This window comes from Dendrobates tinctorius, unplaced genomic scaffold (assembly GCF_039654945.1).
Source record: "Dendrobates tinctorius isolate UK_male_01 unplaced genomic scaffold, ASM3965494v1 ptg000028l, whole genome shotgun sequence".
NCBI lineage: Eukaryota > Metazoa > Chordata > Amphibia > Anura > Dendrobatidae > Dendrobates > Dendrobates tinctorius.
Genome location: NW_027361696.1, coordinates 50181426 through 50758141, shown reverse-complemented (window position 1 = coordinate 50758141; position 576716 = coordinate 50181426). Strand labels below are relative to the sequence as shown.

At 44.1% G+C, this 576716-nt stretch overlaps 3 protein-coding genes across 4 annotated transcripts; 1 reads left to right on the top strand and 2 right to left on the bottom strand.

Annotated features, from left to right (window-relative positions):
- The first annotated feature begins 145211 nt into the window (after window positions 1-145211).
- CADM4 (cell adhesion molecule 4) lies at window positions 145212-484170 on the top strand. 2 transcript variants are annotated; one of them, XM_073570668.1, is made up of 9 exons: window positions 145212-145386; window positions 425957-426103; window positions 429267-429419; window positions 431035-431169; window positions 443869-444030; window positions 449989-450079; window positions 475600-475772; window positions 476089-476217; window positions 479232-484170. In XM_073570668.1, exons 1-9 carry the CDS (start codon window positions 145314-145316, stop codon window positions 479339-479341), a joined length of 1173 nt encoding a protein of 390 aa, XP_073426769.1. In that variant the 5' UTR covers window positions 145212-145313; the 3' UTR covers window positions 479342-484170. The 2 variants fall into 2 exon arrangements, with proteins under 2 accessions (XP_073426769.1, XP_073426770.1); XM_073570669.1 differs by lacking the exon at window positions 145212-145386 and adding an exon at window positions 371389-371413.
- LOC141085670 (uncharacterized) lies at window positions 217361-218967 on the bottom strand (the record flags this gene model as incomplete). The annotated part of the gene is made up of 2 exons (XM_073571248.1): window positions 217361-217824; window positions 218223-218967. Coding segments are annotated over 2 exons (1209 nt in total), but the record flags the coding sequence as incomplete, so codon positions are not given.
- Window positions 484171-486003: 1833 nt separating the features above from the next.
- Window positions 486004-522855, bottom strand: LOC141085373 (basal cell adhesion molecule-like). Its single transcript, XM_073570670.1, has 8 exons — window positions 522720-522855; window positions 519114-519238; window positions 496346-496547; window positions 491212-491354; window positions 490756-490921; window positions 490039-490183; window positions 487799-487901; window positions 486004-487484 (listed from the first exon to the last, which is right to left on the bottom strand). The coding sequence occupies exons 1-7, from the start codon at window positions 522778-522780 to the stop codon at window positions 487811-487813; spliced, it is 933 nt and encodes a 310-aa protein (XP_073426771.1). The 5' UTR covers window positions 522781-522855; the 3' UTR covers window positions 486004-487484; window positions 487799-487810.
- Window positions 522856-576716: the final 53861 nt, after the last annotated feature.

Sequence of the window (576716 nt, the reverse complement as noted above, 5' to 3'; positions counted from 1 at the left end):
TATCAATCTGTCCCCATACAGTATCATGTTATCAGCAGCACATCTACAGTTTACACCGGCGATGTGCTGCTGAGAACAAAGATTTTTGTTCCGGCATAAACAATCCAATCACTCGATGAACATGCAGCATTTTGCTTGTTTAGTATAATACACCCCATAGTCCTCCATATATTATAATGTGCACCACAGTCCTCCATATTGTAAAATGCACACCTCATAGTCCTCCATATAATATAATATGCCCCATAGTCCTCCATATAGTATAATACACTCCCTATAGTCCTCCATATATTAAAATACACTGCTCAGTCCTCATAGTATAATGCTCTCCTCATAGTGCTCCATATAGTATAATGCACCGCCATAGTCATCCATGTAGTACAATTCACTTCCCATAGTATAATGTACCCCATAGTCCTTCATATAGTATAATATATTCCCCATAGTCCTCGATACAGTATAATGCAGCCCACATATAGTATAATGCAGCCATCCCACAGAGTATAATGCAACCACCTCACAGAGTATAATGTAACCCGCCATAGAATATAATGCAGCCCCCCTCATATAGTATAATGTAGCCCCCTCATAGAGTATGATGCAATCACCCCTCATAGACTATAATAAATATAATAAAGCCCCCCATAGAATATAATATACCTCCAATAGTATATAACACAACCACATAGTATATAACACAGCCTCATAGTATATAACACAGCCCACATAATATATAACACAGTCTCATAGTGTATAACACAGCCCACATAGTATATAGCACAGCCCACATAGTATATAGCACAGCCCACATAGTATATAGCACAGCCTCATAGTATGTAGCACAGCCCACATGGTATATAACATAGTCCATATCTCCCCCCCCCTGAGAACGAGAATGGCCTCACAGTCCAGTACTCACTGTTATATTAAAAACAAAACAATCCTCACCTCGTGCCTGCGCTGCTCCCGGCTGACTCCTGTCTCAGTGGCTGCACTGCCTGGTACACAGTGAGTGCGTAATGATATCTTTGCGCACCTGCAGTGTCAGACGTACAGGGGAATGATGGGAGAGGGAGTTTTTTCTAAAAAGGGTTGTGTCTTTTATGCCCTATCTTGCTTTATTTTTGTATAAACCTCTTCCTGATGTATTGTGAAAAAATAAAACTATTTTTGAGTGCTGAAGTTTTTTGATTATTTTGAACTGATTTTCTTCAGAGCACCAATTTTTCTAGTCATTCCAAGAGTGAGCACCCCTTTATCTTTCTATTTAATCCCAACAGTGAAACATGGTGGTGGCAGCATCATGCTATGTGAGTGTGTTTCAGCTGCAGGGACAGGACGACTGGTTGCAATTGAAGGAAACATGAATGCGGCCAAGTACAGACATATCCTGGATATTCGGCATTGTTGCTATCAGTGTGTTAAGAGTGGGAGAAGATGGTTGCATTGACAATCCAACACAATGGGCACCACTTTGAACACATTTTATAAGTGAATAGATTACAATATACACGGGCGCTACCTAGCTATAAAAAGTGGCTCAGATGCAGCAGGTAGGGAGACAGGACTGTGTCGGTTCCTGTTTGAAACTAAAAACTGTGGAATTGTATACCTTACCGCGCTTCCACACAAATAGAAGTAAGTGGAGAGGCACTTTTACTACTGTGTCATATTATCACAGTCACTTGTATTAATTATATCTAATTTCATCTGTTTAGCACCGTGAAAATGAGCTATTAGTAAGCACTACGGTACCCATCTGAAGGAAATAGCAACATTCAGTAAACTGTAGTGAGTATAGTCAACCCACTAACTTACAGTTTCGATATTAATATTATTGATAATCTAATTCTATCAATATATTCCCTTATCAGTGTCACTGACTACTACAAGAAATTACGAATATAACACCACGGGCGAGGCATCTGCTAGATATACGCCTTAAAATTACTAAGAATATGTTATTAACACTTCATTTAAAAGTAAGTATTGGTCTATAATCTCCATTCTTTCTCCCTTCCCCCCCCCTTCCCCCCCCCCTCTGGTATTTTGTCTACTATAGACCTTGTTGGTCCCATACACCTGCTCAGTATAGCGCGGTAAGGTATACAATTCCACATTTTATAAGTGGTCATAAACTTGTAAATAACTCATGAAAAAATAAAGTTACGTTTTTCTGGCAGTTGTGGACTAAATTTTTGTTGGTCTAACTGACCTTGGTTTTGTTTTTACAGAGCCCCTGAATTTCCATTTGTTAATCACAGTTTCAACAATGCTGACTGGCATTATCAATTCCTTGGATATCTTTTTGTATCCCTTTCCTGTTTTGTACAGTTCAACTACATTTTCCCATAGATCTGTTGACAATTCTTTTGCTTTCCCCATGACTCCCAATCCAGAAACAAACGTCAGTGGCTGGATCCCAGATTGATTACTGGCAAACAGGTCGCAGGTGAGGATTTTACCTTTAGTAACTATTCAAACCCATTTGTGTCAATTTCTGTGCATGCTATCAGGCCAAAACCACCAGGGTATGTGAACTTTTGATCAGGGTCATTTGGATGTTTTGGGTTGTCATTATGACTTAAAAAGAGAAAACACAGTACTTTGAGAATAAATGGCTTCACCCAACCACTAACCATGAGTGGAGAAAAGTTTTGGTGTTATCATTCATATTCTCTGGAAAAAGGCCAAGAAAGCAAAAATTTTGCCAGGGTATGTAAACTTTTGAGCACAACTGTATTATCTATCTATATATTATATATGTATCTATTCCTTCTATCTATCTATTATATATCTATTTTCTATCTATATATCATCTATTATCTATCCCTCCCTCCCTCCCTCCCTCCCTCTATCATCCATCAATGTATACATATGAGAAATATAACAGACACAGAGCTGAGATATCAGATAGAATCCGGCAATAAGTAGATAAATGTCACTGTTGGCAGCCGATGATATAATAGTATAAATGCTGGAGCGGTGTCAGGATGCAGACGGAATATTCTCACTAATGAGGGGGCAGCGTTGTGAGGCCGACGAGAAACACAATTCCCACTGAAACAGAAGGAACAGACATAGGAAAATATCACGGTAATTAATAGAACAGAGACCAATAATAGCGTGTAAGCAAAATATGAGACCGGGGATCTCTGGCCTCTCGTCCCAGCAATACTGACTCAACCTCCACCACAATTTGTTATGTAATTTCCCACTGAGTTAATCACAGATGTAGCAGAGCGGACTTGTCCTCAACTATTTCCATACATTCCCATCAGTAAGACATGAAGTGACCCTCATGTAATATACAACTTTAGGATAATAAGAAGTCCATGAACCATAGATGGAGATAAGCGGCGTCGAGACATCCTGGGACTCCACGTATTGTTAAAGTGAACAAATCCAACATGCCATCACTGGCTGTCCGCATACATATTAGGCTCTGTTCACACACACATCTCCCAACTTTGAAAATTAGGAAAGAGGGAATTTTTATTTTACTGTAAACCATTTCCTTTAACAGACCTTTATCTGCACCAACAACAAAATATTGCTCCATGTGAAGCCCATAAGTACGTTAGTATTCCTGCACAGTATAATACCTTTTTCATGGTCCCCCCAATGTACCCTCCACACAGTATGATATCCCTACATTTCCCCCAAACACACAGTATGATGCCCAACTTTTCTTTCAATACACAGTGATGCCCTAAGATTACCCTCAACACACAGTTTGATGCCTCCACAATGCCAACCAACACATTGTGATGCCTCCACATTGCCAACCAACACACAGTATGATGCCTCCACAATGCCAACCAACACACAGCGTGATGCCTCCACAGTGCCAACCAACACACAGTGTGATGCCTCCACATTGCCAACCAACACACAATGTGATGCCTCCTCAATGCCAACCAACGCACAGTGTGATGCCTCCACTTTGCCAGCCAACACACAGTATGTTGCCTCCACAATGCCAACCAACACACAGTATGATGCCTCCACAATGCCAACCAACACACAGTATGTTGCCTCCACAATGCCAACCAACACACAGTATGTTGCCTCCACAATGCCAACCAACACACAGTGTGATGCCTCCACAATGCCAACCAACACACAGTGTGATGCCTCCACAATGCCAACCAACGCACAGTGTGATGCCTCCACATTGCCAACCAACACACAGTATGTTGCCTCCACAATGCCAACCAACACACAGTGTGATGCCTCTACATTGCCAGCCAAAACACAGTATGATGCCTCCACAATGCCAACCAACACACAGTATGATGCCTCCACAATGCCAACCAACACACAGTGTGATGCCTCCACATTGCCAACCAACACACAGTATGATGCCTCCACAATGCCAACCAACACACAGTGTGATGCCTCCACATTGCCAACCAACACACAGTGTGATGCCTCCTCAATGCCAACCAACGCACAGTGTGATGCCTCTACATTGCCAGCCAAAACACAGTATGATGCCTCCACATTGCCAATCAACACACAGTGTGTTGTATCCACAATGCCAACCAACTCACAGTGTGATGCCTCTACATTGCCAACCAAAACACAGTATGATGCCTCCACATTGCCAACCAACACAGTGTGATGCCTCCACAATGCCAACCAACACACAGTGTGATGCCTCCACATTGCCAACCAACACACAGTATGATGCCTCCACAATGCCAACCAACACACAGTGTGATGCCTCCAGATTGCCAACCAACACACAGTATGTTGCCTCTACATTGTCAACCATGAAAAAAGAGAAGGTTAGGGAGCACTACTAAGGGGCAGGAGAATAATTAATATTGAAAATAAATGAGGGGTGCTGCACAATGCAAAGGCAAAAGCAATGATCAACAAAAGAAGAAATAAGGGCCCAGCATATAAAGCGCGCACCCAAGGCAATAAAGTGTGTGACCAATACATATAAATTTTATTGAGGGACAAACAGGTATACAGAATAAAAACATTTAAAAAGGAAGGCACATCCCCAAATGTCCCAAACAGATCTAATAATAAATGCTGATAGGCAAAGACCACTTATGGAAAATTACACAAAATTCACCAAAGTGTACATAATAATACATAGGGCATGACCCAACAACCCCGAATCTGGGCGTCCCCAGAGAAATGTAGCTATTTACTCAAAATATTTATATTTATAGATAGACCAAAAGGTACTAAAAGCAAGGTGACCATCCATTATAAGAATAGAGGGGATATCATACCAACACTCACTCCAGAAGACCCCATAAGATCTGAGGAGCCCTGTAAATAGCCCTGATATAGGAGGGAGCAGGGAACCATCCAATATGAGGATGGTTAGGAGATCTAGACCCAAATAGAATATTGAGGGCAAGAAAAAAAAAATTGGAGATAAATGGTACAGTATATTGTAGAAAGTAAAGAAATAGTCACCATAAAGAGTCACTCAATTTCATTTTCTACAGAAATTACTTAACATACCTTTTAGGAACCAGTTTTATATCCATTTAGGCAGCCTCAATGTCTTCTAAATGTAAATAAAAAGGTAAACTAATAAATTATAACTGCAATAATTTGAATGATTAGTTGTTTCAAAGAAACAGGTGCGCTCACATGCTGCGTATTTAATAGGAGCCCTATAGGGGCAGGCTGTATATGGTATGGGAGCATTATGGGGGCTGTATATGATATGGGGGTCCATCTCATATACAGCCCACCATAGGGCTCCCTTATACAGCCAATGGGTGCATAAACGCTGCAGATTCGCAAAAAGAATTGACATGCTGTGGAAAATAAAACGCTGCAAATCCGCACTTTTTTTCCGCAGCATATGCACACCAATTCTCAATTTCCCATAGACTAACATTGGTGGTGCACTATACTGCGGATTTGATGCAAATCCGTGCTGCCAAAAACGCTGCACATCTGCATCTAAATCCACAACGTGTGCACATACCCTTATATTGCTGTTGTCTGGACTTTGCAGGCTCCTGCCCCGACGCGCCAAACACCCCCCGAAGAAGCTGGGCAAAATGCGCACGTTGGGGCAGGAGATTGCAAAGTCCAGACAACGGCACTATAACACACTACAGCAGCACTCAGGTATTTAATTACCCTCCATGCAGATGGGTCACCCTCCCAGGGCTGTGGGGCACTCGGTACCGGGCCGGTGTCAGGGGTAAAGGTGTCACAGCGGCGGTCCTGGGTGCCCAAATCAATGGTGGTTTGTGATATAGTTTATATGATCGTTCGTGACGCCACCTGTGGTGTTTGGCAAGCAAGATGTTAAGCCAGCGCTGCATGCAGATCCTCTGGGGCTGATGGTGTGTTGCAGCATAGATGGTGTAGCTCCCCACAGGTGAAGCTGTAACCCCAGGGCAGTGTAATGGCAATAGATGAGGATAGGCGCAGGCGGTGTGAGGAATGCTGGTACTCAGATGTAGCGGTGCTGATGGTGTTAGCGCACAAATGAATGGAAGACACCAGGGCTTGCAGTTCCAAAGCTTTACTCACAGTCCGTGGTACACACTGGTGTCTGCCTCCGTGCCGTGTCCTCCGGGGCAGAGACTCAATCAAGCTCCCGGGCAAGTCAGGATTCTCCTCTCCAACACTCCGCCAACATGTACCTTTCCTGAACGACTCCTCTATTGCGCCTTAAGGTGTGAAGAGCTCCAGTACCGTGGTACTCTGAAGTTCCTCCTGTCAGATGTTCCTAACAACTCTACTCGTATGGCAGACAGCTGTAGCCTCTCTCGGGGACTCCCTTCTCCGGAGTCCTGGCTCTCTATTCAGTTGCTGTTGTGCCCCAAGTCTTAGATGGGAGTAGTGCACTTACAGCCAACTACTCAACCAGGTCCCGGCCTTGCGCTGAGAACCTATAGGCAGGGCTCATCTTCCAACCCACGTCTCCTCTCTGTTCTCCTACTCCTTCGTTCCGCACTGTTCTTTCTCTCTCTTATGGAAGCTTAGGTTGCAGTTCTACGTCTTTCTCCTTCTGTTCCTTTCCCGTGCCAGCTGGCTCAGATCACTGAGGCAGCTGCAGCACTCCCTCTTCTAGGGATCTCCTTCCTCTCTGACCCGTCCTCAGACTCTCCTGACTGACTGTCCAGACTGATCTGTAATTCTAAACCTTCCCAACCTTTTATATGGATCTCAACTCCACCCACCTCCCAGCACATCCAGTGTTCCATGCAGGGAACCACCAGAGGTGCTCTGCTACTCTAAGCACTGAGCCGCAATGTGGTTGTGCAGAACTACCCTGTTGTGTGGGGTGCAAGTGTTGGAGTGTGGAAAGGAGTTCCCAACTTACCTAGGTGGTGGGGCACTACACTATAGGAGAAGGTGCAGTACCTCTGTGGCGACTGAGCCTCAGGGGTGCCACACAGACATCACATATTGGATCTTTCTTTGCATGAGAGAATAGATGAATTCATTATCACATGAGCACTGCACTGCTGCAGACTAAGATGGCCACTAACAGCACTCTGCAGCAGTATATATGTATAAAAAACCCCAAAAATGGAGTTCTATACAATTAGGTAAAAAAAAAACCAATACTTTATTAATCAATAATTACAAATACAATTAATATAGACAAAAGTACAATTGACCCTGGTAAAAAAAAGCATGGGGTCTCCAGGCATAAATGTCATTACAATTAAGACATAACATCACTATGGTAACAATCCATTATATCCCTATTTGGTAAAGCTAAACGCAAAATGCGCGTAGGGATTGGGCCTGGCTCCATAGCACAGCACTACTTCATGGGTGAGCATTGAGCATATTTGAAAGATTCATTATTTTCTACCTGTAATATACCGTACATACTGATGTTTGGGGAACTTCCTTAACTTGATGGTAGATGTTTGATGTTTGATCCCTGATGCTGTGTGCACTTTGGCAATTGGCAGCTTGGCTATATTAGACTTGCACACACTTTAAACTTTGAATTTTGCTGCCATAATGCACACATAATGGATTGTTACCATAGTGATGTTCTGACTCAATTGTAATGACATTTATGCCCGGAGACCCATGCTTTTTTACCAGGGTCAATTGTCCTTTTTTGTCTATATTAATTGTAGTTATAATTATTGATTAATAATTGATTAATAAAGTATTGTTTTTTACCTAATTGTATAGAACTCCATTTTTTTTTTTTGTTCATGGACGTGGACACCCCTTACCGCAAGGCGCAGGCACTGGAGAGTGGGAGTCTCAGTCTGGGACTCAGACTGGCCTGCGGCACACTGTAATGGCGGCCGCTGCCTGTCTTCTCAGGCTCTGCCTCAGATCCGGAGGGTTCAGACAGGGTTCAGAGGCGTGCTTATGTAGCATGCTGTACATGACACGCCTCTGAACCCTGGCCGGATCCAATCCCAGCGCGCTGCTGGGTGCCATAGCAACGCCACACAGTCTCAGCCTGCTCTGCAGTGAGTCCTGCCCACCCCGCTGTCAGCTGTGTGTGGCCGCCTGGCCGGCCGCTCTGCGCTACCGCGGCCGCGGCCAGGAGGTGTTCTCTCATTATGCACCCCTGCTTCTAGGGGGGGGCAGCTGCCCCCCTGCCCCTTGGTGGGTTACGCCCATGTCCCCATGGTATAATACCTCCGCAGTCCCCGCAACATAGCATAATGTCCCCACACAGACTAATGCCCCTCACAGTATGAATTCTCCGCAGCAGCCCCCACACCGACATCCCACTTGCTTGTGTGTCCTTTCCTTTCATATCCTTGCTCCTGTGTGTCTGAGCTGGTCTCTGCTGCCCAACCACATGACCTGACCTGATTGTCTCTGTAGGTCCTTCAGTCCCTACCCTGATGCTAAGGTTGAGTTGAGATCTGGCGGTTCTCTGCTTGAACATTGTATTCAACTGTAACTGTGTCTTTAGGGACTGACTCTTTTTCAGGAGACCAGCAGTGTCTAGTCCATGAAAAAAAAAAGTAGCTTAGTTATTTTCTGCAGTGGATTTGCACTTTGGCATGCCAGGAATCTTCCCCTGGACGAGTCTCATGCCACGGGGCTGATCTACGTATGGTTACCCACTGCAGTTTTGGCACTGTTTCTGCAGCAATAGGTGGTTTGTGGGTGGTTTTTAATGTATATTTTGGTACTTTGGTAGATTTTTGGCTCTGTCATGTCCGGAAACAGAACCTACACCTCTCTGATTGAATGGATCCTATATAAAAACTTTTTAAAACTGATCTCTGGGAAGTTTTAAATAGGTTTGGTGATACCCAGGATATTTGATGTCTCCTTTTTGGTATCTCCAGGACATTCTGAAGGAATTGGCAAGTATGTTTTGCCAAATTCTTTGATATTATGGTCACATTGTTAAATGGGTACTTTGCTACTTAAAGTTAACCTGTCACTTGACATAATATCTAATTTTTTTTTACCTGATGTAAATGCCGCTGCTTTTCAGAATCCAGTGTTTTTCTTTTGTGCCTGCAACTTTCTATTCCAGAGATATGACCTGATCTTCCCTGTATATAAATATACTCTTGTCATCTCTATGGGCGTGATCATTAGCTTTTCTCTGTAGGCATATACTTGAGAGCCATGCCCCCCTTAATTAACAAGACTAGATTTATATACAAAGAAGATGGGGCCATATCTCAGGAACGGAGAGGAGTAGAAACAAAAGTAAAATAACGCCGGATTCAGGAGAATATTATCAATTACACTATGTAAAAAAATTATATTTTTATGGTAAGTGACAGGTTACCTTTAAGCAGCAAATTAGCCATATAAGTAGCACAATTTAACAATTTGACCATTGGATTGAACAATTTGGCAAACCATATTTGTTAGCTCTGGAACGTCCAAGAGGCTCCAGGCAGGAGCCTTAAACTGCCTTAGATACCTGAAGATCAGAATACGGACAAGTTCTGCTTCCAAGCTGAGATTTTTTGATTGTGCTCTTCCCCCATTGGTTCCTAAAGTTTAGGAGTTGTGACGTCCGCCTGCGGGTCTGGGCTGCAGCCAGGCAACACCCCGAGAAACACTGATACCCTTTACCCCTATACAGGGATCTGGATTTATAGCAGAGCCCAGGAGGCGCTGTCTGAATAGGAGCAGTGACCAGAGCAGGACGGTCGCCAGAAAGGTGTTCCAATACAGGACACAAACGTGGAGATATGCGAGTCTAAACCAGTCGGGCAGCAATGGTACAAAAACGGTAGACAGAAGCAGAGTCAGATTCAGGCCAAGAGTCATAAACCAGGAGAGTAGCAGAGGTACAGAATCGTTAGGCAGAAGCAGAGTCAGATTCAGGCCGAAAGTCATAAACCAGGAGAGTCGCAGAGGTACAGAATCGTTAGGCAGAAGGAGAGTCAGAAGTCCAGGCCAAAGTCAGTCAGTCAGAAAGCAATTCACACAGTAACACACAGGGGAACCAAGAATATATCCGGCGGCTTGCAAGACCAGTCCCAAGGTATTTCAGGGATCAGGTCACCCCTCATAGGTTCCTGGACTGATGATGTCATCAGTACCGCCCCCAGGACCAGGCCAGATGGAGATGCAGTAACCTCTTGATGACTGACAGAGGGGTGGAGCCTGCGTCCACCAGATGCCTGCGCAGGTGCCCTTACTCTGTCAGCACCATAACTCCCGGGCGAGCCATGGCGCCTCCTAGTGACCGCGACAGGAGCAGCAGAACCAGAATTTAACGGCGACGTGACAGACCGGCGCCTCCTAGAGGCTAAAGCCGGGACAGTAGGCTCTGAGCCTGACGTGACAGAACCACGGCCCTGTCCAGTGGCCGAGGCAGTAACAGCCGTCCCTGAGTCTGACGATAAAGTGGCGGTCCGGCGCCTCCTAGAGGCCGCGACCGGAACAGCAGGCCCTAAGTCCGGCGGAAACGTGACAGTACCCCCCCCTCCAAGAGGGGCCTCCGGACCCTCAAAACCCGGTTTATCAGGGTGAAGGAGGTGAAACCTTCTAATCAACCCCTTGGCATGAATGTCACTAGCGGGGACCCAGGACCTCTCCTCTGGGCCATAACCTTTCCAATGAACTAAATATTGCACAGACTTTCTCACTAAACGGGAATCAAGGATGCCCTGGACTTCGTACTCCAAGGCACCCTTGACCAAAACTGGAGGAGGAGGGGACTGGACGGGATGAATTGGGGAGCGGTACACCTTGAGAAGGGATTTGTGGAAAACATTAGGAATTTTAAAAGACTGAGGGAGCCTTAAACGAAAGGCTACCGGGTTAATTACTTCTAATATCTCGTAGGGACCAATAAACCTGGGCCCCAGTTTGGCAGATGGCACCTTAAGCTTAATGTTTCTGGTAGACAGCCAAACTTTGTCCCCAACTCCTAGGTGCGGCCCCGTGGACCTCCGTTTATTTGCGGCCGAAGCCTGCCTGACCTGGGACCCTTTCAAGTTTGTGTTCACCTCCGACCAGATTGTCCTTAAGTGACGTATGGAATTCTCTACTCCCGGAAGCTCCGACATCTTGGCCGAAAATGAACCAAAACGTGGGTGCAAACCATGATTGCAGAAGAACGGGGTGGTTTTGATAGATTCCTGGTACTGGTTATTTAGAGCGAACTCAGCTAATGGAAGATGTTCCGCCCAATCAGACTGATGTTCCGAGACATAGCAGCGAAGATATTGCTCTAGAGCCTGGTTGGTACGCTCCGTTTGACCATTGGTCTCAGGGTGGTAAGCGGAGGAGAAGGATAATTCAATACCAATACGTTTGCAGAATGCTCTCCAGAATTTGGAAACAAACTGGGTACCTCGGTCGGACACGATATTCTCTGGAGCGCCATGCAGCCTTATTACATGAACAATAAACAACTTACTCAGAGTTTCTGAATTAGGTAATCCAGAGAGGGGAACAAAATGACATTGCTTACTGAACCTGTCCACCACCACCCAGATACATGTCTTCCCCTCTGAGGGTGGTAGGTCAGTAATGAAGTCCATGGAGATGTGGGTCCATGGACTCTCTGGAGCGGGCAAGGACTGGAGCCAGCCAGCAGGCCGATTGTGAGGGGACTTGGCGCGAGCACAGATTTCACAAGCTAGTACATAATCCTTGCAGTCCTTAACTACCGTTGGCCACCAAAAACTCCTAGTCACAAGTCTGGCGGTATTATTGACCCCAGGATGGCCTGCCAGGACGGAGTCGTGCGACTCCTTCAGAACTTGTAGGCGAAACGGCGCTGGAACAAACAATTTCTGGGGGGGCGTCGAGTCAGGGGCTGGTTCTGGGGACCTACGGATCTCCTCCAGAAGGTCCAGAGACACAGCCGACACAACAATACCATTGGCCAGTATTGGAACTGGCTCCGAGTCCTCAGCCTGTGAGGGGCAGAAACTTCGAGAGAGAGCATCAGCCCTCACATTTTTGGTACCAGGACGAAAGGTTATTAAGAAATCAAACCTAGAGAAGAACAAGGCCCACCTCGCTTGTCTAGGATTTAATCTTTTTGCTGACTCCAGGTAAGTCAGATTCTTGTGATCTGTAATCACAGTGATCTTATGTTTGGCGCCTTCGAGGAAGTGGCGCCATTCCTCGAAGGCCCATTTGATCGCCAATAACTCCCGATTACCTATATCGTAATTCTTCTCAGTGGCAGAGAATTTGCGGGAGAAAAAGGCACATGGGCGAAGCTGAGTGAGTGATGCAGTGCCTTGCGACAGCACTGCTCCCACTCCGACCTCAGAGGCGTCCACCTCTACAATAAACGGGCGGTCCAGATCAGGCTGAACCAAAACTGGGTTGGCTACAAAGCACTCTTTTAACGTAGCAAAAGCCTGAATTGCCTCAGGGTTCCAATTGGTCACGTCTGCCCCTTTTCGGGTCAAATCCGTGAGTGGTTTAGCAATTTCGGAGAAACCTCTGATGAATTTTCGGTAATAATTTGCAAACCCTAAAAATCGCTGCAGCGCTTTTAGCGACTTGGGTTGCACCCAAGTTTTAATAGGTTGGATCTTGGCAGGATCCATACGGAAGCCTGTGCTTGAAACCACATATCCTAAAAATTGTACCTCCTCCGCAAAAAAAACACATTTCTCCAGTTTAGCAAACAGGGAGTGTTCTCGCAGTCTCTGCAGTACAGAGCGAACGTGCTGAGCATGTGTCACAGGGTCAGCAGAATAAATCAAAATGTCATCTAAATACACGACGACATACACCCCACAAATGTCCCTGAAAATGTCATTTACAAAGTGCTGGAACACGGCAGGTGCGTTACTGAGTCCGAAGGGCATTACCAGGTACTCAAAGTGGCCAAGAGGGGTATTAAAGGCTGTTTTCCACTCATCCCCGTCTCTTATGCGGACTAGATTGTATGCCCCCCGGAGGTCCAGTTTAGTAAACCAACGGGCTCCCATTAGCTGATTAAAAAGATCAGGGATGAGTGGAAGCGGATACTGGTTCTTTATAGTGATTGCATTCAATTCCCGGTAGTCAATGCAGGGTCTGAGACCACCATCTTTCTTTTCTACAAAGAAGAAGCCAGCTCCAACTGGTGAAATGGACGGTCTAATAAACCCCTTTTTTAAGCTATCAGCTATGTACTCGTTCATAGCCTGACGCTCTGGACCTGAGAGATTAAATATTCTCCCTTTAGGGAGACGGGCATCTGGAATCAGATCTATAGGGCAATCATATTTCTGTGAGGGGGTAGCTTTTCAGATTTTGCAATAGAAAAGACATCCTCAAAATCTCTGAAGGCAAACGGTATGTGGAGGGGTTTAACTTTAACTTGGTTTACTGTTAGCGACATGCAGTTTTCCTGACAGTGTGAACTCCAGCGTATAACATCGCCTAGGTGCCAGTCGATGACTGGATTATGCTGGCGTAGCCATGGCATTCCCAAAATGACTGCAGCAGACAAATTATCCATCACAAAAAATGACATAACCTCGGTATGCAATGCTCCCACCGACATAGTGATTTTGTCAGTAACAAATTTAACCCCCTCCTGGACAATAGATGTGCCATTAATAGCCGTAGTTTTTATAGGGGCATTAAGTCTTAATAGGGGTACACCGAGACTTTTAGCAACCAAAGAATCCATAAAATTCCCTTCAGATCCACAATCCACATATGCGTTCACACACTGAGATTTCTGACCAAAAGAAAGGGCAATAGGCAATAAAACTTTAGCCGCATCTGCGGGCAATACCTGTGCCCCTGGGCAACCATAGCCAGAGTTGCCCAGAGGCCGATGTCTCAGTAGTATGGATCTCTGACGCTCAGCTCTCTCTCTGAAGGCTCCAGACTGCAGCATACTGGTGCAGGAAGATGAAAGTGCTCCTTCAGGCTGTGCACTGAACCAGGTGTTTAGGCCAGAAATCAGCTCAGTCAGAAGAAGGGAGAGAAAAAAAAAGTTCAGGGAGACTGCTTTTGTGTATGCTGGATATATACACAAGAAGCAGTTTTTTTTTATTTGGCCGGATATAATGTGACGTCCGCCTGCGGGTCTGGGCTGCAGCCAGGCAACACCCCGAGAAACACTGATACCCTTTACCCCTATACAGGGATCTGGATTTATAGCAGAGCCCAGGAGGCGCTGTCTGAATAGGAGCAGTGACCAGAGCAGGACGGTCGCCAGAAAGGTGTTCCAATACAGGACACAAACGTGGAGATATGCGAGTCTAAACCAGTCGGACAGCAATGGTACAAAAACGGTAGACAGAAGCAGAGTCAGATTCAGGCCAAGAGTCATAAACCAGGAGAGTAGCAGAGGTACAGAATCGTTAGGCAGAAGCAGAGTCAGATTCAGGCCGAAAGTCGTAAACCAGGAGAGTCGCAGAGGTACAGAATCGTTAGGCAGAAGGAGAGTCAGAAGTCCAGGCCAAAGTCAGTCAGTCAGAAAGCAATTCACACAGTAACACACAGGGGAACCAAGAATATATCCGGCGGCTTGCAAGACCAGTCCCAAGGTATTTCAGGGATCAGGTCACCCCTCATAGGTTCCTGGACTGATGATGTCATCAGTACCGCCCCCAGGACCAGGCCAGATGGAGATGCAGTAACCTCTTGATGACTGACAGAGGGGTGGAGCCTGCGTCCACCAGATGCCTGCGCAGGTGCCCTTACTCTGTCAGCACCATAACTCCCGGGCGAGCCATGGCGCCTCCTAGTGACTGCGACAGGAGCAGCAGAACCAGAATTTAACGGCGACGTGACAGACCGGCGCCTCCTAGAGGCTAAAGCCGGGACAGTAGGCTCTGAGCCTGACGTGACAGAACCACGGCCCTGTCCAGTGGCCGAGGCAGTAACAGCCGTCCCTGAGTCTGACGATAAAGTGGCGGTCCGGCGCCTCCTAGAGGCCGCGACCGGAACAGCAGGCCCTAAGTCCGGCGGAAACGTGACAGGAGTTAGTTGCCCCATTTACAGTGGGGGAAAAAAGTATTTAGTCAGCTACAAATTGTGCAAGTTCTCACACTTAAAAAGATGAGCGAGGCCTGTAATTGACATCATAGGTAGACCACATCTATGAGAGTAAGAATGAGAAAACAAATCCAGAAAATCACCTTGTCTGATTTGGCAAGATTTATTTTTTTTTTAAATTATGGTGGAAAATAAGTATTTGGTCATTAACAAAAGTTCATCTCAATATTTTGTTATATATCCTTTGTTGGCAATGACAGAGGACAAACGTTTTCTGTAAGTCTTCACAAGGTTGGAACACACTGTTGGTGGTTTGTTCGCCCATTCCTCCATGCAGATCTCCTCTAGAGCCGTGATGTTTTGGGCCTGACGCTGGGCAACACAGACTTTCAAATCCCTCCAAAGGTTTTCTATGGGGTTGAGATCTGGAGACTGGCTAGGCCACTCCAGGACCCTCCTATGGTTCTTACGAATCCACTCCTTCGTTGCCCTGGTGGTGTGCTTGGGATCATTATCATGCTGAAAGACCCATCCACATTTCATCTTCAGTGCCTTTGCTGATGGAAGGAGGTTTGCACTCAAACTCTCACAATACATGGCCCCATTCATTCTTTCATGTACATGGATCAATTGTCCTGGTCCCTTTGCAGAGAAACAGCCCCAAAGCATGATGTTGCCACCCCCATGCTTCACAGTAGGTATGGTACTCTTTGCAACTCAGCATTCTGTCTCCTCCAAACATAGCGAGTTTTGTTTCTATCAAACAGTTCTACTTTGGTTTCATCAGACCATATGACATTCTCCCAGTACTCTTCTGGATAATCCAAATGCTCTCTAGCAAACTTCAGATGGGCCCGGACATGTACTGGCTTAAGCAGGGGGACACATCTGGTACTGCAGGATCCTAGTCCCTTGTGGCGCAGTGTGTTACTGATGGTAGCCTTTGTTACAGTGGTCCCAGCTCTATGCAGGTCATTCACTAGGTCCCACCGTGTGATACTGGGATTTTTGTTCACCGTTCTTGTGATCATTTTGACCCCACGGGGTAAGATCTTGTGTGGAGCCCCAGATCGAGGGAGATTATAAGTGGTCTTATACGTATTCCATTTTCTTATTATTGCTCCCACAGTTGATTTCATCACACCAAGCTGCTTGCCTATTGCAGATTCAGTCTTCCCAGCCTGGTGCAGGGATACAATTTTGTTTCTGGTGTCCTTTGATAGCTCTTTGGCCTTCACCATAGTGGAGTTTGGAGTGTGACTGTTTGAGGTTGTGGACAGGTGTCTTTTATACTAATGACAAGTTTGAACAGGTGCCAGTACTACAAGTAAAATATTCAGAATTGAGAGTCCTCAGTGGTTGATACCTTTTAATGGCTAACTGAAAAGATGGTAACGCATTGCAAGCTTTCGAGACTACTCAGGTCTCTTCTTCAGGCTAGACTAATACAAAATCTGAAGAGTCACATATTTATGCACAGTACAACACAGAAAAAATGCAATGGATAAGACAAGTGACGTGAAGCAGAACTATCAGTATGGGAGAGGGAGAAAGATAAATATTGGACCAGTACATAGATAAGGAGTCCGGATGTTTTATAGTCCTCTGATTGGGGTCTCCTAATGTGTTGTGATGCCCCCACCCAGTCTTGAAAGCTGTGATCAGGGATACAAAAATGTTTTGCCACAGGTAGATCCATTCTTTTTTCTCTTATTGTGTGACGATGAGCATTCATCCTTGTTCTAAGCTTTTGCCCTGTCTCCCCCACATACAGACCCCCAGTTGGACATTTAGTATAAATAATTAAGTACACCACATTAGATGTAATGCAGCTGAAAGTACATCTAATGTTGTGTACATTTTTGTATCCCTGATCACAGCAACATGGATATGAAATTACTGGTATTGAAAGGTAACTTCACATCTCAGAGAGAGAGAGACGTGTTTGGGAGTATAAATTTATGACGACCTTTGACACTCTCAGTGCTGGAATGAATGTGTCGCATGGATTTATGTCTTTTTACATCAATTAAGGAATTTGCTTTCAAGACCGGGTGGGGGCATCACAACACATTAGGAGACCCCAATCAGAGGACTATAAAACATCCGGACTCCTTATCTATGTACTGGTCCAATACTTATGTTTCTCCCTCTCCCATACTGATAGTTCTGCTTCACGTCACTTGTCTTATCCATTGCATTTTTTCTGTGTTGTACTGTGCATAAATATGTGACTCTTCAGATCTTGTATTAGTCTAGCCTGAAGATGAGACCTGAGTAGTCTCGAAAGCTTGCAATGTGTTACCATATTTTCAGTTAGCCATTAAAAGGTATCAACCACTGAGGACTCTCAATTCTGAATATTTTTCTATCTACTGGCTAACACGGTACAAAGATATACATCTTTCCAGTACTACAAGTAATGAGCGTCATGATCTCAGTGCGGGTTTGACTCGCACATGTGGGGTTAATGTCTGGAACCAGTGCTGATGACTGGCATTTATGGGGTTAAAGGTTGTGATCCCAGTGCAGGCTGCACACCTGGGGCTTATGATTGTGGCCTCTCCCTGGTCCTGGGAAAGCTTCTTATAGCCTCAGGACGCTCCCATCCCCGTCAGTTATACTTTCGCCCTTGGCATTGTGTGGTGACCCCTGAATGTGTTTGTGCTGTGTTCTTGTTTATCTGATACTCTGTGTACGACTCGGTCTGTTCTCTGGATACTGCTTGTTGGATTCTGCTTGGCACCTTCTATGTCTGTTTGGCTTTGACCACTGCCTGTCCCCGACTGTCTGTTCTGTCTTATCCTTGGCACTTTACTGTTATCTCTGTGTATGACCCGGTTTGTCTCACTTTGAGTATTCCTGTATAGTATTTTGCCTATCTCTGACAGCAGGACGCTAAGCCCCGCCCCCTTGCGGTCACATGACCATAGGTCCTTCACTGCTCACTGACTTTAGCTTCTCCAGGTCCTGTTTGCTTGAACTATCCGGCCGTGTCTGACCCCGGGCCCCTCTGTAGTGTGAGTGAGTCCTTGCTCCACGGTGGCTGCACGCCAGCGTTGACAGGACCGTGACAATGAGTGGAGGACAGAGGAGCCTCTTAAAGAAGAAGTTACAGGTCTGTGAGAGCCAGAAATCTTGCATGTTTTTAGGTGACCAAATACTTATTTTCCACCATAATTTGAAAAATAAATGTTGCCAAATCAGACAAGGTGATTTTCTGGATTTGTTTTCTCATTTTGACTTTCATAGTTGTGGTCTACCTATGATGTCCATTACAGGCCTCTCATCTTTTTAAGTGGGAGAGCTTGTACAATTGGTGGCTGACTAAATACTTTTTTTCACCACTATACCTCCATTCGCTGCTGTTTTTGTACCCATTGCCACCCTAGGCAGCTGCGTACTTTTGCCTACCCCTTGTCATAATCTAGACGCTGATCCAAAACGGTATCAGCACTGGGATTATTACACATTTATAAGACGACTGAAAGAGAATAACCTTAAAAAAAATAGAATCCTGTAGCACGGGCCGCTGCCATTATATAATCCCCGTGTGATTTTAGTATATACAAAATGATTAATTCCCAGAACAAAACATGGCAGATAAATCTTCTCTCCGCCGACACGAGCTGCAATATCTATTTGAGCTCACATCGCTCACCGGCTAAACTATTGGTCAATTAGGAATTATAGCAAGGAGAATATGCTGCACTTATGGCATCATTAAAGAGACACACGTCTGGATCCTGCAGCCACCATTGGATATAATTGCTTGCAAAAATCAGGCCGGATCGTTGATTGCAGGACACGGTTGTGTCTACAGGATAGAACTGCGGCCATTGATGTATCTGCTCATTGCAGACGCTGCTAGGCCATATACTGTCTGTGTACAGTAACTAATGTCTACAATGAGATAACGAGCTCATCAGCTATAGCCGGGGTGGACAGGTGCATCATTAAAGGGAACCTCAGGGAAAAAAAATAGAGTTTCCCTTTTAATTATGCAATAGGTTCTTCAGACTCCCTAATGAACACTATGTGTAATTTGCATTGTATATATTTGTTTTTGCTAATATGTTCAGGTTGTTGCTTAGAAACAGAGGTTTACAAAGCCAAAACGACACAAACTTAACGTGTCAGTAGAAAATTATCTATTATTTTAATCAGATTTTGTTTTTTGTTTTTTTTTTGTTTTTTCATTCCGATATTTATTTTAAAAAACTTAAAATGTAGTAATCCTATAATTTTCACACTGGGGCTCTCTTAGACTCATACGTCCTGTCCTTTCAGAAAAGGTTTTCAGCAGACTCATTATCATCAGAGGCAGGATTACAATGCTAGGTGAAACTTCCAATTGGCCGACGTGTAACGAATGCTGTTACAAAGGGTGTGACTAGACCAGGGTGGGAAGGGGATCCGCCAATGCCAGTGACTGATTCACTTGGATGTGTGTGCAGGAGGCCTTTAGCTGGGATTTTCTAATTCTTCTCTGAGTCCTTTTTATTGGAATGGTTGGCAAATATATAAGGAGCATCTGAAAAGTAGGAATTTTGGAAAGCAGAATATCATATCATGGCATTCCCCATCTTGTCCTCCTCCGTACTGCTGACCTGAGCTTTCTTAGTTTTTTCTGCAGTTTTCTTGACCCAGATTGCAGCATATTCCGTCTGCCTCAGCTCTAATAATCAGCATCTTCCACATCAGACATATTGTCCTAACTACTTATTTACACCCATATTATTTGTGAATTGCAGGCATGACCCTTATGTTCATAAGACCCTGCACTTATCCTCTACAAAACACTTCTTTCTTTGGTCATTTCCACAGACGGACTCAAATTACTGTATATTTTAGGAAAATCACAGCTCGCTGTAGTAGTTATCTTCTAATCGCTGGTAAAACAGCTGTTCTCCCTCATACAGCAATATTATCCAGACAAGTAACAGTCACTGAAAGCTCGGAATTAAAGGGAAATTCCTCTGAAAACCAGGGAATCCAATATAATGATTCAGTAGAGAGTAGCTATGAAATGGGTCTGTCACTCTGGAGGACTCATGCAATACTTTATTTCACCTGTGGAGGCACTGCAGGGAAATAAGATTCTTAGTTGCTTTCAGATTAGAGAATCCAGTTTTCAGCTTTTCATTGTTGTCCAAACCTGTAAAGGTGCCAGAAGGACATAAAATGCATAAAAGTAATATTTGTCTGTTAAATGTACAACAAGACAATAATATAACATAAAAGCAGGATAGAGGAAGAGGATGTGGACTCTGGTGCCAGCTTTTGGAAGTAATAATATGTCTCGCCTTGTGAAGAGACACATGTGTAATGAAACTTATAGGCAGTGCAATGCTTTTCTGGGAAACTAAATATACAGATTTCTATTTCAGAGAACAATCCTGATAGTCAATATCAAGCCTTTAACGAGTCATGTCTCTTGACTTAGGATAAGAATCCAAACCAGCAAACCAGACACTCTGTAAACACATGTTTTGGGGTGTTTTCCCTTCAGTACAAAACAAGAGGTCTGAATTGGTCAGATGTTAGGGCTCTGATGGGGTTCTAAGAAGTAATGTCTCTCTTTGTGGAGAGTGCCAAGTCTGTGTGAGGAGACATATAGGCCATGCAATGGTACTCTGGAAACTTAAATATGCAAGTTGTCTCTTCAGAGAGGAAAAGGAAGGAAAATCTAGTCCCACTTATTGAAAGTAGTAATCCTAAATGTCAATATCGACCGTTGAATGAGCCTTGCCATGTGACTTAGGATAAAAGCCAAACCAAAAAATCTATTTGTAGACACATATTTTGAGGTGTTTGCACTTCATCAGTGCAAAACAAGAGATCTGGTTTGGCTGGATGAGTGGCCTCTAACGGGAGTCTAAGAATTAACATCTGTCCTTGTGATGAATGGAAAGCCTGCGTAAGGAAACTTATAGACCATGCAATACTCCTCTGGGAAATTAAATATGAAAGCTGCTTCTTCAGCGAGTAAGAGGGAAGTAATTCTAGTACCACCTGTTGTAAGTAGCAATATTGAGCCTTTTATCAGAAACTCTATTTGTAGACACATGTTTTAGGGTGTTTGCCCCTCATCAGTGCAAAGCAAGAGGTGTGATTTGTCTGGATGAGAGGTCTGTATGGGGGTCTATGGGTTAACAACTCTCCTTGTGGAATTGACTTTTAAGCTTGCTAATAGCTGCACTAGAGTTCAAATCCTCTCTGATGAGACACAAGGCATATTTAAATTCCCAGAGGCCTTTAAGTCTCTTTAAACTGGCTTGGCAATCTCTACAAGGAGAAACGTTACCCCTTAGTAAAATAGCTAAGAAAACAGTTAAGAACTCATGGTGCGCCTTCTGATTAGTGTAGGTGCCAGAGGTTGCACCCCCACCAACGACACACCTAAGACTAGTCCATCAGTGTAAGTTACAATCCCTATAACATTATCGCAATAGATACAAAAAATCCCTACAAAAATGACCTTTCTATTGTATGTAGTGTCTTGCAGACAAAAAGATTTAAATAAAGCAGGTTCTTTTTTTAATATCGGTCCACTTTTTTTACAGTAATGCTAAAAATTTCCGTAAAATACATTTTTCTGCATTTTGCTACCACTAGGGAGCAGTCTGTGAGGATCTGTATATCACTTACAGTGGGTACGGAAAGTATTCAGAACCCTTTATAATTTTCACTCTTTGTTTCATTGCAGCCATTTGGTAAATTTAAAAAAGATGGCTGCCCACCAACGTTCACCATCCAACCTGACGAAACTGGAGAGGATCTGCAAGGAAGAATGGCAGAGGATCCCCAAATCCAGGTGTGAAATGCTTGTTGCATCATTCCCAAGAAGACTCATGGCTGTACTAGCTCTAAAGGGTGCTTCTACTCAGTACTGAGCAAAGGGTCTGAATACTTATGACCATGTGATATTTCAGTTTGTCTTTTTTAATAAATTAGCAAAAATTTCTACATTTCTATTTTTTTTTCAGTCAAGATGGGGTGCAGGGTGTACATTAATGATAAAAAAATGAACTTTTTTGAATTTACCAAATGGCTGCAATAAAGCAAAGAGTGACAAATTTAAATGGGTCTGAATACTTTCTGTACCCACTGTATGTGAATCTAAGTAGGAACTTTCTACAGAGCTGCCATGGGTGACTTGTGGGTGAAAGGGTTAATGATGGCGTGTTAGTGTTCGGTATTACAGGAAGTTATTAGTAGAATGAGATACATCTCCGCAAAACAAACACCAAGCTGCTGCATGCAAATCGCATGGCCGCATCCTCTGTATATCAAGGGGAATTTCCATAACCTTGTACCAATAAATTGTGCTGCATCAGTGGAGCCTCCCGGAGCTGCAGGAAACACAAGGAAGCAGCCAGTGGATACAGATATTTAGATATCGCCATCTCACAGTGAGGTGTATATACAGTATAAATGCCTACGCCATAGATTACATCTTGGGTCCCCAAAATTTGTAAATGGACCCTTTGGTGGATTTTGGTCACCACATCCCTTCTTATTTTTCCCCTATGACACTGAGGACTTTGGACGTGCACGTCATTTTTTACGCCAGTGAGGCGATCGCGGGTTCGCCGATGGGTGGTTATGACAACTGGTGAACCCCGTTGCCTGTCATTACGGAGCTCCTTTGAAACCCTGCCTGTGGCGGGGCTTCAAAGGAGACCATGATTTCTGCTCTATACAGAACGTCGCTGCATATACTGTTCGGATGATTGCATCTTCAAGTCCCCTAAGAGAACTAACAATAACAGGAAAAAAAATGTTTTACAAAATATGAAAAAAATAAATAAAAACCTAAAAGTTCAAATCACTCTCCTTTTCCCCCATTGGAGATAAAGATATTAAAAAAAATAAAAGAAATACACATACTGCATTTTGCGAATTATAAGACCATAAGATGCACCATAAATTTTCGGGAGGAAAATAGTAAGCATAGTTTTTTAATAAAATGGTGGTGCATCTTATAGTTCGCTTTTACAGTAGCTTACCGGGAGAGGGCAGGGTCGCTGCTGCAGGAAGCTGGTGGCAGGAGTGTGACGTTGCTGAGGGCCTCAGGCTGGGAGAAGTGGGTGTTCGGCCATGCAAGGCTGTGTTGGACTCCGGGATGTCAGAAAATGTCAAGAGTCTCTGGACTTTCCATCTTTTCAATGGGATGAACTTAGGGAAAATGGCCGCCCGAGACATCACTTGCAAATTGAGATCTCGGGAGCCAGAATCTCAATCTGCGCATGCTTCACCTCCAGCGGCCATTTTTCGAATGTCCATTACATTGAAAAGGATAGAAAGTGCAGGGGCTAACAACATTTTCTGAATGCTCGGAGCCCGCAGCAATCTCGCACTGCTGAATACCTGCTCCTCCCAGCCCGGGGCCTGCAGCATCGCCCCACTCCTGCAAACGCCACCAGCTTCCTGAAGCAGTGAGCCCGCTCCGCCGCATTCGCCCCTTGATACGCTACAGTTGGATTATAAGACGCACCTCCATTTTTTGCCCAAATTTGAGGGAAAAAGTTTGTCTTGTAATCCAAAAAAATACAGTGTGTGGTAGCGCTACGTTCAGAAAAGTCTGAACCCAACCAGTAAACACCGTAAACAGAAAAAATATCAAGAATGCTAAAGTTAAGGTTTTTTTGATCCACAAAAATTGCTGTAACAAGCGATCAAGAAGTCATGTCTATCCCAAAATGGTACTAATAAAAACGTCTCGCCCCGCGAAAAATAAGCTATCACACAGCTCCATAGGTTAAAAAATAAAAATGTTACGGGTCTCGGAAAATGGTGACACAAACCCAAAAATGTTTTTTTGCAAACTTCTGATTTATTTTCACTACTAAAATAATTTAAAAAGCTGGACAGGTTTGGTATCGACGTATTCACATTGATGAGGAGAATCATATTGCAAGGTCATGTTGACCACAAAATGTACACTGTATAAACAATTCCCAAAATACAATGTCAGAATTGCTTTTTTCACAATTTCATCGCACTTGGAATTTTTTTCTTGTTTTCCAGTACACGATGTGATAAAATACAATGTCATTCAAAAGTGCAACTCATCCCTCACAAAACAAGCCCTCACATGGTTATGTGGACAGAAAAAAAGAGGGCTAAGTATTCTGACTCATGGATATGTAGAACGTATGGTGCCTGGATAGACCTCTCTTTCTGGGCCCCTTCCGTATCGACCTGTACTCACGTTCATACCGATTAATCAGACAGCTTAACTCAGCCACGATCTCATGTAAGAAGACTCCAGGAAAAGAGGGATGCTTTAACTGAAATTCTTGTATTATGATGAAAGCAGCAGGTAAAAAGGAATATTCTTCAGAGGACATGTAACAGGATGCATACAGATGGAGGGACGATCACAAAATGGAGAATGAAGGAGGGAACAAACATACATCACAGGACTACAGGGAGAGAGTTGGAACAAAATACAGGGAAAGGCAAACTTCTGCCTAGTAACAGAGATGCAACACAAACAATGCAAATATTAAATGATTTCCCAAGTCGTGGGACATGACACTCCCCGTCTGAAATCCTTGGATTTCACGATGTCCGTAATTCTTCGAAGTCGTTCGAACCTGAAAAACAAGAGAAAAGAGAAAAACATGTATGCAATAATAAACATCAAACATTTTTAAAGTTCAACTCGTTGTTGTTGACCCGTAGATCACACCGGAAGATAAGTCCAAGACTATAAACCCATCTTCGGATTGGGGAAGCCGGAAACATGCCAAGTCTTCCACCAACCCAGCAATCCAATGGAAAATGTCAATGTTCAATAAAAAACTGGGGAATGAGGAGGAATGCTCCCCGCCGTGAGCAACGTCCAGGAGCAATGTTCAGTTCATGTGACGTCCTCCTTTGGCAGTAGCAGCACGAGATCGGTGACCGGACGGAGGAAGGTTCGGGTAGAGCCCCCATTTGTCACCTTAACTTCTGTCTTACGAGTCTTTCCGTCCTCGCTGGGCATGACCTTGGTGATAAGACCCATTGGCCAGTCGTTACGATGAGCCTCTTTGTCTTTTAAGAGAACAAGGTCTCCTTCTTGGAGATTGGGACTGGGTGTCTGTCATTTGTGACGGTTTTGAAGCAGGTGCAAGTATTCGGTCTTCCAACGGTGCCAAAACACGTTGGCTATGTGTTGTACTTGCTTCCACTGACGTTTGTAAATGTCCTTGTTATCGAAATTCCCGAGAGGAACTGTAGCAGCTCCAATCTTCTGTGTAAGAAGTGTAGCTGGGGTAAGAATCATTGGAGAATAACAACGTGGGACTTGGAGTTGCTCTAAGAACTTCAAGGACTTCTTCCATGTCTCCCACCTTTGCTGTTTCTGAGTCGGAAGCGGGGTGTCCCAATCAGTGTTCTCGGCAGTGAGCTGTCTTAACAGTATCTTGCCTTGAATAGTGATGGATGCTACAAACCCGAGAGGATCGTAGATGCTGTTTATGACAGATAGGACTCCTCGTTTGGTAAAGGGTTTGTCACAGGGCGACACTTGGAAGGTGAAGGTGTCGTTTGATATCCCACAGTAGACCAAGGCTGCGCTGTGTGGGAGGAACATCAGAACCTAGGTTGAGGTCCTTTAGGTTCGTGGCATGGTCCTCAGATGGAAACGTGCTCATTACTTCTTGACTGTTAGAGATGATCTTGTGGAGTCTGAGGTTTGATGTGGATAGCATTTCCTGTGTCCTGGAGAGTAGGTCAATTGCCTCTTCACTTGTGGGCAAGGACTTGAGCCCATCGTCTACGTAGAAGTTCTTCTCTACGAATTGACGAGCATCGTATCCGTACTCTCTCTCACCTTCCTGGGCTGTCCGTCTCAGTCCGTAGATCGCCACAGCAGGTGAAGGACTGTTGCCGAAGACATGGACCTTCATCCGGTAGTCTGACTTGATTGTTGACATTGTTGTCTTTGTGCCATAGGAACCTAAGATAGCTTCTGCTGTCTTCCTTCATGATGAAGCAATGAAACATCTGCTGGATGTCGGCCATTATAGCAACAGGTTCTTGTCTGAAGCGGATCAATACTCCAAGGAGGCTGTTGTTCAGGTTGGGTCCAGTTAGTAGCAGGTTGTTGAGAGAGAGGCCTTCATACTGAGCACTGGAGTCAAACACCACTCTGATCTGGTTAGGCTTGCGAGGGTGATAGACACCAAAGGATGGAAGGTACCAACATTCTTCTCCTTCCTTCAGTGGTGGCGCAGGTTCAGCATGATCTTTGTCAAAGATGTTCTGCATAAAGTCAATGAAATGCTTCTCCATCTCTGGTTTCCTCTTTAGGGTACGTTTTAAGGATGAGAACCTTGCAGTTGCTTGCTGCAGGTTGTTTGGCAACCTCGCTCTTGGGAAACGAAAGGGTAAAGGAGCTACCCAACTGCTGGAGTCATCTTGAACAAATTCTTTGTCCATAACCTTTATGAATTCTTTATCTTCCCTTGTGGGTGCTAGCTTGTTGTCTTCACTTGTGGAATCGAACACTGTTGACCCGAGGTTTTTGTCCCAGGGCTGGAGCATGTTCATGTTGTTGAAGGATTCCTGTTGCCTCTTGGTGTTGCTCACTTTCTCTTTCACCCAGTAATGATGTGGGCATGGCTGAAAATGAGTGCTGCGACCATTTGGCAAGATGTGTGTTTTGTAAGAGGAGATGTTATTATGTCTCTTCATCTTGTGTATGCAAACATCGCCTATAATTACCCAGCCTAGATCAAAGCGTTGGGCAAATGGTGCGTCGTGTGGTCCGTTAATTTGCTGACGTACCTTGTGCAGCCGGGGAATGTCTCTGCCAAGCAGAATCAGGATATCTGCACTGTTGTTGAGGGCTGGTATCTTGTTTGCTATCCCCTTGAGATGTGGGTGATGAAGAGCAGCCTCTGGCGTTGGGATCTCTTCTCGATTGCATGGAATCTGGTTGCACTCGACAAGTGTGGGTAAGGGTATCTCCACGTGTTGTCGAGGGATGTCGCTATAAGACCACTGGCCCTTCTCCCAGAGACCTCTGTAACACCACTGCAGGTACCTAAGGTGTAAGGGTAAGCATTTCCCTTTAAGTTAAACATATCAAAGAGTTCTGACCTTGCAAGTGATCGATTGCTCTGATCATCCAAGAGGACGTACACCTTCGCGGCTTTCTCTGGGTGACCGTTGGGATATACATTCACCAGGCAAATCTTCGCACAGGACTTGTCCTAGAGACCTTCTCCGCAGACTTCTGTGCATGAAGAAGATATTGTGGTATGACTTGCAGTTTGAGCTGCGTCCTCCCCGCCATGGCTCGTGGTGGGGGAAGGAGTACGTGTAGAGTCAGGACGGTATGGGTGGAGTGCTTGTACGTGATCCTCACTGTCACACTCCATACACTTAATTGTAGTTTTACAGTCTTTAGCAAGGTGTTCAGTAGAAGCACAACATCTGTAGCATACCCCAAACTTCTTTAGAAGTTCCTTGCGTTCTTGGAGCGGTTTCTTCCTGAAGCCGATGCACTTTTTTAAGGGATGTGGCTTCTTGTGGATGGGACACTCACGATTTGGGTTCTCTATCTTTTCACCCTTGTTGCTCTTGCCTGGGGCTGATGTTGGTAAGGGAAGAATATCCGTCTTCTTCACTGACACTGGACCCCCTGCGGTTTCTGTCATTCGAGCGTGTGCTCACGTATTTAGAGGGAGGTGAAGCTGGGCCACTGGATTCTCCGTAGGAAAAGCTTGGGTCGTTCTTACGCTCTGCAATGTCTTTTATAAACTCACAGAAGTAGGAGAACGGAGGAAATGACACTTGATGGTCTTTCTTGTATTTTGACCCTATTGTAGTCCACTTCTCTTGTACATTGTATGGTAGCTTGGAGATAATGGGGTTTACTCCACGAGCAGTGTCCAGGTAGCTAAGGCCAGGTAGGTGGGTGTCTACCTTGGCCAGCTGGAGCTCTAACAGCAGGTCACTGAGCTCTAGGAACTTTGAACTGTCCTTGCTGGATATCTTTGGAAAACTCTGTAGTCGCTTGAACAGTGCATCCTCTATGGCTTCTGGACTGCCAAAGTTTCTCTCTAGCCTTTCCCATGCAGCCATGAGACCAGCCGTTGGATTACTGATATGTACAGACCTGAGTCTCTTGACACGCTCTGTGGATTGTGGTCCTAACCATCTGATCAGCAGGTCCAGCTCTTCCGCAGCAGTGATGCCGAGGTCACTAGTTACGGTTCTAAAGGCACTTTGCCAACCTCTGTAATTTTCAGGTTGGTCGTCGAACCTTGTGAGACCGGTTTTAGTAAGTTCACGGCGAATCATGTACCTTGCGAAGTCGGACATGTCTGTTCTTTCTGACTTAGGATGCACAATTGTAGGCTGAGCGGTGTTGTACATAGAGGTGGAGACGTCTTGGCCTTGAAACATGGGGAAGTATGGAGAGGCATATGCATTTAGTCCAGCAACTGGTTTGGTGGGTATAGTTTCTGCTACATGTGGAGGTGGCACTGTGTGGTTGTCGAGGGTATAATGACCTTGAATGCAGGATTCTGTAAGTGGATCGGCATCCTGGTGCTCTAGAGAAGCGTCAACACCATCAAGAGTGTTAGTGATGATCTGCGGTTCGCCATCTTGGCTTAGCACGTAGTCTCTTGTGCGTTCAATAGGGTCTTCTGCCTCCATTTCACACAAACTGATGCTGTCTCTTTGACTCCCACTGACAGCCTGCTCGAGTACCTTTAATTCTGCCATGGCTATTGCATGCTCACATTCCTTCTCTAGAGCTTCCTTTTCCGCTTTCACGCGTGCCGCTTCTGCATCCATTTCTGCTCTATTTTGTGCAGCAGCTGCGTCCATTTCTGCTCTCTTTTGTGCAAAGGCAGCTTGTACCTTAGTAGTTTCAGCCTTAGCACGTGCTCTTATAAGCTGCTCAGTAAGAGTAGAATATTTTGATGAACTTGACCTAGATGAACGTTTTGAGTGCTTACACGATTTGGATGAGCGAGTTGATGCATCTGGTGTTCGTGCAATTCTAGCCTCTATCTTGGCTTTAATGTCACGTACAGTGCAGTCTCTTTCAGAATTAAGCTGCTGGAAACCTTGCAATTCGTTTAAAGTCTCTGGGAGATTCAGTTTCTTCAGGAGAATGATATATTGGTCACTCTTCTCCATATACATTTGGTATGCTGTGCATAATTGTTCTAGGACTCCCTCTGGTGGTAACTCATGAGAAGCAGGCCTTGATGCAGTGTCTATATGACTCAGCACTTTCTTCCATACTGAAGACACATCACTATATAATTCACATTTTGCAGTCTCTAAATTCTCCATGACTTTCCATGTGGGTTTGACTGTACGTTTTCCCCTTTCGCTAGATGGTGGATGGGGGTCTGGGTCTCTTTACTGTGCTTGTAAGTCTGGTAGGGACATTGTATTCCTTGCTTCAGACATGATTAGATTGGAGGCAGGAAGAGTTGATGATGGGGGTTATACTTTCCACTGTTCAGCAACAGGAAATACACAGAGACTCTGCACAGAGTTGATACTTTGTATCTAATGCTGGAGCAGCTGCAGGGTCCTGTGTAATGATGGGAGTTATATTCCTCTCTGTTCAGCTGCAGTGTGTGGCTTCTATGCACGCTGGGGTCTGGCTGGAACTGTCCTTTTCCACTGAGATTTAGCACAGACCTTGAGTTACTGTCTCTGAAGGCAGGTTATTCCTTTTTACTATTCTGACTCATGGATATGTAGAACGTATGGTGCCTGGATAGACCTCTCTTTCTGGGCCTCTTCCGTATCGACCTGTACTCACGTTCATACCGATTAATCAGACAGCTTAACTCAGCCACGATCTCATGTAAGAAGACTCCAGGAAAAGAGGGATGCTTTAACTGAAATTCTTGTATTATGATGAAAGCAGCAGGTAAAAAGGAATATTCTTCAGAGGACATGTAACAGGATGCATACAGATGGAGGGATGATCACAAAATGGAGAATGAAGGAGGGAACAAACATACATCACAGGACTACAGGGAGAGAATTGGAACAAAATACAGGGAAAGGCAAACTTCTGCCTAGCAACAGAGATGCAACACAAACAATGCAAATATTAAATGATTTCCCAAGTCGTGGGACATGACACTAAGGCTGTATTCACACACTGAAAATTTGGCACATGCCAGCACAGCCATGCTCACACTGTACGCAGGCTCCAGAGCTATAAAACATATTACAGGTCAGATGGGGGAGTTGAGAAATGTTATTTTGTCCATGTGGGCAATTTTCCGTTTGGCCAATATTCCATGCGTGCAGTTTTCTGTGTGGGCAACTTTCCTTGTGGGCAGTGTTCCTGTGGGCATTCATGGGTGTGTGCTTTTTTTCTGTGGGCATTTTTTTCGGGGGGATGGGGCAATTTACTTATAATCGTTCAGGAGCATCACAGAATTCGGGAGGTTGTTCTTAGGTGGGGGGAGGATGCAACTCCCCTGGTGAAGGGATTCTTAGAAATGGTCTCTTCACAAGATGGGGGAGGAGAGACTCCACAAGCAGGAGAAATGGGGGAATAGGTACAGTGATAACAGAGTGGACTGGTGGAAACTTTGCTCCGGTTCCCCCCCTTGAATAATGTCCGCATGTTAATATGCTGCGGGGGATCCCATGGACTCACTAATTGGCCCACTTTTCATTTTACTATAGGATCCCATGGATGTCCCTAATTTTCTCATTTTCTTTGCTGTGAGACTATTGTCCCTATTTTATTAAGCTAAAATGACCCATATATACACCCCTCATGTCTGCATTTTTACTTTAATGTAAGATCCTATAGATGTCCCTTATATCCATTTTCATTTTGCCGTGGGACTCCATAGTTACCTCTAATTTTCCATTTTCGTATTGGTGTGGGACCGTATAAATGTCACTACACATGTTTATTTCCTTTGTGTGTATTGGAACAACACAAAACAAGAGGAAAAAATGGCAAATTGGACACCATTTCAGACAAAACCCCAAAAATCGCCCAGTCAAAATTGATGACACCTTTTCAAAATCTTGGTTAAACAACTTTGTTTCAAGCATGTAATGATCGTTCACACTTACCTATATCAATTAACAGGTGTGGGCAATATGAGAATCACACCTGAAACTAGATAAAAAGGGGATAAGTTGACTCACTCTTTGCATTGTGTATCTATTCCACACTAAGCATGGAGAACAGAAAGAGGAGAAAAGAACTGTCTGAGGACTTGGGAACCAAAATTGTTGAACAATATCAACAATCTCAAGGTTACAACTCCATCTCCAGATATCATGATGTTCTTTTGTCCACGGTGCTCAACATAATCAAGATGTTTACAACCCGTGGCACTGTAGCTAATCTCCCTGGTCGTGGATGGCAGAGAAAAACTGATGAAAGGTTGCAACACAGGATAGTCAAGATGGTGTATAAGTAGACCCAATCAAGGTCCAAAGAAATTCAAGCTGCCCTGCAGGTTCAGGGTGCATTAGTGACAGCATGAACTCTCCATCCACATGTGAATAAAATGAAATGCTATGGCAGGAGACCCAGGAGGTCCCCACTGCTGACTCTGTCATAAAAAAGCGACTGCAGTATGCCAAAATGTACGCAAGTCAAAATCCTACTGGGAAAGCGTCTTGCGGACAGATGAGACCAAGATATAGCTTTTTGATAAATCACAAAAACAGAATGAGGTCTACAAAGAAAAGAACATACTACCTACAGTCAGATATGGTGGAGGTTTAATGATGTTTTGGGGTTGTTTTGCTGCATCTGGCACTAGGTGCCTTGACTGTGTGTAAGGCATCATGAAATCTGAAGATCACCAAGGTATTTTGGGTTGCAATGGTAGTGCCCAGTGTCAGAAAGCTGGGTTTGCATCCTAGGTCATGGGTCTACTAGAAGGATAATGACCCCAAACATACTTTAAGAAGCATTCAGAAATTAATAAATCGGCATCTAAATCCCATTGATCCCAAATATGAGAGACCTGGAGCAGTTTACAAAAAAAGAGTGATCATAAATTCCAGTTGAGAGATGTAAGAAGCTTGTTGATAGTTATAGGAAGCGATTGATTGCTGTTATTTGTTCCACAGGGTGCAAACAAATATTAAGTTGAGGGTGCCAACAATTTTGTCCAGCCCATTTTGGTGGTTTTGTGTGAAATTATGCCCAATTTGCCTTTTTTGCTCTTTTTTGTATTGTTCCAATACACACAAAGGAAATAAACATGTATAACAAAACATGAGTTCGGTAATTGTAATAATTTTCTAGGAGAAATGCTTCATTTTCTGGAACAATTTCAAGGGTGCCAACACTTTTGGCAATGACTGTATGTTAGAAAAAGCTCCTGGCATAGACATCAAATGTATCTATAGGGCATTGTTTACCCAACGGAGGCCAAAAGAATGTGCAAATTGTCTCAGCTGGGCGATGTATGTCACTATATCATTGCTTTGGGTAATTGGCCACGCTGTTCGATACAGTACTATGCAGTAACATAATGTACACCGCGTGATATGACACGATATGGCTTTTTTTTACAATCGGAGCCCATTAGCTTATGACCTGTTACATCTGTACAATGTGATCCATCGCAGCGGTCCATCGGAGGTATGCATCGGGAGGATATCATCAAAGAAAGCTAATGTAGGCATAATGTTTTCTCTGATCTTTGGTGTCCCGTGAAGATGGCGCTTATTTCTCCAGTGCTGATTTGAGATTCTTCTCTTCGTGGTGTCATCTCCGCAGTAACAGATAACCTTGGACAGTAGACACACATGAAACTCATATAATTTAACGAGCAAGAAAGATGGGGAAAGTATTCAGAGAAAACAAGCATTCATTACTGACTCCAAAGTCACCGATGAAGGGGAAGGATCCATCCCACCAGGATCAGGTGCAGCTGCAACTTGTGCGCCCCCTACAGTTACACCCCTGCATTCTACAGTCCTTGTGCTGTCACAGTTTATCGGACTATTTTTTGATTATAGGTTTAGTGAGTTGCTTAAAAAGTCAGTTACTTAAATGTTTCATTAAGACCGGCATTGTCACCATCAGTATTAATGATAGGAGTGGTGAAGGAGGATATGCCACATACATCAAGAGATGTACGCCACTTTGTTGTGTCTTCTCGGTGGTGTACACCTACCCAGATATGCTGCACCAGTCAGGGACTGGAGCAACATTTCTGGTGTAAGTTATACCACTAAAATGGTGTAACTGTTGATAAGATCGACAGGCGGATGCTGCCATGTTCCATTGCACCCATGCCCTGTACACCTTGGCGTTGCTAGTGGGGACTTGCATGAAAATGTCAAAAGCCAAAACTTGGTTGCACAGCTTTTGCTGCAAAAAATGTTGGGGACTATTCCAACACTATTTTATAACAGAATACTGGATTGTTGTCCACTGCCTGTTGTCATGTGTAATCTGTCTTTAGCAAATAATCTGAGATAGAACACCCTCATTTCCTGTACTTTATGTTGTTCTACAGGAAGTGTGTGTGTTCTGTGTTCTTCAGGTAGTGAGGGTGGTCTGTGTTGTTCTACAAGAAGTGGGGGTGGCCTGTGTTGTTCTACAGAAAGTGGGTCTGGCTCTTTGTTGTTCTACAGGAAGTGGAGGTGTTCTGTGATCTACAGGAAGTGGGTGTGGGCTGTGTTTTTCTACCGGAACTGGTGATGCATCAGTGTTGCTCTATCGGAAGTGGTGATGGGTCAGTTTTGTTCTTCCGGAAGTGCTAAATGGGTCAGTGTTGTTCTACCGGAAGTGGTGATGGGTCAGTGTTGTTTTACAGGAAGTGGTGCTGGGTCAGTGTTGTTTTACCAGACGTGGTGATGGGTCAGTGTTGTTTTAGAGGAAGTGTTGATGTGTCTGTGTTGTTCTACCAGAAGTGGTGATGGGTCAGTGTTGTTCTACCGGAAGTGGTGATGGGTCAGTGTTTTACAGGAAGTGGTGATGGGTCAGTGTTGTTCTACTGGAAGTGGTAAATGGGTCAGTGTTGTCCTATCGGAAGTGGTGATGGATCTGTGTTGTTCCACCGGAAGTGGTGATGGGTCAGTGTTGTTTTACAGGAATTGGTGATGGGTCAGTGTTGTTTTACAGGAAGCAGTGATGGGTCAGTGTTGTTCTACCAAAAGTGGTGATGGGTCAGTGTTCTACCGAAAGTGGTGATGGGTCAGTGTTTTTTACAGGAAGTGATGATTGGTCAGTGTTGTTCTACCAGAAGTGGTGATAGGTCAGTATTGTTTTACAATAAGTGGTGATGGGTCAGTGTTCTACCGGAAGTGGTGATGGGTCAGTGATGTTTTACAGGAAGTGGTGATGGGTCAGTGTTGTCTTACAGGAAATGGTGATGGGTCAGTGTTGTTCTACCGGAAGTGCTGATGGGTCAGTGTTATACTATCAGAAGTGCTGATGGGTCAGTGTTTTAGAGGAAGTGATGATGGGTCTGTGCTGCTCTTCAGGAAGTGGGGTCGGTACTTGTGCCTCTACAGCCTCTACATGAAGTGGGGTGGGTCTTTGTCACTCTACTGGAAGTAGGGGAGGATCTCTGTCAGTCTACTAGAAGTAGTGGAGGATCTCTTTCTCTGTACAGAGAGTTGGAGTGGATCTGTGTCTTTCTGCAAGACAAGGGGGCAGATTTTTTTTCTCTTCAAGTAGTGGGAACAGGTTTTTTTCTGGCTGCTTCTACTCCTATCTGTCAAACTGTGAACAACCAAAACAGAAAGGTGAGCCTTCAGTTCAGGACAGGCAAACTACTGGACATTGTATTCTAGGAAGTGAGGGAAACAAAGTTCCAGCTCCTATAGTGCTGACAGAATACTGATGAAGAGGTGCATCCCAATGAAATAAATTAGATGGCAGATGAGAACAGCTACAGGATATGGTAAATTGTTATGTGTCTAAAAGAAGTTGTGGGGGTAATGAGACCATTCTTGTCTATAAGATATCCCACTGGTGGTGCCCTCAGTAATCAGCTTTGATTTGTCGTAGTACCTGGCAAAAGTGTTTAAACCCTTCCAGCTCCATAATGCGCTATCATAGTCAGGGGCTGGCTGTTTTATACAGGAGCTATTTCTGTTGGTGCTTTTGGTCTAACAGGCAATATTTGCATGTGTTGTTCATGTCGAACAGCCTTGAGACATGATGCCGTGGGGACTGGAACACATTTTTCAAGCACGCCAATGACACTTGGTTAGCACCCGAGCATGGTCGGATTACGCCTTTTCTGAGGACTGTAAGGGGGTACAAAGGACAGTTTATACCCTGCCTGCCTTGCACCTGCATCTATGTCTCTGTTAATGCCATATGTCTTATTGTGTATGTATAATATTGATATGCTGAGCAGTGTATTGTATAGATATAGGGAAAGTATAGGATTTAGATAGTAGTAAGATTTAGATTAGTCCACTAGAGGGGGCACAATAGGATAGAACAGGGGTGGGCAATTAATTTTCCCGAGGGGCCACACGAGAGACCATGACTGTTGTGGAGGGCCGAACCAATAGTTTGAAATTAATTCTACTCAATATTAATTTATTAATATTAATTGTATCACTTAATATTGAGCAGAATTAAGTATGCTGACATCCCCTATATATCTTTAAACCCCCCACAGCCCCTTATATACGGCATGAGCCACACACAGCCTACTACATATGCGGCATGAGCCTCCCAAAGCCTACTACATATGCGACATGAGCCCCACACAGCCTCCCTATATACGGCATGAGCCCCACACAGCCTCCCTATATACAGCATGAGCCCCACACAGCCTCCCTATATACGGCATGAGCCCCACACAGCCTCTCCATGTACAGCATGAGCCCCATACAGCCTTCCTATGTACAGCATGAGCCCCATACAGCCTTCCTATGTACAGCATGAGTCCCACACAGCCTCTCCATGTACAGCATGAGCCCCACACAGCCTCCCACTGAACTGCATGAGCTCCACACAGCCTCCCCATGTACTGTATGATCCCCAGGTTCACCATATACTGCATGAGGCCCCACACAGCCTCCCCATATACTGCATGAGCCCCACATAGCCTTCTTATAGACAGCATGAGCCCTACAGTCTCTCCACATACTGCATGAGGCCCCCACAGCCTCCCCATATACTGTATGACAGTATACAGCCTTCCCATAGCCTACCCATGTGCAGCATGTCACCCCCATAGCCTCCCCATGTGCTGCATGTCACCCCTATAGAATCCTCATATGCTGCATGTCACCCCCATAGAATCTCCATGTGCTGTACGTCACCCCCATAGAATCCTCGTATTCACCCCCATAGAATCCCCATGTTCTTTTTCATAGAATCCCCATGTTCTTTTCCATAGAATCCCCATGTTCTCTTCCATAGAATCCCCACAGAATCCCCATGTTCACCCCCATAGATTCTGTGGCGCCCCTGAGGGTTCAGTCGCCACAGAGGTACTACACCTCCTCCTGAGGTGTGGTGCCCCACCATCCAGGTAAGGTGGAGACCCCTGACCACACTCCAACACCTGCACTCCACACAATAGAGTAGTGTAGCAAAGCACCCTTTGGTGGCTCCCTGTTTGGAACACGAAGCATGCTGGGAGGCGGGTGGAGTTTAGATTGCATCAAAAGAGTGGGAAGAGGATAGGAGTTAGACAGTTAGTCACAGGAGTCTGGCGAGGTCGGACCTGTGTAAGGAGAGCCCCTGAGTGGGATGGAGGAAGGAAAGTGCTGCAGTCGACCTCAGTGATCTGGGTCCACTGGCACAAGAAAGGAACACTGAAAGAAAGCCTGACTCTCCATAAGAAGGAAAGGATTAGTACGGAACGTGAGGAGAGGAAGAGAACAGAGGATTGAGGGTTAGAAGAGAACCCTTTCCAAGTTGTAGGCGCAAGGCCGGGGTCCGGTCCCTGAGGTTGTTTGGATGCTTATGGTCCCGCAACAGACACCGGAGGAATAGAAGTTTGTGAGCACTTTATTCCCACACCAGACTTGGGGGCACAACAGCAACGAGATAGAGAGCCGGGACTTTGTAGCAGAGAGTCCCCGAAGCAGGCTACAGCTGTCTGCTGTACAAGTAGAGTTCATAGGAACATCTGACAGGAGGAACTCCAGTGTAACTCAGTACTGTGAGTACTTCACTCAAGGAGCTAAGAGGGAGACATTCAGAAAAGGCACATAAGTTGGAGGAGTGTTGGAAAGGTGTGCTTCATCTTGCCTGGAGGTTGGCTGAGCTCCTGACCCGGAGGACACGGCACCGATGCGGGCTCTTGAGCCACTACAGACTGTGAGTAAAGCTTTGGAACTACATGCTCTGCTGTCCTCCACTTATTCCTGCGTCAACCTGCCCGGCACTGCTACATCCCCTGCGCCTGACACTACACCAGCTAAGTGTCACTACATCCACCCTGCCCTGGGACTACAGCCCTGCCTGTGGAGGGCTATACCATCACTGCTGCACCACACCATCTGTCCCAGAGGAACTGTCTGCAGCGTCGGCTTAACATCATTGCCGAACACCACAGGTGGCGTCACAACTTATTCATTTACACTGAACATTTACAATGGGCGCCCAGGGCAACGGGCCGGGTCCCCGCTGCCATGACATCTCTCAGTGAGGCTCATTGGGACCGGTACAGCCCTGGGTGTGAGGGCATCCCAAACCCCCATGTTCAACCCCATAGATTCCCCATGTTCACCCCCAGAGAATCCTCATGTTCACCCCCAGAGATTCCCCATGTTCAACCCCCGGAGATTCCCCATGTTCACCCCCAGAGAATCCCCATGTTCACTTCCATAGAATTCCCATGTTCACTTCCATAGAATTCCCATGTTCACTTCCATAGAATTCTCATGTTCACTTCCATAGAATCCCCATGTTCACTTCCATAGAATCCCCATGTTCACTTCCATAGAATCCCCATGTTCACTTCCATAGAATCCCCATGTTCACCCCCATAGAATCCCCATGTTCACTTTCATAGAATCCCCATGTTCTCTTCCATAGTATCCCCATGTTCACTTCCATAGAATCCCCATGTTCACTTCCATAGAATCCCCATGTTCACCCCTATAGAATCCCCAAGTTCACCCCTATAGAATCCCCATGTTCACCCCCATAGATTCCCCATTTTCACCCCCAGACAATCCCCATGTTCACCCCCAGAGATTCCCCATGTTCACCCCCAGAGATTCCCCATGTTCACCCCCAGAGATTCCCCATGTTCACCCCCAGAGATTCCCCATGTTCACTTCCATAGAATCCTCATGTTCCATAGAATTCCCATGTTCACTTCCATAGAATCTCCATGTTCGCTTCCATAGAATCCCCATGTTCACTTCCATAGAATCCCCATGTTCACTTCAATAGAATCCCCATGTTCACTTCCATAGAATCCCCATGTCCACTCTGTGACGGAGTCAGCTATCGCTGAGTCGTTTTCTTTAGAGTGGACCCTCTGGGTTGTGGCACCCACCCACCTAGGGCGAGCTGACCTTGTGAGGAACCACCCCCTATACAGGGAGTGTCAGGGGCAAGACCAAGGGGGTGAGCCACCACGACTGCTGGGACCAGACAGCCGGCTCAGGTAGACACTAAGTACGAGTGTCTGACGACAAAGGATGTGCAGGAACAAGACAAGACGTGAATTCAAGGTATCTTCATTAAGGCAAACTCAGGGTTACATCAGGTGCAAAACGTGATAACAGGGAAAACACAGCAAGGTGTGTGCGAGGGCACGCCAAGGTCCATGGCATGGTACGTGCTAGATGGCATGCCTAGGTACAAGCAAGGCTCGATGGCATCGGACTCCGAACAGCTGGCAACGATCGACAGGATCAGGGTATCAGGCTGCGGACATCAGGCAGCAGTCGTCAGGCTTACGATCTTTGGCAGCGATCGGCAGGTTCCGGGCATCCGGCAGGCAAACCAGGGATCAGGTAAGGAGGCACGACAGATCTCCAGACATGGTGCGTGTTAGGGAACACACCAAGGTCCTAGGCAAGGTTCCAGGCAGGGTGTGTGCTAGGGGCACACCAGGGTCCAAGGCAAGGTGCAAGGCAAGGTGCGTGTGTAGGGGACAAGCCAGGGTTCAAAGTACAATAAATAGTGCATGTGTAGGGACACGCCAGGGTTCAAGATCCAAGGCAAGGTCCTGCGCGTGCCGAGGGACACGCCAGGGTCAGGGTACAAGGCATAGTCCTGCGCGGGGGGCACGCCAGGATCAGGTTCAAGTCAGGGGCCTGCGCGTGCTAGGAGACACACCAGGGTTCAGGCTAAGGCAAGGACCTGCGCGTGCAAGAGGGCACGACAGGGTACAGGCTAGGGCCTGTGTGTGCAAGAGGGCATGACAGGGTATAGGCTAGGGCCTGTGTGTGCAAGAGAGCACGACAGGGTATAGGATAGGGCCTGTGCATGCTAGAGGGCACGACAGGGTACATGGCAAGACCTGCGCATACTTTTACAGAAGCACGGGGAGGTATGCCAAGGAGCAGGCTAGGGCCTGCGTGTGCTATTAGAGAAGCACGCAATGCACAGTGTGGGGAAGCGTGGGTGCAAGGAAGCACAGAGCACGGCTAGGGCACTGGCTAGCTGGTCGGGCTGAGGCTCAGACCGGCGGGCACGACCGAGGCAAGCACAGCAGGTGGACACAGCTTAGTCACTGGCTGAGGCACAGACAGACGGGCACGTATAGCGTGGCACGGCTGAGGCACAAACAGGCGGGCGAGGGAAGGTCAGGCACGTGCAAAGGGCACGTGAAGAAACAAGGCAAGGCAAAGCAAGAAACAAGGCACAGCAAGGCTAGGCAAAGTACGGAATAAGGAGCGGAACGTAGGCAGTAGCACAGAGCCGGGTACAAGAGAAGAGAAGCGGAGTGTATGCTAGAGCCCAGAGCCGGGTACAGAGACATAGAGCTAGCAGCAGAACATAGGCCAAAGCCCAGAGCCGGGTCAAGACAGAGCCTTGAGACTAGACAGGAATGTGCTAGAGAGCACCATAGGACAGAGACATAGAGCAGAGTACAGAGCTAGTAGCGGAAGTACTACAAGTCCAAGCATAGCTAAGACGAGACACAGCAAAACAGGCTAAGGCAGAAAACAGAGGAAGTTCTACAAGTCTAAGAATAACAAACACAAACACAGCACAAGAGACAACACAAGACAAGGCACGGGACAAGAGGCAAAGTACAAGCACAGAGTGTGTGCAGAGAAGCACTACAGAGCAGAGTGCAGGGGCACAGAATACAAAGAGCGACCGAGCAGACCAATCAGCCATACAGGGAAGCAACACGATACTCAGGCCCCAACCATAGGAAGGGGCGGTCTGATATAGGGCATTTGCACCTGCACTTCCGGGTCAGGACCAGGAGAGGACTTCCGGTTCAGATCCTCCAGGATCATAGAGAGGCTAGCTAGATCAGATTCTGCCGGACCATAGAGAGGTCGATGCGATGAAATTACGTCATAGCGTCAGCCGCATCACATGCTGATTGGTGGAGGAAGTGGCCGGAGGCTCCTCCTCCACCAATGCTTTCTGCGCCTAGGGACACAGCGAGCGGGCGGGCACGGTGCGGCCGATGGACCTCAGGTTTCCAGGCCCACGGCTGTCTCAGTCCGCGGGCCGGATGTGGCCCGCGGGACGCACTTTCCCCAGGTCTGGGATAGAACATAATAGATTAAGATAGACCAATAGTAGGGTTTAGTTAACTAGGAGGGGCCAACTGGGTTAAGTGAGAGAGAGCTTCCTGGGTTCAGGGAGTAGGGACTGTGAGCCCGGCCAGGGCAGTTGTGCCCTGCAAGGTTAAAGCAGAAGAGCCCAGCTTGTCCAGGGCCTGGAAGCTAATGGTCACACAAGAGGTGGAGGGATACAGGGCAGCATCAACATGGTGACAGCTAGTTATGTGATATTAACCCCAAATGTCTGGGGCGAAACAGACAGGGAACTCTTAGATTGGATTAGGCTGACCAGACAGAGCGCTGTGGTTCCGAAGGCGACGGTAAGACCCTGTGGTATTCCTGGAGGTGTAAGGGACAGCACAGAGAAAGGAAAGGTTCTGACATGTGAAGAATCCTGTGTTGTACCTGTGATAAATCTGGAAGAGCTGAAAAAAGAACTGAGTCAAGTTGTTTGTTTAAAACTGGATCTGGACTCTGCCTGTCTTTGCATGGTATTCAAAGGAAGAAACCCCCAGGAGACCGTAGAGGACTCTGATGTGCAAGTAAGTGAACCTTTGAATGTACAACAGAAGGGACAATGTACTTATGTGACGGAGGGCCAAGGTGTGCCAATACTGCCACCCTCAGCCACGATTACCCTCCTGGCCTCCGTTTCAGGAAGTTCGATCATCACTATTAATGGTGTCAAAAAACTACTTAAAACATTTCTAAAGCTACAACTATACTCATATGGCTATATCGACAGGAAAATGACAAAAGTTATGGCTCTCAGAAAAAGAAAACAATCCCTTTAATATTGCGTTGTTAGCACAATGGACCCCTATAAGAGAGGAAGCAATTTGATAAGATCCTTCGATTCCATCATGAAGCTCTGAAGTCCATTATTAGACTGCAGGCTCCTACTGATGATGGACTCACATGGCATCGGGGACGAGGATGTGAAAATCCCCGCAACTTGTATTCGTATTATTGGAACAATTCTGCTGCTAAAGGAATCAATTCCCGCAATAAAACTCTATTATAGATTGCAATTTTCAGCTGGCAACATGGTCACAGTAATATTCTGCTGCAGAGAGGAGCCAATAATGAACCAGTAGGATTGTGGTATACAGTGTATTTCTGTATCATACTGCACAGGGTTTCCATACAAAATCTGTACAAGTCAGGACGTATGCGCCTAGTATTGAGCTTAGTGGCTAGTGCGAAAAATGACTAAATTACATTAAAAAAAATTAGTAAAAATGTAAAAAAAAATACATATCTAAAAAAACCTGATGTAATTTTCTGATGAAATATTCCCTTTAAAGTAAATCTTCTCGTATTATTAATATATTTAGTAAATATACTAAGCACTTCAGCGCATACAAGCAGTCCCTTGCCAGCTTTAAGTCCACGCTATCTGCCGCAAAACAAACTTACTTCGCATCTCTCATATCCTCCCTGTCTCACAAAGCTAAACAGCTCTTCAACACTTTCAATTCTCTACTCCGTCCCACAGCACCTCCTCCCCCTCCTCTCATTTCTGCTGAAGACTTTGCCTACTTCTTTAAGCAGAAGATCGACACGATCAGACAAAACTTTGGCCCGCAGCCCCCAAGGTCCCTCTTAGCCGCTCAGCCCTGTTCTGCAAAAACCAGCTTCTCCACCATGACAGAAGATCAGCTCTCCACCCTTCTGTCAAGATCACAGCTCACCACTTGTGCCCTCGACCCACTCCCGTCTCACTTCATCCTTAACTTGGCCACAGTCTTCATCCCATCTCTAACACACCTCTTCAACCTTTCACTTACAAATGGTGTCTTTCCCTCATCCTTCAAACATGCCTCAATCACACCCATCCTCAAAAAGCCCTCCCTTGACCCATCCTCTGTGTCTAACTATCGCCCGATATCTCTTCTCCCTTACGCCTCAAAACTACTGGAACAGCATGTATATCTTGAACTGTCCTCCCACCTCTCCTCCTGTTCCCTCTTTGACCGGTTACAATCTGGCTTCCGACCGCATCACTCAACTGAAACTGCCCTAACTATAGTCACTAGCGACTTACTAACCACCAAGAGCAAGCGACACTACTCTGTCCTCCTTCTCCTGGACCTGTCCTCTGCCTTCGACACCGTAGACCATTCCCTCCTGCTACAGACTCTCTCATCTCTTGGCATCACAGACTTGATTAAGAGTGCCTAGCCACTCGAAACGCGTAGATCGATCGCATGCCTTGTAATTCATGCTGGCTTTTAAACCTCATTTCTATTGAGTGAATAAAGAATATTTTTCACTACATCGTGGAGCTGGACAAAGTTTTTTCTCATTGCCATCACAGACTTGGCCCTATCCTGGATCTCATCATACTTAACAGACCGAACATTTAGTGTCTCCCTCTCACACACCACCTCCTCACCTCGCCCCCTGTCTGTCGGTGTTCCTCAAGGCTCTGTCCTAGGACCCCTACTATTCTCCATCTACACCTTTGGCTTTGGACAACTCATAGAATCCCACGGTTTGCAGTACCACCTCTATGCCGATGACACGCAGATCTACCTATCTGGACCCAACCTCGCCTCCTTACTAACTGAAATCCCACAATGTCTGTCTGCTATCTCAGCCTTCTTCTTTGCTCGCTTTCTCAAACTGAACATAGACAAAACAGAATTCATCATGTTTCCCCCATCTCACTCTACCCCTCCACCAGACCTATCCATCAATGTCAATGGCTGCTCTCTTTCCCAGTCCCAGACGCTCGGTGCCTTGGGATGATCCTTGACTCTGCGCTCTCTTTCAAACCACATATCCAAGCCTTCGCCTCCTCCTGCCGCCTCAAACTCAAAAATATTTCCCGGATCCGCTCATTCCTCAACCACGAAACCACAAAAACACTACTGCAACCTCCTACTCTCTGGCCTCCCCTCTAGCACTCTGGCTCCGCTTCAGTCCATCCTACACTCTGCTGCCCGACTAATCCACCTGTCTCCCCATTATTCCCCAGCCTACCCCTATGCCAGGCCCTTCACTGGCTTCCTATTGCCCAGAGGCTCCAATTCAAAACCCTAACCATGACATACAAAGCCATCCACAACCTGTCTCCTCCATACATCTGTTACATGGACTCTAGGTACCTACCCGCACGCAACCTTCTATCATTTCAAGATCTCCTTCTCTACTCCCCCCTTATCTCTTCTTCCCACAACCACATACAAGACTTCTCCCGTGCTTCCCCCATACTCTGGAACTCTCTGCCGCAACACATCAGACTCTCACCATCAACGGAAACCTTCAAGAAGAACCTGAAGACCCACCTGTTCCGACAAGCCTACAGCCTGCAATGATCCTCGGTCTACTGAACCACCGCACAACCAGCTCTACCCTCTCCTACTGTATCCTCACCCATCCCTGTAGACTGTGAGCCCTCGCGGGCAGGGTCCCCTCTCCTTATGTACTTGTGTGTCCCTTGTCTTACACATGTTTATTGTACCTGTCTATATTTCCTCTTTTCACATGTAAAGCGCCATGGAATAAATGGCGCTATATAAATGCATAATAATAATAATATAAGGTCTAGTATTTTGGTAATTCATGGCCACCTTTGTTTATGCAGTGCATGAAATAATTATGACATTAGGAAACTGATTAATTGTAAATACAACTGGATTAGTAGTTTCCACACAAAACCTTTAGAAAAGCATGATCTTGCTTTCATCATCCTCTCAAAAGCTTTTGGTGCAAATGCCAGTTTAATATGTCCAAGAAATGTCCCGATTTTCATGTTCTGAAGCTTCCTTCAAGAACATTCTGCCAGCACTATAGGTATAAGAACTTCCATATCCTTGACTGCCCAACATGTATTGCACTTGCCAATGATTTGCCTGCGCTGAACAGAAGGCTCGCCTCTCTCTTATGCTTGTGTGCAGTTTGCCAGACACGAAAGCAAGAACAGAGAGACAAGGATCAGCTCTCACTTCCTGTAAAGAATCAAAAAACACTGCCACTTCCTGTAGAGAGACAAAGAACTTCCCCCACTTCATGTAGAAAGACAAAGACCTGTCCCCACTTCCTGCAGATAGGCAAACATCCAGCTTCCACTTCCTATAGAGAGACAAAGATCCAGATTCCACTTCCTGTAGAGACAAAGATCCAGCCTCCACTTCCTGTAGAATGTCAAATATCTGTCCCACTTCCTGTAAAGAATAAAAAAACTACTACTTACTGTAGAGAGACAATGACTCACCCCCACTTGTAGAATGACAAAGACCCAACCCCACCCCCTGAAGAGTAACAAAGATCCATCCTCCACTTCCTGTAGAAGGTCAAATATCTGCCCCACATCCTATAGAGAGAAAACCCTGTTGTCACTTCCTGTAAAGAGACAAAGACCCACCCCACACTCCCTGTAGAGAGGCAAAGTCTACATCCTACTTCCTGTAGAGAGGCAAATACATGGCCACACTTCCTGTAGAGAAACAAATACATGGCCCCGCTTCCTGTAGAGAGACAAATACATGGCCTCACATCCTGTAGAGAGACAAATACATGGCTCCACTTCCTGTAAAGATGCAAATACATAGCACCACTTCTTGTAGAGAGACAAATACATGGCCCCTCTTCCTGCAGACAGACAAATACATGGCTCCAGTTCCTGCAAAAAGACAAATATATGACTCCCCGTTCTGCAGAGACACAAATTCATGGCTCCCTTCCTGTCGAGAGAAAAAAACATGGCTCCACTTCCCTGTCGAAAGACAAATACATGGCTCCACTTCCTGTAAAGATGCAAATACATAGCACCACTTCTTGTAGAGAGACAAATACATGGCCCCACTTCCTGCAGACAGACAAATACATGGCTCCAGTTCCTGCAAAAATATAAATATATGACTCCCCGTTCTGCAGAGACACAAATTCATGGCTCCCTTCCTGTCGAGAGAAAAAAACATGGCCCCACTTCCCTGTCGAAAGACAAATACATGGCTCCACTTTGCAGTGAAGCAAATCAAATGGACCAAATGAGATCAAATTGTTTGAAATTACAGGGACCAATAAAATAGTAATGAAAACATGGAGTAAGAAAATGGGAGCTGTCAACAGCAACATGTTGACAGTTTCTTTTGGAGGTTGAGATTCAGCATATTCTGCGCTACACCTTAAAAAGTCCCATAAATACGTTTATTACAATGTGAACACACCTATCTCATAAATAAGTCTGGGAGTATAGGCTAAAAAAAAACCGCCCATAAAGCAGCTTTAATACTTAGAATGTAAGGCTACCATGTCCTATTACTTCTGCCACAACTATTAAAAAAATATTATTGACCTCAAAAAATCTTCTGATTGGAAAATATTGATCTAGATGGATGGAGTAAATGATGTTCCTGAAAGGGAGGTTTGATAAGAAAATGTGAAATCCAATATATGGCTCAGCTTACTAGACTTTGGGTTTAAGCTGAGTGTTGTAGTTTCACAACATCTAGAATACCTCAAGTTGGTGACCACAGCCTAAGAGGTTGTGTTCATGTGGCAGATTGATTGCAGAAGTTCCTGCAACTATTATAATAGGGTTTGCAGAAATTTGCAAGAGTGTCTACAGTGTAATTTATTGATACCACAAGGCAAAACCCTAAACTGTGGTCCTCAAAATTTGCATGAGTTGCCACAAGATTGGTTTGCACCAAAGTGACTTTAGACCATGCAACTTGCCTTACAGTACCACTCTTGGTCTCAAATTGGCAACCTTCTACTGTAGGCTGTACATCGATGCACCAGTCACCCAGAAAAGAACCACCCTGTGCCTACATGGGTCCTTGTGGCTGCTACATTACTGCCTTTCATGAATCCGCAGGTTACAAATAGGCAAGTAGACCGTCACATGATATGTTTGCAGCAACCATGAAAAGGGCCCAAGGCCCAACACAACAGTTGCAATTCCAGTACAAGTCTGCATAAGAAAGGGAACTATCCCCTTAAGAAATAAAGTCTATTAGCAAGGCATGGCGGCCGGTGGACTGCAGGTTGTGCATGATTCCTCCTGATAAACACTACTCCTTATCTTGGTATTTTTGACGAGTAAGGCTATGTGCCCACATAGCGTTTTTCATGCAGAATATTCCTGAGCGGAAACGCACACCCTCTTCCCAGGAAAATGCATGCGTTTAATGAAGCGCTTTTGTAGGCGTTTTTGACGCTTTTGTAAAGTGTTTTCGCATGCGTTTTCCTATACGTTTTTGCAATATAATTGAATGTATGCGGAAACGCGTGCGTTTCCGAAAAAATTAATGAACATGCTGCGCTTTTTTCCGCTTAGCGTTTCCGCAGCGGAAAAAAATGCACCATTAGCACAATATGTGCGGATACCATTATGATTACATTGGATGCTTTTCTTAAGCGTTTCCGCAGCAGAAACGCTTGTCTAAAAGCGCTGCGGAAACGCTTAAAAAACGCAACTTGGGCCCACAGCCGAAAAAAGTTTTTTTTACATTTTTGCACAAAATTGCTATTTACCAAAATGTGACAACATGGTAATAAAGCACCAAGATAAATTATATACCAAAGTCTATTAGAAATTGTAGAACTTTGTTTAATTGTAGAAACATGGTCAAGTGAGCGTCCAAAAACCGGTGTTGCCCAGTGTAAGATCTTGATTGTAGGCTCTGGTTGAAAAGCTTGAAAGAACACTAAATATTAGTATTTATTTAATTGACATTTTTTTGTTTGGTGGTTTCCTTTAAGCATTTTCTTTGCACTAAATCTTTGCACTAAATTCTTCAATATTGCGCTTTTTCCGAAACCCACACTGCTTGTTTTTTTTTTTTTGCACTAAGAAAAGAAAAAAAAAGTCTCACGTTTGTGTAAAATGTTGCAAAATTTGCACAAAAATTTGAGGCGTGAATAGAATCACTCCAGAGTGGAGAAAATTTGCACAAACAATTTGTGACTTTAAAAAGTTGCAAGTGAGAAGAAACACCGTGAGCACTACTATAGGAGGTGTCAAGGTAGGTCCCCAAACCGTTTAGTAATGAATATGAAAACTCAAGGCATGCCCACAATGGTGAACAATAAATAACTAACAAACTGCTGAACGCATAAAGTAGATGTTAAAAAAAAAGTGCAAATTTGATGAAGAATAAAACGTAAATGAAAAACAAGAGAAAAACAAGAAAAATTAGTCAAAAATAAGTGCAAATGCAATAATGACCTGGACTCTGACTATTGTAGCCTTGGTTAAGCATAAGATCCCTGTACACATTATGGAAAAGTGGTATCAATCCCTCGGTTATGTCCATAGCTGTCAACCATCTGATGTTTATGAGGAGCAAGCAATTTAATTTCTGTGGGCAAGGACCTCCAAGACTGAGCAGATCTGCTGACTGCAGCCAGGTAAGAAGTTATTATACTCTGTGCACAGTTGTGTAAGTGCAATTATAAAGTGCATCATTATTATATATAATTTCACTTGACCTATTTTACTTTTCGTTTCATCTTCTCTTACCTGGTTATCTAATGCATTTCTTCATAAACTATTGCTTCTGTTTGCACAAAATGGAAAGTCACACCTGTCCTCGAATATCTCCGTAATTAGAAGTTCCAAATCCACTTCTTGCGCTGCCTGGCAGTTTTGTAGGTAACGCTCGTGAAGTCATTCGGCAGATGTCGCGAAGCCTTATGTATGATTGTTGCATAGGCAGAGATACTTTTCAGTATTGCTAGAGGTATTAGATTAGGATTATGGAACCTGTGGGGTGCCATCTGTTCCTCGACTATAATGGGACGATCAGGAGACTATCACATACGGAAAAAAATAAAAATACAGCAAATGAGAAAGTAGGAGAGAAACTCATCTCCATAGTTAAAGTACTTGTGTGCAGATCCCGAAAATGTGGCGGCTGTGATATTGGAAAAAATCTCATTAACAGATTCAGTTTCTCCAAGCCACCCTAGATATATGGCGCCATGTATGCCTGTGCTGGCGAACCAAGGCAAGTGTCTAGAACTGCAGCTAGGAGCCCACTCGGAACAGATTTCCGTCCCCAATGGAAATCTGTTCCGAGAGGGCTCCTAGCTGCAGGTCTAGACACTTGCCTTGGTTCGCCAGCCCAGGCATACATGGCATCATATATCTAGGGTGGCTTGGAGAAACCCACCATAACTGAAGCAGCTCCCAATAGTGTTATGCCAGCACATAAGTCTAACCGTTGGGTTTTGAGTTACCTCCTTTGATTGCAGCAGTTTAACACCTTATATGCCACTGTCAATTGTGACCGAAGAATTTAAGAGGTTCAAATTGAAGGGAGTCCATCGCCTTTCAGATGCCCATCGCCTTTCGCCCTTCCAACGTGATTTTTGTGGTGCCGTTGGCTTTGTCTTGACAATTGAGGGTTTATTGAAGACCCCCTCAACCCAACCTGTGAATACCAGTAATTTTACAATGCAGAGCAATATTTCAGTGTATTGTATAAGCGATCAAGCAAATGCAGTTCCCTTTAGGGGGTCGAATTTAAAATATAAAAAGCAATTAAAAATATTTTAAAAAGGAAATTGGAATTTATAAAAGTTCATGTTACATTCACCTTTTTCTGTAACATAAATAAAATGCAAAAAATAAAAAAAGTATATTTGGTATTGCCTTGTGGGTAACTGTTTTTTTGGTCACTTGTCTTAAATCCAAGAAAAAATATTTGATAGCTAAAATTCGAAAATTTTGCTATTCGATTGGCTCAAATTTGCTTAATTCAAAAAGGCTTGGAAGGGGCTGAAAAATAAGGAAAATTAATACTCAACCAGCCGCTAGCTGTCTACTTTAGTCTTGATCAAGACTGCACTGGTGACCAGATGGAAGAAGACAACCATACTAGTTCTCTTCTAACAAAAAGACTTTCCAAAGCAGAAAACCTCTTTAATGGTTTCTTCCATGTATTTTTTATGTGTTTTTGTGTAGGAAACTGCTGGTTGGCATTCATTATGCACTGATGAGATTGATGACATCTATACTAGATTGAGGCACATAGGAGATGATGTATAGTGCAAAGTCCCAATGCCCTTCATCATTTACTATTACTGAGGATGAAGGTGAAGTTAGATATATTATGTACCAATGGAAGCAAACCCTGACAATAAGAATCTGCAGTAATCAACTGTAAATTGGAGAAATCCACCAGTAAGTGTTCAGAGCCACTACAACCATAACACGGTGCCCTTGGAAATGTTAGGTGCTCTGAAGTGAGGGAGACTATTCTCCACTAATACTTGGAAAATTTCCTGCATACATACAAATTTCTCCAAATTCTCTCCTGATCCAGCATCAGGCACTGCTTCCACCTTCTGCAGTCTGTCCTTTGGCAATTCAGGTTGTCATGGCATCCCGCCACACACTTCTGACATCATGCCTTCAGGCCTTTTAGGCCAGCTCAGATGGCTGATCACTGCCTGAGTATTTATGTAGTTGGTGTGCTACCATTATCCTAGGCTTATAACACTTCCATTTATAATGCTTACAAGCATGTCTCCTAACATACGCAGTTCTGCTGTGCTGCTGATTTCTGCTACATATGCTACTCTCAGGAGTTTCCTTTCCTACTCAGCTCTTCAGCGTTGAGTCTCTGGCTTTGTTGTGGTCTACCACTCTACTCATCCAGTTGCCAACAAGCCATTTCAACCTCCATTGGTCCAGCTTGTCTACCTCACTGCACCAACGTCATTTTTCCATGTTGCTCAATAACTGTTCATCCGGATTGAGGGCAAGGAAAATCCACCTTACCAGGTGAGATATAACTACTGCTTCATCCAACATCAGGAACTGGAGCTTGGGACCTCCATTCTACTTTAGTAATTGGTGTAGAGAAGTGATGAATATTTTTCATACAATAGTCTCCGATCCTCCTGAAGGAGAAGTTAACTTGAGATACTTCTTGTAGAACGGATAAGTAGGTGATGGAGAATTGAGATGTATAGGTTACAGCATAACCAAGGGCAAGAACCAGAAATGGGATGCAAAAGAACATTGGAGGACCCACAATGAAAAGACGGATCCTTGACTACATCAGGACCTGAAAAAGAAGTTATTGATGGAGAGAAGAAGAAAAATTCAAGTCAAGAGTCAGAAGTTTGGAGGACTAGAACCGAGTCCACTTGTAGAGACTGATGGTTGACTTGGTACCAGGTTGCACTCAAGAATGGAGCAGAAGACTGGATCATGACAATATGAGCAACACATATGGCATCACTTGGATAGTTCTAGATAAACATATCTGCTTCTACGACTTTCCTATAGTGATATTTTACTGTCACGTAGGTGACTTTCCCACATGAAGATAACATCTTATTTTCAATATGGCAAAATTAGGAGTCTGATGAATGGCGGACAATTTTTTACACGCATTGCTTCTCTCTCAACAACTCAATCATTCCCCTCAGCAGAGGAGTTAATGATTTTCTTTCAGTCATTCATCAAGGATCTGCTTTCTTTTACTATGATCTGACACCTCTGCCACCTTTGAAAACAGCCGATAACCCTTTATTCTAGAAAATTCTTGGTCTCCATAGCGAAGCCTCCTCCCCCTCTGTCATTTTCCCTTCTCTCACTGTCCAGCTTCTGTAAGAGTCTTTCGGCTTCTAATCTTCCCTCATTGACCGTCTCTCTTAGTCCTAAATGGAAACATCATTACTTTCCATAAAGACACTATAAAGCGACGATTAATAATAAAGTTTCTTAATGTTCACAAGAAGGCTCTTCAGGTCTATTTATCTAAGATGGAGTTGGATCGTCGTTAAAAAGAAACTAATTAAATATGGTGGGATGTAAAAAGTGCCGTTACAATCTGCTGTGTTCTTCAGAATGGCAACTTTAATTCTAAAGCAACAGAAAAGAGAAAGAAATAAGATTTGTCTTTTTCATATGAAACCCTTTGATTTTGACATTCATTTTGAGAAAATTACTTACAGATTTTGCACAACTGAAATTCCCATTTGAGGTCACTCTGGGATGAGAATTTAAAGCTCTTTGCATGGAATCAGTATGAGGCCATCAATATGATTTCCAGTCTCTCTCTCCTCGTTTCTCGGTCAATGTTTGGCACTTATCTCACAAGCTCTTTCCGAGTGGTGGTTTAGTAGTTTCACTGACTTCCTACTAAATTTCTGGTGGGCTTGTGCGTCAATCTGAACGGGCAGAGCTCATGTGTAAATCATAATATAAAAGTTTGGGTTACTTGTTTATTATGTTAGAAAATACTGTTCATGTGTCTGCACATGTTTGATAACTATTGTCCAAATGCTCTGTTCAACATGTCTTTAGTTTCACAAGAAATTCAAGAACACTATTGTGATTTGCATTTTTTTTAATCCATCGAATGACTAGTAAAGGGGTTAAAAAAAATGAGCATGTTCCCTTTTGTCATTCTCCTATCCAAACTTGAACAACTTGCCTCCCGTTACTCCACCGGTTCCTTCCAGTTCACGCATCTTCTTGTCTTCATGGCAGGTGACAACCTCTTCCATGTCTTCCTTCACACTAGGATGAAGTAGGTTGTCACGTCCTGACGTCATGATGTCACGAGGTGTGTTGACTAATGCCAACTCAGCTTTTTACAGAGTCAAGGAATACATGGTAGAAAATGTTGTCTGCCATCAAGACTAGACAAGTCTGAAGTTGGAGGAGCCACTAGAGAACTGGGCGGAAAGCTTCAATGGCACGATTGGTGAGCGGCATGGATGACGTCATGATGTCACGAGGTGTGTTGACTAAGGCCAACTGAGCTTTGCACAGAGTCAAGGAAGACATGGAAGAAGATGACATCTACCATCAAGACTAAACAAGATCGGAGCTAGAGGAGTCACCAGAGAACCAGGCAGAAAGCTTCAATGGCAAGACTGGTGAGCGTCATGGGGAATATACCATTTCTCTTTATTTTTTAAGCCCTGCTTTTATTATGAACATTCGATTTGCATTGGATAAATTCAATGCAAATCGAATTTCCTGGCCAAATATGAGAGAACTGGCGAACTAGAATTTCGGCACATTCGTTCATCATGTACGCATGATTTAAGTTCAGCCAAAGATGCTGGCAGACACCTCTGTTGGGGACTTAAACCACCTGACAACAAAACAAACAGGTATTGAAAATCAAATGCGTCCGATACTTAGAGGGGAACCCTTGAAGCCTTTGTTCCCATTTTCCAACTAAAATTAATTCAACTCTTGTAAGTTTTCGCAACTTCAAGCCATTGGGGAAATTTAAGTAAATGGGCAAATAAAGGCCACAAATACACCCAAATAAGAAGACATTAGAAGAAAAAACTAATGCAAATTGTGTTTAGTGAATGTGGCCTAATTCTGCATATTAAAGTCCCTCAAAAAATCTCAAAACTTTACATTCTTCGAGGCCAGGTAGATTCCCTTGTGATCCTGGATACGGCTGTTGCTGTTGCATTCTGGAATTATGGGTTAAATTGCTTCTGAATTCCTAAATGAAAAGCCACCTACCCTGCATGTCTGAAATGTAGGTCTGCCATAAGGGGTCTCCTAACACATTTCCAAATTGCAGAAATGCTCAATTACAACGTTTTTCCATCCTAAAGACATTATAGTGATTTTAAAATCAATATATATAGTCTGCAGCTACTAGTGCAGAATTAAGCAGAGCCGTGCTGGATAGAATATGTAACTATAATGCGATATAATTCAGGACAAGGGCGTAACTACCAGACATAATAGATGCTATGGAGCCCCCGGCAGCTGAAGGGGGCCAATCCTGGTGTTAAAGGAGCCTTAGAGTATTGATTCCTTGTGCTAGTCCTGCTGTAAAATGCGATGGTAATAATGATGACGGAGGAGTGAATGATTGTGTGCAGGAGGTGTAGAGAAGAGGCAGAAGATAATGAAGCTCCGAGATTCCAAGGAAGAGATCAAAAGACTTAGGGAATGGAATGAAGACCATAAAAATTATAATAATCAAGTGTTATGTCAATTATGGTCCATAAATGTTTCCATTTCATGAACTTATTTAATGGTAATGACGGCCATGGCCGAATTGGATCCTATTTTTTGTTATAAGTACCGGTGTGATTTTTTTTCCTCCATATTACTTGTGAGGCATACAACTGTGTATGGCCAAAAGTATGCAAGATATGATTCTGGACCATCCAAAAAATTCTGGATTAATGTTTACGTCAATACTATTTGAGGTGAAGACTCGTGAAATGCCAAGAGCGGCAGCTGCACCTTAGACTTTTGTGTATGCCTTTTCCTATCCATGTAAGAGTAGCTATGCTCAGATTCTAAAGAATCTGAAGAATGACCACCAAGAGTTGGAGACTCTCCAGGAAAAACTAATAAAGGAGACCATTCACTGTTACCTTTCGTGCAGGTCTCATCATCGACATGTCTACTAATTAGTTTTATGACATATTTTTTTATGCGTCATAGAACCTGGCCATCAGATGACGACCTACGGTCTGATCGTAGGTTACATTCACAAATCCATATGACACTTCCTAGTACTGTCCTTTTTTGTCTCAGACAGCACACTGGCCCATAGAGATTCATTGATCCATACAGCCATCAGTTTTAAAAACATATCCGCGAGACTCAAAGCAGGTCATATTCTCTTCCCTTTGGCAGATGACACTTGGCCAATAAAGTCTATCAGGATCCATGCAAAATGGATGGAACACTTCAAAGTTCCATCCTAGTTCCATCCATTTTTAACTAATCCATTTCTAAGAGTCATGGATGAAAAAAAAAGGTCAGACGTTCACCTTGCCAGAGTAAATAAAGCAGATGCAGCTATGATGATACCTGGAAAAAATGATTCCATTTTTCTGCGATGGTAACACTCATGCAGATGTGTGAATTTAACTTTAAGCCACATTTACACATCTATGTGTTCTGGTCTGACCATGGACTGTGATGTTTCGAATGTCCAAGGGAACTTGACATCCTCATAGGCAGAAGACCCCAGTACAGTTATGCTCTGACCAGGACAAATGCATGTGTAGATATTGCCTAAGACATATATTTGTTGTCTTTAGTATCTTTAGTAGCTGTCCATTTTACAATAATCTTCAAAATTAAAATCCCAGTCCAGAGCCTGTATAGTTTACCTAAAACTAGTAAGCACTGCTGAACAACAGAAGCCTCAATCTTCAACTATATGAGCTCTTAGGTTTGTCTTACATGAGAGTTACCCTCCATATTATCTATGGATGCCCTATGAAGAATTTTTAAAAATGTGGTCAAACCAGAATAGTCCTCATCTCACCTAATATAATGATATAACAACAATGTCATTGATAGAGCCTAAAAGTATAGATTCACATAGAGTCTCAAAATGAAGTTATGGTGCTCTCATGATCCCCTCAACAACATCCCAAAAAATATTCAAGGTTAGACATGTTCTGATATTAAAATCCTTGGTGATTCACCTTCTAAAAAAATCATTTAGGAGCTTAAATACCACTTTGACCCTTTTGTAGAATCCAACCAGGTCCAAGACCACAGAAGATTCCACCAATGTAATCATTTTTCCACAATAGAAGATTTTGAGTGGATTTCTTCTTTACGCCTGAGCCATCACTCAGTCAATGAACTGTGAAGCATGCAAGCATGAGGAGCCTATAATTGCTAATAGAGCCAGTGAAATTGCCAAGAAACCGTTATCAAATTAGGGGCTCTTTGCAAGAAACCAGTGATAATCCTGAGTAGCTACGAGTCACTATCGTGAAGAGGTGATAGGATATATTTTCCAGCTCATGGCCCAGGCAATATTCTTCAGCTATGCTTCACACATCTGATTTCTCGTGAATTAACTGGAAAAAATCCCCAGAATGACCCTACAATGGATGACTTTTTTTTTAGTCTTTAATCCTTGGTGACATTTTGAGGAGTTGGAGGACTGGAAATTAATTAACACGGAATAAGTACAGCCTGGTAATAAATACTAGATTTTTGCTTCTCACCTTGACTTGAATGTGCTGTCCTAATGCAAGATTATCTGTTTATTTGTTTTCAGCGTTGGGCTCACAGATTTTATTTTTAAACTGCTGTCTTTCACAAGACTGATCAAAGTTGAAATTCCCAATACTCATCTTTTTCTAAAATTAAGATCAAGGCTGTGATGAATAATTAGCCTGAAAAGGAAAGCAATGGAGCACACAAGCTAGTCTTACATATGGGCTACTATAGGCTGGTCTGATATCAAATAGGGAATTCTCTCATGCATGGACCCCCATACTTATATATGGCTTGAACAGCAGATGATCAGTTAGATCGCCATTACCATCTAAGGGAAGTAGAAAGAAAAGATTCCAAAGGACAAAAGAGCAGTGAAAAAATTAGACCCAAGTAGCATTAATCGTTGAACTCTTCCCATTAGGTGTTAACTGTGCATGTTGGTGGAGGTTGATGGTCTGATACCTTTGGATGGACTTAAGGGCATTTGTCATGGATGTGTTAGAGGCTGCAGACCATTGCACTGCACCTGTCTGCAGAAAGTCTCAGTAGTTTGCTTTGCAGACAAGTGGCCACCTCCCCCGGTGCTAATGGCCACACCTGGACCTGAGTGTTGATATACTTTCTGCTTGCTGCTGGCAAGCGCGGGTGACATTTCCATTTGCATTTCCCTGTTGAGGCTTGGAGCAGTAGCAGTCGGCTATCGTCCTTTTTTGAGCTTGGAGGAAATTAATGTTTCTCTCTGAGTCTTCTCAGCTAAGTGTTCCCTTGTTTCATTTATCTTTCCCAGTTGTCTTTAGCAGTAATGAGGATTGACTAGTTCTCATCCTGTCCTCCCCAGTGCAAGGCTTATCACCAGGGTCAGGCAGGGATTAGGTATCCTGCTCGGCAATAAGTGCGGAACCTGTATAGGTGTGAGCAGGTTGCGGGATGCAGTGACAAACAGGAGGCAGAGTAAGGGTTAACGTATTTTACTTTAACAAGTATGTACGCCACGCAGGGAGATAAAGAGTTAAACAGGGATAATGCAGGTGGTAGGTTAGAAAAGATGTACGGTTGGGGATAATTCAGGGGAAATTAACGGTAGCAGTTCTTAAGGTATAACTTATGCAATCCGACGACTTCCATTCTGTAGAGTGCACAAAACAAGCGTTGGCACAAACAATGGTCAGTGCGGGGTTAATCTGGTGTAGACCTGAAGACGATGAGTTGAGTCCTTCCAGCAGCGGTGAGTCCCTGACGCCTTCTGCGGGATCCTAAGTCTAGCGGGTGCTGTGGAGGGTAAGGCACAGGCCAAAGCAATGTCGGAGGCCATTGTGGCCCTACAAATATGCACCGGGGGGTCAGGATACAGTTCACGGTCACACACCCGGTCCTTCTTAGACGGCACGCTCGCGGTTCTCACGAGCCCGGAGTATTTGGCACTTTGCTTTGTGTGATCCAACATGCACACGGTATGTCTCTGTTCACAGTCTCGGACTTGTTATGCCGCACTCACCAGGAGGCGGGGCTTCGGTCCCGACGTCACTCCCTCCGGTACGGCGGTCCCTCGGGGGTCCCCGTCGGGTGCGCACGCGCAGCTCTCGTCCCCGGGTCTCCTCCCCCATGTCACGTTTGCGTGTGCGCTCTCCTGTCAGTGCTGTATAGGGCTCGGTCCTCTCTATGGTAATGGAGGACCTGACCCGGAACCTGTAGTGGTCATGTGCTTTCTGGCTAGGTCCTGACCCGGAACCAGTGGTAGTCATGTGCTATATCAGATGACCTCCCCCTAGGGGAGGTGCCTGATTATTGTTGTGCTTCCTGGCTGGGTCAGCTGGGTCCCAGCCTGGCTGTGCGCTGTTCTCAGGTCCTCTGCTCTGTCTGCTATTCTGTGGTGCTCCTAGCACTTGCTCTGAACCCTTGTTGCTTCATGCTCAGACGTGCCTTCTGGCACATCCTCTCGTATCCTGTCCCTTGTTTCTCGCTCAGTCGTGCCTCCTGGCCTTCACTCTATTCCTGTGTTCTGTTACACCTCCTGGCACGACTGCTGCCTCATTCTGTACTGTGTCGTGCTCCTTGCACGCGTCCTGCTTTGTCTACCTCCGGATGTGTTACTCGCTACTCGCCTTAAGTGCCCACGTGTACCCACCTTGCACTATCCCGTATTCAGCGCACTCCCGTGTACTCTCCTGTGTTCCCTAGTATCCTGCACCCTCCAGTCACACAGTCTCGTTATCTCCTGTGAGCCGGCCGCCTGGTGCCAGCAGTCATGGTATCGTATCCCCTGGGGCTTGCTCCTGACACTCCCTGTATAGGGGGTGGTCCTCACTATGCTAGCTCGCCCTGGGAGGGTTGGTGCCGCGACCCAGAGGGTCCACTCCAGGAGTCGCTAACACTCTAACAGTATTATCAGGCCATGGACCCCGCTGGTACTGCAGCTTCCGTCCAAAAGGAGCTGACGTTCCTCTGGGAAAACCAGATTAGGATTACGGCATTTCTCAAGTCCATGGAGTCCGGTTTATCTGCCTCTCAGTCCTCTGAGCCTGGGAATGCTGCCCAGTTGGCTAGTCTCCAGCAGGAACTTGCGCAGCAACGCGACTCCCAAGCTCAGATTCTCAACTATATAGCGTCGGTAGATAATCGGCTCCTTTCCATACAATCTGCCCAGGCCATGCTTCCACACTCGCTTCCGCGCCTATGCAAGCCACCCCGGTATAGTGGTGACCCTGTGTTGTGTCGCGGATTCTTGAACCAGTGTCGTTTGCATTTTGAGTTTTTGCCGCAGCATTACCCCACCGATCGTGCTAAAATAGCATTTATTGTTTCTCACTTAGTGGGTAAGGCGCTTGCGTGGGTGAATCCCCTTTGGGAGCATGATGACCCGCTTCTATTTGGACACTTTCCGTAAGGTGTTCGACGAGCCGGGTCGCCTTGCTTCCACCACCGAGTCCCTCTTTAATCTTCGTCAAGGTTCTCTGTCGGTTGGACAATACGCAATATGTTTTCGCACTTTGTCCTCTGAGCTAGGTTTGAATAATTATGCCCTTGTAGGGGCCTTTTGGCGTGGTCTGTCCGGTCGAATCAAAGACGAACTGGCGGGTCGAGATACCCCTACCAATTTGGAGGATCTTATCTCTCTCGCGACACGCATTGATTTGCGCTTCCAGGAGTGCACCCGCGAGTCAGCCAGAGAGAGAGGGTCCTCTCGCCTCTCTTCGTCCACTCGCAGTTTTTCTCAGCCGTTACCCGAGTTATCTGCGGCAGATCTGGAACCTGAGCCTATGCAGGTGGATCGCCTCCAGATAGCTCAACGGCGTCGTGTGAAAAGGCAGGCACAGGGGCTCTGTTTCTATTGTGGGGATGCCTCCCACTTTCTACGCTCATGTCTCAAGAGACCGGGGAAGTCCCTCCGCCTGGGACTGTTAAGTGAGGTCTCCTCAAGTGTATGTGATTCCTCTCTACCCCTGACCGTGCCTGTCTCCCTGAATTTTGGTTTCGAGACTTTTACTGTGAAAGCTATTGTGGACTCTGACGCAGTGGGTAACTTTATTAGTCTCGAGGCAGTTAAGAAGTTTCGTATTCCTGTCAGATCCCTGGAGTCTCCTAGGTCAGTAGTTCCGGTCGACGGTAAGCCCTTGCAGGACACCATTAACCAGGTCACTGAGGAAGTTGAGTTGCAGATTGGCACATGTCATCGGGAGCGGATCTCCTTCCACGTATTGCCGACTTCGCCTCATACCCTTCTTCTTGGCCTTCCTTGGTTATGTACTCATGGGCCGACCCTGGACTGGCAATCCGGTGACATACTCCGTTGAGGACCGTCCTGTCAAAAGAGTTGCCTGCTGTTCGTTCATCCAAAGAACCCTGCTTGCTCGTCTTCGATGGTTACAGGTCCGCCGTCCGCCATCCCGTCTGTGACTTGTGACTTTGTCAAGAAGGAGGCTGAGAGTCAGTCTCCACATCCATCAAGCATCCCGTCTGTGACTTGTGACATTGTCGAGAAGGAGGCTGAGAGTCAGTCTCCACATCCGTCAAGCATCCCGTCTGTGACTTGTGACTTTGTCGAGAAGGAGGCTGAGAGTCAGTCTCCACATCCGTCAAGCAACCCGTCTGTGACTTGTGACTTTGTCGAGAAGGAGGCTGAGAGTCAGTCTCCACATCCATCAAGCAACCGGTCTGTGACTTGTGACATTATCAACAGGGGGGCTGAGAGTCAGTCTCCACCTCCATCAAGTGACCGGCCCAAGGTAATTACCGTGGCTTCCGTCAAGTTGACACCTCAGCGCCCAGGGGAGACCTTTGTGTCTAAAGGTAACCGTAAAGGTGTGTTATCCTGGGGACACTCTTCTCCGGCTGCCGGCCATGTTGGTGCCAAGAGGACACTTTCCCGTTTATCCCACGATTACTGGTGGCTGTCTATTGCTCATGACTAGAGTTGAGCGACTTTTGGTTTTTTAGGGTCGCGTTTCGTTTCGTGAAACCCGACTTTTTCAAAAGTCGGGTCGAGCAAGATCGTCCGATTATAGGGAAAAGTCGGGGTCGTCCCGAAACACGAAACCCAATGTAAGTCAATGGGGAATAAAAGTCGGCAGTGAGAGGAGGACAGGAAACACACCTACAGTGCCCATTTGAATGCCAAAAGCATCAATTCTTCTTACTTAAGCTTGTCAACCTTAATTAACTTCATAATACAAGCTACGCACTGAAAAATGGGGGTTATTTGGCTAAAGTTGTGGGGGGGAGGGCTGGCTGCAGGTTTTCATGTGCCCTGGGCGAAAGAGCGCCCCTTTAACACATACCACAACTCATCATGCTCCGATACGGCAGAGAAATAGCGGTATAGTACAATGAAAAATACCTCACTTTTTACATCTCATGACAAGGCCCATCTATTTCTCCATACAGAATTATTGGTCCCATATAATGTTTGAAACAGTATATGATGAGCTCCACATAATGCTACAGTATATGTTGGTCCCCATGGATGAAGCTCCACTGTCTTATGGGCTAAAATAATGCTCCAAACATAATGGGCCCCATTTCTAATGCTCTAGTGTATAATGGGCCCTGTAAATGCTGCTCCAGTGTCTGATGTCCACCTTTGGAATGTTCCAGTGTATGGTGGGCCCCATCTATCATTCTCCAGAGTATAGTGCTCCCCAAAAATTGCTGTCCCAATATTGAAAACAATCAAATAAGTCTCCTCGCTAGGGAATCCCTGTACTAGTCTAGACTCCTCGTCATCCCCATCTTCCATCTCACTGTACAGTATTTCAACTTTGCAAGTGCTGTGATCCTGGGCAAGCAGGGGGGGCCCACTCGTTGGCGACGGCACTGGCACAGGGCCCCTGATAGTACGGTGGTGTGTCTGATGGCGGGTGGGCCGAACCTGCACTTTCATCTGCAGCTTCCTCTTTGTCACCGTGTAAGATGGAACTGTATATGGGAAGGGTAACCTGAGTTTCATCAGGGTCAGATTCAGGCCGGGTAGCGTGCGAGGGGAATGTAGTGGTCTGGGTCAATGTACCAGCAGATTCATCGAGCAGTGGCTGGGCATCAGTGCACTTGTGTCGCCCCCAGGAGTACGGTCGCCACAGTGGCATTACCTTCTTCCTAGGGAGTGTGATGTCATGCTTGGGAGCAACGAAGGATCTCTCTAGCAGGTTAACTGATTGGGCGGCGTTATTCCCACGAGTCATGACCCTCCAAACAGCGTTCATGAAGGCAAAGTGTTTGTTTTACGTGGGCAGTATGGTTGCAAAGCTGAACCTTAAAGGAATGTCCAGAAGGGCACCACCAGGAGTGGAGCCTACGGTTAAATTCGACTCCACCTGGGAAACCGCAACCATGCCAGCTACAGAACAGATGCACACATTGCAAGCTTAATTCCGTTAACGAACGAGACTCAGTCATGCCCCGCGGTCCGAGTCCGGCTTACTAGAGGGACACGTGAGGCTCTGGCACATGAGATTGGCCAATAACTGGTGTGTCATGCCCTTACATGTCCGTGGCTGCATGTGCACTACACTGAAAAGGCCAGCGTTTGTCGCTTACAGGTGCAGATAACCCGCTGAACAACGTTAGTGATGGGGATCACTGATTACAATTATTACCCGCGAACAATGATTTCCCAGTAAGTGCAGGTCAACCGCAGTTCCGGAATTAGGCCTAACCGTCATTCCTGAAAAAATGAAAAACTTACGTGTGCAAACCACAGGTGCTGTAGCTTGCTTAACAGCTCGCCAGCCGTTCTCACGCCCAGTATGGATTACACGTGATTGCACAAAGGTGAAAAAGGGTACCGTATCCCCAGATAACATGTATGGATAGCGTACACATTCAAAAGATATGTCTATACATCAGGAGGCAGGCTCAGACGGTGTTAGGCCCAGTATGGATTGCACGTGATTGCACAAAGGTTAGAAAGGGTACCGTATCCCTGGATAACATGTATGGATAGCTTACACATTCAAAATATATGTCTCAAGAGGCAGGCTCAGACGGTGTTAGGCCCAGTATGGATTGCACGTGATTGCACAAAGGTTAGAAAGGGTACCGTATCCCCAGATAACATGTATGGATAGCGTACACATTCAAAATATATGTCTATACATCAGGAGGCAGGCTCAGACGGTGTCAGGCCCAGTATGGATTGCACGTGATTGCACAAAGGTTAGAAAGGGTACCGTATCCCCAGATAACATGTATGGATAGCGTACACATTCAAAATATATGTCTCAGGAGGCAGGCTCAGACGGTGTTAGGCCCAGTATGGATTGCACGTGATTGCACAAAGGTTAGAAAGGGTACCGTATCCCCAGATAACATGTATGGATAGCGTACACATTCAAAATATATGTCTCAGGAGGCAGGCTCAGACGGTGTTAGGCCCAGTATGGATTGCACGTGATTGCACAAAGGTTAGAAAGGGTACCGTATCCCTGGATAACATGTATGGATAGCGTACACATTCAAAATATATGTCTCAAGAGGCAGGCTCAGACGGTGTTAGGCCCAGTATGGATTGCACGTGATTGCACAAAGGTTAGAAAGGGTACCGTATCCCCAGATAACATGTATGGATAGCGTACACATTCAAAATATATGTCTCAGGAGGCAGGCTCAGACGGTGTTAGGCCCAGTATGGATTGCACGTGATTGCACAAAGGTTAGAAAGGGTACCGTATCCCCAGATAACATGTATGGATAGCATACACATTCAAAATATATGTCTATACATCAGGAGGCAGGCTCAGACGGTGTCAGGCCCAGTATGGATTGCACGTGATTGCACAAAGGTTAGAAAGGGTACCGTATCCCTGGATAACATGTATGGATAGCGTACACATTCAAAATATATGTCTCAAGAGGCAGGCTCAGACGGTGTCAGGCCCAGTATGGATTGCACGTGATTGCACAAAGGTTAGAAAGGGTACCGTATCCCCGGATAACATGTATGGATAGCGTACACATTCAAAATATATGTCTCAGGAGGCAGGCTCAGACGGTGTTAGGCCCAGTATGGATTGCACGTGATTGCACAAAGGTTAGAAAGGGTACCGTATCCCTGGATAACATGTATGGATAGCGTACACATTCAAAATATATGTCTATACATCTGGAGGCAGGCTCAGACGGTGTCAGGCACAGTATGGATTTGACGGCCCAGATTACACAGCGGAGGAGCAGGGAGAGGTAAAGATTGCAAATGCTGGGGCTCTGCCCAAGCAAGGGGGGCCCACTCGTGGGCGTCGGTACTGGCACTGGGCCCCTCATAGTACAGCGGTGTGATTGCACTATGAGGGACCCTGTGCCAGTGCCCGCGCCCAAGAGTCGGCCTACCCACCTGACCAGGGCAACGGCACTCGCACGGTGTCGTGCGCTAGGTGGTGACCCCGGCCATGGGGGGGAGGCAGCACAGTTAGGGAGTTTTAGAAAGTGGCATATGTTGATGTTGGACATTCAGCTGATGCAAAAGGCGAAATAGGTGAAGTCCCAGGAAGAGGTGGACCAAAGCAAGCCATTTTTCTGTCACCCTATGTGTCATCAGGGGAAGGTGGGACAAAATCCTTGGAAACCCGTGCATGGTTCATTTTAATGAAGGTTAGATCATCCACATTTTGGGTTGACAGACGGGTCCTTTTTTCTGTCAGGATTGATCCAGCTGCACTGAAGACTCTTTCCGATAGCACACTTGCAGCTGGGCAAGCGAGCTCCTGTAAGCGAGCATATTGGGCCAATTCAGGCCAGGTGTCCAGTTTAGCGGCCCAATAGTCAAAGGGGAATGACCTGTGTGGGAGAACATCGATATGGGAGGAAAAGTAGTTTGTAACCATAGTTGACAACTGCTGTCTCCTGTCACTTTCCATCGATGCAGTATTACCAGTTGTGTGAGCGGTATTTGAAAAATCAGTCCACAACATTGTCATGAAACCCCTGTCTCCAACGCCACTTCTGCTGTGTGCACCACGAACACCTCTGCCAAGCTGCCCCCGGCCCGTACGGCTCGTGTGAGAACCATCACCGCTGCTGTGTGCTGGGAATGCCTCAAGCAACCGATTTACCAGAGTTGCTTGTTTATTAGCCAATATTAGGTCAAGGTTCTCCTGTGGCATGATGTTTTGTAATTTGCCTTTATAGCGTGGATCCAGGATGCTGGCCAACCAGTAGTCGTCATCGTTCATCATTTTGGCAATGCGGGGGTCCCTTTTTAGGATCTGCAAGGCATAATCTGACATGTGGGCCAATGTTCCCGGTGTCAATGATGCACTGCGAGTGCTGGGTGGAGGAGCACTTTCTGGCAAATCCACATCCCTCCAGTCACGCACAAACCCTGTACCAGACCTTGCCACGCCAACATTTTCACTTGCCCCACAAGATGCATCCTCCTCCCCTAAGTAATCATCCCCATCATCATCCTCCTCCTCCTCTTCTTCCTCCACCTCGTCCAGGAGAGGTCCCTGAGCAGACAATGGCTGAATGTCATCAAGGATTCCCTCCTCCTCTTCCTTCTCATCAACATTGGCTGCAGACGCCTGCTCCTTAAGGTGCGTCAAAGTTTGCATGAGCAGACGCATAAGTGGGATGCTCATGCTTAGGATGGCGTCGTCTGCGCTTACCAGCCGTGTGCATTCCTCAAAACACTGAAGGACTTTACAGAGGTCTTTCAGCTTCGACCACTGCACACCTGTCAACTCCATGTCTGCTCTCAAAGTGCCTGGCCGTGTATCCTCCCACAAATGCATTATGGCCTGCCTCTGCTCGCACAGCCGCTCCACCATGTGCAGGGTGGAGTTCCACCTTGTTGCAATGTCGATAATGAGGCGGTGGTTGGGAAGGTGGAGCAATCGCTGCAGCTTCTGCATACGAACGGAGTGTACAGGCGACCGGCGGATGTGCGCGCACAGTCTTCGCACCTTCTGGAGCAGGGCTGTTAACTCCGGATAATTTTTGAGGAAGCACTGCACCACCAGGTTCAAGGTGTGAGCCAAGCAAGGTATGTGGCTGAGTTTTGAAAGGGCTATGGCTGCCACAAAATTACGGCCGTTATCACTAACTACCTTGCCTGCCTCAAGATGTACACTGCCCAGCCATGACTCAGTTTGTCGCTTCAAGTACTCGGCCAGCACCTCGGCGGTGTGTATGTTGCCCAAACACATCATCTGCAACACAGCCTGCTGACGCTTTCCACTAGCTGCTCGATAGGGGGACACATCGTGTGCAACAGTGGCAGCTGCAGATGGAGTGCTCGTACGACTGCGCTCTGTGGACGAGCTTTCGCTTCTGGAGGAGGAGGAGGAGGAGGAGGGTCGAACGCCTACAGCCAACTGTTTCCTATACCGTGGGCTAGGCAGCACTGTCCCACCACCGCTGTCCCCTGTGGACCCTGCATCCACCACATTAACCCAGTGCGCAGTGATGGACACGTAACGGCCCTGGCCATGCCGACTGGACCATGCATCAGTTGTGAGGTGCACCTTTCCGCTCACTGACTGCTTGAGTGCATGGACAATGCGGTCTTTCACATGATGGTGGAGGGCTGGGATGGCTTTGCGAGAGAAGTGGCGACTGGGTAGGTCATAGCGTGGTACTGCATAGGCCATGAGTTCGCGGAAAGCTGTGCTTTCCACCAACCGAAAGGGCATCATCTCAAACGAGATTAGTTTGGCAATGTGGGCGTTCAAACCCAGTGTACGCGGATGAGAGACTGAGTACTTTCTTGACCTACTCATAGTGTCTGGGAGGGTGAGCTGGACTTGAGAGCTGCATATGGTGGAAGTAGCGGTGGACAGGGCGGACTGAGAGAGGGTTGATGATGGTGATGGAGTTGGTGTTCTTCCTGATGGCCTAGAATGAGTCTTTCGTTGATATAACAGTGGGATTCCCTGACTGCTGTGGCCTTGCAACGACACCTCAACATTTGCTGCTGTGCTAACCGGTGGGCTTACAGTGGGGGAAGCAATGTAGCGTTGCTGACTACCTTCGTTGTGATCAGTTGCACATGTGGCACATGAGGTTTGGTGTTGTGTCCACGCTTGCAAGTGCATGCTGGTTAAATGTCTAAGCATGCAACTGGTATTCAAATTTTTCAGATTTTTCCCTCGGCTAAAGGTCTTTGCGCACTTCTTACAGATAACCTTGGCCTGCTCATGAGGATTTTGTTCAAAAAAGTGCCACACTGCACTCTTCCTACTTTGGCAGACATTTTGCGGCCTAGCACGCTGTGATCTTTTGACCCTCTGGACAAGCTGTCCAGCAACTCTTTTGATGTTTGGAACCTGTCTTTGGAGTGCTACGGGCCTGCCAGATAACAGCTGTTGCGATGTCGATGTCTGCTGTGGATGCTCCTCATCTGAGCTATTGGAAGCAGCACCCTCTTCCCCCAATGGATGCCAATCTGGGTCAACAACTGGGTCATCCATCACCTCCTCTTCTATGTCATGTGCACCTTCCTCTGTGTCACCGTGTATGGTGGTATAGTGTGCGGGAAGGGGCACCTGAGTCTCATCAGGGTCAGAATCTGGCTCTGTACACTGCGAGGACAATGTAGTGCTCTGAGTGAATGTACCAGCAGAATCATCCATCAGCAGCTGTGCATCAGTGCACTCCATATCAGATTCATCTTGGCCTGGGTAATTCACCATTTGACTTGATAATCCAGGCATGGTATGTGAAAACAGTTCCATGGAGTAATCAGTAGTATGGCCTGCGTCATCCTTCAATCTTGGTTGGGGTGAAGGACACAAGGAAAGGTGTGGTTCATGAACATGAGCCTCCAATGACGACTCAGTGCTTTTACTTTTTACAACTGAAGAAGAGGAGGCGATAGAGCTGGAGGCTGAGTCAGCAATGTAAGACAAAACTTTTTCCTGATGCTCTGGCTTTAAAAGCGGTTTGCCAACTCCTAGAAAACTAAGCGTTCGAGGCCTTATGTAGCCAGACGATGACGCAGGCTCAACACCTCCTGCATTCGGTCCTATTTTGCTCTTGCCACTACCATCAGATCCACCACCAACACCATCATTACCAGCTGCCAACCCCCGCCCAATTCCACGGCCTCTTCCACCAGCCTTCCTCATTTTTGGTAGAAATGTAGACAAAATCCAACAAACTATATAGTAATGTAAAACAAGGTACAAGGTGTCTATAGGACAGGGGAGATTTTGAATTTCTGCAGACACTTGTGGACACTGGACACTTTTGGATTGTGTGAGGCCCACTGATATCTGAGCGCTATGTCACAGGCTCGATGGCATAGCTGTGACAAAAGTGACTAGAGGATAAGGGAGATTTTGAATCTCTGCACACACTTTTGGACACTGGACACTTTTGGATTGTGTGAGGCCCACTGATATCTGAGCGCTATGTCACAGGCTCGATGGCACAGCTGTGACCAAAGTGACTAGAGGATAAGGGAGATTTTGAATCTCTGCACACACTTTTGGACACTGGACACTTTTGGATTGTGTGAGGCCCAATGAATATCTGAGCGCTATGTGACAGGCTCGATGGCACAGCTGTGACCAAAGTGACTAGAGGATAAGGGAGATTTTGAATCTCTGCACACACTTTTGGACACTGGACACTTTTGGATTGTGTGAGGCCCAATGAATATCTGAGCGCTATGTGACAGGCTCGATGGCACAGCTGTGACCAAAGTGACTAGAGGATAAGGGAGATTTTGAATCTTTGCACACACTTTTGGACACTGGACACTTTTGGATTGTGTGAGGCCCACTGATATCTGAGCGCTATGTCACAGGCTCGATGGCACAGCTGTGACCAAAGTGACTAGAGGATAAGGGAGATTTTGAATCTCTGCACACACTTTTGGACACTGGACACTTTTGGATTGTGTGAGGCCCACTGATATCTGAGCGCTATGTCACAGGCTCGATGGCACAGCTGTGACCAAAGTGACTGGAGGATAAGGGAGATTTTGAATCTCTGCACACACTTTTGGACACTGGACACTTTTGGATTGTGTGAGGCCCACTGATATCTGAGCGCTATGTCACAGGCTCGATGCCACAGCTGTGACCAAAGTGACTAGAGGATAAGGGAGATTTTGAATCTCTGCACACACTTTTGGACACTGGACACTTTTGGATTGTGTGAGGCCCACTGATATCTGAGCGCTATGTCACAGGCTCGATGGCACAGCTGTGACAAAAGTGACTAGAGGATAAGGGAGATTTTGAATCTCTGCACACACTTTTGGACACTGGACACTTTTGGATTGTGTGAGGCCCACTGATATCTGAGCGCTATGTCACAGGCTCGATGCCACAGCTGTGACCAAAGTGACTAGAGGATAAGGGAGATTTTGAATCTCTGCACACACTTTTGGACACTGGACACTTTTGGATTGTGTGAGGCCCACTGATATCTGAGCGCTATGTCACAGGCTCGATGGCACAGCTGTGACCAAAGTGACTAGAGGATAAGGGAGATTTTGAATCTCTGCACACACTTTTGGACACTGGACACTTTTGGATTGTGTGAGGCCCAATGAATATCTGAGCGCTATGTGACAGGCTCGATGGCACAGCTGTGACCAAAGTGACTAGAGGATAAGGGAGATTTTGAATCTCTGCACACACTTTTGGACACTGGACACTTTTGGATTGTGTGAGGCCCACTGATATCTGAGCGCTATGTCACAGGCTCGATGGCACAGCTGTGACCAAAGTGACTAGAGGATAAGGGAGATTTTGAATCTCTGCACACACTTTTGGACAAAGGACACTTTTGGATTGTGTGAGGCCCACTGATATCTGAGCGCTATGTCACAGGCTCGATGGCACAGCTGTGACCAAAGTGACTAGAGGATAAGGGAGATTTTGAATCTCTGCACACACTTTTGGACACTGGACACTTTTGGATTGTGTGAGGCCCACTGATATCTGATCGCTATGTCACAGGCTCGATGGCACAGCTGTGACAAAAGTGACTAGAGGATAAGGGAGATTTTGAATCTCTGCACACACTTTTGGACACTGGACACTTTTGGATTGTGTGAGGCCCAATGAATATCTGAGCGCTATGTGACAGGCTCGATGGCACAGCTGTGACCAAAGTGACTAGAGGATAAGGGAGATTTTGAATCTCTGCACACACTTTTGGACACTGGACACTTTTGGATTGTGTGAGGCCCAATGAATATCTGAGCGCTATGTGACAGGCTCGATGGCACAGCTGTGACCAAAGTGACTAGAGGATAAGGGAGATTTTGAATCTCTGCACACACTTTTGGACACTGGACACTTTTGGATTGTGTGAGGCCCAATGAATATCTGAGCGCTATGTGACAGGCTCGATGGCACAGCTGTGACCAAAGTGACTAGAGGATAAGGGAGATTTTGAATCTCTGCACACACTTTTGGACACTGGACACTTTTGGATTGTGTGAGGCCCACTGATATCTGAGCGCTATGTCACAGGCTCGATGGCACAGCTGTGACCAAAGTGACTAGAGGATAAGGGAGATTTTGAATCTCTGCACACACTTTTGGACACTGGACACTTTTGGATTGTGTGAGGCCCACTGATATCTGAGCGCTATGTCACAGGCTCGATGGCACAGCTGTGACCAAAGTGACTAGAGGATAAGGGAGATTTTGAATCTCTGCACACACTTTTGGACACTGGACACTTTTGGATTGTGTGAGGCCCACTGATATCTGAGCGCTATGTCACAGGCTCGATGGCACAGCTGTGACCAAAGTGACTAGAGGATAAGGGAGATTTTGAATCTCTGCACACACTTTTGGACACTGGACACTTTTGGATTGTGTGAGGCCCACTGATATCTGAGCGCTATGTCACAGGCTCGATGGCACAGCTGTGACAAAAGTGACTAGAGGATAAGGGAGATTTTGAATCTCTGCACACACTTTTGGACACTGGACACTTTTGGATTGTGTGAGGCCCAATGAATATCTGAGCGCTATGTGACAGGCTCGATGGCACAGCTGTGACCAAAGTGACTAGAGGATAAGGGAGATTTTGAATCTCTGCACACACTTTTGGACACTGGACACTTTTGGATTGTGTGAGGCCCAATGAATATCTGAGCGCTATGTGACAGGCTCGATGGCACAGCTGTGACCAAAGTGACTAGAGGATAAAGGAGATTTTGAATCTCTGCACACACTTTTGGACACTGGACACTTTTGGATTGTGTGAGGCCCACTGATATCTGAGCGCTATGTCACAGGCTCGATGGCACAGCTGTGACAAAAGTGACTAGAGGATATGGGAGATTGGATTGCTTTTAAAAAAGCAGTTTGCAGAGCAGTGGGTAAACAGCAATGCCAGCCTGTCAGGAAGCCTTAAAAGGCAGCCCAACAACCAACACCACTGATACACCACAATATAGCCTCCCCTTGCACTGCACACACAGTGACTGGTGTGTTGTGCAGGCCAAATTGCTAGCAGCAGAAGCAGTTTTTTTCTTCTCAGCAGGACAAAAAAAAAAATTGGGATTGCTTTTAAAAAAGCAGTTTGCGGAGCAGTGGGTAAACAGCAATGCAGGAATGTCAGGAAGCCTTAGAAGGCAGCCCAACAACCAACACCACTGATACACCACTATATAGCCTCCCCTTGCACTGCACACACAGTGACTGGTGTGTTGTGCAGGCCAAATCGCTAGCAGCAGAAGCAGATTTTTTGTCTTCTTCCCTGCCTAACGCTCTCCCTACAGAATCAGCAACCTCTCCCTATACTGAGATCGGCAGAAGTAAGATGGCGGTCGGCGTGCACGCCCTTTTATACCCCCTGTGACGCCCACCAAAGCAAGCCAATCACTTGCATGCCCTTCTGAAAGATGGTGGTGACCCCTGCCTATGTCATCACGTTGCCCACAGTGTCCGTGGATCCTGATTGGCTGAAAAAGAGCGCAAAACAAACTTTTGAAACACGACTTTGGCGCGTAAGTCACCGACCTCGTGGCCGACCTCATCCTAGGGTCGGGTTTCGTTTCATGAAACCCGACTTTGCCAAAAGTCGGCGACTTTTGAAATTTTTCGACCCGTTTCGCTCAACTCTACTCATGACGTCAAAGACTTCGTGGCTGCTTGTCCATCGTGTGCCAAGAAGAGACTTCCCAAGCAACCATCCTCCAACAGCTCGCCTCTTAAGGATGAATTGACTTCCAATGACTGCACCATTGCTGCGGTCTCCGAGCATGTCAGTGTGCCTCTGCCGGTTCGACCTGTCTCGGGAATACCTGCCTCCGACTCTCTGTCCGTGGGGTTCTCCAGGGTATGGCAGGAGACCAAATTTTCTCGTATTGAGACTCTGGATCTGATTGGTCCTCATGCAGTTAGGAAGTGTTTGGATCCCGCTCCTAGTGTCAAGGTGCTATTTTCCAGTTCTAGAGAGAGGGGGCTTAAAGGAGGGGGTACTGTTATGCCGCGCTCACCAGGAGGCGGGGCTTCGGTCCCGACGTCACTCCCCCCGGTACGGCGGTCCCTCAGGGGTCCCCGTCGGGTGCGCACGCGCAGCTCTCGTCCCCGGGTCTCCTCCCCCATGTCACGTTTGCGCGTGCGCTCTCCTGTCAGTGCTGTATAGGGCTCGGTCCTCTCTATGGTAATGGAGGACCTGACCTGGAACCTGTAGTGGTCATGTGTTTTCTGGCTAGGTCCTGACCCGGAACCAGTTGTAGTCATGTGCTATATCAGACGACCTCCCCCTAGGGGAGGTGCCTGATTATTGTTGTGCTTCCTGGCTGGGTCAGCTGGGTCCCAGTCTGGCTGTGCACTGTTCTCAGGTCCTCTGCTCTGTCTGCTATTCTGTGGTGCTCCTAGCACTTGCTCTGAACCCTTGTTGCTTCATGCTCAGACGTGCCTTCTGGCACATCCTCTCGTATCCTGTCCCTTGTTTCTCGCTCAGTCATGCCTCCTGGCCTTCACTCTATTCCTGTGTTCTGTTACACCTCCTGGCACAACTGCTGCCTCATTCTGTACTGTGTCGTGCTCCTTGCACGCGTCCTGCTTTGTCTACCTCCGGATGTGTTACTCGCTACTCGCCTTAAGTGCCCATGTGTACCCGCCTTGCACTATCCCGTATTCAGTGCACTCCCGTGTACTCTCCTGTGTTCCCTAGTATCCTGCACCCTCCAGTCACACAGTCTCGTTATCTCCTGTGAGCCGGCCGCCTGGTGCCAGCAGTCGTGGTATCGTATCCCCTGGGGCTTGCTCCTGACACTCCCTGTATAGGGGGTGGTCCTCACTAGGCTAGCTCGCCCTGGGAGGGTTGGTGCCGCGACCCAGAGGGTCCACTCCAGGAGTCGCTAACACTCTAACACTCAGACAGGATGAACACACAGTCTCCAACATTAAGAGCTGTCCTTCACTGGGGAGTCACCTCAGGATGTTCTAGTTCCTGAAACTTGGTCTTCACAAGCCGATGTAGTGTCTGCAAACGATGACGATGTTCTCGAACCCAGGTGGACACCCCCATCCACGGGATGTCCTCCTCTGGATCCAACTCCAGCTCATTGATTTCTAGCCCTGGTCGGCCAAACAGCAGGGTGTATGGTGTGTATCCAGTGGTGCGATGTACTCAGTTATTGTACACCCAGACTAGTTCAGCCACAAACTCAGGCCAGCGGACTTTTCTGTTGTCTTCTAACGTCCTCAGCATCTGGATCAAGGTTGGATTGAACGGTTCACAAGCCCCATTTCCCTGGGGATAGTAAGGCGTCATCAGAGATTTTCTCAATCTGGTACATGCGATACAGTTCTTACATCACTCGTCCGTAGAATCAGGCGCCTTGATCAGAGTGAATCCTCTTCGGACAACCGTACACTTGGATAAAATCTCTGCAAATGGCCTGGGCCACTGACTCAGCTGTCTGATCTCGGGTCGGAGTCACTACGGCGAACTTGGTGCCCGGATCTCCATTACCATCTGTAATCAGTGCCCTGGACTGCACCACAAACCGTGAGTAAAAATGTGAAGACTGCACCCTGCTGTGTCCTCAGTTATTTACTGCATCATCCACTCAGCACTACAACCATTACCACTATCTTTCACATCATAAGTGCCCTGGGACTTAGCTCTACCTGTGGAGAGCTGTACCAACTCTGCTGCATCACCATCAGCCCCAGCGGTCTCTTTAAGCAGTGTTGGCTATCCCTTGCCGAATACCACAGATGGCGTCACGAACTATATAATATAAACTTTATTCACCTTTCATCATCATTTCTCAGTCATGGCCCAAACCAGCCCCAACAGCTCCAGCTTGAAAGAACCATAGTTGTCTGGATTTCGCTCAGAGTCATGGAGAGACCATCGCGCATAAGCAATCACTCGCTCTTTTCCACCCTGTATCTCTGATAACACAGGTCCTAGTCCATGTAGAGTCCCGTCGGTGTGAAGGAAGGATGAATGGTTGGGAGAAGTCGGCATAAGCCAGTACTGGAGCTTCAGGTCAAAGCCATTTTCAAGGCGCGGAATGCTTCTTCCTGGATGTCCCCCCACTAGATAGTCCTATTGTTTGGGCCCAACAGTACTCCTTTCAACAGTTCTAGCAATGGATTGACAATGTGGATAAAGTTATTCACAAACCGTTGGTAGCACCCAGTGAGTCCCAGGAAGGCCCAAACATCTTTCACATTCTTTGGGGTAGGCCAGTCTTGCTCTGCTACGAACTTCTCACGTGACGGCCTCACTCCTTCAGCAGAGATGACATTTCCCAGGTATTCAATATTTGTACGAATAAGGTGACACTTCTGCAGCTTCACTTTCACACCGTGACTTTGTAAGCGACTCAACACTTGTTCCAGCCTTTGCAGATGTTCCACAAAAGTGGCTGCGTAGACGATGATGTCGTCCAAGTAGATGAGGGTAGCTGCAAAGTTTAAGTCTCCCAAACACCTCTCCATCAGTCGCTGGAAGGTCCCGGGGGCATTAGCAAGACCGAAGGGCATCCGGTTGAATTCGAACAGCTCCATGCTGTCTTTGCCTGGTCATATTCGGACATGGGCACATGCCAGTACCCACTAGCCAAATCCAACGACGAGAAGTATTTTGCGTTTCCCAGAGCAGACAATGATTCCTCAATCCTTGGTAATGAATACGAGTCTCGCATGGTGCAGGCGTTCAGTTTCCGATAATCTACGCAGAAACGCAGAGTTCCATCCTTCTTTCTTACGAGTACAATAAGGCAACCCACGGGCTCTGACTTTCTCGGATAATGCAATTCTGCAGCATATGTGTCAGCATTCCCTTCACCTCCTGGTATAGTTGTGGTGGGATCTGTCGATATCGTTCTCTAATGGGTGTGGCATTCCCTGTCGGAATCTCGTGGGTGATTACTGTGGCACACCCAAAATGGTGGGCAAAAACGACTTGGTATCGCCCGAGCAGGGCTTCCACCTGTTGCACCTGCTGCGTTGAGAGCTCTGTTAGTTCAGCCCGCATTTGTTCCAGGTTTCGGCATCCCTCCAGCAGGGGATGGAGCTTCAGTTCAGAGGACACGTTTACGGTTACTGTCCAGGGATCTCCCTGTTTCACCGTCAGCTGGACTGCCTTAAGTGGTAACAGCTCTTCCGGCATGCCTAGGATTTGTGCTACTTCACTCTTGGGCTGAAGCGTGAGATCGCCCTCTCGGAGATTGACACATCGCATTGGCACATTACTGTCGTGAACAGTGGCTAATGTCCATGCAAGGAGGAGCCCTGGAGGTAGCTGCTCCATAATGGCCGGTTCATTCTGAACTTCAACACCTTCCAGCGGGGTACAGGCTCAGATGGACAGAGTAAATGTGGCACCCCAGGAGTCCAGTTGCGACAGTGACATTGCCTCCCTCACAAGGGGTGATGCCATGCCTGGAAGCAGAGAGGGTTTCCCTAATCAGGTAACACTAACATCCAACAGGTTTTCTGACTTCAGACCCGAAGGGGGAGCTCAAAACCTAGTTTCAGGGAAGCTTCCCTATAAGTTCTAGCCTGGAGGTCGGGTTAGTCAGTCTGTGAGAGAGTCTGAGGGAGACAGAGAGGAGAGAGGAATTCAAGGAAAAACCTGAGGAGTGGAGATGTAGATAAGCTCACCACAGGGCCAAGTGCTAGAGACTGGACACCGGAGTCTGTGGTTGTGCAGGTACTGAAGTCCCAGCAGCTAAATCTGGAGGGCAGGGGAATGCAGGTCCCCTGGCCCATCACAACACTTGAAGGCACAGCAGCAAATGAGAACCCAGAGCCACCACGAAGGAGTGACACCTGTAATAGGCTCAAGCTGCCTGCCATACAGACAAGGACTAAGGAACAAGAAGGAACAGAGGACTGAGCACAGCTTTAGGCAGCAAGGACCTCAGAATACAGCACAATAGGGAGGCCTACTCTGAACTCACCCGGTTAGGTGGATCCCAAATTGCTTCCAGGCTGCCTGGATTTCCATTACCATCTGTAATCAGTGCCCTGGACTGCACCACAAACCGTGAGTAAAAATGTGAAGACTGCACCCTGCTGTGTCCTCAGTTATTTACTGCATCATTCACTCTGCACTACAACCATTACCACTATCTTTCATATCATAAGTGCCCTGGGACTTTGCTCTACCTGTGGAGAGAGCTGTACCAACTTTGCTGCATCACCATCAGACCCAGCCGTCTCTTTAAGCAGCGTTGGCTATCCCTTGCTGAATACCACAGATGGCATCATGAACTATATCTTATAAACTTTATTCACCTTTCATCATCATTTTCATAGGACGCCAAGAGCCACGGACCGGGTCACTGCTGCCGTGACACAACCCCTTAGGAACCGGCCCGATACCGAGTATCCCCATGGCCCTGGCGGGCGCTCCATTTTGGCATCATGGACAGAATTTCCGAGCCCGACATAGCTGGGTACTGTGTGCCAGAGACTAAAGTGAGCTGTGAAATTGCCACCCATACTGTGTCGCACGGTGCGCGGGAAGAAAGGGGCGTGTCGTCGTGGGTGGAACCAAAAGAAGAGGCACGAAGAAAAGCGCGGGCCGTGCTCTGTGATCAGCAGCAGGACGCCCAGTCTTAGAAAAAAACAGAAGGAGCACCATCTACACCGGCTGCGGAGCAGCCGCTCACTCTGGTAACGTAACGCAGGACCTGACTGAGGTTCACTAGGTGGGGAAAAGAGAATGTCCAATGCGGGTGGAGATTCAGTGGCGGCTGCAGCCCCCATTGTGCCGCCAGGTTCAGTGGCGGCCCCAGCCCCCATGATGCAGCCAGACTCAGCGGTGGCCGCAGCCCCTATGCTGCAGCCAGAACCAGCGGCAGCCGCAGCTACAGCCTCTATAATGCCACTATCAATGCCACACTTACCGGGAGCAGCATGGTTACCGCAGTACTCAAGGGAGTCACACACTTTGAGCGATTTCAAGGAAAGACTATGTAGTTTGTTTGAAGTGTACCCCCTGTCTGAAAGTCAAAAAGTAAGCATCCTCACTGACCAGTTAACTGGTGTGGCCCAGAGGGAAGTAAAGTCCTTGCTGGAGACTGATAAAAGAACTGTCAAGCAAATCTTGGCCAGGCTGAAGGACACCTTTGACACTCGCCTGCAGCAGAAATAAAAATGAGATTCTTTGGATGTAAACAAAGGGTGAAGGACCTTATACAGGACTATGTTCTTAACCTACAGGAGGCACTATGGGCTGTAAAGCAGGTTGACCCAGACAGCGTGCAAGATGAGGATAAGTTGATAACGGAACAGTTTATAGAGGGACTCCTGTCTAACAATCAAAGGACACAGCTGTGCATAATGGGCCTACAAAATCCTGACCTGGACTTTGCACACTTTAAAGGGAATCTGTCACCCCATTTTTCAAGTATCAGTTGCCAGAACCGCCATCAGGGGCTTATCTACAGAATTCTGCAATGCTGTAGATAAGCCCCCCGATGTAACCTGAAAGAGAAGAAAAACAAGTTAGATTATACTCACCGAGGTGCGGTCCAATCTTGGTCCGATGGGTGTTGCGGTCCGGCGCCTGCCATCTTCTAATGGTGACGTCCTCTTCTTTGCTGCCTGTTGTGGCTCCTGCACAGGCGCACTGCTCTGCGCTGTTGAGGGCAGAGCAGAATACTGCAATCCGCAGGCGCCGGACCTCTCCCGGCGCCTGCACACTGCAGGACTCTGCTCTGCCCTCAACAGGGCAGAGCAGTGTGCCTGCACAGGAGCCACGACAGGCAGCAAAGAAGAGGACGTCACCGTTAGAAGATGGGAGGCGCCGGACCAGACCGCGACACCCATCGGACCAAAACCGGACCCGGACCTCCCCTGGGTGAGTATAATCTAACTCATTTTTCTTATCTTTCAGGTTACATTGGGGCTTATCTACAACATTACAGAATGCTGTAGATAAGCCTCTGATGGCTGTGCTGGCAGCTGATACTCAAAAAATGGGGTGACAGATTCCCTTTAAGGGTATCAGGGTGCTGCGTGAACCAAATTCTAGCGGCATGGCACCCCCTAGGCACCCAGCCATCACATATCAGCAGAAGGCAGCATCCTTTTCACAGGCCCCTCTTGAGGCTGACACCCCAACCAAAGATAATGACTCTTCTGCAGACCTATGTTTCGAGGTCCTGGAGCTGACCAAAAGTGTGGCTGCACTAACTAAAACTGCAATCCATGCAAGAGGCCCCAAAGAAGAAGATCCAGCTCGCCTCCAGTCCAGATGACGTCCCATGGCGACGACAGAGGAGAATCCCACCGACCAGAGACAGAGGGAGAGACAACGACCACTACTACCAGGACGGACAAACCATCTGTCGCCACTGTAACAAGGTGAGACACATTGCAACATTCTGCAATTTTAAACGAGCAGCCCCTGGGGCAGAGGGCCAACCCCCAGGAGTAAGATGATCAGGCCCACAAAGTTGGCGAGACAAATACGTGGGAGGACGGCCGGTCTTGCCCATCGTGATCGATGGCTTCCCGATGAACGCCTTACTGGACACCTTCTCCCAGGTGATAACGATGCCATATGTCCTCTTTAAGCGGTACTGGGCTTATTCAGACATTACTCACAGCCCAGATGAACACCTTGCCATCTTGGCCAGTCATGGTCAGCCCTTGCCTCAGATGGGGTATAAAGGTGACCATTAAGATTGGCCGAGTAGAATTGCAGTTGCAAGGTTTGATTATAGTTGATATTGACAAATGAGAATGCAATCCAATGATTACTCTATGTAATAGAAATTGTCTTGGAGAAATTATTGTTTTGTTGCAACAGGTAGCGGAGACCGCCAGTTCCAGTCAGCAGCGGGTCCTGCAAAAGGAGATCAGAGCACTGATGCAGAGACAACAGGTAGAGCTGTCTGTTGGAGAAGTTGGCACTGTCAGAGTGAGTGATCCTTTCCCCATTGCAGTACCCCCAAGGAGTGAAATGTTAATTTGGTGTCGGGCAGCAATAGGCCTCAGGGGTCAAGATTACCAAGCCCTGGTAGAACCAGTGTACTCTGATAGTAGACCCACCATCTTGACAGCCAGAGGGGTAGTTGATGTTCGCAAGAGGAAAATACCAATACGCATCCGGAACTGAGGGGAGAAAGAGATCCATTTACCCTGGTATGCCACCCTTGCTAAGCTGTTCACTGTCAGTAACAATGCAATAGAGGCTGCAGAGCCCTTGCTTCCATCCGACCAGGTGGAAGACAATGGCTCTGAGGGGCAACTGGAGGATTGGTGTCAGCAGCTACACGTAGGCACTGACTCCACCCCTTTGCACCAAAAGTATGGGGCTTACTGGGTGGCTCGAGAGTATGAGCGGGACTTCAGCAAACATCCTCTAGACTTTGAGCAGGCAAAAGGGGTCCAACACCATATCCCCATCGGAGATCATCTGCCCATTACTGGCCTGTACTCCCCTTCCCCCTTTCCTAGTGTTTGGTTCCCCTTATCCCTTTGTGTTGCACTTAGTCTGTCCTACACTGGGCGTGACAGCATTAGAGCTCAATTAAGCATTGTGGGTGACCAAGTTGGCCTCTTGTCAGCTGTTTACCATATGGCAGAAAGACATGTTAATAGACATTCCACAAGGGTGGTCTAGTCTAGGATTGCTTCCAGGTACATGACAGTCAGCTTTTCTTGTTTCCCCAACCCCCACAGTCTTTAGATTCTAATCTTAGGGATGAGGTTCAGAGCTTGTAAAGGGGGTTTTACACATAGCGATATCGCTATAACGTCACCGATTTTGTGACGTTATAGCGATAGCGATATCGCTATGTGTGATACTTACCTCCGACCGGCTCCCCCGCTGTCCATCGCTGATCGCGCGAAAATGTCCGGCTCCATTTCTCGTCGTCAGCTTCCTGCTGTGACGACGAGCGATGCGTGGACGCGGGCGGGAGGACGCCAGGATCGCTGTGTGAAAGGTGAGTATCGTGCGCTGCGTCGCTGCTGCATCGCTGTGAGGTCTGCCTGTGTGACAGCTCACTAGCGATCATTTAGCGATGCACCAGCGATCCTGACCGGGTCGGATCGCTGGTGCATCGCTAAATGTAAAAGGGCCTTAAGTATCTTCCTCCAATGTATGGTAACTGAGAGAACCTACGACTACAAACTACTGCTGGAATCTATGATGCTATGAATTTCATCTGTTATGATAGTCAGAGGAGCTCCAACGTGTCACCATATGGGCCTCTATTAAGGTGGCCAGTCAATTAAACAATGGAGAATTTGTGGTAGGACACTCAATTAAAGAACAAAAGAACAGGGAACCTGATGATCATAGAGCATAGTGTTCTCTAACTCAAAGTTACGATGTATGCGTAATAAATCAGACCATAACTTCAAAAGGTGAAAGGGTACAATTTCAATATGCCTGGTATGCGCAATTGTCTCTCCAGAGAGTAAGAGGACTTGAACTCTAGTGCCCCCTATTGGAATTAGAAAGGCAATTTGAATATTTTTTTTTTTCTCTAAAGCATTTTATAGCCTATAAGTCTCCTTACACTGGCATGTCACTCTCCACTAGAAGAGATATTACTACTTAGATCCCAACATGCCTGATAGAACCACAAAACTCCTCTAACATGAGACATCTGCATTCCTAACAGTTGGCAAAACAGAAGTGCCTTATTTTCTTCTAATGTGGTGAGGGGTCATTGGCGTTCCCTTGCATCTGAAACTTTTGCGCCCCCAACATTAATGCCCTTTGAGGTCCCCATATACACTAGAAAAAAGAGTATTCCCAATACAATAATTTTTGTGGAACTGATTGACCACTCAGTGTGTATGAGGATGTCATAAAACAGATGATGTTGGGGAAAAGAAAGATCAAGCATACAGAATTCCACATACCCTCCAATCCTTATGTTGTACCAATGGCAGCTTACAGTTCTCTATGAGTTGAAATTGAATACCTGCTCAACCAAAGAGGTAACACCCCAAAACGGGTGTCTACAAATGGTGCTTCTGGCTTGGCTTTTATCCTAAGTCATGCGACAAGGCTCATTGAACAGTTGACATTGACTTTTAGGATTGCTACTTCCAATAGGTGGCACTATAGATCAAGTCCTCTTCATTTCTGAATAGGCAATTTGTATATTTAATTTCCCAGAAGAGCATTGCATGGCCTATAAGTCTCCTTACACTGACATGTCAAGAAGGTCTCTCTCCACAAAGAGAGATGTTACCTCTTAGACCTCTGCTCTTCCAATCAAAGGGTACATGACATGGGGGAGGGAGGGTAGAAAGAACTCCCATTCCAAGTAGGCAGTTTCAATCTATAATCTGCACTGTGAAATTAATGTAATGTATAGAAGCAATGATAAAAATTGAAGCCTTTTTCAGCAGCTGCTTGACACTAGTGTAGTAATCGCGGGATGCAGTGACGAGATGGGATGAACTTAAGATGTAACTTTTATATATATGTATACCTATAGGGGCTATCTTGAGTAACCAACAAGCTAACAACAGTTATCCTCGCAGGGATCAAAACAAAAATACACTGGTAACACGAACACGACTACCCAGTCAAGACCGGTCACTATAGGGTCGCGGTATGGCTGACTACGGGTCCTGGGTATCAACTACAACGTGTCATTAATCCTCTCTGACGTCCGGCAGAGTGATGGTCGGTGCTGCTTCGGCCTTTCAGCCGCTGGGCCCAGCCAACGAGGATCTGGTGAAGACTTTGGGCATTCCTATAGACCCCTGAAGAGTTCCTCTGCGTCGCGCCTCTCGGCGGAAGCGGGATGGTGTTGCCCGGAGACCGCGGGCCAGGTTCGGGTTGTGGCAGCCGCAAGAAGCAGCCGACAGGCCGCAGCCGTGGGCTGGAGTGGATTGGCGGTGGCCGCGGGCGGCAGCGGGCAGGCCGCAGCCACAGGCTGGAGTGGAGCGGCGGTGGCTGCGGGCGGCAGCGGGCAGGCTGCAGCCGTGGGCTGTAGTGAAGCAGCGGTGAGGAGCGCGGTCGGGAGGTCGGTGTCTCTCTGCTGGACGGCTCGGTGCTGTCTCTCTCCCGTCCGTGGTGAGAATCTCTCCTGTCCTTCCAGTCGCTGCTCTCTTCTTCATTCTCTGGCTCTCTGGCGCCCTCTATCCTTCCTGCTCCTTCTCTTATGCTCGGTCGAGTGCCCCCCTCTGGCATCCTCAGCCCTTTTTATACTTGCTCCGCCTCCATCCCTTCTAGAACTCTCTCTGGTCCGTCCTCTAACTAGGTCCCCCCGGAAACAGTCCCCCTAGGAACCTTTCTGACAGTCCCCTTGGTTCCAGCCCGGCTACACAGCGGAGACTCCTCCTCCTACACTAGAACGCACATAGGTCGGGAAGTTCTGATAGCCTCAAACCAATTTCTTAGCAAGTTAATTTTCTACTTATGGAGACTTTAAAAAAAAAAAAAGTCGAACATGGAATCAGCTTTCATTCTCCAGGGACCATAAAGCAGCCACAGGAGCTGTAAGTCTTTGCTGTCAGGAATTAATTTTACTTATGGATTCGACCTCAAATTATAGAAAATCTTATATAAACATGGCAGCTGGCGTGATACACTAGATGGGGATCCATTTATGGCTGTCTATATCCCATATGTAATGCAGAATATTGCCTGTAGGTGTCACTGTTTCATATATCTCCTAAAATGGTAAACACCATAGAGTTGGGTAATAGGAAAAAAAAAGTGGAATTTTATCCATTTTACCGCCATCATAATATATTTTCCCGATAAACCAACAAACCCAGACGTTAAATAGCTCCCCTTTAAATTTCATGCCGTAATAATTTTTTTTAAAGTCAGCAAATCCAAACATTATTTCTGTCCTTGACCAGAAGTCTCTTACATTCCCCGAGTGAAAATCCGTAAAAACTAAAAAATCTTCACCCTCTTAAATGAATGCAGTGTCTCCACACCCGTAAGCCGAATCATTCTGGCTCTGCCGCCCATCTCGTGAGTCATCTGTCGTTTTAACTGCTTGCCCAAAATAAAGGAAAGAAGCGCAGCTGCTGGGGATTGGCAGGTGTGCGGTAAAGCATCATCTACTGTACTGCCAGACAGAAAATATCCGGCTGATCTGTAAGAGCAATCTATTAACGCCCTTTACACAATGGGCTGACTCGGCATCCTCTAAAAGAAAGATTCCCGCGATCCGCCGCTAAATATCCCCTCCGCAATAAAAGGTTATAAAACGTCTTGTCGGCCTAAGCATTTTCCATACACGCTTGAAAAGAAATGGAGGCCCTTTATGTTTATTATGTTAAACCAATGATTGCATCTTCCATGGTTATTGCCATCACTTCAGGCGTAATCCAAGAGCAGGGATTAATGCACACAGATGGGTAGATTTGTCTCCATGAAGGATCCAGGACGGCTCGTTCCTTCACATGCACCGACTTGCTTTGCTAAAAAAACTGATGACTAGTCTCAGGTATGCAGCTCCTTACGAAAATCAGCATTAACATGCCTGCCAATTTCCAACAGATCCGTTTTTCCGTAAAACTGCTTCTTAAGATAGAGAAAACTTTCAAAACTGCCGGAAAAATAGTATTGTAGGAGTTTTTACAACTCATTTTTCATGGCTACGATCTGTGACGAAACGTGGGTTGGCACCCCTAATTTGTGGACTACTACCACCACTCCCTGAGTTCCTTACACCACTCCAGTATTGAGTCCCTTACACCACTCCAGTATTGATCCCCTCATCCGTCAAGCACATGTATTTTTTTTTTACTGATGTAATTTGAATTTTCCCTTTCAACACTATTTTCTCATTTTTGACAAAATTTATACTCAAATAAAAAGATATACATTGTTGTATTTTTTCTTACATTTTTGTTTTTTTTGTAACTATTTTACTACCGCAGCTCCAAATATAATTCTATCCTTATCCCTTATCCTAGTCCTAACTTTAATACTAATGCTAACTAGTACTCTCACTTGCCCTATCGCTATACCCTAACCCTTGCCCTAACCCTAGTCACAGATCCTAACTGTAGTCCTATCCCTTGTGCTAACTGAAGTCATTGACCCTAGCCTTGGCTCAAGCCCTAACCCTAGTCATACAACCTAACCCTAGTCCTACAGATTGCTCTAACTGTAGTAATAAACCCTAATCTTAGTCCAACTCTAAACTGTAGTCATAGACCCTAATCCTAGTGTCACGATTAGTTAAGGGTAAGGCGATATATACCTAACTTTTGTTATCACTTTCAGTTCTGGTTAGGAACTTCCAGCTTTATGGCGCCCCCTTTACTCTCAGGTCAGCCAGGGAACTGAATCCAGGATAAGCAGTTGCCAGAAAGGCTGCCCTTTCGTGCATTGGCTATCAGGTACTCTGCAGTGAGGGTAGTGTGTATATAACCAGTCCCTGGCTGGAAATACACATAGAAACCTCTGATCCATCACTACCAGGGTTTCCTGATACCACCAGGATGCTATGCTGCCACCAGTTCCTCGTTTGATATTAAAATCTATATCGGGCCAGGAACCAACAGGCAGGTAGCGTGTTTTGGCGCGGAGTATGTGCCGGTTCGATAGAGCAGGAAGAACGAAGCTAATAAATTTAATAAATGTTTAGTCCAGAAAATATAGGCCGTGTTTACAAAAATACAAAAGATATTATAAAAGGAGACAAAATACAGTATGTACAAACAGTTACAAATAAAAGGGATTAAAGGGAATCTGTCACCTCAATTTGGCGCGGTATGTAAATGAGTTGTGTCCGGTCCGATGGGCGGTGTTGTGGCTCCTTCCCTCCACTCCTCCTTGGCCACTGTACGCATTCTTTCTCGGAATTTTCATAGACGGCGTCCAGATTACGCGCGTGCGCATTGCAATATCCTATCGCACGTGCGCAGTATGCCTTGCCCAACTGCGGGCAAAGCCAAAAAGCATTAGTGCGCATGCGTCGGTGAACTATGTCCCGGAGCACAGAAATAGCAGCGAAATACTTCTGGGACATAGTTCACCGGCGCATGCGCACTAATGATTTTTGGCTTTGCCCGCAGTTGGCCAAGGCATACTATGGAAGAGTGGCAAGATGAAAGCCATTTCTCAAAGATATCCATAAAAAGTGTCGTTTAAAGTTTGCAACAAGCCACCTGGGAGACAAACCAAACATGTGGAAGAAGGTGCTCTGGTCACATGAAAACAAAATCGAACTTTTTGGCACCAATGCCAAACGATATGTTTGGCGTAAAGGCAACACAGCTCATCACCCTGAACAAACCATCCCCACTGTCAAACATGGTGGTGGCAGCATCATGGTTTGGGCCTGCTTTTCTTCAGCAGGGACAGGGAAGATGGTTAAAATTGATGGGAAGATGGATGGAGCCAAATACAGGACAATTCTTGAAGAAAACCTGTTGGAGTCTGCAAAATACCTGAGACTGGGACGGAGATTTGTCTTCCAACAAGACAATGATCCCAAACATAAAGCAAAATCTACAATGGAATGGTTCACAAATAAACGTATCCAGGTGTTAGAATGGCCAAGTCAAAGTCCAGACCTGGATCCAATCGAGAATCTGTGGAAAGAGCTGAAGTGAAAACTTCTGTTCCATCAAACCTCACTGAGCTCGAGCTGTTGCCAAGGAAGAATGGGCAAGAATTTCAGTCTCTCGATGTACAAAACTGATAGAGACATACCCCAAGCGACTTGCAGCTGTAATCGCAGCAAAAGGTGGCGCAACAAAGTATTAAGTTAAAGGAGGAGAATAATATTGCACGCCCCACTTTCCAGTTTTTGAATTTCCACAAAAATAGCCAATAAATTTTGTTCATCTTCACAATTGTGTCCCACTTGTTGTTGATTCTTCACCAAAAATTTACATTTGGTATCTTTATGTTTGAAGCATGATATGTGGGAAAAGGTTGAAAAGTTCCAGGGAGCCGAATACTTTCGCAAGGCACTGTATATGGATACACCTAAATAAAATGGGAATGGTTGGTTATATCAACTTCCTGTTTGTGGTACATTAGTATATGGGAGGGGGAAAACTTTTCAAGATGGGTGGTGGCCATGGCGGCCATTTTGAAGACGGCCATTTTGGATCCAACTTTATTTTTTTCAATGGGAAGGGGGTCGACACATCAAATTTGTTGAAAATTTCACAAGAAAAACAATGGTGTGCTTGGTTTTAACGTAACTTTATTCTTTCATGAGTTATTTATAAGTTTCTCTTTAATATAGCCATTGACATGTCGCAGAGGTTAACACGTGAGGAGCGGATAGAAATTGGGTTGATGTCTGGTGAACGCAGTACCCGGGTCATTGCAGCAGATTTCAATGCAAGACACCCTACACAAGAAAACTGTCACCTTTCCCATTTTATTTAGGTGTATCCATATAAATGGCCCACCCAAAAAAGTTTGCCTCATCACTGAACATAATGTTCTGTGTTTGCAAATTCAGCGAGCCGATTTGGGCCACCAACCATTCCCATTTTATTTAGGTGTATCCATATAAATGGCCCACCGTGTACATCTTAGTCACTTGTATGATGTGTCGATGAGAGGAAGGGAGTTCCCAAAGAATAGATTCAGTCCACAGTATGGATGGTAGCTGTCTGCCCCCAGGTTCTGAACACTTTCAAAATGGTTGTCCCTGTTCTATAGCTTTGGGCCATAAACTTAAGAACTCCCACCTTTGTTGACTTCACATATGGCCTGTTCCCAGGAGGACCTCCTATTTTGAGAAGTTAGTAAAAGCTTCTCCTTGTCCTATCTTTGGTTGGGAAGCTCACAGGGTGACGGCAGGGGCATTTTATTTTCTCCTGCGAATTTACCTTTCGTTTGATACCAAATATGAAACATCTGCGTGTTACGGGGTGGCAGAAATTATTTCCCCAGCTTCTGATGGGCGTACCATCTGCAAGACGTTGCTGTGTGTAGCGTAAATTATAATGATTCTGATAATATATGTTTCCTGTCACTAGGTTTAATATGTGGTATACAATTCGAGTTTGAATAGACAAAAGAAGTTTCAAATCATTGGCGGGAGAATCTGCTCTAAGCTGGCCATAGCAATAAAAGTGCTTCTCTGTTGCAAGGTGCATGGAGGGAGGGGGAGTGGATTGAGCTACACAGTGTAAAAAGAAAGGGAAGGGGGAGTGAGTAGGATTTCACAGAGAGAAGAGAAGGGGGGTCTGCAGCCGCAAGGGGTAATCACTTGTGTTCTTGCCTTTCACAAAATAAGGAGAGGCAACAAGCAGCCCTGGATGGGTACTTAGGATATTTAGGAAATAACTCATATTTAACTTGTCATGATCCAGGTTGGATTATGACAGATTTTGCACAAGTAACCTTTTTTTTTTCCTTTAAGCTGTTTGCTTAAAGTTAGTTTTGCCCCTGGTGGCCATTAGGGTCATTACACTGTGGTTGTTTTAGTTCTAGTTTAGCCCCCTGTGGCCGCTAGTGTTATTGCACATGATAATGAAGCAGGTGTGATTCCCTGGCTGCTACCTATAAAGGAGTAGCAGGTGGTCTCACTCACTGTTGGTGATATTGCTCATTTCCAACCAAGTCTGGTGAAGGAAGGAACGACAGAGAGGAGTTCCTTGCAGCTCAGAGGAGCTCTGGTGTAATAGCTTCAGGCAGAAGCTGAATTCAGGTGTCGAGCTTCAGGGGTGAAGCTGAACTTTGGTGTTGTACTTTCCTTGTGTGTGTATTAATGCAGTGGTGGGATTAGTTTCTGCACCGTCCAGTTCACTAGAAAGGGATAGGTGCAGGGCGAGCTAGGGATTTGAGGTATCCAGCTCGTCGCCAGGTGCGGAACCTACATAGGGATCGTCAGGAGTGTAGGGACACTGACTCAGGGGAGTTCAGGAGGGTCTCCACGTCCCCGTTCCCTATTGCAGGGCCCTCCATTGTAACGGTTTCCCCGGTGTTTCCCTTATTTCTGTTTAAATTCACCCTGCTGGAGGTGGTGTATCCAGTCACACGTGACATTACACAACTTTAATACTAACGCTAACTAGTCCTCTCACTTGCCCTATCGCTATACCCTAAACCTCGCCCTATCTCTTGCTCTAACCCTAGTAACAGATCCTAACTCTAGTCCTATCCCTTGTCCTAACTGAAGTCATTGACCCTAACCTTGGTTCAAGCCCTAACCTTAGTCATACAACCTAGCCCTAGTCCTATAGCTTGCTCTAACTGTAGTAATAGACCCTAATCTTAATCCAACTCTAAGCTGTAGTCATAGACCCTTACCCTAGTCTTATCCCTTGCCCTAACTGTACTCATTGACCCTAACCTTGGTTAAAGCTCTAACTGTAGTCCTACACCCTAACCCTACTCCTATCCCATGCTTTAACTGTAGTAATAGACCCTAATCTTAGTCCAAGCCCTTATTGTAGTATTTGATCTTAATCTTAGTCCAAGCCCTAAATGTAGTCATAGACCCTAACCCTAGTCCATTCCCTTGCCCTGACCACAGTCATAGACTCTAACCTTAGTTCAAGCCCTAACCATAGTCATAGACCTTAATCTTCGTCCAAGCTCTAACTGTAGTCATAGACACCTAACTCTAGTCTTATACCTTGCCATAACCATAGTCATAGACCCTAACCTTGGTTCAAGCCCTAACCGCAGTCCTAGACTCTAACCCTAGTCCTATCCCTTGTCCTAACCATAGTCATAGACCCTAACCCTAGTCTTATCCCTTGCCATAACCATAGTATCAGGACTCAAACCAAACAGCTGTTGTGCACCATGCAGCAGCTCTTCCCTCTTGGTTCTCAGCTCTCTGGACAGTTCCTTGCTAACCAAGATACTAGTACCAGTGTTGTTTCTGTTTGTCTCCACCATGAATTACTGATTGGCTCCTGATTGAACAACCCCTTAAATCTGGCATTGTACTTTCTTCCTTAAGAGATTATTGATCTCCCAGCCTTTAGTCCAGCTTCATTTTACCTGCTCCTTAATTCCAAGATTATACTGCTGCTACCATGTACCGACCCCTGGCAATTCCTGACTACACTACCTGCTGATCCTTTCACTACATTGCTGCACCTGTGTACTGACCCCTGGCTATTCCTGACAGTGCTGCCCCCAGTGGTTGCAATACCACTACTCCAACCCAGAACAGTCCTTAACACATAGTCATAGGCCTTAACCCTAGTCCTATCCCTTGCCATAACCATACTCATAGACTCTAACCTTATTCCAAGTCCTATCCGTAGTCAGGACCTTAACCTTAGTTCAACCCCTAACCCCAGCCATAGACCCTAACCCTAGTACTATCCCTTCCCATAACCATAACATGTGCAACTGGAGATAGTGGATATAAACTTGTGCTGCCATTAGTAAAGGATGCAGTGGAAAAACCATGAAGGTATCAATGAGTTTTTTATTTGTCTATCAATGCGTTTCGAAGCACGCCTGCTTCTTTATTAGGACAAACCACATTATAATATTTTATTATAATGTTTTTTTTGTTGTTTTTTTTACAAAATGGCTCACTTTTTAAAACTTAAGACAGCTCCCCCAGTCTCGGAGTCTGTTCTAACAAATATATAAGTGAGAGAAGAGGTGGGGAGCTGTAGGACAGCACAGTCCAAATTTTGTCATACCTATGCAGAGCGCAGCAATCAGGATGTTTATCATCAACTGCTGCGCTCTGCATAGGCATTGACTGAGAAGACAAACCTCACATCATTGTACTGAGAGCTTCATCATCTTGGTCTCTCCCTATAAGGGTATGTTTCCATGTGGCATATTCTGAGTGCTTTAGAACGCAGTGGACATCCTCTCCGCCTAATGCGCTGCCGGCTTTCGTATGCAGGGTGATTCCGCATGTGTTCGTTGAACACATGCGGAATCACCGCATCCTATACATAGAATGGTGCTATTTATCTTGTGGAGACTGAGGATCTCCGCAAGATAAATAGACATGCTGCGGTCTATAAAGACGCGCCGCATGTGCGTATACGCAGGTATGTCACCTGCGTCTTTATTGGATAAAATCCCCTCCACTATGATGTAACATCTGGCCGCTGCGGATTGGACGCTGCAGCTGAACGCAGCGTCCAATCCGCAGCAAATACTGAACGTGGAAACATACCCTACAGAGCGCAGTAGACAGAGACAAACTCACCTCCACTGCTGTGCTCTGCATAGGAACTTGTAGCACCACTGGCTGCAATTTGCACCAACTTTGCCAACTCCTAAATTCACTCAGAGTTATTGACAAGTGTCCCCACCCCCCACAATATTCAGTTCAGATTATTCATGGATCTCTCAGTGCCAGGAAGATTCAGTTTAAGTCACACAACATGACTTCTAATCTCGCTCTAAATATTCAGTTTCCATTAGTATGTAAAGAAAAAACCCCGAGGAGGAAATGTGTAATGAATATTAGAGAGAAGCTAAATGTGCGGCGTTAAAAAATAAATAGATGATATCACAGGAAAGAGACCAATTCCACATTAATTATATGCGGAAAATGCCCTTTCTTGCTTGACAGCATTTCAATATTGCTGAAAAAAGCAGATGTGGTCAAAATAACTATTTCATGGACAATGAAAGATGGACAGAAAGATAGATAAAGAGAAACTGTAGCTAGATAAATATAAATATGATAGCTGGATAATAGATAGATAATAGATAGATAATAGATATAGAGATATTCACATTTGTTGGAGCGCACTATGTGAAATCTCTGATTGTAGCACAACTTGGTGTTTCCACAGAGTCTTCTCTGGGGTTGTGTTCTTTCATCCCTTGGTCAAAGACTCTGCCACTCACAGCTTGGCAGAGTCTGATACTGCTAGTTCAGCTACCAAGCTGTGATTGGCAGTGTCTAGGAGAGAGGGGTGAAACAACTCGCCCTAAGAGAAGACTGAAGAAATGCCCACATGGACTACACGAAGAGATTTCACATGTTGGGCTCCAGAAGCAATAAATGTGACTGTCTCTGCAACGGGCAACGCAACTCACAACAGAAAAAAGCCTGAGAATCAGGGTAGCTCAGAGATTTTTAAATGATGGACCGAAGTGCTACAAATCGATCCTCTCATCTTTAGTGTGGACTAGACACAGCCCACAGTCAAGAGTGTTTGTTTCTAGAACAGCGGCCACTGCTGCAAAAAAGTGTAACAACACATCCGTTCAGATTATCTAGTGACCCTATTACACATTGTTGGTGCGAGTGGTTCAGAACTGGACATAATCTCGCTAATGTCACTGACTCCTGTCTATGATCCAATGGGGCTTCCTTTTGGGACCTTCCTTCTAAGGTGATGTTGTAGCTTTACCTGAATTCATGTGAAACCACAACTAATATCATCTTATAGTATTTCTAATGACAAGGTGAGGTCAGCTACATCTGTCAAATAAGTTACGAATGTTTCTATTTTGACATAGCATGCAGCACAGAATATATCACGACATAAGCAGTGAAGTAATAATGTGCCAATAGCATTAAATATTAGGTGAAGTCGCTAACTTGTCTGTAGAGTTCATTGGATCTGGTATATTTGAGCTTTGGCTGCTCAGATGTATCAGGGTCGATGGAGTCACAGACCTGTGGAGTCAGCCACATTCGCATGTCACCCCTCACTGGTTGGGACAAACTTAATGGGGCTTCAATGTCTTCTATCTGTGGGCACCTGCTGAGAGTGCGCCATGGCCCATCGACCTTCGTGTCTTAGTGTCATCATGCGGAGAGGAGAAGGAGGCATATCCTCCAGCTGACAGATTATATTCGCCTCAAAGGAAAAAGCAGTCACTTCATATCCGATCACAATCCTCCTTATTTAATGTAATCCTGAAAAGGAAAATAAACGACTGACAATATCCGAGATCAATGACTAATAACATATGGGTGCATTATAGTCACAAGTTATTGATCTAATGCTTAAATGTAATCATTCTAATAGTTCAGAGGGGCAGTATTATAGTAGTTATATTCTTGTACATAGGGGGCAGTATTATAGTAGTTACTGTATATTCTTGTATATAGGGGGCAGTATTATAGTAGTTATTTTCTTGTACATAGGGGGCAGTATTATAGTAGTTATATTCTTGTACATAGGTACAGTATTATAGTAGTTATATTCTTGTACATGGGGCAGTATTATAATAGTTATATTTTTGTACATAGGGGGCAGTATTATAGTAGTTATATTCTTGTACATAGGGGGCAGTATTATAGTAGTTATATTCCTGTACACAGGGGGTAGTATTATGGTAGTTATATTCTTGTTCATAGGGGGCAGTATTATAGTAGTTATATTCTTGTACATAGATGCAGTATTATAGTAGTTATATTCTTGTACATAGGGGGCAGTATTATAGTAGTTATATTCTTGTACATAGGTGCAGTATTATAGTAGTTATATTCTTGTACATAGGGGGCAGTATTATAGTAGTTATATTCTTGTACATAGGTACAGTATTATAGTAGTTATATTCTTGTACATGGGGCAGTATTATAATAGTTATATTTTTGTACATAGGGGTCAGTATTATAGTAGTTATATTCTTGTACATAGGGGGCAGTATTATAGTAGTTATATTCTTGTACACAGGGGGCAGTATTATAGTAGTTATATTCTTGTTCATAGGGGCAGTATTATAGTAGTTATATTCTTGTACATAGATGCAGTATTATAGTAGTTATATTCTTGTACATAGGGGGCAGTATTATAGTAGTTATATTCTTCTACATAGGTGCAGTATTATAGTAGTTATATTCTTGTACATAGGGGCAGTATTATAGTAGTTATATTCTTGCACACAGGAGCAGTATTGTAGTAGTTATATTCTTGTACATGGGGCAGTATTATGGTAGTTATATTCTTGTACATAGGAGCAGTATTATAGTAGTTATATTCTTGTACATAGGGGCAGTATTATAGTAGTTATATTCTTGTACATAGGGGCAGTATTATAGTAGCTATATTCTTGTACATAGGGGCAGTATTATAGTAGTTATATTCTTGTACATGGGGCAGTATTATAGTAGTTACTGTATATTCTTTTACATAGGAGCAGTATTATAGTAGTTATATTCTTGTACATAGGGGGCAGTATTATAGTAGTTATATTCTTGTACATAGGAGCAGTATTATAGTAGTTATATTCTTGTACATAGGGGGCAGTATTATGGTAGTTATATTCTTGTACATAGGGGGCAGTATTATAGTAGTTATATTCTTGTATATAGGGGCAGTATTATAGTAGTTATATTCTTGTACATAGTGGGCAGTATTATAGTAGTTATATTCTTGTACATAGGGGCAGTATTATGGTAGTTATATTCTTGTACATAGGGGGCAGTATTATAGTAGTTATATTCTTGTACATAGGGGCAGTATTATAGTAGTTATATTCCTGTACATAGTGGGCAGTATTATAGTAGTTATATTCTTGTACATAGGGGCAGTATTATAGTAGTTATATTCCTGTACATAGTGGGCAGTATTATAGTAGTTATATTCTTGTACATAGGGGCAGTATTATGGTAGTTATATTCTTGTACATAGGGGGCAGTATTATAGTAGTTATATTCTTGTACATAGGGGCAGTATTATAGTAGTTATATTCTTGTACATAGGAGCAGTATTATAGTAGTTATATTCTTGTACATAGAAGCAGTATTATAGTAGCTATATTCTATTACATAGGGGGCAGTATTATAGTAGTTATACTCTTGTAGATAGAGGCAGTATTATAGTAGTTATATTCTTGTACATAGGTGCAGTATTATAGTAGTTATATTCTTGTACATAGGGGCAATTTTTATTGTATAAAACCAACAAATACAATTAAAATAAACAGAATTCTTCCTTAATACAAAACATAAATTCTCATGAATGCATCAGACAATAACTATACAACTAAATTAATACATTAGGAATAAAGGTAACTTAGAGTTCACTCCTGTGGAAGGAAGAATATGAAATAAACACTTTTAGTAAGTAACATGATCATGTTATTATCCCACAGACATAGGAGCAGTATTATAGTAGTTATATTCTTGTACATAGGGGCAGTATTATAGTAGTTATATTCTTGTACATAGGGGCAGTATTATAGTAGCTATATTCTTGTACATAGGGGCAGTATTATAGTAGTTATATTCTTGTACATTGAAGCAGTATTATAGTAGTTATATTCTTGTACATGGGGCAGTATTATAGTAGTTATATTCTTGTACATAGGGGCAGTATTATGGTAGTTATATTCTTGTACATAGGGGGCAGTATTATAGTAGTTATATTCTTGTACATAGGGGCAGTATTATAGTAGTTATATTCTTGTACATAGTGGGCAGTATTATAGTAGTTATATTCTTGTACATAGGGGCAGTATTATGGTAGTTATATTCTTGTACATAGGGGGCAGTATTATAGTAGTTATATTCTTGTACATAGGGGCAGTATTATAGTAGTTATATTCTTGTACATAGGAGCAGTATTATAGTAGTTATATTCTTGTACATAGAAGCAGTATTATAGTAGCTATATTCTATTACATAGGGGGCAGTATTATAGTAGTTATACTCTTGTAGACAGAGGCAGTATTATAGTAGTTATATTCTTGTACATAGGTGCAGTATTATAGTAGTTATATTCTTGTACATAGGGGCAATTTTTATTGTATAAAACCAACAAATACAATTAAAATAAACAGAATTCTTCCTTAATACAAAACATAAATTCTCATGAATGCATCAGACAATAACTATACAACTAAATTAATACATTAGGAATAAAGGTAACTTAGAGTTCACTCCTGTGGAAGGAAGAATATGAAATAAACACTTTTAGTAAGTAACATGATCATGTTATTATCCCACAGACACATTCCTCCATAGTCTCTCATTACTCTGACTTTTCTTTATCTCTAGCGCTCTTATCCATCTGAGCTCGGACAGTATCTTTGTGGCTGCAGTGACGGGATGGAAGGGCTCGCTGTGGAGGGACACTCGGGTTCTCATGTGCCAGTGGTAATACTTAATGGTGGTAATGATCAGGTACATTGTCCCCCTATCGATGTTACCGTCAGTGGATGGGACTCTATAGATAATGTCAGCTTAATTCAGGGACAGCAGTCTGGGGATTTTCAGCTTGGTCGATACTTCCGTCCATATTTCCCTACCTCCCCAGCAATCACAAATAAAATGCTCCATGGTTTCCTCCTGCTGACAACCAAGGGGACAGTTCCGATCCGAAACACTTAAATATTTTAAGTTCCCCCTCACAAAGAGCTTCCCATGTAGCGACAGCCAAGCAATGTCAAAAAACTTTGCTGGAAGTCGCCTCCCATTGAGGAATCGGAGACTGTCCTGAAGAGTCCTGGTGGCACAATCCCTTAGGGCCAGTGGAGAGTGGAAGAAAGTCCTACATATATGAGCACACAGATCTTTCCTCGTATTACTCTCAATGTAAGACTTCTCCAGTCCCCACTTCCTGACACACTTCAGACCATATTCCAGATACTGGGGAAGGTGGTCACCTGTCCATCTACTCCTCTTGAGACTGCCGCCTCGCACCCAAGATTCCGCAAAAGGCAATATCCAATACCTGATACTATTCGCCCACAGGGAGCTACTGTTTGAATCCATGCTCCCAAAATTTACTTTCAGAAACAAGAAGTCAAAGAAAACCCTTGGATTTAACATATCCAGCCCACCCTCACTCCGCTGTAGGTACGTTATTCCCCTCTTTATCAGGTTCATCCTGTTCCCCCACAAGAGCTGGAAGAACAGGCTGAGGAGCCTCGCCGAGAAGGATTCTGGCAAAGGAAAAAGCGACAGAGACATACAAGAAGACGGGGACCAGGTACGTATTCAACATAGCAACCCTTTCTCTGTAAGTCAGCCTCCAGTTCTTCCATCGCTGAACCTTTGCATTTCCGGTCTCCAATTTTTCCTCCCAATTTAGGCTGGCATTATCTTCCCTCCCAAATTTAACCCCTAAGATCTTAATATGGGTGGAGGCCTTAACAAACTGCGGCAGATCAAAGTCTGGGTCAGATTGCAATGTCCACAGAGCTTGACTTTTCTCAAGGTTGACCAGAGACCCGGAGGCTCCTGAGTAACTTCTGATGGCCGCAGACAATAGCTGCACCTCATGAGGATTAGATATCACCAGCGTCACATCATCCGCGTAGGCAACCACCTTCAGAGGCAAGCAGTGGGGGACCAGCACCCACCAAAAGTTACACTCCTGCAGTGACCTCAAAAACGGGTCTATGGCAAAAACATACAGGAGTGGACTCAGCAGGCAGCCCTGTCTCACCCCCGCCTCAACTCCAAAAGTGCCACCCTGCCAACCATTAATCAGAGGAAAGCTCACCGCCTCTCTGTACAAAGTCTTCAGCCAATCCACAAATTGTCCTGGAATACCATACTTTGACAAAGTGGCCCACAGATAATCATCAACTCTGTCAAAGGCTTTAACCTGGTCCAGACTGACAACATATCTCCCACACCGCAGAGCTTTACATCTCTCAAACATCTCCCGTATCGAGATGACCGCTCCAGAGATGTTCTGCCCTTTTACCGTGCCAAACTGAGAGCCTACCAACAGTGCCGAGGACAAACAGAAAACAGGATCTTTGCCAAAATCTTCCTGTCAACATTCAAGAGGGCAATTGGCCTCCAGTTCTTGATGTCGCTCGGCTCCTTACCTTTAGACAGCAGAATTAATAAGGACACTCTCATGGATGGGGGCATCAGGTGATTTTCTAGACAATTTTTGTAAACATCCACAAGAATTGGAGCCAGAAAGTCTCTGAATTTCTTATAAAATTCTGCTGTTATACCATCCGGACCTGGTGCCTTCTTCAGATGTAAATTATCAATAGCCTCCTTAACCTCCTCCACCGTTAATTCTGCTGTCAAAGGAGAAAAGTCCAGATCATTAGAATCAGGCGTTGGAGTTGCCTCCAAGAATTGAGTCATTTTATGTTTATCCAAAGCCTTCTTCTGAAACAAGTCAGTATAATAAGATTTCACAACCCCCACGATACCCTCCCAAGATTCCTGCAATACACCCTGGGAGTCAATGAGACCTGTGACCAATTTATTGGCCACCCGCTCCCGGCAATTCTCAAAGGGATCAGGTGTCCCTAAGACCCCATAATCCCGTTCACGAACCAAGGAGGTATACCTGCTGTACTGATACTGCCTTATCTCAGATTTCAGCCGGTCGATCTTCTCTTTGTTACCCCCGCCCTCCGAATAGAGTGACTCCAATTCTTTGCGCAGCCTTAAGTACTGGCTATACTTACTCCTGCCTTTCTTAACTGACAGTCTCTTCAAGAGGTATCTGATATCATCCTTGACGTCCTCCCACCAGTCGGCCATTTTGTCTTAGAAGTCCACTCTCTGTAGATGACCCTGCAAAAGGGAGTGGACACAACTCTGGACAGAGACATCATGGAGGAGGCTAGAATTGAGTCTCCATAACCCCTACCAACATCAGCTCGCTTAGTGGCCCCCAGGCAAAAATAGAGGGCAAGATGGTCTGAGTATGGGACGACTCTCTCACTCATGGCACCAATGACTTCCATGGGACTTACAAAAGCCAGATCTATTCTACTGCCTCTATTTGAGCAGGAATAGGTTAATTTTGGTTTTCAATCTCCCCGTTTAAAGACGTCACCTAATCCGGCCTGCAGGACTATGTTATTCAAGATCCTACCATCCCTCATCACGGTTCTACCTGAGGAGCTGTCACCTGATGTCAGTATGGCATTAAAGTCCCCCGCCATTATCACTGGAAGAGAGGTGAACAGATAAGGCTTGACATCATTAAATAACTGTATCCTGTCAGTCACCGTCTGTGGCCCATAGATGTTAATAAGCCAGAGTCGCCTCCCATGGACAGTGACTTCCAGGACCAGACACCTTCCCATAACCACCTCCGTCATCCTATGTACTGTCACATCCCTGGTGTTAAACAGAATGGTGACCCCGGCGTACGGCTCGACAGCCAGTGACCAGAAAGAGGGACCAGACCGCAATTCCCTCTCAGCCTCCCTCATGAGCCCCTGAGTCGCCAGCCGCGTCTCCTGCAGAAAGATGCAAAACAGAAGCCGCGGAGACACCATCACATGTTTCTCAACGCAAGCAATGACCAGCCAGGTCTTTCCCCGGGAAGGAACAACCACGGGAAGGGCAGTCTCCAATTAAGGAAACCACCTATGCCAAAACATGGTATCCATCCACAGACAGCTGTTTCGGGGTATTGCCCCTCATCAGTGTGGAGTAGGAAACTGGCTGGTAGGAGCAATGCCTAGTAAAAGACTGTGAAAAATGAGGATGAATGAACTCATGGAGATCAACATCCAACACTGCGGAGACACCATCACGTGTTTCTTAACGCAGTGATTCTAGAGCACTGCCCCCATCCCTTATGGGAAATATGTAAAACATGCAAAACAGAAGCCGCGGAGACACCATCACATGTTTCTCAACGCAAGCAATGACCAGCCAGGTCTTTCCCCGGGAAGGAACAACCACGGGAAGGGCAGTCTCCAATGAAGGAAACCACCTATGCCAAAACATGGTATCCATCCACAGACAGCTGTTTCGGGGTATTGCCCCTCATCAGTGTGGAGTAGGAAACTGGCTGGTAGGAGCAATGCCTAGTAAAAGACTGTGAAAAATGAGGATGAATGAACTCATGGAGATCAACATCCAACACTGCGGAGACACCATCACGTGTTTCTTAACGCAGTGATTCTAGAGCACTGCCCCCATCCCTTATGGGAAATATGCAAAACATGCAAAACAGAAGCCGCGGAGACACCATCACATGTTTCTCAACGCAAGCAATGACCAGCCAGGTCTTTCCCCGGGAAGGAACAACCACGGGAAGGGCAGTCTCCAATGAAGGAAACCACCTATGCCAAAACATGGTATCCATCCACAGGCAGCTGTTTCGGGGTATTGCCCCTCATCAGTGTGGAGTAGGAAACTGGCTGGTTGGAGCAATGCCTAGTAAAAGACTGTGAAAAATGAGGATGAATGAACTCATGGAGATCAACATCCAACACTGCGGAGACACCATCACGTGTTTCTCAACACAGTGATTCTAGAGCACTGCCCCCATCCCTTATGGGAAATATGCAAAACATGCAAAACAGAAGCCGCGGAGACACCATCACATGTTTCTCAACGCAAGCAATGACCAGCCAGGTCTTTCCCCGGGAAGGAACAACCGTGGTATTTGCGGCTGCTGGTGCATTATCTGACCCTCCTTAAAACAGAAGCTAGCGGGCTGCAGCACAGGCCGTATCTGCTGCCGGGTCCCCCCTGGGACAATGTCTGTGCGGGAACAAGCAGAGTCCTGCGTGCAGGACCTAAACCGCTCCTGGTTCCTATATGTCTCTGCCAGGGGCCCCATCCTCGCCAGCACACAGTCTATGTCCCGCACCACAGTCGCCAGCTCTACCCCCAGTGCATTCAGTCTCTGGTCATATACAGAGTGATCCCCAGGATTAGCAGCCCTCAACTTGTAAATGCAGTCAATTTCCATTTGCAGAAGATTCCTCTGCTGCTGCAACTCACCCATCCTCCTGACCAGTCCTGGTATCTCCTCTGCCAGCTGTAGCTCCGGGGCACGCGGCGGCTCCTTCTGGGGTCTTGCTTTAGGGGTTGACACAATGGTTTTTAATGTTGCTGGTTTTGTGACTCCAGCCTCCGCAACACTTTTACCGCTGCCACCAGCCTGCAACCTCGTGCGTCCAGAGCTCGCCATGCTGGTCACCACATGTCTCAGCTGAAGGTTCTCCTGGAGTGTTTGCTTCTCCAGAGATGTCCGTTTCTGTCTGCCTGGAGTGAGCTGCACACCTGAAGCTGGTGATGGACTCTGCCTCAGCTTCTGTGCAGCCACCTGCTATCCAGCACTCAGGTTCTCAGCAGAGGATGACTTCTGGGATTTCCTTCCAGGCTCTGGACACTGTTTGCCTTGACTGGCCGACTGTTTAACTGCAACATCCTTGCACACAGACAAAACTTTCTCTTGTTTTTTATCTGTGCTGAACTTCAACACAGGATCTTTCTCCATGCTGCTGGGACTTCCATTCTGAGGTTTATTTTCCCCAGAGGCAACTCTGGGATTTCCATCCACATGAGAAGGTTGGGAGTTTCCTCCCAGTGTAGGCCTGGAAGCCAGGGCCTTGCTTGGGGAGCTTCCCCGCCCAGGGTGGCCCCTCCCTGGGCTTGCTCCAGACATGAGGAGAACCACAGACACACAACCTCACAGCTAGGAGGCAGTATTATTGTAGTTACATTCTTGTACATAGGGGCAGTATTATAGTAGCTATATTCTTGTACATAGGAGCAGTATTATAGTAGTTATATTCTTGTACATAGGGGGCAGTATTATAGTAGTTATACTTTTGTAGATTGAGGCAGTATTATAGTAGTTATATTCTTGTACATAGGGGCAGTATTATAGTAGTTATATTCTTGTACATAAGAGCATTATTATAGTAGTTATATTCTTGTACATAGGGGCAGTATTATAGTAGTTATATTCTTGTACATAGGGGCAGTATTATAGTAGTTATATTCTTGTACATAGGGGGGCAGTATTATAGTAGATATATTATTGTACATAGGGGGTAGTATTATAGTAGTTATATTCATGTACATAGGAGCAGTATTATAGTAGTTATATTCTTGCACTCAGGAGCAGTATTGTAGTAGTTATATTCTTGTACATGGGGCAGTATTATAGTAGTTATATTCTTGTACATAGGGGCAGTATTATAGTAGTTATTTTCTTGTACTTAGAGGCTGTATTATAGTAGTTATATTCTTGTACATAGGGACAGTATTATAGTAGTTATATTCTTGTACATAGGGGCAGTATTATAGTAGTTATATTCTTGTACATAGAGGGCAGTATTATAGTGGTTATATTCTTGTACATAGGGGTCAGTATTATAGTAATTATATTCTTGTACATAGGGGGCAGTATTATAGTAGTTATATTCTTGTACATGGGGGGGAATTATAGTAGTTATATTCTTGTACATAGGAGCAGTATTATAGTAGTTATATTCTTGTACATAGGAGTAGTATTATATTAGTTATATTCTTGTACATAGGAGCATTATTATAGTAGTTATATTCTTGTACATAGGGGCAGTATTATAGTAGTTATATTCTTGTACATAGGGGCAGTATTATAGTAGTTATATTCTTGTACATAGGGGGGAAGTATTATAGTAGTTATATTATTGTACATAGGGGGCAGTATTATAGTAGTTATATTCTTGTACATGGGGCAGTATTATAGTAGTTATATTCTTGTACATAGGGGGTAGTATTATAGTAGTTATATTCATGTACATAGGAGCAGTATTATAGTAGTTATATTCTTGCACTCAGGAGCAGTATTGTAGTAGTTATATTCTTGTACATGGGGCAGTATTATAGTAGTTATATTCTTGTACATGGAGGCAGTATTATAGTAGTTATTTTCTTGTACATAGAGGCTGTATTATAGTAGTTATATTCTTGTACATAGGGGTCAGTATTATAGTAATTATATTCTTGTACATAGGGGGCAGTATTATAGTAGTTATATTCTTGTACATAGGGGGCAGTATTATAGTAGTTATATTCTTGTACATAGGGCTGGAATTATAGTAGTTATTTTCTTGTACATAGAGGCTGTATTATAGTAGTTATATTCTTGTACATAGGGGTCAGTATTATAGTAATTATATTCTTGTACATAGGGGGCAGTATTATAGTAGTTATATTCTTGTACATAGGGCTGGAATTATAGTAGTTATATTCTTGTACATAGGAGCAGTATTATTATAGTAGTTATATTCTTGTACATAGGAGCAGTATTATAGTAGTTATATTCTTGTACATAGGGGGCAGTATTATAGTAGTTATATTCTTGTACATGGGGAAGTATTATAGTAGTTATATTCTTGTACATGGGGCAGTATTATAGTAGTTATATTCTTGTACATAGGGGCAGTATTATAGTAGTTATATTCTTGTACATGGGGGCAGTATTATAGTAGTTATATTCTTGTATAAGGGGGCAGTATTATAGTAGTTATATTCTTGTACATAGGGGCAGTATTATAGTAGTTATATTCTTGTACATAGGAGCAGTGTTATAGTAGTTATATTCTTGTACACAGGAGCAGTATTATAGTAGTTATATTCTTGTACATAGGGGCAGTATTATAGTAGTTATATTCTTGTACATAGGGGGCAGTATTACAGTAGCTATATTTTTGTATGCAGAGCCAGGTTTATTTTAGGTACGTCTTACTCAGCTATATAGAATGCAGCTTGATAGGTGATGCCCACTATGTCAGCATTACAAGCAGCAATCGGACAGGTTCCCTTTAATCCCTCAATATATTTATAAATATGTCAAGTAAATATGTCAGTGACTGATAATCAGAGAAAAGAAATGTAATAAATTACATTCTCTAACAACATAAAATATGACAATGTATTTATAATCTCAGATGGAGAAAGAATTTGAAAACTAATATAACAATGTTTTGGCTTTTTTTTCTAAATGGAAGAAAAATGCAAATTGTGTGCAATTACTTTCTCTGGGATTATTAAAAGCTAAATAGAGTATTAGGATTAATAATGGAAGAGACGGTTATTTAAATTGCATAACCCCGGCTCAGGATGATAGTACGTTCCAGGATGACAGAGAGCAGAAAATGAGTTCCATCCCTGTAAAAAATATGAATATTCTGCAAAAAACAAACATCATCTCGAGGGTGAAATGTCGTGTCTCCAAGTTGTCAGACACCAAGGAGGTAAATACCAGGCATTAGGGCCAGATGTAATTGCTGCCGTCTTATCTTCTTGCCCATTTTTCATATTAAGAATCCGAGAGGTGGGTAGCTTTGCGTGCCGCTGGAAAATTTTGCAGGTTGCAAGGTTGCATCGCATCTATGTCTGTACCATGCCCTTTCACTGCGCCTTGCGGTTTTTTGTTTTTCTTCCTTTTCTTCCAAGGGCCATATCTTTTTAATTTTTCCATCCCAATAGAAGAATGAGGGGGTTTTTTTTTTGAGAGACGTGTTGAACTTTTGAATGACACCATTCATATTATCGTGTGATGCACTGGAAAGCCGAATTCCAAATGCATTGAATTTGCAAAAATAATGCAGTTCCACAATTGTTTTGGGGTTTTTTATTTACCATGTCCAATGTATGGTAAAAATAGTCTGGCATTATGATTGTCCAGGTCAGTACGAGTTCACAGATACCAAACATGAGTAGCTTTTTTATTATTTAAAAAAAATTAGGAAAATTGTAAGAAAATTAGTTTCGCTTTCAAAGGCTTGTAACATTTTCATTTTTCCAGTTCTGGGGCAGGGTGAGGGCTTATTTTTTGCGCCCTGAGCAGATGTTTTTATTGATACCATTTTGGCATAGATACAATGTTTTGTTCCTTCTGATTGCATTTTAATTCAATAAAAAAATTTTTTTGTCTCATTACGATGCTTACGAATCGAATTAACTTATTTTATACTCTGATAGCTCTGATAGATCGGACTTTTACAAATGTAGTGATGCCAAATGTGTATTTATTTTAAGGGGGCAAAAAGTTGATGATTTGAACTTGTTTTTTTATTCCATATTTGTACATTTTTCTTTACTTTTTACTGTATTTAATAGTCCCCTTAGGGGACTTGAATCTGCAATAGTCGATTCATCAATTGTGCTATCCATAGTAGTGAATTAGCATTGCTGTTTTTGGCAGAAATCACGATCTTTGTGTACGCTGATCATGGGCTGGCTTTCACAGAAGGATTGTAATGACAGGCATGGGGGTCTTCAGCTGTCATTACGACCGTCGGTGCCCAGCGGACACATTACTGGCTCACAAATGGGAGCGTGGAACGTTGCACCCCTCTTGCTGGTGTGTTAAACGCTGCTGTCAGAGATTTAATACCGCTCCACCCGTGGATGGTAGTGGCACATGATGGCTGATTATATCAGCCATCATCTACGGGGAAAGATGGGGGTTCTGCATGGGAGTCCACATTATCGGCAGGGAGACCACTTTTGACAAACAAATACGTCAAATTTCATGATGGGTTCACAATAATTTCTTAAACATAATAAAAGTCAACAAAGTAGAAAATGTGGAATAAACTGCAGAGAAGAAATTAGAGGTACTGTGGATATCAGGAGAGGGCATGAAATGATCTCAGGTACCGCTAAAGATGAGGTTAGAAATATAATATATTTAGTGGGCGCCAGGGGGTGAAATCCTATAAACGTTTATAGATCTTTTACTCTCAGAAATTGAAGTACTAAAGATGGAACAATTAAAAATCTCATTCTCGTTACATCTCATCCTTAATAAATGTATTTAGGAAAGAAAAATCCACTATATCGTAACCCGGTGCTGCTTAACCGGAGAAGATCCTTAGAAAAAGGGCCATAAATTTTGAATGGATTGTGAAATTTTCAGGCCTCTTTTATTGCAGAGTTTATTCCAATAGATAGATGAATATGAATCACAAGTCTTGTAGAGGTGCCATAGTGTCAGGTCAATACGGCTCTGAAGGAAGACCCAGAGTCGACGTTTATCTATACCAATAAATAAGCGAAAATCCTGGTTTCTCAGAAGGTCCAAAAAGTCATGGTCTCTTGGAGTAAAACATGGAGTCAAAGCATCCTCCATTACATCTGCAAAGCAGTGATGAATATGCAAGATATATTTCATCAAGCATAAGAGATTAGTTTAAAAATTCTACCAGCACTATGCCTGTCCAATTAAGATTGCAAGTGGGTGCAATATTATCTACAAGATCTCAGTAGCTGGGCTTGGGCTTGAAAAATCCCAAGTTAGTCTTAATTTTCCTCAAGGGGCACTTACGAATTGCTGCATATGCATCTAATGCTCAGGAAAATATCAACACTTGAATAATCTTGGTGCTTTTGATCAGGGGTGGACATATCATTGGTGCAACCAAAGGTAAAGGGGCCCATTTCCGCCTTCAAAGTAGGAGCAATTGTGCGTTATGATGAGCTATTGAGCTGCAAAGTACCCATATATTGTTGTTGCACTGGGACCTCTTCTGTGTGTGTCCGCCAGTGCTTCTGATGATGACTCATTTAGGGTAAGACTTAAGCCGACCATACACATTGGACGACTGTCGGCTGAACGATGCTTCGGCCGATCGTTCGGCTCACAGCCATCTCAGCCTTCTATACCATACACAGTAGAGGGCTTCTGAGTTCTCTATGAGAAAGCTGCCAGCTGACATGTCCGATTAGTTGTCCGAAATTAGAAATGCGCAATCGACATCTCCTCCCACCATCAGTTGGAAGGCATTAGACTATTGGCCGAGTTGGTCTATATCAGTCAACATTAGTCTAATGTTTATGGGGGCCTTAAGGGCTCATTCATAAGTCCATTGCTATCCATTTGACATATTATAGTGTTTGGCCTTTTTCTTTCTCATCAATGGTCCTAAAAAGAATGGAGACATGTCTGAATTTGGTCCAGTTTGCAGATCAAATTCACTCATGGGTCCATACGGATGTGATCAGTCTTTTTGAAGCACAGATGTGTGAGATCGACTAAGGGGTGAGCAAGGAATGCGGAAATGGGAATCGCTCAGAAAGATAGGAGATCTTCTGGATGAGTTGCCAGATCTCCTGGTGACTTCTGAAGACGCCAATAAAGCATCTTCCCCACTCAACATTTTTCTTGTAGCAATATTGTGAATCACCCCAAGCTGCTCTCATGGGGCAGGAGTGGAATATGATTATGCCTCACACCATAATCCTCCATCTCCAAGACAAATATTTTAAAGTGTTGACAGATATGAGTACCATAAAAAGAAGACATAATCAAGTCATTGAATGTCCTCAATACAGTGACCTTCTAAGAGGATCAAATAATAACACACTTGATTGTGCCATTTAAATTTCAGAGAAGAAGTTACGAGAGGATGTTTAAGCTAACTGCATTGGGGTAAAAGAAGGGAAAAATCCTTTAAGGAGATTCTTATGAGGATATTTTATGACTTTAATTGGTAGATGTGCTCAAAGTATGATCATGAGGATCAGACCGGATATGTGTGGTCCACATTCTTTGCGAAGAAGTATTCTCCTCATTCACACCCACTTGGAACAAGAATTCTAGGAACATGTAAAGAGCACCAGGTGTTATGTTTTATCTGATGTGGTGAATTCTCTAATGTGTAGTGTAGGGAAGTGGACTGACCTATGGACCTGTCTGCAGTAAGAAGGGGGATGTACTATGTGCCATAAAAGTGCTTGACGTGGACTGCTGTATGTGTATGTGGGGTTTGGCCACTAGAGGGAGAACAAGAAAAGCAGGAAAAGTAGATGGCGTAGTACTGTAGTTTGGCCACAAGATGGAAGCAGGGAGCAGTGAGGAAAGGGCTTAACATCAGTTTAAGGCTACGAAACCGCAGTCATGGGGGCAGAGTTACAGGGGCTCTAGAGGGGAATTCCCGGCGAGGGGAATAAATAGTGGTAGAGAGCTCCAGAAGCAGGCCAGTCCAGGAGGAGGAGCTCAGGAGAAGAAGATACAGAAGGGAGAGACGGACAGAAGAGGAAGCTCCGGAAGGGACTGAGGAGAAAGATGGTCGGGGGGGGTGGCCCTGACAGGAGAGCCACGGACAGAGAAAGCCCGGGGGTACCAGACGGACGGACGGATGGACTTGAGCAGGGGAAGCGCTGTGGTGGTAGGCCTAGGGCAGCCACAATGAAAGAACCGCGAATGACGTCACTGTAAGAGAAAAAAGAGAAGAAAAGTGAAAGGTGCGCGGGCCTGTGCGTGGAAGTTGTCGTGCAGCTGCTGTGTGGTGTTGCGTGCAGCTGAAGTGTGGTGCTGTGGTCGTCGAGAGGACGGCCAATAAAGAGCACCTGTTGAACGCACATCAGTCTCTGTCTCAAGTCTGTTCGCGGTGGCGAAAAAGGGACCACCCCCCGGTCAGCACACGTACCTACAGTAGCACGGACAGAATGCATTGGTGCAGCGAGGAACAGCTGAGCTGGATATTCTGGATCCCTCTTGGAGCAACATGGGAAGGATAGCTGAGCTGGGTATGCGGGATGCTACATGAATCAGCATGTAATAGCATAACTGGATATACTGGATGGCACCTGAAGCTGCGTAAAATCACAGAACTGTATGTGAAACTTTAGTGTCTGCTCCATGAGGTTTTCGCCTTCCTCTTGATCAACATGTTAGGCTATAGGTTGAACTCGATGGAATTAAGTTTACCTTCAACCTTAAAAATGATGACATAAGAAACTAAGAAAGTAAAGCAGCATGGAAAAGCAGAACTGGAATGCTGAATGACACAAAGAGCAGCGTGAAATAGCAGAGCTGGATATGCTAAAATGCACCTTAAGGGTCATGGAACAGCTGGGCAGTATGAGGAGCAACGTGAAATCGCAGAGCTGAATATGTTGGATTGCACCTAGAGCAGCATGGAACAGCGGAGCAGGATATGCTGTATTGCACCTAGTCCAGCATGGAACAGTGGAGCTGGATACTCTGGACAATGCTAGGAGCAGCGTGAAATTGCAGAGCTGGATATGCTGGATGACAGCTAGTGCAGCAAGCAACAGCAGGGCTGGATTTGTAAGGAGACTCATTTGAATCAATGGAGCAGAGCCAAGCAGACCAGCAGAATTTCAGAGGAGGTTGACTTGAGGGAAGTAGTAGAGACCAGCAGCAAAGCAGAGCGGGATATGTCATGTCTGGAGGCACACTTAGGGAAAGTGGCAGAGACCAGTGATAGCCAAACTCCCTGAATATTCAGGTGGCTGCACAAAAAGTCTTAGGAGTGACACCAAGCCAAAGATGGCTGTTGCTCAAACGAGCATAGGATGAACTTAGATGTACGGGCAGTCATTATTCAATAGCTTAGCGTCTCTAAACAGGATGGTAACAGGCAAAATGGAGTGCTGTCCGACAGCACCAAACATGCAGAGATTGTGTAAAAAAAAAAACGGACAACACCACCAAATTAAGGAACTATGACCTTCTTCAGGGGCATCATGCCGCACCCCTCCTCACTGTTCAGTTCCTTGACTGTGACCGATTTGGACGGAACTCCCATCTCTACTCTTTCCGTTCCGTACCGCATGGCGCAGGCTACACTGATTTGCCTTCCTGCAATATACACATCTCCTATAAAATGACTTCTAATCTCCACTTCGTTTCGCTGTCTCTATCTCCCTTATCAGCAGAGAAATAATTCCGTCTCCCTTACAAAGCCGTTCAATCCAGCAGGCTCCAGTCTCACCGTCAAAAAAGAAAACCGCTTAACCTGTCTGAAATGACATCACCGAGTCACAACTCTTCAGCGATTTTGATAGAAGTAGCAGAAAATTAAAATGAGGTGCGAGACTTAACACCGTTTCGCCGGGTGGAATTTCTTCATCTCGTCTGCATTACACGTGTATATGCCAGACATTCGGGAGATAGCGTGCTGACATCCACACTCCCTTCTCCCATCTGCGCGCTCCTCAGACCAACAAATCCCCCTTATCCGTACGTGAGACACAATGACTACACAGTGCGAGTGACTGACAGGGGCTCAGCCCAGATCCTGCCTAGAAAGCCAGATGGAACCAAGCGCTAATTGGTGCCTGCAAATCTCAACTGTATTGATTAGCTGGAAGATCGTGTAAAAAAAGAAATGTCTAACGCCGGGGTTCTGGGCCCAAATCCGACCAGGGGCAACGTTAGCTTGGAGGTTGCATGTTCTAGCTAGGCTTGCCTGGACTTTCAGACTTCGCTTACCTTCTCAAGACAAAAAGATTTCATTTATTAGGTTGGTCCTAAAAAATTTGGGATCGTAAATTTAGATCTTGAGACAAGAAACATTATATATCCTATTTGGCACCAATTTCTACATATTTAAAGAGGTTCTCCAATAAGCAAGATTTATCACTTATCCACATGATAGGTTATACATTTAGAATGGCTGTTGCGACTTGCACTGGTCCCCCCTCCAAATAAAAAAGAGGTCTCACAGTAAGAATGAGCATGTATGGCCACCGCTACATTGGCAGTGATCAGAGCAGTGGTTGCACATGCTTACTACATAGGCAGTGATTGGAGCAGTGGTCGCACGTGCTTATTACATAGGCAGTAATTGGAGCAGCGGTTGCACATGCTCACTACATAGGCAGTGACTGGAGCAGTTCTTGCACATGCTCACTACATAGGCAGTAATTGGAGCAGCGGTTGCACATGCTCACTACATAGGCAGTGACTGGAGCAGTTCTTGCACATGCTCACTACATAGGCAGTGACTGGAGCAGTTCTTGCACATGCTCACTACATAGGCAGTGACTGGAGCAGTACTTACACATGCTCACTACATAGGCAGTGACTGGAGCAGTTCTTGCACATGCTCACTACATAGGCAGTGACTGGAGCAGTACTTACACATGCTCACTACATAGGCAGTGACTGGAGCAGTTCTTGCACATGCTCACTACATAGGCAGTGACTGGAGCAGTTCTTGCACATGCTCACTACATAGGCAGTGACTGGAGCAGTTCTTGCACATGCTCACTACATAGGCAGTGACTGGAGCAGTTCTTGCACATGCTCACTACATAGGCAGTGACTGGAGCAGTACTTGCACATGCTCACTACATAGGCAGTGACTGGAGCAGTTCTTGCACATAGGCAGTGACTGGAGCAGTACTTACACATGCTCACTACATAGGCAGAGACTGTAGCAGTTCTTGCACATGCTCACTACATAGGCAGTGACTGGAGCAGTTCTTGCACATGCTCACTACATAGGCAGTGACTGGAGCAGTACTTACACATGCTCACTACATAGGCAGTGACTGGAGAAGTTCTTACACATGCTCACTACATAGGCAGTGACTGGAGCAGTACTTACACATGCTCACTACATAGGCAGTGACTGGAGCAGTTCTTACACATGCTCACTACATAGGCAGTGACTGGAGCAGTACTTACACATGCTCACTACATAGGCAGTGACTGGAGCAGTTCTTGCACATGCTCACTACATAGGCAGTGACTGGAGCAGTACTTACACATGCTCACTACATAGGCAGAGACTGGAGCAGTTCTTGCACATGCTCACTACATAGGCAGTGACTGGAGCAGTTCTTGCACATGCTCACTACATAGGCAGTGACTGGAGCAGTTCTTGCACATGCTCACTACATAGGCAGTGACTGGAGCAGTTCTTACACATGCTCACTACATAGGCAGTGACTGGAGCAGTACTTACACATGCTCACTACATAGGCAGTGATTCGGGCAGTACTTGCACATGCTCACTACACTGGCAGTGATTCGGGCAGTACTTGCACATGCTCACTACACTGGCAGTGACTGGAGCAGTACTTGCACATGCTCACTACATAGGCAGTGACTGGAGCAGTACTTACACATGCTCACTACATAGGCAGTGACTGGAGCAGTACTTACACATGCTCACTACATAGGCAGTGATTCGGGCAGTACTTGCACATGCTCACTACACTGGCAGTGACTGGAGCAGTACTTGCACATGCTCACTACATAGGCTGTGACTGGAGCAGTACTTGCACATGCTCACTACATAGGCAGTGACTGGAGCAGTACTTGCACATGCTCACTACATAGGCAGTGACTGGAGCAGTTCTTGCACATGCTCACTACATAGGCAGTGACTAGAGCAGTACTTGCACATGCTCACTACATAGGCAGTGACTGGAGCAGTACTTGCACATGCTCACTACATAGGCAGTGACTGGAGCAGTACTTGCATATGCTCACTACATAGGCAGTGACTGGAGCAGTACTTGCACATGCTCACTACATAGGCAGTGACTGGAGCAGTTCTTGCACATGCTCACTACATAGGCAGTGACTGGAGCAGTACTTACACATGCTCACTACATAGGCAGTGATTCGGGCAGTACTTGCACATGCTCACTACACTGGCAGTGACTGGAGCAGTACTTGCACATGCTCACTACATAGGCAGTGACTGGAGCAGTTCTTGCACATGCTCACTACATAGGCAGTGACTGGAGCAGTTCTTGCACATGCTCACTACATAGGCAGTGACTGGAGCAGTACTTACACATGCTCACTACATAGGCAGTGATTCGGGCAGTACTTGCACATGCTCACTACACTGGCAGTGACTGGAGCAGTACTTGCACATGCTCACTACATAGGCAGTGACTGGAGCAGTTCTTGCACATGCTCACTACATAGGCAGTGACTGGAGCAGTACTTGCACATGCTCACTACATAGGCAGTGACTGGAGCAGTTCTTGCACATGCTCACTACATAGGCAGTGACTGGAGCAGTACTTGCACATGCTCACTACATAGGCAGTGACTGGAGCAGTACTTGCACATGCTCACTACATAGGCAGTGACTGGAGCAGTACTTGCACATGCTCACTACATAGGCAGTGACTGGAGCAGTTCTTGCACATGCTCACTACATAGGCAGTGACTGGAGCAGTACTTGCACATGCTCACTACATAGGCAGTGACTGGAGCAGTACTTGCACATGCTCACTACATAGGCAGTGACTGGAGCAGTACTTGCACATGCTCACTACATAGGCAGTGACTGGAGCAGTACTTGCACATGCTCACTACATAGGCAGTGACTGGAGCAGTTCTTGCACATGCTCACTACATAGGCAGTGACTGGAGCAGTACTTACACATGCTCACTACATAGGCAGTGATTCGGGCAGTACTTGCACATGCTCACTACACTGACAGTGACTGGAGCAGTACTTGCACATGCTCACTACATAGGCAGTGACTGGAGCAGTACTTGCACATGCTCACTACATAGGCAGTGACTGGAGCAGTACTTGCACATGCTCACTACATAGGCAGTGACTGGAGCAGTACTTGCACATGCTCACTACATAGGCAGTGACTGGAGCAGTACTTGCACATGCTCACTACATAGGCAGTGACTGGAGCAGTACTTGCACATGCTCACTACATAGGCAGTGACTGGAGCAGTACTTGCACATGCTCACTACATAGGCAGTGACTGGAGCAGTACTTGCACATGCTCACTACATAGGCAGTGACTGGAGCAGTACTTGCACATGCTCACTACATAGGCAGTGACTGGAGCAGTTCTTGCACATGCTCACTACATAGGCAGTGACTGGAGCAGTACTTACACATGCTCACTACATAGGCAGTGATTCGGGCAGTACTTGCACATGCTCACTACACTGGCAGTGACTGGAGCAGTACTTGCACATGCTCACTACATAGGCAGTGACTGGAGCAGTACTTGCACATGCTCACTACATAGGCAGTGACTGGAGCAGTACTTGCACATGCTCACTATACAGGCAGTGATTGGGGCAGTACTTGCACATGCTCACTACACTGGCAGTGATAGGGGCAGTACAAAAATTTAAATTTTTCCAGATTTAATTTGAATGAACCCTAGGAAAATGTCTGCTTGACTTCTTATACTCATCTCTCCTCAGCCCCCAGACTATCTCTCCAGCCGCTATCCTTCAACTCCTCTGTGTTCTATCTCCTCTGGTGGTGCCATCCATCACCAAGACCCAAAGAGCAACATGCCATGAAAAATGGCAGAACCGGAGGTCCAAAAAGAAGCAGGTGGAAGATGAAATACAGAGGGGCTGAACGGAGGATGGGAGTGGCTGAAGAGTTTTTTCTTTAATCCCTTCCCGGATGTATTGGATGCAAATTAAATTTTTCTGCCGGTTTCGATAGGATCTGGTGAGGGCAAGTTTTGGCAGATTTGCAGATGCAGACATGAGAAAAGCTGCTCCAGAATTGCTATTTTATAGGATGTACAACTATTTACTAAAACAGACATGTAAGGAGTGATGACAGGTATTCTTTAAATAAGGGGTGGCTATCTTAGAGAAGATCCGAACCGTGCCGGTTGCGGGCATTAAGGCGACGATCAGAGGAGGATCAGGATTCATGAGCTCGTCGATGCGCTCATGCAATTATGCTGCAGCAATTTTATCTGTTAATTATAATAAACTGCTATACTGTTCATGGAAATATATGAGGTTGTCACGGACCTTGCTCTTCTGTCTGCTAGTAATGTGGTCTTGGAGCTTTGTTTATCTGCTTCAACAATTAAAAGGGAGGGAAAAAATTACATCAGCGGCTCAGATAATAATATTCTCATCCTCCTCAATATTATTTATTCCATGATCTTATCCAAACTGGAAAATAAAAAAAATTACCCCCCCCCCCAAAAAAAAAAAATATATATATATATATATATAAAAATGACAAGTTCCTAGGGGCGTCCATCTGGTTTACCCTTCCGTCTCAAAGACCTCAGATGAGCTCAATCTTTGGCTGGGAGGTAGATTGATGCAGAAGATAGCTCCCTCTGGGAGACTAGGCTGGATAGACCCCGCCCGTTCATCTAAGCTCCACCCCCAGGGAACTTAGAGAGGGCATAAGGAAGAAACGGGGGTCGATATTTTAAAGATTTATTCTGGGACATTGGATCTAAATTAAACTTTTTCCAATTTCTTTAGAGTTATGTACAGATTTAATGTCCCTTTAAGCCATCCTTTATCCCTCCATAGCAGTGGCGAAGTCTGGATTCCCAGCTCCCCCGGGAAAGGAAAGTATAGCTTTCTGTAAAGTGGTAATAATGTCCCCTTAAAAAAAAATTAAAGCACTTTTAAATAGCAATGTTGCATCCTAAGTGCTCCCTTCAAAAGTAATAATGTCACCCCTAGCAAAATGAAATTGGACCCCACATTAAGGTTCTGCACTGGCGGCCACAGACAGAAAAGGGCCCCTGTGCAAGAACAATATTTGGGCCCTTTTCTGTACAATAGATCATGAAAATGTATAATTCCACCTGATTTGGTCCCTGTGGAAGAACAATATAAGGGCCCTTTGTCGTACAATAGCTCACTAAAATGTATAATTTCACCTGACTTGGAGGTGGAAATGGACCCCACACCTGTTGGGCCCCGGCGCAGATTGCATCATTGATATGTCTGTCCCTGGAGGTGCTGGGTTTTGCTACAGGAAAGGAGATTTTTTTTTATTTCTAGGGCACAGTTAAACAGCCATATAAATCGGACCAAGATTGGAACACAGTGCAAGGACTAGCCGGCGGCTCTACCTACCCAACGTGACAGCCTTATAGAAATACATGAAATTGTCACGCTCGGGTTGGGAGAGCCGCCGGCCAGTCCATGCACTGCGTTCTGATCTTGTTCCGATCTACGTATATGGCTTAGACCCCTGTTTATGACCCTTGTGCCAATTCCTCACCCCATTGTTTGCTAACCATGCATTCTCTATAGAGACGGGAGATTTGCACCAGTTTTTGGTATTTTGCCAAAATATCTTTCTCGGCTTTAGCATCTTTATCGTTTCTGTAAATGAGGATTTTCTTTCTGTAGAACCGAGGGGATATATATTTATGAATACCCTGCGTCGTACAATAGCAGTAAAATCTATATATATTCCCCTTCCGTGTTGACTGTAAAACGAGGGCAATCTTCTGTTTATAAGTCAAGGTTTTAAGAATGGCTTCGTCTTTGCCTGCTTTAAATCACCTGCAGAATCAATCAAGGGTCTCTACTAATAACTACTCTGTATGCATAAATGCACCGACCGCGCCGGAATGATTGGTGGATTTGGGGTTGGATAAATTCCAGGAAGCAATGTACCATGTCTTCTAAGATTGTATTACTGGCACCTCGCCTCTGCAGAGCTGACGAGGTGCCAGTGTAAAAGGAACATGAGACTGGCGCAAGCACATCATCGAAATAGTCTAAGGGGAGGGACCAGAATAAATAGGACGGCACTAAGGGAAAAAAAAGCAGTGGGTTGCAGAGTAGCTGCCAGCCTTTTTGGAGCCGCACCCATCTATAGTCGTGGGTATGCACTAAACTTATGGCACATACAGTATTCCTGTTGACCAAATGCCAACTGTAATAAATTAGCTGAATGTGGATGGCTTTGGAAATGTAATGCATCAGGTGCCACCAATGGTGCATGAGTCATCCTCGGTGCCCCTTTTACTTATAAAATAGGCTTTTATGGTGATTGTGTCTCTGTACTGCCAAGGCAACAGCCGACCAGATTCCTTTCCAGTGATTCTTAGTGTTTGAGATGTCACCAACGGTGCATCCAGCCATCCTCAGTGCTGTTATCGCATAGAAATGTGTACCTGTAAGGATAACAAGCAGGAACACGGGATGCAGTGAATGGACGCAGGCAGAGCAAGGGTTATCAGGTTTATTTACTGGGGAATGTGCTCCACGCAGGGAGTGAGGGATTGTAGGGTGATGATAAAGAATGGGGGAAGAACTGGGAGAGTAGCAGGGTAGATCAGGGACATACGAAAGTTCAGTAATAATGAGGTGAAACTTCTCAGTCTGTAATCTTCTTGGGTGCTGCTCCTCGGGGTTCCAACGGTGGCACCGACAACAGCGGCACATGAAGTCTTGGTGAGGTCAGTAACAGGCGAGGATCCAATGGTGGCACTGACAACAGTGGCGCGATGTCCTTTCCAGTGGGGCCAAGTAGATGACAATACCCCGTCTTCTGGTGACAGTGGTCGGTCTCTCGTACCTTCCACTGTCACTAGTCCATATACTCTAGTAGCTAAACAACAGTAAGGGCCACAGTCCTGTACAAGCCCAGAGTGGCTCTGCCAGTAAACGAAGGTCAAGTCAAGTCACAAGTGTCTTGGGCCGAGATTTACTAACACAGTCAGGGTGTAGGTTACAGTCACACTACCGGTCTCCTTCAGGTGGCACACGCACGGTACTCACGATCCTGAAATATCTGGCTCCTGGCTTTATGCCGGTCACCGGGCACACACTGCCCATCTCTCTCTCTGGTCCCAGCGGTTGGCGGGCGGCAACGGCTGCTGGTCTGTGTGGGGCTGATGCTCCCCAGATAAAGCATCTCTTTCGCTGCTGCAACACCCGGCCCAGCTCTGCTCTGTGTGCATGGCTTGTCACGGCTCTGCTCTACTCAGCTCTCTCTGCAGGCGACGGGGGCTCCTTCTATATGGCCCGTCACCACAGCGGTACTCTCTGGTGGGGGAAGCAGAGCGCGCTGCTCATCACTCTGCGCGCTGATCTCTGCGCTGCTCCCCACCGGCGGCAGACTTCTGTGCTTCACAAGCTTTTTCCTTTTATGCCTCTGCTGCTGCGCACCCTTTTCTGGCTCTCCCTGCCCTTCTCCATCCCCTGGAAGGTCCTCCTTGCACAGATTTCCCTCATACAGCAGGGGAAGGACCGCCCCCTCAGGCTTCCCCCTATGAACAAAGGATGCAGCCTTTCTAGTTCCGGACCCGCATACAGGTACCCACGGTTCGGTCTATCTCCTAACATACCCAGTCATCTTTGCTGCCCTGGGAGCCACTGGTATCATTCTCGGTGCCTCTATTGCTTACAACAGGGTATTTATTCATCCCCAATGCTCATATTGTTCATAGCTTGGTATCCCATCATCCCTAGCACCCAGGTGCCACCAATGGTGCATCCAGTCATCCCTGATGCCCTTATTGCTCACCACTGTGTACCCTGTCAACTTTAGTGCTTCTCAGTGCTTACAACTAGGTATCATTAGTAAGTACCACCAACTAGTCATCCTCACTCTGTTTCCCTATTGCCTACAACTGGGCAAATAGTCATCTCTAGTGCCCACTAATGGTGTGTAAGGGGTGTACCGGGACTGTCTGATGCTCCACCCCTTTGATATTTAAATGTATTATATTATGTGATACTTGTATAAATCTATATATACTTGTTCTGCTATATATTATAGTATTGACATAGGGAAAGTGCAGTACCCAAATTTAGCCAGAAGATGGGGTACATTGTAATTTTAGGTATAGCATTATACATAGTATGGTAGGAACTCCAAGTAGTAAATAGTTAATTTAGGAGGGTCACTGTAGTTAAGATAGGGAGGATTTCCTGATAGGAGTCAGACGGGACACAGTGCCCATACCGCCTGCACGGGCTTAATGCCCAGGAAAAGAGCACGAACTTAAGTGTCCAGAATCATAGCAGTGACCACGCAACGTTTAAGAGAGAAGCCCAGCCATCCATAGCTACTGGACAGAGCAGCAGAAAATCAAAACAGGCTTGCAACAGAAGCCTAAGGCAGCAACAGTGGCAACCATGGATGCAGATGACTCCAGTATGTGCAACTTATAGCATAGGCTGATGCCCTCAGAACTGGGGTGAAATGGAGGGAACTTCCAAATGCAGTAAGTTTGGACCGGGAGAACGCTGTGTCACCACAGGAGATGGTACAGAAGGGCAGGTTATTCACCATGTAGCAACTGACTTCGGGAACAGATGTCTGGGGCGAAACAAGCAGAAGAGTGCCTAACCGTGGCAGAGCTAAACAGGGAGGACGCTGAGGAACCGTATGAGATAGTCCAACCTGGGAACGTGTTGTGTGACAGTGAGAGAAGTACAGAGAAAGAGAAAGCGATGTGTAATATGCAACATGTGAAAATTGCTGTGAAATACTTGGGTGTGCTGAGAAATGAATACAGTAAAGTTGTCTTTTTGAAAGTTGAAATAGACTGTGACTCAATTCATGCGAAAACGTTTGCAGACAGCCTTCAGTGGCACAAAAGGAATTCAAATGATGCTGGACCAGAAGTCACAGGTTTGCTGACTAATGGACATTGTTTTCATGTGATGGGAGGCCAGGGCACAGATGCCTCGGTGTCCTCGGCCATGGCTACGGCCCTGGATCTCCCTCACACGTGCATGCCCCCAGTGTCTACAACAGTGCATCCAGTCATCATCAGTGCCAGTAGATCTTCAGTTTCAGTTATCCAAGAACCTGCCAGAGTTCTCCCAGGCAGCCACATTTTCCCGAGAGATGTAATAATAGTGGGTACGGACGGTTGTACCGGGGCCCTGAAGCTTGGGGAGAGCCTAAAAATTCTCCATATGAAAACAGTACTATAATTGTTCCATGACAGTTGTGGTTTCCAGGTCCATGTATTTGGGATTGCATACGGCTCAGCTTACACCCCAGTGTTTCTGCTAGCCAAGGTGCACCGAATAGGATCCAGTGTCCGCAATAATCACCAGTGTCCCCAGTTTCAGTTATAGCGCACCCTCTACCAACCACATTGCATTACAATATCAGACCAATGTCTCAATTTGCAAAACTTTTGGCACCTAGAAACTTTTATATAACTTGGTTTTGGATGTGTGCTGAATCGCACACGTTGCGTAACCCCTTATATTCCTGGGTTTGATGGCGAGTGGCCGTGTGCATGCAGATACCATGAGTATGTGAGTGCATCGCCCCATTTGTTCCTATTTCGTGTTGTGTTATCCGTCCTACTTGGGTGGTTTCGCTTCTTCACCAGAGAGGAATCTGCTCGGCCTTTGTCCTTGGCTGCACAGGGATAGAAGCTTCATAAAAGCAGATTTTCTCTATTGCTTCTCCTCTCAAGCATCTCCTGCCCCTTCCTTCTTTCTGGTCCTCAGCATGGAGCTTGCAGAAAACAGCTTGAAAATGTTTCCAAACTTTCTTTCAAAGCAATGGACCAAAACCCTGACTTTACCGAATAAATTTTAATGAGCAGCGTCTGGGTTGTGCCGTCTTCCATCTTGACTTTTCTTCAAGTGTCTGGTGGTATCAATTATGTGTGACTTGGTGAAATTACCATGAGATGACATTTCCGTTAATCCTAATTGTTCTGATATTACCATGGTGTAGCTACGGGGAGATCTGCATAGTACCTGCTGAGTCCTGGTCTCATTTGTGGAGTCAGACAGTTTATTTTGGTATTGTTTGTCAAAATTATCTGCACCAAACTTAAAGGGGTATTCCCATCTCCATGATATACAGAACTGTTGGCACAACTCTAAAATTAGTGGTGCACAAGTAGGATCTCAATCCTTATATTTGTGTAAACTATCTTGTGTGCCAAGTTAGTTTAACCATCTCCATGATCCTATCCCAATATGTAGTCTATATACATATAAAAATGAGTGTACAGTATGTATGTATTGTGTGTGTATCAAGCCCCGCCCACTCCACATAGCCACACTCACTCCACACGCAAAGCCCTGTATAATAATACACATAAATAATAATAATAATAATAAATTTTATTTCTATAGCGCCGACATATTCCGCAGCACTTTACATTTCAGAGGGGACTTGTACAGACAATAGACATTACAGCATAACAATAGTCACATAGATCATAACAGATACCAAGAGGAATGAGGGCCCTGCTCGCAAGCTTACAATCTATGAGGAAAAAAAAAAAAAGGTAGACACGAAAGGTGGGTGGTAACAATTGATTGTTTGGACCAGCCATAATGTTAAGTGTGTAACAGTACAGACACAGAGGGCTAATGGATGCATAAAGCATGTGGTAACATGATGCGGGGAACCTGGTTATGGTAAAACTTTTGACTGTGCCACACAGGGATAGATTAGGTTAATGTGTTGAGGCGGTAGGCCAGTCTGAATGAATGAGTTTTCAGGGCACGCTTAAAATTGTGGGGATTGGGGACTAATCGTATTGACCTGGGAAGTGCATTCCAAAGAATTGGCGCAGCACATGTATAGTCTTGGAGGCGGGAGTGGAAGGTTCTGATTATTGTGGATGATAACCTCAGGTCATCAGCAGAACGAAGGGCGCGGGTAGGATGGTATACTGAAACAAGGGAGGAGATGTAGGGTGGTGCTGAGCCATGAAGAGCTTTGTCGGTGAGGGTAATAAGTTTGTACTGGATTCTGGAGTGGATGGGTAGCCAGTGTAATGACTGGCACAAGGTAGAGGCATCGGTGTAACGATTGGTGAGGAATATGATCCTGGCAGCAGCATTCAAGACAGATTGGAGGGAGGGAGAGTTTGGTAAGAGGGAGACCGATTAGAAGAGAGTTACAATAGTCGAGACGAGAATGAATAAGAGAAACAGTAAGAGTTTTTGCGGAGTCAAAAGTAAGAAAAGGTCGAATTCTAGAAATGTTTTTGAGGTGCAGATAACAAGAGCGAGCCAGTGATCGTATGTGGAGGACAAAGGAAGGCTCGGAATCAAGTATGACCCCAAGACAGCGGGCATGTTGCTAGGGAATAATATTGGAACCACACACAGAAATGGCAATGTCTGGTATAGGTACATTAGTAGCGGGAGGAAACACAAGGAGTTCAGTCTTTGACAGGTTCAGTTTCAGATATAGTGAGGACATGATGTTAGACACAGCGTTTAGACAATCGCTGGTGTTTTCTAGAAAGGCTGGCGTGATGTCAGGAGAAGAAGCATATAATTGGGTGTCATCAGCATAGAGATGGTACTGGAAACCAGGGCTGTGGAGTCGGAGTCGGAGTCGTGGAGTCGGAGTTTATTTTGGTGGAGTCGGAGTCGGTATAAAATGGACCGACTCCGACTCCTAAAATATATAATAAATTGGGTACAGTAGTTCAATGCAGAATATGCTGAATATTTTTTCATAGAAATTTGGGAAAGTTATGAAATGTTCTATTCCTGATCTAAAGCTGCATTCACACACAGCGTTTTTCCTGCGGTTTTTGAGGATACGTTTTTCAGCTGCAAAAGCTGATCATCTTTTTAAAAAACTGCATCACCTGAAAGGTTTTTGAGCTCATAGATAATGTTTTCAATAGCAAAAGCAGATTAGAAATCTGCTCTATCTATATATCCATTTATCCATATCTGTCTATCCATATCATATCTGTACCAAAAAGAATGAAAGCCGGATAGCACACAGACTAACACTCCTTTTTTTTAGCACCAGTCAGGTACACCTCATAGCTGCCCAAAAGGACGCCCAGGACAGGCATTGCTCGTCTTCAGTAACATCAACATCAACTGATCGTTGGAATAAATAGACTGCATTCATCACCACATCTTCTTAAGGTGCAGGCGTTATTTTCAAGTGTAGGGGTGTGAAGTATGAGGTTCTGCAGCAGCTGAGGTGTGCAGTATGAAATTCTTCGGAACAGTATGAGATTCTGCCCCCCCCCCCAGGTTTGATCCTGGCTACGCCCATAGTGTGAATGTAGCCTGAGGATCTAGGCTTTATCTTAGCCGAGATAAGTCATAGTGTGTGTGTATGTGTATATATTATATATATATATATATATATATATATATACACACACACACACAGTACAGACCAACAGTTTGGACACACCTCAATCAAAGCGTCTTCTTTATTTTCATGACTATGAAAATTGTAGATTCACTCTGAAGGCATCAAAACTATGAATTAACACATGTGGAATTATATAATTAACAAAAAAGTGTGAAACAACTGAAAATACTGTATGTCTTATATTCTAGGTTCTTCAAAGTAGCCACCTTTTGCTTTGATTTCTGCTTTGCACACTCTTGGCATTCTCTTGATGAGCTTCAAGAGGTAGTCACCGGAAATGGTTTTCACTTCACAGGTGTGCCCTGTCAGGTCTAATAAGTGGGATTTCTTGCCTTATAAATGAGGTTGGGACCATCAGTTGTGTTGTGCAGAAGCCTGGTGGATACACAGGTGATAGTCCTACTGAATAGACTGTTAGAATTTGTATTATGGCAAGAAAAAAGCAGCTGAGTAAAGAAAAACGAGTGGCCATCATTACTTTAAGAAATGAAGGTTAGTCAGTCCGAAAAATTTGGAAAACTTTGAAAGTGTCCCCAAGTGCATTGGCAAAAACCATCAAGCGCTATAAAGAAACTGGTTCACATGAGGACCGCCCCAGGAAAGGAAGACCAAGAGTCACCTCTGCTGCGGAGGATAAGTTCATCCTAGTCACCAGCCTCAGAAATCGCAGGTTAACAGCAGCTCAGAATAGAGACCAGGTCAATGCCACACAGAGTTCTAGCAGCAGACACATCTCTACAACAACTGTTAAGAGGAGACTTTGTGCAGCAGGTCTTCATGGTAAAATAGCTGCTAGGAAACCACTGCTAAGGACAGGCAACAATCAGAAGAGACTTGTTTGGGCTAGAGAACACAAGGAATGGACATTAGACCAGTGGAAATCTGTGCTTTGGTCTGATGAGTCCAAATTTGAGATCTTTGGTTCCAACCACCATGTCTTTGTGCGACGCAGAAAAGGTGAACGGATGGACTCTACATGTCTGGTTCCCACCGTGAAGCATGGAGGAGGAGGTGTGATGGTGTGGGGGTGCTTTGCTGGTGACACTGTTGGAGATTTATTCAAAATTGAAGGCATACTGAACCAGCATGGCTACCACAGCATCTTGCAGCAGCATGCTATTCCATCCGGTTTGTGTTTAGTTGGACCATCATTTATTTTTCAACAGGACAATGGCCTCAAACACACATCCAGGCTGTGTAAGGGCTATTTTACCAAGAAGGAGAGTGATGGGGTGCTACGCCAGATGACCTGGCCTCCACAGTCACCAGACCTGAACCCAATTGAGATGGTTTGGGGTGAGCTGGACCGCAGAGTGAAGGCAAAAGGGCCAACAAGTGCTAAGCATCTCTGGGAACTCCTTCAAGACTATTGGAAGACCATTTCTGGTGATGGTGACTACCACTTGAAGCTCATCAAGGGAATGCCAAGAGTGTGCAAAGCAGTAATCAAAGCAAAAGGTGGCTACTTTGAAGAATCTAGAATATAAGACATATTTTCAGTTGTTTCACACTTTAATTATATAATTCCACATGTGTTAATTCATTGTTTTGATGCCTTCAGAATGAATCTACAATTTTCATAGTCATGAAAATAAAGAAAACTCTTTGAATGAGAAGGTGTGTCCAAACTTTGGTCTGTACCGTATACATGTACATGTATACAGTGTATTACATATTTACAATTTATTACAGTTTTTTGTGTTCTAAAGTTGTATTCCAATAGATATTATGTTCTATCTAAATATCTTGATTATTGGATCATAGAAATGATTAAATGTCTGATGTTCACATTGTACTAAATTACATTTTTCACTTAAATATAAGCAATATATGTGGGAGTCGGAGGTGGAGTCGGAGTCGGTGTAAGGGAAATTGAGGAGTCGGAGTCAGAGTCGCAGGTTTGGCTTACCGACTCCACAGCCCTGCTGGAAACCAAATCTATTGATTGTTTGACCAATAGGGGCAGTGTACAAAGAGAAGAGGAGGGGGCCTAGGACTGATCCTTGAGGAACCCCAACAGTAAAGGCCCCATAACACATAGCAATCTCGCTAGCGAGATCGCTGCTGAGTCACAACTTTTGTGACACAACAGCGATCTCACCAGCGAGATCGCTGTGTGTGACAGCGATCAGCGACCGGCCCCCCTGCCGGTATCGCTGATCGCTGCAAGAAACCTCTGGACATTTTTTTCGTCGCTGATCTCCCGCTGGCTAGCACGCATCGCTGCGTGTGACAGGCGGGAGATCAGCGATCAGCTGTAAAATATTAAAAAAAATAAAAAATATTGTTATTCTCATCTTCCGGCGTCCCGGGCAGCATTCCCGCCTCTCTCCACGCTCCCGGTCCCAGCAATCCTTTGCAAGAATGACCACGAGATTTAGCGATCCCGCGAGAACGGACGTCATCGCGGTCAATCTCGCAAAGGATTACTGGGACCGGAGCGTGGAGAGAGGCGGGAAGGCTGCATGGGACGTCGGAAGGTGAGAATAACAATAATTTTTATTTTAATTCTATTTTTTACATGGATCCATGGCATCAGCGCTAACGAACACAGCGATGCCGCGCGCTCGGCATCGCTGTGCTAATCGCTGGTGAATCTGTCTGTTTGACAGCTCACCAGCGATCACATAGCGACTTACCAGCGATCCTGACACGTTGATATCGTTGTCGGGATCGCTGGTAAGTTGCTATATGTGACTCCAGCTTAAGGGGAAGATGAGAGGAGGAGGAGCCAGCAAAAGATACAGTAAAGGAGAGGTCAGAGAGATAGGAGGAGAACCAGGAGAGAACGGTGTCCTTGAGGCCAATGGAATGGAGCATAATGAGCATAATGAGGAGGAGCTGATGATCCACAGTGTCGAATGCTGCAGAGAGATCCAAGAGCATTAGCATGGAGTAGTGACTATTAGATTTAGCTGTTAGTAGATCATTAGAGACTTTAGTGAGGGCAGTTTCAGTAGAGTGTAAAGAGCGGAAACCGGATTGGAGAGGGTCGAGAAGAGAGTTATCAAAGAGATAGCGGATAAGACGGGAGTGGATCAGGCGTTCCAGGAGTTTAGAGATGAAGGGAAGATTAGAGACAGGTCTATAGTTAGTGGCACAGTTTTGGTCAAGGGATGTTTTTTAAGTAGTGGATGTATGATGGTATGCTTAAATGAGGAGGGAAAGATACCAGAAGAGAAAGAGAGGTTAAATATTTTAGTTAGGTGAGGGGTGACAGCAGGGGAAAGGGACTGGAGGAGATGTGACGGAAATGGGTCACTGGTGCAAGTGGTTGGGTGAGAAGATGCAAGGAGCCTGCTTACTTCTTCTTCTGTGACTGGTTCAGAATCAGAGAGTGAGCTAGATGCAGTGGGGGAGGGAGGACAGCGCATGGTATGAGGTGATTGGGAGATAATTTCCTGTCGGATCTGGTCAATTTTTTCTTTGAAGTAATTGGCCAGATCGTCAGCTCGAAGCTCCGTGGTTGAGGCCTGTACTCTTGGGTTGAGCAGAGAATGAAAAGTGTCAAAAAGACGTTTAGGGATATTGGACAATGAGGTGATGAGGGTGTTGAAATAGGTTTGTTTTGAGAGGTGATGGGCAGTGTTGTATGTTCGAAGCATAAACTTATAATGCATGAAATCTTCGAGTAGGTTGGATTTTCTCCACAGACGTTCGGCGCACCTGGAGCACCGCTGCAGGAAACGTGTTTGCAGGGTGTGCCGGGTTGTCGCCGTCTATGTTGTGGTGTTCTATGTATAGGAGGTGCAAATTCATCCAGGGCACTTTGAAGTGTTTCATTGTAATGCTTCAATGCAGAATGAGGACATGAGAGGGAGGAGATAGGGGCCAATGAAGACTGCAAGTTCTTCATAAGTTTCTGGGTGTTAATGGCCTGTATGGTTCTATAAATATGGACAGTGGGGGTGACCTGAGCAGCCTGGCAGTTCTTGACAGAAAATGAAAGAAGTTTGCGGTCAGAGAGCGGGAGAGGGGAGTTTGCAAAATCATCCACTGCATAAAGCCGAGAGAAAACCAAGTCGAGGGAGTCTCCGTCTTCATGCGTTGGAGAATTAGTAAGCTGCAAAAGGCCAAACGAGGAGTTTAGAGATAAAAGGTGAGTAGCAGATGGGGAGAGGGGAAGAGCAATGGGGATGTTGAAATCGCCCATGATGAGGGTAGGGATGTCACAGGAGAGAAAATGTGGAAGCCAAGTGGCAAAATGATCCAGGAACTGATGGGAAGGGCCGGGAGGACGATATACCACCGCCACTCGCATGAAGAAGGGGGTGTAGAGTCTGACGGCATGGACCTCAAAAGAAGGGAAGACAAGTGAGGCTACTTGAGGGATAACCTGAAAGGTACATTTTGGTGATAGGAGCAGACCAGCACCTCCACCTGCTCTATTGTCTGATCTTTGTCTGATCTTGGGGTATGAGAGATGTGTAGTCCATCATAAGAAAGAGCAGCAGCAGCGGTAGTGTCTGACTGCTGGATCCAGGTTTCAGTAAGAGCCAGAAGGTTAAGAGAATTAGAAAGGAAGAAGTCATGAATGAAGGAGAGTTTGTTACACACTGAGCGAGAATTCCAAAGGGCACAATTAAGAGAGACAAATGGCAGGCAGGGAATATTAATACGATTAGAGGGGTTTCTGAGTGTAGCAGTTGGGGGGGTTGACTTTCTATAACATGGGGAACCAAGGTTGGGAGCAATGTCTCCTGCGACTAGGAGAAGGAGGATAGAAAGAATGAGCAGATGGTTAAGTGATTTGTGAGAGCGTCTCTGATAATGCATGGTGGGACTGAATGGATCTGTGCTGTGTAGCAATGTGAAAAGAGTGTGAGTGCTATACATAGGAGAGGAAAGGAGTGAGGGGTCAATATGGACAAAGTGTAGAGAGTTAATGCCAAGCCGGTAGATCTGTGTAAATGCAGCGGTCAGGATATAAATTATACAAATGCATATGATAAATATTAGTGGTAGTCCAAATGTACAGGGAATAGATTTATTTATTTGTCTTACCTGTCTCCTGCCCTGTCTAAAGGCCATGTTATAACTGCCAGCGTACTTTGATACATGTACTTCGATTACATGTACATAAATGCCCCCCTGCATAAATGCCTTCCCCAGGCTAGCTCTGAATTTATAGAAGGCCAGTTCTAAGATCTTCCTTTTTTTTTTTCCTTTCTTTTTTCTCTCCTTACTCGTTAGCAATCAAACTAAGTTAGGACAGCAGGACACAATAAATGTATTTAGCAGATAAACAAGTGTCCAGGCCTACATGGATCATAAACCACTTTGAAAAGTTACTTGATCTCAATAGCATAAGGGGACAAGCAGGGTGAGTTGAAATAACTATATACCATTATATATGCTGCAAAGATGAATGATATAGGTTGGACACATGCAGGACTCAGTGAAATTGCTGGAAATAGTTAAATACCTGTATGAAGAGAATAGAGATGCGTGTTAGATTCAGCCATGTTATAACTGCCAGCGTACTTTGATACATTTACTTTGATTACATGTACATAAATGCCCCCTGCATAAAAAAAAATACTGCATATAATAAATATATACCGTATATATAATATACGGTATAATATAATAAATTGTACCGTATATAATAAATATCTAATCATATATATATTTCATAGGCACATCTTCTTGACCACAACAGATCACACTGCCTGTGTTGCCCATAGCAACCAATCACTAAGCATCTTTCATTTCACCAGAGCTGTTTAAAAGATGAAAGCTTAGCTGTGATTGGTTGCTATGAGCAACAGTTTTCCCACTCCACAACACCTCAGCTGACCGGGTGGGAGAAATCTAGCATCCCCAGGAACATAAGCTTCCAGCCATTGTCTGCCCCTCAGAAAGAAGCAGAGAGCACATGACAGAAATGAATCACCCCCTACTCTATTAATGCCAGGTTCTATTGCTATCGGCGTAGAAAATCGCATCATCAGTGGCCACACACAGAACCACACTGCCAGGTTACATAACAGCACATCTCCAGGAACTTCCTGCTCAGCGCCACCCAGCTCGGGACTATGTGATGGAGGATGTGTGATGGGTATATGGGCATGGGACTATGGGCTGGAGCATATGTATGATGGGTATATGGGCATGGAGGATAAGTATGATGGGCATATTGGCATGGGACTATGGGCTAGAGGATGTGTGATGGGTATATGGGCACTAGACTATGGGATAGAGGATGTGTGAAGGGTATATGGGCATGGGACTTTGGGATGGAGGATATGTAGTTATTTATTTTACTCACTTATATGGCGCCATTAATTCCACAGCGCTTTACATACATTATTGTATGATGGGTATATGGGCACTGGACTGTGCGATAGAGGATGTATGATGGGTATATGGACACGGGACTATGGGATAGAGGATATGTATGATGGATATATAGACACGGGACTATGGGATGGAGGATATGTATGATGGGTATATGGACACGGAACTATGGAATGGAGGATTTGTATGATGGGTATACAGGCACGGGACTATGGAATGGAGGATATGTATGATTGGTAATTGGACATGGGACTATGGGATGGAGGATATGTATGATGGATATATGGGCATGGAACTATGGGATGGAGGATGTTCGATGGGTATATGGGCACATGACCATGGGTTGGAGGATATGTATGATGGGAATATGGGCACGGGACTATGGGATGGAGGATATTTATGATGGTTATACGGGCATGGGATTATGGGATGTGTGATTGGTATATGGGCAATGAACTATGGGATGGAGGATATGTATGATGGGTATATGGGCACTGGACTATGGGATGGAGGATAATCATTATAATTTGTTATAAGTAACCACAGTTAGTTACTATGCCTGGGAAACGCTGGGCTCTTCAGCTAGTAGGTAATAATAATATTAGCAAATATCTCCAGTTATAAATGTAGTATAGTTCTTCTTATTAGCTATATCACTTACCCCATGTACAGGGCATTGCAGTAGCTAAGGTATCCATGGTTATGACCACTAGCAACTAGTTAACTGACTGTCACTATATAGGTGGTCGTAACCATGGTTAGCGGAGCTATAGCAATGCCCTGCACATGGTATGAGTGACATTGCTAATCAGTAGAAATATTATACATTTCTAATTGGAGATATTTCCTAATATTATTAACCCAGTGCCTTATAAAGACTCTAGACCAGATTCGTCTATGTACAAACTCGAGATCACTCAGATTTCCCTGTATACAGACCGATAGACCGCACACACCAGTATATTAACCCCAGACCGTACCCCCTGACACTGACCATAGGCCAGACCCCCTGCATACAGACCACTGGACAGACCGCCTTGAATTCCAACCCTAGACTAAACTCCTCTGTATACAGACCCAAGACCAGATCCTCCCTCTATGCAGAACCCAGACTAGATATTCCTATATTCCTGTATAATGAACCCAATCCTGACCCCCTGTATATAGACCCTAAACCAGTCCCATCCCTCTGCAGATTCTATATGAAACCTCCCTGAATACAGATCATTCTGGATACAGGTCCCAGGGCAGGCCTCTCTGTAAACAGATCCAGACCAGACCCCCAGTATTCAGACCCAGACTAGACCCTCCTGTATACAGACTGTAGAACAGGCCTCCTGGTAAACGACCCCAGACCAGACCCCCTGTATACAGACCCCAGACAAGACCATTCTGTATACAGAGCCCAGACCAGACCTCCTGTATACAGAACAAAGACCAGACTATTCCTGTATACGGACCCAGACCAGACCGACCTCCTGTACACAAACCCCAGACAAGACCCCCTGTATACAGACCCCAGACCAGACCTGCTGTATATAGACCCTGGACCAGACCTCGTTGATACAGACTCCAGACCAGACCCCAGACCTGACCCCCTGTATTCAGATCCCAGACCAGACCTCCTGTATACAGACCCCAGAATAGACCCACTGTATATAAACCAGACCAGACTCTCCTGTATACAGACCCCAGACTAGACCCCCTGTATATAAACAAGACATCCTGTATACAAACCCCAGACCAGACCCCCTGTATACAGACCCGAGACCAGACCCCCTTTTTACAGATACTAGACCCTCCTGTATACAGACCCCAGGTAAGGTATCAGCAGGATGAGGACTTTATGTAGGTTGGGAATAGATGGGGAAGGTGCAAGAAATGTGAAAAGTCAGATGTGTCTGTTATCTCTGCAGCCGAGTCCTGGCTGGTGAAGTTGTCATGTCAGTCTGGGCCAGATGAAAAGACGGAAAAAGTAAACAATTCCATCATAAAGAACGTCAGTAGTAATTCACTATCTGTAATCGTACTGTGATCTCTGTAGACGAATCATGGCTGGAGAAGTCGTCATGCCGGTCTGGGCCAGATACTGAAAATCTTTATATAAAGATTAACACTAACAGCATAGTCATCTGCTGAGGTTTCCCTATACCCACGATTAGGGTGAGCTACCTGTACACACGGTTATCTGGTTAGGGGCCCACTCAGATGTTTCGTCAGAATAAAATTATTCTGAAATTCAGAGAGTCGGAGAAATACAATGTGTCCGTAAAATCATGGTGCACTTTTGACCAGTCACTGGAAAGCAACAAAAGACAATAGAAATGTGAAATCTGCACCAAATAAGAGAAAAACTCTCCCAGTTTCATATCTATTCACTGCAGTTTGACGTGGGCTCCATTTGTTGCCCTACACACATCCAAATGATAGTGAAGTTCTTGCCACACACGGGTAAGGACGTCTGGTGTACCAGAGTGAATTACGTCTGTGATTCTCTGTTTTAAGTGATTAATGTCGTTGATACGTTCAATGTACACACGTTTCTTCACATAGCCCCATAAGTAAAAGTCTAAGGGCGTCAGATCCGGGGATCGTGGTGGCCATGGCTTGACAGAACCCCTGCCTATCCACCGCCGGGGGAATGTTCTATCCAGAAGATCACGAACAATGGTGGCGTAGTGTGGAGGAGCGCCGTTCTGTTGAAAGATGACACCTTCTGGAAATTCTGGCACTGCATACGTACAATTCCAACATGTCAAGATACTTGTTTGCCGTCACAGACTGCAAAAAAAATGGGCCTATCACCTTATCAGGCCACGCCACACGTTCACTTTAGGGGTGTTGCGGTCATACTCAACGTAGGAATGAGGATGTTCAGCAGCCCATATTCGGACGTTATGGAAGGTCACCTCATCGCTAAACACAATCTTCTGCAAAAATCTTGCATCATTGTCGATCTCATGAAGCATATCTGTAGCAAACGCGCATTGTTTGGGTCTGTCCACCGGTTTGATAGCGTGCAACAGCCGCAATTTGTACCCCGTAAAACAGAGATGTTTCTTTAACACCTTATGAACTGTAGTCTTGCTTTAGGTGTAATTGTCGAGCACACGCACACACATATTTTTTTAGGGCTCCTTAGGTAGCTAACCCGTATGGCCTCTACAGACTCGTCACTGACTTATGGCCTACCAGAATGGGGTTTCTCCACCAATCTGCTGGTTTGCTTCAACTGCTTATCCCACCGAGTAATGTTATTCCTATGTGGTGGCGCTTCGTTATAAATGCGCCGATATTCACGTAGCACTTTGGTCACCGATTCTGAAAAACTGAAAACCGGGAGGGTTTTCCTTTTATTTGGTGCAGATTTCACATTTCAATTGTCTTTTGTTGCTTTCCTGTGACTGGTCAAAAGTGCATCATGACTTTACCGACCCACTGTAGTAGACTGTCAATCACTATACAGAGGCGAGGGCCTTGTCTGTAGGGGCTGGGTGGCAGGACGGGTTACCTTGTCTGCTGTGCCTTGGAGGGGATGGCCAAAGGGTCTTGTCCGCAGGAACGGGGCCGGATGCCTGCAGCACTTGAAAAATGTACACAGTGATTTTTTTTATGTGCATTAGCTATATTAAGCAATTTTTCTCTGTCAGTTTCATGACTGAATCAACATTTTGTCTCGTCTCGTCAGAGTGATTGATTCATAAGCTCAAGTTGCAAAAAATGACAAAGTTTATAGTCAGTGCGTTAATTAAGAAAGTAAGACTGGTTCTGGCTTGAAGTGTTAAAACATTTTTTGTTTTTTGTGTTTTTTAAGCAGGGCTGAGGCGGTATTATTTTAATGTTGGTTTCTGGAAAGATATTTTAAATCACAAAGATTGATTCTAAAAATGCCTTAAAAAGGATTATATTGTAGGTAGCGTGCCACTGCCAACATTTTTTACTTTTTCAGAATATCCATTTTATTAAATTTGTACATCTACTTAGGAATAAAACACAGAAGGGAAATTAAAAAAATGTAACAAAATTTAAATAAATAAAACCACAATGCTCACCTTTGTTTGCTTTTAAATTCTGACATCAGGTGTATGGCGGGGATATACGATATATGGGATAATGTGGAAATATTAACAATACAAAAAAAAAGACTAGAAGCGAGTGAATCTCCCAAAGTTGAATTGGCCACAGATTCTATTTATCCTCTGAATATAATTTGGTCTCAATTTAATCTGCCCCGAATAGACATTTATTATTATTATTAGGTCTCTCTAGACCCCATAATATAATAAATGGTAAGGAAGAGAGAAGAGCATAAAATATAATAAAATATTATACTTACTTGTTATAGGTCTGCCCCACTCATGTTCTGTTGCTGCAGGTCTCTGCCTGGTCCTCCTCTAACAACACGCTTGTCCTCGGATCACTCTTTGGACCGCTCTTCCAGTGCAGACTCAGCTTCATTTGGATACATCCCAATAGCATAATGAATAAAGGGAAAGAATGACATAAAATATAATAAAATATATACTCGCTTGTCATAGGTCTGCCCCACACCTGTCCTGTTGCCGCAGCTCTTCGCCTGGTTCTCCTCTAACAAAATGTTGGTCCTCACATCGCTCTTTGGCCAGATCCTCTGGTGCAGACTCGGCTTCATTTGGTTACATTCCCACAACATAAATAGAGAGGAAAGAAGCGCATAAAATATAATAAAATATTATACTCATCTGTCAAAGGTCTACTCCACACCTGTCCTGTTGCTCAGTTCTCTGCCTGGTCGTCTTTTAACAACATGTTGGTCCTCTGACCAGTCTCTGGCCATGTCATCTGGTGCAGACTTGGCTTCACGTGGTTACATCTCCATAGCATAATTAATGGAGGGAAAGCAGGACATAAAATATTATACTCACTTGTCAGAGGTCGGCCTCACAACTGTCCTGTTGACACAGCTCTCTGCCTGGTTCTCCTCTAATAACATGTTGGTTCTCGGATCGGTCTTTGGCCAGATCCTCTGGTGCAGACTCGGCTTCATTTGGTTACATCCCCACAACATAGAGAGGAAAGAAGCGCATAAAATATAATAAAATATTATACTCATCTGTCCTTGATCTGCCCCACACCTGTCCTGTTGCCACAGGTCTCAGCCCCATCCTCCACTAACAACATGTTGGTCCTGGGATCAGTCTTTGGCCAGGTCTTCTGGTGCAGACTCGGCTTTATGTGTTTACATCGTACATGACGCAGTGTCACGATCTGGATCGAGTTTTGCTGACTTTGTGCAAATTCAATTCCAAAAAATGCAGATTTTATCAATTTCGAATTTTTGGGGGGCGATTCGTTAAGAATTGTATTAGTTATGAATTAATTTACTCATCTCTAGAAAAGACCACATTCTCATTTTGCCTCATGTCTTCTGACAAGATGCCATTGTTATTGCCTCCTGGAAGGGAAAAATATTGGCGAGTAATGTCCACCGTATCGAGGAAATACAAAATGAGATTTTTTTTCATGGCTCCAATTTGATAGCGAGGAGTGTAGAGTGCACCAATGTGGTGGTTTCCCATTTAGATGGGAGTCCTCGCAGCTCTTGTAGGCCCAAAAAGAGTTGGATTTCCATGTCTTGAATGTGGCAGGATGGTTACTTGCCCATTATGACACACTACACATTGTTTGGAAAGGTGCAATATACAGAAAGGGTGCAATAGTACGAACATGTGAACAGGGGTAGGGATAGAAAGCTCAAGATTTAGACCCTTAGGAGGCAACTTTACTGCACGTTTGGCCCCAAATCTAAGATGATTTAATTATTACCAAGTGTAGTGCTGGATTATTTTCTGGTGGTATTATATAAGTAATATATGGCACTATTATTTAGTTATGAGTGTTATTTTGATGGTGAATAACTGCATTATTTGAGCATCTTATGGGTGGTTTTACTTCAGCTCTATATGGTTTTGCTATTGGGTATTAATTCTGTTTACTGCATTTAGCAACCATATAGTTCTGTTATTATAGCAACATAGCATTAGACGCACAATATAGAGGTATAATCTATTCACTGTATTACAGTATTTCTTAGTACTATATTGGTATTTTCTTGAAGTGTTATGTAACAATGGCATTGGAGGTTGCATCTGTTCACACTGTATGTGACACTGCAGAGCAGATTAGTATAGTTCTGTGATTTAGCCCATTACAATGGCGTCAGTAAAACCCAACTTCTGTCTCAGTTCCAGTTAAGAACTTGCAGCTCTCTGGCGCCCCCTTACCCTCAGGTCAGTCAGGGAACTGCACCTTGGACAAGTAGACACTGGAAAGGCTGCCTGGTCACGTGCTGGCTATCGGGCACTCTGCAGTGAGGGTGGTATGTGTATCACCAGTCCCAGGCCGGGAATACACACCTAAACCTCCGATCCGTCACTGCCAGGGTTCCCAATAACACCAGGATGCTACGCTGCCTCATTAATTGCCAAAGCCTGTATCGGTCAGGAACCAACCCAAGGTAGCAGGATTTTGCATGGAGCATGTGTTGGTTCGATCATAGAGCAAAAAGAAGGAAGCTAGTAAATTTATTAGTTTACTCCACAAAATATAGGCAGTGTTTACAAAAATACAAAAGATATTAGAAAGGGGAGAAAAAATACAACATGTACAAACAGAAATAAAAGGGATTAAAATATGAAACTTACTCTCTCAGTCTCAGGTATGACGTATCGATAAAGGGCAGGAGAACCGTCCCAAAGAAATGGATCAACAGCACAGCATGTTGTCTACCTGACTCTCCGGTGTCTGACACCTCCCCAAATGTGCATTTCGGTTTTACGCTTTGGCCACAGATCTAGAAACTCCTCCCTTGCTGACCTGACTGGTTAGCTGTGTTCAAGGGGTTACACCTCTTTTGGAAGAATATTAGAACACTTCCACTTTCTATCTCTTTGGCTGGAAAGCTCACAGGGTGATGATAGAGGCATGACATTTTCCCCTGCGAATTTACCATTCTTTTGAGACCAAACATGGTGTGTCTGCATGTTACTGGGGGGGGCAGAAACTCATTTCCCAGGTTTCTGATGGCCCTAAAGGCTGCAAAATGTTGCCATGTGTAGCCCTGGAATCCAATTTTCACTTTTCTAGGTTTAACGGGAGTTATTAAATTTGATTTCGAGTAGGGATGAGAACAAAGAAAGTTCCGGCGGGAAAGTACATTCCTTGCTAGAGCTGGCTGACCATGATCTCACATTACACAAAGATCGTTTACCTGAAGGAAGGGGGCGAGTGGACATTCCAAAGGAGAGAGAGAGGGAGTGGAGTTTTAAAGAGGGAAAAAGAAAAGTGGGGGTTGCATGTGAAGCTTAGTGTTAGACAAAACAAATGGGGGTATGAGCGGGCAGCTCTGTGTGTGTACCTAGGAAAATAGGAAATAATTCATATTTCCCTGACAGATGATATTATGTAAGCACTATATGGTGGTATTATTTATGCACTGTGTAACAATAGTACTCTTTTGGTAACTTTATTTCAGCACTGTGTATGGGGCATTAGACACTAAAGAGCTGTTGTCATGGGTTGACTGCGACAGAACGTAGCCAGAAGACCCCTGCATCTGATTTCTCCTACTCCTGCACTGTTTAGAACTAGAAGCACTTCACCTTCATATTAAACGGTGCAAGTTTCTTTTAGCAGTGCAGAAGTTAATATGCTCAGTTGAGAGCTCTTAAAAGCTTTCCTGCATTAAGGCTCTCAGCTGTTCACTATTAGTCACTCCCATCTACTTTATAATCTGAGCCCGGGCTAGCACTCATTGTCAGAGTTAGCTTCATGTGGCATGGTAAAGTGCAATGGAATAAATGGCGCTATAATAATAAATAATAATAATAATAATGGTTAGGAGATGGCGGTTTGTTGTTGGAGAAGGCGTTTGGTGGATTTATTCGAGACTTACGAGGTTTTGGTTGTGTGCTAATTCTCTTCCTTCTCCTACTTTGGTTTTACTCCATCCTCCACTTCCTGGTGCTTTCCTCTGTTGTTTATGTGTGAGTATATTAGTATGTTTGGTATTTTCCATTACCCCTGTTCGTATTACCTTGTTAGTCTGATTGGTGTAATATGGCACAGTACAACTCCCCTCTTTCCTGGGTGGAGGAAGGGTACAAACTGAGGGCGGATTCAGGAACCAAGGCAAGATATGTGGACCCGGTGTCTTCATCATCAGAAGTAATCAGGTGAACAGGGTGAGCTAGAGTGCTCCTAGTGTTAGGCACAGGGAAGTGGCCCCTGGTCCTGAGTCACTCAACAACAGAATTGTGACAGCGGTGTTATTTTTTGCCAAGTAAATGCAATTATTTACACACAACATGATGATATCATTTATAGGTTCTATATTGGTATGATTTTAGCGTTCTATCATTTTTTTTGTGTGTTACTTGGCACTGTATATGTTCACTACCCAGCATTATTTTTTGGACACCATATAGTTCTACTTGGCCCTATGTGCTGGTATTTTGAAAGCATTGTATGTTAATTTTCACAGGGGTCAGGGGTCGCTACTTACCTGTCAGACGAGGCGATCCTGACATCCTCCCGCCCGCGTCCACGCGTCGCTCGTCTCCACAGCAGGAAGCCCAGCAGGAAGCTGACGACGAGAAATGGTCCAGGACGTTCTCGCGCGATCAGCGATAACCAGCGGGGGAGCGGTCGGAGGTAAGTATCACACACAGCGATATCGCTAGCAATATCGCTATAGTGTCACAAAAACCAGTGACGTTATATAGATATTGCTAGCGATATTGCTTAGTGTGACAGGCCCTTTAGGGCACTGTTCGAGGGAACTACATGGTCAGGATATGTTGGGTATTACTATGCTGTATACATGTATTATTTGCACAATGCTTTTATATTGTAATATTATTTTGGCATTGTACGACATTTTATTGGGTACCATATGGTCATATGTATGAGTCCAATGTGGGGCACTGCTATGCTGTAAGCACCATGGAACAGTATTATTTGCGCACTGTTTTTAGGCACTATGTGGTGCTAATATGTTTTCATTGTATGACGCTATTACTGAGCATCATATAGTCAATTTTATGTCCATTGATGGGAACTGCTATGCTGTTTGCACTATGGAGCAGTATTATTTGTACATTGTTTTAAGGCACTCTATGGTGCTATTATATTGGCATTGTATGGCGCTTTTTCTGAGCACAATGTAGTCAATTTTATGTCCATCATAGGGCACTACTATCCTGTTTGTACTATGGAGCAGTATTATTTGAACACTGTTTTTAGGGACTCAATGGTGCCATTAGGATGGCATTGTATGGCGCTTTTACTGTGCACCATATGGCAAGGTTTATGACCATTGTAGGGCACTACTATGTTGTTTGCACTATGGAGCAGTATTATTTACACACTGTTTTATGCACTATATTGTGCTAAATTTTGGTATTGCATGGCATTATTACTGTGCACCATATGGCCAGGTTTTTGACCACTACAGGGCACTACTATGTTGTTTGCACAAGGAGCAGTATCATTTGCACAATGCCTTTAGTAACTACATTGTGCTATTATTTCGGCTTTGCTCGCCAACACTCTCAATCACTTTGCTGTTCTCAGTTTAATAAATTGTTTGCATTTATTACCCGGATGTTGGAAAATCAGAGAGGGCGATATCAGAAATGGTGATTACACAGTTCTGTCACCCCGCCCTGCACTGTTTGGCACTCTTCCTCCTGACCATAGAGATATATGTATACACAACACATGGCTCCGCCCGGTAGTCACACCGTGACCCATCTACAAGCTGCCAGCAGCCCGTTGCTCCCTACAAAGACTCCGGCTCTGAGATAATCTCAATCTTTTCTACATAATTAACATCTGAATGTGTTCCAAATCCTAAGTAAATAATAACTGTATATAAGAGTACTTAATGTATTATCTGACTTATTTACTTCTCTGCGTGACGCATGCACAGCGCTCGGAATATTAATAATGCCGTAAATATCAGCAGCAAAAGATGCATATTCCTTACCGTTTCAGTATTCAGTATTTATCAGCATTTCCACTATTATCCCGCTCACTCATATATAACAGTAACGGCGAAGGTCCGGGCCGTCATAATTATGGGGGTCAAAAGTAACCCCCTCCTCCAAATAATGGCTACCAGGTGGCTCCACTGCGGTAACTAGAGCCGGTGCCAGCAGAGAAGACGACGCTGGATGTAAGAACTAGAAAGGAGCAAATCCATCCGTAAATAAATATATTTGTTAAAAATTTCCCCCAAATTTTTCATTGTGGCAAAACCTAAATTTTACTGTAGTATTTGATTAGAACAAATCCAGCAAAATGGCTGCAGAGAAGGGGTAAAAATAATAAAAAATAAAAACATCATAATCACCTCACCTGACTCCTTACACTGCCTCAGTTCCCCAATCCTCTGTGCCGATATTTGGTTCCTCCATCTCAGATTCCGATATGGTTACGTAGAGGGAGATGACGTTACTGAGGTCAGTGATTTGTTCTGCCCCCCACGTAGTCTATGGGGCTAAAAGATTCAAAGACATAACTCAGGATCAGTAATGTAATGTATGTACACAGTGACTGCACCAGCAGAATAGTAAGTGCAGCTCTGGGGTATAATACAGGATATAACTCAGGATCAGTAATGTAATGTATGTACACAGTGACTGCACCAGCAGAATAGTGAGTGCAGCTCTGGAGTATAATACAGGATGTAACTCAGGATCAGTAATGTAATGTATGTACACAGTGACTGCACCAGCAGAATAGTGAGTGCAGCTCTGGGGTATAATACAGGATGGATCTCAGGATCAGTACAGGATCAGTAATGTAATGTATGTACACAGTGACTGCACCAGCAGAATAGTGAGTGCAGCTCTGTGGTATAATACAGGATGGAACTCAGGATCAGTAATGTATGTACACAGTGACTGCACCAGCAGAATAGTGAGTGCAGCTCTGGGTATAATACAGGATATAACTCAGGATCAGTAATGTATGTACACAGTGACTGCACCAGCAGAATAGTGAGTGCAGCTCTGGGGTATAATACAGGATGGAACTCAGGATCAGTAAAGTATGTACAAAGTGACTGCACCAGCAGAATAGTGAGTGCAGCTCTGGGTATAATACAGGCTGTAACTCAGGATCAATAATGTAATGTATGTACACAGTGACTGCACCAGCAGACTAGTGAGTGCAGCTCTGGAGCATAATACAGGATGTAACTCAGGATCAGTAATGTAATGTATGTACACAGCGACTGTACCAGCAGAATAGTGAGTGCAGCTCTGGGGTATAATACAGGATGTAACTCAGGATCAGTAATGTAATGTATGTACACAGTGACTGCTCCAGCAGAACAGTGAGTGCAGCTCTGGGGTATAATACAGGATGTAACTCAGGATCAATAATGTAATGTATGTACACAGTGACTGCACCAGCAGAATAGTGAGTGCAGCTCTGGAGCATAATACAGGATGTAACTCAGGATCAGTAATGTAATGTATGTACACAGCGACTGTACCAGCAGAATAGTGAGTGCAGCTCTGGGGTATAATACAGGATGTAACTCAGGATCAGTAATGTAATGTATGTACACAGTGACTGCTCCAGCAGAATAGTGAGTGCAGCTCTGGAGCATAATACAGGATGTAACTCAGGATCAGTAATGTAATGTATGTGCACAGTGACTGCACCACCAGAATAGTGAGTGCAGCTCTGGGGTATAATACAGGCTGTAACTCAGGATCAATAATGTAATGTATGTACACAGTGACTGCACCAGCAGAATAGTGAGTGCTGCTCTAGAGCATAATACAGGCTGTAACTCAGGATCAGTAATGTAATGTATGTACACAGTGACTGCACTAGCAGAATAGTGAGTGCAGCTCTGGGGTATAATACAGGATGTAACTCAGGATCAGTAATGTAATGTATGTACACAGTGACTACACCAGCAGAACAGTGAGTGCAGCTCTGGAGTATAATACAGGATGTAACTCAGGATCAGTAATGTAATGTATGTACACAGTGACTGCACCAGCAGAATAGTGAGTGCAACTCTGGGGTATAATACAGGATGTAACTCAGGATCAGTAATGTAATGTATGTACACACTGACTGCACCAGCAGAATAGTGAGTGCAGCTCTGGGTATAATACAGGCTGTAACTCAGGATCAGTAATGTAATGTATGTACACAGTGACTGCACCAGCAGAATAGTGAGTGCAGCTCTGGAATATAATACAGGATGTAACTCAGGATCAGTAATGTAATGTACTGTATGTACACAGTGACTGCACCAGCAGAATAGTAAGTGCAGCTCTGAAGTATAATACAGGATGTAACTCAGGATCAGTAATGTAATGTATGCACACAGTGACTGCACCAGCAGAATAGTGAGTACAGCTCTGGAATATAATACAGGATGTAACTCAGGATCAGTAATGTAATGTACTGTATGTACAAAGTGACTGCACCAGCAGAATAGTGAATGCAGCGCTGGAGTATAATACAGGCTGTAAATCAGGATCAGTAATGTAATGTATGCACACAGTGACTGCACAAGCAGAATAGTGAGTGCAGCTCTGGGGTATAATACAGGCTGTAACTCAGGATCAGTAATGTAATGTATGTACACAGTGACTGCACCAGCAGAATAATGAGTGCAGCTCTGGGGTATAATACAGGATGTAACTCAGGATCAGTACAGGAGCAGTAATGTAATGTATGTACACAGTGACTGTACAAGCAGAATAGTGAGTGCAGCGCTGGGGTATAATACAGGTTGCAACTCAGGATCAGTAATGTAATGTATGTACACAGTGACTGCACCAGCAGAATAGTGAGTGCAGCTCTGGAGTATAATACAGGCTGTAACTCAGGATTAGTACAGTATCAGTAATGTAATGTATGTACACAGTGACTGCACCAGCAGAATAGTGAGTGCAGCTCTGGGGTATAATGTAGGATGTAACACAGGATCAGTACAGGATCAGTAATGTAATGTATGTACACAGTGACTCCACCAGCAGAATAGTGAGTGCAGCTCTGGGGTATAATACAGGCGGTAACTCAGGATCAGTAATGTATGTACACAGTGACTGCACCAGCAGAATAGTGAGTGCAGCTCTGGAGTATAATACAGGCTGTAAATCAGGATCAGTAATGTAATGTATGCACACAGTGACTGCACAAGCAGAATAGTGAGTGCAGCTCTGGGGTATAATACAGGCTGTAACTCAGGATCAGTAATGTATGTACACAGTGACTGCACCAGCAGAATAATGAGTGCAGCTCTGGGGTATAATACAGGATGTAACTCAGGATCAGTACAGGAGCAGTACTGTATGTACACAGTGACTGTACAAGCAGAATAGTGAGTGCAGCGCTGGGGTATAATACAGGTTGCAACTCAGGATCAGTAATGTAATGTATGTACACAGTGACTGCACCAGCAGAATAGTGAGTGTAGCTCTGGAGTATAATACAGGATGTAACTCAGGATCAGTAATGTATGTACACAGTGACTGCACCAGCAGAATAGTGAGTGCAGCTCTGGAGTATAATACAGGCTGTAACTCAGGATTAGTACAGTATCAGTAATGTATGTACACAGTGACTGCACCAGCAGAATAGTGAGTGCAGCTCTGGGGTATAATACAGGATGTAACTCAGGATCAGTATTGTATACACAGAGTGATGACACTTTTTCTGTAGATCCTTTGTGCATAAACTGTAAGATTCGGTGCAATGGTTGCCATATTTCCCTTACCAGTTTTGTAATATTTTGGGATGATAATAATTCCTTGTGACTCCTCAGAATCCAATTCTGTTTGACAAGTTCAGTGAAACATTTCAGTTCCTTATTTATTAAATGTGTTTTCATCGAGCATCTTGCGCACCGTTAATAAATGTTTCACCGCCGTTCGTCATGTAATGTTGTTTGTAATTTGTCGTTCCATTTCTGAGGTGCTGGCAGCAGTTTTATCATGAAATTTATAAAAAAAACATTTTTTTTTTTATATATTAAAGTCTAAAACGTAGCCACGGGGGCTGACAATAATGAATATAACATGGAGCTGCAGAGGATGAGGTTACGCACAAGCGTGTAGCTCTAGGGGGCACGGGGGGCTGCAGGAAGATCTGAGTGGCTGCATCGGGGGACACCAGTATCACAAACAACCCCCAGTGTCCCCATACTGGGGCAGGCTGGCCCCCCATCCTTATAGGAAGATGAAGACTGACCTCTAGTGGTGTCAATTTGCACCTTTTCTTCTTTTCTCTGTGTCAGTCTTTACTGCCATTTTAGCATTCTATTTAGAAAACATTGACAGGTAATTGTTTGCAGACAGTATTGGGGAACCGATGAATATAATACTGAACCTCAGATGTGTATGGTGGACGTAACAGCAAAATGAATGAGATTTCTAAACTCTCATTCACACACGTTTTTTTGTAAAACTGTTCCTTTAAAAAAAAAAAAAAACACGGAGAACGTCATTTCTTTCTACATTTTTATTACCGTTTTTCCCATGAAAATGAATAAAAAACACATACGGTAATTTCTACTGCAGTTTTCGAAAAAAAGTTACATGTGAAGATACACTTGCCTGCAGATTTTGGAGCAGATTTAATCCTTTCCATTGCAAAATCCATGCTGATTCTGCACAAAGAATTTATAAGTTGCAGATTTAAAAAAAAAAAAAAAAAGCAACCAAAAATTATTTTTCATGCAGATTCCACACCTAAAAAAACGCAACATATGCTGTTCCTGTGAAATATTGTGAATTTTACATAAAACCCGGTTGGAAAATCCGCACCAAATACTCAAAAGTTCAAACTGTACAGATTCGGTTCATTTTTTTGCATTGTGCGCCAATTAGCTATTTTAGATTACTTGCACTTTTTTTGTGTTTTTTTTACATCTTTTTATTGTATATTTTCAGCTGTTTTTATCTCGTTTTTGTTACTCTAAGTGCTAAATAAAACTAGTTTCTTTTGGAAACTTACCTTTCGCTTAGTAACCTCGCAGCCCCAAAACTTTTTTTTTATATAAAGTCATGTGTGGATTTCATATGTTTTTACTGCAAAAATTAAAAAAAAATACACAAATGCATTTTTATTGTATCTGTTGAATATCCGCACCTCATTTAAATCTATGGGGAAAACCTGCAAATATATTCCATCAATAGAAATTGAGACGTTGTGGATTTCCAAAAAAATAAAGAAAAGAAAAAAGTTGCACTGCAGGTCAATTTCTACAGCGCTAGAAAAAAATAAAAAAGGCACTGTGGCCATGAGATTTTTAGAAATCTTATTCTTTTTGCACCTGGAATAAAGCTCCATATGTGCAGAGCGTGGGAGCCACGTGATCCACTTGGCATCTCATGTGTGGCCGTGCAGCAGTGGCATTTACTACTGCGGATATCATTGCAAAGAAAGAGCTGCGCGCTTCATCCTTTGCATTGCAAAGCACTTATCTATGAGGCAGATATATTTCGCACCATGTTTTATCTATGAGGCAGATATATTTCGCACCATGTCTACATTACTTTTTCAAATATTATGCACCAGGCTGGTAAAAGATCAGATTTTCTGCAAGCGAATACGCAGGAGTGATTTTGCACTTAGGGCAGATGTCCGTGAAACTCGGTCCTAGCATGGAACGAATTGCACGGGCTATCCAAATGGACAGTCTCATTGGCAGAAATGAAGCTGTCAAGTTTGAATCGGGAGACGCAGACAAAAATAGGGCCCTGTGCAAGAACAATATATGGGCTCTTTGTATATCGTAATGTACAATTTCACTTGTGTAATGGCTGGAAATCGCCTCCTTACCTCTTGGGCTCCTGGTTGCACCATTGAAATATCCACACCTTTTTATTGCGGTCTTGGACTAATTTTACCTAACGTCATCCACATGCTCTGCGCAGTGTACACTAATGCTGCAGATTTTTTACACGGATTTCGAGCATGGATTTCAATCTTTGCAAAATCCGCGACCTAAAAGAGACTTCCGCGATCTTGCATTAAAGCGTATCCCAATATCAATATTCTAAGTGACATCACATTCGAGAGTCGAATAATCCGTCCCGTTCGAGAGCTTCCAGCAATGAAAGGGTGCTGCCTGATTTGCACACACTTTGTGTGACGGATGATCTACGACGTGTCTCTGTCTTCCTGACACTTTGCAAAATTTCTGCCTCTGGAAGTAAATTGATATCACTGAATGAGATGTTAAAGCGGCGACACAGCGCGACCGGTTCTACAGCGGAGCCAGAGGCGCCATCCCCTTTAAGTAGAAGTGAAACATCCAAGCGAAAGGCAGGAGGGGCTCACCTGCGTCAGTCCACCTACCTGTGGGTGAATGCAGCAAAGTGTGTACTCCCCAACATGCTGCCAGGTTGCAGGAGATGAATTTGTCTTCTAGGTTTAAGATTTATTTTCTTGCATTACAAGCTCAGCTAAATTATCGATTTTCAAATCAAAACAATTTGACAGCAATTTATAGTCGGGAGTGAAGTCCTGAACCGTCGGTCCGGGGTAGCGCGCAAGCAGCGAACACTAATTAACTCGCCAAAGACAGTGCAAGCAATAATTACATGGGGCTTATTCCCACGGTGCGCTTAAATCGCCGGCTGCTGTCAAGATTGCAGCAAAGTTTGGCAACATCATCTCGACAACCTCAGCATTTTGCAGTAATTACTGGAATAATACGTCATTTTGCCGCACAATTTGAGTAGACCATAAGGATGCGTTTATTTGTTGCCATAAAAAAATGCAAAAAATAAAAGAGTTATGGCATTTTGCCACGATTTTGAGACACGCAGGCGCTGGGAATCTAACATATTTTTCGAGCACGCCAAAGTCACTTGGATAAAACCTTAGCCGAGCATGTTCGATCTCCACTACTTACCACCTTTATGCCTTCACCTTGTATCAGACTACAGACTGCGCGTGAACCACTCCTGTCCTCAAGGTCAAACTAAGCACAGCCCAATTTACCTACCTGCATGCATGCGCTCATGGGATGCATTTCTGGCAGGCGCACACTTTCCAAAAAGTGCTGATGTTGTTCCGACACGTATCGCGCACTCGTCCTGTATGATTGGGTTAAGACCCCCACGTACCTGTCGACTGTACACTTGCCATAGCAGGTATTTGCTTCCAATGCGACTCTGGATGGAGTCAGGCAACCCCTTTAATACAAGTGACCTCACACTTCGGCTTCATTCACGAGTCCAATTTTCACATGCGAGTGCTATCCGTGTTCTAGCACTTGTGCCAGTGGTAATCTATGGGGGCCACCGGTATGTCCATTACATGAAAATCATGGCGACATGTCCAATTTTGATCCGAGGGTCGAACCAAACTCAGCGAGGACGGTCGATGTGTCTGTGGGAAAAAATTGGTCATGTCGTGCCTGTTTTGCAAAATCACAGCGTAAAAAAAAATAATCGCTTTTTTTAATACTCCTAGCAGGGCATGCATAGAGGGGCTCTAAATCAGGCACCGATCCCTACGGAGGGAGCGTGTCACGCAGCTCCTGCCATAGAACCCAACTGATACAATTCGTTTACTTATTTTATAAACTTTTGTTTATTTTTCTTCTATCGTAACGATAAACATTTACTTTTTATCCATTTAAACTCCTAAACTTTCCATCCTCTTTGTCTTGGTCGCGCTTGATGGTCGCACGTCTGACAATGTAACCCTTCTGTATCACAGTTGCAATAAAAAAAAGGACAAAATGAGTTTCCTGGTTGCACAAGGGGTTAAGCCCCTGCCCTCCCTCCTGACACCCGCATGGGACTAGTAAACAGTCACCTCCCTTTCTGCATAGAGAAGACTCGGCTCCCACTGCTATAGGCTTCTCTCTCGGGGGCTCCTCCCTCGCCTTTGCATCTCATTAGCATACATTAGTGGCAGGGCAGGTGCAGAGGGAGGCAGAGAGAAGACAGCAGCATAGGAAGGCACTTGTACACCATGGCTCCTGGACACACACTATTACATGGCTGCGTTCTCCTGGGGATCGTCCTGCTCAGCACTGCGGGGACAGGTAGGAGTTCGCTGATATTGGGCGAACATGCAACACGCACCGGCGAAGAAGGATTGCTTGGCGTGCAGGGGCTTAAACCCCCCTCTATGTGTCATGTCCCCTTTTTTTTTTTTTTTTGATGTGCTTCTAATTAACCTGAGTGTGATAGCTTCCCCCAACCCCCTGGCATGCGAGGAGTTAACGAGCGAGGTCGCCACTTCTGCTCTGAGGTCTTTTCGGAAAGGTAACCCGTAGGACGCTTTCTTTGCAGAGAGACGATCGCTGTTTTCGATGCAGACGGCATGAAACAAAGAGATGTGTGTTTAAAGGGCAGAATGGTTTGCGGAACGCTGTTCCCTGTCCTCCTCCTTTTTTTTTCCTGTTCGATCATCCCCACCACCCCCTAATGTGCATGTGTGATGGATGCTGCAGGGAGGAAAGGGTTAACCCTTGTGGTCCAGAGGAGCCAGGCTCCGCGCTCTCTCGTACCCGTGTCATCCCCTTTTATTTTTCGGCTCGGTTCTCCGGTGCCCATGCCAGCAGGAGAGATTCCACCCAATTGTCCGCATTGTCCATTCAGGAGGGCTGGCAGCGGTACCCTCAGCGCTGGGATTACACACGATCCCGTCTCCATTCATGCCGCCTGTGTGATTGTGTCACTCCAGACTGCGGATGACTCTATGTAATGTGTCAGAGGAGCAGAGATTAATGGCCGAGGGGGGAGCCTGACCCCTGACCCAAAGCTGCTGTGGATACCAGGACACTACAACTCCCAGGAGGCAGCTGGAGCATGCTGAGACTTACAGTCCTCCAGCAATTTAGGATGGCCACTTTTTGTTGCACACGTCATCCCCTTACTTTCCGCTTATAGTCTATGGAGCATTTTTGGTGTTTTTTATTCTAAACTATGAGGTCGATCCGCATTCATTGTATGAACTTGTCAATATTACTGTCTGTAAGGAGAAAGATGACGAATGAATCATAATGCAGGGGTTAATGTAATATTATGGTCCTGTAACTAATACATGATCATAGGAAGCTAAAAATAAAATATTTCACTTTATTTTATTTGGTGTGTTTTATATATTTTTATTTGTGTATTTTGACTTATTTTTTCAGTAATATTTTTCTCTGTATTTTTATTCTATTTTTTTGCTTTATTTCCTTTTTTATATTCTGATTTTGTTTTTTCTTTATTAGCATTTATTTTTTATGGGGTGCTATTTTGTTTAGTGTTTCCTGTTATGCCTCTTTACCTTGTATATTTTGATTATTTTGTGTATGTATGTAAATATATATATATATATATATATATATATATATATATTTTTTTATTTTTTTTTTATTTTTTTTTTGGTTCTATATTTTGATATTATTACTGTTATTAAATGTGTATTTTATATATTTTGCTCTATTTTATTATATATTTTGTTTTTTCTATATTTTTATATATACTTTGCATTTTTATTATGTAGTGTGTATGTTTGTTGTTTTTCTAATTCTTATATATTATGATTATATTCTGAGTAATTACACATCCCCATCAGTCCACCATACATTCCCTTGGGTTTTGCCGCTCTACGTTGCAGCGCCTTATCGCACGAGTACCTACATTAATCATTGGAAATCTGGTGGCTCAAGCACCTGACATAGCTGAGCCGTGTGGCCTGTTTGTCAATGATAATGTGCCCCTGTGGTTATTAGGACAGCCTTGCGCTTCCTCCTTGGTCTTGTTGAGTGCTGTCCAGCCTTCAGTAGGGGGCAGTGCGGTTAGTGAGGTCCTGGACTCCTCCATGTACCGCAGGGACCTTGTGGGATTAATAACAAAATCTTGGAATTTTGCAAACACATTTGTGCTATGGATCTATACGAGGAGGTAAGGGGACTCTATCTGCGCCAAAAGATTATCTCTCATGGGTGTCCCTCTAAGCCTTCTGGTAAGGCCGGGGTGACACTTGCGTGCGAGAAACTCTCCCATCAATACCCGGCACTGCTGTGGGCACTTGGACCGGAGTGTGCTGCTGCATGTATTTCTATGCGGTCTCGAGTGCCGGCGGCAGTACCGGGTGTTGATGAGAGTTTCTCGCATTGTACTCACAAGTATGACCCCGGCCGTAATGGCTCCATATGGGGCTGTTGGTATGAATGGGCTCTATACTGTAAGTACGAAGCTCTTCGCCCTTTATGAATGGTTCCCAGAAAGCGAGGCGGCTGCCAAAATGTTATAACTCCCTGCGCAATGAGCAGTTACTGTAGTTGGAGATGATGGGTATGAGTGCCTGGAAAGTCGCCCGTATCTCACTGCTGAGCTTGGATTAGGTTAGTATGTAAAGGGGGATGGGAAATGTGGTGGTCTCTGCATGCGTGGAATGCACGTTTCCCATTGACGTATCTGTAAATACTTGTATAAATATCACATTCTAATATGGAGATGAGCGGCGCCACATGGAGGCCACTTATCACGTCTGCGGAAGCGGTCAGTCATAGGTGACTTTCATTGGTAGTGCCTTCTCTTCCAACTAAGTTAAACAAAAAGTTTCTTCATCAGCTGCAGTTTGCTATACTGGCTTATGTGTAGCTGCTGCGGAACTCTTAAGACGCTTGCAGCATGTTCGCGACTCTTTTGTTGGCCGCCGAGGAATGTTTGCGACTCTTTCCTCAGCTGCCGCAGAATGTTTGCGACCCTGTCCTCGGCCACCCCCAAATATTTGCGACCCTGTCCTCGGCCGCCGCCAAATGTTTGCGACCCTGTCCTCGGCCGCCCCCAAATATTTGCGACCGTGTCCTCGGCCGCCTCCAAATGTTTGCAACCCTCTCCTCAGAAGCCGTGGAATTTTCGCGACTCCCACCCCTGCTGCAGAATCTCTGTAGTATCATATTGGTACTATATCTTGGTATTATTTGGGCCCTACATGAGTGGATTGGGACGCATAGGGCTTGATCTAGTACCAGGGCCTTCCTCATCCTCAGTCTCACCCCCTACACAGGTCAGACCAGTGTCTCCCTCGCTCCAGGAGGCCTTCTCCTCCTCAGCTGCGGGTCTGTAGGTTCCACACCTGCTGACGTCACACCACTTGAGGTGAAAGGTAACGTCTTCAGAATTCAGATAATGCAGTAAGATGAGTCCATTTTAACCCTCGTCACAGCCGGACGTACGTATCAGGAGTGCACTCCCAATAATCCAGAAAATCTGCTAATTCAGAATATACCGTAATCTAGAATATCACATAACAAGAAAACCAGTTAGCACCGATTGCAGCAGATTTTGCCCTGACTTTCCATAAAAGGGGCAACAAACATGTTTTTTCTTTTAGACCGATTCCTAATGCATTAATGAAAAGCCGACACAATTCCCCGATTTCTGCTCCATTGGTAGAATATTGGCGCCATTTATTCCAGCCTGTGTACTGTCCTATGGAGAAGTGGAGCCAGACTGTCCTAAAACCGCAGTGGAGGAACGTGAAACACGTGGGTCCCAATGCAAAATCTCCAAGTCCCCAACTATAATGGGTGGTCTTCTCCTAAGGGGGATCTGGGTGCAACTGCAGCCCCTGTGCTCAGTACATTTATTATGGAATTGCTATTTATGCACTTTGTATTTTTGCATGTCCGCTGGCACGGAGTCACCTGTACACTCCTTGTAAATACCATTACTATTAGTTGTCACTTCCGGTATCCAGTACGTCGAGATTTGTAGCACAACCCCCAGCATTCCTATTAAGCAGAGCCGTACTGCCCCGACTCCTTTTTATTTATTTTTTTGGGGTTCCCCCCTTTCTTTAAAAGCCCTTGTAAGATTGACAGGATTGCAGATTTCAGAGGCCCCAAAGCAAAAAAACTATTGTGGGCCCGGATGCACCAAGGCAAGAACCACATCTTGCAGGACTGTGGCACTGCCGATCGTTGGGGTATGTGCATGAAGGTTTTTTGGCGGGACCCTCTTGGCGCAGATACGCTTAGAAAAAAAACATCAGAAAAATAGCTGAAAAAAATGTATTAAAAGACCCTTCCTTTTCACTTTTGTTTGGAAAAAAAAAAACACTTTTTGCTGGTCAGATGTTCAGGCTTTCGTAGGTTATTCTTGATAACCGCCTGGTGGGAGAAAAGAGTGCACCGTCACTTCTGAGAAGCGTCTCCTTTTGTAAACCTCTCCAAACTAGGCACTGTCTAATCAGAAGGCTGCAAGAAACGCTTTGGTGGGAAAAACTGCAAAAAATAAGTTTGGAAAAACTGCATCTAACCGCTGGAGCGCCTCTGTTTTTTTTGGGTCGTTTTTGCATTGCTCTGAATACGTTCACTATTTTTAACTTTTATTTGTAATTTCTTCAGGAGGGTCCCAGGCAGAATCCACCTGAAAAAGATGCCGTGTGCACATACAACCGCTTCAGTAAACTGAAAACTTTCCAAAAAGAAGCAGTTTCTACTAGAAAACTTGTTTTATTTTTGCCCGCGTCAGAAAAACTCCATGCGCACATATTTTTAGGGTACGTGCACACGGGTTTGATAAGCAGCTGACTGTCTAGAGTGAGGATTTTAAAAAAAATTACTTTTTTTTTTTTTTTTTTTTCTCAATTTTTCTTTATTTTGGAGCAAGTATTTGGAAGAGGGTGTTTTTTTTTTTTTTTTTTTTTTTTTGTTTTTTTTTTTTTGGACGTGCTTTTTGCAGCTGATTCAACAGTGCCAAGTTTGGATTCCATTAGGATCCACTAAAGAGAAGTTTGCACCAAGCGATTTTCAAAGTGGTGTGGGGGGTAAAAGTTCAAAAAAGACTTTGCAAGTGGAGATTTATTTTTTTTTCTTTCAACATTTTATGTCCACAACAGATTATAAAAAAAACCTAGTGAAGCGGAAAGAGCATGCTTTTCACTTCTTTGAAATGCGTTTTGATGGAATTTTTTCAAAACTTGAGGCTGCAAAAAAATGCTTGAGGGTGCATGCACATTGAGGGTTTTCTTTTCTTGCTACTTTTTATGCAGTGGAAATTGTTTGGGGAGCATTTGGAGAGTTTCTACTAAAAAAAAAAAAAAAACTCTGCGCACAAAACTTTTCCAAAACTTTGCACATAAAAAGAAAACTTCCATCAAAGAACATTTGTCAAAGCGGTTTCTGCTTGCAAAACTGGTCGTTTTTCAAAAACCTCCAAATGCTCAGAACTTTACAGTATAGGCATTGTGTATGAGATTTTACAAAGGGGAAAAAAATACGCTGCTGATTTCATCCCCATAATTTCACATTTCGAGGGTCATTGTGTCTCTTCCCACGGAGCATGCTCAGAGCACATAATTTAAAATGTAGTGCAGGCCTTATTAGCAATAAGAATTTCCCAGCATGCTCTGCTAATCGTTCTTGAAGGCCACTGTGCAAAATGTCATTTTTTTTTTTTCTTTTCTAATTTCCATCATCTTCGTTTTCTCCGCTCTGACATAGGGGGATGTTTTCTCTTCTCATCTAATGAGAATATTAATATGCAGTTTTGCCCTTGCATTGCCATCCTTATAAAATTATGAAAAGGTTTATGGTAATATCTAAAATGCGAGCAGAAAATACCGGTTAGAGGATTTATTAACATTAATCCCCGGCGTATGTTATAACCTGGCTCTTGGACCTTGCAGGTCAGGGTTTAGCTCTGTGGGAAGAAAAGGGAAATTAAAGGGAGTCCGTCACTTGCAACGTCTCCTTTTTTTTACTTCCGGACGTTTAGAAGATGGGGCTCCTTTTGTTTGACCTTCAATGTGTTTAAGATGTGAGCGAATCTGAGGAGCCAAGAGGTCCTACTTATAGACACTTCTTTATCCCTTCAACTCTTTCATGAAAATCAGGGTTAATCCATATACATGAATAAGAAGGCTCCGAGTGGGTGCGGCTTATTTATTTTAAGCTCCTCCCATGAAGAGCTGCATGATAAAAAAAAAAACTATGGAAATGGACAATTCATGGCGATTATTGTGTGTCTTAAAAGTGCTGACTAGGATCCTATTGGCAAGGGCACACATACATTTGCGGATGATATTTTCGGGGCAGTTTAGAGGGCGCAAGTGCGGATTGTAAAGGGTCAAATCCAAACTTTTTTTTTTTTTTTTTGATAGTCTGTATTAGTCTCCTTGAGAAAAAATGGCTTACTCCTTGGTGGATATTGTTTGAAGACCCTCTAAACTCTGCTTTGAAATTAAGTAAATCGCATTTTATATACCCGCCAATATGCAAAATAAAATTGTGCGCACTCCGTGCTTTCATTATATCAACAGCACGCACTTACATTGGGCCTAGCAATTACACGTTGTTCAGCTCGTCGACTTCAAAGGCTTTGGTTTAATACGGAATTCGGCTTACAGGACCCTCTGGCAAACAGAGGGAAGATGGCACATTACCACCACTCCGCTCTGAAAGCAAATATACCGCCAATTATATTGATATAATTACTATTCTACACTGGTAGAGTGATAACTGGGGCACAGGAGGGTGAGGGGCATTTTTCCAGTTGCGGATACTAAATTTGCCAACCGAGCAAAAACTATTTAAATTTTTCATTTTTTTTTTTTTTATGATCTTCGCCATCAGAGACGAGGGCTAGATGCAAAAATCTGCACCAGTGCTCCCAACTTCCATCTCTCCATCTTCTCCTCTCTCTCCCCCAGTATTTCTATCTTCTCTGTGATGCCTGACTCGGCTCAAATTAGCGAATGAAAGATGTTAAGGTTAAGCATGAAGAGGACACCACACAGGCGGCTCCTTCCCAATTCAGGATTTTTGTATGTGTGTGCATTTCCCTGTGAATATTCTTCTGTTCTTCCCCCTCTGAAGCTTTGGGCCGTCTTATCGTGGCCGGCAGATGCCTCCGGCGAAATTGCATTTCTACAAATCAATAGTTGAACTAGTTCCAGAGCCCAGGACACTACAACCCCCGCAGTGCCTGGCGGAGCAGCACGGGGTGATACACCTACCGCGGTCCAGCTATGCTTCCTTAGCTTGCCTTTATCTAATTGCATCTGCTGTGCTCTGCAGTACTGTTATTAAAGGGGAACGCCACCTAAAGTCTGAGACGACATTGGTGGCTGGAGGCCTCTGACCTAGGAATGCCCATGATTCTCCATATGAAAGGTCCACGACATTGTGAAGAGTGTACGAATATCTCTTCCATCCACTCTATAGAGTACCATGGCCCCATAAATTTAGAGGTAGATATGTCTGGATTTATGCTTTCAAAATCTGTTGCATGAGCAGCAAAGCTTCCAATACATGATCAAAACGCCAATGAAACTGGGCAGGTACACCCAGCTGCCCTGCGCATGCTTCATCGTGTGAAAGAAAGATTTTGTTAGGGCTAGTGACTATTTATTCTGCTCTCGGCTCTTTTGCTTCTCCTCTCGGCTCTTCTGCTTCTCTTCTGCTTCTCCTCTCGGCTCTTCTGCTTCTCTTCTGCTTCTCCTCTCGGCTCTTCTGCTTCTCCTCTCGGCTCTTCTGCTTCTCCTCTCGGCTCTTCTGCTTCTCCTCTCGGCTCTTCTGCTTCTCCTCTCGGCTCTTCTGCTTCTCCTCTCGGCTCTTCTGCTTCTCCTCTCGGCTCTTCTGCTTCTCCTCTCGGCTCTTCTGCTTCTCCTCTCGGCTCTTCTGCTTCTCCTCTCGGCTCTTCTGCTTTCTCCTCTCGGCTCTTCTGCTTCTCTTCTGCTTTCTCCTCTCGGCTCTTCTGCTTCTCTTCTGCTTTCTCCTCTCGGCTCTTCTGCTTCTCTTCTGCTTTCTCCTCTCGGCTCTTCTGCTTCTCCTCGTTCCCTTATTTTTTCTTTTTATTATTTAAGTGTGCTGGATCCATATTATCTTTTTTTTTTTTTTTTTTTTTCCAGCTTTCACAGTCCTTTTTGCAGTTGTCTCTCACCTACCCATTAAACAGTAGAATATGGACAGCACACGGATGACATCCAGGTGCAATGTTTTTTTTTTTTTTTTTTTGTTTATTTGCATTGGTGAGTTAGATATGAAACATGGATTAAAATAGGGCATGGCACCATTTTTACATTCTTGAGGGGAGTGGGTTAGCAAAAAAGGAGAAAAAAAAAAGGTTGTATTGGGTACATGATCTATTCATAAAATTAACTGATAGAACATGACGTACCAAAAACATCGATGTGTGCAAGCCTACTTTTAGGCTAAGGTCAGAGTGTCAGCATTGTGTGATCTGATTCTCTTGGATGATGGAACCGGAGCACACTGAGGAGAAGTTGGAGAACCAAGTTTCTCCATCGACTCCATTGTCTGAGTCTGGAAATTGGATGTTATTTGAGTGCAGTCCGATGACTTCCGTACATTCATTGATTTGCATGGCCCAGTGCGATCCGAATATCGGACTCGGATTTCTCAGACCGGCTCTTATCTTCAGAAAATATCTGACACGTGCGCAGCGACATAAAGTAGCATTGGTCTGACTGCAATCTGATGTTTTATCCGATCACACTCGGACCGGTAGTACGGTGGTGTGAGCGTTCCCTTAGAGATACTGATAAAGCCATCCGGTGGGGTGTGATTAGGCCTCAGTCATCGTGACTCTTTGGAACAGTCTCCACCTCCTTGACCTGAAATATCCCTGTAGCATACGGCATGCAACGACAGAAGCAAAATAGTTTGGAAGACAAGAAAAACAGGTTATACGTGGAAATTGCTGCCGTAAGATTCCATAATTTTGTATCCTATAAATGGGGGATAACTTTCAATCTCCTTTTAAACTTCCCTTAGATGTCAGTGGAGATCCCCTTTAAGGCTTCTTGGTGACATTTTAGTCTCTATCAGCTTCGTCTTCTCTTCCAATCCTCTTTTTTTCCATTGGCTTTCTCGTGCTTTGTGCAATATGTGCTCAATCTGGTGCTTTGCATGGCTTGTTATATTCCGGGCCTCCCTTGTGTACCGCATCCGCTTGCTGTGCAGCTGCTGAGCGTTGAGTCGTCGCGCGTCTCTTGGGTATTGCTGTTCATGGCTCTGCGGACCTCGTGCTCTGCGGTTCTGCTTCTCGTATGTGGCACCGATGCTTCATCCGGCTGCACTGCACAACTGTGTTTCTGAGCGTTTCACCTTGAGTTTCACTGCACTGCCCTTCTTCGTTGTATGGCGGTGCATCATCCTCGTCTACTGTGGATTATGTTTACCCGCTTGCAGAAACGCCTTCATTCTAGGCTAGATTTACCTTCATTTCAGCTTCTGAAGAAAACTTAATTTGCTTAACTCCCGTTGGATTTTTTTTCTGCTCCATCGCCCTAATCGCCTGCAACATAGACCTGGAAATAGGTTTGTCATATTTCATCCCGCTTCCTGTCTAATCATCTAATCAATCCCGGAATCTGCAAGGTCCTGGAGAAACCGGAGAAGTAGCTGCACTGCTTCCGAATTGGCCAGGTTGGACTTGGAGAAATCTATACATTGGTGTCCCAAGGGCAGCAGTTGCCAATAAAGTCGAAAGAAAACCCTGTTCATCCAAACCGTCCTATATGCATGCACGCTCAGTTTGGCTGAGCATGCATGTGTTTTCAACGTGAAAAGGCAAGTGGCAATAACACCTCTTGTGGTTGCTTCCTATGAGAAGATTGGGCCGCCTTTCGCCCACCATCATGTGGGGTGATATGATACACATATGCCTATGCTTCTCCATAAGATGGGAAAATACCAGAACAATGCAGAAATAATAAACTTAAAAAAGGTGAAGTCTGCATGCTGCAATCTAGTATTTAATTTTGTTATGCGGAACAGTTACAAATTCCTGGTCACTCTACTAATGTGCTGCATGATCCTGCATCCCGCAGCATACTATACTAATGTGCTGCAGGATCCTTCATCCAGCAGCATACTAAACTAATGTGCTGCAGGATCCTTCATCCAGCAGCATACTATACTAATGTGCTGCAGGATCCTGCATCCCGCAGCATACTATACTAATGTGCTGCAGGATACTATACTAATATGCTGCATCCCGCAGCATACTATACTAATGTGCTGCAGGATGCTGCATCCCGCAGCATACTATACGAATGTGCTGCAGGATGCTGCATCCCGCAGCATACTATACGAATGTGCTGCAGGATGCTGCATCCCGCAGCATACTATACGAATGTGCTGCAGGATCCTGCATCCCGCAGCATACTATACGAATGTGCTGCAGGATCCTGCATCCCGCAGCATACTATACTAATGTGCTGCAGGATCCTGCATCCCGCAGCATACTATACGAATGTGCTGCAGGATCCTGCATCCCGCAGCATACTATACGAATGTGCTGCAGGATCCTGCATCCCGCAGCATACTATACGAATGTGCTGCAGGATCCTGCATCCCGCAGCATACTATACGAATGTGCTGCAGGATCCTGCATCCCGCAGCATACTATACGAATGTGCTGCAGGATGCTGCATCCCGCAGCATACTATACGAATGTGCTGCAGGATCCTGCATCCCGCAGCATACTATACGAATGTGCTGCAGGATCCTGCATCCCGCAGCATACTATACGAATGTGCTGCAGGATCCTGCATCCCGCAGCATACTATACGAATGTGCTGCAGGATCCTGCATCCCGCAGCATACTATACGAATGTGCTGCAGGATGCTGCATCCCGCAGCATACTATACGAATGTGCTGCAGGATGCTGCATCCCGCAGCATACTATACGAATGTGCTGCAGGATGCTGCATCCCGCAGCATACTATACGAATGTGCTGCAGGATGCTGCATCCCGCAGCATACTATACGAATGTGCTGCAGGATGCTGCATCCCGCAGCATACTATACGAATGTGCTGCAGGATGCTGCATCCCGCAGCATACTATACGAATGTGCTGCAGGATGCTGCATCCTGCAGCACCTTTTTTAGTTGTAAGCACAACTGCTTTTTTTTGTTTTTTTTTTGTTTTGTTGTTGTCCTCTTTCAATGAATTCATTTTATTTAGTTAAATCTTCTCTGTTGCTTTGTTGCTGGAAAATCCACAGATGCATTAACCCTTAATGGCAACGTTCATGCGTTTAATGATGCTGCTTTTGCCGCAGATCCGCCTGCACTACATGATAAAACCGCAGCATAAATGTAAAAATCACACCATGGCGTCCATGTCCGCAGCGCATCTGACCCGTGTGAAGATATCCTTTTAAAAGATGGTTTTACTTACAGTCAAGTATTTCCCGATGTTTTACACAAAAAGTCGTTTTTTTGCCGAGCATTTGTCCGCTATACCTCCACACGTACGACTTTCTCATCATGAAATGGCTCCTGGATTCAATTAGAAAGTTCTTATTTTGCATTTTAATTAGTCCTGTTCAATAAATATTAACTTAAATATCCCCAGGAGCACAAAGTGATGGAAACAATTAAATCAGAACGTATCAAATTAATAGTAAGTATTTAAACTTTTTGAAAAAAGGAAGAAAAAGGGGCAGGAGGAACTGTTACCCAGGTCAATGAGGTCGACACGGGCACAAGTTTACCCCTAGAATGTATGTGATCATTTCCAGCTCTGTTTGTGTGTCAGTCTTTACCGTAGTTCTAGAATTCTGTTCCTAAATCAGGAAAATCAAGATGAGCAGTTCAGGTTTAGCTTCTTTCTATTTGATTCCACCAAAGGTGAGAACCACCAGTGGCTACAAATATTGTGTTTTTAAAGGGAGCCGTGCCATAGCTATTATCTGGGTGCCAGGTACCCTATTTCTCTTTGTCAACATGTCCACAAAGAGCACCTGGGCCACTGTATTTTTAACAATTCTTTTGATCTGATGGTAAGAAGGAACAAGCGATAAATCCCTTTAAAAACAGTGTGAATACCCCTTTAAAGAGGACCTGGCATTCGCCATAGACAGGTATGTTTTCATGACCTGGTATAAATGCTGCTGTTCTCCTGAATCCGACGATGTTTTTCTTTTGTTCCTGCGCCTCTCGGTTCTTAAGATATGGCCCCTTTTTCCTCGTATAGAAATCTAGTCTTGTTAGGCAAGTGGGTGTGGTCATTATGGAGTAGACCATTTATATGCAAGGAATAGAGGGCCATACCTCGGGATCGGAAAGGCGCAGGAGCAAAAGAAAAATATCGACGAACTCAGGAGAACAGCGGCATTTACATCAGGTAATGAAAACATGCTTTGACAGATCCTCTTTAAGAATGGTCACCCAGCTTTCCACAAACCCTGAATGGCCTATAGTAATATAATGCTGAATATTTTTCTCCTGCCCACACTTTTCCTATTATTCTACCCAAGTATTTCTTGTAGTTCTTTATTTTCGGCAATTCTATTCGTGAACCAGGTGGTTCAGGATGAACAGTTCTAAATGACTTTTTCCTGATAGGATAGTGCTACAGTAGGTAAATATTGTAAGAGACACAGAAGAAAAAGTGCACATATATTTATACCCGGCAGATTCTGTTTTTACCCAAACACAAGCTAATAATGTATCTCTGATTCTGATAGAAACATATTTTTAGTACGCAAATACAAAACAACCTGAAGGTATAGACGGAAATAGCGGAAATTAATCACAGAAGAAAACACACGAGAATCAGGAGACAGATATTATGAGCTTGCCATTTAAAGGAACACTCTGGATGGAAAGTACATTCTTTCCTAGTAAAGAGTCTAAGGGGCGGAGGATGACTCTTTGAATCGTGTGTCATGCTCCGCCCCGTCCAGTACTATACATCAGTTTGGAGTGTTTTCTGAAAGGGCATCTCCATTAATTGCTAAATATTGCTAGAATGTGTTGTATGTTGATTTCAGCAGGTCTGAACACCCATCTAAAGTGGATAGGAAGCACCTGACTCTCTGCCCATAATGGTTGGATCTCAACATGCCCTACGTGTTTGCTTTTTGGAGAGACACCTACCCTTGCCAGAGTTGTTTGTTAGTAGATTTTTCACTTTTCAGAACACATGCATGCTCCATCAAACTGAGCATACATATGTATGGAGGGGAGGTGCAGGAGCTTTATATTCACACAGGAGGCGGGAGACCCGCGGTAAGTTCAGGTATTGCAATCCGAGTATGAACCATGAAATACGGCGGTCTAAAAACTCAATTTTTGAATGGACGAGTTTGATCCATGACTCAGATCAAAATCAGACAAATCTCCGTAGGGGTGGAACGAAGGCGTTGTGTTGGGCGATCTGGGGCACTTTTAACTTTCTGTAGAAGTTTTGACATGTGAAAAAAAAAAAAAGTTTAAAATATATTTTGAGTGGAAACATTTTATTTAAAAAAAGACATAAATTTGTTTTATAGGGTGTTTTGTAAATGGAACATCAGGTACAGGAGATAATTCCTGCTGCGCATATTAATGCCATCTCTGCTACTGATGGTAATTTATCAAACAAATCCCCGTTTCAGAAGTGAAAAATGTAATTTACCTATTTAAGACTGATGAAAGATATTACGAGAACAGCGACTGCACAGCTGTTCAGCCTCGATAATTTGGGGGTTCTGGTATTCTCCTCCAATGCCTGCTACAAGTGGTCATCAGTAGCACTGGTCGTTTAGCTCTGGTCATAAGCAGTTATGGCTTTCTTAATTTTCCTTATTAGATTTTTCCACTTATTTGCCCTGACCCTTGGCAAGACTTGGGCTTCTCAACTAATGAATGACCACTTCTGTTTGCATTGTATGGGTTGACGCTTTGGGTGAACTGATATGAAGTCCTATTGTGACCAAAATACTTCAATTTAGTCTGGTTTCATACATCTCTAACCTTATAATTCTAAGTATAAAGCACTGTCTCCAGACCCAAACTCAATAGTCAGAAGACTGGTGGATGGTCCCAACATCATGTTCTCCGATGAGTCTCCTGACCCAATCTCAACAGATTCTTGTATTACTATGAGGCTGTTGAGTCTCATGTATGGATCTGAATCACCCCGGACATCATGAGTTTGGGTCAGAAGATTCGTTGGAGCACTTGATGTCCAGACCATCCATGAAGGCATCTGGTAGACCTCCAAAAATGTTACATAATCGATATACCCAAAAAGAAATGGTGAAGTTGACCAAATAAAGTGTAATCCAGATGGCACACATCCAACAGTAGCAGTTGGAGCAAATGATTTCAAGACAGTCCAAAAGTCTCCTGACCCAAACTCAACAGCCTCCTATATTCTAATGAGGCTGTCGAGTTTGATTCAGGAGACTCGTGGACGGACCGGACATCATATGCTCCAACCGTGAATGTCGGATATGTCATCTGGATTACACTTTATTTGGTCAATCCATTCTTTTTGGGTATATCAATTATGTAAAATTTTTGGAGGTTTACCAGATGCCTTCAGACATCCAGTTTATGGCATGGAAACTCAAGGGGCCATATTTGAACTGGTTCTAGTATCAGTAGAGCATCTTCAGAGAGGTTTGTAGCCACATAAGCCAAATTTGTGTTGGCAAGATCTCCAAAGTGGTGGGAGAAATTTCAGCTTGAAGCTCATGTTCCACCTCACCCCCCCCAACTCCATCCAACAATCATGGGCTTCTCGTTAATACTAGAGTCTTAAGGAGTCAATAATTGCACTGAAACATCTGAACCCCTTATAAAGACACCAATTATGTTTAGTTGATGGACTTTTGACCAACGCTATGACCTTCTCTAGTCCTAAACTAGGTTCTAATTAGGTAGTTAAGTGGAGAAGTCCTCCATCTGTTTATAAGCTTAGACCACTCACATTTCCCGGCTCCAATGTGAGCATCTTGATTTTGTCAGGGTAGAGTTTTTGTGTTTTTTTTTTTTTTTTTTTTTTTTTTTTTTTTTTTCCCTTTCTTTCTGCTGCTCAGATTTTGTAAAACCGAGAGCTTCGAGTTTGACCAAAATTAGCAGCGACGTGCAGGGCAAAGCAAGGGGGACCTGTCGCTGCGAGAAAATGTGATTATTTTCCTACAAAAATGAATTTGTTCTCTCTGGACAAATGTTAACCTGCTCATTTCCAGCTGCTGGCACCTCATTTACCAGTTATGACGCAGGGCTTGGTGGTATTAACCTCTTCATATCCAGGATAGAATTAAAGTTAATTCCTTCTCATCAAATTACCAGTTGAGGAACCTAATAATTTCCAAAGTGGGTCCAGATCATGGATCTAAATCTTATGGGCCATGTTGAATTATGAAACCAATCAGTGTTTTTATCATGTGACTCTAAGGTAGAATATCTCCAGAATCCTGAAAGCACCATAGGGCGGTACATTAGTCAATAGTGCCTTCATATAGGCACTATGCTCACAGATTATCCAATAGGCTACTTTCTCTCTTTGATTCAGATCAAACCATAGATTTTGGACCGGTCTGCCAACTTTTTACTGAACACAGCAGTTAAACGGAATGCGTCATCAGAAAATACCAATATTATATATATAATGTAACACAAAACTTGACTTGCACAATAGGTCATTTTTATATCATGATCTTTGACACTGGTCACCGGGACTATCAAACTTTGTCCTTTTAGGATCAATTTTCAGAAGGCTCATTACCATCAGAGGCAGGATTACAAGGGCAAGTGAGGCTATGTGCACACGCTGCGGATTGGTCTACGGATTTTTTTATCTGCGGAACCGCAGGTAAAATGACCTGCGGTTTATCATCTCTACAATGGAGGAGATGGCAAACCGTAGCAGAATCCGCAGAAAAGAATTGACATGTCAAATCTTTCTGCAGATTCAAAACCGCAGCTTTTCCGAAGTTAAAAATCCGCAGCATGTGCACAGCAGAATGTAAATCCCATAGGATAACATGCTACTGTACACTGTCTGCAGAACTGCTGCAGTTCTGCTGTGGCCAAAACCGCAGCGTGTGCACATAGTTCTGCACAGAGGTCTGAGGCTGATGACCAAAGGATCTACCATTCACAATAGGTGATGTCACAGCTCTCCTCCTCCTCCTTTACAATGATTGATAACACCTCTATATACAGTATATTACACAGGATCCACCATTCACAATAGGTGATGTCACAGCTCACCTCCTCCTCCTCCTGTACAGTGACTGATAACACCTCTATATACAGCTGATAACACAGGAGCCACCATTCACAATAGGTGATATCACAGTTCACCTTCTCCTCCTGCACAATGATTGATAACATCTCTGTATGCAGCAGATAACACAGGATTCACCATTCACAATAGATGTCACAGCTCACTTCCTCCTGTACAATGACTGATAATACCGCTATATACAGTATATAACACAGGATCCACCATACACAATAGGTGATGTCACAGCTCACCTCCTCCTGTACAATGACTGATAACACCTCTATATACAGTAGATAACACAGGATCCACCATTCACAATAGGTGATATCAATCATACAGGAGGAGGAGGTGAGCTGTGATAACACAGGATTCACCATTCACAATAGGTGGTGTCAAAGCTCACCCCCTCCTCCTGTACAATGACTGATAACACCACTTTATTTATGATCTACCAGTCCTAATATGAGATGTCACAGCTCTGTCACCTTCACAATGCCGTTTGCAAACGCTCATTAGATGCTTCAATACAGAAGATCTGACCATTGCTACTAATGTATGTGTGTTTCCTGCAACAGGAAGTTAGTAAAAAAAAAACATTTTCTGATGACACCTGCCCTGTAAAACACACAATTTGGCTTAAAAATTGGAATGGGAATATTAACCCCTTTTGTGATTGTACAGTAAAACGTCAGCAGTTTGGGGAATGGGAGGGACACTGATGGGATTTTAGCTTTTTTTTACCCTACATCTTAAAGCGCAGGCCCTCAGGCGCAGTAAGGGTTACTCCCGAGGTGCAGCCATTGTGCGGTGCATGGACCTGCGCCTGCGGTGGGGTCTCGACATGATTCTGATTAGCAGGGACAGTGTGAGGCCAGCCCTGTTTGCTTGAGATTTCCCCCAGGACACACTTCAGTGATCTGCAGGAGGATGAGAGGTCGTCCATAGAATTCAGGATTAGTTATGTCTCCAGGAGCAGAATGTGCAGCAGGAAATATTAGGATGGAGCGCGTCGAGGATACTTTGCATCCAGATCTGCGCGGAATCCCAATAGGAAATAAGACGCGCGTCGTCATCCCGGCTCCGGCCGCTCACAGGCTTCGCTTGTTTAATTATAGGGATTTTTTGGGGGGTTGGGGGGGATGTTGCCATTTTATAATTATTGTTCCTGGCTGGAACTTGTAGTACCACAACAGCCTGATTACTTATCGGTGTATAGACGGTAGTCACAAGTCATTGTGGGATTTTAGGGGAATCGTTCCCCTGTTGGGTGCTGATACATCTGCTCATTTCTGTTCCTGATCTTTTACATGCTCTTTTATTTTCCTGAAATAGCGCCACTCTTGTCTGTAGGTGGTGTCTGGTATTGCAGCGCCATTAAACATGCTTGCACTGACATTATTGGTATATCCAAAGGGATTATTTTTTTAAAGGGATTGTGCAATTGTAGGTGGTTCTGCAGCGGTCAGCAATTTGCACTGCTTTGGCTGTTGTCACACTACAACTCCCAGCACGCCCAGAACACATTTATTAGTGGCTCTGCAGCAATCAGGAACCCATTTTCCTCCAGTTGTTGGAACACTACAACTCCCAGCATGCTCAGAACACACATGTACGTGATGCACTGGTCAGCAATCTGTCACTCCAGGTGTTGTGACACTACAACTCCCAGCTTGCTCAGCATATATTTGTGCATGTTCCTGCAAGAGTCAGCGACCTGTGACACTACAACTCTTAGCATGTTCACAACACATTTCTAAATGTTTTTTGGGGGTCAGTAATGTGCGCTACTATAGCTGCTTGGGACACTACAACTCCCAGCATGCTATTAATGTATAAATGGTTTTGCAGGGATCAGGAGCCTCCACTACTTCAGCTGCTGTGACACTACAACTCCCAGCATCCACCACATTAATTTATGCAAGTCTTTATTGTGACACTACAACTCCCAGAATGCTCAGAACTCATAAATGGTTCTGCAGGGCTCATTAACTTGTGCCACTCCAGCTTCTGTGACACTACAACTCCCAGAATGCTTTGCATACAGTTTTATGAGTTCCTGCAGGTGTCGGCAACCTGCTGCACTCCTGCTTTGATGACACTACAACTCCCAGCATGCCCTGTTGTAGTTTCACCACAGCTGTAGAGTTGCAAGTTTCTGCTCCCTGCACGAGTAGGTTATATGTAGTAACAGAAGGGGGTGCTCTGAGCACCGTCTCCGGATTACTACCTCTGTCTGCCCCTTATATCGGCCACCTAAGGATTCCACTGGCCGCCATATAATGCTTTTCTGTGTAAGTGAGAGGTCACAGCTGTGAATTCAAAGGTGTCCATCATTAAGAACCCCCTTTCCCCCCGCTTCCCCCTACTATTATGGTCACCCCAACCTTGAAACCCCTTTAAAACATTACATCTTAGGGTTCCTTTACTCTTTCATCTTCTTTAAAGGAATCTGTCATTATTTCACATTTCAAACTACATTATTGTATGATCTCTTGGACCAGATGACACTGGTGTGCTTACATTGAAACCATCAATATCAACGGTTGTCTATTCCTTTTTGAAAGCTTTTTTGCCCCCAATATTCAGTTCTGCTTGAATTAGTGAAATGCTAATTTTAATTAAGAACATGGATTTGTTTTTTTTCAAAGCAAGTACACCAGCCTCATCAGGAGATATTTTTAACTGATTATTGTGGAATATGGGACAGAGTGTGATTAGGGTCTTGATGATAAAGGAGCCTTATCGGACTGAGTATTAATGAAGTTCCACTTTAAATATAAAAAATAAAGTTAATGTAACCTATAGAAAGCTCAGCTTCACCCTAAATCTTCCACTGAACAAGGCCTGAGGACTCGGCAGAACCTGTCTGACGGGTGTCTCTAATCTTCCAGTATCTCTGGGGTTAACACATAATCCAGCCCTATGGTGCCATACCATTGCGGAGGGCCGGGACCCTGTACTGCCCTTACAAATGGATAGGACAATGGGATGCGTGTGTACATGACACAATGGGACGCAGAATGGCCGCATTGTGCGGGAGCTTTGTAGTGGGTGACATTACAGGGAGTGGTAATGTCATTATGGCGTCGGGTATATGAAGGTCATAGGAGACTTTAGAAGGGCGATGGGGGGTAATTGGAGGGATAAGGTGTCAGACCCAGCCGGAAAAAAAAACGCCCTCTGGTTATAAAAGGTTTAAGATGGAAGTCTCGCCCTACGCAACACCTTCAATCCACTCATCCCTTTCATAAGCTCACATCCCTAGTGTATGAATCAAATGGGGCGACACCGGTGTGGAGTACTAAGGAGAAACAGACGAGCAACATCTCCCCACCTCAATGATGGGCTTTTTTTTTAGATCACTTATGATCTACAGGATCAAGTGGTCAAATGAGGTATTACACTCTTTATATGGAATCCAGGGGGATGTTCAACAAATATTTAAAGGGTTTTTTCTCATTTTCCTAAATGGGTATCATTGGATAGAGCTTGTGAAAACAAACACTTTTGCAATTTACTGCTTATTAAAATTTACAGCAGTTATTGAGATATTAACATTTTTCTTTTTGTTTACAACTAGTTGCCTAGGAGACCGACCACCTCTGATGTGTCACTTGTAAGCACTGGCCAGGATTAGAAGGGAACAGCGATCCTGGCAGGCTTCAAAGCAATGCTTACAAGCGCAATAGAAAAGAGCTTGCAAGCACGAAGCATGTAATGATGTCTAGCAGCGGTGGTCGGTTTCCAAGGCAACAAACTGTAAACAAAGCAAAAAAAAAAGGGGTTTAATATCTCAAGAACGGCTGACAATTTTAGTAAGCAGTAAATTGCAAAAGTGCTTGTTTTTAAAAGCTCTGTCCATTAATGTTCAAGTTATGAATATGGGCTATAACACATTAAGGACCCAATACACATTAGTTAATTGCCACCTGACTGTTCGGCAGTTTTTACGATTTACTGGAACACCTCTGTGTTCTTTGAGAGAACAACTGTCACATGCCACTTATCTCAAATTCCAAAGTGACAATTTTTCTCTTACCCCCGACACGATGTCGGGGGTATCTGGAGGCCCTACCACACATTAGATTTTGGGCAGAACCCGTTGATATTGGTGGATTCGGCCGACCATAGTCCAATATGTACGGTGGCCATCAGTCATTCTGACCGGTGGATTGGATATTGGAGTTGAAGGAGGTCACTATATTTAGGGACTATCTTTAAACTTTTTTTTTAAAATTGCCAAATCGGAGACTTGCTGATTTTAGGATAAATTTGCCAAATACTACCCTCAGACTCAGTATTGCACCCCTTGTTAGATTTTGGCAAATTTGGTTATTTTTGGGGTCCGGTTTATACAATATTGCAGTAAAAATAACTTTTCAATTTCCCTGAACTTGTTACATTGTATCTCTTATCGGCTACTGTTTTGTTGCACCCCGTCTTCTCTCGGACCCCTTCTGACTAATGAATCCTTGCTTCACCTGCGCCCACAACCTAATTCCTAAAAGTTTGAGGTTCTCTTTTCTTTCCTGTTTGACCAGGGATTCCAGGACTGTGAGTGGGAGAGAGGGGGAAGCAATGTTTGTCTAATAGTCATGGGCAACAACAATGCCTTATTTACATGCTGGTTAACCCTTCGTCGCCCAGAGGCGGCCCTCATTCTGGCGTCTCTGGATGATCTTGAATTTAGGTCTTTCTTTACCCCCGCTTGCTTTCCGGATCGTTTACAGATTTGATGACGCTATAATGTGTCCTCTGGTTAAAACAGGAGGACAATTCATTTCTGGTTTCCAGGACATAATTTACAGATTTGCTTTCAAGAAGTCAGTTACATTGTTAAGTTATTGTTCGATATGGATTTTTTCTTTTTCACCCTCCTGCTGAGAGCTGAGGGATGATTATAACCTTTGATGCCGGGAATCTGACGGTGTGAAATGCTGAGCACATGGGGGGCATCGGAAGGGAAGAAAACCATGCATTTATCTTTTGGGCTTAAAGGGGAACTTTACTCAGAATGTGCTCTCAAAACTCTGCAATAAATCTAAATGCTTGAGTCATCCTTTTCTATTTCGCCATATCTCAAGGTGAGAGCTGACATCCTTCCTCTCACACACCATAAATATGCATGCTCAGCTGTGCTGATCATGCATGCACTCTCAATGGATAGATGAATGTATGCTGCTGCTAGACACCTATGGCAGATGCTAATGTCTTAAGGGGGGGGGGGGGAGGATTGGGCATGTTGAAATTTAACAACCTGATCCTTCTTACCTCTGCCGTCAGACCTGCATAACTATTAGATTATTGGTTGGGCCTCCAAAATGTTGGCCGGTTCAGCCAACATTCATCTAAGGTATGTGGCTACCAAGGGATCGCCTATTATTTGGAAAAGCATGGCTATTTTCATCCAAAAGCAGGGCCACACTAGTTATGTCTAGTATTTGCAGCTTGGCTCCATTGAAATGAGTAGTGCTGAGCTGCAATACCACACACAACTTGTAGACGGAGTGGTGCTCTTTTGAAAGAAATAAGGCATGTGTGGTTGTTTTTTTTTTTTTTTTTTACTAAATCTGGAACCTAAGGATGTGAAAACCAAAAAATAAGGCACGTTTTGAGCCTTTTTAAGGTTTCCACAATTCAACGCTTGTCAAGTTTCTCTCCTAACTTTCCAAACTGAATAGTAGTTCATGTCAGTTAAGTTGGGGCTACGTAGTGATTTTGATCATGGCACAGATTATCTCTCCAATGATTGCTCTGACTAAGGCTAGGTTCACATTGCGTTAGGGGCCATGCATTGAGCGCATCCGTTACATAGCGGCACTAACGCTATGTAACTGGTGTGTTAACGCACCCATTGGCCGCAATTATCGGCATGTGTTAGGATGCGTTACTATATCAGCATGTGTTAGCGAAGATGTGTTACTTTATGACGCACCCTCGAACGCGGTCTGCAGCGTTTTCGGGTGCGTCGGGTCTAGCGCACAGCGAACTGATGCTTTCGCTGTGCATAGACCTGTTAGCACATACCGTTAGCACTTGGGCACAAAATATGTCAAAAATGACATCAGCGTTAGTGCTTCCGTTTAACGGATCCGTTAAACCGATGCCCCCAACGCAATGTGAACCCTCCCGTAAGCTGCTACATTGCAGCATAGTGCATGTGAATGGGGTCATATTGGGACCCGTTATGGTACCACGACAACCAAGTTTCAAAAATTCTGAACCTGTTGGATTTTTTTACCACTTGCTTATCAGAGTGCTGGTACCTTGTAAATCCACATTACGTTGCATTATGCTGCAATGTAACAGTGGCTCAGAGCAATCTTTAGCTGTGTGATTTATCAAAATATACCTTTTTTTTCCTAATGCATACTTGAGAACTGTTTTGCTTGGCGTTGAACATCCCTGGTGATTAGGGGGTTAATCCGTCTACTCCCTAGTGTGGGCTCAGTAGAATAGGGTTCCTGGGTATACGATGAATTCTTCATTGATTGGTATGCAAGACAGGCGCCACCTCACCCCACTGCCAGCTCCTACATTCTGTATCTCCCGGCAAAGACTTCTGAACAAGCAAAATCAGCCACTCATTGGGAGACGAGGGCAAAAAAAAAAAGAGTTCCTTGTGTATTCTGTATAATGACACATTTGTCCTCAGCTCGCCTTGCAAATCAGATCCTAACCTCCCGCAGCCGCCATTCTGCAGTGACAGACAGCTGACATGCCTTTTGCATGTCTGCATACCTGATTTTTTTTTTTTCCTTTTCTGCACCTGCCCCAGGTCATGCCGAGAGCGGCACAGACCCTCTTTCCATATTCCCGTCACATCTGCCAGAAGCATCATCTAGAGATGACAAACTAAAATTGAGGCTTATGATAAACTACGGACACATTGGTATTAAAGGCTGGTGGCAAAATTTCATTCTCCCGGCAAAAGAGGAGACGTCGGAGAGGTTAAGTGGTGGAGACTGGATACGGATAAGAGAATCTTCTGACTTTATTATCTAGAATTGACTTGCTGCAATACAGCAAAGGAAGGATTTTATACTGACATTTAAGAGCATTTCCCCTTTTAAATAAAGAAATTCTCATTAAATCCCTGTCATCCAGTTCCAAAAGGACCTCCAACAGACGCCTACTCTTGCCCTGTATTGAAGGTGAACCTTTGGGCCTTCTAAAACAGGGGGCGGAACTTTTTCAGATTTCAGTGCAGGTTGTCAATGGAACCATTCCTGGGGAGCCTTTTAAAGGGGTTGCACAAAAATAGAAAAAAAAAAAGTTGATTTTTTTCTTCCAAAAAAATGTCACCACAGCTGTCCATAGGTTATGTCTAGTAATGCAGCTCATGCATCTTCTCTTCGATGGAGCTGCACTACTAGATGCAACCCACAGGACTGGGGTGGCGCTATTCTTTTATTGCATATTTATGTGATCTGATTATTATAAAAAGTGATTTGCTAAAATTCAGTCTTGATCCAAGAGCCATGCACGCTTTTCTCCAAGCTATGAAATGAGTGAAAAGAAAGGAAAATTAAAAATGCGGAAAAGCAAAAAAGCTGCATTATTCAGGGCTCAAAAATAGTTTTTTCCCAAAATTAAGAGTGTATTTTTTGTAATACTGCACGCAGCCTGATGTCAGGTGTGGCACTGTTTTTGAAAGAATTCAGCAATGCATTTCTGACCTTTTTTTTTTTTTTTTTTTTTTTTTTTTCCCCCCCCCCCAGTTTCTTTCCTTTTTAATCCCCTTTCTTGCGCCGCTTGCTAACAGACTAACACGGGGTGTAATTGGAGGAAGCTGCAGGAATAGGTGTTTGCTGAGTAAAACTGCTGCTTTCTACATTTTCTCCTAAATCGCATTTTCTGCCTTTAAGCAAATAGTTGGAGGGCTGGCTGTTCCCCGGCTGTGATCTGGACATGTACCAGAGAAGGCATTTGCTAATGTCTCTCATCCCTCTCTGATAACTATGATCTTCCAGGCTCTTGCTTCTCCATGCTCTGAACATTTGCATCCTCTGGATCCTTTTCAAAGAGTGAAACCATCCTGCCCGTTTTTTCTTTTACAAAATTTTTAGAAAAGCCAGCACTCCGATGATCATTAGAGGAGCCACCGCTTTATATTAATCTTCCTCTTTATTACAAATAATAACATTGTAATATGTTAACTTGTGCGGAGCTAATGGGGTCACGGGCACAATGGCCCCCTGTCACGCGGAATTTACAGTTTAAGAGAAAACCAAGCAAGGAAAATGACTACTTCAGACTGGCTCTTTTTTTCCCTTTTTTATTTTCAAAGGATGGCACATATTAGGCGCTCGCTGTGAGGTACTGCTTAGCGTGGCATGAAAGTAGCCCAGAGATGAGGTGCCAGGTCCAACGGAATCTATTAACTTGCCCACAGGATTGGTCATGGCCTGATTTACTATTTGGTTCATCACATGTTGTACCGACTCATATCTATCATGGATACTTCACAATCACTTCCAATACTGGTGGTGGCACCGTTGACAAGGCTGGTGGCAGAATCAGGCAAATATAGGCAGCTATGTAACTCCATGGGCTTGAATTGGCCAATGCTTGTCTGGATAAACATGCTTTATGCTTCTCTAGCCATGGGTGAGGTGGACAGAAGGACCAATTGGTTGTCTTTCACATGCAACTGTAGACATGGATGGTGGCAGCACCTGCAGAACCTCTTGGGCTTCAGAGGACCAATCCTATCTGGCTAAACATGTTTTATACTTTTCTAGCCATGGGTGAAGTAGACAGAAGGACCAATGGGTTCTCTTACACATGGTGACACCATAGATGTTGCTGGTGGCAGCACATGCAGAACATCATGGGCTTCGGTGGACCAATCATATCTGGCTAAACATGTTTTATACTTGTCTAGCCAAGGGTGAGGTAGACAGAAGGACCAATTTTGTTACAAATGGTGGTACCACAGACAAAACTGATGGCAGCAACTGGAAAATCCAGGCAGATGCAGAATACAATGACCTTGAATTGGATTGTAGCCTAACTGTATAAATGTGCTCTATGCTTGCCTAGTCGTATGTCACGGATGAGATGGACAGAAGGACCATCTAAATTCTGTTACCCATGGTGGCACCACCGCAAACCTGGGCAGCTGCAGAACCTCGTGGGTGTGAATGGGCTTTAGGCTTGTGTAGCCATGGGGGAGATGCACAGAAAGACCGATGGGAAACGCTTACCAACAGTGCCACAGAGTGGCCCAGATTGTTGAGATCCTATACTTGGATAGTTTTGGGTAGTTTTAAGACAGTTCATGGTTGGTTTTGAAGGACCTTCTAGAAAGGTGGTACAGCCCGAGTTGGTCTCATTCTTTGGTGGTAGAGTCTATGCCTTTCCCAAAAGAACTGCATTGTTTTTAAGCAAAGGGTAAGGAACTGACCCAAGAGTCAAGGAAAGGGCATCAGTCCAGGTGGCAAGCCCCAGCATCAAGTAGGGGGTCATATTAATGTTTCGACGGGACTCCTTTTCATCTGTATCTCCATTAATGCCCATAACATGTAGACAGATATCAGGACAAGGTCAAACTTGTTTTTAACATCTCCTGATTCTGGTCTTGTGGGAATGAGGGCAACCTTGTAATGGCGCCCTCTAGATGTCTTTTATAGGAAATGTAACAGTATGCCTATGTTATAGGAGAATAGCTCTTGCTCTAGGGGTAGGGTTCTTCTACATCTCTACTCAGGATGGATTGATCCAGCCCCAACTGTCTACCTTTGGCATCCAACTTTGTAAAGTGTAGACCCCCATAATATCCAAAAACTGGCAATATTTATTTCCCCTGTAGGTGCTATTCTAGTTTGTGTTTTTGTTCAGTTCAGATATTTTTCAAGCATTTTTTTTTTCCCTTACACATAAATTAAACCGTTTTCTCGACGCGCTCTATGCACTGAATTTGTGACCCCATGATGTAGTTTCCAGTAAAAAAAGAAAAAAAAACTAAATCATTTTATTATATTTATGAAAGTGGAAATGATACTAAGTAACTTGTACATGTAGTAAAGAAAAATGACATCGGCCTTAATGAAGACGTATGGTGCCGAGTCCTCCCGCAGAATGAAGAGATCACAGCCCCGTTCCTGCATGATAAACATGTCCTTAAATAAATCCATCAGTAGGCCGTGTGCAAATGCCGGGATTCTGGGGTCGAGATTTGTGAGCTGGGTTGTTTCAAGTTCAGACTTCTTAAAATGTAAAACTCATGAAGGAATTTACCAACCGTACCTCCCGTCCTATAAAACAAGTTATAACAACCTGGCAGCTATTGGATATTATGTCAAAAGAAGTACCACCCAAATACTGCAGTCCCTTTTTAATTTCTTTGCCTCCAGAGGCAGAGATCGTGCTCAACTTATGCCTGAGGAAGGTAAGGATTAAAATATGGCTGGTTTCTTCTACAAATGACACCACATCTTTCTGTGTCTGGTATTAACCCCATTCACTTCAATGGAGCTGAGCTGCAATACCAGACCCAGCCCATGGACAGATGTGGCACTGTTCAAATCCTAATATTGGTTTTATGAGTACAAACTACATTGGCCAAACCATAAATTCCTAGGAGACTTTTGGCGCACTCTGTTACCCTCTTTTGCCGTGCTCTCTTCTTTTGTGCGCTCTCTTGTTTTGCCACGCTCTTTTCTCTTGCCATGCTCTGTGCTCTCTTCTTTTGCCTGGCCGGGCTCTCTTCTTCTTTTGCCTGGCCGGGCTCTCTTCTTCTTTTGCCTGGCCGGGCTCTCTTCTTCTTTTGCCTGGCCGGGCTCTCTTCTTCTTTTGCCTGGCCGGGCTCTCTTCTTCTTTTGCCTGGCCGGGCTCTCTTCTTCTTTTGCCCTGGGTCTCCTGTTCTAAGCTACCAGCCTCGGAGGCATATATGCAGTTAGTTCTGTTCCGGAGACGGGCTCTTAGGCCATGTCTTCTGGTCTGAGCATAGTCAGTGTCTCACAGATGTGGGAAAAAGGCCTTATAGTGATGATCCTACTGCTGTCCCGTTAAGGCCTTTTAGAGCAACATAGAAGCTTTTAGGCTTATCTTCAGTGTTAAGAGGTGCAAATTCTTTTGGCCATCTGTCATTTGAAAATAAATTGAAATTTTTACTTAGAAATATGGATCCCAGCTGGTGGCACTGTTGCATTGGAGTCTATGGAAATACATCATGTTTATCATTGTGGTGAAATGAGGTACTGCACACTGCAAACATTTTAATTAAATTTCAATTATTTTTGACAAGTGTCCCCCGGTAATGACCTAACCAATTTAATCTTTACATGATTTATTACGTGATCCAGGATAGCACATGGTTGTATGCTCATACCCTTTAAGTAGATATAAGTCTGCTTCCTCTTACTGTATATTCCCATTCTAGTGCTACTTGCTATTTCCTCACCTTTCATACCCTAGTCATTTACATTTTACTGCTTGATCTATGTGTGTTTCTGTGCAGTGTGTCTGAGTTCATTCAGGTTATTAGACCCAAGCATCGGTAATTTAATGCATTTTTTTTTTATTATTTTTCCTGATGTGAGATGGAAGAACACAAACTACTTAATCCAGCTTGTTTTTTTTTTTTTTTTTTTCTTTAAATGAGCTTTGCTTTTTATGACTATTGAGGGGCGAGATTTTTTTATTTGCGTTTTAAATGTGTAATGAGTTTTGAGCTGTGTGAAATCTTCGGAGATGTTCGGGAAGACGGGTTGGTGTTATTGTACTTTCCATAAACAATGCACCGTGAAAAAAAAAAAAACAATAGTTATTTTGTTTAACTGACTGTATTATATGAAACGTTTCTCCCCGGGATCATTTTAGAAAATCCATATCGACTGCAGCAATTATATCTGGCTATTAACCATTGGCAAGCGGATTTGTATCGCTTTAACGACGGACCATATGTGGAGTTCACCGAGAGTGCTGAGTCAAATCGGTCAAAGACTGCTCCTTTTTTTTTTTTTTTTTCCTTCATCTTTCTGTATCTTAGTTTTAGCAGCATTTGAGAAAACTGAAAGGCGACCAATACAGTTGCTATACTTCTTCACCAAACATCAGGCCCAACTATTTAAGAGGTTTCACCACCAATCCTACATTGGACTGGTGAAAAATTATTGGTCTAATTTTCCATTTTCTCTTTTTTTTTTTTTTTTTTTCTACGCAATTGTTGAATTACGGTAAATAAAAACCCGTAGTCCAGGGAATATGGAAATGTATCTCCTCCGGATTAGTTACCTTGTATGATGTTTGCATGATTACTGTACCCGTTTCCTTACCCTTCATTCTTTCTTTCTTGCCCCTTTTTTCTCCCTCTTCCTTTCTCTTCTCTATACTTTGACATGGGAATTTTTTGTCCTTGTTTCACGCATAGCTAAAACAAAAAACAAACTAAAACAACTGACAAATGCTAAATTCTCCCCACAATGGCAAATTTTTTTTCTAAAATTCTGAAGCATTGTTGTTGTTCAGTGCCTACCCTAGAGCAGACTCCATTAGAAGCCGCAGAAAAAGCAACTTGTGCTTTATTTTTTTTCCAGGTGTTTTCCATACGTCAATAAGAAAATAAAAACTTTTTCTTATGAGCAGCAAAGTGGTTTTCTCATGGAAATTTATAGGAAGTGTTTGCTTGCGGTTTTCAGAAAAATTTTGGAGCAGATATGCTAAAAAAAAAAAAAAAAATAAAAATAGTGATTAAAAAGCTCAGTGTGAACATAGCCTAGGGTTCTTCCAGAATGGTAGTCTACTTTTCGCAGGAGGCCAAAGCTGCTCATCCATGATCTGTAAGTACTATCTAAACTCAGCTCTACTCACTTGAGTATAGCTGCAGTACCAGATAAAGCCATAAGGGGCGCTGTGTGGTTAATTTATTTTTTAAAAGATTTAGATCTCTAATTCAGAACGACCCCTTTATTAATCCATTTTGTTAAAAAAAATTCTGGCATTTTAATTTTTTTTAGAAGAATATTTAATATTTTAATCCATCGTCTATAATATCTCATGCAGCTTTGCCTTATTATCTCATGCCTGCAATATCTATGCATGGTTGGTTTAGTTTTTATGATTTCCCTTAGGCATGACATGGCTCAATTCAAATCAACTGAGCAATAGATGCAGCAGGGTCCGTGGTTTCTACATTAGGAAAGGAACGGGTCTTTTTTTTTTTTTTTTTTTTTTTTTTTTTAAATTGCACCACGAATCAATACAAACCAGCCTAAAAATCAGAATATGTCCTAATACACGAGTGTAGAAAATTTTTCGACGTGTTACTTTAAGGATGTGTGTGGCTAATGGGATTTGAGCGTCGTAATAAATAGCAGCTGTGTACTTACCCGCATTACCGGCCATAAAATCAACTCTCTTCTGCAATGATTTACACATGAAATTAAACAAAAGTGCAGCACAGAAAACATCAAATAAACTGCAGATAATATAAGAAACTAACATTAAAAAGAGAAATCGGGCAAAAAAATAAAAAGAGGAGCAGAATAGGTAGTCAAGTTTCCACCAAGGCTCCTCTGGAATATGAGCATGTGCACAAGGCGGCTTTTTCAGGTGGTTTCTCCCTGGAATCCCCCTGATAGAGCGCTAAAAAATAACTGATGCAGTGCAACGGCAAGCGCCTTGCTCTGCATATGTTTAGTATTTTGTAACTTTGAAAGTCGTGAAGCAGCTAAAAGAAGTAACCAGGTGGTTTCCACTGGGAAGCCGACACTTTTTATATGTAAAATTCTAAAACCTGGTGGCCAAGGTGCTGCAAAAATTAGCTAAGAACATGTCAAATACGACGCTTCGGGAAAAACCCTGCTGATGTGTTTTACTTCAAAAACTATGCGGGTATGCCAGTGAATAAGACCCCATGTGCACATACCCTAAGAAAGCCTCTCCAACTTCCTCGTCAGTGGGTCTCCATCCAAAATCATGGGAATTTAAGCTCAACCTTGGTTTACCCCTCAGCACATATTGCATCATAAATTCAACCCATGTTTGTGCTAAACCATGTGACTGATGGCAAGCTGGAGCTCCATGGACTCTTCTATTGAAGAGATTCTCCAAGACTAGAATACTGATGGACCATCTGATAATTGGTCAATAAGTGTCCATAAGAATGATCCTTTCAGATTTCTAGCCTCGTGCAAAAGGCTCCTTCTTGATATATACCCTCGTGCAAAAGGCTCCTTCCCAATTTATAGCCTCGTGCAAAAGGCTCCTTCTCGATTTATACCCTTGTGCAAAAGGCTCCTTCCCAATTTATAGCTTCAGGCAAAAGAAAGGCTCTTTCCGATTTATAGCCTCATACAAAAGGCCCCTTCCCGATTTTAAAAACCCATGTAAATGGCCATCAAGTGAGCGAGCATTTAGCTTCCTGCCATTTGTCTTGGCTTCCACGGTCATTGAAGCTATATGTCCCACATGAGGCAAAACTGAAATGCTAAAGTCCTCTTTTAAGACGATCATACATGGTTCGATGTCTCGCCAATACATGCCTTTCTCTCTTGTACCCAACCCAACTTTTTTTCTTGGCACTATCATGACGTCGCACAACAAAATTGAATTGGAGAGCTATCAAGGACTTAGACATATATTGACTTGAGCTCATTTGGGATAGAGGCCAATGATAATTATTCTTGGATCCCCCCACCATCACTGTCAACCATTACTATCCTCTCCTCCTCCATTAATCCTCTTTCGTCATTGACCGGTTGCGAGGTCAATCATTGCTGAAATCCAGTAGGATGGATTGCAATCATGGGCTTTGACGTGCTCGATGGACCTTTTGGTTCATTGTGTGCAGCAGGCTACTAACTGGGAGGATCGCTTGCTTCATTGCTCCCTCTTCGAATAGTAACCTTCTTGTTGATGGTCCACAGGTATATCATGATGACTTTGATCTCTTTCCACAAGGTGCACATAGCCAAGGCCTAATGTGTGACTATTTTTGGTCTGCATTAGCTTGCAGCAGGATTTTCAGGTTTTTAAAGAACTTTTTAGCCTGAGAAACTGAGTTTCATATGTAATGATTGATCCATAAAAGAGACATTAAACATTAATTGCTTTTGGGAGTTGTGTAGTCCAGAGGTGCCAGAATGAATGGACATGCTGGCAGGGTAGTGAAAAAAAACAAAATGGTTGTGTTTTTTTTTTTTTTTGTCTTTTTTTATTGTTCTTTAGTATATTACAAGGTAAATTATACGTGTACCTTTTATTTTACAGAATATATTTGGGTTTAACATCCACACTGCTGCCATTTACCAAGATTGATTTTTTTTTTTCTCGCTACAGATTACACTTGCTGTAGCTTATGTATGCCGCTGCCTTCTAATGCGTCCGTTTTCGTGACTCCCTGGACTTGAGTGATTTCCACTGACATTAAGTAGGGTATAACTATAAGGGGTGCATATAGCAGAAGAACATAGGCCCTGGTGATTACGTGGCTCCTTCTGCCCCATTATGAGACTGGAGCCTTGTTACATCTTTGACTGTTGTTGCTGTGTTTGTCACCTTTATGGACTGACTATACATTATTTGCTTTTGCTCCATTGATCGTGCAGGTCTGTGTCTACATTCAAGTTGAGATCTCAGGCCATGGGCTTATGTCAAGACCTGATTTCACTGCATGGTGTTGCCTGACTCTTCCTACTGGTGCTTAGGATAGAACTAGCTGTCTACTTATCGAAAACGCAATGAAAAGTCCAGAAACAATGTATCAAAAGTGAAAAAACTTTATTGAATATACCAAGTAGGTAGCATGTAGGATAAAAAGTGACAGACTGAATCCACATACAAAAGGCGGTGGGACACCCGAGGGTACTTATATAAATCTTAAGATTAACCCCCAATAGTAAAAAGGTCATATACATATGGTAATGAAAGGCATATATCACATGTCCCAAAATTAAATAAAGTACATAAAGGGAATGCACAAAGTATTCAGAAAATACAAGAATTGGGATAATTATACCGCATGAACAAAGACTCAAGAGGGAAAAACATACCAGAGGTGTAAATGCAAGCACCACGCTGTCCACCGCCCACTGAGGAAGGAAATCTCCGAAACGCGCATCAGGGAGGATCCCACTCCTGTGCCGACCGCTGCCAGGGAGGAGCCGACTCCTGCGCCGGCCACTGCCGGGGAGGAGCAGCTTTATGACTTCAGTTATCCATGCGCATGTGCAGTCTTTGCCCTAGACATACCCAATACACTAGTATACCTTACTTCCTGTCAAAAACTGATATTGTAGCAATGTGAGCGCACATTTTTGTGTTTAGCAATCTCCCTGAGTATTATGTTGTATAATTTGGGTTATGGCCCATGTAGACCTGTGTATTCAGGACAGAGCTGTATAAAGACATTTAAACTTGCAGCATTCAGGCAATAAATCCAATTTGCCCCATTGTTGTCTCTACCTACTGCAGCTATGTCAGGGTGTGGGGAACAATAAATAGGTGTGCAGTTTAATGATTGGTCTCAAATACATATATGTTTATCATCTAAAAAGAAAAATAATTGCATTAAGAATGTTTTATGGAACCGCTCCCAGTTTGTGTTTTGCATTTCTTTTGTTGCCTGCAGCCATAGTCCTTTTTGCTTGCTTACAAACTTATTTGTGGTTCTATGTTTCTCTGCATTTTTTTTTTTTATAAAAAAAAAAAAAAGGGACAGATCACAGAAAAGAAAAACAGACAACAAATCCAAGGACTGACTCTTAAACAGGATCTCTCAGCCAAGAATGTCATTTTTTTCTCTTGTTTATTCTTGCTGCTCTCCTGAGTATTGTTTTTTTTTTTTTTTTTAATCTGCTGTTTTGTTCCAGTGATAAGGACCTTTTTATTTCATGTTAATTTTTATATCTTTAAAAACGGCGATTGGCTCATAGGATCCTCTGGATTGTGTTTTCAGCACTAAATAAGACACGCCCCAGAGGATCTTATGAAACACGCTCCTTTTTAAAGACCATAGAAATGATCAATAAATAAAAAGGCCCATGTCTCTGGAACCATAAGGCGTATTTTAAACAAAACAAAATAATTGAGCACTAAGTAAAGCAAGTGGGATTAAAATAATAGTATGAACTGGCCACTTTAGACTTGGTGACAGGTCCTCTTATCTACAAAGATTCCATGTGTGGCAGCCAATGCAAAGAAGCTATTGGAAAAGCATATACAATTATTGGATGCACTGTATAAGCTTTGATTATTTTTGATTGGATCATCTAAAGGGATTTGTCTATGGACCTCAATTCCTTACTATGACCTAGATAGGGGTCTTCATTATCGCTCATTTCGTGAGCTTCTTTCATCCTCCTTTCTGGTCTCGCTTTTAATATATTTATTTGGATACGATTTCCCTTTTGTAGATTTTACTTGTAACGTTACCAGGGAATGTTAATGCATCTCTTTTCATACGCATGGCTCGGCGGGCACGACAAAACTGCACAGAACTCTATTATGTGACGTGCTACAAGGTCGAAATGTTCACCTGTATTTCCAGTAAATATAGAATGGCTCGTATCTTCTGTAGGCAAATGCAGGGGAAAGTGAGAGTGGCACAATTGAAGACTAAAGCACGTTTGTTCTGCAGACAATGCCGGCTATTGTAATTTGATTGTCAGTCATACAGCAGATCAATTCGACTTCATATGCCATCTCGTGCGCTAGTTATATTCATGGACATCTCCTATTTTATTTTTTTTTTGTGCCTATTGTTGTTCGGCATTGTTAACACATGAACGCTTTTTGACTGGACTGATTAGCCATCGCGCTCTTATCATCGGAGAACAGAACTGAAGTTACATTTATTTTTTGACAAATGTATTTCTATTTGAATCTCTCGAATTTACATCTCGTCTTCACATCCATCTAACCAATGTAATATTTAGAGGTTCAATCTCTTCTGAGGAACATGGCAATAGGATTGAGCTGCAATACCAGAGGCAAGAGTGGTGCCGTTGTTTAAAAAGACCATTCTTGGTAGCTAGGACTCCTAATGTAAGCAATGGTACCATGCTTGGGTCTTCGCTTTAGAAATTAGGTCTTCTAATTATTAGGTATAGTTGGATTGCATTGGTTCCATGATTTTTAGATTGTGGACCCCATTGGATCACTTGTCATAGTTCTACATGTAGATAAGTCTTCCTGCTCATTTTAAACTTTGGAGATTGATGGGAGATGATAAAATGAGTAATCTAGCCTCAAGCATTTGTCATCAATCTGCTGGGTAGGTCAAAAATTCCAGATTGCCAAAAGGTGATCTTCAGGACTTTTTGATTTGATAATTTTATGGTGTGGACTTTCAAATAAATATGTAGACCACGGAAGAGGATACTATGTAATTATGCAGGTTTCTAAAGGACGGATAATTTCTTTGAAGGTCCAGGAGGGGGATTCTGAGATCACAAGTTCTTGAAACACCTTCTTAGTTGCATAGCTTACATTTCCATTGATTTTTGGGAGTATGATCATTCCTTTGAAAGTCCAGATAGAAGAAGTATGGAATCAAATATTTTAGATGCCCAAGGTAGTCCTTTAGTTCTGTAGTGTTCATTTACATGGACTCCTTTTGGGTATCTAAAACCTTTTATTCCATACTTTTTCTATCTGGACCTTAAAATGAATGATTGTCTGCCACAAGAAGTCTATGTAATAGTAAGCTACTTAAATAAGCAGGTGTCTCGAGGACTTATGATTTCTCTGAGGGTCCAGATAGACTATGTTTGAGATCACAAGTCTTTGCTAAACCTCCTTAGTTATGCAGTATATTTTTACATGGACTCCCTGGGGCATCTACCGTGGGTATGGAAAGTATTCAGACCCCTTTAAATTTTTCACTTTTTGTTTCATTGCAGCCATTTGGTAAATTCAAAAAAGTTCTTTTTTTTTCTCATTAATGTACACTCTGCACCCCATCTTGACTGAAAAAAAAACAGAAATGTAAAAATTTTTGCAAATTGATTAAAAAATAAATAAAAATGAACTATCACATGGTCATTGTCATGATCCATGCTGGATCAGGACTGATAAAAAGCACAGGTAACCTTTTTTTTTTTTTTTTTTTCCCCTAAGCTGTGCTTTGGTTTGGTTTTTGCCCCCGGTGGCCATTAGGATTATTGCACTGTGGTGTCGTTTGTTCTAAGTTTGCCCCCGGTGGTGGTGAGCATCATTGCACTCTAGTTTCTTTAGTTAAGTGCACATGATTATAATGCAGGTGTGATTGCTGGCTCTGCTATAAAAGAGTCACAGGTGTTGCAATCAGTGTTGGTGATAGTGTTCATTTCAACCATCCTTGGTGGAGGAAGGGGCTGGAGAGCGTTCCTTGCAGCACTGTCTTAGCCCTGGTGTGGAAGGAGTCATAGGGGATTTCCTTGTAGCTCTGACAGAGCTTGGCAGCGATTCAGGAGGAGAGCTGCATTCTGGTGGTGGACTCTGTTGCCAGGAGCAAGTGCAACAGAGTAAAGCTAAGTTGTGTTTCCCCGTTTGTGTTTTTTCCTTAGTGTGTATTAGTACAGCGGTGGGGCCAGTGCCTGAGACACCCAGCTCCCTAGCAAGGGATAGGTGTAGGGTGTGCTAGGGCGACAGGTTCCTGATTGGCACCCGTTGCGGAACCGGCATAGGGAACATTAGGAGCGTTAGGGACACTGACTCAGGGGAGTGCAGGAGGTCTCCATGTCCCCTGTCCCTATCGCAGGGCCCACCGTTGTAACTGTTTCCCTTCCCTTGTCTTGTTGTTTTAGTTACCGACCTGCGAGCCGTGTCACACAGGACAGTATCACGTGCCGTGTTTTGTTTTAGTTAGCAGCCTGCTGGTCGCGTCACACAGGACGGGTCCACGTGACAGTCATAAGTATTCAGACCCTTTGCTCAGACACTCATAATTAAGTCACATACTGTGCATTTCCTTGTGATCGTCCTTGAGATGGTTCTACACCTTCATTGGAGTGCAGCTATATTTAATTAAACTGATAGGACTTGTGCTGTTTTTTCTCCACCTTTGATCATTGTGGCCAAAGAGTTCTAGTGTCACCTCATTGGTCGACAGGACTTGCTTCCAAAATGCAACAGGCTTGTTTAGATGTTCTTTTGAATGCTTCTGACTCTGAATTTTATGTTGAGGACTCGGGAGAGGTTTTCTCCTGATGACTGTTACATGAAGGCCATATTTATGCAGGTGTCTCTGAACAGTACACAATGTACCACAATCCCAGAGTCTGCTAAATCTTTCTGAAGGCCTTTTGCAGTCAAGTGAGGATTCTGATCTGTCTCTCTAGCAATCCTAAGAGCTGCTCACACTGAAATTTTGCTTTGTCTTCCAGACCTTATCTTTACCTCCACTGTACCTGTTAACTGACATTCCTTAATTACATTTTGAACTGAGGAAATAGCAACTTGAAAATTCTTTGCTATCTTCTTATAGCTTTCTCCTGTTTTGTGGGCCCCCACCATTTTCATTTTCAGAGTGCTAGGCAGCTGCTTAGGAGAACCCATGGCTGCTGTTTTTTGACACACAGCTAGAGGAGGCTGGGTTTTTATAAAGCTGGGAAATTTGCATCACTTGGCCTTTCCTAACGATAAGAGTAAACAAGCCATAACCCTAAAGCCCCCGTCGCACACAGCGATCTCGCTAGCGAGATCACTGCTGAGTCACAAGTTTTGTGACGCAACAGCGATCTCACCAGCGATATCGCTGTGTGTTACACTTACCAGCGACCGGCCCCCCTGCCGGGTATCTCTGATCGTCCTGGAATGGCCAGGACGTTTTTTTGATCGCTGGTCTCCCGCTGGCCAGCACGCATCGCTGCGTGTGGCAGGCAGGAGACCAGCGAGCGGGAGCTGGTAACCAAGGTAAACATCGGGTTTCTAAGCGCCGCGCGGCGCTTAGAAACCCGATGTGTACCTTAGCTACCAGCGCGCTGGTGCAGGGAGCTGGTAACCATGGTACACATCGGGATTCTAAATGCTGCTCGCCGCTTAGAAACCCGATGTGTATCTTGGTTACCAGCTCCCTGCACCAGCGCGCTGGTAACTAAGGTACACAGTGGGTAACTAAGCCACGTGCGTCGCTTGTTACCCGCGTGTCGCTGTCCTGATCGCTGGTGAAGCTGCCTGTTTGACAGCTCACCAGCGATCATGTAGCGATACACCAGCGTTCCTGACAAGGTCATATCGTTGTCGGGATTGCTGGGGAGTCGCTATGTGTGACGGGGCCCTAACATGTCAATTAAGGTCTGAAACCTTGGTCAAAGTTATTTGAGCACACAAACATGCAAGGGTGCCCAATCTTTTCCTTTTTGTAATTTTTAAAATGTAAAAGATGAAGAGAAAAATAGAAAAAAAAGTGGCATCTTGAACTTGCTTAACTGTTCAAAATAACAATAATTTTGACCAGGGGTGCCCAAACTTTTACATGCCACTGTACATAACTAAGACTGTATCTCAAGGAATAATAATCTTAATAATCCACTATCTGAACTATCAAATATATTATTATATGTCCTTTTAGACATCTTTTGTATTTATGGAGCATACTTTTAAATGGTGCATCTGTAATGCATGATCATTTCTTTGAAGGTCTAGACAGAAAAGAATGGAAACATTAGTTCTGGGGATTTCTTTGTGTTATCCTTTGTAGATAATGGATGTGTATCTATAAGATCATTTATTTGAAAGCACTAATAGATGTACATTATGGATTCGTAGTTCCTTGTGTTACCTCCTTAGTTGTGTAACGTTGACGTACTTGTGAAGGACTCTCTGGGGCATCCACGATGATCATTTCTTTTTAAAGTCCATACAGTAGACTTTTGTGATCACAAGTTCTTGAGATACCTCCTTCAAATGATCTAGCATTTTTTTTTGTAAAATGGCTCCATGGTGTATCTAGAACATATGATCACTTCTTTGAAGATCCAGATAGTAGACATATAAAATATCAAATCCTTGGTATACAGTGGCAAACTCGTACATGGACCCTCTAGTGCTTATCTCAAACGTAAGTCTTTTTTGTAGTTCTCCAATTTATTGAGTTAATGTTTGGTTGGTTGGTCCCTGGTGGAAAATTCATCCTGTATGGACAATTCCTTTTAAACAGAGAGAGAATAAATTGAGGTCACTACCAGTAAGATGTCAATTTTGGTGATTTGGGACTGGTTGAGTCATCTTAATGTGTCCCTCAGAGCGGGGTTGAAATTGAATGTTACAAGAGAAGCAAAATTAACTTTGATTGATCCACCTTTGTGAATGATTGAACATCTGTGATTGTGTGAAAAAAACCCTGAACAGCTGTAGGTTTAGGGGTCCCTAAAGACTCAGTTGGAGAACATGTTCCTTTTCTGAGCATAATAACAGGAAATTCTTGCAGGTGACTTGTGCCGTTCAACAGTAAATTCCACAATATCTCATTATTGCTCGCTGTTCCTTTTTTTACAACATTTCCATGTAAATCCTCACCTATGGAATTCCTGCCTTAATTGACATCACCGTCTAAAAGAGGGCTTGTTCCAAAAGGATATTTATGTGAGCAAAACACTAAATTGACTAGAATCTCTAATGGCATCTTAGGTGAGCTCTGGATGTCTCCTCACCATAGGTTGCCAGTGAAATATTGATCTTGATACCTTGTTACATCAAACCGGGATTATGACTTGAAATATCCTTAACTGTATCTATTCTTTACCGGAGATTTGTGGTTAGTTTATATCTCCGTTGATGTATAGTTCTCTTATTTCGTGATGGCCTCTTACAATTCGTTGAGTTTTCACTGCCATTTATCAAAGGTGAGGTACAGGTAGGCTTAACATCTTCAACCAAAGTTTCATCTATATTACTGTCTGTTTTTGTTTATTTGATGGTTTAATATATTTATTAAGTGTCAATGAGATTGATAGGACTAACCAGTAATTTTTCAGCTACAAGTTGTTTAGGGCCAAATTAGAGCTCCCAAACTCTTCTATAGGGCCCTACTGTAACTTTTTGTTTGGCTCCAATTTCATAAAGAGGTAGAACTCTCTAACAAATTGAATGCCATAAATGTAAGGTACCATATTTTCCTTTACTTATATCTACACTTCCTCCCCTACCGCCCATTTTCCCTCCCCTTTTCCATCATCTCTCTTATCTCCATTTCTTCCCATCTTCATTTCTTCCCATCTCCCTCTTAAATTTAAAATTTCAATAAAGTTTGTTTGAATACTTATATCTACACTAAAAATCTTACCGGTAAGATGAACTTGTTTGGACAAAACTAGTGATGGACAAGCGCTAAAATGCTCGGGTGCTCGTTGCTCGGGTCGAGCAAATTGGAATGATCGGGTGCTCGACCCGAGCAACAAGCCCAATGTAAGTCTATGGGAAACTCAAGCATTTTTCCGGCGGCCCCATCGGCAGAGGGACTAGAAATTGATGGGAATGGTGCTCAAATGACATGGGAACAGCATGGGGAAGACCCCTGGAAGCATTTCTGACTCCCAATTCTCTGCTGTGAACAATGTTGTCAGGGTCTTACGCCATTTTTACAGACTGACAATAAAACGTACAAAAACGAAACCATAATGGATTTTTCTGGGAAATATGTTAAGGGTGATCCTTTCCAGGGTAAAGACTGGTATATAAGGCAAAATAACCAAAAACAAAAATGCTACTCCACACCTTGGGCTATGTTCACATATAGCGTTTTTGAACTTTAGCATTGCTTTCAACTAAGACAAATACATTCACTGGGAAATGTAATTTTAACATTTTACAACCTTATCTGGCCATGTGGTGTGTGACACATCATCAGACACATCCTGTTTAATTTAGCCCACATGCGGCGTACTTTGACGAGCAGATTTGGCAGCTCCAGGTAGGTTTTGAGAAACTGCTGAACCACGAGGTTAAGCACATGGGCCAGGCATGGTATGTGTGTGAGCTTGCCTCGGAGCTGCCACCAGGTCCCGGCCATTGTCATACATGACCATGCCTGGCTGTAGGTTCAGCAGTGTCAGCCACAGATTTGCCTGCTCTTTCAGAGCTGTCCACAACTCTTCATCACTGTGCGGGTTGTCACCTAAGCATATTGGCTTCAGCACAGTCTGGTGCCGCTTTGCTGAGGCAGTGCTGAAGTGCTTCCAGCTTGTGACTGATGTGGTCATTTCGGAGATGGAGGATGAGGTGCAGGAGCTGTAGACTATGGGGGGCAACCCTGATTGACATAGGGCCTGCAATCACTGTTGTCGGGAGGACGTGTTCCATCCCAAGGTCTGTGTCTCGGCTTCCATTATGTTAACCCAGTGTACCGTCAGCGAGATGTACCATCCCTGCCCACAAGCCCTTGTCCACGTGTCTGTGGTTAGGTGGACTTTCCCAGTAACTGCATTGTTGAGGGCACAGCTAATGTTGTGGGACATGTGCTTGTGTAATGCAGGGACGGCTCACTGGGAGAAATAGTGGCGGCTGGGGACCGAGTACCGAGGGACAGCCAGCGCCATCAGGTTGCAGAAAGCTTCCGTCTCCACAAGCCTAAAAGGCAACATTTTGGACGCAAGCAATCGTGAAATGTGTGAATTTAGTTGTGTGGCCCTTTAGGGCACTGGCTGCATATTTGCACTTGCGTTCCAAGGACTGGGGTATGGACAACTGAACGCTGCGCTGGGACACTGACGTGGACGTGCTTGATGATGGTGCTAGATGAGTGTGTGCAACAACAGGTGCAGGGCAGTAGGCATCTTTGCATGCACCATGGACAGGAGACTGGCTTGCACGCCCAACAACGGAAGAAGCAGTGGTGTCACCCGCAGACACTGTTCCTGGATCCTGAGGTTTGACCCACAATGTCGGGTGCTTTGCTGCCATGTGCCTGATAATGCTGGTGGTGGTCAGGCTGGTAGTTTTGACACCCCTGATGATTCTGGCCTGGTAGGTGGTGTAAATGGCCTTTTTGGGGTTATCAGCAGAGTCTTTAAAAAGCAACCAGACTCAGGAAGACCTAACAGTTGGACTGGCAACTTCTGTCGTGTTGGTGTTGCGTGGAACAGTTGCCCACCTTCTGTGCGGCCACCACACTGCTTCTTCCTGCCTGTTGGGATGCAATGACACCTTCCTTCCCCCTGTGTGCTGCTATCCTAGCTCTGCATGTCCTCTTGCCAGGTTGGGTCAGTTACTATATCATCCACCACCTCGTCTTCCACTTCCGCACCCTTGTCCTCCTCCTGATTTTCTGACAATTGTCTCATCATCGTCCACCTCTTGTGACACTTTCCCATCATCACCTTCATGTGACCGTGGCTTCTCAAATATTTGGGCATAGCTACATGTGATCTCCTCTTGCCACGCTTCAAGTGGACAGGGCAAGAGGTCCGAATCTTTAAATGGAAAACTTATCTGCTCTTCGGAGTGTCCAAGTGTGGGGTTAGTTGACTCCGGGCACTCGGCATGGTGGAAGGAAGGGAGAATCAGGCTGAGGAATATGCGGACCAGACTCATGGCTACTGAGACTTGACCATGTGGAAGACAGGGTGCTGGTGGTGGCAAAGTGACTGGAAGCATTATCCGCTATCCAACCAACAACCTTTTGACACTGCTCTGGGTTCAATAGTGGTGTGCTGCGGTTCACTAGTAATTGGGACTGGAAGGTCGGGCGAGAAGATGTGGCTGTTTTGTTGTGGCACAATTTCAGCTCGGCCTCTGCATGCATCATCACCTTCACGTCCAGCTCCCCATCCCTTGCCACTCGCCTTGCCCATTTTAAATGGAGGACAATATCTTCCAAGTTCACTACAAATGGCTGAATTTGGAGCGAACTTATATGTGATCCGTGTGACAGACAAACCACAGTTTGAAATAGCTGGCCTGTACGTATCTATTTTTACAAGCAAACTTGTGTCAATAACTTCACTAACACACTGTAACAAAAATTAAATGGAGGCCAGAAATGGCAGAATTTTTAGCGCACTTTTTAGCTCTGATCCATGTGACGGACAAACCAGTTATAAATGGCTGGCCTGTAAAACAATTATTCCTGGACCCTGATACCTGGAGCTATGTCTAGAAATATCTTTAATAGCAACAGCAGCAGACAGAACTGGAATGGACCCTCTTACTACATGCACTGCAGTCTCCACATACACTGCCTACCTGCCTAGCACTGATATCTATGCAGCTTTATTAGTCCTCAGAAGGACTGTTAGTTGAGATGGATATGTGTATTATATATGGTATACCAGACAATCCCTGTATGTTCACTGGCTCTCTAAAGAGCGCCAAACATGCAGTGCGGGGATCTGAGCTCCCGCCGAGCAACCCCGGAAATGCTCGGGCGAGCACCAAGTAGTGACGAGAATGCTTGCTCATCACTAGACAGAACCAATATGCTGTCTATGCATTCATTGGGATGTACTGGTATTCTCGAATACAGAATTAATTAGAATATTAATATAGTACTGACTTATGTCATGCCTTTTCATACTTAAAGAAAATTAATGGCAACTAGTGAAGAGATGACTATATATTAATGATGTCTACTTGCTGTTTGACCTACAATACAATTTTCCGAGTATATAGATCCTCTGAACAGTGACCGTCCAAATAGATGGATTAAGTTTTGGTTGTCATTAGGCATGTTGGAGATATAGAAGATAATACTAAGGTGGTCATCATGGTTGTGTCCAAGTTCAGAAGGTCTAGATCAGAGGTAAAAACAAGGCATGGTTCTTCAGCGATTATGACAGTACCACTTCCAACCTGTCCCGAAAATTGGAGAGTCATGGATTAGCAATTACTTGTTTAAAGTGTATTCATTGTTCTCATTGGTCTGTCTTGGAATAACGTCCAACCTTGAGGCATCTCTCGAGGAGTGTTTGTCAACTCCAGTTCTCAAGAACCACGAACAGATCATGTTTTCAGGATTTCCTTGGTATTGTACAGGTGATAATTCTAAGAAAATCCAGAAAACATGATCTGTTGGTGGCTCTTAAGGACTTGAGTTGGGAACTCTCAAAGGCATAACTTAGTCCCTTTGAGGGTCAATGCCCCATTGAGCTATTTTCAAGGGCATAGTTATAGAGTGCAGAGGTAGCAGTTACATCTAAACCTGTGAGAGACCACAAGGTCACAGTTTTTGCACTGGGACCCAAGAGCCTTATGTTATATCCTTCCTCCACTCTTCTACTAGGTCTCCAAACCGACATCGATATAATTTCTCACTCGTAGCCATACTTTTCGGTTGATCAATGTGTTGTTCTTTTGGATAATTTACATAATGTTTTTTCTTGCTGTAGTTGTGTACAGAGTTTCCCTAATGTATTTAGATCCAGACTAATGTGCCCAAGTGGTTTATGTAAAAAATCTTATTTCTGTGAGAGCCAACAAAAATGATGGCGGAGGATCCACCAGGCTATAAAATTACTAATGTTGTTATTTCGGCTCTTTTATCACTCAAGACTTTAAATACATATATGAGACTTATTCTATAAAATGTCAACCTGCTTCTTTATTTATTTGTTCCTCGCTTTTAAATTATGAAGATGTATATTCTCCACATGATATTGGTTTGAATCCCATTGGTTGAAAGGATCTCTTATTTTGTCCAATAGTATGATAGATTTGTCACCCAGTGGGTGATGGGGATTACTCCATGCTTTATGGACAGTATGACTGAGGGACACGTTAACTGGTCATTCTTCTGCCCCCGTCCAGTTAGTGTTTCCATTCTTCACTGTTATCCCCAAAAATTCCTTGTTTTCTTTTTTGCCTCCTGGTGAAAAGACGTAGAAATAATTTTTAGAGGCTCAATCTCCTGGGCATCTTGTTAACTTGGGATTCAGGAGAGATGGAGAACGGCACCTGTAGGTTTGTTGCAAATTTTTCTGCTGTAGCTACACCTATCTTGCAAGGTTACACTCCCGGCATGCCCTTTTTCTGTCCTCTCCACTCCCCAGCCCCCTACTTAGCTAAGAAACCTTCCTACGAGATTTGCACATTCCTTCAGTAGTCCAAGAGGTCTTCCAAGTATCCCCTGAGAATTGTCAAGTCTCTTTTAGCCTCTCTTGGACACTAAACTTAAGATGCAACTGCTACCATTTGCATTTTTAGCTTTACATCTATGCACAACGTTTTCATGACGGTAAGTAAAAATCTTAAATTTGTTGAGAAGGAAGTAGTTTGACCTAAAGTTGCAGAATTTCTCTACCTATAGTTAAAAAACAAAACAAAACAAAAAAAAAACTTACTACCATGTACTTATTGCGAATGTAAAAGGGCAAAAGCACTTAGGCGGCCAATGTGCCCTTATTTCTGATCAGCAGTGGTTGACTTTATGGAACGACAGAGCATACTTGCAAGGCCATATCCATCGTTTGTGGGTGGTTGTGTTTTGTTTTTTTTATATATTTTTCACGACATTCTCCAAAAAAACACATCTAGTTCATGAATGTTGTGCAAAATCAAAAATGCTTTTGATTTTTTTGTCTCCATATCTTTATTTTTTTGCAGACTAATACGAAAAGTTACATGTTCTGCTAAAAAAAAAAAAAAAAAATTCTGTTGTACTTCAAATCACTCCAAGGATGGGGGAACTGAATTATATTAGCACTAAAATTTTGCAATGTTTCAAAAAGTCATAGATGTTTTCACCTGATTCATCAATTGTAAAACCCAAAGCCTACCCACAATGATGAACATGACAAATGGGTATTCGTGATTCATGTGAGCTTCCATACCTAGTTATTTAAAACTCTTACTGGCCACCCAACCCCATCGATTCATACCCCAACAAAATAAACACTCCAGAGGTATTTGGATAAATTGGCCACAGCAGCCTTTTATTAAACATATAACATAACATTTTAAACACAACGTCCCAGAAGGGGTGGTCCTCGAAGCCTCAAACCATAAAACTCAGATTTGATATTCCCAACTTGGTCCCCAGGTCGAGTCTTGCCTCTAGCCGTTAAGCACCAGCTCAGAGACACATATCAACCCACCTGGCCAGTTTCCATTACCATTAAGCACGGGTCCACTTTAATCCCTTCTGCGGGATAATTCAATTACCAAAACCATAAAACTCAGGTTTGATATTCCCAACTTGGTCCCCAGGTCGAGTCTTGCCTCTAGCCGTTAAGCACCAGCTCAGAGACACATATCAACCCACCTGGCCAGTTTCCATTACCATTAAGCACGGGTCCACTTTAATCCCTTCCGCGGGATAATTCAATTACCCGTCCACTTGAATCCACCCAGGGGGGAGTCCAGGACCTCTTGAGATCCCCCCCTGAACCACTATTTACCAGCACCACCAACTTCGAGGACCCCCCCCACGCCACCAACATAAATGTTTTGATACCTCAAACATTTATGTCCCTCCACACATCAGAGCCTCTTTTCAATGTCCTCTGGTTCCACCAAATGCCACGTATCCAAACCGACCCTGTTTAGGCATATCTTGTTCCTCTTCCAAAATTCCCCGTTTACCAAATTCCAACTCCATGTGGCGCACCACAACCTCCCCATTCCTTGCCATGAAAGACAGGACACTGCTTTATTCACCTTGATCCCAGATTTGTTCACTCACTGAACAGACCTCGCTCCATGCCACACCTTTCCGAAAACGATATCATACCCAACCACCAAAACCTAGGAGACATAGCCATAGCTGCAACATATCAACTTCATATCCTTAATCACATCCCTGCAGGGCCTTTTCCAAAAACCAATCTGTCCCAGATGAATTGCCAGTACATCTGAAGCTTGGGCCCAAGCAAACAAATCTTTTAAATTCGGAGCGTAACTGTTTTCAAACCATCCCCCCGCCTTCTGATCCACCGTGAGACCACTAGATTCCTTGGCACCCAAGCTGCCAACTATCTAGGCAGACCGCTGCCCTCAATGCTGCTCAGAAGACAAATGAACGTCCTATAATCCACCAGCGCACTTATCCATACTTAAACAAAATCAACGCTGGACCAACGTACTATTAGAACCTCACAGACTCCCAATGGTCGATCCTCTTCGTCACTTCCTAGCCTAAGCCTCTCCTGACTGTCTCCATGGCTGCTCCCATCAGAAGTTAATGCCCTTTGTAATCCTCAAAAAGGATAACTTCCTAGCCCAAACACCTTTTTTATTGCCTCAAATTGAAAATGTGACAAAAAATAACCATCCTTATGTATCAATAACAGGGCTCCCAACGTGCCCATTATCCACAGAAAGAACTCTTCATATAAATCCACTTAACATATAAGAACTAACCACATCAAACAACCTTGCAACCTTTGCCTTTGACATCCGTCTTGGAGGTACGGATAAATGTCGTCCCTCTGATCTCAAACCCATTCGCATCCCATTTCCGCAGCACTCCTTCCCGAAATCTAGAAGGACCGAAGAACTCCCTCAATTGAAAAGAAAAAACCCAAAATAAGGTTGCTAGGAAAGCACCCTGAAAAGGAGGTAACTCCTGTGAAGAGGAACAGACATCCACTAGCTGGTTGACAAAATCAGTAAATATATGATAAAAAACCAGCCAACTTCCGTCCCATACCCTTAGACCAGAAGGATTTTTGCTAAATCCTAAATACCCCTGAACTTAAAAATTCAAAAGCTATATCCGACATGAATTTATTCAATTTAGGAACAGACCAACTCTTCTCCCGACTATACCCAACCAATAACACTGAATTGCTCTCCTCCTCCAACCCTTTGCCCAATGCCGACCTCCAATTCTCCCAATTACCACATGCCTAAACATATTATGTCCGCATACATTAAAGACCTAGACAATAAATCCCTTACTGCCTGATGGAAAGTTCCAGAACTCCACCGGACACATCCACCTTGTTAAACTCGCTCCTACTGTGGACCCGAAAAAGCTTCAAGAATAGAATAGAGTAACTCACGCCACGCCCAACTTCAGCTGATAACCACGAGTCAAATTAGGCCCAACCAAACCGAATGCTGTAACACCCTGTCCCAATGGCCGCTCAGGAGGAGGTAAGGAATTTTAGGGGCCTATCCTCCCAAAACCTTTGAAATCGAAACCAAACCGAATCTTCCACCCTGAAAAAAAACTCCATTAACCTACAATGATAGTTCCACCATGATTGGGAATACCTGACCCAAACCCAATTATACGCCAGACCATTATTACTCCCAACATTTGGCCCTGACTCTACCAACCACCATTACTAAACCAAACCCTTTGTCCTGACTCTACCAACCACCCAAACTGAAATGTACAAATCGAAACCATGCTGACCCATCAAGCCAACAAAAGGACCTAAATCCACCAGTGCAATCCAGATGGACCTGCTATTATACAACTCTCTTTTGAGGCAAACAAATGCGTAGACACTGTCGCCATAGATAGCCGACGGCAGAACACTTTGCCCAATGGCATAATCTTACAGGCAAAATTAGCTTGTCCAGTGGAGATTGAGCCTCACGCAACGTCACCATCTACAAATTAACGGACTCGCTTCTGCCTTCATGTCAACCATCATTTTAACCGGTGACCTGCCGTCCAACGCAAATTGTATCAATTTGATACCCAAGAAAAAAAAACAAAACTCAATACTGTCACAGGGCCCACCGTAATTTTTTTTTTTTTTTTTTTTTTTTGGGCCACTTAAGTGGCAGAAACTTCCTGGCCATGCACTCCATTGTCCATTATAGAATGAACAATCAGGATCCTGTGCCAAACCAGTGACCAAAAATTAATCCAACTAATGAATAGAGGAATTGAAAACAAACATCTCTGTAAGCGACCATTCCAAAAAACCAACCAAGCGTCACAAGAATATGAACATGAAAGGGGACACCCCATAAGTAGACAATGATCAACAAAGAAACCTGATCCCTAAAACACAACCCAACCAATGCATACTATCCGTTTTGGCCTAGTTCCCTTTCAACACAACCGTACCCAATCCATAGCAGCAACAAAAGAAGTGTACAACACCAAACCCAACTGAGGGTCAATACCCTCAGTCACCGATGACCTTTACGTAAGAGTTGTGATGAATTTCTTTAAATGTACTAGGCCCCTCCATTTACCACCACATAAATCGTTGAAACCCTCAAATTGTTGAAGTAGAGCCTATTCAAACAGTCCAGCCCTTTTACCCAAACCACATCTATAATAATAAATGCCCTAAGCAACTTCCGGTTGTAACAACTTCCGTCCAGTTGTAACCGGTGACGTCACCGCACACCTCTTTCCATGTTATTAACCCTCAACACACACACTCCACTCACCTTTCACCATCTCCACTCACGTCCACTCACTCTTTCACTCACTCCACATACGACCCTTTCTCTCACTCCGTCTCTCATACTCACGCCGTCATCGCCGCTGATCCACGATCCCCGACATCTTCCGCCGGCGCCATCCTGGATCCAGACGTCCTCCACGCCGGCGACATGTTCTTGCGGCGACGCCATTTTGGATCGGCGAAATCCCGCGATAGTCAAGATGGCGTCGCCGCAAGAACATGTCGCCGGCGAGGACGACGTTGGGATCCAAAATGGCGTCGGCGAAAACTCGCGAGATTTCGCCGACGCCATTTTGGATCCCGACGTCGTCCACGCTGGTGACATGTTCTTGCGGCGACGCCATTTTGTATCGGCAAAATCCCGCGATAGTCATGATGGCGTCGCCGCAAGAACATGTCGCCGGCGAGGACGACGTCGGGATCCAAAATGGCATCGGCGAAATCTCGCGAGATTTCGCCGACGCCATCTTGGATCCCGACGTCGTCCACGCCGGCGACATGTTCTTCCGGCGACGCCATCTTGACTATCGCGGGATTTCACGATACTCAAGATGGCGTCGCCGCAAGAACATGTCGCCGGCGTGGACGACGTCTGGATCCAGGATGGCGCCGGCGGAAGAAGATGTCGGGGATCGTGGAGCAGCGGCGATGACGGCGTGAGTATGAGAGAGAGAGTGAGAGAAGGGGTCGTATGTGGAGTGAAAGAGTGAGTGGAGATGGTGAAAGGTGAGAGGAGTGTGTGTTGAGGAGTGTGTGTGTTGAGGGTTAACATGGCAAGAGGTGTGATGCTATCGCATCCTCCCGATGCGATAGCATCGGGCCATAATCTAGTCTTTATATAATTGTGTAGAAAGCAAAGCCCACTTCAAGTTTCGGTAGACAACCAAATTTTAACGTCAACAAGAGGAATCCTGAAAACCGTCCCTAAAACCCTCTCGTACCCGTGGGCTGCCGTCTTATGAAGACACCTATTTAGGAAGCCTCTCTTCCTGACACAATGACCTCGACCCTTTTTTCAATTCCCTCATTATCTCCTTTGCTTTCTTCACATGAAACACTTTACCACCCCATGACCTACTTAAATAATAAACACTCCACTGCCACCAAGTCTCCTGACCGCTACAAAGTCTTGGTGCATACAGGAAATGATTTCCTATGCCCCAGCCTACCCGGGGCCCTTATCCTATTTTTCACTTTCGGAACTGCTCAACATATTTAACCTTAAAAAAAAAAAAAAAGATACAAAACCCTCACCAATCATATCCATGTAACCACAAATCCCAAGCAGTTTTCCGGGGACCTTTCGTAAATAACGATAGCTAGTATAGCGGATAACTGTACCCATTAGAGAAAATTCTCCAAATTAAATGAACCCTTTTTCTTTCTCACCTCACCTTGTCTAAATTTAAAACGTTCCACTTGAAGCAATGAAAATATCTCAACATATTGTCCTTTCCAAATCGTGTCCCCTACCCCATGTTTCAAGTGCACCCCCAAAGTCCCCTCAAACCCAAACCTCACCCTTAGCATACTCATCTAATGGCAATGAATCCACACTTTCCTCCTCGCCTCCTGCCTTCACTAACAGACTGCACTTCATGCTGAACTGGATGTATGTATCTCATCCCCTCATATCGCCTTAAAAAACACCTATCCTTAGCACTACCCAGCCTTGCTGCGGAAGGTGCTACCCTGCCTTGAGGAGTCCCGGATCCCTATAACCGGACAAAATTCCGTAGCTCATGCAAAATAAACATCATGCCTCCGCTAGCCCCCCTTAATAAAACAAAATTTCTCACACATACACTCATAAAAGGCTAGCAAAGGGTTAAGAGTAAAGACAAAATGATCAGTCTCACCTGGCCGCCTGGGTGCTGTGATCCCAGCAGCCGCAGATCCTGAATCCGGTTGAATCGATTCGAGCTGGTCCCCGAAATGTTGTGGTGTCTTAATGCTTCACTCCATCCTGGTGATCGATCTGCTGCCTGCATGTTCCATCAGGCTCCCCCTTGCTCTTTGCCCCCGGGCCAGCCTGACACTGCCCGCCATCTTGCTGAAGCGCCCCTTCTGCTGCTGAGTGGGTGGTGCCGGCCGGCTGCCGCACCCGATGGTATCCTCGCTGAGGAGCCTGTGTACCAGGCCCCCGTCCCTCTCACCGTATCCTCCTGACCACGCTGAGCGGATCTGCCACTCGACAGGGCGTCCGCCGCACCCGGACCGTAAGCCTTCTGTGATGATGTAGAGAGGGAGGCCGACTCGTCCTCCGCTGCAGGCCCCACCGCCTAATCGGATTCCTCCCGGTTCTCGTAACGTGAGCTGCCGGCTTACAGCTCACACCCCGAGCCGAAGGGTCCCAGTAGGGGCTCCTGATGCGGTGCCGAACCAGAAGGGGACCTGCAGACTAAGGTATGCCGGAGAATTAGCTTCCTGTGACATCCATCCTGCAGTGCATGAGGTGACCCAGTCACAGCTCCCTGTAGCAAGTTTATGTAGTTTGCATCCAGCCAGCACCCTGCGACTCCTCAGCATACATCAGTTGTTGGAGCATTGTTTCCACCTCCATAATTCAGATTCTTCAGGAAATACCCCGCAGCTTCTTGTCACTATGTGGGGGAACCTAAAATGGTTGCCACACTAAGATGGTCACTGTCTTTAGAATGATAGCTCCTACTCCAGCTCTGACCCCGCCTCCCCCTCATCCCAGCACTAGCCCCCACCTTATCCAAATACATTAACTCCGTAGTACCATCCTAATCCCTAACTCCAGCTCACTATATTCCCACTCAACCCTGTCATGTCGGCCTCCCTTTTAAGGCCTGCGGCCCAGTACGGCCTCTCTTAAGTGAAACAACAATGGGTAAATGCATATAAAATAGACTTAAAAAAAGGTGCAAATTCACAGAGGAATAATGCACAAATGCAATAATAAATCTGAGCACAGACTTTCTATGAGTCCATCCTTGCTTTTCTCTCCAAGGACTGTGATTTTGCATACTGTACTTGTGGTCACATGCCAACTAGACGTGTTTGGGCTTGCGCAATTAATTTGTGTTGAGTGAGGCTGTGCACGTCTGTGGCCAGAAGCAGTGGCGTAACTACAAAGTTATGGTCCCCCGGTGCAAACTTTAAAATGGGGGGCCCCCCATGCCAAAACACATGCACATCTCTGCTCCGTAAACCTCGTACGCTCGCGGCTCTGCTCCGCACACCTCGTACGCTCGCGGCTCTGCTCCGCACACCTCGTACGCGCGCGGCTCTGCTCCGCACACCTCGTACGCGCGCGGCTCTGCTCCGCACACCTCGTACGCGCGCGGCTCTGCTCCGCACACCTCGTACGCGCGCGGCTCTGCTCCGCACACCGGCGGCTCTGCTGCATCCACCCTGTAAACCCTGACCCCACAGAGAAACTTTACCTCATCCAGCATCATGACTGCCAGCACAGCAAAGTCCTGCAGACAATGAGGCTCCTGATCATGTGACCCCTGACTCCTCCCCTCCTGTGACCTCATCACAGGTCCTGTGCGCACATCCACAGAACAGCCTAGGACTTCATTGCAGGCTATGGGGGGCTTCAGTGGGTCTATCTAGGAGGGCGAGCATGAGGTGAATGGGGGGGTGTGGCGGCTCAGTGCGGGACATGGGAGGGGGTCAAAAACGGGACTATCCCACGAGAATCGAGATGGTTGGGAGATAACATAGTCTGACCTGCCGGGCCCCTGGCTCCGCCCCCCCCCCAGGCCCGGTCGCCGTGGCAACTGCTGCGACCGTGGTAGTTACGCCCCTGGCCAGAAGTATGCAAATTGCATAGTTGCAGTCACATAGCCACCCGTTGTTGGCACCTGAGAATCCTGACAGTGTGTGGTGGACGCTGCAATAAGTCAAAAATTTCCAGTCACATAGTGACTGCAGACTTTTATCCCTTTAAGATTACATAAAGCGGTAATTATTAACTAAAAAAAATATGCAGTTAGGGTATAGACCAACCTTAAAAGACATCATGCTCCAAAGCTGGGTTATTCGCACGTGACCTGGCTCACAATGCTTAGCGGTTCTGTTATGCTGGGTGATTCCTACAAAGCCTGTGTTTCTCTCTAGAGAATGTATGGATTGTTAGCATATTTCTGTATGTAGGCTCGGCCAAGGACTCCTCTACACTCTTAGAGATTTAGGACTGAGCTGTGACAAAAGTGTATTCAGCCAAAGGGGCGCCAGGACTTGCGCCTGGTCACCAACGCCCTTCACATTCTTTACGAGAGGCTCACACTACAAGACTGAGTGATCTCGTCATGTCCCTGGCATGCTGACAACGCTGGACAACTTCTTCCTTCACCTGCTGTGAAACCCGTATCTGACATTAGAAGCTTTCCTAAGGTCCATCCAATCTATTTCCCAATGCGGGGTGACAGGAAGAAGCGACGATTGTGCTCCATAATATGTAAAGTGACATTGGGACAAATGCAGAGAAGGATTGAATGTGTCCGTTACAATGCAGCGTGACACTGGCAGACGGCAAGTAAAGGCCATGAGTTCTGTCTCCTCCAATACGATGTGACACCAAGACGGGGACGTGATATGGCCCATTCTCTCTGTCTGGGCTTTCAATTAGGGGTGACAATATGACAGAGGTTCACGAGATGCTTATTTCTATCTGCGGATTCAGATCGGTTGTAGTCCCAGAAGTCTGTATCATAGCGTGTCATGTGACCAATTAATACAGCTCCATTCCCAGTCTACAGAGTGTAGCCAGATATGGAGCAATATCATATGGTACAACCATATGGTCGCCTGGTAATGTAGAGCGGCAATGTGCTCTCTTCTCAAAGCAGAAAGCCTTCCACAAGCTACAGATAACTGTCTTTGAGCCACTAATATTCTAACCTACCTTATGGGGGGGTGTACTTTTGAAACTAGCTTTCTTAAAAAAAAAAAAAAAATTACGAGCTTGACAATCCTATACCAGGTCCTGTTTCAACACATCCCTTGTTCCTAGCTGGTCTCTATTTCCTAGTCCTCTTGATGCCGGAAATTACTGCTCCGCCAATCACTAGCTACAGTGACGACCCAACTCATCCGGTGACTGGCTGCTGTAGTCACATGTAACTGTGCTGGGATGTCATCGATGTAGATAGCACTTGGACCAATGTTATTCTATGTAGCCTTGCATATGTCTGACTTTTTACCTAGCGTGCACAATTTGCACCTGATATTTGGATCACGCACAGCCATGCAAGTCACGGAGTCTGACAAAATGGAGAAGATGGAGACTCTTTTTTTTTTTTTTTTTTTTTTTTTTTATCCAAGGAAATATGATGATACCCTGATCAGTGGCTGGTAGAAAATACGGTGATGTGAACCTAGCCCCATGCTTTGTTGGACAGCTAGCTATCCCACACATCCCCCTTGTACATGCAGTATTGGGATGGCCAAGTGTGCATGTGGCCACAGCTTATCTCCATGGGGAGGAAAGGCATTGGCATTTTAATTCAACATGCCAGATCCTCTTAACGTCCTCTGATGATGGTCTCCACACTCATTAGATGGTCGTATGATTCTGTCTAAAACTTATGTTCAACTTGGAGATTCTAGTGAATTAATACTCCGGCCCGGTTTAACCTTCCTACATGGAAATTACTTTAGAGGGGTGGTGGGATTAAGAGGGCAATTTCTCTATACTTCATTAACCCAATTTATCATTAATTATGTGTGCATGTCTTCATTAGGGGTGTCTGCTCAGTCTCCATTACATCCAATACCGAGACACCGTTCATCCATGACTAACCAGTATTTTATTAGCTCAAGGGTAGGATGACCTTCTAGAAATTGTATCTCCAGGACTTGGTACATTTCTCTAGCTTTAGAGAAATAGATATATATGAAAAATGAAGGAGTCGCTAGGAAGAGAATAGGGTAGAAGTTAAAAAAATAAAAAAAAATCTAGGAGACTATATGCTTTTCTTGGCGTCCCAAACAGATCAAAGCTGCTTACTATTGTTGCTTTTGTTATCTGGTATTCAATACTGACTTGGCAAGAATCAACTTTTTGAAAATCTCAATTAATCCCGGTCTTTGGACTGTAGAGGTGGCCATGCGTGTATCGTGAGGTCTAATTCAATCTAGTGTCCGTGAATGAGGAGACTTCTTGTCATTAATAGTGATGGGGTTCTGGACTGGACTAGCCTTTCAGAGTATATTACATTGTCCTCTGACTCTGCCATGATAGCGATGCCCCCGAAAGTACATAATGCTCTTATGGATAGTTCTTATTGATTAGGTAGCCTGTATTCTCACTTTTTTCTAGTTTATCTGCACTGTAGAGAGAGCACCCTAACAACTGAATTGACACAAAATCTTGACTACCCCCCTTCTTCTTTCTTAATATCCTTCCATTTTTTAATGAGGCGGAGTTCAGACATCGGTGAACACAGTCAAAATACAGTCTGTGTTGTCTAGACTGCCTGTGAGTCTCCTCACCTGAACTACAAGACCTCGTAAACAAGTATGAGGCTGGACTATTTAGGTCAGGAGACCCAAGGTCGGTCTGGACATAATGCTCCATATTCAAACCATGATACATTAACTTCTGAATAAGGTTTACTGTAAATCTGTGTTTATAACGTGCAATGAGATAATCTCTCAATGTAGACATAGGTTCTCCATAGGTTCAGTCTATGAAGTCCGAAAGTGTGTCCTTTTGGTCTTTGTTGGGGTGGTATGCTTAACTATATCTTTTCTACTGCATAGAGAAGTGTGACCAATTGGCTGACTTGATGCTGTGTGCCTATATAGTTGCATAAATGAGGTGGAAAGACTCGTTAATGGGTCAACATTGCTTTTAGGATTGATAATTTCAATAAATGGCACTAGAGTTCAAATCTTCCTCTCTGAAGAGACCATTTGTAAATATAGCTGCATACAGTATGTCAAAGGTAAGCACCAGGGAACATTTCCTACATATATTTCTGTTGTATAGACATAATGTGATGTGAACAGAGTCTTAGCTGAACAAGGTGGATATATATCCAAACCCTGGAGTGACGACTTCTACAAGCACTATAGTGCCTGCCATTGGAGGTCGTCTCTTAGTCGCCTTTACCAAGGCTGAGATTCTTTTATACATACAGAGTGATAAACTCATTAGTTTTTCATGTTGGTCTCACAGAGGATGAGTTATTTTCATTAATTGAAAAATGAGAACATTTCTGAGATGTTCTATGTCCACGTGGTCGAATGTGTGGAAAGCAAATTCACACTTCTTGGAGCTCAGTCAGCAATTACCGAGGATCCAACAATTACAGTAACTGTTTAGCTGAGTCGTCTCTGGAATTCCATTGTTCAGAAACAAAGACTTCTGTCCACCGATAAGCAGGGAGCCCGCAAAAAAGCTCAGCCAACTTCATTTTAACCCTGAGCTCATTCTTTGCTGCAATACCTCATTCTTTGCTGCAATACCGGGTTGATATTTTTGAATACTAAACCTCATACACGTCTTAAGAGGAACCTGTCAGAAGGTTGTCTTTGATGCCCCTCAAGACAAGAGCTTCTAAGGAAATCTTTTGAGACTGCAAGACTACCAGGTAGTCGTGGTGCTTTGAGGTGGGGGGGCAAAAACCTTCTGAAGGTTCTCTTTAAGGTACGCAAAAGATATTAGCGTGGTGTCTCGACTCCCGCAAACACAAGTGTCTGGAAACAAATTGTTTCCACCCCTGTGTCTCTCTCAGGCCAAGAAATGAACTGTGATATGGTGGACTCAGCTGAATTGGTCAACTAAAGGTCTGGAATGAGGGGATCTAGTCGAAGAAGTTTCTTTTTTAAAGTTACCTTTAGAAGAAGGTTCTGCTGCTAAACAGGGAGTAGACACTTGTTTTGAGAAATTTTTCAAAAATTGGATGGTTTTTGTTTTTGGAGGGTCCAAGTGCAATGAACTTATAAAACTCTCACATATAGTAACATTTAGAGGACACATTTTCTAGGAGGTGACCAACAAACTCCTTTGTCTGACATCGATGACAACGTCTAGTACTAAACCGTTCATAGAAACTATCCATCTCGAATATGGATCCTACTGGCCACTTTTGCCCTAAAGATTAATGATTTGGCTGCAAATTTTTCAAGAAGTGACATCACTCTAGTTTTTATGACTCCTGCTCATTGCCTTATTGTTTCTTGCAAGACAGATGTGTGAGAAGAAAAGGATGTTAATATAACCAAAGTAAAAAAAAAAAAAGAAACGCTGCAAGTACAAGAGAAGGCTTTGTCTGGCAACCGACCGCTAATCACCTCCTGCCTCCGAGTTTGGGGTAAGGTCGGATTATCTCATAGGTTAGGCCTTGACAAGCCCCAAATAATTAATTTCGGCCTAACACGGAGGTGAGGAATCGGTTAACGGCACAATCTGGACGCTTTCTGACTGTGGATTATGTAGGCAGAATGTAGAGTGTCGAGATTACCCTCTTCTTAATAGCTGCTCGCTTTAATGCAATTTGTGGAAATCCTCTGGAAGTATTGAAATAAACATTAGGTGTAAATACGGGTGTAAGCGGGAGAAGGATATGTTTGCCCATCAGATGCAATGGTTTTCGTGCTGCATAGTAATGCCTTTCGTCCCTCCGTGCCAGATAAATTATTTGTTCTTAATTTGTTTGGTAGTCGGCCAAATCTTTTAGCCTTCTCTAGGCTGTTGTGGTTACGCTTCCGTTAACCATCTCTCTGCCGCGGGCTTTCGAAGCGCAAACACTGCAGGCATCTGTCTAAAGCAAAGTCTGCCTTTAACCAAGGGGAAAAAAAATGCTAAATCTCTCAACGATCTGAGAAGCATGAGACAAAAATAATGATAAAAAAAGAAGTAAAAGAAAAATGTAGTCGGTAACCAGATGGTAGAGATAAGAGTTGGAGGGGAGAGGGAAATGTTGCACTTTGGGGGCACAATACAAGATTGCAAAAAAAAAAGGTTCTTTTTTACAGTGTTAGAGACGAAAGCAAAATAAAGGAATTAAGTATATTAAAAAAAATTATATTTTTATAAAGGTTGATAAAAAAAATTACTATTTTTTTTTTTTGTTAAGCTTGAAGTCCCATGAAGGGCATGGTAGTCTTGAAATGAACATCGTGGTCTGCAATGAAAGCATTATACGCCCATTTGTTAGGGAGGGTAGTTATATGGTGTCCAGACCTACAGTAGCACCTGGACCTATAAAAACAGCATTGGGGTGCAAGAACTTTAAATGTTACAGTGGGGAAAAAAAGGATTTAGTCAGCCACCAATTGTGCAAGTTCTCCCACTTAAAAAGATGAGAGTCCTGTAATTGACATCATAGACCACAACTATGAGAGTCAAAATGAGAAAACAAATCCAGAAAATCATCTTGTCTGATTTGGCAAGATTTATTTTGCAAATTATGGTGGAAAATAAGTATTTGGTCATTAACAAAAATACATCTCAATGTTTTGTTATATATCCTTTGTTGGCAATTAGGGATGAGCAAGTACTGTAGTATTCAAACTCGCTGTACTTGTTACGAGTACCTCCTAATACTCAGGTACTCGTAACGAATACCGAGTCCAATGTAAGTCTATGGGAAATGCAGTTAATGGGTGGGGACTGTGCGAAGACTGTGCTGGCCTGTGCGAAGACTGTGCGGGGCTGGGCTGGGCTGTGCGGGACTGCTGGCCTGTGTGAAGACTGTGCAGGGCTTTGCAGGTACTGTGGTGGGCTGTGTGGGGACTGTGCAGTGCTGTGTGGGACTGTGGTGGGCCGTGCGGGGACTGTGCCGTGCTGTGTGGGACTGGGCGGGCTGTTGCAAATATTGCAAGGCGAGTAGTGAAATACTCGCGAGGATTCGAGTACCTCGAGTACCGCATTACTTGCCGAGAACCGAATCCTCACGAGTTTGCTCGCTTATCCCTATTGGCAATGACAGAGGTCAAACGTTTTCTGTAAGTCTTCACAAGGTTGGCACACACTGTTGGTGGATGTTGGCCCATTCCTCCATGTAGATCTCCTCTAGAGCAGTGATGTTTTGGGTCTATCGCTGGGCAACACAGACTTTCAAATCCCTCCAAAGGTTTTCTATGGGGTTGTGGTCTGGAGACTGGCTAGGCCACTCCAGGACCTTCATATGCTTCTTACGAAGCCACTCCTTTGTTGCCCTGGCGTTATGCTTGGGATCATTATCGTGCTGAAAGATCCGTCCATGTTTCATCTTCAATGCTCTTGCTGATAGGGGGTTTGCACTCAAAATCTCACAATACATGGCCCCATTCATTCTTTCATATACATGGATCAGTCGTCCTGGTCCCATTGCAGAGAAACAGCCCCAAAGCATGATGTTGCCACCTCCATGCTTCACAGTAGGTATGTGTTCTTTGGATGCAACTCAGCATTCTGTCTCCTCCAAACATGACGAGTTTTGTTTCTACCAAACAGTTCTATTTTGGTTTCATCAGACCATATGACATTCTCCCAATACTCTTATGGATAATCCAAACGCTCTCTAGCAAACTTCAGGCGGGCCTAGACATGTACTGGCTTAAGCAGGGGGACACGTTTGGTACTGCAGGATCTGAGTCCCTGGCGGCATAGTGTGTTACTGATGGTATCCTTTGATATGATGGTCCTAGCTCTATGCAGGTCATTCACTAGGTCCCCCTGTGTGGTTCTGGGATTTCTGCTCAGTGTTCTTGTGATCATTTTGACCCCATGGGGTGAGATCTTTTGTGGAACCCCAGATTCAGTGGTCTTGTATGTCTTCCATTTTCTTCTTATTGTTCCCACAGTTGATTTCATCACACCAAGCTGCTTGCCTATTGCAGATTCGGTCTTCCCAGCCTGGTGCAGGACTACAATTTTTTGTTTCTGGTGTCCTTCGACAGCTCTTTGATCTTTACCGTAGTGGAGTTTGGAGTGTGACGGTTTGAATTGTTATCGGTATAAAAGACACCTGTCCACAACCTCAAACAGGTGCCATTACTATAGGTAATGAGTGGAGGACAGAGGAGCCTCTTAAAGAAGAAGTTACAGGTCTGTGAGAGCCAGAAATCTTGCATGTTTTAGGTGACAAAACAATAAAGAAACTGTAGGAAAAAAACAAGCGCGACTAGGGTCTTATCCGATGGAGACACAAAGATATAAGATCAGATTGCACTCACCAAATATTTCTGTACATCAGGGCATATAAAATCAATCAAATTGACAGCTGTTGCAGATCCACTGGTCAAACAGGTGACAAAACTAAGCATGCTATAAATGGAAATTTGTGGATATCATCCGCGCTGCTGAAAAAATGGGAGTCCAGTCGTATTGCAAATAAAAGATGTCCATCTTTTTTGCAATAAGCCTTGTGGTGTAGTGACCACTGTGTCCGCTAGGGGGCGCTGTGTGGGTGTCCCAGGACAGGTGTATAAGCATTTCCCGTGTCCTGATAGGAGTAGGATGCTGAATGATCGTAATTTATCTCAAGGTGGGTGGCCTTGGGATGAAGGCTTGATTATGTGCTGATCAGCAGAGCTGATCTTTCGTGCCAATGTGTTAGGGAGAGCTACCTACAAATCCACCCAGGGGTGTGTCTAAAAACGCCATAGTAAAGTATGTGTATGAATGCTTGAAGGACCTGTGAGGTCATAGCCATGTGATCTGGTGGGCGTGGCTACGAACCATATAAGGTGGCCAGGGTAGGTCACATGAGTGAATGCTGGGACCCGGTTGGTCCATATGAAAGGAATCGTCTGGGCTGACGTGAGACCGAGTGAAGGAAGATGGGTCTGCCTTCCTGTACATGTGAGACGTGTATGTGAGCGTTCCCTGGAGGGAATAAATGTCTGCACTGAGAAGCAGCCATGAGGTAAACCCGGACAGGGGATGTAACTCTGAGACTAGAGAGCCGGTGTACTGGACATTGCACAGCCTGTGTGACCACAGGATAAGCAGAGTGAAGCTCTGTCATGGACGCTATGCTGTTTATATGAACTTTCTGTTGCTGTTCCTGGTTTATGATGCCTAATAAACTGCATGGACTGTTTGAGTTATGTTAAGAAACCTGTGCCAGACGTGATTTATAGGCTGCCAAGCGAGTGTCCCCAACCTAGAATGACAGTGCTACCTTACAATTGGTGGAGAATGCTATGGGCAGTGTTGTAGCCTTGTTGCAAGGCGCAACGGAAGAGGACTGCAAAATTCGGTTGCTAAGGTCAACGGTTTCCAAAGGCACATGGTGCAGTGCTGGTAACGCTGAGCAAGGAGGGCTGATGGTCTTGAAAACCATGTGATATACTGACCGGGGTCAGTGGAAAAGACTTATAGGACACCTCTGCGGTAGAGGGGTCCGAGAACCTGCGCGGCCGGCAGTTGATGGTCGTGAAAACCGTGTTATGTGCTGACCGGGGTCAGAGAAAGAGACTGTGGATTGTGATAGGGTGCCTCTGTGGATATGAGGTACCCGAGGACCTGTGTGGCCGACACAGGTAACGGGCAGGTGTTCGTGTTGTACTGACCTGGGTCAGTGAGAGAGACTGTGTACCTGGAGGGTTCAGTGAGCAAAGGTCCTGGAGGGTCAGTGTTGGGAGATTCTAGAAGAGTCGGATCCCTGGAGCACGTGTTATGACCTTGGACCTGGTGAGGCGTAAGTGTTGGGCAGTCTCAGGTGGAGACGGATGTCCTGAAGAGCACCCGCTGAGCCCCTGGACCTGGTGAGACCCTGGGAGGAGGGTCAGCTCCCTGAAAAGCACCCGGTGCGCCTTGTGTGTTGGATGGTCTCAGGCGGAGACGGAACGTCCTCAATAGCACACAGACAGGACACATGAGTTTGGTGTTACATGTGTTTTTTTGTTTTTTTTTCTTTTCCCTTTCAAGTCAGCCTGCGGTGGCTCAGTGGGGTCAAGAAGGTGACAAGCGGCTTGCTGTAACTCGGCGGGGTTACGAAGGTGACAAACTGCTTGCTGTAACTCGGCGGGGTTACGAAGGTGACACCAGCAGCCGTTTGTGAACGGCAGCCGGAGGTGTCGGTGATCGGTGACAGCAGGAGCTGTGGTGGTGCCAGCAAGGACTTGTGTGATATCGTAAAAGAGACATAAACTGTGTCGTGTGATCTGTGGTCTAAGAAGACCTGTAGAATGGACATGGGAAAATCCCGAAAGGGGCGGTGGCCCAAATCGGGGTGGTAGCCCAAAAGGGGGTGGAGTCCCAGAGGGGGGCAGTGACCCAAATCGGGGTTATAACCCAAAAAGGGTGGAGTCCCAGAGGGGGCGGTGACCCAAATTGGGGTGGTAACCCAAAAAGGGGTGGAGTCCCAGAGGGGGGCGGTGACCCAAATCGGGGTGGTTCAGGAAATTGCAACACTGGTTGCCTCAGTGGGTATGTCTGGGGAACCGCAGTGTGTGTGTGTGTGTGTGTGTGTGTGTGACTTTTGAAGATCGGGGACAGTCTTTCCGGATAATGATGGGCCGCAGGTGTATACCGTGATGTTGCACTGAGAAGGAGTCTCTGGACGGTTGGACTCAGAGTCAGGTGACTCTGACAGGAACTCCTCTCGTTTTCTCTCTGACCGAGAAAAACGTCAGGATTTGCTGTAAAAACGGGGTCACGGTGGTCTATGCAGTAGACAGAGTAATGTTTGAGGGGACCAAAGGTGGTCAGTGCCAAGGGGGCGGGATACCACGGGAGTTAGTGTATGCCTTGGAGAGAGGCAGGGACTTTGTTTTGTTTGACGTATGGTCGGACGATGGAGACGTTTTGACTGTGGGGCCAGCGGACACTGAGATGGTGACGCCTCCTAAAATGGACAGGTCAGAGGTAGAACTGACCGAAAGAAGGGGTACGTCTGCCCAACGGACGGAACTGACGTCTCGTGACAGGACTGACGTTGACCTGATTGATAAGACTGCTGACGTATTCACACGGTTACTGGGTAACTGGAAGGATTACTCGACAGATCGGGGTGACTCAGACTCTGGGGGTGACTGTGGCTCTGAGAGAGAAAGGGAGCACAGAATAGAAGAGCTAGAGAAAGAAGTCTCTGAGCTCAAAGGTCATCTGTCATCGTGGCAAAGCGTGAACAAGACCCTTAGGGAAGAGATGGAAGAACTCAGAGGAGTAGTAAAAGGTCTTCTGCGGGAGAAGAGCTTGGACGAAGATTTACAGCGGCCGGGCCCGAGTGATAACAAGACGGAACTGCCAGTATCCATCTTGGCAAAGGGTCGTGAAGAGATAAAATCTTATGAAGTTTTTGAGCTAAGAACTGAAGAAGACAGTCACCCGGTTGGGTCAACTGTAGTAAGGGAAGTGTCCGTGGTAAAGCCAGAGCCTTCTGTCCAGGAAGAGAGTAAGGCCACAACCTTCAAATCTGTAATCGAGGTACCCGAAGACATGCAAGAAGCCTGTGCTGAGGAAGGTGTGCATGAGGCTTTTAAAGAGGCGGTCAAGGCGTGTGAGGTACACTGGGCACCTGAGACTCGGCAGTTGGTGATATCAGTCAGGGAAGATACAGCAAACTGGGTAGCTGTCTTAAAAGAGATGCATTTGCAATGTCTCCACATCAAACAGCTGGTCAGGCGGAGTAATACGAAAGCTGCTCGACGCCTAGAGTTAGCAAGGGAGGCTATGGATCGGCTGAGTTTGCGGAAAGATGTAGTTCCGGTACCCAAAGGTCTTATTGGGAGAATTATTGGAAGATTCGGGAAGGTAATGCAAGACTTTGTAAATATCTCCGGTGTGGTGAGGGTGAGGATCCCTCCTGATGATGACCAGGTATCCAGTGAAGAGGGTAGGATCCCCATCATGGTGGTTGGCTCCATGGAAAGCCTGAGAAACTTTTGGATGCTCTTGGAGTATCGAGTGGGGTACCTGCAAGAGATTGAGCAGTTGAGTCTGGACCGTCGGCGGATCAATAAAGAGGTACGGAACACCAGGTGGTGGCCGCCTTCAACCTAAGTTGTAAGGACCCAAAGGGTTCCTTCAAGTAGTGACATGGCAGGTGGCCGAAGAATGTCAGCAAGTGGCAGTTCGACAGGCCGTACGAGGCTGAGAGACCTTAGGTTCCTGTGAGACACTGAATGGGTCAGACTCAGGCCAGACAGTAGGCTTGATTAAGACTTATGACCGCACCACCCGGGAGAGCTGGTCAGTGAGAGAAAGGAGTGTGGTGACTAAACAGTGTCTGATGACGCAGACTGGCCCTCTAGTCACAGTCTAAGATCAAGGCCGATATGCTGACCTCTGGGGGCGGGGGAGGCCTAACATAGAGATGAGGCCGGATGACAGACGGAGACGTGTTATGAATGGGTCACCGAGGAGGAAAAAACCTAAACGTGCTAAGCCCAGAAAAACCAGAGCGGTTGGTAGCTATGCAGATTGCAGATCCCTGATCCTACCACACAACTAGCAGCAGCCGTGGAGCGTGCCTACGATGAAAGGACAGACACTGTCTGCAATCTGCCCAAAACCCTACAAAATAATGTTCAACACTTCTGATAACAAAATTAACCCTGAAGTCACTAGACTTCTCCCACTATATCAGCGCTCTGAAATATTCTGAGACAGAGCGAAAAGAGGCCAATCTAATAAGGGACAAAAAGCAAATTGGCAAACACAGATAAATAAGAGTGGAAATTCAGCACAGCCCAAGCCTGGGCTGGCTGACCACACAAAAAACTGAATAGAACAACAAAATCAAGTGTGAACATTAACAGAGAAACTTAGCTTGAGCTGACTGGAACAGAGCTGAGAACCAAGACCTGACAAGCAGAAGGAATCACCAGCAACTGAATAGGGCGTCGGCTGTCTTAAATCCTATCTGAGACTCCTGAGATCCAATCGTCATCCTCATTCTCAGGTGGCAGATCTCCACCGATCAAATCAGCCTCTGTTGTGAGTTCATTTTCCCCTTCGTCACAGAGGTCTGGTGAACTCCCTATTCTGGTAAAGGAAGGTAACGAGCCTGATTGTCAGGCACCTGAGCCTAATGAGGATGACTGGCTGAGTGGAGTCACGGACTGGATATAAGGCTGCCAACGCCCTTCTGCCCTGCGGGTGATTTCTCTGTGGACTTCTAGGACACCAGTCTGATTCCTGCTCCTCTAAAGCTAAGTTTTCTGCTTTGCCTTTTTGCATTTGTGTTTCGTTTTTGTTTTCCTTGCTTTTCTGGATTCTGCCATTCCCTGCTGGGGTGAGCTGAATCTCCTTTTGCCTGTTGCTCTGTCTTCAGAATATTCCTGAGTACTGACATGGCTTTTTTGAATCCTAGCGTCTTCAGGGCCTTTTTCACTCAGTCTGTTGGCTCTTATTTTCATAGGGTTTTTCACGGATTGCAGACAGCAGCCTTCCTGTCCTTTCCTATCTAGTTAGCTTGGGCCCCGTCTTTGCTCAGTCTATCTTTCTGTCTGTGTTAGTGTTTTCATCTTGCTTCACCGTCATTATATGTTGGGGTCTGCTCTGGGGCAGTTTAGATTTCCCCTTTCTTTCTTTAGGCCTATTTAATTCTCCGGCTGTGATCGAGGGGTCTAGGGCATCGTAGGAAACCCCCACGGCTACTGCTAGTTGTGTTGATAGGTTCAGGGGTCTGCAATCCGATAGCTGCCAACTTCTCTGGTTTTCTGGACTTAGCTAGCATTTCTGTTTTTGCCTCCTACGGTGACTCAATCATAACAAGCCTCACTACCTCCCGTTACCACCAGAGGGAGTCTGGAAGGAGAACTCACAACTGGTGAACCAGAGAATGAGCTCACAACAGAGATGGTTCTCTCGACCTGTGGGGCAAGGTGTAATTCGTGTGTAATGTCGTGTGTTCAACCACAAAAGTTTCAACAGAGGGAGGAGGTATGTGGTGTAGTGACCACTGTGTCCGCTAGGGAGCGCTGTGTGGGTGTCCCAGGACAGGCATATAAGCATTTCCAGTGTCCTGATAGGAGTAGGATGCTGAATGATCATAATGTATCTCAAGTTGGGTGGCCTTGGGATGAAGGCTTGATTATGTGCTGATCAGCAGAGCTGATCTTTCGTGCCAATGTGTTAGGGAGAGCTACCTACAAATCCACCTAGGAGTGTGTCTAAAAACTCCATAGTAAAGTATATGTGTATGAATGCTTGAAGGACCTGTGATGAGGTCATAGCCATGTGATCCGGTGCGGGTGGCTACGAACCATATAAGGTGGCTAGGGTAGGTCACATGAGTGAATGCTGGGACCCGGTTGGTTCATATGAAAGGCCTCGTCTGGGCTGACGTGAGACCGAGTGAAGGAAGATGGGTCTGCCTTCCTGTGTGTGTGAGAGTTCCTTGGAGGGAATGAATGTCTGCACTGAGAAGCAGCCATGAGGTAACCCCGGATAGGGGATATAACTGAGACTAGAGAGCCTGTGTACTGGACATTGCAAGCCTGTGTACTGGACATTGCAAACCTGTGTGACCACAGGATAAGCAGAGTGAAGCTCTGCCATGGACGCTATGCTGTTTATATGAATTTTCTGTTGCTGTTCCTGGTTTATGATGCCTAATAAACTGCATGGACTGTTGGAATTATGTTAAGAAACCTGTGCCGGACGTGATTGGCTGCCAAGCGAGTGTCCCCAACCTTGAATGACAGTGCTACCTTACAGCCTGGACTCCCATTTTTTCAGCAGCGCGAATGATATCTACATATTTCCATTTTCAGCATGCTAGGTGACCAAATACTTATTTTCCACCATAATTTGCAAAATAAATCTTGCCAAATCGGACAAGGTGATTTTCTGGATTTGTTTTCTTATATGGACTCTCATAGTTGTGGTCTACCTATGATGGCAATTACAGGCCTCTCTCATCTTTTTAAGTGGGAGAACTTGCGCAATTGGTGGCTGACGAGATACTTTTTTTTTTTTTTCCCCACTGTACATCTGCCCATTAATCAGAGAGGTGTTTTTTTGTAGGTGTTCATAAATTAGTTTCTTAAATGAAAACTGCTTCAGGGAACGATTTTTTTGGGGGGGAAGTTTTGAAGGAGATTTTCATTTCCTTGAAGTTTCGCAAGAGGCTATTTTAGTAGCCTTTAGTGCCTTGTTTGGAGCAGATTTGATCACAAAAAAGTGACATGCATTTTTCTTTTTCTGCCAGGAGTTTTTCAAAGCCTCCTCAGAGGAGCTCTTCTGCTTAAAACTAACAAAAATAATGTCTGTGTGATTATTGATCTCACTTGGCCTGGTCTCTCTCCCCCGGCCTGGTCTCTCTCCCCCGGCCTGGTCTCTCTCCCCCGGCCTGGTCTCTCTCCCCCGGCCTGGTCTCTCTCCCCCGGCCTGGTCTCTCTCCCCCGGCCTGGTCTCTCTCCCCCGGCCTGGTCTCTCTCCCCCGGCCTGGTCTCTCTCCCCCGGCCTTGCTCGCCCTTTACTCCCTCCTGGTCTTCTGCTTGCCTTCGGCTGTAGTGGTGAGGTTACTTCTGCCAGAAATAAAAGACAAAACTCTTTTTATTATTTGCTAATATTTTTCAAAATTTTTACTACACATCAAGTTTTTGTACAAAATTTTAAAAAATTTCCTTCGCTTATGTACCCTATGCGAATCTGTAATAAAATATGAACGAAGCTGTTGGCATTTAGTTTTTGTATTTCTTCATTGTATCGCCCCCAATGCTGGCGGGATCATTGACTGGTCTTTCCACCTCTTGTCAGCCTTGAATTCCTATAAAAATAAATAATTTATAAAACATGAAAAATTTAAATATATAGGGGGAAACAATTAGAAAATACCAACCCCTCCAATACAGGAGTAAATTGAAGCTTTCAGGGCCTCAATACAAAATGTGTGACCTGCCTCAAAAATACCATGTGCCTCTTGAGTATCTGGGGCAACAGCAATTTGTGCACCCTAAATTATTGCGCCCCTTCCCATCTTTAATTTTTGGTATTTTTTTTTATGTAGATACAAGTTTTATGCCTCATTTTCTCCTCTCCGTATTTACTTTCCTCATTTTTCACCATTTATGATTCCACATTGCCCTCTTTCTACCTCAGACTCCATTTTGTTTTCTCGCTAGCTCCTCATCCATCATCTCGCCCTGCGTCCTGCTCGGCCCTGCTCGCTCTGTATCTCTCGCTCGTTCCGTCTCTTTGGGACACGCTATCTATCACTGCTCAGGACACAAGTAAACAGCCTTTAGCCGGCTTGCTGCGGCTGTAAACTTTAGTTATTAATGATCACATCGAGTTCTAGAGAGAGAGAGAGAAAAAAAAAGATGAGGGAAGGCAAACCTGACCCTGCTATTCTCCCAGAACTGCCAACCGGTCTGACAGCAGCCTGTCATCCTGACTAAAAACAACCACACCGCCGTGAAAAAGGTGTAGCTTGCGATATAAAAATGGTAAAATGGACGTGCACCATATGAATATGAAGCGCCGCCATGTTATCTCGTATGATAGAATTGCCGTTAAGCAAGTTGCAGATTTATTATAGACCACCTCCATTTTGTCACAAAATCCTGGCGCTTCATTAGGACTTGTATCATGTGACTCCCCCCCCCCCCCCCCCCCCCCCCCCCCTTTCGGCTAACCAACCAATTAGACTGCAGCTTAATTCTTCCAGAGTAGAATTTGAATTCAAAGCTGTGCTGATTGGTTGTGTGGCGCCCCTGAGGATTCAGTTGCCACAGAGGTACTGCACCTCCTCCTGAGGTGTGGTACCCCACCTTCCAGGTAAGTTGGAGGCTCCTAACCACGCTCCAACACTCGCATCCAACACAACACAGTAGTTCAGCATAGCCACATTGCGGCTCCCTGCTTGGAACACGAAACGTGCTGGGAGGTGGGTGGAGTTAGAGTACATAAGAGTGGGAAGGTTTAGAATTTCAGTCAGTTGAGTTCGGAGTCAGCCAGAGAGGAGTGAGGAGAGAAGATCCCTGGGAGAGGGATGGAGGAAGGAGGTGCTGCAGCAGATCTCAGTGACCTGGGTCTGCTGGCACGGGAAAGGAAAGAAGGAGATAGACATTGAACAGAAACCTGATCTTCCATAAGAAGGAAAGACTAGTACGGAACGTAGGAGTAAAAGGGAACAGAGGACGTGGGTTAGAGGAAGAACCCTGCCTAGAAGTTCTAAGCGCAAGGCCGGGGCCTCGTCCCCGAGGTTGTATGGACACTAATGGTTCTGCAGCAGACACCGGTGGAGTAGTGGGCTGTAAATGCACTACTCCCATCTAAGACTTGGGGGGCACAGCAACATTGATAGTGAGCCGGGACTCAGGAGTAAGGAGTCCCTGACGCAGGTTACAGCTGTCTGCCGTACAAGTATAGTTCTTGGGAACATCTGTCAGGAGGAACTCCAGTGTAACTCAGTACTGGGAGTACTTCACACTTAAAGGTGCTATAAGAGGAGACGTTCAGAAAGGCACATGTTGGCGGAGTGTTGGAAGGGAGTATTCCGTCTGACCTGGAGGTTGACTGAGTCCCTGACCCGGAGGACACAGCACAGAGGCAGGCACCTGTGTGTACTACAGACTGTGAGTAAAGCTTTGGAACTATAAGCCCTGGTGTCCTCCGTTCAATCCTGCGCTAACACACTCAGTACCGCTACATCTGGGTACCAGCTTCTACACTGCCTGCGCCTCTCCTCTACCCCTACATCTACACTGCCCTGGGACTACAGCTCCACCTGTGGGGAGCTTCACCATCTTGGCTGCAACACACCACCAGTCCCAGAGGATCTGCATGCAGCGTCGGCTTAACACCTCACTTGCCGAACACCACAGGTGGTGTCACGAACTATTTATTTAATCAATTACATTCAAACCATTACATTCCCCCATTACTTGGGCGCCCAGGGCCACGGACCTGGTCACCGCCGCTGTGACACATCCCGCTGACACCAGCCCGGTACCGAGTACCCCACAGCCCTGGGAGGGCGACCCAGTTGCTATGGACAGCAGACACTTTTGCTGTGTCCTACTTAGAAAACAAATATGGCTGCTGCCAGGTAAGGACTGGGGCTGAAATTCAGTCCTGGCATTTGAAATCACACAGGCCCATGCTGTCCCCCTACCCAAGCACCAGATGGGATATATTACTAATATTACCCTCTATTGAAGAAAGCAAGATTTACTACAAGACTAATATTTCTAATGACACCCATGGCCTGCTGGGGTAAGTGACTTTGCACAAATCTTAACAGTATGGGTGTCTTGAGGACACAGATTCTGTTAACGTAGCAGACAAGGCAGCCCACAACCCGACAGGCCCTTCTGGCATTTGCCAGAATTGCCAAATGGCCAGTCCGGCCCTGACTGCTGCCTATACTCGCTAATTACAGCCTTAAATACACATTCTTGGTGCTTTTTAAATATATATTTTTTTTACATTTTTTAGCTTCCTGGAGAATGTATCAAAGAATATATAACCTTTATGGCAACAGACCTGGATTTCCATCTCCCCCCTCTCTCTCCCTCGCTCATTACGTGTGATACAGATATCTGCTAAGTCCTCCATTGCCATCTGTATAAAACACCGTAATAAAGGAAAGAGAGAAATATCTCAACGGTAGCTGAAGTCACACATTACTAATGACTGACATATGTTCGGCACAGATAATGAGGAGAACGTAATACTGAAATTCTACCTCCCTGAAAAACGTTATGACCTCGATACTCCATTACCCTAAATGCCGCTAATTACTGGTAATGGCTAACGGCACGAAGATGCCCAAAGTTATCATTATTTGTAATTTTGTACAGATATACTGAGAACTTGCCGTTTTGTGTATACAGCTCTTGTACAGCAATGTGTATCCATGGTTACAGACTCCCATCAAGCCCTGTGATTCTACAGTAAAACGCTAACACCTGTGTTCTCGAGGGGAAGAGGTTGTAGGCAATCCAATGGGGGGATATGACTATGACTACAGTGGTCCCATAGTAGGTCATGCCATCGATAACCTGTCACTGATGGTTTGTGATCACCACAAATATTCAATCCAGTATTATGTAGACCTTGTATATCACTGCTATTACTGTAGGTCTTGAACGCTGCTATTTTATCAGTGTTGGTGTGAACTGAGCGACGTATGCCGCTGTTATGTAGACAGCGGTAACTTTTTCAGAAGTTTGTGCTACAGAAGTCCCTCTTCTCTGTGGCTTCACCCCCTGCACGCTTCAGTGATACTTATGTGCTCGATTCCATGGTCAACTGGCGGTTCTCCGCCTTTCAACCTCTTTTGGTAGGTACGAACTAGTGATGAGTGAACATGGTCTTTGGCGTGCTTGAAAAATATGTTCAAGTCCCCGCGGCTCCATGTCTCACGACTGTTCGACAGCCACAACACATGCAGGGATTGCTTAACAGCCGCGAGACATGCAGCCGCGGGGACCAGTTAGCAGTGGAATGGCAACCTGCGTCGCTGAGAAATGGCGCTCTTGTTACAGCTGCTGACATCCTTTTTCTTACTCCTCTTTCCTGCTTCTAACACACAAGCCCTTGATTCATTAAGACTAGCGTTGAACACCAGTTCTAATGATGAGAACGCTGGAATACAACTTGTCAAATTCAATAACTGGTGCATGCCACTTAATGAATTAGATTCATCTTGCAACTGGCATTTGACTTTGCCAGACATATTACGCTAGTCAGGGGCTAGAGTACTGTTCTGTCCTAATTTGATGTATTTGCCGGGCAGGCTGAAACAATGGGAAGTATTGAAAAAATACCCAAAAAAACTAAACTGTACTCTCCCCTTGGATCTGCACCGCTCCATTTTCACTGGCCACAATATCATGTAACCTATACAGCCAATCGGTATTAGCTGTGACTACTGCAGCCTTCACATTCTGCCCAAATAGGAACTCCTTTTTTTTTTTTCTTGCTTTCTCTTATTTTCACTTTCTCGCTTTTTTTCTCATCGTTTTCTTTCTTGCTTTCTCACTTTCTTTCTTTTTCACTTATTCGTGCTCTTTCTTGCTTTCTTAAGCTCTTCCTTGCTTTCCTACTCGCTTTCTTTCTATCTCGCTTTCTTTCTCGTGCGCCCTCTTTCTTTCTCATGTGCCCTCTTTCTTTCTCGCGAGCGCCCTCTTTCTTGCGTGTGCCCTATTTCTTGTGCGCGTCATCTTTCTTTCCATCTCGCCTCTTTTTCTCACACTCTTTATTTATCGCACTCTCTTTTTTGCTGTCTCTTGCTTTCTTTTTCCTTCTCTCATTCCTTTTCTCTTTCCTTCTTTTTTTTCTCTTCTCTCTCACTTTCCCCTCTTGCTTTCTTTTTTATTCTTTTTCCCCTTCTTTCTTGCCTTCTCTCTCGCTTTCGCCTTCTCTCTCGCTTTCGCCTTCTCTCTCGCTTTCGCCTTCTCTCTCGCTTTCGCCTTCTCTCTCGCTTTCGCCTTCTCTCTCGCTTTCGCCTTCTCTATCGCTTTCGCCTTCTCTCTCGCTTTCGCCTTCTCTCTCGCTTTCGCCTTCTCTCTCGCTTTCGCCTTCTCTCTCGCTTTCGCCTTCTCTCTCGCTTTCGCCTTCTCTCTCGCTTTCGCCTTCTCTCTCGCTTTCGCCTTCTCTCTCTCTCTCTCTCTCTCTACATTTCCCTTCTCTCAATATACAAATGAGCTTTATTGGCAGGACTAAGTACATCTTAGCATTGCCAAATCAAATGGTAAAAATAGGAGGATGGGGGGGCATATAGGAGTCCATGACATGTCCGTCTCAGTCTGGCGATGGGGACATGTCCAGGGTGGGATATAGAAGTCCATGACATATCAGCCTCCTCTTAGTCCCTCACTGTGGAGTATTTGGGGCACATCAGCAGGAAGTGGGCCTCGTCCTCCACAGTCTCCTGGGGGCACTGCTGGCAGAGTCTGCTGTCTCGGGGCTTGTAGTTCTGTCAGTGCTGCCCGGTTTCGGTGAGTAAGCTGTGGGCGCTCAGCCTGTACCGGCTCAGGATCTGTCGTTCTTTGTGGTTTTCTAGTTTCTCTAGATATGGGGCCAGCTTGTACTCCCTCTGTAGGTTCTGGTATATCGTCAGTTTCTGGGATTTGTTTATCCAGTTGCTGAGATATTCCTCTTTGACTTTGTGTATCGTCTTCTGGATATTGCCTTTTGTCATGTCGTGTAGGTTGATGGCTTGGTCAGTCTGGCTTTGGGTACTTTGTGTTGGGAGACTTCCTGGGGCTTCCTGGTGTAGGAAGGCTTTATTATGGTAGGAGCTGGGACTACTACTTTGTATATGAGCCTTGGAAGACAGCGCCTTCTCCTGGATTGCGAGATGTAGTGGCAATCTGCCCAGCTCTGCTCTGCAGGCGCTGTTTGATGTGCTCCGATGAACTTGGAGAAGATGCTTGCAGAACTCTAGGTGGAATATTTTAATCGGCTCAGCGTCCCACTTTGACCAGTTTGGGTATGAGACTGGGCCCCAGACCTTTCTCTATCTCTCTCTCCTTTCTCTATCTCTCTCTCCTTTATCTCTCTCTCCTTTCTCTATCTCTCTCTCCTTTATCTCTCTCTCCTTTCTCTATCTCTCTCTCCTTTCTCTATCTCTCTCTCCTTTCTCTATCTCTCTCTCTCTCTCTCTCTCTCTCCTTTCTCTCTCTCTCTCTCTCCTTTCTCTATCTCTCTCTCCTTTCTCTCTCTCTCCTTTCTCTCTCTCTCTCTCTCTCTCTCTCTCTCCTTTCTCTCTCTCTCTCTCTCTCTCTCTCTCTCCTTTCTCTCTCTCTCTCCTTTCTCTCTCTCTCTCTCTCTCTCTCTCTCTCTCTCCTTTCTCTCTCTCTCTTTCTCTCTCTCCTTTCTCTCTCTCCTTTCTTTCTCTCTCTCCTTTCTCTCTCTCTCTCTCCTTTCTCTCTCTCTCTCTCTTTCTCTCTCTCCTTTCTCTCTCTCTCTCTCTCTCTCTCTCTCTCTCCTTTCTCTCTCTCTCTCTCTCTCTCTCTCTCTCTCTCTCTCTCTCTCTCCTTTCTCTCTCTCTCTTTCTCTCTCTCTCTCTCTCTCTCTCTCCTTTCTCTCTCTCTCTCTCTCTCTCTCTCTCTCTCTCCTTTCTCTCTCTCTCTCTCTCTCTCTCTCCTTTCTCTCTCTCTCTCTCTCTCTCTCTCCTTTCTCTCTCTCTCTCTCTCTCTCTCTCTCTCCTTTCTCTCTCTCTCTCTCTCTCTCTCTCCTTTCTCTCTCTCTCCTTTCTCTCTCTCTCTCTCCTTTCTCTCTCTCTCCTTTCTCTCTCTCTCTCTCCTTTCTCTCTCTCTCCTTTCTCTCTCTCTCTCTCTCTCTCTCCTTTCTCTCTCTCTCTCTCTCTCTCTCCTTTCTCTCTCTCTCTCCTTTCTCTCTCTCTCTCTCCTTTCTCTCTCTCTCCTTTCTCTCTCTCTCTCTCTCTCCTTTCTCTCTCTCCTTTCTCTCTCTCTCTCTCTCTCTCCTTTCTCTCTCTCTCTCTCTCTCTCTCTCTCTCCTTTCTCTCTCTCTCTCTCCTTTCTCTCTCTCTCTCTCCTTTCTCTCTCTCTCTCCTTTCTCTATCTCTCTCTCCTTTCTCTATCTCTCTCTCCTTTCTCTATCTCTCTCTCTCTCCTTTCTCTATCTCTCTCTCCTTTCTCTCTCTCTCCTTTCTCTCTCTCTCTCTCTCTCTCTCTCTCTCCTTTCTCTCTCTCTCTCTCTCTCTCTCTCTCTCCTTTCTCTCTCTCTCTCTCTCTCTCTCCTTTCTCTCTCTCTCTTTCTCTCTCTCCTTTCTCTCTCTCTCTTTCTCTCTCTCCTTTCTCTCTCTCTCTCTCTCTCCTTTCTCTCTCTCTCTCTTTCTCTCTCTCCTTTCTCTCTCTCTCTCTCTCTCTCTCTCTCCTTTCTCTCTCTCTCTCTCTCTCTCCCTTTCCCTTCTCTCTCTCTCTCTCTCTCTCCCTTTCCCTTCGCGCTCTCTCTCTCTCTCTCTCCCTTTCCCTTCTCGCTCTCTCTCTCTCTCTCTCTCTCTCTCTCTCCCTTTCCCTTCTCTCTCTCTCTCTCTCTCTCTCTCTCCCTTTCCCTTCGCTCTCTCTCTCTCTCTCTCTCTCTCTCTCTCTCTCCCTTTCCCTTCGCTCTCTCTCTCTCTCTCTCTCTCTCTCTCTCTCTCCCTTTCCCTTCGCTGGCGCTCTCTCTCTCTCTCTCTCTCTCTCTCTCCCTTTCCCTTCGCTCGCGCTCTCTCTCTCTCTCTCTCCCTTTCCCTTCGCTCGCGCTCTCTCTCTCTCTCTCTCTCTCCCTTCGCTCGCTCGCTCTCTCCCTTTCCCTTCGCTCTCTCTCTCCTCTCACGCATGCGCTCTTTCTCCTCTCTTTCCCTTCTCTATCCTCTCTTGCACATTTTTTTTTTTAATTCCTCTATCACAATCTTTCAAAGTAGTAGTAACCCCCCTTTTCTTTTTAATCCCTTTATCTGTGGTTTTAATGTCCTGTTACATAGTCATATCAATATTTTATGTTATCTTCCATTTTATTTTTTATATGTGCATTGCAAATGTAATTTACATTTTCTTTCATATATTTTGCCATGCGCAATTTAATATTTTATTGCACCATTCTGTAATTCTAATCACTACTTTTACAATCCATATCTGAATTTCCCGCTGCACCCCTCATTCCCATAGAATCCTGCTGAACAATGCAGTCGCTCCCGTCACCCTCCTCGTAGCGGCCTGCGTGCCAGGGAGGTTAGTCAACAGTCAACATTAAGGCAATTATATGGGTTATGGAAAAGCCCTACTGTCGACACATTCCTGCAAGCGATATATTTCCTCGTGCGGTGGGGATTCATTGCCAGATCTGGACTGATTGAATAACAGACCCTTTGTGAGCCGCCATTTCGAAAGGGGGCCTGATTTGATGTCATTTTATTCATTAGTGGAGGAGGAGGAATCCCATTTGCAAGCGTTTGCATGAAAATTTATTCTGGCGGCATGCCACCACCTAAATCCCAGTTATATATTTATGCAAATTATCCAAATTCTAAAAAATTGTTTAAAAAATGTATTTGTATTCGACTTCTGCAGTCCGGCTGTGTTTCCGTTAGCTTCCTAAGTATGATGTATCCGGATGCTTTCCACCTGTCGTGCCAGCTTGCGAGCAGGCCTGTGGTTTTGTATTTTAATGGGACGTATCACATCCCAGTTTGCAGCCTACAGTTACTTTGATGCCACTTAGCACCTGTCCATCATGCTCCGGAGATCACATCTGCGCCACTTTAAGCAATTTCTGCATCTTGATTATCAAAGACCGAGCGATGGGCATTTATTATTTGCCCCTTAAGTGGCCGGACCCTCATTGTTGTTTTTATGTATTTTTTTTTTTTTTTTTTTTTTTTGTTTTTTTTAAATATTGTGTTTTCTCCTTATTCCGTTTTCTCTGATCCTCCAGGATGCAAGTGCGCCTATGCCTATACTGCAATTATCCCATAGTCCTAGGGCGCCAACCTCCTCCATGTGCCAGCCCCTCCTGTTCCACGGGGGCGATGAGCCATTGAATTTCTGCAGAATAGGGCTGAAATCAGGGTACAATTGTGGCTGATTGCAGCTGTTTATTGCAGCGTGGACGCTGTAATTCCTGGCAGGTGCTCAGGCTTAGAAATGCTGAATGGGATTTTTTTATTTTTTTTGGGGAGGGTGAGGTCATTGCATTTAATGATAAATGGTATCGCATTCATAAACCTTTCAGCTGGGATATGATTCCTTTTCATATGCTTATGCTCTTGAGATATTAACACCTTGCGGCGATTTCCTCTTCAACATTGGGTGATATAATAACGCTAGCCTGTAATGTGAGTAGTGGCATATGTTTTGGTTATTAGCTTGGTGTAAGTAGATGGACATATTGACATGTTCCCCTTGAAGAACAAGTGTGTTAATGATGTTTGTGGAATAATCTGTATTGTTAGTGGGGAAGCTGTGTTCTGCCCAGCAACAGGTAACAGGGAAAGTGAGAGTTGAGTTTGGGACTAGCCCAGAGTGGGAGGGGATAACATAAAGGGACAGAGAGTTTCCTGTTAGGACAGGGTTTCTTAACTAAAGTCATCAAGACCCACCAATAGATCATGATTTCAGGATTTCCTTACTATTGCATAGGTTATGGAATTAATGCTTGAGCAGGTGATGAAATTAACACCTGTGCAATACTAAGGACAGCCTGAAAACTTGACCTGTTGGTAGGTCTTGAGGACTGGAGTTGAGAAACACTGTGTTAGGACGTTAGAAAGGGTCTAGAGTACATATAAAGCATACCTAATGTTTGATCAGTGGGCAGTGCCGCATGACGCGGGTGTCCCTAACGTGAGAGGAGATGGAGATAAAGATAGTGAGATCCTAGCAGAAAGTAGAAGAAAACTGACGGAAAAAACTGAGTGATTGATCAGAGATTGGTCCAGGCTCAGGACACCTAGCAGTATGGCCCAGAGTTTATAACTCAGAGGTTACAGGACTAGACCGGACAGAGTACGTAAGTCGAAGAGTGTGCCCTGGGTGGGAGTTCCAGAGTGTCAGAGACAGAAGAGATAAGTAACGGACAGACATTGGCTTATTGAGTAGCCACCTCCAGTGGTGTCACTTGATAGACCACTTTATACTCTTTTGATGCATTTACTGTGTGTACTATACTGAAACACAAAAAATATAAACAGTAGACAGCAAGTGCTAGTAAAAAAAATAACAAAAACAGGGTATTTAGTTGATACGTTTTGCAAAAAATGTATACTAAGCCACTCCACCAACGTCATGGTATAGCAGACATTGTAGGGAGGTCATACAGGCACGTTGAGGCCACACGCAATACTGAGCATCATTTTGACTTGTTTCCACTTTAATTTTGTCTTGTTTTGATTTTCATTTTGACTTATTTCCACTTTCATTTTGGGGGTCTCTCCAAATCCAGGCCTCCATTGGTTCAAACATATGATTTCCATTGATGATTTTTGTGTGATTATGTTGACTGCACATTCAATTTTGGACAGAGTATTCAATGAGAATATTTCATTCATTTAGATCTAGGATGTGTTATTTCAGTGTTCCCTTTATTTTTTTGAGCAGGGTATTCTCTTCTAAATAAGATTTCTCGTGGCCCCACCATGTAAAAAGAAAAATGCAAACCTTACAAGAACTGTGCAGAGAAAGTTTCATTAGCTGAGGGATGAGCAATTGCCGGCGTGTGGATTTCTGTTCATCACCGGTTTCTGAGGATAACCTAGTCTGCTCGGTGCCCTGTGCTTTCTCGTCACGTACGATCTGAAGATTTTTGTGTTAGAATTCTTCTCCATCTCCAGCATCCAAGTTGCTCTTTTTTCTCCCAGTTGTCCCCCGGGGCCTCTTCATTCTTCATGGATTTTATTGCTGTTGCTACTGGAAGGATACGTTGTACATCTCTGAAAATTTTTTTGCACAAACTCAGAGTGCTCTTCACGGCAAATTAATAACCATGTGATACGGTGATGTATACCACTCGGAAGTGGCTCATGCTGCACATTTTTCTTAGCAGTTCTTTGTAACCTGAAGTTTGGTTTCCGCTGTAGAACTAAAAGTTCCACCATGATAATTCCCGTCTTAGCCAATGTTCGGCCCTTTCTGCTCAATGCTGATCGCACACAGTGAGAAAATTACATTACGATCAGTCAATTGGCCCCATATGGCAATGTGTATGGTCATGGAATGACCGCACGCTGCTATTAATCAAGCGACAATCAATCTGGTAATTGGAGTTACTTCATTGGATTTCCAGGAAGTCCTCCGGAGGACCCTCACTCATATGATTTTTAGTCTCTGCTGTGCCTGTATATTGCTTGCCAAAAGGAAAAAGATCTCTATTCCATTAGAGGAAAGTGCTAAAATAGGTTCTTTTAGAGCAAAAAAAGACAAAATTTGTTTGATTTGAGCACTAAATGCCCGAGGACCAGTGATAAAATGGCAAAACTGTTTTTACAGGACATGTCCATGATTGAGGACCATTTCATGTTTATATATAGACAATAGTGATGAGAGAATATGCTCGGATAAGGGGTTATCGGACCATGCACAGGTGCTAACCAAGTGTCTTCGGCGTGCTCGGAAAATATGTTCGAAAACCAATAAAATCTGATTGGTGAAAATGGGTTTAGAAGAAACAATGGATAATGGAACTAACAGATTGAGAAATTGAAGGAACTGTCAAGTTCAGTGGAGGAAACCTGATGATAAGGGGTTGTTTCACTACCAAAAGTGTTGGATACTTTAGAAGGATCAATGGCGGTCTCTCAATGCTGAGCTACAGTGAGTATGGAAATATTCAGACCCCTTTAAACACTCTTTTTTTTTGAATTTACCAAATGGCTGCATTGAAACAAAGTTCATTTTTTTTCTCATTAATGTACACTGTGCACTCCATCTTGACTGAAAAAAACAGAAATGTAGAAATTTTTGCAAATTTATTAAAAAAGAAAAACTGAAATATCACATGGTCATAAGTATTCAGACCCTTTGCTCAGACACTCATATTCAAGTCACCCGCTGTCCATTTCCTTGTGATCCTCCTTGAGATAGTTCTAGTCCTTCTTGGGAGTCCAGTTGTGTAATTAAACTGATAGGACTTGATTTGTAAAGGGACACACCTGTCTATATAAGAGCTCACAGTGCATGTCAGACCAAATGAGAATCATGAGGTCAAAGGAACTGGCCAAGGAGCTCAGAGACAGAATTGTGGCAAGGCACAAATCTGGCCTTGGTTATAAAAGAATTTATGCGGTACTCAAGGAGCCTAAGAGCACCGTGGCCTCCATAATCTGTAAATGGAAGAGGTTTGGGACCACCAGAAGTCTTCCTAGACCTGGCCGTCCAGCCAAACTGAGCAATCATGGGAGAAGAGCCTTGGTCAGAGAGGTAACAAAGAGCCTCAAGATCACTGTAGCTGAGCTCCACAGATGCAGTAGGGAGATGGGAGAAAGTTCCACAAAGCCGACTATCACTGCAGCCTTCCACCAGTCGGGCCTTTATGGCAGAGTGGACAGACTGAAGCCTCTCCTCAGTGCAAGACATATGAAAGCCCGCATAGAGTTTGCTAAAAAACAAATGAAGGACTCCCGACTATGAGAAATAAAATTCTCTGGTCTGATGAGACAAAGATAGACCTTTGTGGTGATAATTCTAAGTGGTATATGTGGAGAAAACCAGTCACTGATCACCACCTGCCCAATACAATCCCAACAGTGAAACATGGTGGTGGCAGCATCATGCTATAGGGGTGTTTTTCAGCTCTAGGGACAGGACGACTGGCTGCAATTGAAGGAAACATGAATGCGACCAAATACAGAGATATCCTGGATGAAAACCTCTTCCAGAGTGCTCTGGACCACAGACTTAGCTGAATGTTCACCTTCCAACAAGACAATGACCTAAGCACACAGCTAAAATAACAAAGGAGTGGCTTCGGAACAACTCTGACCATGACCATTCTTGACTGGCCCAGCCAGAGCCCTGACCTAAACCCAATTGAGCATCTCTGGAGAGACCTGAAAATGGCTGTCCACCAACGTTCACCATCCAACCTGACGGAACTGGAGAAGATCTGCAAGGAATAAAGGCAGATCCCCAAATCCAGGTGTGAAAAACGTGTTGCATCTTCCCAAGAAGACTCATGGCTGTACTAACTCAAAAGGCTGCTTCTAATCAATATTGAGCAAAGGGTCTGAATACTTATGACCATGTGATATTTCAGTTTTTCTTATTTTTTTTTTTTTAATAACTTTTACATCTGTTTTTTTTCAGTCACGATGGGGTGCAGAGTGTACATAATTGTGAAAAAAAAATTAACTTTTTTGAATTTACCAAATGGCTGCAATGGAAAAAATGTAAGGGATTCTGAATACTTTCCGCACCCACTGTGTATGTGAGTTTCCTACAAGGTGAGTTACTTCATACACTCGATTACTATGGGTATGAAAAGGAGAACATGGTGCTCCAGCATGACAATGACCAGAAGCATATGTCGAGACTGGATGAGAAATTGCTCAATGACAATGCAGTAGAGATGCTGGAATGGCCCCACAGTCCCCAGACCTCAACCCAATCCAACACTTGTGGGTAGAGGTGAAGAAGCAGTATACATACCCAAGTGATGCGACCAGTGTGCACAAACATCGGGAACGTGGAGAAGAGATCTGGGGGCAGAGTTCTGTCAACACATGCTGGAATCTGATCGAGAGCTGCCCAGAAGGATTCAGGCAATGGTAAAAGCCAAAGGTGAATTTACAAAATAATAACAGAATAATACAAATTTTACATTTAGATTTTTAGGCGCAAAACAGTAACAATGCAGGGACATGACAAAAATCTGCATAACTAATCATATGCTACATAGCTGAAAGTGAAATTTATGTATGAGATAGCCAAGATGATTGTCTATAAAATAATGGTAGTCTCACGTTCTAAGCTGTAGTGGATGGTGAGATATGGAGGCTGAAAGTCAAAAGTGCAAAACCCTTTTGTTCATCCGTGTACATCCTATATTATACCCCAGAGCTGCATTCACTATTCTGCTGGTGCAGTCACTCTGTACATACATTACATTACTGATCCTGAGTTACATCCTGTATTATACTCCAGAGCTGCACTCACTATTCTCCTGGTGCAGTCACTGTGTACATACATAACTGATCCTGAGTTACATTCTGTATTATACTCCAGAGCTGCACTCACTATTCTGCTGGTGCAGTCACTGAGTACATACATTACATTACTGATCCTGTACTGATCCTGAGTTACATCCTGTATTATACTCCAGAGCTGCACTCACTATTCTGTTGGTGCAGTCACTGTGTACATACATTACATTACTGATCCTGAGTTACATCCTGGATTCTACTCCAGAGCTGCACTCACTATTCTGCTGGTGCAGTCACTGTGTACATACATAACTGATCCTGAGTTACATTCTGTATTATACTCCAGAGCTGCACTCACTATTCTGCTGGTGCAGTCACTGTGTACATACGTTACTGATCCTGAGTTACATTCTGTATTATACTCCAGAGCAGCACTCACTATTCTGCTGGTGCAGTCACTGAGTACATACATTACATTACTGATCCTGAGTTATATCCTGTAATATACTCCAGAGCTGCACTCACTATTCTGTTGGTGCAGTCCCTGTGTACATACATTACATTACATTACTGATCCTCTACTGATCCTGAGTTACATCCTGTATTCTACTCCAGAGCTGCACTCACTATTCTGCTGGTGCAGTCACTGTGTACGTACATTACTGATCCTATACTGATCCTGAGTTACATCCTGTATTATACTCCAGAGCTGCACTCACTATTCTGTTGGTGCAGTCCCTGTGTACATACATTACATTACTGATCCTGAGTTACATCCTGTATTCTACTCCAGAGCTGCACTCACTATTCTGCTGGTGCAGTCACTGTGTACATACATTACATTACTGATCCTGTACTGATCCTGAGTTACATCCTGTATTATACTCCAGAGCTGCATTCACTATTCTGCTGGTGCAGTCATTGTGTACATACATTACATTACTGATCCTCTACTGATCCTGAGTTACATCCTGTATTCTACTCCAGAGCTGCACTCACTATTCTGCTGGTGCAGTCATTGTGTACATACATTACATTACTGATCCTGAGTTACATCCTGTAATATACTCCAGAGCTGCACTCAATATTCTGCTGGTGCAGTCACTGTGTACATACGTTACTGATCCTGAGTTACATTCTGTATTATATTCCAGAGGCTGCATTCACTATTCTGCTGGTGCAGTCACTGTGTACATACATTACATTACTGATCCTGTACTGATCCTGAGTTACATCCTGTATTATACTCCAGAGCTGCACTCACTATTCTGCTGGTGCAGTCACTGTGTACATACATTACGTTACTGATCCTGAGTTACATCTTGTATTATACTCCAGAGTTGCACTCATTATTCTGCTGGTGCAGTCACTATGTACATACATTACTGATCCTGAGTTACATCCTGTATTCTACTCCAGAGCTGCACTCACTATTCTGCTGGTGCAGTCACTGTGTACATACATTACTGATCCTATACTGATCCTGAGTTACATCCTGTATTATACTCCAGAGCTGCACTTACTAATCTGCTGGTGCAGTCACTGTGTACATACATTACATTACATTACTGATCCTGTACTGATCCTGAGTTACATCCTGTATTATACTCCAGAGCAGCACTCACTATTCTGCTGGTGCAGTCACTGTGTACATACATTACATTACTGATCCTGAGTTACATCCTGTATTATACTCCAGAGCTGCACTCACTATTCTGCTGGTGCAGTCACTGTGTACATACATTACATTACTGATCCTGAGTTGCATCCTGTATTATACTCCAGAGCTGCACTCACTATTCTGCTGGTGCAGTCACTGTGTACATACATTACTGATCCTGAGTTACATCCTGTATTATACTCCAGAGCTGCACTCACTATTCTGCTGCTGCAGTCACTGTGTACATACATTACATTACTGATCCTGAGTTACATCCTGTAATATACCTCAGAGCTGCACTCACTATTCTGCTGGTCCAGTCACTGTGTACATACATTACAGTACTGATCCTCTACTGATCCTGAGTTACATCCTGTATTCTACTCCAGAGCTGCACTCACTATTCTGCTGGTGCAGTCACTGTGTACATACATTACAGTACTGATCCCGAGTTACATCCTGTATTCTACTCCAGAGCTGCACTCACTATTCTGCTGGTGCAGTCACTGTGTAAATACATTACTGATCCTGAGTTACATCCTGTATTATACTCCAGAGCTGCACTCACTATTCTGCTGATCATCAGTAGAAACAAATAACCCTTCCTGATTCTCTTACTTCCCATAATACAGTGAGAGAGATTTTTCTGTCAATTGGGGAAAATAGTGAACAGTTTCTCAGCAAACATCAGGGAACCACCAGTGTCTTATTTCATAATCTAGAATGCACACTGCTATCTAGTAGTCCATATCCTGCTGAAAATTTAGTGAGACCGCTTTTTCAACTTGAGTGAGCTGCAATATGAGACTTGGCCTACTGACAAAGGTGACTCTTTTCCATTTTTTTTTTAAAAGCCTTCTTGTCCCATTTTTATGGTGCACCTTCAATACTTCATTATTCAGCATTGCTCGGTGCAGATCCGAGCCTCTATTCCATTACATCATATTTCTGGTTTCCTCAGCAACTGCTTCCTTTTACCTAGTACTTCTGCTTGTTGTTCCTCACGTTCTCCAGCCTTGCCTCACATTGTTGTAAGCTATAATTTCTAAGCCTTTATAATAACAATTGGAAGTGTAATATGTGTGCAGGTAAAGTGCTGAAATTTCTGTAATTCTCCTAATTATGCTATAAAATCTGCGATCTATTAGATGGTGTGTACACAAACAAGAGCCTGGTTACCAACTATCCCTAATATGCCAAGTGAACCGCCTACAGCAGCTAACATAATGGAAAGCTGTTCTACGGCTCCAAATGTCCTAGAGCCTAAAGGAGACTATAACAACTAGGTAAGAATTGGACAGGAATTGGTCCAGATGGTCCTAAATACTTTCATCCAAGACTTCAGAATGTGCCCTTTCTTTTCACCTATTAGATGATCATGCCAAGGTACTTGGGACGCGTTTTGGGTCCTTCAGTACCACAGGTTTCACATATCTTGGCACTTATGTTGATGTTGTTAGAGCAACCCGAGCTCCAATTTAGAAGTTTATAGCATGTGAGAGCAGAATAAATACACAGGCATATAATTTCCAAAAATCTCCAATGACTTTTGGAATGTTAGTTATTTTATACCCTTATTTAATTTTTAATGTTCTGTAAACAAATTTAAAGTGGTTCATTCATAATGGCAATTAGGAGAATTCGTAGGTGCATAAGTCAAAGATGCTCCTTATGTCCACCCAGTTTAGTAACGCCCTTCAACAGTTGTTTATTTTGGCAGAGCTGGAGACATAACATCTTTCCTTACTCTAACACTGGCCTCACCGTGGGCTAGACTTTGAAAAGAAAACTTCATCTTGAGCTATGTTGTTTGAAGAAACTTTATCCAGGGTCAAGTTGTTTGTAAGGAACCCATCTAAAATGTTTGGGTAGCTCTAGATATCCAAAGAAGAGTGGTGTGAGATGACCAGGTTTGAGGAAAAAAGAAATTGGGTTCTCTATTAGCAATTATTTATTCTAGTTGTCTCCTGGGCAAGAACATTTTAAGAACTTGTTCCTTTACCGGTCTCCTACAAGGCACCTTCTATGTTCTGGAAGTCCTTTAAAACCTTTTTGAACACTTAGGAAATGGCAGGTTTGAAGATACAGTCCATATACTGGGTCCTTTTTTTCCATTTGTGTTGAGAAAGGGATTCCTCTACACATTAGGCTAACTTTGTCAGAACCTGCCGTTATTGTCCAACAATCTAATGTGAATGAAAGCCTTCAGACAGTACCCTGATAAATGATCTTGAGGTAGAGAAGGCATCATCATGTCTGATTTCAGACTGCTGTTCCTTTTGTTCTCAATGAGATGTTTTAGCACCAGAGGAGTCTGGCAGCAACTCTCTCTCTCTTGAAGAAAACTCGAGAACAAAACGCTCCTGTACAGTGGGAAGTCAGGAGAGATCACGATCAGCCGAGCAATCAGCCAAACCATTGTTCCCCTTACAGCGAAATATTGTGTATTGGGTTTTTTAGTCCTCAAAATTGCTTAAAGGAGTGGTATTGCTTTTTAAAGGTCTACAATGGGCTGAGCTTCCATCTTTTGTTAGCGGTGGGACAGACAAAATCAAAGATTGATGTTTCTGATCTTCTTGGCCGTTGAGATGCCAATAGTTGACCTTTGGAGTTTGGTTGGTGTTATAACATTTAATCTATGCGGTCAAAATGATTGTGATCAACCATTCGAATGTAACCAACAATGACTCTGAGATGGGCGCGTTATTGACCAGTGTTGTCTTGACCCAAGGTCTATCTCTACAGTTGACCAAACATGGGGTAAATCCATTCTATCTGCTCATAACCCAAATACCAACCTACCGGGGAGTCCATACAAGGTGAGTAATAGGTTAAATACGATGTGGACGCACAAGACATCCCACACAATATTTCTGGTACACGTGTTCAGGCTCACCTAATATTCTTGTTCTTTACTCCCTGTGAGTTATAATGGACTACGTCTTTAAGGACCGATCAATGGACGTGTCTTAATGCCGATCATGGATTAAGCACCTTGGCGGCTTATTGCACATTTCAGCAATTTTTTTTTTTAGGCTTTATTATTTAACAGATTAGGTTTATAATATGTGTCTCCACTTAAAATGGGCCTTGTGCAGTCCTAGATAAGGGATGGACAACTATAGTGGATTTTAGTGATCAGTTGTAGCGGCTTGTAGTCCCTCCAAAGAACTTGGGTGAAAAAAAGCTCCAGTCTAGTAGGTCATCTTTCCCCAGCTATGGTGGACCCAGTTTCAATATCCATGGAGAAACTGCTCTAGGAGCTCCAGGCGGCAAAGAACATTGTTTGCCACTGCCTACATTTTGTCGATTGGGACCACTCATAGTCAAACATTGGGTATATAAATCCGTCTTGTTGATGGTGTCCTCTTTGGGATGCTTCCCCATACTGTATCCATTTGTATGGATAGAAAGACCTTACACCATATTTGTGAAGCCTCGCTCCATGATTTTCTATGGTATGAGGGTAGGGCTTGCACAATTGTGGGTGGAGTAGGTGAATCTGGAGACATATTGGGGTCCAGTGAACAATGATTTGGGTACAGCCTTAAAGACCTTACAAATACCCCTCCTATATAGAGTGAAGTCTGCTTGCTGCGTGGCTTGCTTTTATGTCCTTTTACTGTAATTACCGACCAATTGCTGAATTTCTTCACGGAGGGTGCGCTAATAGTTTAGTTAGGCCTAAATAAATGTAATTTATTAAAGTGTAATTAATTATTTAATGCAATTTATTTTAAACAAGGATTGGAGTCTAAACTGTGTTAACACTGCAGGTGCTCCGCCGCGCACATCCCAGCCCGAGGAAACTAGTGTAATAAAAGTCACCGGCGGTATTGATTTTCTGAGTCTAACGAAAAAAAACCAAGATGTGGAAATATTACAATATAAGAAATTCATTATTTATAGTTAAAATGTCATCTAGGAGCTAGAATGGAAATAATAGAAGATGCCGACTCTCTTTATCCGAATGTATAGGTTTCTTTTAGGACCAAACTCCACTGTAGGAGTCTCTATGCTCCATTGTCTCACGTGTACAGCATTTGGCCATCTCCAGCCCTTATCTTGTACTGCTCCTGCTTTATTCTCCAGAGCCGCACTCACTATTCTGCTGGTGCAGTCACTGTGTACATACATTACATTACTGATCCTGAGTTACTTCCTGTATTATACTCCAGAGCTGCACTCACTATTCTGCTGGTGTAGTCACTGTGTACATACATTACAGTACTGATCCTGAGTTATATCCTGTATTATAACCCAGAGCTGCACTCACTATTCTGCTGGTGCAGTCACTGTGTACATACATTACATTACTGATCCTGAGTTACATCCTGTATTATACCCCAGAGCTGCACTCCCTATTCTGCTGGTGTAGTCTCTGTGTACATACAATACTTTGGTCTCTGGGTTCCTGTTAGACACTAGACCCCAGTGCACTGAGTATCAGAAGGTTTGGGACTGGATGAACCTGAGAGAAGATGAAGTCTGGTGCATTTCACAGGTACAGATTCCCTCTTGCCTGAAGGCAGCTGGAGGCTGATGTTATGCCAGGGAAAAAAAGCCTTCATGTCTCTCATCCGTGCGTCCCTATCTGTGCCCCCGCTGTGTGAAGTGAATAGAGACCTGGAGGCTCCATGTTATTATATATTGTGTGCTGGGGACGGGGTGTTAGTGTAATCACATTAGGCTGGTGCAAGGGACGCGCTGCATAGTAATGGCAGCCATATCACTCCTAATTTCCAGCTTTCTGCTGACTGGTGGCTCTGGAACATGTCTCAGATGTAGCAGAGCTTGGCGCGTCATTGTGTGTACACCCATATTCTTTAGGCAAATTTACTGAATGCTCTAAATTCGTAAACTTATCACCTTGCACAATCCAGCTTTGCTACATGTAATGTGTGTGTAATATATAAATATATATATATATATATATATATATATATATATATATATAGTAATGTGTTTGTGTCGGTATGCATGTGTAATGTGTGTGTGTAATAGCACGCATGCGAGTGAGCGATTCTCTGCATGTCCTTGTGTACCATTGCAGATGGTTAACATGGCATGAAATGGTTAGGAGTGAGGAGCTTCAAAGCCGAGGACAGTCCTTTTGGAATTTCAATCAGTTTTAGTCAGTTTCCCAAAGGTTTGTGTGCAATTCCAGGAGTCATAACACATGTATGTGTGTGTGTTTATATTCAGGTGTATGTATGTGTGTCTGTAACGCTATTGCCATAGTTCCCCTTATTCCCCTATTGCAGGTTCGCAGGCATACTCACCGTCTTGGCGTGTTGCATTGTCCCCAGCTTGCTCACTGCTTCCTGGTAATGAGCACTCTGCAGTTCCCAGAGGCACACCTAGTGCACACATGCTCCTCTGTGCTTGAAGGGACAGCACAAGTGCATTGTAAAATACCCCCACCCACTAACTGTGAGGCACCTTGTATATGAGGCACTCAGCACTCTTCCCCAATAGGGAGGTGCCAAGCAATACAGTAAATCATTATGTAGTGTGGTAGTCAACTTTTAAAGTTGTGAGGTACCTTTTCTCAGTGGGGCAGTTGTGAACCTTGTCTCCCGGTCCGTGAGCGGCAAGTCCCTGAATCAGTATCCGAGACCTGTGTGTGTGAATGGGTGCCTGAGTACACGTATATCCACACTGCTACAACCAATCTCCGTTCTACAGAGGATCCAGAACTTAGTAGTCTGAACGGAGCCTGACTCCTATCCGTGTCTCCGTACCTGACCCCAGTGGCCAGCAGCTGAAGTACCAGGAACTGCCTCGGAGTGGGACCTGGCAGCTACCTGCAGTCAAGCCTGACCCCACCATCAGGATCTCCAGTGGACACCTGGTTACCGCTGAGCTATGCCCCTCCTAGGTAAGCCCGACCCTGTGGCACAGTGGTTCCACAATCCACGCGAGCCACCTGCGTGCACAACAGTACGCTTATGTGTGTATGTGTATATATATGTATATATGTGTGTATATATATGTGTGTGTGTATATATATATATATATATATATATATATATATATATATATATATATATATATATATATATATATATACATATATACAGACAGACGTGGCCAAAAGTATTGACACCCCTGCAATTTTGTCAGATAATACTCAGTTTCTTCCTGAAAATTATTGCAAACACAAATTCTTTGTTATTATCTTCATTTAATTTGTCTTATATGAAAAAACACAAAAAGAATTGTCTTAAAGCCAAATTGGATATAATTCCACACCAAATATTAAAAAGAGGGTGGACAAAAGTATTGGCACTGTTCGAAAAATCATGTGATGCTTCTCTAATTTGTGTAATTAACAGCACCTGTAACTTACCTGTGGCACCTAACAGGTGTTGGCAATAACTAAATCACACTTGCAGCCAGTTGACATGGATTAAAGTCGACTCAACCTCTGTCCTGTGTCCTTGTGTGTACCACATTGAGCATGGAGAAAAGAAAGAAGACCAAAGAACTGTCTGAGGACTTGAGAAACCAAATTGTGAGGAAGCATGAGCAATCTCAAGGCTACAAGTCCATCTCCAAAGACCTGAATGTTCCTGTGTCTACCGTGCGCAGTGTCATCAAGAAGTTTAAAGCCTATGGCACTGTGGCTAACCTTCCTAGATGTGGACGGAAATGAAAAACTGACAAGAGATTTCAACGCAATATTGTACGGATGTTGGATAAAGAACCTCCACTAACATCCAAACAAGTTCAAGCTGCCCTGCAGTCCGAGGGTACAACAGTGTCAACCCGTACTATCCATTGGCGTCTGAATGAAAAGGGACTTTATGGTAGGAGACCCAGGAAGACCGCACTTCTTACCCCGAGACATAAAAAAGCCAGGCTGGAGTTTGCCAAAACTTACCTGAAAAAGCCTAAAACATTTTGGAAGAATGTTCTCTGGTCAGATGAGACAAAAGTAGAGCTTTTTGGGCAAAGGCATCAACGTAGAGTTTACAGGAGAAAAAAAGAGGCATTCAAAGAAAAGAACACGGTCCCTACAGTCAAACATGGTGGAGGTTCCCTGATGTTTTGGGGTTGCTTTGCTGCCTCTGGCACTGGACTGCTTGACCGTGTGCATGGCATTATGAAGTCTGAAGACTACCAACAAATTTTGCAGCATAATGTAGGGCCCAGTGTGAGAAAGCTGAGTCTCCCTCAGAGGTCATGGGTCTTCCAGCAGGACAATGACCCAAAACACACTTCAAAAAGCACTAGAAAATGGTTTGAGAGAAAGCACTGGAGACTTCTAAGGTGGCCAGCAATGAGTCCAGACCGGAATCCCATAGAACACCTGTGGAGAGATCTAAAAATGGCAGTTTGGAGAAGGCACCCTTCTAATATCAGGGACCTGGAGCAGTTTGCCAAAGAAGAATTGTCTAAAATTCCAGCAGAGCATTGTAAGAAACTCATTGATGTTTACCGGAAGCGGTTGGTCGCAATCATTTTGGCTAAAGGTTGTGCAACCAAGTATTAAGCTGAGGGTGCCAATACTTTTGTCTGGCCCATTTTTGGAGTTTTGTGTGAAATGATCAATGTTTTGCTTTTTGCTTCATTCTCTTTTGTGTTTTTTCATTTAAGACAAATTAAATGAAGATAATAATACCAAAGAATTTGTGATTGCAATCATTTTCAGGAAGAAACTTGCAGGGATGTCAATACTTTTTGCCACAACTGTGTGTATGTATGTATGTGTATATATATATATATATATATATATATATATATATATATATATATATATATATATATATATATGTATGTATATATATATATATATATATATATATATATATATATATATATATATATATATTATATGTATATTGTGATATAATTTCTTTTTTTTCACTTTTTAGATTTTTTTTTTCTCTCCCTCAAGTAGGAATGATGGGGGTGCTAATTATTTGATGCAAATAACAGCGCCTTGGATGCACATCGGGGAGGAGCATTATGGGAGGATGGGCCTTTCTAGTAACAAGTATAAATTTATGGGGTGCTATGTGGGTAAATGTGGCTTGATGGGAGAAACCAAACTTTCCATAACCATCTGTACCGCAGGCACAATGCAGTCAAGAGGCAACATCCTGGAATCACCAAACGCAGACTCTTCCATCAGATGTCAGATAGAGAAGTGAGCTCTGGACCACCGGCTGTTCTGTCACATGTTTGTAAGGACAGATGACCTGGCGGGGGACCGGAGGTTATACATAGGACACAAAGGGACGATGTTGCACACTGGGGACTAGAGACCGAATATTATGCAGCAGTGCTAAGTGGACTAGATGTTATAAATGGGGGATAATGGGGACCAGATGTTATACACTGGGGGCAATGACACCAGGGGCAACAGTGATTTGATTGCGCCATCTCAGTCAGTGACGGATTGGGGATGGACTCTAGAACAGATATTGTATCAGGCTCCAGGAACTTAACTAATAGAACTCATATAAAAACTGGAGGTAAGTGAACAATTAAAAATTCTAATTCTCCAGCTTTGTTAAATTCTTCTTCAAAATTTTGCCGCAAATCACAAATAAGACAGTCTCCAATTGCGCTAAAAACTTGTAACGCTCAGAGTTCTTCTAGAACTGTATTGAACACTTTTCAAGCTATTTAAGGCAAACACAGCCTTAGTTTATTCAGTGTTATATGGCTAAACTGTGAGCTCCTGTCTCCATCCAGATTCACTACAAATAGGCTGCTGCATTCCCTGCCTCAGCTTTCATACAGGCTTTGATGGTCCCTCATAATTTGGGGAAGCCAGTGAGGCCAAATTTGAATTCATGTGAGCTATATATGGTTGGTAAAGTCTTTTGCATTGTGTAATTTAGCAGTGGGCATTTTTGGGGTGGGGGGATCGGATTGCAAATTGTTTTGAAACCGGCATGTCAAGCAAATTTCCAAAAATAGGGCACGATTTCAACTTGCTTTATAAACCTAAAGGGAATGCAAACAATCTAAATATTACACGAATTTAAAAATAAAAATGTATATGAAAAATTATAAAAATTCAGAGAGACTCTGCTCTTAATCCTGCATTTCATTGCATTTGTCCTTGAGGAGAGGGGGGGAGGACAAGCCACCGCTGCTGGAGATCACAGATGTATAATCCTCCATCAGTCGCACCTCTGCAAGATGCCTGCAGTGCCGGTAAAACACCCCAAGTGACTGGCAAACCGTCACCAAGGGCAAGGATCGAGGCTTCACAAATACGGTGCCTATTGCTCATATCACCCGAGGACCCATCTCCATCCCTTGCCAGGATTACCAAGCGCAGAATGACTCGTGAGATGGGGGCCGCCACATCTCGGAGCCGTCTGCTCCCACTCTTGAGCTTTATGAAGATGTCATTCGCTTGTATTATCACCTTGCTGCTCTCAGCCACAAATAATATATTCTGCTCACATCCATTGGATGAGGGGGAGGGGAGCGGGATCCCGCTGACTGCGTATAGATTGTTCACACATTCTAAACAGTATATTGAGTGTATCAGTTTGTGCGTGTGTAAAGAAATGAAGTAACATGTACTGTATAATTGGAAAGTGCGGCCCAAACCCTGCTCCCTCGTATCCCGAGTTGTCGCATCAGGAACAACACACCGAAGTTGGAATCAATAACCCGGAGCAGGAAACGTAAATGTATTACAGGAATATCTGCATACAGATGGATAGTTTTAGGAAATTGCAACTCCCTAATAATCCACTATTATGGTAGCTGCACCAATCCCTTAGTGGAGTAGGTCAGATTCGTGAAATCCACCCAGAAGGCTTACTCTGGATCTACAGGAGGCAATTGCATACATAGCAATTCTCCAATCAGAATTCACATTTATTCAGGGTTGGACTGGCCCACTGGAGAAGAGGAAAATCCTCCGGTGGGTCACCTCTTTGTTTGTATGATCTGTACTCAAATCATTATGTACAGACAAAGGCAGCATTTTATTCATTTACCAACCTACCCAGTTCATTCTTCTATTAAGTTATGGTTGAAAGATAATGTCACATTTGAATGTAGCTGAAGCGTGGGGCCCTGGAGTTTTTTTTTTTTTTGTGACACCCCAGTCTGACACTGCGTTTATGAATGGCAGTAATCCAACTCCTCTGTAGCCGGTTACCATAAAAACAACAGATTGTTTTTCGCCTGAGATGAACAAATCGATTTGATGCTAATCAAATTTTTTAGAAATTTGTTACAGCTGGAAAATTAAAACAATTTGCTTAAAAGGGCCAAAACAATTTTGCACAAAGCATTTGATTGCATCGGCCAGAGAAGGCTGACATGGCCTCTGGGCACAACAGTTTCCATATAATGCCTTGCAGCTATCACATCCCATAGTATAGCGTATCCAATATAAAAGCAGTGGCAAGGAATGTAGCAGCAGATATTTTGTGGTGAATCTGGATAGTGAAAGGATGTCACAGCTTAATGTTCATGCAGACGACTGTAGTTTCGGTCCAAGTGCGATCTGGTCGTACTCTGACAAATGTATATATGATAATGCCCAGTATCAGAGAACGAGACAAGGCGGTGACCATGGTCAAAAAACGCCTTGTGCATGGATTACCACTCCATATGCTAATCTTAAAAAGGAGAAAACGGAGTAACGGATACAAAATATATGCAAAAGTATAAATTTTATTAATACTCACATCAAGTGCTGACAAGTATACAAGTTGACTAAAATAGGGGGGATAAGCCCCAATGATACAACAATCAGGACAGACAAGGACAGGGTAAATAAAATGATACCAGTGCTCGAAATCTACATGGCACAACGTTCAGTCAGCCCATGGGCATTGCACATAACAGACATGTGTCTAATGGTAAAAGATAGTCAAATATGGCATACTCAATTAAATGTGTATTGTACATAGTTGTACATGTCTAGAGCGCCAAAAAAAAAAAAAAAAAAAAAACCATCCAGAGGGGTCAATGTGCAAGTCCAATGGACACTGAACATAAATGAATCAATGACATGTGGAAGGATTCTTACATAGTAAATAACATATGTATCAGCATATCAAAACTGCGCAATTGTGCCAGAGAGAACCCGGGAGACGACCCGCCCAGCGGTCCAAATGACCGAAGTGTGGAAACAAGTAAAGGCAGGCTGCTTACCGGGGAGCAGAGGAGGTGAAGGCCCATGCAACGACACCCGACGTACGTTTCGCGCCCGCCACAGGCGCTTTATCAAGGGAGTCATTTAATGAGGTTGTGCAGATGTCTGATTTTATTTTCTTGGTCTGAGGTAAATAAAAAATTGTGGAGCGCCCAGTACCAGGCCGGTTCTTAAAGGGATGTTTCACGGTAGCAGTGACTTGGTCCGTGGCCCCGGGCATGCAATAAAAATAAGGGGATGATAAAGTTTATGAAAGAGAGTTTGTGACGCCACCTGTGGTATTTGGCAATTAGATGTTAGCCGACGCTGCTTGAAGAGACCACTGGGGCTGATGATGATACAGCAGAGTTGTTACAGCTCTCCACAGGTAGAGCTAAGCCCCAGGGAAGTAATAGTGTAAAATGAGGGTGATGATGGTTGTAGTGCAGGGCTGAGGTGACGCAGCAAATAAACAGGAGGACACAGCAGTATGCAGTCTTCACAGGTTTTATTCACAGTTCTGATTTTACAATCCCCGGCCGGGGTGCTGTGTCCTCGGGGTCGGTGGTCCAGCCAGCTCTCAGGTAATTTAGGGTACACCATGTCAGAACCCCCTTCAAATGTTCCTTTCCTGGCCATCTCTCTGCACTGGCTCCCACCTCCTGCCCTGCGCCTGCCACACAGTGTCCCAAGCCAGCAGCCTCGGATCTTGTCGGGCAACGTGCTCTAGGTCCCCTGGATCCTATATGGCTGCCTTTTCAGCAAATGTGTGCAGATTTGGCTGTAGCATGTACAGATACTGCAGCCTCCAGTTAGCTAGCGGAGTCCTCAGGTTCTCCACTAGACTGGGGTCGGTGCCCTAACTCCAACCTTGTCCCTCCACTTGACTGTAGTCGGCGTGGATACGTGCCCCACGAGTGGATTCCTCACTACCCGTGCCCCTAGGACCCCTTCTTCTCTTCCACTGAAGCTGATCTTTCTGTTTCTTCTGTCTCTCCTTTTCTTTCTACTGTCTGCTGGTCCAGAGATGAGCTTCTCACTGCTCAAGTCCCCAGCTCCAACTGCACACTTTCCCTCCAACAGTCACTTCCTTCAGCTCCCTCTGCTGCTTTCTCCACCCAAACCCTCTGCCTAATCCCTCCCTGCGCCTGAGAGAGATCTGGTGTTGCGTGCAAGTGTCTGGGTTATGAGTAGTGCCCCCTCCTTACCTGTGAGTGGGGTACCACACCTCTGGCCGAGGTGCAATAGCTCTGTGGCGACTGAACCCTCAGGGGCACCACAACTGCAGCGTGCCTGACTTGTCTCCGATAATCAGCTCACACTCAGCCATTCAAGTCTATGGGTGAAAAAAAGACTGTCCTCGGATGAGATTCAAGTGTGGTCAGATCTTCAGCCTTTTTTCTTCTACTTGTGAAAAACACTCCATGAAGCCTTAGCCAGATATGTTGAGGTCACTTTGACATTAGGAAGGCCTTAAGGGCTGTTGCATACAGTCCTAGGAGACTCAAGAGAGTAGCACACACCTTTTCAGGACAGTTGTAGGCATTTGTAGTACTTTTTTTCATTTTTGTGATGAAAATTTGGCATAGCTGGCTAACTCAAATTTCAAAAAATTTGCTCATCTATACTCCAATCCTATCTACATTCTATGGCTTCCTCTTTGGCCCATCATAAATAGGTTTTTCTATGAAAACTCATGGACTTATAGTTGCATATATACTGTATAAGGTTTGCATAAATAATATTTGGCTAAAGCATGTCTACTGTAGAAATCTACATTTCCTTGATGCTGATTTTTCTGCAGTTGATTCCATAATGTCAATGTCCTCTGCAGGACATATCCAAAGAGTAGGCTGCGGACTTGCAAGTGGAAAATCTGCAACATGTTACTATAAAAGCAAAACTGGACCCGGACCACCCCTAGGTGAGTATAATATAACTCGTTTTTCTTCTCTTTCAGGTTACATCAGGGGCTTATCTACAGCTTTACAGAATGCTGTAGATAAGCCCCTGATGGCGGTGTCGGCAGCTGATAGTTGAAAAAATAGGTGACAGATTCCCTTTAGGAGGATAACCCTTTAGGTTTTGATCTAGGATCTGCAGATGTCTTCATCTTGTCGTATATTCTCTTTTCCATGTTAATCCAGCCATGCAACAAGATATATTTCCGATATTACGTATGATATCTTTGGACCCCCTAGGACATCAGATTTTTGGAGGGTTTCATCTTCCTCCAGGACTCTTATTCCCAACATTAACATCTTTTGAAGATGTTTTGTGGTCATTTAAAATCCTTGAAATCTCTTGAAACTTGGTCCATATGGTGCACCAGACCAAAACAACGTTATGGCCAATGTAATCTCTCGTGGTCAATTGTCGGGTAGCTGCCCTTATGTTCTAAACTATAGGGCATCCAAAATTAGACTTTCGTGAGTAAATCCAGCCACATATGTTCATTACCGGTCTTGGTGGACTCCATAACCTTGGACTACCATTGATTTTAATGTGATAAATGGGCCTCAAAAAACAGTTTTCGTAATGAAAAATTTTTCTGAGCTGATGGACATCACCAATATTATCTTTGGTGGATTTTTCCTTTTTTTAAATTTTCAGTTCTCCACAATCTTTAAGATGTTGTAAGGTCTTGGCTCCCCATCCTTTCCTTTGCAGATATTCTTCATGCATTTCATTATATAATCTGTAAGCACAACTTCTTCTTCTTCATCCTTCCAGATAACATGAAATCGACATGCAGCAGACTATTCACTTTGTCTCCACCACTTCTTCATCTTATCTGTGTCATATTCTCTTCCCTCCAGAACCTTCATTCTCGCCGACCCTGATTTATTGTTCTCTTTTCCCTGTGTACTGTATCCCTTGTCTCTATTCCTTTGTAAACTGCATATCCTACTGGCTCCAGGGGTAGTGGGTGTATGAAGCTATCCCTGGACATCACAAATGGTGTGAAGGTCTTTTGATGGAAAGGAGTTAAGTGTATAAGCTGCCAGCTATAATGTGCGGTTACAGATCCATGCTGCATTATTGATGTTGCTTTTTAGCACTGAAACATCTCTTTTTACTGGCTCCTCACTGTGAGCTCAGCAGGAAGTCCAAGCTGTTATCACATTTAGCAATGGAATCACCTCTGAACCAAATCGGGAGGACTCTTGGTTTAGTGGAGAAAAAGGTGGTTTAGATTTCATGAACCAAAAAGTGGGTGGAAGTCACGACTCTGGCAGAACATTGCTCGTTCTCAGCCATCTGACCTTGAGCTTACACTTCAAGATGAGAACAGTATGTAATGCCACTTATACAAGAGTGGCCAGTAAGTGCATCTGATTTTTGGTTAAAAGGGAAGACATAATGGCAAATGTACTGCAGGCTTGGTACAGAAATGGCTTTTTTCAAGAGTTTTTTTTTTTTTTTTTCCAACTAATTTTCAGAAAGGATTTAAGTGCAACTTTTCTGAAATGCCCTCCTGACCCCTGTTTTTCCCAGTTGCATTGACATGCCTTCTCTTCTATTTTTCTATTTATACATTGTCAATCATTGGATTGGGTAACTAACCTCCATTACTAAGCTTGCACCACTGCGCATGTGTTTTACCTCTGTGGTGCTACACAGGGAACTAATCATCTAACATTCCCCATTCTTGGAAGTTGTGAAGCTACGCACTGGCGAGGGGGTCTAAACGTCTAATTTTAAAGATTTCTACAAAAAAAAAAGTGCACAGTGGTTAGTGGATGTATGTAATTTTTCGCCCAACACTATTGACGTTCCTAAACCACTCCAAGAGAGAGAGCAGTGCATGTTCTGGCTGGAAATACATTGTGATTACGAGACCATAGAATCTGTGTTTGGGTTGAGCTTGAAAAAACGAGAGTGCCAACCAAAAAGCCAACATAACATAAACTGAAGAATTGCTCTTGATGACAACCTTAGCAAATATCCTTTTTATATCCCAGATCTTCTAGGAGTTGGATCTAGATCAATGTTCTTTACAGGGGTCTGTGGACAAGGGATTGTGACATCTGTTGCCAAATCCAAGAGACTGGCACAAAAACAATCTGGCAGAGAAGAGAACTTTCTAAAAGTCATAGGACTCAAAATAGTTAATGATTTAACAAAAGTTCCAAGATGGACGTATTTTGATAAAGCAGTTTTCTCTTATCAATGCTTTTTTCATGTTTAACACATGCAATTTTTTGTCATTTTTGGTTTACAACATAGCCCACAAGGCCACAATACAATTCTTAAGTACAAGAACATGCACTAGGGACATATTTTTGTCAGCTCAATTAACCTTCTATAGAAATATGCGCAGAATCTTGGCTCCATAGAGAACATACTTGTCAACCTTCCTAGAAGTAGACCTTTTGGAAGAGTTGGCAAATCTCCCACATGCATTGAAGCCTACTGGAAAGCAGGGCTCCCTAAAGTTTTTTTTTTTTTTTCTTTTTGAGTGGGGCACCAGGATGTTTCTGAATGTCATCATTTTGAACCCCGTTGGTGAAAAACATATAGAAAGGGTGGAAATGGATAGTGGAAAGAGATGGCCTGCAACAATGAAAAAGTGCTTGAAAAAAAATTTTTCATTTTTCCAAGGAGAGTAGAATTTATAAAAGTTGGCAAGTATGATGTAGAAATGAGCAAATAATTGATACAGCCTACTGGAATTGTAGGACCCCTAGTTTTCTGTAAAACAAACCTGAAGCTAACCCTGTGTTATTAGAATTGGTCAGATTTTTGGTACTCGCAAGGTTCTTTAGATAACCTGTGTCTCAATATAGTAGAGGCTCAAAGGTTTACTTACGTAGCAGTAGCCAATATGAGTCCAATGGAAAGGGAGGTTTAGCCCAAGTTGACCCCATGGTGTGAACCCTTGCAGGTTCCCTTCGCTCCACAGCTATCACAACAAATGAGTGCAGAGCCTATTGAAGATCCATAGAGGGGTAATGGGTCCTATAAGTGCCAAGTCCACCTCCTGGTACTAGTTCACAGAATCCTGGGAGAAGAGCACCACTCAGTTTGGCCCTGGAGGCTCCTCCTTGTCCATCCACTCCCTCTAGGAACAAGTTCTTTTGAAGATCTTAGATTTGTTATTCTCCTCACTTGATTAGGCAGATCAATGGACTTCTAGAAGTAAAAGAACCATGCGAGCCAGGCTGTCAGCTTTTTTTTTGAACTATGTAAGACTACTGACAACCTCACTTTAAACAATGAGATGACTTGGCAGACTGGAGTAGTCCTTGGTTCCAAAGAACTGTAAATACAGAGAGCAATGAGTTTAGCTCGGGTCATTATCAGCCACTCTCCAGTAATAAATCCCATAGAAGACTAGAACGTATCCAGCGCTGAGTGTCAGTTGTAAATGTTTTTATTTTATTTTAGATTTTATCTTTGTCACTGGTATGCTTCAATATTTTGATTATCTAAAGCATATCTGGACTTTCATTAAAAAAAAAAGAAAAAAAACCTGTACAAAGAAAAATCTTGCTACTCTCGTCCCACACAATAAGTTAAAACAGTTTTGGTGCACATTTCAGTCTAAGATGTTCAGTAACTGTCCAGATTCTCATGCTCTTTGAACTGCCATCCACACTATTTTTAAACAGATAGTTCCCCTTCATCAGCATTCGGTCAGTACTTCAGGTACTGGATCTTCCTTTATCTCACTTCCCAGCATACATTGCTTCTTTCGTGGTCCAATGGTCTGCTGTGACCTTAAAGCCCGCCTCTCTGTTATGCCTGTATGCAGTGCCATAAAGTAGATGAGAAGAGGCAAAGGCCAGTCCCTGCTTCCTGTGGGGGTGGGGTAAAAGGCTCATCCCTGCTTCCTGTGGCAGGGGGGGCAAACGGCCTATCCTTCCTGTAGAGGAGGCAAAAAGCCCATCTCTGCTTTTTGTAGAGGAGGCAAAAAGCCCATCTCTGCTTTTTGTAGAGGGGGCAAAAGGCCCATCTCTGCTTCCTGTGGAGGGGGCAAAAGGCCTATCCCTGCTTCCTCTAGAGGGAGCAAAAGGCCTATCCCTGCTTCCTGTGGAGGGAGCAAAAGGCCCGTCTCTGCTTCCTGTAGAGGGGGTGAAATGCCCGTTTCTGCTTCTTGCAGAGGGGGCAAAAAGCCTATCCCTGCTTCCTGTAGAGGGGGCAAAAGGCCCATCCCTGCTTCCTCTGGAAGGGGGCAAAATGCCCTTCCCTGCTTCCTCTAGAAGGGGCAAAAGGCCCGTCCCTGCTTTCCATAAAGGACCAAAAGACCCTCCCCTACTTCCTGTGGTGGGGGCAAAAGGCCCACCCCTGCTTCCCGTGGTGGGGAGCAAAAGGCCGTTTGTTTCCCACACAACTCTCACTTAGAAGAATTTTTTTTCTATTCTGAAGTGATTTTCAGATTGTCTTATACCTTCCCTTTGAACGGAGTCCACTTTTGGCGTTGTCTCTATGAACTTTATTGCTTTGTCATTGGGGATAGAGATTATGGAGACACTGTGTACACTTGGCACTGTGCCAGCATCTTCATCATCATCCTACATGGAGCTTTCCAGTGTTATATAATACAAAATTACCCGTATACTGTCACATAAACTCCCACATGCATGTGAGGTACTACACAAAATGATTTTCTTACTCAGACTCGCTGTATGTTGTGTTGTCTCAGACCATAAATCCAGATCATCAAGGGCAAGTCTGCTTTATAGGACTAGAGAACAATATGGCTGGTTGATTTTTTTTTTTTTTTTTTTTTTTTTGCAGGATGACCTGAGAACATACAGATATGGCAGAACTAAATTTGTCAATTAACTCCTTGGGCTGGAACATGATGATTACTGTAGGATTACCTGTAGTCATATGTAAAATCACTGGTCACATTGAGTGGGTGAAAATGACATGTTTGTGATATTACATCTTCGTGGTGCATACCAACTATGGGATTTGTTTCTGCCATTGAGTTGAGTATCTGCATTGAGATTTGCCAACACATGTGGACAGGGTTGTGGAAATTGGTTCGCATTAATGGTTTTCTTAGTTAGATTTTATTTGGATTTATGCCATACTTGACAACTTTTAAGGGGCATGAGCAGCCAAAGTTTTCTCGTCACCGTGCCTCTCTTACAAACTCAATTATAGCTCCTTAGATGTCAAGACTAAGGGTACTGTCACACTTAGCGATGTACCAGCGATCCCGACCAGTGATATGACGCGGTCAGGATCGCTGGTGCATCGTTAAGTGGTCGCTAGTGAGCTGCCACACAGGCAGATCTCACTAGCGACATCGCTGGGGACGGGGATCGCTACTTACCTGTCACACCAGGCGATCCTGCGTCCTCCCGCCCGGCTCCACGCTCGTCGCTCGTCTCTCCACAGGAAGCTGATGACGAGAAACAGTCCAGGACCTTGTCGCGCGATCAACGATAACCAGCGGGGGAGCGTTCGGAGGTAAGTATCAGACACAGCGATATCGCTAGCAATATCTCTATAATGTCACTAGATATAGCGATATTGCTAGCAATATCTCTTAGTGTGACAGGCCCTTAAGTCTGGTGATAAAGGAAAATCTTCCAGAAGGCTTGCCAACTCTTGGAAGAGTTCAAAAGGTTTCCCTCTTTTTATTTCTCCCACCAAGAGTCTCACTAAGTTTTTGGATTAGTTGAATCATAGGATTTAGGCAGAATCTGCCCCTGTGAACCTACCCTTAAGGCAAATAGCCATCATAGATGGGAGGTTCCACAAGATATTCAATATTCAAATTCCTTGCCTCGGTGACTACCCTTACACGCGAGGAATATTTTATTCTGATTTTTACCCAATGTGAATGGCTACCTTTTATTGTCATTATATCTTCATTTTACAAACCCGGATGGTCAGCATGAACAGTACTTTCAAGATGGGAAATCAATGCAATGTCTCGAGTTGTGACGGAACTAAAGAGACGGGTGAAATAAATGGCTGGCCCATCAATTTACTGGACACAAAGGAAGAAGAGTGAAGAATATATTATTACCGGGCATGATTTAATACATTTTCAAACCCAAAACTCCAGACTATGGCCAGTATTCTTCACTTATCTCTGTCGGTACCGGCCGCTTTCATTACGAGGATTTCAAAGAGTAAAAGATGCGTATGATAAAGATCATCTTTCCAGTTTCCCTAATGTTACATTAAATCCTGGCTCCACTGTGCAGATTTTACTCCGTTGCACCAAATGAGTCATGGCTCATTATCTCAGGGGGTTTCCAGATAAACCGGTGACAAAAGCCGCTCCCAGGTATTGACATTGTCCCTGTCGGAGGGCTGGAGATGCATTGTCTACCCAACACTTCGATAACGACACTGGCTTTCTATCCACCGGCCTCCAGTTTTCCTATAATTTGTTAGATAATGGCACCTGTTATTGGTGACTTTTACATGTAGGCACTTGATGTGTCATCTGTGTATTAAAGGACAAAGCGTTGAATTTGTCTGCGAGAAGATGCAGCTTTTAGACCAAGCTGAGCAAACATTAGCGGCATTTAATTTCTCTGACGATGACGATGTTCTTGCAAAGTATAATCTCCCATGATGCTCAGTCAAATAGCGAAAAGCAAAGTGTCACAGGACTTTGGATTTCAGCAAAATTATTGGCATTTTTTAAAGTATTGATCGTTGAGAATTACATAAGTGACATATCAGAATGCCACTCGGTCCTGGAGGTATCCAGGGCTTGATGTCGGCTGTCCAAAATGAATTCTTTGGGATGTACATAATCATCTCATACTGGGGAATTCATGCCAGGATAAAATGGATGACTGCTGAGAAAAAAAAAAAAAGCATTTTGGACTGTTTGTTCGTGTGCCACAAGCTGTAAGTCTATGCCAACTACGTATTGGCAGAGATATAGTATAAATTTTGCTTATGAATTGTCATACCTTTTAGGAGATATTTTTCAGGTTGCAGTTTGACACAGCGCCACCCATAAAACAAACTGGCAAGACTAGCTTAAAATTGAAAAAAGTGCACTTTTTTGTGCAAAGCACACATGGGCCAAAATTTGTCAAAAATAAAAATTGCTAGAAAATTGGCACAAATAGATTCCCTCCATGATATCCTAAATTCAATCCTGAGTTTCATATTTTCCCATTGCAGTATTGTTACATGCAGATGAAGGGTTTCCAAATGCATCGACATATCGGAGACTTGGCCACTCGTGTAAATAAAGTTACAAGTCTTGTAGGTTATAGATCATTTAGTGCCCCAAAGAGTATTCATACCCACTTTCGGCCTGCGTGGAAAGAGGACACTCGTACACTACAAGCTTCAGTATACTGAGAGCATCAGGTTCTGTACCTTTTAACAACTCATTCAGAGGAACTACCCAAGGTTGGTCATTTGATAGAAGGAAGACCCCCCCCCTAGATGGTGGAGACCTGACTTGTAATCTGTTCCTGTTACATACCAAATGCTCAGGTCACCATCCAATGAAATAGGTGAAGGATATCACATACTGATCACTTACACAATAAATCCAATCTAAAGAGTAGTAAGAAGTCCGATGGTCAGGTCACGTCAGGAGGTATCATCTTCTATAAATGGAATATAATGATTGTATCATGGTTCTTCCCGATGGTGTGTTCATGTTGGGAGGTATTGCCTTCTACGGATGGAATATGCTACAATTATATCATAGTTTTACCTAATGGTCTGGTCATGTTTGGGAGCAATGTCTTCTATATGTGGAATACAATAGGTTTATATGATGGTTCTGACCAATGGTGTGGTCATGTCGGGGCCATTGTTTTCTACATATTGATTATGATAATCATATTATGCTTCTGCCCAATAGTTGAGTAAGATTTGGTGATATCTTTGTTTATATATGGAATTTAATAGTTGTATGGTCCTCTGTCCAATGGTTGGGTCATGTTGGGTGATATTATTTTCTATATATCAAAATAATTTAATTGTCGTATGGTTGTGGCTTTTGATCGGGTAATGTCAGAAGAAGGTTTTATCGTCTTCTACATATGGAATATAATACACTTCTTTTCATGGTTCTGCCCGATGGTCAAGTCACCTCGGGAGGCCTTGTGTTCTACATATGGATTATAATAATCACATAATGGTTCTGCCTAATGGTTGAGTAATGTTAGATGTTGTCCTTTTTTGTATCGAAATATAATACAGCTATATCATGATTCTATCCAATGATTGGGTTATGTTAGGAGGGGTTGTCTTCTATATATGTGGTATAATACAATTCTATATTGATTCTGTCCAATGGTTGAGTCATGTTGGGTGACATTGTCTTCTCCATATAGAATATAATAGTTATATGCCTAGCTGTCGGGTCATGGCATGAATTATCGTCTTGATATAATAGATATATCGTGGTTCTGTCCAATGGTCAGGTCATGTCGGCATGAATTATCTACTACATATTTATTAAAATAGTCATATAATGGTTTTGCCCAGTGGTTTAATAATTTTGGACATTGCTGTCCCTTTTTATATGGAATAAAATACAGCAGTGTCATAGTTCTACCGATATCAAGAGGTATAGTCTTCTATATATTGAATATAATGCAATTTTATCCTGTTTCTGTACAATCGGCGGTCATGTTAGGAGGTATCGTCTTCTGTATATGGGATTTAATATAATTGTATCATGGTTCTGTCCAATGGTTGGGTCCTGTTGGGAGATATCATCTTCTATATAAATATGGGATATAATACAATTGTATCCTAGCTCTTTACAATGGTCGGGTCATGTCAGGGGTATAGTGTCCTATGCGTAGAATATTATAGAACTGCATTATGTTTGAAGCAAAGGGAGACACCAAGTGCAAAATAGGGTCTTATCCCACAAATTAAATAGCGATTTTTGCAAAAAAGCTGCTCACCTGGTATTCAGTAGTCAAAGCACATATAGTCGGTATAGGCTGCCGCAGAACCACAGGTCGTACATCAACCAGATAACATACTGTAGGGTAGGATGTGGATTATTGTCCGCACTGCCAAATGATGACTTTCCAGGAGTAGGTAGAAGTTAACAGTGGTTTATTCGACGCGTTTCAAGGTTAGTACAACCCCTTCATCAGGAAATACCACGTACATCCCCCTGGATTGTCATCATTTGGGCAGCGTGGACAATAATCCACATCCTACCCTGCAGAACTGCATTATGAACATAAATATGTGGAGGAATGGAGGCCCCATATTTCGAGAAGAAGGCATATGTGTCCCCATCTCTTTTCCTTCAGTACATTTTCACTTCCGTTTGCTCACATTACAACATCTATGGAGAATATATGTTGATCAGGTAGATATTTTTCTCCAACAAAGAATTGCAAATCTAACTTGCAGCACTCTTCTTTAGGCTTGACATTTGCAATCAGTGCACAGTTTGGAAACCCTTATACACAATAGATGGTCATCCGAATCCAACATTCATCTGTTGTGTATGGCCAAGTGATGGCCAGATCGTGCTGCAGAATGATTTTCATCAGTCCCATATGTTGTGCACCCGGCGAGCGTATTATTTCAAGATTAATAGTCAAAACCACTTTAGAACATAACGGGTTAATTTTATCAAAGACCCACCCCCATGCTTTAATCTTATTTGTACTTTCTATCAAAAAGCATGTTGTTTTGCATGCAATCTTCTAAGTAGAGCTGACCCATGAAAATTAATTACATACAATGTGTCTCCATCGTACTCTGTGCCGCTTTCGGCCGACAATATGGGAATGGCCCCATAGGAAAGATGGAAGTGCTGGGGTACAGTTCCCAATGGGTTCCCCCCCTCTTCTTCTCCCATCCTGAGCGTCTTTGAAGCCAAATCCTGGCTTTTGCGTTTGATCTATCTGCTTTCGTGGTGAGCAGAGTCTGCACAGCTATCTCTAGCTCCGGGGTAGGAAATGCTTTGAAGAGTGTGGGATTATTCGGTTTCTCCCTCCTGGGATGATGCAGAGTCCTGCATACTGAGGGCGAGGAAGATTTCAATTGCTGGATTACAGGCTCTGCTCCAGTTAAAGAGATTTTCTAGTTCCCTAGGATTGCCACAATGTCGTAGGAAAAGCATCCAGATTTTAATTGCTCTCAGGTAGTTTGAGGACATTGTGACCCATCACGATGAGGATAGATCTTCTGTGGTTTCATCGTAAAGCTCCCAACATAGGAATGAGAACGGTAGCCTAATCTAATCTAATCCCAGTCGCACTTGCTAAAGGCCAAGACAATTGACCAATCGACGTATCCTTCCATGTTCCCAAGCTGTGACACGATAGTTGTCCCAAAAGGTCCATCAGAAGGCAACCCTGGTGACTTTGGAGCCACTCTCTTACCACTTGGGTTTATTCCATATTTCTTTTGAGGTATTATTTTTTACAGGGTGTTCATAGAACAGCATCATCTTTGATATAGCAAAAATTTTAAAAAAGTACCACCGAATAAGAGTTTGGCCGATGCCGAGATTTTCATCCATTAAGTGCTGAACTATGGACATCTTCGGCAGCAATTTAGAAATGTAACTTATTCTGAAAATGTACTCTAGATTTTAAATTATTCCACTGACAGTAACAGATTCATTTAAACTACACCTGTGAAAACGTGTTCGATTTTTGCTCTTCTTTCATTCCCACTGCTCCTCTAAGTATTCTGCTTTTTTCTTTTTTAAGCTCCGCTATATGGGTCTAGAGGTATGAGCCTTCTTATCGTGTGTTAATTTTTATGGTCTCTATCAAAGAGGTAGTGCTCAATGGATCCTCAGGGGCGTGTCTTTAGGTTGCTCTGCATGATCTCTGACTGTGCCTCTAAAGACCATAAAAGGTAGCGCCAACAAAAAGTCTCATATCTCTGGAACTATTTTGCAGATTTAAAAAAGGATAAAAGCGGAATACTCGGGAGCAACAAGAGTAAAATAACAGCAAAAACTGGACACTTAAGTTGTCACAGCCACAAATCCTTTTTAAATGTCTTGATAGTATAGTTTTAAAAATATTTGTAAGTTTAGTGAAAATGCACCTTTAAAAAGATATATAAAAACCACAATAATACACCGCCAAAACCTAATAGCTTAGTGTTTATAGGATGAGCGTTTACATAAAATAATGTAAGAAAATTGTGGTCAATGGAGTTCAGGGATATATATATATATATATATATATATATATATATATATATATATACACTCACTGGCCACTTTATTAGGTACACCTGTCCAACTGTGTGTTAAGACTTAATTTCTAATCAGCCAATCACATGGCGGCAACTCAGTGCATATAGGCATGTAGACATGGTCAAGACAATCTCCTGCAGTTCAAACCGAGCATCAGTATGGGGAAGAAAGGTGATTTGAGTGCCTTTGAACGTGGCATGATTGTTGGTGCCAGAAGGGCTGGTCTGAGTATTTCAGAAACTGCTGATCTACTGGGATTTTCACGCACAACCATCTCTAGGGTTTACAGAGAATGGTCCGAAAAAGAAAAAAAATCCAGTGAGCGGCAGTTCTGTGGCCGGAAATGCCTTGTTGATGCCAGAGGTCAGAGGAGAATGGGCAGACTGGTTCGAGCTGATAGAAAGGCAACAGTGACTCAAATTGCCACCCGTTACAACCAAGGTAGGCAGAAGAGCATCTCTGAACGCACAGTGCGTCGAACTTTGAGGCAGATGGGCTACAGCAGCAGAAGACCACACCGGGTACCACTCCTCTCAGCTAAGAACAGGAAACTGAGGCTACAATTTGCACAATCTCATCGAAATTGGACAGTAGAAGATTGGAAAAACGTTGCCTGGTCTGATGAGTCTCGATTTCTGCTGCGACATTCGGATGGTAGGGTCAGAATTTGGCGTAAACAACATGAAAGCATGGATCCATCCTGCCTTGTATCAACGGTTCAGGCTGGTGGTGGTGGTGTCATGGTGTGGGGAATTTTTTCTTGGCACTCTTTGGGCCCCTTGGTACCAATTGAGCATCGTTGCAACGCCACAGCCTACCTGAGTATTGTTGCTGACCATGTCCATCCCTTTATGACCACAATGTACCCAACATCTGATGGCTACTTTCAGCAGGATAATGCGCCATGTCATAAAGCTCGAATCATCTCAGATTGGTTTCTTGAACATGACAATGAGTTCACTGTACTCAAATGGCCTCCTCAGTCACCAGATCTCAATCCAATAGAGCATCTTTGGGATGTGGTGGAACGGGAGATTCGCATCAGGGATGTGCAGCCGACAAATCTGGGCCAACTGTGTGATGCCATCATGTCAATATGGTCCAAAATCTCTGAGGAATGCTTCCAGCACCTTGTTGAATCTCTGCCACGAAGAATTGAGGCAGTTCTGAAGGCAAAAGGGGGTCCAACCCGTTACTAGCATGGTGTACCTAATAAAGTGGCCAGTGAGTGTGTGTGTGTGTATATATATATATATATATATATATATATATATATATATATGTATGTATGTATGTATGTATGTATGTATGTATGTGTATATATATATATATATATATATATATATATATATATATATATATATATATATATATATATATATATATATATATATATATACCCAGTCTCATGTTAATTGGTGATCAAAGGTACAACCATATATTTTGCCACACTCCAAAACCACTTCAAGAATGACATATTACACCAGGAGAATGCAGGAGTGTTTGTTTTTTTTAAAAATACTAAATTTATTAGAACAATAGCATAAAAGACAACATTACATATAAAGTGTGCAATTAAGGACACACAGTAGTGATACCTTAAAGTATAAAACTTTTGTGATAACCATTCAGTTCAAGTACATAATTAGTTGTATTGGTAAGATGTACCCTATATATCTCAAACCCATGTGAGGCATTGCCTCTATTGCCAACTATAAACTGTATGTCCACCATAAGTCACATAAGTCCCCAAGTAAGCGTGGACTACAACAATGGATGTGGTTTAAAGCATTATTGCATCTTAAAAGAGATAAGTGCATATAAAAATCGTTTTGTCACAATTTCATGCATGCAAACAGATGTAAATCATCTCACCAGGACACTTTACGGCAAGTCCCTCAGACCCTTTAACGACGCCGATATGCGTTTCGCCAGCCAGTACGCCATGCTTTCTCAAGGGTATGTTGAATTCTAATTCTTATAATATAAAACACATAGATATGACCAGTGGAAGATCGACTTTGTGGATGTCGGTCTGGTGGTGGATGTTGGCCGTCCAGACTGATGTCTATCAGAAGTCGACTTTGGTCAACTCATTAATTCATGCAAAATCAGCACATACTGTAGACAAGCCACCATTAGGGTTGTCTCGGTTGGACAGTTCTTGAGGATGAGGCGGATATGCTCTACAGATGAAAAAAAAATTTGAGATGCAGGCAGATGATCTTAAACTCCGCTTTGAGCATAGAGGTTACAGTAAACGTTGTATCCGATATGGATACAATAGGGCAAATCATACACCCTGTAACCATCTTTTGCATCAGAAGAAGAAGAGAGAAAAGAGGGATGATAAAAATTCATTTTATCTCTGGTCCTCATACTGTCCCACTCATGGTTAAACACATTCTTACAAGACATTGGCCTATTTTGAGTGCTGAGCCCTCCTTGGGACCCTTTCTGATTGATCGCCCACTTATGACCCCACGTAGGTGTAAAAACCTCAAAGATCTCTTGGTTAAAAGCCATTATGTTGCACCAACTGCCAACCTGTTTGGATCAAGAGGCCCCCTGAAAGGCTGTTTCACATGCGGCCACCTGCACCAATGTCCTTCGCTGCACCTCATTCCATTCTGTGGATGGTAAGAAGCAATTTCAAATTAAAGAACATATCTCATGCAGTAGTACAAATTTAATATACTGTGCTACTTGCAAATGCCCAATAATTTATGAGGGGCTCACATCCAGAGTGAGGGTAGAGGACCAGTGGCCGACCCCTCTGAATTAAAAACCATCCCTAGATATTTTAGAGCTGCTCACAACTGTGACCCTATAGATATTGTTCACACCGGGATAAGAGGGGGTAATATTAAACAGCTCCTGGCTCGACGTGAACTGAAGTGCATCGTCACTTTGGGGACAATGAAACCGGATGGTTTGAATGATTCCCTAAACTTTACACCTTTTTTTTTATATAGGATTCCCTTAGCCTCAAACAATGTATTCCCTCCGGCTTAGTTTTTATCAGATTTTTAACTTTGATGTTTCTTATTATTTATATGTATTTTGGTTTCTCTCCGTTCTTATAGTTTCTTGCACCATATATTGCTCCTCTGACTAAACCTTCTGATCCTATTACATCTGTTGGCAAGATATATTGACATTTTTCTGGCTATGAAGACCCTACTAGCCGGAGTTAAGGCCCTGTACAAAGATATGGAAGAGAAGAAATGGCAATGGACAAAACAATATTCTGACTAATTGTGTAGTAACTTATGAACAAAATAAAGTTTATTTGCACATTGTTCTCTTCCCTATCTGCATAACTTCTGTGAATATATGACTAAATATGTATGAAATCTATTTAAATATCTGAATTCTCATTGTGGCCATGGTGCACATACGCTCACTTGCCCCCTATTTGTGCTCAACGTCGTCTGGCACCTTGTTTCCGCGGTATCCGACTGAGAGCTATGGCATTGCCTTGCTCGCACTCGTGTGTCTTTGGATACTTCCGCCGGGCAGAGTGTGAATTTTGCAGTGGGCCATGTGCGCATGCGCTAACTCAGCACTGCCAGAGAGCGGTCCAATCACGTGATCAGTTGCCCAGGATACAAAAGGTCCTGTCTGGGAGCAGTACGTTGCCTCCCCTTGAGAATAATGGCGTACTGACTGGCGAAACACGCGTCGGGGTCATTAAAGGGTCTGAGTGACTTGCCCTAAAGTGTCTTGGTGAGATGATTTACATCTGTTTACATGCATGAAATTGTGACAAGACATTTTTTGATATGCGCTTAGCATTATTGCAGCTTAAAAGAGGTAAGGATTTGACCCATATCCATTGTTGTAGTCCACGCTTACTTGGGACTTGTGTGACTTATGGTGGACATACAGTGGTTACGGAAAGTATTCAGACCCCTTTAAATTTTTCACTCTTTGTTTCATTGTAGCCATTGGGTAAATTCAAAAAAGTTCATTTTTTTCTCATTAATGTACACTTGTAATCTTGACTGAAAAAAAACAGAAATGTAGAAATTTTTGCAAATTTATTAAAAAAGAAAAACTGAAATATCACATGGTCATAAGTATTTAGACCCTTTGCTCACACACTCATATTTAAGTCACATGCTGTCCATTTCCTTGTGATCCTCCTTGAGATGGTTCTACTCCTTCATTGGAGTACAGCTGTGTTTAATTAAACTGATAGGACTTGATTTGTAAAGGCACACACCTGTCTATATAAGACCTCACAGTGCATGTCAGACCAAATGAGAATCATGAGGTCAAAGTAACTGGTCAAGGATCTCAGAAACAGAATTGTGGCAAGGCACAGATCTGGCCAAGGTTACAAAATAATTTCTGCAGTACTCAAGGTTCCTTAGAGCACAGTGGCCACCATAATCCTTAAAGGGAATCTGTCACCCTATTTTTCGCTTATCAGCTGCCGGCACCGACATCAGGGGCTTATCTGCACAATTCTGTAATGCTGTATATAAGCCCCCGATGTAACCTGAAAGATAAGAAAAATGAGTTATATTATACTCACCCAGGGGCGGTCCTGGTCCGATGGGTGTCACGGTCCGGTCCGGCGCCTCCCTTCTTCTAACCGTGACGTCTTCTTTGCTGCCTGTCGTGGCTCCTGCGCAGGCGCACTGCTCTGCCCCGTTGAGGGCAGAGCAGAATACTGCAGTGCGCAAGCATCGGACCTCTCTGGTCCAGTAGGCACAGTAGCCGCGACGGGAAGGAAAGATGAGGACATCGTTAGAAGAGACCATGACACCCATTGGACCTGGACAGGACCAGGACCGCCCCTGGGTGAGTATAATATAACTCATTTTTCTTCTCTTTCAGGTTACATCGGGGGCATATCTACAGCATTACAGAATGATGTAGATAAGCCTCTGATGTCGGTGACGGCAGCTGATAGACGAAAAATAGGGTGACAGATTCCCTTTAAATGGAAGAAGTTTGGGACCACCAGAAGTCTTCCTAGACCTGGCCGTCCAGCCAAACTGAGCAATCATGGGAGAAGAGCCTTGGTGAGCGAGGTAAAGAAGAACCCCAAGATCACTGCGGCTGAGCTCCAGAGATGCAGTAGGGAGATGGTAGAAAGTTCCAAAAAGTCAACTATCACTGCAGCCCTCCACCAGTTGGGCCTTTATGGCAGAGTGGCCCGATGGAAGCTTCTCTTCAGTGCAAGACATATGAAAGCCCGCATAGAGTTTACTAAAAAAACACATGAAGGACTCCCAGACTATGAGAAAATTAAGATTCTCTGGTCTGATGAGGTGAAGATAGAACTTATTGGTGATAATTCTAAGCGGTATGTGTGGAGAAAACCAGGCACTGCTCATCACCTGCCCAATACAATCCCAACATTGAAACATGGTGGTGGCAGCACCATGCTAGGGGGTGTTTTTCAGCTGCAGGGACAGGGCGACTAGTTATAATTGAAGGAAACATGAATATGGCCAAGTACAGAGAGTTCCTGGATGAAAGCCTCTTCCATAGTGAGCTTGACCTCAGACTTGGCCGAAAGTACACCTTCCAACAAGACAATGACCCTAAGCACACAGCTAAAATAACAAAGGAGTGGCTTCAGAACACCTCTGTGGCTATTCTTGACTGGCCCAGCCAGAGCCCTGACCTAAACCCAATTGAGCATCCTTGGAGAGATCTGAAAATGGCTGTCCACCAACATTCAACATCCAACCTGACAGAACAGGAGAGAATCTGCAAGGAGGAATGGCAGAGGATCCCCAAATCCATTTCCAAGAAGACTCATGGCTGTACTAGCTCAAAAGGGTGCTTCTACTCAATACTGAGCAAAGGGTCTGAATACTTATGACCATGTGAGATTTCAGTTTTTCTTTTTTTAATAAATTTTAATAAATTTCTACATTTGTTTTTTTTTTCAGTCAAGATGGGGTGCAGAGTGTACATTAATGAGAAAAAAATGAACTACTTTGAATTTACCAAATGGATGCAATGAAACAAAGAGTGAAAAATTTAAAGGGGTCTGATTACTTTCTGTACCCACTGTACAATTTATAGTTGGCAAGAGGCAATGCCTCGCATGGGTTTGAGATATATATAGAGCACATCTTACCAATACATTTAATTATGTACTTGAACTGAACGGTGATCACAACTTTTGTACTACATAAACACTCCTGTATTCTCCTGGTATTAAATATGTATATTAATATAGCGAGAGAGAGAGAGTGTCCACCTTCTTTGGATACCAATATGTCTCGTTGCACTCAGGATTTTTTTTTTTTACATTGGCCTAATGGTTTTTTTTATCTTGATAAATGGAGCCATACACACAGGTGACAACCTATTTTATATATGATTCCACTTACACATCAAGATCGCAGCTATAGTAAATTATATGAACCTGCAGTTTGTCACTTCATTTTGTACACACTACAGGGAATGAAGCCTGGAAAAAAAAAAAAAAATTACTGTAAAAAACAACCCTTTAAAAAATGAAGAGAATTTTGCTGCGGCTGCAACTTCTGTGTTAATGGATATGGCGTGAGATGGCGATGGCCTGGGGAGTTGTATTAATTACGATGAGTGAATGGGATGCAATGGAGACGCGGTCCTCAGAGTCCAGTACATAATAAATATATATAAACCGGTAGACATTTCTTTTAATTATTGTCTGATGGATGACAGGAGGGAAATATTGACTCCTGAATCTGTTGTGGAATCTAATAAAAGTGTCATTGATGTACATGGCAGTGTAGATTAATATTCTTCATAATCATTTGTGGTCTCCTGGCCATAGTGACGTGTGGTCATCTGCTGTCGAATTTCAAAGCTGCGTATAAGCAGTATAAACTTGAATTGGTGAATATCCCGATTCCACCTTCTGTACCATGACCCCACTTGACTCCACATATGCAAAAGGGAAATGTCTGCAAGAATTGTGTTGACATCTAAACCACTGACCCATGGCTTTTTGCCTTCTCTTGGCTGGATAGGATGGTCAAATGGCCATCAGCAGTCCTCGTTTTCCTGAAGGTTGGTGTGCTAGAGTTGAAGAATATAAGTACTGTGCCCTTTGTCCTTTTCAATATAGGTTACAAATCCAGCCAGAATGGGGAAAGATGCCTTCTTGGACACCCCGTTGGTGGCTCATGCATTGTGTGCCCATGTAATCTGTAGGTACGGGAACTCTCTGATCTGCCAGGCTGTGGCCGCCGCTCTCTAGATCTGAAAGAGTAGTGAACAAGCAACTTTAGTGTGCAGCCGGAGCTCAGAGCATACCCACATTGATGCCTTCCTTGATGCAGTAAGCATACTAATAGGCTCCTCCAGTGTCAGTGCGCACCCACAGAGACATGGATTTGGGTTTAGAGAGAGAGGGTGCTGTAAGAAAGGCGGCACGGTCAATCAAGCTCGATGCTTGATATACATATTGAGGGGCTTAACAGTTCACCAACTCATTGGCCACACCAGTGCGCCATAGAGCCCTCATTTGCACATTCAATAAAGGTGAACTTATCTATAGGGGGTAAATTTGCATTTTGGGGCTCTGCCTAATGGTGAAGCTTCCCAGCACCACACACATGCAAGTCCTCATTCGAAAGTTCTGCTTTCCAAAAAATGTTGGTAGTTTACAGCCGATTTGCCATCTCTTCTGGAAGGTCTTCCCTTTTTCCAGGGTAGTGTAGAAACTGAATGGATGTACAATTTTAGGACTCCAATTATGATCACAGAAAGGAATGTGTGAAATATTGAGATTTCTCTTTAGTACCAACCGTAAAACATGGCCGCTCTTCAAATAAATAGTTTTGATTATTTTGTAAAGTAAAGAAAACTTCTCTTGCACCGAACCATTTAAGGAGTATATTACAACCATTTATGTTAATCGCATGCTAGGAGCCAAATTATACAAAACTAAACGTTTTTAAATGATAGATTTCTGGTGGCAAAAACCAGAGCAGATACAATTACCAATTCATTGTTCTTCGAAAGACCATGTAATGTTAGCGCAGTACCTGCTCTGAGCCCCGGCAGGCGACGGAGAAAAAATGATCTGCTCGGCTATTAGTGTTCTGTGGGATTTTTGTACAGAAATGAAGACCTGTATTATATACACATTGTGAAACGCAGAATAACAGAGGGCAATGAGAGGCATCGTGGAAAACACAAAAAAAGGATTGTTCTGTTACATTTTGCTGAAGAGATAAAGCCTATTGAGGCGACTAATAAAGGGACTGGATTCAATCCTGTGATTACGATTGAGTTAAGCTTCTATTAAACTAAACTTTAATTCCCATAAGGTTAAAGTGGTTGGTCCACATGAAATTTGTTCTTCAGCTCCTCACCTTTTACGACTCAGTTGCCCCACTAGAAACAATGAGCAAAAATGGTTCCTATTAAGTTTGTTCTCATCTATGTTCCCAAATTCCAAAATACTGTGGAATAATTAGAAACCTTACCTGTCCTTCCAGTTCCTCCTGAACAGAAAGTAACAATTAAAGTATAATTCCCATGGAGTAAGGTCTTGATAAAGAATGATTGATAGGAATGCTAAGGAATTTCTAAAATTAGGTGTTGCCCATTTTCTACGAGCATTGACATATGTGAACGTTGATTGGAAAATTGAGTCGAAGTCCACCAAAATAAGCTCAGAAGATGACTGCATACTACCCTCTCAGTATGAGTTGCGTCCTGACAACTTGATTGTCAGTGAATGACAACTTTTTGCTATCTGGTCATCCACATTAACTCCAAATAAAAAAAATAAAATGGCTTTCGAGTAGTGTGATGACAAAATATCACCCGTTACTGAAGCAAGCAAGTCCTTTTACAAAGAGGTTAAAAAGTAACAAATCCACTGGAAAGCCTTGACGGAGCCAGCTGTCAAGTTTTTGAAACCTTGAGATCTATATTCATGAGTGTCACAAAGTGCTTCTCCTCAATCGCAGCACTTTTGTTTAGCGCCTATAATTTTCCTTTAAGCAGGGTCCACTTCCTTTTTGACAAGCTGGAGTCGGATTTTTCTTTTGATGATATGGGAAAAGGGTGTAATAATATTTTCATTTCAAAATGACATGTTACCCGGCACTAAGATGTCAGGCAGAGATTAATTCTCATCTATTAACAATAATTAATTGCTTATATGACACACCAAGGCCATTAGGGGGTTTATCCAATAAGGCTATATGATTAAAAGCTTGAGGATAAATATTTTTAGTAGGATTTGTGCTGGTATAAAGTTTTATTAGCGTTTCGAGCAGGGTGCACGGAGATGGAATGAGGCAGTACAAGGCAAACAACCCAGTTAATTGACAATTTATCACTAAGCCATTTCAGGCCATCACATTCTCCACACCCAGATGCCGCTCTGAATTTTTAAGAGTTTAACCCAAAAGTACTAGAGAGAGAGTGCAAAAAGTTTTTTAAAACTTTCTGCAAACTTTTCTGTTTTGGGGAAAAGTTGTGTGGAGAGTTCTGTGACCTAACATTAAAAAAAGACTAATTGAGGTGGAAGCTCCTGGCATCAGTCTAGAATCATAGTCTCTGGATATTCTGGCGACCATTCCCCAAAAGTAGTACATCAAAATATCAACATCTGATATCGCCAATGAGTTGACTTTTTACATACAGTATCTGGTGCCAGATAACGAAGTTCTTACCCAGATTTGTACCAATGTCAAGAGTTGGTGCTTCTACTCAATAGCCCTTTTGGTGACCCACAATTATGCCCAAAGACCTTTTTGAGGCAGGCAAATCCGGCAAGTTTTTCAAGTAGAAACCACTTGTTTTTTGGAACAGTTTTCTTTTCTTGACCTTATTTTTACGCCTTTTTGATTGAGGACCATGTCTAGTTTGGAAAGGACAGTCCCAAAAGAAGCTTCAAAAAAGCCTCCCAAAAACTCCTTATATGAACAGCAAATTGGTTTTCTCATTGAAATCAGTTAAGAGTTTCAAGTTGTTTTGAAAAATTCTGATTGGACACAAAGGGGGAAATATTATGCCATGTTCACACAATGTAACAAAACACCTTTGAGCCCTTACAAAGTAATATGGTAGCTGCCCGATTTGCTCTTTAGTGTTTCCCACAAGTAATTCTCACATTTCCAATGTAACTACTGTGGCCTTCAGGAAGTAAAAATTGCCCGAATAATCTTATAATACCATCATTATGCCCACTTTGTGCTGTACTATGCCGTTTGTGAGCAGCTGCTATATCTGTCCATTCTGGGTGATATCAATCAAAGTAGTCTGGACGGAAGTAGTTGCTGTTCTGTCCCTGTTTGGGTGCCAAAAATTGACTGTGGACTCAACAGGCCCACTGGAGTTAATGCACAAGGCTAGATTAAAGGTATTTTAATGAACGAACTTGTAGAATCAAGAGACATCTCAGATATAACAGAGTTCATCAAGAGATTGCGCTTTAATGGATTGTAGGCAGGTGTTGTATACACACCTGGATAAAGAAGGCTCTGTGACGAAAAGCAAGCAACTGTTTTCTGGGACTAAATATGTCTCGGTTTGATTCAGCTTTTCAGGCAGTTTGAAGGTGTATGGGGGTTTCTGTGTAGAGGTACTGCATAATAGATTTAGAGCATAAAATGTGGACTGAGAAGACAAAATGGATCCTGATTTCCCACATCCCCTTTGTGACTCCCAAAGTGATAATACTCCCTTTGCGTCCCCCACAAAGTCATAGTGTCTCTTCTGTGCCCTCACACAGGAAGAAAAATATCCTTATGCCTCCTCACAATATTAGTGTCTCCACTCCAAAATTGATAAAATCCTATTTCCGCGATCAACGTGGATTTCAACCTATGCACTGGGCTCTTGTTGACTGTGCATTGTGCTACCTGCACAAGAATGTTTGCCACCTCTTCGTCTTTTTGGCCACAGAACTGCAGTGACTTGCAGCTACCAGAGTAAGTGGCGGAGCGGAGAGACGACTGCACCTTGCTCTGCTGTAATATTCACCTTTATCTACTCCTAGGGTACAGGATAAAGTTAGTGAACCTCCACGGCACAAGCCTAAAAATACTAGATGTCCAGCTCTAGGCATGCTGCTGCTGCTATTTACCTTTCCATTGACGTTAAGACATCTTTTCCCATATCAACGTCTCTTTACGTGAATAAGTGATATAAAAAGCTATATTCTGTTTCATGAAAACGTTCCAGAGGAAATGCAGTACATCACATCACTTGCCACAAAACTGTGAACTATCTATTGTAAGAGATCAGAATGGTAATCAGCGATCAGTGGAGGGTTGAGGTTGTTTAAGTAATGTAAGTTCCTATATATTACTCGCTTATCAGGTTCCAGGACATGTAAAAGAACCTTGCGAACGCAGATTTAACAGTGGCTCTTTCATGTTTTCTCTTGCGTTCGGCTTTAATCAGTGCTCAGGAATGTACTTTGATTATATCATTAGTACTGCCGTCTTAGGTTAAAAATGATGAAGTGTGAAAAAAAAAAAAGGAAAAAAACATGAAAAATTACTGTATTATCAGTAGTTGCATATATTGGAATTACGACAAAGAGACTGAAGGTGAGAGCAATAATATTGGTCGGAATGAAGGAAGCCATGACTTAAGTGGTGTTGGACTGTGCACTTCAGATACATCGGAGGTCACAAACCTGCCTTTACAAACAATATCTAGTCTCAAGAATTAGCATTTGTTGGACATTTTTGGGGTCCATTGTTGTCAGAATCTGGTCCCTTGGGGACATCTTCTGGTACTCAGTTGGGCAAATCTGCAAATTTTGAATAAACTCATTTTTGTCTGATCTCCGTAATGGGTTCTAGTAGTAAAAGTTCCCTTTTTTTTTCCCGGAGTTCAATTATGAAAGCAAAGTGTGGTTAAGTTTCTTATTAAATTTAGAAAGTGTAACGGTTCCGCAAAACTATTATCGGAGTAATACTGTAATAAATGAGTCCCAGTTGTAGAGGTCAGTAATGGAGGAGCATGTATGTGCAAATGGCCACACTGGTAAGAATTGAGGATGTTCTGTTAACAATAATGTACAATTTTAATATAGAATGACAAGAGTCCCTAACTGGATTAATTCAAGTTAGCCTACCAGTTAATATGGCCATCTGTGGCCAATAAAACTTTTGTTTCTGGAAGTCTTGACCCTTAAGATCCCAAGTTGGTAATTCAGGATTAAAGTTTGCGGTGAGACTTTTTGGTCGTAAATTAGATTAGAGTTTAAAAACAACTATACCAGTTGAGAAACCTTAAAAGTCTGAATAAAATGGCCATATATATCAGTTGAATAACAGCAGACCTTACAGATTTTGGAGAGATTTGTCAATTTTCAAATGTATATAAGGTATCCTGAACATGCATGCATGGTCAATGAAGAGAGGTGTAAACCATTGGTAAAAACTAATTTCCTATTTTACCAGATAATTGAGCAGGCTCAAATCCAATGTTTTCAATCCTCCTTCACCCACCAACATCTGCCATAATTTGGGAAGAAAGAAGAATTGAGCATGTCGGATTTTAATAGAAGAAAGCCTGCCACCAGTGGTATCTGACACTGTCTTGCTCTTCTCTTCATATTGAGAATTCCTCAGAGTCCAGGGTATATGTGAAATGGAAAGTTTGCAGGAATAGATGATGTCTAAAAGAACATTTGGCCAACTTCTTTCTAATGTATGTGACCACCTTTTAGGATCCCATTGATCTTCATCCTCAAGAATTGTTGGTTTCCTTTGTCCATTCAGAGGTGAGATGTGGTTATACTAGATGTCATCTAACATGTTCTCAAGGAGCTCTTGAAGGAGTATTTGCGATCTAGAAGGTCATGAAGATCAATAAAAGAACAATAGTGTGATTTACTAATGGTCTTCAAAAAAATGTGGGCATGTTAAGGAATTTATGGAAAGGTGTATAAATAACTAAGAAGTTCACAGTGGGTAAGGGTACCGTTACACCTAGCGACTCACCAGCGATATGACGCGGTCAGGATCGCTGGTGCATCGCTAGGTGGTCACTAGTGAGATGCCACACAGGCAGATCTCACTAGCGACATCGCTGGGGACGGGGATCGCTACTTACCTGTCAGACGTGGTGATCCTGCGTCCTCCCGCCCGGCTCCACGCGTCTCTCGTCGTCAAAGCAGGAAGCGCCGCAGGAAGTGACCGACGAGGAATGGTCCAGGAGCTTCTCGCGTGATCAGCGATAACCAGCGGGGGAGCCGGTCGGAGGTAAGTATCACATGCAGCGATATCGCTAGCAATATCGCTGCAACGTCACAAAATCGGTGACTTTACAGCGATATTGCTAGCGATATCGCAGTGTGTAACGGGGGCTTAAGGGTTGAGTAAACACTTAGGTGGACCACCTAACCGGATTACCTATTCCATAATTTCTAGTGTTGTATCTCTATGATCTTGATAACTAAGTGGTAAGCATAGGTTTATGCTTTCAACGGCTATACTCAGGGGAATGCTAACTCCACTTAACTTGTTTTGTTGGGAATAACCTTTTATCACCTATCCATAGAATAGGGCAAGATATCAGGGATTCCTCAGTGATTTTGAGATTGGAGCTTTGTAATCTGGAGAACAGGCATCTGTCAATGAATGGAGTGGAGGTGCGCATGCACAGATTCCTTTCGGTTTATTGTCTATAGTACCACCGGAAAGTGCCGAGCTGTTGCATAGATGATTAATGGAGTGGAGGCCGCTCTTGTGTTCCTTTCTGGATGGATCTGTTCTCCAGATTCCAAAGCACAGATCTGTGGATGACTGGGGATCCTAGTGGATAGGGAATAACTTTTTTTTTTTTCCAAGAATAACTAAGTTGGGATGTCCTGTTATCTAGTGATATGTTGCTACCTAATTGGACTTCCTTTTATTGCATCCATGAATAAACCACAGAGGATTCCAAATAGAGTTGTTTTCTCGAGCTTTGGCTAGGAGAACTGCCGACACGGTAGTCAAATCTCTTTATTTCCCAATTACATGAATGCAGATTAGAGCAGACTTGAGAGGTCAGGAAGCCCCTGTGTGTCAGCGTCACCACATACAGTATAATGCTCGCTTTTCAGTACAATGAATGGCTGAAATAAGTCTTTGCAGCATATGATTGTGCACTAGCTAATACTGCTCTCCTATCCACGCTTATATGGGGTGTAATTAGAATTTATAATAGGATTTAATTGATTGGACATGCTTAGGCTGCGATAAGATTAAAGGGATTTAAACTTCATAATATTTATAGCAAGGAGCAAGCTGGAACAGGGAGGAAGCCTTCCTGGAAAATGTAGAGGAGGGGGTTATGTTTTACAATAACCAGATCCCCATCCGCTTTGTTTAACCAGTTTCTATCGGAGGCTGAATCGAGTAGTTTTTCCTGAATGTCACGGCCAGGCAACGAAGTGCCACAATGTAATTTTAAATATATATTTGCAAATTATAATAATTCAATAGCACAAGAGCGGCGTGAACGTTTCATAAGTATTTATGAATCAAGTACTATAGATTTTCATTATCGCCACTCAAAGTTGAGTTGCATTGTGAAATGTTGCAACAAGAGGATTTACCTTTCTTGCCGATGGAGAAAAGGATTTCCAAACTGCATCCAATAAGTTAATCAAGAACAGTTGATCCAAAGGGGGGAAGGAAATGCATGCAAGCCCTTGTAATGGCAAATTATAGCCAGTTGAGGATCAATAGAAGAGGCCGCCACCAGGTTATGTGACAAGTTTTAATTTTTATTGGTTCAATTAATCTAATTGAATCCATAAGAACAACCATGTCGGGAAATGAGATGTCAGATGGGAGGTTTTTATGTTGGGATTTTACAGGAACGGGCATGGCGATTAGGAGATGCCGATGACCACAATGTCTTAAGTTTGAGGTTTGTGGCCAGAATGCCTGGAGCAAGGCTGGAAAGAAGGTAATTCTTATACCATTCTGTACATTAATGACCGGCATCTGTCTCTGGGAGAGAATAAAGCTCTAATTTTAATGAAGAACCCAGCGTCGCTCATCCTCTCTTCTACCTTCAAATCATTGATTGTCAAGGATCAGAGCAGAAGTCTTGAGGTGAATGAGCAGAAGCTGGTAGTTCACTAAATTTAATGTAAAACGCTTGGTTGTTAAAAAGGATAATAATAAAACCGATTGTGACAGAGAATAAACTGAGAACATGGCCAAGACCGAGGTCGGAATATGTCAAATTCTTCCCGGTGGATGGCTAAAGTGGGTTTTTGGTTAGAAATTGATCAGTATATTGAGGTCATGTTCATAAAAAACGAATGTGTCCCACAAAATAGTTTTAATTTCATATGATGGACTGTGTGCAAATTAACTGTTTTGGGGTTCTTGACCCTTGACTTTACAGAGCAGGGTGCTAGGTGGCTGAATGAGCAGATATGATAAAGGTCTGGTCAAAGAGTGTTCTTCTGGTTTGAAGAGAGCTAATTTTCATACTTTCTTTTCCATGGAATATCATTTGCATACACCAGCTGGATCTCCTCAATGAAAACCCGTCCCCCATCTATAAGATGCATTAGTTTTGTTTGGTGAAAGGTTTGAGCACACATTTCTATGCAGATAATTATATTGTGGAACTGCAAAACATGCAAATTGGCTCTTTCCCAAAGGGGAAAAAAGTTCTATTAGAGGTTCGTTGTTGATAACTTATACGGTAGCTGCTTTTTACTAGGTGGCACTAGGGAGGGAACTAATAGAATTCATTTACAATGCTCCATGGGAAAAATTCATGATTTCAGTAAGGAAAGCCAATATCCACAATAAGGGAAGTGTAGAATAAACCCTAAAGTTGTGGACCAAACATGATAAACATGCCAGGGCTTCAGGTGTTGAAGAATAGTCATTATGTATAACCGCCACAATGAGCCAGAGATTATCAAAAGAAGGTAATGGAGAAGTGTAGAGTAATTGATAAAGTATGCAGATGGTCAAAAAGATTTGCACTACCCTAATCTTTCTATCTTTCTCTTTTTCTTTTTCTTTAAACTCTTATCTTTCTCTGTTTCTCTGTCACTTCCTTTGTTGCTCTCTCTCTTTTCTTTTCTTTTTTTTTCTCTCTCTTTTCTGTCTTTGTCTTTCTATTTCTATTTCCCTTTCTTTGTGTCTTTTTTTTGTCTGTGTCTAGCCCTGTGTCTGTCTGTGTCTAGCCCTGTGTCTGTCAGTCTCTAGCACTGTGTCTGTCTCTAGCTGTGTCTGTCAGTCTCTAGCTCTGTGTCTCTGTAAGTCTCTAGCCCTGTGTCTCTCCTTTTCGCTGTGTTGTCTTTTCTCTATCAGCAATTACAAGTATTCTATTATGGAGATGTTATTTTGTGGGAAAAATTCAGCAAAGTCTTAATTCAAATTTCATAAATTGCTCATCCCTAACAATGAGCATTGTGAAAAACTGAAGTAGCATAATGGAATGGGTAATGTCAAGAAGGTAAAGCGCAGTTGAAATAAAATGTGAAGGATAAGTTTAGGGAAAGTAGTTAAGTACTGTTTGTGTAGAGGAATATTTAAGCTAAAGGGAGATGTGTGATGACACCGCATTTAATCCTTATTATGCCACACTTATTTTTCTTTAGTTGGACAAGATATACCATTGTTTGTATGAGCCTAAACATTGACTCTTTAATTGTGATTGTGTTGCTATACATGAAGGGCTGTGACACAGGGTCATTGAACAATTGATGTTTGCTAATATGTTTATTACCTTTTGTTTAAGTCCATGCAGCTTATTGACTTTCAAACCGTGAAGGACAAACTATGCAGATTGACCAAATACTCAAACAATGAGAGCTGGCCCATCCCACCTTCTGCCTAACCTGTGAATGATGGTCTGAAGGATAGATGTGTGTAGAAAAAGGGACCTTTATCCTTCTGCAGAGAGAATCTACAGAACAGTAGCCAGGACACAATGGTTACAAATGTAGGATACAGATTTGAGACACTCTACAGGAAGTCAGCTTAAGGGACCACTGCCCCTACTGGAAGAATACAGATCTGATCTATTGACCATATCTCAACCCATGGAGACATTGGGACAATCAGGTAACCTGGCCACATACCTCAATGGACTGTCTGCTTCCTAAGCTTGCTGCTACCTCCTCTCTGCGTGCTACAGGTGGGGTAGTCGACCCTGGGAGCTTTGAAGTAACACCTGCTCTAATCCCCCCCCAAGCCAGCAGAAGGGTGAGACTCTAATTTGCGCTATCTTGGGTATTTGCTGAAAGTGTTTGCTGGAAGTGTTATTGTCTATTGGCTCAATAAATTATTGCCATGCTGTTCTTCCCTCAACCTGTGTTGTCTGAGTAGTAGTCTGCCCATGGGAAAGGAGTGCAGGTGTTCAGTGGGATGAGACGTGGTCCGTGCGGCCTTTCTAAAGACTGGCCAGGCCAGTGGATGAGAGCCTCCGCTGACCCCCGTGTCTCCACAAGACTGTCAGAACCATGTTCAGATATGGACATTGTGTGAATCAACAGAGCATGGTAGGAAGGCACAGAGCAAAGGATGGGGCACACAGAGTGAAAACTAAACTGTTCATCAGGAAAAAAAAATCTGCAAAAAAGTTTGTATTTCATTCCTCATGTTGGTGCTGATTTCACTGGTCGCATTACATTGAATCTGACCTGTAATTCTGTGCCACATCAGTAATGGGTAGGGATCAGAAAGACCACTGCATGCCTAGATTCTGCTGTTTTTTTCATGCTGCATATGAATTGAGTTTTTGCACAATTTTTGTCCGAAATTCTGAAAACTGAACCAAATGGATTTGTGGCTTTTTCATATAGAACTCTTTAAACATAAGATACGGAGCACTGAGTATGGTGGGTGGAAATTAAGAAAATGTACAGCTGGGAATACACTGAAAAATACTTGTAGGTGGATGTGTAGAAGTTGCAGAAGGAAATTACAGAAAGTACCTAACAACTAGAAGAATAAAGATGCAGAAGGAGAAATGATTCCCGGGAGATGCATAACTGGGGGGGATTAAACTGTGAGAGAGAAGAAAGACTGACAGGAGGGAAGGTGCATGGAGTACTATGAAGAAGGTGCAGAATTGCAGATGAAGGAGGGGTGAGGGCTATTCCTTGCGTTCTGTATTTCCCTCACGCACGCTCACCGGCCTGCAGATTATTGCTCCTTTCACTATGGCTCACTAGGGAGGAGGTTTCTCAACAGAGGCTCAATTGTTCTCCATATACATCCAGCACCCCCTTCTACTTGTTTTTTACTTATCTCCACTTTAAGCAAGACTTGGTGAGCCTGGCACCGAAATGTTCCAGACCAAAGCTGAATGACAATAAGAGGTTATGTCGTTCTGAGCAGAACAACTAGGATAATGGTTTAATGTGCATAGAATGAACCTGGCACTGCCCACATTGTTCTGTGTGGACACGGTAGGATTGACGGAGCAGTGTGTTTAACAGGGAGCCAACACTGTTCCATGTATAGATGCCTTGGCAGGGAAATGGGATTCTAGGGAGCATGGCATTGCCAGTGCTGCTTTTCATAACCACTCCTTGTACCCTCGACAGCTTGGCACGGTGACAAGAAAACGGTCACTGCATCATTGTGCTACATTACACAACGGTGAGAAATAAGCCTAGACTGCAGAGTATGAATAGTACAATTAAACACAATCCACATAACGCCAAAAAAGAAGCAATCAAAGCCAGCACCCCATGAAAGAAACCCAACAATAAAATGTAACCTTTAATAAACAGCTCAATAAAATCACTGATTAAAGATAAATACAACAGAAAAGTGTTCGGACGCCGGCATCTGAATCCACTACAGTTGCAAACTGAGATCTGGAATCCTAGACAGATGAATGGATAGGATTAATTATTGGTGGTGGATGGACAGACAGGGGTATTGATTGATGGATAAACAGGTTATTGTATGGACAGATTGGATGGATAGATAAATGGATAGACGGACGTAATATTGGTTGATGGATGAATGATTAGACAGATAAATGGACAGATGGGTATTTATTGATAAACAGGTGAAAAAAAAAAAAAAAGGATAGGTAGATGACTTGATGGATGGACTGACTAATGAATGGGCAGGGGTATTGATGGATAAAAGTGTGAATATACGGACAGTTGGAGGTAGGAATAGATGGCCAAGTGGATGGATGGACGGACAGACTTTAGGATATTGCTTTATGGATAATAAACATCTAATTGTATGGCTAGGTTGGATGGTAGACAAAATGATGGATAGTTATAACAAGTGGATGGGCAGATGAGATATTGATTGATGGATGAATGTATGGATTGATAAGTGGATGAATAGATGGACCAGTAGATGAATTAATAGATAAATGGATGAATGGGCAGAGATATTGATGGGTAAAGCGATGGATAGCTGGAGGGATACATAGCCTAAGAGGATGGATGAATGGACATACTTTGAGGTATTGATGGTTAAACTGGTGAATGGTTGAACAGATGGATAGATGTATGGAGGGTGGATGGGTAGGTGACAGGATCATTATTGCCGCTCAAAATTGAATTTAGTTCTGACTTATTGCAGCCACCTGTTGTATTCCTTGCCCGGCAATGGAACGAAAAATCGTATGCACCTCTCAACCGTATGCACTTCCAATGAGCTAAAAAACCAAATGGTCCAAAAAGTGGGGAACACAAGCCCTTGTGATAGGACATTCTAGGATAGATGCATGTTTAGGTACACTGACAAAGATATTAATGCAGAGATGGACTAGTAGATGGTTAGATGAATGGTTGGAAAGACAGATGAATATATGGATATGCCAACGAATAGACAGATAGATGGATGCAATGATACAGTAACTGATGGATAGATGGAGGAACAGATAAACGAATCGTTGGATGAACAGTTGAATTATTTTGGACAGATGGGTGGACCTTGTAAATTGTACAAGCTACCAAAATCTACACCTTTTAATTTACTGAATGCACAAACTGACTGGCAGGGGAGAATTTTTCATTTTCCGTCTCTATTTTTGGTTTGTAATAACTTTTTATATTAGTTTTCTGCTTTAGGTTTTTGTAGAGGTCAGATCAAACTGAGCCTCTGGTACACATGGCCATAAGCGTAAACCTGCCCAAATAGGTGGTTGGATAAATGGATGTCTACATGATTGGATGGATGGCCAGATGAATGACTGGATCAGGTGGATGGATACTTGATTTATTGTGTTTACGCTGATATTTTGAGTTCTTCTGCTAGTAGGAGCCACAGTTCATAGTTTGGTGCTTTCTACATGTCTGAGGCAATCCTTCTGAGTTGGGGTGATAGAACGACGGCTGACTTGGACACTTGGGGTCCCAGATGACTGGTCTGTTGACATTTAGAACTCAAGAAATGCAGGTGTTGTAGATACACAAAGATTGGTGACACCAGCCAAATCTATTTAAAACCGAACATTTCATGGACATAAATAAAAGAAACGAACCCAAGGACTTCTTGTGACTGATTTGTCTTTTTAGATCCTACTTGGTGGAAATACTCCAATAAATTTTGTTGAATGATAAGAAAAGAAAAAAGTTTTAGAAACAGATGGCTGTTTGGATCATTTTGCATTTATTTTTTGCATTTCAGTTTACATTAAATACAGAAAATATGAAGTAAACAGTAAAGGATAAGCCATAAAACCTGCTCTTGTTAATGGCTGACTCATCTCTTCAGAAGTCAACCCTGCATTATAAAAATGTATTGCTGTATATTAATTGATTCTGCATAGCTAATAAGCCAAAACTCTCCGGGGTAAGATCAAATCAATTGTTGTTTCTGTATATTTACTGTTTTCACCAGGTCACATTATAATAATTCCAAATATACAAGACATGGAGGTCAAACCTCCATGCGTTTCATGTGGCGGTTCATTTGTATGCAGGAGTATATACCATCCTGATACTATAGATGATGAATGTTACTTGTATCTATTGTTCTGTCTCTCACTTCCCTTTATCATTGTGAGCCTGTGTGTTGGTTGAAATCGAAATTTGAGGCTGCAGCTAGATAAAAGATCTGCAGAGAGGCTCGATTCACAACTCTATCAATGGATATGAGGTCCATGTACCTAATACCAGTGTATTTATCAAATTCTACAAAGGCCATAATACATGCCACTAAAGAGTGTAATTTGATTTTAAGGTCGTACAATCTAGTAAACTTCACCTTCTTAATGTGCCCAAACACATTTTAATAACTTTTGATCACATGCTCTTTTGACCAACAGCTGCTTATCTCGACTATCCTCTCATATACATGCATGTTCTGTTCTGCAAAGTGTGGATGTGCACGAGTATGGTCTTGGGTTGGGGCACTGTTTTGGGTTGGGGCGCTGGTTTGGGCATGGCCTCGGGGTTGGGCGCAGCCTCGGGTTTGGGCTTGTCCTCGATTTTGGGCACGGCCTGAAGTATGGGCAAGTCATCCAGTTTGGGCACAGTATTTAGCAGGGCCAGTGGTCTCCTGATTGTAAGCTGATGGCAGATATTTATCGAAAAAGGAAAAAAGACTTGTTGGATTTCCTCCGGGAAATTTTCCTTTGCCATTTGTGCATGACAGTAGCTTATTACCTTTTCTTTATGGAAATTAATATGAACCTAATGGCCAAGTTAACTTTGATTTATAGCCTAGCCTATATTAAGGCTAGACTTACTGTGACGACACAGCATTTATTCTTAATTAGGCCCAGCGTATTTTGCTTCGGTGGTTCATAAGACATAGGCCCTTGTTGATATGAGCCTAAACGTTGACTCATGAATTGATTATTGTGTTGCAATCCTTGGAAGAAGGGACTCTGGCTAAGTGAACAATTGGTTTGCTAATATGTTGATTACCCATTGTACCAGGCCATGTAGCTTGTGACCTGAAAACTTTGAAGGATAAACTATGCAAATTGATTTGAATACTCAATGAGAGTTGGCTTCATCCCACCTTCCCCCCTGACCTGTGGATGATGAACTGAAGCACAGATGTGGGTATAAAAAGGAACTTTTTTTCCTTCGCTAAAATGACTCTACATAACAGCAGCCAGGACACCATGACTCCAACTGGAGGGATACTGATTTAAGACATTCTATAGACATTCTTAAGAGCCCATGACCCCAACTGGAGGAATACAGATCTTCTCCATTGACTATCACTGAATCCTGAAAGACATTTGGAGATTCCAGGTTGGGACAATCATGTCACCTGGTCACATACCTCACTGCACTCTTGTCAGCTTCCTAAAATCAGCTTCCTTCAATTTTTGCTGCTACCTCCTCTCTGTGGGTGCCTACCAAAATCAGGGTGCTACTGGTTGGGTAAGTAGGCCCTGGATGTCCCGAAGTCACATCTGCTCTAATCCTGGTGAGCCAGCGGAAGGGTGAAACTCTGTAATTTGCACCATCTTGAGTATTCGCTGGGACTGTTGGTTGTTATTGTTTGTTGTTGGCTCAATAAATTATTGCCACACTGTTTTACCCTCACCCTGTGTTGTCTGAATAGTATTCTGCCCATGGGAAAAGAGTGAGGGCATTCAGTGGGATGAGCCCTGGTCCATGCAGTCTTTCTAAAGACAGCCGGGCCAGCAGATGAGAGCACCCATTGACCGTCATGTCTCTACGCCTACACAGCTAATTGTTCTTGTTATTGAATTTGACTATAAGTAGTTATCTTGAGGCCATTAAGAAAGTAGTAACTGTAGGACAACAACCTAAAATGGGGCAGATCAAGTAAATAACAGAGATCTTATAAGGTTACATTCTACCACACGATGTCTGCTCGGGCATAATTCGGGACTCCTTGGTCTCCATTCATTAAAATCTTCCAGCCGTAAAACCGAAGCTCCCGTATGGCATTTGACACAAAGCTTATCAAAGAAAAGCTACTCTGATTGCAGTGGCTGGTGGCAGAGGCTTGTAGATGGGAAAATTTCATCCGCAGAACGTTGCGTATGCCACAATTTTTCACAAAAGCTTTCAATACTTCAGTACATTGGATACAAAAACAAAGACGAGAGGAGATGGAGTCTGCACGATGGAGATTACTGTAGTGTTCGAGTCTAATGAACACGAGATGGATAGATGTATTTTATTCATCTCCTATTTATATCTTATCCTTCCCTTAAAGGAATAGCAGATTCGAGCTTCAATTTCTTATCCGCGAGAGGTAGGCGGAGCAAACGCTGAGCAAGAGGAGATGAAATTATCATAAAATTTGCATAGGGAGTTAAATGATCCATTAGAGCTGGCGTTGGCCTGAATTTCGAGCTGTTGGCGGAATGCAGGGTTCTGTGCCAATGAACTGACTCCTCCATCCCAGAGCTTGGGACATTGCTTAATAATCTGCAATGGTGATATTCTCATTAGTGATATCTCGCTTCGCTAACTCACTAGACCAGGTGATGACGGGCCATTTATGGTGAAATGGGATTAACCAATCATTTGCCAAGGCCTAATGTGTATCTTATCAGAAATAAAGATTATGAAAATTAATAGCAAAAAAAGGATAAAAAAAAATAATCTAAGCGTTAAAACATTACAAAAAATCAGGCGTTTCGTACGCTTTTTAACTCATCCCATTTTTATAAAGCTCACTGTATATGGTGTTATATATGCTTAGGCTTATAAATATTGCATCAGACAAGGCTGTCTACTGTAATATATGTCTCCTTATGCATAGGGCAGCACTTTTCAGGGGCAGGAGAAAATGATGTATGACTTTTGTGGTATTTTGTCAGCACAGCACATTCATTTGTGTGAATAAACATAATTTTCCCAGGAGATAAAATGGTGCCAAGTGACCAATGACTATTATTTCATGGTACTTTCATTCACATTTATGTGGATGCATACCCAAATAGGTTGTCTCCCCCCAAATTAAAGAAAGTCAGTGCAGTATCGCCTACTTGTTTCCAGTGCCCCTTGCCACCTACTTGTTTCCAGTGCCCCTTCCCACCTACTTGTTTCCAGTGCCCCTTCCCACCTACTTCTTTCCAGTGCGCCTTCCCACCTACTTCTCTCCAGTGCCCCTTCTCACCTACTTCTTTCCTGTGCGCCTTCCCACCTACTTGTTTCCAGTGCCACTTCACACCTACTTCTTTCCAGTGCGCCTTCCCACCTACTTCTCTCCAGTGCCCCTTCTCATCTACTTCTTTCCTGTGCTCCTTCCCACCTACTTGTTTCCAGTGCCACTTCACACCTACTTCTTTCCAGTGCGCCTTCCCACCTACTTGTTTCCAGTGCCCTTCTCACCTACTTGTTTTCCATCTATCCCTACCTTTCTCTGGCTCCTGTAAAGTCTGAACTGTCAGTCAATGTGAGGATGCAGATAGATGCAAAGCAAGTAGGTGTGAAGGTGCATGGTAACAATCGGGCACACCGATGGTACACTTAGTGGCTAATGGCTACGCTTGGATTGAACAGTCATTTTCTGCTGACAGACTAACTCCTAAGGTTTGTATAGCTGCTTCAATCGACCTATAAACTTGCCATTCATTGAGTACAGACCACCATAATATTAAGTGCTCAGACAGAACATTTATATGTTTGTTTGGTTTTTTTTTTCAATTTTTGGTTGATCTGTTTTGTATCAGGAACTGGTTTCAAGGAATGGCAGATGCCAGAGCCAACTGTTGGGATGGACCATGGCAATCAGGAAAATGTGCCCTACTCTCTACCCTTTTCAAACTGAGTGTGGAGAACATAAAAAGCTTATATAAAGTTGTAACACTGGGGAAGGGGGAAGCTCCATGGTGCAGGGATCTTAAGTTGGTTTGGAGTAAAAATAGGTTTAGATAAAAGTAAATGTGCTTACCTTGTTAGGAATAGTGTTGATTTGAGGTGAATCTGGTTCAGTCCTGAAATGCATTAGTAAATATAATTTTCTTTGGATGTCCTCTATCATGAATCTTGGCATAGCTTCATAAATATTATTACATTAAATGCCTCAGAATTTCAGAGAAAATATGCTTTGAAGATCTGTCTGGGAACCATAGCTGGGGACAAGACAAGTCCGGCGCTTCCCAGAGTCAATCCAGGTCTCCCCCTATATACATGCAAGGGAGAGGCCAGTCAATCGCCAGCTATGGTGCTGGGAGAAGCTGTCCTGACTAGTCTTGTCTCTGGCTATGATCCCTGGGCACATCTACCAACAGAGTATTCGAAGATCATGTTTTTTTTTGTTTAAAGCTTGAATTCTTATGTCTTGCATCTCGCGATGTCAAAAAGAAGTGTAAGGATAGACGCATACTTAGAAAAGGAAAGATTCTTTTGCTTGCTTGGCTAATTGTAAACGATGAATATATTAGTTTTGTGCTTCCTTAGTAAAGATTATCTTTCAGAATGAGTTGGAAATCGCCAACCATTTTCCAACCTCGAATAGTTGTCCCTTCCAGCAATGCAAAAGGTAATTCACCCCAGGGGGGCAACATTGAACACCGAGAAAGCTTCACCCAGAGCATGCAAAATCTGTGCCAAACCCTGGTGCATGGTGGCAGTCAAATGTAGACCTTCAAATAAGGGATCTGGTAAAAAGCGATTCCTAAAAAATATTGTTGCTTTACTTTGTAGAATTACTATCTATACCTTTTTTAATTTAAAAAAAAAAAATTGGGGTAAAAAAATTGCATTTTTAATGTGTATAGGGAATGGAGTTTTTTCTATGTTTTGTCTTTTTTTCATCTTTCTATTTGCTATTATGCGACAATGCTAGTAGATTTTCATTAGAAGATCCCATAGATGATACCAGGGTAGTGTTTGCTGGCCTGTCCGTGTATATCATCCGCCTGCCGTACATCATAACGCGGAGCTTCAGCTACAAGGATACTCTGTAATTTGTCACTGACAACTACAGAAAAGCTATCTTTATAAATACCCAGCCTGACAAACACAACATATATGTCCGTGTGATTATATGAGTGGTAATACACCGGCAGTGAGAAATGGGTTCCTGCCATCTCGGAGCTGAAGTGGGAGACAGTTTTATCGGCAGTCTTCCATCTGTGTTGTGCGTATAGACTGCCGAGGAATCTGTTTATCACTCTCCGCCCTTGGTTATATTCAAAGTATTGAAATATTAGGTTATGTCACTGCTTCATCCGTACTCTGGGGGATAAAGAAGAGATCACTTTCTCATCCCGTTTCATGTGCACACCACAGGGTCAGCCAAAGATTTAACATTATCCTTACAAGTGTCTCTATAAATCTGAATCTCGTTGGTGGACGTGATTACGATGCCAGGAGTAATCTCGAAAATGTTTCTGAAGAAGCAGACCCTTACGAGCTTCCAAATATTTTCCACTTTCAGGTAAAAAATTACTTTCGAAAGTGCCGGAAAACTCTACATAGGAAAACTTTCCAGAAGAACCCAATGACCTTAAGTTGAAGATATGGCTTCCTGATGACTTCTGCAAAACTCTTTTTTTGAGTCTAGAATTGTCCTACAGGTCAGATCTTGGAAGCGCTTAAAGGTTTTCGGAAGAGCAGAAGCAAGATGGAAAGTTTATTTTGTTGACTTTGTGGCTCGGAGACCAACTTCACACATCCGTATGTCGTGGTCCGAGAATGGACACTTAGGCACAGACCTGGTGATGGTCTCCTAAATCAAACTTGACAGCTTTATGACAGGATTTTGCGTTTGGGTCAAGACTCAAGAGACGAAACTGGCAACTAGTCTGTGAATCGTAGACTGTGACACAGATAAGTTTGAATGTGGTCTAAACGAGGAAAAGGTGCTGGCAGGTACCAAGTGGGGTTAATATGCAGCACATTTTTGGGGGGCATCACCAAAATACCTTACTTACAAAAGAAAATACAATCCTAACAACCGATGCTCTAGAATTCAATGATACCTAGACCTTTTATTGTAAGTCTGGAATTGTCTAAGGCTTTGTACATTTTTTGAAGAGGTTTTTGGAGAAGAAACTGGCTTATGTGTACATAGTCTTTTGCAAAGTTTTTGGAACAGAAACAAAGCAAAACTGCAAGTTTTTGTAGGAGTTTTGAGATGTGAAGGAGAACTTGGAAAGTTGCTGATTCAAAAAATCTTTATTAAACTCCATGTGCAGATAGCTGTTGAGCCGAAACAATCCAAACCCTCCTCTAAATCTCAGAAACGTTGAGTTTCTGCTTTGTAAGCTCGGCAAAAAGACTGTTTTCTACTTACATGCACCTGGAGTTTTCTTTTTGGAACAGGTTCTCTACAGAAAAAAACTGAAAATCGCTTGAAAGATTCTTCATATTTTATTTTTATTGTAAAATCATTCTTCTGTTTTTATGCTCAGACTTTTGAGCATGCTATTTCTGCTTCAGGTTTTGAGATACGCCCAGTGGGAAAAAAGGAAGTGCACATCACTACTTTGATGTTGCTCCTGATAGGGGGAAAAACCTTTTCCAAAAAGCTTAAAAAGAAAAACTTCTTCATAACTGCTTCAGGAAACAAAATATTCCTCCTCTAAAGAGTAGTTTCTCCTCTAAGGACATGGATGTTTACTGATCGTGGTCTTGTTCTGCAAGTCCTTTTGGCCAAATTTAGGCTTCATAGTCTGAAACGTTGTCTTCCTAGAAGAATACATCTTGTTTGGAATATATCAGGGGAGTTTCTGAGTGCCCGGAGCTTATTCCACATGACTTATGCGGGAAAAAAAAAACTAGATGACCTAGACTCAGTCATATTTCGTGTTTGCGGTTGACAGGCCCTCATATTTCCTAGTTCTGAGGTCATGTTGTCTTGGGTCTTACCGTGGCAGGGAGCTTTGACAAAGAGTAACGTGTCAAGATGTCATCTCCTCTTCACTGTGAGAGATGTAGAAGCAGAAAATAATCTGCTCAACTTTGGAATTAAAATGATACACAATGAATACTCCTGAAAATCTTTGTTGACCTGACGTTCAGTTCTAAACTTCAATCTGTTACCAGAATGGGAGCCATGGTTTGTCCATCAATCAATATGTATATGAGGAATGTGAGAATGATGTGTTAGAGTAAGTTCACACAGGACTTTTTTGCTGCTTTTTTTCCCATGGTGTTTTTTTATGCTAATTTTCAACTGCTTATTCCATTACCAGCAAAGCCTATGAGATTTCAGAAATCTCATGGACACACATTGGTTTTTTTGCGTGATCAGGATTTTGTGCTTTGCTGCGTTTTTTGGACATAGAGCATGTCACTTCTTTCAGCGTTTTTGCTGCATTTTTTTCAGCGTTTTTCACCCATTGACTTGAATGGGTGTTGAAAAAATGCTGCAAAAACGCTCCAAAAAACGCATCAAAAAACTCACCTAAACCTGCATTTTTGCCGCAGCTTCTTTCCTGCCTAGAAGGTCATGTTTTGCTGCAGAAAAAAGCCGCAAAAAAGTCCTGTGTGATCTTACCCTCAAATGCAATTATGCAATTGTTTTTTTTTTTTTTACAACTCACATACAATGTTATTTGAATTGGTGGGACATTTATATGGATACACCCAAATAAAATGGGAATGGTTGGTGATATCAACTTCCTGTTTGTGGCACATTTGTGTGTGGGAGAGGGGAAACTTTTCAATGGGTGGTGGCCATTTTGAAGTCGGCCATTTTGGATCCAATTTTATTTTTTTCAATGGGAAGAGGGTCATGTGACACATCAAACTTATTAAGAATTTCATAAGAAAAACAATGGTGTGCTTGGCTTTAACGTAACTTTATTCTTTCATGAGTTCTTTACAAGTTTATGATCCCTTATAAAATGTGTTCCAAGTGCTGCCCATTGTGTTGGATTGTCAATGCAACCCTCTTCTCCCACTCTTGGCCAAGCACACCATTGTTTTTCTTGTGAAATTCTCAATAAGTTTGTTGTGTCACATGACCCTTTTCCCAGTGGAAAAAATAGTTGGATCCAAAATGGCTGACTTCAAAATGGCAACTGTGTGTGTGTTTATATATACAATTATATTCCTGCTTATTCCTGTACATGCCCAGCATGCTCCGGCAATACCAGGAGCTTCAAAACCGTTCAGACAAGCCCAGTAGAAAAGAGCTTGTAAGCACTTTGCATGTTTTGAATTCTAGCTGCAGCGGTCGGTCTCCAAGGCAACGAGCTGTTAACAAAAGAAAAGTGTTAATATCTCAAGAACGGCTGACAATTTTAATAAGCAGTGAATTGCAAAATTGCTTGTATTTAAAAGCTCCATCCATAATGATTTAGGAAGAAGCGATTAACCCTTTAAGAGATATTTTGATGAATGCAAGAGGGAAAAAGAGTTTGCGATGCATGGACTCGCTTATCCACGTCCAACATAGTCCATGTTAAGATACAGACATGATAGTGTTGCGAGTTCTCCCTCCCCATACACTACAAGAGAAAATTCTGTAACAATACTCTTGTCCCTATTAGAAATTTAACCTATCAGATACCCATAATGGTCATTTTGCTTCGGAAAGGATAAGAGGTCCGACGTAGTAGCCCATGTGACCAATGTTGGTAGCCATGTTGTAAGGCAACAATTTGTTGCGCACTTCATTAAGGTGTATTAGGGTTTAGGATTCCTCATCACCTAGATCTTTTACAGAACATTTATTGATAATGGACGACACTATGCCCTTTTACGGATTACAATTGGCATCTAGCCGTGTTTTGTTGGAAGCCTCAGCCTCTGAAGTGTTGCTGTCCTTAACTGGACTTTTGTAGCGGCCCAGTTTGTTTTTTTCATAGGGACCCTTTAAAACATCCCGCCTAGAAACTGTGTCAATTTTGTGGCCATGATCTTTAATGCACATATTTGACAGTAAAACTATATTTTTGGCAACTGTGGGGATAAAAAAAAACTATTTTTTTTTCTTGCTTTAGAAATGGCACTTTTTTTTACTTGATACTTCAAATTGCTTTACCCTATGAACAAGCATTCAAACATAATTGGCTGGAAAATATCGGAAAGTACAGTGGTTGTATGTGTTCTTTCTCTTTTTGCCTGTTTTTTTTTTTTTTTTACTACCTACAAAATCAACGATTGAAAATACCCCTTAAATTTAAGAGTGAAACTTTTTTTTTAGCTTTTTGTTTTTTTGTTTTTTTTTCTAAATTTTAAGCAGGAGTCATTTTTTAAAGATATTTGCGTATTTATAGTCAAATTGAATTTTACGCTCTGTATACCTTTTGTATGTAGCATTATTGTAGTGTTTTTAGTGACTTTTATTCACTTTTATCTGTTTATTTGAAGAGATCACAGGAATTGTTATTCATGAGGACCCCGTGCCAAGGAAATACTCTTTTTTGATTACGTAGAATAGTTTACTTTGAAGGCTTTTCTTTTTTTGTTTCCATAAGTACAAGGCAAGTGCAATATTTCATGAAATGGCGTGCTTCAAAAATTGTAAATTTGCTCTTTTGGGTGTTTTAAAAATATATTAGAAAAATAAATGTTATTATTGGGGAATGTACAGTCATGGCCAAAAGTATTGACACCCCTGCAATTCTGTCAGATAAAATTCAGTTTCTTCCTGAAAATGATTGCAAACACATTCTTTGGTATTATTATCTTCTTTTAATTTGTCTTAAATGAAAAAACACAAAAGAGAATGAAGCAAAAAGCAAAACATTGATCATTTCACACAAAACTCCAAAAATGTGCCGGACAAAAGTATTGGCACCCTCAGCCTAATACTTGGTTGCACAACCTTAGCCAAAATAACTGCGACCAACTGCTTCCGGTAACCATCAATGAGTTTCTTACAATGCTCTGCTGGAATTTTAGCAATTCTTCTTTGGCAAACTACTCCAGGTCCCTGATATTTGAAGGGTGCCTTCTCCAAACTGCCATTTTTAGATCTCTCCAGAGGTGTTCTATGGGATTCAGGTCTGGACTCATTGCTGGCCACCTTAGAAGTCTCCAGTGCTTTCTCTCAAACCATTTTCTAGTGCTTTTTGAAGTGTGTTTTGGGTTATTGTCCTGCTGGAAGACCCATGACCTCTGAGGTAGACCCAGCTTTCTCACACTGGGCCCTATATTATGCTGCAAAATTTGTTGGTAGTCTTCTGACTTCATAATGCCAAGCACACGGTCAAGCAGTCCAGTGCCAGAGGCAGCAAAGCAACCCCAAAACATCAGGGAACCTCCACCATGTTTGACTGTAGTGACCGTGTACTTTTCTTTGAATGCCTCTTTTTTCTCCTGTAAACTCTATGTTGATGTTTTGCCCTAAAAGCTCTACTTTTGTCTCATCTGACCAGAGAACATTCTTCCAAAATATTTTAGGCTTTTTCAGGTAAGTTTTGGCAAACTCCAGCCTGGCTTTTTTATGTCTCTGGGTAAGAAGTGGAGTCTTCCTGGGTCTCCTACCATACAGTCCCTTTTCATTCAGATGCCGACGGATAGTACGGGTTGACACCGTTGTACCCTTGGACTGCAGGGCAGCTTGAACTTGTTTGGATGTTAGTGGAGGTTCTTTATCCAACATCCGCACAATCTTGCATTGAAATCTCTTGTCAATTTTTCTTTTCCGGCCATATCTAGAGAGGTTAGCCACAGTGCCATGGGCTTTAAACTTCTTGATGACACTGCGCACGGTAGACACAGGAACATTCAGGTCTTTGGTGATGTACTTGAAGCCTTGATATTGCTCATGCTTCCTCACAATTTGGTTTCTCAAGTCCTCAGACAGTTCTTTGGTCTTCTTTCTTTTCTCCATGCTCAATGTGGTACACACAAGGACACAGGACAGAGGTTGAGTCAACTTTAATCCATGTCAACTGGCTGCAAGTGTGATTTAGTTATTGCCAACACCTGTTAGGTGCCACAGGTAAGTTATAGGTGCTGTTAATTACACAAATTAGAGAAGCATCACATGATTTTTCGAACAGTGCCAATACTTTTGTCCACCCTCTTTATGTTTGGTGTGGAATTATATCCAATTTGGCTTTAGGACAATTCTTTTTGTGTTTTTTCATTTAAGACAAATTAAATGAAGATAATACCAAAGAATTTGTGTTTTGCAATCATTTTCAGGAAGAAACTGAGTATTATCTGACAGAATTGCAGGGGTGTCAATACTTTTGGCCATGACTGTATTTATAACATACATTGGGTCTTTTATACAAAAATAGTACAAGAAAAAAACAATTTCAATTATATCCAATAAGATTTCAGTATAATAAAGAGATACAAAATGTAAAAAAGTTATAGAATTAGCTACAACTTAGGACCCTCAAGATTCCTGCAGCATTGGCTCTGAAGTTAAGCCTGTCACTGTTGACTTGGTTGTAGCTTTGATGTGTCACAATTGATGTGGTGGTCAGTGATGTCACCTTGTCAGGCTTTCAGGGTTGAAGCATTGACAATCTATAGGATCACAAAATGTGAACTTCCCTCCAAAGAATAAAAGTGGGTAGAAGGTAGTCTCAAAAAACTATTGCATAAGCTTAAAAAGTAGAATGTGGTCACAAACTACATAGGAACATGGTGCTAATTTTATGGCTTTTCACGTTCTCTTCTTAAATAGATCTGTTTTGAAAGAACCTCCATGATGACCATTTATGGATCCCATCACAGTTCCCATGTTGTCACAATCCTCCCAAGACTACTTAGTGATAAATCAAAGCTTCCATCCATCAATTCTTTGACTTCTTCTTTTTGCTTCATCTTTTTTGGTTGATAAATTTGGAAACTTTTTGGCAAAGAAAAATGGGTTTGAGCTGCAATGGTTAAAAAAAAAAAATTAGTTAATTCCACTGAAGATTTTAAGCCATAGCCAAAAGTAAAAAACAAAAGAAGTGGGAGAAAAATGAAAGATTTTATGGCGCAGTTAGCATCTGAATCATGGGATTTTTGTCGTCTTTTGGATCAACATGTTGGTTATAGATTGAACTCGTTGGACTTGGGTCTACCCTCAACCTTTAAAATCTATTAATTCTTGTTGGATCCATTTCTGTATTTTAGCTTAAAACCAAAAACAGCAGTGGAATTTTTCCAAAATAAATTGTGTGAAACCACCCTTGGGTTCGTACACACTGAGTTTATTTGTTGAATTTTTTTTTAACAGAAACTCCACGGTTTTGATGTTTTTCGGGATTATTTGTAGAGTTACCACTAAAAAAAATCCAAAAAATAACTCTGTGAGCATACACTTAGGAAGACTTTTTTTCTTTTATCTGGGGCAAAGATTGAGTATGCAGCCCTAGCTAGCCCTTTGTCTTGCCACACTTTGTAAGTTCCACCCTGGTAACCAGAGCCAGTGAACATGATGACTAGTGGTCTCATTTTTCTCCCCAGCTTCCCTGAAAATAGGCCAACAGAAGACTAGAATCTGAGTCAGAATTTGATCGTCTGGGTGTGGACGGCTGACCAGGTCTTCTGACCCAAACTTGACAGTCTCATTGGCTTGAGGATATCAAGTTCAAGTCAAGATACTCATGGCTGGTCTGTGCTCGGAACATGAATCTCGGATGTGCGAAGCCAACCTAATCCCTTGAAGGCTATTTTCCCACCCACAGAATTTGTCAAGTCTTCCCTCTATGGGCTAATAGCCAATTTCTTTCAGGGCAAATTACTATGTCAATTTTTGAAACAAAATTTTCAATTCTACTTTTAAGAACAAACTTCTCTATAAAACGCATTACATTTATCTGTGACTGGAGTGCATTTCACAGTTCAACTGTCCTTTATCAAGAAGGCTATCATGCGCTGATGGCTTCCGATGCCCCTTTTTACTTCTAAGCATCACTTTCACAATGGGATGATAGGGTTTTTTTCAAAATATCTATGTACCGGCCGCGGATTCAGCCAGACTCTACCTTCTTCCGAGCGTAAACAATCAGAATTTGGATAGACTTCAATGGCACTTCATGTTTTCTGTTACCTTTATTCGATTTGCCCTGTCCAATAACTTTTTTTTTGAGATTTAGTCTATTTAGCTTTTTGATACTGAATACTGTTGAGACGTGAACACTGTGTTCAAGGCAATGTTTTGTTTCCTTTTTTCTTTTGCTGGTTTTTTTTTTTTTTTTTTTGCGATCTGTTAGAATGAGACAGAATTATTGTGCGGCGATACAAGCTTAATTCACGACATTCATTTCACCTCGTCACAGCACTGACATTGAGAAGGATTCACATTCTATAGGCATTGAGCGTTCACATATCTCTCCTTACGATATAACCTCATTCAGCAATGCAGACAATTTCAAAAGGGAAAATTTTAATTTAATTTTTTTTTTTTTTGCCATCAGATACATTTTAAGCATTCGTTTGTGAAGATAATTCAGCTGCCTTGAGTAAATGGAATTCTTTAAAGAGGAATTCCATCTAAAAATATCATCTAACGTCCATAGTCTCCATTTCTTCCTGCGACTTGGTGCTCCCAAGGCCATTCTTTTCCTCCCATCCCCACCCCTCATCCAAAAAAATAGGTTGTGAAGATTTACGCAGGTAACGTAACATTTACGCATTTTCAGGTGTTCCTTAAGAGGTTGAAGAATGGTAGACAGGTTACATTTGGTAGGGCAAGTATTGTAAGAAGATGCTAAATAGATGCTAAACTTTTTGGAAGGGTCCAGTAGGTCCATGTACAATATTGATGTCTAGGTTATGCCACCAAACTCTACTCACATCAGGAACCCAAGTCCCAATGAAGTAGACATCACTCCTTGCAGCTAACGAAGGCTCTCACTGGACAATTTCTGACGAAACTCTACATATATATCTGCAGGCTCAACTTACTTGACTCCAGTGACCTTAGCATTGCCATCTCTGGACTGTAGATCACTAGAAACCATTTTATAGGCACATGTATCATTGGTGCTCAAGCAAAACCACAAATCATGATGTTGGGTTGAGATTGTGGTCATGAAAACATGGTCTTGAATTGAATGGGGTAAAATTGACAAGAACATTCACAAAAAGCAGGCGTGGAATGTGTTTTTAAGAACCAAGTGTAACTGTACCTGAGAAATTATCTTGAGGACTTTGTGTTTTTTGTTCACACCAGGTCAAGTCCTAAGTTGGATGATACTGTGTGCTCTCTTCCCATGTGGTACCAAGCATTGCCTAAGTGCCATGTCGTGCTCAAAAGAATGTACACAAATTATTTATAAAATTATCCAACCTAGAAGGAAAAATAATTACTTTGTGCCACTTTTTGGAGATGCAACCAAAAAGTAAATTCCGACATGTAAATGAGCCTTGCAGGATAACTTGGGGAATGTGCACTTTGTACCCGAAGTGTTTTTGAAACTATAGACTCTTCAGGAACATACCGGTGTTATTTTTCCAGAAGAGTCTTTTCTGAATTCTTTTGGACCCCTTTTGCGCTTTTTTTTATTTCAGATTTTTTTTTTTTTTTTTTTGCTGCTTCACAGTCTTCAATGCCAGAGGTGGTTTAAAGAAGCAACATAAGACAGAACGTATGCACAGCAGACACCTGTCTAGACAGACACTTCTGTGTGTAGATATCCTCTTTGGGGTCCTTTCCCCCTCGTTGGTGCAGAGCTGGGTATTGGTTGAAAGAGGAGGCGTCTAGAGATGCAAAAATCGATTTTAAGGTCTTAGTCCAATGGCTACATCAGTAGTCCGTGGTCTACAAATAGGAACCATGTGATCTGTCGCCAGCACCTTTTTTGATTTAATCAGAAGAGGCACCGGGAATTCCGGCAGGTGGAAGTCTCTTCCCTGGGCTATCATCCGGCAACCTTGGACTACTGATGTGACCTCTGGACCAGGGTCCTGCAAATCGATTTGCTCATCTCTAGTGTGGGTTTTTGTAGGGGCCACCAGTTTCCATTGAGAAATAGATGACTTATCCTTTCGAAGGAGACTCTCGCTTTAGTAATTTGACAAGACTCGTTAAGTGATCAAACATTGACGTGCAACTTATACGTGATACATCTGGAGGAAAAAATAATTTGCATACCTTTTTTTTTCTGCCAAGAGGCAGTGCTGAACCTGTAAAACTTCCGATACCAGCTGGTGATCTCCGAAACACTCGAACAAAACCTATACCAATATGCGGTGCTCCGGTAATGGCCCCTTATACAAAGCAACCTTACAATTTCTAAATAATACCGCTATCCGGTGCCCGCTGCAATACACCTACATTCTGCATGAAATATGCCAGGGCCACTGTTTTTGCTGATATTACACCTTATTGAAATTGATAATCTATAATTATCAGACCTGCAATAATTCACATGGTTTGTCCTGCAGACTTTTACTAATGTCTGGGTGCGTTGGATTATTTATTACAGCGCTAAAAGCTATTATGTATTAACGCTCTCAAATGAGTAGGCGGGGTCCCTGACAGCCCCATATGGCATGTCGACAGGTTTTTCTTATCTTTCGCTAACCAGATGCTGTTCGGAGGGGCTACGGTGCTAAGCAGATGCCATCTCGTGCCTTCAGCATGTTCATATCAGGCACCTCTCTCAAATTCTAAAATCTGTGTTGATGTATTCATTTTTCGTTTTTTTTTTAACCCTTTCTCGATTTTAAAAAGGGTTAATTTTGCACTTTTTATTTTATTGTGCAACAATCAAGAAAAGTGCTACACCATGTACTAATGGAGTAGAACAGCAATTGTAGCCTGCAGACAAATGGATGGTTATTATCTTCCATCTCAAAAAAAAAAAAAAAAAAAAAAAAAGGGTTTATATCAGGTTACGCCTCATTCATATCTCTCTGTGCACATATTGCAGGAAAATGGCAGTAAGACAGAAAAATGCATTTGATTGTTTGTGGGGGAAATGAGTTTTGAGGTCACAATGCACAAACAGTCTACAAAATGGTGTAGGGCATATAAGTGGGAGGTTAGTTTGTGATTTATTTTTTTTTGTTTGTTTGCGCTGGCCGTTTAAACCTGAACGAGCTGTGAGCAATGGCGCTGTATGGAGTGATTGAGAGCATAGTTCTCCAGATAGGGTGAGTTAGATTGTAAATAACTTCTTGCCCTCTAGGGGTAGACATTCCTTGGAGGCAGCCCATGAAAACTGAGAAGGGGGAGCCCAGCTAGGGTTGTCTGCTTTCCTATTCTTCATGGGTGTGAAATCTTGTGAAGAGTCCTTCTCCATGAGTTCTACTACATTAACAAACAAGGCATTGGGCTTTGTTTGCAAAATATCTCCTTTCCATGATCATTGGGTTAATTCCTTTTCCCTGTGTCCAAAGGCATGGTGGAACTAATGCAATGCCAGAAATGCAACCCATTTTTATAATTTGCTGTTTTAGAGATTCATATGATGGAAGCAGAAAAAAATGGCCAAGTGTAAAAATCTGAGCCATTCTAAAAAAGCCAAAATTGTGGTTTCTTCATAAAAGCATCAGAAGATTTCCAAAATCGCAGCATACGACAGTCTTGTGGCATGTTCCCGGTATATGACAGTCTTGTGAAGTGTTCACATTATCCAGCATTTCTTGTGGGGTGCTCCCAGTATCCGGCAGATTTTGTGATGTGTTCCCAGTATCCCGCTTCTCTTTTGGGGTGTTCCCAGTACATGGCAGGTCTTGTGGGATGTTCCCAGTACATGGCAGGTCTTGTGGGGTGTTCCCAGTATACGACTTATCTTGTGGTGTGTTCCCTCTATTTGGCAGGTGTTGTGGGGTGTTCCCAGTATCTGGCAGGTCTTGTGGATTGTCCCCAGTATACAGCAGGGTATACGGCAGGTCTTGTGGGGAGTTCATGTTATACAGCAGGTCTTGTGGGGTGTTCCCGGTATATGGAACATCTTGTGGGGTGTTCCCAGTATATGGCAGGTCTTTTGGTGTGTTGCCTGTATTTGAAAGGTCTTGTGGGATGTTCCCGGTATATGGCACGTCTTGTGGGATGTTCCCAGTACACGGCAGGTCTTGTGGAGTGCTACCGGTATATGGTGGGTCTTGTGGAGTGTTACTCATATACCGCGGTCTTGAGTGGAGGGGGGTAGGGGTAGTAGGATGTTCCTGGTATAAGGCAACTTTCACATTAGCGTGTTTTTGCGCAGCGCATCGTGCGCAATAGAAAGGCATGCAAAAAACGCATCATACATTTTTGCATGCATTTGCGTTTTTTATGCGCATTCGTTCTCTAGGACTTAAAACCAGTGTCTACACATTTTTACGCCAAAACACATGCGAACTAAAACGCAGACCAACACATGTCCATGCGCACGCCTGCGTTCCCATAGACTGTAATGCATTATTTTGTCGCATTCCGTGCGCAAGCGTGCACATGCGTCTTTTTGACGCCTTTCGGTGGACACAAAAATGCAACAGGTTGCATCTGGCGCGCCTAGGCGCACACAAAAAAACGCATGTGCACGAAAACGCATACGAACGCGTGCAAACGCCAAGACCATGCGCCCCCCATGTTAAACATAGGGGCACATGGCGTATGAAGCCAATAGCGCGCAATGCGCTGCGCTAAAATACGCTAATGTGAAACCAGCCTAAGGCTGCTTTCACACATCCGGCTTTGTGTCTCCGGCGCCGTGCGGCAAAAAGCCGTAGGGGCGGATCCGGGATGTGCCGGAGACACCGGATGCCTGCGTGGCCGGATACGGTGGCGCCCACATTTAAAAGAGCAGCGCGAGACTCGGTCTCCGCGCATGCGCTGTGAGAAAAACCGTTCCGGCGCTGTAAAAAAAAAAGTTGCCGCGAACGTTTTTTGCAGACGCCAGATGGCTACTTCTTGCCGTGTCCGGCAAAAACCGGATGTGCCGAATTCAAAAAGCCGGATGTGTGAAAGCAGCCTAAGACAGGTCATTTGGGGTGTTTCCGGTATGCAGTAGGTAGCACCCGATTGGCAAACATAATCCAGGGAAAGAGAACCAGTGCATTGACAGGGTCTTGGGTACCAAAGTTCCCAGATGTATGTGGGGAATGAAACCTCATCCACCTTAGGCGCAAAATGGTAGCTGACCCTCCAAAAGAACTAAATGGTAAACAAAAAATAGTTACTTCTCCCCAGCTTGAGTACAGTTGCTAATTATGCACCCTCTCTATAGTTATAGCCTTACTTTAACTTCCCTTTACAAGGTCTTGGAGTGAAATTACAAAGTTCTGGTTATCTACCGCTGACACAAGGAGGCGCTCATTGCATACAGATTTATGGAATTCCAAATAACTTGCGTCTGAATTAAATTTGGCTCCACCTAGTGATGGCGGCAGGAAGCCACCATTTTATCATCGATGGGTACAAAGGATTTGGAGAACTGAGTGCAGTGAGACTATGCGGTCCCACTCCTTACCATACACCCACATACTCTTCCTGGATGACGAGTTATTTAATTTTCCAGTCTGACTTTCATCACTTGCGTTTATTTTTAGCCGATCTTAATGCTTTGATGAACATCAGATCAGAAGTTACTTTCAAATACATTTCTGAATGTTAAATGCTCTGTATTTAGGGGCGTATAATTACAATATTGAGGCTGGATGAACTTGTCCCAACATAAACCACAGCAGTATTTTTGTAACATTTGCAGTAATTATATTTGCCTAATAGAATGTGTGCAAAAACAGAAAACGGCTAATGCGATTAATTTCTTTTTCAATCGTCCTTTTAAATTCTTTTTTTCTTTTTTTTTTTTTCTTTCTCTCTCTGTGGTTAGATGGTCTCCTAAATCTGTTATCTCTATTTTTTGTTGTTAAAGTAGTAGGTCATCCTTTTTTTTTTATTATTATTAAAATGATAACCAATACTTTTTTTCATAGTGCTGGGTCCAAGGAGTGGAACATGGTACAGAGAGTCTATCTTCAGTAGTTATCACCCACGTTGTATATGTTGTGCCTAAAGTGGAGCCACCCTAACCACGGGTAGCGTCTGGTTCGGAGCCTCCCCTGTTGATTGGTGCATCATAGCCAACCCCACCTACAGGTGGCGTCTGGTACTGGAGCCAACCCTGTCGACGGGTGGCATCTGATACTGGAGCCATCCCTGCCCACAGGTTGCATCTAGTACTCAAGCAAATCCTTCCCACGGGCTGCGCCTTGTACAGGAGCCAACAATAACCATGGGTTATATCTGGTACTGGAGCCAACACTGCCCACTGGTTGCACCTTGCTTGAAAGCCACCTCTACCTACGGGTTGCGTCTGGCACCGGAGTCAAATTTGTGCACAGGTTGCACCATGGCAGTTTTGGGGCAAAGGAGCCATGTTTTATTACTTTTTTTAGGTCAGGTAGAGATGAGTGAATATTGCTTTGTGGTGAATCGAATTAGGGGCAAAATCTTTGAAATTTGATTAGCATGCATCTAGCAAAATGGTAGCTGACCCTCCAAAAGAACTAAGAAATGGTTAAGCAAAAAAGTTACTTCTCCCCAGCTTTCACCTTGTCCATGCTGCTCCTCACTTGGTTGTTCATGTCTGGTCTTGATTCACAGTCTGTCAATCATCTTCAATGGCCCGGTCAGGCCTTTGGCGCCTCCTAGGCCTTGTGGTGCTGAATGAGGACTAGTAGTCAGTCCAGGCTCAAGGGATGTTAGAAGGCCTAATGGAACCCATGGCGTTAAAAGACTGGCAGCTTGAGAATGAAGACCTAACCTGAACAGCCAAGTGAAAAACTGTGAGGGTCCATGAAGAGGTGAGTATTATTTTTTTTTTTTAAACCCTATTTTTACTATTCTCTGGGATCTGGAGAGATCCATTCGATCTGCATTAAATATATATAAGGCGAATGTAATTTTTGGGACAAATTTGAGTGACTTTGCCAAATAATGAAATTTGGCAAATTTGCTCATCAATAGTGTTGAGTCTAAGTTTTGGAGGCTCCACCATTGGAACCTATACGATCACAAGGATAGGATTCTGGAGCAGAATGATGAGGATCATGTACAGTGCCGCTCTATAGGGTCAACGGTAACATGGACTTTTTATAGAGCTTCAGGACGTGTGCTCAACCACCAATGCGGTGTTCAGCGAGGAGAGAATGTAGACTCCCAGCGGTCGGAGTAGGCTTTGTTTCCTATAGCCATTTAATGAGGCCTAATGGGTTAAGTGTAGAATTGCCAACACTTTAAGTTAATTTCCATGTGCTGCAAACCAAATCTGCATTAGCATTTCATGAACAAGACTCTCTCGGAAGACCTTGGAGCGCTGAAGTCCACATCGTGTCAGCTTTACGGAATTTGATTACATAATGGCCACCTGTCCCATATTTCCAGGGAATGTGCCAGGCTTTTAGGATTTGTCCTTGGATGTTTGTATTCCTAGGCATATCCCGACTTTTCAGGACTATCCAAGGGCTTGGACTCGCAGATGGACCATTTACCCCTGGTGCTCTCATTACGGGTAAACTGCTTCCGACTGTGCGCAGAATTTGGCCGTCCCAAAGATGATTGTTGGTGTGACAGCTGCTCGCGATATCCGTATTGTCTGTGAACGGAGGATCAGCTCTCATCCATGGCCACAATGAAATAATGCCACATTTCAGAATCGATTCATACATTTTACACTTCCAGAAAGTTGTGCCAAGAAATGGGCCAAGGGCAACATCAAGGGTGTGCACATCATAAATAGTGCCCGTACGGCCCATCATGTTGGAAGGGAGTGAGCTTAGGGTTGCCATATCCATTTTTTTTATTGGTTTTCACCATATCCAGAATCATAAGGGTGGAAAAGAAGGCAGGGGAGTCAAAGGATGACAGTTTTGTCTCTCCAGCACTGGGATGATAGTAAGTTGCAATGACATAAGTTAACCATAGCAGGGGGCTTCATTTTTTATGAGGTTTCCCTTTCTGTTTTTTTTTATTATTCCAGTACTTATAATTATTTTTTACTTAAAACCTAAATAGAATTTAATTAGCATTATTATTAATACATCACTTGTATATCACCTTTGTATCATAAGCCACACCCCCAACTTCTAGCCACGCCTCCTCACAGGAGTTGTCGCCTTTTGTAGACATTTTTATTATCTTAAATACCTAAATGCATGCATTTGGGACTAAAAATCATTTTTGCAATTGGGTTCCATTAAAAAATTTACACCGTTTTGGCTTTTACAGACTTTGTTTCCCGGCACATTCAACGTTGATATGGTCTGTGATCATAAATCAGCTGAGAGGAGGTAAAAAAAACACCAGATAAGGGTTGCAAGCTATCTCTCAAGACCTTCAGAACGGGCTCACTGACGAATTCTCAGTTAACTCAATCTGCAGTCATCATTGGACAGTGCAACACTTAGGCTGTAGAAGGCAATCTGTGCAAAATCTTTAATGAACCCAATTGCAAAAGTGATTTATTTATTTTCTAACCAAATGTATATAATTATTTTGAGAGGGGGGTAGGTAAAATGCATTATATCTCCCCCTAGGTTTTCCAACTCCTCTTTTCTAATTTCTTATTCTGTAATATAATTATCACATAGGTTAACTGATCAGTAGCAAAAGAATTTGCTCTACTTCTCATGTTATATTTTTACGTGCTAGGAGGCATATAACTTCCAAGAACCAGGAAGACCTGGATGAACAGTGTTTTGCAATCAGTCAGTCGTCACAGCTGTTTCCTAGGACATCAGTACTCCATTAGGAAACTACCTAGGGACAGGTATAGTGTTGTTACTACCTTAAAAAAAAAATCTGTCAACAGGTCATAAGTGGTGTATTTTTGTTGCTTTATTTTGTTCCCTATGCTCACCTAAGTATTCTGATTTTTGTTTGATTTAAATCCGTCATTCGATTCCAGAGAAAAGGGCCTTTATATTATGGCCTAATTTTTGGGGGACATTACCAAGTGGGAGGTGCTCACAGGATAATAATGCAGTTGCAACCTACAGACACACCCCTGAGGATCCTGTTAGCCATGCCCCTTTGTAAAAATGATTTTAAAGTGATCACAATTAGCACAAAATAAATAAAGACAATAGACTAAGTCCCCTTAAATTCCCCTTTGACCCGGGGACAAAGTTGCAGGCGAAGTATCAGTGGAGGTAAGCCTAAAGTGAATCCTCCTTATTTTATCTAAATAGATCCAGTGTTTTATAATCATTATATATCATTTTGTGCTCAGAGCTCTATTTTCCTGATAAAGACCTCGAGTTACAGAACATCCCTTTAACAACCATTAGAGTAAGCGCTCTATATATAATATATACATAAAAAAATCAACAATGACATAGTATGCCGACTGCTCCTGAGCTCCCCCTAGTGGTAACTACAGGAAGTCTAAATTTGTGTGTCTTAACTTTTATATTCGTGCTGTGGATTTGGAGCTGTGTATCAGGAAAGAAAATTCTAGTTGCCTAGCTGCTCATTTTTTTCCACTGTGAAACCATTAATGAAATTGTAACTTTAATTATTTCCCCCCTTTTTTTTTTTCTTTTTTAAGAAGGTTTTATCCTTCCTCATTGTAGCTGTCTTTTGGAAATTCGTCTACAGAAGTAATCTGCTAGAAAGCAACTCTTGGAGTTGCATTTAGACGTTGTATTCTTACTTGTTGTATTTTATTACCTCGTCTCAAAAAAAGGAAAAGAAACCGGATTGGTCTCTAACTTAAGGTTAATATGGGTTAGGCCGTGTTGGGGTGCAGGCAGGTAAGGGGGTAATAAGTGCGTTTAATTGAGTACGTACTGGCGTACGATGTAGCATGTCTGTGTTCTTTCCTCGGATAAATGGAGAATATTCATATCCTACAAGATTTCAATAAATACTGTAATTATTTTTGTATGGCGGGGAAGGGCGGCCGTCGGCGCTCAAGCTGTTCATAAATTACGTCTTCGAGGATGCTAAGCTAATGTATTGTGGAGCATCATGGGAGATTTTCAGTAGTAGCTGGGGGCCAATGGTGGCCTCTATCTGTTCTGTCGGCAACAACACACGACGAGTCTGCCGATAAATTGAAGGATGCTGAAAATCCTTTGATTTTACTTATTTCTCTCGGTTTTCGCATTTTCTTTTCTAATTGCATCAAAAGTTAAGCAAAGCTCCTGTCTTTTGCCAATGGACATGGCTCCTGACGGTCCAATATAAAGCCCACGGCTTAGGTGGCATCTAAGTGCCTTTGTTGCTCTTTTGGCTCAATACTCGATGGCATTACATGTATTTTGTGGGCTCAAGTTGGGGGTCTATGTATTTAGGAAGTTAGGCCTGGGATTTGAACTGATAGACCATAAAGAGCCCTTATGCAAACATAGTACGTGGCCCTCTTGATGCTTAACAGCAGAGTTATCCAGAGAGGCTTATCATGGGCATCCTTAGTTTGACTCTCCATTCTACACTTCATCAGAATCTGTCAGTAATTTCCGGCGGAAGGTACCTTGGGACCCTTCTTGTATTTTGGTACAGGCATCTTTTGCCTTTAGGGGCTTTTTATGTCCAACCCTGCCCTATGGACTGGATTTGTTAATGGCATCTGGCTGTGGTCGGTACTTATTTAGGGGGGGTCTGGTCTTGAGTCTGTATTTATTCAGAAAGTATGGTCTGAGGTCTCCACTTAATTAGTGGTCTGGTCTGGGGTTTGTATTGGCTTACTTGGCCTAGTCTGGGGTCTGTATTTAATATGGCAGATCTGGGGTATTTAGGGGTCTGACTTGTGGGTGGGTCTTCATTTTTTTTCAGAGGGTCTAGGGTTTGCTTTTATTTAGGGATATGACGTTACTAGGGATGAGCGAGTATACTCGTTAGGATTTGGTTCTCGGCGAGTAATGCAGTACTTGAATCCTGGAGAGTATTTCACTACTCGCCTCGCAATATTCGGCACAGCCCAGCACAGTCCCTGCACAGCCCAGCACAGTCCCTGCACAGCCCAGCACAGTCCCTGCACAGCCCAGCACAGTCCCTGCACAGCCCAGCACAGTCCCTGCACAGCCCAGCACAGTCCCTGCACAGCCCAGCACAGTCCCTGCACAGCCCAGCACAGTCCCTGCGTAGGGAAGGTGAATTGATGGACGAACCCATCTGTAATAGGAAGGCAAAGGGTGTAAGGCAGTGTAGGAGTGAGAGATGGAAACTGCTATAGATATAGAGAAAGAAGCGTAGTGTTGGGGTTTGACCATTAGAGGGCAGTGGAGAGTTGTAGGGTTGAAAGATAGGACTAAACATCAGCCATTGGCTAGAAAAAATCGTTGAGTCATGGGGGGCAGAGTGACCAGAGCAGAAGGTGATAAAAGGCAGATAGAAGGTTCTGGAAGTGTCAGTCAGCGCAGGGAGCACAGGAAACAAGAAGCACGGCTGAGGAGGAAGGAAGTTCCTGAGAGGACTGACAGTTGTGCCAGTTACGGGGGGTGGCCCTGACAGGATTAGCCGCAGACATAGACAGCAGAGGCCACAGACGGAGAGCAAAGAGAGGCCGCAGACAGAGACAGCCTGGGGTACCACTAAACTGAATGGACTCGGACTGGTGAAACGCTGTGGTGGTAGGCCTAGGGCAGCCACAGTGACAGAGCCGCGAGGGACGTCCACTTGTCAATGAAAGAAAGTGAAGGTACCCGGGCCTGTGTACGAAGTCAAGCAGCTACTGAGTGTAGCTGAGGGAATCGTCGAGCGGCTGCTGTGTGTGGCTGTGAAGAGTGACGAGCAGCTGCTGAGTGCGGCTGTGGAGATTAACAGGCAGCTGCTGAGTGTGGTGTCATGTAACGGCTCTGGGATGCCGCGGAGGCTGTTGAGCAGTCACGAAATGAGGCTGTGAAGTTGTTGCGTAGCTGCCGGATAAATAATAAAGAAGACCTGTTGGATACGATCCTGTCTGTCTCAAGTCTGTCTGCGGCCAGTAACGGACCACCCCCCGGTCGGTTGCCATCACTCCTACCTTACCCTACACCTGCACGTCCCGGCACAGTCCCGGCACAGTCCCGGCACAGTCCCGGCACAGTCCCGGCACAGTCCCGGCACAGTCCCGGCACAGTCTTCGCACAGTCCCGGCACAGTCTTCGCACAGTCCCGGCACAGTCTTCGCACAGTCCCGGCACAGTCTTCGCACAGTCCCGGCACAGTCTTCGCACAGTCCATTAATCGCATTTCCCATAGACTTACATTGGAATCGCTACTCGTAGCGAGTACCCGAGTATAAGGAGGTACTAGTAACGAGTACAGCGAGTCCGAATACTTCACTACTCGCTCATCCCTAGACGTTACATCTGTACTTAGGGGATCTGGGATTTGTATTAGTTGTGGAGTCTGTTCTGAAGTTTTTTAGTTGGCCTAATCTAAGGTTCATATCTAGAGGTCTGGTCTGGAGTCAATATCTAGTAGGCCACCTAAAAAGAAAAGAATTCAAACCTCAGACCCGATTCGTCAACTAATACATATCTCCGCCACCCTAAATACTGACCTAAAGTTAGGTCCATAAATAAAAGCAGGACTGTGGACCCTCTGGAAAATGACAAACCCTAGACCTAACCCCTAAATACAGACCTTAGATCATATTCTCATAACAACTACAAAACCCAAATCTTATCCCCTAAATACTGACCACAGACCAGGCCCCTAAATACAAACCTTAGACTTGGCCACCTATAAAAAAAAAAATAAAAATGCAAAAACTCAGACCAGACTCTTTGACTAATCAAGGTCTCTGACCCCATAAATATTGGCCTAAAGTTAGATCCCTAAAAAAATGGAGACCCCAGACCCTCTGAAAAATTACAATCTCTAGTCCTGATCTCTTAAATACAGACCTTAAATCAGAAGGTCTGCATTTATTTAGGGATCTAATTTTAGGCCAGTATTAAGAGGGTCTGAAACCAGTATTATGTTTTAAGGTCGGTTCCAAGGTCTGCATTTTTTATTTTTTTAGGGGTCAGGTCTGAGGTCTGTATTCATTATTTTTTTTATTTTTAGGAGGTCAGGTCTGGGTTCCGTATCTGTTTAGTGGGTCTGGTCTTGGGACTGTCTTTATGTAGGAGTCAGGTCTGTTGTCTAAATTAATTTGCTTTAGGTTGAGGTGTGTTCTTTATAAATAATAATGGCATTTTGTGAAAAAAATGCTCTTTCTTGTGTTGCCTTGTATAACCCTCTTGATGCCCCTTCTAATTAGTTGGCAGTATGGCTTTCATTACTTCATGTTGAGCTAGAAGTCGTTCCTATCAATGTATAGCTTAGATTTAATTAGTGAAGATCCCTCCTTAATTCTCCCTGGCAGCTGAACCCTTGAGCCCGTCTGTAGACGCTCTCCTTGTCAGAGTGGCTCAGGCTTCATGGGAGCATTCATTCCGCTTTCCATGTCGCTATCTCAGGAGAAACGTTGACGATGGGGGCAATGAAAATATGTCATTTTTTTTCCTGGAGCAGCTCGTCCAAACATCGGCTAATTATGTTTATCTGTTTGACTAATGATGGCATCATAATTGCTTTGCCAACGTACACCAGAACTTGGAGACCTGACAAACAGTCACCGGAAGACATTACATAAAGGTTGTAAATAGTCTCTAAAGGTTTGTAAGTGGATGCAAGTGATGTTCTGCATCAAGGCCGGGGATGGCGGTGCCATGGAAAATGTCCTCCTGCAGTCATCGAAGAGTTAAGAGGCTTGCATATAGGAGTTTGACTTGTAGGGTCCTTATTTATCGGCTGTTAGATGTTTTAGTAACAGCTGGGTATGAGGTAGACCCGGCAGCAGGGTATGGGTAATGGTCTCATCCCTTATGGTGATAGCTGATAAACTGATGAGTGTATGGGACGAGGCGGCTTATGCAGCGGGTCTTTACCAATCAGTCGGCTTCCTGCTTCATTTTCCTGGCACGGGATCTTCATAAGCAGATACGGTACGCTCCACAGCGCCGCTATCTCTGTGTATATAAACATCCTATTACATTCTGTGCATTCTCATTCTGGAGGTTTTAGACAAGTGAGATGCTCGAGGCGGTGGGAGAAGAGCGGCCTGCGCTCTGAGTGAGCCGTCATATTTTATGCATGTCTTTTAGACACCCCAGGGTACCTAGGTGGGGAAATATCGATGGATGGATATCCAGATTCCTGTTTTTCCTATATGTAAAGATGATGGTTACACATCGGATGTAATACACTAAAGTTAGCATAACCTGTAGATATCGGGAAGATCATAATGTGTATTGGGGGGCCTCCCGTCCTCGGCTCACTCTATTTTTTTTTTTCCTTCTTGTTCATCTTGGAAATAAGCAAGGTTGCTTTCTCATAGAGAACATGGGAGCATTCAGTGGGACTCAAGGAGAGAGAACTGTCTGCTGTTGACAGCTGTCTATGGGTTTCTTAAGATCCCTTAGAGATTCGATAAAAGTCAAGTGATCCTACTGGGTGAAACTAATTCACCCGATCCTTGCTTTTACGAGACATAAGGCCCCCATTCCCAAAAGCTAAAAGTTGTCTAAAGCCATCAATTATGTCGGTATAGGCCAACTGTATAATTTTCATGGGGGTCTTCCACCCGAATGTCCCGATGGCTCAGTGGTTAGCACTGCAGCCTTGCAGCGCTGGAGTCCTGGGTTCAAATCCTGCCAAGGACCACATCTATATGTTCTCTTTGTGTTTACTCTGGGTGGTCCGGTTTCCTCCCACATTCTAAAGATAGGGAATTTAGATTGTGAGCCCCATCGGGGACAGTGATGATGTGTGCAAACTGTAAAGCGCTGCTGAATATATTAGCGCTATATAAATAAAGATTATTATATTGTCCTTCATGAGAGCGCTGCTTTTAGACTCCTTTGTCAAGCTCTCATTAGGCTATTTTGCCAAATACATGCACGCTTGGTGCTACTGAGCAAGCATGTGCTCTCAATGTCTGGAGAGAAAAAGTTGCTGCCAGATACCTTTGGTAGCGGCTTATCCTCTGCAAAAATAAAGGATTTGGCATGTCGAAATCCAACATGTCTGGTTGGTCTTTGCCATCAGGGGAAGGTCGTCATGGCCTCATCCAGTTCCGCAGAAATCGCCAGGCTCTGTGCAGTGTGTATAGTGACCTGTAGATATTACGAAAGATGGTCGTAGACATTAAATGAATAGCAATGGGACTAATTTATGAGGGATTCCCTAGTCTCCATTTACAGCAAATGTCAAAGGAAAGAAGGATTGAGTCATGTTGTATTTCTCCATGCTGGATCCTTTGTTTTCCCTGACAATATATGGCAGTGTGTGTGGGCACATTATGGTAGTATTGCATAGATGTAATATGGCAGTGTCATTTCTGCACTGAATGGCTGTATTGCACTGACATGTTAAGAAAACACTGTTTTCTACAAAAATTGTCAATGATGTCTAAAAATAGCAATTGGTTGAGTTGGGGCCACTGAGCTGGTCTCATTTTGATTGCTCTGTACGACTTGATCTTCATGCCCTTGATATCCTATACTAAATCTGTCCTTCCAGTCCAGACCTACCATGTGCATTTGTAAAACTGGTATCGTCATATGTGTTTAAAGACCTTTTGGACCCCTTTGCACCTCTGCTACCCCTGCACCTTCCATGCCTGCACATCTGATCAAATTGACCTATTTTCGTTGCCAATTTCTATCCACTAATTGCTTGTGCGAAAGTGGCCGCAGTGTAGAGCACTGTGCCCTAAAGCTCCGAGATTTCCATACCGCTCAACTATTTTATGTACTCCACTTGTATCCTTAGATGCAGGTTGGAGGGCCTTTTTTCATTTTACCCCATTCTAACATCTCAAAGATATGTCAGCGAGAGTAAATATGAATTTGATCAAAATCTCTCCGTATACGCTTCCACCAGTCTCTGCCCACACGTTGCATATTTGCTGTATAAAAAACAAATTATGCCCCCATCAATACTCCAGAATCTTGCCCCGGGTGCAATTTCATTAAATGACCTGTCTCATTCTGTCTCCGTCTCCCCCGATCCCCTGTCGCATTAATTCCTCCATTGTTTCTCCCTATATGTTGTCCATCTCCTGGGTGGATAGATCTCCCTGTCAATGTCTTGCGTTTAGTCCACTCCCTCCAGTCTTTCTTTAATCTCTGCCATTATCGCAGCATGGATTTGATTTCCCTTAAGCAAACCATTTTTGTTTTGTTTTTTTTCGAAGCTCATCTCTTCTTTTTCTTCTTCACCCATTGTCATTGTCGCATCCTCACCTCGGGAATCTATATTCCTGGTGGGAGCATCTTGCTTTGACCCTCGCAGACAGCCATAAAGCTATTAAGCTTCTTCCCTCTCACCTTGACGGAGCGGGGTAAACTGCTATCTGTCATGTTGGCCTGCAGGTTTCTCAGCCGAGTGGGTTAACAACCACAGTGATGGATTTTTTTTCTTCAGAGTTTAGTTAAGAGACATCACGAGGCTTAGGTTTCCCTCACCTGGTTATAGACTAATATATGGTAAATGCCACTTCTCCAGCCGAGAGTGAAAAACATCTGCAGACCTACAATTTGTTTGTTGGCTGCTTAAACTCTTGAGGTTTTATTGTGGAAGCAATTACCGCCTGATGGGGAAAGTGACGGTACTTTATAGGTCTTTGTGACAGGTACAGATACCACCCATCCCCTATTTCATTAGCCATGCCAATGATTGATGACCAAGAGAAAGCAAAAGCTTGTGCTCCCAACCTGCCGGTCCACCAGATAGTGTAGAGTCATTTGCTGATTTGCCAGTTTTGCCTTTACTATAATACGTATCAATTTTTTTGATTTTCATGTTTTTTATGTATTTTACTGTAAATTTACATTTTTAATTTGTGGGGAAGGTCAGAAAATCTGGTTAATTGGTGACCTACTGGGCAGTCTTGCATGCGGTCTACCCTTGCACCCCTCCATATCTACACCTACGAGTCTCTTAACAATTTTACCTATTTTCATAACTGATTTCTTTCCGGTCCTGAGGAAGTTCAGCCCACCAATTGCTTGTGAGCATTGTGGCTCAGTGGTTAGCACTGCAGCCTTGCAGCTCTGAGGTCCTGGGTTCACATTCCACCAAGGACAACATCTGCAAGGAGTTTGTATGTTCTCCCTGTGTTTGTGTGGGTTTCCTCCGGGTTCTCCAATTTCCTCCCATACTCCAAAAGACAAAGTAATAGGGAATCTAGATTGTGAGCCTCAATAGGAACAGTGATGATTATGCCTGTAATGTGCTGTGGAATTAATGGTGCTATATAAGTGAGTAAAATAAATAACAATAAAACGCCTGTAACGTAGAGCACCATGCCTGCCAGCTCAGAGATTTCTATTTCTCTCAGCTATTTTTTGTAGTCAACTGGTATCTTTATATGCATGTTCATTGACTTTTTTTTTTTCTATCCCTCTTTCCATGTTATCTTCTAACACCTTAGCAATGTGAGCAGTCAGGTACTCATCGGCATCCTACCAGTGTGGCGGAGGGACACATGGGTAGCCTTCCGGAGTCGGGCACATGGGCAGTCATCGGGTGTGGGACACATGGATATCTTACTGGTGTTTATGGCACATGGGCAGCCTACTGGTGTGTTGGGCACATGGGAATCCCACCAGGGTGGTGTGTGGGACACATGGGCATCCCACCGGTGTTGGGCACATGAGCAGCCTTCTGATGTGGGACATATGGGCATCCTACCGGTGTTGGGCACATGGGCAGCCCACCCGTGTGTGCGTGTGGCACATGAGCAGCCTAACATAGTGTGTCGGGCACATGAGCAGCCTACCAATATGTGTGTGTGGCACACTGGCAGCCTACCAGGGTGTGTGAGACACACTGGCAGCCTACCGGAGTGAGCAGCAACGCAGATGCTCTATAGCATCTCTGCTCGTGCTGTAGAGCGATCTGACTTTGAAGAGTCATCACTATGATGTAACTAGGAGACAGCTGTATGTGAAATGAATGTAATTATCAGGGAGAAGATCGATCGCACAGGTAGCGAGACATTGGCCATCTATGAGGTTATGCATGAGGGATTATTTTCTCTGTAGGTCAGAGGAGGAGCCAGCAGAATCGGACTGCAATGCACTCCTGGTAAATAGGATTGCCTCCTGATTCCATAGGACAAGCTGCTCCCCGTCCCAAGAAGTGAAGAGTCCAAAATTTTGGCAGAAAAAGTAGAGAGGCTGAAAGGGGTGAAAATTACACTGGAGATTGTCAGGTTTTGCATAGAGTTTTCTTTTCCCATTTGCACCATTTGCAAACCACTACATGTTGGTAATTTTCAGCACTATACGGTGGCATTCTTTAATTTGAGCACTGTATGCTGGTATTATTTGAGCACTATAGTGACATTTAATTTGATCAGTGTATGTTGGTATCCTTTTTTTTATTGTGGTGTATTTTTTTTATTTTATTTTTAAGCACTGTTTTTTTTTTTTTTTTTTACCCCGTGAAGGGATATATTTTCATTTGAGCACTGTATGTTGCCATTATTTCATTCTTTTAACATTGGATATTTTTTAGCAGTGTATGGTGGCATTTACAAAATATTAATTTTGCAGTGCGTTGTGGTGGCAGCCCCATATGTATGTACGATCATAATATACCTATGGTATGGGGGTCGCCCCCTCCACCCAAGCCATTATCTAAGATATTAGTAGTATTTCCATTTGAGACTAACCTTTAAATTAACTCTTCAATCTATTCCTTGGCACCTTTGATTCCCACGTCGATGGCCTAAGTAGGGTCTCCAAAGAAAAACAGGCAATTCCCTTTAAGCGGGATATCTCGGTATAAATGAAGATCTTCCTCTAAAAATCTTTGTTACAGTGACCTTGCCACTGCTAGAACATGGAAAAAAATAACCTTGTCCATAAGAAAAGAAGCCGTGACGGGATCAACCATATATTTTAAAATAATTAGAACGCCACTGTGCAAAGTCCGGTGACGAGAAAGAAAGTGAGAGAAAATCAATTTTTACAATATAGAACAAAATCCACAAGGTTGGCACCAGGTGACGGTATAAAGTATCGGTATTGAAGCGTATAGCAGAACATTGAGTTATGGAATAAACATTGAAGTGAGGATAATAAGGTTTTGTCGGTTTGTTGAAGCGATAATGGATTCTTAAGTTGCCCGCAACAGTTTTCTGCATTTTAATTGAACCATCGTGTGAGAAAGCGTCTTATCATTGGGAGTTTTCTTCCCCAAACTGAACGATTTCAAAGTGATATAATGAGATTTCCAGCTTCCTCTGAAAACATATTGGTTACTGTACAGAGATATGTTTTCAGCGGCAATCGACCAAAATAATCAGGATGGTAATATATAAGTAGCCGAATATTCCTCATTGGGTAACATTGTGATTAAAAATTGCCTGAATCTGCCCATACTCTTTCAATAACTACTTTCCCAACTCGTCCATACAAATGCATTTACCATACGTCTCTGGTTGTGGCATATCTCCTGTGACAGCAAAGGATTGAGCATGTTAAATTAAACATGTCCGATCGTTCTGTCTCCCATTGAGTAAATACACCACCATTCATTTAAGATTAGTTGGCTGGTCGAATGAAAATTGGTGTGGGAACAAAAGATTAGACATCTTGAATCAAATCTGTCCAATCCTTCTTTCTTCCGACTTTTTCCATTGAGCCGATTCACCACCACACATGTGAGATTAGTTAGTCAGATAAACCAAAATCACAAAAAAAGATCAAACATGTCTAATTTAGTATCCCCCATCCTTTGTTCATACATCATGTATGATGGTGTATTGACTCAATGGAAGAGGTTGGGAGAATGAAGGATCGTACATGTTCAATTCAATATGCCCGATCCTTTATCCTGACATTTTCCATTGAGTCAATACACCACCATACTTGTGAGATCATTTGATCAATTAAATCTAAACCACTGTGGGAACAAAGGATCGGACATGTTGAATCAAACAATGTCTTATCCTTCTTTCTCCTGTTGTCTTCCATTGAGTCAATATACCACTATACCTGTGACATTAGTTGGTCCATGAAACCAAAATCAATGTTTGATTTAACATACTCGATCCTTTGTTCCCACACCAGTTTTAGTTTACCAACCAGACTCAATGGAAGAAATGGGGAGAAAGGATCAGACTTGTTGAATCAAACATGTCCAATCCTTCTTTCTCCCTACATCTTTCACCGAGTCAATACACCACTATACGTGTGAGATTAGTTTGTCGGTTAAACCAAAATCGATATGTTAAGTTCTCTGCTACTGTATAGGTAGCTTTTAGAAAGTTTTACAAGGACTTCAAATACTAGAGACCTGGTATAGTAGGAAGAATGTGCTGGACCTATGTGCAATCACTGTATCTAATGTAGATGTTTGGGTCTGAAGACCAAGGTAGCCAATGTTGCCTCTGTCTGTAGAAGTTAGTGTAGTGTACCTGAGTAGAGTGTAAACTCAATTTCCGTATACATTTGATAATGATTGTGTTCAGTAGGGTGAGAATGCTCTTATTAGGAGACTTTCATGGATGTTACAAGGCCAAAGACCTGAGCCATGGACCCAACGGATCGCTAACAAAATTAAGACATAACTAGAGAGTCTAAGAGATTGTGAGTTCTTCACATATAACCTGAAATCCCCAGAAGCAATGGTTAGCACATAAGAGGACTACAGGCACCTAGTCATGGTACCACAGCAGTTATCGTAGTCAGATAGTGCTGTAATCAAGGCAAGTAGAATTAGATCTTGCGCAGTAGACAATCATAGGTCATGATGGACAGTAGGAAAGAAGACATAAAGGCATGTTGATGCCAACTGGAAGAGGACCAACACAGCTTTGCAAAGAATAGGCATTAACAGTACCTTATTTCTCAAGTAAGGAGCTGCCTGAGAAGGATCCCTACAAAATTTGAGGCCTGTTGGCATTTGATGAGGCCAGGCATTTGACGCACACTGGCCCATTAAGAGGCTGGTTGCTGGCTCATGAGCTAAAGCTAGAGCGGAACAGGATACTGGGCACATCTGCAGGTGACCTGGTGTCTTGTTACCTTGTCACATTACCTGACAAGGTTACCTACTTAAAAACTCTTCAAGTTCAACTGAAATTAGAAAAATTGCCACCAGACAATCATTGTAGATCATCCTATATAATCCAGACTAGTCTTTAATGTCTTTTGTACTGACTATGGTCATAGGACATGCATGTATGAAGCTGAAAGAGGTTTTTCTAGATTTCCATGGGTGGTTGTGTCTTGAAAGGAAATTCTGCTCCATGAAACCAATGAGTTTGGTTGCAATACTGCACACGACTTGTGGTTAGGGGTGAAACAAGTTCTGGAAAATAATACAAGAAGGTGTTTTTCTAAACTTGGAAAACCCATTTGAAAAAAGTTCAACAGATGCAGAAAACATGAAGGCTACCGTGGCATAATGCACATGGTCTTCACAAATAAAATAACAAAGAGTAACCAAAACAAGAAGAGGTAAAATGACTCCGGAGTTATTGAAGGAGAAATCCATTTGAAATAATTTTCTGTCTATGAAGTGGACCTTTCAAACAAATAGTAGTTGTGTAACATTTCCAGCAGCAGACAATCTTCGGTCGGAGTCAAAGGTGTTTAAAATACTCTACAGAGAAAGAGAGATCATTCATTCTAGAAATAACTGATGGTCTGAGATTACAGACTTAAAGGGTCATTCCCATCTCCGCTATTCATGACTGAGAATTGAATATCCATCTCTATGTGCTGGCCACATGATGGCGGGAAACAACTCATCTGGCTGCATAATACTTTCTGTAGTTTTGGTGACAAGTCAGACGTTTTGACAACTGGGAGCAAAAGTGTTCATCTGCTATCCTCCAAGGTTGAAGACACATTCGCTTGAAGTCCATTTTCTATCTCAGAGGAGAGTTGCATTTAACTAGAACCCCATGGGTCAAAACTTATGATGTCAAAATTTCTAAATGTACAGTTAAGGGCCTGTCAAACTAAGCGATATCGCTAGCAATATCGCTATAACATCACAGGTTTTTGTGACGTTATAGCGATATTGCTAGCGATATCGCTATGTCTGATACTTGCCTCCGACCGCTCCCCCGCTGGTTATTGCTGATCGCGCGAGAACGTCCTGGACCGTTTCTTGTCGTCAGCTTCCTGCTGGGCTTCCTGTGGAGAGACGAGCGTGGACGCGGGAGGGAGGACGTCAGGATCGCCTCGTCTGACAGGTAAGTAGCGACCTCTGACCCCTGCGATGTAGCTGGTGAGATCTGCCTGTGTGGCAGCTCACTAGCGACCACTTAGCGATGTACCAGCGATCCTGACCGCGTCATATCGCTGGTCGGGATCGCTGGTACATCGCTAAGTGTGACAGTACCTACTCTCTCTTGGTATCTATGACATATCAGAATAGAATGTTGACTAGATTTCCACCATCAATTCATGAATAGTGTTTCTCAAGAGTGGTCCTTCTTCTTCTTGGGTCTTCCTAACTGTTCATCTCTCAGCAATCTGTCTGAACGTCTTCTTGCCCCTGTGTAATTACCTTTTTTCTCTTAGACCCTTCAAAAAATCCTCGTTAACCTTGTCTGACCAGATCTCTTCAAAGAAAGAGGTTTTTTATGGAATTGAAATGTCATACTTTCAACCAATGGGCAAGATTGATCAAACAATAGGATATGGGGGATGCCCAAGGACTACAGCCTATAGACACTTCATTAAAGAATATGTGGGCAGTTAGAATGTGGGACACAATGGAGACTTCTTTGACTATGTAAAGGATTTAGAAGACTTTTAAGTCTAATACATTAGATGGAGACCTCTGCCTCTTATTTTCTTTCCATCTGACTGGGACAGAAGCAAGTTTTCCAAATATGTTTCATAGTCCAAGACACAAAATTCTGAATGTTTTTTATTTTTTTGACTAATAAAGACTAGTCTGTAGCACCCTTCACATCCTCTTTTTTTAATTGATCTTTTTGAGTTGAGGTGCCCCAAAAAAAAAAAAAAAAATTGATCATTTCCAAAATATTGGTGTACCTTTATCGAAAACATTTGTTTCTCGAGGAATGTAAATTGTAACCAAATCTAGTTTTTATTTTCTTGTTTACTATCTAGTATTACATATTTGCCTAGATCCTATCTGCTTGGCATTGGGATTTGTAATTTCCCTCGAGGAGTTTGCAGTAAGATATCTTTCAAGAGCTGGAAATCCTCTTTCCAACAAACCGCGCTTGACTTAATGTTTGCCTTCTACGCGTTGCATGTGCCAACTTTACAGCTGTGTGACACGGATAATTACAGGATCTTTATCGCCTTAATATCCATAGGAAGAAATGAAAATTAACTGTATGAAGGTTATATTTGATTCTGAATTATATGTCGGCACAGTATATTTGCCATCAGATCTTTCCAGACCTTGGCGTATTTGCATACAATAATCCAGAAGTTCAAGGGTTCTTTAATGGACTGCCATTCTTTTTAGCCTTACTATTAAAATTTGGTTTAATGAGATGTCTGCTACATCACTATAGGAACCTTCAAGTGGTCCATACCCGAGCTTGTCATTGTCAATAACTGTTGGGTATTTCATGACTCATCCCTCCAAGGATCTCGACCCTGTACGTTACGATGGTGCCGATGATCGTAATTTCCCAAATTTAGCTCTTACATCCTTTATGAAAGATGAATGACTTTGTAAATACTTACGACATTTTGAGTTCATTTTCTTCTCCATTCACAACAAAAGGTAAAGGAACAAGACGCATAACGGTTCCAAAGTTAGACCAGTAGCGTTAGCTCCACCCTTTTATTAGTCATGGACAGACACGACCATGGACATGTGACTTTGTTTCTGGAAGAAAACGGAAATGTGTTTCTAAGGGAAGACTCGGATTGCAACTCGGTGCTCAGACTGACTGGTGGCTCTCCTCACCCGAGTGTGACAGCTGCAAATACATGCCGTCATGCTCAGGTTGGGAGAGCCGCTGGCCAATCTGAGCATTGAATGCACAATGAAATGAATAAAAAACAAATCTGAACTGAGAAAAGTAAATTAATGTGTATGCACAATGTAAGTGCATATTAACACAAGACCATTAACCAGAGAAAACAAAAAACACAAATATCCTGAACTAAAAAGTAAAAAATATACTGCAAATAATGCATAAAGGTAATAATAATAATAAGGGTATTTAGTAAACAGAATTTTGATCAAAATAATGTACAAGCCATCCCGCCACGTCACGGCAACCCTTGTGGGACAGTCCCTACTCTAGTATTTAAAACCTTTTCACTTGCCAAGTGGCCGCTCGACCCTTATTCACATTCACGCCACTTGGCAAGTGAAAAGGTTTTAAATACTAGAGTAGGGACTGTCCCACAAGGGTTGCCGTGACGTGGCGGGATGGCTTGTACATTATTTTGATCAAAATTATGTTTACTAAATACCCTTATTATTATTACTACCTTTATGCATTATTTGCAGTATATTTTTTACTTTTTAGTTCAGGATATTTGTGTTTTTTGTTTAATCTGAGCATTGTGTTGCGATCCCCATCCAAGTTATACAAACGTCTGACTCTTCCCTAATTCTGGACAACCCCTTTAATTGCTTCCCTGCAGAAATAAGATCACCTTTTCTGAAATGGCACCCAAATATAAAGAATTTTAAAGCCTTGGTTTGGCAGATTATCCGTTTCATCTCCTTTGGCCTTGCACCCTCAGCTCCTCCTGTAGTCATGCACCGATTTCCCCAGTGTGGTATCACTTGACTGTACCCTCTTTTTTTTTTTTTCACAGTTTTGACTTCCTCTTTATATAGCAAGAGCAAAGCCATTTGGATCAGTATTTATCCTCTGCTTTGAAATATGAAGCTGGGTAGCCATGCATGCCGGATGATGAATGGAACCACAAAGCGGATCCACTGTATGGAATGATAATTTGGTGGAGCACTAGGCCAGCTGGATGCATGAATGGGGCCAAATTATGCACAGATGCCTTAATTTGGCAGTGGGGCTAGCTATGGGGCTGCATTATGCCTGACCCATTATATGTCCAAGGTATAGAGTAACTTTTACAAAATCCTATTTTTTTTCTAACTATGCCTTGATGATTCTAATACTTTTTAACTGGAGAGATGCAAGTAAGAAACTATTTTGTAGCCATTCACATTAATTTTGAGTATCCTGTACATAAAATATATATGTATGTGTATATATATATATATATATATATATATATATATATATATATATATATATATATATATATATATATATATATATATATTTTATGTATAGTGCATCGTATAGGGCATGATTAAGTATGTTGGGTTTGCACTTGCTGGTGTGTCATTTTGCATTTGCCAGTGAGTCAAGGGTTAACTCCCACCCCCTCCTGCCTGCAGCTTTTGAGGGATGGCGGATGCTGCTGTTTCTTAGCAACGCCGGAGGGGGGGGGGGATTTGCTGGTTGTCATGGTAATGGGATGCAGCTGCAGTTTTGGTGACAGCAGTGAGTGGCAATGTAGAAGGAGGGTGTGGGGGGGTCAGTGTCAGGCCCAGATGTCCCCTATTAACGCTTTCAGCTCCTATGTTGGTTGCGACGAGAGAAAAGGAAAAAAAGTTTGATTTTTCAGAACTTGTAAAGAATAATCATCTGCGTGCTGTATCTTTGGTATGACCTTGGGCAATGACCGTAGAGGGAAGTCATGATTGCTCTTCGCGCACGTCAAGAAGATCTCTGCAGCAAGGAGATGGTTAAATCAATCTTCCCGGTCCTAGAGGCTTGCCGGAGAGAGAGTGGAGACGTCTTCCATAGTTTGTGTCTCTCCTGCTGCTGCTAGACTCCAATCCCAGCATGCACTGCCTGTCAAACTTCACAGTCCCCAGCATGTGCCATCGGTGTGCGATGTTAAGGGGACTTGTAGTTCAACGCAAAAAAGAAATAGTCTTCTGATAAATAACGAAGGGGATGCCAATGTGCAATCACGGACGACGCCATGTGCAAACGTGCGGATAATATTCTATACATGTATTACTAGGAATATTATTTCGATTTTATTTTTTTTCACGGACCCATTTACTTGCATCAAAATCAGACATGTCTTCGTCACTTTCCACAAACCGCCAGGTCTGCAAAAAATCACGGATAGAACTCGTACGTGAAAATCGGACACCTCCATAAGCCCTAGAGCAAAGATTGTGCCCCCTTTATAAATTCTTAATATCAAACCATATTTTCTGGGCATTTTTGTAAGTGTTATTTTTTCTAGTTCTGGATAAGTTAAATATGTGTTTTTTTTCTACCATTTTGCTAAGACTTTAAAAACACGCTAGATATAGAAGATTATTGGCTTTGGGCTTTTTTGCTCTCATTTATTTTTTATTTTATTATATACTCTGACACCCCACAAGTGAATGCAAAATGTTACAACAAATAAACTGCAAAATGTTGTAAGTCCAACAGTATCATAGAAATGTGACCAACAAGCCCCCACCCCTGCCTTACCCCAGTTCTGCCCCCAGCTTAAAAAAAAATGCAAGGGTGTTGTTAGGTTACCTGAAACCCTTTTATACCAGATTATCACTAAAAAAACATATTGCATGACCTTTCAATAGCATGGGTCATAAAATGATGTGGTTGGACTACTGAGACCTCTCTTGACCCTAATTGGTTTTGCTTTGTGAAGAACAAGCCATTGTTGCAAATTGAAAAGTTGTGATAATCGCCCTGGTGAATGCTATATTCATGGAACCTGAAACATTGTGTTTATGGGTGTAGGTGGAGAAGTAGCAATCACACCCGATCCCTGATACCTGAAGATCCCTTTATGTAAGATGATGCATGTATGATGGCACATTGTTGGTGGATATCCTTGTTGAAAAATTGAAACATTTGTATTGAGGCCCAGGAGCAAAAAGTTACACCCAAGTTTGAGGTTGAAAAACGTCCATTAGATTTGCTCAGTTTCTGTATCATTCTGTCACCAATCACTGTCCAACAAAATGTCTTGCAATAATTGTAATAATTCTGGCTACTGATAAGTTGCAGCATATGCGGTGGCACAAAATGACGGGAGGCGAAATTGGCCAAAACACACAGTCAACTGCTATGGGGTCTTGGAGAGAAGGGGACCAAAATTGATGGAATCCCTCTTTCCTGTAGGTCGGACAGCGCAATCTAAGTAAACAGTCCTAGCTCTTCTCACCTATGGAGGGGGCAGCAATAACCTTTGACTCAGTGATGTTTGGTTGAAACCGCACCAAAAAAGAGGCCACATTTTGGGTTTACATTGGGGCCTGTTTTGCTGTACGCTCGGCCTTAGAATGAGATAATGTCTTTGCACAGAACTTGTAATGATATTGTTTTTCACCATCGCATGAGATCCGCTCCACCTGCAGCTTCTCCATTTTGGTTCCCCCATGCTGCGTGGCATGTGATCCCGCTCAGCGTGCCTTCCACCGATGGTAAATGGCGAGGTAAATGCATAGTTAGAAACGCTCACGTGCCACTCTCTCGCTGCAGTAATCAAAGGAGCATTAGAAGAGAAAAGAAAATCCTTAAACTGCTAATCTACTCCGCCATTAACCCATTTACGAGCTTTTGTTCTGGTCAGGGGATAAAAATGGCCGCTGTCATTCCCAACGGTTTAATTTTTCGCCCTTGCGTGAACGAGGCAGCAGGCCGCATTTGGAAGAGATTATGGCCAGCATGCAGGTAAAGGTGTCACATCGAGCACAATATGTATCAAACAGAATGCATTCTCTATAACCTGAGAGGGAATATCCCATCCTGTCCTTCTCCGAGTACATCAAACGCGTGAGCCGCAGACAGATGGAGCACGATGCTGCTGAGGCTTGCAAAAGATCACATCGAGACAAAGAAATGACAACATCCTTTCAGTATATGTACACACTGCGACTTGCCGTGTGCTTATACATGGCGCTGAATTATTGAAATGTCTCAGAGTAATTCCTTCCTGTTACCCTGTGTAACCTTACAGCATCTTAAAGGGATCCAAGCACTACATAAAGAGGTGGTGTCACGATCCATTTTTGGATCTGTGTCAGTGTGGGCATCTCTTATATAAACTTTTTTTTACTTTCAGGCCATTGGGGGTTAATGTCAGTTTTTGCCCCCAGTGGCCGCTGGTGTTATTACAAGTTGTTAGTTTGCTGGTGGGTTTTTGCCCCCGGTGGCAGTTGATGTAATTGCATGGCTGGTCGACCTGTTGGGCCGGGTGGAAACCACTCCCACCTTCCTATATAAGCTCACCAGGTCCACCAGCTAACTGTTGGTGATATTATTCCTCTTTGGAGACCAACCAAGCAGGAGTCAGGAGCAGGCTGTGTTGCAGTGGAGCTCCAGCTATTTCCTTGTTCTGGTGCCTGACTCTGCTGTTTGGTGCTTAGCAGCAGACAAAGCTAAGTTTTGTTTTTCAGTTGATATTTCCCCGTGGTCTGTTTTATCTTTCCTTTGGTTTTTGGAGCAGTTCTCTGTTTCCTTGTCTCACCTCCTGGGGAGGGGGTTGGGGGTTTAGCTCAGGGCTAATCAGGAGATAGGGATAGGTCGGTGACTTGGGCCTCACTACCATCAAGTGTACCCCCAAGTTAAGGAAAGTCAGGGCACCCCCTTAGCCTTAGGGGCAGTTCAGGGGCCCAGGTTCCTCGTCCCCTGTTATCCCACTACTGCCCCGTGACAAGTGGAGCTCATGGACCCCAAAATGAAAATTTGCCATCAGCAACCACGGTGAATATTTACGTGGGAAAAGGGTCGTTCGGTCCTGTGCCAAGGTGCAATTTTTTACTTTAGCTCATGCTTCCCAAAAGTTTGGAATAGTTTTGCAGGGACTCTAGAGTGAAATGTTTTTCTTTACTGGGCCCCTCTTATAGGTTTTGCCCATTCAGTTGCCCCATTTCCGAAGGCTCTGTACACCATGTATAGAAAACCTTCTAGGAGTGAGCGGCTTTTCAAGAGACTCCCAAAAGGCTTCTGTGGCAAAAACTTTCCAGGAGAACACATTTTCAGGAGACTTCCCAAGAGGCTTCTGTAGTGGTCTGCAGGTTTGCCAACTCTTCCGGGAGTCCATGAAGTCTCAACCTTTTCCAGGAATCGAAGCCTCCCGTAATTTCTGGGAGAATTGGCTATAGTTATGTTCTTTCTTAAAGTGTTACTTTTCCTGGGGGAGCAACCGGTGCATTGTTTTGTGCACTCCATGCCATAAGAAGGTGCCGATACTCGCCTTTGCCTTGGCCAGGGTGGGGCAATGTATATATGCTATAGATAAAGGAAAACCTAGCTATAGCTCTGCTTTTCCCTTAAAGTAATACAAGCAAGAACCTCAGTTGCATGCTATATGCAGGGTGGTAACACACATTGGTGGTCCACCCGCAATTAGGATATACACCAACTCCAAGAAAATGGAAGAATTTAGGAGAATAAGGAGTACACGGTGTGTGAAAAGTTCAATTTTTATTAGAATATAATCTAAAAGTATGGATGTGACATAACGACTTTCAGAAATAGACAGAGAAACTAGGGTATCTTCACCTGGCCTGGGGCTTCACTCATCCTCTCTTGGTAAGAACCTGCCCTATATGGGTTTTCTAATTACCTTCCCACTGCAGGGTATTGCTTTTTCTTGGTGGTTTCTTGCCTTGATTTACTTACTAGCACAGCAGCACCTTTGGCATCCCTGATTTGAATGCACAGGACATGTGCAATATTGTTTTATCAGTGAGTGTTAACCCCAGTTTCTGTCTATTCCTGAAAGTCGTTATGTCACATCTATACTTTTATATTCTATTCTAATAAAAATTTAACTTTTTACTCACCGGTGTACTCCTTATTCTCCTAAATTTTTCCCTTAAAGTAGTAGTCTCAGGATCCTATCATCAGGAGCATACTGCTCCCCTGCCTCTGTGCTTGCTGCATGCCAGGAGAGCAGTGCACTCCTGATGGATCATTCAGACCTGCAGTATCACTGAACTACTGACCCGAACTGTGTGCACTCAGATGCTTCTTTTACACCATGGAAGTAGTGTAGGGCCTAGCTTTAAAGCAGCTTAAAACCACATTCCCTTCGCTTAAAAAATCAGCCACCTTTGAGGTGGCTGGTATCCTTGGCAATGACCAATAAGCTATATCAGCTGAAGACTGTATACATGACGATGTATGTTTACCAGATATGTCGGAACGTACACACTAAATGTGTCCTTATGCTTTCATTAGTCCATCGAAGGCCAAAAGGACATTTTTTCGATCCATGTCTGGCCAGAATACGTTGTGACATGGCATTAGATGTGCTAAACAGTTGTATATAGTGTATACTATATGCATGGTTTATTATAACGTTACCCTATGTGTTACAAATCCTATTGTACAGCGTCCATCTGAGCAATCCTATGTATTTCACGCTTTTCCCGGTACATACTTTTAACAAACGTGATGTGTTCAGCACCTGTGTTGTACCAAATGGCCAGTGCCGCTCTGTTACATCTGGATCTTGATCCCAATTAGCTTTTTAATTCCGCTTTCTTTCTGCCTTATCATTAAGCCTCCCAGCCTCATTATTTCAGTTATAATTATTTTTCAATGTTGTCTTAACGACTTCCCTGTCATTTGCTTGGCTTGAGTGATATATCGGATACATTGGGCCTTTTCAAGAGTTATTGCTCTTCGGTGGTTCATGTGGGATTCAGCGGGACTATTTACCCAAGCTTGCAGTTTCTTAAAGGGATTTTCTCATCTGGACAATCCATAGGTGAATGCCCTTGCAGGCCATTATTGAGAAGGGGATGTCCAGGTTCATATCCCCTATTATACCTACATTGGCAAGTTCCATCAGAAACCATCCAATTCCTTCCTCGGAATGTCAAAACTTGACAAGACTGTGGGACTTATACAAATTCTGACTTTTTTCAGCCAGATAAAATTTGCCATTATTTCTAAAAAATCTGGAAAATTTCTGTAAATTCGGGTCTATTGGCAACTATGGCAAATGGTGACTTTCCTTGAGGAGCGCTACAGTGCCAAATGTTAACCCACTGGCAGCATCTGATGGTCAAGGGGCAATAGAAAACCAACCCAACACAATCAGAAGAGAAGTTGACAGACTTACAAAAAAAAAAAAAAATGGTCTCTATGGATCAAGGAGATGACAGCTAAAGGACATGCTTGCCAACTTTCCTGGAACTTCTGAAATTCTTCTTGAACTTATGTAAGGCTCTAGGAAAAACATTGGTCACCAGGAGACATTAGAAAATCTGCCAAGCGCTGTGTAAATCTCCCACAAAGCAGATTTCTTTTTGCTGTTAGGGTAAGATGCTGGGTCATCAGCCTTGGCCCCAGCATTTAGGTGGGTACATTAAGGGGATGGAATCAAGGCCTTTCAAAAAAGCAGCATGTAAAAATCCTCACCATCCTGGAAAAGAATTTATAAAAGTTGGCAAATATGCTGAAGTAATTTGCTTGCTGGCCATAGAGGGCAAGGTAGGAAGTGGGAAAGAGGTGGCTCTGACAATATTCCTACCCTAAATAAATGGGCTTACACACAATCATATGAGGGTTATGTTGGGTCGGTGCCTTTTTAGGATGCTCCTCTTGGAGGTCAGCTGGTTCTGCCAAAAAAAGTGGTTTTAAAACTTAACCTTTACTGTTTAGTTTTATAAAAAGAGGCTATCACCTCCCTAAAAACATGTATACATTTCCCAACACGCCATATTAGAAAAATAGCCAATGAAAATGCTCCCTGTTTGAGAAGCCTAGCTGTTCTGTCCCTGTTCTGTTGACTGACCCTGGTCCCCAAAGACTCATGCCCTTACAAGGACAGTCAACAGCTAGCCCTGCTGTCTAGCCAGCCCTGGACTAACCAGGGTCAGTCAACAGAACAGAGACTGACAGGGAATAGACTGGACTCCAGACTCTCTTTTCGTTATAGGAGAAAGAACCTATAAGAAAGTGAACATCAACAAATGGTGAGATTGCTCCTTTTTTTTCTCCATAACTTTGAATACTTGATGTGTTTTTCCACAAAAGAATCTCCCTATTTCCGCAGGAGATTTTAAGCCAATAATTTATTTGGTAAAATGATTTTAACTCTTGTTTGGCTTTCCTGAATAGAGAGTTTATGAAATTGCTTAAAAGCTAGGCTTCTCAAACAGGGAGCATTTTCATTGGCTATTTTTCTAATATGGCGTGTTGGGCAATGTACACATGTTTTTAGGGAGGTGATAACCTTTACTGTTTAGTTTTATAAACAGAGACTAAGTTTTAAAACCACTTTTTTGGCTATAAATTTGAATGTGGTATTTATGGTGAAGGAGGAGTTATAATAATTTCTCTGGCTAATTTTTGGTCATCTGGTTTTGCACCAACTTCCACCCCTTGTTTCCTCTTTGGGAGCAGACCTTGCATATTGGTTCCTCGCGTACACCATGTGGAGGTTGGGAGATAAATTTTGGCCAAATTTGGCAACTAGGCCCTTGATGTTCTCAGGGCTGGAAAAAGTTTGGTACCCACTACTATCTCTTAATTCCTCTTCAGGGGAATTAGTGTTGCTTGTTTTTTTTTATCCTTGACCCTTGTTGTTGTCACCTAGTCTTGAAGGTCGGGAAAGGTTTGCTTGTGGTGGCTGTCCTTTCACAGAGGGTCTGAGACCAGCTGCACTCTTGAAGGTAGGGTTGTTAACGCGACAGTCACAGCTCTGGGTTCAAATGGGTCTCTGTGATCTTTCCTCCTAGCCAAGCACTGAAGTGGAGTAAAGCTCTACTACCCTGAGCAGATCTTACATGATTGATGATCTCTTCCATGGCTAAATCCATTATGGATGGAATTGCCCTTTAACATTTTACATCTGTAATGCGCACAAGTGACTGGTCCTCAGCAACAGGTATAATGCTAAGGAGCTGCTTACAGGGCGACTGGAGAAAATGAGGTGGAGAGAGGGAGCGGGTAACAAGGACAGATGAAAGCTCCTATAGACGAGGAGGAAGAGCAATGAGCGGGACACAGACGAGAAGATGAAAGGACCCTCCAAGGAAAATGAGATTATAAGAGAATGAAATGGAAGGATAATGCAGGAGGAGGGTGTCAGACGGAACTGAGAGAAGAACGATGGCGGAGACAAGGGAAGACGAGAGGGAAATTAGATAAAGAGGAGAGAGGACATAGGAGGGATCTGAAAGAAAACAAAGAGAAGGCGAGATGGAAACTGGTGGATACTTGTGTAGTCTATGCGAGAGGAGAGTGTAAAGAAGAGACAGACAGTGCTGCTTACATATAGAGAGGCGGCAATGCTGCTTGTCCAGGTGTGAGAAGAGACTGACAGTATACAGGGAGGGGTGCGATTATATAGTAGTGATGGCTGGCAGCGTGGTGCTGTCACTGTATGGTGGAGACAGGCAGTACAGGGGGCGCTGTCACTGCATGGGAAGAGACAGCTAGTACAGGGGGCTCTGTCACTGCATGGGAAGAGACAGCTAGTACAGGGGGCTCTGTCACTGCATGGGAAGAGACAGCCAGTAAAGGGGGTGCTATCACTATATGGAAAGAGACAGCCAGTACAGGGGGTGCCATCACTATATGGGAAGAGACAGCCAGTACAGGGGGCGCTGTCACTATATTGGAAGAGACGGCCAGTACAGGGGGTGTTATCACTATTTGGGAAGAGACGGCCAGTACAGGGAGTATTATCACTATATGGGAAGAGACAGCCAGTACTGGAGACGCTGTCACTATATGGGAAGAGACAGCCAGTACAGGGGGCTCTGTCACTGTATGGCAGAAACAGGCAGTACATGGGATGATGTCACTGTATGGCAGAGACAGGCAGTACAGGAGGCACTGTCATTGTATGGCGGAGACAGGCAGTACAGGGGGCGCTGTCACTGTATGGCAAAGACGAGGCAGTACAGGGGGCGCTGTTACTCTTTGGGAAGAGACATCCAGTACAGGGAGTGCTGTCACTATATAGAAAGAGACATCCAGTACAGGGAGTGCTGTCACTATATAGAAAGAGACAGCCAGTACAGGGGGTGCTATCACTATATAGAAAGAGACAGCCAGTACAGGGGGTGCTATCACTATATAGAAAGAGACAGCCAGTACAGGGGGTGCTATCACTATATGGGAAGAGACAGCCAGTACAGGGGGCGCTTTCACTATGGTAAGAGTCAGCCAGCACATTGGTTCCCCCCAGTATAGTAGACCTGGCCAGCACAGGGGACCACATGGATACTAGGAGGGAGCAGTGCACAGCAGACAGGGCGCATTAGAATCCAAGGAAGGAATTAGCTGAAGATTAATCCTCCGCCTGCAGCTAAACCCATCCAGACCGGGATTCCCTGTAATACTTTTGAGGCTGAGCGAGGAGGGCAGTGTCCTAGAAAGAAACGTATACCATACGAGAGCAGACATGATGCCGCAGATGGTGCAGCCTTTATTACATCACTTTTCCTGATGAGGTGCGATCACTATTATGTGACATCTGGATAACTGAAGCTTTCATGGAGCAGAATGTTTAGTAATTTCATATGGTTTTGGGTTGTTTTTTGGGAGTGGATGTAGAGTTACAAAGGAGTGATTCCAAGATCAGACTACGCAGTGTTTTGTTTGTAGTCTGTTACCATGGAGACATATGGGTTTGCATTTGATCTGTGTATGTAAAACAGAAGGTGTTTGGTTGTTTGCAAAATTCTGATTGTGGTGAATCTCCGCAACGCATACAAACATCTTGTCGCTGTTCATCTTTCACGTTGTAAACAGGGTTCCCGAGTCTTATACTAATGAGAAAAACAGGATCGGGAACACGGAAGGCCTAGCACACGCTAATTATAGTTCCTAGGGGGATACATGCCTTGTGCGTGGTCTTACCTGCAGATGTATCACGGTATGGTTGCAGCATTACCGCACAGCATGTGGGTACATGGCACAGTTCTACATGACAGTGATTTACTGTAGACATCCAGGGAGGTCTCTTCAGCTCTGAGAGTGAGAGCGCCGTAGGGGAGGTGTAAGAACATGGGGTGCAGAGATGTGACATGAAATGGCACAGGCAGTCTCTGTGTGAGTGTAATGGTGGGAGTCAGTGTGAGATCCTGGCAGTGCAGAGAGCCGAATGAGGGGGAGGTGTGAGCAAAGAAATACACTTTTAGAATATTGTACGGAATTACATAGTATGGCTATAAAGAATAGGGTAGGAATACTATAGAAAAAAACATAAAAACTAGAACCCCTACAGTTAAAGGGGGATGTAGGAAGCAGCTTCTTAAGACAAGTCAATTCATAACTGAAATCAATGTGGATTATTAACTTAAAGGGGACAGTTCACTGGATTTTTTTTTTTATTTAACAGTGTACCTCCTCCAATTTCCACTTTTCCACTGAGTCTGGAATAGCTTTTCTTTTACTTCTGTGCCCCTCCATTCCAAAGTTATGCCCCCCGGAAATTAACATGCAAATGAACTTCTTTGTGGGCTCTTAAGTCAGCCAATCAAAACACAGCCACGCCTACAGAGAAATTCTTGTGGTATACTCCCAGTTAGTTGATTAGAAAATTTGCATCTCTATTTCAAGGGGATAAAACTCTGGAACGGAGGGTCGCAGACGAAAAAGAAAAACTGTTCCAGAATCATCGGTGTAGCACAAATTGTAAAAAGGTACTCCATTTAAAAAAAAAAAAAAATCCAAGAAAAGGTCCCCTTTAAATTGTAGGAATGGGGTTCTCTATCTTTTTTTTTTTTCTTTGCTTAGCTTTTGGCCCCACCTCTCCATCATTCTCCAATTTGATATTTTCTTTATCCATGGAGGAGCTTTCCTATTTGCTCAAGATTGCCTCCCTGCTGAGTAAGGTGAAATTGGCAATAGCAGTGGAGGAAGGAAAGCGACAATTAGTCTGAAAATGTTTTTGCTTCCCAAAAGTGTTTGTCAAGACTGTTAAGCTAATATCTTCACCTCTAAGGTACTGCCCCAAATGGCCAGGGACAGACTATTCACCAAATTTGACTACAAATACAGTTTTAGTCCTGAAGCTACACAGATGTTTCTTAAAACAGCGATCTGGTTTAGGGTATGTTCACACTAAGGGCTTTTTTTCATGAGTTTTTGAAGTGGAAATTCTCTAAAAGCTGCTTTAAAAACTTTCTGGATCGTCTGAGGAGTTTTTCGTAGCTATATTTTACCCCGAAGAGGTTAAAAAAACTCCTAAAAGGACAAAAATAAAGCACTTGTCACTTTTTAGAAGTAGATTCTGAAGCAAACCTCTTCAATCTAGGCAGAAAAGGCTGGAAAATATACTTCTAAATTAAAGACCCAAAATCTCTTTAAGGGTATGTGCACACAGCTTCCACTTCAGAAACTCCACAAAATGACTCTGGCTATGTGCATACAAAATCTTTTTGAAGAGTTTTCAGAGCTGAAACTGAGTGGGAACTCATCATTTCTCAGGAGCTTTGAGATTTGGAGGAGGATTTGCATAGTGGCCATTCACTTTCTGTTCCAAAAACTCCTAAAAAAATTGCGAAACTCCGTGTTTGAACTCTTAAAAAAAATTCAGTGTGAACATAGCCTTGAAAAAAACCCAGTTTCAAATGATTTATCAGGACGATATTTGATGAATAGATGAAGTTTTTCAATTCAGGTACCAAGTAAAATGAAGAATGGGAACAAAGTGCTCCTTTCTCTGTCTGGAGGAGCCAAGTATTCCGTGCATTCCAAGGACAGGCGTATTTATTTTAATGGACATGATGTAATTCCTAACTTCACCTGCGGGAGTGCTGTAAAGAAATTAAACACTTGCTTTTTCTTCCTGATTACAGCTGATTGCTAAGAGTCTGAGTAGTGGAACTTCCTGTGATTAGTTTGTTGATAAAGGATTCTCTTACAAAAAAAAGCCCTTTTTAAGTCAAAAATAGCTATTGGGTTTCCATACAGACAATTGACTTGGGCACCCTGCCCATGCATAGTGGAGAAGGTCTGACTGCTGATTTCCTCGTGTCTAGAAAGACGGGGAACCATTCAGTTTTTAAATTAACCTTGGAAATGGTTTTCTAATACAAACCTAGGAAAGATTCCAATGTAATTAATTAGGTAATGTAAGGTCTGAAACCTCACAAATTGATAATATTGTGAATAATGTTAAAATGAGTCATGATATTAGCACCGTAAAGGATTCTGGGGGAATGCGGTACCAGTATTGCCAATTTTTTTTAATCTTTTGGGACACGAAGGAAATTACACAATATATTGGCATGGTGACCAACGTGGAGAATGCTGAAGGGTCAACTAATGTCACAATCATTCCTAATTTTTGTGTTTTAGGGAAAAAAAAACACGTGAGCTGCATTTTAATGCATCTTAACAGATTTTTAGGTCGTCTGACAACCATTTGACTCGTGTGATTTGAGTACGTGTAATAGTAGATTTACTAAGGTTGCCACAGGAAGTTTTGTTGGCTATACTATAGACTACCTCTCCATGTTACACAGACTTGTTTTGGTTTTTAATCAAACCTCTTATGCAGAAAAGAAAAAGGAAATTATAAAAAAAAAATCTTTATGGCCAACCGCTGTTTGTCGGGTCGATCAGCTGATCACCTTGGCAGTTGCTTTTTAAAAAACTGTTCTGACGAGAAAAAAATTTGAATTTTCCCTAGATACTTTTTAAACGGAATCTCCTTGAAACCCCTCCTTTTATTAGGCACCTTCCCCTGGTGATCGGTTGATTGCTTCTTGTCTGAATGCTGAATTGATCAGCGCATTTTGCCCATATTTAATTGAAAATGTGACCATGTAATGCTGTCCTCCAGAGGTGGAGGCACTGTTTATAGTCATTGCCTACTTTGGTCATGAGGGGTAAGCCCTTTCTACAACATCTACATCTATAGATTATGCACCAATTAGAAGCAACAATAAGGCTCTGAGGCAAGAACGTACCACCCACTGGGGTCTTTTGTGGCTACTTCTAATGACCCCAATAGGAAACCAATTCAGCAAAAACACCAGTATCTTCACAGAACAATACATTGTGGATGGAATAATACAAAATTGATACTGAGATAATGGACAATTATAGAGACTGATCGTAAAATAGCAATACAACACAAAAAAAGAAGAAAAATGATCATACAGTCCATAGTTTTTTACAAAAGTAGAAAAAAAAATATTTTTTATTTAATATAGATAGATGAACAAGTGAAGGTGATTAGAACACCATGGTGAAATTAGCACAAAAACACAGGGACACTCATATCGACGGTATCACTATCAATATAGTAATAAAATGGTAGCTGGTAAATATCAAATATATATATCTCCCCCTACCCCAATTCCCCAATCACATGTCCTGGAATTGTATGCATATATATGTAACTCCTCCATGGATCATGATTAATAGAGTTTGAAAAGACTCCAAGTGGATATGGTCACACCATGTTAAAATCAATAGATGACAAATATAATACACATACAGGTAAGTGTTTCCTAATAGGGCAGCACAGGAGGGGAAGACAGGAGCCCTCGGTGTATGAGCGTCTCCCTGACGCGCGTTTCGGCAGAGCCTTCGTCAGGGCTAATGTGCTAATTTCACCATGGTGTTCTAATCACCTTCACTTGTTCATCTATCTATGTTAAATAAAAATATTTTTTTTCTACTTTTGTAAAAAACTATGGACTGTATGATTGTTTTTCTTCTTTTTTTGTGTTTTAATGACCCCAATAGGTATCACATTTGCCCTACAGGCAATTTTGGCTTCTCAGCAAAAATCTGAAAGACCGGATAAATACTTGTAGTGGATTTATATGCCGTCTCCAGATAATTTTTATTAAAACCTCTACAATTTGATGACTCCCTTTAAATACGGGCATCAGGGTTCAGTTTGGTGAAGTGGTGCATCTTGTTCTTATTTATCCATACCCTAATGATAGGGAGGGGTTAACGTCGCAAGGGAAAGGTGCTTGCCTTTATTCTCAGCAGTAATAATGTGGCACTTTCATCTGTGTACATAGGACAAGCTAGAAGGTCTTCTAATTGACATGGTAGAGAGCTGTTAGGCGGGAATACACCGTGTGTAGATCCGGCCCCTCTACATAAGTGCACGTCCCCTTGAGATCTGCTGAGCATTGTCAGGTAGCAGCAATATTCTGCAGTGTGCACTCTCTGCAAATCAAGTTCTGTGTACAGAGCTGTCCTCTCACTTACCCGATTAATTCCCCATTGTAATAACCTGTTTGTAGGTTGCTACAAAGCTAAATCGTTCAGTACATCGCACTTAACAGAGGAGTTAATGGGTTTATGCTGCCGAAAATAATTCGAAGAAATTGATATAACGTGTGTGACTGTGCGAATATGTATATATGCGATTGATACGAGTGCATGTATTGAGTCAGTGTATGTATAGATGCAATTGATGCAGCATGTATGTACAGTATAGATGCAATATGTATATATACAATCCATGCAGAGTGTGTGCGTGCCTATAGATGCAGAGTGTGCCCGTGTGTATAGACAGGGCCGTCATCAGGGCATTACTGCCCTGACTGGTGTATTGGGCTTGATGAGCAGAGGGGGCCCGCATTGGGGCAGAAACTGAACCTGCGTCCGAGACGAAGGTTCAGTTAAGCTCTATTGCCGTGTGGGCCTGCATGGCAATAGTTAAAAGCCGCCAGCCAATCAGAGGCTGGCAGCTGACGTTAGCGTGCCCGTTGCTGGCGCATGATATCATTGTCATTCGCTGGAAATGCCTGGAGGGAATATCGCTGCAGGAACGTGGCCAGGTAAGGAGAAAGGGGTTTTTTTTTTTTATTGAAAGTGGCAAGCTGCAATATGTTTCGACGGCGGGATGGAGACACATGGACCATGTGTCTCCATCCTGCCTGGGGCAGAATGGAGATAGATGGGGCTGGAATATGGGGCAAGATGGAGACAGATGGTGTAGGATCATGGGACAGGATGGAGACTGATAGGGCAGGATCATGAGACAGATGGGGCAGGCTGGGGAGATCACATGGAGGCAGAATGGATACTCATGAGGGCAGGATGGGAGAACAGGACATATGGCTGGAGCCAGGAATGAAACACATGGGGGCCAGAATGAGGGATACTATTTCAATAAGGGCTAATGACTAATTAAGGGATATTATTACTGCAGTGATGTATTTATTTTATGTTTTGAGGATACTGTTTTAAATGGGGGAGGCAGTCCTGTTCCTGTGCAGAGCAACACTGTTGCTTTTTTTTCTTCATCTGGTGTAGTTTAGAAGTTGGGAGAAAAATTAAGTAATGTGTTCTGTAAGCCGTGCTCTAGATAACTGTTATTTCCTGCAGAGACGAGCCCTGGCTCGAAGAAGTGATGGCGGTCTGTGCTGGATGAAGATGAAAAGCGGCGATGAAGGACTTCTCCTAGAGACGTCACTGGTGAGTCAGTGTGTTACCTGTACACACACTATACACTGTATACTATATACAGCGGTCCTGTGTACAATGTCACCAGTGATCACTGTATTACCTTTACACTGGCACTATATACAGAGCTCCTGTTTATAATGTCATTGATCACTCTTTAACCTGTACAGTATATACAGCACTCGTGTGTATGTCACTGTTGATCACTGTATTAGCTGTACACTGCTACTCTATACAGAGTTCCTGTGTATAATGTCACCGGTAATCACTGTATTACCTGCACAGGCACTGCATACTTACAGTAGAGGTCTCCTGTGTATAATGGCACTTATGGTGATATTAGTATTGTGGTTTTTTTTATTAATGATCAGTATTGTAATATTCAGTCACTATGTGGTTGTAATATGTTGTCCGGCCATGGTGTGGCGGTATTTGTTCCTTGTACAGTGGGGGAAAAAATTATTTAGTCAGCCACCAATTGTGCAAGTTCTCCCACTTAAAAAGATGAGAGAGGCCTGTAATTGACATCATAGGTAGACCACAACTATGAGCGTCAAAATGAGAAAACGATTCCATAAAATCACATTGTCTGATTTGGCAAGATTTATTTTTCAGATTATAGTGGAAAATAAGTATTTGGTCAGTAACAAAAGTTCATCTCAATATTTTGTTATATATCCTTTGTTGGCAATGAAAGAGGTCAAATGTTTTCTGTAAGTCTTCACAAGGTTGGCACTCACTGTTGTTGGTTTGTTGGCCCATTCCTCCATGCAGATCTCCTCTAGAGCAGTGATGTTTTGGGCCTGTTGCTATGCAACATGGATTTTCAAATCCCTCCAAGGGTTTTCTATGGGGATGAGATCTGGATACTGGCTAGGCCACTCCAGGACCTTCATATGCTTCTTAATAAGCCACTCCTTCTTTGCCCTGGCAGTGTGCTTGGGATCATTATCATGCTGAAAGACCCATCCACATTTCATCTTCAATGCCCTTGCTAATGGAAGGAGGTTTGCACTTAAAATCCCATGATACATTGCACCATTCATGTTTTCATGTACACTGATCAGTCGACCTGGTCCCTTTGCAGAGAAACAGCCCCAAAGCATGATGTTGCTGCCCCCATGCTTCACAGTAGGTATGGTGTTCTTTGGATGCAACTCAGCATTCTGTCTCCTCCAAACACGATGAGTTTTGTTTCTACCAAACAGTTCTACTTTAGTTTCATCAGACCATATGACATTCTCCCGATAGTCTTCTGGATAATCCAAATGCTCTCTAGCAAACTTCAGATGGGCCCAGACATGTACTGGCTTAAGCAGGGGGACACATCTGGCACTGCAGGATCTGAGTCCCTGGCGGCGTAGTGTTACTGATGGTAGCCTTTTGTTACAGAGGTCCCAGCTCTATGCAGGTCATTCACTAGGTCCCCCCGTGTGGTTCTGGGATTTTTGCTCACCATTCTTGTGATCATATTGACCTCACAGGGTCATATCTTGCGTGGAGCACCAGATCAAGGGAGATTATCAGTGGTCTTTTATGTCTTCCATTTTCTTATTATTGCTCTCACAGTTGATTTAATCACACTAAGTTGCTTGCCTATTGCAGATTCAGTTTTCCCAGCCTGGTGCAGGGCTAAAATTTTGTTTCTGGTGTCCTTCGACAGCTCTTTGGTCTTCACCATAGTGGAGTTTGGAGTGTTACTGTTTGAGGTTGTGCACAGGTGTCTTTTATACTGATAGCAAGTTCAAACAGGTGCCTTTACTACAGGTAATGAATGGAGGACAGAGGAGCCTCTTAAAGAAGTTACAGGTCTGTGAGAGCCAGAAATCTTGCATGTTTTTAGTGACCAAATACTTATTTTCCACCATAATTTTCTAAATTGTTTTCTCATTTTGGGAGAACTTGCACAATTGGGGGCTGACTAAATACTTTTTTCCCCACCGAATGTGGTAATATTGGTCACCAAGTGGTGGTAATATGTGGCCTGGACATGGTGCGGTGGTATATGTCCCTTGATGTGATATCATAGGTCATTTTTAAAAAATTGAAAAATAAATAAAAATATACCTAAATTGAATTGGATATTTTAGCAAATGTTTAATAGGTTAGAGTAGGGCCTGGCCAAAAGAGTCTACCTTGTCGTGGTGGCTAAAAAAAATCTTTTGACCAAAACAAAAACTGCTGGCTATATATGTGATCTGGTGATGGGAACTATTAATGTGTGATTGACAAGAATTGGAGTTTTTTCAAGAGAGAAAGGTGGGACTGTAGACAGTTCCAGGGGTGGAGCCTGGGTGGAGTCTCAAGGGGGCCCCGAAAATTATGCCAGCATGGGGCCCCGAAATTCCTAGTGGCAGCCCTGCGTATTGATGCAGAGTATGTATGTGTATATAGATGGAGAGTCTGTGCATGCATGTAACTGTGCCTGGAAATGCAGCATCATCCCACTGAAGTATAAAGGGTACTTCACACATAGCGAGATCGTTAGCGAGATCGCTGAAACATCACAGGTTTTGTGATGCAATAGCATATATAATAAAATGAAAACCTGGCACTCAACTTAATGCTTAGGCCTCTTTCACACTTCAGTTTTCTCTCTCTCTCTCTCTCTCTCTCTCTCTCTCCAGCGGTTCCTTTAAATTTCCACATTTTCAGGATCCGTGTAAAAACGGATCCGCTTATCTGCCTTTTTGGCGGGTTTGAACTGATGCAAAAAACTGAAGTGTGAAAGAGGCCTTAGTGAGACAATTTATTGTAGTACCAGAAAACGTTTCGGTCAGTGTAGACCTTCATCGGTTACGTACTAGTATGATTGAATGCAGTTTAGAGGAGGGCGCTTTTTATGATTCTCATTGGTGAAGCCGATGGTCAGTAGTCAGAATGCTGCTGTAACGCAGAAAAATCTTAACAGTGGGCAGTATAAGCGCAGCCTGGTACTCCTGGATGCGGGGAAACACCGACTACTGACTATCGGCTTCACCAATGAGAATCATAAAAAGCGCCCTCCTCTAAACTGCATTCAATCTTACTAGTACATAACTGATGAAGGTCTACACTGACTGAAACGTTTTCTGGTACTACAATAAATTGTCTCACTAAGCATTAAGTTGAGTGCCAGGTTTTCATTTTATTATATATGGTTTGGGAACCTAACTTGGCACCATTACAGTAGTGCACACGGTGTTTTCTCCTTGTGACGCAACAGCAACCTCGCCAGCGATCTCGCTACCTGACACATAGCGGTGACCGACCCTCACTGCAATATCACTGATCGTGCTCAAATTTCCTAGGCCATTTTTTGATCGTTATCGTCCCGCTAGTCAGCATGCATCACTGTGTTTGACGCCATAACGACGAGCGACCTCGTAGGCGACTCAGAACTCAGGGACGCAGGATTTTGCTTTGTCTTTTCAATGCCCCCTCAGCTCCGATTGGTGGTCTCAAATTAGGATCTTTGTAGCGTTTCCTTTTATAGGTCAGCTATCAAATATATGCAATCATAATATTTAACATGTACAGTTATAATAATCGTGTGTCCCCGTGTTAGTGACTGTGGATCCACGAATAAATAGCGCACTAGCGACTCAGACAGGGACGCTGAAGCAGACCGCGTAGTGATAGCGCAGTAGTGGCCACCAATTGGAGCAGAGGGGCATGGAAAAGGTAACGCTGAAGCACGCCTATCGAGGTCTGAGTCGTCAGAATAGCTGCTGTGTGACAAGGTCCCAACGACCGCCGAGGTCGTTATACGGATCACCGTATCGTTGCTGCATCATTGAGTAGATCTGCCTGTTTGACAGCTTACTAGCGACCATGTAGCGACGTACCAGTGATCCTTACCAGGTCGTATAGTTGTCGGGATCGCTGGAGAATCGCTATGTGTAACGGTACCCTAAGGGCCGATGCTGCAGTACCCGTCACACCCAGCAGTAAATAAAGCGCAGATTACAGTGTAAATAATCTCAGCTGCAGCACACACAAGCGCCACGGCTCCTTCCAACAGCTGATTTTCAGGAGTGTCCAGAATGAGACCCCCTGCCAAGCCGATATTGATGGCTACATTAGGGGTCATAAAAAACATTGCGTTACATTCATGCCCATTATTCTGATTTGACTCATTAGAGCAGCACTTTGTGCTCCAAAGCTGCTCTTCAAGTTACAAATGAAGCTAGTTAATTTACACGTTATTGTCTTTGGTTCCCAAATTGTCTTTTTTTCATATATTCAAAACAGCATTCCCCCCCCAAAAAAAAAATGTCCTATGCCTTTTCCGCCATATCTTCTTAAAGGGATATTCTGTGCTCTTTACCTAGCAAAGGATTTATTCTAAACACCTTATCGACATCTTTATCCGAACCCATAACCCTTTGGTCCCCCTTAGGCACCAGGGCCTGAGTGCTCCCCTATAGCTCGCCTGCTGGCTGTACAGTATCATTCATCCGCTTCTATGGAGATGAGTCTTTCTCTGTGACTTTGTAATGATTTCCTTCTGTGCACCGGGCTCCCTGTGAAGAACCTCTGTCTGGTGCACAAGACAGGGGGATCCTCCCGCAGGGCAGGCTCTATGAAGTCGGCCTTATTGGAGCAGGCAGGCAGGAGATGTTCATCTAACAAGTACCTCTCCCCAGAGCATTGACGCATTGTGCTGATAGGCAGCAGGTTCCACTAAAGTCAGCAGCTTCAGGCTAAAAGGAACAACCCTACCCGCTTTCAGACGCAATTAGGCAGCCGGATATCTCCTCTCTTGGGCCACCAAACCAAAACCTAAAGCCTTTTTCCAAGACGACATGTTAATTACCGTCCACAATCATCACATCCTCCAAGTGCCACTTCGTTTGCCTCTTTTTGGGATAATTCACTTGGGGGTGAGGTGCCACCACATTCTGGTTATTAGTTGGCTATTTACCATTTCTTCACCTTTTTCCTCGCGGTAACCTCCTCCCGAGTGTTTTCGAGACTGTTTTAAGCTTCTTTATCATCAGGACTGTGCCCAGCAGAGTTTACTCTTTGTGCAATTTGTGTCTAAAAGTCCCTTTTGCTGTGTAATTACTGTGCGCTTCTGCTTTCCTCTGTCATACCACGGTGGCAGACAATGAGTAATGTCACAGCTTGTAGCCACCACGATTCTCCTGCCCTCCGTCAGCGTGCTTAACTCTTCCTTTACTCCACCCCAATTTTTGCAGCTATATAGATACAACTGTTTATAGGGAATGCTTATGTCAGGGCGGCCATATTGCACTTTAAACAGCCCTTATCAGAATATGTTGTCAATGCTTCATACCTTTTGGGAAAAAAGAGCATGAACTTGAGGGAAGTATTAAGGAGGTGATGGAAACCAGGACATATGTGCTGGTAGCCCAGGTGTCATCGACAAGCCATTTTGCCTTGGCCATGGTGTTTAGTTATATGTTGCCCTGGTCACCTGCCACATAATAAGACCCCAGTTTAAAAATTGGGAGTAAGTAAGTGGTGAGCGTTTCTGGTACAGGTTTTGTATTGAAGCCTGAGAACTTCAAGTTACATCTCTACGTTTGTTTTAGGACTCAGAGAAGCTCTTGAGGTCCCAATGTGAAATTTTTTATAGGGTTCCTTACCCTTCTTGGAGACCTTAAATTTACTCCTGTGCCTGAGTGCAAAATTAGTAATATTGCATCCCAAAAGGTTTGCCCAACTGCTGATCTTTGTATCTGATGGATGAAACAAGCTTTGGGACAATTGGGTCCCAGGATACGTTGGATGCTTGGAATCAACTCAAGGTTGGATCTCCATTTTGACTATTTCCATGGGACTCATTTACGGCTAGTCTTTTTTTTGACAACTGTACCACATTAGTAGCTTAACTCACCATACATTTAGTTGGCAACCAACTTACATCTTCTGTTCTTTCTTCCTCCATTCAATTTTGGCAGACGACAGAGGTCAAGTACCAAGACAACCATACTGATGTGAAGACAAATCTTACCACTCAGCTTTTTACGTCTCGGCTTTGATCCACCTGAGAGGTCACCCAGGATTGTTATAAACTTGTCTTCTATAACATCTTTTTTCTGCCTGGAATTTGCCGGAGGCGATATAGCCTGGAGTCTGCTACGTAGTGACAGGACCACCGCCAATGTGTTGTTTAATACTCATGCAGAGAAAGTGGGATGAGTGCCAGATACTACCATCTACCATGGTTAGGACTGAACTCCTCCTGAAACAAGTGCCATGCACTGCATGTTCTGTACCCACCACATTATTTTACATATTTTCGGTGACGTGCAGTACATTTAACAGGAATGTATTTCATCCATGGAAAAAGAGCAGCAAATGACTGGAGATTCATCTCACTGCGCTCCTAAATTATAACAGACATTAAAACAGTAGAGGGAAGTTTTTTCGATGGCAAGGTGCCTTCCTCTTATTTGATGCCAAACTGGCAGTCGAGTGCAAGAAAAATAAAGAGTATTCATTCCTTCTCATTAGCTCTCATTCACCCCATTCCTGGAAGAGGCAGAGTACTGTGACTGTCAGCTTGCACATCTCACATCCTTTTCTTATAGCGATTCTCCGCCAATACACTACAGGGTAGAATTTGGAAATGTGTTCTCTCCCAATACCAGTGGGTGCAATTTAGGTTCCAGCAGCAGGGGCTTACCAGCATTGTAAACAGGATACTTGTACTGGTTATGGTAACTTTTGAGTATCACAACACTTTTTTTCCAATGTGGGAAGAGCGGCCCCACCAAGTGTCCGGGCCGGAACCAAGGGGACCGTCATCTAGGTAGCGGGGGAAACTGTTCCCGGGGGACAGAGTTCAGGAACGGACCACTGAGAAGGACAGATGGGCTGGGGGAGGAGCCAGTATAAAAGGGGCAGGGAGCGCTAGTCATGATGAGTCAGCAGACCGACACAGAAGCAGCAGGAGTCCGTGGGAGCAGCTGAGAGCAACAGCGCCTCACCTGTGCCAGGGAAGACGCTCACCTAGGGCATCAGAGGGGCGGCGCCCAGACGACCGTCCGAGACCTGCTGCCCCGCCTCACCTCAGCTCGCGGCCGTTGCCGCCTCGCCCCAGCCCACGGCTGCAGCCTGCCTGTGGTCGCTCCGTTGCCGCCTCGCTCCAGCCCGCAGCTGCGGCCTGTCTCTCACCACCCGCAGTCGCTCTGCCCTCACCCGTGGTTGCGGCAAGTCCAGTGCCGTCGGCGGCCACCACTGTCCCGATCCGAGGCAGGGACCGAGCCTCTGCTTGCCGCGGATTCACCGTCGCAGCTGCTAGCTGCACAGGTGGCCTGCCATTCGCCACCCCGCACCGCTACCGCTTACCCCAGTCTGGGGGCCGCGGCCCACTCATCCAAGGACTCCTCCGGGGCCGGAGGTGCCCCAGTGTCACAGGAGTGTCGGAACGCTCGAAGACTACGTTGACTCTTCAGCTGCTGGGCCCAGCGGCTGCTCCGCCGAAAAACCACCGTCCAGGACGCCGAGGGACGTCAGGACGGCTAAGTTGACTATATAGTTAAGGACCCGTAGTCGGCCATACCGCGGCCCTATAGTGACTGGCTTTTGCCGGAGGTAGTCGTGTTCTACTCTGGTTGTGTTTGCTTGTATTGAGCCCCTGCGAGGGCAACCCTTGTTACCCCTTTTTGTTGGTTAGGCTGTGACTAAGGATAGCTACCTCTAGGCCTATTAACGTTATTATAAAAAGCACCAAACCGTCTCGTGACTCGTCACTGCATCCTGCGTACCTGCAAGTACCACACCAATCACGCAGCGAAAGCTCCATGACACCACCCATAAGTCGCGTGATTCATGCAACTTGACTTTCGTAGTGTTTTCCAATCTTTTGAACATGTTGGCATATTGTTAGGAGGCCATCTCTATTTGGTCTGTGGGGTCCTACACGAGCAATCCAACGCTATGTCCTCTTCTAATTATTCATTGGGTAGTGGTGCAGTTTTGTCTCCTGGGTTGTCCAAGGTGGCCAGCAGAAGTTACACAAGCACTGTGTCATGCCTCATTCTCTGGTAATAAAGTGATGATACATGCTGATGCCAATCTTTACAGGCAGCATAGACCTAGAGTGTGTTGCATGATACAACCAGAGCTGCAAACTTTTGTACAGAAAAATAAAAATTATGGGGCTGACTCCGACATTTGGTGAACCCAAGTAAGTACTGGGGCCCTAGTTTCAATTTGCGACCTCTGCTGTACAAGTGTTAGGCCATGTGCACACGATGCAGATATCCAGCGGATCCGCAGCGGCTTTTACCACGCAGAAACGCTGCATATCTGCTTTGTGATGTACAGTAGCATGTAAGTCAATAGAAAAAAAAAAACGCTGTGCAGACGCTGCGGAATTTTCCGCGCGGTTTTCTTGTGGTTCAAAATATGCAACATGTCACTTCTTTTGTGCAGTTTTCCACCTGCTCCATTCTCCAAGAAAACAGGAAGAAATCCGCAGGAAAAATGCAGGTCATTTGACCTGTGGATTTCTTCAATTCTGCGCGGAAAAATCCGCAGGGCAAAAAAGTACGTCTGCACTTAGCCTTAGGCAGCCAGGGTGGTGGTCATTGCAATGAGCTGTTCTGTTCCCACACCCTGGCACCACACATATAAAACACAATGTCCCTACTGCTGCATGTGCAGCGTGTGCTGCAGAACACTTACGGTCACTCTCACAGTCCTTTCCAGTTCTGTCATCCCAGCTCCGCATATCCGAGCTGCACAAAACGTCAGAGTCAGAGGTCTTTTCCAATAGTTGAACTTTACTAATGAATAGGGCATCCCTCACACTGGCAGCACAGGATAAACATAGAGACATCATCTTATCTTTCCCTGCTGTCCGGACTCTGGGTAGCCTCTGTCCTCTCTATCAGCTCGGTTTCCCTTCTCCCTGCAATCCCTGCCATATCTCTGGACAGTCCATGTCCCATCCATACCTTCAGCGTCACCAGCTCCATGTGAGCCCCTTATCCGGTTATAAGAGGGAAAGGTGCCGGGAATGTCATCTCAGCTGCTCTCGCCCCGGTTGTAGACCCCGGATCCTTCTTGAGGATGGTCCTTTTGAGCTGGTGCCCGACTGTACAATTCTCCGCCTGGGGCCCCTTACTGCTGTAGCAGCTTTATCCCCATGGCCAGCCATCTGCATCACCTGCTGCTCACACCTTGCCCTGGGCAAGCCTTCCCTGGCTCTGCTGCCTATACAGGAAGAACTTCTCCTATATCCCTATGACTCTGCATTACCCTGCCCTGTAACTCCTCCCAGCTGCTAAATCCCTATGCTAACCAGCACTCTTATCTATTCTATTCTCTATGATGCTCCCTCTACTCTAATCCCCTGTAGTCCTATACTATTTTCTAATCCATCCCTAAACCTATGCACAGTACATGACAAAGACATTTACATTACAGTACACAGTCCAGTACACAGTACAGTCCAGTCCCCAGTCCAGGGAAGAGGAGGCAAGTGAGGGTCCTTGCCACCTCCTTGCACAAGTATTGCAGATATGCGCTCTGCTCATATAGCGCAGGTTTAGGATCTGTATGTGCTGCCTTTTCCAGCCAGCATCTGAGTCAAACTTCAGCAACAGTTTAATCCTTTAGATGCCACAGTCACATGACCACGGCACTTAAGAGGTTGCAAATGTGGAATGATTTCCTTATCAATCCCTATGTCCCTCACCCTCTGCAACATAATTGTGAGCTACCGCTTGGCACTGACGGCAGCCAAAAGCACTACCAAAGGCCCACGTGTTTTACATGTTTTTGCACCTGTGATGGGATGTCATTTTACAATACGATGCAATGTTACCATGTTGACAGGGTCAATAATTAAATTGAAAAAATGTGTTCAAATCACTATTTTCCCAAAATGTAAATAGTCTAAAAAAAAATAATAAAATATATATATTCAAGTGCGTAACTGTACCAGCGAATAGAATGTTTATCCTATAATACCATAATATGTATATCACATATATAACACTAAAAAGAAAATAAGTTGAGATGACATTATCTCGCTCTTATTTTTGGTCACTTTCCCTACCCCAAGAAATGGAGCACATAGAGAACAGAACATTGTATGTACCCAGAAGACCAGCCCTAACTCAGAAGTTTCTGGAACTCGGTTTATGACCGGTGAGAACAAAAGAATTATACTGTCTTGTGGTTTCCAATAATCTCCAAGGATAAAAGGAGTGTTTGTTTAGTTTATACCCTTCATCAATATAGGAGTTCTGTACATAAATTTAGGCGGTTCATACATAATGGCAAATGTCAGAATTCATAGCTGTATAATATTACAAGACACTCCCTATGTCCACCCATTTTAGTCACACCCCTTATCAGGTCCTTGTTCGGAACACCTTTAACTACCATAACCTGTGAGAATGGTCAGGCTTGAAGACACTAACGCCTTCCTTACTCTAACAGAACAACAACAAAAAATCCGACAAAAAAGCAAACCCTTCTATCTCTATTGATGGCAAAATAAAATAGTTATGGTACTTGGAAGATAAAAAATCAAAGTTGTGTTACCCAAAGGCCCCTTGTAGGGTAACACACAAACGAGAGAAGAGCCGGGAGGATACGGATATCAACCCGCCATCACCAATCTGTGACGGAGCTTATACAGTCGCAGCTCTCTGGCGTCTCCCTTACCTTCAGGTCAGTCAGTGAACTGCACCTAAGATAAGTAGTCACCGGAGAGGCTGCCCTGTCATGTACTGGTTATCGAGGCACTCTGCAGGGTGGGGCGGTATTTATATCACAAGTCCCAGGCCGGGAATATATATATAAACCTCTGGTCCTTCACTGCCAGGATCCCCCAATAACATCAGAATTGTATGCTGCCACCAGGTCCTCATTAGAATTAAGCTCGGTCCATTGACAAGCTTATATCAGGTCAGAAACCAACCCCAGGTAGCGTATAAGTACTAGCCGGACTCACGGACATGGGAAATTGGGTTTCGAGATAAAAGAGCAGCCTAAAATTAATTGATATTTTAATTGCCGAAAGGCACACTAGATACAAAAATGTCCAGGAAGGATGGGAAATCTTGAAAAATGAAATTCTCAAAGCACAGTTGTTAACAATTCCGAAAAGAGGGAAGAATAGGAAGCATTTAAGGAAACCAGGATGGATAAACATAGAACTTAAGCACATGCTTAAAAGGAAGAAAAAAATGTTTATAAAATGGAAAGAGGGAGGCATATCTAAAGAAGAATATAATGCTGTCTGCAGAACCTGCAGGGCACAAATCAGATTATCTAAAGCTGAAAATGAATTGAGGCTTGCAAGAGATGTCAAAAGCAATAATAAAGGATTTTGGGGATATGTCAAAAGTAAAAGAAAAGTCAAAGATGCTATAGGATTTTTACAGGATGAAAATGATGAAATGGTAAGACAGGATGTTGAGAAGGCTGAACTTTTAAATTCCTATTTTGCATCTGTTTTCTCTCAGAAAGGAAATGTAACATCAACTGTTATTCACTGTCCTATTAAGGGAATAGAAGAATCCAGGATATCTATAAACAGAAAGATAGTGAGGAAACACTTAGCTAACCTAAATGAATTCAAGTCTCCAGGTCCAGATGAATTACACCCAAGAGTACTGAAGGAGATAGCAGAAGAAATTTTTGAACCCCTCTCCATAATCTTTGAAAATTCTTGGAGAACAGGAGAAGTGCCAGAAGACTGGAGAAGAGCAAATGTTGTTCCTATCTTCAAAAAGGGGAAGAAGGTGGACCCAGGCAACTATAGGCCAGTGAGTCTGACTTCTATACCAGGAAAGATCTTTGAACAAATTATTAAACAACATGTATGTCAATACCTGGATAAGAATGAAGTGATTAAACAGAGTCAGCATGGGTTTGTAACTAATAAGTCATGTCAGACTAACTTAATTTCCTTCTATGACGGTATCACTGATTGGGTGGATCAAGGAAATGCTGTAGATATAGTATATCTTGACTTTAGCAAAGCAATTGACAAAGTCTCTCATACAATCCTTATTGAAAAAATGACTAAGTATGGAATGGACAAGGCAACTGTTAGGTGGATTCATAACTGGCTTAGTGATCGGACCCAAAGAGTGGTCGTAAATGGCTGCACATCCAGTTGGAAGAATGTCTCAAGTGGGGTACCACAGGGCTCTGTCCTGGGCCCTGTATTGTTCAACATCTTTATCAACGATTTAGATGAAGGAATTGAGGGTAAACTGATTAAATTTGCTGATGACACAAAGCTAGGAGGGATAGCTAATACTAGAGAAGAGAGAGGATTCAAAAAGATTTAAATAAACTGGAGAAGTGGGCAGCAACTAACAGAATGGTTTTTAGCAGGGAGAAATGCAAAGTACTACATCTGGGCAATAAAAATGAAAAAAGCATATATAGAATGGGAGGAATAGGGCTAAGTGACAGCACATGTGAAAAAGACTTGGGTATACTAATAGATCACAGACTGAATATGAGTCAACAGTGTGATGCAGCAGCAAAAATGCAAATGCAATTCTAGGATGTATTAACAGAAGCATACAGTCTAGATCACGTGAAGTCATTATTTCCCTCTACTCCTCTTTGGTCAGACCTCATCTGGAATATTGTGTCCAGTTTTGGGCACCACATTTTAAAAAAGACATCAACAAACTGGAGCAAGTTCAGAAAAGAGCGACCAGAATGGTGACCGGTCTGCAAACCCTGTCTTATGAGGAAAGGTTGCAGGATTTGGGAATGTTTAGTTTGCAAAAGAGAAGACTGAGAGGAGACTTAATAGCTGTCTACAAATATCTAAAGGGCTGTCACATTGTAGAAGGATCAACTTTATTCTCATTTGCACAAGGAAAGACTAGACTCATCTCTGTCTATCGCCCTACACGTGCCCTCCGTTCTACAAATGACCTAAGACTAACATCCCCCGTAATCCGAACCTCGCACCTCCGTCTCCAAGACTTCTCTCGTGCTGCTCCAGCTCTCTGGAATGCACTTCCCCAGACGATCAGACTGATACCTAGCCCTGACCTATTCAAGCGCGCTTTGAAAACCCATCTCTTCAAAGAAGCCTATCACATCAACTACTCAGCAAGCTAACTTTGCCCTGTTCCCTCCTTTCAAATATTATTCTGAATCTGCACCCTACTATTCATCTGTCTCCACACCCTTCATGCACATGATAACTGCACTTGATACTTGTCTATTGCACTTAAACACACGGGCTGATGACCGGATCATGCAGCTTTATATGAAAATCCCTATTATAATTGCCAGACCTGAATTAACAAGCATTTCTCACCTACTGTGTCCCCCCATTTCCTTGTAGATTGTAAGCTTGCGAGCAGGGACCTCACTCCTAATGTCATTGTTTGAATTGTCTTAACTTGTATTGAATTTATTGTCTGTACATGTCCCCGCTTAATTGTAAAGTGCTGCGGAATATGTTGGCGCTATATAAATAAAAATTATTATTATTATTATTATTAGAAGCAATGGGATGAAACTGAATGGGAGGAGACACAGATTAGATATTAGAAAAAACTTTTTGACAGAGTGATCAATGAGTGAAACAGGCTGCCACGAGAAGTGGTGAGTTCTCCTTCAATGGAAGTCTTCAAACAGAGGCTGGACAGACATCTGACTGTTATGATTTAGCGAATCCTGCTTTGAGCAGGGGGTTGGACCAGATGGCCCAGGAGGTCCCTTCCAACTCTACGATTCTATGATTCTACTACAAATATATGCAGAGTAATATACAGAGATTACAGCCAGAAGTACTGATAAAAGTAGGGTACAGGTTGGGATTACAGTTAGCTGTATGTGTCACGTTATCGTTTCTTATCACTTGTGGATGGAAGGAAGCTCTCGTATCCACAGGCACCATCTTAGTTTCTTGTCCATCTCCACACGTGACATGGCTTCCACGGCAGAACAAAGACAAAGGTTAAAGGTGTGTAGCTAGCTTTTAACCACTAGCTCATCCCCTCCCATATTTGCCACTGTCCTTCTGGGTTGGACTGAATTCTTCTCCCTTGACCTCTTAGCTGAAATAATTCCCAATATCTAGGATGGGTCATAACTTCCCAGGGGGGATCCAAATGGGACAACTGACATCGTTGGGGCTGGACCGATAGAGAGTCCAAACTTGGGTTGGCTAAATGGCTTGGAGTGCCAGTCTCGATAGCTCGGTATCCAGGACAGCTAGAGAAATAAGATACAGGGGTGCATGCAGAGGGTTCCCAGGGTTTTCATGGTATATTGGACTTAGCCCTGAGATTCACGGTACTCTCATAATTCATCTCTAGGTGTCGGTGACGCTCGGTCTGGAGCTTTCTTTGATGTTGGCGGCCTGACCCAAAAGACAGCAGGGGTTCCTAGCTCTGCTCCTCCTCCTTGCCTTCATTAACATGAGGACTCTAATTCTATAGCCATTTGGCAAAAGTTCTGTTTCTTTGGGGGATTTGTATACTTCTCCCAATGGTCGGGGCCACTTCAGGAGTGGAGGAAGATCTCTGGACAATATAGTGGGCCTGAGTTGATAAATCCAAATTGGAGTTTCCCTCATCCCTCACACCACTATTAACCTAGAGTCGGCATTGGGGCTTCTATTTCACGTCTCAGACCCATCTGATCCACAATCATCAAGCAGAGCTGACTGTTCATGTGAGTAGATTTTTCCTCTAAACTTGTTGGAAGGTTAAAGAGAAGATCCTGACCCTCTCCAACTTTTCTCAGCGCCAAATACCCATCAGGGGAAACGAATAGTGAAAGCCCCAGGCCTGACTCCCTTCTACTCTTCCATGGGAAGCATAGCGGAAATTGTCATATACTGACTTCTCTATACTTTTTTTTTACCTAAAAACTACACCGCCATTCTGGTATTTGGCACAGAGAAGCAATGAAGCCCCCGCTTCCATTATGATGACTAATGCTCCCTAATGGCTATATCTATGACCTACCGATCTCATCTCTTCTCATCTATGAGGAATGTGAATTATTCGCATGCCACCTCCAATGATATTCTGCTTTTAAAAGCCTTTTTTGGACCCTTGAACGTATAGCTGGTTCTCAGCAGATGTGTGCCGTTTGCTGCGTCTTCTGAGCTCCACATCACTTTAGGAGACGAATTCACTGTAAAATTCTATATGTGAACATTTGATTCCCGCAGATGAAATGTGTGTAATAACGCAAATAATTGAAGCCGTTATCGCCTGTTTTATCACCTGCTCGAGGCTGGCGGGGCCCGATGTGCTTTTCCGATGCTCATGCAAAATGTATCATGTCTATTCCGATAGGTGAAATCCCTATTACTGCCATATTTTAGGTGTAAACTGTTTTCCTAATACAAGTAAAACCTCATTAAACACCTAATTAAACCGCCTTGTTGTATATTTGGTTAACGACTTGAGGCTATTATCGTTCATCTAATGTATAGACTTTTATATTGGCTTTTTTTATTTTTAATGCTTTTTCTTTGGTTCTCCTATGGCTGTATCAACGTACCATGTGTATGCCGGATACGCGTATTTTGGATCGCATAACTTCACATTGATGATCTCACTTAGAGAGGAGGAATAACCGAGGAGCAGGATATAGAGATATATATATATATATATATATATATATATATATATATATATATATATATATATATATATATATATATATATATATATTTTTATTATGTATGTGTGGTCGCCCCTTTTTCTCCGCCGCTCACGATAGGGCCAAATTAGACCAGAACTGATGACCTGCTGCCACAGAGGACAGCACTAGGGCAATGAAAATTAAATTGCTTCTCTCTATCACCTTTTGGAATGAAAGCATACAAGAGATGCAAAGATCAAAGCTTGCCATAAGAAGTTTTCACAAAAGGTTAGAGCCTCTTTATGATACATCCGAATGTTCCTTGTACATACCTTTCCCACTCCCACCCTTACTCGATTGGGCATTTAATGATGGAGCCATACCGGTCAAGCACAGAAACCCATCAGAAGCGCTGCTTCCATGAAGGAGTTTGCCAATTCTTCCACGAGGTCTTCTCTTATTTTAGAAGCCTTGTCAGGATGTTGTGAAAGAGTTCTCAAGTGTGGACAAACAGTACTGTGCAAAAGTTTTAGGAAGGAGTGGAAAAAAAAAAAAAGCTGGGAAGTTAGAATGCTTTCAAAAAGAGAAGTGTTAATAGTTTAGTTTATTTTTTATAAATTAACAAAATGCAACGTGAGCAAAAGAAAAATAAATATATATCCCATCAATATTTGGTGTACGTGCACAAGTAAAATTCTGTAGGATTATAGTCAGGTGTATGAGTAACCAATTACCAGACAGGTGGTGATAATCATCAATTTCATATGTAGGATGAAAGTCATTAACTGAAACAGAAACTGCTTAAAACTGGGTGAGGAGCAGACAAGCTTTACTACAAATGGTGAGGTTGTGGATGACAGTTTCATGTCACACACCAAGCACCATGACCAGCCTTAGCACTGCAACAACGCACAAGGTAGTTAAACTGCATTAGCAAGGTATGTTCCAGGAAAAGATTTCAATGCAGACTAGGGCTTCTAGATGTGCTTTTCAAGCTCTTTTGAAGAAGCACATAGGAATGGTCAATGTTGAGGACTGTAGACAAAGTGGTAGACCAATGATAATAAGTGCTGCGGATGAAAGATCCATCATGCTTGCTTAACTTCTAAATGGGAAGATGTCCAGCAGTGCCATCAGTTCAGTATTGGCACAGCACATATTGTGTGATTTTTAGATTTCCCTTTTGTTCATTCACTTTGCATTTTTTCTAATTGATGCAAATAAACTATTACCACTTCTGTTTTTTAAAGAATTTTTTACTCAGCAGTATTTTTTTCTCACACCTGCCTAAAACTTTTGCACAGTACTGTATGTCAGCTACTGTATGGGGAAGAAGGGCATTGGTAATGATTATGAATGTCGATAGGTCTATGGCTTTGGCGTATGTACCAAGAGCTTTTTCCCTTGACGTGCGCCCAAGTTAACACTGCCTTAGTTTTCCGTTCCCGCCTCCATCTTTGAGTCTTTTTTTCTTCTCCAGATGAAGTTGAACTTATGCGGGTGATTTTTTTTTTTTTTTTTTATTTAGCGCTTGTTCATCCCTCATTGCCAGGAATAAATGCCTCCTAGTAAGCCTTGTGTATTGATTGTTTTCAGCTAAAATGTTTTTTACCGAGAATTGCAATCCTCCTGCTTTCATTTTTTACACCTACAAAGAGTCGCCCGGGTCCCAATGGAAGAGTAATTGGCAGGAAAAATAAGGAATTTTTTGCAAAACTAGGGCTAAATTAGGGAAGAAAAAAATGCAAGTTTGATCCCATCTCCAATTGCTGTAAACAGTCTTGTTTTAGAGATTGGACTACACAGATTATTCTGTCTTTACGACTGGCTCTGTCTTACATCATTTGGCCTTTGTACAGAGGCAAAAAATTGAAACTGTACTAAAGCAAAAAAAACAAAACCCTCCAATTCTCTGGAATTGAAACTTGGCACAAAGTAACAGGGGTCTGGGGCGAGGAGGGGGGAGAACCAATATTGGCACCCGATGGCAGCTGTTTCAGAAAGGCTTTATGCAAAGGAAATAAGATTAATACTAGATCAAAGTCTTGTAAATGGTCTTTGAAAGCTCAAACTGGTGGCGTGCATCAAGGCAAAGATAAAAATGAGGCTGCTTGACAACATCGCACTTCTTGCCATTCAGAACAGCAGGTGCCAGTCGCTCCATCGGGGACTCTAGCTTGACTTTCCTTCATCTGGAGAAGGACTTGGTTGTTTGCCCTGTCGCCAAATACCTTGGCCAAGGTTGAGTGGATTGTTGGTGCCATCATGGTTTCGAGTACCAGTGGCACATCCCCCTCCAGTAATCACTAGCTACACTTCTGCCCCCCAATCCAATTTCACGGCATCAAAGAGCACCTACAAGGTCCATATCATTCTTGCCACCCATGAGCACAAGACCATAGTAGAACAGACCCCCCTCTGTCTTCAGAGGAACATATGCTTTTATAAATTGTAATTACAAATTCGGCAAGAGTTGAAGCCCAAATATCGTAACATTGACACCTAACCGCAGAACCATATGGGAATGCTTAGTAAAAAAAAAGCTATTTTTTTTTTTTGTTAGGGTGCTCAAAAGCCTCATCCCATTGTGATCCGGATTGTAGGACTGGAAGATTTCATTTTCTTGACCAATTTCGAAAGCAACGAGTTTAGTCTTGTCTAATTTGGAAGAGTTGAAGTTGGGGATGTCCATAGGAATTCCAACTCAAAATGCACACCCGTCCCTTTCTTTTTACCAAAGGTCCCACCATGTGAGGATAGAGTTGTCTTACTTTTTGTTTCAAATTCCGAAGAAGATGGCAACTAAATTGGACCTTCATCTTAAAGAAGACTTCCCCTAGATTCGGAGTCTGTGATCTTAACTTTACGTTAGTGCCTTATTTAAGTGATCATCCAGTTTTCGGTCTATTGTGTGAGCGTTATTACGATATACTCTACGCCTTTATCTTCTGACTGTAAACTCGTTGCCTTCTTCAATCCAACTTGGCTCAGACAAAAAGTGCTGTCTAGTGTTTGCCCCCCTCTGGATGAGCCATCTGCTGCAGTTATTGTTGTGTTGTACCTCCGCTACCGGCTGCACGGTCTCCCCTATGGGTAACATTATGTTTTGCGTGTCTGTTCTATCGAACTGTGTAGGAAATAGAGCGATTATGTGCCATGAGATCGCAACAGAAGTGCTGCTATAGGTTATGCCGAGGTAGCAGAAGAACATGGTGCTTAAATGCCCCTCTGAGATCTCTGCTTGATGGCAATGACCTAGAGCATCCAGAGACTGCAAATCCGGGAAGTCCTATGATCTCTGGGGTGTTAAACCACTGGGACCCACAGATTGAGGTGGTGGCCGAACATTTGCACCTCATCTCCATTCCTCCTCTATGGGATTGTCAGACATAGTGGTGTACAGAACTCTATAGCAGATGAATGGAGCAAAGGTGCATGTCTGGCCAACTTTCCAACTTGGGATCTGTGGGGGGTCCTGCAGGATCTAATTGTTTGTGTACAACCCAAGAGTGAAATACCCCTGTCCCTCGACTGCAGTTTAGTCATTTTCTCACCAACCTCGGGTCCGGTGCTGAGTTTCCACCACAGCACTTGATGCCTGTTATTGATGCCTGCATCGCTGATGTTATGTCGACAGATCTGGGCCAACAAGTTCTGGTAGAGCCGGTAAGCTCACTGATTGGCTGCAGCGTCGTCGTCCTACACCAGAAGCAGCAGAGAATAGTCAGTGCATGACCTGGGGAGGGTGAGTACAACTCAGTTTGGTTTTGTTTCTTTGGATACAACTATAGGAAATCCTCAGTGGTATGAAATCTATTGTGAAGTGCCGATCAATATGGTTCTAAAGTGGAGATCTTGATTATTCTGTTTCTCCTGGTTCATGAATCATATACTAGATCTACAGCGAATACTTACAGCTACGTCGTGTGCCAATGCCAGGAAGCTGAGTGACAGCCCCAGGTGAGCACTGACACTGCGGTCATCAGTGGTTGTCACTTAGCATCTGCCACCTTACAGAAGAGCTGGAGAACCTCCAATCTTCTCACCCGACAGTCGTAGATTACTAGGAGTTTTTGTTATTCTATGCTTGTTTTGCAGTTACGTCTTTATGTGCCCGCGGTGCCACCTGTAATGATGAACTTGGTCCCGGCAGCAAATATGATGACTTGACTATTGGCCAAAAACAGGCCGAATATGTCCCCGTAGGTGGCATCATTTGCTCTGTTTAGTCTAATGCAATTCAATGGGCGGATTTTATCAGTGCCCTCTCTAACCAGCCATGATGGCGCAGGATGTGGGCAGGGAATGTGCCCTCGTTGCCAGCAACTCACAGTGGCATAGTCAGGGGATTTAGACTCAGGGCTAATGCCAAATTAGGTGCCCGGCTCAATCCGGTGTGTAGTCATTGTATACACAGCCTGGCGTTCCCAATGTATCATTGCCCTGGTCAGGCCCAGCCTGGCGGGTGGAATCCATGATACCGCAGCTTGGCATGAGCAAGATATGATGGCACAGCACCCAGCCCAGGCTGGCCAAAAATGAAAACTCCCTGTCCCACGACTTTATAAAAATACGATTTAATGGCTAATTGGTGATCGCAGTTTTCGGCTTGGTTCGACACCACCATCCGAGAGGGCACTGATGGGCATGCCCATACTGGTACCTGAGGACTGGACGCCCCTGGGGACGGGTGCAGAGACACAGACACAATATTATGTACACACTATCATGTTAATGTAATGGTGAAATGTGTTCTGCGAGATGAGATGGAGCAGAGCGTCCCCCGGGGGACCGAGAGCTTTCCACTTACTGGCGAGATTCAATGCCAGCTCGTTAACCCTTTCCACCGCCGGCCAGTGCGCTTGCTAGCTCCACCGAATAATGACAATGTTGCTAAGCGAGAGAACGAACGTGGACTGTTGTGTACCCAGAATCGCCACCGCCACAGCAATCGGCAAAATGTAAAGTCATCAACTCTTATCCGCCAGGGACGTAGCGGGCAGCGAGGAAAGAAAGAAGCAATTAGAGTATAGAGAGATGGAAAATGGAGAGAAGATGCTAAAAGTGGATTCGGATGTAGCCGAGATGAGCGTCATGGCTAATCTAAGGAATGACGCCCGACTATGAAAGCTTGCAAAGAGGGGGACAAACTGTAGGATGCACAGCATGGCAAATTCAGTTACACCCCTAACCCCAACCTGGCCTTTACATCTGTCCACACACAAGGTCACTTAGTGTTTTTGCACCGTACATTAACCCATTAAGAACCGCCACAAAGTATGACATCAGCATGATGTCCCCACAGTGCCCTCCCAACATATGATGCCCCAACAGTGTCCTCCCAACACACAGTATGATGCTCCCACAGTTCATTCCCTCCCAAACACTGTATCATGTCCCTACAATGCCTTCCCAAAACATTATGCTGCCACAGTGCATTCCTCCAACACACAGTATGATGCCCTTGTGGGAGGAACGGCCCCCGTCGAGTGTCCGGGCAGGAACCAAGGGAGCTGTCATCTGGGTTCTGGGGGAAACTGTACCCGGGGGACAGAATTCGGGGAAGGACCGTTGTGACAGACAGATGGGCTGGGGGAGGGACCAGTATAAAGGAGTCGGGGAATTCCCGGGGCGATGAGTCAGCAGACTGGGACAGAGACAGCAGGAGACCGTGGGAGCGGCTGAAAGCTAGAGCGACTCACCAGTGCCAGGGAGGACGCTCACCGAGGACTCCAGAAGGACGGTACCGAGGAGATCATCCGAGACATGCTGCCCCGCTCCAGCCCACGGCCGCTGCGGCCCCAGTTCAACCCGCGGCCGCTGCGGCCTACCCGAGGTCGCCCGCAGCCGCTGCCGTCTCGCTCCAGCCCGCGGCTGCAGCCAGTTCCCCGCCACCTGCAGCCGTCCTGTTCTCACCTGTGTCCGTGGTAAGTACAGTGCCGTCGGCGGCCACCACTGTCGCGCTTCGGTCCCCAGCAGGGGCCGGGTCTCTGCTGACCGCGGACTCCCCGTCGCAGCCGTTAGCCGTGCAGGTGGCCTGTCATTCGCCACCACACATCGCTGCCGCTTGCCCCAGTCCGGGGGCTGCGGCCCATCCGTCCAAGGACTTCGCCGGGGCCAGTGTCATGAGCGTGCCGGAGTGCGCAAAGACTTCGTCATTGCCTCAGCAACTGGGCCCAGCAACTACTACGTCGAAAGACCACTAACCCGAACGGCGAGGGATGTCTGGACGGCTAAGTTGACTCTATAATTAAGGACCCGTAGTCGGCCATACCGCGGCCCTATAGTGACCGACTATTGCCGGAAGTAGTCGTGTTACCCCTTTTGGTGATCAGGCCGTGACTGAGGAAAGTTCCTTCTAGTCTTATAAACATTATTAGAGAAGCACCAAATTGTCTCGCGACTCGTCACTGCATTCTCCGTACCTGCAAGCACCACACCCTCCCAGTGCCCTCCCAACATAATGATGTCCTCACAATGCCCTCCCAACATAATGATGCCCTCACAAAGCCCTCCCTACATAATGATGTCCTTACAGTGCCCTCCCCACACATAGTATGATGCCCCACAGTACATTCCCCCCACACTCAGTAGGATGTCTTCATAGTGCCATCCCAACACCATTCCCCAACACACAGTATGATGCCCCCACATTGCCATCCCCAAACACAGCGTGATGACCCAACAGTACAGTACATTCACCCGCACACGAGATCCCTTCCCTCATTTTAAGATGCCTTACTTGTGCCCCCTGCGGCCAATATGATGCCCCAAGGTGCCCCCTGTTCATTATGGTGCCCCTCCACCCACCTCCCCTCAAAATAGTGCAATGGTTTAATAAAAAAAATGCAAACATATATATACTACTGTATACTCTCCTAGCCCAAATCCTATGAGGAACAGAAAACGGCTAAAGGTCTTTCCTTGTCTGTGCAAGAAAAAAACCCCATAATCCAGTGATGTCCTCACACCTGCAGCACCGAGCCCCAGAGGGAGTAGCCTGCACGGTGGCCCCAGGGGCTCCTGGCTCCACCATTGTTTCCCATGGTTAAAAATATGGACGAAATCCCAGGACACTTTCCCTAATCAGGGACTTTACCACTGGATTTGGGACCCTCGGGGGAATATGCTATAGATTTACAGGACTGAACCTGCAGCATCATCAGGATGCAATCCTCTATCTCCAGTTCAGCAACACATTGAGCTCTGCTGCATCTACAGCTGGGAATGAAAGCGTTAACATTGGGCACTTATGAAAAATCCATACTGCAAGGCGTCAATGGCGGCAGGGACGATTGTGACTTATGCTTTGTATTTTTATGATCCAGGACCGAAGGCTCCCAGGTTACCGTATAGAGGAGCGGAGAAGCCCGGAATAGCCGGGAGGAGGGAGAGCGGGACGGGGAGGGATGGCGCACAATCACTGGTGGCCCAGAGACTCCTTTCAGTTTTTAAACAATAGTTCTTGAGTGTGTAGAGGCAGCCAGCAGTGACTCTCGGCAGCACCCTCACCCACATACAGTGCTCCTGTGATCGCTTTGCTTAACCTCTCGCTGCTTCGGTCCTTCTGTGTGTGACATGTCCCCCGCCGTCACTTATGGGAGGACGCGCCTGCTAATGTCGCTGTCACTCACTTGTCTGGCGGAGTCAGGAGTAATCTGTTGCTAGGCGGATCATGTGTGACGCGGGGTCTGGTGTCTGATTATTATCCATCAGGCTTGTCCACTTGCATGTGTGTCTTCCTTCTGAAGGAGGTATCTAAATTGCCGTGCCTCAGCTGCTGCAGAACCTCATAACAGCTTAGCTATTGCAGAACCTCATAATACACCACAGCTGCTGCAGTACATGGATCGTGGAGACACATAGACCAGTTTTCCATAGATTTATTTCTGTACTTGGATTTTAGTCCTTGGCAGAATGAACTAATGAACTTCAGAAGTCCTTGGAGAGAATTGTACTTGCCTACTTGTGTCCGAGGGTGTCTGCTTTTACGGACCCCCTTCAGTTTGCGTATCGGCAGAGTCTGGGGGTGGACGATGCTGTAGCGTATCTACTACAAACAGTACATTCCTTTTTGGACAATGATAGAACCACTGTGCGTGCCATGTTCTTCGATTTCTCCAGTGCATTCAACACCTTACAGCCACTATTATTACGTAAAAAGCTGGTTGAAATGGCGGTTGATGAGGGACTAGTGAATTGGATCATTGATTATCTGTCGGACAGGCCACAGTTTGTGAGGTTGGGGGCGGCCGTATCGGATAGTGTGCGGAGTAGTGTTGGAGCCCCTCAGGGAACGGTGCTGTCGCCATTCCTTTTTACGTTATACACAGCTGATTTTCAGTATAAATCAGACCTTTGTCACCTTCAGAAGTACTCTGATGACTCAGTGATAGTCGGAGGTATTGAGAGAGACCGGGGGGAGGAGGAATACAGAAGGGTGGTTTTGGACTTTGTTGACTGGTGCCAGGCTAACCATTTAGAACTCAACGTAAAGAAAACCAGGGAGCTGGTGTTGAGTTATGGAAGGTGCATGAAGGATTGCTTACCTATCACTATTGATGGTCAGGATGTGGAGATGGTGGAGAATTTCAAATATTTGGGGGTTCACCTGGACAGCAAGCTTGATTGGAGGTGCCATATGGAGAAGGTTTGCAAGAAAGGGATGAGTAGACTTTACTTCCTAAGGAAGTTAAGGTCGTTTAATGTGTGTAGCAAAATGCTTGAAATGTTCTACCAATCCATTGTGGCGAGTGCAATCTTTGATGCAATTATATGCTGGGGTAGTAGTGTGCGCACAGCTGACGCGAATAAGCTGAATAAACTTATCAAGAAGGCTAGTGCGGCGGTGGGTCTACAACTCAGGACTTTCGAGGAGGTATTAGAGGATAGAATTACTAAGAAATGCAAGGCTATAATGAGCAACAATACACACCCGCTCTATGAACTGTTTGCGAAGCAAAAGAGCACATTCAGCAAGCGTCTACTCCAACTAATGTGTAAAAAGGAAAGATATAGAAAATCGTTTGTTCCGACAGCTGTGGGGATGTTTAACAAATGTATAAGTGTAAAGCATCCCAAGACTAAATGAAGTTCAAAGTGTATGGGGGGGGATTGGTGAGTTACAAGTACCAGTCTATCCGCATCTGCTGTCCATATAGACTTATTTTGTAAAGTGTGTATTGTTCTTGTAATGTTCTTGATCTTTGTTCTGCTGCTGTAATACTGTAATTTCCTCCGGGATCAATAAAGTTTATCTAATCTAATCTAATCTAATCTAATGGGTAACATAGCTGATGGGTGATGACATCACATCCTATTTAGGACATATTTACTTGTCTATGTCTGTGCTGATCCAATATAACATATGGCTCTGGGTATCACTAGACGATGACTGTACTCCTTGCTTTTTTCCCAGCAGTGTATGATGACATCACTCGTTGTATTTCCTTGCTGTTGATGACATCACTCATTGCATTTCCTTGCTGATGATGACATCACTAGTTGCATTTCCTTGCTGCTGATGACATTACTCGTTGCATTTCCTTGCTGCTGATGATGATATTACTCGTTGCATTTCCTTGCTGCTGTTGACATTACTCATTGCATTTTCTTGCTGTTGATGACATCACTCATTGCATCTCCTTGACCCCTGTGCTGGAGAACTGGTCGCCCTGTAAGTGTGATTGTCTGCCATATTACCCATGGTTATCTCTCTGTTCACATTGCGAGCTCATGTCCACTTACTATGTGTGTCTGTCATCCTCCGATAAAAACATCACTCGGCATGTGTACCCGAGACACCCCAAAGACAACGTCGTTAATCATGCGTTGCATTTCCTTGCTGCTGATGACATCATTCATTGCATTTCCTTGCTGCTGATGACAATACTCATTGCATCACCTTGCTGGTGACATTACTCTTTGCATTTCCTTGCTGTTGATGACATCACTCCTTGCATTTCCTTGCTGCTGATGACCTCACTCCTTACATTTCCTTTTTATTGATGACATCACTTATTGCATTTCCTTTCTGTAGATGACATCACTCATTGCATTTCCTTGCTGCTGATGACATCACTCATTGCATTTCCTTGCTGCTGAAGACAATACTCATTGCATCACCTTGCTGTTGACATTACTCATTGCATTTCCTTGCTGTTGATGACATCACTCGTTACATTTCCTTGCTGCTGATCACTCATTGCATTCCCTTGCTGCTGATGTCATTACTCATTGCATCACCTTGCTGTTGTCCTTACTCATTGCATTTCCTTGCTGTTGATGACATCACTCCTTGCATTTCATTGCTGCTGATGACATCACTCCTTGCATTTCCTTGCTATTGATGACATCACTCATTGCATTCCCTTGCTGCTGATGACGTTACTCATTGCATTTCCTTGCTGTTGATGACATCACTTGTTGCATTTCCTTGCTGTTGATGACATCACTTGTTACATTGCCTTGCTGATGACATCACTCGTTGCATTGCCTTGCTGCTGATGACATTAATCATTGCACTACTTTGCTGTTGACATTACTCGTTGCATTTCCTTGCTGTTGTTGACATCACTCGTTGCAACTCCTCGACCCCCGTGCTGAAGAACTGGTCGCCCTGTAGGTGTGATTGTCCGCCATATTACCCATGGTTATCTCTCTGTTCACATTGCAAGCTCGTGTCCACTTACTTTGTGTCTGTGACCCTTCGATTAAAAACATCACTCGGCACGTGTACCCGAGACACCCCCAAAGACAACGTAGTTAATCACGCCTGTCAGTGGCTGTGACATTGATATCACACCTGACGTGTCAGCTATCATTAATAATACGGCCACTTATGGGAGGCTGTCGGATAACCCCATCACTCATATCAATTGAAGGACAACAGCGTAACTCATTACACACTCAGCGGATCGCGCGCTAATTGTCAACAACAGATGGGAGCGCTGTCACTTGTCATATGTCGGTGTTGCTCCAAATTCTACCGCGCCTCATCATTAGCTGCAGTCGAGCTTCGCCCATTACACGTTAAGTCCGACTGAAGTAATCCCTCATCGAATGTCAGCCATCAGGTTGGTCAAATGTCAGCGTCACCCAACAGCGTTTACCCCTGTGTAAATGTCAGTCAGCAGATGACGCCTTTATATATCGCACACAAGGACCATATTACTTGTTGTGTGTCATCAAGTGGCAAAATCGGGTAAAGAAAAGCAACCGCACCCAACAAATGTTAATGTAACTCCACAGACGGCTTCTTCATTGCATGTCTTTATTAATCGTCAGATATCAGTATTATTTATCAGGTGTCGCTCAGTAGACGTCCGCGTCCCTTTTATGTCAATCATCGGATATCAAAATGGCTCGTTATGTCACTTGTGAAATATGTTACCCTGCAGACAACGACCTCACATAATATAGGTCAATGTCGACACCCATAACACCTGATAGATGACACCTTTACGTATTAAATGTCAGTGTCGCACACCAGGACAATATTACTTGTCATGTGTCAGAATCACTCGTCAAATATGGCAGCACCAGGTCAGTGTCCCGTCATGAAAAACAACCGCATACAACACATGGGTGCTCGAGTATTAATTAGATATTAGTATTATTTATCAGCTTTCAGTGTCAGAAATAATAATGTCACTCATTAACCGTCGGCATCACTGTAAAAACCTCATCACTTAGTACTCCAGGATCACTGCAAAAATAAAACTGTCATGCATTTTCTCCTATGCCTTTACTGAAATAATGCCATCACTTATTACCTCAATGTTGCTGCATAAATAATACCGTCACACCTTTCCCCCAGTATCACTGCAGAAACAATGCCGCCACTAATAACCCTTAGTATCACTACCGAAATAATACCATCACTCATTACCCCCATACCATTACGTACATAATACCGCAATAGAAAGACTGGCTCTCACGGGCACTTGTCACTGCAATCTCAAGATTACCGACTGGATTTATCTATGGATTGATGCATAAATAATAGTCACTCATTACCCCCATATCTCTATTGAAATAATACCAGCACTCATTAACCCCAGTATCACTACAGAAATAATGCCGTCACTCATTAACCCCAGTGTCACTATAGAAATTATACCGTCCCTCATTATTCCCAATATCACTACAGAAATTATACTGTCACTCATTACTTCAGTATCACTACAGAAATAATGCCGTCACTCATTACCCCCAGGTATCACTACAGAAATAATGCCGTCACTCATTAACCCCAGTGTCACTATAGAAATTATACCGTCCCTCATTATTCCCAATATCACTACAGAAATTATACTGTCACTCATTACTTCAGTATCACTACAGAAATAATACCGCCACTCATTCCCCCCAGGTACCACAACAGAAATAATGCCGTCACTCATTAACCCCAGTGTCACTATAGAAATTATACCGTCCCTCATTATTCCCTATATCACTACAGAAATTATACTGTCACTCATTACTTCAGTATCACTACAGAAATAATACCGCCACTCATTCCCCCCAGGTATCACTACAGAAATTATACTGTCACTCATTACTTCAGTATCACTACAGAAATAATACTGCCACTCATTCCCCCCAGGTATCACTACAGAAATAATGCCGTCACTCATTCCCCCCAGTATCACTACAGAAATTATACGGTCACTCATTACCCCAGTATTACTACAGAACTCATTACACGTCACCAATATTTGAATTTGTTTCTCATGCGACATCACCGCCACCCAATATACAGTATATCAGCGGGATGTGATGAAGTGGCCCTTACGGATTATGTATCGGTGTCGCAGGATACATCAGTGTCAGTCATGATATGCGGGTGCCATTATTGTTGATGGCGTCACCCATTCCAAGTTCATGGCTCCCCATTAAACAGAAGGTTTAGTCATCTGACATATAAGATATTAAATGATGATATTATTCATTGCAGTACATGATTTTTCTCAGCAGACTGACCTGACAACCCGCGAGTACTACATTATAGCAGTGAAGAACCGCCAAACCTGGGGAAAAGAGAAACCACAGTCAATTAGTCAGTATTGTCAATCCGAGGGCTTTGCATAACTGATTGGACGGCTGTGACGCCTGGACGATAGCTGGAGGCTCGTTTAGACATGGTGTCGTTAGTATGAAAGCCAAGCCCGTCACACGGTTCCCGCCTCTGCCTCCACCCTGGGAGCATCGGTCAAGATCGCGTTAACAGACTGAGGTTCTGGGATAACAGAAGTTAGTCTTCAACATGTAAAAATGAATTTACATATGTTAGCGTTTTCTTTTAGCACTAAGTTTCAGCCTGCAATATTATTTCTATCAGAACCCATCATTTTCAGGTTTTTGTACTTTTGGATGGAAGTTTCTAACCCTGTAATATAGGCTGGATGTGAGTTCAATGATTTCCTGCATACTGCTACCTCCATTAGATTGTATATCGGCACAGTTTCTATCCTGCACCTATTTTTTTTCATGTGCTTTCCTCCTTTTTTTTTCTGCCCTCCCTAAGACTATATATGCTTTCTCCCCTGCTGCTATTTCTAACACTGGAAAAAAAGCGGGACGAAAAGCATTTACTCCCACTAGCAAGAGATCTGGTGGATTTGCAGCTTTTTTTATGTGCAGCCAAAGGGTAGAACATTTTTAATGAAGAAAGGTGATTAACTTTTTGCATTTGAAAAGCGAATGAACGAAATAAAAAAAAAATGTGGAAAGTTAATTGTAGACTTTATATTGATTTCAGCTCAGAATATTTTTCAAGCAGCAGTGCCACACTGCCATGTATTGTACTTACTAAGATGCAATACCACGAATGGTCATAGTCAAGAGGTGGCGCTGTTTGTGTAAACGAAAATGGTATGAGAGAGAGGTGATAGAAGCCATTGTACAATAACCTTTTCTTGGTACAAAAAAGATCCTGTTTTCACATATCTCTTCCACTTGGGGAATATTTTCATTTTGGGATTTTCACCCTTGTCCTCATCAGGCCCCATCATAATGTTCTCCCCGTGTCTCCTCATTCTTTTTGCCTATATCTCAGGGCCTCCTTTAGTTTCCTGCCTTATACAGAGCAGCTGAAGGCTGTAAAAGTGACATGAAGTTTATAGATGCTCAGCCACACATCCCAGCACTGCGTGACAGTGACAAGTCACCCACCTGATCCACCTGCCTTGTTATATCACAATCCAGCCGCCTGTTCTCCTCCATCTGATGCTTATTTATCCTGCTCAGTCTTTATCTTCCCTGACTTCTCATATTACTTCCTCTTCTCCGTTTTATGCTAACAATTAATTCTCTTCCCTATAAATTAGGTAGAATTGCTTCAATGTAGCATCCGGTGGTCTCGCTATTATTATCCATTTTTACTCCGCTTCATAGGACACATTGACTCCAGCTTCACTGCATCGCTTAACGGAGGGTCAAAGGTGGTCTGGTACCCACTTATCAAATGTAACTATATACAAATGTAGCAGAGATGGGTTTATCATGAAGGAAACCTCTTATTAGAAAGATGCTACTGCAGGTGGAAAACTGAATTTGGCTCAATTTTCTCCCCCCAATTTGTTTTGTGCAAAAATGTCAAGCAGCTGTCATTTTGTTGACTTTGAAAGGACAGCAGAAAATGTCCTGCTGCACAATCCGGCTCCGGTGGGGTCGTCACTGGGCCGTCTTCTAATCGATTTAAGTCTGTTACATTGACTAAGCTGTGATATGAGCACATATATATTCGGAATCGATCACCAAATCTGAATTTGTCTTATTCGTGCCATATTGTTACCCTATTCATCCCGAATTTGTTTGATGATCGGTTTCAAACATATTCGGTAATTTCTACTTCCATTGACTCCAATGACATTCAACTGGGTTCAGTGAATATTGCAAAAACAATATCCGCCGCAGCTTGTAATCAGAACCGAATTTTGAAAAATTTGCTCAACTCTACTCAGGAGCCAACGAATATGTTGGGTACCGAAATATGCCGAAGACGGTCCAAGGATGACCACACCGGGTACCGAACTGAAGAAGACGGCTACACAGATGTGTGTCAGAACAGGTGAAGGCCAGTGTGTGCGTGTATATAATAATAATAATCTTTATTTGTATATAGCGCTAACATATTCCGCAGAGCTTTACAATTTGCACACATCATCATCACTGTCCCCGATGGGGCTCACAATCTAAATATACGGCATATATAATATATTTATTTAATGTTTTATGCTTTGGGGTCTGGAGCGCATACACAAATACATTTCTGGAGATTGACAAATCGAGTTTGGCTCAGTAATTTTTTTTTTGTTCCCAATACATTTTGTGCACAATGTCAGCCAGATATCATTTTCTGGCTTCAAAAGGACAGCGGAAAATATCCTGCTGCACAGTCCGGGTCCGGTGTGGTCATCATTGGGCTGTCTTCAATGATAGCCAGGCCGGAAGACATCAAAATCTCTTATCCTGACACTGCCGAGACATGAGTTCCGGTGCCTCCTGAGATGTTGGGCAATGGAATTTACCGAAGATGGCCCAAAGATGACCACACCGGTGACCAAAGTGTGGCAAGAACAGGTTAGTCTAATTTTTTTTATTTCTAAATGTTTTAAACGCTGGGGTCTGGAGCGCAAACACAAAGTCCTTTTGGTGTTTGGTAAATTGAATTTGGCTCTTATGTTTTTTTTCACCCAAATAGTTTTGTTCAAAACGTCACCCAGATGTTATTTCACTGGCTTCAAAAGGACAGCAGAATGGGTTAAAAAAAAAATAATACATGGTCTTCATGTGTCCCACCGTACTGTTCGGGTCCAGTCCGGTCACTGTTGTGGTCTTCATTGGGCCATCTTCTGGCATGAGCTATCGATGAAGTTTCCTACATTGACTGTACCGTGACTTGAGCTCAGGAGCCACCAACAATGTTTATGTTGGGTGTAAGAATATACCAAAGACGGCTAGTTGACCGAACTAAACAAGACGACGAGAAATATGTGAGGCAGGATTGAGGGACAGGTGTCCATATGTTTTTTATGCTCTGGGGTCTGGAGTGCATATGCAAATACCTTTTACCGTAGAGTGCTGCAACTCTCAGGTGCATGGCTGCTACATCTGTATAAGGGGGTGCCTGATGAAATCACTGGGGCTGCAGCGGGAAAGGGGCTTGGCTTGGCAGGGAAGAAGGCATGGTTTATAGTGCGCCATAAAGTGGAGCAACCAATAGACAAATACTAAGACTAGAAAAATATGAAATGTTCGGTTCCAGTAACCAGTTTGTGGGCCATCGGTTTATGGGATTACTTCACTCCTGGAATACACTGACCATTGTAATCAACTGGACTTTTCCAGTGAACCGCTCACCCGGTCCATAACTCCTGTGCAGAAGAAGAGGAGAATGTTCCACCCTCACAACTGTTATAGCACGTAAAATAACTCCGCCATGCAAAAACATGTCGTTTTTCCATTCCGAAAAGCTGTGAAATGTCCATTTTTTTTGGCGCCTTTTATTGCCATTTCCATTCACTTTTCTTGATGGAGCGAATGTCATTTGGTATTCACGCCGCCTCGTCGGATGCTCATTATAAGCTTTTTATAAAATGTCATCTAATACAGGACCGCAGCCTTTTGTTTCTGAACATGCAAATGCATCTCTATTCATTCTGTGCCGCGATTGCAGAGCTGCAGCTTTCATTCAGCGCCTCAGACGTCTGTTTACCCTTTTTTGAGTTTTTTTTTTTTTTTTTTTTTTTTTTACTTATTACGACTCGTTAATCAGTGACTTCTTTTTGTCTGTTGTGTTATGACTAAGTTTTCTCTTTGGAGATATAGTAACGTCTTCTACCTGAGCGCTATTCATCCTTGTCTTCTAAAATTCACATCTTCGTCGCTTATTATACTGAAGATCTGAAGAACTCGGACAATTTTCCTTGTCTTGTGTGATGCCCTTTGTTGGCGTCCCTCCCTTCATAAGGTTTACCACCACCATATACTGTAATATACCGTACATTTCCTGTGTTGTAATACCGCAATATAGCGATGAAAGCCATCTAATCCAGGGAAAATAATGGAATAATGTCTAATATGATATACAATTAATGATCAGCTAAATGGTAGTTACTACCAGCCACGTCGTGGTGCCCCTACAAAATATATGACTGCATAGGTCACACACTCTTAAGCACAGCCGCAGTTTCTTTTCATACTTAAGTCCGAGAGTGAGATCCGCAGCTATCATAAATTACTATTCCTATAGATAAGGCATTAATTTAGGGTCCCAAAGCACCCTTTTAAGGCTTGGATCACACAAACAAGAAACACGGCCAAGACTCGCATGTTAATATCCGGCACTGCCACCGGCACTCGGATCGGAGCGTGCGGCCGCATAGCAATACATGGAGCCACACGCTCTGCTCCTGAGTGCCGGCGGCAGTGCTGGGTATTAACATGCGAGACAGGCCTAAGACAGATGGCATAACCAAGTTCATGCATATTTCGAGATTAGTTCAAATCGCAATCCAACATCTCACACCCCAAAAATTAGACTGTAAAGGATCCCTGCTTTTTCTATGGTTAGAAGTCTAGTGGGCGGTACTTCTTGTTGGATGGTTCCTCTCACTGGACTCCTAAGCTTGGAAAGATCCAGGATTTGATGACTATAAAATACAGTTATACTGAAACATTTTCTAAAATACTATACATCATTCTATTCAGCGCTTTCTTCTCTGTTCCAGGCTGCCTGCAGATCAGACGCCATGTTCAATGGTAGAGGTTCCCTTTTAATCCATGATGAGGCCAGCAGCCCCATGGGTTGGTCCAAGAACATCTCCATGCCCATTGGCAGTGTTGAGTTTTCAGAATGTCTAAGGCTGCCGAGTCTTCTCTTCCGTCCTTTCATCTCTCGTTTTCCCCCTCCAGTTCTTGCTCTGTGTCTCTCGCTCCCTCTTCTCTGAGCCTCCTGTATGCCTCGTGCAGACAGATGGCTCTGCTCTCAGTGTATATATGATATTTTAGTCTCAGACGCACACACGTCTGATGCTCTTTTCGAGGGATTGTGTAAAAAGGCGTCCATGGTTCAGGCTGGATTCTCGGCTCTCCTATCAGTGCATTAGGGGCTCATCTTGTGACCTCTGCATTGACTTTCAGGAGCTAAAAGCTGGAGAGCCGCATTTATCCTCCTCCATTGACTCTTGTCGGGATTTGCTCTAGGATAGATTAACACTGCTCCCGTCTACATCAAGGTTTAATGCGAAATATGATGACCTCCGGTTAACGCTTTGCGTGCTGTTCCTCAGATTCACCGGCTGACGCTGGCCTCTCGTTGTTCGTTAGGGCATAAAAGCCTCCTGGGTCTAATAAAAAAAATTTGCGGTCAACATTGCCGGAGAAACATGTTAGACAGCCCGAATTACTAGGGCTGGGAACTTTTTGACAGGGGTACACATTTGTGACCCTCGTACCGTTCACAAAGTGTCACTCAAGGGTGACGTGAATGACCCCTTGAAGCTTTCCAACCAATCGGGTTGCCATCTCCTGCACCTCTGCCTTTCCTTTCACATCTTCTCTATAATTATTACCTTTTTCTGTCTTGCAGCTCGCTTTCCTTTAGATTTACCCATCAGTTCTATAATTTTCTACTGCCCCCCCTCCCTTCCTTTTTTTTTCTATCGCACCCCCCACCTCCCATCCTTTTATCGCACGCCCTGTCTTCTCCCGCTGGGTGTGATAACACTAGCTCCTATTTATACGTTTCTTTCTCTCACTTGTCGGAAGGAGTGAATGTGTGGATGGATGTGGAGCGGCGAGATTCTGCAGAGCTTATTACAGCCTAACAATCGTCCACTAGTGCTGCCACCTTGCCTCCCTCTCCCAACCCCTATAACCCAGGGCAATGCTCCAGTAGGACCTTCAATTTTGTATTTTATCCTCACGTCATTGCTCTGGACTCTACTACGATGTTATATGCCCTGAGGGTCTCCGCAGTTTATCATGTGCGCTTCTTTTCTTGTGGTTCTCCTGCAGAAAGCTGCTGCTGTATTCCCTGGGGTTAAGTCAATATTTATAACCATGAAGACGATAACTGTTGCTGCGCGTAGCCCGGTCTCTATCGCCTTCCTCTGCTCCTGTCTGTGTGCAAATATAGATTTGCACACGGAGAAAACGTCTGACTTGAAGTCTATGCGGTTCATCGAAGATCTATGACTTGTCCTGTGATATCTGGTACCAGACATATTAACAGCAGATCCTATAGATTGAGAAGTGCGGCCACCATGGATTGGTCTTGTCTTCAAATTTTCTAGATCTCGACCCAATCATCTATGGTGAAAAACAAGCTGTCACCTTGATATGTCATGTTCCTACATTGCTAACCCACCATCTTCTGCTGAATGAGGCCACTGCTATTAAGAAACAGAGCAGCCACGAAGGGGGTACTTGATCTGTCCAACATTCGGTAGGTGTCACTTCCTCATGATGCCAGGGCCCAAAGTTGCCAGTAGATCATTTCCCCGTCACGCTATTGCCATGGCTTGTCTTCTTCCCATAGTGCAATCTCTTCCCCAAGTGAGTGCCGCACATATAGCCGACCGACCACATGCTGGAAATGTGATCCATCCAGGCAACTTCTGCTATTGCTCCATGGTCCAGTTCTGATGCTCATGCCAATTATATTGACTTTCTATGGGACACTATGGGTACTCCCATATACAGCAAGCTTTGATGCTCTACATGTCCCTACATCATTTCTATCACAGACAAAAGGAACCTTTTTAGCAATTTGTGCTACTGGTCCTCTTCTTTGGGATCAGACCAGAGGGCTAGTCTTTACTACCTACTAAAATTGCTGAATCTCAGGAGCCCATGAACCTTTCTATTAGTCATCCTTCCTTGGGCCACAATTGGTAGGTTCTAGCTATACTGTATACCAGGGACACCCCACAAGATGTGCTGTGTATCAGCGACATTGCACAAGTTGTGCTGTGTACTAGGAAGATTCCACAAGACGTGCAGTGTACCGGCAACACCCTCACGAGACATACCAGCAACACCCTTACAAGACATCTCATGTACCAGCATACCGGCGACACCCTCATGAGATGTACTGAGCACCAGCGACACCTTCACGAGATGTGCCTTGCCAAGCACCAGTGTCGCCCTCACGAAACGTTCGATGTACTGGCGAGACTCTCATGAGACGTGCTGTGTCCTGAAAATGCCCTCATGAGACAAGACGTGCAGAGCACTGGTGTCACCCTCACGAGATGTGCCGAGTACCGCCGACACCATCACAAGACATGCAGTGTACCGGTGACACCCTCATGAGACGTGCCGTGTACCGCCGACACCATCATGAAACATGCCGTGTACCAGCGACACCCCACAAGACTTGAAGTTTTGGGGTATGCTGGCTTAAACATATAGACTTAATAATTTGGTCCTTGTTACAGTCGCTCAGATCCTCACTCTTGCCCACTTTTCCTGCTTGGATGGATAGACAGACAGATTTCAGAGTATTTTTCCTAAAAATTCTATGCTATTTTTCTACTATTTCTCCTGAATATTTACATACAAATTGCCAACTGAGCGTTACTATTGCTCATTTCAGAGGGGCGTGTCCCTGTCTGATACCGACCTCACTGATTGGACAATATCAGACATTCTAGGGACACACCCCTCTCTGCTAACGCTCAGTTGTTATTTTATATAAAAATAAATTGCGCAGAATGACAGAGGAAAGGCACAAAATTAGGAAAAAGTTCCACTATCAGAACCTACGGCTGCGCCATGAACCTCTTATGCAGTAATGGATTTGTAAATAGAAAAATAAATTTGCTCATACATCCCCTAAGTATTTTATTTTTTGTTTTTTTTTTTCATACCGACTGAGGTGCCCTGGAGAGTAATCTCATTTTTTGTACCACACAGCAGTACCAGTGCTCACTACACTCGGCACAGAGTGGGTGGCCGAAAGCTTGGTGGCATAGCTTCAGGTGAGGTCTTAATCAAGGATCGGCAAAGTGGCATCACCGCCCCCTCCTGTCTCCACGGTTGGATGAAGATGTTCAGGGCGAGCGGCACTGCGCACTAGAACAGCAGAGGGGCTGCAGGGCAGAGCCAAGCTTCTTAATAGCACCATTATGTTAATCTCTTCCAGAGATGCGAGCGGATCTTCAGGCTGGAGGTTAATTTTGGGAACCCTTTAAATATGTATGTAATCAGGGCCCGGAACCCTTCCAGTCGTACCTCTCGTTACACATGCAAATCAGCAGCAACATGTGACCTGTAGATATTAACCCCTCGGTTGTTCTTTTTTTTAATGGCGACACAGTGGCTTGGATTTACGTGAGATTCGGATCAACTGGGCAGAACTATAAGTGGGTGAATTCATGCTGCGCAGAAAGGATCCAGATTTTCTGTGTGGATTTGCGCACATTTGTGTTGTTTTTTCCTTTTCTTTTTCAAGATGGTGGGGGGGTCTTCAAAAGATCCCCAGCTTCTGTTGTAATACATAACGCATGTGTCGCCTCTTGACAACCGTTTAAATGCTGCTGTCTGTGGTTGGCAGTGGCATCTACATGGTATTTATTGATCAGCACCATTTCCGGTCGCTGCTATTACAGTCAGGTGTCGGCTCTGATGTTTAAAGGGCTAAAGTAAAATCTGTAACTAAATCTGCCCTGAAATCCACATACGGTAAATTAGTGCTTCTCTTTCAGAATTTCCTATGGATATTTTTCAACATCACTCTGATCCACATGAACGTGAAGACTTTGGGGCAGATTTATGAAAACTGTCTAAATGAAAAGCTATCCCTGTTAAGGCCCCGTTACACATAGCGATGTCTCAGCGATCCCACCAACGATGCGACATGGATGGGATCGCTGGGACATCATTAGGCTGATCGCTGGTGAGCTGTCACATAGACAGCCCCTCCAACGATCAGGACCAGTGAGTGTAGTGACCAGCAGATTCTCAGGATGCAGTCACGAGACAGGGATATAACTTGTATAATCAACTTTTATAAATTGGAGCCACTAGGGCTATACTGAACAGGCAGACGGGGGGGTAAACACAAATCTGTCCTCGCAGGTACTCAATAAAATAAACAATACTTTCTTAAGGAAACTGGGAGTACCCCGGCTAGTCCGAGTGTAGAAAGCAGGAACGTGGCCAAACTATGGTAATTATGGATATAGTTCACTTATCCTTCCTTGCGTCACTTGGGATCGCAGATGCGGCCGCTTAGAGATCGTTGGTGCGGCTGGCTTGACGCCTCGATATCCCGGGAAGATTTGGGCTCGACAGGCCCTTGAAGAAACGATGCCGGTGGGGCACAACAGGCCCTGATGAAACGATGCCGGTGGGGCGCAACAGGCCCTGAAGAAACGATGCCAGTGGGGCGCAACAGGCCCTGAAGAAATGATGCCGGTGGGGCGCAACAGGCCCTTGAAGAAACAATGACGGTGGAACATGGTAATGACGCAGTTCCCAACTGACCAGTAGCTGTTCTCTGATAAGAGTCCCTCCACAGCCGGGAAATGGGCCTCTAATGTCGCCTAGGACGAGGTGGTGTCCCCTGAGGCCGGTGATGACAGGGTCGCCGCAATGGGAGAAGGCCAGGGGGCAGTGTCCAGGCCTCTGTGGCCGCTTTACGTGTCGTCACAGCCGCGACCTGCGGTAAGGGATCTGTCTCACCAAGGCGGGGGGCAGCGGGCGTGGCTTTCTGCGAACGGGGCGGGAAGCGGCCTCCGGTAAGAGTCTCTCACGTCTCCCTTATCGGTGAGTGCGCAGTATCCTCCTCACCGGCTCCTGTCTGTGTCCCTCCAAGTTGCCCGGCTTCCTGCCTCCTGTCACACTCTCTCCCAACTGCCACTTCAGCGCGCCCCCTGCTCCTTTTATCCTTGCCCCGCCCCCTATTTCCCTGACAACTTCAGTCAAGTCTCTCCTTTTACTCTCCTCCCAGTATTGTGGCGTCACAAAATGACATGTGTGATGGGGCCTTTACTCATAGCAACCAATCACAGCACAGCTATCATTTCTTATAATGCTCTGGCAAAATGAAAGCTGTGCTGTGATTGGTTACATGGAAAACAAGGATAGGGTCATAAATCTGCCCATAGCAACCTTGTTCTGACTTTTTCTTGGTGACATCTTTTACTGATTTCAATTACAGAGTTCATAAGTCTATGTGCACACGTAGATTTTGGTCCTGCCTATTTTTCCGCGCGGATTTGTAAAAATCCGCAGGTAAAATCTCAGGTCAACAGACCTGCGGTTTACCTGCGGATTAGCCTGTGGTTTAGCCCTGCAGTTTATCACCTCTACAATGGTGAAGGTGTGAAACCGCAGCGGGATCCGCACAAAGAATTGACATGCTGCGGATTGTAACCCGCAGCAAATCCGCGCTGAGAAATCCGCAGCATGTGCACAGCGTTTTTGGTTTTACCATTGTAAACAATGGTACTGTACAACACAGCAGAAACTGCTGCGTACCCGCAGGACCAGAAACGCTGCAGATCCGCAGCAGAATCCGCACCGTGTGCACATAGCCTAAGTGTTGTCAGCCAGCTTTTCACAGACACTGAAAGCGCCACTTGGAGCTCCTGAGTTCGCCGCTTGAAGCTCCTGAGCTCCAATACATAATCCGTAACATGGTCCATGTTCCATATTGTTCTTATTTGGTAGTGGAGCATGTGGGTTTATTTGGCAACTGTATATTTGCTTCTATCTGAGGCCTAAATTAAAGTACCTGAGCCTCAATACATACACTACTCAAAAAAATTAGGGATATTTGATTATCTTCAGGCAAAATTTATGGAACACTTTAAAAACTTCCCGCTACAGTGATATTATCTGATGGCGGTTGGGCATTAAGTAGAAGCAGCGATGATGATATCCTCATCTAAAACAATTTTTGGAAACAGAAGCCCACAGCAGTGGTGGTATACCCCAATAATATATGTCAGTGTTATGATGAGTCACCGAAGGAGGAAAAAACAAAATGCCAGCTAAATCCAGAAAAACCAGAGAGGTTGGCAGCTATCGGATTGCAGACCCGAACCTATCCACAACAACTAGCAGTAGCCGTGGGGGGTTCCTACGGTGCCCTAGACTCCTCGATCACAGCCGGAGAACTATATAGCCTAAAGACAGAAAGGGGAATAACTAAACTGCCCCAGAGCAGACCCCAAAGCAATAGGCAGCCCCCAACATATAATGATGGTGAAGCAAGATGAAAACACTAACACAGATAGAAAGATAGGTTGAGCAAATTATGGGGCCCAAGCTAACTACATAGGACAGGATAGGAAAGCTGCTGTCTGCCATCCGCAAAAACCCTATCAAAATGAGCCAACCGACTGATAGGAAAAACAGGCCCTGAAGTCGCTAGGCTTCAAAAGACTATATCAGCACTCAGGTATATTCTGAAGACAGAGCAAAAGATCAACAGATCAGAGACAAAAATGGAAAACAGCTCACCCCTGGCTGGGGATGGCAGAACGCCCAAAAACAAGGCAAAACAAAAACAAAACTGAAGATTACAAAGCAGAGCAGAAAAACTTAGCTTTGAGATGCAGGAATCAGACTGGTCTCCAAGAATCCAGCAGGAAAATCACCAGCCAGGAAGAAGGGCGTCGGCAGCCTTATAGCCAGTCCTCAATTCCAGCTACCCAGTCATCATCTAGCTGCCCAGGTGTTTGGTAATCAGCCTCACCACCTTCCTTCACCAGAGGAGGGAGTTCATCAGACCTCAATGGTGAAGGGAAAAATGAACTCACAGCATGTCAGTGTCTCAATAACTTGTCATGGGGTCTTGAGCATCAATTACTTATTGACAACGACGTCTCCTGCTGCTCACAAGTGGAGTTATGGTCTGCAGAGACATGGCTTCCCACTGTTCTTGAAGGGCGGCCCTCAGGTCATTGAGGTTCTGGGGTACAGAGTTACGAGCCGCTACATGGCAACTCGGCTGATCCCAGAGGTTTTCTAGGATTTTTCTTGAGATCCCCCAGTCTCCAGCAGCCGTTCCCTAATGATGCCACCTCAATGAGCCTGGAGCATTGTCGTCCATGAAGATGAAATTAGGCCTGTGTTTTTTGTGCAGAGGCACAATAACTGGATTAGTGATGTTATTCCAGCAGTAGGGGCTTGTCACACTACTGTTCACAAAATGTAGGGCAGTTCTGTATTGACGAGACTGACTTGTCCACGCCAACACCATCACCACAGGCTAGTCTAGTGACAACAGTGGCTGATGCATAGCGCTCTCCTTGACATCTCCAACTTCGTTGGCAGCCATAATTTCTGCTCAGCATGAATCTACTTTCATCAATGGACAGCACTGAGGCCCACTGGTCCCATGTCCAGCTTAGATGCTCCCTGGCCCATGCAAGACGACACCTGTTCCTGATGGTGTGATCAGGTTCCCTTGCAGGTCGTCTAGCACGCAGAACACTATGATGTAAACTGTTTTGAATGGTCTGACGTGACACTTGGGTGCCTCTCACCTGGAGTTGTGTGGCATTCATCATCTGGTTCCGAAGGGCATTATTCACAATGAAGCAGTCATCAGTGTGGGATCTGGCCAAAGGACATCCACTTCTTTGCCTTTCTGTGACTCTTCCAGTCTCTCTGTATCTCTTTTGCAACCTGTTGATTATACTCTGTGACTCTAAGCTCGGTGGCCACTTCAGTCTTAAGGAAATTCTGCTTGAAGCCTCGCAATGGCAGGAACTCATGAGCAATTATTAGGTATCGTCTTGGTCTCATGATGTCAAAATGTGAACAGCATGATGATTACTGTTTAATACAATTTCTAATTGAACCCGGAATTGTAGTGGCCGATTCATGGATCAAACATCTGAATTTTGCCATTAATCCCCTTGTTAGAGAACATCAAGTTGTGCGAAAAGTATTGAAACATTAAGCATTTAGACATGTGCATTCAAAAGTTTAGGAAGGTCACATTAAGTTCACCTGAAAAAGTTAGTGCATTTTAGGTTCACCCTGAAATTTCGCCTGAAAGCCAAATATCCCTAACTTTTTGTGCATAGTTTATTTACACTGCCCCCATTGATAACACTAGCCCCGCTACAGCTTCACCCCAGGCTTATAACACTTTTCATACATGGCAGTGGTCCTCTCTTGGCCTATGTATTGTTGAGTTGTCCATATTAATGTACTATAAGGTTTCTCATCTTTCTATGCTCCTGTTATGTTGCTGTAACAGCTACCGAAGGATGGGGCTTCATCCATTGTGTACGTCTTCTGCGACCTCTTGAGATGCTTTTGACTGTAGAAGCCTCTTAGCAACCATTATAGCCCACACTGGTGGCTGCGTTCAGCATCACTCATGAGCCCGACTTTACCACGAAGCCTTATTAATTAGGCCGATCCTCGTTCTTTTCGTTTCATTCTTAGTGTTGACGTGCTTGAAACCACCACTGGGGACTTGATGCTGTGACGTGGAGCTTAACTACTGTATCTTTAGGCAGATAAAAGAATATTGATAGCAGCTTTAGATGTGGCTGGATAATAATTCATGATGTAACTTGCAGCAAAGTAGAAGCATAATTTGAAGCTAAAGGAACTAGCATGAACATTGAGGAGCGACACCCTTCATGAAGGCACTAAGAGCATCTGCAACTGCTCCCATTGCACCCCTTCTAAATGCAGCTCCTAAAGTGACTCAAAATTTTACACAGACCTCATCTAAATGTCAATCAAAATTATCTTATTTGGACTCCTATTTACAGTGAACACAACAGTTGGGGTACCACGTATGAACTTTAAAGTGGCCCTGTCGCTAGGTGAAAAGTGGCCAGATTTTGCTCTTATTGTATTCCTAATGCTTCATTGAGAATTCTGTTTTTTTGTGTTTCTTAAAACCCCATACAGTTCCAGAGATACAGTTGTGCTCAAAAGTTTACATACCCCAGCAGAATTTTTGCTTTCTTGGCCTTTTTTCAGAGAATATGAATGATAACACCAAAACTTTTTCTCCACTCATGGTTTGTGGGTGGGTGAAGCCATTTTTTCTACTGTGTTTTCTCTTTTTAAATCATAATGATAACCCAAAACATCCAAATGACCCGGATCAAAAGTTCACATATCCTGGTGATTTTGGCCTGATAAAATGCACAGAAGTTGACACAAATGGGTTTCAATCTAATATATAAAGCTCAAGTGTGTGTATGTATGTATGTATGTGTGTATGTCCGGGATTGGCATCCGCGCCGTCGCAGCTACAGCCACAAAATTTGGCACAGTCACACGTCTGGACCCCGAGAGTATCCTAGGCTATGTTGTGAGGCGAAATTTTAACCCCGCGCATTCCAATTCACCAAACAATTTTGCCCCTATCTACATAATGAGGGAAAAAGTGTGTATCAAGCCCCGCCCCTCATTATGATGTCAATGGTTGCCATGGCGATGCTGATGTCATAGGTTGCAAGCCCCGCCGCTCATTATGATGTCATAATGGTTGACTATGGGATGGAGGATGTGTGATTGGTATATGGGCACTGGACTATGGGATGGAGGATATATATGACAGGTATATGGGTACGGGACTATGGAATGGAGGATGTGTGATGGGTATATGGGCACTGGACTATGGGATGGCGGATATGTATGATGGGTATATGGGCACGGGACTATGGGATGGAGGATATGTATGATGGGTATATGAGCATGGGACTAAGGGATGGAGGATGTGTGATGGCTGGGTATATGGGCACTCGACTATGGGATGGAGGATATGTATGATGGGTATATGGGCACGGGCCTATGGGATCTTGGATATGTATGATGGGTATATGGGCACGGGACTATGGGATGGAGGATAATTATAATTTGCTATAACTAACCACAGTTAGTTACTATGCCCGGGCAGCGCCGGGCTCTTCAGCTAGTGTCTACTAAAGGTGACTTCCTCACCTGTGACCTGTTTGCTTGTAATCAGTAAGTGTGCATAAAAGCTGAGTGAGTTTCTGGGGTCCAGACAGACTCTTGCATCTTTCATCCACCCACTGTTGTTTCTGAATTGAGTCATGGCGAAAGCATAAGAATTGTCAATAGATCTACCGGAAAAGATAGTTGAACTGTATAAAGCAGGAAAGCGATACAAAAAGATATCAAAGGATTTGATAGCAGTGTTCAAACTGTGATTTAACAAAAGGAAAATCAGAGGCTCTGTAAAAACAAAACCACGGTCAGGTAGACCAACAATAATTTCGTCAACAGCTGCCAGGAAAATTGTTCGGGATGCAAAGAAAAACCCACAAATAACATCAGCTGAAATACAATACTGGACTCTCTGAAAACTAGCAGTGTGGCTGTTTCAAGATGCCCAATAAGGAGGCACATGAAGAAAAATGGGCTGAATGGTCGAGTTGCCAGAAGAAAGCCATTACTGCGCAACTGTCATAAAATATCTCACCTACACAAAACGGCACAAAGACAAGCCTCAAAACTTCTGGAACAAGGTAATTTGGAGTAATGAGGCCACAATTGAACCTTTTGACCACAACCATAAACGTTACATTTGGAGAGAGATCAACAAGGCCTATGATGAAAGGAACACCATTCCTACTGTAAAGCACAGAGGTGGATCACTAATGTTTTGGGGATGTGTGAGCTACAAAGGCACAGGAAACTTGGTAAAAGTTGAAGGAAAGATGAATGCAACACGTTATCGGCAAATACTGAAGGCAAATTTGCAATCATCAGCCTGGAAGCTGCGCATGGGACATACTTGGATGTTCCAACATGACAACAATCCAAAAGACAAGGCCAAGTCGACCTGTCATTGGCTACAGCAGAACAAAGTGAAGATTTTGGAGTGGCCATCTCAGTCTCCTGACCTCAATATCATTGAGCCACTCTGGGAGATCTCAAGCTCGCAATTCATGCTAGACAGCCCAGGAATTTACAGGAACTGGAGGCTTTTTGTCAATAAGAGTGGTCAGCCTAACCATCTGAGAAAATAAAAAACCTCATCCACAACTACCACAAAAGACTTCAAGCTGTCATTGATAATAGAGGGGGCAATACACGGTATTAAGGGTTATGTGAACTTTTGATAAGGGTCATTTGGACGTTTTGGGTTGTCATTATGATTTAAAAAAAGAAAGCACAGTAGTTTGACAATAAATGGCTTCACCCAACCACCAGCCATGAGTGGAGATAAAAGGTTGGTGATATCATTCATATTCTCTGAAAAAAGGCCAAGAAAGCAAAAATTCTGCTGGGATATGTAAACTTTTGAGCACAACTGCAAGGAGGCTTTTTATTTAGTGCTAATTTTTATGATATTTGCAAAGGGGAGTGGCTTATAGAATTGACTGTGGGTGTGTCTTTAGACTGCTCTACATTATTACCCATTGAGCAATGCCCCCTCCCCCTTGTAAAGACCATAAAAAATATAATAAAACAGCCCATATCTTTGGTACCATGTGACAGATTTAAAAACAAAGAAAACAAAAAATGTAATATTCTGGCCAGCATTGAGCTAAAAGAAGCACTTCTCCTCCTCCCATCAAAGTTTTTGTCCTCTTAATATATTGTAGTCATCATGTTATATAGCATTCTGTACTTGCAATTACTCATTTTGCCTTTCTACCCATCTTATTCTTTTCTTTTCACTGTAGAAACAGGAAGACTCTTGTCTCTGCATTTATTATTCCTCTCTTCAACTTCTGACCTAGCTGCTCCCTCCTCCCCCTTCCAGGGAGTTTTGCAGTAACTCACCAGTCATACAGGGAAAATTGACCTTGTTTCTACATACAGGTTAGAAGGATTCAGCTCATCATGTGGTGTCATAGACCTAATGGAAAATGGAATAATTAATTGGGTATAAAGACAAAATGAGCAATTGTAAGTACACAATGCTATATAATGTGATGATTGTAATATATTAAGAGAATAAAAACTTTTCTGGAAGGAGGAGGAGTGCATCTTTAAAATGAGCAAAAATTGGTCACTTTTGACTTGCTGACAGGTCCTCTTCAATGGTAGGTCTCCACGTGTGTGTGGTCACTTTTCCACCATAAATAGTTACCAGGCACTCTTTTCAATGGAAATCACAGTATTACTATCATCTTTGTTTCATTTTTTAGGATTATTTTGTACATATCGGGTAGAGTCTCTTTTATTTGGTCCCATATTTACACTGATTATGATAGTAGTGGTGCCACTGATGGACTTTAATGGTGGATAATCAAGAATATGTATCCATTTCTCCTTCAAAAATGGTGGTTGGCCAACAGAACTCATAATATTGTTTTATAAATGCAATATACTGTACATCACGGATTCCTTACACAATAATTTTTTTTTTATTTGAACCCATATTTATTCTAAATATGATAGAAGAGCCTTTGATGCACCGTAATGGTTGGTCACCAAATGTGTGACCATTTGTGACCCAATAATGAGGGTTAGGTATCCTTTTAATGAATATCCCACGGGTGAAATCCTACCAATTAGACTTGCACATCCTATCCAGGAGATGCACCCTATATTTTCTCCACAGGGAAGCCCCATTAGAAATCCGTACATAGGCAACTCGCCAATCAGTTTGCCTAACTTATCTATAGGTCTACATTTCCCCTATGTTTCTGTACAGGCGTGGCTGTAGATTTTAAACTGTAAAATACTATTAAAAGTGAAGATACGTTGTAACCAGTCAGGTTTTAGAACCCATCATTCCTCTCAATTAGAGCCCGTTCTTGTCCATTTATGGCCGTCTACCACCCAGACCTTGAAATCTGATGTTGCGAGTAGCTGGTTAAGACCAACACTCCAGCAGATTACAATCAGGCAGTGAAAATATTCACTCCATAAACGTGCAGAAATGTTGAGAATATTTATGAGGTTAATAGATTTTTGGCAGCCACAGATATTCTTTATAGGTTGAGCACGTGGGATTTTTATAGATCCTCTTTCACACAAGCTTCCTAGACCTCACACGCCTTCTGCTCCACTCTTGCCGCTCCTCTTAAGCCGCTCTTTTCAGAATAGTACTGGGAGAGGAAAGTAGGAAAGTTTTAATACCCACAATTTTGGATGTGATTTAGAAAGAAGGTAATTTTGTATAATTTCGAGCTTTGCTCCTATAAGGATGTATTTTTTTTTTGTACTCCATGAGATGGGAAAAGCATCATTTGAAGAGACTAAAATGCAGGTCTGAGTGAGTCCATCTTGATGGTATCTAATCATAAGATCACTACATTAAAAAGGACATCAGGAGACCTTGACTGTTGTAATGTCACCTTCATAATCACAGGCTTTGAGGTCAACAGTCTGCCTTATCTCTTGGCATCTGTTCCAGAATTCATGGCTCAACCTCACAGGACTGTCTGGAGGTGAGGACACCAGATCCGAAAAGAGATTAATGTCTTAATTCCTTCTACCCCAGACAGACTCTTCAGGTCACAAACTGACAAAGTCTAAAATAGTGGTGTTCATGTAAAACCCATATTATCTGCTGTAATTTAATATCTAGCTTGTAATAAAAACTGTGAGAATCACAAGGAAGTAATTTCCATCAATCTTATTCTTTCATCCTCTTTACTCTTCTACCGCTTCCTTATTTCTTTTCATTCTTTTTTTCTTTTGCACTATCTTTCTTTTAATCTTTTGTACATTATTCATATTCCTTTGCTTACCATATTCTGCCTTCATTTTCTGCCTTTTTTTCTTCTACTTGTTCTCCTATTCCTTTAATTTACTCTTTTTACTTATCCTCCTTCCACTTCTATTCCTTACGCTTAGACAGTTTCTTTTCATTCATCTCATTCATCTATATCTGAAACTGAACCTGTCAAAGACTGAACTCCTTGTGTTTCCTCCCTCTACTAATGTACCTATACCCGACATTGCCATTTCTGTGTGTGGCTCCAGTAATACTCCCCAGCAACATGCCCGCTGTCTTGGGGTCATACTTGATTCCGAGATTTCCTTTTCCCCCCACATTCAATCACTGGCTCGCTCTTGTCATCTGCACCTCAAAAACATTTCTAGAATTCGACCTTTTCTTACTTTTGAGTCTGCAAAAACTTTTACTGTTTCTCTTATTCATTCTCGTCTCGACTATTGTAACTCTCTTCTAATCGGTCTCCCTCTTACCAAACTCTCCCCTCTCCAATCTGTCTTTAATGCTGCAGCCAGGATCATATTCCTCGCCAATCGTTACACCGATGCCTCTACCTTGTGCCAGTCATTACACTGGCTACCCATCCACTCCAGAATTCAGTATAAACTTATTACCCTCACCCACAAAGCCCTCCATGACTCAGCACCACCCTACATCTCCTCCCTTGTTTCAGTATACCACCCTACCCGCGCCCTCCGTTCTGCTGATGACCTGAGGTTAGCATCCTCAATAATCAGAACCTCCCACTCCCATCTCCAAGACTTTACACGTGCTGTGCCAATTCTTTGGAATGCACTTCCCAGGTCAATACGATTAGTCCCCAATCCCCACAATTTTAAGCGTGCCCTGAAAACGCATTTATTCAGACTGGCCTATCGCCTCAACATATTAACATAATCTATCCCTGTGTGGCACAGCCAAAAGTTTTACCATAACCAGGTTCCCCGCATCATGTTCCCACATGCTTTATGCATCCATTAGCCCTCTGTGTCTGTACTGATACACACTTAACATTATGGCTGATCCATACAATCAGGGCAACTGTTACCACCCACCTTTCGTGTCTCCCTTTTTTTTCCTCATAGATTGTAAGCTTGCGAGCAGGGCCCTCATTCCTCTTGATATTTGTTATAATCTATGTGATTATTGTTATGCTGTAATGTCTATTGTCTGTACAAATCCCCTCGAAATGTAAAGTGGTGCGGAATATGTCGGCGCTATAGAAATAATTTTTTTTTGTTATTATCTTATACTATTTCTTGTGCTTGCTCTTCTCCTTTTTCTTCTCCTTTTTCTTCTCCTCCTTCTTCTCCTTCTTTCTCCTTCTTTTTCTCCTTTTCTCCTCCTTCTCCTCTTCTTCCCCTTCTCTTCCTTCTTCTTTTCCTTCTTGTTCTTTCTCCTTCTTTTCCTCATCCTCCTTCTTTTCTTTCTTTTTCTCCTTCTCCTTCTTCTTCTTCTCCTTATTCTTCTTATTCTTCTCTTCTTTTCCTTCTTCTCCTTCTCCTTCCTCTTTTCCTTCTTCTTCTGTTCCTACTTCTACTTCTTCTCCTCCTTTTTCTTCTTCACCTTCATTTACCACTGCTTTTCCTTTTCCTCATTCTTCTTTTCCTTCTCCGTATTTCCGTCTAGTTTTCTTCATTTCCTACAACTCTGCTCTTTTCCCGTCTCCATACTTTCCTACTCTTCATTCTCCTTCTTATCCTGTTTTTCCTTCTCCTTTTTCTTCTTCTTCTGTTCTTCCTTCTACTTCTTCTCCTTCTCCTTCTTTTTCTTCTTCTTCACCTTCATTTCCCACTGCTTCTTTTTCTTTCCCTTCTGCACCATTTCCTCCTCCTTTTTTTCGTCTTCATTTCCTATTACTGCGGCTTGCCTTCTCTTTTCCCTTCTCCATACTTTCCTACTCTTCATTCTCCTTCTTATCCTCTTTTTTTCCTTCTTCTCCTTTTTCTTCTTCTTCTGTTCTTCCTTCTACTTCTTCTCCTTCTCCTTCTTTTTCTTCTTCATCTTCATTTCCCACTGCTTCTTTTTCTTTCCCTTCTGCACCGTTTCCTCCTCCTATTTTTCGTCTTCATTTCCTACTACTGCGGCTTGCCTTCTTTTTTCCCTTCTCCATATTTTCTCTTTTGTTTTCCCCTTCCTCTTTTTTTTGTTTTCTTCATCATCTTCTTCCAAGTAAACTCCGAACAGACCTAATGCTCTCAACACAAAATGTGATAGTAGATGTAAAAAAACCCATCTGTCTCAAGACATTAGAAACATTTATCACCTGTGAACGTATTTTATGTAATAAATAATCAATATAAGCCATATATACAGTATATGGCTCTAGCAAAAATTAAGAGACCACTGCAAAATTTTCAGTTTGGCTAATTTTTCTCTTTATAGGTATATTTTTGAGTAAAATGTAAATTACTCTTTTATTCTGTAAACTACTGACAACATGTCTTCGAATTTCCAAGCACTAAGTTTTGTATTTTCAGAAAATGAGAAATGGTCAAAATAACAAAAAAATGCAGTGCTTGCAGACCTCAAATAATGCTAAGAAAACAAGTTCATAAGCTAATGTTTTAACTCAGGAAGAGTTCAGAAATCAATATTTTGTGGAATAACCATGATTTTTAATCACAGCTTTCATACATCTTGGCATGCTTTCCACCAGTCTTTCACACTGCTTTTGGGTGACCTTATGCCACTTCTGGTACATAAATTTAAGTAGTTCTTCTTTGTTTGATGGCTTGTGACTATCCATCTTCCCCTTGATTATATTCCAGAGGTTTTAATGGGGTTCAGGTCAGGAGATTGGGCTGACCATGACAGGGATTTGATGTGGCGGTCCTTCATCCACACATTGATTGACCTTGCTGTGTGGCATGACGCATTGTCCTGATGGAAAAAACAGTCCTCAGAGTTGGAGAACATTGCCTGAGCAGAAGGAATCAGCTGTTTTTCCAGGATAACCTTGTATGCGGCTTGATTCATTTGTCCTTTGCAAAGATTAACCTGCCCAATTCCAGCCCTGCTAAAGCATCCCCAGATCATCACCGATCCTCCACCAAATTTCACAGTGGGTGCAAGACACCATGGCTTGTACGCCTCTCCAGGTCTCCATGTAACTATTAGATGACCAGATTTTAGGCAAAGCTGAAAATTAGATTCATCAGTGAAGATTACCTTACTCCAGTCCTCTATGGTCCAATCCTTATAGTCTTTGGCCAACTTCAGCCTGGCTCTCCTGTGCTTCTCATTGATGAAAGGCTTTTTTCTAGCTTTACATGACTTGAGTCCTGCCTCTAGGAGCCTGTTATGAACTGTTCTTGCCATGCACTTCACCCAAGATGCCATTTGCCATTCCTTTTGTAGGTAAATTGATGTCATCCTGCAGTTGCTGAGTGATCCTGGTCATTGGCGAGTCAGTTTCTCCCTCTGCCGGTCTGTAGCTTTGTAGTCCCCAATGTCTGCTGCTTGACCTTGTTGTAATGGACTGCTGTCTTAGAAATTTTTAGGATGGAGGCAACATGACAGTCACTGTATCCCTCTGCTAGTAAAGCAAGAATTGGGCCCTTCTTTTCCTCACTCAAGACTTTTCAACTCCTTCGACATGTTTAAAAGTTATTTTTTCATTCCTATTACTTTTGGGATATATTACTAGCACTTGTTTTGCCATCCAGCTTGTCATATTGCAGTGAGGTGTACTCTGGTTGGAATTCAACTGACACTGGAATGGAATGGCTGTTTGATATGTAAAGAAGCTGATTTTTATAAAACTGCAGTGGTCTCTTAATTTTTGCCATAGCTGTATGTCAAGTGAGCCATTGCACTCTTGTAAGGCACAGTGGGCTATCCCCTTAATGTGATGTTATGCAAGGCGTTGGGATTGGCCTGAACACAGGCAGCCACTAAGTCCAACAATATCCAATGCTATATTATCCACCTTCATTCTGCATTGAGAAGACTATTGGATGTTCTTAAACCTGCATTCATTTACTTCATTTATGCTTATTTTCATCTTTTTTAATGTTTGTGTTTGCAAACATGACTCTTTAGACTATCCAGTCTGGTTACATCTCCATCATCTGAAATGTAGGTGTTTGCGTTGAAAAGCTCCATCAGATGTATTCTCTAGAACCATGCAGTAAGGCTAGTTTCAAACTTGCTTTTTTTTGCAGCGCGTTTTTCCCGCAAAAAAACGCATTAAAAAAACGCATACAAATGCATACAAACGCTGCGTTTTTTTCCAGCATTTTAATGCGCATGCAGGAAAAAAACGCAGCGTTTTTGCACGTTTGTATGCGTTTTTTGTGCGTTTGCGTTTTTTTTACAGATTTTGGAAAAACCCCACAAAAAAGAAAAAACAACCATTCAACAACACACAAGACCAATGGGACTTCATTGTGGGTGTGGTATGTTAATATATATAGACCCTGTCTACAGTATTCTTCACATTTGCTTGATTCTTCTCGTGACCATGGATCTGCGCTGGAAGAGTTTTCACTTCAACTTGGATTTGGACATCGCGATGGCTCAGGCGTATGCAGTTGCTTGCCATGAACAAAGGAAGAGAGAGAGGCAGCGAAGACGGCGGCGTATGTGGATACATCCGATTGTTGAACTCCGGGAGAGCCGTGGGGCATACCACACCCTCTACAGCGAGCTACGTGCAAACCCGGAGAAATTTACTGATTATATCCGGATGTCCCACGAAAGTTTCATGGATTTGCTTGCTCGTGTCCAACAATCCATCCGGAGACAGGACACACAGCTCCGTCGTGCGATTCCTCCTGAGGAACGGCTACTGGTGACATTACGGTATGTTTTAAAAACAAAGGGGTGTGGTCTGATGTTTTTTTTTGTAAATTTAGTATTCAAAACCTTGGGTAATTAGTTTTCGTGAATGTACTAATATTTTTTTTTATAGTTTTTAAAAATAATATACATAAATATTAATTTTACTTCTTTGTCTGTTCACAGATTCCTGGCGACTGGAGAAACCCTATCCTCACTACACTTCCAGTACCGTATTGGAATCTCTACCTTGTCTGGAATTGTTGCTGACACCTGCCGGGCTCTCTGGAATGTTCTTTGCCCAGAATTTATGCCCCTGCCCACCGCTGAAAAGTGGATGGAAATTGCTGACAAATTCTGGACAGTATGCAATTTTCCCAACTGTTTGGGAGCTGTTGATGGGAAACACATACGGATCATCAAACCCCAAAGAACGGGATCTGAGTACTCTAATTACAAAAAGTACTTTTCAATAGTACTCATTGCAATTGCGGATGCCGGATGTATGTTTGTAGCAGTGGACATTGGAGCATTTGGCCGTGGTAATGACTCGCAGGCTTTTAAAAACTCAGACATGGGCCGGAGGTTGTATGGCAACCAATTTAATTTCCCTATGCCACGGCCTCTTCCTCACACCGAAGCTCCGCCACTGCCCTTTGTAATGGTTGGCGATGAGGCTTTTCAAATGTGCGGAAACTTACTGAAACCCTACTCCAGCCGGGACTTGGACCACACCAAAAAAATTTTTAATTACAGGCTGACCAGGGCCAGAAGAACTGTCGAGTGTGCTTTTGGGATTCTTGTTTCCAGATGGCGAATTCTGGGCACGGCCATTAATCTTAAACTTGAAACAGTCGATGAGGTGGTGAAGGCCTGTGTGGTTCTACATAACTTTGTGATGGCTAAAGAGCACCCGACCTTTGAACTGGACGATGATGCTCCTAACCCATTGCCTGAATTCACTCAGCACACTCTCAGGTCATCCGTTGAAGTTGGCCAAATGAGGGACAAATTTGCGGCCTACTTTATTTCTGATGTAGGACGGGTGCACTGGCAAGATGAAATGGTGTAATGTTGTTGTTTATGGTAATAAAAATCCTTATTTGATACCATTACTGAGTGCACTATATTTTTTAAACTCCAATTAATTAAAAAACTTCCCATGTATAACTGAATTTTGTTATGTTCACACACCTGGGCAGGTAAATACACATACGAGTTAAAATGCAGCATTGCTAGTCTGCGTGAAATATATTGGAATGAGCAAAGCTGCAGGCCATGAATCAGGAAACCATTTTTTTTCAAGAGAAAATTGTGCAACTAGTTTAAAACAAAGTGTGTGATTTTCTCAAAACACAACCCTCAAAACCCAACCCCAATGAAAGTCCATGGGGAATACAAGTCAGCATTGAGTGGATGAATGTAATCTGCTCATGTAATCTGCTCCATTACAAGTTATTACACTAGGCCTTGGAATGACTATACTAGGCCGTGGTATTTCAAATATGAGTATAGTAGGCCTTGGGGCTAGTAGTATAGTAATATGTGAAATACCACGGCCTAGTATAGTCATAACAAGGCCTACTCGATTTTGGCCAACTAGTATCTTGTTTCACAAAAAACAAACGGGTGAAACTTGACAAGTTTCAACAGTTTGAAAATAGATTCTAGTTGGTAAAACTAGAGTTATTACACTAGGCCTTGGAATGACTATACTAGGCCGTGGTATTTCAAATATGAGTACAGTAGGCCTTGGGGCTAGTAGTATAGTAATATGTGAAATACCACGGCCTAGTATAGTCATACCAAGGCCTACTGTAATAACTCGATTTTTAACAACTAGCATCTTGTTTCACAAAAAACAAAGTGGTGAAACTAGAAAGAAACTTATTTTTTAGACAAGTTTCAACAGTTTGTTTTTCATGAAACCAGATTCTATTTGGTAAAACTAGAGTTATTACACTAGGCCTTGTAATGACTATACTAGGCCGTGGTATTTCAAATATGAGTATAGTAGGCCTTGGGGCTAGTAGTATAGTAATATGTGAAATACCACGGCCTAGTATAGTCATACCAAGGCCTACTGTAATAACTCGATTTTTAACAACTAGCATCTTGTTTCACAAAAAACAAACTGGTGAAACTAGAAAGAAACTTATTTTTTAGACAAGTTTCAACAGTTTGTTTTTCATGAAACAAGATTCTATTTGGTAAAACTAGAGTTATTACACTAGGCCTTGGAATGACTATACTAGTCCATGTTATTTCACATATGACTATACTAGCCCTTGGGTTGTTTTTTAACATGTATTTACCCATCAGTGTGTGTGAGCGGCGCAAACAACATTAATGAAACTAATTAATGGTGAACCACAAATGTAAATTTATTTTTTATCACAAAAAAAAAACTAAAAATTATTTTTTACGGCGTTTGGGGGCAGATGGTTTCAATTTGGGGGTGTGCAGGGAATATGCAACACTTGCAGTTGAAGACGGTGTTTGAGGGGAAGGGGCAACAAAACTTGTGGGGGAAGGTAGTCCAGTTAAGGGAATTAAACTTGGAACACTTGTAGGAGAGGAAATCTGTTCAGTTACATTAGTTGTAATGGCATGTCGCCGTAGGCTTGTGTGCCTGGACCGACTTTGGCCCAATGCCCGCCTTGATTGATTACGCCTTGAAGTAGGGGCAAATATGGAATGTAGGTCCCCCGTCTGCTGGTATGGCTGCTGCTGCTGAGGTGGCGGCTGCTGCTGCAGAGGTGGCGGCTGCTGCTGAGGTGGCGGCTGCTGCTGCAGAGGTGGCGGCTGCTGCTGAGGTGGCGGCTGCTGCTGAGGTGGCGGCTGCTGCTGAGGTGGCGGCTGCTGCTGAGGTGGCTGCTGCTGCTGAGGTGGCTGCGGCTGCTGCTGAGGTGGCGGCTGCTGCTGAGGTGGCTGCTGCTGCTGAGGTGGCTGCTGCTGCTGAGGTGGCTGCTGCTGCTGAGGTGGCTGCTGCTGCTCTTCGTTGTCAGTGCTCGTCCTTGCAGGAGGACTGGTGGCGGCAGTGATGGCCCAGGTTTGCAGAGTGGTGGTGGCAGGGCTACTACATGTTGTTGTAGCGGCAGGGCTGTTCCATGTTTGCCTAGTGGTGGCTGAGCTCCACGCATGCATGGGATTGGCGGTGGTGCTCCAGACAGGAGCAGCGCTTGCCATGGTGGTGTCGGTGAAGTGACCAGCTGCACTCAGACTTGTGGTGGTGTAACGGTGGGTGTCCTGGCTTTGAATAGAGGTGTCCGTGCAGTGGTATGCAGCACAAGTCGGTAGTGAGGTGAAGCGAGTCAATGGTGGCACAGGTGGAAAGGACACCACTGACTGCTGACCGTACCGATTATGCTGCATAGCCTGCAAGAAAGCATTGTTGCAGGCCTGCAGCACATTCAGCTGTTGATCAGGACTAAGGTGTTCCGCCATGCCCTTTTCAATCTTACTAAAAAAATGGTGTGCTGGTCTGTTGAGGTCGGCCTCCAGACGGTCAAAGCGCTGTTCTACAGAATTGAAGCGGTGTTCAAAGTGGTTAAAACCACGTTCCATGAGTGCAAAACCGCTTTCAACTCTGTCGGACAGTGACTTGAGGCTGGAATTAAATGTCTCGCTCAAATGCATAAACTCGGGCAAGACATTCCTGTCCAAGGCCCTCTGCCGCTGGCGGGTAGTGCCCGCATAACCAGTGGCAGAGACCTGGGACAGGGGAACACCTGATGGCCCAGCTTCCTGGTCACCAGCTGTGTGTGTGGTTGACCTGCAAGGTGCTTCCTGGCTGTCGGATGGCTGGGACGGGTCAGAGGACGTCCGAGGAAGGACCGCTCCAGGGCCAGGTTGCAGGGTGCTGCTCCAGGTGCTGTGGAAGAAAGGAAAATCATTACTACCATGCCTTTACAAGAAGCATCAGCTGTGGATTAGAAAAACACAGATTAATAAAAATAAAAACCCAAAATTTATAATACTTACGATCTCGTGGCAAGGACCGGTCTTAGGAACTGCAACGCGTGATAGTGACGGTATCTAGTTCTGGTCCTTGACGCAGATCCACTGCGAACCTGGCCCTCAGCACGAACATCACTGTTGAAGCGGTCCTTGATCGAACGCCAACGTGTTCGGACTTTGTCCACTGTTGATAAAAAAAAACAGTGCCGTCAAGGACAACAGTCACTGCGGCACAATGTAGCAATACAATACTCAAAGCAGTCACTGTAGACCCCGATGACACTGTTGGGTTTCCTGCTAGAATACGCCTAGCACGAAACCCAACAGTGCCGTTAAGGACAACAGTCACTGCGGCACAATGTAGCAATACAATACTCAAAGCAGTCACTGTAGACCCCGATGACACTGTTGGGTTTCCTGCTAGAATACGCCTAGCACGAAACCCAACAGTGCCGTCAAGGACAACAGTCACTGCGGCACAATGTAGCAATACAATACTCAAAGCAGTCACTGTAGACCCCGATGAAACTGTTGGGTTTCCTGCTAGAATACGCCTAGCACGAAACCCAACAGTGCCGTCAAGGACAACAGTCACTGCGGCACAATGTAGCAATACAATACTCAAAGCAGTCACTGTAGACCCCGATGACACTGTTGGGTTTCCTGCTAGAATACGCCTAGCACGAAACCCAACAGTGCCGTCAAGGACAACAGTCACTGCGGCACAATACAGAGCAGGGAAATACTCACTAAACGCCTTTTTGGAGGATGCTGTGGCGCTGTCCCAGCCATCCATCAACGCTGCGGCCACCTCATTCCATAGCCGCCGGGTCACCACATTGTCCTTGTACAGCCGGTCACGGCTGTCCCACAACGGCGAACGCTCCTGGACCAGGCTGATGAGCTGCTCATTATCCAGGTAGACGTCTTCATCCCGTTGTGGAACCTAGACAAAACACATTCATTAGAATAATCAAATTTAAATTGAATAAAAAGTTACAAAAAAAGAAACAAAAAAATGAGTAAAAATAGAAGATAAAAAATAAAGAACATTACAAATCATTTGATACTTACATTCCGTATCACCACCGGGACTTGGCTTCGCTGCTCCTGCTCTTCGCCCTCACTAGTGCCGTCCGCAGATGATGATGACGATGTCTTAAGAAAGTTGAAAAAAACGTAAGAGATTTGGAGAAGCAGCAGATATACTTACCAGATGCACGAAAATAATCACCTCACGGTCTGCTTGCGCCAATTCCTGCCGCGATGGGGAATACTCGGATTCTGAAGACATACTGCATGTAAAAATAATAAAAATCATTAGTACATACATAATTTAAAAGGACAGGCATATAATGTAATATACTCACATTCTTCGCTGATATAATGGGTTCTTGGTTGACTGTCTGCTCTTCAATCTGTCAGTGTAGTAGTGGCAGAGTTTTGGCAGGCACCTCCTTTATATAGACTTTTTTTTTTTGACTTTAGAAGATTCTAACTAGGATAAAAAGTGGACACCACCCAAAAAACGCAGCGCTAAAAAATCGCATACCTGCGCATGCCAGTGCGCACGTATGCGCATCCATAGGCTATAATGGCCATTTTTAGCGCAAAACGTGCGCATACGTGCGCATGCGCTTTTTTCCAGGGCCAAAAAATGCAACATGCAGCGTCTGGAAAATACCAACGCACACCCCAAAAAAACGCAGCGCATGAAAATCGCATACATGCGCTTACAAGCGCGCATGTATGCGCACCCATGTTAAATATAGGGGAAAAATCGCATGCGCACGTATGCGTTTTTTTCCAGCGCTAAAAAACGCAAATGTGAAACCAGCCTAAGTGCGCAACTTTACTGCAGCACTCCAAAGGCAAAACTAAGTATTAAATAGTTATTTTTAATCAGTGGGCTGCCCATCTGGTGCATGGACATATTGGCTGCTCCATAGTGTTGGACACTCTTTGTAACAACCCTCTACTCTGGGTAACAGATGAGAATCCTGATAAGAGGATTTCCTGCAAACATTTCTGAATTTCCTAATAGCATATAAAAATTAACTCCCTAATTCTGACAATTCTCTTAATATCTGCAGAATTCATTCCAAGTATTATGGAGCTTCTGTGAGGGCTTGAGGTATGATGGCCACCATTTATGTTAGCACCTTCTCTCTTAGGGAGGGCTAATGGTAACCCTTTCTCATGGATGAGAAAATCACCTTTCAAGATTTTTACTTTTGTCACTATGGTCTTTCATCTGAACTCTTTACCATGATGTCCACACACATTCCATTTCTCGTCCATTCCCAAACGAGTTATTTCTACCATGCATACTATAGACGTTGCTGTATGGACTCTACGTGCAACTGAGCTTGCTGGGAGTAGTTAATTGAAGTTGGGAGCAGGACCCCCATATTTTTACAATGCCAAGCTTTTGGATATCGCCAAGGACTCACTAAATTCTGCAGTAAAGGGAAGACTTGACAGCTCAGAAAATAGTTACGTGTGGAGGAGTAATTGGTTTGTGGAAAAGGAAGAAAAAGACAGAAAGGGTGAGCGAGAAGGAGAAAATAGGAGAGCAGATGAAAGAGCCTTAAAAGAATGAAAAAGGAAGGAGATGTGGAACTGTGATTAGAATAGAGGAGGCAAAGGGGGAGCGTGCAGCTGGCGGATTGAAAAAGAAATTCAATATAGTGATACATATGTTGGGATACAGTATATGAGCACTTATCGTGGAGATGGCTTAAACAATAGACTGCAAACAGCTGAGAATGGATTCATGAAAAAGATAATGTCCTCCTGGAAGTAATGAAGACTCTTCACGGGACATGTTTTGCTTACAGTAGAGGAAACTTGTACAGATTTTGCTGTAAACTGCTCATACCACACTAGAGTTCATCCTTAAACCCCCATATACTGCAATGTCAATCTCACTGTAGGGTCTGTGTCCATTATAAAGTGCCCACGTAGACTTTTAATGGAAGAGGGACTGTCATGATCCAGACCAGGTTTTGGGTCTGGTCATTCAGGTTAATTTGCTCTACCTCGTTCTGGTGACAGGTCTCCTATTTCATGGTGCCGCATCCTGCAGGCAGTGCCAGTTATATTTCCTGCCTATGGCGTGTGTAGCTGGCTCTGGTGAGACCCTGATTTGTCCTGCTGTGATTAGCTGACTTTGCCTGTGTCTGTGTACCCTTCTCGTATCCGTCCCGACTCTGTGTGTCCCTATGTGTTTGGACTCCCCGATACTCGACTCTGCTTTGGCTCTGACTTGATTCTGTCCCTTCCTTCTGGTACTTCTGCTACAGAGCGGTACTGACCTTTTTGCGCTCCTCTGACTCTGTGTATGGGATTCCCCTTGGTACTAAGCTACTCTCTGGTATCGACTCGACCTGACTGACTATTCTGCTGCCACCTGGTGGTAGCCTTGCTGCAGTGCTGCTGGTCTGCTCTGAGCAGGAGTCCCAGTCCTCTCTCCACTCTGCTGCCATCTGCTGCAGCGTGACAGAGACCTTTTGGACCACCTTGGGTACTAGGTCTTAGATGTGATTACAAGCTCTACACCGTGGATGAGTTGACATCTACGAAAAGATGCTGTTTGGATTCAGTAATAACCCTACTGATGGTAACTTCATGTGTATCGGTGCTGAATCCAAACCTGGACACCAGGTGATGGACCTTCTAATTATTGTAATACCCCTCCACATATGGAGATGGATTATTGGAAAGAAGCAAGACTTGAATGGTCTTGCAGTTACTGGCCCACCCAATATTTTTGTGGCTTTTGCTGATCATGGGGTTGAAAAGTTGAATTGCATGCAAAAATATATTACTACCACAGTTGTTTTTAATTCTTGGTGTAATTTGGTCCTATTATGATACCAGATTGGAATGGTGATCCCAGTTCATGTTGACTTCACCTCACTTTACAGTTGGTCGGAGACTGGCTCTTTGTCTTGTAGCTATTGTTCTTTCATGGTACCAGATTGGAAAGGTGGCCCCAGTTCATGTTAACTTCACCTCACTTTCCACTTAGTTGAAGACTGGCTCTTTGTCTTCAAGAATTAGGAAGGGTAAAAAAGTAGCAGTTGTGTTCCCCAAGGTTCAAAAGTTCCTCATTAAAGGGTTCATGATCAGTCAAAAGTATGCTGCCATATTTTTTGTAGATGTTTACCGTAACTAGTCATGTTTTGTCGTGGCGCTACTATTACGATGAAACCGCCCCCATTAAACATTATAAAAAAAAAAGTCAGCCAAACCTGTCAACTTCAGCAACCATCTAAAATTTACCCTGACTGTTGAAATTAGACATGCCTTATCCTGATCTACCCTAATGGTTAACACCCAATCATCTCATTCTGTGGCAGATAAGTCATCACTAGTGGTGTCCTCTACTTTCACTTTAAAGATGACAAGTCAAGGATGTGTGTAGGGATCAGGCGAGATCAACAAATGTTCGGCTGACCACAATCTCTTTGATTGATTTGATAAAGGCATAAGATTATTCTGAAAGGGCTGCCCCCCTTCCCCTTGGATAAAGGTAACCTGCCGGGTTTAAGGTAAAAATCTAAGAGAAGTGCATCTTATCTTTTAACTCCACGCCTTTGCTATCTGCTGTGTACAAGAGCCTGGCAGACAAATAATTATGTTTTTCAATTTGCTTTGATCCAAATGCTTCAGATTTTCAAAGGAGGGTAAATATTAAAGGGGAATATTGAACCAGGCCAGAACTACAGTCATTTTTTTCTGCAAATATATCTCAATTTAAAGAGCATTTTCCTTGCAAAATGTAAAAACATCCCAGTAAATCTAAACCCTTAAGTTGTTCTCTGGTCTCAAGTAGTCAGTTCTTGCAAAAACTGTGTCACAGTCAATATGGCTCCAGCTTTCATTCCTCTTGGTCACAACTAGTATAGCTACTTCTTGGGGTCACAACCAATATGGCCCCAGCTTCTACTTGAGGTCACAACCAACATGGATCTAACTTTCCCTCCTCTTGCTCACAAGCAATATGGCCTCAGCTATCTCTTGGTGGCACAACCAATATGCCTCTGACTTCTGCTTGTTGTTACATCCAATATGGCTATGGATTCCTCTTGAAGTCTTTAACCAATATGACTCTGGCTTCTTCTTGATGTCACAATCAATATGGCTCCAGCATTCTCTTGGTGTCACAACCAGTATGACTCGGGCTTCCTTTTCGTGTCACAACCAATATGGCTATAGATTCCTCTTGATGTCTTTAACCAATATGGCTCGGGCTTCTTCTTGGTGTCACAACCAATATGGCTCCAGCATCCTCTTGGTGTCACAACTAATATGGCTCAGGCTTCCTCTTGGTGTCACAACCAATATTGGTTCCAACTTCCTCTTGGTGTCGCAATATTTTCTCTGGCTTCTTCTTGGTACCGCAGTCAAAATGGCTCCTGCTTCTTCTTGATGTTGCAATCAAAATGGCTTCAGCTTCTTCTTGGTGTCACAACCAATATGACTCCTGCTTCCTCTTGGTGTTGCAACCAATATGCCACCGTCTTCTCCTTCATCACAACCAATTTGGCTTCGGCTTCCTCTTGGTATTACCCTGCTTTCCCGACACTCGAATTAGCATGTCTCCCTGGTAATTCAGTGGCACATCTCCTGCTTCCCTTATCAAACATTACTAGTTTTATTTGCGTCTTTCGATGACATATTTGCCAACTTTTGCCGCCCCTGCTCCTTGAGATGCAGCCTTCCAATGCACTTTCCACCACTAATTTTTAAGACCTGGCCTTTCAATTCCTCTCTTTTATTGAGGCCACATTCCTTGCATACCCCTACTCGCCTATATCTGTCACCCAAATGTGTGAATGGCCCAAGAATCCTTCCTTGATCACCAGAAGGGGTGGTCAGCTCCAGCAAAATTTTCTATCTTGTCTAGAAGGTGTCACAATCCATTTTTGGATTTGTGACAGATCTGGTTTCTCTGTTAAAACTTTTCCTTTCAGGCCAGCTGGGGTTAAATCTGTTTTTCCCGCTGGCAAGATGGTGTAATTGCATTGCTACTGGGTCACTGACCACTCCCACCATCCTTTAAAAGGTCATCTGATGCATCAGCTGACTGTCGGTGTCAGAGTATTTTACAGTGACCAAACTGGAGGAAGGAGCTGGCTCGGTGCACAGTGGTGCTTCAGCTGAATACTTTGATCTGGTTTCTTTATCCTGCTGTGCAGTGCTTTGCAGCAGAAAGCTAAGTGTTGCATTTTTGTTACATTGTCCCTTTTAGTGTCTGTATTTCCATTCCTTTTCTTGTATTAGTGCAGCAGTGGGACCAGTGATCTCACCTGTCAGTTCCCAAATTAGGGATAAGAGCAGGGCAAGTGAAGGATTAGGTATCCTGCTCAGCGATGGGATGAAAGAACCCGTATAGGGACAATAGTGAGATCAGGGCATATCCTCAGGTGAGTGCCGGAGGTGTCCATTCCTCCGTTCCCTATCGACAGGGCCCATCTTTGTTATAGTTTCCCTGGTGTTCCCTTGTGTGTTGTGCTGTTTGGTGACTGACCAACCATTGGGTTGTGTCGCACTGGGTCAGTCACTCCGTGACAGAAGGTTTCTCCTTTTTTGGGAACCTCTCAGAGGTTATGAGAACGGGTCGGCAAATATGTTCCATGTACCATTTTAAAAAATAACTTTTATTCTCAATGTTTAAAACACATCTGTATCATCTGTAACATATTCCAGGTTAATGTTTCTTCTCCTCCATATTGATTTGCAGCCGGAGCTTTGTACAGCAGCGACAATTTTGCTTTATGATATCTTTTTTTTTTTTTTTGCTCATTTACTCCCGCTGGGCTATAGACAACTCTTCAAGATAATTAGTGATAATGGCAAATGGCTTGTTTACAGCATCATGAAAAGTGACACATCAAGGAGACGGAGAGCTTCCTACAAAGGGGAAAATAATCCTGGATCAGGGGGAAAAAAATCTACATGTGCTAGGAGACCTAATGGCTGGAAATTACCACCATGATGTCTCTTTATATGTGATTTCACCCGAAAAGAGTGTTTTCAGGCAAAAGAAAAGCTGAGCTTAAAGGGGGAGTCCACTTCTTTTTTTTTTTTTTTTTTTTGGATATGAATTATCTGATGATAAAATAAGTTGTGATCGTTTTAATCTATGGTTGACTTGGCAACAAGTGTTCGATTTTTCTACAGCACCCCCAGAGGTGTAATAAGGTATTACATGGTATCCTTTTCAATTTTTTACATACCAGGTGCTTTTGACACAGTTGCTTTTAAGGTGTGGCAAACGTGGATGGGACCCATCATGAACAACCTAAGTTTGCCAATGTTTCATTTTGTGTGCATTATGTGGAACTATATGCGAGTATTATAAGGGCTTTTTAAGGGAATTTTTCATGTTTTCTGTACACTATATTGTCATATGATGTGAACGATGTATGATAGTTTTATCTTAGGAATACGCAGTTATATTATGATATCTAGTGCATTATTTGGGTCTCGTAAGGCGGCATTATTTGTTTTTGTTTTGTTTTTTTTTGGCATTATTTGAGAATCAATGTCTTTCAATCTATATGATTAGTATGAAACATGGCTGCTTTCTTCTACAAATGGCACCACTCATGTTTTCAGGCTGTGTATGGTATCGCAGCTCAGCCCCATTCACTTAAAAAAAAAAAAAAAAAAAAAAAAGCTGAGCTGCAATACCAGACACCACCTATGGACAGACGTGGCGCTGTTTCTGGAAGGAAGCAGCCATGGACAACTCCATTTACGTATGCAGGATGATGTGTGACGATCATCTGTGTAATGGAATAGTCCCTTTAAGTTGCTTGCTATTTATCCAAATCCTTTCCCGGTTTTAGTTTTGGCGTGATAGTCTGCAGACCTCCAACAGAGAATGTTGGCCACTGGGCAGAGTGCATTGAATCAGCGCCTGTCAGCACAGCCTGTTCTAGCTCTATATCATCTCTGGATACACACACTCCTTACCCCCCTCACTTGGCTACACGTAACCTGCGGAATTTGTCACCTTGGCACGGGTATCGTCTCCTGCCAAACCCAGTAAATTGCAGCAGTTTTCATGTAATTGATCTACGAGTACAAGGAAAATGTGCGCGGCATCAATTCCTCTTAATATCTGAAAAGTTTGTGCTGAAGTTAGAAGTAAGAAGGAACGAGTACCGCCGGCCTGGAACCAAATCTCACATCAACTGCGCGCCGCTAATAGTCCCTCATATCAAGAAGTATGAGAGCGGAACCATCCCCCTTATAAAGCACCCAGAGGAACCATCAGCCCTCTGTGTAGTATGTCGAGCTTGAAGCTTTGGGAAATGTAAAGCCGGAACGATAAGAACATTTACATGCATTAAGGGATTTAACAAAGGATTCCAGGAAAGCGTACATCATGAGGAGAGAGAAGGTCCTCAACCAGAGGTCGTGGACGGAAGCCGAAGAACGGCAAGATAGGAGTGGAGTCATACGACTCCTCACAAAGAAGGGAAATTGCAATAGAATTTTGGTCAAAATACTGATTTTCCGGAAATCTACATGATCCAGAATACAATGCACAATAGTCACTTGACTCCATTATTTTTGGACCTAGGTTCTTGCTGCTTCTTTTCTGTATCATCGATGGTCTATTTTCTTGCACCAAGCTGCTACTTTTGACCGCATAATCTGGCAGTATTGTTTACACTGCCTAATTATCAAAAAGTCATATGGGCACCTTCCGAACAAGCAAACTGCTTGCTCATAGGGTGAAATAATTTTTAGGCATCGTTCTCGGCAGCACATCGCTTTGTGTAAACAGAACAAGTGCTGCTGAGAACAATGGCAGTCTAGTTGTACAGAACTGATGGCTCTGTGCACACAGAAGTACAGTCTAGCTGTCTAAACAGGCTATTGAAGGACAGCCGATCAGCAAACAGGTTTCTGATTGGCGGTCTTTTAATGCCTCATGTTGGCTGGTGTGAACTCTCCCTTATTGTATAGTCATGGCTGTCATCGTCCACTAGGAAGGAGGCAATAAGAAATTTCAGAAAAGGAGCAATTGATAGGAAATTGGAACAAATGGAGGTCACACAGTATTTAGAGAGGACAGTCTAAAGTATTCAGACTCCAAAGTCAATTTCAAGTCCTCCAAAATGTGTGTGGAGAAAGACTTAAAAGACTGAACATGGTCTTCGATCTGTGGGCAGCGTGATGTAGAGCAGTAGGAGCCGAGCAGATTGATATATCACTTTGTAGGAAAGAAGTCAGTGTAACTGCATTTTTTTCACTTTCCTAATTATTCTATGTTTAGGAGTCCATTGGGCGGTCTTCTTGATCAATAGCACCGCCCACTGGACTCTTGTGTATAGAATAAGCAGGAATTAAAATGAAAAAAAGTCCATGTTATGACTAATCTTTTCCCGCAAAATTATATATCAATCTACTCGGCTCATCCTGCTCTAGAAGATACTGGCCACAGATAGAAGTGCAGGTCCGATGTGAAAGGTTCTCTTCAAATGTTTTAGTTCTGGTCTTCCAACACACAAAAGTGACATTGGTCTATTATCGGATGATCAGAGCAGTTGCATTCTTTTTTTTTTTTTTTTTTCTTATTAAGGAGGATATTTATACATTGTCATAATCAGTCTAGGAGCTCTAGCCTGAATAATAACTCGAGGAATTGCCATTTATGCAGTTTCCCTATGTATAAAAACCAAAGTTACAATTTTGAAGGGTCTCGCTTCATGTTCTTCCATCTCAGCTCGGACCTGTCTGTGTGAATTGCGGCCCCATGATATGGTGTGACAGCTCCGTGTCATTTCTGATCAGTGTCATCTTGGGTTGAGTCTAATTGAATGGTAGCATGAACATGAGCTTTCTACTGTGAAATAAAAAATGCATTTTCCATAATAATTCACTAATTCCATTTCTCCAGCTCCTCCGTAATCGCTCGGTGTCCCTTCTAGCCATCGCTCAAGGACTTATTGTCCATTTATTTGTGCAAATTCCTCCTTCGGGGTTTTCAGCCAATTGGGGCAAATTAAATAAACCGATCAAAAGCGATTTCTAGGAATTGGCTGACGGCGCAGGTAGTGAAAAAGTGCAAAATGGAAAATTCTCAAGAAATGGAAATCCTGATGGGATTTGTTGTACAACCTGAAAAAAAGACCATTTCATTTTGATGCAGCACAATTCATAGTGGACTTGCTGATCTGTTATGTCTCCTTTAAGAAAGCGGTGTAGGGTAATGGAGGAGATACTGAGTTCACAGGCTTTCTCCGAGTGGATGAGAGAAGCAAAACTCATAGGCTTCCTGTTGACCAAGGAAGCAGGACTCACAGGCTTTCTGTATGAGTAGGTGTGACGAGCAGGACTCACAGACTTACCCTACGAGTGGGTGTGAGTAGGACGACTCGCAGGCTTTCTGTATAGGCTCATTCACACGTCAGTATTTGGTCAGTATTTTGCATCAGTGTTTGTATGCCAAAGCCAGGAATGGAACTTACCAAGAAAAAAATATAATTGAAAGACTGATGTCTGTTCTTTGTTTTGGAGACACTCCTGGTTTTGGCATACAAGTACTGATGAAATACTGATCAAAAATACTGATGTGTGAAAGAGGCCTATGAGTGGGTGTGACAAGCAGGACTCGCAGCCTTACCCTACGAGTGGGTGTGAGTAGGACGACTCGCAGGCTTTCTGTATGAGTGTGTGTGACAAGCAGGACTCTCAGACTTACCTTACGAGTGGGTGTGAGTAGGATGACTCGCAGGCTTTCTGTATGAGTGGGTGTGACAAGCAGGACTCAGACTTACCCTACGAGTGGATGTGAGAAGGAAGGCTCACAGACTTGCCCTGCAAGTGGGTGTGAGAAGGAGGACTCAGACTTACCCTACGAGTGGGTGTCAGTAGGAGGACTCACAGGCTTTTTGTGTCAAGGAAGCCGGACTCACAGGTTTTCTGAGTGGGTGGGAGATGCAGGACTCACAGGCTTTCTATATGAATGGGTGGGTGGAGGAAGCAGCACTCACAGGCTTACCCTCTGAATAGATGGGAGAAGGAGGACTTGCAGGCTTTCTTTGAGTCAAGGGAGCAGAACTCGGGCTTTCCCTATGAGTTGGTGAGAGAAGCAGGTCTCACTGGCTTTTTTCGGGTAAAGGAAGCAGGACTTGCAGGCTTTCACTGAGTGGCTGAGAAAAGCAGGACTCACAGGCTTTTTTTTGGGTAAAGGAACCAGGACTCACTGACTTTCTGTATGGGTGGGTGGAGGAAGCAAGACTCACAGGCTTTCTATATGAATGGGTGGGTGGAGGAAGCAGGACTCACAGGCTTTGTGTATGAGTGGGTGGGAGAAGCACGACTCGCAGGCTTTTCTTTGAGTCCTATTGGCCTTTAAACAGTTTTTTACATGAGATCACTGAATGCGATGAATGAACTATATACCCCGGAGCCTCATTCCCTCTATCACACGGTGCCTCCACTTAAGAGACCTTATAGATTAACATTTCAGGTAATGCACTAGGTTAATATTGATTTTCCATGGTCCTCACTGTCTGCTGCACTGCATTCTGGGATTTTTCATTTTTCCTAGACTGCATTTAGGGGAAAAAGAAAAGGCAAATCACAGAAGCAAGCTCTGTACAGACACTAAACCAGCAGGGGGGGCATTCAGATGTAGCCTGGAGCCTCCAGAATGCAGCTGCGGAGGGGTGAATGGGCTGTAACACAGGTTATAACTCAGGATCCGTACAAGATAAGGAAAGCCATAGATCTACAGACTTAGTGACACAGGAGCTCGCAGTCATAGGAGGCGATCACATCCTTCACGTACCCTACTACTACTTCAAGGTTCGCCATGGAGATGTCTTAGCCTGTTAAATGCCACCCAGAACACCTCTTGGGTAGCCACCGCCATTGTCGCGGCGGCGGTGTATATGAATACAATCTCATGACTTGCCTCCGATTTTCTTCCATTTTCCCATTTTACTGCCCTTTTATGTCTCCTCTCCCCACAAGAAATCTCTGCGGCGTGACACACAAATGGGGTTATTTATCAAAGTGACTAAAGGGCTCGACTTCCCTTCTACGTTCCCCCATAATTCACAAGTCGTCACATTTCCTATCATGACTACAGTAGTGCGGGAGAAAGTCTAGCGCATTTGTGCCGTCCTAGGGCGACTAACAAGCTGCAAGCCGTAAAGGAAAAATATAACGTGGGTTCTGCATATCAATCCAGTGCGGTCATCTCCAACCCGCGTCACTCCATCTAGTGCAAAACAACAATGCCCAGCATGCCCTGAGCGGTGAAAATCCGGAGAACCGCTGTATAGACAATTCCACCATCATCACTAGAAGGTGGGATGCACTACACAAAATGGCAACCTGTCTGGTCCTGCTATAGAAATCATAATCTCCAGATCGACCGTGAGTTGTTGACATCGGCACTGCCCTCTCCACCCCATTGACGATCCATCATATTTGCAAAGATCTGATTATTTTTGTATGGGGAAAGTTTTCATAATTTAATTATATGTGAAAGCAAAATGGATCCTGTGAAAGAAACAAAACTTGACACTGTTTCACGTCTATAGTGGTTTCTCCACGAGCCTTCAATGGCCGATCAATGGGAGACCAACAACTGTTTGCGTCGGCAAAAGAAAAGCTCTTAGCTCCAATATGGCCAGTAGAGACAATGGTCAACTAAACACTCTTTGGTACTTGGGTTTTTTGATGGTCAGAGGGGGTCACAGTGGTCAGATGTCCAAGGCAGGGCATCATCATTAAGTGCTGGGTGTTAGAACTGGCGTCAATGGGTCATTCTGCCATGGCCTGGATAGTTGGATAGGGCACTACAGTCAAATCTCTTCCTCCAGCCTTAGTCTATAACCTTGTCCTAGTGATATTTCTTCAATGGAATATCAAATCCTCTTTGAAGGGGTGGTTTTGTCAGAGATGATCCCTTTCGAAACACAATCCCTGGAGCTGATTCAGGAAACCATGACTGGACAAGATTTTTCTCATATAGTGTTACACCATGACACCCATCCAAGGAGTTGTTCATCTTTTTGTGGATTTTTCTTTTTGTTTATTTTTGGGTCTAAAAATTATTTTGCCATTGGTTTCCTTAAATATGAAACCACCTTTAGGCATTTTGAGGCTCTTTCTTGAGTGTGCTGGAGAAACAAAACAGCAGAAAAGATCTCAGAAAAAGAGTTACAAACTCCTTATCACTCAGTTACTCTGTTCACTTATTCCGCAGCTAGCAATAGACAAAGTGCAGCACAGAGGCTGTAGAAAGCAAATTTTGGTCATGAAAATCAATGGCAAAAAATTGATTTTTAGTCTAAATTATGTGCAATAAAGAAAAAAAAAAAGGACTTAAAAGTGGACAACCCCAATGGATGTCCACGTATCAGAAGGATGGCTTTAGTATGGCATAATTGGCTTATGGAGGGGGTCCTCAGTGGCTTACTCCATCTTTATAACGTGCTTAGAGAAAGCTGGTCTTCAGGAGTCATCTCGTAATGGAACAGTTAAAGATTTTAATGGCATTGCAGGGGAAAGCTGCTCTTCATTTCCAGACTGATTTGTGGTCTGTCCGTTGGGACTGTCGGATCCATTACTACCCAAGCGCCATAGACGGCATTTGTTGATAGTAGATGTAGTGGGCGTCTCCGCACAGGACCCCTCCTCGTTGATTCTCCCCGGACGCACATTGCTAATTACTTTGTCTTTTCATTATGTATGGGAGGTCTGAGGATTCCCTCTCCCGCAGCACGATCCATCTTTGAGCTGTCATTCGCCAGCTATTATTTCATTGACTCTTTCCAGGATGAGCTCCGGAGATTTGGCGCACTCCTGCATATTGAATGTTATCTCTCCTCCAGAGCTGACTTAATAACCAGGACAGGTACGGCTTCTGATTAAGCCGCTCCGCCATGTTATATTTTTTCTTGATGGATATAATTATTTTCATGAGCAAGATGTATTCAAGGTGCCAGATGGAACAGATATGTATGACACTTCCATTCTTGGAGGAAATTTGGGATTTTTGGGGGGGACTGACTGAAGTTGGGACATCAGTGTTTCTTGATGTATTGGAATGAGTTATATGGTAAAATCACAGCATCCAAATTTGGCATCCATTACAACATGATCTGATTTTATGGATTGAGATTATTTAAAAAGGAAATGTGTGAAAAAATTGATTTTTTTTTTTTTTTTTTACTTTTTTTTTTTTCAAATCACAATCTGTATTAAAAATAAAAGTTAGAAATCTTGCACTTTTTGCATCGGCCACTGGGTTAGATGTTAACTTAGTTGTTTCAGGAAATGCACATGTACATTAGCCACAATAAATAGAAACAGACTATGTATTTTGTATTGAAATATCTAATGAGCATGTGCAAAGTCATTGTGAAGAGAAGAGGAGGAGGTGAGTTGTGACATCTATTGTGAATGGCGGATCCTGTGTTATCTACTGTATATAGAGGTGTTACCAGTCATTGTACAGGAGGAGAAGGTGAGCTGTGACATCACCTATTGTGAATGGTGGATCCTTTATCTACTGTATATAGAGGTGTTACCAGTCATTATACAGGAGGAGAAGGTGAGCTGTGACATCACCTATTGTGAATGGTGGATCCTTTATCTACTGTATATAGAGGTGTTATCAGTCATTGTACAGGAGGAGAAGGTGAGCTGTGACATCACCTATTGTGAATGGTGGATTCTGTGTTATCTACTGTATATAGAGGTGTTACCAGTCATTGTACAGGAGGAGAAGGTGAGCTGTGACATCACCTATTGTGAATGGTGGATCCTGTGTTATCTACTGTATATAGAGGTGTTACCAGTCATTATACAGGAGGAGGTGAGCTGTAACATCACCTATTGTGAATGGTGGATCCTTTATCTACTGTATATAGAGGTGTTATCAGTCATTGTACAGGAGGAGGTGAGCTGTGACATCACCTATTGTGAATGGTGGATCCTGTGTTATCTACTGTATATATAGGTATTACCAGTCATTATACAGGAGGAGGTGAGCTGTAACATCACCTATTGTGAATGGTGGATCCTTTATCTACTGTATATAGAGGTGTTATCAGTCATTGTACAGGAAGAGGAGGTGAGCTGTGACATCACCTATTGTGAATGGTAAATGCTGTGTTATCTACTGTATAGAGGTGTTATCAGTCATTGTACAGGATGAGGAGGTGAGTTGTGACATTACATGTGTTTGGATTCTGTATTACCTGTATATAGCTCTAATACCTGCCATTCTAATCCTTCCTTTGCTGATAAAGCGACTGATGAAAACTCTTCTTGAAAGGGCAGGAATTAGGAGTCTAAAAAAAGCCTCAGTACCTAGTGTAAAAAATTCAAGATTACATTTTTTCCTTTTTTTTTTTTATTACATAAAGATTGTGATATGAAAAAAAAATTTGCAAAATGTTTTAAAAAATACATGTAAGACTGAAAGCCTGACTTCAACAATATCACTTTCTGATGATGACTTCCTTTTTATAGTCTCTAACCAGCGACTGTAGGAACCAGAGCAAAGCATGGATCAACCCCTGACCAACCGATCCTACTGTATATGTTGACATCACTAATCCTTGCACTAAACTTAAAGCAATGTGCACACAGAGTTTTTGGAGGAGTTCAAAGACCAGTCTGTCATGATTCCTCCTCTGTGTGGTGAGTGGCAGTCCAGTCGCCCATTCAGGGCAGGGGTGTGCTGTGTTTCCTACAGGTGTCTCCTGTTTGTAATGATTCCCAGCTGGCTGGCTGCCTCTTATCTCTGCAAGTTGTAGCTCTGCTTACTTTGGTATGTGTTTGGCTGGTTTCACATTAGCGCTTTTTAAGCGCACGCACGGCCGGGGGTAGCTCCGCCCCCGAGCCGACTCTCTGCCCGGCATGCCCGCCCCTTGCTTGTAGCGCCGCCTCCTAGCGCACAGCGGCGCCTGCGATCGGCGCACCCTATCTTTAGCATAGGGTGCGCAGATCGTGCGCAGGCCGTGCGCTAGTTGCGCTTTGACCTGCGCTGCGCACTTTTGACGGTGCGCCGTGCACGCCAAAATCCGAAAAGTTTGATTTGCGCTTAAAAAGCGCTAATGTGAAACCAGCCTTTGCTCTGAGCTTTGAGTTCTAGTATTTTGATCTCTGTTGACTGACCTTGGATTTACCCTTGATCATCCATTTGTCTTGATCCACTAATTTCAGGGAATTCTGACCCTGGACTGTGATCTGACTACGACTCTGCTTCAGTCCCCTGTTTATGACGTACCTGCTTGGCTTTTGACTTCATACTCCCTGACTTCCCCACCTCCTTACATGTCCATAAGTATTGACTAGTCTAACACATCTTTTTCAAGCAAAAACAGATTCCAGAAACACTCCCCCTTTTTTTTTTTTTTTTTGAGGAAGAGGAATTTTTCTTGCTCTGAAGGGATTGCTCTTTTGATGTAGCCTCTGTCAAGCAATACCATAGTATAGAGAGAGTCTACAAAGTCAGAATTGTGTTATAATGAGGGTCTAATTAATTACAATGGAGGCATATTCCTTCCAGTCTGTATGATCTGAACAGATGAAGACATTTTAAAGCATTATGAAGAATAAGTTAACTATTATCACTGTGTTTATTTGCTCCCTAAGAAATATAGAAGGCAATTACTGGTAGCGTTCGTACGATGTGTAATGATCAGTTATATGGAGGAATGTGAAAAGTTATAGATGGATATTATTTTCAGCAGTGGGAGGAAGTTGTCAGCCTGTACGATCCCTTAACTTCATTACCATTGACGTAGTGATATAGGAGACATCTATCCATGTCTCTTCTCCATGCTAGAGAAATATTATGTGGTCCCTGCAATGATTATACTTCAATCTCCGGATCCGAGGTCTTCCTAGACTTGTAGAGTGGACTTTAGCTGTTCACGGTGCTGAAGCTATGTAATTACAGATTGTCATTATTTCTCCAGTTGTTGACAAAGTACAACTTATTGGTGTCTGGGCATGCTGGGAAATGTAGTTTGGAAAAACTGGATCAGGTCCATTGCAACAGATTAACATATTCCTGGATTCTAGCTGCGCAAAATGACTATTCAAACCAAGCACAGGCGCTCAGTGCACCTTTCGCGTGGCCATAAATTCAGGTACACGTTTTCAAGCCAGTAAAGAGTAGAGATGATGGCAAGCAAGTAGGTAGAAAGGTGCACTCAAGGGTTTGGGTGCACCAAGTGCCTGTGTGTGGCTGAATTGCCATTCTGCGCTGACTGACTACCTTTAAGTCTATGTAGGTTTCTTAGTTGACACTGTGTTGGGTGCCATAGCTGTCCAACAGATACCAGACCACCATTTTTTCTCACGCTGCTTTTATGACTGAGCAGAGCAATGTAAATGAAGACTGCCGATGTGAACGTAGCCTAAATCCCCACCATCTAGCTCTATTGCCTTCCATCCTAGCTTCATTACTTCCTTCCTTTCTTAATCTGCTTACTTCCCATACATCGCTTACATCTTCCTTCTTCGTCCTTTAAGTCTCCTTTCAGATGGCTGTGATTTTTCTAATTTCTCCACTGTTTTATGTAATCTTTGTACCCTCAAAACAACTTTTGGCAATTTTTACGCCAATCCCGGACAGGACTACAAACTTTTTGAAAAGTGGATGAAGCTTCGCCAGAAAGGCTGAGGCCAAGTACAGCCAGCAAAGTCATCATAATTTACGGTAAAAAAAAGTGGAGTAAATTATTACATAAATGTACACTACTTCCAGACTGCAGTTACTTTATTACAGCAGCGCATGGCAGCTGAAAAAGGCACCAAATTCATTAACAGGTGCAATTCTCTTAATGAATTTGGCCCACCTGGCTCCAGTGCACTCCATCAAGGTTGGTGTACAAAACGTCATGATTAATCAGAGCTGTTCTTTCTATTTTGGATGGAAGGAGCTGTCCATGGTCTTGGGGCTGAAGCTCTGCCTGTGCTTTCCATATATAAATCCATCCACTATAACATTTATTCTATAGGCTTAAAAAGACACTTTTGAAGATAGGAGTAACAGCTTTTTACTAGTGAGTGGAAGGAACTTTCTGTGTGTTTTGTACTGAAGCTGTGTACCAGCTATAGCCACAGATCACTGCACAGAGAACATCTTCTGTACAAGTTCTACTTCAGTTTACATTATTAATCGTTATTGATACCCAAAGCAGTGACTCTACAGCCACATGTTGGTTTTTCATCTACAGTATGTGGCTCCCAAGCTATTGATAGATGCAGTTAATATTGTGATCTGGAAAGATATGAGCTAGAATTTGGTACCAAGTTAAAATGTCTGTAATCCATATCACTGGATTCATTTTAATATTCAGTTTATTACCATGAGAGATTTGGAGTAGAAGCTACTACTATCTCAGGGCAAATTGTATTTTTATAGGGTTGTATCCCCTGTTTGACTGTTTGCTTGGTTTATACTGTCCATTTGGGCTGTAACATTTACCCCACGTCTTCTGCAGACCGTAAGGAGCTCTCCATGTTCTTGGTGCTGAAAGTTGTATAAACCACAGATCATGGTTCAATACTAAAGATTTAGACAATTCTTTCCCAAGAAAATAATAACCCTCCTGTTATCACAGCAGTTACTTGTCTAAATGTTTTGTTCTGGGGAATGTCGGAGGCTGCAATGAAGCAGGTGACATAACCTTTGTATTCTACCAGGAGTCGTTGATGAAAACTATGAGTTTCCACCGCTCCTTACCTCTGAACTGCCTGTATTTATACCTGTTGGAAGTGGACTTGACTCAACCTAATCTCTAGTCTCTTCCTTCATTGTTCCTTCCCCAATCCGACCCCACATCTCTCCATCAAGTGGACTTTACTCAACCTAATCTGGAGACTCTGCCATCTCTCTTCCTTCATTGTTCCTTCCCTCTTCCCCAATCCGACCCCACATCTCTCCATCAAGTGGACTTTACTCAACCTAATCTGGAGACTCTGCCATCTCTCTTCCTTCATTGTTCCTTCCCTCTTCCCCAATCCGACCCCACATCTCTCCATCAAGTGGACTTTACTCAACCTAATCTGGAGACTCTGCCATCTCAATTCCTTCATTGTTCCTTCCCTCTTCCCCAATCCGACCCCACATCTCTCCATCAAGTGGACTTTACTCAACCTAATCTGGAGACTCTGCCATCTCTCTTCCTTCAATGTTCCTTCCCTCTTCCCCAATCCGACCCCACATCTCTCCATCAAGTGGACTTTACTCAACCTAATCTGGAGACTCTGCCATCTCTCATCCGTCATTGTTCCTTCCCTCTTCCCCAATCCGACCCCACATCTCTCCATCTTCTATTTGCCCATCTTCTCTTTTTTCCATTCCTCTCGCTTCTCTTCCTCCCCCCGCCAGTCTCTCTCTATCTTGCCAGCTGTGTCTGCCATGCTGAGTGCTCTCTGGCATATAATTTACTGTGGGTAAAGTTACAATCACTCCGCACTTCAGTCAGATTTGGGCTGATTTCCTTATTTCTTGAAAGTGTTTGGATGGAAGCCAGGTGCACGACATCCCGGCGGAGCGCATCCTGCGCACTTTGAGTATATTTCTTCTTGCTTTTCACTTTGTTTTACAAGACTTGAGTTGGGTTTTTTTCCTAGTCATTTACATATGTTTATGCAAGTATTTAACTTATCCTAATCATAATTGCATTCATTTCGAATCCACTGCAGGAAATGTACGCTTCCCTGGTTGGCGAGCAGAGCTAGAACATGTGGACACCTTGCTATATTCTGATATTTGTAAAGTCTGAGATAACTGATATCACCTATGTATTCATTTAATTGGTTTTGATGTAATACCGCACTTCTCCTCTGGCGGCACTGCAGATAAATCGAACACTTGCTGCTGGATCCTCGTAGTCGATCATCCTGTCATTTACTATTCTTCAATGGATATTTTTAACAAAAATAAAGGGACTTTTCAAACCTTGGCATTTTTTTTTTTACATTGATGTCACAGGAACTTGACCATCCTGGACTAGGAATTGATTAACAAGTAGAATAAAAAGCAAACCGAACTTGGCTAGAACTCAGATTTATAGGTAAGCCATCATAAAAAAAAATGACTTAATGGTTAAATCATTTTTTAAAATTGTTTTTAAAATTTTTGTCAATTTTTTTTTCATATGATCTTTGACCCCCCCAAATAAATTAGTAATTTTACAATTTTCACATTAATTACTAGGACTTTTTAGACTCTATTTCCTGTCTTTTCAGAAAGAGTTTTCAGCAGTTTCCTTATCAGAGACAGGATATAAATCATGGTTAACACATTTATATACTGTTGATGGCATTGGAACCCCCAATCACAATATGAGATGTCACAGCTCACCTTCTCTTCACAATGGCCTTTGCACACGCTCATTAGATGCTTCAATATAAAAAAATAGGATCGTAATCTGTTCATTGCTGGTGATGTGCGGGTGCATTTTCTGTAACAGTCTAAAAAATCCCCTAGTGGTCAATGTGAAAATTGCAAGTGTTGACATTTTTAATGCATATGTAAAGAAGACAAAATGCTGAAAACAAAAAAAAACACAAAAACCTGAGTTAAGCAATAGGTCATGTATTGTTTATGCCTACCCTTTAAAGGGATCCATTGAAGACTCTCATTTCTGCATTAGCGGCACTAATGGCATTGCGTCAAAAGCGTTATTATTCATGCATCCCATTTTAATGAACATGGCAATTGCATGATAGTTCTGGCCGTACACACATCCTGGCAGGCAACTATTGGCGTGACGTCAATAGAGAAGTGATCGGAGCCAGAGAAACTCTTTAAATCTGAGGTCTGACTAGGTCTCTGAAGCCCAGTTCTGCTGGCAACCATTAAAAGCCAAATATCTGAGACATCAAAGAAAACTTTGGAGGCCAATATGTGACGTTCTTCCAGACCATAGCAGAAATGCATGTATGCCGTAAATCTGTGATACAGCTAGGGAAAAAAAATAGCCAGGCATAGACCCCAACGTGATTGCAAAAAAGGCGATTGCAGTCCATGTACTGGTGTCCAGTCTTACGGTTAGTATTACTGTGGTTTCTCCTTGATCTGCTCTCTTCTATCTCTGTTCATTAACATAGTAACATAGTTATTAAGGTTGAAGGAAGACTTTAAGTCCATCTAGTTCAACCCATATCCTGTCCTAACCTGCCCTAACATGTTGATCCAGAGGAAGGCAAAAAAAACCCATGTGGCAAACAGTAAGCTTCACATTGGGGAAAAAAATTCCTTCCCGACTCCACATACGGCAATCAGACTAGCTCCCTGGATCAACGCAATATTAAGGAAACTAGTGTATATACCCTGTAATATTATACTTTTCAAGAAAGGCATCCAGTCCCTTCTTAAATTTTAGTAGGGAATCACTCATTACAACATCATATGGCAGAGAGTTCCATAGTCTCACTGCTCTTACAGTAAAGAATCCGCGTCTGTGAGTATGCTTAAACCTTCTTTCCTCCAGACGTAGAGGATGCCCCCTTGTCCCCGTCACAGGTCTAAGAGTAAAAAGATCATTAGAAAGGTATTTGTACTGTCCCCGCATATATTTATACATTGTAATAAGATCACCCCTAAGCCTTCGATTCTCCAAACTAAATAACCCCAAGTGTAATAACCTGTCTTGGTATTGCAGACCCTCCAGTTCCCTAATAACCTTGGTCGCACTTCTCGCACTAGTGACTTAAATAGATGAAAAATTATGTTCTCCTCATGAGCATCCATGCCTCTTTTAATGCATCCCATTATTTTATTTGCCTTTGAAGCAGCTGCCTGACACTGGCCGCTAAATGTGAGTTTGTCGTCCACCCATACACCCAGGTCTTTTTCAGTGACTGTTTTGCCCAGTGTTTTACAATTAAGCACATAATTATACATCTTATTCTTTCTACCCAAGTGCATGACCTTACATTAATCCCCATTAAAGCTCATTTGCCATTTATCAGCCCAAGCTTCTAGTTTACATAAATCCTCCTGTAATATAAAATTGTCCTCCTCTGTATTGATTACCCTGCAGAGTTTAGTGTCATCTGCAAATGTTGAAATTCTACTCTCTATGCCCCTTACAAGGTCATTAATAAATATGTTAAAAAGAAGCGGGCCCAAAACTGACCCCTGTGGGTACCCCACTGCTAACCGTGACCCAGTCCGAGTGTGCTCCATTAATAACCACCCTTTGTTTCCTATCCCTGAGCCAGCTCTTAACCCAGATACACATATTTTCCCCTATCCCCACTGTTCTCATTTTATGTATCAACCTTCTGTTTGGCACCGTATCAAAAGCTTTTGAAAAGTCCATGTACACCACGTCCACTGCATTCCCTTGGTCCAGTCCGGAACTTACCTCTTCATAAAAGCTTATCAGATTAGTCTGGCAGGAGTGGTCCCTTGTAAACCCATGTTGATATTGGGTCATGATGTTATTCTTTTCCAGATACTCCAGTATAGTATCTCTTAGAAAACCCTCCAGGATTTTACCCACAGTTGAGGTTAAACTTACTGGCCTATAATTTCCGAGTTCAGTTTTTGTCCCCTTTTTGAATATTGGCACCACATTTGCTATACGCCAGTCCTGTGGTACAGACCCTGTTATTATGGAATCTTTAAAGATTAAAAATAATGGTCTATCTATGACTGTGCTTAATTCCTGTAGTACTCTTGGGTGTATCTCATCCGGGCCCGGGGATTTGTCAATTTTAGTGATTTTTAGACGCCGCCGTACTTCCTGCTGGGTTAAGCAGGTGACATTTATTAATGGAGAATTTTTATCCCTGATCATGTTATCCGTCATGGGATTTTCTTGTGTAAATACTGTTGAAAAAAAGTCATTTAGCATATTGGCTTTTTCCTCATCCACCATTTCACCCAGACTATTTTTAAGGGGGCCAACACTATCATTTTTCAGCTTCTTACTATTTATGTAGTAAAAGAATATTTTGGGATTATTTTTACTTTCTCTGGCAATGAGTCTCTCTGTCTCAATCTTTGCTGTTGTGATTTATTTATTTAATTTTTTGTATTTAATGCCTCATCACTACCTACTTGCTTTAATTCTCTAAATGCTTTATTTTTAATCTCTTATTGCACCCCTTACAGCTCTATTTAGCCATAGTGGTTTCCTCCTATTTCTAGCATGTTTATTCCCATACGGTATATATTGTGCACAGGTCCTATTCAGGATGCTAATAAACGTCTCCCATTTTCTTTGTGTATTTTTATGTCTCAGGATATCGTCCCAGTTAATTGCACCAAGATCATCTCTCATCCGTTGGAAATTTGCTTTCCTGAAGTTTAGTGTCCTTGTAACCCCTCTACTACACATCTTATTAAAGGATACATGAAAACTTATTAATTTGTGATCACTATTACCCAAGTGACCCCCAACCCTTACATTTGATATGCGGTCTGGCCTGTTGGTTAATATTAGGTCTAGCAGTGCCCCCCTCTTGTTGGGTCCTGAACCAGTTGTGAAAGGTAATTGTCTCTCATCGTTGTCAGAAACCTATTACCTTTGCTGGAACTGCAGGTTTTGGTTCCCCAATGTATTTCAGGGTAGTTGAAGTCCCCCATAATAATGACTTCTCCTTGAGTCGCAGCTTCATCTATTTGCTTTATGGGGATATTCTCTGTTGCTTCCATTATTTTTGGAGACTTATAACAAACCCCTATCAGTAATTTATTATTTTTCCCCCCTCCCCTTATCTCTACCCACAGGGACTCTACATTTTCATTAGATTCATATATATTATCACGCAGGATGGGTTTTAAGGATGATTTTACATATAAACACACGCCTCCCCCTCGTTTATTCATACGGTCATTTCTGAACAGACTATAGGCCTGTAAATTAACCGCCCAGTCATGGCTCTCGTCCAGCCATGTCTCAGATATCCCCACCATGTCATAATTATGCTCCAACAACATTAACTCCAATTCCTCCATCTTGTTGGCGAGGCTTCTGGCATTAGTATACAGGCACTTCATGTATCTCTCTGTACCTCTATTCTTCTTATTAGTAACTGTTCTAACCCCACCCCCCATGCCACCCCCACCCCCAATTTCATTATTTGTGCCCAGGTCTCTATCTGCACTATCTTCCCCTCCTATAAAAGGAATACCTTCCCCCCGTCCCTAGTTTAAACACTCCTCCAACCTTCTAGCCATTTTCTCCCCCAGCACAGCTGCACCCTCCCCATTGAGGTGCAGCCCGTACCTAGTGTAGAACCTATAGCCAACTGAGAAGTTGGCCCAGTTCTCCAGGAACCCAAACCCCTCCTTCCTACAACAATTCCTGAGCCACTTATTAACCTCCCTAATCTCCCGTTGCCTCTCTGGCGTGGCACGTGGTACAGGAAGTATTTCCGAAAATACCACCTTGGAGGTCCTTGCTTTAAGCTTACAGCCTAATTCCCTGAAATCATCTTTAAGGACCTTCCACCTACCTCTAACTTTGTCATTTGTGCCAATGTGCACCATGACCGCTGGATCCTCACCAGCCCCTCCCAGTAATCTGTCAACCCGATCAGTGATGTGTCGGACTCGAGCGCCAGGTAGGCAGCACACCGTTCGACGATCCCTGTCTTTGTGACAGATTGCCTTATCTGTTCCCCTAATAATTGAGTCCCCCACTACCAGAACCTGTCTGGCCTGCCCTGCTCTCCTATTTCCCCCCTTACTGGAGCAGACACTCCTCCGGCTTTCAGAGGACATGCCTTGCTGCAGCAGTGCTACTCCTGCACTAACACTCCCCTCATCTGCCAACTTAGTTAACTTATTGGGGTGTGCCAGATCAGGACTAGCCTCCCTGGTGCTCTTCCCTCTACCCCGCCTTCTAACTGTCACCCAGCTAGCTGCTTCATTGTCCTTCAGCTCCAACCTAGCATCCCCCCCTCATTTATCCCATTGAGCGTCTGCTCAGTGAGCAGAAGACTCCTTTCCATATTGTCTATGGATCTCAGTGTTGCCAGCTGCAAGTTTAGATCCAGTATCTGGGCTTCCAAATGCACAACGTGCTCACATCTCGCACAGCAGTATGCACCCTCGACCGGCTGTTCAAGGATTTCATACATGCGGCAAGACATGCACTGGATGGCATTGGCAATAGTGGAGCACATCCTAATGGGGATTGCACCAGACAATAAGATAAGCAAAAATAATTGAGTGCACGGTTGGCATTACTGTGGCTTCTCTTTGGTCCACATTCATTGAGTACACGGTTACTATTACTACTGCTTCTCCTTGCTCTTAGCTGGTCTTCCTCCAGCTTCATTTTGTGTACAGTTGGCATTTCTATGATTTCTACCTGCTGGTCCATCTCTGTACATTGAAAGCACGGTTGACATTGCTTTAGCTTCTTGGTCTTTTCTAGTCCATCTCTGTTCATTCAGTATACGGTTGACATTGCTGCAGATACTCCTTGGTCTTCTCTGGTCCATCTCCATTCATTCAGTGCACAGTTGTCATTTCTATGACTTCTTCTTAGTCTTCTCTGGTCCATCTCCGTTGATTGAGTGCTGTGGCTTCTCCATAATCTTCACTGGTCTATCTCCATTCATTGAGTACACTGTTGACATTGCTGTGGCTTCTCCTTAGTCTTTGCTGGTCCATCTCCATTCATTGAGCACACGGTTGACATTGCTGTGTCTTCTCCTTAGTCTTCGCTGGTCCATCTCTATTCATTGAGAACATGGTTGACATTGCTGTGGCTTCTCCATAGTCTTCATTGGTCTATCTCCATTCATTGAGTACACGGTTGACATTGCTGTGTCTTCTCCTTAGTCTTTGCTGGTCCATCTCCATTCATTGAGAACATGGTTGACATTGCTGTGGCTTCTCCTTAGTCTTCGCTGGTTCATCTCCATTGATTGAGTGCACAGTTGGCTTTCTATGACTTCTCCTTGGTCTTCGCTGGGCTGTCTCCATTCATTGTGAACACGGTTGACATTGCTGTGGCTTCTTCTTGGTCTTGTATCGCCTTTCACTGAGTGCACAGTTGGCATTCCTGTGTATACATTTTTGTTGCGTTCCAGCTGAACACTCGGCACTCTCCGTATGTCTAGAGGCGAGTTTTCCCAGATCCTGCAGTATCAGCAGTTGTGTATAAGTGACATGAATAAGACATTGCCATTTTGGGTGCAGTAAATGAACAAATCTCCTTCTCTTCTCTCCTAGATGGTGATTGCGGCAGGGTCCATGAGCTGCACCCGTGCTGTCCTTTCCTATCTCGCACCACTTAATGTTCCATTTTATTATCTTTCGCTCCCATCCTCCACCTCTTCTTCTTCCTTTTCGTACTTCACTTTGGATTCAGTGTCCCTGCCACCCCTCCCCATCTGTCCCTTCCTAGTTGCCTGCAGAGAAGTGATAAATCTTATGACATTTTTCTCTGACCTTTTTAAGTGGCAGCTCTGCGCCCCTCGCCTGTCAGTTCCTCACTCCAACCCTTTGCATAGCAGGTCACCCCCAATGCCCCCTCCGTTACCTGTTCCCCCGTGATTCTCTACTGTCATCTGCATTTGGAAGGTCACCCACCTACCCAAAAAGCCAGGACCACAATTTTGCCTTTAAAGCAGTACAGCAGTCTTAAAGCTACAGGCTCCATACCGAAGAGCGTTAACATGTCTTCCCCTGGAGCCAATTCGTAAGAAGTAGCCTGGACTAATAGATTCCTTTCCGTTTACAATGTTCTATGTGACCTTGCATCTTGTAGTCACCTAACTATAATCCATCCATCCCTGAACCCAAACAACTATCCATCCTTGCATCCAACTATTCATCCATACATCCAACTATCCCTCCCTGTATCCAACCATCCATCTCTGCATCCATCCATCTCTGCATTCATCCATCCATCCTTGCATCCATCCAGCAATCCATCCATCCATCCCTCCAGCCATCCCAGCCATCCCAGCATCCCTCCATCCATCCCTGCATCCATCTATTTTTCCGTCCCCGCATCCATCTATTTTTCCGTCCCTGCATCCATCTATTTTTCCGTCCCTGCATCCATCCCTTCATCCATCCATCCATCCATCCCTTCATCCATCCATCCATCCCTTCATCCATCCATCCCTTCATCCATCCATCCATCCTTGCATCCATCCAGCCATCCCTGCATGCATCCACCCCTCCCTCCATCCATCCAGCCATCCCTGCATCCATCCCTCCAGCCATCCATCCATCCGTCCCCGCATCCATCTATCTTTCCGTCCCTGCAATCCATACGTCCCTGCATCAATCTCTGCATCCATCCGTCCATTTCTGCATCCATCCGTCCATTTCTGCATCCATCCATGCCTCCCTGCTTCCATCCATCCCTCCCTGTTTCCATCCATCCATCCATCTCTGCATTCATCCATCCGTCCATCCTTGCATCCATCCGTCCATCCTTGCATCCATCCGTACATTGCATTCGGACACCAGACCTGCAAATTATATTTAGACCTCACACTAGATACATCACCAGTAAAATTACCATTTGGCAGCACTTGAGGCTCAATGACTCCTAGTGTTGTCTACTCCTGTGGTCCTGTGTTCCTCCGCTCCCCACCCGTATACTCTATACGTTGAAGGATGTTTGTATAGTGTACTCTTACATTTTCAGATCTATAAATTATGAAGTTGTCGTATGGCATAATGATATCACAGTGTGTCGTTACGTAGGACTGCAGGTAAACCGCTCTGCTACATCCGTCATCCTGATGTTTATTTAGTCACAGAACCTTTTTCCATCTCCATACTTTTGTTGTTTTTTTTTCCTTCTAAAACTAATATCCCCTTCCAATACAATTATTTCAATCTTCAACTAGAAGTGAATCGATTCCCTCCACAATTAAGAATGCAATTATTTCCTCGGAGTATAGTGAGATGTTTTCTTGGCGGCGGGAGCCCGGTCTCTAGGTGCGTGGGCATCTATTGTTCTGGGGAAAACATGCACAACAAATGTGTGTTATGGTCCAGTGTAGGTTTTCTCCAAGATTAGGCAGCAGGTGAACAGTGAGTTTATGAAGTAGATGTGGGGGAAGCAGGAAACATGAGCAAGTGGAGGATCTGAGAGACTCTTCCAAGGGCTAAACTGTGATGTCTAAACGACAGGGTCAGAACATCTATGAAATAGAAGGTCTTGTGGGGTGTCCCCGGTATACAGCAGATCTTGTGGGGGGTTCCCAGTATGCAGAAAGTCTTGTGGGGTGTTCTCTATATATGTCAGGTCTTGTTGGGTGTTCCCTGTATACAGCAGGTCTTGTGGGGTGTTCCCGATGTACGGCAGGTCTTGTGGGGTGTTCCCTGCATACAGCAGGTCTTGTGGGATGTTCCTAGTATAAGGCAGGTCTTGTGGAGTGTTCCCAGTATACAGCAGGTCTTGTGGGGTGTTCCTGGTATATGCCCGGTCTTGTGGAGTGTTCCCTGTATAGGACAGGTCTTGTTGGGTGTTCCCTGTATACAGCAGGTATCGTGGAGTGTTCCCTGTTTACAGCAGGTATCGTGGGGTGTTCCCTGTATACGGCAGCTCTTGATGGGTGTTCCTGATATGCAGCAAGTCTTGTTGAATGTTCCCAGTATAAGGCAGGTCTTGTGGGGGTGTTCCCTGTAGATGACAGGTCTTGTGGAGTGTTTCCTGTAGATGACAGGTCTTGTGGAGTGTTCCCTGTATACAGCAGGTCTTGTGGGGTGTTCCCGATGTACGGCAGGTCTTGTGGGGTGTTCCCTGCATACAGCAGGTCTTGTGGGATGTTCCTAGTATAAGGCAGGTCTTGTGGGGTTTTCCCTGTAGATGACAGGTCTTGTGGAGTGTTCCCAGTATACAGCAGGTCTTGTGGGGTGTTCCCGGTATATGCCTGGTCTTGTGGCGTGTTCCCTGTATAGGACAGGTCTTGTGGGGTGTTCCCAGTATAAGGCAGGTCTTGTGAGGTGTTCCCTGTAAAAGGCAGGTCTTGTGAGGTGTTCCCTGTAAAAGGCAGGTCTTGTGGGTGTTCCCTGTAAATGGCAGGTCTTGTGGAGTGTTCCCAGTATACAGCAGGTTTTGTGGGGTGTTCCTGGTATATGCCGTGTCTTGTGGGGTGTACCCAGTATAAGGCAGGTCTTGTGGGGGTGTTCCCTGTAGACGGCAGGTCTTGTGGAGTGGTCCCTGTATACAGCAGGTCTTGTGGGGTGTTCCCGGTATTTGGCAGGTCTTGTGGAGTGTTCTCGATGTACGGCAGGTCTTGTGGGGTGTTTCTGGTATACACCGGGTCTTGTGCAGTGTTCCCGGTATACGTAACATTTGTGGGGTGTTCCCTGTATACGGCAGGCGTAGGGCGGTGTTTATGGTATACAGCAGATCTTGTGGGTTTTCCCTGGTAAACGACAGGTCTTGTGGTGTGTTTATGGTATATGGCAGATCTTGTGTGGTGTTTCAGGTTTGCGGCAGGTCTTGTGGGTTGTTTCCTGTGTACAGCAGGTCTTGCAGGGTGTTTCTGGTATATGGTAGGACTTTTAGGGTGTTTTCTGGTATATGGCAGGTCTAGTGGGGTGTTTTCTGGTATATGGCAGGTCTAGTGGGGTGTTTTCTGGTATATGGCTGGTCTAGTGGGGTGTTTTCTGGTATATGGCAGGTGGTCTAGTGGGGTGTTTCCGGTATACGGCAGGTCTTGTGTGGTGTTCAGATTATATGACTGGTGGTGGGGAATATTTCCACTATATTGCAAGTCAACCGGATTATGGACGCCAAAGGCTCGTTGATATGTGTGGCCGGTGAAGGTGAGCCCATCTGGTCCGATCCCTTGGATGTGAATCTTTCGAAAAAACTACTGAAAAAGTTCTAGATGACAGTAACAAAAATGTGTCTGAGCACGCAAGCATCCATTGTCAACCTGTCCACTGCCAAAAGCCTTTACCATCAGCCCGTTATCACCATAACTTGACCATAGAGCAATTGCAGAAAGCGCTTGGTCTGGCTCCGTTACTTATTTCCCCCCACTTTCTTTTTTCGCTTTAACTGCTCTCCTTCTTCTTCCTCTGTGCTGTCTTTTCTTTCCTATATTGTTTGCTAAAAGTTAAAAAAATAAAAGACCCTCCGAATTGGGTCGTTGACCTCTACTATCGGGTCCCCGGATGTTAAGGACTCATGGATGTTTGTCTTGGTCGGGAGTTAAGTTGTATTGCTTGTATTTGTCTACTTGTCTGGTTTTAATTATTATGTTAACCTGAATTTCGTTGTGAGTCTTTAAAGAATTATAAAAAAAAAAAAAAAAAAAAGCAAGCACCTGGGTTTCCATCATGTGGATGGCTGGTGCATGTGTGGCACTTACCTGGGGAAGAGATGGAAGATGGAGATTAGAAATATCTGTCATCCATATTTGCGTTTGGTGTAGATAATTGCTCTGTATCTTTCCTTCCTCCATGTCTGGGATGTCTTGTTCTACGGTATCATAAATGAGTCAGGAAGTAGCTAACTTCTCGTATTTGAGGTATAACTACCTGAACACATGGATGGAGGTGGAATATCTGACATTTTCTGTGTGAGACCTGAACAATTTTGGTAATTTATACCCAACACATACCCTGCTTGTGCCGCCGGCAAGTAAGACGCCTTAGGCCCAGGCCTTTTCTGCTTCGCTTCAGATTGGGGCCTAATCACAGCTCTTCTCGTTTCCATATTTCCAGCGTGATTGATGCCGTTCCATAATTTCCCGGAATGTGTAATGTTTCCTTGCCTGCCATTTAGAGAACAAAACCATAGAAATTGTGTAGGGACAACAATAAATAAGACCGAAACTAATAAGTAGTCACGTCGCCTTAGGGTGTAGCGCTATCGATGTAGCAGAGCTGACAACGGCCTGTAATACCACCGACGTAGCTGTGCGGACTTAACCCCTCATGATCTGCACTTTTGGAGGACAATGCGCGTCTTCCATAGTCGTAGCTTTCCATCCAGGATGGAGCGGACAAGGGTGGATGGGCTGCGAGCGGCAGAGGTGTAATCACAGGGCACACTCGCAGGATGAGATGACATCATCCCTTTTCTCTGCGAGATAATTGGAACAAAGGCATGAGGGGACGCGGAAGGGAATTAATTATATGGAGTCAGCACTGGGAAGAATTTCATGTGATGCGTGCTCAAGGTTTAAAGGGGGGAAAAGCAGAAATTTACAGCATTTTTTACCTTTATTTTTTTTTTACATCATTTTACAGTTTAGATGGACGTCTACTCTGCTCACATCCAGAGCTGCATTTAAAATTCGTCACTAAAAAGATGTTTTTCTATGTAGAAATCTAGCAAAAACATGATGCAAATTTGTTATCCCACTATCTTTCCCTCCAAAAATAGCAGACAAGACGCTGTCCTATACCTTCCATTGGCAATAATTGGAGATGTATGAACATGTAGTGAGCTCCCCCTAGTGGTAGCCTCAGTCAGCCAGAATGTTCTCATTGAAGTCTATGGCCACTGTTCATGGATACATTCTACTCCTGGCTTGATTGGGCCATGCTGCAGTCCTTTTTTACAGGGTAGGGTGATATGATGGCATTGTTCTGTTTGCTGGTGCGATGTTGACAGTTGTAGCCCTTTTTTATAATGGGGAATTCTGCCGGCACTATTTAGCTGGGACTATCACTTGACTGGCAACATGATCTGTATGATACTTAAAATTGAATACTTTGCAGCAAATTAGTATAAGCATGATCAAAGGGGAAAAAAGGAACAGCCAGGAGTCCTGCTGTTTGCAGTAATGGCACTGTTTATTGGGAGTACTGCTCTGCACTTTATATGTGGGACATTCCAACAGCACTCTTCATCTAGTACCATGGCTGCCCATAATTACCTACTAAATATTACAAATCCATTAACATGAAACTTCAAAGCCCATGTGCTGTGACTGGTAAGTACTAGGTGGCTGGCATCCCTCAGATGAGCTTGGACTCCTGAAAGAAGTAGTGCTCTGATGGTGATAATATATTGCTCTGATATTTGTTATCTTTGTTGCTCTGTTAGCACAGAGTTTATGTGGAATAATGCTGGCACTGCTTTCTGGCGACCCTCTGTGGGCGCTGCTGGTCATGGACCCTCTGTGGGCATTGGTCATTGAGGACCCTCTGTGGGTGCTGCTCATCAGGGACCCTCTCTAGACATTGATCATTGGTGACCCTCTGTGGGCACTCATTGGGCCCCTCTGTGGGTATTGGGTCATTGGGGACCCTCTGTGGGCACTGGTCATTGGGGACCCTCTGTGGACACTGGTCATTGGGGACCCTCTGTGGGCATTGGTCATTTGGGACCCTCTGTGGGCGCTGCTCATCTGGGACCCTCTGTGGACGCTGCTCATTGACGACCCTCTGTGGGCATTGGTCATGGGGGACCCTCTGAGGGCACTGTTCATCGGGGATCCTCTGTGGGCGCTGCTCATTGGGGACCCTTTGTTGGTATTGGTCATTGGGGACCCTCTGTGAGCATTGGTCATTGGGGACCTTCTGTGGGCATTGGTCATTGGGGACCTTCTGGGGGCATTGGTCATTGGAGACCCTCTGTGTGGACATTGGTCATGGAGTACCCTCTTTAAGAGCTGCTCATCTGGGACCCCCTGTGAATGCTGATCATTGAGGACCCTCTGTGGGCATTGCTCATCGGAGACCCTCTGTGGGTGCTGCTCATCAGGGACCCTATGTGGGCATTGCTCATCTGGGACCCTCTGTGGGCGCTGCTCATCTTGGAACCTCTGAGGGGGCTGCTTGTCTGGGACCCTTTGTGGGCGTTGGTCTTTGGGAACCCTCTGTGCGCATTGGTCATTGAAGACCCTTTGTGGGCATTGGTCATTGGGGACCCTCTGTGTGGACATTGGTCATGTGGTACCCTCTTTGAGCGCTGCTCGTCTGGGACCCCCTGTGAACGTTGTTCATTGAGGACCCTCTGTGGGCATTGGTTATCGGAGACCCTCTGTGGGTGCTGCTCATCAGGAACCCTGTGTGGGCATTGCTCATCGAGGACCCTCATTGGGCACTGATCATCTGGGATCCTCTGTGGGAGCTGCTCTTCTGGGACCCTCTGTGGGCGCAGCTCATCTGAGACCCTCTGTGGACTCTGCTCATTGAAGACTCTCTGGATGCTGCTAATTGAGGACCCTCTGTGGGCATTGGTCATGGGGTACCCTCTGTGGGCACTGTTCATCGAGGACTCTGTGTGGGCACTGCTCATTGGGGACCCTCTGTGAGCATTGGTCATTGGGGACCCTCTGTGGGCACTGGTCATTGGGGACCCTCTGTGGGCACTGGTCATTGGGGACCCTCTGTGGGCACTGGTCATTGGGGACCCTCTGTGGGCACTGGTCATTGGGGACCCTCTGTGGGCACTGGTCATTGGGGACCCTCTGTGGGCACTGGTCATTGGGGACCCTCTGTGGGCACTGGTCATTGGGGACCCTCTGTGGGCACTGGTCATTGGGGACCCTCTGTGGGCGCTGCTCATTGGGGACCCTCTGTGGGTACTGGTCATTGAGAACCCTCTGTGGTCATTGGTCATTGGGGACCCTCTGTGGGCATTGGTCATTGGGGACCCTCTGTGGGCACTGCTCATCTGGGACCCTCTGTGGACTCTGCTCATTGAGGACCCTCATTGGGCATTGGTCATGGGGTACCGTCTGTGGTCGCTGCTCATTGGGGACCCTCTGTGGGCATTGTTCATTGGGGACCCTCTGTGAGCATTGGTCATTAGGAACCCTCTGGGCATTGGTCATTCGGGACCCTCTGTGAGCATTGGTCGTTGGGGCCCATCTGTGGGCATTGGTCATTGGAGACCATTTGTGTGGATATTGGTCATGGAGGACCCTCTTTGGGCGCTGCTCGTCAGGCACCCTCTGAATCATGTTCATTGAGGATCCTCTGTGAGCATTGGTCATCGGAGACCCTCTGTGGGAGCTGCTCGTCAGGGGCCCTATGTGGGCATTGCTCATTAGGAACCCTCTGTGGGCTCTGCTCATCGGGGACCCTCTGTGGGCTCTGCTCATCTGGGACCCTCTGTGGGTGCTGCTCGTCGGGGAACCTCTGTGGGTGTTGCTCGTCGGCGACCCTCTTTGGGTGCTGCTTGTCAGGGACCCTCTGTGGGCATTCGTCTTCAGGAACCCTCTGTGGGTGCTGCTTGTTGTGAACCGTCTGTGGGCGCTGATAATTGAGGACCCTCTGTGTGCATTGGTCATTGAAGACCCTTTGTGGGCATTGGTCATTGGGGACCCTCTGTGTGGACATTGGTCATGTGGTACCCTCTTTGAGCGCTGCTCGTCTGGGACCCCCTGTGAACGTTGTTCATTGAGGACCCTCTGTGGGCATTGGTTATCGGAGACCGTCTGTGGGTGCTGCTCATCAGGAACTCTGTGTGGGCATTGCTCATCGGGGACCCTCATTGGGCACTGATCATCTGGGACCCTCTGTGGGAGCTGCTCTTCTGGGACCCTCTGTGGGCGCAGCTCATCTGAGACCCTCTGTGGACTCTGCTCATTGAAGACTCTCTGGACGCTGCTAATTGAGGACCCTCTGTGGGCATTGGTCATGGGGTACCTTCTGTGGGCACTGTTCTTCGAGGACTCTGTGTGGGCACTGCTCATTTGAGACCCTCTGTGGATATTGGTCATTGGGAACCCTCTGTGGGCATTGGTCATCGGGGACCCTCTGTGGGCATTGGTCATCGGGGACCCTCTGTGGGCACTGGTCATTGGGGACCCTCTGTGGGTGCTGCTCATTGGGGACCCTCTGTGGGTACTGGTCATTGAGAACCCTCTGTGGTCATTGGTCATTGGGGACCCTCTGTGGGCATTAACCATTGGCGACCCTCTGTGGGCATTGCTCATCTGGGACCCTCTGTGGGCGCTGCTCATCTGGGACCCTCTGTGGGCGCTGCTCATCTGGGACCCTCTGTGGGCGCTGCTCATCTGGGACCCTCTGTGGGCGCTGCTCATCTGGGACCCTCTGTGGGCGCTGCTCATCTGGGACCCTCTGTGGGTGCTGCTCGTCGGGGGACCTCTGTGGGTGTTGCTCGTCGGCGACCCTCTTTGGGTGCTGCTTGTCAGGGACCCTCTGTGGGCATTCGTCTTCAGGAGCCCTCTGTGGGTGCTGCTTGTTGTGAACCGTCTGTGGGCACTGATAATTGAGGACCCTCTGTAGGTATTGGTCCTCAGGGACACTCTATGGGCACTGCTCATTGGGGACACTCAGGGCGCTGCTCATTATTAAAAAAAAATAATTAAAAAAATAAACTGACAAATATGGAGCTGCATCACCTAATCCTCCCTAAAATTAGTTTTTTGGGGGGCACTGTCCCAATACGATGTCTGTACGTTGGATTTGGACACCGATTGCTGTATATTCTATATGTTGGTGATTTAGCACGGGTAATAGGTGACGGTTGTATAAGCAGGTTTTATGGTGCACTTGGCATTCCAGCGAGAGGTTATACGGGAGCGTTGGGTTCACTTTCTGTCAGGGAAAGAACAATTGCTCGGTGATATTTAAACTCCTCCAGAACCTTAATTTCCAGCCGCCGCATGCTGCACTTTAAAAGCGTTTAGTGGCTGATACTGTCATCAGATTATGTCGAAACACAGACCAGCCCTGAGATTCCCGAGGTCTGCGAATTAATGCAAATATTGCAGGCAGCAGACAGGGAAGTAACAAGCGGGAAACAAATTGCTGGAAAGAGAAGTAAATACGTACGTATGGAAAATGAGGGCAAAAGGGAAGGAAGAAAGAGCAAAAATGGTAAAACAATTTAAGAGGATCAGAAAGGAGTGTGTTTTTTTTATGCTATTGTGTGGCATTGGACAGTTATCTGGGATTTTACATGGGACTGTGGTTATCGGACCTATAAGGCATTTTTTGTGTAACTCTCAGCTAAAATGACCAGCTCAACCCTACTATGTCTGCATCCAAGTATATTCTTTCCGGGAAACCATTGTATAGTCTAATGTAGCTGGGCTGAGTTGGCAGCGTGCGACCAGACTCGAGTTGTTTGGCAGGAGGCGTCCAGACTCTATTTGATTGGCGGGAGGTTACAAGACCAGAATTGGTTGGTGAGAGGCGGCAGAACTCCAGTTGGTTGGTGAGGTGGGAAATGGCAAGACCCCAGTTGGTTAGCAGGAGGCGACAAGACCCCAGTTGGTTGGTGGGAAGCAACAAGACCAGAGTTGGGTGGCGGGGGATGACATGATCAGATTTGGTTGGTGGGAGGAGGCAGAATTCCAGTTGGTTAACGGCAAACCTCAAGACCCCACTTGGTTGACGGGAGCTGGTAGAACTCCAGTTGGTTGGTGTGAGGTGGAAAGACCCCATTGAGTTGATGGGAGAAGGCCCGGGTCAGTGTGCCAGAGGCAGCTTTGGCACTGGTCGGTGTGCCTGAGGGGACTTTGGCCCGAGACAGTGTGCCGCAGGCGGCTTTGGCCCGGGTCGGTGGGCCGCGGAGGCGGCTTTGGCCCGGGTCGGTGGGCCGCGGAGGCGGCTTTGGCCTGCGTTGGTGGGATGGAGGTGGCTTTGGCCCGGGTCGGTGGGCCGGAGGTGGCTTTGGCCCGGGTCGGTGGGCCGCGGAGGCGGCTTTGGCCCGGGTCGGTGGGCCGCGGAGGCGGCTTTGGCCCGGGTCGGTGGGCCGCGGAGGCGGCTTTGGCCCGGGTCGGTGGGCCGCGGAGGCGGCTTTGGCCCGGGTCGGTGGGCCGCGGAGGCGGCTTTGGCCCGGGTCGGTGGGCCGCGGAGGCGGCTTTGGCCTGCGTTGGTGGGATGGAGGTGGCTTTGGCCCGGGTCGTTGGGCCGGAGGCGGCTCTGACCCGGGTCGATGGGTTAGTGGCAGCCCGGTTCAGTGGAACTGCTCCTAGCAGTTTTACAGCACATTTAGATCTGAAACACAACAGAAATACCCTGAATATAAAGCTAGCGGAGTAGGAATTGAGTTATTCCTATTAACCCCTTCTATTTTGATCAATCATGGTACAGGGAATATAGGAGTTACCTCTTTTATTGCAAATCTGAAATCTTCGATATTCCCGAAATAGAAGATGAATTGACCCAGATATTAGCAGAAAACATGCAGAGTGAGTGGCAGACGGTGCCAAGACTTGGTTTTGTGTATGAAGCGAGTAAAATCCCACGCACCATTGCGAGAAGCGAAGCATATGTCATTCTATGTGTAGCAGCCACGCCGTGTGGGGCTCTCAGTATTTAGCAGGAGCTGCAATCTACCTGATGTCGCTAAAACGCTTTTATTTCAAGTTCTCATTTACCACTAATTATATTAATTATAATCAGTGGGAGGCCGTGTCTTCAAAGTGGAGCCTGCACCTGACCACTGAGTCAGCCAGGATTTCCCACTACTCTATGCCTCGTTAGGCTTAAAATACTAGACCAGATCTGCAAACACCATGGCAATGCAGCCCTCAGGATGGTGGTCTCCAGCCATTGAAAAACTACTACCACCGCGTGTCTTGTCTGCATCAATCAGGGCAGGCTAGGAGTTGTAGTGTAACAACGGCCAGAGACCGGTAGTGTAAATAGAGGGCTCCGGACTTCCATGGCAAAGATAAAAATGATGCCCCATCTGGTGCAGCCTGACACCCATTACATTCCTAAATACCTGGGACAGCTGTAATATGACAGCGCCACGATGGTGAGACCACACTCCAGAAGCCCCCTAGTACGTAAATTAAAATAAAGTTGCCCATCCACGCATACATCATATATGTGCTATATATATACAATGTCCATACACCATATACACACTACACATACCATATACACACTACACATACACTATACTTGCACACATACATCATATATACACTACGCATACCACATATACACTTTCAACACACTGATACACAACACACACCAAACAGTATATATTATACACACACCATTTATACCTTCTTCATACACACATGCACCATGTACATACTATACACCATATACAGTACTGTATATATGCTACACCTATACACCATATATAAATATATATACACTCTTATACACACATGCATCATATACATTCTATTTACACGTACAATATATACACTATATACATAAACATGATGCATACACTATACATATGCTATACACATGTACACTATATATATATATATACATACATACATACACACATATATATATATATATATATATATATATATATATATATATATATATATATATATATATATACATACATATACTATAAATACACATGTCACAGCCCTGTGGCCCCATTCTGGACTCCAAACCTGACGAGACTTCAGTCCCTGAAATCTCTTGCTAGTCACAGCCAATGTTGGTCTGCAGTTGAGTAAAAAATGGCACCCAGTTTGGAACATCCCAGCCAGTACTGAGTAGGTTTTGTGGGTGACTATGGCTTACTCGTGTGGGAACCTTATCATATAACACTATTGAATAATAAACTATTATTGTCCATAGGGTGTTGCCTCCTTTGTGACCCTATGATTGTATTATTTACAATTGACCTTTGAAGTCACGCTTGAAATCCATAGCAGGGCGTGGAGACTTTTGCATCTCCTTATTGTTAGGATTGAAAAAGATACAGGATATAGGAAGGAAAGGGATAAATTTGGATCTGTAGGAAATGTGATCTGATGCACAGGAATGACTTAGTTGGTCGGGTCCCGAGGGGCATGACCCACAATGCAACAGATTTCCGAGAGGATATACTGATATGGTGAAACCGTTATCCATGGGCCGCTCAACCGGGCACGTCAAACCTGGTTATGTGTTCAGGACGCAAAATATAACCATGCGAGTGTAACAGAATTGACCATAGCAACCAACTTTCATGCTGAAATTCAAAATGGCTGCCCATTTGTCCTCATATGGGCCCCCCTGGTGCCCCCACTATAATAACAACCCTGGCTACCAGATGCCGATTTTCCACTCAAAAATTGAAGTAGCAGTGTAGAACGGAATTGACCATAGCAACCAACTTTCATTTTGAAATTCAAAATGGCTGCCCATAGTAAACAATGGCCTAGCTACTTCGCAGGAATCTGTTGCTAAGGAAGAGTTGACTGATGCCCATAGCAACCTGTTGGCCATATCTTAGAAAAGCGAACGTAATTCTTTCAAGTTTGTCCTACCATCACAATCTCCGACCTAAGATTCTGGCCCCCCAAAAAAAGAAGCCATTAAATTGTCCCAGTTATTAGTTTTGTCTGTTCAAAGCAAAACTGGGGGTTGCCATGTATGGCGGCCATTATAGTTGCTATGGAGAATATCACCCAACTTGCCTGTAACCTATTTGGAAGAGTGGCAGATGGGAGAGAATAAACCCAATTTTTGTTGTCTGTAACCATAGATCTGCATCCGAACTGTATACCTAAAACATGGAAGATCCAACATGGTTGCACCTATTTTTTAAAAGAGTTGTCCACTTTTGGTTGTTGTTATTTGTATTCTAATTTTAGTTATTTTTATTATTTTTATTACAATATTGTGTCTTATATTTATTTGTGTTATTTTAATTATTATTTTTATTATAACATTTTATATTATTGTGTTTATTAACATTTTATAATATGATATTTTTTCCTGTATTTGGGGCTAAAATATATTTTTACAATTGTGTTTCATTAAAATGTTTGCACCGTTTAGCTTTCGCTGTCTCTTTATTTCTCCACACATTCAATTTTGATTCGATCTGTGGACAAAAATCTGGTTATCATAGCTCACAAAAAGATCAGTAAGAGTTACAAATTCCCTCTCTGACCGTCAGAGCGAGCTCACTGACAGATTCTCAGTTACCTCATTCTTCAGCCAGCAATAGACAGTATCAAGAAGGCAAACGGTGCAACATTTTTACTGAAACCCAATTGTAAAAATGATTTTTACCCCAAAACATATGCGTTTAAGTAACGCAAAAGTTGTCCCCAAAGGTAGACCACCCATTTAATCCTGGAGAAGGAGACGTGACCTCGATGGTCTCACTACTCCAGCGGTGCCCGGTTATTATCGTTCAGAATAAACTCGGCCCAGTTTAATTAGTGTAGAGCCGTTCTTGGCTCATCGCTCTGTGCCGCTCCGGCACTGACAATATGCAGTTATTAAAAGAGAAAAAAGTGTCACCGGTGTAACTTGTGAAAAGCAGCGTCACCTGTCGGGAGCTATGTTTGCTCTTTTTAGAAATACGGAGCGAAAGCTTGTCACGAAACCTCATCTCTTCCATACAGCGGGTATTGTCATTACTACCTGCCCCGAACCGGCAGGGACTGTATTACCGGCATTGTCTGCACCCGGGGGACTCACTGCGGTGTTATTTTTGAGATCTAATTCCGCCCTAATCCATAATCCTCCCCTTATATCACTTTCCATGCACCACATTGGGGGTTAAATCCTAATAGCGCTCTTCGCATCCCCTATATTACAGTAATGGCTCTTCTGTTTCCAGTGGTGACAACCCATTATTCATATATATTCGTAGAGTATAATAATGTAGTGGTTGTCAGGGCCTCGCCTTCATTATGTTCACTCTGTAGTTCTATAATCAGTGTTAAAGCCTTTAACTGTAACCTATAGTCCTCAAATGTGTTACTTAAAGGGCCCGTCCATTTATAACAGGGCGCCTAAAGTAAATTAAGGTCGGGTGCCACTTGGAAAATTCCTGTTGGAGTTTGGGCCACATGGTTAAATTTAGCCACAAACACATGGGCCATGCACACAGTGAACAAGTCTGTATGACAGTGTTCATGTAGGGAAGGTGACCTGATGGACGGACGGACTTGTCAGTATAGAGAAGGAAAGGTTTGCACAGTTTAGACAGGTGTCAGTTACTACAGTGGGGAAACAGCTAGGAAAGTGTAGTGGACGTGCAGTACCTTGGGTTGACCATTAGAGGGCAGGGAGGAGTGTGAGCAAAGGACTTGACATCAGCTTAGGAAACCGTTGGTCATGGGGGGCGGAGTTACATGGAAACGGGAAGATATAAATTTGAAGGAGGGTTCCAGAAAGTTCCAGTCCCCAGAGGGAGCTCCAGTAAACAGGAGGACTACGACAGTTTGTGCACTGTGAGGAAAACCGAACAAGGGGGACTGAGGAGAGAGAACGTCAGGGGGGTGGTCCTGACAGGAAGAACCGCAGCATAGATGAGACACCGGGTGTGGGACACCGTATTTGGCACAACGTCTGACCAGTGAAACTACTGTTGGTATACAGGCCTACGGCAGCCACAATTACGGAGCTGACAGGAGCGTCGAAGAGTGAAAAGGTACAGGACGTATATATACATCTTAAGTGAAAAGTACGGTGTGTGAAGCGGCCCTGAACACGGAGGGCTGTGAGGAAGGTACTGTGTACTGTGTCGCATTGTGAGGACCGTCAGTCGGACGGTGAGAGCACGAATCAAACTTGGACATGTTGCACCCAGAACCTGCCTCCATCTTGTCTCTGTTTTGTCTCTGCGCGGTATACAGAGGGACCACCCCCCCCCCCAGCTCAGCCCACTGACTCTACACTCACACCACCAAAACACTGAAACACAGAAAAACACAGTAAACCAAATGTATAAAAATACTCTGTTGTAAAAAAGTAACAGTAAACAACAAGTGCTAGTAAAAATATGACAACAAAACAGGGTATTTGGTTGATACATTTTTTGCAAAAAATGTATACTAAGCCGCTTTACCAAACATCAAGGTATACCCATTAGAGTAGTTTCACATTTGCGTTTTGGAGGCGCAGAGGACAGTCGCCGTGAAGCTCCGCCCCCTGCCGCGCCTCCTCTGATCAGCTCCGCCTATAGGCGCATGCTGCTGCATACGACCTGCATACCCTATCTTTAGCATTGTGTACGCAGGCCGTGCGCAGGTATGCTTTTGCCGCCGCATGCGTCCTTTTGACGGTGTGGCGATAGCACCAAAATGCAACACGTTGCGTTTGGCGCAGGTCGGCGCACTGTCAAAAGGCCGCATGCGGCAGCAAAAGCATACCTGCGCACGGCCTATATGAAGTATGATGGCCTCCATAGCTCCCCTGTATACAGTGTAATGGTCTCTATATATATTATAATGCCCACACAGCACCCCTATATACAGTACAATGCTCCATAGCTATCCTATATACAGAATAATGTCCCCACAGTTCCAAATTATATGGTATAACGCTTCCTAAATATAGAATAATGCCCTCACTGCTCCCCTATCTACAGTATAATGCACCCCCACCGCTCTCTACATGCAGTATAATGGCCTCAAACGCTCGCCTATATTCAGTATAATGCCATGTCAGGTCCTCCATATGCAGCATAAAGCTCCCCAAATGCAGTATTATGGCCTCCACAGCTCCCTTAAGTACAGTATAATGCCCCCACAGCTCCCTTCATACAGTATGTTGGCCTCCACAGCTGCACTATATAAAGTATAATGTTCCCTATATACAGTATAAAAGCCTCAGCTCTCTATATAGTATAATGACTACACAGCTCCCCTACAAATAATGATTGCCCCATAACTCCATATATACATTATGATGGCCTCCACAGCTCCCTATATACAGTATAATGCCCTCAAAGCACTATACATACAGTATAATGGCCCTACAGCTCCCTGCATACAATATGATTGCCCTATAGCTCCCTATATAGTATGATGGCCCCCACAGCCCTCTAAATGGTCACGCCACTGGCTCAAACTATGCGATCTCTAATGCTACAAGTAGGAGGATGGCTTTGCAGTATGGGTGAGGTATGGGGGGCTGCGATCCAGCCAGCTTTAGAACGACGCTTACAAGCTCTATAGAAAAGAGCTAGCAACCACTGTGCTCCTTGCCTAGGAGACCTAGTGATTACAGAGTCTTACTGGCAATACTCCCTGGGTGAAAAATACCTGAAAATTCTCTCTTTCTGGGGAGGGAAAATTACTATTTCGCTGGTGCCGACTAAAGAGGTAGTAAACGTCAACATTCCTGCCGCAGCGTGATCGGCGCCCCAAACGAACAGTTTAATGCTCTCCCCACAATTCCCTAGTCAGGAACCATGGCCATCGGATAGTCAAATTCAGAATCTGAAAATCTTGAAGGGTTTGGTTGAGAAGGTGATGGGGTCGGCGTATGGCCATGACCACTCATGGAGACTAGAGAGGCGTGGGTGCGTCAATTCGACATTCCTAATTCCTCCCGATGGTCCGCTCAGTCCAAAATTGGTGCATCTCTCTGAGCACTGAGACATATGGCTTAACGCAGCGCCGGCCATAAATATGTTTGGAAGGAGACACTTTTAATGAGCGTTTCTTTTATTACCCGCCATGCCCACCTCCAAAGTCAGGTTTGATAAATGAACCGAATGGCGTGTATGTTACCCTGCAGACTGCACAAATCCTCGTCTGTTTGTATCCGTGTGTGCCGCTGATTAAGATGTTTTGTGGCCACCAGGAGGGTAGCGCAGAGGCTTCTAATTTTCTCTAATTATGTGGAAGGTGATCTGCTGCTGCATTATTAACCCCCTTTTTGGTTTGGTCGCATGCTTTCGGTATGTGGGGGGGCTTTCTTGGTTGGATTTTGGCCTTTTTAATAGGCTATATAATTTTAGCCGACTCTCGCCTGTCACAATTTTTTTTTTTTCCCCATTGTTTAGGGTTGAGTAAAACTTCAGCCTATATCTCCCAGCTAATGATCTGTGTCAGTGTAAAGACCTCGGTTAACAAGCTCCCTCCGTCTGACGAGCAGAAAAACCTCACAAATGTCAAAGAAACTCATAGCATTGATGCTTCGTTATTTAGGGAGCCGCGTCCCGTTCTTCAACAGCAGCACCTCGAGCCTCCAGGGATCATTTTCTCTCCACTGTCTTCGAATGTCATGCTCATCCCGACCTCTTTTCTCGCCTTCCGTGCCTTGTCTCCCGTCAACTTCACTTCTTCGTGCAGAGTTTTTGAAGTAATATTTCTTAAAATCCAGGAATCTTGAACTGTTCTAATAACTTTTTTTTAGGTTTTTTTTTTTTTTTTTTTTCAACCTGTTTTTTTTTTTTTTTGTCTTGCAGTGCTTTCTCAAGAGGTCCAGGCTGAAAACGTGACGGTCGTAGAAGGTGGGACCGCAGAGATCAGCTGCCGGCTTCACCAGTACGATGGATCCATTGTGGTCATCCAGAATCCTTCCCGTCAGACACTCTTCTTCAACGGCACACGTGGTGGGTATGAATCACAAGCGGCAGTAAGGCTGTCCCGGACTTCAACATAACACGTTCCTTGTTTTGTTACCGGTCTACTAAAAATCCACCCTTAAAGGGTTTGTCCATTTGCTGGAACATTTGAGTATAAATCTCGGAGCTGAAACCCATACTGACCTAATACTTCTCACACTCGAGAGTTGGTTGCATTTGTATCCTGTCTACCATCTGAAAGCGTAACTGCTATAGTCACATTTAGGGGCATTTTTTCTTAACTGCATGTATTTTGGGCTGAAATAATTGGTTTCATTAAAAATATTGCACTATTTGTGTGTACATTGCTGGCTTCTGAAAAAGTTTACTAAGAATCTGTCAATCAGCTTTTTCAGAACTTTGCAACTCTTACCTTTTTGTTTTCTGAGCTCCTCAGTGCTGATTTTCGACCACATCAAAGTTCAGCTTAACTTTGATGTGGTCTGTGGTTAAAAATCACCAATGAGGAGTTGAGAAAAAGTTGACCTAATCGTTCCAAACTCAGAACAAGCTCACTGATGTATTTTATGATAACTCATTCTGCAATCATCTTGTAAAATCCAAAACGGTGCAAAATATTTAATGGAACCCAAATGCAAAAATATGATTATATAGCCCAAAATAAATGTATTTAAGGAAATAAGAAATGAAGTATGGGGACAATTGTAACAGCCTGGAAAGACATTTGCGCCTCCATTTAAGTCTCAGAAGACTGACCTGGATTCAAATAGAGAACTCTCGGCTTTGATAAGCATTAAAGGGGTGTTCCAGCATAGGGGGCAAGTGGTGCCAATGATGTTGCATCCCCATTTACCTGCCTAAAAACATGCTGAATTGATAAGTGGTATGTTCTTATCTTGTCATAGTCATTGCTTCCATCCCCAATGGAACAGTGAGGGGCATCGGATTACCCCCTTTTAAAGGATTTATTCAGAATCTCTCTACCATTGAGTATGAAGAAATACCCTGCAGACCACGTGGGACACCCACACATCGCAGATATCATGCACACATGCTAACCAGTAGGGTGCATATATGATACCTGTCGAGCGTCAAACCGTTGCCTCTGCAATTCTTCCACTTGGCGTTCAGCTTTTGAAAATTGGCGTTCGGCCTTGTAAAGTGGCAACCCTTTTCCTGAGCCATATTAACGTGTCTCTTCCCTTTCCTCACTCCAAACTGGAGTATTAGTCATTTTTTTCATAAAACATTATTACTATTCGTCTTAGAAACATTCCTTGCACCGTTGATAATCATAAACGGAATCGCCCTTTAGATGAGAAATAGAAACGGCAAACTGGAACTACTAGTCCCAGCATTGGTTAGGCAGAGGGTGGGTACATTATGAAGTCTGAGAGGATGATGCGCCCCCTGATTCCATATTCCCGGCTGGCGCTTGGCATTTCCTTTTTTATATTCCGGAGTCGATGATTCAGGGACCTATTAATTCCTGTGTCACCGCTCCATTACAGTCGGCTGGAATTAAAGTCTGGGTAAAGGAGGAGACGGTGGTAGACAAGGGGAGGTTAAACGTTGCCGTTTACCATAATGATACCCCCCTCCTCTTCTGGGATTCAGGCTAATTCTAATCCACTTCTAATTTTATCCCGACATCTGCAGTTTGCATTCAATAGATGTAACTTCAGCAGAAAAAAAAGAGGAGGAAGAGGAGGAGGGAAGGGTTCGGATTTGGGGGGAAAAAAAATGCTTCCTAGATATTTCTGCAACTACAGGAAGACGCATTTGACATACACACGTCTATGATGCCCTTGTCTTAAAGAGTTAAATATTGCAGCCACAGATGCAGCCTTGTGTGTCCTTCCAGACGTCCGCAGTCTCCTGACCTATTGCGCTGTTCATCCTGTGCTTCCTAGCGCATGAAGAGAAAGTCGGAATGACGGTGAGGACTGACACAAAGTTAAACACATAAGGGAAATAAAAGGGAGCCATTTTCCATTTTAAGATAATTTTTCTATAATTTTTCTCACTCTATAATACCGCCAGATAGTGCCAAGATAATACTACTGTACACTGTGTAAATAATACTGAGTGGTTTAAGTTGTTCTCGTGGCCACCTAGTAAACAAAGGTGTAGTTAGGAAAGGTGGATTGGCCTGGATTTAAACAGTGTACCTTTAATATTATCTTCGCACTCTATTGCGATATTACTTGGATGGAAATGGTAAGAAAAAATTATACTTAAAAATTTTTTAAACATTGTCCCTGGTCCTTAAGGCTGAATTTAGAGGTTTGTATATCGCAGTTCATACTCGTCCTACAAGACCGTCAAGTTGAAGTCAAAAAGACCCGTGTCCAGTCTGTGTACCACGGATCGTGTGAATTCAGACTAACACCATCACCATTTTTCTGAGTTTCTGATCATGAATTAAGCTGCTCAGGATGAACATTGCTATGGTCAGATGAGTGAAGCAGATCATATATGTGGGGAAAGCTAGGTGACCATCTATAAAAATGCTGTAATGGCAGCCATTAGTGGTTGTCACCCATCAAAATTACAGTATTGTCCGACATGGCTTAAAGGGGCTGTCCTAAATGCAACATTTGTTCCTTATTCACAGTGTTAATATACATGTTCTATACATTACCCCTTATCACCAGCTGTTGAGATTCACATCGACTTTGAAACCAAAAGTCCCGTGCGTGACTGGGAACCTGTGACCATCACTTCTATGGACGGTGATTGAATTCATGGTCGCATGGCCTGAGGTGTTTCATTGCAAACCTAAACACTAATAAAATGGGTTCCTCAGGGAGTGTGCGCGTCGGTGGGCTCTCCAAACGCTTCCCGCTAGGGCCACACATTTTTTTGACAACTCGGAAACCCAGAACTTTAAGGATAGATGAGGAAGCAGCTGATCCACTTTTACATGACTGCATTACATCTTCTGTTTCCGCTCATAGTGGCGTCTTCCTTCTACATCTCATGCCCATTATTTCTTCATGAACACTTCCAGGTCCGGCCTACACGTAGCCCTTGTCCCCTCTATCTCCTGTGCTGTTCCAGGGTCCCCACTAACTCTCAACTCCAACTCTCTACCTCTGAAGCTGAATCTGATATTAATATTAGTTTCCACCCCCAGGGTATTCTGTCATCTCAATGTCTTGGTGTAACGTCTGCTCTCTACTTCCAGCTTTAAAGGACGAGCGGTTCCAGCTGGTGGAGTTTACACCCAAACTGGTCAAGATCCATTTGTCCAATGCAAAGCTGGAGGATGAGGGAGGATACTTCTGCCAGCTGTATACGGATGATACGCATCACCAGATCGCCACGCTCACTGTGCTGGGTAAATATGTAGAGCTCTGACTTCAAAACTCATTAAACTTCATAGAATAGGATAATAGTTTTTCCACCCCATTCACATCAAGAGCTGCATTCAAAATTCTTCTACACAGACGCGATAACGTAGTAATTAGCACTGGTAAATAAAAACCTCATGCTCTATCATAAGGGAACGTTATGTACATGGGTCGCCCCCGTCCCAGGGCTGTGGGGTACTAGGTACCGGGCCGGTGTCGGGGGGGAAAGTATCACGGCAGCTGTGACCCGGTCCGTGGCCCTGGGCGCCCAGTGTTAATGGTGGTGATGTTTGTAATATAGTTTATATGGATAGTTCGTGATGCCACCTGTGGTGTTCGGAAAGGGAGATGTTAAGCTGACGCTGCAGACAGATCCTCTGGGACAGATGGTGGGATGCAGCAATGGTGGTATAGCCCTCCACAGGCAGGGCTGTTGTCCCAGGACAGTGTAGATGTGGTGACACCTTGATGGTGTGGGGACACCTTGATGGTGTAGTGTCCGGCATAGGGAATGTAGCAGTGCTGGCGGACGCAAGAAGGAATGGAGGACACCAGGGCTTGCAGTTTCAACGCTTTACTCACAGTTCTTGGTAACCACTGGTGCCCGCTTCCATGCCGTGTCCTCCGGGGCAGAGACTCGATCAACCTCCTGGGCAAGTTAGGCTTCTCCTCTCCAACACTCCGCCAACATGTACCTTTCCTGAACGACTCCTCTATTGCGCCTTTAGTGTGAAGAGCTCCAGTACCGTGGTACTCTGAAGGTCCTCCTGTCAGATGTTCCTAACAACTCTACTTGTATGACAGACAGCTGTAGCCTGATCAGGGACCTCCTGGATCCCGGCTCTCTATCCGTGTTGCTGTTGTGTCCCAAGTCTTAGATGGGAGTAATGCATTTACAGCCAACTACTCCACCGGTGTCTGCTGCAGAACCATAAGTGTCCATACAACCTCGGGGACCGGGCCCCGGCCGTGCGCTGAGAACCTATAGGCAGGGTTCCTCTTCCAACCCACAACTCCTCTCTGTTCTCCTACTCCTTCATTCCGCGCTGTTCCTTCTCTCTCTTATGGAAGCTTAGGTTGTAGTTCTACGTCTTTCTACTTCTGTTCCTTTCCTAGGGAGCTCGTTCCACTAAGACCAGTCCTCAGCCTCTCCTGACTGACTGTCTTCCCCCGCCCTGAGCTCCCCTCAGGCTGACCTCCTGTCAGCCTGCTCTTAGCCTCTCCTCCAGACTGAACTCAACTGAACCCCAATTCTAAACCTTCCCACTCTCTTAGATCTAACTCCACCCACCTCCCAGCACATCTCGTGTTACGAAGCAAGGACCCACGAAATGTGCTCTTCTATCCTCTAAGCATGGAGCCGCAATCTGGTTCATTGCTGAACTATCCTGTGTGTGGGTGCAGGTGTTGGAGTGTGGAAAGGAGTTCCCAACTTACCTAGGCGGTGGGGCACTACACCTTAGGAGAAGGTGCGGTACCTCTGTGGAGACTGAGCCTCAGGGGCGCCACATACATAGCGGGTCCGGTCCATCGGGTAAGCAGCAGAACCATTGTCCAGGTGGCTTTGAGATCTCGCCCATTAATGGAGTCTTCTTTTTGCAGTTCCTCCAGAAAATCCAGTGGTGGAAGTGAAGGAGCAGGCGGTGGAAGGAGGACAAGTGGAACTGATCTGCTCTGCACCCAGGACGAAGCCAGAAGCTACCCTGAGGTGGTACCGGGACCGCAGGGAACTAAAAGGTGAGACCCCGGAGAAGCTGCACAATGGCAGCCATATTAGGTAACCCCTGGTGCACTCTCAGCTCTGCTATGTCCGGAGTAAGGAGGGTAGCACTGGTAAGTGCTCTAGTTTAGTATGACGCCCCAGCAGACTGGGTCTATGTAGGGTAAGTGCTGGATGTATTATTTATGGGACTGTTCTCTGTTCTGTTATCATGTATCACGCGCCTGTATAGATGTAACACCGCAGCGCTGAACCAATGTATTATGTGTGATTCATGAAACACTGCCGAAAGCTATCTCCAGGGGTATGGAGCTGCTGTGCATCTAAGCTTATTGGCTATCTAAGCTTGTGTATCTAAGCCTATGATGTGGGATACTGTAAAGTCTGCTTTAGGCTTAGATATTGGGTCTCAGCAGAACAGACAGCGTGTATCTAAGCCTAAACCACTGTCTCCTGTTCTGTGTGAGTAACATGGTGCAATAGGCTTTGGTACAGTGTGTAGATTGTTTTTTGTATTTTTATATACCATTTATGGTCAATATTTTCTTTAGTTTGTGTTTGACTCCTGACAGCAGACATGTGATTACTTATGGCAGGAAGCATGCTCTTGGGATTTTGTATAACTCAGTCTGTGCTGGAGCATGGCTATGTGTACAGCATGTGTTGTGTGCAGAGTCTGTGTTGTGTGTAGAGTCTGTGTTGTGTGTAGAGTCTGTGTTGTGTGTAGAGTCTGTGTTGTGTGTAGAGTCTGTGTTGTGTGTAGAGTCTGTGTTGTGTGTAGAGTCTGTGTTGTGTGTAGAGTCTGTGTTGTGTGTAGAGTCTGTGTTGTGTGTAGAGTCTGTGTTGTGTGTAGAGTCTGTGTTGTGTGTAGAGTCTGTGTTGTGTGTAGAGTCTGTGTTGTGTGTAGAGTCTGTGTTGTGTGTAGAGTCTGTGTTGTGTGTAGAGTCTGTGTTGTGTGTAGAGTCTGTGTTGTGTGTAGAGTCTGTGTTGTGTGTAGAGTCTGTGTTGTGTGTAGAGTCTGTGTTGTGTGTAGAGTCTGTGTTGTGTGTAGAGTCTGTGTTGTGTGTAGAGTCTGTGTTGTGTGTAGAGTCTGTGTTGTGTGTAGAGTCTGTGTTGTGTGTAGAGTCTGTGTTGTGTGTAGAGTCTGTGTTGTGTGTAGAGTCTGTGTTGTGTGTAGAGTCTGTGTTGTGTGTAGAGTCTGTGTTGTGTGTAGAGTCTGTGTTGTGTGTAGAGTCTGTGTTGTGTGTAGAGTCTGTGTTGTGTGTAGAGTCTGTGTTGTGTGTAGAGTCTGTGTTGTGTGTAGAGTCTGTGTTGTGTGTAGAGTCTGTGTTGTGTGTAGAGTCTGTGTTGTGTGTAGAGTCTGTGTTGTGTGTAGAGTCTGTGTTGTGTGTAGAGTCTGTGTTGTGTGTAGAGTCTGTGTTGTGTGTAGAGTCTGTGTTGTGTGTAGAGTCTGTGTTGTGTGTAGAGTCTGTGTTGTGTGTAGAGTCTGTGTTGTGTGTAGAGTCTGTGTTGTGTGTAGAGTCTGTGTTGTGTGTAGAGTCTGTGTTGTGTGTAGAGTCTGTGTTGTGTGTAGAGTCTGTGTTGTGTGTAGAGCCTGTGTTGTGTGTAGAGCCTGTGTTGTGTGTAGAGCCTGTGTTGTGTGTAGAGCCTGTGTTGTGTGTAGAGCCTGTGTTGTGTGTAGAGCCTGTGTTTTGTTTGTGTATAGGGTGTATGTATCATTGTTTTTGTGTGTTTAGAGTATGTGTTGCAATTGTGTACAACCTGTGTTGTGTGTAGAGTGTGTGTTGCGTCGTGTGTGTAGATCGCGTTGCAACATACGCTCTACACACACATAAGGTGCAGCACACTCTACAGACACATAAGGTGCAGCACACTCTACAGACAAGGCACAACACACTCTCTATGCACACAATGCAACACACTTTACACACAACATAGGTTGTACATAAACTCAACACACGCTCTCCACACACATAAGGTGCATTTGTGTAAAGCTTGTGTTATAGTTTCTGTGGAGCCTATGTTGCATTTTGTGTTTAGAGTCTGTGTTGTGTTTGTGTACAGTGTATGTTGCATTGTATGTGAAAAGCCAGCCTGTTTTGTGTTGGGGGTGTAGTCTGCTTTGCGTTTGTGTACAGCTTGTTGCAACGTGTGTGTAGAGTCTGTGTTGCTTTGTGAGTGTAAGGGTGTAGAGCCTGCATTGCAGTGTGTGTGTGTGTGTGTGTGTGTGTGTGTGTGTGTGTGTGCAGATTTTGTTGTATCATGTGTAGAGCCTTTGTCGCGCTGTGTGTGTAGAAGTGTGTTGCATTGTGTTTTTATATGTAGAGAGCCTGTGATGCGTTGTGCGCGTGTACGTGTGTGTGTAGAGCATGTGTTGCGTTTGTGAACAGCTTGTGTTGCATCATGTATGTAGAGCCTACATTGCATCGTTTGTAAAACCAAAAGAGAAATGGATAACAGAGCAAGTAAAAAAAATTATGTAGCTTTATTATGATATTTTACATACAAAATTATTTTATCAAGACCTAAACATAGATATTATTAAAATTCAAAGGGCAGCGACATTTTAGGGCCACGTTTGAGCAAGATTGTAGTACACAGGTCTATGTAAATGCCTAATGAAAGTCAAAAAAGGGTTATATAGGATGTAACTTTATACAAATGCATTTGTATAGTCATGCCATGTGATACCCAGGAGGATAATGTCTGATTGTCATATAAAGATATTTAAGCCATGTAGTATAAAGTGCATAGTGCAAAGCATATAGAAGTGGGCCAACCAGACCTACTAATAGAAGACAATCATGTAGTAAAGATTAATAAGGTAAAGGACAGACTAATAAATATTAGATGCAAATTCAAACACAAGTGGGGATCCAGGAGTGATAAAGACAGCCAGGCTAAATACAAGCAATGACACTGGTGTACTCTCTGACATACTGACAGGTCATAAGGAGACTGAAGAGACCAACCTGCTACAGACGTGAAAGCGGCAGACCCCAACTAAAGTTTCGCAGTGAGCTTCTTCGGGGGCATATGTATAGAGTCTGTGTACAGCTTCTGTTGCATCATCTTTGTAGAGTGTGTGTCGTATCTAGTGTGTCTAGAGATTGTGTGTGTGTGTAGAGCCTGAGTTGCGTTTTGTGTGGAGCCTGCTCTGCATCGTGTGTGCAGACTGTGTATTGCGTCATGTGTGTATAGTCTGTGTGTGTGTGTAGAGCCTGCGTTGCGTTCTGTGTGTGGAGTCTGTGTTGTGTCACGTGTGTAGAGCCTATTATGCCTTCTATGTGTGTAGAGTCTGTGTGTGCACATGTGTATGTTTGTGTAGAGCCTGCATTGCATTCTGTGTGCAGAGCCTGTGTTGTGTTCTGTGTATATAGCCTGCGTTGCATCGTGTGTGTTTATAGCCTGCTTTGTGTTCTGTGTATAGAGCCTGCGTTGTGTTCTGTGTATGTATAGCCTGCGTTGCATCGTGTGTTTGTGTATAGCCTGCATTGTGTTCTGTGTGTGTAGAGCCTGCACTGTGTTCTGTATGTGTAAAGCCTGCGTTGCATTCAATGTGCAGAGCCTGTGTTGTGTTCTGTGTGTATAGCCTGCGTTGCATCGTGTGTGTGTGTGTATAGCCTGCGTTGCATTCTGTGTGTTTAGAACCTGCATTGCGTTCTGTGTGCAGAGCCTGGGTTGTGTTCTGTGTGTGTATAGCCTGCGCTGCATCGTGTGTGTGTTCTGTGTGTTTAGAGCCTGTTTGTGTTCTGTGTGTAGAGCCTGCATTGTGTTGTGTGTGTGTTTAGCCTGCGTTGCGTTCTTTTTGTACAGCCTGCATTGCGCTCTGTGTGCAGAGCCTGTGTTGTGTTCTGTGTGTATAGCCTTTGTTGCATTGTGTGTGTGTGTAGAGCCTGCGTTGTGTTCTGTGTGTTTAGAACCAGCTTTGTGTTCTGTGTGTAGAGTCTGCATTGCATTGTGTGTGTGTTTAGCCTGCATTGCGTTCTGTGTGTTTAGAGCCTACGTTGTGTTGTGTAGAGCTTGCGTTGCGTTCTGTGTGTAGAGCCTGCATTGCGTTGTGTAGAGCCTGCGTTGCATTCTGTGTGTATAGCCTGCATTGCGTTCTGTGTGTGTATAGCCTGCGTTACATTCTGTGTGTGTAGAGCCTGCATTGTGTTCTGTGTGTGTAGAGCCTGCATTGTGTTCTGTGTGTGAAGAGCCTGCGTTGCGTTCTGTGTGTGAAGAGCCTGCGTTGCGTTCTGTGTGTGAAGAGCCTGCGTTGCGTTCTGTGTGTGAAGAGCCTGCGTTGCGTTCTGTGTGTGAAGAGCCTGCGTTGCGTTCTGTGTGTGAAGAGCCTGCGTTGCGTTCTGTGTGTGAAGAGCCTGCGTTGCGTTCTGTGTGTGAAGAGCCTGCGTTGCGTTCTGTGTGTGAAGAGCCTGCGTTGCGTTCTGTGTGTGAAGAGCCTGCGTTGCGTTCTGTGTGTGAAGAGCCTGCGTTGCGTTCTGTGTGTGAAGAGCCTGCGTTGCGTTCTGTGTGTGAAGAGCCTGCGTTGCGTTCTGTGTGTGAAGAGCCTGCGTTGCGTTCTGTGTGTGAAGAGCCTGCGTTGCGTTCTGTGTGTGAAGAGCCTGCGTTGCGTTCTGTGTGTGAAGAGCCTGCGTTGCGTTCTGTGTGTGAAGAGCCTGCGTTGCGTTCTGTGTGTGAAGAGCCTGCGTTGCGTTCTGTGTGTGAAGAGCCTGCGTTGCGTTCTGTGTGTGAAGAGCCTGCGTTGCGTTCTGTGTGTGAAGAGCCTGCGTTGCGTTCTGTGTGTGAAGAGCCTGCGTTGCGTTCTGTGTGTGAAGAGCCTGTGTTGCGTTCAGTGTGTTTAGAGCCTGTGTTGCGTTCAGTGTGTTTAGAGCCTGTGTTGCGTTCAGTGTGTTTAGAGCCTGTGTTGCGTTCAGTGTGTTTAGAACCTGCATTGCGTTCTGTGTGTAGAGCCTGTGTTGCGCTTTGTGTTTGTAGAGCTTGCGTTGTTTTGTGTGTGTAGAGCCTGCGTTGCATTCTGTGTATAGCCTGTGTTGCGTTCTGTGTGTGTATAGCCTGCGTTACATTCTGTGTGTGTAGAGCCTGCAATGTGTTCTGTGTGTGAAGAGCCTGTGTTGCGTTCTGTGTGTGAAGAGCCTGTGTTGCATTCTGTGTGTATAGCCTGCATTGTGTTCTGTGTGTGAAGAGCCTGCATTGCGTTCTGTGTGTGAAGAGCCTGCGTTGCGTTCTGTGTGTGAAGAGTCTGTGTTGCATTCTGTGTGTATAGCCTGCATTGTGTTCTGTGTGTGAAGAGCCTGCATTGCGTTCTGTGTGTGAAGAGCCTGCGTTGCGTTGTGTGTGAAGAGTCTGCGTTGCATTCTTTGTGTATAGCCTGCATTGCGTTCTGTGTGCAGAGCCCGTGATCTGTTCTGTGTATAGCCTGTGTTGCATCGTGTGTGTGTGTAGAGAGCCTGTGTTGTGTTCTGTGTGTTTAGAACCAGCTTTGTGTTCTGTGTGTAGAGTCTGCATTGCTTTGTGTGTGTAGAGCCTGTCGCGTTGTGTGTGTGTGTGTGTGTGTAGCCTGCGTTGCGCTCTGTTTAGAGCCTGCTTTGTGTTCTGTTTAGAGCCTGCGTTGCATTGTGTGTAGAGCCTGTGTTGCGTTCTGTGTGTATAGCCTGCGTTACATTATGTTTGTGTAGAGCCTGCATTGTGTTGTGTGTGTAGAACCTACGTTGTGTTCTGTGTGTAGAGCCTGCGTTGCGTTGTGTGTGTGAAGAGCCTGCATTGCGTTCTGTGTGTATAGCCTGCATTGCGTTCTGTGTATAGCCTGCATTGCGTTCTGTGTATAGCCTGCATTGCGTTCTGTGTGCAGAGCCTGTGTTGTGTTCTGTGTGTATAGCCTGTGTTGCATCGTGTGTGTGTATAGCCTGCGTTGCATCGTGTGTGTGTATAGCCTGCATTGCATTCTGTGTGTTTAGAACCTGCATTGTGTTCTGTGTGTAGAGCCTGCGTTGCGTTTTGTGTGTGTAGAGTCTGCATTGCGTTCTGTGTGTATAGCCTGCGTTACATTCTGTGTGTGTAGAGCCTGCATTATGTTCTGTTTGTGAAGAGCCTGCGTTGCGTTGTGTATAGCCTGCATTGTGTTCTGTGTGTGAAGAGCCTGCATTGTTCTGTGTGTGAAGAGCCTACGTTGCGTTCTGTGTGTGAAGAGCCTGCGTTGCGTTCTGTGTATAGCCTGTGTTGCGTTCTGTGTGCAGAGCCTGTGTTGTGTTCTGTGTGTATAGCCTACATTGCATTCTGTGTGTTTAGAACCTGCATTGCGTTGTGTGTAGAGCCTGTGTTGCGTTTTGTTTATGTAGAGCTTGCGTAGTGTTTTGTGTGTGTAAAGTCTGCGTTGCATTCTGTGTGTATAGCCTGCGTTGCATTGTGTGTGTGTTTAGCCTGCATTGTGTTCTGTGTGTTTAGAGCCTGCTTTGTGTTGTGTGTAGAGCCTGTGTGGCGTTGTGTGTGTATAGCCTGTGTTTCGTTTTTTGTGTATAGCCTGCATTGCATTCTGTGTGCAGAGCCTGTGTTGCATCGTGTGTGTGTAGAGCCTGCGTTGTGTTCTGTGTGTTTAGAACCATCTTTGAGTAGAGTCTGCATTGCATTGTGTGTGTAGAGCCTGTGTCGTGTTGTGTGTGTTTAGCCTGCGTTGCGTTCTGTGTGTTTAGAGCCTGCTTTGTGTTCTGTGTGTAGAGCCTGCATTGCGTTCTGTGTGTTTAGAGCCTGCGTTGCATTGTGTGTGTAGAGCCTGCATTGCGTTGTGTGTAGAGCATGTGTTGCGTTGTGTGTGTAGAGCCTGCGTTGCGTTCTGTGTATAGCCTGCATTGTATTCTGTGTGTGAAGAGCCTGCGTTGCGTTCTGTGTATAGCCTGCATTGTGTTCTGTGTGTGTATAGCCTGTGTTACATTCTGTGTGTGTAGAGCCTGCATTGTTTTCTGTGTGTATAGCCTGTGTTACATTCTGTGTGTAGAGCCTGCGTTGCGTTTTGTGTATGTAGAGCTTGCGTTGTGTTTTGTGTGTGTAGAGCCTGCGTTGCATTCTGTGTGTATAGCCTGCATTGCGTTCTGTGTGTATAGCCTGCGTTACATTCTGTGTGTAGAGCCTGCGTTGCGTTGAGTGTGTGTGTGCAGACTGTGTGTTGCGTCATGTGTAGATCTTGTTTGAGTTTTCTTGTGTCAATGCATAGACAACGCTGTGATCAGCATTCGGCATTTCCTCTTGTTTCTGCCAAGACAAGCCTTTTTCATAAACTGAATTTTTCCCCTCCTTCACGCATTGTTATGGTGCCGAAAGTTGTGTGCTTCGAGGATGACAAGCACTTTGCCTGTGATAAGAATTGTACCCAGGACTCATTGTGGCTGCCGGCTGATTGAAACTGCAGAAAACTGCAGACCGGAATAGAGAGAAGTACAGCAGATAAGACTATGGCGGATGAGCAGAGAGCGGGCGACTGCAGCAATAAGTGGGGGGAGATACAGTATATAGGCTGCCTGCACCGCCACGATAGGGGAGCGAGATAATGTAGGAGAAGATGCAGGAGGCAGATTAGGGCTAAACTACACACTCCACAATCTCCAAAGCGGAGCGGCATCGGCACTGCCCCTGGAGCTTTGATTTATCTGGCAAAATGCCGAAAGGCATGGGCAAAAATCACACACCACCGCCAAGGCCCATAGCCTTCGAAAAATCCAACATCTTACAGCTGTCAGGTTGTGACATTCATATATGAAATTCGTACGGGAAAAATTGAAATATTGTAGCTCTTCATATTCTGAGTATAAAAAATATATATAAAAGCTTTAAAAGTAGAAATAAAGAAGTGGATTTAAAGAGACTGTCTGCCTCAAAGGATCTTTTCATACATCCCTGATCTTTAATGCGCTCCATCAACCCACTTCCATCATTTCCTTGGCTTGAGTGCCAAGGAACCAAAGACCAAGCACAGAACATGGGGATTTCGTTAACAGCGGAGTAGCCTAGGACAGGTGAGTATAATATATTTTATTATTTTAACTCATTCCCCACCCTCAAAAGAAGACCATAAAATAACATCTGTGTGTCCACTATTTTGCTTGATTCATGCAAAAATTGAATTCGAAAAAATTTCCAGAATCCAACATTTTGGGAAAATTTGTAACACAATTTGATTAATTACAGATTGATTTGACCATTATGCGTTCATAGACTTCCCCTTCCAACTGATGGTCCAAATCTCCAAATATATTCATCTTTTATTTACTTTTTCTTCTGCATTTTTACTTCTTCGTGACCACATAATGAAATGATGCATCATGTAATTGTATAGAGAGATTTACAGACCTGAGCCCACACCTATCCCGATGCCGGCAATTCATGCCATAAAAATAAAACCCTGAAGCAATGGTGGAATGGTGAGGTCTTTTTTTTCAGATTTCACATTTCAGATTTCACATAACTGGGATTTTTATTCCCTGTCTTCCAGTACATTATAATAGTAAAATGATTGATTGGTGTCATCCAAAACTGCAGCTACAAACCCCCACGGGGCATATCGAAAAAAAAAAAAAAATGGATCTTGAAAACAAAAACTAAAGAGCAAAAATGGAAAAACGGACATGAAGTAGTTAACATCTTTCTTCTAACATAAATCTATAGATTAAATAATTAAGAGGAGATGTATCTACTGTATGTCTAATACATAGATGACATTTATGGATATCTACAGTACTGTGCAAAAGGTTTCGACAGGTATGGGGAAAAAATTGCTGCCGAGTAAAAAGCTTTCAAAAATAGAAGTGTTAATAGTTTATTTATATGAATTAGTAGAAAGTGAATGAAAAAAGAGAAATTTAAGCTTCATCAACATTTGGAGATCGCTCGTCGCCTTCATCAGTTCTTGTCCATACTTGTCAGATGGACAAAGTTTTTGAAGGAACTCGGAAGGAGGTTGCTCCAAACATCATGGAAAACTGATTTTCTGCGTATGAGGCTTCATGTGATTCCAGACAGACTGGATGATGTGAGATCAGGGCTCTGTGGGGGCAGGACCATCACTTCCAGGACTCATTGTTCTTTTTCATGACATTGGCTGAATGTTTGAGGTCGTTGTCCTGCTGTAAAGTCAATTTGGAACCACTTGGATGCCTTCCTGATGGTATTACATGGTTGATAATTATCTGCCTGGATTTCTCAACATTGAGGACACTATTACTCCTTATGAAATCCCCAACTGCAGTTCCTAAAATGTATCCCTAGACTTGCAGGACCTTCCACCATGCTTCATTGTTATTGTGCTGCACTCCAGGCCTTCAGCAAACAAACTGCCTTCTGATACTGCCAGTTCTGAGCATCTGCTGCCATTTTTCTACAACCCAGATCCTATATTTTCATGCATGGCTGAGCCACTTGGTCTTGTTTCCATTCTTGGTTTCGTTTTTGGCCGCAATTCTTCCATGAAGACCACTTCATAGTTGAGTGTAATTGGGTCCCTCTGGTTGTTGCCAGTTCTGAACTGCAGGACATCTTCCGGTTTTGAAGGGAAGTAACATGATGTTTTTCATCTGCTGCACTAACTTTCCTTGGCCGACCAATGCGTCTGCGTTTCTCAACGTTGCCCATTCCTTTGTGTCCTCAATACAAGCAGATAATTACCTATCATGTAATACCATCAGGGAGGCGTCTGATTGGCTCCAAATTTATTCTGTAGCCCGACAATGACCCCAAACATCTTGCTAATGTCTTTAAGATAGAGGAGTCATGGAAGTGACAGTACTGCCCCCACAGAGACCTGATCTCACATCATCCAGCCTGTCTGGGATCACATGAAGGATCAACACAAGCCTCATACACAGAAGATCTGGAGTCAGTTCTTCAAGATGTTTGGAACAATATCCTGTCAAGTTCCTTCAAAACCTGTGTCCACATACCTAGAAGAAGGTGACAGGCGGTCATCAAGTACTGAAGATACTTGGATTTCTCTTTTTGTTCCTTCACTTCGCATTTTGGTAATTGATAAAAACAAATTAGTAGTATTAGTACAGCGTTTTTTCCACATCTGCCTAACACTTTATGCCTTGCCTTACACATGGATCTGGCTTTGTCTTGATTGACGGGTGCACTTTAAGCGTCCAAAATGGCTTCCTGCTATAATTGCGCACATTAATCTGTACATGAAAGGATAATTTTGCATTTTCTACCATCCTCCATCCACCCGTCTCTCCTTCTCCCTCCCGAGGCCATTTCATTCTCACTGAAAATGGAACGTATGTTTTTCTTGTTTTTATAAACCCGCGGTAACCGAGCCTAGTGTTTCAAATCAATGACAGATCAGTTTTTCTGTTTTCTTTTTTTCCCGTGAGGGAATCACAACTGTGATAAGTCAAAACCACTCAAAAAGAAGATTGAAGTCAAAGCCAAAAAAAGTCATTTTCACGCAGCGTCTTGTGAAAAAAATATACTTGTTTTTTTTCTTTCTATGTTTATAGCCATTGACTAAAGAAAGGTCTCGCATTCGGGCTGAAATCGTAATTGATAATCTCGCCGGGCAAGATGGCCGGTCCCTGCGGTGTCGACAGGACGCTCATGTTTATGTATTACCCGGATTTGTTTTTCGGTGGAAATTTGATATTTAACCCAATAATCGTCTGATATTTGTCCTGTCTCCGAGGATTAATTATTTCCCGTCAAGTAAAATTAAGATGATTGCAGGAAAGTCGCTCCGGCTGCCGGCAGATAAGCTAATTTCAAGGTTAGGTAATCTCAGCCACTGGAAGTCATCGGCACAATTATGTGATATCATCATAAACTGTTTCAGAGGTTTTTTTTACTGCATCTTTTACCGGTTTACCTTTCAAGATTACCAGACTGCGCAATTCTTTTTATAATAGCCCCCATCAGGCCAGTTTTCAGACACGATTTTCAGGCAGATCTGACACCATTATAAGGTGTCCAAATGTAACCCATGACTCCATCTGACGTCTGGACGGAACCAGGACAAGCAACAAATTTTGATTTGCGCCACAATTTTCTGAGACATCCCTTTTTTTATTTAGTTTTTCCCGTCGATAGGTCTTGCTTTTTGCATGCCGAGTCATAGTTTTTAATTACACTATTTTATGGGATACAGGTATGTGATGTTTTAATGTTTTTTATTGCCTTTTTTGGGGGGGAGGTATGACAACTGCAAAACGCCAATTCTGGCGTTTTTCAAATTTTTTTTATTATTTTTTTGTTTCTCCATCATTAAGATATTTTTAAAAAAAAAATGCATTTTAAAACTTTTTTTAATATATAATATATGATACCTTTTTGCCTTTTATTATTTGGTCACTGTATGGTGGCATTATGGCACTGTGTGATATTATTTGGTCACTGTATGGTGGTATTATGGCACTGTGTGATATTTGGTCACTATATGGTGGCACAGTAAAGTCAGTAGAGGCTCGTATGGAGTCACATTCAGTATTTGGAATAAATGAAATTGTAATACCGCCATACTACTGCGTAAGTACCATGCTGTGCCTAAACATATGCCAATCAATTAGCGTTACCATAGAGTGCCAATATAATATAGCAACCAGTGGTGTCAGCAGGTCATGTTCGCTGAGGAGGGGTTGGTGAGGACTCCAGGACAATTGACACTTTTTGCCTTCGTTATTAAGCCACTGTTTGGCGGTATTTTGTACTATATGATGTTATTTCAACACTGTATAGAGGAAGAGTAAAGTCTCTAGAAACTCTTTTAGGTCCCCAACCATTATTTTAAAGAAATGAAATAGTAACACCGCCATAATACTGCATGAATAATGATATAATGTGCTCAAAAAATAAATCAATGAAAACTGTTAAAGAGTGCCTGTATAAACACCATAACCAGTGGTGTGAGCTGAACATGGGTGGTGAGGAGGAGACCGTGAAGATTCCAAGACAGTTGACATCTTTGCTTTTAGTATTTGGCAATGTGTGATATTATTTCGGCACTACATGGTGGCAAAAGTAAAGCCTATAGACTAGAGGCTCCAATTGGGTCCCAGCCATTATTTGGAATGCATGAAATAGTAATATCGCCAGAATAATGCTTAAATAATGATATCATGCTGTGCCCAAATATATACTGATAAATTAACAATGTCATACAGTGCCTACATAATATTGTGACCTGTAGTGTGAAGATTCTGGGGCATTTGACACTTTTTGCCTTTTTTATTATGACTCTGCTTGGCGATATAATGGTACTGTATGATATTTCAGCACTGTAAAGTATGTAGAGGCTCCTGTGGGATCACGTACCTTATTTGGAAGGAATAAATTGTAATACCGCCATAGTACTGCATAAATAATTTTACCATACTCTGCCTAAAAATATATATTTACTAAAAGTGTGACAAAAGCTGATTAAAAAAAGAATTAAATAAAAAAACAGAGATCACACTTGTTCAGCTTTTGCAGCCCGCTATGGTTCTTCCACCCTAAAACGGATGAATAACCCAAGGGATATGCTGAAATATTATTTATATACATACGGAAAATAAGATGAAAGTGTGGAGCCCGAGGTTTGTGCCCACAGCAGAAAGTTGAGAAAAACATAAGGATTTTTTTTTTTTTTTTTTTGACACGACATATTAGATTTTTGCAGCAGCTCATTATTTGCTTTGTCGAGGAGGCGGCTGAAACATTTCATTTGATGATTGTTATATATTTTTCCTGCTTTTTAGGAGTTACCAGCAAACAGGAGAACATAAAAACTTTCAGCATAACGAATAGCATTCAGTTCCCGGTGGAAAGGAGGGATAACGGAGAAATCGTCACTTGCGAGGCCTCACACCCGGCGTTAAAGGGGCAGAAGAAGCAAACGCAATACGTATTGGACGTCCAGTGTAAGTGGTGAATCATTATTAACACTTTATTGCATTTAGAACAAAATGTCCGTCCAATGCGGATGCAATGGTCACGTAGAGGTGTGCATTAAAAAATTCTCCTTTTCACCTGTGGCGGCACTGCAGGGAAATGAAATACTTACTGTCAGATTTGGTGATCTCAGGAGGACACTCTAGTCATCAATTTATTGTCTAGTGACCAGTTTAACAAGGAGGGGTTGTCAAAAGTGGACTATCCCTTCAACATGAGTAGCTCATATATAAATCGCCCATGCAGGAATCGGGCCGTTAGTTGGAGAAAAATTAGAAAGTCTGATTGCTAATCCAAAGGAAAAAAAAAATGATGGCTTAAGTCAGAGGTGGTCATTTCTTATATTACTAATGTCTTTTCAAGGTAAAGGGATGGGCAATGAAAATGTAAAAATAATTTTTTTTTATATGATATTCAATAGTCACAAAAAGTTAGGGATATTTGGTTTTCGGGCTAAATTTAAAAAGTTTCCGCTACAGTGATATTCTATCATGACGGTCGGCCATTAAGTAGAAGCAGCGATGGTGGTCTCCTCATCTAAAACATTTTATGTAAACAAAAAGCCCACAGCAGTGGTGGTATACCCCAACAATAAATGTCAGTGTCTCATGGGGTCTTGAGCATCAATTACACCTGACAACGACGTCTCCTGCTGCTCACAAGTGGAGTTATTGTCTGCTGAGACATGGCATCCCACTTTTCTTGAAGGGAGGCTCTCAAGTCATTGAGGTTCTGGGGTACAGAATTAGGAGCCTCTACACGGCGACTTAGCTGATCCCACGTTTTCTTTGGGATTCAGGCCTGAAGAAAGTGCAGGCCACTCCATGTGAGGTCCCCCAGGCTCCATTTGAGGTCCACCAGTCTCCAGCAGCTGTTCTCTAATAATGCCACCTCGATGAGCTGGAGCATTGCCATCCATTAATTTGAAGCTAGGCCTGTGTTGTCCTTGCAGAGGCACAATGACTGGATTAATGATGTTATTCCAGCAGTAGGGGCTCGTGACTGTACCATTCACAAAGTGTAGGGCAGTTCTGTATTGACTAAACATACCTGCCCACACCAACACCACCACCATAAAAGGCTCATCTGGTGACAACAGTGACTGATGCACAGAGCTCTCGTTGATGTCTCTAACATCGTTGGCAGCCATCATTTCTGTTTAGCATGAATTTACTTTCATCAGTGAACAGCACTGAGGCCCACTTGTCCAGCGTAGATGCTCCCTGGCCGTGACGGTGGTGTCCGGAACCTTGCAGGTCGTCCAGCACGCAGATGATGCTGACGCAAATGGTTTTGAATGGTCTGATGTGACACTTGGGTGCGTCTCACCTACCTTTAATGTGCCTGGAGTTGTGTGGCATTCATCTGGTTCTGAAGGGCATTGTTCACAATGAAGCGGTCATCAGTGTGGGATGCGGCCAAAGTACGTCCACTTCTGTGCCTTTCTGTGACTCTTCCAGTCTTTCTGTATCTCTGTTGCAACCTGCTGATGACTGTGACACTCTTAGCTGAGTGGTCGCTTCCGTCTGAGAACTTCCTGTTAGGTGTCGTCTTGGTCTCACGATTTCAAAGTCTGACCAGCATGATGAGGACGACTGTTTAATACTAATTATAATTGAACCCCAAAATGTATTGGCCGATTCATGGATCAAACACCTGTTGTGAATTTTGCCATTAACCTCCTTCGTAAAGAACAGCAAGTTGTGCAAAAAGTGTGCATTTTAGGTTCACTCTAAAATTTCACCTGAAAGCCAAATATCGTTAATGACAGGAAAACCCATAGTGGTCACAGAAATAACTTGAATCTGACAAAAGTAATAATAAATCAAAAATCTATGAAAATTAACAAATGAAAGTCAGACATTCCTTTTCAACCATGCTTCCACATAATTTTTAAAAAATAAAACTCATGAAATAGGCCTGGACAGAAATGATGGTGCCCTTAACTTAATATTTTATTGTACAACCTTTTGAGGCAATCTCTGCAATCAAACGATTCCTGTAACTGTCAATGAGACTTCTGCACCTCTCGACAGGTACTTTGGCCCACTCCTCAAGAGCAAACTGCTCCAATTGTCTCGTGTTTGAAGGTTGCCTTTTCCACGTGTGTATGTATGCATGTATGTAAAAGCAAAAACTTGGAGGAAAAATAAACATTTAAATATATACAACTATTCTTATTCCCAGATGATAAATACAATAAAATATGAAAATTACTTTTTCTGCAACTTTACCATTTTTTATTTTATATATTTTCCCAGATTTACTAGAAATAGGTTTTCCAATTTTTCATTTGACTAAAACTTAGTTTGACCCAAAGATAACACCTAAACAGCTGCATGGACAAAAATAATAAAATGTTGACCAACCCCAAAAATTAGTTTTGGTGTTCCTCAAAGATAAAATTTCTTTGGGATTACTGCTATTTTATGTGCCATGAGCCAAGGTCTATTGTACCAAAACACTTGACCCTACTTGGCCCAAAAAACACCAAATCTGGACTCCAGGTTAAGAGCTTAAGTACTGCACCTACTCTGGACTCATGTAGGACTTAATTACTCCCTGGTCTCCAATCGACAGATGGTAAATATCATGATCTCTCACTAAGTCACAGTAACGTCTGCCATCACTAATATTCAATAACTTCCAACTTCAAGTTCCTAAAACCATATCCCCCCCATGACCTTCATTGGCTTTCAAGAATCCCCTGAGATCCCTATTAAGACCCCCACTAAGCTCCATCCAAATCTTCATAATTCCCTTTGACCCTTCATGACTCACTCCATGACCTCGTGGTTATTGACATTTTTGGAGTCTTCTGCCGTCATGTCAAAATCATTGTTTGTTAATTACACAAATGAATCTCATAACGTTTCCTTCCCACATTCGTGTGTTATCTGAAACAAACAGCTGACGCGCCGCGCGTCCTCGCTCCAGACGGATGGTTTTTTAATGGACTTGTAACTTCCGAACGACTGGTCTCGAAAGCATAATGTAGTGGAACATTACTAAAAAACTAAAAACAATCTAATTTTTCTTAAACGGGTGCCATAACTTATTTTTTGTTAACCCTCAAAAACCATGAGCATCCTTTTCCTTTGCTCATTTAACGTTGAACTTACCTAATCTCCCTCCGAACAACCATGTATGACCGAGTTGAACACATAACGTAAATCAAAAAGTAGTCAGGAACATATTATTTTTCCTGTCAAGCGACACGTTGCTAAGCTATTGGGCACCAATGAAAATGCTTTACTTGGTGCCACCACCCAACTGGATAACACTTTGGGTTCCAACATGTGTGATGACATTAATGGGCCTATAAACAACCTTATATGTCTGATCGAAACATTTTGTTCTAAACTGGCCGTTTCATTAGAGTCATATTTTGTCAATCTAAAACATTTCTGTGGCCATACGGATATACCTCTTGGGCCTCAAACTGCAACCGAAAAAACAAAAAAACCCCAGTCTCAAGCCTGAAATATCATGAGGCTGTCGATGACATGAATAATTATCAAATAACTAATGGGTGGGAAGAATCACCACAATCTAGAGAGGACTTGATACAATAATATTAATTTTTATTGTACATATATTATAAGACATTCAAAGTGCTTAAGATGAGGTAGATGAAATATAGCAACTAAAATAATAATGGCATAGTACATAGATGACAAATATAATGCCGGACAGAAAAAGCGTCTCAGGGCTAGAAACTGCACGAGATCAAGTTATTGGTAGCAGCAGTTCAAATTCTAAGCACTATGGTATCAGCTCTAGGCCTGCATAAAGTAAGCAAAAATATAAATCCGACCGAACAGACAAAATACCAAACCCAAACAGGACATGGGCAGTTGAAGTCAATGAGCAGTATTATCTAGGCATGCTCGAGATGTCAAAATTGGGGCCTAAAATAGTACCCCAAATATATATTATCTAGTCATCAACTGCAATCCTAAATAATGGTGTTAAAAATTCTGAGCTTACATAAAGCATGACGATTGCAAAACATAAACCAAATAGGCAAAATGTAAGAGCCGCTGGATAGATGAATAATAGGTTCAAATGAGCAATATTATTGTGGCATACTGAAAATTCTGGAGCAGAGACACAGGCTGTCTGGTTATCCACGTATTATTTAACAATGTATGTCTATATGTCAGGCTTAATTTTTAATTGATTAAAATTTAGATCCTTACAATTTAATTTTTAACTAATTGTTTATTTCAACATATGTCTCTTCCACATTGGACACGCTTGCAGGAACTTGTTAGTATAGCCGAGTGGTCTAATTGTCAGGCGGCAGATTTGGAGGAAGCTGAGGCATATCTCTAGGAGTTTGTGTCCGAGATTTGCTTTTCTTGCTCAGTATATAGGCGTTTTTTAATTTTCCTTATTTTTTTCCTTTTGTTCAACAACCTGTGAAATTAAAATAGACATGTCAATATAAGAACAGCTTCTAACTATTACTATGAATTTTTATACTGTCTGCTAACTATGAACTTTGACGTGTCATCTGACTGTTTGGAGCTCAATTTTTTTTTTTCTTTTTAAATCTGTGTGTACTTAATGCACCACCTATGTATGCTTCATGTGGTATTTCCTGAAGAAGAGGTTGCAAAAAACCTTGAAACGCGCTAGAATAAACCACTGTCAAACTTTATTAACCTTCTGGAATTTCATAATTTGGGCAGCGCGGACGAAATACACGTATTCCTTTGCAGAGTTCTATATGTCAGGCTTATAATAGGGACCCCAGAGAGTCTGTGCGTCTAAGCTCAAACGATGGCCGCATATACCACAGTGCAACGCATAAGATAGTGGCGCTAGCCAGACTGTAATGTGCAGGGTAAAATACCTTGTGACATCATCCCGGATAAGTGCCGAGCTGCCCGTGAGACGCGCTGAAGCCCCGACGCGCGTTTCACCGTCTTCGGTTTCGTCAGTAGTATTTTGTGTTTGGGATTCCTTAAAATCTTAATATGAAGGACATCGGGAGGAACAGAAGTCAACCCAATAGGCATTAAAATTAAATACATGACCTCTTTATCTGCCGCCGCCCATGAATAATGCTCATTTGGATTTGGAGGATCTAGTGGTGCATCATCAATGAGAGCCCCTCCACGTGACTGCTGCTGGCAGGTAGATAAAGAATCTGAGCCACGTCTCAGGTCTTCAAGAAGCAAGGCTCTCAATCATTGGCCTCAAATTAGTCTTCCATGGAGGGGAAAGTGCAGAATCTCTTTCAATGGAAGGATACAAGTCTCCTTCCACCACCCGTGAAGACAGAGATCACAATATCTGCTCCAGACGCTGCCTTCTGCTGTCTTGTTGCGTGCATAGATTTCAGAACCTCAGCGTGCACAATTAGCATTATGTAAATAAAATGAAATCATTCTGGAGAGGCCTGTGGAAGAAGGAGGGGGAGGGGTACATCGCAATACATCTCTCTGCTGTTTTGTGTAGATGCATTTCAGCCTTCCCTCCAGACCGTCTCTCGTTTCAGCTGGATAAAAATAAAAAAATAAAGCCTCCAAAGATAAGACAGAATAATTCTGCAGAAAATCAAGTAAATCTCCAGCATATACCGCTAATTTAATTAACTATCAGACATAACAAGAATAATTAGATCTAGAGATGTCACTAGCTCCAAAGAAATCCAATGTCACAGCTGGAAACGGACAAGGTTATGGAGGTGTGAAGGTCTGGGCTTGTCACATCTGAAACAAAAATAATACAAAAATTGATAAGACTTTGCATGAGTCATACTGCTTAGGGAGTTTGCGTATTGTCGAATATGTCGTCCAATGTGTCCTCTGCCAGAAAGTTCTCAGAAAGAATATTTAGCAATTTGTGGGATTTGCATTAATGGGAACACCCATTGCTAACTCAATATTTTTGCGTTCCTGTCCTCTTTCCTGCAGTTTCCCCTACAGCTCGAATCCAAGCCTCTCAGAGCCTAGTGAGGGAGGGTGACCCATTGACTCTGAAATGTGATGTAACTGGGAACCCCAGGTAAGGACATCCTATGGTCATGGTACTGGCGCCACTACTATCAGTATTAGGCCACGTTCACACATTCAGTATTTGGTCAGTATTTTACCTCAGTATTTGTAAGCCAAAACCAGGAATGGAACAATCAGAGGAAAAGCATAATAGAAACACGTCACCACTTCTGAATTTATCAACCACTCCTGGATTTGGCTTACAGACCGTGTGATCGTGGCCTTACTGCTACTTTCATAATGTTTTGTGCAATCATGGACCTATTTGACTTTATGGCAAGAGTCCGCTAAACCTATCTACGGCAAATGGTGGACCACCGATGGGGTCTAGTGGTGTCTAAATTAGACAGTATCCAATTGCCTAGCAGCTAAGGGAGGCCTCGTAGAACCTTCCATTAAATCACAGATGTGAACCGCTCCCCACTCCCAGAAAGTATTTCTGCTCCATTGATAGCTTTACCTAAAACGTCCTGTAGACTAGGTGTGGAAAATTGGGCTTGTGAATTGGTTGTCTAAACACACAGTAATCTCCAGCGATCTCGGGCAGAAAGGTAGTTATAAAAAACATTCCTTTATTTCCATGATTAATCCATGATTAAGACTCCTTTGAGTTGAAACGCGTTGGATTTTTTACCATCCACTGGGGTATCCACTACCTGAAACATGTTCTTTTAACAAAAAGAAATAAAGGAATATTTTTTACAACTACCTTCCTGCCTGAGATCGCTGGAGAATACTGTGTGTTTGGACTTGTATCCGCCAGGCCAGGGCGGCTCCATGTGACGGTGTGGTTCCTGCTATCCGGAGGACGCTAAGGGGTGAGCTGAAACATTTTTTTCATGTGAATTGGTTGTGTTGCAGGCAAAGAATGATCCAAATGCAGGATATATAAAACTGTTAAGTTTATGTTGACACATTTCCAGGTCAAACAGACCTCATTCATCAGTATAATACCATCATCTTTCCTTTTAGTTATTGCATCTTCCACGGATGATGTTGGGCACTTAGCTGGTCAATACGCCAACACATATTTGACACCTTTCCTGGAATGTCCATTAGGCTACCAGAAAAACAGGAGAACCTTCAGATTCGTGGAAGAGTTGGCACATCAGCCTGCGTTGCTAAAGTCTTCCAAACTCTCTTGGAATGTAACGCTCCTCTGCCTTTTTTTCATTGCCAAGCTCTGGGGCCCATAGACAAATTCAGAAAGTGTGAATGAGATTTTGGGGGGTGCCCAATCCTTTACTCTTTGTGTGCCCAATCCCCTACTTCCCAGACAACTTTTTTTTAAAAGTTGTTAAGTATGGCCAAACTTATGATGTTACCTCGCGGCTGTAGGAATATACCCAAAATGCCCTGGTCTTCAAAAAGTTTTGGCCAGTGAAGGCAAATTATGTTAGACTTTTATCGATTTTACAAAATTGGGGGGGAACCTCGGTTGCCCAAGCGTGCTCCACTCTTTCCCTATGAGGCTACTGAACTCTGCGCTTGGCATAAGAGAATGAATGGAGTGGTGGTCCATCATGAACACTGCCTCTCCGTTTCATAACTGGGATAAAAGTGCAACATTCTGCCGAATGGTGCTGATCCAGCGGGTTGGATCCTCGCCGATCTGTAAGTTAGCATTTATGTTAGGGGTAGGTAATAGTTTGCTTTCAGCAGACAACCCCTTTAAGCATGTCTCAGCGTTATAATGGTGAGAGTTTAGGGTCTTGACAGCTTCTCTGACCACATTTCTGGCTCACGAGAATAGTTGACGTAGCATCTCGAGTAAAATTGGCCATTGTCTTAGCAAATTTAGGTAACTATTCCTCATCCGCTTGAATACTGTCCCCCTGTAGACCCAAATCTGAATAGGAGGTAGTAGGTGTGTATCTGATCGGCTTTGGTCTCCAAAATCCCCGTGACAAGTATATAAGGGCACCTTCCAGCCCGCTGCCCTGGAATTGGAGGAAGACTTCACAGTGAAATACGCACGAAGCTGCAGCCGTGTGTGGCGGAGAAAAAAAAAATACATTTTTTTTTTTTGCGGCACTGGAACTATACAGACTCCATTCTTATAAATCGTCCCCGCAGCTTCTCTGCAGCCTCTGCACGGATATATAAACCCCACAGACATCCCAATGACGTGCAAGCAGAACATAAAACGTGTTTTAATACGACCTGCACACCCCATATATCTTGCACTGCAGCGGCAGGCACAGGAATAGAGCAGACGAACGGCCTCTCGCTGCAGCCCTAAACACCACCAAGAATCCTAATCAGTCCGCTTCTCCAGAAAACCCCATAAAACAGAGACAAATCTTCCCAGGCTCCAGAACGCCTGCATAGCACAGCGCGGAGACATTAATATTCAGCGTGGAGCCACAGCTTTAATCTCTTTCATCCTCTTCAAGCTTAATGCGATGCTCTATTCTCCGTAATATCCGTACTTTGTCTTTAAAGGGCAACTCCAGTCATGACCGAAATTAACGACAGTGGTTACTATAAAGTGCCGTAAGTTACGTGGCGTGGACAGTTTTTAAAAAAATAATTCCCAAATGTTTAATTTTCGCTGCTGAACTTCATCGTCAGCCATGCTGGGAGGAAGCAGAGATTTTGTATTGTTTGTGCAGTGGGAGGAGTTTTGACATTGTAGTGCTTGTGGTCGCCCTCTGGTGTGCACGATATGAGTAACACCTGCCACTATAAAGCCCCCGTCGCACACAATGATCTCGCTAGCGAGATCGCTGCTGAGTCACAAGTTTTGTGATGCAACAGCGATCTCACCAGCGAGATCGCTGTGTGTGACAGTTATCAGCGACCGGCCCCCCTGCCGGGTATCGATGATCGTCCTCGAATGGCCAGGACTTTTTTTTGATCGCTGGTCTCCCGCTGGCCAGCATGCATCGCTGCGTGTGGCAGGCGGGAGACCAGCGATCAGCGAGCTGGAGCTGGTAACCAAGGTAAACATCGGGTTTCTAAGCGCCACGCGGCGCTTAGAAACCCGATTGTGTACCTTGGTTACCAGCTCCCTGCACCAGCGCGCTGGTATCTAACGTACACTGCGGGTAACTAAGCGACATGCGTCGCTTGTTACCCGTGTGTCGCTGTCCTGATTGCTGGTGAAGCTGCCTGTTTGGCAGCTCACCAGCAATCATGTAGCGACACACCAGCCATCCTGACAAGTTCATATCGTTGTCGGGATCGCTGGTGAGTCGCTATGTGTGACGGGGCCCTAAGAATGGGAATGACTAATACTCTGGTTCAGATAGACGCTGCCAATTTCCAAGTCCATTATGGAGGCATGATGAACTTTGGGAAGTTAGTTGACTCATCAAAAGATCAAATATAGTTCCCCCTATTGACAAAAAAAGAGGAGCTTTAATTAGGATCCATGTGGTGTATGGAGATGAATGGCTCATGGGTAAAAAATATGCAAATTGTCATCCTCTACACTATGAAGAAAACTAATCGTAGCCATTGAAAAATTTGCAACATTGGTAAAAAATAGGGATGTTTAAGCCCCGCCCAAGAGGTACAAAAATCGTAGGGCGAAGCCCACTTATGAGTTGGGTTTTGGCAAACATCACCCATTTTTCAGCCTAAAAACTGATGGATTTAGCAAAAATTTAGGACAGTCCTGGCAAAATCAGGCCAACTTTGAAAAGAAGTTACGTTTGGCTGATATGACATGTAGAAGTAGTGAGGAGCACGTGATTCCTGCCCCACCAGTTCTTAGTCATTGTAATATGTGAATATTTTTCTGCAGGCTTTTATATTTCATCCTACATCTCGTGTAAGCGCCGTGTCCACTTGAAGAGCACTCGTCCACCTGTCGGGGCTGATGAAATTCCTAGTGTAATCAGTCTGGAGGATTTGAGCAGGGACGCTCGGTAAAGTTGTTTTATTGTGTGAAACCTCTCAACATCTCAATCGCACAAAGAGGGACACTTGAGTTTTATTATAGGAGACACTTTTTCATCTGTTCGGAGAACAACCTACACCCCAGCATTTTTTTTAGCAGGATTATTACAACACACAAAGCTAGAGGCGGCCACAAACAATGTAAAGCGATGGGAGAAGTGGTCGCTCTCAGGTTGGGATGACAGACCTGACCGGCTGGTGGCGCATCAACCTAAATGTATCTGGGGACCACTGGAGCTGGGTTATGGCACCACATTGCTTTTTTTGCTGGTTCTGACTGGTCGCTCAAAAAGCAACGAAAAGGAACTTTTATGATCCTGCACTTTATCACCATAGCTAAGATTTTGGAGGCATCTGTGGGAATTTTTGCCCCTTCCTCTAGAAGAGCATTTGTGAGGTCATACCCCGATGTTGGGGAAAGGCCGTGGCCACAATCTCCTCTATAAATAGGTGTTGGATGGGGTTGAGGTCTGGGCTCTGTGTGGCCGGTCGTGTTGTTCCACCAAACTCCCCCCACCATGTCTGCATGGACCTTGTGCACTGGGCACAGTCATGGGGGACAGAAAAGGGCTTTCCCCAAACTTTTCCTACAAAGCTGAAGCTACAATTGTCCACAATGTCTTGAAGTATTAATATTTCCCATCACTCGAATTAAGTGGCCAAAGCCGCCCCCTCATAGCAGCCCATAGCATTATCCTCCTCCACCATCTGTGTAAGGGCACAATGCGGTCAGGAGGTAACGTTCTCCTGGAATCACCAAACCCAGACTCCTCCATCAGACGCAGATAGAAAAGTGTGATCTGTCACTGCAAAAAACATGTTTCCTCCAGAGCCCAATGTGGCAGCTTTACACCACTCCATCCAACGCTTGGCATTGTGCTTGGTGTTGTACGGCTGCATGTAGCTGCTCGGCCATGAAGCTCCTGGAGAGGGCATAGTGTTTGTCCTTCTATTAATACCAGAGGAGGTCTGGGCTCTGCAGTTATGGAATCAGCAGTGTTGGTGACTTTTCTACCCTATGCTTATCAGCACTTGTCTCTCTGCTCTGTAACGCTACAGGGTCTCCCCTTTTGTGGCTGAGTCGCAGCAGTTCCTTCCACTTCTCAATAATGTCACTCACAGGTGATGGGGGGAAGATTTAAGAGGAAGAAATGTCATGAACAGACTTGTTACCCTGGTGGCTTCTATTACAGGACAGCGCTGGTATCAGGGAGCTCTGGACCACTGACTGTTGTGTAACATGTTGGCAGGGGTTAACAGCATAGTGAGGAGCGGAGATTATACTACACTGGGAGCGAATGGCCGGATGTTGTTCACGGGGGGGGGGGGCGAGAGGTCAAATGTTATACACCGGGGGGGCGAGATGCCAAATGTTATACACAGGAGGGGCCGGATGTTATCCATTGGAGGGCGTGGGGCCGGATATTATACGGTGGAGGTCGAGGGGCCAGATGTTATACACCGGGGGGGAAATGGTGTCGGATGATATTCACCTGGGGGCCGGATGTCATACATCGGAGGGCGGCGAGCGGCCGGATGTTATACACCGAGAGCGAGGTGTCAGATGTTATACAGCGGAGGGCGAGGGGCCGGATGTTATACAGCGGAGGGCGAGGGGCCGGATGTTATGCAGCGGAGGCTGAGGGACCGGATGTTATACAGCGGAGGCTGAGGGGCCGGATGTTATACAGCGGAGGGCGAGGGGCCGGATGTTATACAGCAGAGGGCGAGGGGCCGGATGTTATACAGCGGAGGGCGAGGGGCCGGATGTTATACAGCGGAGGGCGAGGGGCCGGATGTTATACAGCGGAGGGCGAGGGGCCGGATGTTATACAGCGGAGGGCGAGGGGCCGGTCGCCGGATGTTATACAGCGGAGGGAGAGGGGCCGGATGTTGTACAGCAGAGGAGGAGTGAGGGCCCTGATCACAAGCTGCAATGTATAATTAACACACACAGATACACACGTACTGTAGATAATAGTTTTTTCTTGACCCCAGATACTTCTGACTGTTCTGTATCGCTTTATGGAGGTTCAGTTTTGCTCTATTTCTGCCATGAACTTGTATTTTTGTCGGCCTCATGGGAAATATTGTGGAGCAAATTTGTATATAAAAATCCGAGTCATACAAGACAAAACTGCTGAGCGCAAATCTAATCCTCCGTCAGATATGCCTCACATAATAAAACTGCTGATGGTTCACTGACTGTGGATACTGAGTGCCGAGCACATGTCGTGCGCACACCGGCAGAGACCTGCACACCTGTAAAGCATCACTAAACACTTAAAGGGACACTTTCTACCCTGTCCTTTTAAGCTTCGTTTGTTTATTTTAAAATTGTATGAGTTATCTTTGCTGTATGGCAGTATAGTGTCGGTACTATGTAAAGCATTGTATGGCGGCAGTATTTCGCTATTATATGGCACTTTTGTCATGGCCACCCACTGGCACATTTGATGTCTTCTCTATACCTCACTCTTGTGTAAGCGGTATTATGTGGGTACTGTATAGTACCGCATCAAGTGATGGTATAGGGGCACTTCTGTATGGTCGCGCCATACGGTATTTATTCTCCATACAGCATACTTATGTATGCACTATACTGTATGTCTGTATTATCCAGACACTGAGTGGTGGTTGATTTGAGGGGAAGTATTGTCTTCTATTTTGGCTGTATTGATGTATTTATTACGGTATTATTATTTAGGTGTTATATGACACTGCTACTTTGACCTCACTGTCAGCATGGTGTCGGATTATGCACTGTATAGTGGGATTATAACGTCTTTTTAGATCATGGCATATATGCTATTTCTTCTCTATATGACATTATTATTTAATCAGTATATGGCTGTGTTATTTGGGCACAGAGTGACGGTATTATTCTAGCACTGTATTATGCTGTAATACGGCAGTATTGTAGTATATATTGTGGAATTAGTATTAAGTCAGTAGGTATGGCACTCCTATTGTGGCCATACTATCTTCTCTATACGGCATTATAATATAAACAGAATATGGCGGCAGTATTTGAATACTGCATGCTGCTGTATTAATCACTGTATGGTGGCATTATATAGCCTTTTTCTGACACTGCTATGATGGTCTGATCATGTCAGTAGATGTTATACAGGGCCATATGCATCATATGTTGCTTTTGCAATAAAGCTAAATAGACAAAAGATAAGTACTGTATGTTGGGCACTATATGGCAGTAGTATAGTGGATGGATCTATGCACGGTCATAACTTATCTACTTTTCTATAGCAAATGATATCTGGCCGTATTATATGAGCACTATATAGTTTTGCATTAAGCACTATATAGCCGTATTGTATAAGCATCCTATGGCAATGTTATCTAGGTTGGTCAGCTCATGGTGATATGTAATATCTCTATATGCCGGTATTATGTGAACACTTATGGAGTAGTATAAAGCATTAAAAGTTATTAATATTAAGGCAATACTACCATGGCCTGATCATGGCACTATATATTATACCAAGCTGTATATGGCATTATTATATGCACACTATACGGTATGGTATAAAGAATTGAATGGTGGTAATAAACACTATATGTTATACCAAGCAGTATATGACTGTATGGTTTGGTATTTAGCACTATATGGCAACATTATTTACGCATTATATAGCACTTTTATCTAAGTTGTTTCATGGTGTTATATTTTCTCTATGCAACTTTATAACAAGCAGTATATGGCTGTATTATGTGCACACTATGTGTTGGGGTATAAAATATTGAATAGTGTTTATATTCCGGCACTATATGTTATACCAAGTAGTGTATGGCAATATTATATAAATTCTTTATAGTACTGTGACAAAGGGGTCATCCAGGACTTTGGGCTTTTAGGTCACCTATATTGGATTGTTGAGGATTTGAAGCCCGGGGTCAGTGATAAGTCATTGGCTAGATGTAAGGTCTCCACCCTTCTGTCAAGATCACAACTCACCACTTGTGCCCTCGACCCACTCCCGTCTCACCTCATCCCTAACTTGGCCACAGTCTTCATCCCATCTCTAACACACCTCTTCAACCTTTCACTTACAAATGGAGTCTTTCCCTCATCCTTCAAACATGCCTCAATCACACCCATCCTCAAAAAGCCCTCCCTTGATCCATCCTCTGTGTCTAACTATCGCCCAATATCTCTTCTCCCTTACGCCTCAAAACTACTGGAACAGCATGTATATCTTGAACTGTCCTCCCACCTCTCCTCCTATTCCCTCTTTGACCGGTTACAGTCTGGCTTCCGACCGCATCACTCAACTGAAACTGCCCTAACTAAAGTCACGACTTAGTAACTGCCAAGAGCAAGCGACACTACTCTGTCCTTCTCCTGGACTTGTCCTCTGCCTTCGACACCGTAGACCATTCCCTCCTGCTACAGACTCTCTCATCTCTTGGCATCACAGACTTGGCCCTATCCTGGATCTCATCATAACTAACAGACCGAACATTTAGTGTCTCCCTCTCACACACCACTTCCTCACCTCGCCCCCTGTCTGTTGGTGTTCCTCAAGGCTCTGTCCTAGGACCCCTACTATTCTCCATCTACACCTTTGGCTTGGGACAGCTCATAGAATCCTACGGTTTTCAGTATCACGTCTATGCCGATGACACGCAGATCTACCTATCTGGACCCAACCTCGCCTCCTTACTGACTGAAATCCCACAATGTCTGTCTGCTATCTCAGCCGCCTTCTCTGCTCGCTTTCTCAAACTGAACATGGACAAAACAGAATTCATCATCTTTCCCCCATCTCACTCTACCCCTCCACCAGACCTATCCATCAATGGCTGCTTTCTTTCCCCAGTCCCGCACGCTCTGTGCCTTGGGGTGATCCTCGACTCTGCGCTCTCTTTCAAACCACATATCCAAGCCCTCGCCTCCTCCTGCCGCCTCAAACTCAAAAATATTTCCCGTATCCGCTCATTCCTCAACCACGAAACCACAAAAACACTAGCGCATGCTCTTATGTCCCGCCTCGACTACTGCAACCGCCTACTCTCTGGCCTCCCCTCTAGCACTCTGGCTACACTCTAGTCCATCCTACACTCTGCTGCCCAACTAATCCACCTGTCTCCCCGCTATTCCCCAGCCCCCATACTCTGGAACTCTCTGCCGCAACACATCAGACTCTCACCATCAACGGAAGCCTTCAAGAAGAACCTGAAGACCCACCTGTTCCGCCAAGCGTACAGCCTGCAATGATCCTCGGTCTACTGAACCACTGCACGACCTGCTCTACCCTCTCCTACTGTATCCTCGCCCATCCCTGTAGACTGTGAGCCCCCGCAGGCAGGGTCTCCTCTCCTTATGTACTTGTGTGTCCCTTGTCTTTCACATGTTTATTATACTTGTCTATATTTCCCCTTTTCACATGTAAAGCGCCATGGAATAAATGGAGCTATATAAATGCATAATAATAATGTACAGAGCAGAACAGCACCCTGTTGTGGCCATTCTTGGGCACTGCAGCTCAGTTCCCATTGAAGTTATGAAAACAACCATTACTCAGTGTATGGAGCTGTGTTGTTTTCGTTGTGAGGATGCCAACCCCTTTTGAGCACAATATTGCGATATTGTGTATTCATCTTATGGCGCTGCTATTATGGGTGTCTTAAAATGGCCTTCCTCCCATTCTTTTTCACTAGAGCCACACAGCTGGGGGTCTTCCTACGTGGCAGACGGGCCCCTCCTAATGACACGGGTATAGCTTGGGAGAAAATCTTGGCTATCCGCTATCCACTGTACGTTCTGTGATTGCTTCTTCTGAGCCTCTGAGCTGCGTATCGCTTGGCACGACCGCTGCCCCGTGCCCACGCCACGCCATTGTTATATGGCGGAATTAGTTGCTATTATGTCCAAAAGTTAAATGCAACCACGGGATGAGTTATTAGCGAGCTGAGGAGAATACCGCGGCTGTAAAGCAATCCATCCGGCATGACGTTCTTCAGTCGCCTCCTCTGTGTCGGGCGGTCACCTCGCCATTTAACGCTCTTTGTCTGAACTCAATGCAAACACATTTGCAGTCCTTTGTTCTGGGGGAAGAAGAGACGGAGCCAGTTGTATCACAAATGGCCATTTTCTCACGTCGCTAATTCTCCCCAGCTGCTTCCCTGTATGCAGCGGCGGCCGCACTTCACTGGGTCAGCATGCTTTTCCTATATCTGCTCTCCAAAGTGAAAAAAACAAAAGATCCGTATTGTGGCGGCTGCTGCTGCTGGTTTTCACATTTTCATTTTTTTAATGTATTTTTTTTTATGTTGGAAGTAAAAAAAAACTTTAATCTTAATTTCCTGATACATAAATCGAAGAAGTAGGAAAGCGTCGGCTCACCAGCTTTCAGGACTTGATAGGACCTTTTTATTAAAACACTGCCCCCCTCTGGGCAAATTTTTATGAAAAATTGAAGAATATTATTGACAAAATTTAATTTGAACGAGATTCAACCACATATCACAGTGCGATAGACGCAGACTGAATTATTCAGCACCAGGTTGTCTCCTTCAGAAGCTGCAGTAAATATAATTAAAAGATTTGGGGGGCAGGTGAGAGTGTAAGGGGGTATTTATGTACTGGTAATTAATTTATTCTAATAACACTAAAAAAGTTCAAATAGCACATAATAAGGCCACTAGGGGGCGAGAGATTTAATTAATTCTACATTTAATTACCTGTTATATAAATTAGGAAGGAAAAGGTGAGCTGTGACATCACCTATTGTGAATGGTGGATCCTGTGTTATATACTGTATATAGCGGTATTATCAGTCATTGTACTCTCTGACTCTATTCTACCACTAGCATCCATATCCTCACTCCAAGACACACAGTGCCACTGCTTTCTACAATGCCACTCTTGCATCAGCTATTGACACGGTTGCCCCTCTCGTTCATGGCAGAATGCGACGTACCAACAGACAACCCTGGCACAATAACACCACTAAAAAGCTCCGGCAAGTGTCCAGGGCTACAGATCGGCGTTGGAACAAAACAAATTCACAAGACGACTTCACTGCATTCAAACAAGCAACACTTGCTTTTAAATCTGCCCTCACCTCTGCTAAACAGGCCTACTTCACAACCCTCGTATCTTCCCTATCCTACAATCCCAAACAGTTATTCAAAACTTTCAACTCCCTCCTCCGCCCACCACTGCCCCCCGCCAACCTCCCTCATCTCTGCTGAGGACTTTGCCACACACTTCAAAAATAAGATCGCCCAAACAAGGCAAGTCTTCATTATTCAACCACCACAACCCCTTTGTATACCAGACCAATGCCCAAACCCCATAACCTCCCTCTCCAACATCACTGAAGGGGAGCTTAATTGCCTCTTCTCCAAATCACACCTCACAACCTGTGCACTTGACCCCATCCCATCCCACCTCCTCCCCAACCTCACCACCACACTTATCCCATCCCTTACCCACCTCTTCAACCTATCGCTAACGTCCGGTACCTTCCCTTCTGCTTTTAAACATGCCACAATCACGCCTATCCTTAAAAAGCCAACCCTCGACCCAACCGCTATGTCCAGCTATCGCCCAATATCACTGCTCCTATTCGCTTCCAAACTGCTGGAGCTGCACGTCCACGCTGAACTTTCCTCCTACCTCTCATCTAACTTGCTCTTTGACAATCTACAATCTGGTTTCTGCCCCCATCACTACACTGAGACAGCCCTGACCAAAATTACTAATGACCTACTTACAGCCTGCTTCTAGACCTGTCCTCTGCTTTCGACACAGTTGACCACTGCCTCCAACTACAAATCCTCTCCTCCGTTGGCATCAAAGACCTCGCCCTATCCTGGTTCTCCTCATACCCCTCCAACAGCACATTCAGCGTCTCCCACTCCCACACTACCTCCTCATCCAGCCCTCTCTCTGTTGGAGTCCCCCAAGGCTCTGTTCTAGGACCCCTACTCTTCTCAATTTATACCCTTGGCCTGGGTCAACTCATAAAGTCCCATGGATTCCAGTACCACCTTTATGCTGACGACACTCAGATCTACCTCTCTGGCCCACACGTCACCTCTCTGCTTTCCAGAATCCCGGAGTGTCTATTAGCCATATCCTCCTTCTCCTGTCGCTTCCTCAAGCTCAATGTGGACAAATCCGAACTCATCATCTTTCCTCCATCTCTCAGATCTTCCTTACCTGACCTATCTATCACAATTAATGACATCACGCTTTCCCCAGTACCGGAAGTCCGTTGCCTCAGAGTAACTCTTGACTCTGCCCTGTCCTTCAAACCACACATCCAAGCTCTTTCTACCTCCTGTTGCCTCCAGCTCAAAAATATTTCCAGAATCCATGCTTTCCTCAACCCTCAATCTACTAAAATGCTTGTGCACGTCCTCATGATCTCTCGCCTCGACTACTGCAACATCCTTTTCTGTGGTCTCCCTGCTAACACCCTCGCAAATCTCCAGTCCATCCTTAACTCTGCTGCCCGACTAATTCATCTCTCCCCTCGCTACTCATCCGCTTCTCCCCTCTGCAAATCTCTTCACTGGCTTCCATTCCCTCAGCGTATCCAGTTCAAATTACTAATACTGACCTACAAGGCCATCTATAACCTGTCTCCCCCATATATCTCTGAACTAATCTCCCTATACCTTCCCTCACGTAATCTCCGATCCTCCCAAGACCTCCTTCTCTCCTCCACACTTATTCGTTCCTCACCCAACCGCCTCAAATACTTCTCCCGAATATCCCCCATCCTCTGGAATTCTTTGCCCCAACATGTCCGACTATCAACCACATTCGGATCCTTCAGACGGAACCTGAAAACCCACTTCTTCAAGAAAGCCTACAGCCTGCAATGACCCCACTACCTCCTCACCACTACTGGAGATATCACCTCAACCAACACCGGAACTGCTGCAACCCCCCAACCTACAGTCTTTTCCCCATCATCCTGTAGCATGTAAGCCCGAAAGGGCAGGGTCCTCTTCCCTCTGTATCAGTCTGTCATTGTTAGTTTGTTTACTGTAAGTGACATCTGTAATTTGTATATAACCCCTTCTTATGTACAGCACCATAGAATCAATGGTGCTATATAAATAAATAATAATAATAATTGTACAGGAGGAGGTGAGCTGTGATGTCACCTATTGTGAATGGTGGATCCTGTGTTATCTACTGTATATAGAGATGTGGTCAGTCATTGTACAAGAGGAGGAAGTGAGCTGTGACATCACCTATTGTGAATGGTGGATCCTGTTATCTACTGTATATAGAGGTGTGGTCAGTCATTGTACAGGAGGAAGTAAGCTGTGACATCATCTATTGTGAATGGTGGATCTTGTGTTATCTATTGTATATAGAGGTGTTATCTGTCATTGTACAGGAGGAGGAGGAGGTGAGCTGTAACATCACCTATTGTGAATGGTGGATCTTGTGTTATCTACTATATATAGAGGTGTTATCAGTCATTTTCTAGGAGGGAAAGGAGGTGAGCTTTAAGGGTATGTGCACACGCTGTGGATTCTGCTGCGGATCCGCAGCGGTTTTGGCCCTGCGGATTCTGCAGCAGAATTAGCTGCGTTGTACAGTACCATTATATCCTATGGAAAATGGAAACCGCGGTGCAGATGGTGCGGAATTTCTGTGCGGTTTTTGCTGCAGTTTCCAATCCGCAGAAAGAATTGACATGTCATTCTTTTCTGCGGATTCCGCTGTGGTTTGCCATCTCCTTCATTGTAGAAATGATAAACCGCAGGGCAAAACCGCAGGCTAATCCGCAGATAAACCGCAGGTCTTTTGACCTGCGGATTTTACAAAATCCGTGCGGAAAAATCGGCAGACCAATCCGCAGCGTGTGCACATAGCCTAACATTACCTATTGTGAATGGTGGATACTGTGTTATTTACTGTAGATAGAGGTATTATCTGTCATTGTACAGGAGGAGGTGAGCTGTGACATCTATTGTGAATGGTAGATCCTGTATTATTTACTGTAGATAGAGGTATTATCTGTCATTGTACAGGAGGAGGTGAGCTGTGACATCTATTGTGAATGGTAGATCCTGTGTTATTTACTGTATATAGAGGTGTGATCAGTCATTGTAAGGAGGAGGAGGTGAGCTGTGACATCATCTATTGTGAATGGTAGATCCTGTGTTATCAGTCACCTAGGTCTCTTATCACCTAGGATAAATAGTCGCCAGAAATGATGCCTTGCCGTGTACTGGCTATTGGGCACTCTGCAGTGAGGGCGGTATGTATATCCCCAGTCTCAGGATGGAAATACACACATTAACTTCCAATCCGTCACTGCCAGGGTCTCTCAAATCCCCCCAGAACACTTTACTGCCACCAGCTCCTCGTTTGACATTAAAACCAATATCGGGTCAGGAGCCCACCCACAAGATAGCGTAGTTTAGTGCGGAGGACGTGGCGGTTCGTTCATAAAGCAATGAAAATGAAACTAGTAAATTTTATAGATTTACTCCAGAAAATATAGGCAGTGTTTACAAAAATACAGAAGATATTGCAAAAATAGACAATACGATATATACAACAGTTACAAATAAAAGAGGATTAAAATAAGAACTTACTACATCTCAGTCACTGGTATGACGTGTTGATGAGGGGAGGGGAGTTCCGAAGCATAAAGATTCAGTCCACAGCATGGATGGCAGATAGCTGTCTTCCCCAGGTCTGAACACACTCCTGAATGAGCATCTGAGCTTTATACCTTTGCCCAAAACCAAGGGACTCCCCCCATGCTGACCTCACAGGGTGGGCTGGATACGCTCCCTTTAGAAAGTTATTGAAAAACTTCTGCAAGCCATATCTCGGGCTAGGTAGCTCACAGAGACGACAGGGGTATCATATGTTTGCGTACAAATTTCTCTTTAATTTAAGACCCAACATCATATGCTTATGTATGACTGTAAGGCATATACCCATACCTCCCAACTGTCCTGATTCTCGCGGGACAGTCCCGTTTTTGAACCCCCCGCCCGGGACTCTATTTTTCCCGCACTGCACTGAGCCGCCACGCTCCCCCATGCACTGACCCCATCCTCGCCCTCCCAGAGAGACCCACCGCAGCCTGCAATGATGTCGCTAGGCTGTTCTGTGGCTGTGCGCACAGGATCTGTGATGAGGTCACAGGAGGGGAGGAGTCAGGGGTCACATGATCAGGGGCCTCCGTGTATGCAGGTCTCTGCTGAGCTGGTTGTCATGGTGCTGGATGAGGTGAAGTTTCTGTGTGGGGTCAGGAGGGATTTACAGGGTGGATGTAACAGAGCCGTGTGTGTGTACAAGGTGTACGGAGCGGAACCGCGTGTGTACGAGGTGTGCGGAGCGGAGTCGAGTGTGTATGGGGTGTGCAACTAGGTCTGAGCTGAAAAAGTAAATTAATTTGTATGCAAAATGGAAATGTATATAAACACACGACCTTTACACAGAGAAAACAAAAAACAAATATTCTAAAATAAAAAAGTAAAAAATAAATTGCAAAAATTGCATGAAGGTAGTAATAATAATAAGGGTATTTAGTGAACATAATTTTGATCAAAAGAATGTACAAGCCATCCCGCCACGTCATGGCAACCGTTGTGGGACAGTCCTAACTCTTGTATTTAAAACCTTTCCACTTGTCAAGTGACGTAAATGTGAACAAAGACCGAGGGACTGAATCACCAGTAAAAGCATAGGCCAGACAGGATGGATTTCCCAACTCAGAAACAGGGCGGTCACACCCCTTATATGAACAGAATGCACAATGAAACAAATGAGAAACTAGGTCTGAGCTGATGTCATGAGGAGATTGTGATGAAGCCATGGAGACACTTCAGGGAATGCTTCAGATCCATCACCATGTCCTCCTCCGAAAGCACGGACAGCAGGATCACCTTGTAATCGGGGATGCCGGCCATGTGAGCGGATCATGATATGTCCTGCATTGGGAGACTCAGGTGGGCATTACAATGGGAGCCGGGCTGCTATAGTATCTTTTATAGAATTTTTCTTTCTTTCTCTCTGTTTCTTTCTCTGTTCTTTCTTTTTCCCTCTCTGTTTCTTTCTTTCTCTGTTCTTTCTCTCTGTTTCTTTCTCTCTCTGTTCTTTCTTTCCCTCTCTATCTATCTTTCTTTCTCTCTCTTCTTTCTTTCTCTCTCTGTTCTTTCTTTCCCCTCATTCTTTCTTTCCCCTCTTTCTTTCTTTCCCCTCTTTCTTTCTTTCCCCTCTTTCTTTCTTTCCCCTCTTTCTTTCTTTCCCCTCTTTCTTTACTTCTTTCTTTCTCTCCCTCTCTGTTCTTTCTTTCCCCGCTTTCTTTCTCTCTCTCTGTTCTTTCTTTCTTTCCGCTCTATCTTTCTTTCTCTCTATCTCTGTTCTTTCTTTCTCTCTGTTCTTTCTTTCCCCTCTTTCTTTCTTTCTCTCTGTTCTTTCTTTCCCCTCTTTCTTTCTTTCTCTCTGTTCTTTTTCACTCTCCCTGTGTTCTTTTTTCTGTCCCCTCTTTCTCTCTGTCCTTTCTTTCTTTCCCCTTTCTTTCTCTCTCTGTTCTTTCTTTCTCTCTCTCTCTATTCTTTCTTTTTTACTTTCCCCCTTTCTTTCTCTCTGTTCTTTCTTTCTGTCACTCTCTGTTCTTTCTTTCTCTCACTCTGTTCTTTCTTTCCCCTCTATCTTTCTCTCTCTGTTCTTTTTTCTGTCCCCTCTTTCTTTCTCTCTGTTCTTTTTCTCTTTTTCTGTTCTTTCTTTCCCCTTTCTTTCTGTTTTCTTTCGCTCTCTGCTCTCTTTCTTTCCCTTCTTATTTTCTCTCTGTTCTTTCTTTCTATCTGTTCTCTCTGTTCTTTCTTTCCCCTCTTTCTTTCTTTCTCTCTCTGTTCATCTTTCTCTCTCTGTTCTTTATTTCTTTCTCTGTTCTTTTTTTCTGTCCCCTCTCTTTCTCTCTGTTCTTTCTTTCCCTTTCTTTCGCTGTTTTTCCTTGCTCATTCTCTCTCTGTTCTTTTTCTTTGTTCTCTCTGTTCTTTCTTTCCCCTCTTTCTTTCTTTCTCTGTTCTTTCTTCTTTGTCTCTGTTCTTTCTATCTCGCGCTCCTTTTTCTTTGTTTTCTTTTTTTCTCTGTTTTCTTTCTTTCTCTCTGTTTTCTTTCTTTCTCTCTGTTTTCTTTCTTTCTCTCTGTTTTCTTTCTTTCTCTCTGTTTTCTTTCTTTCTTTTCCTCAGTACCAGCCACTGTGCCCATAATGCCAGCCACTGTGCCCTCAGTACCAGTCAGTGTGATCAGCAGTGCTAAATGGGTGTGGACATGGGTGTTACTAGTTGTGAAATGGGTGTGGTCAGGACGTGGCCTAAAATTCGGCACACGCAGCCCTTGTCCCTCTTTCCCTTCTTCAAAAGTTGGGAGGTATGCATATACCCTTTTCTTGGTTTTTGGTGGACGCACAAGCTGCAAAACGCTGCTGCATGTAGCTTTAATTATGCCGATCCCAAAAATATAGGTTTCCTGTCTCTGGGCTTATTGTGTGTTATTAAATTTGATCTGAAATAAACAAAGGAACATGTGGCTGGACATTTTAACAGGGAGAAAGAGGGAGAGGGGAGGGAAAGAGCAGCTATGTACCTGGACATAGGCTTCGTGTTTACACTGCACAAACCTAATAGGTGGTGGGGCAGCACAAGCACTGAAAGTGTACATAGAATTTTAGGGATTATTCATATTTTCCTGACACCGGTTGTATTGAATTCAATAGGATCCTGTATGCTTTGCGCTCCCCCTAGTGGTGGCTGCTTTCACAGTGGCAGGACAGGCAGAGGAATCAGTCGCTTGCTCTGCCACTATGGTGATTATGCCACTACCCTATTTTTGTTGAGATATCGTGATTTATAGCTTAGTTGCAGTATTTGCCCTTCAAACACTGGCGGGTAACAGCTCAGATTGTCTGCAACTATAGGACAGAGTTTATTAGGCAGCGCTGGGCTGTCAGACAGGGGTTGTTAAAAGGCTCCAGACAATGACTGAAGTTGTTAAGCTGTATTACGCTATTACCAAGGTTGTTAAGCAGTATGGGTAAAGGCGACATTTCTTCTCCGTCCTCTATCTCATATAGCAGAGTGTATTAAGCTGTGTGATACAAGAATAGCATTTATTAAGTAATGCTGAGCTATTGTGGAGACGCATTGTGTCTGGTGTAAGGGAAAGCTTTGCTCCTCAACCTGGGCCCCCAGAGTTTATCAAGTCGTTTCATGATATAGTTATAAGGTGTAAGAGAAAGGAAAATAAAGCCTGTTTTCTAGTAGAGGAAGAACTCAACATAAATACAACCATCATATTTCCCCACCTGTGTGCAAAAACACCCCTAATATACTACTACATGCTCTATACAAGAATATAACTACTGTTGCTATATACAAAAATATATCTACTATAATACTGCCCCTTTATACAAGAATATAACTACTATAATACTGCCCCATATGTACAAGAATATAACTACTATAATACTGCCCCTATATACAAGAATATAACTATTACAATACTGCCCCTATGTACAAGACTATAACTGCTATACTGTTCCTATGTACAAGAATATAACTACTATAACACTACCCCTATGTATAAAAATATAACTACTATAATACTGACCCTATGTACAAGAATAACTCCTATACTACTGCCCCCCATGTACAAGAATATAACTCCTATAATACTGCTCCTATGTACAAGAATATAACTACTATAATACTGCCCCATTGTACAAGAATATAACTAATAAAATACTGCCCCTATGTACAATACTATAACTGCTATACTGCTCCTATGTACAAGACTATAACTACTATAACACTACCCCTATGTACAAGAATAACTACTATAATACTGCTCCTATGTTCAAGAATATAACTACTATAATACTGCCTCCTATGTTCAAGAATATAACTACTATAATACTGCCCCCTATGTACAAGAATATAACTACTATAATACTGCCCCCATGTACAAGAATATAACTACTATAATACTGCCTGTATATACAAGAATATAACTACTATAATACTGTCCCTATGTACAAGAATAACTACTATAATACTGTCTCTATGTACAAGAATATAACTACTAGAATACTGCCACCATGTACAAGAATATAACTAATATAATACTGCCTGTATATACAAGACTATAACTACTATAATACTGCCCCCTATGTACAAGAATATAACTACTATAATACTGCCCCCATGTACAAGAATATAACTACTATAATACTGCCCCTATGTACAAGAATATAACTACTATAATACTGCCTGTATATACAAGAATATAACTACTATAATACTGCCTGTATATACAAGAATATAACTACTATAATACTGCCTGTATATACAAGAATATAACTACTATAATACTGCCCCCTATGTACAAGAATATAACTACTATAATACTGCCCCCATGTACAAGAATATAACTACTATAATACTGCCTGTATATACAAGAATATAGCTACTATAATACTGCTCCTATGTACAAGAATATAGCTACTATAATACTGCTCCTATGTACAAGACTATAACTACTATAATACTGTCCCTATGTACAAGAATAACTACTAGAATACTTCTCCTATGTACAAGAATATAACTACTAGAATACTGCCACCATGTACAAGAATATAACTAATATACTGCCTGTATATACAAGAATATAACTACTGTAATACTGCTCCTATGTACAAGACTATACTATAATACTGCACCCTATGTACAAGACTATAACTACTATAATACTGCCCCTATGTACAAGAATATAGCTACTATAATACTGCCCCTATGTACAGAGATATAACTACTATAATACTGCCACCATGTACAAGAATATAACTACTATAATACTGCTCCTATGTACAAGACTATAACTACTATAATACTGCCCCTATGTACAAGAATATAGCTACTATAATACTGCCCCTATGTACAGAGATATAACTACTATAATACTGCCACCATGTACAAGAATATAACTACTATAATACTGCTCCTATGTACAAGACTATAACTACTATAATACTGCTCCTATATACAAGACTATAACTACTATAATACTGCCCCTATGTACAAGAATATAGCTACTATAATACTGCCCCTATGTACAGAGATATAACTACTATAATACTGCCACCATGTACAAGAATATAACTACTATAATACTGCCCCTATGTACAAGAATATAACTACTATAATACTGCCCCTATGTACAATATAACTACTATTATACTGCTCCTATGTACAGGGATATAACTACTATAATACTGCCCCCATGTACAAGAATATAACTACTATAATACTGCCCCCTATGTACAAGAATATAACTACTATAATATTGCTCCTATGTACAAGAATATAACTACTACTTCTACTGCCTGTATATACAAGAATATAACTACTATAATACTGCTCCTATGTACAAGAATATAACTACTATAATACTGCTCCTATGTACAAGAATATAACTAATACTGCCCCTATGTACAAGACTATAACTACTATATATAACATTAATTTAAATTAATTACAGAAATGTAGCATACTCCTTTCGTGCACTGTAACCATTTGATAATTTTACCTGTTGTCATGAAGGTCAGGCTGACCTTCACAATGGTCTTCTCCGCCCTTGGTGATCTGAAATTCGCTGTTTTGTCTCATTGTTATTCATGGAAAGCTGATTATCAGTGTTATAAGAGCTCATCCTAAGTATTACGGCTCTGGAGCACCTATCGACCAACAAGTGGTGAACCATGTTGTTTGATAATAGTCTCTGACACTTATCTTTAGGGATGCAGCAGAGCCGAGTATGTCATTTGACACAAATCATGGTGTTGTGGCGTTATTTCAAACACGGTCATTTCATTCAGTTAAAGAGCTTGACATCTCAGAGTTATCACTTTACCACCCCATTATATTTGTTTTCAGAGCTGAATTTGTAAATGATTAACCGTCTATGACTTTCTATAAATATGTCTTGTTTTTCTTACTTGGCATAAAAGCCTCTTTTCTCCTGAATCCGGAGTTAATTTTCTTTTTTTCCTGCTCCTTTTTGTTCCTGAGATATGGCCTCCTCTTTCCTGTATATAAATTTAATTTTGTTAGTCAACTGGGTGTGGTACTTAAGAAAAGAATTGAGGATCACACCCACTTGGCTAAAATTGTCAGAATTATGTACAGGAAAGAGGAGGCCATATCTCTGCAATGGAAAGGCGCAGAAACAAAAGAAAAACAACAACGGATTCAGGGGAACAGCAGCATTTACACCAGGTGGGAAAAAAAACACATTTAGGAAAAGTACGGTAACAGATCCTTTTAAAGACATCCGCGATTAGAAAAAAATAAGGGGGGCTCTTATTCTTTTATCTGGGCTGTGCCTTGTACTGTGTCTTTAAGTGAAATATCCTGGCACAATCTGTAGCCAGGAAGGAGCTGGGGTTTTTTTGGGAAAAAAAAAATTCCCCCCAATTCTATAAAGCACCTTTTCTCACACCAGAAAATGTATCCGCTTTTCTTAACTGGAGTGTTCCTTTAAGGGACCCATAACTATCATCCTGTAATATATTCCTGTCCATCTCCTGCCTGACTAACCAAAAGGTGAAATAGTAAGTGCTTTTAGATTTGCCTTTCGGAAGCTTTCCCTAATTAGACATGTAAATTCATGCGATATAAAGCCGAGCTGCCACCGAAGGCCCTTGGCAAGTGTATCGGCAGTGAGCTTCTAGATGAGACGTCCATATCCTGGAGCTGTAGTGAGTTCTTGCACCGCTGCACAATATAAGCTGTAAATCTCCGGTGCATGTGGCGCAGCGTGGCAGTCACTTGGGAAGCCCCAGTGGTTACAGTCCATTATACCCATGTGAGGTGCCAGTCTTCTGGAAACAAAAATTCATACTTTCTAATTAAGCTGACTTGTGGGAGGGACAGTTCACTAGAAGAATGAACATTTTTCTCCAGGAAGAGCACATTATGGCGACTACGCAAGACTAGAACATACATTTTAAGATCCAACTAAATATAGAAAAAACAAACAAATACATTTATATGACGACTTGCGAGCAGGGCATTAACGCCGAGTGCACCAGTCTAGCATCTTAAAGGGTTATAATTCAGGTTAAAGAGCTATTTCCAACAAATAAAGCTATCTCCTGTCCATTTTTTAGGCTGATCGATGAGGTTCCAATTACTGGAAACCCCAGTGATCTCGAGATCAGGGCTCTGCCGCCTCATCCTGAATTGAGCAGAGGTGGGCATGTGCAGCCATTTGTCTATGGGATTGCTGGAAATAGCTGAGCGCAGCTCCTGAAGGTCCCATAGACAATGAATAGAGCCCTCCACTCCATTTGGGATGAGTTTCCCAAGACCTAATTTTCGGGATCACTGGTGGTCCCAGTGGTCATATTCCCTGCAATCAGCAAGTTATCCCCTATCCTAGGGATAGGCAACATCATTTTTTGGAGCCTAACCGTTTAGTGTTCTGCTATGATCTGATGAGAGCATGGGATGGTGTTGGGTGGGCACTGTGGGGGCTTCATAATGTGTACTTCTCGGGGACATCATACTGTTTGTGGACATCTCTGGGGCATCACACTGTGTGCGGGCCTCTCTGGGACATCACACTGTGTGTGGGCCTCTCTGGGACATCACACTGTGTGTGGGCCTCTCTGGGACATCACACTGTGTGTGGGCCTCTCTGGGACATCACACTGTGTGTGGGCCTCTCTGGGACATCACACTGTGTGTGGGCCTCTCTGGGACATCACACGGTGTGTGGGCCTCTCTGGGACATCACACGGTGTGTGGGCCTCTCTGGGACATCACACGGTGTGTGGGCCTCTCTGGGACATCACACGGTGTGTGGGCCTCTCTGGGACATCACACGGTGTGTGGGCCTCTCTGGGACATCACACGGTGTGTGGGCCTCTCTGGGACATCACACTGTGTGCGGGTCTCTCTGGGACATCACACTGTGCGGTTCTCTCTGGGACATCACACTGTGTGCGGGTCTCTCTGGGGCATCACAATGTGTGTGGGTCTCTCTGCGACATCACGCTGCGTGGGGGTCTCTCTGGGACATCACGCTGTGTGCGGGTCTCTCTGGGACATCACGCTGTGTGTGGGCCTCTCTGGGACATCACACGGTGTGTGGGCCTCTCTGGGACATCACACGGTGTGTGGGCCTCTCTGGGACATCACACGGTGTGTGGGCCTCTCTGGGACATCACACTGTGTGCGGGTCTCTCTGGGACATCACACTGTGCGGTTCTCTCTGGGACATCACACTGTGTGCGGGTCTCTCTGGGGCATCACAATGTGTGTGGGTCTCTCTGCGACATCACGCTGCGTGGGGGTCTCTCTGGGACATCACGCTGTGTGCGGGTCTCTCTGGGACATCACACTGTGTGCGGGTCTCTCTGGGACATCATACTGTGTGCGGGCCTCTCTGGGACATGATACTGTGTGAGGGCCTCTCTGGGACATGATACTGTGTGCGGGCCTCTCTGGGACATCACACTGTGTGCGGGTCTCTCTGGGACATGATACTGTGTGCGGGTCTCTCTGGGACATGATACTGTGTGAGGGCCTCTCTGGGACATGATACTGTGTGAGGGCCTCTCTGGGACATCACACTGTGTGTGGGGGTCTCTCTGGGACATCATACTGTGTGCGGGTCTCTCTGGGACATCACACTGTGCGGTTCTCTGGGACATTATACTGCGTGCGGGCCTCTCTGGGACATTATACTGCGTGCGGGTCTCTCTCTGGGACATCATACTGTGTGAGGGCCTCTCTGGGACATGATACTGTGTGCGGGTCTCTCTGGGACATCACACTGTGTGCAGGTCTCTCTGGGACATCACACTGTGTGCGGGTCTCTCTGGGACATCATACTGTGTGCGGGCCTCTCTGGGACATCATACTGTGTGCGGGCCTCTCTGGGGCATCATACTGTGTGGAGTCCATAAAATGGGAAACAGAGGGGGCGAGTCAAGGGTGTGGCATAGTGTAAAAAAAAAATTCTAATGCATGCTCCATGCGTAGGAGAAAGTGTCCCTCAATCTTTTCCTTCAGAGCTGGGAGGTATGGTGAATGTTAACCATAATAGTGTGTGCATTGCTTGGCCTCAGAGGTGTGTGGGCTGTCACGTGGGCATTCCTACTTTTTTTTTTTCTTTTACACTAGACCTAAAAGCGATTGGGACATGACATGAGGACTTGAGTATACAAGATTAATTGTCTTGGTGAAATACTCGAAAGATATGACTTCCATGACCTGCAGCCAATATCTCCCATTGTGAAGTACAGTTTTGGAGCACAAAATGCAGCTTGGTGAAATTAAATGTAGATCAGGTTAAGACGTCCTCATGACCCTCCATTGATGCAGGGTCCGCTCTGCTACCTCAGTGGTGCAGATATGCTTAATACGAGACTTGGTAACCAACCCTGGTGACATTTTATACTTTGCGCTGTACATGCACCATTGTTGTATTGAGAGCCTGAGACGCCAGACTGCGAAAATCCAAACCCACGTCACCCGCCAACCTGCAGTAAATATATAAAATGGCTCATAAATTATGCAGCTGCATACTATGGAGAGTTCGGTCCATGAAATGTATTCGCTGGAAGCTTTACCCCCCACGGTACAGAAATCAATACCATGAGCGATCTGCCGCAACAAAGCCCCAGGATATGTGGCGTTAATAGTGATAATCAGCAAAGCGTCTATAATCAAGCGATGGTTTGGGACATGGAGGTGTGTGAGGCTGCGAATGTTGGGAATTATTGACATAAATGTTAATTTTCTCTCAATGACTAGTATTTATCTGACCCAGAGATTAAAAAAAAAAAAAGTCAGTTTTTGCCATTTTTTTTTAGAGTCTGAGAAATATAATTCCCTATGTGGATTGTGTCTTGTACCAGAAGGTCAGATTTTTGATGGCTCCTTAGGAGGAATATGAAAGGCTAGATCTCACCAACTAATGGAGGAAAAAAAAACGCCATCACTTGTGTATATTGGGGATTATGGACATTTGTGCAAAAGGGCATCTGGAAAGACGAGTGGTTCATAGCAGGAACCAATACGGTGACCTCTTCTGGCTCTGGCCACCACATATGCTCTAGTTCAGGAGGGTCTGGTGCTTGTTAGACTATCCGTCCATTATTTGTAGTATGGCACGGACCTTGGATAGTTCCTGGACATATACTCGCCATCCATGAGGTGGAGCACTGATCTCCAACATGTAGCTCCCTGGCTATAGTAAAACTACATCTCAGGTCCTGAAAAAAGTTGTAGATTTCCCGCAGCTGAAAAGCCATGAGTTGGGAGGTAGGCCAACTGGAGCTGTGTCCCCTAGGGCACATAAGGAGCCACAGATGTGACCTTCCATGCCTTTTCTCTTGGCTCGAGATATCCCAAAACACTGTTGGGAGTTGTTTGTCTTATATGTGTCGGTGTGACAATATATCCAATAGGATTAATATTATAAGAAAACTCTTCCCAGTATTAGGGTTCTATGTGCACCCCATCACCCCTCTCAGGTCAGGGCCTGGTATGTCGCTTTGTTGGAATCGGAGTGTTACTGACACATTCTCATCCTCTCAGGCCGGATGACATCATCTGGAGCCGTCTAAATGATACGTTACCGGAAAGAGCACAGATCCAGGGTGAGCTTCTGACCTTTCCATCTCTCAGCCTGCAAGACAATGGAACCTACACCTGCCAGGTCTCTAACAAGCATGGCCGTTCCTCTGACCAATATGTGCTGGTTGTGTACGGTGAGTAGTGGGCATGATGTAGTGGGGGTTGTAGAGGATAAAATAGATGTTGGCAGGAATTAATCTTTGTATAGGATGTAACTGTGCATATAGACCAAGCATGAGGATTGTAAAGGAAGGGTCAGCAAGCCATGGAGAGCCCTTTGGACAGTTTATCTGCTGAGCTGGTGCCTATAGACTTTTGGCTAAGACTTGTGGTCTTACAGCCATATGCTGTTCACCATGTGAAATCCCAGTATTATAAATATTGCTATCCAAACACAAGATATAATATATTGCCATAATTTCATACCTGACCTTTTATTGTTTCCTGCAGACCCCGGAGCGATCATTGAAGCCCAAACCCAAGTCCCTTATGCGATCATAGGTGGCATTTTGGCACTTCTGGTCTTCCTTGTTATTTGCGTCCTTATTGTAATGGTCTGGTGTTCTGTCCGGCAAAAAGGTAAGAAATAGTGAAGCTCTTTAATTGTGTTAATATTTCGACCAGTGGGAGGCTTTGTATTAACATTCCCGACCAATAGCTGGCCTTTTGCTAATATTCCTGACAAGTAGGTGGCCTTGTGTTAATGTTCCCAGTCAACAGGTGGCCTTGTGTTCATTTTCCCAACTAATGGATGGCCTTGTGTTAATATTCCCAACTAACCGGTGGCCTTGTGTCAATATTCCCGACCAGTAGGTGGCCTTTTGTTAATATTCCCGACCAGTAGGTGGCCTTGAGTTAATGTTCCCAACCAATAGGTGACCTTATGTCAATATTTCCAACCAGGAGGTGGCCTTGTGTTAATATTCTCTACTAACTGGTGGCCTTGTGTCAATATTCCCGACCAGTAGGTGGCCTTGTGTTGATATTTCTGACCAATAGGTGGCCTTGTCTTTAAAATTCCCAACCAATAGTTGGCCTTTTGATAATATTCCTGACCAATCGGTGGCCTTGTGTAATGTTCCCAACCAATAGATGGCCTTGTGGTGTTATTTCCGACCAACAGGTGGCCTGGCCTTGTGTTAAAATTCCCGACTTGTAGGAGGCCTGTTAATATTCCCCACCAGTAGGTGGCCTTGTGTTAATATTCCAGACCAATAGATGGCCTTGTGTTAATATTCTCGACCAATAGATGGCCTTGTGTTAATATTCCCGACCAGTAGGTGGCATTGTGTTAATATTTCCGACCAGTAGGTAGCCTTGTGTTAATGTTCCCGACCAATAGGTGGCCATGTGTAAATACTCCCGACCAATAGGAGGCCTTTTGTTAATATTCCCAACCAGTAGGAGGCCTTTTGTTAATATTTCTGACTAGTAAGTAGGTGGCCTTGTGTAAATATTTCCAACTAACAGGTGGCCTTGTGTTAATCTTCCCGACCTGTAGTTAATATTCCCCACCAGTAGGTGGCTGTAGTTGATATTCCCCACCAGTAGGTGGCCTTGTGTAAATATTTCCAACTAACAGGTGGCCTTGTGTTAATCTTCCCGACCTGTAGTTAATATTCCCCACCAGTAGGTGGCTGTAGTTGATATTCCCCACCAGTAGGTGGCCTTGTGTAAATATTTCAAACTAACAAGTGGCTTGTATTAATCTTCCCGACCTGTAGGAGGCCTGTTGTTAATATTACACACCAGTAGGTGGCCTTGTGTAAATACTCTTGACCAATAGTCGGCTTTGTGTTAATATTCCTAAGGGTTTGTTTCCACGGTCAGGAAACGCTGCGGATTGGACCTTGCGTACAGCCGCAGCGTCCAATCTGCAGCGGCCAGATGTTACAGTATAGTGGAGGGTATTTTATTAAATCCCATCTCCACTATGCATTTAAAGATGCAGATGGCAGACCTGAGTATACGCACATGCGGCACGACTTTATAGACCGCAGCATGTCTATTTATCTTGCGGAGACGCTCAGTCTCCACAAGATAAATTACAGTCTATGTATAGGATGCGGTGATTCCGCATGTGTTCAATGAACACATGCGGAATCACTGCATGTACAAAAGCCGGCAGCGCTTTAGGCGGAGCTGCGTCCAAAGCACTGCCATTACGGACCGTGGAAACATACCCTTAGAGGTGGCCTTGTGTAAATACTCCTGACCAATAGGTGGCCTTGTGTTAATATTCCTTGCCAATGGTTGGCCTCGTGTTAATATTCCTGACTAACAGGTGGACCAGAAGGAGACCTTTTGATAATATTCCCGACCAACAGGTGCCCTTGTGTTTAAAATTCCCTACCAATAGATGGCCTTTTGTTAAAATTCCCAACCAATAGGTGGCCTTGTGTAAATACTCTCGACCAATAGGAGGCCTTTTGTTAATTTTGCCAACCAGTAGGAGGCCTTTTGTTAATATTTCTGACTAGTAAGTAGGTGGCCTTGTGTAAATATTTCCAACTAACAAATGGCCTTGTATTAATCTTCCCGACCTGTAGGAGGCCTGTTGTTAATATTCCCCACCAGTAGGTGGCCTTGTGTTAATATTCCTAGCCAATGGTTGGCCTCGTGTTAATATTCCTGACTAACAGGTGGACTTGTGTTAATATTCCCAACCAGTAAGGAGACCTTTTGTTAATATTCCCGACCAATAGGTTGCCATGTGTTATTATTCCCGACCAACAGGTGGCCTTGTGTTTAAAATTCCCTACCAATAGATGGCCTTTTGTTAAAATTCCCAACCAGTAGGTGGCCTATGTGGTAATGTTCCCAATCAATAGATGGCCGTGTGTAAATATTTCCAACTAACAGGTGGCCTTGTGTAAATATTCCTGACCAGTAGGTAGCCTTGTGTTAATATTACCAACCAGTAGGAGGCCTTGTGTTAATATTCCCTACCAATAGTGGCCTTGTATAAATATTTTCGACCAACAGGTGGCCTTGTATAAATATTCCCAACCAATTGGTGGCTTTGTGTTGTTGTTCTCGACCAATAAGTGGAGAATTTCTGACCAATAGGTGGCATTGTGTTATTATTAAGAACACCGCCTATTGATTAGGAATAATAACACAACGTCACCTATTGGTTGGGAATGATGATACAAAGGCTACCTATTGGTCAGATATATTAAGAACGCCAACTATTGGTTGGGAATATTTCTAACCTATAGGTGGCAGTGTGTAATTTTGTATCATTAGTATACAACACAGGATGACATTTAAGGTAGTGGCCCTCCAGCTGTTGTAAAACCAAAACCATATCAGTGTGCACAAACTGCGAAATGCTGCATTTTGTATGGTTGTGTAGCAGCTAGAGGGCCTTTGGTTGGAGATCGCAGCTCTAGGCTGTGTACAGTTACGCATTCCTCCTTTTGAGCTCAGATCCCAGACAGATCATGACAGCGGTCACATTTACATCCATGTTGCCTTGAGCTATTGATCATGACTGGTGCCCCGTCTTCCGCATGCCCCTAGACATCTGCCTATAAGTATCACATCAGCCTTTCGCCCCATCCTAACTTCAGCTTATGGCTCTTTCTTAGGCTCATACCTGACTCACGAAGCCAGCGGACTAGACGAGCACGGAGAAGCCCGAGAAGCGTTTCTAAACGGAGGAGAAAACCATAAGAGGAAGGAGGAGTTTTTTATTTAAAAAAAAAAAAAGACACAGATGAAAAAAAAAATCCCAACACAGTATTAATAACCTGAATTTTTTTTTTATTGTATCTTACCTATTGGGTGGGCCGCGGACTAGTGGGAACAGATAGAGGCGTCATAGAAGGAGAAAGTTGCCAGGGGATCAGCCATGTTAGATGATGCTGAACGCCTTACAACTATGGGGGCAGGGGAGGGTAGGGGTCATTGAATATTTAGAGGACTGACCTTGATGTATGCAAGACCAAACCCTGCGACGGTCTCTAAAACGGGAAGAACGACAAGTATTTTTTTTTAATGTTGTTGGGGTTATGTACAAAAAAGTACGGATAGGAAAGGTTTAAAAAAAAAAAAAAAAAATTAAAAAAAAGAGGGGCCCGAAGGAGGACCGCATGTTCATATGCACATACCTTGACCCATCTCCAAAATCTCCCAACCTCCCTGACAGTTATGAATTTTCGAGTCTGTTGCCTGGAATGGTGGAGACGGGGCAGCATGGAAGCACGACGCGCGTTGGCTGATTTGTGCCGGCGCAGACTCGGTATTAGAAGCGTGACGATGGTCTAATCACCGTAATTAGGCAGAAATCAGCACATCTCGGCTAGGAGGGGAGCGCCTCCGGTGTGGGTGGGGGGAATGTTATAAGTCACAGGTTTAAAGGCTCAGGAGTAATTCGAGGAACTGAATGAGGCATAGATGTACTCGCCACTCGTGGCCACCGGGCCAGGCCTGCCACGGGGATGGCGGCAAAGGAAGATGTTCCATTATATTACAGCTGCTCCGGTCCCCATATAAACCCAGTCTAACACCCCAAAAATTTAGCTGGAGTGCAATTCCAAATACCTTTTAAAAAAAAAAAAAAAAAGTTTAGATCCTTTTGTTTTCTGATTAGGCAATGGGGAAGCGTACATCATGTACGACATCCAATCGTTTTGGGTATGCAGCTCCTATGTTGACCCATGTCTCGCGGGGTTTGGTTGTCACCACGTAGTCTAGGGGTTAAGCAATGCATGAACTACAGTTTTGTTGCTTGTCCACCTGGGTCTGCATAGGAGTTGTATACACAAAACGGTAGGGCATTTTTTTTAATAAATGGGATTCCCAAAGCTGCCCAATTTTATTTTTGATGCTTGAATTTAACTTTTCTGTAGACTCGTGTTATTTTATTGATGCTCATTGGTCACCCAGGGTCCTGAAAGGCATTATTAGGATCGACTCCTATTGTTACCTATTTAAGGGCTTATCGGGGGGGTCATTGAAAAAAGGTCGTAGAAACAGCACCCCCCTTTGTCGGTAGGTCGTATGTAGCATTGCAGCTCATCCTTACTGAATTAAATGGAGAAGGCTGCAATACCAAACACAACCTGTGGTCAAAAAAGGCACTGTTTCTAGGAAAACACAAAATGTTTTCTGAGCTAACCCCTTATAATATCCAATTAGGGTAAAGCAGAGAAGATTTTCTGGGAAATGGTTTACCCAAAAAAACATCGACAGTACAATGTAGGAGCCGGCAGTAGCTATGGTGGATACAGACAAGCCATTTACCCTCCCTGCCCTGTGATTATGGAGTCTGTGATCATCTCTGAAAGCTTTATACAGAAGAGATGGTTATCTGGAGCACAAGCCGGGGCGGCCTGGATTGTTTTATTAAAAGCTTGGGTTATTTCATGGGATTTTTGGGGAGGTGAGTGCAGAGAGAAGACTATTAACCTCATCAGAGCCTCGGAGACCTGACTGCCCTTATCCACTGCTGATCTGCCTCATAGATGGTGATAGTATAGCTGTGTTTATTCACTCCTCTATTACACTAAACAGAGCAACTACAACATTATTCTGATTGCAGCTTTTGCTGTGACTAGAGAATGTGTCAAACTGAATTATTCAACATTAACTTAAAGGGGAACTGTCACTTTCTATAAACATACAATTTTTTTTACCCAGTATAAATGCTGCTGTTCTCCTGAATCTGGCGCCGTTTTTCTTTTGCTTCTGCGCCTCACCGTTCCTGAGATATGCCCTCCTCTTTCCTGTATGTAAATCTAGTCTTTTTTTCCTAAGGAGGTGTGGTCCTCAAGAACACACCCACAGGGAAGGGATGAGAACACCCCCTTTTCAAACAAAATAAACAAGAAGGAAGGCACAACAGTCATAAATGTCCATTAAAAGAAAATACTTTATTAATATAAATAGGTAAAATATAGACCAGGAATTAAACAGGGTGGGAGGGAAAACCAACAATTATGGCATACAAATGGCAAATGCGGCCAATTACGTCACCAAGGTACTCCAGGAAATAGGAGTGATTAAATATATAAAGAGGGAAAATATCCCATAAACGCATTCATGCAACGATGTTCCCCTGGCAAAGATATAGCGTAAATCTGTATAAAGGATACTGTCAGATTACATGACCATAAACATGAAATGCCAAGACCAAGAAAGGTAACGCATTAATAACATAGATCCTCCCTTGTGGGAACTAGTGGTATGACATGTACATATGGATATAAAGTAATGAGTTAAATATAGTAGTCACCATTTTTAAACTCTGGTCAACCTCTTTGAAACTAGAGCGAAAAAAGGAAGTGCACCTTTCCTGTAATATTTAGTGGGAATATATACACAGTTACCATGATTTTTTTTTCATGGGTGGGGCTGCATAGTTTTGGTATTGCATTGTTTGTATCGAGAGGGGAATGCATTACAATAACCATCTTTACTATCGACCTAGATGGAAGATGGTTACCAAAGTAGATTTATTATGATAGACTTTGTTTCGTATCCATTTTCAGTTCAGTTTTCCTCTCTATTCACATCCAAAGTGACCTTAAAGAGTTTTATATTTTCAGAGATGGGTAGTATCGGATAGTGCTACTAAAAAACAAGCACTTTTGCAATTTACTGCTTAATATAATTTGCAACAGTTCTTGAGATAGTAACATTTTTCTTTTGCTAAGAGCTCATTGCCTAGGCGACCGACCACCGCTTCTGTCTAGTTTGTAAGCATTGCAGTGATGCTGGCCAGGATTAGCATGTTACAACGCATTCCAGCAATCCTGGCCAGCTTCAAACAGTGCTTACAAACTCAGTAGAAAAGAGATTATAAGCTCTGCACATATTCTGCAGTCTAGCAGTGGTCGGTCTCCAAGACAACGAGCTGTAAACAAAAGAAACAAATTGTTAATATCTCAAGAACGGTTGAAAATTTTAATACACAATAAAGTGCAAAATTACTTGAATTGACTAGCACTATCCGACTATACCAATTTTATGAAGACGAGAAAAAACCCTTTAAGAATACTGCATTGTATTATGGGAGCTCAGGTGCCACAGCTAAGCAGTTAGAAGCAGATAAATTCAGTTTTGTGTGAGCATGAGCTAAGGGTAAGCGGATGACTTTCTCGGCATACGACTTTCGATATAAATGGGGAAAAAAATATTTGAATGTCCATAATTTTTTTTCTTTCCATTAAAGTGTAAAACGTTATTAAAAATAGAAATCCAGTATTTAAATAATATATAGAGATGGATCAAGGACATGTGCGTATGAGAGGCCCATCCCTCTTTTCTAAAAGGGGGTGCTACCCCCTTTTTTTCTACTAGAACAGTCCGGGATGGGGGGGGGTGTAACATGGTGGGATGACGTGGGGTGCCACATTGACTTTAGCTATGGACTCCCCCCTATGTACGACTTCCATTGGTTGGATCGTGATCTGATCGAGTCAAGTAGGTGGAGCTCCTCCTTATCGGGGGTTGGGATGATAAAGCAGGGATACGTCTTTTCCCACACCTGTAGAATTCCTGATATTTATGAGACGGTTGGGAGCCAATGAACTGCTTTGTACTGGGCTGTGTATATTGTCTTCTTTTTTTTTTCATGGGCGGGAGGGGGGGATGTTTTTTTTTTATTTTTCTTTGTGCTGTGTTATTTTTTTCTTTAAAAAAAAGTTTGATTTTTTTCAATTTTTATTCGACCCCACTGTCTCTTCTTGTTGTTTCTCGTTAACTGTAAAACCTTTAAAAAAAAAAAGCCATGAACCTAGGGGAAATTAATATATAAATATATATATGTAAATAAAACTATAGATGATTCTGGAGGTGGGGGACAGAGGGTGCCGCCATTACACGAAAAAAAGAGAACACTCACCCACTCGACTTGTACCGTGCCATCTTTTGATTTTTTAACCTATCGCTTTAACTCTTTTGCTGTCGGTAGAGACACCCCCCCACCCCCCCAAAAAAAAAAAACACTCGTTCAGCAAAAGGGCTAATTGCTTGTCCAATAACCGGCCTAAAAGCCATATACTTTTAACAGCACAATGTCCTGTTCCACAGATCGAGCGGCCACAGCAGCGCAGAGGGTAAAAGGTTCCCCTTCTCCCACCTCTGGCCCATCACATGACAGCCAGAGAGGGTCCTAACCCCAAAAAGCTGCTTCGTCGTTTCGAAATTGTGGGTTCTGGTTTGGTCGTGGAGGGAGAGAGGCAGAGGGGGATGTTGTTCCCGCCCCATTACGTGTGTGGGGGTGGGGAATTAATAGTTAAGCTGGGGAGGGGCTTTGTGTACTTTTGTTTCTTTCTTTTTCCCCTTGGATTTACCCCTCTTTCCTCTCTCCACCACTTTTTTTTTTTTGATCCCCTCCATCATCCTCCTGTCATCTTACAGACTGTCCGGAGCACCGATTTTGTACACAATGTACCAAAAAAAAAAGGAACAAAAAAATATATAGAAAAAAAAAACAACTGATTAAGAAGCGGACAGATTAAAAAAAACTAATAACAAAATCGTAAAAAAATAAATAAAAAAAATAAAGTTCATGTTTAGTTATTTCCTTGTGTTCCTGCTTTTTTTCATTTTAGATACTGGGTGAAATGTTGGTTACAGAAGGTATAAAAATTTTAGAAATGTGAAATTTTATATTTTTTTTTGGAAAAAGGAAAATTGTGGTTGGAAGAAAACAGTGAAGATTTTCTAAAACAGCAACATAATCTTATCCCATTATGTAGTAGGTGTAGTAATAATAATAGCAAATACCTCCAATTAAAAATAGAGTATAGTTGTCCTGATTAGCTATGTCACTTACCACACGTGCAGGGCATTGCGGTAGCTTAGATATCCATGATTGCGAACACTGATATAATGACAGTTCTTACTGGTCATAACCATGGATACCAAAGGTATTGTAATGCCCATGGGGTAAGTGACATAGCTAATCAGGAGAGCTATACAACATTTCTATCATTTACCCCATGTGCAGGGTATTGCAGTAGCTTAGGTATCTATGTAAGAACTGGCAGAATGAGTGATCGTAGTCATGGATACTTAAGCTACTGCAATGCCTGCACATGAGGTAAGCGACATAGTTAATCAGAAAAACTATACTACATTTCTAATTGAAGGTATTTGCTAATATTATTATTAGTCTACTACATATTGGGATAGGATTTTAGAGATGGGAAATACACCTTTAGTGGTGCAAAACTGCAATACCAGGCATAACCTTTGGACAGTTGTGGCGCTGTTTCTAATCTTGAACAAACCTTTTAAAAAGATTGTTGCTGGACTATCAGATACACTTCCTTCTACCCCAGTAATATAGTGAAATTCTGTTATTCTGAAACTGAGTGGAAACTCCCCAAATCTAAACACTATGGCAAATTTTGCTGCGATTTTGGATCAGAAACTTTTTCTTTTTTTTTAAGGAGTTTTGAGATTTGGAGAGTTTCTGCTCCAAAAAACTCAATGTGCACAGGGTTTTTAAAGTTTTTTTGAGCGGAAATTGAGTTTCTTGAGGAGTTTTAAGATGTTCTGAAAAAAAAAGACTGAGCCTTTTTGCTGTTGTTTTGGATTGGAAACTCAGTTTTTGAGGACGTTGGCGATTTACAGAGTTTCAGCTTTAAAAAAAACTGTACACATTGAGTTTTTCAAGAAGTTTTTGGAGCAGAGACTAAGTGGAAGCTCTCTAAATCCATCTCCAAGTCTCAAAATTCCTCCTAAAAACGAGTTTCCAATCCAAAAGCTCAGCTAACTCAGCAATTTTGCTCCAAAAACGCCTTGAAAAACCATATCGTTTTTTTTTTTTTTAAAGCGGAAACACAGCAGGAACTCTCCAAATCCATCTTGAAACTCAAAAAATGGAGTTTGTGATCTGTAATTTCAGAAAAAAAAAGACTGCGCAAATATCCTAAGGCTGATTTCATGTAAGGAGAGTGTGAATCCTCTGCTTGTGGAATTTGGCCGCACCCATGACATAGCTCAGCCCCCGGGTATGTGGCCCCAGCCGGGTTACATAAGCAGAGTAGTTTGCTGTCGGATATCCTAAATCTACCAATTGCAAAACAGGCGCCACTCCTTATATACTGTTGGATTCGAGCAGGGGGGGGACTGTTTCGGGGGCCTCTGGGCCTCGTCCTGTGACTTTTTTCATGGCACAGTATCTGTACACTTAGTTTCTACTTTTTCAGTCGCTGACAGGTAGCAGAGATCTTAGAACATGTGGAACTCTTCTTTTTTTTATTTTTTTGTGCTATTCTTTGGAAAACTTCCTTTTTTAAAGTTTTGTATTACAGGCGTAGCAGAGCCGACTGTGTTGCTTACCTGCCTCTGGGCCTTTTTTTGTAGAACAAAATAACAAAAAAAATAAAAACAGAAGCCTTCAAATTCCAATTGTTAAGGATTTTATTAGGAAACTGTTGCACTCGTATGAGACATTGATCCGTAGACGAGGTAAGAAGATACAGCCTGAAGACTAAATCGATAGAATAGCGGCGCGCGCCGGGGAGGTGTCCTGACCACCCTGTAGTCCCACAATACATGCACACACACTCAGTGAGGCTTCCAGCTGTTGCGGGACTACAACTCCCAGAATGCCCAAACATATATCATTTATCCTTGGGCCTCCTCCATTTTCTGGTCTCGATGTATCAAAAGTTCTTGCCAGATTTCTGACTTAAATCTTCTTGCCCAACTTTTTGGTAACTTTTGATCACGCTCCCCCTATTGCTCAACTTTGCCCTCTTTACAAAAACTATATGACCTGCGGCATTTGTTTGTTATTCTTAAAACTCTACAAAACTGATGTTAATTCCATAACTTTTACACACTTCTTTTTGTGCTCGCCATAAATTACTACAGACTTTGTAGACTTTAAAGGGAATGTCTTCTTTGGATGCTGCTTTATCTGTTGGGTTCCCTTCTATCAAGAACGATCAGCTGTGATTGGTGGAAAAGTCTAGCAACAAGTGTTCACTTTCTCTGCAGCTCCCCCGCAGGAGAAGTGAAGTATTACACGGTAAATCCTTTAAGGTGTGTATAAGGCTGGTCCTCCAGAGTGAAATACACTCTCTAGATACTGCGTTGGATATTATAAGGAGAACCCTCCTCCACCCTGTGTACCAAAAAGGCCTGGAATTGTGCATTTATATAACGGGTCGGCTCAGAGTCCTCCAGTAAGAGACTGCTAAATTGTATCCCTAGCCTTTTTTTTGTTACTATGTTCTAAGAAGCTGCCAAGCTCATTGGCCCAGGAATATATTACATTTGTCCTTCTCCTCCATAATTTCCACTGCAGGTTAGCCTGATTTGATTGGCTGCTGTGTAAAGCAGGGGTGGGGCTAAAGCACAGGTTTAAGGTATCCTAAACTCTCCACTGTGGCAGTCAGAGCTCTATGGATATATGCCACCTCCTTTATGTAATGTTACCCTTAGAGGGATAGAGTAACTGGCACGAATGGGATTCATCACCCGCTGTTAAAGGGAATGGGTCCAATTGTCCTAAACATAGACAGGAGTGTAAGGTGCGAACGCCTTGCAATAAGAAAAACAGTCTTAACTCTTTGGTAGTCGCCAGGCGGTAGGTGATGCAGAAGAAGCCATGTGCAAGTAATCACTGGTGCAATAAACGGACATTGATTAGCGGTAATTCACCCATGCGGCAGAAACATCACATTATTTTTGCCCTGATTTGTAATTTGACGGAACCGCAAGAAAAATTAAAAAAATAAAATCCACTCCTTAGTATCCCTCGAAGTTCCCTCCACCGATATTGAAAATAAAAGGCACAAAGAAAGCCGAGCGCTTCGTATGGATGTGGGGGAGATGGGGCGCTGTCCGGCTGAAGAGGAGAAGACGGCGTGTCCTGGCTGCAGAAAGGGAAGACGGTTAGAGGAGGATTTACATGGGAACGCCGGACATAAATACTGAAGGAAATCAGACCAATTCTGGAACTGTGGGATGTAAGTACACAAACATTGCCCCCTGTATACCCGGGTCCTAATTACACCATCTCTAGTTATGTTGGGAATTAAAGTAGGACCCCCGTAATAGATGTATTACATGGACGTATTTAAAGACTACATTATTTTCCCCACTCGACAGAAGTGAAAGGAGCTAAACGTCCATCATATCTCTAGGACGTAGGAACACAAAGCTCTGTTCACACCAGGCAGATACCAACCTGCTGCGCCAATCACATGACCAGGGGCTGTGTGTCCGAGGTGGTACTGCACACAGACTGGAGGCTGCCTTTATATATGGGGGCCCGCTTCTCATCATCCACCCTGCAACATGAAGGGAACATTCAGTTACCGGTAAATGCTTTAGTGCAGGGTTCCCCAACTTCAGTCCTCAAGGCCCGCCAACAGGTCATGTTTCCAGGATTTCCTTAGTATTGCCCAGGTGATAATTGCATTACCTGTGCAATACAAAGGAAATCCTGAAAACATCTGTTGGTGGGCCTTGAGGACTGGATTTGGGGAACCCTGCTCTAGTGTTTTCAGCAGAATAGTGAGTGCAGCTCTGGAGTATAATAAAGGATGGAACTCAGGATCAGTAATGTATGTTCACAGTGACTGCACCAGCAGAGTAGTGAGTGCAGCTCTGGGGTATAATACAGGATGTAACTCCGGATCAGTAATGTAATGTATGTACACAGTGACTGCACCAGCAGAATAGTGAGTGCAGCACTGGAGTATAATACAGGATGGAACTCAGGATCAGTGCAGGATCAGTGTTGTAATGTATGTACACAGTGACTGCACCAGCAGAATAGTGAGTGCAGCTCTGGGGTATAATACAGGATGTAACTCAGGATCAGTAATGTAATGTATGCACACAGTGACTGCACCAGCAGAATAGTGAGTGCAGCTCTGGGGTATAATACAGGATGTAACTCAGGATCAGTAATGTATGTACACAGTGACTGCACCAGCAGAATAGTGAGTGCAGCTCTGGAGTATAATATAGGATGTAACTCCGGATCAGTACAGGATCAGTAATGTAATGTATGTACACAGTGACTGCACCAGCAGAATAGTGAGTGCAGCTCTGGAGTATAATACAGGATGTAACTCCGGATCAGTACAGGATCAGTAATGTAATGTATGTACACAGTGACTGCACCAGCAGAATAGTGAGTGCAGCTCTGGAGTATAATACAGGATGTAACTCAGGATCAGTAATGTAATGTATGTACACAGTGACTGCACCAGCAGAATAGTGAGTGCAGCTCTGGGGTATAATACAGGATGTAACTCAGGATCAGTAATGTATGTACACAGTGACTGCACCAGCAGAATAGTGAGTGCAGCTCTGGAGTATAATATAGGATGTAACTCCGGATCAGTACAGGATCAGTAATGTAATGTATGTACACAGTGACTGCACCAGCAGAATAGTGAGTGCAGCTCTGGAGTATAATACAGGATGTAACTCCGGATCAGTACAGGATCAGTAATGTAATGTATGTACACAGTGACTGCACCAGCAGAATAGTGAGTGCAGCTCTGGGGTATAATACAGGATGTTACTGATCCTGAGTTACATCCTGTATTATACCCCAGAGCTGCACTCACTATTCTGCTGGTGCAGTCACTGTGTACATACATTACTGATCCTGAGTTATGTATGTACACAGTGACTGCACCAGCAGAATAGTGAGTGCAGCTCTGGGGTATAATACAGGATGTAACTCAGGATCAGTAATGTATGTACACAGTGCCTGCACCAGCAGAATAGTGAGTGCAGCTCTGGAGTATAATACAGGATGTAACTCCGGATCAGTACAGGATCAGTAATGTAATGTATGTACACAGTGACTGCACCAGCAGAATAGTGAGTGCAGCTCTGGGGTATAATACAGGATGTTACTGATCCTGAGTTACATCCTGTATTATACCCCAGAGCTGCACTCACTATTCTGCTGGTGCAGTCACTGTGTACATACATTACTGATCCTGACTTATGTATGTACACAGTGACTGCACCAGCCGAATAGTGAGTGCAGCTCTGGGGTATAATACAGGATGTAACTCAGGATCAGTAATGTATGTACACAGTGCCTGCACCAGCAGAATAGTGAGTGCAGCTCTGGAGTATAATACAGGATGTAACTCCGGATCAGTACAGGATCAGTAATGTAATGTATGTACACAGTGACTGCACCAGCAGAATAGTGAGTGCAGCTCTGGAGTATAATACAGGATGTAACTCAGGATCAGTAATGTAATGTATGCACACAGTGACTGCACCAGCAGAATAGTGAGTGCAGCTCTGGAGTATATTACAGGATGTAACGCAGGATCTGTAATGTATGTACACAGTGACTGCACCAGCAGAATAGTGAGTGCAACTCTGGGGTATAATACAGGGTGTAACTAAGGATCGTTCGCTCATCTCCAGTGAACAGTAATCACTTACAGACTGATCTGTGGTTTCTTCATCTGACGGTTGCGGTAACGGATCAGGATAGTGAAGAATGTGAACAACAGGATGATGAGCATGAACCCTGGGATGGCAGTATACATGAGGATGTCACCAGTATTCAGGCCAAATACCATATCATCTGAGATGAGAACAGATTAAAGAAAAAGCCTAATTAACCAGTCACATACTGACAATCTCCCGGTAAACACTCCTGGCAGCCAAAAGGTTTGTTTACAATCGGCAGCACTAAGTGACAGTCGATGCGCTACTTGTTCTTAATACCCCGTCACATTGATCTATTACCGATTGTTTAGTGCAATCATTTCGCTTATGCTGCCACTGTTCTCTGCAGCACTTTTTGGTGCGCTGCTGAGAACGATGATGCTTTGTTAAGGCCAAAAGATCATCTCACCTGACGAACAAGCGTCTTAAGTTTTCTATGCAGTTTTGGGACCAAATGAATGATCTCGGGAGTAATTAATAGTTTGCAATCATTATAATTTAGGGAAATTCCAATAATATGGCATACCAGACATTCACAATGTGCTGGATTACTGGATACAAATCCCAGTGCATGCCTGTATCCCACTTCTCTGTGTCTCTCCAGCCACTGGCAGCGTCCATACAGACAGGTGATGCACCCAAATCGCGTTGGCGCCAAAGCCCTTGGTCACCTGCTAATCTGGCATGAATCAGTTTTGGATCCTTTACCTCGAACTGGTTCCGCACTCTTCTTCATCACCCGCAGCTCGAAGGACTGAGTCTTCACCAGGCTGCTCCTATTCGGGTGGCGCGCCTGGCAGATGTACTGCCCTTCGGACTCTTCCTGTACATTTTTGAGGATGAGGGTATCGGAAGGCAAAATCCAGTCACTGTCCTGTAGAGAGAACAAAGTATATAGAGATATATATGGATCACTATTGCGAATTAGAACAGTGTCCCTTTAAGGCTCAACAGCATTGACCAGGATTAAGATGATGCCAAACATATTGGATGTCAAAATGCAGAACTAGACATCTGACTGAGGAGGATTTGGAAGAATAGGGGTTTTCTACTGACCGGTGCTTACAGCTGCATCGGCACTTCTGGTCTAACAGTAAATGACTTTCTGCCATCACCTGCACAATGATTCCTATATCAGCAGCCATCACTACACCCCTCACTCACCTCTTGGCTCCACTCGTACATGGGCTCCTGTGATGCGGAGGCCGAGCATTTAACTTCCACCGTGGAGCCTTCCTCCACCCACATGACATTGGGCACATTGCCGTACCAGGAGTGAACATTCCGCAGGTAGACATTCTGCAAATCTGGCGGAGAACGGACAAACAGTTGCTGTAATTATGTGTCCACTTATGCTGCTGGACCTGCTGTGTTCATTTAGGGACACACGTAATCTTTTGATCGATTATTACATTTTTGGCATTTGCAGCTTTTACCTTATGGGTTAAAAGGTTAGTACTACCTTCACACATGGGTGTATGTCGCACAGTAAAAAATGGTTAAAAGAGAGTGATTATCATTTTTCATAACATTCTTTCATGTTACAAAAAAAATTGAAACTCTAAATGTCTGCTTTAAATGATAAAATTGTGTCTGCAGGCAACCACCACTAGGGGGAGCTCAGTACATACAGATGTTTTACAGGAACCCATAGAAGGGAGATAAACGCATACAGATTTACAGCCACCATCAGTGGGAACTCACTACATGCAGATGTTATACAGCCACCACTAGGGGGAGCTCACTACATGCAGATGTTATACAGCCACCACTAGGGGGAGCTCACTACGTACAGACTTATACAGCCACCACTAGGGGGAGCTCACTACATACAGACTTATACAGCCACCACTAGGGGGAGCTCACTACATACAGATTTATAGAACCACCACTAGGAGGAGCTCACTACATATAGACTTATAAAGCCAACACTAGAGGGAGCTCACTACATACAGATTTATAGAACCACCACTAGGAGGAGCTCACTACATACAGATTTATAGAACCACCACTAGGGGGAGCTCACTACATACAGACTTATAAAGCCAACACTAGAGGGAGCTCACTACATACAGATGTTATACAGCCACTATTAGTGGGCGTTCACTACATACAAATTTATACAGAAACCACTAGAATGAGCTCACTACATACAGACTTTATACAGCCACCCCGAGAGGGAGCTCACTACTAGAGTTGAGTGAATTTGTTCGGGTCCCCGCCTATTTGGCAAGCTATAGCGCCTACCAAATAAGCTACTGCGAGATCCCGGATACATGGAGCACGCCGACTGATCTGCGCCGCAGCTGCATGCGTGGCGGCTGGGTGAAGCTCAAGACACATGCATGGAGAGCCTGTGTGTTGGGCTCTCCATGCATGTGCTGTGACACAGCTGCGGTGCCGATCAGCCGGCGCTCTCCATGTATCCAGGTTCTTGCTGTAGTTTATTCGGTAAGCACTATAGCTTGTCAAATAGGCGGGGACCCGAACAAATTCGCTTATACTGGGCTAAGATAAAACTAAATGTGGCTACCTACTATGTTGTCATCTATTACTTAGTGGGAGTCATGTAAGGCATGTACACTTCCTAGTGCAGTTTTGTCTAATTCAAGCGAGTGCAGCCGAAATGCAGAACCCGTCCAAGCCAAAAGGATAAGAGGGGTGGAACTACAGTGGGCACCCGAACCCTGAAGTCGGGGGGACCAAAATGGATTTGAATAACCGCACAGACTTGGAGTGGTCTGCCATGGAGTACTTTACAGTCCGGAGCAGGTTCTACTGGTGGCTCCATTTCCATATTTGATGTATTTCCTGCGCTTCATTGTGGGGTTTGCTGACATTTTGTGATAACCAACTGATATTTCTCTTTGCCTCCCGCTGCTTTCATTTGCCGTATTGTTGTGTGGATCACGTTTTTTGGGCTTTCCTGTGCCCTTTAGATGAAAGATGTCGTCTGTGATGTTCGGCCCTCCCAGGTATTCACAAGCAGCTGAAAATCTGCCCTGGCAGATACACAAGAGGGACGCCGCCGACTCCGCTTATCTGCGCTGTCTCGGCTGATAATAACATTCACCCCCGAGGGCAGTAATATATGAGATCAGTAACAACGTGGCGTAAAGAGAGCCCATCGCCTTGTCCATAATGAGAAAAAGTAAATTACAATTGGCATAGCCCGAAAATGATCCATTTTCTTGGAATTGCCTTGTTCTGTTCCTCCATTATTCCTCCTGGAAATGCATAATTAAACTGACAATTGGGCACAATGGGTGCAAGTCAGTACTGCTCAGACCGCAGTACTGACAATGAAAGACATGGATATTAGCCCCCCAGCCTAAAAATAACAGAATGCAGCCACCCCAAAAAAGGCGCATCTATTATACAGTGCCTACAAGTAGTATTCAACCCCCTGCAGATTTAGCAGGTTTACACATTCGGAATTAACTTGGCATTGTGACATTTGGACTGTAGATCAGCCTGGAAGTGTGAAATGCACTGCAGCAAAAACGAATGTTATTTCTTTGTTTAATTTTTTTTTAAATTGTGAAAAGTTTATTCAGAGGGTCATTTACTATTCAACCCCTCAAACCACCAGAATTCTGTTTGGTTCCCCTAAAGTATTAAGAAGTATTTCAGGCACAAAGAACAATGAGCTTCACATGTTTGGATTAATTATCTCTTTTTCCAGCCTTTTCTGACTATTTAAGACCCTCCCCAAACTTGTGAACAGCACTCATACATGGTCAACATGGGAAAGACAAAGGAGCATTCCAAGGCCATCAGAGACAAGATCGTGGAGGGTCACAAGGCTGGCAAGGGGTACAAAACCCTTTCCAAGGAGTTGGGCCTACCTGTCTCCACTGTTGGGAGCATCATCCGGAAGTGGAAGGCTTATGGAACTACTGTTAGCCTTCCACGGCCTGGACAGCCTTTGAAAGTTTCCTCCCGTGCCGAGGCCAGGCTTGTCCGAAGAGTCAAGGCTAACCCAAAAACAACAAGGAAGGAGCTCCGGGAAGATCTCATGGCAGTGGGGACATTGGTTTCAGTCAATACCATAAGTAACGTACTCCACCGCAATGGTCTCCGTTCCAGACGAGCCCGTAAGGTACCTTTACTTTCAAAGAGTCATGTCAAGGCTCGTCTACAGTTTGCTCATGATCACTTGGAGGACTCTGAGACAGACTGGTTCAAGGTTCTCTGGTCATATGAGACCAAGATCGAGATCTTTGGTGCCAACCACACACGTGACGTTTGGAGACTGGATGGCACTGCATACGACCCCAAGAATACCATCCCTACAGTCAAGCATGGTGGTGGCAGCATCATGCTGTGGGGCTGTTTCTCAGCCAAGGGGCCTGGCCATCTGGTCCGCATCCATGGGAAGATGGATAGCACGGCCTACCTGGAGATTTTGGCCAAGAACCTCCGCTCCTCCATCAAGGATCTTAAGATGGGTCGTCATTTCATCTTCCAACAAGACAACGACCCAAAGCACACAGCCAAGAAAACCAAGGCCTGGTTCAAGAGGGAAAAAATCAAGGTGTTGGAGTGGCCTAGTCAGTCTCCTGACCTTAACCCAATTGAAAACTTGTGGAAGGAGCTCAAGATTAAAGTCCACATGAGACACCCAAAGAACCTAGATAACTTGGAGAAGATCTGCATGGAGGAGTGGGCCAAGATAACTCCAGAGACCTGTGCCGGCCTGATCAGGTCTTATAAAAGACAATTATTAGCTGTAATTGCAAACAAGGGTTATTCCACAAAATATTAAACCTAGGGGTTGAATAATAATTGACCCACACTTTTATGTTTAAAATTTATTAAAATTTAACTGAGCAACATAACTTTTTGGTTTATAAGATTTATGCATCTGTTAATAAATCCTGCTCTTGTGTGAAGTTTGAAGGCTCTAATTTATTTGCATCTTATCAAACCTGCTAAATCTGCAGGGGGTTGAATACTACTTGTAGGCACTGTATGTGCCAATTCTGGCACTTTCACCGGCTCTTCCCACTTGCCCTGTAGCGGTGGCAAGTGGGGTTGATGTTACCTTTGTGTTGTCAGGTGACACCAAGCCCACGGATTACTAATAAAGAACTCACAGGGAGAACTCGCCGCTGCACCATGACACTTTTTCTCACGGTGCTACTGGTGATTCCACCGAGGTCAAGGCCGTTCAGCACTGCTGGGAACACAGCCTCAGTTACCGGCAGTAACCTCACTGCCATCACAACCGGTCGCTGACGCTGCGCTCACAGCAGCTCACTCACCAGTGGTTCTCAGCCTGGACGGTTGCATATTGGCAACATCCAGGTTGAAAACTGTTTATCCCCCCATATGGACTACGTCATGGGACAGAACGACCGACAGGTGAGGGATATGGTTGATTTTTATTTTCTTACAGAAGACGAATGATTCAGTGGAGTATAACTGTGTTTATTATTTATAAACAAAAAAGGAAAAGTACATTTTTGGCATTTCAAATAAAGGACTTTATTCTGGCTATGTCTTCATTTCCCATACAACTTTTATAGTAGCTTCTCCATTACTAAACCGAGGGCTTGATGTCACCTGGCAATACAAAGGTGACATTAACCCCATAAATATGAACCCCATTTGCCGCCGCTACAAGGCACGTGGGAAGAGCGGGCAAAGCGCCAGAATTGGTGCATCTACTAGATGCTCTTTTCTGGGCGGCTGCGAGCTGCTATTTTGAATACTGCCATCAGCCGCCGCCTTCTCTAGCTATTTGCTGCAGCAGGTGTAGGCTGATGGGACTACTACTCCAAATACCTCTGGTCACTGGCATCAGTTAAACTTTTTAACTCTGGTCACAGTTGTGGGCTCACGCTGTCATTTCAGATTGGAAGCCGCGCGGCTCTCTGACCATTTGTAGTTGTGGTCCAGCTGAACAGTTAAAAAAGTTTGGGTACTAGAACAGTACCCGAACCCGGATCCCAATCACTTGAATGGGGGTCCCGAGCAAGACAGCGTGGCAAACACTGAATGTTTGGGCCCCCGATTCAAGGGAATTGGGTCCGGGAGCTGTTCTAGTACCTGAACCAAACTTTTTTTTAACTGTTGGGCAAACCTCTGGATGTTCGGGTGCAGCCAATCACTAATCAGCTATCCAATACTAGGTGTAGAATAAAAGCTAAGACCTCATCGACTATTATAGGCAGCACCATATCTAATGCTAGGCGTAGAGTAAAAGCCGGGACCTCATCGACTATTATAGGCAGCACCTCTGCTTGCAGTAAGCTTCACTTGCTCTATTCAGTGTCAATAATTTGGAACTTACAGATCACGTTGACACTGAGCGGTTCTGACACCTCTTCGCCGGTCTGGTTGTCGGTGTTCACACAGCGGTATGGTCCGGTCTGCCACTCGGAAACGTCGCTCAGGTGCATGAGCAGCCGCTCAGAACTACGACTGATGTTAACGCTGAAATACCAACATCTCATGTAGCGGGAGGCGTCCAGACGAAACCAGGTCTTCATCCACTGGGGATATAAAGAACAGATGTCATGGATACAGCGGCCGCAACAACACAATCTGATTTATGGCCATGTGCCAATGCACCAAAGGCCTCAGTGTTGGCTCCATTATCATATAACTATTCTGACCATGTGAAATATGAGCATTTCATCTCCGGTTATAGGTGTCAGTCTTCACTGTTTGGGCATTATATTCATGAAGGATAAGGATGACGAGAACAGCAGTCCACCCCGGCCCCTTCTATTGTAATACATGGAATTGCAAAAAACGAAAGCATACTGAAAATCAGGGATGTGAAGGTCAGAGCGGCATGCGTAACTGCAATCTACAGGCTTATGGTGGAGGGTGCTGTGACTGTGGATCGCATTAAGAAATAAGTCACTACCTTGAACCTTCTTCCCGAAACCAGGCAGCCGATACCACAGCACCTCTATGAATGACGCTCTCAGCAGAGATTTCCCCGAGGCAGACACTGGTTTCATTTTAATCAACAAAATCAATGTGTCCCATTGAGAGTAACAGAACAAGGAAGAGCTCTGGTTTACAAGATTATGTATCCAGGGCAGTGATACCCCGAGAGAGAGAGAGCTGGGGAAGGAGTCACTGTGTAAATACATTATATCCTGTATCATACCCCAGAGCTGCACTCACTATTCTGCTGGTGTAGTCACAATGTACATACATTACTTTACTGATCCTGAGTTACATCCTGTATTATACCCCAGAGCTGCACTCACTATTCTGCTGGTGCAGTCACTGTGTACATACATTACATTACTGATCCTGAGTTACATCTTGTATTACACTCCAGAGCTGCACTCACTGTTCTGCTAACTGGTTGTTATTCTGACATCCCATGGGTCAGTCTGAGTACATTACTTACCAACGACAAGGAAGGAGTTAAGAGAAAGCAGTCAGAGCAAGTTCACCATAATGGAAAAGAACAGAAATGTTACCGGACCGGTTTTGTAGTTACTGTTATGATATTGTGGGATACAGGCTGCAGTACAAACATTGTAGCAAGGAGTGCACAGTCCCAAGAATACAAACTGTGACCAAAACAATCTTCAGAAAACTTTATTTCACCTTTTCTGCACATAGTAGTGACCTATATGGCCACCACTCCAGATCATGAGGATCAGACAGACGATTCTACACTGCTGGTGCAGTCACTGTGTACATACATAACATTACTGATCCTGAGTTACATCCTGTATTATACTCCAGAGCTGCACTCACTATTCTGCTGGTGCAGTCACTGTGTACATACATTACATTACTGATCCTGTACTGATCCTGAGTTACATCCTGTATTATACTCCAGAGCTGCACTCACTATTCTGCTGGTGCAGTCACTGTGTACATACATTACTGATCCTGTACTGATCCTGAGTTACATCCTGTATTATACTCCAGTGCTGCACTCACTATTCTGCTGGTGCAGTCACTGTGTACATACATTACATTACTGATCCTGTACTGATCCTGAGTTACATTCTGTATTATACTCCAGAGCTGCACTCGCTATTCTGCTGGTGCAGTCACTGTGTACATACATTACATTACTGATCCTGTACTGATCCTGAGTTACATTCTGTATTATACTCCAGAGCTGCACTCACTATTCTGCTGGTGCAGTCACTGTGTACATACATTACATTACTGATCCTGTACTGATCCTTAGTTACATTCTGTATTATACTCCAGGGCTGCACTCACTATTCTGCTGGTGGAGTCACTCATAGATTATTTTTGTCCCTCCTGGCAAACTTTTGAAAAGCCCTAATTTAAATCTTCATATCGATCACTTTTCTGTATAGATCTCTAGATTTATGTAGAATGATTAGAAAAACAACATTTGGAAAACTGGGAGATAACAGCTTTGAAGGTTGCAGAATTGTGAATACAGCTCTGCAGTATATATTTTAAATTCATTCTCAGGAGCTTTAAACTACAGAGGACATATGTAGATAAACATAAGGCTCAGGATCTGACACTATCGGGTGGCAAAGACATCACACATCATGGCACAGACTGGTATAATACATCACAGGGTGTAATAACGCTGCAGCGATCATCGCTGAGAACATCCAGAGAGCCGGCAGGAAAGAGCAAGTGATAAACACGGATGTATCAGCGGCATCGTCCTGTCCGGGTGAAATGTCATCCAGATAAGGAGAGGTTTTGGAATAAATGATAGAGAAAGGCGCCATGTGCCACGCCTGATAACGTGCTCTGCAACGGCCCTAGTCATAAGGAATCCACAAAGGAGGGAAGTCAGGAGGGATCTAGATTCACGGGCTGCAGAATTGATGAGAAGCAGCTTTCCAGGACCCCTGGCTGGCCCACTACCCACTTATACATACGCCAGTCAGCTATACAAAGCTACGTAACCATATAGAGGGTGGAAAAGCCGGATGAGAAACCCGGAGGGATGAGTAATGGCACCACCTAATACCAACTATGGAGGAAAGAGAAAAGAAGGAAGCGCGGCCCCTGACACTAAGGGTGTGTGCACACGCTGCGGATTCTGCTGCGGAATTTTCCGCTCGGATTTTGCAAAATCCGCAGGTCAAAAGAGCTGATGTTTATCTGCGGATTAGCCTGTGGTTTGACACCTGTACAATGGAGAAGGTGTAAAACCGCAGCAGATTCTGCACAAAGAAGTCACATGCTGCGATTTTGAAACCGCAGCAAATCTGCGCGGAAAATTCCGCACAATGTGCACTGCGGTTTTTGTTTTCCATTGATTATAATGGTACTGTACACCGTAGCAGAAACTGCTGCGGATCTGCAGGACCAAAACTGCTGCGGATCCGCAGCAGAATCCGCAGCGTGTGAACACACCCTTATAGAGGAGAGGAAGGGCGCCCGGACACCAGCTATAGAGTAAAGGAAGGGCGACCCCTGACACCACCTATAGCAAAGAGGAAGCGTGCACCCTGACATCAACTATAGCAGAGGCAGGGCGACTTGACACCAACTATAGCGGAGAGGAAGGGTTCCCAGACACCAACTATAGCAGAGAGGAAGGGTTTCCCGACACCAACTATAGCGAAGAGGAAGGGTTCCCCCTGACACCAACTATAGCAGAGAGGAAGGACGTCCCCTGACACCAACTGTAGCAGAGAGGAAGGACGTTCCCTAACACCAAGAGAGGAAGGGCACCCTGACACAAACTATAGCAGAGAGGAAGGGTTCCCAGACACCAACTATAGCAGAGAGGAAGGGTTCCCCGACACCAACTATAGCAAAGAGGAAGGGCTCCCCCTGACACCAACTATAGCAGAGAGGAAGGGTTTCCCGACACCAACTATAGCGAAGAGGAAGGGCTCCCCCTGACACCAACTATAGCAGAGAGGAAGGGCGTCCACTGACACCAACTGTAGCAGAGAGGAAGGACGCCCCCTAACACCAACAGAAAGGAAGGGCACCCTGACACAAACTATAGCGGAGAGGAAGGGCGCCCCGTCACAAACTATAGCGGAGAGGAAGGACGGTGTGCCCTGACACCAACTATAGCAGAGAGGAAGGATGGCGCGCCCTGACACCAAATATAGCGGAGACGAAGGGCGTCCCATGACACCAACTATAGCAGAGAGGAAGGACGTCCCCTAACACCAACGGAGAGAGGAAGGGCGCCCCGTCACAAACTATGGCGGAGAGGAAGGATGGTGTGCCCTGACACCAACTGTAGCAGAGAGGAAGGAAGGAGCGCACTGATACCAAATATAGTGGAGACGACGGGTGCCTCCCTGACAACAACTATAGCGGAGAGGAAGGGCGCCCCGACACCAACTATAGCAGAGAGGAAGGACAGCCCCCTGACACCAACTACAGCAGAGAGGAAGGGAGCCCCCCGACACCAACTATAGCAGAGAGGATGGATGGCGCACCCTGACAACAACTATAGTGGAGAGGAACGGTGCCCCCCTGACACCAACTATAGCAGAGAGGAAGGGCATGCCATGACAAAGACTAAGGGTATCTTATCTTGATGCCAACTATGGCAGGAAGGGGCACTCTGACACAGACTATAATGGGGAAGGTCTGACCTGACAGCAAGTATCGATGGAAAAGCCACTTTGAGGCTCATGACAGTGGGGAAGACAGGGTGACAAAAACAATGGTGGGAAGGGCACAATGATTACTACGAGGGGGCACCCTGACACCATCGATAGTGGACAATGGCGCAGAAGAACACACAGATTATGGTGGGGATAGGAATGTAATGCTGATCATGGGAGAACTTCAGCACCGTTGCGGGTCAGTATTTGTGGGTAGACATAATGTTCCACTACGCAGCCCTCCATACTGAGAGTTTATTTCCGGGTGGTCGTGTCTCTTGGACGGCCCAGGGACCAGTCTGATTCCAGGTGAGTGCTGCACATCCTGCCCCAATGAAGACTGATTGCTTCCAGATCTGCTGAGCCGCGAGCTCTTCAGCCGCTATCAGGACAAGATGAAGATCGACAATCCTTTCTGGGAAAATGAATGTGGACGGAGGGAAAATTTGCAGGGTCCACAGCCCTCCCACATCACCAGTGTCCTCTGCTCCCGTCAGAAGATGAAGTCTACCCGCACGTCGTGCATGCCGCTCTCCTAAGTGCTCACATTTCCCCTGTAAGCAGCTTTTACAGCATCCATCACATGAAGCGCGGCATAAACAAACAAGCGCCGGCATTCTGAAGCCCAATCAGAGCGGAAAGAAGACGGAGCCGCCAAGCGAGACCTGCTCACCGCCGTAATCGTATTTACTTTTCATTTTACAAGTCTAACTTTCTGTTCTCTCTTTGTTTAGTGGAAAACAAACATTTCTAATAAAATAATTTATTTTATTTTTTTAAGGTGACAGATTTGGGAAGACAAGAGATGACGGGAGGAAGAGGCATCGCCGCGGTTGTGTCCTCTGAGTGGGAGTATAAGGAGAGATCAGTGGATTACTGCTCGACAAGGTCACAGAACACAGGGGTGTTAGATCCTCCTACATGTTGCTGCGTCCTCCGATCAGCCACAATAGACTGATGGGCTGGAAGCAGGAAATCCGAGCAAGCGGAAGGAGCGGAGTGAATCCAAGGCCCAAACTGTGATGTCTAAATGAGTGGGTCAGAAGATCTCCAAGTCCCATGGGGTGCTCCCGGCATGAGGCCTGTCCCGTCCCATGGAGTGCTCCCGGCAAACACATTATAGCTATGATAGAAAGATGTCAGGACATCCAGAGCTTCACAGCTATGATAGTAAAGGGTCAGGACATACAGAGCATCGCAGCTAGGATAAGATATCAGGACACACAGAGCATGGCTGCTATGATAGAGGTCTGGACACACAGCGCATTGCAGCTAGGATAGAAAGGTATCTGGACTCACAGAGCATTGCAGTTATGATAGAGGCCTGGACACAAAGAGCATCACAGCTATGATATGATAATATATCAATAACAGTAAGAATATGGAAGAGGCCAGGAGCCATTTGGTGAGCTGCATTTCTTGCTACATGTTCACAGACTTATCAGTGGAAAAGCCAAACTTCACATGCCAGAAATGCAAGCTTGTGTACCTGTTGGAGGAAAAGTTGCAAAATCTAACGAGAGGTTAGCTACATTGAAGATCATTAAGGAAGGGGAAGAGTTCTTAGACAGAGCAGAATTATCTCTTCATGTTACAGAAAGAGAAGAAATTCAAAGTGCACCTGAAGAAACAGAGGAATGGAAACATGTTACCCAGAGAAGCAGGAGGATCTGTAGGCAGTCAGCACCCATACTTCTCAGGAACCAGTACCAGGCTCTCACACAGGAGAACAAAGAACAACCTTGTACGCCCTCAGAGTCCTCCTGGATGGAGAAAGAAAAATGTTGGAGACCGGATATAACCTCAAGAGAAATGTGCTGTCTTCCAGGTGCAAAAATTAAAGATGTGTCTGACAGGATATCAGGACTCTTCAGACGACCACGCATTCCTGCTAATACATGTGGGGACAAATGACACCACAAGAAATGACCTGGAAACAATCTGCAGTGGCTTTGAAAACTTACCGTATATACTCGTGTATAAGCCGAGATTTTCAGCCCATTTTCTTGGGCTTTTCTTATACGCAAGTCATAAACCAGGGGGTAGGTGGGGGAGGGGGAGTAGGGGGTGTCACATCATACTGACCCCCCCCCCCTGGCGTGGTCTCTGTAGCCCCCCTGCTTGTCTCATGGTCTCCTTTCCTTCCTACAGCAGTCACATGGTACCGCTCATTAAAGTCAACAATATGCGCATATTTATGACTTTAATGTGCGGTACCACGTGACCGCTGAAGGAAGGAAGACAGGAAGACAGTGGGAGAACGGGGCTGCAGAGACGTGCCAGGGGAAGGTATGTATATGCTATATTCACCTGTCCTGGTTCCAACACTGCTCGCCGCTGTCTGCCCGCCGGGTCCCTCTGTCAGTGAAGTTCAGACAGCAGAGGGCGCAATGACAAAGTCAGTGCGCGCCCTCTGCCTGACGTCACTGACAGAGGGACCCGGCGGGCAGACAGCGGCGAGCAGTGTTGGAACCAGGACAGGTGAATATCTTAGGTCCAGGTCCTGAGCCAGTGGCGACACCTGTCCCCTATAGCGCGCCGGGGTCTCCGCCTGCTCAGCACACCGGCACCTGGCCCCTAGCGATGAAAGGTATGTCTTTTTTTTTTTTTAATACCTGCAGTAGCCGCAGCAGCAATATATGGGGGCATAATCTATGAGGCATTTTATGGGGGCATATTCAATGGAGCATCTTATGGGGGTAGCATATGGGGGCATATTTAATGGAGCATCTTATGGGGGCAGCATATGGGGGCATATTCAGTGGAGCATCTTATGGGGGCATATTCAATGGAGCATCTTATGTGGCAGCATAGGGGGAGATATTCAATGGAGCATCTTATGGGGGCAGCATATGGGGGCATATTCAATGGAGCATCTTATGGGGGCAGCATATGGGGGCATATTTAATGGAGCATCTTATGGGTGCAGCATATGAGGGCATATTTAATGGAGCATCTTACAGAGGCATACTCAATATAGCATCTTATGGGGCAGCATATAGGGGCATATTCAATGGAGCATCTTATGGGGGCAGCATATAGGGGCATATTCAGTGGCGCATCTTATGGGGGAAGCATATGGAATCATACTCAATGGAGCATCTTATGGGGGCAGCATATAGGGGCATATTCAATGGAGCATCTTATGGGAGCAGCATATGGGGGCATATTCAGTGGAGCATCTTATGGTGGCAGCATATAGGGGCATATTCAATGGAGCATCTTATCGGAGCAGCATATGGGGGCATATTCAGTGGAGCATCTTATGGGGCATAGTCAATGGAGCATCTCATGGGGGCAGCATATGGGGGTATATTCAATGGAGCATCTTATGGGGGCAGCATATGGGGGCATATTCAGTGGAGCATCTTATGGGGGAATCATCTTATGGGGGCAGCATATAGGGGCATATTCAATGGAGCATCTTATAGGGGCATATTCAATGGAGCATCTTATGGGGGAATATTCAGTGGAGCATCTCATGGGGGCAGCATATGGGGGCATATTCAGTGGAGCATTTTATGGGGCAGCATATGGGGGGATATTCAATGGAGCATCTTATGGAGGCAGCATATGGGGGCATATTCAATGGAGCATCTTATGGAGGCATATTCTATGGAGCATCTTATGGGGCAGCATATGGGGCATAATCTATGAAGCATCTTATGGGGCCTTTTCTATGGAACATTTTATGGAGCAGCATATGGGGCATATTATTCTATGGAGCATCTTATGGGGCCATTATTAACCTTTGTGCAGAATTATATGGGGCATCTTATGGGGCCCATTATGAACTGCATGGAGCATTATATGGGGCTCCTGATTCAATATGGCTATTCAAAAACATTTAACCTACTGATGTCTCAATTAATTTTACTTTTATTGGTATCTATTTTTATTTTTGAAATTTACCAGTAGCTGTTGCATTTTCCACCCAAGGCTTATACGCGAGTCAATAAGCTTTTGTGGCAAAATTAGGGGGGGTTGGCTTATACACGAGTATATACGGTAGGTAAGGAAGTGAAAGAACTAGGAGCGCAGGTGGTCTTCTCTTCCATCCATCCAGTGGATGGCTATGGAACGAGGAGGTGGAATAAGATTGTACAGGTGAATAACTGGCTAAGTCGATGGTGCCATCAGCAAAGATTTGCATTTCTGGATCACGGAGTGAATTACCTACAACTACAGGTCAAACAAATTCTTATCCTCTCTTGCTGACAACTTTATCTTTTAAAAGGTAGGGGAGAAAACAAGGGGATCTGCTACCTTTGATCTAATCCTTATAAACAGGGAGGAAATGGTTGAGGAGGTAAGAGTGGCTGAGACCCTAGGATGTAGCAACCATGCTATTTTAGAATTTTGGATAACTAGAGGAGGAAGACCTGTGAAGACTCAGACTTCAAGGTTAGATCCAATGGCTGGATATCCTGTCCGGGAAGGATGAGAAATTTTGAAAAATGAGATTCTCAAAGCAAAATCGTTAACAATTCCAAAAACAGGGAAGAATAGGAAGCATTTAAGGAAACCAGGATGGATGAACAAAGAACTTAAACATATGCTAAAAAGGAAGAAAGAAATGTTTATCAAATGAAAAGAGGGAGGCATACTAAAGAAGAATTTAATGCTGTCTGTAGAACTAGCAGGGGACGCATTAGATTAGTTAAAGCTGACAATGAATTAAGGCTTGCAAGAGACATGAAAAGCAATAAAAAAGGATTTTGGGGATATGTCAAAAGTAAAACAAAAAAGTCAAAGATGCTATAGGATTTTTACAAGATGAAAATGATGAAATGGTAAGAAAGGATGTTGAGAAGGCCGAACTTTTAAATTCCTATTTTGCATCTGTTTTCTCTCAGAAAGGAAAAGTAACATCAACTGATCTTCACTGTCCTATTAAAGGAATAGAAGAATCCAGGATATCTATAAACAGAAAAATAGTGAGGGAATACTTAGCTAACATAAATGAATTCAAGTCTCCAGGTCCAGATGAATTACACCCCAGAGTACTGAAGGAGATAGCAGAAGAAATTTTTGAAGCACTCTCCATAATCTTTGAGAATTCATGGAGATCAGGAGATGTCCCAGAAGACTGGAGAAGAGCAAATGTTGTTCTTATCTTCAAAAAGGGAGAGAAGGTGGACCCAGGGAACTATAGCCAGCGAGTCTGACTTCTATACCAGGAAAGATCTTTGAACAAATTATTAAACAACATGTATGTACATACCTGGATAAGAATGAAGTGATTAACCAGAGTCAGCATGGGTCTGTAACTAATAAGTCATGTCAGACTAACTTAATTTCCTTCTATGACAGAATCACTGACTGGGTGGATCAGGGAAATGCTGTAGATACAGTATATCTTGACTTCAGCAAAGCATTTGACAAAGTATCTCACACCATCCTTTTGAAAAAATGACTAAGTATGGAATGGACAAGGCAACTGTTAGGTGGATTCATAACTGGCTTAGTGATCGGACCCAAAGAGTGGTCGTAAATTGCTGCACATCCAGTTGGAAGAATATCTCAAGTAGGGTACCACAGGGCTCTGTCCTGGGCCCTGTATTGTTCAATATCGTTATCAATGGTTTAGATGAAGGAATTGAGGGTACATTGATTAAATTTGCTGACGATACAAAGATAGGAGGGATAGCTAATACTAAAGAAGAGAGAGGATTCAAAAAGATATAAATAAACTGGAACAGTGGTCAGTAACTAACAGAATGGCTTTTAACAGGGAAAAATGCAAAGTACTACATCTGGGCAATACAAATGAAAAAAGCATATAGAGAATGGGAGGAATAGGGCTCAGCAACAGCACATGTGAAAAAGACTTGGGTATACTAATAGATCATAAACTAAACATGAGTCAACAGTGTGATGCAGCAGCAAAAAAAGGAAAATACAATTCTGGGATGTATTAACAGAAGCATACAGTCTAGATCACATGAAGTCATTATCCCCCTCTACTCCTCTTTCGTCAGACCTCATTTGGAATACTGTGTCCAGTTTTCGGCACCACATTTTAAAAAAGACATCAACAAACTGGAGCAAGTTCAGAGAAGAGCGACTAGAATGGTGACCGATCTGCAAACCATGGCCTATGAGGAACGGTTGCAGGATTTGGGAATGTTTAGCTTGCAAAAAAAGTCTAAGAGGAGACATAATAGCTGTCAAAAAATATCTCAAGGGCTGTCACATTGTAGAAGGATCATCTTTATTCTCATTTGCACAAGAAAAGACTAGAAGCAGTGAGAAGAAACTGAATGGGAGGAGACACAGATTAGATATTAGAAAAAACTTTTTGACAGTGAGGGTGATCAATAAGTGGAACAGGCTGCCACGAGAAGTGGGGAGTTCTCCTCCAATAGAACTCTTCAAACAGAGGCTGGACAGACATCTGGGATGATTTAGTGAAACCTGCTTTGAGCAGGGGGTTGGATCAGATGACCCAGGAGGTTCCTTCCAACTCTACCATTCTATGATTGTATGGGTCTGGACACACAGAGCATTGCAGCTACGATAGGGGTCTGAACACAAACGACATCGCAGCTATGATAGAAAGTGGTCTGGACATACAGTGGATTGCTGCTATGATGTAATGGGGTCAGGAGACAGAGCACTGCAGCTATGATAGAAAGGTGTCTGGAGACAGTGCATCGAGGTTATGATAGCAAGAGATCTGGACGCAAAGCATCTGTTAGGAATCTGGGTCATTCTATGCATATGCAGCAACCCAGATTCTCACATTTGTCTCCAGAGGCTAAGTCCTTTTTCCCTGCTTCTGAGCATGTTCACGGGACTAGCTCTCATTGGAGTTCAGGAGTCAGGTGCTCAGGTCCTGCTCCTGATTTGATTGGTTATGCTCGGGGCTCTGTAGATTTCCGGCAGGTCCCGTACGCTATAAAAAGTGCGCATGGCCGCTATGCCATGCGCTAGTATTTTCCATACTTGCTCCTGTGTGTTTGGTGATGGATGCTTGGACTGGTGAATGACTTATTAAGAAACCCCTTCCCTCTGATAATACGAATGTGTGAGTGATTGGGATACAGCCAGTGTGTGCGCTAGCGCCAGCGCGCTCAAGCTCCACCTTTTACAGCAGCCAACGTCTTGCATTGCGCCTGCTAATTGCGCTTGCAGCCGTTTTGGGCATCCGCAGTTGAGACTCCGTGCACACGTCCAGTCACGGTAAGTCCATTTGGTGGTAGTGACGTCTCTAACTACCCCAATCTCTGGCTACCGCACGTGTGCCGCTGATTATCTGTGCAGTATATACAGACTCAGCGTTTTTGTGTTTGTGTTCTTGTGTGCAGCTCTGTGAGTTCCAACAGAGCTTGCTTTTGTGCATCAGGTGCAGTCCTTCTCTGTGCACATTACCGTCCTGGTGCTCTGCCTTTTCAGCAGCGGCTATTACATCTGCCGCACGGTGGACCCCAGGAGCGAACATGCTTTATTTATATTTTTTTTAAGCGTGTTCCGCCACCGTAACAGCATCACAGCTATAATAAAAAGGGTTCAGGACACAGAGCATCACAGCTATGATAGAAAGGAGTATGGACACACAGAGTATTGCAGCTATGATAGAAAGGAGTCTGAACACAGAGCATCGCAGCTATGATAGAAAGGGGACAGTAGACAGAGCATTGCAGCCATGACAGAAAGGGGACAGGAGACAGAGCATTGCAGCCATGACAGAAAGGGGACAGGAGACAGAGCATTGCAGCCATGACAGAAAGGTGTCAGGACACACAGAGCATCACAGCTATGATAGAAAGGGGTCTGAACCCAGAGTATCGCAGCTATGATAGAAAAGGGTATGGACACACACAGCATTACAGCTATAATAGAAAGGGCTCTGGACACACAAAGCATTGCAGCTATGATAGAAAGGAGGCAGGAAATGCAGAGCAGCACAGCTAGGATAAATAGGAGCCAGAACACAAAGAATATTGCAGTCATGATAGAAAGGTGCCACAACACAAAAAGTATTGCAGCTATGTTAGAAAGGTGTCAGGAACACAGAGCATCGCAGCTTGTGATATATGTGGCGGTGCAGCTGGAGATCAGTTAGGGTACCCATGCTGACCCCTGTCCATTGCAGAAAGCACCTACAATGGACAAGGTCTGATGAATGCAGCTTCCATCATGTGGACAGCCGAGTGCGTGTGAAGCACTTACTCGAGGAAAAGATGGCACTATGGGAAGAAGCCGGCGGAGGCAGTGTGATGGGACGATGCGTTGCTGGAAAACTCAGGTCCTGACATCACATGGATGTGGCACCCTCCTAATATTGTCATGTAAGGGTGAAACTGGTATGTACAGAGGGATCCCTAAAGACAGAGCTTCATTCAGCAGATAATGAATGGTGAGGAATGGAGGAACATGACAACGATCTAAGAGATGACTTGCCTCCAAATTCCCCAGATCTCAATCCGATCGATCACCTATAGGGCCCGAGAGAGCGAGGGCTGGTCCTATCCACTTCCCTAATGAGTTTCAAACGGTGTGAATTGACTGGAGGGTCTCAAACCTAAAATCTGCTGTTACCACTTATCAGTTCTTTCTCCTGTCATATCGCCAGACTGTGCTCAAAATCAGTGCCGGATTATGCAATGTAATACGACTGCAGCAACGCCATGGTGTAATCTCATGTATACCAGCATGCTGCACGTCCCCCATGATGCAGTACAACACGTGACCTGCACATAATGTGGAGGCGTCGTATTAATAGACCAAGTAATAGGTATGGCGGCATTATTTCTGAGAGTGAAGTGCATTACCACAAATATTCCGTCCCCCAGGATGCTACACAGCTATAATGATGATGTACCATACAGCTGTCTTGTGTAATACTACCCCCATCTTCCGGTATGGAGCCTGCAGCCTGACGCTGCTCATAGATACTGTGCAAACACAAAACACGTGACGTCGTCTGAGAACCAAGAACATAAAGTAACGCTACACTAGCACCGACAACACAAACACCACAGTGTGGCTAGACCACAGGATCAGAATATTCATTTCCTGAAGCACTCTGTGCTGCTGACAAAACCTAACCTCTCCAATATCAGTCTATGGTTTTACACTTGTCTTCTTTTGCCTGTGCTCATATCATGACACATGTAGCTCTGTCTGGACAGAAGCGCATGATAATCAGAGTCCTCTAGTAAGTGCAGCTCAGGAGTATAATAAAGGATGTAACTCAGGATCAGTAATGTAATGTAATGTAATGTATGTGACTGCACCAGAATAGTGAGTGCAGCTCTGGAGTATAATACAGGATGTAACTCAGGATCAGTACAGGATCAGTAATGTACTGTATGTACACAGTGATTGCACCAGCAGAATAGTGAGTGCAGCTCTGGGGTATAATACAGGATGGAACTCAGGATCAGTACAGGATCAGTAATGTACTGTATGTACACAGTGATTGCACCAGCAGAATAGTGAGTGCAGCTCTGGGGTATAATACAGGATGTAACTCAGGATCAGTAATGTAATTTATGTACACAGTGACTGCACCAGCAGAATAGTGAGTGCAGCTCTGGAGTATAATACAGGATGTAACTCAGGATCAGTACAGGATCAGTAATGTACTGTATGTACACAGTGACTGCACCAGCAGAATAGTGAGTGCAGCTCTGTTCAGCTGTTGCTCGCTGTGCTAATTGAGGGTGTGTTCGCTGCTGATCCTGCTGTGTGCTCCTGAGCTCCTGAGAAACACCATCTCTCCACCCGGGTACCTGCTATCTCTCCTACCCAGGGAGGGAGTGGGCTTCCTGGAATGAGTGAAGGAGCCAAGTCCCATGCTTCTGTGTCCCGGACCAGGCTGGCGTTGGGAAGAAGAAACCAGCAACCGGCCTGCACATGAGAGGACTCGGGGATGAGACGCTCCACCAGGAGTCTCAGCAATGTGGCTCCTACTCCCCCCAAGTCTGCAAAACCCCAGAGAAGCCGCAAGGCTTCCAACATGGAGAAGCCTGCTAGCATCGTGCAAGATGGCGATTCTTCCGGAGGAAAGCTGAGTGCTCACAGAGGTGAGGCTGACCTCACTGAGGAAGGCTGAGGGCTGCAGTGACCCAAGGAGTCTGTGTCCACCTATGGCTCCCGGGTCATGAGCCACCTCCATGAGTATGAAGAGGCGAGTAAGACCATCAGGAGGCTCCGGGAGGAGCTGCGCTGCACAAGCGCCAAAGCTGCAGGTGACTCAAAGCCGAGGAAGAATCAGCTCCAGGCGGAGGTAAAGAAACTAAAGCTTGGAATTAATGAGCTGGAGGTGGGGAAAACCTTCCTAAGAGAAAAGAGTGGTCCCTTCAAGGAAAAAATAATAAATGAAGACAGATTTAGATAAATGGCTGACAACAGAGAGCAAAGGCAGATGGGGCTGCAGCCTGAAAGCCAGGTGGATGATCATGATGATGACCAGCAGAAAGCCCCACCTGGTGGCCTGCAAAGTCACTCGCAGGCCAAATGCAGCAAGCTCCCTGCAGGACAGGCGACACTGTCATCTGGTCGCAGTTCTGCTGGCTCTGGGGAGGACAGTGACAACTGCGGCCAGAAAGGGGCGCTAATGGAGATAAAGCTCCTGGAGTCCCCGGTGTGTCTTCAAAACTTCCATCTCGGTGACGATTTCCCGGAGGAGGCAGCTGGGGGCCAGAAGAAGAAGGCAAAGAGAACCACCAAGCCAAAGCTGCACGAATCGGTAAGCCACGTATATGCGCCCCCTTCCTGTACCCCTAAGTCAGCAGCAGGGTCAGCTGGCTGTATAATAAGCCCCGTTGCCCAGCCCAGCCCGGGTTCTGCTGTGGATCCAGTGCAAAGGGGAGAGGAGATTACAAAGCAACGTAGTGAGGCGCAGAGCTCCGTCTCTGCTTGTAGTAGCGGGGATGTAGCAGCAGGTGCATCAGCCGAGAGGCTGGACAGTGAGGGCGGCAGGCATACGGTCAGGCCACGATGCTGTGATGCGCTCCTCAGTGGGAGGGGTGAGCGGCCCAGTGTCGGGGGCAGCTCCAGTAGCTTTGGCGCCTCTAAATACTGTTGCCGCTGATCACTAAGTTGAGAAGCGACCTCAGTGTGTGGGGTTGCCAGAGATGGGAGTTCCGGTCCTCCCAAAGTTCTATTCTGTGTTGGCGCCGCTGGTCAGCAAGATCCTGATATAAGCGATAAGCGGCGCCTGGTATCAACAGTAAATCAACGGAAAATATCAACTGATGATACGGAGGGCACACGTAAGTCCAGGGGTGAGGTCGCCTCCAGTTCTGTGGAGGAGACTGAGACCCTTGTGCCTAATGAAGGAGGTCAAAATGCCACCTCATGTTGTCACTGGTCCAGCAGGAGTGAATGTGATGGGAGGTGTGGATGGGGAAATTTCTTTGTCTAGTGGTGTTGTTGCTGGTTTGGTAGAGGGTGAAGGTGTTATAGAGGTGGGTAATAGTGATACTGTTTGTGTTGATGTGGTCACTGGTCCGGTTGCCCCTTCGGTTGCCCCCCAGGTGGTGGCAGAACCTATCACGAATTATGTCACTGTCACCTTTGGGGGAAGTAGGGCGCCCTCCTCGTCTCCGGGCTCTGGGGATGGCATGTTGCAGAGGCGTCTCCTGGAGGCTCTAAAGAAGGGAGAGAGATCACTAATGGTAGAGAGGTTGATCTATCCTTCTGGATAGAGAGGCATGGCCTCTGGGCCTTCCGAGAGCAAAAAGGGGCATGCAGTGTGGTCCCTCTCAACAGCCGGCCGGGTAGTGTGCGTAGGAATGTGGTCTATCTTCGGTGGAGGGACAGTGATGCATGTCCTCCAAGGTCTAAGGTTGTGGAGCTCCTGCTGAAGATGGTTTTCAAAGCAATTGACATCTATGCCTCGATACATCCCTATTCCACACCTGAATTTGATGTTAGCTTTGTTCGGCCAGAGAGGCTTGAGCTCTTCTGGTCGAATTAAGAGTTGGCATAAAATGAGCGTGGCTGGTGAGACTTTGCCATTCAGGCGGTGTCTCGCCAAAACAAAGTCAAGAAAGTGACCGTGATGACTTGTAACGAGTCGCTTTCTTGTTATGACATCATGACGTGGCTTGGCCGATCAGGAGAGGTGGTAAAGATGCCAAAGAAAAAACCATGACGAGTTTGGTATCTGGTCATGGGCCTGAACGTTTATGGTAAAAGTTAAGCATTCAGGTACTACTGTTGCCCACATTCCATCATCTGCCTTCCTTGGTAGGGATTGTAACCAGGTCTTCTATCAGGGGCATCCAGGTGCGGTGACCCCACACACTTCAGTGCAAACTGCACTGTGCAGAAATGTGCATTGTGTGGGGATATCAGCCATCTTGCTGCATCTTGTGTCAAGATTAGGTGTCACCTGTGTGGTGAGTTAGGTCACCCATTCAGCCGTTGTCCTCGCTCCTTCGCTAATGCAGTCGTGACCCCGGTGGGAGAAAGCCGTGAGGCAGATTCTGCTGGGGAAGGGACTAGCAGGGGTGAGGGAGCTGAGGGGCCAAGGCGGAAAAGCAATAAAAAGACGCCTGCCCAGCTGAGGCATCTAGACAAGCACAGACAGGAAAGGGAGCTGGGCAAGCCCCGGGCTACTGAGGTGGCCCCTGTCTTGGATGCCAGTCTTGCTGCTGAGGCCCCAAGGGATGATGAGTTGGATGAGGAGGTCAGGAGGATCCACAAGCCACTGCCTCCGAATCCTCCCATTGTGAAAGTATGGATGAGGATAATAGGCAGTGGCTAGAGGACAAGCGTAAGCTCGGCACCAAAAAGAAGAGAAAAAAGGGAGATAAAACATCCTCTCCCGCTCTGACCAAGGAGGGAAAAACTGACTCCCCTCTAGTTGGTCTTTCTAACCGGTTCCAAGCCCTTGAGAACATTTCTTCCTCTGAGGAGGAAGCTGAAGTTGGGGGCTTACAGGGAGTGTAGAGTCTCCTTCTTCTGGGAATGTAAGGTCCTTGGAAGGAGGGACTGGCCCAGAATCCGGAGACGAGGATGATAACAAGAAAAAAACACGTGGGAATGGACACCTCCGTCTCACATTAAAGAGGGGGAAGGATTTCTCCTCTGAGGCAGAGGATAAGGGGAGTGGGAAGAAGAAAGACATTTAACTCAATCACCAATAATGGCGGTACCCACTCTGTAGACACTGGTGTCCATTAATGTTGCCAGCATAAAGTCAAATACAACTAGGTTTGCGAGCTTTGATTTTCTCAGTCGGGTTGAAGCTGTCATTTACTTTTTGCAAGAGACCAGGCTACCAAACATGGCAGATGTGTTTAAAGCTAAGTGGGAGTGGAGACTCGGGCCCTCCTACTGGTCTCTTGCGGGGGAGCAGTATAGCGGAGTGGCGGTCCTTTTTACCACACTGGTGGAATGCCGAAGGGTTATTGAGTTAGAAATGGGGAGGTACCTGATCTTAGATGTCCTCATGAAGGGACAAGAGCTCTGGCTCATTAACATCTATGGTGCACAATCTAAGTGGGAATGGAAGTGTCTCTTTATGAGGTTCAAGCCCTACCTTTTTACAAGTCGGTAGGTTGTCTTTGGACTTCAATACTGTCACGAGGCCCCAAAATAAAGGAGGTTCCAGAGACCAGCTGACTTATGATAGAGTCGTCCTTAATAGTATAGCTAGTGAGGCTCGCCTGGTGGATGTGCACATTCGGCACACCCCAGGCCACAAAGTGTTCACCTATCTCAGAGGTATCTGTAGGTCCAGAATAGATAGGTTTTATTTAAAGGAGGAAGCTGTCTCTTCAGCAGTGTCTGTTGTTGAGGTGGAATTCTCCGACCACTGTTTCATTTTATTTTCTCTGAATGTCACAGAGACCCTCCGGATGGGAAGAGGCTTTTAGAGGCTCAATTTGTCTCTCTAGGAAGAAGCAGACATAAGACAGCCCTTTGAGGATTTTCTTCAGAGCCAGGTACCCTTACTGAATCTTTGTAGTAGTAAGTCAAAGTGGTGGGAGATGTTCAAGAAAAGGGTGGCGAGATTCTTCCGCCAGCTCTCAAGCCTCAGGAGTCTGAGCAGGTACCGCCTGTATCAGGGTCTGAGGAGGAAACTCAAGCATCTTGTCTCAAATGGAGGTAGTCACGAGATCTCCAGAGTGAAATCTTTGCTTATGAGGTGTCAGTACGATAGACATGCATCTTTGGTTTATGAGAGGGATTACGGGAAGTACCGCTCGCTCGACCCGTACAGAAACTGCAAGGTGTCAGTGAACAGTAAAGTGGTTACCGGACTTGTCGACACTGTGGGGTCCCAGAGGCGATCCAGATCAGGGATCCTGGAGGTTGTCAGATCCTTCTACTCGCACCTCTTGGGGAAGAGGGATCTTGATTGGAATGAGATGATTGCTTTCCTGGCTGAAGCCATCCCTGAACCAGGGGTAGACCCCTCTCTTGACAGAGATGATCAGGGAAGAGGAAGTTAAGTTGGTGATTGTTGGCTTGCCCCCCCCCCCCAAAAAAAAAAAAAAAAATCACCTGGTCCAGATGGCTTAACATCCGAGTTCTATAAGACCTTTAAGAACGCTTTGGTTCCCCTCTTGACTGAGGTATTCAATGAGTGTCTTTCCTTGGGCCCTCTGCCAAAGTCAATGAGGAGGTCTGCTCTGATCATCTTGTCAAAGGGTAAGGACCCATATTGCATTGACAACTGGCGTTCCATAGCGCTTCTCAATGGAGACAGGAGGGGTCTGCTGTTTAATCGGCTGGTGAAAATTGCACCCCGACCCCTTTCGGAGGCCCAGCATTGCTCTGTTCCAGGCCGCAGCCCATTTAGTGTTGTGCTCTGTGTCCAAGAGGCAGTGGAGCAGGTTAGGGCTGGTCACTGGAAGGGGTACATGCTGTCACTGGACCAGGCAAAAGAGTTTGGTCGGGTTAATCACGGTTTGCTCTTCTGAGATATGGCTTGCCGGGGGGGGGTTGTTGATTGGCTTAAGACCTTGTACGGTGGGTCAGAGTTTCCTGCTTGTGAATGGTTGGATTGGCAGCTCTTTTGAGGTTGGATCTGGTGTTCGCCAGGGTTGTCCCTTGAGCCACTGCTGTACGTGTTTGCGATTGTCCCACTTCTTAGGAGGATGTAGCATGGACCGTTGGCCGGGATTGGGAAGGACCGGGCAGCACCGGAAGCCACTATGAGGGTGGTGGCGTATGCCGATGATGTCACTGTTAGATCGCTACTGGGAGGCATCCGGGTCCAAGATCAACCAGGATAAGTGTGAGAGTCTCTGGCTGGGAGGAGGAGATCCTAGGTTTGATCTCTTGGACACTCTTCCAGGTCCCAAAGTCTCTGCAAAAGTCTTTGGCATTGAATTTGGCCCAGGGTATTACCCCAAATAAAATTGGAACAGCAGGCTAGAGATTGCCACTTAGAAAGTGAACCAATGGAAGGGTTGGCCTTTGACCCTAAGGAAAAGGGTAAACCTGATCAAAACTTACCTGCTCCCTTTACTGACTCGGATCTACAGTTTGTTCTTCCAACTCTTATGGGGGAATAGACTGAACCTGGTCAAGAGGAGACTAGGAGGGTTGGGTATGGTCAACCCCGTGGTATACCTTGTGGATACCTTCATTAAGATTAAGATTGCAAACCTCTGGAAAGAGAGGGCTCTTCTGTGGGTATTCTCATGTAGGGGATGGTTTCAGCCTTTCTTCCAGCAATGGGAGGGCAAATGAAGGATCTTCGCACACTGCATGGTCATCTTCTGGCTTACGCTACCTTGGTTCTGAAGGTAATTTGCCGATGGGGTCTGGGAATGTAGGAGATCAGGACTCTCCCAAGAAAACTCCTTGACAATAGGGTTCTGTTGAACCCATTTTCAGAGGCCTCTGGTGCTCATAGTTTGCCCAAGTCGGGATCTTGGGGTGGGTTTGCATGTTCTGAATTCTATCAGGATCCCCTCGAAGTTTTGGGACTTGGCTTGGCGCTGCTTCCATGGGAACCTGTGTGTGAGGGACAATCTCAAGTGTAAGAGCTCTGAGGATAGGAACTGTACTCGGGAGCATTGTGGTACCGTGCTGGAAAGCATGGACCACTTCCTGCTTCGTTGTCCCTTCAACACAGGTCTACAACAGGGTGTGCGCCTCCATTGGCTGGTCCCGGCTGGCCGGTCTCTCCTATGTGGAATGGGCCTATGGAGCATTCGGAGACCTTGGTGGTTGGGACCGCTGCACCTTATTTCTAGTTAGCGCAGTGGTTAGGTATCACACGTGGAACACACGGTGCTTAGTATCGACGCAACGGAAAGTCCTCCCAGTGGACGATGTGTTTAGGACCATACTCAGTGACCTGGTGAAGGTGCACTCTCTGGAGTATGAGAGGCTGGGCACACGTAGGGCCGCTCTCCTCTGGAGGGGCTTTTCTTTTAGTGTGCCATAGTCAGGTCATTTCCTTTCCTGGTGGTGGGTTTTTGTTTTGATTGATCAGTATACAGTGATGTAGGGCTGCAGGCACCGAACTTAGGCTTTTTGGTTATTGTAGTGCGTGCTGCTGTATATATTGTATATAGGGATATAGATTTGGGTGTAGGTGTTAGGTTGGGAGGTGGGAAAAGGGGGAGGTGGGTTTATCTTGTGGGACTATAGCCCCCTTCGCACATAGTGAGATCGCTAGCGATATCGCTAAAGCGTCACCGATTTCGTGACGCAATACCTCCGACCCGACTCCCCGCTGGATATCGCTGATCACGCGAGATCGGCCTGGTCCATTTCTCATCGTCGGCTTCATGCTGGCGCCGACGAGCGACTCCATGGACGCGGGCAGAAGACGTCAACCTCGCTGCGTGTGACAAGTAAGTGATGACCCCCGACCGCTGCTGCATCGCTAGTGAGATCTGCCTGTTGGGCAGCTCAATAGTGACCATTTAGCGATGCACCAGCGATCCTGACCGGGTCGTATCGTTGTCGGGATCGCTGGTGCATCGCTAAATGTAACGGGTCCTTATGGGACACTGGGGTGTTTCGAGGAAAACTGGCACTGCCTGATCTGGCCTATGGACGTTGGACATGGACTGAGGCATGAGATGCAGGAGTGTGGGGTGGTGAATAGCTTAGTATTGTATACATTTGTATAGTTTTTTCTTTTTAAATAAAATAACCACAAAGTATGTATATAGTTTTGTTTGCTGTTGTTTATTTTATTTGTTGTTTTTTCTATTTCTTTGTTATTAGTTTGTTTGGTGATCGGACCAGAAGGTGTTAGTTATTATTAGTTATTATTCTGTATAATAGGTGTGACAGGAGAGAATGAGTGGCTGGACCAGTGTTCATTATACAGATTATTTTTTCTGGCTGATATTTTCGTTTTGTTTCTGTTATTATTATTGTTATGTTTTTTTATTTTTATAATAAAAGATCTACAGGATGTAACTCAGGATCAGTACTGTAATGCATGTACACAGTGACTGCACCAGAAGAAAAGAATAGTGAGTGCAGCTCTGGAGTATAATACAGGATGTAACTCAGGATCAGTACAGGATCAGTAATGTAATGCAAGTACACAGTGACTGTACCAGCAGAATACTGAGTGCAGCTCTGGAGTATAATACAGGATGTAACTCAGGATCAGTACAGGATCAGTAATGTAATGTATGTACACAGTGACTGCACCAGCAGAATAGTGAGTGCAGCTCTGGAGTATAATACAGGATGTAACTCAGGATCAGTACAGGATCAGTAATGTAATGTATGTACACAGTGTCTGTACGAGCAGAATAGTGAGTGCAGCTCTGGAGTATAAAACAGGATGTAACTCAAGATCAGTAATGTAATGTATGTATACAGTGACTGCACCAGCAGAAAAGTGAGTGCAACTCTGGAGTATAATACAGGATGTAACTCAGGATCAGTACAGGATCTGTAATGTAATGTATGTACACAGTGACTGCACCAGCAGAATAGTGAGTGCAGCTCTGGAGTATAATACAGGATGTAACTCAGGATCAGTACAGGATCAGTAATGTAATGTATGTACACAGTGTCTGTACGAGCAGAATAGTGAGTGCAGCTCTGGAGTATAAAACAGGATGTAACTCAAGATCAGTAATGTAATGTATGTACACAGTGACTGCACCAGCAGAATAGTGAGTGCAGCTCTGGAGTATAATACAGGATGTAACTCAGGATCAGTAATGTAATGTATGTATACAGTGACTGCACCAGCAGAAAAGTGAGTGCAACTCTGGAGTATAATACAGGATGTAACTCAGGATCAGTACAGGATCAGTAATGTAATGTATGTACACAGTGACTGCACCAGCAGAATAGTGAGTGCAGCTCTGGAGTATAATACAGGATAAGTAATGTATGCACGCAGGAGTTTTCCAGTGACTACTCCCAACCTATCCAGGTGATTGCTGCTATCAATCACCGGCCTCAGTAGTAATGCGTCCATTAATATATATGTTTCCCCCTTGATTCAATTTTTTTTAAGTCAGAAGACACGGTGCTCATAGATGGACAAGCCCAGTAAGTTCCTATCCCCACCTACCACGAGCCCTGTGACACTCATGTACTTACTGTCGTGTATCTTTCAAATGTATAATTCCCCATGTCAGAATCGTCGTCTGAGAGACACTCCAGGGTCACGTCATCGCCCTCTAGTACGGGCTCCTTCGGCCCGGAGATGGTCAGTCTGGCATGGGCTGAAAGACACAAAGACGCCTCTGTTAGCATCAATGCATTATTATCAGAAACAAGGCTGACATTCGCCGTTTTACAAGTAGAAGATTATAAAGTGTTCCTGGTTTCATTTTTAAGTCCAAAATTCTATGTGGATCATTTAAGATGTCGATATTGGGGTCTGAGACCCATTTTTCTGGCACCGAGCTACATTAGGCCGTGTGCACACGATGCAGATTTGCAGCGGATCCGCAGCGGATTTTACTGCGCAGAAACGTTGCATTTCTGCATTGTGATGTACAGTAGCCTTAAAATCAATGTAAAAAAAAAAACGCTGTGCAGACGCTGCGGATTTTTCCGCGCGGTTTTCCTGCGGTACAAAATCCGCAGCATGTTACTTCTTTTGTGCGGTTTTCCATCTCCCCTGTCACCAAATCCGCAGGGGGAAAACCGCAGTGGAAAACCGCACAAAAACCGCATGAAAAATTGAAGAAATCCACAGGAAAAATGCAGGTCATTTGACCTGCGGATTTCTTCCATTCTGCGCGGAAAAATACGCAGGGCCAAAAAGTCCGTCTGCACTCAGCCTAATACAATTGTGGCTTCCTGCCTCCACCACCAGGGGGCGCTCACGGCATAGAGATTTATACTCCTCTTTATGGTGAAGGGGCTCCGTCAGGCTCCCCATTCTCACTGGTAAAATGGGTTGTTGCTTCTGCAGCTATATATGCCTGTGTATCCGGCGGAGCTGTGTACCGAGGACGGAAGAGGACTGCTGTAGGATCAGTGGAACCGTCCTTTGTCCAGACTGCGCTTTTATTTATGGCAGATCTATAGGATACGTTGGGCTGCTGACCTTTTTTCATCCCAGCACTAATGACTCCTGACTGCCGTGCTACCTGTCAGCGGATGATGAAAGCGGCGGCGGTGGCGGATTTAGTCGCCGTCCTCTCTGCAGACAATATCAGTCACAGTGGGATCTTCTCATGTTCACGGTGACTTACATGCCTGGTAATATTATCGTCCCCGGAGGGGGCCGCGGCCCGGCGGGGGTCTTTCGCACCTTCTGTAGATCAAGTGATGAGGTGGAATTAAAGAGAACAGAACTAGTCTGATGTCGGCTCTTTGTAGGTGGAGGATTAGCTCGCGGGACGCAAAAGGAAATTTACTATGAGAAGGAGACTTCAAATAAATGGCACTGGCCTGAAAGGGACGTCTCATCCAGGGCGGCTGATGTTCTCAGCCCTCACTTTACACCACAAGCTGTTAATATTAGTATTTTTCCCCATATTATGACCCTCTATTAAAAGACAAATGCGATTTTCACATTGGCCACTAGGACTGTTTTGTAATCCGGAAGTTTTCAGCAGTCTCATTATCATCAGAGGCAGGATGACACTGATAGGTAATATGCAGCTGATAGAGGATGCACCAGTCACAATAGGAGATAGAAACATTTTTGGGTACTCTTGTAATATCTGGACCCCACACAGTCTGTTGCCAGGTAAGACCTCCCTGACCAGCAGAGAACTATGGACTGCTGATATCATCTAACTCCTATGCAGTTCAGACCCGATGGGGGCATCCTTGTACCCAATATGGAACAGTGAAGAGAGACTGTTTTTTTTACAGTCCCACATGCTGGGTACCACCTCTAGAATAGGGTCTGAACCTCAAGAAAGTCCACGTAAAAGGATCTGGGACCAAGAGTCATGATCACTAGAAGGACTCACCCACTGGCTATGTCCCTCCGTTTGCCTTACTTTCACTGTCTGGACCTCAGGGGTGGAGCTATTGATGGCTCCACCCAGGTGGATCAGACATGTCCAGTTCTGCACACCTGGTAGCGTCCAAACTGGTCAACGCAGCTCCCTCCTGTGAAAGGTTTTCATACCAAACATCTGGTGCGAGAACCCGGCGGATTATGGATAGTACCCATTCCTGTTTACAGTCAGAGGCTGAAAACGACTACAGATGTATGACTTCTCACAGCTGGGGTTTTGTTACAATTTTATCTAGGGACCATTTTTGGAAGGTTCATTGTAAATAGGCTGCCAACCATCGATAAAACCAATGAGATGAGCGTCCTGTCCAATCAGGATCATAAATGAGCACCGATCAGTTGACATGTAGCCGATCTGCTAGTGTGAACACTCCCTAGGTCAGGAAGATGAGCTATTGTTATAGAAGAGGAAACGAGGGCACGTGACGAGGCCAGACGGAGCCTGGCATAAACAGGAAGACACATGACATCACACAGGGGCACGCCCAACCCCAGCAGATGATCACCGGAGAAAACACACAGAGCACTCCCCACATCCGGGCTGCAGACCCTCCGGGGCGATTTAAAGGGGAATTAGTCGCCCTTTATATTAGATACGCCATACAAATGCCAAAATGATCCCCCCAGCTAGGGGGCGCTGCGACTCACTAAAAACAACCTCAGGTCACATGACTTTACCTTGAACTGGGGGGGGGAATTCAGCCTCTTACCCTCCCAAGCCCTGTGAAGAGAGAAGAAAGCTGACAACTACAGGAGGCGGGACATGTCAGCACCTTAGCTGTTGTCACTTTTTAACTCCCTCCTCCCCAGGGTTTTTCCAATGTTATAAAGTTACCTCTGTCCAGAGGCCCCCATAGATCCTAAAAATGGAACCCACAAATCGTACTCCGCAGAGCCCCAATTTCTGGGTTCCTTAGCCCCATTCTTGGGAATGATGGGGATCCCAGCAGTTGGACCACCCACATCAGTAAGTCCTATAGATCTTGGGAATGATCCTCTAAAACTGCCACTGCATGCAAATTATACATGAAGAGTCACAGAGGCGGAGTCAGTCTATTGAACAATCATGCCAGCCAGCCCATTTTTCACTTGCCACCTCTTTGGCCTGTCCAGTATTGCCCCAGATGCCGCCAGAGCAGAAGGGGCCTGTTGGTGTGACTATTTGGGAGAGGCACCTCCATGTTAGAATTCGATCCCCCCTAGGAGGCGCCGAGATGCACCGGGTATGAGGTGAGACCGACTTATATACTTGCCCCTTCCAATGAGCAGAATTTCGGGGCAAATTCCCCTAAAGGGCGTTTTACTTGATGCCCCGGGAAGCAAAAAGTCTAGAAGTCTCCGTGGGGCGTATGTCATTCACGAGGACAAGGCTCCAGTGCCCCCACTAGGGGATGTTAGGACCCCTCCTGGATTTCTGGGGGTGGGGAATCTCCCACAAGACACTTCAGAGACACTACACAGATATGGGACCGGGCAGCACACAGAATCTCTGACCCCCCTCACTTAAAGGGACACAAGAACTTCTTATCACTGGAACACCCCTTTAAGACTGTTATATAGTGAAAGACCCCAATTAATAAGTGATCAGTTTCCCTTCAACACTACCCTGATCACATCTCAACAGTGTAAGATGACGTCATCAGAAATCATACGTCACCATCAACACTTACAAAAGTTTTCTAAGGACTTTTAAAACGTTTCTGAGCTCGTCTCCTTCTCACCTGCAGGGCTGGATATGGCGCAGAGCAGAGCCAGGAAGGTCGCACACACTGCCGATCTCATGTTGGTGGAGTCTGCCGTGAGATTACACTGTCCACTTCCCGGAACACGCAGGGAAAATTCACCAAGTTCTCAGACTCCTCCCGACCAATGGGAGCGCGGACAGAGAGGCGCGTCACTTGTCACCAGGCAGATCTGTCCAGGACGCCTTGCGCGGTCGGTGCTCATTTTCTTCATGAGAGAAACGGGTTGTAGGGGATTTTGTGAAAATGTTCACCTTTTTTTTCTGGCTGTTGTTTGCCTTTCTACATGAGGACATTCGTTTAACCCCTTCAGCACTGGCAATTTTTCAGAGTCATTTTTCAAGAGTCATAACTTTTTTTAAAAATATTTTATTAATTTATTTTTAAAATTAGTTTAAGTCGCCGTTTTCTTATTTTCCTGTGGATTGAGCCATGTGACCCCCACTGTCGAATGATTGCCCCAATACGAGTGGCTGGAGTGGGCCGCACGGCGCGGTCACCTCTCCATTCTTGGCGACATGAATCTAGTGGAAGTCGGGACTCAGATCTGTCAGACGTGTCTTGTGGGTGTGACGTAAAGGTCTGAGATGGGAATAAGCCCCGCACGTCTGGAACTGAAGGCCATAAGATCCTAATACACATTAAAGGTATAAGAAGCCACCAAGGCCAAACAACTGATGCAGGGGCGGACACGGACTGTAGTGGGCCCCTGTGCAAGAAATGTCCCCCCGTCCTTCATAGGGCAACAAAGTTACGTAAACATATAGATAGGTAATATATAGGCACCCCCGTTTCCCTTTGTTTCATAATGCTCTCCCCTACTTTTGGCATAGTGCTTCTCACCACCCTATGTGGCTCTCCAGTTTATGCTGCTTCTCCTATGTAGGCCGCCCGATTCATGTTCCCCCCCCCCCCCCCATGAGCCGTCCCATTCATGACCAGCCAAGCATCTCCCCCAGGGCCCCCCCCCCCATTCATGAGCAGTCATGCTTCTCCCCAGGGCCCCCCCCATTCATGAGCAGCCATGCTTCTCCCCAGGGCCCCCCCATTCATGAGCAGCCAAGACCATGCTTCCCTTCTTCCCAGGCCAGGGGCCCCCCATTCATGAGCAGCCAGGCCATAATGCTTCAGTTCTCCCCCAGGACGGAGCCCCCCAAAATCAGGCCTGCCATGTTCAGTTCTCTCCCACCCCAGGAGCCCCCCAAAATCATGCCTGCCCCTCAGTCCCAGTTTCTCAGTCCTGCTCAGCTCTGGTAGTACTCTCACCTGGAGCAGGCAGGGCAGGCCAGACCAAGAGGATCCATCCATTCCATACTGTCCAGTGTCCGCACTCCGCACATTCCTGAACTGCTGCAGCATATGGGCAGGGTTGCCACTAGGAATTTCGGGGCCCCATACTGGGAAAATTTTCGAGGCCCCCGTAAGACTCCACCCCAGCCCCACCTCCATACTTCAAACTGTCCACAATCCCACCGCCCTCTCTTGGAAAACTCCACTTCTCACCAATCACACATTAACAGTTCCCATCACCAGATCACACATATAGCCGGCAGATTTTTTTTTCCGCCAAAATATTTTTTAAGCCGCCATCACAACACTGTAGACACTTTTGGCCAAGCTCTACTCTACTGTAACCTATTAAATATTTGTTAAAATATGCAATACAATTTAGGTACATTTGTGTTTATTTTTCAATTTTTAAAATGACCATTAATATAACATACAATGGAAAAATACCACCGCACCATGACCAGACACAATATTACCACCACATAGTGACCTATAATTAATACCACATACAAGGAAGAAATACCGCCACACCAGGACCAGACTATATATTACTACTACAGTGACCGCATAATATCACATACAAGGAACAAATACCACCGCACCATGACCAGACCAAATATTACCACCATAAAGTGACCAAATAATAGCACATACAAGGGACAAATACCGCAACACCATGTCCACACCACATATTACCACCACATAGTGACTGAATACTACAATACTGATCAGTAATAAAAAAACAATACTATCGCCATAAGTGCCATTATACACAGGGGATCTGTATTTACTATCCAGTGTCTGTGTACTGGTAATACAGTGATTAATGACATTATACACAGGAGCTCTGTATATAACGTACAGGTAATACAGTGATCACTGGTGACATTATACACAGGACCTCTGTATATAGTATACAGTGTATAGTGTCAGTGTACAGGTAACACACTAACTCACCAGTGACGTCTCTAGGTAAAGTCCTTCATCCTTGCTTTTCATCTTTCATCCAGCACAGATCGCCATCACGTCTTCCAGCCAGGGCTCATCTCTGCAGGAAATAACACAGTTATCTAGAGCTCCACTTGCAGAACACATTACTTATTTTTTTCCCAACTTCTACATTACATCACATGAAGAAAAAAAGGCAACATAGTATCACTCTACACAGTAACAGGACTGCCCCCCCATTTAAAACAGTATACTCAAAAACTAGAATAAACACATCACTGCAGTAATACTATCCTTTAATTAGCCCCTATGGTAATAATATCCCCCATCCTGGCCCCTGTGTGTCTCATTCCTGGCTTCAGCCATATGTTCTCCCATCCCACCCTCATGAGTATCCATTGTGCCCCATATGATCTCCCCATCTGTCTCCATCATATTCATCCTGCCCCATGATACTGCTCCATCTGTCTCCAATCCTGCCCTATGTCTTCATTTTGCCCTGTTTCCAAGCATGCACCTTGTGTCTTTCATCCTGCCCCCTTTGTCTCCAATCATGCCCCTGTGTCTGCAACCATGCCCCCTGCACCTGCAATCCTGCCATGTCTTTCATCCTGCCCCCTTTGTCTCCAATCATGCCCCCTGTACCTGCAATCCTGCCCGTGTCTCCAGTCCTTCCCCCGTGTCTCCAGTCCTGCCCCCGTGTCTCCAATCATGCCCCTTGTGTCTGCCATCCTGCCCCCAGTGTCTGCAATCCTGCCCCCTGTATCTCCAATCCTGCCCCCTTGTTCGCCAATCCTGCCCCCTGTATCCAATCCTGCCCCCAATCCTGCCCCAATGTTTCCATCCTGCCCCCAATGTCTCCAATCCTGCCCCGTCTCCATCTTGCCCCCAATGTCTCCAATCCTGCCCCCAATGTCTCCAATCCTGACCTGTCTCCATCTTGCCCCCAATGTCTCCAATCCTGCCCCGTCTACATTCTGCCCCCATCTCCAATCCTGCCCAGTCTCCAATCCTGCCCAGTCTCCAATCCTGCCCCATCCTGTCCCGTCTCCAATCCTGCCCCATCTCCATCTTGCCCCCAATGTCTCCAATCCTGCCCCCAATATCGCCATACTGCCCCATCTCCATCCTGCCCCCAATGTCTCCAATCCTGCCACAATGTCTCCAATCCTGCCCAAGTCTCCAATCCTGCCCCATTTCCATCCTGCCTCGTCTCCAACCTGCCCCCAATGTCTCCATCCTGCCCCCAATGTCTCCATCCTGTCCCATCTCCATCCTGCCCCATCTCCACCCTACCCCCAATGTCTCCAATCATGCCCCGTCTCCAATCCTGCCCCGTCTCCATCCTGCCCCCATCTCCATCCTGCCCCCAATGTCTCCAATCCTGCCCCGTCTCCAATCCTGCCCCCATCTCCATCCTGACCTTGCCTCCAATCCTGCCCCATCTCCATCCTGCCCTGTCTCCATCCTAACCCCAATGTCTCCAATCCTGCCCGTCTCCATCTTGCCTCCCCCCTGTCTCCAATCTGCCCTGGCAGGATGGAGACACATGGTCCATGTGTCTCCATCCTGCGTGGAAACATAATAATTCAATAAAAAAAAAAGAAACTTTCTTCTTACCTGGCCCCGCTCGCTCCTGTGTGAGCTGAAGGACCTGTGGTGATGTCATCGTCATGTGAACAGGGGGCGGAGCTGATCAATGGTGAAGGCCTGTGATCAGCTCCGCCCCCTGATCACATGGCGATGACGTCACCACAGGTCCTCCAATGCTTCGGCGGTGCTCTCCTCTCCTCCTGCGCTCCACATGGCTAATTTGAAAATTGAATAATTAGTCTGACTGACCTGGGGCAAGTGGTGGTACCAGAGAGCCGATCCCAGCTGGGTCCTTCTCTCCCCTCCCCGAGGTGAGCGAAGTTGACACCCCCTTCCCCTGTGCGATTCGTCACAAGGAGTGTCACGATTCCTCTACTCAGAGTGTCTGGGACTCTGTGATGGACAGCTCTGTCATCCTATCCTGTACTGGGGAGTACTGAGCTGTCGGTGATTAACCGCTCGGCTGACCTATCTGATATTCCGTTGCTGACCTTGGAACCATTTTCAGACTACCCATTTGTTATTGCCCCTTTGCATCTGATATTCCGTTGCTGACCTTTGGACCGTGTTCAGACTATTGTTTGTTATTGCCCCTCTGCATCTGATATTCTGCTGCTGACCTTTGGACTGTGTTCAGTCTACCCAGTTGTTATTGCCCCTTTGCTTATCCGCTATTTTTCTAGCATTCTGACTTTGGCATGTGACTTGACTTGCGACTTCATATTTTCCCTTGGTTTACTACGTGATCTTTTGGTCTTGACCCCAGAACGTCTTACTGCGCTGATTAACGGCCTGGCCGTGGGTTGTGACTAGCGTCACAAAGAGGATGGAAGGATCTAGAGGAGGACGGAAGAGTCTGGAGGAGAATGCACAAGTCTGGAGCAAAATGGAAGAGTCTGGAGGAGGACGGAAGATTGGAAGAGCCTGGAGGATGGGAAAGTGGAGGAAGATGTAAGAGTCTGGAGGATTATGTAAGAATCTAGATGAGGAAGAAAAAGTCTAGAGGAGGAAGAAAGAGTCTGGAGGAGGATGGACGAGTCTGGAGGAGGATGGAGGAGAATGGAAAAGTCTGGAGGAGGACAGAAGAGGATGGATGAGCCTGCAGGAGGATGGAATAGTTTGGAGAAGGATGGAAGGGTTTAGAGTAGAACAGAAGAGACTGGAGGAGGACGGAGAGGTCTTAATGAGGATGGAAGAGTAGAGGAGGATGGAAGAGTTTGAAGGAGGTTAAAGAGCCAAGAGGAGTATGGAAGAGAGGAAGATGGAAGAGTCCAGAGGAGGATGGAAGAGTCTGATGGAGAATGGAAGAGTCTGGATGAGGACAGAAGAGTCTAGAGGACAATGGAAGAACCTGGAGAATGGGAGAATCTAGAGAAAGATGGATGAGTCTGGAGGAAGAAAGCGTCTGGAGGAGGACGAAGGAGTCTAGAAGAGAACAGAAGAGACTGGAGGAGTCTAGAGAAGTACAGAGGAGTCTGGAGGACGACAGAAAAGTATGGAGGAGGATGAAAAAGTTTGAAGGAGTGGGAAGGGATGGAGGAGTGAGAACACAGGAGTGTCAAGCTGAGCTGACCATTCCTGTGTATGGGGGAAGGACACATAGGTATGGGATTACCTATTCTGGAGATACTATGACAAGCTCAGCAGCTGTGTAAACGGTGCAGGCATCTTGATAAAAACAAAAGAAGTCTCCTATTTGGTGAAAGCAAGCAAAAATCTTGCAGATGGTGAGAAATATAAGGACAGCACTTATCAGGGACATGCTATCGCTTTCTGACGGGTGGGGATCTGACTGATGGGACACATCTTCAATATGAAGGGTCCGCAGAGCTAGATGATCCGGTGTAGAGCTCCTATCTGTTGCTCACTTCTTAGCTGAAGTTCTAATCAAACTTTTTAAACAGCAAATCTGCAGAAATTCTCTGTTTTCCCCAGGTCGTGTTTATTCCTTTGTTGTGTCTGCGGTTTGTGTAAAACGTCTCATTTTCTGCTCTACAGTCGATGCTTTTACCCGGCATGTCTGTCGGCTCCACATCCCGCGCTGTGCACACAGATTACGGTGTACTCGGTTATAAAGTACCGTCTTGTAGAGAGAGGCGATATAGCAGCCAGAAAACCGCACTTATATTAATACATTAATACCTGGAAATGGCTTTCTGTTTACCTCCTCGGCCCCACGGGAGCGATGGTGTTATTCTACACGAGCACCAGAGGAACCCAAACTAGCAAAAGACCACTCAAAATAGCCACTAAATGCATTAATCATTGAGGAAATATTTATAAAACTTGGCAGTGTAATGTAGGGGCTGCAACTCTCTCCTAAAAAAGTTTGGTCTGGAACTGATAATATCACTAACGCGCCATTTACGCCACAGGTCACATGATCCTCTGTTCCCTCTTCTGTCTGAGTAACGTGCCATAATTTTCACCATGCTTCGGACTTTTTGAAGCGCAGTTTCTCACAGCATTTGCACGATTCAAACAGTGCGCATGCGCAGCGCGAGAGAACTCTCATCTACTGTGAGTGGTGAAGGTTCCAAATCTGGGACCCCTGACTGAAAAGTACTGACCCCAAATTCAACAACTTAGGGCGGCTGCATGGAGTTACGGTACTTCTCCATTGACTTCTAGAGAAAGAGCAGCAAGTGTGAATTGGGAGTAAGGAAATCCCCATTGTTCCAACAGTGGTGGGTCTGAGAAATGGGTTACTTCCCTATCAAGCATTCATAGCACCTTCAGCGGCAAAGCCATCAATGTTTTACCCCTTTAAGAAAGTCTGGATTTACACCAGTGTCTGTCTGACTTAGATAATGTCTAGAAAATTCATTATGACCATGTCACAATGAGTCGGCAAGGAGAACTGACAGTCAGCGGGGTGCGGTGGGGGAATTTGCCAGAAATGAATATGAAAGCCTGCATGAATGTATAATATGGTCAATTATCTAATCAGAGATCATTGCAATGTGTCAGAGAGAATAAATATCGAGTGCCCTGAAAATGTTTACAGGTATACGCCCCCCCATCCTCAGTATAGCATCCGGCCCCTCGCCCCCTGGTGTATAACATCTGACCCCTCAGTGTATAACATCAGGCCCCTTGCCCTCCGGTGTATAACATCCGGGTCCCTGCTCCCAGTGTAATATATACGGCTCCTCGCCCCCCCGGTGTATAACATACGTGTCCCAGCTCCCTTATGTATAACATACGACCCCTCGCCCATGATGTATAACATTCGGCCCTTTGCGCCCCTGCTGTATAACATAACATCTGGCCCCTGGTCTGCTGGAGTATAACATCGGAATCTTGCCCCCCAGTCTATAACATTTGGAGCCTCATTCCCCCCCCATGTATAACCTCCAGCCCCTTACTCCCGGTGTATAACCTCTAGTGCTTCGCCCCCTGGAGCATGTCCTAGTGCCCCAGTCTATAACGTCCAGCCCCTCAGCCCGCCAGGTGTATAACATATGGCCCCTGCTCCCCTGAAGTATAACCTCCGACCTTCACCCCCCCAGTTTGAAACATCTTGCCCCCCCAGTGTATAACCTCTGGGTCCCTGGTGTCTAACATTCGGCCCTTCGCCCCCCAGTGTATAACTTCAGGCCCTTCACCATGCCATCTGCCTTTACTACCATGTGACAGAACGGCCGCTGGTCCAGAGCTTACCGATACCAGCGCTGTCATGTAATAGGAGCCACTGGGGTAACAAATCCGTTCATGACATTTCTACCTCCTGAGTCTTCCCCATCACCTGTGAGTGATATTACTGAGAAGTGGAAGAAACTGCAGCAAGTCAGCCATGAAGTGCAGACCCCGTAATGTTAGAATGGGGTCACCAAGTCTGGAGGAGCAGAGGACAGAAAAGTCACTCCCGCTCTGCTGATTCTGTAACTGCGGAGTCCAGTCCTCCTCTAGTATATCAGTACAAACACTGCGCCACCGCCGGGAGCTTCATGGCGGGGCAGCTGCATGCAGCCGTACATCACCAAGCACAATGCCGAGCATCAGATGGAGTGGTGTAAAGCCGCAACAACTGGACTCTGGAGGAGACGTGCTCTATGCAATGACGGATCGCATTTCTCTATTTTGTGTGATGGAGGAGTCTGGGTTTGGTGAATGTCGGGAGAACGTTACCATCTGACCACATTATGCCCATTGTACACATGGAGGAGGATAATACTATGAGCTGTTATCAGGGGGCGGCTTCGGCCTCTTATCTCCAGCGATGGGAAATCTTAATATTCAGCACAAGACATTGTGAACAATTTTGCTTCCAGCTTTGTGGGAACAGATTGGGGAAGGTTCATTTCTGTTCCCCATGACTGTGCCCAGAGCACAGGGTCCATACAGACATGGTTGTGGGATTTTGGTGAAATATCCGCCAGCTCCCGTGAGTCCGCCAGTTCAATAAATTAATTGGGAGCAGCGTTGAGCTCAGCTCATAGTCAAATTCGTAACGGAACTCAAGATGAAAGGATGAGAGTTTTACTGAAAAAATAAGTTTAGGGTTTTAGCATTTAGGGAAAAGATCTAAAATATTACAACACTCTTGTTTTTATATATATTGTGTCTATCAAAAAGCTTCAGAAAAGGAAACACGTCCTGGGCACCCTATGTCACTCCACGCTGCTTGCAAACACTTATGACATAAAGATGACTGTTTTCTGCCGCGGTCACAATCCCCGTTTAGTGTCTGCCATTAATTTTAAGGCAGGGAATATACAAAAGCTTTTCAGATTTGCAACCCAGATCCTGCTGCTGTGGCTACGATAAAGATGACAGTCGTTCCTCCAGTGATGAATGGCGATCGAGCCCAGGCCAATTATAGATGTCCATTAATCTGCAGCAAAAAGGGTTAATTCATGTAATTACTAACTCAATCAACCACATACCAAGAGGTCTCCATCCCAGAGGTTTTGGAACCCTCGGGCTGCGTTCACATGTTGCAAGAAGCAAAGTTTTTGCTCAAATTTTGGAAAATTGCAGAAAAATGACGAGTTTTGCTACAACGTCTGAGTGAAGACTTACCTATCACCATCCTTATTATCTCTTGGGCTCCTGTTCAGCTGCAAAGGTTGCAATAATGGAGTTTGCCCACTGATCCAGTGGAAAGGCTACAAAAAACGCTTTATGAAAAGAAAAAAAAATACTCTTCAAAAGTGCTTCAGGAAAAGCTTAAAAAAATAAACTTCAAAATCTGAAAAAGCAGTTCCTAAAGCAGTTTCAAATTTTAAACCCCTTTATTTTCATATGCCTCAAAAATCTTTGTGTGAACATAGCCTAAGTAATGTATGATGCACCTCTCTCTTCCCCTCTCCGAGCAAGGATTCCCAGCACAAGATAAAATCTGAATTAGACCCTTAATCTAATTTAAGTGACTTTCCTCTATGTATCTAAAGCTGAGGAGGCTGACAAGGTGGTGACAGGTAAAGGTGGTAGCTGTAAAGGAATGCTCTGGGCGCAGAAACTCAGAGCCCACCACCATTTGCTCAAAGGACCTCTCAGACAAATGCAGCTCAGGAGGCAGAAACTCAGAGCCCACCACCATTTGCTCAAAGGACCTCTCAGACAAATGCAGCTCAGGAGGCAGAAGCTCAGAGCCCACCATCAATTGCTCAAAGGACCTTAAGAATAGCGCAGTTTAGGAGGCAGAAGCCCAGAGACCAACACTGATCACTCAAAAGAACTTCCAAAAAGAGAGCAGCTCAGGAGGCAGAAGTTCAGAGACTGTTGCTGATGTCTGATGGAACTAGAGCGAGTACAAAGAAGGGCAACAAAATTAATAAGCAGGATAGGGGAACTACAATACCCAGAGAGATTAAGAAAATTAGGATTATTTAGTCTAGAAAAAAGACGACCAAGATCTAATAATCACGGGACAATAATGGACAATACAAATATCTCTCCAAGGATCTGTGTATACCAAGGAAGGTGATGGTCACAAGGGGGCATTCTCTGTGTCTGGAGGAGAGAAGGTTTTTCCACCAACATAGAAGATGATTCTTTACTGTTAGGGCAGTGAGAATCTGGAATTCCTTGCTTGAGGAGGTGGTGATGGCGAACTCAGTCGAGGGGTTCAATAGAGGCCTGGATGTCTTCCTGGAGAATAACAATATTGTATCGTACAGTTATTAGGTTCTTTAGAAGGACGTAGATCTGGGGATTTATTCTGACGGAATATAGGCTGAACTGGATGGACAAATGTCTTTTTTTTCGGCCTTGCTTAATAAGTTACTATGTTACCATCAATCACTCAAAATAATACTGAGAATAGTGCAGCTCAGGAGGCAGAAGCTAGGAGACTATCCACTGATCGATCAAAATATCCCCAAGAAGAGCGCAGTTCAGGAGGCAGAAGCCAGAAACCCTCATCAATGGCTCAAAAGACCACTGAGAAGTGCAAAACTCAGGAGGCAGAAATGTACAAGTCTTTTGCCTTATGAGCTGCATTCTTTTCAGCGGTCTTTTGAACAATCAGTGGTCGTACTCATTTGGGGGGGTCTCTGTTTCCTTAGCACTAGAATATCTTGCCGCCCTTTCACTGCCGCTTTGTTGGTCTTTGTCTGAATCAGAAGTGATTATGTCTGAGTCTGACCAATAGTCACCCCAGCAATCAGTGATTACATGAGGAAGACATTGCAGGCAAGTGTTCAATTTCCCCACAGCACCACCGCATGTGAAATTAAGTATTACACAGTTTCTATTAAAATCAATAGACCGTCCATGTAATGGATGGACTTTTTGTATCCACCAGAAGGGGGTCCTAAAACCCTAAAATCTTCATTGATCACATAAGTATAAAATTGTCATGAGTTGTCGGAAATTATCCCTATTTTTAGGAAGGGTCTTCGGAATTAGCGGCCTCTGCTGCCCCCTCCCTTCTTTTTCCCATCTACACAAAACGCTAGATATTGTTGATTTTGGCAGACTTTAATATTGCGGGAAGATTACGTGTGTAATATAACATCATCCACAAACTGTACATGGAAGTTGCTCCGGTAATCCCAGTTTTATGAAGAGCTTGTGTCTGCCTATTCATATGGCGGCTGATTCCCAGTGTGGTCTATTTAAGGTTCATCTCTTGCTATATTTTTATTACTTCTGAACAGTATTCATTATCCTTTTTGCTCTTATAAAAAAAAAATAATAATAAAAAAAAAATTAGCGGTCACCTCCAGATTGTCGTTCACCAGGCACTAGATCCGAAGGCCTGATTGATGCTGAACAGAGGAGCGAGCACTGCTTAATTCTTAATGTGAGGCAGACTGCATAATAAATGTGCACCATATAATACATAACAGTATATAATATAATACAAAAGTGATAAAGATAATGAACGCCTGAAATCTCATCGTGAATCAAGACGCGCGTCGATGGAGTGGAAACCATCTTTTGATCTCGGAAGCAAAAGAAAAAAAAATTAGAACAAAAAACTCATAATAAAGTGTGAGCAGTCGGCTGCAATCCTCCGAAGTTTCCTAGGAGGTCCTCGCAAATTGTGATGATGGCTAAATGTCTCCTACAGTAGGTGTATCTCTAGCAATTGTCCATGGATTATAAGATCTCTGCTTGCTGTCATTCAATACAAACCTCTATTTTAAAAGGTGAGTATGTCCGTATGAGAGTTGAATAATAGAGTAATAAGATAATAATTGTCATCTGTATTATCTGTCAATCTGTTCTGGCAATATACTAATATACTAACTGGTGTACAGTGTAGCACAGAGCCTGGGATAGACTCCGTGCAGTGTGATTTTGGATTGGCAGTAAATCATATGAGGCTGTATTTTTGTATAGGGCTGTGGTTTTTGGTTGTTTTGGCCTTTGTTGATTCTTGTTGTTTAAGAAGTTGGCTTTGGTGTTTTCAGAGTGTCAGTGGACACTGCTGTAGGTTAAGGTGTCAAATCCAAAGTGCAAGATCGGCAGGCTGTGTGAATCCTTGTATGTATGTCTATGAGAATCTTTGAATGAGATGAGAGAGGAGTAATTGAGTATAAGGGATTTTTGTTATCTTATCTTTGTAAAATCAAATGACCACTGAAAAGTGAAAGAAAAAAATATCCCTGAATGAGCATGTATGAACGAATCATCACACATCATTTTGTGTCAAGAGATTGTTACCTTTCATTATACAGTTATCTGCTCTTACAGTGAAATCCTGTGATTTTGAGTTTTTTTGTAGAAATTGATTTTGATTAAGTCTAAAGAGCTACGGCATTCTGTTACTTTATAAAGGACACTAGATTTTGATGGGAGGGGGAATGATGCCGCTGCGCGGTTTCCTCTCGTCTTATTTCTGCCGCGCTCAAGATTCTCTGTGGTTCTGAAATGCTCGCTATTAGATTTGTGCATTTTAAAGCAACAGTACTTAATTGAAGTGGAATGAAATTTTGTAAGTTGAAAGTAAAATAGGGTGCCTAATTTAGAAGGAAATTGTAAGTGATTGTTTGGTCATTAATGTGTTTGAACCTGCTTCTAGTTGTGTGATTGATTAGTATAGCAAATTGTGGATCAACAGAGGAGGTAGCCGACTGTATGGCTGATAAAGTAGGTTAGAGGCCTATCACACCTGGGCCTTCTTACTTTAGTCAGCGGGTTTTTTTGCTGTGGGTGAGAGGCGAAGGCAAGGAGCCTTCTGGATACACCTTGGCAGGCTCACTCTGACTTGCTATGTGTGGGCTGTAAGACAGAGGTCCAGACACACAGAAGGGCATTTCAGAAGAAAGATGAGCTGTCTAAGTTGAAGCAGCCTTCCCACAATCCATGGAGCTGGGCTGGAAGGAAAAAGTCCTATTCCTATTCTAGCCAGCTGATCTAACGGGTGAGAGGCAGAGACCTTCTCGTTACATCCTGTAGGTCTACCGCGTGAGAGGCAAGGAGCCTTCCCGCTACACCTTGGAAGGCTCACTCTGACTTGCTATGTGTGGGCTGTAAGACAGAGGTCCAGACACACAGAAGGGCATTTCAGAAGAGAGATGAGCTGTCGGCAGAGGAAGGTTGAAGCCATGGGCAACTTTTTTCTGTGTACAGTCGGTGCCCCCAATGGGATCCGGGACAGCTATGCAAATTGAAAAAGACAGAGAAGAAAGGAAGCAGTAAAACAAGTGGGACCAATATTGAAAAAGGCAAAAATACCAGAGTGTGAATGTTTGGATGTACAAAAAGGCACAGACAAGGGAAGAAAATAGCAAGTGAATAAATGATGTTTGAGAATGTGCAGCAGTACGGAAGTAAGGTGTATTATGAATGTTTTGATTAACAAAATTTAACCAGAGACCCAGACAAAACAGATGGACTTGTAAACATTGTGATCAGACTCAGACAAACCCAGATTGAATAGCTACTTGTGTGACCTGTGCTACTGACCTAAGTGAGTTGCGCTAAATCCTGTCCAGACAAGATCATATGTAGTGACATAATAGTGTCGTTAGTGGGTACTGGGGATACTGACCTTTGAGGAGTAAGCTGACAGTAGACATCAGATGACCAACCACATCAGGACCTAGAAGGGCGACTAGAATAAGAAAGATGCAGGTGTATTATCCCTGGAGCCCCTCTGACCAGCTAGCTTTGTTGAAGCAGTTGCCTGACCCTGAAAAACAAACCATTCCCGTTTTACAGACACATAAAGGAAGTACAGCAGACATATAAGTGTACCTGGGCAGACCTAGAGAGGTTGGTGAGTTTAAAGGCAGGTGACATACTAGGACATCTAATTAAGACACACACAGATGTGGCAAAGAATCAGGCTTGGGGCATGGATAATAAATCTGCACGGTCTGGGGAGGCATACTGTGAATTGCTAAAACAATGGGCTACAGTGAAACAATCAGAGCAGTCAGTACTCCTGACTAACGTGACACAGCAAAGAGGAGAGAGTGTAGAGATGTACTTTGGAGGGTTACAGCTGAAATGGGCAGACATGGGGTACATTTGCATAAACCCACTTGATGTTACAATACTGGTGAATGCATTCATTGACTGTATGAACAAAGACTTACGAGACGCAGTACAGACAGCCAGACCTGAATGGAGACATGTAGATCCGAAAGACCTCCTTAAGGTAGCTAAAGTAGTTGAGCAAACAAGGACGATAAGACAACCTGTCATGTATGCTGGAGCACAAAGAAAACAGTGGAGACATAATAAGGGACCAAGGGACCTAGAAACAGTGAGGTGCTTGAATTGTGGTATTTACAAAACTTATTGTTAGTGACAATACCCCTATGAATTTACTGTCATGATTAAATTGAAGCGGGAAAAAAAAAAAAAAAGGAACCACTCCTCCTTGTTTAAAGCAATACCCCTTGAGCCTAGCGAAATCAATGGCCCCGAGCAGAGATATTAGAGAGTATGTTAAGGCAGGGGTTCTAGTGCAAAGATCTTCCCACTGCAACACCCCTTTGTATCCCATTAGGGAAAAGGGACTCAAGGGTTTGCTGACACTTACAGAAAGGTTCATGACTAAAGGGCATGTCACACTAAGAGATATCGCTAGCAATATCGCTATAACTAGTGATGTTATAGCGATATTGCTAGCGATATCGCTGTGTCTGATACTTACCTCCGACCCGCTCCCACGCTGGTTATCGCTGATCGCGCGAGAACGTCCTGGACTGTTTCTCGTTGTCAGCTTCCTGCGGCGCTTCCTGTGGAGAGACGAGCGACGCGTGGAGCTGGGCGGGAGGACGCAGGATCGCCTAGTGTGACAGGTAAGTAGCGACCCCCATCCCCAGCGATGTCGATCTATTCAGCAGCGATGGCAGGGATCCTTGAGTAGTGGCAATCACCTCATCCGCTGATTGTACTATTACTGTACGTGGATGGCCTTTTGCTGTTCTGCCTGGACCAGAGGTCCTGCAGGGAAGCCACAGTTTCCTTGCTATGTTTTTTTTTTAGCAGAAAAGGGTTGCTAGGTCTCACGTGACAAATTACAGTATTGCAAACAAAAGGTGACATTTTTGGGACATTGTATTGCCGAAGGTACCAGACACCTGACTGAAGACAGGAAACAGGCAATTCAAAAAATCTCCCTCTACACAGGTCACATCAGCATCTACGCACTTTCCTAGGCTTGGTGACCTACTGTAGGCCTTGGATAAGGTCTGCTTCGCAAATGTTGCAACCACTTTATGACTGTTTGTCATCAGACCCCTATGATCTCACTCCTTTGACAATTTATTCCCCACATGATATCCATTCCATACTCGTACAAGTTCAACCAAAACATCTGTCTATGGCCAGACAGCTCCGACTTGCATGTGCTCTACTAAATCCTGAGTATGTCACCCTCAAAAGATGTAACGTTCTGAATGCAGTCACCCTCCTGCCTGTGGATTCAGAAAAGGGGGAATTGGTGACCGTATTAGCAAGTGAGGAAGAATACTTTCACATGACGCATGAACATGACTGCATAGAACTGTTCCTAATGCAGATTTTGAGGGTTTTTTTGTAGATGGCTCCAGATACCACCAGGATGGACGATTCTACACTGGATATGCAGTAGTATCCTCACATGAGGTAATCCGAGCTGAACCACTCCCTCCTCAAATGTCAGCACAGGAGGCAGAGTTGAAGGCACTCACTGAGGCGTGTAGAGCCGCTGCAGGTAAAGTCGCTAATATTTACACAGATTCGAAGCCCATTAAAAATGCAGAGCTGGTGAAACAATTGATGGAGGCATTGATGTTACCAGTCCAGGTTGGCATTGTCAAGGTAAAAGCACACACAAAAAGTGACTCCGTGGAGGTAGAGGGCAACAGAAGGGCGGACGAGGCTGCTAAAGTAGCAGCAAGGCGGCCTAGAGAGCAGTGGACGGTGGCGAGGAGTCAGCATATTCCAGCCACACTGAGCCTAGATGTCCTGAAATCTCTCCAGCAACAGGCTGCCCAAACAGAGAAGGTAAACCGGGGAGACTGGAGCTGAGCTGAACTCAAACGGAGTATGGGAGAATAAGGATAAGTTGTGCCTACCAAAGTCCCTGTTCCCGATCATGGCGCAAGCAACACATGGCCCCACTCACGCCTTAAAAAGTCACATCCTGGTTTCAGTTACGCAGCCGCGAAACTTGTACACTCATGCCTCATCTGTGCACAGCACAACCCAGGTAAAACAGGAAAAGTCCCTAAGAAAGCGACACCTAGGCCTCTCTACTCGTTTCAGAGACTGCAGATTGACAACATACAGCTACCAATGGGCGGAAGTGACGTTACGGCACTAAGCTGGCAGCAGGAGTTATGGTCTTCCTGTTCCATCATTATCATGCTTTGGCCGCCGTATGTTATCGGGTTTCCCGGGTGATAGTGACGTCCTTCCGCCCCAGTGTGGGCGGAAGTGACGTTGTGGCGTTAAGCTGGCAATAGAAGCCATTGCCCTCCCCTTCACTGACTTCCTGGGAAGTGGCTAATGACGCTTTAGCACGATATTGGAGGACATGTCGACATTTGTATAATACCATTGGTCAACACAGATATGTGGGACGCTTACTAATAACGATATAGCAGTGTCACTGATTATCTATGCGCCGATTGGCTAAACAGCATATCTAGTGGGTATTTAAATGGGAATGTGGGCTCATTAAAGTCATGCCCCCTGAAGAAGGACATCCACACCGAAACGTGCGTCGGAGTCTTCTTTCCTGCCCCTGGGAATCACATCATGACGGGTAATCACTCTTACTCTTGCCTTTAGGTATTTATTTTTATTATCAGGTTTGTTTGGAATATGCGGTCTACTATTAGGGTGATCTACACTCTTTGTATTATACTTTTTCCGCATATAGACAGCTGATATAATTTACTGGCATTTTTTCCGTCTTATATGTACTTCTACCATGGGTAGGGTATTTGCTACGATCTAGGGTACACAGGTCACTATATTGAGGATTGATTCTTGACCCTTCTTAATCTGTTCTGCTCATGTTTGTTATTCTATGTTGCTTGTACCTATGTTTGTACATGTCAGCCCTTTTACTAAATAAAATTTGCTATTTTTGTATATTAGCTTAGACTCAATCTCTTCTATCTTGTTCTAATTGTATCTAGAGTCGTTGCTTATATGTTCATGTTTGAACATGGTGGTATTTTTCCACTACTAATTAGGTATTATGATTTGGAGATTTCTTGTATTATACAGCTACCAAGGTAGGAGTGTATGCAAATATCCTAGTATGTGTAGATCTCTTCTCTGGTTGACCGGAAGCCTATCCGGTAAAATGTGCAAATGCTAAAACGACTGCAGACAAACTGATGAAAGAACTGATCTGCAGGTATGGTGTCCCAGAAACCATAGAGAGCGAAAGGGGTACACACTTCACGGGAGAAATAATGAGGGAAGTCATGCAGGCCCTGGGTGTACATTACAGCAAGCATATCATACACCATATAGAACACGAAGTAGTGGGAAAGTGGAAAGACTAAATGGGACACCTAAACTGAAAATTCAAAAGGCCATGGCAGACACAGGAAAGAGCTGGGTAGAGTGTTTGCCTCTTGCACTCTTTTCAGTCAGACACACTCCAAATAGAAAGACAGGCTTGTCTCCCTTTGAAGTCCTGTTTGGTAGTGCACCAAAGACAGGTCTGTACTTCCCACAGGTGCTACAAATGCAACACGGTTCTATGACAGCCTACGTCCAGGCCTTGCAGGAAAGACAATGTGGTGCATAAACATGTGTTCTCATCCATTCCAGATCCTAATGCCAGTGCAGATGTGCATCAGCTTAATCCAGGTGATTGGGTGGTTTTACGCAGACACGTGAGGAGCCTGGACCCACGATTTGACGACCCCTTCCAAGTCCAGCTGACCACATCCACCTCAGTAAAACTTGAGGGAAAGCCCACCTGGATCCACGCCAGTCACTGCAAGAAGGTCCTGTCAACAGTAGGATGACTGTACTCCTCATCACCTTGCTGGCAGTGACAAGGTTACTGCACTCTACAGAGACACAGGATAAACTCTTAAATGCTGACTGGGACAACAAACTTATTCGGCATCATGCTCTTATAAAGGACACGGAAGGACAGAAAATGAAAGACTGTTGGATCTGTACACACAGCCCAGTATCTGCGAGGACTATGCCGTACTTAGCCTTACCTCTGGAGCCATGGGAGGTATTAACCCCACACTGCATACACAATGAGACTTGGACTCAATCTAGGTTTTGGGGAAAAGATGTGCCCCGTGATATATCTGACTCATTGGCCATAATCGGATGGGCCGCTAATCCCTGGTTTCAGTTTAATATAACGCGGCCTAAGGTACAAATTTGGAGGCGAGAATATGATTCAGATGTCGGAAATATGGTCCCCAGGAGGAGGACCGAAATCCCTCACTCAGACCCCATTCCCAATGATGGACTGTGGTTCAGTCTTCAACACACTGGAGCAAATACCTGTGGTGAGGACAATAATTGCTTCCGCATATACACTCATGATCAAACACAGGTTAATGAGACGGTGTACCAGGATGGTGTTGAAGGCTGTAAAGCATCTACGGGTAAAATAATAAGGAAAGAAAGGGGTAAATGTACATCTGGTATAAACGGAAAACAAATTAATAATACGTGGTGTGTGCCCATAGGCCTATGTCAGGACTTTTGAGTTTATACCAATGTATACAGACCCCTGGTCACGTTTGTGTTCTCCCTGAAGGAGTATTCTTGGTTTGCGGACATTGTGCCTACAGGTGGGTGAGCCCAGACATAAGAGGTAGTTTGCACTCTTGCCAAACTAACACCAGCCACTTTCATCGTTCCTCATAGTAAAATAGACATGGCAGCAGTTCCAATTCATACTTTGTATAGAAGGGCTGCAGACAAGCCCCGGCCAAATGGTAGGCCGCATCTAGTAGAAATGGGGATAGCATAAAATATTCATTAGTAAGCTAATATACCCCTTCATAAGGGTACCGTTACACTTAGCGATGCACCAGCGATCCCGACAACGATATGGATCGCTGGTGCATCGCTAAGTGATCGCTAGTGAGCTGCCACACAGGCAGATCTCACCAGCGACATCGCTGGGGTCGGGGGTCGCTACATACCTGTCAGACGCGGCGATCCTGACGTCCTCCCGCCCGCGTCCACGCGTCGCTCGTCGGCGCCACAGGAAGCGCCCGATGAGAAATGATCCAGGACCTTCTCGCGCGACCAGCGATAATCAGCGGGGGAGCCGGTCGGAGGTATCACATGTAGAGATATTGCTAGTAATATCACTGCTACGTCACAAAATCGGTGACTTTACAGCGATATTGCTAGCGATATCGCAGTGTGTAATGGGGGCTTTACACAAATGTGGGATAAATTAGTGGAAGCTACCGACTACCTGGATGATCAGATTTTCCAGATTCTTGAAGTTCTTAATGAAACTAATACAATACAGAGACAATTAATCATAGTTACTAACCAACATACTATAGTGTTAGATTACCTGACAGCAAAAGAAGGAGGAATGTGTCAGATAATTGGTCCCACCTGTTGTAATTATATCGACCCTGCTGGCAATCTCCAGATCAGGGCCAGTATAGACAAAATAGGTGAACTTAGAGACCAATGGTTAAAACAACACAGTGCAAACAGAGACTCCTGGTGGGGTAACACATTCTCTTTCCTAAATCCAGCAAATTGGTTTAATGGCCTTGCAGGATGGATTTTTTTTGGCATTATATAGACTTGTATGCAAATTTTGTTGTTTTGCTTATTGTTTTATGTAGCCATAAAAGCGCTAATATATGTATTACTTAAGCTGCTGAATAATGTATGCATAAAAAAAGAATCTAAGGCTGAACCTTCTGTAGTGTTTCATAGACCCCAGGTGGCCATTGCTGATGGGGAAAGTGAGTGCCAACACTGAGGGTGGATGGGCGAAGCAGGTAGGAAGCCCCCTTATGGGTACTAGACCCATGAGACAGTAGCTCCTTTGTGGACATCAGCTGACCCTGTGGCAAAGGTTATACCATTTACAAAAGGGGGAAATTGATATAGAAGAGTTAATGGTATGCTTTTATATCCCTTTAATTGCCTTTAAGACTTCTATTGCCTTTTGCCTATTATTGCTAGAATTATTCTTATGTAGACTATTAGTCTCTGTTTTCAAGGAAACTATACTTGTTATCATATTTGTTCTCAATAGTCAGTAACAACATGTTATGGGTACATTGTAAACATGTTGTAACCCTGAAGGTGATGGTGGGGGCCACATGAGCTCCATCGAATTACATATTGTTGTAATGGTATAAAAGATTGCCTTTAGATTTCATTACGTTAGATAAAGTGATTTGACCACGGTTCGTGTGTGTTGAGTCTCTTTGTCTCCAAGCGCTTGTGAATTAAGGGCGAAAACTCCTAATCCGGCCTCACAGGTGATCTGGCATATCTGACGCTTGGTCAGAACAAAAAGCAGCTACAACAGTCCAGGATTTGGATATTAATGGATCATCCTAAGGACTGGTCATCAATAGCAGATCAGTAGTGGTATAACACCCGGTAAACCTATAGGTCCCATAGTGGGTGGAAGACAACTGTGTAGTCACATTTCTAGGGTACTGTAGGTCAGCTCCTATTGACATGAGAGGGAGGTGAGCTGCGTAACAGAGAACCGCCACTACACAGTGTATGTTGGGCACTTTCTCCCATCGTGGGACCTGCTAACAGCTGACTGAGGAGGTCCAACACCAAACACCACTACCAATCAAAGTCCTGGACAACCTCTTTAAACACTGTACTGGTTTTGTGATGGACACACAGCTATACTGCTCATTATGCTAAAGCCTCCATATGCAAGATATGAAAGGCAGCTGATCTCAATGATTTGGGAAATTGGAATTTCAAAGGCCGATCCTTCTGTTTTTAATGGAGATAAGCAGGGCTAAAACTGCTCCTCTCCAAAGAAAACTCATGAACACTCTGCTGAGTAAATTGCTCTTCTGTATGGGGGAGTAGGGTGAGTTAGCTATCAGTTAAGAGAAGGTTTGGCTCACTGCTATCTCATATATATGGCTAGTTTCAGTCAAGAAGAATATTTAGAAATGAGAGTCCTCAGTGGTTGATACCTTTTAATGGCTAACTGAAAAGATGGTAACAAATTGCAAGCTTTCGAGACTACTCAGGTCTCGTCATCAGGCTAGACTAATACAAAATCCGAAGAATCACATATTTATGCACAGCACAGAAATAACTCAATAGATAAGACAAGTGATGTGAAGCGGAATAGTCATTATGGGAGAGAGATAAGCATAAATATTGGAGCAGTTCATAGATAAGCAGTGTGAAGGTTTTATTGCCCTCTGATTGCCGGTCTGGTTCTGTGTTGTGATGACCCCAGAAGGTCTGAGGGGCAAATTCCTTAATTGATGTAAAAAGACATAAATCCATGCGACACATTAATACCTGCACTGAATGTGTTGAAAGTTTTCATAAATTTGTACTCAGAGATTCTTCTCTCTCTCTGAGACTTGAAGTTACCTTTTAATACAAGTAATTTAATGTCCATCATGCTATGACCAGGGATACAAAAATGTTTTGCCACAGGTAGATCCATTCTTTTTTCTCTTATTGTGTGGCGATGAGAATTCATCCTTGTTCTCAGTTTTTGCCCGGTCTCTCCCACATACAGACCCCCCAGTAGGAAATTTAGTACAAATAATTAAGTACACCACATTAGATGTGATGCAGCTGAATATACCTGGGAACTTGTAGTCCTGATGTGAGTTGGGGATCTTTATCTTGTCCGTGGTCATTATAAATGGACAGGTTTTACATTTTTTCTGGTTGCAAGGAAAGGTTCCTGCAACCGTTAGAGAGGACAGGGAGCTTCTGACAATTAGTTTCAGTCATACAATCATGAGTCAAGAGGTCCCAAAGGGGTATTTAGTGGGATATAGATCTTGCAGGGTCAAAATAAGAAGTAGCTTTGTGCACCAAGATGCCCATCTCAAAGTTGGGAATCAAGATAAACACTGTTCTTGGAGGAGGGATTGGTTATTGTCAGGCTCCAGTATATCTAGAGACCCATGTGTCCACACTTTATATGAAAAATGAGAATGAATGAACTCATTGAGATCAACATCCAACACTGTGGAGACACCATCACGTGTTTCTCATCGCAGTGATTCCAGAGCAATGCCCCCATCCCTTATGAGAAATATGCAAAAACATGCAAAACACAAGCCGCGGAGACACCATCACATGTTTCTCAACGCAAGCAATGACCAGCAAGGTCTTTCCCCGGGAAGGAACAACCACGGGAAGGGCAGTCTCCAATGAAGGAAACCACCTATGCCAAAACATGGTATACATCCACAGACAGCTGTTTCGGGGTATTGCCCCTCATCAGTGTGGAGTAGGAAACTGGCTAGTAGGAGCAATGCCTAGTAAAAGACTGTGAAAAATGAGGATGAATGAACTCATGGAGATCAACATGCATGGTTGTTCCTTCCCGGGGAAAGACCTGGCTGGTCATTGCTTGCGTTGAGAAACATGTGATGGTGTCTCCGCGGCTTGTGTTTTGCATGTTTTTGCATATTTCCCACAAGGGATGGGGGCATTGCTCTAGAATCACTGCGTTGCAAAACATGTGATGGTGTCTCCGCAGTGTTGGATGTTGATCTCCATGAGTTCATTCATCCTCATTTTTCACAGTCTTTTACTAGGCATTGCTCCTACTAGCCAGTTTCCTCCTCCACACTGATGAGGGGCAATACCCCGAAACTACTGTCTGTGGATGGATACCATGTTTTGGCATAGGTGGTTTCCTTCATTGGAGACTGCCCTTCCCGTGGTTGTTCCTTCCCAGGGAAAGACCTGGCTGGTCATTGCTTGCATTGAGAAACATGTGATGGTGTCTCCGCGGCTTGTGTTTTGCACACTTTATATGAGGCTCTTGGGGACAATCTTATATTTACCAACTTTTCCGACCATCCATGAAGATTCCAGATAAAGGGAAGAATCTGAAGATCTACAAGAAGTTAGCTAATCTCCAAAAAGAAGTCCAAAATTTTTCTTTCGGAGCGCCGTCATCCTGATGCGCATTTAGGCTACTTTCACATTAGCGTCTTTGTGCACTGCGCATCGTGTGCAAGTAGAAACGCATGCAAAAACGCATCATGCGTTTTTGCATGCGTTTGCGTTTTTTATGCGCATTCGTTCTCTAGGGGTTAAAACCAGTGTCTACACATGTTTACTCATAAAATGCATGCGTACGCAAACGCAGGCGTACGCATGTCCATGCGCACGCCTGCGTTCCCATAGACTGTAATGCGTTATGACGCATTCCGTGAGCAATCGAACGCATGCGTTTTTTTACGCCTTCAGACGGACCTAAAAATGCAACAGGTTGTGTCTGGTGCATCTAGACGCACACCTTGAAAAAACGCATGCGCACGAAAACGCAGACGAACGCATGCAAACGCAAGACCATGCGTACGCCATGTTAAACATAGGTACGCATGACGCATGCGCATGGATGCGCATGATGCGCTGCGCAAAAAACGCTAATGTGAAACCAGCCTTAGAGGATATCACCAAAATATTGGTGAGACACTTCAAGTGCTCAAAGATCATTCATCTTTCGGTATCTGAAGTTGGCAAGCATCCAGTTTTGAAACACTTTCTTAGGTATGCGTGTCTGATGTGAAAGTAACATCATGATACCATGGAGGGAATTTCCACATAAACTACAAACTCCTGGACTTTCCACATATAGGGACACCAGGTCATTTCTTACGCATCTTTCAATGGGTTTCCTCAAATTCTCCAACTTACCCCTCAATGGCTTCCTATAAAAGTAGTGTATGTGCTTTGAGATATAGTGAGTCAGACTGGGAGCATTGCAAGTTTTGCTTAAGGCCCCATCACACATAACGATCTCGCGATCACAGCGAGATCGCTGTGTGTGACAGCGATCAGCGACCGGCCCCCCTGCCGGGTATCGCTGATCGCTCTGGGAAATCTCTGGACATTTCTTTCGTCGCTGATCTCCCGCTGGCCAGCACGCATCGCTGTGTGTGACAGGCGGGAGACCAGCGATCAGCGATAAAATAATAAAAAAAAAAAATTACTATTCTCACCTTCCGACGTCCCGCGCAGCATTCCCGCCTCTCTCCACGCTCCGGTCCCAGTAATCCTTTGCAAGAATGACCACGAGACTTTGCGATCCCGCGAGAACGGACGTCATTGCGGTAATTCTCGCAAAGGATTACTGGGACCGGAGCGTGGAAAGAGGCGGGAATGCTGCGCGGGACGTCGGAAGGTGAGAATAACAATATTTTTTATTTTAATTCTATTTTTGACATGAATCAGCGCTGATCACAGCGTTGCTGCACGTGCGGCGTCGCTGTGCTAATCGCTGGTGAAGCTGTCTGTTTGACAGCTCACCAGCGATCACACAGCGATTCACCAGCGATCCTGACACGTTGATATCGTTGTCGGGATTGCTGGTAAGTCGCTATGTGTGACGGGGCCTTTAGTGTCCCTTTAAGATCTCCATTACTTCCCTGTCCTATTAGGGCAAAGAAATAATTTCCCAATAGGGACTCCTTTCTTTAGAGCAGATTTAGAGATCGAACCCCCACTGTCTGATAAATATCAGACTGATGGGGGTGTAAAGCCCGGCACTTCCACCAATCACTTATTAGCTCTGGTGTCAGTTGGACATAAACAGTGTACGGACCTGGATGAACAGGGCGCTATGCACTGTTCGTTTCCCCACAGTGGTCCCGGTAGAAGCCTCTATTCATATGTATATGAAACTGGACAACCCCATTAAAAAATTTACTGGTGGAGTATATTCCCTTTTCCACATATTCCATCTACCTGCTAGGAAACTGACTGTTAAAAGCAAGGGTGGGGTTCAAAACTTCAGAAGCACACCCACGAGGAGTCTCGTCTTCATCATTCATTACCTGATGCATGTGCTGTAATTAGGGGCCACATTTTGCATGTGATATGACTAACAGTCAATGCATGAAAGTTCTCCCAGGGCAAACTAAGTGGTATGGTCAGGGGCCCATATTTTCAGGCTTAAAAATAAAGAGCCCTGACCAGTTTATTATATGAGGCTCAAATTCTAAATGGCCACTACTCACAAATATGTAACTGGGAATTAGTCCCCATTCACAATGACCATTTGCAGACTCCTGGCCAATAAAAAGAGTTTGTGGGTGCCTACGAGAACCATGACCTCATCTGTCACCCTATAGATTAGTGTACATGTGGTCCTCTTCACTGAGGTCTATGCAATTTCTGACCAACAAGAAGGGTGGTAGAGGGCCCTCGGTATTTTGTATCACATTCAGGTGCATGTTTTTGCAAGTTGCCCCTCATTGGGAGTCCTGATGCATCTAGACTGGAAAGGGCTTACCAGCAAGAATCCATGTTTTTTTCTGTTTTCGAAATAGAAAAAAAAAGGTCATGCACAGGGAGGAGATAATGCTTGGAGTGAGGGGGGTATTATGAAGCATGTGTGAGGGATTACTTGGATACAAGCTAATTATATTAATTTGTGATATAGGAACCATTAGCCCCCTATGGCTCGCAGCGTACACACACTGGGAATGTAATACTGGTGGTGGCTTTAGTTTCTTCTTTAACCTCATCTGCTGCAGACGTTCCCGGAAGCTCGGCGAGAATATATGACTACAATCGCAGCATTAAAAATGGTTGAAACCAAAAGAATCTACACAAGAACTTTACAGGGAATATACAATGAGACGACGCCAGGAGCTGTCACAGGCAATGAGGTCTGAGCGGCAGCAAAAGACAAAAAATGTTGGAGGTAATTACCCAAAACGTCAACATCCGAGACTTGCGACGTGCAGCTCCTAGAGTCTCCTCTGAAAAATTGGTGACTCTTTTATTGGAGACTCTGGAATGGCTGCTATGCTGAGTTATGGGCCTTTTATTCTGTTTGATTATACATGATTATTCGGACGACCATCTTGCCTAATTTGTGTTAAAGGTGAGACCCGCTCCCTTCCACAGGCTGGTGACGTCACGTCTACAGATGTCTGCCGGCTCTGTGTGCAAGCGTCCGGCATCGTGCGTCTGTCCTACCGGAAAAAGCATAGTCGCTCCATACCTGTCGCTTGCGCACATGAGCCGGCAGAAACTTATAGACGTGACATCACCACCTCCAATCGCCACCCGATGTGGAAGTGATTGGGGCCCCTTTTATAGCAAATCTCCAAGTGCTATAAATCAGCGACATGGACCATAGAAATCTATGGACTAGAGATGGATGATCGAATAAAGTGAGCGCTGTGGGCATACTCTGCGATCTGTGCAGAGGTCATTGTTCATGAGGAGGAGGTGAGCTGTGACATCTCCTATTGTGAATGGTGGTTCCTGTGTTATCTACTGTCTATAGAGGTGTTATCAGTCACTGTACAGGAGGAGGAGGTGAGCTGTGACATCACCTATTGTGAATAGTGGATCCTGTGTTATCTACTGTCTGTAGAGGTGTTATCAGTCATTGTACAGGAGGAGGAGGTGAGCTGTGACATCACCTATTGTGAATGGTGGTTTCTGTGTTATCCAATGTATGTGGAGGTGTTGTCAGTCATTGTACAGGAGGAGGTGAGCTGTGACCTCACCTATTGTGTACGAGTATGGTGGATCCTATGTTATCTACTGTGTATAGAGGTGTTATCAGCCATTGTACAGGAAGGAGGTGAGCTTGACATCACCTATTGTGAATAGTGGATCCTGTGTTATCTACTGTGTATAGAGGTGTTATCAGTCACTGTACAGGAGGAGGTGAGCTGTGACATCACCTATTGTGTATGGTGGATCCTGTGTTATCTACTGTGTATAGAGGTGTTATCAGCCATTGTACAGGAAGGAGGTGAGCTGTGCCATCACCTATTGTGAATAGTGGATCCTGTGTTATCTACTGTATATAGAGGTGTTATCAGTCATTGTACAGGAAGGAGGTGAGCTGTGCCATCACCTATTGTGAATAGTGGATCCTGTGTTATCTACTGTATATAGAGGTGTTATCAGTCATTGTACAGGAAGGAGGTGAGCTGTGACAGCACATATTGAATGAATGGTGGATCCCATTTAATCTACATAGAGGTGATACCTATCCTTGTAATGAAATGTGAACAGGAAGTGTCAGCCTACTATGAGGATCAATGTGAAAACTGCAAGATTTCAGGTTTTATTTTTGGATATGGAAATTGAAAAAAAAGTCAAACTATTTATGATAAACACTTTTTTATCTAAAGATAATTTGTAAAAATATTCTACCGGCAGGTCTACGTTTTACAAAACCTTTGTTCAAAGCAATTTTTTTCTACTTCTGCCAGAGAAAGAAGTCACAGCACGGACAGTTGTGTCCTATGGACGGTTACTCGTGTACAAGACATATTTTTGTATTTAGTCAGTCTGAACTTTATATTCATCAGTCCATTAAAGCACAGAAAAGAACAGGTAAATGGCCAATATCAGTGCGTCTCCGCCGCACATGTGCACTTATCGGAATAATTGGGCTGTGTGCACACGCTGCGGATTCTGCTGCGGTTCCGCAGCGGATTTGGCCGCTGCGGGTACGCAGCAGTTTTTGCTGCGGTGTACAGTACCATTATTCCCTATGGGAATAGAAAACCGCAGTGCAGACGGTGCGGATTTTTCCGCGTGGTTTTCCTGCAGTTTTGAAACCGCAGAAAGAATTGACATGTCAATTCTTTCTGCGGATTCAGCTGCGGTTTGCCATCTCCTCCATTGTGGAGATGAAAAACCACAGGGCAAAACCGCAGAGCAATCCGCAGGTATTTTGACCTGCGGTTTCACCTGCAGATTTTACAAAACCCGCGCGGCCAAATCCGCACCCCATTCCGCAGCGTGTGCACATACTCTTACAGGCAACAAACAGACTCCTGTCTACTGGTGAGCCGCTAAGAGTCGTCTTGATTATTTTATCAATGCGATCCTGTATCTTGAATTTCCACAAGTTCTTTTGTTGTTGTTGTTTTATGCCTTTCATGGACAACCACTGCTTATCTATAGGGTGTGCTCGACCCCGGTGTCAAGAACATTCATTGCCTCAGTCCAACTTTAGAAAAGCAGACAAATCTCAGGTCAGGAGAAGGTGTTTACTCACTAAAAGCAGAAAACAAACATACTACACCGAGATAAACCATTAAAAAAGAAAAGAAGCCAATTTTTTAAGAAAAAAAAAATTGCCTTGCTGAAGAAATATCCCATTTCCGTTGAAGCTCCGGGTCTCCATCTCTGACACTTTTTTCACTTAAACTCATACAATTATATACATTTTATTTATTTTATTCTTTTACATTTATGGTTCTAATAGGGGAAAAGGGTTGCCAGACAAGCAGAAGAGAAATTGATGGAAGGATTAGATATTCTTCTATTTTCCCTGAGATAAGTGTTGCTGGAGGTGTATACTTTTTGGATGGCATGTAGATCAGTGAGGACCAGACAACTGGAGAAGGAGACTCCACAGGAGTGTAGACATACACAGGGACGGTAGATATATGGTCAGTCCAGGACTTTCAGAAAACAAATGGTTGAATGCTATCAACAGGCAGATTTTTAACAAGGACATAGGTAGCAGTGATGAACATGTGAACCGAATATATGTTGTAGTGAAGATACACAGTGTTGCAGCAGAATCTATAGTGTGAACAGCACCAGAGAAGAGTTTGTTTTGCTTACAGCAGATGAAGCATTAACTGCCGGTCTGAGCCAGAAAGAAAACACATCAGGAGTTGGCTGAAGAAATGATTACCACCTGAGCGTAATGGGTGGTGGGGCAAACTCCAGAACTTGGTAGCTTACTGAATGCTCAGAAACACCATAGCTGTCTGAGTTGGCCGTGAAAGGCATTTGGTGATGATGTCACAGCTGTTCCCTGGGATACTTGAGAAAACCGGCATGGACCACAGCAAAGGGCAGCCATAGGAGATGGGAGCAGGGCCCATCACTAGAGCCGATACAGCTGACTAACAGGACCCTATTGATGGTGTCAGCTTTCTAGTGCCATATCATAAGCCTTCAAAGTATACAAGACTCTTTCATGCGTCTGTTCATGATCGGTAGGATCTCCTGACCTTCTAGTTTTTTGCCACTTTACATTGGTGGTACCTATTAGTGGTCGTCACACTATCATATAACATGTGTGGCACATAACATTCATCCTAAACCTCGCTGGTAATGAAGAATTGGCTGTACATGGATTTACATCCCTCTGTTATTCCTCCTGGAAACGTATGACTAAATGGACAATTGGGTGCTACCATGCTCCTCGTCAATTGGTTGTGCGTCTCAATACAGTCTGATATCTGTCCAATCAGTAGACATCATGTCACGATGACTAAGGACACAAACTACACACACGGCCAAAGGTGACACCCACTTGTCAATTTAGTGGTACATTTCCAAAAAGAATAACAGAGGAATGGCACAATGCAGAAGATGATACAAAATTGTTATTTTTTGGGGAGAACAGGTACTTACTTAAAATTACAACGCAGGACCTCTGGTTGTGACCCATGATTGTTAGAGTTCATGACTGGCCGAAAGGTGGCGCCGCGGATTTGGAAAACAGCCGCTGTACGGTAATGAAAGCTCTTAGTTCACATCAGCCGGGGCTTCTCCGTTTATCGGTCCAGCCTCTAATAAAGTCATTTAGTGCCCAATATGGCGGACCACATGGCTTTTTTATTGACATTGAGCCAGGTTATAATATCATTTTCTCAAGTAAAGGAAATGAATTGTCTCCTGTGACAGAGGGAATTACCATAATGAATCGGCTGTCCGTGGATAATCTCCTACTAAAGGAAAGTTTCCAGAACGACGAGTGACAGGCGAGGCTAAGTCTCTGAAAAGCATAGAGGAGGTCGGAGATGAAGGCAGAACTCGGACAAAGGAGCACAGCAAGTGTGTGACTGGTAGGGGATAATTTCACTAATAGGATTAAATCAGGTTTTTGTGTTTTTTCATATATTTTATCAAATGCTTTTTTTAATATCATAATTTGGTTAAAAAAACTAACTTTACACTTGATATTTTTGTAGACTTGTGCTTAATGTCCTTTTAGGAAGAGTTTTCAGCAGACTCCTTATCATAGGATGCCGTATTTCAATGACTGATAACACCTCTATATACAGCAGATCACACAGGATCCACCATTCACAATATATGATGTCAGAGCTCACCTCCTCCTCCTGTACAATGACTGATAACACCTCTATATACAGTAGGTAACATAGGATCTACCATTCACTATAGGTGATGTTACAGCTCACCTCCTCCTCCTGTACAATGACTGATAACACCTCTATACACAGCAGATCACACAGGATCCACCATTCACAATAGGCGATATTACAGCTCACCTCCTCCTCCTGTACAATGACCGATAACACCTCTATATACAGTAGATAGCACAGGATTCACTTTTCATAACAGGTGAGGTCACAGCTCACCTCCTCCTCCTGTACAATGACTGATAATACCTCTATATACAGTAGATAGCACAGGATCCACTATTCACAATAGGTGTTGTCACAGCTCACCTCCTCCTCCTCCACCACCTGTGCAATAACTAATAACATCTCCATATACCGTAGATAACTCAGGATTCATCATTCACAATAGATGTGCAGGAGGAGGTGAGCTGTGACAATAACTCATAACACCTCTATATACAGTAGATAATACAGTATCCACCATTCACAATAGATGTCACAGCTTACCTCCTCCTGTACAATGACTGATAACACCTCTATATACATCTGATAACACAGGATACACCATTCACAATAGGCGACGGCACAGCTCCTTCTCCCCCTCCTTTTACAATGACCTTTGCACAAGCTCATTAGATGCTTTGATACAAAAGTTAGGCACGGAATCTGTTCCCTGTGGCTAATGTAAATGTGAATTTCCTGAAACAGCTGGTTGTTAGAGCCTGAAAAAAGCCCCAATGGCCGGTTTAAAAATTGCAACGTTTCTACTCTTTAGATTAGATGGTTTACAGCCTACAGTATAACTATGCCTTCCAGATCACTGTATACGCAGCACTGAACAACAGCAGTGTATACGAGATAAGAAGTGCGGACAGTGCTTTCATCTCCGGACCCAGTGATCATGTGTTCATTGGGTGCTGGAGCAGGAGCTGCTGGATCCTAACAGACCCAAATCAGCTTTGCAATGCAGACAAGAGGCGGAGTTTGCTCTGTAACTGATGTAACATGCCATTCCCATTTACAGATTCAGAATAGGAAAAATGTGGTCAGACAATCCGCGCTGCGAATCACTAGAAACTCAAATTATTAATACAGTGGTCTTTATTCAGTAATAATAAAGACCACTGTATTAATAATCCGAGTTTTTAGTGATTCGCAGCGCGGATTGTCTGACCATATTTTTCCTATTCTGAATCTTCTATGTTGGTCCCTCGTGGATGTGTGGTTCTGCAACAGCGAATCCTCCATTGCCTGTTACAAAACTCCATTTGGTGAGTGTATTACTTGCAATTGTTATCTGCACACAGGATAATGCACTATTGCGCTATTTCTCTTTTACAGCAATCTTAGCCCCATTTACAGGGCAAATCAGATATAAAAAGAACTGTATTTACATCTGGTAAAGCCCCCGAAAGTACTTTTTATGATCTTATGTGGGTCACAATATGTGAAATAAATGAAAAATAAATACGTAAATAAAAAACAGGAAAATAAAAAGAAGAAAACCACTGCCTCTCCAAGTTATTATTATTTTTTTTTACGGGAGCAGAGTGAGAAATAGTATGTGTTTGATATGTAAAAATAATGGTAACAATAAGGTGAGCACAACTTAAAATATGTTAGTGGTCCTTTACGGGCATAAGATTGAAAAACAGTCACATATTTCCTTTTTTTAACATTTTCCCTCAATATCGCAAAACAAAGAAAAATCGCATAAAATCTAGGTTCCACGTATCACATATAAGGCCGGTTTCACATTTGCGTTTCAGGGCGCAGCGACGACCTGCGCACGGCCGCCGCTAAGCCCCGCCCCTGCCACGCCTCCGCAGCAAGGTGGTGTGCTGGTAAAAGGGGAAAAAAAAAAAATCTTTTAAATCTCCTGCCTGAGCGAGTGTGAACGAGCTGAGTGTGACCTGAGCGTAAGTGCGAACTGTGGTAAGTGTGTGACTTGAGATTCAGTGAAGAGGTGTTTGAAAAACCTATAACAAATACCTGTGTGAGTTGCTGAATTGTAGGTTGCTGAGTGCTTTCTACCTGTCCAATTTTTGGGGGGCTTGGGGGCTTGTTTAACCTATTTTTTTTCTTCTCTCTAATCTTTAATCTCTTATTTTACTATCTGTGTTTTTAAGGGTTAACTATATTGCATCTAAATCTTGAGGTGTAACTATATTCACAAGGGGTTAATTAAGGGTGGGAGTTCATACAGTAATTAAGGGTTTATAAGGGGCAGCTGGTTGGGGCTTAACTCCTTTTGGAAGTGCATTGAGCAGCAAGGTGGTGTGCTGGTAAAAGGGGAAAAAAAAAAAAAATCTTTTAAATCTTCTGCCTGAGCGAGTGTGACCTGAGTGTAAGTGCGAACTGTGGTAAGTGTGTGACTTGAGATTCAGTGACTTTGGATTCAGGGAGTTTCCAAGGGAGGTATTACTGAATTGCTGTTATATTTTATTAATACTTTTTATTTATTTTTGCTTATCGTATTGTCTTTTGCAATCCCCATTAGGATGTGCTCCACTATTGCCAATGCCATCCAGTGCACGTCTTGCCGCATGTATGAAATCCTTGAACAGCCGGTCGAGGGTGCATACTGCTGTGCGAGATGTGAGCACGTTGTGCATTTGGAAGCCCAGATTCTGGATCTAAATGTGCAGCTGGCAACACTGAGATCCATAGACAATATGGAAAGGAGTCTTCTGCTCACTGAGCAGAGGCTCAATGGGATAGATGAGGGGGGGGATGCTAGGTTGGAGCTGCAGGACAATGAAGCAGCTAGCTGGGTGACAGTTAGAAGGCGGGGTAGAGGGAAGAGCACCAGGGAGGCTAGTCCTGATCTGGCACACCCCAATAAGTTTACTAAGTTGGCAGATGAGGGGAGTGTTAGTGCAGGAGTAGCACTGCTGCAGCAAGGCATGTCCTCTGAAAGCCAGATGAGTGTCTGCGCCAGTAAGGGGGGAAATAGGAGAGCAGGGCAGGCCAGACAGGTTCTGGTAGTGGGACACTCAATTATTAGGGGAACAGATAGGGCAATCTGTCACAAAGACAGGGATCGTCGAACGGTGTGGTGCCTACCTGGCGCTCGAGTCCGACACATCGCTGATCGGGTTGACAGATTACTGGGAGGGGCTGGTGAGGATCCAGCGGTCATGGTGCACATTGGCACAAATGACAAAGTTAGAGGTAGGTGGAAGGTCCTTAAAGATGATTTCAGGGAATTAGGCTGTAAGCTTAAAGCAAGGACCTCCAAGGTGGTATTTTCGGAAATACTTCCTGTACCACGTGCCACGCCAGAGAGGCAACGGGAGATTAGGGAGGTTAATAAGTGGCACAGGAATTGGTGTAGGAAGGAGGGGTTTGGGTTCCTGCAGAACTGGGCCGACTTCTCAGTTGGCTACAGGCTCTACGCTAGGGACGGGTTGCACCTCAATGGGGAGGGTGCAGCTGTGCTGGGGGAGAAAATGGCTAGAAGGTTGGAGGAGTGTTTAAACTAGGGACGGGGGGGAGGGTATTCCTTTTATAGGAGGGGAAGACAGTGCAGCTAGAGAACTGGGCACAAATAATGAAATTGGGGGTGGGGGTGGCATGGGGGGTGGGGTTAGAACAGTTAATAATTTAAGAAAGAATAGAGGTACAGAGAGATACATAAAGTGCATGTATACTAATGCCAGAAGCTTCGCCAACAAGATGGAGGAATTGGAGATAATGTTGTTGGAGCATAATTATGACATGGTGGGGATATCTGAGACATGGCTGGACGAGAGCCATGACAGGGCTATAGTCTGTTCAGAAATGACCGTACTAATAAACGAGGGGGAGGCGTGTGTTTATATGTAATATCATCCTTAAAACCCATCCTTCGTGATAATATATATGAATCTAATGAAAATGTAGAGTCCCTGTGGGTAGAGATAAGGGGAGGGGGGAAAAATAATAAATTACTGATAGGGGTTTGTTGTAAGTCTCCAAAAATAATGGAAGCAACAGAGAATATCCTCATAAAGCAAATAGATGAAGCTGCGACTCAAGGAGAAGTCATTATTATGGGGGACTTCAACTACCCTGAAATACATTGGGGAACCGAAACCTGCAGTTCCAGCAAAGGTAATAGGTTTTTGACAACTATGAGAAACAATTACCTTTCACAACTGGTTCAGGACCCAACAAGATGGGGGCATTGCTAGACCTAATATTACCAACAGGCCAGACCGCATATCAAATATAAGGGTTGAGGGTCACTTGGGTAATAGTGATCACAAATTAATAAGTTTTCATGTATCCTTTAATAAGATGTGTAGTAGAGGGGTTACAAGGACACTAAACTTCAGGAAAGCAAATTTCCAACGGATGAGAGATGATCTTGGTGCAATTAACTGGGACGATATCCTGAGACATAAAAATACACAAAGAAAATGGGAGACGTTTATTAGCATCCTGAATAGGACCTGTGCACAATATATACCGTATGGGAATAAACATGCTAGAAATAGGAGGAAACCACTATGGCTAAATAGAGCTGTAAGGGGTGCAATAAGAGATTAAAAATAAAGCATTTAAAGAATTAAAGCAAGTAGGTAGTGCTGAGGCATTAAATAAATACAGAAGATTAAATAAATTCTGTAAAAAGCAAATCAAAACAGCAAAGATTGAGACAGAGAGACTCATTGCCAGAGAAAGTAAAAATAATCCCAAAATATTCTTTAACTACATAAATAGTAAGAAGCTAAAAAATGATAGTGTTGGCCCCCTTAAAAATAGTCTGGGTGAAATGGTGGAGGAGGATGAGGAAAAAGCCAATATGCTAAATGACTTTTTTTCGATAGTGTTTACACAAGAAAATCCCATGACGGATAACATGATCAGGGATAAAAATTGTCCATTAAATGTCACCTGCTTAACCCAGCAGGAAGTACGGCGGCGTCTAAAAATCACTAAAATTGACAAATCCCCGGGCCCGGATGGGATACACCCCCGAGTACTGCAGGAATTTAGCACAGTCATAGATAGACCATTATTTTTAATCTTTAAAGATTCCATAATAACAGGGTCAGTACCACAGGACTGGCGTATAGCAAATGTGGTGCCAATATTCAAAAAGGGGACAAAAACTGAACTTGGAAATTATAGGCCAGTGAGTTTAACTTCAACTGTGGGTAAAATCCTGGAGGGTTTTCTAAGAGATACTATACTGGAGTATCTGGAGAAGAATAAACTTTTGACCCAATATCAACATGGGTTTACAAGGGACCGTTCCTGTCAGACTAATCTGATAAGCTTTTATGAAGAGGTAAGTTCCGGACTGGACCAAGGGAATGCAGTGGACGTGGTGTACATGGACTTTTCAAAAGCATTTGATACGGTGCCACACAAAAGGTTGATACATAAAATGAGAACAATGGGGATAGGGGAAAATATGTGTAGGTGGGTTAAGAGCTGGCTCAGGGACAGGAAGCAAAGGGTGGTTATTAATGGAGCACACTCGGACTGGGTCACGGTTAGCAGTGGGGTTCCACAGGGGTCAGTTTTGGGCCCGCTTCTTTTTAACATATTTATTAATGACCTTGTAAGGGGCATAGAGAGTAGAATTTCAATATTTGCAGATGACACTAAACTCTGCAGGGTAATCAATACAAAGGAGGACAATTTTATATTACAGGAGGATTTATGTAAACTAGAAGCTTGGGCTGATAAATGGCAAATGAGCTTTAATGGGGATAAATGTAAGGTCATGCACTTGGGTAGAACGAACAAGATGTATAATTGTGTGGTTAATTGTAAAACACTGTGCAAAACTGTCACTGAAAAAGACCTGGGTGTATGGGTGGACGACAAACTCACATTTAGTGGCCAGTGTCAGGCAGCTGCTGCAAAGGCAAATAAAATAATGGGATGCATTAAAAGAGGCATAGATGCTCAGGAGGAGAACATAATTTTACCTCTATATAAGTCACTAGTGCGACCACACTTAGAATACTGTGTACAGTTCTGGTCTCCGGTGTATAAGAAAGACATAGCTGAACTGGAGCGGGTGCAGAGAAGAGCGACCAAGGTTATTAGGGAACTGGGGGTCTGCAATACCAAGACAGGTTATTGCACCTGGGGTTATTTAGTTTGGAGAATCGAAGGCTTAGGGGTGATCTTATTACAATGTATAAATATATGCGGGAACAATACCAAGACCTTTCTAATGATCTTTTTACTCTTAGACCTGTGACGGGGACAAGGGGGCATCCTCTACGTCTGGAGGAAAGAAGGTTTAAGCATAATAACAGACGCGGATTCTTTACTGTACGAGCAGTGAGACTATGGAACTCTCTGCCATATGATGTTGTAATGAGTGATTCCCTACTAAAATTTAAGAGGGGACTGGATGCCTTTCTTGAAAAGTATAATATTACAGGGTATATACACTAGTTTCCTTAGTGTTGCGTTGATCCAGGGAGCTAGTCTGATTGCCGTATGTGGAGTCGGGAAGGAATTTTTTTCCCCAATGTGAAGCTTACTGTTTGCCACATGGGTTTTTTTTGCCTTCCTCTGGATCAACATGTTAGGGCAAGTTAGGATAGGATATGGGTTGAACTAGATCGACTTAAAGTCTCCCTTCAACCTTAATTACTATGTTACTATGACCTGCGCATGACCGCCGCTAAGCCCCGCCCCTGCCGCGCCTCCGCCGGTAGCTCCGCCTCCAGGCGCATGACGCTGCATGCGTCATGCGTCCCCTATCTTTATCACTGAGGATGCAGGCCATGCGCAATATGCGTTTGGTGGAGCCTGCGTCCTTTTGACGGTGCGCCAAGCGCAACCAAATTGCAACAGGTTGCGTTTGGCGCTGGTCGGCGCACCGTCAAAAGGACGCAGGTGCCGCCAAAATGCATACTGCGCACGGCCTGCGTCCTCAGTGATAAAGATAGGGGACGCATGACGCATGCAGCGTCATGCACCCGGAGGCAGAGCTACCGGCGTAGGCGCGGCAGGGGGCGGGGCTTAGCGGCGGCCGTGCGCAGGCCGTGGCTGTGCCCTGAAACGCAAATGTGAAACTGGCCTAAAAGAGGCAAAATTTGTTTTCACTATCCAAATGCTAAAAATAATGGAATGCTCTTAAATTCACATGTATGCAGCAAAAGAAAAAGGGAAATACACCAGGTCAAGAATGTCAAAAAATGGCCAGGCCCTGAACTGGCTAAAGTGGGTGTCCACTGCTAGGACAACACCTCATTGATCTAAATGTTTGACCCCGATAAAATAAAAACGCTTATACTGACCTCCTATGCCGCCACTCGCGGTCTCGAGGGCTATCATGCGGTTGCATGACATGTGACCCTGGTGCCCAATCGGCGCTTGCTTCACTGTCCCCGCCGTCTGATGAACTGAACATAAACAGGAAGTCCGGGCTGCAGCTGATCTGACTTCCTCTTCATGTTCAATTTGTACGAAGGCAGAGGCAGTGACGCCAGAGCTGATTGGGCGTCGGGCACCACGTGTTATGCAGCCACACGAGAGTCTCAGGACCGTGAGTGCTGACACTGCTGAAACGGAGCCGGTACTGGAGGCGAGTATGAACTTTTTATTTTATTGGGGCCAAACATTTAGATCAAGAAGGGGTTGTCCTAGAAGTGGACAACCCCTTTAAGTTATAGAATTCTTACTTCCTGCAGCCACCACTAGAGGGAGCTTAGAAAAGAACTACATATAGTAAAGTTGTATGCAGTCAGCTCCTAGGCTCCCTCTAGTGGTGGCTACAATAATTTAGAATTATATCCTTGAACACTTTGTGCAGGAAATGTAGACAGTATATTGAAAAAAAAAAAGAAATAAAGAATTTTGAAGCAATTACAAGCAAGCAGGGTTTATTTTTTATGCAAATATGGCCTTGCTTTGATTCAATGAGTTGTAGGTGGTGGATGAACTAAAAATGATAATTTGGATGTAAGACCGAATCACATAATGGATATCATTCTTCAAGGAGACAAATTGTTGCAAACCCCAGTATTTCTCTATTTCACGTGGATGAATATTTGATTTCCAAAGTAATGAAACGGCAGCCGCAAGCAATATGAAAATGTCTGGCGGAACCCCTGCCGTTCCGCTGGCTTCGCTTAGCTCACATCTTTTTCGGCCTGACGGCTTCCTTCTGAATTGTTACATCTCGAGTTATTGAATATCTGAATATTTTGTCCTATGGAGCGCACGGCTGAATTTGCACATTTCTGAATATATTTGAATTTGTCTATCTTTATTAGATCAGGACAATAACAGCGTGTTCCTTTCTCATACAATAAACATCTACATCACACCTGGCTCACTAAGGGGGGGATCTGACACTACAATGTACCGTATGTAGACATGCTGTGTGCAATTACCGCTGGAAGATAAGGGCATCATTGACTAATGCCATTGTGTGCTGTAGACAAGGATCTATCCTGTAAGGTAGGAAAACAATTCACAAGACCCTCTTCCAGTGGCCACATCAGTTACCCATGGCCATCGGACCAGAGTGAATGAGTAAAAAGATTTTCAGGACCCCGGTCCAAAGACCAATTTTAGAAGCCCATAGCCCAGCAAATCTCCTCCTACTGGTCGGCATCCTTGGATCCCCTTCTGTTTAATGGACCTGGCATGATATCATATGTGGGATGCCAGTAGGAGATTCTTTGGACTCTAGTGCGACGGTCATGGACAACTATCATGGCCGCTAGAGAAGAGTCCTGCAAGATCTTTTTGCTCCACTTTGGTGTGTAGAGTGGCAAATTTGCAATACATACAAGTGATGTGTCGCACTGAAAGATGAGACTGAATAGTGACTGCTTGGTGTCAGTTTGGTAGTCAGGGTTTGGAACTGTGTCCTTAATGAGTTACATGTATACAGAGTTGCTGATGACTTGCTCAGGTCTGAGGGTACAGTAGGGTTGGCATACATATTCACCACCCAGTAGAATCCAGATGGCTTAGAAGCCAGGTATTTTTCACTGGTAGAGGAAAGAGAAATGCAGACAGAAAAGTAGAAGCTGTACTGCAGTGGAGAAAAACTTTAGACTTGGCTAAGTGGGGGTGAGAAGGACTTGCTATTAAGGTACATTACTGCACAGCTTATTGAGGGACACAGAGGGGAGTAAAAAGCTCATCCTGTGCAGTTGTCAATGTTGATTGTACCAGGTGGAGTAGAACTGCCTCTTTCCTGCGCTCCTAAGACCGTTTTCCATTTTCACATTATTTAGGACTACTGGCTCCTTTCTTTGAGATTGTGAACCCATGCAATTAATTGAGTTTATAATCAAGAATGTCCAGTGTTATTTATTAGACCTCTGAGCATTTCACAAATCTCTCATTTGAATGTTCAAGAAATCTAGCTTTTCTTAGGCCATATGATTTCCAGACTTCAAATATCATTAAACAACAGTTTTTTTCTGGGTCACTTAATTTATGTTCTAGGTCCCCTCATGGAAAACCTAAGAGTAAGGTATCTATCCCATATCTACTCTATTCCTTTCCTGCATTATATTTTTCTATTTTCTTTTCAGTTGGATATGATTATATGTGTATGCATGAGCATTTTGTCTTGAGTTATTTCATTGTTCTGCTTTGGAAACCGTAATAATTTTATAGCTTGAAAACAATATTTAGTGCTGAGACATTGGACAAGTTGTGGGGTATGAAGACATTTGGGGGAGACATAAAAAGAAAAGGATTCCTGCACTAGGGCTCATGACGGTCGTCGCTTCAGCACAGAAATGAACTAGTAAAATAGGACTGAAGTGATAAATTGTATTACTCTGCAATGCTGTCTCACTGTTTCATTTCAGGTTTTATAAGGCATAGCGGAGCCTTCTGAAATATACCACACTAGTTCTAGAAAAGATCACTTTTTTCATCTGACAATAGGGAATAATTCTTATCAAAATCAGGGCATGACAAACCAGTAAGACTGCAAAGCTCCCATACTTTACATTCTTTTTATGCATATTTGCTAACTTGTGGCAGTTGTGGAACTCAAAGAATGGCCATTTTCACAGGAGTAGTATAAACATGAGGAAGAAAGTATTATAAATATTTAAAAAAATAAAACTTAAATGCTGAAATTTGGTTATAGGTCTTATGTAAAACAAGTATCTATAGTCACAATCAAAATTCTTCACCCCCCACTGCAAATTATGATGGCTATAGTAAGGCATGGCAGGGGCTCAATGATGCCTACAATGAAGCATGGTGGTGGCTCAGTGATCTCTACACTGAAGTATGGGGGGTCCTGTGAATCCTACAGTGAAGTGTGGCAGGGGCACCGTGATGCCTGTAGTGAGGCCTGGCATGGGCTCTTTGATGTCTACAGTGAATCATGGTGGGGACTCGTTGATGTCTTCAGTGAAGTATGGTTGGGGCTCGGTGATGTCCACAGTGAAGAACGGTGGGGGCTCTGTGATGCCAACAGTGAAACTTAATAGTCACCTAGTGATATCTACAGTGAAATGTGGTGGCCTGGTGATGTCTACCGTGAAGCATAACAGGGGCTTAATGATGTCTATGGTGAAGCATGGCAGGGTTTGATGATGTCTAGAGTGAAGCTTGGCAGGAGTTTGGTGATATCTACAGTGAAGAATGGTAGGGGATTGATGTCTATAGTGCAGCATGGTGGTGGCCAGTGATGCCTACAATGAAGCATGGCGATGGCTTAGTGATGACTACAGTGAAGCATGGTGGTGGCTTGGTGATGTCTACAGTGAAGCAAGGCAGTAACTCAATGATGCCTACAGTAAAGCACAGTGGTGGCTCAGTGATGTCTACAGTGAAGCCTGGTGGTGGCTCAATGATGCCTGCAGTGAAACATGGTGGGTACTCAATGATGACTTCAGTGAAGCGTGGTAGGTGCTTAGTGATGACTACAGTGAAACATGGTGGGTACTCAATGACTTCAGTGAAGCGTGGTGGGTGCTTAGTGATGACTACAGTAAAGCGTTGTGGTAAATCTGTGATGTCTACAGAGTAGCATGGTGGTGACTTGGTAATCACTACAGTGAAGCATAGCAGGGGCTTGGGAATGTCTACAGTGAAGTAAGGCAGTGGTTCAGTGATGGATACAGTAAAGCATAGCAGCTTGGTGATGACTAGAGTGATGCACAGCAGTGGCTTGGTGATGACTACAGTGCAGCATGACAGTGAATCTGTGAAGACTATAAGGAAATGCAGGAGAAAAAAATGCCAGCACATCCATCCAGTAAAATCAATAAACTTTATTTAGATATCCATAAAAACAAGTGGGGCCAAATAGCAGTTAAAATCCTGGTTTTAAGCTGCTATGTGGTTCTAATTGTTTTTATGGATATCTGAATAAATTCTGTCAATTTTAGTGGATGAACATGCCGGCATTTTCCCTGTTTCCTTGTTATTTACTGTGCTTTACTGACTTGATTCGGCATTCCTCCTTTGAGATTCCAGTGCATCTCATCTTGCAACAGGCAAAGTGGGCTCCAAAATCACCTTTATTTCTTTGTGTGATGACTACAGTGAAGCAAGGCGGTGACTCGGTGATGCCTAGAGTGAAGCGCCAACAACACCATCAATCTGAGACAATTTGGGACAAATGGCCTAGGAATCCTCCTGCTGTTGATAAAAAAAGGGAGACCTCAGGAACTTCAAGGATGAGTTGAAAAATCTTTCAGGCACTACTGAAACCTTGGAAAACCTCAGAAGAGCAGAGCACATTCGGGGAAAGGCACAGTCGGAAAAAAGGGGATGGGTATAGAGAAAGCGGCCAAGAGCAATTTCCTTTTGGTAGAGCATCAGTAATTCTACGCTATTGTTATTCTCTTAGAAGACTTTGCACCATTTCACCATGATTGATGCTGCTTTGCTATAAATCTGAGCGATTAAGAACCCCTCAAATATTAGGATACAGTTTCTACCAACATAACCCCAATAGTTATAGTGTGAGCGACCATGAAAGTAAAGTTTCTGATGCAACTCTAGACATTGCCAGACATGGCTGACATTAAATTTCACATTTATTTGGTCTCTCAGAGACAGAGTCACTTATTTTCTCAGACATCCCAAGGAAGGAAACACAAGATGCAATCCAGCAATTAAAGAGCAAATAAACTTTTCTTAAGACAAAAAAAAAGTAAAAACTGAAAGCAGACAAACAAACAGCAGCCTGTGTCCTAAGCCTCTGACAAATCCCCTAAAATTGCAGAAAAGGTAGAATAATAGGCACCCCAGGGGGACTGATGCCAGGAAGAGCTGTCTGCACTAAGAGGTCAGCGCAGCGGGCCGTGCACACTTGCCGCCTGACGAGGTAATCCTGCCTACTCCAGGAACTGAACCAAAAAGTCATCTGAAGATCGCAACTGTTTACAAGTCCAAGCAAAATTCAGCCATTGAGCTGCTGCATATGGAATCTTAAATTACATGATTGCCACGGCCATAAGGAGTTGCGTCCTGACAGGTGATGGCGCAACTATAATGGTTCACATTACAACATGTAAAGCTACTGTTGGATGAGCTCCAGAGGGATTACAGGAATAGTTCACCATTAGTTATACATACTGTATATAGTGAGATCACATTCAAGTTAGAGCATCCCGCTATAGACACCATAGTTATGGCACAATTTTTAGGTTTTATCTGTGGTCGTTTTTCTCCGATTATAAAAATATGAAATTTGAATGTTTAGAAATTGAGTTTCCTTTTATCTGTAAAACAGATACATAAATATGGAGAATTTCAGAGTATTCTCATGGTATGATCGTGTATATGACATGTGTATGTATGTAAATTAAACAAAATGAATAGATGGATGCATGAATAGATGGATGATGGATAGAGAGATGGATGGACGATGGGTGGATAGATTGATGGATGCATGAAAAGATGGATGGATGCATGAATAGATGGATGGTTGAATGGCTAAATGGATGGATGAATGGATAGAAGGATGGATGGATGGATGAATGCATGCATGGATGGACTAATGGATGGATGGAAAGATTTTCCGACACGTTGCCTTCTGGCTCTCAGAGGCCTAACTAGGCCGCTGAAACAAGTTACACTTGTCGTTCATTTTCTCAAGCAGAGGCAGTGCTACACTCACAGGATGCTTGCCATGTCGGGGCCTGCTTTTGTCTGGTGTCATGGGTCAACTCACATTTAGGCAACTAATGCCTTGTAGCCTCAATGGCCCTCACGGCCTCATTGCATGGCACTTCCACTGTTAGTGACAACAGTTATCCCAGGCTCTGTTCTTCCTCGAACTTTACAGATACACTTACTTGTGCAGCTTTTACTTCTCCAAAGCTTTCTCTAGGTCTTCCATGCTTGGGACGGTCACGGAGGCTAAATCCCCTCTAGTCATGGAGCCATAATCAAAACATGCACTTACTTATATCCTTTACCTACAAGTCGAGGCTTTTCTTAGGTAGTGTAGCACCTACCCGCTCTACTTGTCCTCTGCAACTGAATCAGGGTGTAGAGAAACTAAGACTTTTTAAAATTTGGGAACATTGTGACTTTTCCATAAAAGCATTAAACCACCCGAATGAGTTACGAGGCACTTACAGACCCAATCAGCTCAATGAATATTTGGCAACATACTTCTACGACCCTCATGTACAATTTCGGAGCCACCAACGCACTTAGGGATCATACTCACTTGCGAGAGACTCGCACAATTCTCGTGCGAGTCTCTCGCATGAAAACCTGGCACTGCCGCCGGCACTCTGGCCTGAGCGTGCAGCTACATGTATTTCTATGCAGCCACACACTCCGGGCCGAGTGTCGGCGGGAGTGCTAGGTTTTCATGTGAGAGACTCGCACGAGAATCATGCGAGTCTCTCGCAATGAGTATGAGCCCTTATACAGTTATACTGTTCGGTCAGGTGGCATCCTTACATATTTCTCTTTCACACTGCCCACCTAGTGAACGTTTCCCCACTTTCACAAGCAAGGCATGTGTGTCAGGCCTGGGCCTATTAGGCAAAGTTCTGATGGGCCAGTCTGAGCCTGGAGACCATAAATCATTTAGAAAAACTGCATAGAACAAAAAACTTGACCAGCACCTCTATATAGGGTGAACAGGTGTCTACTGCAATGAATACATAACTTACAAAAAGGAGGAACGCAGCAGTACTCTGTAGAGACCAATATATATCTGCAAACACAAAAAAACATAATTGCTGAGTAAACTGTAATAAAAAGTGAAAAAATGTTTTTAAAAAAATTGCTTACAAAAGTGAAGGTTCTTAGCGCATAAATTGGCCAATTCATGTGAGCCCATCAACCGGACAGGTGACATTTCTCTGATGGGTCCTATCATCTAAAACATGCCTCTCTTGTGTTATAAGTCTACAGTGTGAATGGGCAAACATGCCTCTCCTGGGTTACAAACCTGCACATTTAAGTAAGCTGGTAGGAACCAGAGTTGATTATAAACACCCTTGGGCTGATGGGTGGGGTGCAGAGCATTTAGAAAAAGCCTGACCTCGTGGTTATAACATAATGTGATAATGTGCACTCACTCCTATACACAGTAACGTAGAGGTAAAAGGAGAAAAAGGGAAGTAGTCCTTTAAAAACTGATTAATTCTGGAGGTAGATGTAATAACATGGCTCTTTGTAAGGCGTCTGATAATTAGTCAGAACATGATACGATGCATTTTAAATCACAATGTCTTCGTGTGTAATGGCTCCTGCTGGCCTTTATGTCACAATGATTTAAAATCTGTAAATTATATCTTGAATTATGATGTATTTCCACCAAATTAAGATTCTCTCGGCTGAGGACGAGTTCACAGCCAGACAAGATCTATGCTTGGGTCGTCACTCTTGTCTGCTGAGAGAACTGTATCACCAAGATTCAATGACCCCCTATGGCCATTTGTACGAGATAATATTCTTTGGCCACTATATAAAATGTATGTTCATTTTTTATTAATAATTGATTACTTGACTTCTCTGCTCGATCGTCCACAGTCATTATTGGGCGACTCCTCACGGTTGTGGCCAAGACGTAGACCAGTGATGGTTTTTAGCTTGATAGTATTGTGCATTAGTGTATGCTGGTGGTTGAGGTTCAGCAATATAGAGGTGGTGTGGTGACAATATGGAATATCTTAGGCTATGCCATTCATGTGTGAGCAGGTTGCGGGATGCAGTGACGGACAGGAGACAGAGCAAAGGTTAACGTATTTTACTTTAACAGATATGCACTCCACGCAGTGAGATAACGGGTTAAACAGGGATAATACAGGTAGTAGGAAATAAAGGGTATGCAGTTTAGACAAAATGCAGGGGAGCAATGAAGGCAGCAGTTCTTAAGGTATCAAGTATCCGATCCGACGACTTACAGACTGTAGAGTCCACGAAACAAGTGTTGGCGCCAAAAACGATCAGCGCGGGGTTAATCCAGTGTAGTCATGAAGACAACGACGAGCTGCATCCTTCTGGCAGCGGTGAGTCTCTGATGTCTCCTGTGGGATCCTCAGTCCAGCAGGTGCTGTGGAGGGTAAGGCACAGGCTACAGCAATGCCGGAGCCCAACGTGGTCCGACAAACATGCACCGGGGGGGTCAGTATTCAGTTCACGGTCACACACCTATAACTTCTTAGGCGGCACGCGCGTGGTACACATGAGCCCGGAGCGTTTGGCACCATGCTTTGCAGGGGCCAACGGGCACATAGTATGTTTCAGTTCACAGTCTCTGCGGGCGGCAGTGGGGATGCTGGAGTGCGGGCCTGTGTGCTACGATGCTCGAGGGATGGAGCACTCACCTCCCCCTGCTGCGCACTGTTAGTTACCGCCAAGTCTCCCTGATTCCTCATGCACTTCTCCTTTTTAGCCTCAGACACGCCCCCTGCTGCCAAGTGCAAAGGTTGGTCCGGTTCTTTAAACTTTCCCCTGGACAAAAGAGGAAACAGCCCCGACAGTTTCGGACCCGGCGCAAGAAAGGTACCCACAGCCCGGTCCTTCTGTTTACACTCCTCTCCTTTTGCTCGCCATTCCACGGGCGAGACTTCTTGCAGTAACCGCTGACATTCTTCCATTTCCTGGATGATTCACTGCCAAATAAATTGATCTTGACTGTATCTGTTAAGGGGTATTCCAGCTGTTGTTCGTTCGTAAGTCAGTTTGAGTAGTATTATCGGGCTCGGTAGTGGAGTCAAGTTGAGTAGGCGAGAACGGGGACATGCCCAAGTCCAATGGAGCAGCCATTTCAGGTGCCTGTTCCTCTTCTGGGTCAACAGGTGGCGAGTCGAGAAATTCTTCCTAATCATAATCTACAGCTGCAGGAGGAGATGCTTCAGGTACACTTTGCGTCTCTTCCATTAGATCAGGGTCCCTTGACAGGCAAGGATGTAGCATATTCCGTATGATTCGAGTAGGAGCGTCTTCTTTCCCCTCCAGTTGAACTTCGAAGATGGGACCTTCAGAGCTAATTTTTTGCTTTACTCGATACGGGGTCTTTTCTCTCCGGTACTCCAACTTGCCTCGGGGGTGTTGGTCTCAGACTAATAGACGGTCTCCGACCTTAATAGCTGTCGCACGCAGGGGAGTCACCTCAGGATGTTCTAGTTCCCAAAACTTAGTTTGCACGAGCCGATGTAGTGTCTGTAAACGATGACAATGTTCTCGAACCCAGGTGGACACCCCCGTCCGCAGGTAGTCCTCCTCTGGATCCAACTCCAGTGATTTCTTGCTCTGGTTGGCCAAACAGCAGGGTGTATGGTGTGTATCCAGTGGTGCGATGTACTCTGTTATTGTACACCCAGACTAGTTCAGCCACAAACTCAGGTCAGCGGACTTTCCGGTCGTCTTCTAACATCCTTAACATCTGGATCAAGGTTCAATTGCACCATTCACAGGCTCCATTTCCCTGGGGATGATAAGGCGTCATCTGAGATTTCTCAATCTGATACATGCGATACAGTTCTTCCATCACTCGTCCCTGAAAACAGGCACCTTGTTCAGATTGAATCCTCTTTGGAAAGCCGTACACTTGGATGAAGTCTCTACAAATGGCCTGGGCCACTGACTTGGCAGTCTCATCCCGGGTCGGGGTTACTACTGCAAACTTGGTAAAGTGGTCAGTCATCAATAGACAGTGTTCGTATCCCATGTGAGCCGATCCGATAGTCATGTAGTCTATCATCAACACCTCTATGGGAGCCGAAGTCACGATGGTTTGCGTGGGAGCTCTCTGTTCCGGAGGTTTAGCTAACTTGCAGCTTCTACACTGTCGACAGTCCTTTTCGACTGCAGTCTTTAGTTGAGGGTGATAGACCAGCTTCTGTAGCCACTTGAACGTCTTTTTCTGGGCCAAAGTGGGCCCCCCTTTCATGAGCCTCCTTAGCCACCTTGAGAAGCAGTGTCTCAGGGAGTATCACTTGCCAGGTGACCCCCAGATTTCGGTTCAGCTGGACCTTCCTGTACAAGAGACCGTCCTGGAGCTGCAGCCTTTCCCACTGTCGAAGGATCTGCAGAGTCTCTGGGTACAGGGCGTCTCTCTCTCCCTTTGATTGGTAAGTTATTTTAGAGCCACCCACTGTCTCATCTGAGCGAGCTTCCCATCTTCCTGTTGAAGTCGTACCCACTCGTCACGGGATTGCCCAGGGTCTATACTTTGGGTGCTGCCTGGACCTGTTCCAGCGTGGCTGCCATCGTCCTAGCAGAGCTGCGGAATTCAGGAATCTCTTCCGCCTCCAACTCTTCATCCCGGTTAGGCCCAGGTCGCTCATGGCTTATTTTGGATAGAGCATCGGCGTGTGTGTTCTCAGATCCTTTCCTATAAGCAATCTTGTAACGATATTTAGACATCCAGGCCACCCACCGCTGCTCCAGGGCCCCTAGTTTCGGGTTTTCCAGGTGGGCTAGAGGATTGTTACAAGTGCGCACCAAGACCTCAGATCCAGACTGATACGCAGCAAATTACTCAGTCATGGCCCACACTAATGCTAACAGCTCCAGCTTGAAAGAACTATAGTTGTCTAGATTTTGCTCACAATCATGGAGAAACTGACTTGCATAAGCCATTACCCGCTCTTTTCCGCCCTGTACTTGTGACAACACAGCTCCTAGTCCATGTAGACTCCCATCAGTGTGAAGGATGAATGTTTGAGAGAAATCCACATAAGCCAGTTTGGGAGCTTCAGTTAGGCATTTTCAAGGTGCAAGATGCTTCTTCCTGGCTGACTCCCCACTGGATAGTCCGATTCTTTGCGCTCGACGGTACTCCTTTCAACAGTTCTAACAATAGGTTGACAATGCGGATAAAGTTCTTCACAAACTGTTGGCAGTTCCCACTGAGTCCCCGAAAGGCCCGAACATCTTTCACAGTCATCGGGGCTGGCCAGTCTTACACTGCTGCGATCTTTTCACGTGACAGTCTAACCCCCTCAGCAGAGGCGACATGTCCCAGGTATTCAACTTGTGTGAGAAAGAGGTGACACTTCTGCGGCTTCACATTCAGACCGTGCCTTTGTAAGCGACTCAACACTTGTCCCAGCATTTGCAGATGTTCCTCAAAGGTGGCTGCGTAGACGATGATGTCGTCCAAGTAGATGAGGGTGGTCTCAAAGTTTAAGTCTCCCAAACACCTCTTCTTCAGTCGCTGGAAGGTTCCGGGGACGTTAGCAAGTCCGAAGGGCATCCAGTTGAACTCCAACAGTCTCATAGGCAGTATGAATGCTGTCTTTGCCAGGTCATGTTCGGACATGGGCACTTGCCAGTACCCACTAGCCAAATCTAAGGAAAGAAGTATTTTGTGTTTCCCAGAGCAGACAATGATTCCTCGATCCTTGGCAACGGATACGAGTCTCGCACGGGCAGGCGTTCAGCTTTTGATAATCTACGCAGAACCACAGAGTCCTGTCCTTCTTTCGTACAAGTACAATCGGGGCAGCCCATGGGCTCTTACTCTCTCGGATAACTCCATTCTGCAGCATATGTGTCAACATTCCCTTCATCTCCTGGTAGAGTTGTGGTGGGATCTGCCGATATCGCTCTCTAATGGGTGCGGCATTTCCTGTCGGAATCTGATGGGTAATTGCTGTGATACATCCGAAATCATCATCATGGCGGGCAAATACATCCTGGTACCGCCCGAGCAGAACTTCTACCTGTCGCACCTGCTGTGGTGATAGTTCTGTTAGTTCAGTCTGCATTTGCTCCAGGATTCGGCGTCCCTCCTGCAGGTAATGGGGCTCTGGTTCTGAGGACACGTCTACGGCCACTGTCCAGGAGTCTCTCTGTTTTACTGTCAGCTGGACGGCCTTCGGTGGTATCAGCTCTTCCGGCATGTCCAGGATTTGCGCTATTTCACTCTTGGGCGGAAGCGTGAGATCACCCTCCCCGACATTGACACATCATACTGGCACATTACCGTCGTGCACAGTGGCTAACATCCGGGCAATGAGAAGCCCTGGAGGTAGCTGCTCCATTAAGACCGGTTCTATCTGCACTTCAACTCCTTCCAGCAGGGTACAGGCTCGGATGTATAGGCTCAGCATAGTTTGCCCTGGTGGTAGAATAAGTTTGACGGCAGCTAGGATGGTCACTTTTCCCAATGTTTTTCCTGCGCTGGTGGCCTCTTGGGCTTGATCCACCCAGATCAGCTATTGAAACACTTTCCTTTGAGGGGTGCGAGGGCTCCACCATTTCAGAAACACATCTATCGACTCATTAATCAGGATATTTCTGAGTTCCTTCAGTACATTCATCCCCAGAGTCACAGAAGGCCTTTGCCAGGGTCTCCAGCAGTCAGCACCACTCCTTTCCAGCCTATGTTTTTGCCACACACGGCGATTTGCATCCAGACCACCCCTGCGACCGGGATGGGTAGCTGATTAGCAGCAGTCAACCTGATCACCGGGTCCCATTCGGGCCGTATCGCCTCAGAGAAGTGTCGCCTGAAGTAGGTTTCATGCATCGTGGTTACTTGAGAGCCAGTGTCAACTAAACATAGAACAGCCCGACCATCCATTTCGGCCCAAACAAAAGGACTCAGAGAAGCTAAACTTGTGGGACTTCCTGCTCTCCTTGACTGCTCAGGTTCCGGGCAGTGTCCCCCAGCCTCGGAGCCTCCTAGTTTAACGGACAGTGTTGAAGGGATTTTCCCCTAGCAAAATGTCCAATTTCCCCACAGTTCTAGCAAGTGGGTTGTTCTTCCATGCGGGGTGTTCTCATCTCCTGACGAGGTTCAGGATCAGCTCTGCCCCCAGAGGGGTTCAATGGGGCAGTAGATTTCTTCCTCGAGTCAGACCTTTCCTCTCACAGATCCTGAATCTCTTTCCGCAGCTCTCTCACCCAACTTGGTTCGATGTTCAGAGGCATAGATACCTCCCCACTCTGGACCTTCCCCATCGGGACTGTCACCCCCTGCTCTTGCTTGCGTGCGCGCTTTGCCTCCAACTTCTAAAAAGGTCATGCACGGATTTACCTGAAAGCGCTCATGCAAGGCCTGTTTCAGCAGTGTATCTCTAAGGCCTGTCACTAACTGGTCTCGCAGCACTATATCAGGAGGGCCCATGGGTCGCCCTCCCAGGGCTGTGGGGTACTCGGTACCGGGCCGGTATCGGCGGGATGTGTCACAGCAGCGGTGACCCGGTCCGTGGCCCTGGGCGCCCAAGTAAAAGAGGAATTGCAATGGTGGAATGTAAAAAGCAGCAAAAGGAAATCAGTGCATAGATGTCCAAGGTATGGTAAAATCCCAAATCTTTATTAAATAACACAGGTAGAAAAGCACAAACAATGACAGACAAAGGGTGACACAAGCAGAAGCAGAGCAAAGGGGTATACAGTGTAAAAAACCTCACTCTGACCCTTATCGTGAGTAAACACCTGGTGGTAAAGATAAATAAGTAAGGGGTAAAGCCAGCTGAGCTTGGGATCCAGTGTCTCTCCCCTCTCCCCTCCTGGTATGTTTACCTTGCTTTTGTGTCTTTGCAATTTCACCCCTGATTATATGGCCGTCCAGCTGGGGATTTTACCCCTTACTGCTTCTTACTGGTCTGCCTGCTATATATTGGGTGTCTATACTTGGACACTTACTTATCTTTACCACCAGGTGTTTACTCACGATAAGGGTCAGAGTGAGGTTTTTGACACTGTATACCCCTTTGCTCTGCTTCTGCTTGTGTCACCCTTTGTCTGTCATTGTTTGTGCTTTTCTACCTGTGTTATTTAATAAAGATTTGGGATTTTACCATACCTTGGACATCTATGCACTGATTTCCTTTTGCTGCTTCTTATTGATTACAGTGTGTCCTACACTGATTTTCCATGGGCTGATTGTGTTGGTTTTCTTTTCATCTGCACCCACACTTAATATATGATGTTATACTGTTTCAGCCTTGTGGTCTGTCATTTTTATTTATCAATGGTGGAATGTGATGGATTAAATGAATAGTTTGTGACGCCACCTGTGGTGTTCGGCAAATGAGATGTTAAGCCGACGCTGCATGCAGATCCGCTGGGACTGATGGTATGGTGCAGCAAAGATGTAAAAGCTCCCCACAGGTGAAGCTGTAGTCCCAGGGCAGTGTAGATGTGGTTGGCATGGGGATGTAGCTGTGCCGGTAAGGTAGAAAGCAGACAAAGACACAGCGGGGTGCCGTTTCTGTACCTTTACTTGACAACTGCAGTCCAGGGTCGTGATTACAGATGGTACCGGAGCAGGCTAGCCTGGAAGCACCTCATGGATTCTCTCTCAGCAGATGGGCTGTGCAGTCTCCTTCCTAGCGCTTATTTGAGGGATCTCCAGTACCGAGTTACACTGAAGTTCTACTTGTACGAAGAATACTTGTACGGCAGACAGCTGTAGCCTGTTTCGGGGACTCCTTACTCCTGAGTCCCGGCTCACTATCAACGGTGCTGTTGTGCCCTCAAGTCTTAGATGTAAGTAGTGCATTTACAGCCTTCTACTCCTCTGGTGTCTGCTGTAGGACCATCAGTGTCCGTACAACCATGGAGACCAGGCTCCAGTTCATGCGCTCTTGCGGGAGATGAGCTCTTCCTTTCAGCTCTATCTCAGCGCTCCTTCCTCACGTCTGCACACTTCACCCTCCGCAGACTAACTGCTCACTCCTTCCTCTTGGCCCTCAGAGAGCACTCCTCCCCTGAATTCCGGTTCAGAGCTCCCCCTGCTGGCCTGGAGTGGAACGGTGTTGCATGCATAGATTGACTGCGAGAGAGACCCGTCATTGCCTCCAAGCCTGGCATTACCCTTCCTGGAGGAAGGCAAAACCACTGTGGCGGCCATACTCCTGGGGGCGCCACATTCCCCCTAGTGCAAGTCAGCACTCCTGGGCTGATGAAAAACATGAAGAACATATAAACAGTTAAACAAGGTGAACAGTTATAATTGTACAAGATTTGAAAAAGGGAAAATGTACAAAAACCAAGAGCTTCAAAAATGGTCCTATGATGATAAGTCCATCATCAATGTCCATGGTCCATTCCTGGGCAAATGGTGAACTATCTTTATAAGAAAGTTTTTGACCACACACAGTCCTGTGGTTCAATGTCCATAAAACGGGGGAAAAACTGGAAAATTTAAAGGAAAGTCTTACAGATTACCTGTAGGTACAAAAGCTTAAACAATTGTATTACTTTATATGCGGAATCTAACTGGTGGTATGCCTTGGGTGATACGAGTAGATCTGCGCAACACTGGTGTTGTAATGGCCCTTACTGATTGTCTGGTTCTAACTACTGGTGTAGTATGTGAACTGGGTGGTACGTGTCTACATGTTCTTAGAGTCACTATGGGCATGTCAGATTCACTACTGGCAGGGCGAGGGTTCTCTGACTCCACTGCCGGTGTAGCATCTGCTGCCTGATTTTCCTGATCTTCAGGATTTTCTGGAATCACATCTTCCTGTGCTACCAATTGGGGAAATGTCAACACTGGCACCACTATAGCATCATTTACTTTAGTCCAATTTGCAGGGAATTCTCGAAGTATTGTGCTGACCTTCTCTTCTTCCTCGATGGGTTGGATGTTATCTGGTTCTTCCATTCTTTCTTTTAACAGGTCAGGACATAGTTTCAGGTGATCTCTTGATATTGCTGCTGAAGTTTCTCCTTCATCTTTGCTAATAAGGCACACCTTGGTATTGTCAAAGTTTGAGGATAGAATGGTGTAGGGTTCAGCTTCCCATTGATCATCCAATTCATGCAGTCTTTTTTTCCTTTTTAAGACTTGCTCTCCTGGTGACAAGGGAACTGCAGGCACATTTTGATTGTAAAGCTTCTCCTGCTTTTGTCTTGCCTGAGCTAGACTCTTCTCCACACATTCTTGAACTCTTCTGTACCGTTGTTGTCTTTCTGTATCCCAGTCAGCATCTGGTGACATTACTTTAGGTGTCAGGACTCCCATGTCCAAATCAATAGGCAGCTTACCAGGTCTTGCTCTCATTAGGTAGGCTGGGGTACAGTTGGTGGAATTCACAGGAATATGGTTGTAGAGGTCTACCAGATCTGGCAAATTTTCTGGCCACAGATTTCTCTCCTCCAAAGGCAATGTCTTCAGTAGGTCAATCACTACCTGGTTCATCTTCTCACACATGCCATTGGTCTGTGGATGGTACGGGGTTGTCTGGATCTTCTTGCAACCATACAAGTTACAGAATTCCTGGAATACTTCTGCTTCAAAAGCTGGACCTTGATCTGTAAGTACTCTTTCAGGGTAACCATGTGATCTACAGAAGTGCTGTTGGAATGCTCTGGCTGCTGTCCTGGCTGTTTGATCTTTGACAGGCACAACTACCAGGAATCTTGAGTAGTGATCCACAATGGTAAGAGCATAGATGTAGCCTGACCGGCTTAGAACCAGCTTCACATGGTCCAGGGCTACCAACTTGATTGGCTGTTTGGTTACTATTGGCTGCAGAGGAGCTCTCTGGCTGTTTCGATCCTTTCATGCGCAGGTTACATTGTCCACATTCTCGGCACCACTTTTCAATGGCTT

Coding starts and splice junctions, on each gene's coding strand:
- CADM4 (XM_073570668.1), top strand. CDS start 145,314: ATGGCTCCTGGACACACACTATTACATGGCTGCGTTCTCCTGGGGATC. Junction 429,420..431,034: donor CGCCACGCTCACTGTGCTGG/GTAAATATGTAG, acceptor TTCTTTTTGCAG/TTCCTCCAGAAAATCCAGTG. Junction 450,080..475,599: donor GATGTAACTGGGAACCCCAG/GTAAGGACATCC, acceptor TCATCCTCTCAG/GCCGGATGACATCATCTGGA.
- LOC141085373 (XM_073570670.1), bottom strand. CDS start 522,780: ATGAGATCGGCAGTGTGTGCGACCTTCCTGGCTCTGCTCTGCGCCATA. Junction 519,239..522,719: donor CGCCATATCCAGCCCTGCAG/GTGAGAAGGAGA, acceptor TGTGTCTTTCAG/CCCATGCCAGACTGACCATC. Junction 487,902..490,038: donor AAGAAACCACAGATCAGTCT/GTAAGTGATTAC, acceptor TTCATGTTGCAG/GGTGGATGATGAGAAGCGGG.